The 458,535-nt window shown below is 47.2% G+C and overlaps 3 protein-coding genes and 6 long non-coding RNA genes across 38 annotated transcripts; 3 read left to right on the forward strand and 6 right to left on the reverse strand.

Annotated features, from left to right (window-relative positions):
* Positions 1-3,104: 3,104 nt before the first annotated feature.
* On the forward strand, positions 3,105-209,007 carry DYM (dymeclin). 12 transcript variants are annotated; one of them, XM_040540538.1, is made up of 20 exons: positions 3,202-3,367; positions 6,677-7,527; positions 7,985-8,057; positions 11,479-11,656; positions 20,296-20,348; positions 20,981-21,074; positions 22,304-22,437; positions 27,729-27,801; positions 39,343-39,468; positions 41,040-41,182; positions 74,795-74,977; positions 77,470-77,648; positions 83,228-83,353; positions 94,271-94,384; positions 95,983-96,077; positions 117,134-117,298; positions 143,416-143,518; positions 167,893-168,075; positions 177,067-177,180; positions 207,928-209,007. In XM_040540538.1, the coding sequence occupies exons 4-20, from the start codon at positions 11,517-11,519 to the stop codon at positions 208,075-208,077; spliced, it is 2,175 nt and encodes a 724-aa protein (XP_040396472.1). In that variant the 5' UTR covers positions 3,202-3,367; positions 6,677-7,527; positions 7,985-8,057; positions 11,479-11,516; the 3' UTR covers positions 208,078-209,007. The 12 variants fall into 12 exon arrangements, with proteins under 12 accessions (XP_040396470.1, XP_040396476.1, XP_040396481.1 ...); XM_040540536.1 differs by lacking the exons at positions 3,202-3,367; positions 6,677-7,527 and adding an exon at positions 3,105-3,177; XM_040540537.1 differs by lacking the exons at positions 3,202-3,367; positions 6,677-7,527 and adding an exon at positions 3,122-3,181.
* Positions 209,008-230,608: 21,601 nt separating this feature from the next.
* LOC121061547 lies at positions 230,609-236,478 on the reverse strand. The gene is made up of 3 exons (XR_005815149.1): positions 235,855-236,478; positions 233,372-233,433; positions 230,609-231,870 (listed from the first exon to the last, which is right to left on the reverse strand). It is a non-coding gene; the product is annotated as an uncharacterized LOC121061547 (long non-coding RNA).
* Positions 236,479-242,358: 5,880 nt separating this feature from the next.
* LOC121061548 lies at positions 242,359-243,824 on the reverse strand. The gene is made up of 3 exons (XR_005815150.1): positions 243,542-243,824; positions 243,001-243,166; positions 242,359-242,897 (listed from the first exon to the last, which is right to left on the reverse strand). It is a non-coding gene; the product is annotated as an uncharacterized LOC121061548 (long non-coding RNA).
* A 376-nt stretch (positions 243,825-244,200) lies between these two features.
* LOC121061549 lies at positions 244,201-246,201 on the reverse strand. The gene is made up of 3 exons (XR_005815151.1): positions 246,088-246,201; positions 245,736-245,939; positions 244,201-244,852 (listed from the first exon to the last, which is right to left on the reverse strand). It is a non-coding gene; the product is annotated as an uncharacterized LOC121061549 (long non-coding RNA).
* Positions 246,202-246,653: 452 nt separating this feature from the next.
* On the forward strand, positions 246,654-275,445 carry SMAD7 (SMAD family member 7). 3 transcript variants are annotated; one of them, XM_040540551.1, is made up of 5 exons: positions 246,654-246,956; positions 247,149-248,409; positions 249,229-249,282; positions 254,452-254,523; positions 273,510-275,445. In XM_040540551.1, exons 2-5 carry the CDS (start codon positions 247,923-247,925, stop codon positions 274,046-274,048), a joined length of 1,152 nt encoding a protein of 383 aa, XP_040396485.1. In that variant the 5' UTR covers positions 246,654-246,956; positions 247,149-247,922; the 3' UTR covers positions 274,049-275,445. The 3 variants fall into 3 exon arrangements, with proteins under 3 accessions (XP_040396485.1, XP_040396483.1, XP_040396484.1); XM_040540549.1 differs by having other exon boundaries at positions 246,656-246,956; positions 254,449-254,523; XM_040540550.1 differs by having other exon boundaries at positions 246,656-246,956; positions 247,152-248,409; positions 254,449-254,523.
* Positions 275,446-292,193: 16,748 nt separating this feature from the next.
* LOC121061555 lies at positions 292,194-294,587 on the reverse strand. The gene is made up of 2 exons (XR_005815153.1): positions 294,524-294,587; positions 292,194-294,481 (listed from the first exon to the last, which is right to left on the reverse strand). It is a non-coding gene; the product is annotated as an uncharacterized LOC121061555 (long non-coding RNA).
* Positions 294,588-294,858: 271 nt separating this feature from the next.
* On the reverse strand, positions 294,859-430,481 carry CTIF (cap binding complex dependent translation initiation factor). Of its 17 annotated transcripts, none has more exons than XM_040540555.1 (14): positions 430,388-430,481; positions 420,066-420,302; positions 401,203-401,415; positions 397,269-397,352; positions 386,225-386,347; positions 381,613-381,686; positions 380,793-380,897; positions 378,230-378,305; positions 352,657-352,733; positions 329,904-330,345; positions 327,798-328,097; positions 309,901-310,056; positions 297,627-297,680; positions 294,859-296,180 (listed from the first exon to the last, which is right to left on the reverse strand). In XM_040540555.1, the coding sequence occupies exons 3-14, from the start codon at positions 401,380-401,382 to the stop codon at positions 295,965-295,967; spliced, it is 1,887 nt and encodes a 628-aa protein (XP_040396489.1). In that variant the 5' UTR covers positions 401,383-401,415; positions 420,066-420,302; positions 430,388-430,481; the 3' UTR covers positions 294,859-295,964. The 17 variants fall into 17 exon arrangements, with proteins under 17 accessions (XP_040396489.1, XP_040396486.1, XP_040396493.1 ...); XM_040540552.1 differs by having other exon boundaries at positions 327,798-328,127; XM_040540559.1 differs by lacking the exon at positions 397,269-397,352.
* A 3,193-nt stretch (positions 430,482-433,674) lies between these two features.
* On the forward strand, positions 433,675-435,530 carry LOC121061556. The gene is made up of 3 exons (XR_005815154.1): positions 433,675-433,805; positions 433,955-434,005; positions 435,304-435,530. It is a non-coding gene; the product is annotated as an uncharacterized LOC121061556 (long non-coding RNA).
* A 3,572-nt stretch (positions 435,531-439,102) lies between these two features.
* On the reverse strand, positions 439,103-442,856 carry LOC121061557. The gene is made up of 2 exons (XR_005815155.1): positions 442,694-442,856; positions 439,103-439,710 (listed from the first exon to the last, which is right to left on the reverse strand). It is a non-coding gene; the product is annotated as an uncharacterized LOC121061557 (long non-coding RNA).
* Between the last annotated feature and the right edge of the window lie 15,679 nt (positions 442,857-458,535).

Here is a 458,535-nt window from a genome sequence, read left to right on the forward strand (position 1 = left end):
TTTTTCCTTTAAACGTTGTGCCTTTCTTTCCTGAAAAGGATCAGCAGGTGCATGGCGCAAGAGAATTGTCGCATTATATTCTGTTGCAGTGCTTTCAAACGATGCAGGTCTGTGTTTAAAAAAAAAAAAAAAAAAAAAAGGGACTAAAATCTCTTTTAACATGCTTGTGTAATTTGAATTATAATAAAGCAGGATTTTATTTAAAAATTAGTTGCTTCGTACAGTTGTTCCTAGGAAAACCTGTAGACGGTCCCCAGCCTGAAGGGGTTCATAAAACTACTCACTTCACGATAAACAAAGCGAACTGAGCAAGTCCACCTATGCCTCCTCCTGGGAAGATGTGTTCTGGTGCTGAATTGCATCCCAAAAATGATGCCTCTGGGCTTTGTAGGAGTAGAACTAACAATTCCTGCGTTGTCCTCTCTGCCAGACCAGAGGACTCTCTAAATGATTCCAAACTAATAATTAAACCAACAAAAAAACCAAAACAAAACAAAAACCAAATTCCAGCAATTTGGGATTGCTGTTTAGGATTTATCACTTTCCCAGAAGTAGTCCTATGGGCATACCTTTTTTTTTTTTTTTATAGAAGTGTTTCATGGATAGTACGTAGAGGGTAGTATCTAGAGGGTATTATGATGGCAAAAAGAGCTGGTAAATGTTTAGGGGCTGCTTCGGTCTTGTTACACGTTAAAGGGCCGTGCACCAAAGTGGTAAGAGGCAACTTGCTGTCCTTGAACTGACACTGGGGTCCGGGTTCGTTCTTGAACCGTGTTTTCTTCTACCGAAGAATTGCTCACAGTATTTGCCTGGTAGGCCCGTCAGACGCCTCTGGTGAGGAATATTGCTTCCTACCGCTGCCCGGTTTTTGTGAAACCGTGTGGATCAGTCTGCAATGTTCACGGCTGGGTATCGGACCATCGTTGCTCTGTTACCGTTGTAATGAGTTGATTCAGAGAATATTCCTCGTCAGATGTCACCTAATGCTGCTTTCTCTCCCTGAATAAACCACCCTATAAGGAAGCGAATTTTGTATTACCGCGAAATCAGCTTTTGCAACGCCCTTGGAACATAAGCCCCCATCTGATCAGCGTTTCACAGGTAGAGCTTTCTCCTAGACCGGTATCCCTTGGTGATCTTAAAACCTGGTTTTGTTACTCTGAGCATGCACACGTGGTATAATTCATGCAATAAAAGGTAATACTAACTGCATTTCTGTAACTTCTCACAGATACACTGTGTAACATACCTCTAGCAGCTGTGAACATGACAAAAAAAAGCAAGAGCTGTCCTTGGGCTCCTTTTAACATTTTGCACTAAGGAGCTCCATCTTGTTCCCTTATGCTGCTGTCTTGTTTTTTCCCTAGTGAAATGATATTTTGAGGTGAAACATCGCATTTGAAAACCCAAGAAGCTTACTCCATGCTTGTGGCAAAAAAAAAGAAAGCAAGCGCTAGTGCTGGTTTCTTTATGTCGTGACCTTGCTGGGTGGTGGCAGCTTGCTGGGAAAGGAAGGATGTGTGAACCACCAACCACAGGCTCATCTCGGGTGGGACTCGAAGTGGCACCAGCAAATTGCTGCTACCTCAGCTCTCCAGAGCAGCCTTTGCAGGCCTCCCTGCTACAGTTTGCTTTCGTCCATAAATGTAAGTGGATGCAAACAGCTTATAAAGCGTACATAATTACTTTGAGTTATTTATTAGAGATAGTACTCAAGCAAATGCATCACTGATACAGGAAATAAACTGTATAATAAATCAGACCGCAGTGGAAACTAGGCTTTTAGTTCTATGCTTAGCACTGTATTTAAACACGTACAAAAAGGCCTGTCAAAAAGCAAAGTAGGCAGATAACGCAAATACATCTTGTTTGTTGGAATCACACTGCTTGTGCTTTCTGGCATGTTGTTTCTGTACTTCCAGTAACTGCAGTTAAACACAGGTGAGCAATATACAGCGTAAAATTTGCCTGAATGAGGCATTCACTAGAAGTCTTGACAGGAAATCTGTGTTGCAAATCTGTTCCTATTCTTTTCCAGGAATAGGTCGATAATCCTATTGCACTGTTAATAGTTTAGCAAAAAAAAAATAATGTGAAAAACAGGTGAAAGAAACAAGCTGCCTGCTTTTACTTCCTGAAGCTGGGCAAGGGTGCAGGTGGTCATCTGCTGTGATGCAAAGTACTGCACAAAGTTATATTTAAGAAAAGCAGAGAAAAAAGGAGGTTCTGAAATGAGAGTACAAATATCAAGAAAATTTAACTGAGAAAAGTTCTGCATCTTATTCAGTAGAAGCAAGATTTACGAATGGATTTAGGCACGTTGTGGTAGCAGGTGGATGTCTACCAGAATTTAGTAAAGCAAGGTATCAGCTTCATTTCCACTGAAGACTTTTAGAAAATAGCAAATCAGGCAACTTCAGGCACCAAACCACTTGTGCAAATCTAGCTCTAAGATCTCCAGTGCTAAGGCTGTCTGGGCTGATTCAGATACTGCTGGGGATGGATCAGGAAATCCACTTGCAAACCACTTGCTTGAAAATACCTGAAAAAAATCATAAATTCAAACCAGCCATTAATTTATTTTCCGCTATGGGGAGGACTAGGTGTGACGTGGTGCCTTCTGTGTGGTTCGTGGAGGTACTTGGATGCTGAGGACTTAAAATTAATTTTGGGGCTGGACTGGATGAAGTCAGAGCTCCCTCCCGACCTCCGCCATCCGGTGAAGCGCACCTCCACGGTATTCCAAATATGTTCAAAAAGCGTAAATTAAAGTTCGAAAAGCTTTATCTTGCTAATTTTTCAGCATCTTAAGGGCCTGAATGCGCAACCGTAGGAGGTTTTGTGAGGTAAAGCGGGCCGCGAGCGGCCTCCAAAGGCTGCCATGGATGTGGTGCAAAGTGAGCTTTATTCGGACGTGTTTATAGGCCAGGTGAACTCCGTCCAAGGAGCAGCAGAAATTATTGGGGGCAGCAGAAATTACTGGTGGGGAGCGGTTCTGTACCGTTTTTGATTTTATTGGGTCTGCAGCCCTCCAGGCCCTGCCACCGCAGTTCCCTGCCGAAAACTACATTTCCCGGCGTGCCCCGCGCCGCGCCCGTCTCCCCCCTCCCCCTCGGCGGCCCGCGCGCATGCGCGGCGGGGAGGCGGTGGCGACGTGGAAGGCCGAGAGCGGCGGCGGTGGGTGCGCGCGTGCGCCGGGGGGGGGCGCGACCGTTAGGGGCCGTGAGGGGACCCTGACGGGACCGTAAGGGGCCGGCCGGGGGCCGCGGTCGTTCCCTTCGTGTTTTCGGCTTTGCGCCCCAGCGCCGCTGCATTCTGTATCCGGGTGTGTTTTGTGCTGGGTTCCTGATAACCAGAATCTCCACAGGTATATTTAGTGCGGGGCGTAGCGGGGCTCCCGGCGCCCAAATCTGCCTCCTTCCATCGCCGGCGCTGAGGGTAAGGTGCTGGGCTGCACTTGTGGCGGTCTGAGCTGTCTGTAGTGGTACAGTGCTGTTATTTCCTACAGTGAACGCTCCTTGAAGGCACGGGAGCAGAGAGAAGCCCCTGCTTTGCCGGGTCTTGTTTCCTAATTGTAGGGCACTGTTGTTATGTAATCCCTAATTTTACCCATTTCCGGGCAAAAAGCGGCAAAGTTAATCTAGCTGGGGTGAGTTAAAAACTGCTGTCGCTGCTTGGATCGCAGAGCGCTGAGGAAGGCCCCGCTGCGTGCTCTCCCCGAGCTGTTCCCTTTTACACCCCTGCTGCTGTATCGGGAAGCCCCTGGCCAGATCCTGCTCTGGTGCTTTACCGGCACAGCACCTCGTGCGATCAGTTCAGGAGGAAAAAATACACGTGTAACAAGTGAATGCTAAGCTTAGATGGCTTTGTGATTTTATCGGATGGCCAGGAAGATCCCAGGATGGTTTTAAAGTGCTGATGACCGGCAGCGGGGCTTGCGGGTTTGTTAAGCCTCGTGAACATAAGAATCCTCCTCCTTTTGTGTGAGGAAGATGTTAAGAGGCAGAGATCCTGCTTGCTGGCTGATGAACTGCTGTCAAAGGGGATGGATAAAGGTGGTAATGGTATTTCCTCGACGTGTATTCTCCAGGGTGGAAAGCCTATTGTACCTGCTAGTAATTACACAGCTTGGCGGTATAGTTTCATTCGCAGTAGACCCTGGAGAGGGGATATAAATCGTGATGCGTAGGGTAGTATAAAATTACGTATACATGCAAAACACATTTGGCTTTCTGCACTACGTGCGTCTTTTGTGCTGGAGGTAGGTTTCTAGTTGTGGGAAACATTTAAAGCAGATAGCTGTTGTAAAAACGTGCATAATGCCCAATTACGGGAGAGCACAGATGCCAAAATAATTGTGGAGCCTCTGAGATACATAAGTATTAAAAAAATTGCAGTCCTTTTTAATAATGTCTAAGCATCTTTCTGAAGCTTAAAAGGTAGCCGAATTTTTCTTTCTGAAACACCGCTGTGGTCGATAGACAAGTTTTAGTTGTGTCAGTGTGAAATAAGGAGAATATGTTGAAAGTGTGCAATTGTAATCTTCGTGTCCTTTTCATAAAGAAATAATAGATCATCTTGATTGATTAAAGCACTGGGCAGTTGTAAGAAACTGGAGAGCAACTCCTGGGTTCTGCAGCTGGGCCAGTGCATGCAGACTGGGGGACGAGGGGCTGGAGAGCAGCCCCGCAGGATCTGGGGTTTTGGTTGATGGCAAGCTTCAGGACAAGTGAACAACGTGCCCTGGTGGCCAAAAGGGCAGTGGGCACAGCACCGAGCTGCTGGAGTTCAAGAAGCATTTGGACACCGCTTTCAGACACAGGGTTTGGTTTTTGGGGGTCCTGCGTGGAGCCTGGAGTGGACTTGATGCTCCTTCCAGCTCGGGATCTTCAGTGATTCTGAAATGACTCTGAAATAGGCTATGTGTTATCTCCACCCAGTAGTTGACATTAAACCGTGAAGCTTTTGAATGCCGTAGAATCCAGGAAAGACTGTGTTATAGCTATGCCAAGCAAGTAGCTGTTTGGATGACTGAGACGTGTAGGTTTAGCATGGCTTTTGTGATATTGAGCCCCCTTGCCCATTTTAATTAGGAATTCAGTCAGTTATTACCATATAAATTGATTTTTTAGGTGGGTTCACTGGGTAGGAAAAAGGGGGGAAGTAATCATCAGTAATAATCAAACTTTTTTTTTTGTATGGAACAAAATTTCCGACGCTACGATCTGTTATAGATTATCAGGTAGTTAGTGAAAAATTGTGCTTTTGAAAGCTGTTGTTCTCTTTGTGGTAATAAAACTCTTTCCAGCCACTGGAAGAACAGTAACATTGGTACTGATGCAGATAAGCAGTATATTCTAAGCCAGAATGTGATAGGATGTGCTTGTTCTTTATATTTTTTGTTTTTTAAGCTCCGTCTTCCGCAATAGTCTCGCTGAAAGTTACATTTGTTCTCCTGATTTTATAGTTCCAGTACCCCTCTAGGGCAAGCAGCAGGAGTCTCACCGGTGAGGGCAAACGAAAAGAAGTACCCGTCCAAGGCGAAGAGCAGAATTAGTGTTTGAATTGTTGCTTCTTGAAAGCTTTCTCACAGAGGTAACGTTTCTTATTGCCCCCGCGCCTTCCCTCTGTGGAAGGATGTGCTTCGAAACCTGGCGCTGTCATTCTACCCTCAGATTTGTAGGCGTGATGAAGTAATTATTTAATAAAAAGTTACAACGGGAATTATGTAGGAGTTGAGAAGTGAGCTTGATAGTCAGAATTTTCTCAATATTTTATTAAAAATCAGCAAACTCCGGTATCAGGATGAAGGGGCAAGGGTGAGGGTGATTTCTAGCATCTCTCATTAAGCAGTTCGATCGCTTGTCCCAGTGTCTGGACTCCCCTGCATTCAGATGCCTCTGCTTGAAATATTCCTCCTAACCAAGAAGGTCTTGAGCGATCCCTCCTTTAGCAGTGAGCAGAACGACTGTCCCGCAGGTGAGATGCGAAGCAAGCGGCGTGTGCTCTTCGGGATTAGGCTTTTATCGAAGATTGACTCCCCCAGAAAACACACGTGGGAGAGGAACTGGAGCAGAAAGCACAGCATGGGGACAAGTTTTCAGCTGCTGTTGCCTTTCCTACGAGGGCCTCCTTTACCTGCAGCAAATCTCTCAAGATGCATCGCTTCTGCTACTGCTTTTCCAGGCTTTTCAACCCTCAGTAAGACGGGAAGGATCACAAAAATGTCACATCAGTGCTGCTTAGTTCAGGCTCGTGCTCCAGAAGAGGAAGGCGCTAGAACAAGTTACTGAACAGGAGGAACAGAGAAGTTGCTGTTTGTTTATCCGGCAAAGCAAGCGGTGGACGACTCGGATAAATTGCTCTTAAAGAATTTAAGATGTGGTTTTCTTTTCTTGCAGCTGAGCGTTCCGCTTCGTAACGGTGTTGTTTCTTCTCGCTGTCCAAAAGTATGCCTGTCCCGAGGTGCTGGGACAGGTACAGATTCTAAAATCCAGTTTAGATCCTAAAATCTCCCTGCCGTCGGTTGTAAGTGCCTGGTAGATGAGGGAAGGTGAAATCACAGTAATGGGTTGATTGCAATCTGGGAACGATCTTTTGGTATTAGTGAAATATTTGTGGAATTGCTTTTTGGCTTTGAAGAGCAAATCTTGCTTCTCGCTTTTTTTTTTTTCAGCCCCGCTGGCACCAAAACTTCCCCCCAAACTATTCTCTGAGCAGCGCAGGAGTGTTGACGCTTAATGTGCCAGGCAAGCTGCAAAACCGTCCTTAGTAAGGGAACTCTTGTCGCGTTTCTGCCACTTGCTTTCAGATATATAAACGCTTTGGAGAGCTGACTTAACTGTGATTTGGGTTATGAGGTCTCCTGCCTTGTCGGTGAGCTTGTTTTCTGGACGTGGGCAGAAAAAGACTGTGTAGTTGAGAGAAACCAGTTTGGCTGCTGAAATTCCAGTTCTCTCGTCCAACGGAATCAACGTGAATTTCTGCGGTTAAGATCTGTCAGTCCTTCTTCAGCGCCTTCGAAGCTTTGGGTGGGTTCCCGATCGACTTTCCTCTTGAAATGCCTGCCTGGAAAATTGATAGACGCTGCTGGTAGTTCTAGCAGCAGATTGAAGGCAATTAATAGGAGCATTTTGATTATTAGGTGTACTTGGAGAAACGGGTGACGTTGTTTCTGAAGCCACGTGTTTTTATTTGGAACGTTTCTTTCACGTCCCAGAGCGCTGCGTGAAAAAACCGAGTGGTTTGCTGAGAGCAGAAAGTTGAGGTTCTTAATAAAGACAACAACAACAACAACAAAAAAAAAAGCAGGGCTTCTGGTTGACTTGAACTTTCATGTCCTGGTAGACCAGGATGAAACACGTTCAGCGGACGCTTCCCGGGAGCAACCTTCAGGGCCGCGCAGCTGCTTCAGGCCGCTGACTTCGGCGTCCGCTCTGACCAACTTCCAGGCTGCTCGCTGAGAAGCTAGCTTGTCCGGAGGATGGAAAAAAATAGCCACTAAGGGTGAACTTGCAGATTTTGGAGGTGAGAATCGATGTGTTCAGAGGACATCTAGAAGCGTTAGGCTCCGATCCTGCACGTGAATATTCATCTCTGAGGAATAAATGAGGCTTTAGAGCGTTTGTTCGTTATCCATGGGTGCAATCTCCGCTCGTAAGTTTTGTAGATAAACACTGCGTGTGATGTTTAGTCCACGAAGATTTGACTGTAGGTATAAATCGTACTGTAACGTGAAGGAGTAGAGAGAATCCAAAGACGTTGCGTGCGTAGTGGAATTCAAATGTTGGAGCTAAATAATACCTCCTGTTCCTAAGTCTTCTGTGATGCTCTGTGTTAGGATTTTGTGGGACGTTTTAACGTCTCACAGGTGAAATGGGGTCTGAAATGCTGGGTTCTTGGATGCAAACACGAATTAGACAGTGTGTCAGCTTCCTTGGTACTCGAATATGCAGCGTGACATCTCGTGTTCTTGCCTTTACAGTGATTCTGGCTACTTTGGCTGAAAGGAAAACGATGTCCATTTGTATTAGTTGAGAAAGCAGCAAATTGTAAAGGTAAGCCAAGTATTTATTGTATGGAATTGGATTTCTTTTTAGGTTTTTCAATGTGTGATAGCGTCAGTTCTTAATTTATTTTCCTGAGGTTGTATTCAAGACCCAGCCAAGAGACTAGATTGCCCCAAAGTTGTCTGTATGACCATTTCTTAGTCTTATATTTTAAAACAAGCCCTTTATAATGTATACATATTTGTTTATTTTTTGCTGTATATAGATGTATTGATAGCTATATCTTTATCCATGTATGTAGAGTATTTTTCAGGCTTCCTGCAGATTCAGTCAGACAGCCATGGCGAGGGCAATGTGGGAAGGGGGAACTGCTTTGCTCCAAGCCAGCTTTACTGGCGGGATTAGTAAAATGTCCAAGTTGTGAGACCAGCTGGGACTTAACATCGCACCTGTAATTACGGTACTAAAACTGTTCAAACAGAAGGTGTAGAGGGTGTGACAAGCTTTTCTCCAAGTCCAACAGTGCGCGTACTGTACCTCCATTTGCTCTTGGAAGCTGCCGCTGTGTCGGAGCTCAGATTTTTGTGCACCGCTGTTTTTGTGCGTGCGAAAGGACAAAGGAAGATTTGGTGTGCACCACGTTGTGAAGAGACATCCTATGTGTTGCTGAACTGCTTTTAACTTGAAGAGGGAAAATGATACTCTTGTAACCACTGTTAATAATTAACATTCAAGTCGTTTATAAGGTCAGTGGACATGAGGTTTATGTGTACCCCTAGCTGTTTGGGATTGGGGTGGGTCCCGATGTGCAAAGCCACCGCTTGCGTTCGGTCTGAAGCGTCTGCTTCTCGTGGTGGAGCCAAGTTCAGGCACCGAACAGATGTTGGACGTACTACAGCGTGACGCAGACCAGGTTATGGTCCTTTGGGGGTGTTCCCAGCTTGTTTAGGAACAAGAACTGTTACTGGTAGTGGTAATAATACCGTATTGAACTAAAGGACTTGCTAATAAATAGTTTCTATATTTTTTGAGCAAACAGATGACTCGCTTTTCGAGCGAAGCGTGCCTTTTAATTCGAAGAACCGTGCGTTTATTTCGTGTGTTTGGGTTGGATCGAAGAGCCAGTGGGGGCTGTTACGCAAGTCAGGTGTGGGGAAAATCACGGGTAAGTGAGGATTAGGTAAATTTTCAAACGACTGTGGTAATTTGTGCTCCAGTTACTGACCAGCCGTCAGTCAGTCTGTTCAGAGAAGTCAGCCAGGCTGTAGGGCCCCCAAGGGGAGTCCCCAAGGCGCTCTGGCCAGCGACTTGCTGCGTTACTCGAAGAGCTATGGCTTCAGTCGCGGCAGCTGGGAAATAGGAATTTGAATCTGAAAATGGACAATAAATATTTTGTTAAAGCTTGCTTTATAAGGACTGTTTGTTTGGGGGGATTTATGTCAACAGAATTGAATCTCCTGGGACTCTGCAGGAAATCTGGAAAGTATGCCAACTTTTTTTTTTTTTTTTGCAAGAACTGGCTTGGAGCTTGTTGCCTGCGCTCTTGGTCCTCTGGAAGAGAGTTAAATGGGGGGACTTTGGGAGCTGCCCCCGAGCGTAAGAACAAGGGTGGAGTGGCTCACCTTAGGAGAAAGGGCAAGGATCGAGGGCATGCTACACTCTGTCTGAACTCCAAGAAATAAGAGCTGAAATGTTAAGCCGTTTAAAGGTGCGGGGAAGGGACCCAAGCCAAAATAGGTAGTTGTTGCTGCAGTAGCTGGGAGCTGGGCACGTGTAAAATAGATGGTGGGGCTGAGACGTCTATGTACAACCTGAACCTCAGTTCTTCTACTTTCAGATGACGATCCAGTATCCTCGTATTACGCAATTCTGTCTCTGCTTTGTTCTCTAGCTTTTTATTGGCTTTATTTCAAAGGTGGTACACGCTGAGCCTTGTGCTTTTCCTTTGAAGTGGCGAAATTTGTATTCAGGTAAGATGCATTCGTTCTGTTCTAGGAGTAAACGTTCAGCCAGAGTTTCGGAAATCTTTTTAAGCTCATGACATCTTAGAATCCTTCAGTGCTTCTCTGCAGAATTCCCCGGCAGGATCTTATGCTTGCGCTCCGAGACCACTTAAATTTCTCTTCCTGCAGGTGGTCCCCATGACAAAATGGCTTCTGCAGCTGTTACAGGCAGTGTCTCCAGAGCTTTTTTGCAAAATGAGACCTCTGTCAGGTTATCAGGTTATTGTACCTCTCTCCCCTTTGGTCAGGCTTAACGGGAGGCAGTAGGACCCAAGCAGCTTCACAAGAAGAGGGCTCCCTGGGTGCATGATGGCAGAGCTACGGCGGTGCCTTTTAAAGGAGACCTCTTTATTTCTTAACAGTCTCCCTTATTCAGTCCTGACTATGCTGGCATCCTGTTTCTGAAATACTTGGGTACCGTGCGTTCACGCTACATCTCTCATACAAGTTCTTCAGACAGCCTCCGTGATGGCTGCAAACGTTGCAGATTTTGGCTGCATCTATTCCTTTCTTTTCAGTTTTCCTCACTTTTCTACTGTTCTTTATTAAAGTAACTGCTACAAGAGTTGTCTTTTCTGGAAGGAGCTGCTCCTGTGCAGATGGTGAGTCTCAGCCGATTACTACTAGAGTGGTACTTGATCCTGCACCTTCGTTGAGACCAAGAGTTGCTTCTGGGAAGCACCTTGCGTCTTCTACTTTACCCGTTCCTTTTCTTACTCCTTGAAGTAGTTGACTGCAACCAACCACGTTGTTTCACAAAGTTCAGGAGGTTCCCGTATGGTTGGTAGCACCTTTCCGCAGTCAGTTCGGGATATCTGTGCAGTGGCGATAACAGTTGGGCTGAGTGTGGAGGAGGTAGGGGTCTTTAAGGTGTAGATCCCTGATGGTATGCAGGACTCTGCTGCGTGACCGGCTCCCTTTCTTGACAGCGGTGGGCATTTGCCTCTACCTGTCTCTGCATATTCAGCTGGAGAACACATTTTTTGAAGAGCTTGTCACCTTATATCCTGGTTTCAGCTAGGATAGAGTTAATTTGCCTCCTAGTAGCTGGTAGGGTGCTGTGTTTCGGGTTTAGGATGAGAATAATGTTGATAACACACTGATGTTTTAGCTGTGGCAGAGCAGGAGTTTCTCTACGATTTAAATTGTGGATTTCTTGCCGTTTTCCCCCCTTGAATATTGATACAACTGTGACACTGTCACTTGGGTTTTCCTACATTACACGCATTATGAAGTGTATAGCATGGTAACTTTTTAGATGGTGATGATGTAGACCTAAGTTTGTTGAAAGAAAATATTTTTAACGCCTTCCTATGTGCCTCAGTTTTCTACTTTTCAGTAACTCTTTAAGGTAGTGAACCGAAGCCTTATGGATCCCTGGTTTAAGATCTGCATATTCCTTATTTGTACCAAAGGTTGTAAATTTCTTTTTCTTTTCTTTTCTTTTTTTTTTTTTTTTTTTTAAGAAATGAAGATTTAGAAGGTGATTTGCCAAGCGAAGAAGATGGGGGCAAATAGCAGCAGCATCAGCGAGCTTCCGGAAAACGAATACCTGAAAAAGTTGTCAGGAGCAGAGCCTATCTCCGAGAATGACCCCTTCTGGAATCAGCTGCTGTCTTTTAGCTTTACTACTCCAACAAACAGGTAAGATGGTGCTTGCGAAAGAACTAAACCTTGTAATATGTTTATAAAAGTGGCAAGTCTGAAAACAAATGGGTATTTTTTTTTTAATTCCTGTTTTAGGTAGCAAGGGAATAAATGTCCGTATAAAATACTGGTTTTCTGATTTTGGGGATCCCTTTACAGCGTGTTTTTTGTTCTTGTGAGTTCCTTTTGTCCTCATAGCTGTACTTGCGATGCATTCCCCCTGCTGGCCAGAAAAAAATCAAAAGTTAGGTCTGTAGTGTCGGGGAGGATTTTTTGTTTGTTTTGGGGTGGTTCTTTCTGGGTAAGCCTCTGCAGCTCCTGAAGAATCCAGCGCATGATGTTCCTCTGAACTGACAGCGAATTGTACATCTCCCGTGGCTTAATTGTAGGTTAGCTGTTGAGTTCCTTAGTCTCTGTCTTTTTTTCCCTCCTCTTTTACAATTTAAAGGAAGTTTGGCAGTTTTGCACATCTTGCCACTCTAGCGAATGATGCGGCAATAAACGGAACGTGCTCTCCGTAGCACGTGTCCGGAAATACAAAACATGTGTGTTCAGACTCATTTTAACCCATGTCCGTTGTCCTGCTTATGAATTATCAGTCTTAAAAGAACTATCTGGAATGCTTCATCTATTTTTACAGTTTACGGTGTGACCCGATACTTGTCTGTCAGGTAAATGTCTTATTTAAACCCTTTATTATTAGCAGTACTTCCTTGTGAAGTGCTTAGCTTTTCAGCAAAGGTTCTTAACTGTCTCAACACAGGTGCCATTAGGCCGGTACGTGTTACTGCTAAAATATGGACCGGTTATAATCTTTAATCAATTGAAAATATATTTGAGAACTGTTCTGGTCGGTGTTATTGTCATCTTTCGGTTATTTCTTAAAGCAGAGCTCCTGTCAAAGTGAACGAAAATCAAAGATTTTTTAAAGAAGGGGTAAAACTGGTGCAGACTTCTGACTACCCTGAGCTCTTGAGTATTTCTTATAAATTAGCGATTGAAAAAAGGGATGAGATAAAATTTCTAGTGGGGTAGTTTACATGTTATACGTCTTACCTCTGTGCTGTGTCTTGGATGCTGAGCACGGTAGCTTCTGAAAGACAAAAAAGCACGGTTATTTTCATAGCAATTGGCAAATCTGGCAGACGATCTATCCTGCTTGTATTAGTGTCCCTATAATTTAAGGTCGGACAACTGGGAGGGAAAATGGTCGAGGTAAACATCTGAGTGGCATTTACTACCCTCTATTTTTGTAATGATGGAGGAGAGGGAAGGATTTTGGCTTCTGTGTCATGAGAATAGCCAGAAGTTAGCAAGAAAACCTCCAAGTGTTGTAAAGCTTGTAAAGGGTGGTACATATTTGGCAGTGGATGGGGAACGTCGCTTTCTTTAAGTTCTCTGAGGAAGCAAGAATTGTTTAGAGCCCACCTGTGACAAGATGGACAGTGTTCTAAGTAGTCATGTATTGCTGCACTGGGGCTTTTAGGGGGAAGTAAAGAAGTAAAGAACTTCCCACTGAGGTAAAGAAGTCTTTCGTAGCTTGATTTACAAATTTTTCGTGCCTATTTCATCGTGTCAGATCTGGTGCAAGATGAGTTTGTTTAAAAAGAAAAGAAAGAAAAAATGTTTAAAAAACATAAAAACAACTTTATCCAAAAGCAGGTTGAAAGTTTAATTAGCTGAACACCAGATGGTGCTCTTGCCTGGCAGCTGGAGGAGGGGTATTTTTAGAGACATCTTTTGTCCGGCTTAATTGGAAGGAAGCTGAAATTTCCCGTGAAGTGGCGTCTACCTGAGAGAACCGTTTGACAAATGATGTCAGACGACGTTGGCTGCACGGCACCCTCAACCGTTGGCTAAATCAGATAACCTTGCCTGCAGGAACAGAACAATAGAGGTCAGTGTTCATTTTAGAGACTGAAAGCTTGCGGAATATCAAGTGAACTCAGTCGTGTTTTAATGAGGATTGAGTGTAGGTCATACTTTTGACAGGAGCAAGGTGCTTGTCTTTGACTGTTGTGGAAAGGAGCCAGTTTTCACCTGTCAAGACAGAATTTAAAGTTTTCTACTCTTTTTCGTTTTCTACTCTTTTCACATTCTAGTTTTCCCACTAGTCTGCAGCAAAATTAGTGTGTTTATAGTAGGTGATTGCTTGCAAATGCAATAGGGAGCCGTGTAAGTGCTGCGTTTTGTTTTCACGGAGGTCATTGGAGGTAACTCTAGAGTAAAACCTGTGTCTTACTTTCTCATCTTTTTTTGCAAAGATGAGACTGATACAATCCCCTACTTCTGCTGTTTGATATGGTGAGTATCTGCCATAACACACTCGGTAATTATTTACTTGTGGGACCCAGGAAAGAAACACAATGCCTTAGCCACCAATCTACCAACGCTTGAAAGACAGTGTTTGGAATCTCTTAGGCAGTTTTCCTTCCTCTCTGTTCCAAATTAGTCCAAGTACCTGCTGAGTGCAGCTGCTAAAGGAAGATCTTCTGGGCTGCCATACTGGATTGGATCTTCTTCGTTATTTGTTTAATCCCCAGACTCAGAAGCTCAAGACCTGGGCTTGAGAGTTGGTGATTTACAGGGGTTCTACTCTGAGAAAGATGAAGGCATGATATCCTGTCTGATCTTTTAAATGGCGCCGCTTCTGTGTCTTTTTTTGTGCTTTGCTTGTTTCAGCGCTCTGTGCTCTTTTCTTTCGCTGTCATTTTACTCTCCTGCCTTTTTCCCCTTTCAGTTTAGTTGATTTCTTCCTCCATTCGTCCATTTTTTTTTAATTTTCCTGCTTTCTTTTGCTTTCTCTCCCCACCCCTACCTGATGGCTTAGTAAATGGGAGTGTTCAAGGACAACATACAAAGAAAGAGATTTGCGTACGCAATGGCTTCACTGGGTTTATTTTTTTGGCTCAGTTAACTTCCTGATCTGCCTTTCTGATGAACACACGGTGGTTCGCAGGTGCGTAGTTTGCCAAATACCGGTGCTGGTGACTTCGCAGTTGCTGTGTTGGCAATCCTGATGCAAGATAACTCTTGCCCGTGCAGTAGCCCTTCAGCATTTCTGTGGGTCTGCCCTTGCACTGCCCCTTCCAATGTTTAGAAGGATCTTCTGTGAGTTGAATCAGGAATTTGTCTGGAAAACAGCATAGCGTGAAAGCGTGCGGTCAAAGCAGAACTGTCTGCTGCGAGCATCAAGTCCTGCTTTGCTGGGCCTTTTGTTCTTCCCAGCATAAAGCTGATTTTTCTTAATGTTTAAGCAAAGTATTAAGAGGGAGTCTTAAAGAGTTAGTGGCGCTAATTCTGGTTTGCGTGTTCACAAATGCTCGTTGTGAATCAGCCTTTAGTAACCCAAAAAGACAAGCTGCAAGTGGATCCCTGCTCGCTGCCCGTAACACCCCCGCGTGAGCGATTGTGGCAGCCCGAGCAAATCTTGGGGATTAGGTCCCAGTGGCTTTACCTGCCCAGCACAATTTAGGAGTGGTAGGAGGTAAGTAATACATACCTAGGTGATAGTAGAAGTAGAAGCTACTAGTTTTGTTTAAGGTTGCTTTATGCTTTTCACTGTGCAAGGTGCACTGTAATCTCCTCTTTGGAAAAGCTCCAGCAGCTGTGTAGCAGCGGGTCACGATTACTGAGCAGGTAAAATACCTGCTGCAAAAAATCTCCTGAGAAATTCCTGTAATTCCTGTAAAACGCAACCTCCTCCTTAGCAGTGTTGTTAGTTACAACACTTTTATGGTGGGGGACTTCAAACGGAGTTAACTAACGCAGAGCTTGCTGAGAATCACGTGCTTAATATTTACTGTTCCGCTTTGTTCCTTCCCTGGAGTTTTTAATGAGTGGCTGGTTAAAGAATAGTGTGCACGATCCTTTAATGGAAAGGCATAAAAACGAGCAACTTTTTATGTTGCCTTAATATGGTGTGTTTTGAAATTGGTACAGTAAGTTACGTGCAGCTTTTTATTCTTTGACGTCTTTCCTCTGAATAGTCCATTAAAGTCAGCATTCCCACAGCATGAATTTACTGAGTGGGCTGATTCTGCTGGTTTTTTTTGTATTCAACGGCGAGGAAAAAACTGTCAGGAAAGCTGCCCCCCCCCCCTTTTTGTCTTCCTCTTTCAGAGGGGGTGGCTGTCAACTCCGGTTTGGGTCTGGTAGGTGTCACTGTCTGTCTACGGCTTGCTAAGCAGAGATGTTCTAAAACAGTAGCCACTGCTGCTTTAAAGCCTCTTGCATCGTGATGCCTTTCAAATGAAAGCAGATAAAACCATATGCTTCAAAGATAACTGCCGGGAAGCTACTTTCTCTGTCTGTTATTAGCTGCAGTTTTTGCTGCGGTCTGTGGGGACTGAGTGTTGGTAAATTCCGAGTCAAGCAGCTGAAACAAATTCAGCCACTGTGAATTAACTCCACCGATTATTATTTTTTTTTCCTCCTTCTCTTTTGGAATTAATGTTTTTTTTACCCTATATGCCAGAACGGCTGTCACAGAATCTGGCTTTCTGGTAGGATGGAGCCAGAAATATAAATACGTTGTCAATGAAAACTGATTTTTCTTTCTTTTTTTTTTTTTGAGCAGTAGGCTGCCTAATTTACCATTCTTCCCCACCTTCACAAAAAAATAACCTGCTGATGAACTTCTTGTATTCTAAGTAAATGTAAGTACCAACAAAATAGAAAACTTGACGTGAGATTGGTTATTAAACAAAAGAAGAGTGATTTTAGCAGGACAGAAGAGAATACATGCTGTTTAAGTAGCGTTTCAGTATTGTTTTACTTGGTCCATAATTGCTGCCTAGACATACGATAACTCCTAATTTTTGTTCCATATTTTCAATGCACTCTTCTGAAATACAAAAGGGCAATCTTCGCGCTTGTTTCCATTCCTTTATGTCCAAGGGTAAGTGCATCAAATCCCCAAATGGCATTTATGTGAATCATTTAGGTTGGAGAAAACCTGCAAGATCTTCAAGTTCAACCATCAACCTGACCTGCTGGGTCCCGTCACTAAACCAGCGTCCCTTAGGGGCTGCAGCTGGGGTGCCTGGGTAGTAATGCTCAGAGGTACCATGAAGCAGAGCAAGAGTTCACTTCGTTTGCTTGTTTATTGCTAGAAACTAATCTTCTTTCTTAAGAGAAGCTCGTTGGGCATGTGCTGATTGTTCTCATAGACCAGGTGATGTTTTACTCTTCCAGCCCAAATCAATCTCTTCTGTAATGGTGTCCTAGAGAACGCTGTGCTTCAGAAGCTTAATTTCAGTTTTGAAAAAGTGTGATTTTATTTTCTCAGGATTTGGAAGATGAAGTTGCAGAGTAGAAAATGCGTGGCATAGCTTCCCTTCCCTTTCCTTTCTAAAAAGTCGTACTCTCCGTACCGGATCCTCCCATAGTTACTTCGTGGCCATCGAGCGTAACGTATCGAAGATCAGTTTAATGCATTTTAGATGTTTTTGTCCCAAACGGTGACCTCCGTGTAAGCGCACGTTTATACGCGCGCATTTACACGTACGTTGCACATCCACGAGGCAGTCCCGGTTCCTCGGGTGAGGGCTTTCAGAGAGAATTGCAATTTTTGTTTGGGATCGGCGCAGTGGAAGAGCTTCGCTCCCTCACTCCGTTAGTGCTTGCTCTTCCTGTTATTGCTGAAAAGCAGTTTGAATGCTGCCAGCGCCTCTCTGTGGATTAATGAAAGGAGGGATGTTTCAGCGTTAGGTTTCCAGTTTTCTATTCGTTCATTAAGCAAATGTCATCTCCGCAGGGACTGTAGAGAAAAGTCAATGCCGTAGCTGGTTGCGGCGTTTCTTTTGTGCCACTTTATGAATCTTGGCTCTGGCATTTTCCACCTGAGTGTTAATACAATGTATCTCGTGTGTTCACGGCACACAAAAACCGCGCGGACAGCTTTTTCCAGGCCTCTCGCTTTTCTTTCCTGCCTGAGTTAATGAAAACCGCTCCTAAGCTAGCGCGAAGCTTTGCCCCAGGTACCTGGAAATGGGCTGGTATTTTTTGTGCCCTTCCCGCACCCAGTATACTCTCTCCATGAATTTATCCTTGGAGGTCTAACAATTAGCAAGAGTATTAACTCTGTTGGGCGTTAAGGACGTTATTTGGTGCCCATACATGTGTTGGGGCGGTGTTCTGTAGTTCCCTCTCCCTAGGCGTTTCTAATACTCGAACTGAAACTGTGCAGATGTTGTTGCCCGCTATTCAGGGCGGCAACGTTCAGGTCTGTACTCTTGTTACATGAATGAGGGAGAGTGGGGTGGTTTATAAGCATTAAACTTCATTTGGGTTTTGTTAGGGAAAAAGAATCGCTCAGTTGTTTAACTTTGAAGTTCTGAATTTCTCGCTTGGTTCGCCACTGTTCTTGATCCTGGCAGCTGTGCAATTTGTTCGAGGGTTGTGTGTCTTTGAATAACTTGGAGGGGGAAAAAAGCAACGCTTGGAAGAATGCTTTATTTTAAAACCTAAATGCTTAGAAATTAGGGAAAAATGAAATGTAATTAAAAGATTAGGGCCTACATCTACAGTTTAAATCCCGAAGCAATTACAATAATCACTCAGGCTGTATTACAGAAGTCCCTAGCATCTTTGGACAATGGGAGTTGGATCGGTTTTTGTTGGATTAAGATTATTCAGGACCTAAGAACTCCGTAGCGGGTTGGTGTCCGGTATAACGTTCATCTGGCTTTTCAGCACTAGGGAAGGAAGACATCCTGACGACAAGTGGCCAGCTGGACAAAGTAGAAGTCAAAAAATAAAAATCCTTTTCATCCAGACCTAGCAAACACCATTGTCAGAAGTTGTTGATGAGGTGTTCTGCCTTTTTTATACCGTTTTCTTTTGATTGCTCCGCATGTTTTTAGCACTGCAACGAGACCACCTTTGAGGCTAATTTTAATGTCGTTAAAAATACGGAGGCGTGTAACAGTTTGCTCTTTCTGAAACTTCTGTTTCGAAACAATTAGTAAAGGAGGAAAGAATGCTGGTATTTGATATTTAAAAAGCCTATCTGCATAATGCAAAATTGTCTTAAGGCCTTCAGCTGTAGGTGAAGAGCTGTCTTGTGCTTTCAGCTCCCTATGCAGTAAATTAGTCTGATATACAAGATAATTTGCAGGCATCTTAAAATTTAAAAAAAAATAATTTGTTTCTTTCTTGAAGTATTTCCTATTGAAAAGCTCAGAAATACTTCTTTCAGTTCCTGTTCCTACCCCTGTCCGTACTTCTAGTCCTCGAATCTGGGCACAGGTTACTCATCGGAAATCAAACTAATGCTTAGGAAGCAACAGCAATTTTGGCAATCTGATTATGGCAGTATTAAGTTCTTGCAATATTTTTATGAGAAGGATGCTTGTGTGGAGGCCACGACACTGAGTTGAATGAAACCTCCTAAATTTTACCATGGCCTCTTTGAATTGAGGGTGAGCGGGAGAGGAGAGTCAGCCCAAGAACTGGAGAACACGTGTCTACCCCCGACTAATTTTTTTTAGGGTTTTATTCTTTTTAACACCTTCTTTTACTGAAATAAGTGAAATGTTCTGTCGGAGGCCTGAAAGTAGCGTACAGAATGAAGAGGAGCAGTTTGTAACTGGTGTAGGTAAGAAATTGAAACGGTAGGTGTTTGCTTAGGCCAGAGTCATTTTGACCTTGGAGAGGATAAGATATACTTAGAAGTATATCTTTTTTTTCAATTTTTTCCCCACTGAAAGACGATTTCATTCTGACATTTCCCTGTTTACCTACCAGATTCAGTTTTACCTCTCTGGTAGCTGCTTTTATTGAGGCGTTGGCTGAACATTCAAAGTTCGTTCATCTACTGGGCCTCGTGTAATAATTTTCTGATGATATCCATCATTGCACGCGTGTTTTATTGTTTTAGAAAAGCGTGTTTTTTTTTTTTTTAGCTGTTTTGAAATGTGAGTTGGGAAACTTAACTGTATTTGAGTTAATTTCTTAACAAGCAAAGTGGCATAGGAGATCTGGAGAAGTGCAGAATCAGTCAGCTTTATATTGTATCACATATCAGTAAATTTCAGTGCTGCTTGTCACATTGAAAGCACCAAACTCGCAGAGAAGAAACTTGGCTTCTAGCTTTTAATATGTGCTGTTAAGGAAAAACATACTTTTATTCCCATTTATTCTTTTGTTTCCTCATTGAGGAGCAGTTACGTTGTACTGGTAGGTTTGTAGAGATGGAAGTATACAAATATTTCTACGTGTTTGACACAGCTGGTGTTAACTTTCGGTGGTTGTTGGCATGTTCTGGGTTAGGCTTTTATTGCTCTTTTAAGCTGATGGTTTTCATTGAGGCATACCAACAGGCAATTCAGTGAAGTTAGGAAAAATTTGGTACATCCGACGTGATTCTTGCAGTAATATAATAACATCGGCTGACAGAAAGTGGTCCTTGGCGTGAGGTTGGATGTCAGGGTGAGGATTCTGAATTTATGCTTTTTGAAAAGATGTTACTTCACAAGACAGTTGTTGTGTTTAAAAACAAAGCAATTTCTTCTGCGGGCTGCAGTTCTATGCCCATTTTCAGTAGCATCAAACCATTTTGTAAAGAATTTTCAGTTTAAGTGCGGGAACTCTTAATTGTTAATGTAACCCTTTTTTTTTTCCCTTCCCCTTAGTGCGGACTTAAAGCTCTTGGAAGAAGCCACCATCTCAGTCTGCAAGTCTTTAGGTGAGAAATTGTGACATCGGTTGGTCAGTAAAATCAAGAAACGTGATGCGTACATCCATGTCTTTTGTATAATTAACTCTATCTCTATGCACTAGTAAGATTAAAATAGTGTAAAGAGTGTGTTGTATATATCCCAGACTTTCAGAAACTTAGTCTGTTGTTAACTGTTTTTTTTGTAGAACTGAAAATGACTAAAATAATAAAATAACTCCATCCCTACTATCTCTCTCTTTCCCTCTGCCCCCCAAGCTAATCAGGGGCTGAAAGGAAGGGATAATACAAATAACATCAGTGATGTTACAAGAAGGTAGAAGCTAGTTGTGAAAACCTGCACGGTTTCCCCGATAGGAAACTGCTGTGCTGTATGCAAGTCTTGGTAAGGAAGTGCTATGGGGCTTCACATTTGGAATATTTTAAATTTAGGCTGAGAAGTGCAGTTAGAGAATGATCTTGGAGTAGTAAGGCGTGTACTGGGGAATCTTAAAAGTAAAATAACAGCTGTGTGGGAAAACATGCTGTATTTGATGTGGAAATATTTAAGGCATTAAAATTTGTTTTCACTCTGTCTGAACTCAAATGTCCCAACTTACTAATGCTCCATAATTATCATACCTTTGCAATTCCTTATCTAGTTGAGAAGAATCCTCGAACGGGAAACCTTGGGTCATTGATTAAAGTCTTTCTTTCTAGAACCAAAGAATTAAAAATATCAGCAGAATGCCAGAAGTAAGTACCCAGAAAAAAGCTGTGTGCCATTTCACCTTTTATACCTTCCTTTTTTTGCCAGCTACTTTACTAGTTAACATATTTACAGACTAAAACTTCTCATAAGTCATTGTTTGAAATAAACAAAAGCGTCTAGTACTTTATCAAGCATAGATCATGAAGTATAATAGATAGATAGATTGGGGGAAACAAAGATGTTTGTGTTCTGTGTGTTACATAGGCATGATTATGTACAGAAGTGACGTGACTTTGGGCTAACGTCTGCCTTCCGTATTGTGCAGTCCTGAGGGGTTTTTGTCTTAATTTTCTTTGGGTGGACCCCACATTCTCTGTTACCAGGTTGATAGTTCAGAACTCCAACCCCTCGGAACACAATAAAATTTAAGAGGAGGACCGTGATGCATGAAATTTCCTTCCTAAATGATAGGTGTAATGGTTCAGATAAGAGCACGTATTCTTCAAGTGATTTAATCTTAAGTGCTTGATTTTGAGATATTTAAAAATCACCTGTCTACCTAAATCTTAATTTATAAAGTTTCTCGGGAATATTTTCCAATTGGATTGGGTTTGAGCATTAAAAAAAAAAAAAACCTTCTATATAAAGACACTGCTTTCAAGTCGTATCATGCATCATAGCTTCAAGCAAAAGCTTTACCATGTGTTATTGTGTGGGCTTTCCAGCAGTTACTTTTTGAGACTCAAGGAAATGCAATGAAGCTATAGTCCCTTTGCATTCGAAAATGGGAAGAAAATCTGTGTGTGGCACGGAAAAATCTTGCTATGCTCTGCTCCTGAAGTCTGAAGACATTTGGTTGGGAAAGGTGCTGAGATTCAGAGAGCCGGAGTAGCTTTAATGTTGAAGCTGTAGGATGCTTTCAAATGTCTGGGTGGATTTTTGTTCACAGTATCTAGAAACCTTTAGAAATACGCTAATTTTTCTGGTAAACTCCTCAAAGGGTGGTATTTCTGGCAACTGTGATGTTATTAACAGTGCAGATTTAGGAATAAAACTGTTATCTTGAGGATTGGGGGAGAATACTACTACTAAATACACTTCCAATATATTTGCTGTAGCAGGGAATCTCAGTTAATGCTTTTGAGCATTCTGTCTTTTCCTTGCTTCTGCTATAGGAACCCCCTTTGTTAATCTGTCTTGTCTCCTGTGATTTTTGATGCACGTTCGCAAGTTACGTGTTACTGATCCCCGTTTGTTTCTGCTTCCTTTCTAGTCACCTCTTTATTTGGCAGGCTCACAATGCGTTATTTATTATCTGCTGTTTGCTGAAAGTGTTCATCAGTACAATGTCAGAAGAGGAACTGCAACTTCATTTTACTTACGAGGAAAAAACGCCGGGCTCGTATGGTATGTGTATGCTATTGCTAATAAATATTCCACAAGAAACTCATGAGCTCTGATGTCTGTTTAGTGTAAGAATCCAAAACTTTGTTTGAAAACCAGAAATGAAGTAATAATATTGCTACATACACTATTTTTTGCTATTCAGGACAACCTGTGAGATTGAAAGTATAAAGGCAATATTAAAACTGGCTTCTTTTTTTGGAGTTAGAAGTAATTAGGCGTTTAACAGAAATATTCCCAGACTTCATTTGGCATTTTATAAAAATAGTTATTCGAAAAGGCATTGTAGACCTACCTTAGTTACAGCAATTTTGATCCAATTAAAAATGTGGTAATGGTCCTCTTCAGAACATCCTCTGGCTTTTGCCTGTTTATTTTGCGAGGCGTGCTATTACGTGGGAGCAGGGGAGTCTGCAGAGCACTGCAGTTCTGTTAGTGACAGTGACAGAGCTCGAATGGAGGAAAGGGGAAGCGGTTTTTGGCCTCTGAACAGGTTGGGGAGAACAAATGAGAATTGTAATAACTTCCCTACCGCTACTGTAAGATTGGTTAAGGGCCATGTAAGAAAGATTATCTGTGATTCGATGACAAACTATTGGTCATACTATTTATAAGCAATAATGATTGGGGTTATAACAGCTCTTTGATTGGAAGCGATCCTTTGCGAAGGCAAAACCTAAAATTTAGCTGATGGACAATAGTTATTACAAAAATACAGAAGTGAATTTAAGCAGAATGTCTAAAAAGGAAAAGTGCTTCTCTAGGAAAAAATGTTTTGCATAAAACAAGAAGGTGGATGGGGGGAATGGCTGTATTACTTAAACAATTTCCCTGCTACCATCTGATTAAACAAACAAAAGAAAAATAAAAAAAAATAAAGAAAAAGCTTCCCTCTGAATGTGAATGCGTTCAATACCATTTTGACTACAGCAGAAAGAAAACTCTTAACGCTATCTGCCACAAATCTTTGCGTAGCACCATATGAAGACGCTCTTACAGAGCACGTGATGGATAATGCTGGCACGGGAGCCTCGATTTCGTTCCCTTTGTTATAAAGATACTGTTGAGTTTGTAATTGCGTGTTTATTGCATGCGGCCAAAAAGGGTCTGGCAGAAAAGGGCTGGTATCAGAACGGTGATGCAGTCAGAGTGGATTGTGGAAGAGTAACCAAAATTATCTGAATGTGGATTTCCCTCAACAGTCAGTCCAGCAAAGCCACGCGTTCGCCGAACGCCTGATAGCTCATTGAACAGTGAAAACCGTTCCTTAAAATCTGTTTAACTCCTTGGCGCCTGCCGTTGCTCCGGGGAAATCGGGCTTCTGATGCCAAAAGATTAAGTGCTGCTTGTTGAAATGCTTTAAACCGTGATGAGTGATCTCCGAGAGCGTGGTCAGCTAACTGATGCATCAGAAAGTCGTGCCTGCTTAGAGTAAGGTATCACCGCAGACTGCCTGTGGGTTTACACCTGGTTTGAACCCCCAAAAATCCCACTTTTTGCTTCAGTGGTGTAGTGTAGCACAGTAAAACAGCTGCAAATGCTGAGATGTTTCATTAGTTTGATCCTCAGCAATCTTTATTCCTTATGCTGGGAGTTCCTAAGCGCATAGGATGAAAAGTGGCTGTTGTCACTGGGGTAGCTCCGTGTTTATACGATCTTTGGTAGCACTTGACTGTAATTCCCAGCGACATTTATTAGCGATAATTTTGTGCGTATTGATGGCGAACGTACTTAGCAATTACCTTTGAGCTGGATGTTCCTGATTAGGAAGATAATTGCACGTGTGGTCTGCTGTTAGAGCAGGGGATTGAAGGCAGGAAATGAGTTCCTCATCAGCTTTCCCCGCTCAACTATGGGCTGAGGCCAACTTCTTGTGCCTCAGGTTTCCACTTGGAGACCGTTCTTGGGACCTTTTTCAAGGTATTGAGGTTCATTCTCGAGACCTTCTTTGAGGTGTTGAGGTTCGTAGCATGTTGTGTTTACATAGCCATCAGTTTTTGTTCTGAATAAATCCTTCATGTATAAATAAATCCTTTTAAAAATATATAGAGTGTATATATCAATGCCTTCGCTATATGAAATATATGAGTATATACTATATGAATTATAATATGTAATTATTACAGAATAATTATATAATATATAATCATATATAATATATTAATATATACTACATGAATTCATTATACAAAAAGTATCATTTACAGAGTGTAATGAAATGTTGTTGTGTTAGGGCTTATTAAGTTAAGCAGAAAAAAATGATTTTCGTTTTTATTTTCATAATTAAGCGTAGTTTTCTAGAGTATACATCTCATTCTTTAAAAACAAGAAAACCAGAACTTGTTCTGAAGTTTATACAGATTTATTAGTACTTCGTGTGCACTCTTCAGTCTCAGCCTTCTAAGAAGGGTAACAGTTCATCATAAAACCGGCATCAGTGCCTGCTGTGTAATGTTCGGTATTTCAGGCAGAAATTTCTATGACAGTAATGATCTATGGAAAACATCCTTGTCACTGGCTACTGAGAAGCGTTTTGTCATACATGACACGTCCACTGTTGTTTAGGTAGCATTTTATAACTGTCTTATCTGGGAGAATCACCTCCCGGACTTTGCAGTTCGTTGCTTTCACTCTTTCCGAATGTCAACTTTGTGCTTTTCCCTGCTGGACTGTATTTAAGGTTAGAAGAAAGCTCTGTAACTGATTTTTGTATCATAAAAGGTGATTATTGGGGTTTTTCCCTTGCAGAAACTTTAAATGCGAGGGCGTGTTGTAGCCTACCATTATAAACTTCTAAAGAACAAACTGCACGGGACTGAGTCCCTGCTTACAACACTGTTTATTGACATCACTGTTTGTTGATTCCCTTCCAGAATAACAGACCATTAATAGAAGTTTGCTCCTTTTGGCACTTTTAAGATGGTTCCTTAGGCCAGGAATTTACAACCTCTACCACTTCATCCGTAAATGGGAATTTGCATGTAACTTTGGAGGCTATTGCACAACTTTGATTGTAGGCAAGTCCTTATAGACTTGAATCATATCTTAGTTTCAGCTAAAAATCCTTGATATTAATAAATCCTAAATTGGACTGGGCTTAATTGGGCTGGAGTAAGTCTTGCTAACGTAGACCGTTCATCTTTTGGTGTTTCAGGACTTAAGTATGGCTGGTGAAAAATGCATAACTGGCCTTTTTTAAAACCATGTGTTTTTGCAGTTGCTTCTGCATTGTGATAATGTAGAAGATGTGCTTGTTTTTGCTCTGTGCAAGTGTGCTCTAATCTTGTCTGGACAGATTCACCCTTTACTTCTTTTCCCCCGAGGCTTTACATGGGTCTTTGATCCAAGTATGCGATCTATTAATGCGAATGAGTATTGTGTGTGTTGTCTTTATCCTGCTATTGAAAGACGTTGTTTAGGAAAACACTGTTCTGTGTTTATAGCCCTCTCTCACGTTATAGATTTGGCATGCATCCGTGTCATTGTCTTGGAAAGACAAGAATTAAACAAGAATGCGTGCGCCCCAATGGGGGAAAAGGATACGTTAATTATTGTAGCTGAATGACATTGATTACAGCAATTAAGTTTTTTAGGGGGGGGAAGAAAAAGTAGTTTGAGAACAGCAGGAGAGGCTGACGTCTTCCATTCTACGTGATTGTGCCAACCTAGTATTTCCTTGCTTTATTTTGAGTATAAAGTATGGGGGAAAGCCCTCTGATATTTAGAGAGCATTGCTTGCAGCCTTCAAACGAGTTGTGTATGGAGCACGGTGGAAGCAATACTGCCAAAATGCACTTGTTATGTTTTGCCATCCTTTTTCTTCTCCTCTCTTTCCTCAGCTATCAAGAGGGGAAAAAAAATAGATACCTTTTGGGAACTTGTTCTGTAAGCATTTTTTTAGATTCATAAAACTTTGGAAAAGTGTCACCTTCAAGTTGCTTTAGAATCTGTTCTCCGGGCTTCGTTATTTGGCTGTGGTTTCTGTCTAAGGTTAAATGCTCCTAGCAGTTCTCATTTTTATTTTTTTTTTTACTAACAGGAGCTGCATTGTATTACTCATGGGGGATTCTATATAAAGGAAACCATGTTTCCGTGATAAAAACCTGATTTCCTTTAGAATGCGCAGTTCATTAGGTGACGATTGTTAATGCGATTTTAATAAACCGATTGTGGAAAGAAATAATTTTTGCTTTATTGTGAATATTCCCCCTGGTGTGCTTCCTAAAATTGAGTGTTGGAATTCAGAACAACCTGGGTTAAACAGAGTGACACTGGCATAACCTGGCTATAGTGCTGTGTTTATTGCACGACCTATTTATCTGAAAGTACAATGCCAACAAGCATTTGTGTGATCATTGTGCTGTAATGCCTATTTGGCAACGCAGAAGGAAAAACTATGCCCTTAGGCATTCAGCACCATAAAACCCTTCACTTTTGTGTCATGTGTATCATCTTATTTCATTTTGAAAGCATAAAAAAATCCTTCTGAGCCAAGGGATGTATCTTCTATTATTTGTTATTATATGCCATCTTCACATGGCTTAATGAACTTTTTCCTCTGGCAAGGAACTCTTGCGTGTCTTCTGTTCCAGTTGTTTTTAAAAACTGCAGTGCTGATTTAAAATGCTACCAGTTTTGTTGCTTCGAATAGCTGTAGCTTTAAAATAAGTTCTAATCATCCCATGAATTTTAGTCGCATAGTAAATCAGCTGAGAATAATTTTTACACTTTTAAAACACACTCTGGAAATTCATGAGTCTTTACTTGTCATTGAAATGTGTTTAAAAACTCTCTCTTCAGTAAGTAAATCTGTGTTGTTGCAAGATATTTTGTGGACTTAATTGTTTAAGAGTAGCAATAATGGGTGCTATAGGCTGGATTCATTTGAAAGTTCACCGTTCAGTATATTGTTCAGCTTGTCTTAAATGAATGAAACTATTTTTCTCATCTGTCTCTGCTTATTCTTCACTTGGGGAAAAAAAATGGTGGGGAAATACGAGGAGTGCAGGGGATTTTGGGAGGAGACTTGAACTGTGGACCGGTTGAAGTCCCTAGTGATCAATCTGTCAAACTGTTAGTAGAAACACCACTTAATAGGAGCTTAGGTAAGTAGTGAGGTAAAGCTTGATGTGTTCAGTATTAGCACACTTCCTATGATACCAACATCTACATAGAATTTCCCTTCTAGTGTTTGTCCCTAAGTTAAAATGTTGATCATCTGGATCTGTGTTTAAATCTATGCTTTCTTTTGGTGTTTGAAAATCCAGAAAACCTTTGGTATGCTTCTTTTTCAGGAACAGAGTGTGAAGACCTCATAGAAGAGTTGCTGTGTTGCCTCATCCAGCTCATTGTTGAAATTCCCCTCTTGTAAGTTTTTCTTTTTTTTTTTCCAGCCCCTTTCTGTTTCTTAAAACAGAAAACCCGCTCTGTTTATTAAACAGAGCATTTGAGAGAATATAAAACTCAGAGTGATGGGGTTAATAATGTTAAATACTTGCTTTTAAACACTGCATGTGATGGTGCAGTACCTCTAATGATAACTGCTGCCAGTACCGGCCGTGAGTATTGTGTTGGAAGAAGCACATGATCAGCATCTCACACCCAGTTCAGACCATCGACAGAAGTTATCCCAGGTTATTTTTTTGTAGGAGCTTTGATGTAGGGTGTAGGAGCTTTGATGTAGGAGCTTTCAGGTACCTCTGCCAGCACACCGGTAGGTACTGCTAACTCTTGGTTGGAGATGGTTGCGCTGTGTGTACGGGAAAGGGGATGTTGGAGGTGTCGCTTTATCTCTGAGGGTGAACAAAAGTTCACTTGTTCTGCGCTTGTGTTGTTTTTTAGCTTCAATCGTGTGACTCCTTTACTACTAATTTCTGAAGTACCGGTGAACCGATGCCTGAAGAAGAGAAATGACTAAGTGGAATTTTAAAAATATTTTTAATAAAGGGGGGGAAAAAAGGAAGAGCCAAGGAGCTACAGGCCAGGCAGTCTCACCTCTGTGCCGGGCACGGTGATAGAGCAGATCCTCCTGGAAACTATGCTAGGGCACATGGAAAACAAGGTGATGGGTGACAGCCACCAGGGCTTCACGACAGGCAGATCGTGCCTGATGAATCTGGTGGCCTTCTATGGCAGGGTTACAGCATTGGTGGATGGGGGAAGAGCAACTGACGTCATCTGCCTGGACTTATGCAAAGCATTTGACATTGTTCCCAATGATATCCTTGTCTGTAAAGTGGAGAGACTTGGATTTGACGGATGGACCACTCGGTGGGTAAGGAATTGGATGGATCTCAAAGAGTTGACCACGCTCAAAGAGTTGTGGTCAAACTCAAAGAGTTGCGGTCAATGGCTCAATGTCCAAGTGGAGATCAGCGATGAGTGGCATTCCTCAGGCTGTCGATACTGGGATTGGAGATGTTTAACGTATTTTTTTGGCGACAGGGACAGTGGGATTGAGTGCACCTTCAGCAAGTTTGCCTATGACACCAATCTGTGTGGTGTGGTCGACATGCTGGAGGGAAGGGATGCCATCCAGAGGGACCTTGACAGGCTTTAGAGGTGGGCCCATGTGAACCTCATGAGGTTCAGCAAGGCCAAGTGCAAGGTCCTGCATGTGAGCCAGGGCAATCCCAAGCACAAATCCAGGCTGGGCGGAGAATGGATTGAGAGCAGCCCTGAGGAGAAGGACCTGGGGGTGTTGGTGGATGAGAAGCTCGACATGAGCCAGCAATGTGTGCTTGCAGCCTAGAAAGCCAACCGTATGCTGGGCTACACCAACAGCAGCGTGGCCAGCAGGGCGAGGGAGGGGATTCTCCCCCTCTGCTCTGCCCTCGTGAGATCCCACCTGGAGCCCTGCATTCATCTTTGGGGCCCCCAGCACAAGAAGGACATGGAAATATTAGAATGAGTCCGGAGGAGGCCACAAAGATGATCAAGGGGCTGGAGCACCTCTCCCGTGAAGCCAGGCTGAGGGAGTTGGGGTTGTTCAGCCTGGAGAAGAGAAGGCTCCAGGAAGACCTTACAGAGGCCTGCCAGTACCTAAAGGGGGCTGCAGGAAAGCTGGGGAAGGACTCTTTGTCAGGGATTGATAGGACAAGGAGTCACGGTTTTAAACTAAAAAAGTATGTTTAGATTTGATATTCAGAAGAAATTCTTAGAGGGTGGTGGCCAGGTTGGCTGGGGCTTTGAGCAACTTGGTCTAGTGGGAGGTGTCCCTCCTCATGGCAGGGGGGTTGGAATTAGATGGTCTTTAAGGTCCCTTCCAACCCAAACCATTCTATGAATGTTTCTGTGGATCTCCAGAGCAAAATTGGTTTGCTGACACAGCTTTTTCAATGCACCTGCTTTATTCGAGGTATGTTGATTCCACATTTCATTGCAATGTGAGCCATAGGTTGAACAGCAGTAAGTAGGATAATAAAACCTAGAAAAATGGATATTATTGTCTTGTTTACCGGCATAAAATATTTACAGTGTTGCAGTACCTTAACTAACACCTTTTGCCTGCATCATGGGAGGGGAAGTAAGGAAAAGTAGATACAGGAAAAGCTGCTTTCTGTAATAAACAGTCACACAGATGGTCTGTGGGGAGAATATTCCTTCAGTTTGGTTTCTCTCTTTGCTGAAAGTTGCCTTCCTAGTATCGGTATTGTAAGTCGAAAGGCTCGAGGCTACAGTTGGCTTCAGGAGGAGTGAAGCGAACTCTGTTCTTCGTAAAGATGTTAGGAAGCTGAGACTCCTCGGCTTCAACTTTTTTTTCTTTTTTTTTCTTTTTTTTTCTTTTTTTTCAGAAAAATGATAAAGGTTATTTTGGTAGAGACATGACTTTTTTACTTTCCTCTCTCCTGGATCAGATTTATACTGTAGATTACGTCCCCACTTTTTATCAGAGGAGTAGTTCAGTTCCTGCCATAGCTGGAATAAATCAAGCAAATTTTAAACCAAGCCTGTGAATTTTGGGAAGGAATAGATTGTCTGGGTGGGCTCCATGAAATATTCTGATTTGTAATGATTTCCACAGCGGGATTTAGGGCCGCTTGCTAGAGGATAGGCAGCTTACAGTGACACTACTAACAGAGTGCGTGTCTGTAAAGCTGCTATTAAAGATGACTTTGTTGTGACAGATCATTCAAATCTCCACGCCGAGCCTGTCTTTGAAGCTGAATTCAGAATAGCAGAGTATTTTTGGTTAGGAGCATTCAATAGTCTTAACAGAGGATTGTCACAATTGGTGTGTCCCTTGGGTTCTATAGATGCGGTTTCAGGAAGGAGTACAGCTGGCAGCTGCCGTCTAAATATATTGCTTTTCTACGTCCAGGTTTAAAGGTGTTTTTTTTCCTCTCCTTCACTTAAATGCTAAGATTATTCTTCAGGTATGGAAGACCATCCCCATATCCAAAACGGAAGAGCAGAGGTACCTGTGTAACAGCCCTGCGAGCTTCACTTTTGGAAATCGTTCCAAAATCCCAACAGGATTGTTGGGAGGACACCTCAGAAGAGCTGTTTGTGGTATTTTGCAGGCAGGTGCATAACTTTAACCCGTGTTCCAGACTGACCGTAAGCAAACACGTGAGTTTGGGCTTGGCTTTGGTACCCAGTTCATGAAGACTCAAGTCTGGCATGAGCAGAGTGCTCACATGAGCTCGTTCTGCCTACAGAACAACATACAGGCATACCTGGAAAATGCAGGTGGACGTTCTAGGACAAGGTTATTAAGGAAGGTGTGTGAGATGGGGAAGAAAGAAAAGAGTTAGGTCTGTAAACCACCGCCTCCCTTATTATGAAATATTAGCGAAGAACCAAAGCGTGTTGATTTTTTGTTGGGAAAGGCTGGCTTCAGAGACGTACAACAAAGCATATCTAGGAGGAGTGTCTCAGAATTGTCCACAATGAATGGAAGAAGCTATTTCTCAAAGTTGGTTCGTATTTGGAAAGGTACGTGCACTTCATGGCAGTTGCACTCTGTAGATGAAACAGCTTGTAGCAGGGACCGTGGGACTCTGCATCATTGTGGCCCGATACCAGAGTTACTAAAAGGGTCTTAAATAACCCTTTTGAAAAGCAGGGCTCCGCTGCGTTGTACAAAATGTCGGCGGGGAAAGGTTTCACATATTCACATTTAATTTTGAGAAGTTTTATAGGAGCTACAGCGTTACTGCGTTTCAGGAATTAGACTCGTGCGGTCCCTTGTAACACTTGCGTTACAGTATGTAGATGTTTGATTTATGGCTCCCTTGGGTGTGTTATGGATACTCTGCTTTTCCTTTGGTCTTGTTAATGTTAACACCCAAGAGTACACATTAATGACCAGAACTGCACAGTCAGCAAAAAGATACAACTTCGGCATTTCATTGTACGAATTTTATGTAGAAGCTACCGCGAGCGTTTTGTTGCGCGATGGAGCTCCCAGAGCTTGAAATTAGAAAGGTTTCTTTCAGCAGCCTGTTAAGAGCTGGTGTACGTAACTGCACATCTGGTTGTTATCAGTACGTTTTCGCTTCGTGAAAAACTGTAAATGCATGTGGAAGAAAAATGAAACGCTGTGATCTAGTTACATCACCGTTAAGTAGCACCCTGTAGTGCCCGTAGAAGCGAGTTGATATTTCTCTTGCATTCCATTATTTTTTTTTTATAGTTAAAATTGTTTTGGGCTGCAATCTTAGTTGCTTCCACGTTTAAATGTTAACCGCGTTTGACTCGTTTAAGGATGCTCTCCACGTTTCCTGGCAGCTTAAAAGTCCAATGTAACAGGAAAAATGGGGCCATGGTTGATTATAAAGCTCCATGGAATGACCACTGGGTACAAACAGTGCTGTTGAGAGGTAATGAGAAATATTTAGGATATTTTTCTTGCCGATTACGAGCAACAAAGGGGTGAAGTACTGTTTTCTCTGCCATTTCAGGAGCTTGCCTAGGTCACTTTTTTGTTGTTACTTTCAAAACAGTAAGTTACAGTTCTACTTTTTGAAAAAAACCATTCAAGGAACTTTTATCACGATTGTAGCTCCAGTATTTGAAGAGCTATTTGAGCTTTTTTGGCAACTCTGTCTAAGCATGAAAGGGAAACTTCCATCTGTTGAAACTTAGGTTGAAGCTAGCGAAAGGATCCAAACTGGTATTACTTTGCACTGAAAATCCTCAAGGTTTTACACTATTGTACTCTGTGCAGGAGAGATTTGATGAGCATGAAGGCAGCTTTGCTTGCTGCTGTACCTTGTGGTGCAGCAGAGCAAAATGTGCATCCTCCTTGGAGAAGTTTTGTGTTGTGAATGTTGGTGAGACCAGGCCTGGGTTGTTTCCTTTTCGCCTCTAGAGTGAGTAATGAGCAAGTTTGTCTGCGTGTGTGCTGTTTGATGCGACCGTGAAGCACAATCTGCTGTGGGACTGTTTGCTCAATAGCGTGGCAGAGTAGAAACGCCTTTAATCAGCTGGTTTTTTGTGCAGTAAATCAGTCTTTCGAGTTTTTTAAAATACATATTTTGAAGAATTTTTCATCACCCTTTTACATCCCTTCTGGTGGCAGATGTGTGGCCTCTTACGTGTTTAAAAGTCCTATGCGGAAGAATCGTCATCTGTCACAATCTTTTTTTGTTCCAATTTTATTCCAGCTCCGCCTTTATTTTAGACTTAGACCAGCGTTTCTCTGCGACCTGCTTTTTCACTGTGAATTGTTAACTCCCGTTCACCTCGCAACAGGCTTTCTAATCACAGGGCGCAGCAGCGGAGGTCAGTGCTGTTTATCGTGCGCCTTGCTGCGTAATCGAGCTTTCGATAACGTGCTTTCTCTCTTGTGGTTTTCAGCCCTGTTTTCACGAAAGAGATCGGACGCGTCTTGAAAACCACCTGCTTTCTAGTACTTCGTTTGGGCTCTGGTCTGGGTAGCGAAGACACCAAGGCACTGAAGTCAAGCGTGTGCCTCTTTGGTGCCTTAAGGGTTTGCAGACTTTCAAATCGGTGACGGCTGCCAGACTGACAAGCATAAGCCTTTTTTCTCCATTGCCTAGAAAAATGTTAGGCCAGGTAAGGTTATTGCTTCCACAGAGTGCCCCTGCCTTAATGTAGGGGCACTCAGTGCTTCCACTCTGCCTTGAAATCAGTGACTGACGTTTGAGCGAGCAAGGCGAAGGAGAAGTGGTGTTGCAAGAAGACATTGCTCCTGCCAGGAGCAGCTCTGCCTTTCGTGCAGGCTGCACGCTGGAACACACGATGTGGCTCACGTCATCTGGCTCTGTCTGGACTTCTGCACGGTTTTGCAGTGGGTTTCTTGGGTACACGGGTCGTCTTCTCTGCCTTTTCCCATGGGGTTGAAAGCTACCTAGAACTACTCGCCTGAGCTGTACGTTTTAATGGATATTCGGTGTTTCTATTGAGTTGCTCAAAGGGTAGGGTCTTTCACTGAGGCTTGGTGGATGTTACTTAGGAGTCGTGTTGATATGAAAGATAAATATGGCAGAATATAGGCGCTGTGTGCGACCCTTAAAAATCCTAGACTGTTCAGAGTGTTTCCTCTGTAGAGAACTGGACGCCAGTAAGGTGAAAGCGTATGCAGTTACGTGGTCTCCGATAGTTTAGGAATAGATCTGGGAACAAAAGGTCTTGGATCCCACTATTGTTTTAATCCATTAGATGATCCCCTTTGGGTATTTCCGCCTTCGTTAGGATGTTCTCTCAATCTCTGTTCTGTCTCTCAGTAGAGAATACCTGCGGTGGTCGGAGATCGGGTAGGAAATGTCAGAGATGCTCTTTGCTTTCCTCGAGCATGGTTGAGCTGTAACGAATGTCCTGTAGTATTGGCTGCAACACTGCGCTCTTGCCATCAGCGGGTGTAAAGTTCGGAGCGATTCCAAGAGGAAAGATTGTGTTCGTTTTGAGTCGCACTTGTATCCTGAGACTGATAACCAGACACTCTACTTGCTTTTCAGTTTTCAGAACCGATCCTATTCTCTGCGGTGACTCCTCTTTCACCTTTCTGGTGGGCCCTCAGGAAGCAGGGAAATGAAACCTGGTTCCTGTATGATTTGAGCGTTTTTGTATGAATCAGCCCTTTTGGCAACTCTCCTAAATTAGAAAATGAGTTACCTTTTAACCTTTTAATACTCAGAGCAGACAGCTCTGGCTGGGTGAAAGTTCAGGAAAATATTTAAACAGGGAGGGGGGTTTGGTACCGTGGTGTAGGCTGAAATTCAGAGTTTTTTCTTTCTGACCGTTCAGCCTGTTTGCTCTGTAGGTGTGAAATAATTCATAAGCTCTCAGCCTCTGTTTGCTGAGGTGTTGAAATAGTTGCATTTCACTGAGGTGTTAATTAACGTGTTTACAGAAGGATGTGTCTTCGGAGCAGTAATTGAAGTCCCTAGCAGAGATTTTGTTGTATTTTGCCTCTGTACTTAATCCTGGCTCCTCTTTCACAGACCTCTCTCCGAGGCAGGGAACAAAGCTGAATGATGCGGTGAGCGCAGAAGGCAGTTGGGAGCATTGCTTGGCACTGCAGAGAAGCTGGCAGCAGCAGGATGATGACACATAGGTAGCCGAAGTTCTTGGTAGATAATGCTGACAGGAGGTCGTACACATCCACTTCGTAATTTTGAGTAGAAAAAAGCAAATGCCAGGACGCCTGGGAGCTGTCCACTTGTAATGTGGACAAGTGTGGCAAGTAATGGCAAGCGCTCGAGTTGTCGCAGTATAGAGAACTACTGCTCAAACAAGTTGCCTTAACTGGCTGCTTGTGTGCCCTTTTCCTGTTCCTGTCACGACGGTGACGTTTTATTTTTGTTCAAGATCGCTGTTTTGGCCACAGAATTTGTTCAGACATTTGGACCTTTAAAATGCAGCATCAGCATCGTGGCATATTTGAAATAACTGTCCGCAAGAACTTCAAAAGGGCAAGGTGAAATCATCGTACGGTTCGAGCTGACAAAACCTTTTGAGGGAATGATACGCAGCTGGATAGCCTAGTGTGGTTCTCCAGCCGTAAATGCCTGGAGGTTGATAGCTCCGACATTTACAAGTCTGCTACCAGAGTTGATTTAATCTCTTGCGTCTCCTCCAAAATGCAAATGAGGTAGTGGCTAATGAGCCGAGAGGGAGCACTGAGTTTGGAGGGGGAAAAAGTAATGCGAAATGGCTGACTTACCAGAGTTCACAGAAACGGTTTTCGACAGCCTCCTGTGGTCCAGACAGAGAAGAGAAAAGGGAAAATGTCCTAGGTTTCAAGCACAGATATAAAACCTGAAGCTATTACGTGTCCGCTCCTACTGCATGTTCTGGCTGAGGCAAGAGGAGCAGCATTGCCGATCTGCTCTCTCTGGTGCAGAGGCATGGTAGGTAATGTTTGGCAGTGTAAAAGGGAGGAAAAAATACCAATCTGTGGACCAGGAAATGAAAATGTATGTTTTTGATGGACATCCAGAAGCGTTATCCTTTCCAGGTAGCATCCTGGAAGAGTTACTCTTAATAATCAGTTCCTTCTAAAACAGTACTTTTTTTTTCTTAAAGTATAAATGTGGTGCTGTTATAAAAGAGTTTTCCCAGGGCCGTAGATCACAGAATCATCTAGGTTGGAAGAGACCTCCAAGATCACCCAGTCCAACCTCTGACCTAACACTAACAAGTCCTCCACTAAACCATATCACTAAGCTCTACATCTAAACGTCTTTTGAAGACCTCCAGGGATGGTGACTCAACCACTTCCCTGGGCAGCCCGTCCCAATGCCTCACAACCCTTTCGGGAAAGAAGTTCTTCCTAATGTCCAACCTAAATCTCTCACAGGGGAACCCAGCATCTCTGCTGTCTACTTGACAGAAGGAATTAAGATGGAGAGAGTAGCTGCTGACTTCGTAGTTTGTCATTCGATTTATTGGATTGTTGTCTAAAAATTGCTATACCAGAAATTGTACGTGGTGGTTTTGTTTAAAAGCATTTGTTAAACTTGTTGCCGGAAGTCAGTTTTAACTTGGGTGCCAAATGCAAGACCCTGGAGCTATTCAATCTCTTTAAAGCACCAGGGAACGTGGAACCAAGGAGAACAGCTACTTGTAGAAGTCTGGAGAGAGGAAGATAGAGAGACTTGTATGTGGTTTGGTACGTTGTTCTCTGAAGTGAATTCACTTTGGATGCGAGCTTTAGCTGAGGTGTGTGGTTTTCGTGTTTGCTTTGTAAAACGCTGGGGAAAGAAAAAAGAAACTCCAAACGTCGTGCGGTTCTTCTGGTTTTCTGAAATAGATAAATAATTCTGACGTGTGATTGATACGTGAGTTCATTATTTCCCGTTTCCTCCTTATCTGCAAGCAAGCAACTTGAAGAGGAAGTCCATTATGAGGGTGATAGCTTTGAATAAAAAAAAAAAAATCAACACCCCCCCATTCTATAGTCTCTCAGTATAAATAAACAGTGCTTTCTTTGAAGTTAAAAGGGGTTCCTGGTAGTTTTTGTGACCCTTTCGAAATGTTTTTAGTTTCAGAAAACTGTACATTTGACCCTTGGTGGAGAAAATTTTGCTCTGAAGCTTTATCCTTGTGCTGCTAAATTAAGGGTGTCCGTAGCTTAAGGGGTTACCACAGATCCTGGGACTTCAGTTTGAGTGAAAATCCCCAGTTAAATGCCCCTTAATTAGGGTTTGAATAGAAAGAAAGTAAGTAACTTGAGTTATATGAATTTATTAGCTTTTTTTTTCATTCAGTTAGAAGGTTATTGAAAGCAGGTTATTTAAAAAAAAAAAAATCTTAATACAATACAATAACTTCTTCGTTTATTTTTATATCACTCAGCGTACGGAAACAGAGAAGAATTTTGTGATGTCTCTTCAGATTTGCATTTCCAGTTGTAGGATTTGTCAGAAAAATAAGCAAAGAAATGCCTGGAACAGAGAGGCAGCATATAGATTCTGTAAAATTTGTTTCCTCCCAACAAAGCGACCCAGGTATTTTGGATGTTGTAGCATGTCACCAAGTCAGCCTTTTCATTCGTCAAGCCATGAGGAACCCAGCTTTGGAGACTTTCTAGTATTCTCAGCCTCGGTAATAAGTTTCTGGCATTTTGTATACCTAAAAAAAAAAAAATATTTCTTCCAAGCTCTTGGGTTTATTTTGATAGGAGCAAATTTAAGAAGTGCTTTTTTCTGTTGTAATAATCAGTATACGTAGCTCTTCCCTGCTGTGCTTGGGACAGGCTTGGGTGCCTGATCCCCAAGCATCACAGCTTGGGTGAGGGACTGGGAACCGTTCCTAGCTCGGTCTCGCTCCTGGCGCAGACGAACGTGCGGTGGAACCAGATCACAGCGTAACCTCTGGCCTGGTCTAATTACCAGCATTTACACTGGCGAACTTCCTCCGTAGTGGGCAAAAAGTCAGGTACCTCACGAAAACTAATTAAAACCTACTTCGCGATTTGAAGGAAGAGTGTTATTTGAGCAGTAAGTTGCTTCCTGGCGTGAAATGTTAGGGATTCAAAGGCTCAAAGCACACCAGAAAAAATACAAACGGCGAGTTTGTGTAACCGTCGCTTTCCAAAACATTTTTATATCACAAGCAGTGTGGCTCGCGTTGGACTGCAATCCAGGAAATTGTGATTCCCATTTGCTCTTGCCATTGAATAACTAACATTCACTTTCCTCAAACTCTGACCTAGACCTACTACAGAAGAGTTTATCTTAAGCTATCTCGCACCACGATGTACGTATGAAGCGGCTTTTCCGTGTGTTTTACACTAATGCACGTTATTTACAGTATAATATTCACACTTGCAGGATATTAAAGTACCTGAAAGAGCTAAAAAGTAGAACTGATCTCATTTAATGAAAGCCTGTTCATTTTGACCAAGACCAGTCCAATTCTAATCCTGAGATGAATGAAGAATTCTGTTTCAGCCAGTCCTTTCTGTTAACTTACTGCACTGTTGTTTTTAAGTCGTCATTACTTGAAAGAATAATTAGCTTTGTTTACACATGGTTTTTTAACTGTTAAAAATTGTTAAATAAGTGCTTAGTAACAAGCTTTCTGAGCGCTTCAGGATGGTACCGTTGCACTGGGTGAAACATCTCCTTCCTTCTGGAGGAGGAAAGAAATGGTCTGGTTGAAAGCAAGAATCACACAGGTTCATGTACAAGTTACGTCATTGTGTTTTAAAAGGTTTTCTGCAATTTATCAGTGATTAAGGCAGCAAGTACCATTTTTCTCCCCCTTTTTGAATATGTGATATGTAACGAGGTTGTTAGAGGCGGAGCTGAGAACAGAAACCACAAGATATCCCAGACAACAGATGTCCTTCTCATCCTTTTTGCTCTGTAGACTTTCCTAATTAACTTAACGAGCTTTGGTAAACTATCTGGAGTCAGTGTTGAATCATTACAGCACGTTCCTTGGAACTGGCAGTCATGCCTTTAGGTGTCATACTTCACTGCTACATCACAAATAGCGTTTAAATTGAACTGCACGTAGTATCTTGACATCGTGAGCACTTTATATTTAAACCAGCATTTGTAGGTTACATCCCTTTCTTAGGGATCCACTCTTCCTGGCAGATGGAATGGTGTTTGGCTAGCTGGCCATTTCCCAGACTTAGAATGACAACTTTGTTTAACAGGACAAAGGACATATTTTCGAGACGTATTTATTATCTTTAGTGTGAAGTGCACTCTGAAAATTGCAGGTGGAGTGTTCTGGGCAACGCTGCGATGTTTTCACGTTGTCATGTCTTCTGGCATATCAAAAAATGCTTACTGCGATAAAAAATAATGCATTATCTGTGTGATGTGGCTTTTTCCTAGCGAGTTTAATTTGTTGGTTAGCTGTTCCCAGTTGAGACTTGCTGTAAAACGCATAACCTCAAGTGAAGGTATTCATGTTCTTGTAAGTCAGTTAGTAAACAAAGCAGGTAGATTAATCTTTCCAAATTTTCCCTTTTTCCTGCAGAGATATTACATACAGCATTTCCTTGGAGGCTGTGACAACGCTCGTCGTCTTCCTCTCCTGCCAGTTATTTCACAAGGAAATTCTGCGAGAAAGTCTCATTCACAAATACCTGATGCATGGTCGATGGTACGTCGTGTTCTGGGCGGGGCTGGGCCAAATAGCGAAAAAAAAAAGGCTTCTGATGGCTTGTTTAGACTGTTTGCACTTGAAAACAAAAGCCAGTGGAATATATTTTGATAGTAATTTGTTCCCCTCAGAAAAAGATGGAACACAAAAACATCTGTAAAGGCTTTTGGAAGGCCTCGTGTTTAAATCTTACAGCTCTGACTTCCGGAAAACTATTTTGGAAGCAATCTTTTTTCTTTTTTTTTTTTTTGAGAGGGATTTGATATGCTCCCTTAAAAAGTTTTTACTTCTCAGGATGGTTTTTGGTTCAGCTGCGGGCCTTTTCCTTTAATATTCTGGTCTAGAGAACCTGTGCATCTCTGCGATGCTGATGATCCTTCACGTGGTACAAATAAACGGCAGCCCCTTGGAAGATGGCAAATACATGCAGGGTTGAGTTTTAAGCTGCAGAGTGAGTAATATCACTTGTTCTGGCGAGTAGGTCTTGTTTAAACGCTTTGTCATGGTGGTCTTTATGCATTTTTGGTCAGGCTGCCATTTGTCCTCTTTGACCTTAAAAGCAAATGAGCACCTTTAAACGCAGACAGATTTTTCGTAGGTGTACCTGCTGTCTGGTTTTCTGAAATTTGTTCTAGAAGCAAGAGAAGAGGTACTGCTCCTGTGAGGCATATGAAGAACAGAGAATCAGGGGAACATTTGGGAGAAGGGTATTATGTGTAGGTCGAAGCTGGGAGCAGCGGGTACCTGGCCTCTGGAGGCACATGGAAAGCGTAGGCGCTGGGGATCTGGGGCAACGTGAAGAGTTCAAGGGCTACTGGGTAAGGGAAGCTGGAGATCATCATAACACAGCCCTGATCTGTTCACCTCTAAATTATATGGGAGTAGGAACCAACTGTGTGTTTCTTCAGGGATCTTTTTTAAAAATTACTGGAGACTTTTATGTAAATCCAGCAAATTTTAGGTGCGTTTGTCAGAATCACTGGGGTGAGGTCTCATGTTTCATTCATCCTTGCAAATTCACCCCAGCCACACACAGCCACATATTGGGGGGGGGGGTGCAGGAATTAATTACGGTTACCTATTCTATATAACCAAAGCATGGAAGGAAAATTAAATGAATATAGTGTTTCTTTCCCTTGCATCAATATTTTTACAGTTGTCTTGGGGGTAGAAAAATACAATAGTTCCACAAGTTGATTGACTTAAAAGTAGTATTGAAAACAAAATATTTCTGCAGCCGTGCTCCTGAAAGTGCTCCTACAGCGTCCTGCTGGAGTCGGCGCAGCTCTGCATGGTCAAAACCTTGGTGTTCTTTCCCTTTTAATCTGTAAGGAGGCACGGTGCCCAAGACTGCTTTGCCCCCTGCCTGGTCTTTGCGGTGTAGTTGATTAGACTTGACTCCCAGGTGAGGTAATGAGCATCTGTTATTCCTCAAACGATCAACGGGACTTTTAAAAAGAATTGAGATCTAAGCATGTCCTCCTTCCAGTGAACAAAAATGCATAGCATCACTTTTGTAGCCGAATTTTGCAACTTGTGAGTCAACCTCAGTTGCCTGTTTTTCTTTGCAGTCTCCCATATACCAGCAGACTTGTGAAAACTCTGCTATATAACTTCATTAGACAAGAAAGAAGCCCTCCTCCGGGGACCCATATCTTTCAGCAGCAAACAGATGGAGGAGGACTGCTGTACGGAATTGCATCCGGGGTGGCAAGTGAGTCTTTTATCTCCTCTAAACAATTTGTCAGGTCTTATGAAGTCTTGCCTTCTATGTGACCTCTCTTACAAATGCACCTGTAGTCTGTTTTTTTCAACGAGTGACGCTAATGTGTGTGCTCAGTATAGAAAAGCTATGGCCATGGGCCTACTATAAATTGTGAATGTACGTGCTCCGTCTCAAGACATGAAACGATCAGCAGGCGCTGCAGGGATGCCTTCCCTGCAGGACAGTGTAAGGTAATAGTGGCACTTTGTCCCCTTTTGTTTTCTTTCATTGATACTTTTAATTTTTAAAAAGTGCCCCATTTGACAAATCACGTTTCAAGTTATTTAAAACGTTGGAATAAATATTCCGTATAGACTCCGTTGTTCAAGAGCTATACACGTTTTCAGAGACTGTGCATATTTTATTCTTTACTGTTACTGTATGGATATGACATCCTGCTCTAGGTGGCCCTGCCTGAGCAGGAAATTTGGACTAGATGTCCTGAAGAGGCTCCTTCCAAACTCAAGGCTTCTGTGATATACGAGAGGGGCCTAGATAACAAATTTCTGTAACATACTCTAGCGTATGCCTTTCCCGGTAGGTTGACTAATGTTTTTCCTGAATGTTGTGAATAGCTTGTGACCTTCTGTGGTTGGTCTGTTTGTTGTAGAGAGATTCTGTCTGAAGTATTACGAAGGACTTAATGACATACTGTTAAGAAAAAGGGTTTCAATGTTTTTTATACTGCATACTGCATTTTGATTGGTGGTTGCTCTCTTCCCCATACCAGATGCGTGGTTTTTTTTAGCTGTGTGTTGCATGTAAAAATTCTCCCTAAACAGTTTTATTTATAATAAAAATAAAATACAATACCTTGCTAACAGTCATAGTATCTACTACTTCCCTTTTATTTGATAAATCAAAGTAATACTTTGCTAACAGTTGTTAGGACATATCCTATTTATTTTGAGCTTCTGTGAAATCCAGTCACTGGAAGCATCCCTAGGGAATATTAAAGTTCGTGCCGCGTGTGGCCTGCCAGAAAATATTTTTGCAGACTGACTGTGACAGTGCATGTGGATCTCCTCCTGGAGGCAGTAAAAGAGCACGTCTCTGTACCGTAGTGCAGTGTATCCTAAACACGTTCCTGCTTCTGTGTAAGGTGAGGTTACACGGAGCCCAGTGCGTTCACAGGAACACACTCATCTTCTTTCTGGTTTCTAGTTTGTATGCTTGGGGCAGACCACGGCAGTGTTTGGGTTATGCCCATAAGGTAAATGTGTCAGAAAACGGTTGTTTGGTTGGCTGTTTATTTAGACAGAGAAGAGAAAGTAATTAAATTGTTCCTTACAACGGGGTTTTTTTATTTTGGAAGTCCCGGCAGGTACGTTCTTTTCCTTCTTGTCAGTTGCTGGAGAAAATTGCTTTCAAAATGTTTTCCAAAGCAGATTTCATTATGTGGTTTGTGCTTCAGCTTGTGACTGTAGAGTGGTTTTCACGGCGTTTTTTGTTGCTACCTGCACCACAGGTTTTCATTCATCTTGATTCTAGTCATATAGTCGCGCCTGAGTGTATTTCTGCCTTAGTGCAAAGAGCTTTCTTTCCTCTTCACTCGCTTAACCTGTGAAGACCATCCAAACTGTCACCGCCTTACCTTCCTCCACAGCTCCTCTGATAACATATCCCCACATGACTTTTTTACTTGTGTATCGAGTTTGCATTTCTTAGTGCAAATTCTTAAGGTTTCTGCCTACGTGTGTTCTTGTCTCTTCCTACATTTCCACCCCCCTTTGCTCCTTCTTGAACCGTTCTCTTAACAACTCCCTTGGCATACTCCCACACTGACTTCGTTGCTTCTTTCGTGAGTACTTGAAGTGCCATCGTTTCCCCTGGTGAATTAAGTATCTTCATATGAAGCTTTAGGTGAAAGAGCTCTCGAATAACCCATCCAGGAAAGGGGAAAAAATAAATGCCATCTCTTGTTAGACAATTGGAATAGTACTTCTGTTTGTGTGCGCGTGGTTAGCTAATATTCTTTGCCTGCGTGCAGTGCTGGACTATAGATGAAACTTGGACACGCTAAGATTGGTAGAATAAATGGCATATTTGTCCACTGGTAACAGCTCTGAATTAAGCCCTTTGTCATCCTTTTTTAAAGCATCAGGTACACGTGGAGAGTGCAATAGGGATTTTGAAAACAGCAACACAAATTGATTGTTGTTAAAAAAAACAAAAAAGTAAGATTTGGGCAGATGGGGAAAAACTTCCGGAAGTGATTTCTGTATTGTTTTATTTTTGTATAGTTTTGTAGGCTTTTAAGATTTTACAGGATAAGTACTGAAAGAATGAAAGAATTGAAAACTCGCTTTTATGTCTTTTAAATACTGCATAATTCTTAAAGTAAGTCTAATGAAATAATCCATCAATTATTTAGGATGAAAAGAGGCAGGAGGCTGGTTTTTAAAACCTTTACTTTTCCTATGAAATTTTGAGGCCTAAGATGATCGTTGTATGTGTTAATTTGGACTTATATAACTTGATACCACAGTTACCTACCTTATTTTGTTTTTTGTGCATATTTTGTAGTCTCTTTCACAGCAGCAGTAGGTCTGCAAACTTGTATAAGCACTGTATTTCAAGCCCCCCCTCCTTTCCTTCCTCGTGATTCTGCGGGAGTGATAACTACACACAACGTGAGCAGAAGTTTACCCTTTCCCACAGTTAACCTTGTCCTGCTTCTCATCCTTTGTAGCCTGTTTCTTTTCCTCTCATGAACCTCCTTAACCCTGAAACCATGCAGCCGACGTCCTCACGCCGATTTCTTCTCCTTGGTTTGACCTCTGACTGCATGCAAGTTGCCTGTTTGCTGCAAGTACATTTCTCTGTCTTGTGTATAAAGTACCTTGATCAGAATTATGTTGCCAATTATGCCATCATCCAATACACAGTTGTGGGTTTGGAGCGAGGGGGGGAATGGGATTTTAGTTTCCTAACTTCCAAAAGGACGTTCTCCAGTGCAGTATCTTTGGCACTGAGTCGACTGTGTTTTGAATCATAGTAGTCTTTTCGTAGGTGTGCAAAATAATTGTAAAGTGCTGCTAGATCTGGTTATGTTTCGTTCGTGTGCTGTGAAGGCATAAGTGACATCAGTATGAATGACAGTAGAGTTTACATTTCATGTTATAAATCAAAACTCATTCTCCTTGGTTCAGAAGGAATCGAACTGAACTAAATTACTTCAATTTTTTTTTTTGTTTAAAATTTCTTCCTTTTTGAAGTAGTATTGGTGTTTGCCATTTCATGGTCCACAGTTGACCAAGTTGAGAGAACTGTTTGTGGGTAAGCAAAATTTTTTACTTAATCGTTTGCTTTCTTGCAAACAAAAACTCATGTTACGTCGAGGAGCCACCAAACAAATAATAAGACAGGAAAATATTAGTGCTACTCAAGGCTATCAAAAAATTAATGTAAATGGTTGCATTTGAAATAGTCGATCCAGTTTATGTTTTGCTGTTAAAAAGATAACCCCACCTTAATGCATCTTGAAGTACTTAGGAGTTACTGCAGTGGTAGCTTCTCGTTGACGTAGTGTGTGTTCCGATAATTTTAATTGTGGTGGGTACAATGCTCTACCTGGAAGAAATCCATGAAAGGTGATTTATCTTGATAAGTCACCTGATCAGTCTGAACTAACTTGGCCCACAAATGTACTGTGGCAGCATTAATGTGAATTACAGAACTCAACGTGTAGTCGTCAACAGCTACTTGTTTTCTCATGTCCGTGCTCTTCGGGTGGAACTAGGCAAACATTCCTGAACATTATCGAGCTTCATGGAAGCGTGTACTTCAGTCTGCACGATGTCATTCAGCAGTAGTGTACCTGAAGAGGGAATCTGATGACCTATTTTACACAACTGTGACTTGTGTATACCAAGGTTTCTTCTGCTGCTGCTGACATTAACAGGAACACTTTATAAGAAAACTGGTTATTCCCATCTAGTGTTTAATGTTAAAATTGAAGAGGAAAAAGTTACGTAGTCTGATTTTTAATATCTAGATTAAAATACGTCCAAGCAGAAAGTCAAAAACTACTACTTACACGTATCTATTGTTTCTTACCATTCCACCGGACTTTTTTCTTACAGATTTTTCAATCTAGTTGGTTTGACCTTCCAGAACCTGTTTTGATTTGTCACAGATCTAGTGTATGATCTGCCCCATAAACCTAAACTTCAACTTTCTGTGTCTCCCTGGTGCCTTGTCAGTGTTTCTGTTCATGCTCTCAGCATAATGAGAACGTAGATCTAAGACTTCTGTCCTACTTCTGCTGATCTTCCTTCTTGCTTACAGTCCATACCAGCAGCATCCTCTTGTCACTACAATCGTGGCATTTTGATTCAGCTTGTATGTGAAGATTTAGGGTCCCGATCCTTAGCTTTTTTTTCTTAGTTTCTCTGCAGACGTGTCTGAACTGCAGCGAAACGTGCCTGCAGCTCGAGTACGTGTTCCTTGAAATTAAGAAGTTGGGTGTTAATAGTAGTGTAGCTGGGGGAGGTTCAGTCTGCAAGAGCTGCCCAGGAAGCTGGATTCCAGAGCAGCTTCGTCCTGACCAACATCTGTGCTGTGCAGCTCCGGTGCTGTGGGGACCAGGTGAGCAGATTTGAAGTTAGGCCCAACTACTGTCAGGCTGGGCTGTGAAAGTTCCCTTTGAGAGTCTTCGTTGCCTTTTCGCAGATAAAATTCGTCTTCTGTGTTAATCGTGGTAGCACAGAAAAACATTGCCTTGGGCATAAATCTCTTCTGAGATGTCTTCTGCAGAGATGTCTTCACTATCAAGCTCTTGCGCAGTTCCTTTGACATACACTGTGGGTTTTTTGGGGGTGTTTTTGTTTGTTTTTAATTTCATTTATCTTTGTGGTTTTGAATGATGTGAGCGTATCCAACAGTTACACAGCAATAGCGCTTCTGGTAGCATGACTAGGCCCCAGGTCCAGCAAACGTTTGGGGCTTTCAATCACAAGGATCTGCAACCAGAAGAATCATAAGGTAATTATTTATGAAATTGTTGATCTGTCTTGTAAACTTCACCGACACGTTTTTGATAGTAAACCACTAGTTAGAAACAGCTGAGCAGGTAGCATAGACTTTGCTGGGGGACCCCCTCCACTTTTTCTGTAAAAACTCTTTCTGTAAGCATTGATGGCAATGATAGCAAAGCATTCCTTTCAAGGAAGAGCAGTTAACACTGTACAGTCCTGGGCCTGGTTGTTCACGGACATCTTCCATTGACTCCAGCGAGACCAGTTCCACTTCTGCAGGGAGCAAACGGTAGGGATGGCTTCCTTCATTTCCTCTCAGGGAGACGCTGCTGGGGACCCTTACAGCAGTGACAAAATGTTTTGTAGCTAAACGTTCTCAAAGCTTATGTTTTCATTCTTTAAGTCCTCTTGATATCCTCTGTGATATCTACCTGACACCGGTTTGTGGTGTGCTGAGGGCACTGCCCATGGTGCTGCCTAGTAACTGCCTCTTTTCTCTTGTGAATCCCTTTTTTTCTCTCTGTGAATCCTTTTTGTCTCATGTCCTCTATGTAGGTTGTTGAGGATAGAGACCATCCTTCAGCATGTACAGTACATAGCATAACGAGGTTGTGGTTCGTGACTGGAGCTTCTGATTTCTGTGGTAATACAGATCATAATTGCAACCATATGTTCCAGCTTGTTGACTGAGAGTTCTGCAGCGAGTTTCATGAGGTGTGTTGGTGATTTATCTCCCTGACATTTATTCTGATATGCCAAAACCTTGAACAGCTTCAAATAACCCATTATAAAATAGAAGTTTTTTTTTTTAAAAAAAAAAAGCCCAGCACTAATAAACAAATAAAGAAATCAAAACCCAAGTCCCCTATTGGCTCAAAAAATATTTTTCTTTAATTCTTAGCAGAAATTGCTTGTTAAAGGAAAAAAAAAGATATCTTGCAAACATTAGGGCTAGTGTGAAGGAAATTTGTATTGCTGAAAAAAAAAATGATGCTTTCCAAACTGTTTCCTAGCTCTAGAGAATTACAGAAATTGAAATTGAGAACTGCAGAATTAATCATTACAAAACTTCAACTAAAATTTTTGTTTTTTCGGAAAGAAAAATACTGTTACGCTTACAAGTTCGATCTTTTCTGAAATCCTGTACATTTCAACTCAGGGATGGCGAGGAAGCTGTTTTGACCTCTTCACTTTTTAACCAGTGTCAGCAAGGGTATGGATCTCCTCTATAACATGTCTTAGCGGTAAACCTCAAAATGCTTTAACGCAATTAACACCATTATTTTGGCTTCAATTTTGAACATACTGCAACGGATTAAGTAGGTTGACCTTGTTGTTTACAAAACAGGCCAAAATTTGGGAATCAAGCATAAAGTCTTCGGGCTCAGCGCCTTCCCATAGGCCACTGTGCTTCTCGTGAAGTATTGTCCAAACTTCGTGATGGTCATCCTTCTGGATGGTGCAGAGTACGGACGGTTAAGATGTGACCAAAAGCTTTTGTACTAATTAAAATATTAAATCATAAAAGAGTATAAATATTAATTATTAAAGCGGGATATTAACACCTGTTACTTAAGTCCATAAGGAAGTTATTGTTCATAACTTGGAAAACGTTATGTGCATCGCGTACGTGTGTGTATGCGGCGTACCACTCAGGATGTGTTCTTCTGCTACACGCTTTCTATTGGAAGATAGTCCAGTAGTTAGGAAAATTGATGGTTTATTTGTTTTTAGATGCACTGATACCATATTACAAATGGTTGATACAAATGATTTTTACAAATGATTTATACAATTATTGGCAGGCCCTTTGGAGGGGTTGTAAAGTGCGTGGACAGGAGAAACTGAGCTATGTTTCAGGTCAGGGTGAGGAACGCTGATGAAGTACAACAAATGATTATTTTTTTTTTATTGACCTGTGTCCAAATTTGGTTTGCGGGTCCCCTAGTGGATTAATTTCATCTGAAGCTGCATTTGTTATTAAATGACATGTTTAAGTGGTTTCCCTTTCATTCTCCTGCCAAATGTCTGTAACACCTTTTTGGGATGGGAGTGTTCAGCCATCAGGTCATTCACATAAATCATTGTCCAAGCTCATCATAGCAAGGGAGCTGCTTTGCCTTCTGGCTGGCATGTATACTTCTACTACTACACTTTTGGGGTCTGGGGGGAGCTGCCGCCTGTGGGGGACCCGTGCTGGAGCAGTTTGCTCGTGACGGATGGACCCCATGGTACAGAGCCACGTTGGAGCAGTTCTTGAAGAGCTGCTGCCTGCGGGCAGCGCATGCAGGATCGGTTCGGGAAGGACGGCATCCCATGGGAGGGACCCCACGTGGAGCAGGGGCAGAGAGGGACCATGATGGGGCAGCGGAGACGAAGCATTAGTGGCTGATCACAGCCCCCGCTCCCCATTCTCAACTTTCTCATTCAAAACTTTCCCTGATGGCAACACTCAAAACCAGATGAATGCTTGAATCCGTCGAATGAAAATGCCTGCATTAGAACATCTGTATTTCAAAACTGTGCAGCCTTTTAGGTTCGTACAGAAACTTTTCAGCATTGACTAGAACCATAAATACGTACTCTTTTTGTTAAGCTAAATGTCTTGCCTACTGTGTTTTTTTTTTAATTGTGGTCAGTATATGGAGAGGACGTTGAATTTGCATAGCATGGGATAAAATTATCTTGGCGAAGTGAGCGTAGTATGAAAATCTTGGCTGTCGTGACTTTTGTAGTTTTGTGATGGCGTGACCTTACTGGTGCTCCTTGTACATGTAGGGGAGCTGTATTCCGGTGGTGTCAATTCTACTCGAAATCCCTGTGCCTAGTGACTTGGTTCTCCACTCAGTATCTACCAAACTTCTTAGCCACTCTCCAGGGGTGCCCCGTTTCTTCGTAGTTCAGGGATTCTGGAATTTCATCAATCTGGATGGAGCTCACAGTATGATTTCTCTGGCATCTTGTCGGGTACGTATTTAAGAGTGCATGTTTACAGTGTCGCATGTATGGGCTGAAGTGTTTGTTTCTGATTTAGAGGGTTGATTTCCTGCAAGGTTGATTTCATGAAAAACTTGATTTCAGTAGCTATTATTTCTAATGAACACTTTCGATAGTGAGGGCGGGGGGAAAGTGTTCTCCTTTACCTTTGAGCATAAAAAGCTTGGAAATCTTCCCATCTTTCTTTTATTTCTACAGATTACAGCTTTACCTCCTTGTTTGTGTAGACCCGTGGAGGAGCTAAGTTGTGTAAAGAATGATCTAAGATTTAATGAGACCTTTCACTAAAATCTTTGTCCCGAACCAACGAAGACAAACCCTTAATACGATTATAACGTAGTTATTTTTTACTTAATGCTGTAGAAGAGCCAGGGGTAATTAAATGTGTTCTGCCAAACTGTAGTTTCCAACACAAGTATAAGATTTTTACATAACCTGATAAATGGCTATTTTTCCTTTTGAACAAGCCATCAAAAACATTTTCCTTCTTTCTGCGAAAGCCTTCCCAGCCAAATTAGAGCAAAGCCAAACAGATCATACGCTTAGCAGCGTATTAGAAGAAACTCTTTTAACAGTTGCAGATTTAAATGTTTATTTCCTTCTCCTGAAGCCAGTAACTATTGTTGAATGGATTTGCAACTTCTCTTTTCTGATGGAACTTTTAAGCTATTGGTATGTGGTAGTCGTAGTATATAGCAGTGAACATTATTTTTCATGACAGTTGGGTTTGTTTGTCAATTTTTTTCTCTTTCAAGCGAGTGGCCTTTTCCAGAGTGACTCACTTTGGGGAAAGAAAAATACTATTAAGAAGAAAAGAATGTAGCACCTAGGAATAGACATCCTGATGAAAAGAATGGATTTCCATTATTGAAAAATAAATTTCTGTACTACATGGAAATTCAGTTATTACCCTTGTAGGAAAGTGTGAATTTTTGCTTGCTTCTCAATAACTTGATTTTTTTTTTTATTTGGATTTAGAATTTGCTCCGAGTCCAGAGCTGTGTACAGCCAACCTGTGTTGGTCGACGTCTGGCCGATAACTGCCTTTGACAGCTGTAAGTGTCACAGGCTGGGGACATGGCTCAGACGGAAGTGACTGGCTGCTTTGGTGTGCTGCTGGCTTAGAGGTAGCAGCTGTAGTGGTACAGCCACAGTAGCACAGACAGAAGCTGTTTACACCCACCTGAGTAGATTTATTTGTTGTTTTAAAACAACAAATAGTTGTAGGCATGATGACCTACGAAGGGAACTTTTTACTCGGGCAGATAATGATAGAACACGGGGGAATGGTTTTTAAACTAAAAGAGGGGAGATTTAGATTAGATGTTAGGAGGAAATTCTTTCCTCAGGGATTGGTGAGGCACTGGAACAGGTTGCCCAGGGAGGTTGTGGATGCCCCATCCCTGGAGGTGTTCAAGGCCAGGTTGGACGAGGTCCTGAGCAACCTGATCTAGTGGGTGGCATCCCTGCCCATGACAGGGGTGTGGGAACTGGGTGGTCTTTAAGGTCCCTTCCAACCCAAACAGTTCTCTGACTCATTTTACCGGGAACGGTGTTGGGATCCTGAAATGTAAATTCCATTATCAGCTCTGAAGCTACAATACAGCTTTTATTCATTTAATTTTTCATTAACAAATATTTGAGTTGAAGAAAGTAAGCATTATGAAGTTATGGATACGTCCTTCACCATGGAACATGAGAGAAGACCTAGATAGGTGAGATGCCAATCTGGAAGGCAGAGAAACAAATTTCTCATTGCACAAGTTGTCATCTGGTCCTTCCCATCTTCTCTTTCTGTCCTGTGAGGTAGAACGAATGGAGATGCATGGAGCTGCCCGGGCAGAGTGGATGTAGGGAGGAAGATGGCTCTCCGATATCTCTAACTCAGCTACGACTTGGCTGGCTGACATGATAATTCTTGCCTATATGTAAATTGCTGTTGGGGATGTAAAAACATTGCTGATACGAATGTGATCAAGTTAATATTGAAGGTGTTACTGGTAAACAAACTTCCCTTGTTGGAGTATCATTAGAGGCTTGCTCATGCGAAATGCAGAGCAAGTTGGGCCAACAAGCTCTTACATGTTATAGTTACTTAGTGTTTTAGGTAAATGTTTTCATGTTTGACCTTTCTAGGTAAGTCTCTGAGTAGTATTCCTTCCTTTGTGCCTGTCATTGCCATTCTGTGATCTTTCCTTACTCGTTTTGGAACGTTTTGGTGAGGTTTATAATCGTCTGTTACTGTAGGACTGCTGCAGTTCAATGGACAGATTTTTTTACTCGGCAGAGATCCAAACCTCGTCTTCCTGCTACGGATATAAATAATGACAGAGTTGAGACCCTGTCACTCTCCTGAATCGTGTAGGTAATAAATTTAGAAACCAGATTTCATAAGAGAGTTGTGGTCAGGAAAAGGACAAGGTTTTTTGTCTAAATGAAAAATTTTAGAATGAGCAGAGCTCTGGAATAATTCCTAATAATTGTTAAGACTAAATTTCTCATCACTTCTGTTGATATTTTGTTTTTTTTTTCAGTATTATAAGGATCTGTAACTGATAATTATACAGACATAGAATCCCAAAATGAACGAACAGAGAATTTTTGCTTTCTTAGCGGTCTTAGCTCACACAAAGAAAACCGCATTAATTAGTTAATCCAATAAGTGAGATGGTTTTATGCCGCAGTTAAGTCAGTTTGATTTAAATCCATTTATTTATGCCATGAATATACATGAGTGGTAGTTCTGTATTAAACAGTTATTGAACTTTAAGTTTTAATATGTGTCTAGGGTGATGCACATGTCTGTAGGTTGTCTGAGGGTGACAGAATTGTATCACTAGGTTTGCTCAACTTCAGCTGGCACTTAACCTTCTTGAAGCCTTATTAATATTTAAGGTGAGCTTCCAGGATTTATTTTGCACTTCACATCCTGTGAAGAGTGTACCTAAAACATGCAGACGCTAATCAGAAACCCACTTCCAAGAACTCATGGTGATTGTAATGGGATGCACAAGGCTGTCAGGATGGCTTCCAGCATCCCGTCTTTTTTTCTTTCCACCATGCCACCTCTACTGTCCTGTGCCATTTCTGTGTATAGCAGGCAGCGTCTAGACCAGTGCAGTGCCCAGGTGGATGCTCACAGCTGGTGCTGTGGCTGAAGGGCATTAGGAAGGGACAGCAGGCATGTCTTAAACAGGGCTTTGTTTTCCTTTGGGATCTTTTTTCTTGTCCTCCTTTCTTCCCTTTTAGAGAACTCTGGATTGGGAAACCTAAGTCTTGTCTTCAATTGAGAGAGAGAGTTCTCTTCTAATCCTTTTATAAGTCTTCCTCCTGTAAAATGCAGGCAGGAGCACCCACCCTTCCTCCCACTGCTGAGGTGGTGGCTCGGGAGAGGCTGCCTGGGAGACTGCAGGATCCTGGAACTGCTTCATCTGAAGGAACCTGATCTGCTCTACTCTGCCATCAGGAGCATATTGTCAGTATGTAATGCTAGTTGTATATAAGAAAAACTTGAGCATTAGAGTCCCTGTCATAGCTATGCTCAAACACTCTGGAAAAGGTTGGTTTGTAAATTCTCTTCATCCGTTAGAACAAACTAGTTTTCAGCAGGTCCGAATTAGGGCTTAAATGAACTAGGGCTGTGCAGGCAAGAAATAGGTCTTACACAACTGATTTTTGCTGTACCGGTCATGTAATACCTCTCTGAATACCAGGCTTTGTTAAGTGAAATTGGAAAAGTGAGGAGAAGGAGTAGAATATGAGAGAAGTGAATCATTTGCTGAGCACCATCTTAGCTATTTTTTTTCTCTGTATTCTCAAGGACAAGCATGTATTAAAGTTATCAAGCTTGCAGACTTTTATTTTGGGCTGGCAAAAGATCGTGTCATTTTTTTAAACAGAAATTTAACTAGAGGCTGCCTGCCTGAAGGCAGGTCTTCTTTCCAGCTGTGTAAGCTGGTCTTACATTACTCTCTAAATGCTTTACTTTTGAAGTTTTTGTGTAAGCGTAGAAGCTACGCAGTTCTTACCCTAAAGAGAACAGACCCTCAAGATTGTCATTAATCATAGCTGACAATGGAATATTCTAGGATGTGTCATATATAACCCTTCCTAGTGCTCTACTTGGAAAAGGGCATGTATTTACGGCTTCAAAATTGGTTATGGTGCTGATCTGGGCTGTGGTTGTCCACAGAGAATTGCTCCTGCAGCGTCCCAGTAGCTTCAGTGGAAACCTTTTGAGGTCAGGCCCTAAACTTTCAACTCCTTAGCTTTGGTGAAGGTGCTGAGTGCTTGTAGGGAGCAAGTTAAATATGAGGGGGATGGATCTTTAGCATGTTTTGTAATCTGTAGTGATGGAGGAAATAGAGGTGCATTTCCTTTTTCATAGTATAGCAGGCGGAGCACTTTTTTAATTAAAAAAAAAATAAATGAAAACCGTTTGACTATTACGGCAAGGTCACGATATTTAAAGCCGCCAGCTGTTACGGTCAAGTCACCGTGTTTAAGCATTTGAAGAAGATGGTGTAGCCTTCCAGTTACAGCCCATGTTGTATCGTGTATGCAGATGGGCGTGATGTCTGGAGGGGGAATGCTGTGCTAGGATGTCTCCAGCCAGTTTCAGTCCTTCGGCTGTACGTGATGTCTTTCAGATGAGAGAGCTTAAGGTTTAAGATGCAGTTTTAGAACTTCTTGCTGTTTAGATGCTTGAATAATACTCCGAAGAACTTCTGTTTACGCGGTCACTGGTGAACACTTAGTTCTTTCGTGTTAATCACTGCTTCTTATAGAGAAGTGTGGAGAATGGAACAAAACTAGTGTAAGGAAAGGAGTTTTACTACACAGAGGACATAATTCTATTTTCAAAGCAAAATTTGTGGAACTCTCTTAGATTTCTGTAGTGCAAGAGCAAGCAAGATATGACGACGTGCATGGCAAATTACCTATACAGGAAACTTCTTAGAATTTCAGAAGTTTTAAAACATAAATGCTATAAAAACATGGCTGGAAAATAGAATAGTAAATAGGCGTCTTTCGATACCTAAAGGGAATAGTAATAACAGCTGCTTGCAGTTCCGTCACATGCAGTTTCCTGGGGAGAAAAAATGAAAATATAATTTTTTTTTCCCAATAATCTGATAAAGGCAACCACCTAGTTGTCCAGTGCTTACAGAGTCAGATAATTTGAGATACCAAGTGTTCAGAACAATATTTCAGACTTCTTGAAATGCATACTTGATCGAGATAGTATAGGCTTGTTAGGCCAGGATATTCTTCTGGCAATGGGATGAAAGCAAAACCACTCCCGATCCTGCTAAATTGAAGGCTGCTTTTCCATTTCACAACACGCAGAGCCAAGGCATGGAGAGGTTGCGTTTCATCCGAACGTGCGTGTGGCTGACTTCAGAGCTTCTCAAGGTACTTGTCCATCAACTTATCCCAAAGCCATTCCTTTACTGAGCATTCTTAAGTTGGTTGTAATTGTGGATATTGGAAATAAATTCTGTCCTCAGAAGCGGAAATGCAGGTGTCTTTCTGGGAACAAAATCAGAACAGTTGCTGTTCGTGGTGAGCATCTCCAATCAGGTGGTAGAATGTGCACGTGGAGGACTTTGTTAGATCATGCGAGTCTCCGTACAGTAAAACTTATTTTTTCCTCCACGATTCAGTTGTTCAGCCTCAAGAAAACAAATCAACAGCAGTAAATCTGGAGGGTTATTTTTCTGGAATTTAAGAAAACAAACAAAAAACCCAACAATCTGATTGAGAATAATAGCAAGTCTGGGCACTACTCCAAGCAGACACATCCCCGTACTTGAATAAATACGGCACTCCATTGCGACAAATTTTGACCTTGCCTGAGATTATCCATGGGCTTTCCTGTCACCAGATATTTGATAGAAGAAATTGGATTAATCTCATCAGAAAGCTATCAAAATGACTCTTGTTCAAATTATTTTGCCGTGACCGAGAAGGGAGTGGAGGCAAAGCCTTCTTCCATTGACATTTTGAGGCAAAAAAGCATCGGTCTCGTAAGGTCTCTCCCAAAAAGCATCTGGAGCATCTGCTCCCAAAATCAAGTCTAACATCACACTGCAACTTCTAGAGGTAGGCCTGGTATTTCAATTAATCTGAATAATACTTTGGTGATTGAATGGTATTTGCCAGAAGTCTTAAACATAACCTTACTTTGTTGCAGAGAAATGTTTCCTGATTTCAAGCATTTTTTTTCCTCCTTGAGTTCCTCTCTTCTAATTTTCTGTTTGGGGATTGTTTGTGCTGTCATTTCTATTAAACATTAAATTAGGGATTTGCCATAGAACATAGTCTTCAGGGTCTTGTTTGTTGCGTCTAGGTCGGAGCAGCCTGGGCCATGGACAGAAGCTCTAAAGCCTTTGATTTTCGTAACAGTTATTCTTGGACAGGAATGACACGTAACATCCATTAGAGAACTGCTCATTATGAAAAGGGGTTTATGCAACTGAAAGTACAGCATTTTACATTTTTGTAATGTAAGTTGTCCTGAAATAGTCTTAGCATAGATGGAAAATGTGCTTGTTAGCCACGCTCCTATTACTGCCCAGCATTCTTTTTAATTTTTTTGTGAACTTGTAGCTTGCAATGGCTGCTGACCTTGTTGTTGTTACAACTGTTGTGTTGGTCAAAAATCTTCACTAATCAATTCTGTATTTTTGTCTTTTTGAGCTTTTTCTTTCACTATCTGGAGTTGTAACCAGCTGAAGCTTTGCACAACTTGTACCGTTGCCCAAACAAACAACGTTCAGCTTCTGTAGCAGTCACAGAAGAAAAGTCCTGGTGACAGCACTTGGTGCAGCTGAGTGATTTAATTGCAGCATTAAAACGAACAAACGCGGGGACAATTATTGCGCGCGGCTGGCCTGCGTGCCTTTGCCATTTATGCTAATGCTATTTCATGAATTGAAAATACATTATGTTTAATGTGGGCACTTCTGGAACCGGGTAAGTTTGCTAAATAAGTACAGCAAGCGATACGAACAAAACAAATGGTAGGCTGGAAGATTCGTGTCTCTTCTGCTTTTTTCTCTTCCATTCCTGCACTCTTGTCTACTTGCAAGACTCCCTCAGAAGGGAGGATTTAGGTAAAAACTTATTTTGAACAATATATAGAGAAGTAAAATCTAATTAGTAATTTCTAGATCAGTCTAAAATGTGTTAAACACAGTCCCATGTCATTTACCAAGTTAAGTTAATGCTTTGTCACATGATTTGTACCTACTGGTGGATTTTTCTTCTTGCTAAATAGCAAATATTTCTCTCTGCCATTTGGCTCCATCCTATTTTCACTGGAAGAAGAAGAAAAAAAATCTCATGTGCTTTTGCAGTTTGTGTATTGGAAAATAATGTGTTCTCAATCAGCGCTGCAGTGTTTCTCTTCCTGTCTTTTTAATAGCGTCTTTTTTCCCTTTTTTTTTTTTGAACACCCCCTGCCCTGCCCCTCCACATCACTCCCTAAAACTCAGGGCATGCCCAGGTATTTTAGGTCATTTCAGCATCTTATCGGTATGTCAAGAGCCGTTGTATTTGCGAATTGTAGTAGTCAATCCATAAAGCAGATGCATGAACTATGTAAAACTTTGCTTCGGCATATATTTAGAGCTCTGCAGTTAATTAATTTCAAATTAAATTTTCACCGTGGCTTGGCACATAAGTTGAAACAAGCACAAGGCAAGTACTAAAGATGGAAGCCTGCGATACTTGTAATTATTGCACCTTATGTACGAGTTAATTCTTTTGTTGTGCAGCGCTGACATTTTCGTTGTCACTTTATCCTCCTTAGGAGGCAGAACTTGAAAAGAAGTAATGACTGTATAAATTAAAATTTATAGTGCTGCCTGCTTAGTGTGGGTGTCATGCTAGACATAATTCCTTATGAAGTGTGGTGTCCAGTATGGAAATTGTCATTGTATCCTTGCTCAAGCGTAGGAAGGGATTTTATCATCTGCCAAAATGCCAAATGCTTTCAACTTGGATTGAATGCGGTCCACTACCCGTAAATTATAATCAGGCGTGCATGTGGGTGTCTTATCATTAAACTCCGATGTCTGTGTGAGAAGTGTAGGAGTTAATAAGGGCTCGGGGCGTAGTTGATACAGTGTGTGCTTTTTTCTAAAAAACTTGTTCTGAATGTATTTTAGAGTCCTTTAATCCCCATCTTCCTTGAAGACGTTAACGCCGTGCTTGGTTAAAGGAATGTTAATTAAGCACTTCTATGTTTTGCTTTGTTTTTCTCTTCTGGGCTTGTACCAAGTGGGGATTTAAAATCTAGCTAATGATGTCCGTAGACTCTGCTTGAGTATTTAAGGCATCTTTATGCAACTTGGTGCTGATTTTAGGTATTCAGTGTAATAACTACATCGCGGCGTTCCATATATTTGGAGGCAGGTGTTTCTGTAGCTGCTTATGCTTTTCCTAAATGCCTAAGCTTAGTCAAGAGAAGCATGGCATAGATTCAGTTATGTCCAAGTGAGGATTCCTGGACGTGAAATTAATAGGAACAATAATAATAAATCAAGACATGCATTGCTTTAATTATACGGCTTAAGCTCCACAGTCCATATACAGCAAAATGCTTAGAATCAGGATTAAATATGGATATTCAGTCTTGTCTTAAATTACATAGCTCTGAATCTTTGGTGTTCCATTGCAGCAGTGTGGCCAGCTGAGTGGAAGCAATCTGATGGCTGGAGCAACAGTAAGCTGTGCTTGGCAACCTGGATTGCCTTTGCAATGGTAAAACGACAATGCTGTGGATGAGGGAAGAAGGGTTGAAGATGTCTGCCTGGCTTTATTAAGGTTTTTGAGAGTCCTCTGTGGCATCTTTTGGTCTATTCTCCCACGTGCCCGGTGATAGGACGAGGGGGAATGGGCTAAAGTTGCGCCAGGGGAGGTTTAGGTTGGATATTAGGAAGAACTTCTTTACTGAAAGGGTTGTTAGGCATTGGAATGGGCTGCCCAGGGAAGTGGTTGAGTCGCCATCCCTGGAGGTCTTTAAGAGACATTTAGATGTAGTCCTTAGTGATATGGTTTAGTGGGGGACTTGTTAGTGTTAGGTCAGAGGTTGGACTGGGTGATCTTGGAGGTCTCTTCCAACCTAGATGATCCTGTGATCTTTAAACGGAACGTTAGGATCTGGATGGGTAGACTATGGCATGGGTGAGGCACTGGCTTAAAGAGTGGTAGGTTGTCCCCCCCGCCACTGTCAGTTATATTTGTGTCTCCCACCACCAGGACATCTAAACACGTTCTAGTTACCCTTTCAAAAGCTTTCATGTGTTTGTTTCACAGTTTCTTAGAAACCTAGTTGCTGGGTGCAATTTCACGTTGACTTGGAATCCAACAGAAGTATGAGCTGCTGTTCAGAGAAGCTCAGACCACGCACTGCGACTCTTGCCTGCATGTTTCTACCTCTCCTCCTTTTTTGCTGATGTTTGCAGTTGTGTGGCCACGTGGTGAGCTGTCACGCATTTGAGCTGGCTGAAAAATTGCCCTTCCCCTCAACGTGGCTAAAGAAATTTCTTTTCCTGTGGCTACACAAGTGTGTTTTTTGGTTGGTTGGTTTTGTTTGTTTGTTTTTTTATATCTTTTTCCCTTCCCCTTCCAAGGGAACAGAAAGTGGGAAGAAATGCCCAAAAGGAAGGGAAGGGGCTGCCTGTTTTGCTGGAAGTTAGGTTAAAATCTCCATTGACTTGCACCCTTTATCAGTTACATTGGTTACGCTAACTTGTGTTTACTGATTCCTTCAAAAAGCTTTGAAAAACCTGCAAGATACGCTTATGTATAAGAGTTATGCAAATAGCAAGGGTCAGTGCAACTTTTGTAATAGCATGACACACCTATGAAAGAGCCTGATTTGAGTTTTGCATGTTTATGTTTAGCAGGCTGATCCTAAGTTCTTTTTGGCTTGAATTGGGATGGCTTAGCACCGAACTTGCCCAGGTTGATGTACCTCTTTCTTTCCTGATTTGGAAGAGGTTTAAAAACCTTTCTACGTTTCATAGTCTCCTTCCTCTGCAGTTGAGTCATGGTACGTGTTAGTGCCGTTGGGGACCTGTGGTTTACAACCACTGTGAGCCCTTAATACGACGACTGGAAGTTGTCGCACTGCCATCTACAAGCAATTCAGAAGTTGAGTCTGTTTTCTTGCCTGTTTCTTGCTTATTTTATTATTATTATTTGGGGGGGGGGGGGGGGGGGCTATGTCAATGTTGAGTTTGCTAACTAGCAAAATGAATTTCATTTTGAGAAGATAATTTGAAACTGGAAGAATCCTCCCACCCTCTTTATAGTTAGTTGACTTCAGTCAAGAATGCTTGTGAAAATATGCGTGTGGGAAGTTGGTGGTTTTGTTTTTTAGGAAGAAAATCAGATCGTGACCTCGAGTGAAGATTTTCCTTGTCTGAAAAAGAAGCGGAAATCAAATTGTGGGAGGTTTTAGGAGAGCTTACTCTTGGCTGGAAGGAAAATCTAGATCAAATTAATCTTGCCAAGAATGGGAGATGTTTTTAGGCACTGGATGGATGGATGCTTGATGCCTACAAGTTGTGTATGCATATATTTATGTAATAGAAAAACTATTTTATATCAATAAAATATAACTATACATACATATATGAATGTTTATATAAAGAATATATACACCTGGTGCATATCAACCTACCTAGCTGACATGAAAATATGTATAAGCTTTATATCCAAATAATTTTCATGTAAATGTCATCTGAGGAATATATGAATACAAAATATATGTATAAATACAAGACTATGTAGGCATGTAAAATGTAGATAATATAAAAATACTACTGGAAAATATGAACAGGTTGCCCAGAGAAGCTGTGGATGCCCCATTCCTGGATGCATGTAAGGGCAGGTAGGATGGGGAAGCAACCTGGTCTGGCGGGAGGTGTCCCTGTCCATGGCAGGGGGTTGGAATTTCATGATCTTTAAGGTTCTTTCCAACCCAAACCTTTCTATGATTCTGTGAAATATGTGGCAATATTTTGGCTCGTGTAACTTCAGTTTTGACTTCAGGGTTATCTGTAACTCACTGCTGACTTCTGAATTGAGAATGGATAATTTGAGTTCATTATCTAGTACAGCGTGTTTGTAATCTGTTCTCTTTTCAGTGATTTGAGCTTTCATCGGCAGTTGGGATGTGAGCTCAGGATCTCTCTCCCTGCAGCTGCAGCAGTCGGTCCTGCACCTGATTTGCCTTGGCCCAACGTTTTGTTTTTATTTCCTGACGAAGTAATCAGGAAACTGGGTAGTTTACTGCTTGCTGATATTTGTTCTTTGGTCCAGTTTCAGAAATTACATACAAAGCTAAGGTTGTTTCCAGAAATATTATTTCACTGACTGCTTCCATGGGAAACTTTCGTTCTGAATGGGTTTGGTAAAGCCAGTGAAATTGTTCTCGTTCTTAAACACCTTGCTGGGCTGGCTTGGTTTGAGCTGATTAATGGATATTGTCCAGTGCCTTAACCAAGAGCAAACAGAATATATTCAGGCCAAGGGCATGTAGAGGTAAATGCCCTTATTAAGTAGAAAATTCTCATTTTTTTTACAGATAGGGGAAATAGAGGAAATAACATACTCGCAGCTTGACTAAAATTACACAATGAGTTGACATTACAACTCAGACTAAAATTCCAGTGTCCTGATCTTTATCCTCATGATTTAACTGCTGGGCCTCGCTTCAAGGTTAATAAAACATACTGCTTGCGTGTGATAACTTGTGGAAGATTCCCACTTAACTAAAATTGTTTCAGATGGTTTTAGAAGATGTACGTACAGCATATGCATGTCTCCTTTTGTCTAGTCTTGCTCGTAGTAATTCTCTGTTTCGCTAAGTCAAGTTGAAGACGTAGGCAATCAATATCAATTTTTCCCTCCTGAGGAAGTGTGCTGTCGGTGTTCTTGAAGAACCCCTGTAATGGAGTAATTAATGTAAAACGCAATCAGATCAACCGGAATTTTGATAGGTGCAAATACCGTTGAATATTTTAGTATAGGAGTATTTAAGCAACCGTATTTATGCAACCGTATAATCAACCGACCTCAATAATGGTGATTATAGGAGGTTGAGAGCAGCCAAGCAGGAGGGAGAAGGAGAGGATTGCCGGGAGGCTGCGACGTGTGTCCAGGCAGCCAGGAAGCCGTCGTGCCAAGGCTCGGAGCCTGGAGCCTCGGGCTAGCCTCGCTGGTGCCAGCGGCATGCAGGGCTCCGTCACCAGATCCGCTCCTCTGATTCACCCTGGCAGTTCCCTGGGCTGCAGCTGGCTCGGGGCAGCAAGCGTACGTACCGAGCAGCTTGGCAACAGCATTGGGTTGTAATCTTGCCTGCAGTTAGCCGAGTGATAGTGGTGCAAATGCGGAGTGAGTAGAGGGGATAGCAGAAACGTTTTCACAAAAAATCTAAAAATATTCTAATTGAACTACTGAGAAGGAGGTTAGGCCAAACGGGATGGCTCTGCAAAAGTGATGGCTGCTGATGCTGAAGGTCTACAAAGGATGGCTCTGCAAAAGTGATGGCTGCTGATGCTGAAGGTCTACAAAGCTTGGTTACGTAGTTTTGGAGCGCAGTCGTGTGTCACCCTCCAGGGCAATGCTGCAGCTCAAGCCAGCCTTTTAATGCCCAGGTTAGTCTTGTGCAGAATGAGTTATAGTATATTCTAAGTTACTTTCAAAAGTTATATTAATAATTTGACTTTCTCAAACATTAGCATAGACCAATCTTACGTGCCAACATAGAAGACACTTGCGGAGAGTTCTCAGTCTTTCCTGATCGTGCTCCCAGAGACCAAAGGCCCTATGGTTTATGGGTTGGCACTATTATGAAATCTTTACTAGCAGGAAAAGCCTAAAGAAATCCCTTGCCCTGCAGGAAAAAGTTTTGGGTGCCGAAGACAAAACTTTCTGGAACTCCCCATGTATACTAGAAACAAAATAAAGCACCTTGAAACGTAGCTCCTCACACTGGGGCGAAAGGAGATCTTTTATCTATTTCATGCTATAGAGTAGTTTAACATAAACTATAAAACTTTATTAGTATGTAGTATGTAATTGTCTTTTTATAGGGTAGTTGAATGGTAGCACACATTTGTGTATAATTGAAATGTTAACTTCCAGTTTTTGTTGAAAAAAATTATACAGGCAGAGTTAATGCTTAATCAGTTTTTTTCTCCCCCGATAGAGCTGTATTTTTGTAGTTAGAGGATCTGATGCATCGAAGCCTTGCCCAGCACCATTCCCTTTGCACTGGCCATCTACTCAAAAGACAAGCAACTTAAATAAGTAATAGATGCACAAGAGGACTCTGAATAGGGTATCACGCGTTGCAGCTCCATTTTGTTGGGTTGCATCCAACCGTGGTGTCTGGTGACAAAAACTTGTTGCTCTCTGATGCCTCTGGCCATGATTTCAGGGCAGAGAACGAAGCCAAAGGGCAGGTGCTAACATAAAACAGCTCATTAACGTTGTCGTTAATTTTAATGCACTGCTTTTTAAGGGTGAGCAGAGAGGCGGGGTTCTTCCAACTGAGGTGCCATTTTCTGCTCATTTAGATGCTGAAAAATTTTGCCCTGGTTTACCTATGGGTACCCCTGTTTTAGGGACAGGACTTAATTCTTCAAGGCTACCGTTTTTCTCAGTGCTTTCTCATTAAAAGTACCATTTTTATTACGTTTTCATATGGTCGGAGCTGGTATTGATGCCTGTAGATACGCCTACGTAGCACTTTCTGTAGCGAAATCCAATGTTCAATTGCTCCTTTTTCAAACTTCAGTTGTTTGTGATGAAACTTTTCATGCTGAGTATCTTCCCTAGGCTGATTTTTATTTTATTTTTTGGCACTGCTTTGATTGAAAACAGTTCTTCTGTTTTTGAGAATGAGGTTAGGGAAAAATGTTGTTTAACCAATGCTGAATTCTTACATCTGTTTTATTGAGGAGTTTGAGTCTTCATGCCTTGGAACGGGCTCTTGAGATTTGGGAGGGGGGTTAGGGGAGAGAAACCATGGACAAAGATGTGCCATTTGCAATCCCTGTTAAAATTTACTAAATCCGGCCAAGCTGCAAGGTTCTGAAACTCGCTCTTTGCATACATTAAGCAGAAACTTGTTTGGAAACTGGCAGCAAAGTTGGTCTGAACATAGTTTTCATGAAGCGCGTTCCACGGAGCATCGTGCCAGCGAGGTTTGGGATGCGGCACCCCTGAGGGAATGCTGTGAGCTCGTTCCAGGATGCAGGGGGGCAGCAGGGGGCTCAGTGGGACCTTCCCTGCAGTTGCTTCATCCAGTTGCTGGTGGATGCCACGGTTTCAAGCAAGAGAATGAACGCTTGGGGGCTTTCTCCTGCTGGGTGCAGCAGGTAGCATGGAAGAGGAACTTACTGCATACGAAGTATTGTGGCTTAGAGCAAAAATAGGGACAAAAAAATAGGATTAAAAACAATGTTTACTGCATGTGTGCATCAGGGAGAAGTGGCAGTGTCTAAGGAGCTTAAACAAGCCTTTTCAGAAACAAGAGTCAGGCAGAGAGGTTGAAGATGCTGAGGCTTAGCTGTTGAGATTTAGTTCAGTGATGGGATAAAGGAAATAACTCACTCGCGCTCCTCATTTTCTCGTGTCTCACATAGGAAACTTGGGTTCATTTTTGAGAGAAGTGCCTGCGATTACAACATGTCCATTAGAGCAGCGTGGTAAACTTGCTAAGTGATGCAAAACTCTTAACTGGCCTGGAAAAATCAGCTGTTAGATGCCTGGATCTGTCTAGCGACATTACAGGTCGCTTCCATCAGTGGCAGGGTTTCTCTTCCTTTTCCCCCTTTTGTAGGGATGAAGTTGTGAGCATACTGCTTCAAAACCATTGCGTATTATATACCCTGATTAGTACAACTTATCCGAGAAACCCAAGGATCCATGAAATAACAATTGTCAGTCAAAAGGAAAGTTCGAGTCTTGTTATTTATGGTTATATCATCTGAGACCAAAAAAAAAAATTGATGCCTCTAAGTGCTACTGTGATCTGCATAAACAAATCGAAGTGAACTGAAGCGCAGCATGGACAACCATAATTTTTGCAGCTTCCCAAAATTGTGAACATCTGTGTCACCGTAGGAGCTCTTGTGTATTTTGCGATTCGTGATTAGAACGGATCTGCCTTGTGGTAGGAGAAGAATGGGAAGTGTCACAAGCTTTTGTTACTGTTTGTTCCGGTAACTGAACAGCACATTTTTCATGTTAAGTCTTACGTGGTGTTTGAAGTTGAGCAGAGCCCACTCGACTTGGAATACCGGCAGTTTGCCTGTAGGAGAAGCACTTGTCCTTGGAGAAAACTTGCACGGTTACAGGTTTACGTCTTGCAAATGGACACGAGCTGCATCTGAGCGCTTCGGTCAGCCGCGATGGCACAAGTGCTGCAGGTGAGTGAGATGCACACCTGCATGCGGGAGGATGGCTGAGGGCCATCCTGAAGCTCAGAGGTGTCCTGCACGTCGCTGCCAGTCCTGGTCAGTGTGTGTGCAGGGCATGTCTTGGGCAGTACTAACAGTTAACATGCATTGGCTGGTTTCATTGGCCAGCCTCTACATTTTTCTAGTTTTCAGGCACCCTGAATTATCGCTTAGAAGGGGTTAGGAGTTGCTTGTAAACTACTCTGTTCATGCACATTCTTCTCCAGGATGTGGTTAAAAAAAAAAAAAAAAAAAAAAAAGCTTTTAAGCATGTGCTACAAATGTGTATTTGTAAATTAATACTACTTCATGCTTCATTTATATATAAACATACACTATACGTTATGTTGTATTTATAATATTTAGATACGTATATATTAAAACTATGAAATATAGGTAATATGTCTACTACCAAAGAAATATATTAATGTTTGGCCTTCTAGCTGTGGACAGGAATTCATGCTGGCAGTTCTGTTCTGGAGGCTGTCAAACCTCCCTGTCGTTAGGTGGACTTCCAAAAATTTCCCTTCTGCCTCAGAAAGAGGTTAATCAAGGTGGGCATCTATTTGTGGTAACGAATACCTGCGGTTCTAGGAGTGCACAGCAAACCAAAAATAATTTGAGGACAAGGTAATCAGGGTAAATTCAGAGAGTATTTTGCAGTAAGCTAGGAGCTATTTTAAAACTTTTGGCTGCAGCTCTCCTATAAATAGCAATCAAACTTCCAGAAATGTCTGGCAGTCAACAGCTCCAATTTTCTTATGGTTCATACTTTGTTATACCAAGATCAGTACTTGAGAATTCCGAACTTCTCCTGCATTGCATAAATGGGAGATAGTTTCTCCTGGAAATACCTGAGTAGGGTTTCTGGAGCACTTTTGGACGCCAGACCCTTCAAAGACTTGTCATCTTCTCATTTTCTGGAGTTCTCTGAAAATATTGCCTTAACATTATGCCCTCTCCAAACTTACAACATGGATCACTCTTCCTTAGGACGTTGTTTCTCTGCTCACCGTCAACATGGCTGCATAAGCTTTACTGTCTAGTGTGTGTTTGATGGTTGTGGGTTGTTTTCCAAGAAAAAAAAAAGACATTAACATCTTCTGTCAAAATATTCGAGCTGTTTATAGCTAGACCAGTGTCTTAAGTTCACCTTGATGGATTACACTATACATTCCTTGATCGTTCTTAACTATTATATAGTATATACCAATCATAATTACTTAATCTGTTTGGTCTCCTATCCGTTTCTTCAGGCTTCATAGTCTTCCTGGTACTTCATATATTGCTGTAACAAGCTCTTGAAAACAGATGCATGCTTTCCTTATGCATATTGGCAAAAGTAGCTCAGATTGCTGGTAAGTACCTAGTGACTTCACTGCAAAAGAAACAACAAATGGCAGGTACAGCTGACAAGTGCCTGAATTGCTGTTATTGTGTCAGTAAAACTATATTTCATATTGGTAAGCAAAACTAGCATTTCTGTTGTTTAAAATACGTGCAAGTGCAAGCCCCTAGGTTTAAAGGGATTCTTGTTAATTTGAAATACCTCCTCTTCAAGCATGTAGACATCTTAAAAACATTTCCTGGAATATCCCTGAATCATCCGATGATCTTATGCTTTGAGAAATTATTTCTTCCTTTCTGCTCAGCTTCTAGAACTTCGGTCTTTTCCATCCTCTTCATCTGGTTTCTTTGAGGCATCACTTTGGTCGTGGCAGTAGTTTTTTTCAGGGGACTAGCTTGATCGTTTCGTTGTCGAAATCCCTGCTGCAAAGAAACGCTGCTCTCATTTTGCCTGGATATTATTTGAGCGTTTTCCCATGTTTGTTTCTGTCCTCAATTTTGTCTGATTATGTTGACAGAAAATGGTACTGATTTGCCAGTGGGATTGCATACACTCACAGTGCTCCCTCCTATTCTGACCGAACCACCACAACAACCAAGTACCAGGACAGTACGCTGGGCAAAAGCCAAAGGAGATTTCTATTTAAAGTAAAATAATAAATAAAATCAACCAACAACTCCTTTTCAACATCTCTCTGTGAGTTTGTTGTTGGCTTGAGGTTTGCTGTTCCAAGGCTGAGAGCTGATTGAGTCAGACAGTTGTAAAATTGAATCTGACTCTGGGTTGATTGCAGTTTTTCTCACATTTCTCATATGTTTTCCTCTCTCTCACCCTCTTCTAACTTGCATTCGGTTTCCCACGTTTCAAGTAGTCATAACACTGTGGTATTGTGTTCTTACATACTACCGTAAAACCTTCATATTTTTGTATTTTGGTCACGTTTGCAGCTTCAGCAATAGAGGACAGTCTTCAAATTCGCAGCAGAAATATCCTTCCATCACAAATTGTATTGCCTGTGTCTGGAGGAGCTGAAATAGTTGCTTCCAGCAACGGGCCAGGAAGATGTGCAGTGCATTAAGCGGTGGCTCTGACATCCCGTCTGTCCTGGAAGGTTTTCATTCTGTTACTGCTGTAAAACAAACAGAACTCAATTCAAGTCCTGTGACTCCTAGTTCAGTGGAGCTAAGGAAAATATGTGAATGTTTCCTTCCTTGTTCAAGTTGTTTTCTTTCTGTAGCTTTTTTTTTTTTTTTTGAGTGTATTGGCTGAAGCGAATTAATGGTTTTATTACAGTGGCTTCCCGCTTTATTTGGCAACGTTATAGACTTGATTTAGGAGCGTGGTGTGTAATTTACTTTCTTAATTCCTCAAGATGTCCATCACCAGATATGCCTAATCCTCAGGTTTGCCTTACAGATAACCAAAAACCTCTTCAGTTGCTAGCTAACAAAGCTATCCTGTTCTCCAGTGTCTGTGTGCAGAAGAAAGCCACATCTGAGAATGTTCAGTGCACAGCTTCTTGATGTGTTCCTGGTACAGCCATGTTGTCAAAAGCTTTGACAGCTCTGTAATGGAGCTTTGTACTGGAGAGAGAAGGTAGTCTTCTTATTTTGCATTTCAACACGTAAAGGTTAGGCAGCCTAATGGCAAATAGGGCTCTCGAAATGAAAAGAAGCCTGTATTGTTTTAGGTGTCACAGTAAGAGAACTCCTGAGATCTGGTGATAAAGAAGAGAATATATAATTGAAAATATTTTTGTAGTGAATAAGGAATGTGCTTGTTTGTTATTAAATTGTTGTAATTTAGCATTTGTAGCCTTTTCTCACTGCAGTGACATGTGAGAGGTCGCAAAGTGTCAGAGCTGGGACTAAATGCAGGAAGCACGGTAAAAAAGAGAAATGAAAGAAAAAATCTGTGTATATAATTTGGCTAGGCAACAAAGGAGACAGATGACTGTGCCTTTTTATTTAAAGGCAGTAAACACTGAACTGGGAAGAAATGTTTTATGCTATTACATAGAGAGAACCACTTATAGGAATAAATGGGTGAAGTCGAACTAAGGAATACTTAGGCTGAATATTAGGGGAAAAAAAAATCTTAACATTGAGGTTTATTAGATTATGGAACACTCTTCCCAGAGGATGTGGTTCAAGCTCCATTACCAGTCCCTTAAAATTAGACTGGATAAAATAACAAAATGTACTGGAGGGAACGCTTTTGCATGGGTAGGGGATGAACGCGGTTACCTAATCCATCTTCTCATTTCACTTGCTTCCATGATTCATTTCCTGAAAGACTGCTTCCAAAATGTGTTAGTGACATCACAGCCTCAGCCTCCTCAGACGTGTTGGTGCTTCTTGGTAGTGCAGCTTTCAGATAGAGTTTATTTGGTAATAAAATTTGATAATAAAATAAAAAAACTCAGTTATGCAGGGCTCTGTGGCAAGAGTCACAGTTTTCGGTACAGCCAGGTTAAAAATTAAAAAATGCAGAGTGAGGGAAAGCCTTTCAATCATGAAATAAATGTAAACTGATGCTCTGCTGCCTCTTTCCAGTAGCTCCAACAGCTCAGCTGCTCCTTGCAGCTTCCCCAAGCTGTGGCGGCATCGCTGGGAACCATAGGGGAGGAAGGAGACCGGCAAAAATCAGGTGCCTGGGATGCTTTTTAAAAAAAACCCAACGTGCACACACAAACCTGGGCTATTCCTGGAGAGGCGTGATGAGGTGAGGGGCAGGCAGCAGAATTTGCGTTTCAGATCTTGGCTTAACAGAAATCACTGCCTCCTGCCTTTCTTGGCAAGTAGGATGAAATACTTGCCTCGTTTAGGATAGCGTTATTAGGTATGCAAAACGTCAAACAAACAAGCTGCATTCAGTCCTGTGTTTCAATGAGCCAGTCTCGTTAGTTCTGTCGCACTGATTTGATGAGAAAATAACTTATTTTTAAAACAGCTTCCCCAATGTTTTTTTAAGAGCACTTCAAAGATGTCACCCAAAACACACTTTCAATCTTTTTGTAGCAATGCAGTCGCTTTCCTATAGAATTTAGGAATTTAACACCGCCTGAAAAAAGGCTATGGGAATCCACTCAGTAAATTGGTGAGAGGAGTGTGACTTCGGTCTTGCACAGGGCTTTATACCTAGGACTACGTGGTAGTTCCAGGTCAGGACAGGTTTTTAAGCCTCAAAGTGCTGTTTCAACTGATCACATTTACTCTGATATATGTACTTTTGCAATCCCAATATCCCAAGCAGAATGGGCTGGACGTAGCTGTTGTCTCAAAACGCTTACAGCACTGCAGGCATGCTTTCAAATTAATATCTCCCACGTGTGAATTCTTGCTGCAGCCTGCTGATGACTTAAAAACAAGCTAGCCTACCTGTATTTAAAATGTGCATTTATTTTGCTAGTCTCCCAGAAACTAACCTTTCACGCTGGCTTTAAAATGTCTGTCGTTCTGTGTTGCAAGCTAGCTTGCATTAATTCTGTTAGTCATACGCCAGACAGTAGAAAGCAGGAAAAACATTGCTGAAAGTTTAAAAAAAAAAAAAAAAATCATGTGTATTAGCATGGTATAATGTTTAAAAAATCTATCATTTATAAAACAAACAAAAAAAACACAAACTTGTGCCAGCTGAAGTCAAGAAAAAAAGGTATTGCAATATTTAGGAATTGCAATTTTTATGCTTCTGAGTTTTTGTAATTTTCCTGCCTACAAATTTAGTGCAATCAGATCCACTTTGTCAGTCTGAGCTTGTAGGTTGTGTTTACATCAGTGTGTCTGTGTTCGTTATGAGTTTAAGGTTGTTGGAATATTAGCATGCAAGTTCGTTAACCATAGAAAAATTATTCCGTATTCCCTATATTTTGGCTTTGTTAGTCTCTTACTGTACCGAGTCTTCCAAAAACTTGTAATGGGACTTTCCTAAAACGAGCATAAATGACTATGAGAGCATCAACTCTGTAAGTATACCTGATGTCCCTCACAATTAGCAGTTTAAGCTTCTTAACTAAAGCCCTGAGTTGTTAAAGGACGTGCTTCTGAAACATGAAATGACTTGAGACGTAATGTGAGCTCCATCTTCGTGCAGCAGTTGCCTCGCTGATCCAGCCTCTCCCGTTTATGATTCCATGGACCACTTTTTCCCCTCCCATTCGTTATTACATAACATCCCCGTGGCAACTTGAGAAATTGCTTACATGGAAAAGTAATCGTAGGAAAGTATTTATGTATTTTTAGCTTTCTTCTAACACAATGTAGCAGCTGGAAACAAGGACAGGAGCCAGCACAACGTGAACTGCCAGCTCTCTGTGGGCCACCAGAAAGCGTTCATCAGACCACAATGTGAGAATCATTGAATTGACTTAAGAAATGTGACAGACATGATAAACATTTAAAAAAAAAAAAAAAAAAAGATAAAAAAAAAACCCTCTGAAGTTCCCAGAGTGGCTGCTTGGTCATAATAAGGGTGAAATGCTGATTGCAATGGTTTTGAATGATACTTCATTCGCTAGTTTTGGTGGAAGAAGTACATGATGGTATCAAGGTATGGAGCTAGGGCTTGATCTGTAGACTCCTGAAACAGGGATAGTCAAAATCACGGAATGGTTGAGTTTGGAAGGGGTCCTTCAAGATCCCCAGGTCCAACCCCTGCAGTGGGCAGGGACACCTCCTGTTAGGTCAGGTTGTGTTTGTTTTCCATTTTGGAATGAAGGAGCAGGTTTGTAAATTTTGGAAATGTTAAAATGACAGTAAGAGATCAAGATATTTCGAAGCTTCGTGGTCAAAATTCTTACTTTTTTCTCTTTGCCTTCGTTATCTTTGCTCTCAAAAGCAGCCTGGGGTTGACGCATTAATCTGGGGCTGCTCATGGAGAAGTCTTCGTGGGTGAAGCTTGGCACTCAACGAAAGAGTTTCAAAAGCAATCAAATTCATTGACAGGATGATAATGTATGTAATGAATATGACTGCATTTTGCAACTCTTATTTAAAAAAAAAAAAGATCCTTTTTCCAGAAAAATGCTTCGAAATAAGTAACATGTTTCCTCAGTGTTAATTTAATGCTCTCAGAGAGCTCATAGGTCTTCATACTGAATTTGGAATAAGATGTATTTTGTTCAAGAAGTGCAAGTGGTCCAACATATATCCCAAGAGAGCTCACAAACTAGGTATAGCTCGCAGTTTGTTGATATGCTAACTTACAGTAATTGTATGCATTGCTAGAAGTTGGCTATTAATTTTGATGCTTTTTGCTGAGTACTTTTTAAAGCACTGTCTGTGCTCTTACCTGTCTTTTGGTTTGAAAACCTTCTTCAAAATCAAGCTGTTAAAATTTTCTTTAGTCCCATGAAAGTATAAGTGCATTTAAACTGTTCTCCGAGTAGGTACAAACACGAACCTTATTTGTTTCTTCCTGTTTTTGCATAGCAGAGAGCAGAGCATTAGGCTGAGATTTCTGCCTCGTTCTATTTACATTAAATAATAGTCTGGGGAAAGACGGTTCCTTTTTTGATGAATGTGTCATAACTTCATTTTGCCATTAAGTGTTGTTCCACAGACTGTCAAACTGGATTAAAATCCCCGTCTTGTTTGCACGGCTATGAAAAGTGTTTCTAGCCATCTTAGAAGCAGCTCTTGGATTCTCTATTGCAAAAGTTGTACCTCGCTCTTAAAATGAGGTTTTCGTTTATCCTGGTAGGAACCACATGAAAATATTGCTTCATATTGTTCGGTTGTAGCCGTCGGAGATCTCTGAAGGTAGGAGTTGATTTTAGAATCTTGAAAGAAACTCAAAAGGGTTGACTTTGTTGGTTTGTTGGTTTAGGAAATACTTCAACGACATCTTGATGGCACCTGAAGTACTGGACTAGGGAGTACTGGACCACTACTGCTTGCTTTACCTGCTGTGTCTTACACAGAATTGTGTGAATAGGCGGAAAAAATATATACATGGTGTGTAGTTCTGAGGAAGAGCATGGAAAATGGAGCTGTTCATTCTGCTTTTGAAACTAAAAGCACCGTGTTCCCTCTTCTCAAAGTACCTCCGTATTTGCCAGGAATAATTGGCAAAATGTTAATGTTGCTCTAATTGACCAAAAAAAAATATAATCTAGTAATGTGGTTCCCCGTGGAAACGAGTAAACAAATAAAGCTGTTAGAGAATGGCAATTAAAAATGGATTACAAATATTTTGCAGGAAATGGTAAATTGTGTACATGAAATGTATACCTACAAGTTGAAGGGTGTTTCAAGGTTACAGGTTAACTTCATTAGGGTTATAATTGGCACCAGAAAGGCAGTATTCGGTAATGCAGAGCTTTTTCAGTGTTTATGTAACTTAAATTTGAAATTTGCATAAATGAAAAAGAAACCACAAGTGTAGCAATGCGATACTTCAAATATCGAGAGCATTCAGAAGTAGGAGCATTGACTGTTAAGTCTCTTACCTGTTTAGCGCCTTAATCTGCTAAACTTAATCATGATCGGAAGTAGTATTTGCCTTAGAAATGTCTCAAGTTGAGTAGAATTGGGTACTCCAACCAACACTTAGCACCTAATCTGACGTTGCATTTTGGAACCGAAATGCGGGTTAGCATGGGATTGATTTTTCTGGAGGGCTGCGCTTGCCAGCAAGAGACAGAACTTCAAGAGGTGACTTGGGTCATATATCAACGTGCAGATCGCTCTCGGTCATAATGACCTCATTCTCCCTGGTGGAAGATTCAGCTTACTTGTCAGTGCTTTGGCCGTCTCCCTCTTTTCCTAAATATTGAGGAAAGGTGTAGTAATGGCAGATGCCAGCCACAGAAGGGTGGGGCGGTGGAAAACTGAAAAGCTGGCTTAGTTGAGAGTTATACAAAACTTGGAGAAGAAGTGTGCTAAATTTGAATTCATTTAACGAATGACAATGATAAATATATGGTAAATATATAGGGGTTTTTGGTTTGTTTTTGACCGTTTTGTGAATTTCTTCACGTGTTACGTATCTGGAGAAATCACGAGTTGAAAAGCGAACTTTATGGTCAACATTTTTATTTGGCCTCCTTCTGATTTGAGGACAATGGAACAAAAACATGGTCATAAAGGGCTATTAAAGCAACATGAAATTTTTAAGAGAAGGCTCTAATTATAGTGCTTTTTATTATAAGAAGACCTCCAAGCTGCTTAACAGCGAATAGCATTAGTTCCTTTGTCTTTGACATGACAGTAATTGCCTTGCAACTGAAGGGAGTGTTGGTTTATTACAAAATCTGACTATATAATTGTATTTGAGAAAAAAATATTTGGCTGTTTTGAAATTTTGTAGGGCTAAGAGCACTTGAAATTCTTTTATGTTTTCCATTCAAATAGCTTACAAGCTTTTGTCCTGTGCAACTTGAATCTGGAAGAGTAGGAGATTGGAAACTCAACTGCTTTAATTTTTCTTTCTTTAAGAAAGTACGTTATAATTAATTTTGACTTTTGACGTTAATGAAAAATAAGGATTTTCAAGTCGAGATTATTTCCTATTGTTGAGCTGTATACTTAAAGACTTTGACTCAGTAAGGCTCTACTTATTTGATGCAATGATCCGAATCTGCCGTAAAATTCCAAGAAACGCGTTAAGCAGGCGTTTGGTGATAAATTTAATCCAATGTGTCTGAGAGGGGCTGCTCCTTATCACAAGGGAATGTCCCAGGAACCCAGACCTGATGAAGGTAGGAGCCCTGGTTGATGCTGAATTTGTCATGTACGACCGCAGTCATGGAGGATAATTCTATGCTTTTCCCTGATTTTTTTTTTTTCCCCCCCATTGTCTGCAGCATTGCTACTTCAGTTTTGGTGCTTCTCTTCTTTTCCCCTGTGTAATTCAGCCTCGTGAATTACATACATTTTGGGCTCAAACATCAAAGTTTAAAAGGTACAACAATGAGAGATTAAATGAGCTGCCTTCAGGTGCAGCCTTAGTACTGGAGCTGTGTATGTGCCATATATATTCATCTAGATAAAGGGGAGGGTATTTTAACACACATTTTGGCTGTAGTTATTAAGCAAATAACCGAGCTGGTATGGAATGATTAGCTATTTGCATCTTCGTACCTAATAAATGTTTGCAGGTGTAAAATAAATGGAGCTTTGGGGCTTTGTTAGATGTTTTTTGTATTGAGCTGCACTTATATCAGTTGTGTATCGCTGCAGTTGTGAGATAAGCACAAAGAACTCGATCTGGATGTTCTCTTTTAAGCAGTGTTAGTATTTGTTACTGTCTCGTGCCTAAAATGCTGAGGTTATTAAAATTAGAATACATCAGAAAAATGCTGCATAACACAGCAAGCCATTTTTATTAAAGGGGCAATGTACAAGCTCCTTTTCCTCTCGATATATTTGCATTTTCAGGGGTGCTACGTGAATCCTTCAGCCAGGGGCTGCTTTGTGTTTAAGGTTCACCCATTCAAATACACACTCCTGTTTCACCTCTCTTCTGCGCGCCTTTTCACGTCTTCCTGTGACTTAATTTTCTTGAACTTCCAATAGTCTTTCCATTGAAATTTTCAATGATCTTTCAATTCCTGCCTCTCTGTGGCCAGTGCTGTGAAATTTTCATTTTGAGAAATCGGGTAGCCAGAACTTCTTCTCACGGTACAGGGGCGAAGCGTTTTTTAATTCTTCCATGTACCTGTGTGTCAGATATTTCTCTCCCTAAGGGGGGTTTGTTCATTAAAATTTGCGCACGCATAACATTGTTTATCCCTTTTGCCTTTTCTCTGCAGCTGGCCTGTGGACAGTCTTCACGTTAGGTGGAGTGGGGAGTAAACCAACGCCGCAGCTGGAGCAGTGCTCCCCTCTAGCTAATCAGAGTCTGCTGCTTCTCCTGGTCTTAGCTAATCTGACTGATGCTCCGGATACACCGAACCCCTACAGGCAAGCTATTATGTCCTTCAAGAACACCCAAGGTTTGTATGTTCTTACTTCTAAGCATGAACTGATGAAAAAGAAGCATTAAGTTGCTGTAACCACTTGGAGATTCCCCTTACAAAATTTATTTTCTGTCTAGCAAGCCCATGTAACGCTACGTTTTCCGCTGGGATTTTTGAGGTGGAGTTGCCCAGCTGCTGAAACTTAATTGAAGGGGTAGAGTGAGGAGGATGCTCTTTCCTTCAGACTTGATGAATTCAAGGAAGCTTCATAATTTCAGAAGACACAAAGCTGACTCATAAGTAGGCCAGTTATCCGAGAGTCTGGAGGAGTCTCCTAAAACTCTACAGCACTTGGAGAAATTCTGGTTAGCTGGCGTCACGTCCCTTAGAACTAAGATACGCAGTTGAATTTCTAATTGTGTTGCTCACTTCTTGTACTTCAAGTCTGAAGAGAAATTGGTGAAATGTAAACACTTCTATGAGGCTTCTATACAGAAAGTTTCAGACTCGGTATAGTGCCTGCCAGGTTTTTGAGAAGGTTGGTTCCAGGATGTTTGTCAGGTAAGTGCAATGCTGTATGACTTAGTCCCCTTCTGCAGAGGTTCTTAGCTGGGACGCTGTAAAGCCCTAACAGCTCAGACTGACCTGGCTTATAGCTAGATAGCTCAACTTGCAAGCGCTGTGCTTGCTGTCACATGCGCTCTGTCCGGACACTTAAGTCTCTTCAAGTTTTAGCCTTTGTTTTTTCACCTTTTGTTGGCTTTAACTGCTCACACAGGGCTACTCAACAGAGCTCAGCCACTGCGTGGTGACCTGTGAAGCCATATAAATATCTCTGAGTTGTTCTCTTTAACCGTTGAGTTTTAAGCAGGTTGAGCCCTAAATTCATTCACCTTTACATACGATTTTTTTTTTTCAAGTTATTAGGATGTAGAATTGTTCACATAAGAAGAATTCTTAGTCCTAACGTGCCCCTTTGACCTACTGGATATTGTTTACTGGCAACTGAGATTAAATTTTTGATCAAGGGTGTTGCTTTTTTTATTTAACCCGAACGTCTGAAAACTTATACGAATATTTTATTTTGGTTAACTTTGTTCAGTGTCATCAATAACTAGTGGTTTGTTTCATTGAAAACATGCTTTTATGATTTAAAAATTGCTTTCCCCTTCCAGAGAGGGCGGGCGCTTTGTCAAAATAAGTGGCAAGTGCCACATACTTCCCCGAGTTGGAAGCTATTTAGAAAGCTTTGCCAAGAGTATGCCCTGAAAAGAAAGGGGAGGTGGGACACCCACACTTCAGGGGGTGTAGGTAGTGTTCATGCTTCTCGGTGTTTTCCATGGTGGTGCAGCGTGTAATATCTGACAGGTCTTTCAGGCTTGGTGTAAAAAGAAGGTTCAGACGATGTGCAATAGTTGCTGGCTATCGTAATACTAGTCGGTTATAGAAATGGTTGTAAAAAAGCAGGTTTTGAAATTGGCGTCTCTTTTTCCCCCTCCTTCATCTCCTAAAAATCTACTCCATCCACAAATGGCTGTTCGGGAGCAGTAGTATTGTCACACTGTTTTCTACAGCAGGACTTTCCCAAATGAATGCATTTTTAATAAGCAATAAACAATTCAGAAATCTGTAGTCTGTCGCTGCAGAAACTAGGGAATTTTAGTTAAATTCTTCAACTTTGGATGTCTTGTTTATAGAAATTCTGCAATTTTTAAGTCCAGACTTGTAGAATACTTGAGTACCCAAACGGCTATTGTTCCCAAAATATCCTCCTGCCACGAAATTGCTGTAGCTTTCCCATATGTTTAGCTTGTTTATGTGCTCAGAAAAGATAGCCTTTGTATCCAGTTGCCAAGATGCTGGCATAAATCAGCCCAAAAAGGCAGACTCGTCCCACTTCATGTGTCATCGCAGAAGATGCATGTTTTGTACGAGTGTTGCTGAGTAGAGCTGGACAGGAGCAGGTTTTAAACAAATTTCTGTGAAGGTTCTTGAGAGCTGAGCTCTTCTGCACTGGAACAAAACTTTGCACTCTCAAAGGTGTTTTGTGAAGAAAGCAAAGGCAAAATCTCTGACTTGGGGAGATCAGGAGGCTGAGTAAGGACATGAATCTGGCTTTCTGACGTGCTGTATGAGTGCATTGACTGTCAGACTTGTTTTTTCCATTTCCTCTGGAAATTCCTGGATGTTAGAGATGCGTGTTGATGGAAGTTGTTGTCGAAGCTGGTAGAGCTACTTGTGAAAAGCAGAAAACCATTTTGTTCTCACTTACAGCTCTGCCACGAATTACATTGTGAATATGAACAATCTAATGTTAGTTTAAGTGGTGTTAAACTATGTTACAGGGTGTTTTAAATTATTGTAATTAGCCCATAGGGTTATGACCATCTGTGGTAAGGGTGGCTTTTGTTTCCTCCTTACTCTGGTATCTGCACGAAATATTCCACCCAGAGGATTTTATAGAACTAGCAGGTTACCTGCATGGTAAGTATATTTGCTAACAATTATTTTTGATTTCTTTATTTCAGATAGCAGTGCTTTTTCATCATCAAATCCGCACGCTTTCCAGATAAATTTTAACAGTTTGTACACGGCTTTGTGTGAGCAGCAGAGATCTGATCAAGCGACTCTTCTTTTATACATGCTTCTGCATCAAAATGGCAACGTACGGACATATGTGTTGGCACGAACGGACATAGAAAATCTTGTAAGTATCGTTCTCCTTGCCCTGTACTCCTTGCGAGGCATTGGTCCTGGAAGCTTGGGTGTCATCAGCTGCCAGCGTCCCCCGTTTTATTGTGAGGGCAATAGGATGCTGTGGCAGCACTGGTTCTGGATTGCTTACCCCTTCTGGCTCACTCCATTAGGCCATCTCAGAAGTATTGCAATAAACATGTGACCGAAGTAAAAAAATAATATAAAAAATAATAACGATAAGGCTAAGCTGTCTTGCCTCTTTCTCAGTGCCACCATTAGTCTGACCCAGGTCAACTCTGCTGACCTCTAAGCATGCAAATGGTTGACCCGAGTCTGAAACTCAAGGGGCACTTGGTAGATTTTATAACATTGCAACTGTAGCGACCTTTTGGCTGCTTTAAATAGGATTGTGGTTAGTAGCCAATATAACAGACACCTGCTACAGTTTTTTGTAGGTTATAAAGTAGCTTCTGCTCCCTGCTATGTTTAGTGATGTCACAAACCACTTCAACAAACCTTACTTATTAAATAGCATTCCTTTAATAAGATAATGGCTGTCTAGGGGAATTGGGAACAGAATAGAGGACCTTTTCCATTTTAATACGTGAAATCCTGCCAGATAATTAGATCCCATGCCTGTTTGATGGCAGATATGGAATGAGTTTGGTCTTAATCCAAGTTCTAGCAGATGTATTGCTAAAAATCAGAGTTGATAGACACCACTGTTGGCAAACTCAGGCAGGACGGTTGATACTGAATTGATGATTCAAAACTGAACTCCTGTGTAGTCTGCATATTATCTAGGGGTGGAGTTGAGTCATTTTGTATAAATTCTGTCAACAAATCATCATATTTAATTTTCTCGGCTGTTGAATGTAGTATGTCAGGTTTCACAGCTGCTAAACATATCAATTTGCTCTAGAGAGGCAAAGGTTAGGTCTGTGCATTGCTTTAGAGGTGTGGTATTTGATATATTATAAAGCTCCCCGAAGCAGCACGAGATGTGTATGTTAAAACAGCTCAAGATGCAGGTACTCACATACTCGGCAATGTGCGATATTTGATCAGTTACCTTTCCTCCCCCCTCTCAAAAGAAAATAATAAGAAAATCGTGGAAAATTACTGTCAATATTAAACGCTTTACTTTCTGGCGAAAGCTGTGAAAGCTGAGAAAAGCATTACTGAAATGTCAGCGGCACGCTTGGGTTTTCCTACAGAAACGTGAAGCTGTCTGCCCTGTCTCGTGGCTATCCTAGCCTTCACGTTGCTCTTCGTGCAGCCTGGTGCTTCTTGTTACTGACACGCTGCTGCCATCTTTTACAACCTGGTATTTTTATTATTATTTTTTTTTTCTGGACTAGTAAGGATGAGCTGTAGCAGGCGATTGAGAGGAGCGGTTTCAATTGCTTTATTACACGGGCTGAGCCAGACACAAAAGGGATTGGGGTTGGGGAGGTTCCTGGGCAAAGAAATCATGGTCTCCCATTACAACCCTGCAGTTAAAAAAAAAAATAATGGAGAGAGTGTATAGAAATGTGTGTGTGTGTGTATATATATATGTATATATATATACACACATGTTATATATACATATATATACATATATATACATATATATATACACATATATGTATATATGTGTGTATATATATGTATGTGTGTATATATATGTGTATATATATACATATATATACATATATATATTTTTTGCTTTAAAATTAAAAAAAAAGATGTGAAGGCTTACTGTGGGAAGCTTAGAAAGCTAACTTTGAATGGAAAGGACTCGCACCTTGCTGAGAGGCGTGCTAAGAACTAAAGCCTGCAAGCTGAGAATCCCCCAGCTTAGAGATACTGGAGCAAACCAGTTAAGGTAATAAATTCGGAGGAGGAAATTGCTGCCAAAGCAGTGCTTTCTGGGAGTTTCTCTGAACTGAGGGCGGATGACGTTTCGGAGGTACGTGGCTTGATCAAGCATAAGTTAGTGGGCTCTTCATACAGTGCCAGCTGAGTGAAGTAAAAGGGGCTGTGACATACGAGAGCAGGTCAGCATTCAGCTGAGCTCTCACCTTAAACTTGCAGGGGTTCTGGAGGTTGTTCCTTTTTCCTGTCATTCAACACATTACAACGTTTATTGTCCGGTGTTTTTTTTCGATTGTTTTGGGGTTTTCTGTATGTTCTGGGTTTGGTGCCCAGGAAGCATCGCTAGCAGATGTTCTTTGGCATTTCCTAGGGTGGTTTTTTTTGAGTTTTATTTGCTCTTTTGTAACTTCAGTTTAATTTGTGAATTGATTCAGTGTGTTTTTGTTAAACAGATTGTTTCTGCTTGCATCCTGACTTGCGTATAAATCCACCTCTGTCATTTGCATGTAGATACCTTTGTTTTCTTGCCTTATCATTGATAATGCAATATATGTTTTTGTTTTTCTTATAGCAGTCTTTTTTCTTATAATAGCAGTCTGTTTGGTAGAATGAATAGGGTATGTCTCCCACGGCTTATAGCAAGTCACTTGGTATAATTTCATAAAATGCTTGGTTTAAATATCTGATGCTATTAGGGATGTTCATGTCCGGAATTTGGCTACGAAATTAAACGTGCTTGCGAAGATTCTCCAGGAAGTGGTGGGACTGGTGAAATAGGGGCCAATTAATGCATTTTTTCATAAGCATAGTGTCATGGTTTGTGGATGGGAAAATGTTGAGCCTTTTCCTGTTTGTAGGAGCAGTTTACACATGCAGTGCCAGGGGAATATCTACTCGTAAGAAATAAGCTATTCCTATTAAATATGTCTTGCTTTGGCTGCTGACCTATACGTTTTACTGCTGCTTAACACAACTGGATTGAAATAATGCATAAGATGATGACATTAACTGATGGGACGTCATTTATTTTTTTTCCAGTGGCATAAATTTGTTTAAGCAAGGCACTGGTGTTGTGTTTCATTGTGTACTAAAGAAAAGCTATTTTAAAACTCTTTGCTTGGGAAACTGTTCCTGACCTCTGACTGAACACAGCACCTGCAGTTTACAGCATCTGTTTTTACCTGCCCCATGTTTTGGGGATTAAAAGTAATTTTTTGATGGTGGCTGTACCTTACTGGTTAAAAGCTCCTCCTGGTGAAGGAGTGTTAATAATCCAATAATGATACTTTAATGGCTCTGAACAAAAGGGCCCGCGGTACAAATAGAAGTGGTTATTGTATGCTTTTTTTTGCAGTTTCATTCAGAAATCATTCATTGGGGGGTGTGACTGCACATTCAGAAGATCAGGGTATGCCAAGGCTTTTTGAATAAAGAGTTGCATCACTGTAGTTTTTCTTTAAAAAAAAATAAAAAAGGAAAAAGAAGAAAAAAGAAAAACACTTATTTGCATGAATGTTCCTGGATGTAGCCCTCATCTGTTTGGAAAAATGGGCTAGGGAAGTTTTCTGTTAGCCACAAGAGTGAGTATGTTGCATCAAGCATGACTAATGCAGGGTCTTCCCAGTACGTGGCTAGCCCATGCCAGTGCGTAAGAAGATAGATATAAAAGTTATAATGTCCACGTATAACATAAAAATGCGGAAGTGCATTTTGGTTACAATTCTTGATAAATCTTAGTGTAACTAAAACTCTAATTCAGTCTTGCGTCCTAACTCTTTTTTGTTTAAATGGTGGTTTGCTGAATAGCTTTTGAACGGTACTGCTTGTCCTAAAGGAATGTGTACCTCAGCAATCAGTATACGAAGGAAGAAGTGCCTGGAGGAGGAGGAGTGTAGAAACTGTGTGCGTTGATTTGGTTTCCGCCTGGCCGTAGCACGGAGAATTTGCCATTTGCCTCCTTCAGTTTGGTCCCATAGGTAGGATGGATGAGGGATGTCTGAAAGAGCGGTGGAAAGGAATGTAGTGCGTAAGGCAGTATATTCCGTGTAAAAATGAACGGAGGATTATTTTAGAGCTGCCTAAGAATCTAAGAAGGTGTTCCACTGCTTACCTCTGCAAAGGCTTTCGTTTTTCTCCCTGTGAAGGCAAGTTGTGAATGCGCTTCTTGAGTAGTCTTATATTGTGTCCTCCTCTGTGCAGCTCACCATCGTGCTTGGACTTGGAAATGGTGTTGAGCTTATGGAATGCAAAGCTACATACGGTATAAATATTTCAGTTGGAGGTAGTCGGAGCGATGGGCTAATGCAGTGATGTTTGTCTCCCATCTCCCCCACCCAAGGAAAGGAATGTGTGTTTCTGCCACACGCCAAGCACATGCTCTAGGGACACGCTGTCTTTCCGTTCGTCTCAAGACCTATATTCACAAAACACAAAAATATCGCCTCCAGTTTTAACTGAAGAGAGATGTTTGGGAAGGATCCTTTGAAAACGTAAAGGGAGGAAGTTAGCAATGTGTAAATATTATTTTTTTCTCCACTTTTGCTGTGGTATTGTCTTGACCCTGGCTAAAGCATCTGTCAAAAGGCTTCGTGGCCTGCAGCACTTAGCTCGGTCTCATAGGTTTTAATAGAAACTGTCGTGTGTTTAATATGTTCCAACTGCTTGGGACTTGTTGATTGTAACAGAACATTCTGGTGATTTCAGAGGCTCATGCAGCACTTGGAGTCCTGGCCTGTCACCAGAATAGGTTTCACATGATTCATCCTGTTTCACTCGGCTTGTTTTGAAAAACAGCAAAGTCTTTAGGTGTCTAGAATCTTCTTGGAATGAATTCTGCATCTCATTCCCTATCTTGGAATTAGGAGTTTTCTCAAGTTCCTTTTTCCAGGGTATTCTGTGATTTAGGCCTATTTCTGCAACGTGGGGAAGCCACGTTGTACCGAGCCAGTGGAAGGCTAATTTTCAGTTGGTAAGAGGACAATGTTTGCATCTGGATTAACTTTAGACTAGCATTCAGGTATGCTTGCAGTTGCAATGAAATCTCGTTTTCATTATTATTGCAAGACTTTGGCTTAAGCTGTTCGTCCTGGTGGAAATGTTGCAAGACCTTGGGCTGAACTCTCATCATAATGTCAGTTCTCTTTGGCTGCGTATTGTCTAGAATTGGAAAAACAGGCCTTTTCTAGTCTTAACCCAACCCAAACTGGTTCTTTTCTGGGATTAGCTCCACACACCAAAATGGGATCTGAATTTCAGGTCTTAAAATGACCCTGTGCACCTCGACTTTAATATGCCTGGCTGTATTTCATGAGGAAAGTCATTTCAGACCAGGCCTGTGCTTGCAGAAATGGTTAGAAACAATTGTTTTCCTGTCTGAACTGTTGAAAATCTTGTTTAATAATTTTATTTTCCCATAGTCTAGGAGGGAACTAAAGCTTTCAGAGCCTACAATAACTAGTATGGCTGGAAATCTCATTTATTAGGAATTGAAATTCCACGTCTCACCACAAGAAAGAATTTGTTTAGACACTCTTGTGGAGACAGAATAAAACAGATGGAAGGTGTTTGAACACTCTACGTCACCACTTAGGGGTGGTTATTTCAAGAGGGAGAAATTGCTACGTTATTGTTAAGGGCAGGGTGATACATGGGAGGTTTAGAGTCTCCTCTGTTTATTATCTGAGGTATTTGAAAGACTAAACTAATGCACACGTTTTTCCTTCCCTAAAGGTTCTGCCAATTCTTGAGATTCTGTATCACGTTGAAGAAAGGAATTCACACCATGTTTACATGGCTCTTATAATTTTGCTAATCCTTACAGAGGATGATGGCTTCAACCGATCCATTCATGAAGTGGTGAGTTGTTTTAGTAAATAACTCTTCAGACCTAAAAATTGCTTAAATCTTTATTTACAAAGGTGCATCTGTATATCTCTTTTCTCGGCAGACAGTGTGTATGGGTTGTGTGTGTTCATCCAGATTTGATGACATGTATGTATTTCTTTTTTAAGGACTAATAAACAACAGTTAGAGTCTTTTCAGAACATTCCTTACTGATGTGAAGCAACATGCTCCTGCTCCGTTTCACAAAGGAGATGCTGCATATACCTCCTTTTCTCTCTTTTTCCGTGTTTCCTGTCACAGGTTAGCATAGTGATAGCATAGTGATAGCCAAGCAGGCTGTCTCAAAGATGTGGAGTGAGAAAATGGAGGGGGTAGAAGGGAGAGAAAAACAGAAAAAAAAATTATTTCGCTCTAAAAACTTTCCTTAACCAGTTTGATGCAGCCAAAAGGAGTTTTTAGTTGGAAATTTATTTTCCAGACTAAACGTTGCTTCCTTACTTGGCATTTCTTTTCTGTCTTTCTGCTAGATTAATATCTATTTTATGTTGTCCATGTAATATGATCCAAATTTTGACTAGCTTTGATGGGCCTTGACCATCTGTGCTGGAGAATGATAATGGGTGATAATATTTTAGTTCCCTAGCTTCTAAATCTAAGATAACACAGATGTCTGCACTAATTTTATTTACGTTCCTGTCTAGGAGGTGAAAACTGTCTTTTGGGTTTATGTAAAATTATTGACATGCAAAAAGCAGGAAGCAAGTGTCCAGGTATCTAAATAAAATTTTTTTCCCGGGTAAATTTCCAGCCTGTTTTGGAGCGAATTGGCATTTTTTCTTGGTGCCAAATGGTCAAGCCTTAACAATATTTACTCTCTGAAATCTCAGATTATTTTCTGTACATATATATATATATATATTTGTATAGCTCTGTATGTGGAAAGTAAGAAGAGATGATACTTATATCGAATTCCCTGGGAGTACCTTTTAAGAAGCAACTTTTAGAAAGAGCGTTTACGGTAAGCATGCAGACGACTGAAAAATTTTCCTGAAGACTTTCTTCTGCCTCATGCTCATATGCCTTGAACCTCTACATATGCACCATACGTGCATGTGTGTGATCTGTATGTGCAAGTTCCATGTCGCAAGGTCATCTACCTTCTCTCATCATTTGAGCTTGTTGAGGGTTTAGGGTACTACACACAAGTTTCACTCCTTTCCTCCATAATCTCTTTCCACAGTGTTCATTCATTTTGAAGGGTTTACACACGGTCTTTCAACAAGTTCCTTACTGGATAAGTAAAAGTGGAAGATTTCCCTAACATTGTTAATGAGGATCCAGCTGTGGAATGAAAACATAAATCAAGTTTCCTTGTCCAGTTTATTCTTGCCATCACCACTAACCCTGCCAATATAGTTGTAGTGCTTTGTGTGTAACATGGATGTTACTTTACTACTTGCGTTTTAATTACAAAAATATCTGGTTCCCTTTACCCTATACTGATTTTCTCAGCCCTGCTTTTGCTTCTTCCATTTTCTTCTCAATTTAATCTTTCTTTTACTTAAGACTTTCACTGACTGTCTCTTTTATTCTGTGGCTGTTCCTCCCTACTGCTCACTCCATAGTGTCTGGTGAGAAGCATCCATTTGGTGGTAGTGCTGTGCGGCCAGGATTTAGCTATTTTTGCTCTTGGCTAGGTAGTGAGAGGTGGCTGAGAGGTACCAGAGTCTGCAAGCCTGTGTATGTGAGCTTCTTTGTCACCGCGACTGTCTCCCCTCATTCAAAATTTCCGTGGTATACTCTGAGAGTCACCTAAATAAAACGTGATATAGGTAAGAGAGTTGATGACTGTGATTAAAAACTCTCAGTGATTCCTTTATTTATAGAAAAAATTACATTGTTATACTTTTTAAAAGTTACTGTCTTGATCGGTGGCATTTCTGAAGTCTACGGAGGGATATGGGTATCAAAAGACAAATGTGAGCATTGCATCTTAACTCGGGTACTGTTGGCAAATGGATGTATTGGTAGTGGGGTCCCACAGATCCCAGGATGGGGAAGAGACATTGTGCCTCACTTTGCCTGTAAAAAAAAAAAAAAAAAAAAGATACAAAATCATGCTGATGCATCGATTCTCCTCACCTATGCTTTTGAATGATTTAGAGGCATGTTTCCAGGTATGACTGACCGAGTTGCTATTCAAAAAGTAGAGTGTAATGTAACTAATGCCTTAAACTTTCCTACATATTAACTCCACATGTCCTAAAGTCTGAGAGGGTATCATAGGGAAGCAAAATAGTATGAACGGAGTTGGGAAAACGTTACATGTATTTTTGTCAAATGTAAACATCCAGCATCAGCTACACAACTAGAATGAGCTCTTGTTCACTGCAAGAACGTACCAATATTTAACAAATACAGCAGATTATTTTTTTTCCATCGCTTGGGTAAAGTATGAAGAAAAAAGAATTTAATGTATTTTAGGTCAACCTGTTTTTCCCTCTGCTGCTGTATATTCTGTGTAATGTCCTTATAAGAAGCATGACTGTACGGTCCATTTATGGGCTATTTTCCTTTGTGGTATTTCACCCACATTTATTTATTGATTTTTAAGATTAATTTTAGTAAGCTCAGTTTTATAAATCTTGTGATTATACTGACTGGTAAAGAGCTCAGGAAACCACAAACTCTTTGACTGCTGAAGCATTTTTGTTTAAAATGAATGTGGTCTTAACTGCCTGGAAAATATGATCAAAACCATAGGTCCTGTTCCCGCAATTGGCTTAATGCAGTTAGGTCCCTGTAACCATGTAGAGCTCAGTTTCTTTCACTAATAATAATAATAACAGGGTAAACTAGTAAATGCAAGAATTCCCCAAAGGGCACAGGTATTGGTGATTTTTTCTTTCCTGATTTATGAAACCATAAATAAAAAGAGATCGGATGTCAAAATAACTTTGTACAATACTTTAAGTGGCAGTAACCTATAGCACCACTATAGTACTTCATGCCGTAGTAAATACCAGTAGGCTGTAAATCACAATTTAAGTGTGTTCACTTTTATTGTGTTAAGAAATATCTCATAAGCAAAGTTATGGGAAACTGAGAATCTCAGCGCTTGGTACGTACAGAATTCAGTTCCAGTTCTTTGTGTCTGTATTTTCTGCATGCTGAGCTGTAGGTGTCCACGAGCCTGGTGTTAAAAAGGGTCCTTAATCAAATACTGTTTTCTTTTTTATTGCAAGACCACCTCAGGTTTGACTTTTCTGTTTTTCCTTTTTCCCTTTTCGATGCTGACTGCAAACAAACTTTGAAATTCAAAATAGTTTCACACTTCGTGGCTCTAAAACCCCAAGCCAGTTGTTTTTGTTGGGTGGGTTTTGTTGTTGTTTGTTTTTAAAATAGCAGATTAAAATGAAATGCTTCCCATTTGCTTTCTTCAGAACGGGACATATGGGGTAGAAGTGACAGACTGGTGTGTAGCTTTTTTATTTTGATTTTTTAATTATTTTTTTTTTCCTTAAAGAGTAGTGGACTGTGTCAAGATGGGGTTGTCTCAGAAATGGTAACTCACTGATGTAGCTTTATCTGAAAAGATTGATCTTCTCTGAAAAGCTGCGTAGCTCCAAGGTAGATCTGGAGCTGTTCACCAGAGAGGTCTGCGGTAGGTTTCCAGGCGGCCAAGCATCCGTGAGGTATGGGGAAACCCACAGTTAAGTTTCTCAGCCTGACAGGTTGGATTTCAACGTAGGTCTTTCCAGAGCATTGGGCTTTCTTGGATGAATCTTGAATGACTATGAAGTGTTTCTTGGGGGGTGGAGGTCAAACGATGTTAATTTATTTTTTCTTATGTTGGCATTAAAACACATTGTGAAAACTCTGAAGTTTTCTGTGCAAAAAAAAAAAACATCTGTTTCTTTTTTTGATCCAAGCCTACTGGCAACTAGCTGTTCACGTATTAATATTTTTCTTCAGTGAGACCAGGAAAGCAAAAGCTGTCACTGTTTAAGCTGTTGCAGTTATGTAGTGAATATATACTTAGACTTTTGGTGGGTATCTTTACAAATGTAGTTTGAATTATGTTAGCTGTTTGTACGCGTGATTATCACCCTTAGTCAGTGCAGTTTAAGCTTCGCAGTATTTTTGGGTTTTGTTTTCTCTGTCTGCTTTAAAACAGGTGAATTTCCTGAATTCAGGAGTTGCTAAGCAGTACTACTCCATGGATATCAGCTGGTTCTCTTTATTTTTTTGTGAAAAATAGGCCACGCAAAATTTGCTTCAGGTCCAAGTGGATCGGGAGAGGAGTTGGGGATGGGAGCAATGCTGCAAAGCTGCCGGTCCTGCAGCTGCTGGCTGCAGCTGGCTTCTGGGCTAAATAAGCATGATGTTTGCAGTCCACCTCTTGCTTCATTACCACGGTTGCAGAAGCTGCTTTCTGTCCCCACGTCTTTCAGATCTCCCGCTCTCAGCTGACCCCTGCATGATATGGAAGAAATTCGTGTCGATACCTCCCCTCAGAGTCATACCTCTTGCAGTCAGGAGCAAGAGGCTTAGAATTAGAGTCGTTCAGTTAGAAGGGACCTACAAAGATCATCCAGTCCAGTGGCCTGACCGCTTCAGGGCCAGCCAGCAGAGACAGCGCGTCGATGAGGGCATCGTCCAAATGTCTCCTGAACACGATGGGTTTGGGGCATCCAGCACCTCTCCAGGAAGCCTGTGCCGGTGTCCGACCCCCTCACGGTGAGGAAGTGTTTCCTCCCGTCCCATCCAAGTCTCCCCCGGCGCAGCTCAGTGCCATCCCTGCGCCCTGCCGTCGGGGAGCAGGGGCTGGGGTCTGCCTCTGAACTTCCCTCCTCAGGGAGCGGTGAGGTTGCCTCGGGGCCTCTTCTTCTCCAAACTGGCCAACCCACGTGACCTCAGCCTCTCCTCATAAGCCATGCCTTCCAGCCCTTTTACTTCATTTCATACATCTGAGCGTCTCAACACTTCTTGGTTTGACATCACTAAGTTGCTGGAGCTGTTTGGGTGGGCTCTTCAGTAGGGTACCAAACGCATCCAGAGTCAGAGCTGAGCACAGTTCGGTGCTCTGAACTCACAACCGGTGATAGGTAGCTGGGATTGGTAACACGGCCTTCGTTAAATCTTCCATCCCACTTGTGCATTTTCTGGACTTGAAATTTTAACTAATGTTTTCCAATGAATGACATTTTTACGGTTGCTTTTTTTTTTTTAAAAGTTTTGGTCAGAACTGTTGGCCATTCCTGGAGTGAGATTAGAGCAAGATACACGTTGTCCATGGCTGTAACCAAAAGTATGTTCTTGAGCACACTTGGACAATTTCATGTTTTGCATTAGGAATGGGACTGCACTCTCACCGATGCTTTCGTTGCTGCTTGGCAGTGGTCGAAGCCGCATGACTTGGTGCGGATGAAATGAAGAAAGGAGCCTATGGAGAAAGAGCCTGATGTGACAAAAACTAGGAGAAATTGGAAAGAAAATGTGGCTAGGACAGGCCACAGTAGGGAAGAGTAGATAAGAGAGTTTGATTAATCATCATTAGGACACTATTTTGAATGTCTCTTGTACTGCGAAAGAGGTTCAAGAGACAAATTCAGGGTGAGAATAAAGGTGGGAAGTAAATGAAAGAAATGTATGTGCGCATGGAATTTACGGAGTCTAGAAGGTGTTTTCTTTAAAAAAAAAAAAATCCAAAATTTTAAAGATCGTACTTACAAAATATGATCCTCCTCTAGAATAAGGTCTAGAGGATTCTTTTTTCTACTTGGGAGGAGGAGTTCGGGGAGAATGGTGCTTCCTTTACAAAGGGTGGTTGGGTTTTTGTTGTTTTTCTTTTTTCCTTTGAATTCTGCTGTTTCGAATGTTTCCGATTAACCACATACAGTTCTGTCATGGCTGAGAAGTTGGCTGTGAGATGAACTGTTGGATGCATTTCTTAAAGGTCCCCGTTGTTACTGTGCTATATATTCGGCCTTCATAGGATAGGTCTTTCTTGGCGCTGTGTTTGGAGATGATGAAAATGCTTTTAAAGGCATAGATGAGATTGCTTTGTGGTAGGGAGGGAGGGCTTTATCCCGAATGATAATGAAACGAAACCTTTAAAGCAGAGAGAACCTGTGTCATGCTCATTTGAGATCTAAGGGCAGAAGTTGATGTATAAAAAGAAGCGGCATTATAGGAACGGTGTGTTTTTTGAGTATGTATTTCAGAGAGTATGTGATATAAAACAATTGCCATCTAACCTCTCCATTCTCAGTACGAATATAACTTTTATTACTGTGTTGTTTGAGTGCCTCTTGGGTCCTCAAAGAAAAAACATAGTACTGATCATCTTTCATGCTTTACAGATTGTGGTGTAAATCATTCGCTTAGTTTGTAAGGCTTTGTGGGAGGCATACTCTCTGTATGTGTGTTTGAATTACTGCAAAAATTAAGGCTGCTGACTGGAAAAGAAATTCAGCAATATGCATGTTGTAAAATACATCCATTTTGAAATATGAAACTTCTTTCTGCAACTCATTTGAAAGGACTGGTAAACAGCATTCTGTCGGCTGATTATAGTAGCGATATTCTAAACCCAGCCATGGGGAGCATGGGGAAAATTCAATACGAAAGCAGAGTGATGGAAGAGGAACAAAAAGATCAGGAAGATGATTAGAAAGGGGGAACAAGAACTCACCTGTTGAAGTGATCACTTATAAGTAAAACTTCAAAATTTCTCTTTAAAAAAATGTGCTTTGTTGTCATCTGCAGTGAAAAATGTGACTTAATATTCTTATAAGACTCCTATATAGACTAGTCATGTTCCCCTGTAAGAAAATTATCATGTAATTAATATTTTTTAAATGTCTTCAAACTGTGCTTTAATCTCACCTGTGCATATTTTATTTTTGAATAACAGAATGTGATTAGTAACCAACTCTGTTCACAAGTGGTAGGGTTTGTTTTTCTTTGGTTTTGTTTTTAATGCAGAGAGTGATTATAATTATCAAGTTATACACTGGATCTTTAGTATCCTTTTGGACACAGATTTATTATTGGAAATATTTTTACATGCTATGTCAATTAGTCCCTTAGCCTCTAATAAAGAAGTGGATTGTAAATATGGCATTGTTTCTGAGAGAAGAATGTATTAATACAGGGAAAATCCCTGTTAAATAAGGTCATCTGCCAATTCTGGGTTTTGATTACAAGGGAATAAATAAATAATGCATAAGGTATCCTTAAAAGTTATTAAGTACAGTACCTTAAGTTTCGACTATGTTTATGTTGCTTGTTAAAGAGCTTGATCGTTGATCTAGAGAGAAATACTTGTAGCTTGTGAGTCTGTCTAGAATTTTTGGTGATGATTCAAGAGTTGCTACAATTTTGGTTTCTGTAGATAAAGACATGAGGATATTTCATGGCAGGTCACATTGTGGCTACAGCTGCAGCATATGCTTTTTGACAAACAACTGGAAATTTTAAAAGAAATAAAAATTCAGGGTTTTGTTGCATGGTGACCCAAAATAACAATAAATGGAAGAACTTTCCTGTCCAATTACCAAATGCAAATCTTAAGGGAGTAAAGGTGCTTATGATGGTGGAGTATCAGAAAATGGTAGTGGGGTTAAACTGTCAAAGATGGTAAACTGAAAACCAGGTTGAACAAAAGCTGACACTGGGATGTGCAAGTTGTGGAATAACCTGCCTAGTGGAAGGTTGATTGCTCAAGTCATTTATAATAGGACTAAACAAAGATTGTCACTACAGGCTCTAAAGACCGATCCTGTTTTGGCAATAGTATGTGATAACTCATTTCTTTCCCATTCACATACAGTTCTGTGGTTCATAATTTCCGTAATAGTTATAAAACAAACCAAATTAGTATGTAAATGCGTTCAGTGTGTGTAATGCTATGGGGAACAAAAGCCAACTTTAGTGGCTGATGGTACGGGTTTCAAAGATACTAGAATATTTTCTGTTTATAAGCTCAAGCATGTCCTGTCTTTGTCTCAGCTGTAAAACACCTCTGTGTGTGTTTCTGTTCCTTGTCAAAATACAGTGATTTGGCAATACGCAAATTGAATATTTGTAATTCAGAATGGTTTGAACAGATCCAGACTCAGAGCTAAACAGGAGAAGCTGAGTTAGTAAAACTAACTCTTGGTCTCCTGTTTCAGTATCACAGGTAAAGGAAAAAATACGTACGTACGTTATATACTGCCTTTGATATAAGAATGGGGGTAAATTGACCATTAACAAGAAAAGTGGTTCACAGAAAAGGGGGAAAGCTCCATGTAGCTGAAGGAAGGGCACTTGGCCTGCTCTTCCTCTGCATTTCAGTCATGCTAGTGGTAAACTGGGGCAGAGGCAAAATAGGGAGGACAAGAGGCAGAAAGGAGTACCTGTACAGTAAGTAATTCCACGGTATGCTTTTGCAGGGATGAAGGCTGACATAGCACACTAAATTATGAAAATGGCAGTTATGCACCGTATGTGGCCTAACAATTTTTCTCTAAACCATGCATTTTTAGGAGATACTGGCTTGACGTTCAAGTTCTCGTAAAGTGTTTAAGACCTTAAGAGGTAGTAGAAGAGAACCATGTGGAGGGTTGTCATCTGTAAATGAGTTGAACGTTGTGCACGACAATGACTAATCTCCTTAAATATATAACGTACAGAACTTGAAATGGTAAACTTAATGCTGTGGGAAGTAAAAATTTGGGGTAAACTTCTAGGATGCCAGTTCTATGTTCTTTTAGTGATTTCCAACCTAGTGATTATGAGGGGTTTAGATTCTGAAACTATGTGCAAATGCTGTTTTTATTTTTTTTTCAGAATTTCGCTAAATTATATGTACAAAGTACTTTTGTGGATACACCTTCTTTTTCCCAAGTAGAACTGTGATTCTTTCTAGTGGAGTATATATGAATGTATATGAAGGGTGAAGCCCCTTCATCTCAGAGAAGATGTAAATAGTATAAAACCAGCAGCAGCTTGACCAAGTTCCCAGTATTACCTTTCCTTTTATGTTCTGCAAGTCATTTGCTGCCCAGGTCTCCATTTCTCCTTACAGAAAACTTGTTACTGTGTCTCCATCCTCTCTCTCACAGAAAGTAGAGATTTTGCTGAGCAAGCTTGTTAGTCAGTGGGAGGAAGAGGGAATTCTAAAAGCAGAAATACGTAAAATGCAGGGCAGCAGTTCTTTTCCGTTATCCAAAGAGGAGGTGGGAAGAAGGGATACAGTCAGAAGCGTTTTCATATAACTTTTTGACAGTAGTAGTTAATGGAGGTGATTGGTGAGGTTGATAGGGTTTAAATTTTTTAAGACGTCTGTAGTTTTCATTATACGTGAAGTTTCAGTGAAACATACTTAAAATATCAAAGGTAAAATCTATGCAGGGTGACAGCTTTGTGTGGAATAGTCCTTGCTAAGCAAATCTTTGGTTTGACCCAGAATAACCCTAAATTTATAAAGAATTTGCATTGTTTTAGGACACTTTTGTTTACTCCTTTTTGTGGGGAATGGTGGCTGGGGTCAGTCCCTGACGCTTCGTCTCTGCAGCTTCTTCTCTGTCCTTGTCGGCCCCTGCTCCCCATGGGGTCCCTCCCACGGGATGCCGTCCTTCCTGAACTGAGCCTGCGGGGGCTGCCCACAGGCAGCAGCTCTTCAAGACCTGCTCCCACATGGGTCTGTACCACGGGGTCCATCCCCCAGGAGCAAACTGCTCCAGCACGGGTCCCCCGCGGGCAGCAGCTCCCCCCAGACCCCCTGCTCCTGCGTGGGCTCCTCTCCGCGGGCTGCAGCTCCGGCCCGGGGCCTGCTCCTGTGGGGGCTCTCCATGGGCCGCAGCCTCCTTCAGGCCACATCCACCTGCTCCACCGGGGGCTCCTCCACGGGCTGCAGCGTGGAGATCTGCTCCGTGTGGGACCCATGGGCGGCAGGGGGACAGCCTGCTCCACCAGGGGCCTCTCCACAGGCCGCAGGGGAGCTGCTGCTGCCTGCCTGGAGCACCACCTGCCCTCCTGCTGCACTGACCTTGGGGGCTGCAAGGCTGCTTCTCTCTCAGTTCTCACCCCTCTCTCCCAGCTGCTGTTGCACAGCAGTTTTATTTTCCCTTCTTAAATCTGCTCTCCCAGAGGCCCAGCCAGCATCACTCATAGCTCAGCACTGGCCAGCATTGGGTCATTTTGGAGCTTGCTGGAGCTGGCTCGGATCTGACATGGGGCAGCTGCTGCTACCAAAACCTTGCCACATAAACCCAGTACAGTTGGTTGCTGATAATTCTGGGAGGAACAAATGTGGTGATTCTCTTCCTGCAATAAGCTCTGGAATAGTGGTTAAGTTCGCTCTCCCTGATCATGAAGAGCGTAAAAAGATCTAAAGCTCTTAAAAGATTAGAGAAGGTCATCAGCTAGGTTAGGGGGAGACCTCACCTATGGCAGGAGAAGGCTTTTGATGTGAAGTCAAATGTTAACCTGTTGATCTGCTCTGCATCCTTCAGCATGTGTGCACTTGCCAATCAGTCAGAGCTTGTATGTGCTGCCTCTTGCCCAATTTGTAATGAGGGAGAATGGGAGAGAATTGGAAACCCTATGCAGATGGCTAGGGTAGAACTGGAGATGGAAATGTAAAGGGTAAGATCAAAAAGAATATAGGAGAGTGGTGGCACAGGGCATGGAAATTAAGGAATTGTGAAATTTGATCATCTTTCTGCACTTAGCTTACATGACTTCTAATAAAGTTGATGAGATTGACTAGGTGGTAATATGGCAGGGATTTTTTTTTAATTATTGCTTTAGAATGCAATAGGTTTTGTCACATTTAAGGCTGAAGTTAATTTGCCTATCTTAAGGAATGTGAGAGTGGACAGCTTTCTGTGTTCTTATTCAGACCTAGGTACTAAAGAACTTTTTTCTTCTTTTCAGATACTGAAAAATATCACTTGGTATGCTGAGCGTGTTTTAACAGAGATCTCGCTTGGGAGTCTCCTGATACTAGTTGTGATAAGAACCATCCAGTACAACATGACACGGACAAGGGTAAGAGTTACGTGTAGTGCTTAAGTACACAGCGTGGGTTTCTAACTTCAACAGAGTGATTTCAGTTTGAAACAGGGTGTGGGATTTTTCTTTGTTCTGTTGCAACCAGTTGGCTTCTGAAGCTACAGGATGGAAGCAAAAGGGAAGAACAGTCATATTAACTAAGCACGGTATTATGTGGTTCTGAACTTGCAACACAATTTCTGTATTATTGTTCAATTCATCGAATAGCATTTGCTAAAGTCCTTAATTCAGGTACAGAATTCCCATCTTCAGATGAGAAGGAAAAGTTCCTTTGGCTGATGAGATGAAATGATTCCTAATAGGTTCTTTGCCTCTATTCAGTCACTGAGAAATGGAAATTCCAGGTCTATTTTGCTGTTAGTGTTTTTATGAAGTAGGACGATGGCTGGGTCGTTAGACCTTTCTAAGCTGTCACAGAGCAAAACTGCTTCAGCTTCAGATCAGATTGTTTTTATGCATTTTTCATGCATGTGATTCTAAACTTTATCTTGAACATATAAGCTTGGTATTGCCTACTCTTAAATATTTTCAACGGTTAAATACACGGAAGTTTTTACATGAAGTAGAAAAAATTGTTTTAAATATATTTTAAATTGGAAAACTTAAGGATTTCACTTTTGTGATCACAAGAATTAGAAGAAATAAGATCTCGACATATGTTTCTGGGATATGGAATCTGTTATGCTCAAGTTTAAATGTATATTTTAGATCTGAGAATGGAAAATAAATCCCTTGTAGGTATAATTGAACACTGATGCATAGAGGCTGGTCACCCTCATGACTCAAAATAATGTCTGAACATGGCTGCATTTCTTTCCAAATTTGAATATAATGTTGAAAATCCTGCTATTACTAGTAATAACAAGTCATTACGTGGATTTAAGATTAATTCTTCTTTTCCCTTTTGAGCAATGGCACGTTCCATGTTTACTTGTCTGCAGCCAAGATCAATTGGTACTGAAGATTTCCATCTGACTGTGGACTCTGAAGTTTGGTTCTGTGAAAACCCTAGAATTTGATAGGGCCGTCATTTAAGTGCTTCTCTGGTCAAATGGTTTCAGGGATGGTAACAAGAGGAGCAGAAATCTGAGGTATCTTGTAATAGTTGTAAGATACATGTGGAATAGTTTCCATATATATGGAATGTTTTGAGACAGTAGGGAGATGAGTTACAAAACAGAAAACTTTATGAAAAGACGACAAAATGGAGAGAGAGAAATGGAGAGGAGGAGAATTTCTTTCAATATGCTACATATATGATATTTTTGTAAATTAATATTGCTTAAAATATGAAGATGTACACATGTAGATATGCGTATATGCATACACACTCTGAAATCTGTGTGAAATGACTCATAAGCCTTATTATCTAAAGAAAAAATATTTAAAATACCACCAAGTATATGCACTTCGCAGTTTTGCTATATGCTTTTGACCTCATCCTTTAAAGCAACAAATACTAGTCTTTTGAGTGGTTTCCTGCAATAGGTGACTGTGTGCGTGTATACGTGTGTGTATATATATATAAATATATAAAAGTTTGATGTGTTTTTTTTCCTCTTCCTTTCTGACAGGACAAATACCTTCATACAAATTGTCTGGCTGCCTTAGCAAACATGTCAGCGCAGTTCCGCTCTCTTCATCAGTATGCTGCTCAGAGGATCATCAGGTAAATATAAAACTTCTGAAATGGACTTCTCATCCTTGGTAAAACTCAGCAGCAGAGGAACTTGAATTTTATATGCTGTAATAGATAATGATGAACTAAATAGCTGAAACGGTATCTGAGTAACTAGATAATACCAAAATAATTTTTTTTTTAATTTGGATCTTTCCTGAATGCACAAAAATAATTAGTTTCTCTATCTCAGAAATTTCTGACTTTTGATTCTCATAACAAAATAGCACAGTAGCTGCTTTTAAACTGAAAGGTTTTCTGGGATTTGTGTAAATTATGCATTTTTAGTCATGTATCATGTTATAAAAATGCACTGTTGGCTCTCAAGTACTATGCAGACTGGATTTTCAACTTGCTTGAGTTCTTCCTACACATTTGACAAAAGATTTATTTCTTACGTCAGATGTAATGATTATTTTATGATGGGGTGCTGCAAATACAGGCAATAAACCCTACACTGATGCTTTTCAAGTGATCAACTATATTAGCTTGTTTAGTAATAAATAGTCAGTCAATCGTAGAATGGCTCGGGTTGGAAGGGACCTTAAAAACCACTCAGTTCCAGCTCCCATGGGCAGGGGTGCTACCCACTAGAACACATTGCCCAGGGCCTCATCTAACCTGGTCCTGAACACCTCCAGGAATGGGCATCCACAGCTCCTCTTGGTGAAGAGAGGCAATATCGGCACTGGTTCTACAACAGGGCCATAGCTAGAGAAGTAGATGTTGAAGTTGGTCTTTTCCAGTTTTTTGTGTGTGCTACAGCCCAGTTGGTAAAGGCAGGTAATCACGCGTCAGGCATCCTCATCTTGGCAGCCAACCCTGCTCCATGCTCCAAGGGAAATCAGGAAGGTCCTTATTAATGCAATCTGGAATAAGCTTTTACAGTGCTTGTCAAGTACAGACAGTGTGCCAAAAATAAGTACATGATAATTGCGTGCCTGTACACTTTGTAAAGGACTCGGCTAACAAGAAACACATCTCATTCTTAAACCACTGCTATTCAGGATTTAATTCTCTCCTAGCCTCTTCTCTTTTGGAAATGCTTGGTTGCAAAGGTATCAACTTCTAATCAGGATGAGTGCTTTCCATTGTTATCTTTTACCTGGCTGATACACACACTCTTTTCATACCCTGCGATAGTGAGTATTCAGAATTTGAGTTTGCACTTTTTTTCTGCTGCATATTTCAGACCTTGTCTTACGTACCTGTACTCCTCATGGACATCTACTGTTCAAAATTTAAACTCATGGTTCAGAGTAAACTCATCTGGATTGTTTTAAGTGGGTGATGAAATGACTAAGTCTGTGGTCTGCTAGCTTACCAGAAGACGTGGCAGCTGTCAGTAGAGAAGCGGTAACCTCAGTACTTTTACACGTCTCACCTCAGCATTTTAACTCTGAAACGTAAAAAGAGCCTTTATGTGCTGCGAGGCTCTTCCATACGCCAGGCTCTTCCAACCTACTCACATGAAGTGTTCACCATCTGTAACTATATCTTTGAAGCAGATTGACTCCATGGTGTTTGAGAGCCAACTCAAGACCCAAGGGAGGCTGTGTAACCCAATTAAATTATCTTGCACTCCTTGTATGCAGCATTTCAACATCTGTGAAGTTGTGGTGCGTTGTCATCTGTCTAGACATGCATAGTTGAAATGTGACTTTAATGTTGCTACTTGATTTTAGTTGTGAAATAATTGTGCTATTCCTATTGAAGGTATCATTCTGTTGTTGCTTGATGCGTGCAGTAAGGAGGAATAACAGTGAATGGCAGAAAAGAGGAAGATAAAATTATATCACATGGGAATTCTTTGTCAAATTATCAGAGGTGCTCTGATATTTTATTCTATGAAGGACTAACAATGCCGCATTTGAAATGTTGTGCCAAATAGAAAAAGAGACCTTAGAGCAAACAAGAGAGTGCTGGCATATTCAAAACGTAGTACTCCCCAAAGTGTAAGCTGTTAGTAGCTACTGTTGATTGGTTTCTGTACAGCATTTAGCAGAGAGACTTAGCTTGGGGTCTTAGCTGTGCTGTGTACAAATAATAAACAACAAAAGCTCAAATGCATGGAGAACTGTGCTGTCTAGTCATTCAGAGAGCAGAGTGAGAATTTTGTCTAAAAACAGTAAGACTGCTTCAAGTTAACACTTCAGTAGTTCTCAGGAACAGATGGAAGATCATTTGTTCTGAGACTTCAGCGCATCTGAAGAATTGTAGAGAGACAATTGTCAAGTCTGGTAGTTTGGTAGTCTTAGCAGTTTGCTGGTTATACCAGCCACCAGCTGCTGGCGGGGTTGGAGCTGTATTGTTGTGGTTGGAAATAATGGAATAAGGATAAGTACAAAAAATGGTCATGCTCATCAACTGAAATGCAAACCAAAAAGGCAATATGATATATGATGTATCATATATAATATAATATTCGTACATAGTCCACGCTATAAGATACTCCACGCTATAATTTTTAAGCTTCTGCTTTTTTTTGTAGACGGATGCCCCATATTACTATATAGTAGAGGCTGTAATGAAAGAGATTACTTTAAATTTGAAACAGAACCAGAAAAACAAGAGGAGGGCTAGGGAATATATATAGTTTTATGATTTGTTTTCAATTTTTGTCTTTAATTGACTCACGATCTTACTCTGCAGTTATAAAACTGTACATCTTAAAAATAGGCCAATGTGGCCACCAAGATTGTGGTTTAATTTGTCACAATAGTCATGATTGCTTATAAATCAAACTACCCTAGTATAAAATGTATTAAATTCTGTTGTAAAATATCTTGTACAGCTAGGAGTTGGGCAGGCTGGTGGAAGGAGGAGTTGGTTCCAGAGGCAGGCTGTGGACTTCACTGCTCATATGGTAGAATTTTCATTTCAGGAGCTTTCAACCAGGGTTTCCCTGGCAGGCCTAAGTACCATAAAGGAAATAGTTTAGCTTTATTTCTTGTCAAGATATATACTTCTAAAATAATAACAAAATTGTTGTGGTTATTAAGAAAGTTAATAGGAATAAATATTTATAAACACATACATTTCATAAGAGATTAATGCTTTGAAGCATACATTGTCCTTTCTTTTCCTATCTTACAAAGTCTGTTAGTCACAGTTATTAAATTTACCCAGCACCAATGGACCCAACTTGCTCCATGATCCCAAAGTAGAATATTTTTATTTATATTTTTATTCGGATTCTACTATCAGAGTGCAAGCATGTCTGAGAAAATAAACCACAGTATCCTTAATTAAAAAATAAAATAAAAAATAAAAGCTTTTTCTGTGAAAGAAAAGACCAAAAAGAAGACTTCATAAGTAAGTATTTTAGGGTATAGGTTTTTAGATTAAATAGCTGTGAAACACTTAACTTAAAATCTGCTTAGCAATACAAATGAATAGACAGTCATAATTTAAGCCTCACCAGATGCTCTAATGATTCCTTCCTTAATGTGAGAAGTAATTCCATTTCCATGCAAGCTTTTTCCTAATCCTATTCTGAGCAGAAATTGCCAATTGTTCTAAATTCTTAAGACTATTTTCTGTGAAAGAATTAGCCGAAAATATTCAATATATTATACTTATGATCTCAGTAAAATACAGCTTCATAATGTTGGGTAATTTGTTTCACATTCCAGCAGGCATAAAAATTGACAGATTTGTATGAATTTATCACAAGCAGCTGCGGGAAGTAAAAATAGATGTAAAAAGATGGTTTTTAATAAGATCCAGGGCAGTATTCATTTAATGTTGGACGTCCTTTGCAGTAGACTGCCCCGACTTTGCGTATACTGAAATCTTTCCCCTTTCTGTCCATTGTTACCACTGGTTGGTTTTTAATTACGCAGAGCTTTTTTATCAGCAACGTGCCACGGATATTATTCCACCGTACTGTGACTCTATCGTCTTCGTCAAGTGCTGACATTGGTAGTATTTTTAAATTATATTAGGAGACTTACTAAAAAATGATAACAGAATGGAGAAAAAAAAAAATCTGTGTTGAAGTCACTATTGTCACACGTGATTAGGCTACCGTAGGAGCTGTACAGTATCTAAGCAACAAAACACGGCCAGGTGGAGCGCTACGTACCTGCTGTGAGGATAGGTTTTTCCTTTGCTTGCTGCGTTGGACGGCTTCTCTGGTGTCAGCTTCGTTTGTTCTGCTTTATTCTGCAAGTTACAATTACCAAAAAATAAAACTACAAACCTAAGTGGTGTGTTATTGCAGGTATTCCATTTGTCCCTTAAAACCGCAAGTTACTTGGCATTAATTCCTTTATCCTATTTGGAGACAGTTTTTATGATTTTATGACATTCAGCTTTTCTACAGCCAGTCTGCCTGCTCTAGTATGTGGCACGCTTGTAGATGAAGGAAGAGTCTTTCCCTGAACAGCAGGATTTTGACATCTCATCACTGAGTCATTCGAGTAAATTACTGACAAAAAGAAGACTGATTACCTAAGGCAAATGTTTTTCCTATATCTCTATGGCTCCATGTATAGGAATGTTTGCTGTTTCCTAAGCAGGCATATACCACTAGAGGTTGCCATACACCTCACTAATTAGACGTGCACATTTAACGTTAAATGAATTTACGGGGCTAATTTTACCTTTTTTTCTGTGCTATTGTAACAGCTATTTATGTGCACGGTTGTGTGACCCACTATGAACGCTTCATCAGTTGCACTTCTCTCCTTTAGGTAACTTAAGAGAAATATCAAGAGGTGGCACAATTTTACCTATGTCACGTTTTGCTGGTTTCTTTTGCTGTCTAGAGACTTCAGTGAGGGTCAGGGAACAATATGAAGTAATAGTTTTTGTCATTCTCCTAATGAGCATGGGAGTTAGGTGGGCCGGGGCGGGGGGGGGGGAAGCTTGCATAAATGGGATTTTAGTTTAGCAGATCAGAAGCTTCATTAACTTGTGCAGGCTGGATCATGAGAATATATAGCGTGTAATACCTGAGTGTCACCCTAACTCTACCGTACCTCAGTTAGGAGAGCAAAGCATGAGATGTACAGCTGGCTGTACTCGTTCTGCTGCAGTCTGTCAGAAGCAGGGACAGTAACTCTCCTCCCCACTAGCCCAGCAGCCCTGGAAGCTGGTGGTGATGAGTGCTGTGAGACATTTTGGAGGATGATGCTTCAGAGTAGTTCCATGTGCTTTTTTCTAAGAGCTGGCAGTAGTGCGCTTAAATATCCGTGCTTCAGTACTGAAGTGTGACTGCTTTTCTGTGGTTCATAAAGTCTTCCTTTTGTCCTCTGAGAAGAGGCTGAAACTCTTATTTCCCTTTGATGAATGTCTTCGTTTGCAGTGACAATTGTGTTTCATAATCTAGCAAGAAAAATTCCCATCCATTCTGATACGTGCTGCAAGTTTGGGGATGGTTCACCTCCCCAAACAAACCATTTGCTTTGTGATTTACTGCGTTTATTATTTGATATTTTTTTTTTACTATCATTTTATCTTAGAGTAATCTTATGGGATATTCTTGAATTAAAATATTTTATTAAAGTTCTTTAAGAGTGCGTGGTGTTGCTTTAAACTGCACCTTTTGAGTTTGGTTAAAGACAATTTTTAATCCAGTGTCATCTCGAAGTTTGTCTTGAGTCTCTGTAGAAATGTTGTATTGCTGCTGCAAAGTATTTGTTAATAATTACCAGCTGCAAGTAGCATCAATTGGCAAATTTCATACTGGATGAGAAGAAAGCTTTCTGGAGTTAGTGCTACAGAGAGTGAACAATACGTATGGCAGGAGTGCAAAATGTATTTCCCATTACAGTGCTCCTTTAACTTGATTTATTCCTGAAGAAATCTCTGAATTTTCTTAATAGAGACGTGTGGCTGTGTATTTTATACTGCTGCCCGTGAAACCATGTAGCTAGTTTGTTGAAATATGGAGTAATGTGAATCTAGAATCTAATGATTTTCAAGCTTATTAGCCCCGTTTCAATTATGGCCACAGTTGATCTAATGAAATTGTCAGAGTTCTGTAAAAACTGTTGTGATTACGGTACTGACTCTAGATTAAAACGTGAACTATAGAAACATTTGCTATGAAGGTTTTCTTCCATCTTTATGATTTTTAATCACTTAAATTTGTGCCTTGTTCCTAGGTACTGGTAAACTGATGGAATGCTTGAGTGTGCAGAAATGAATACTGGTTTATTTGCAGAACAAGTTCACTGCTTATCCAAGAATGGGTTTGTTTGCAATATAGATGATGTGCTGGGATGGTCAATCTGAATTTTGGTTACTTCACAATGTCCCTTATTGAAGTGGTTGGTTTTTTTTTGCAATGTTTTTATTCGTCATCTTCATAGAATGGCACATCTTTGTAATGTTCCTGAAGTCATTTGATGGAGTGCTAGACCATTGATCTTTCATTAGTATTGTTTCTGCTTACCTTTTTATAGGGCATATATAATCAGATTAATTTGTCACATTATCAATTGTTATATTGTATTATTCTTAAAAGAAGAGGGCATGTTACTTGCCTCCTCTTTCCCCTAGATGATCGGTTGTTTTTTATGAATCAGGGACAAGGAGAAAATTAATCGTATATTTCATGTCTTCTTGTATTTGGCAGAATGATGCTGGACTCTGTAATGCATCTGTTCATTAGGTGTGGTACCCTGGCCTTTTTTCCTGGCCTGAGACTATTTAAAGTGTTTTCTTTCTTTATATATATGTGTGTATATACATACCTACATATATATATATATATATATATATATGTATATAGGTGACGTGTTTTTTTTAAATATGTAGGTGAGCTCACTTAAGCTAACTTAACTCCTTAAATGTAGAGCCAGAAGAAGAGCTGAGGCTGAGAAACACATTTACATCCCTGACTTGTAAGTCTGAAATCATATTTGCTTTTACTTCTGGCAGTCGTTTGAAATTGTCAATTCTAAGGCCCTGTTCAGGTCTGCACATGGAATTTTCTGTTTTTATGGCTTTGGGGAGAAATTGAAAGCTCTCCTACCTATTCCACAAGCTTGATTTCTAAAGCAAAAAAGTAGTGTCAGAGTAGTTTCATGTTTATCATCAGTTCCTTAGCAGTAAGTTGTATTAATGTGTTTTTTGGGGGTTGGGACTGTGGTTTCATTTGTTTGTTTTTTTGCTTTGTCTTACCTCCAAACCTACATTTTCATCAAAAAGGATCTCTTTGTACAGAAGCAGAAGACATTTTGCGTTGGCCAGGCACTTGCTTATTCAAGTAGTCCGGCGTGTGTGTGTTCTACAGAGAAAGAAAAACGTTTGTGCAGCAGCAAGACGTGTGATCTGACCTGCTTATTAAGGACCACATTAAACTGAAAATTCTGAAATTATTGTGTGAATGTGATGAAATTAGAATTTACCAGTTGCTTCATAAAATTTCCTAACAGTGACAATAATGAGATGTAATTGCTGGCTCAGAACTCACAAGGCTGCTCACATGTAGGAAGATAAATACATTTCTCTCCCACATGGCTTTACAGTCTGTGAGCATTCCGATTTTCCTGCCTTTTTGTTCCCTTTGATGTCCACGGTGCTTTTGGGAAGCCCTTTAACATACAGCTTCCTGTTTCATATGAGTACGGCAATGGGACAGTTGGTGCAGAAAACTACTGAAACTGAGTTACCCAAATCAAAGGCATTTCTTAAGGAGCAAAACTGGAAAAAAAAAAAAAAAAAAAAATTGCCAGGTTTCTGCATGAATGCTTCAAAGCTGTTTGGTTTCTAATTTCATTCTCGCTTGCAAACTTCAGTAAAGTTGCTTCTCATGCAAGAGTCTCATTTTTAATTGGTAGAATTTCAGCGTAGTAGGCACTTCAGATTTTAAATGAGATGTGTGAGTTGACTGAAAGAAATTAGATGAATAGAGTATGCAATATTTCTGTTAAACTCATATTTCTGGCTTTGTTGCATCAGGGAATGAATGGTATTAAGTGAGAGAGAACCATTTTTCAAATATGAAGATTCTTATATTCTGAATTTGGGGGTGTAACTCTTTGACCCTACGAAATATGATATTGGAAAAGTTTTATTTCAGAAATGTCAGCTTTCAGTTCTCAGTAAGCAAAGAGCAAGGTTAAAAAAAAAAAAAGGTAAAATGCCAGTAGATAGAGTCATAGTGTAATAACTGACCTTTATTTTTATTAATACATAAACCTAGTTGCTCTGTCCTTTATTACTCTTCTGTTGGAACTGTTATAAGAAGGTGTTTGTGTTGCTCAGAGCTGCATGGCTTGGAGGATGCTCTGAAATGTGCAGGTTTGCACCATACCATGCAGGAGCCTGGACTTCAGCAGCAGCTTTTCAAAGCAACTGCAAGACCAATCTGGAGACAAGCCTTTTATGTTCTGGGTTCAGATTTTAATTGGACAATTAAATCTCAGTTTACTCTTCTCTCTATCATAATAGCAAAGTGTCCATATTAGCAAACCCTTGAGAAAAGAGGCGTCTGATCTCACACCAGTGTATATCAAGAGACTTCACAAGTCAAGTTATGCAGTAATAAAAGACCAAGTTCTGAAAGGTGTTCTTGGAATAAATGCCCTGTGGCCAGAGCTGTTAAAATATTGAACCCCCCAAGCATCAGCTTTCCCCTTCCCTTTTTGTAACCAAAAGAAAAGGGAAAATGAATAGAGGGCAATGAATAGTTTCACTGAAGTAGTGATTTCTGCCTCTGCAGACGCTGGGAGGGGTGTAGTCACAAATCCCCGGTTTCTAATAGTGATGTGTAAATATCTCTGGTCTGAGCTGTTTAAGAGTAATAGCTAATTATTTCCCCTTATTTACTTTTTCATCACACATGGATTATACTTGTGCTAGAAGGAAATTACCTTAATGAAAGTAATAGAAAAGAACCTAGTCATACTGTTGCTAAGTTTTCTAAACAAGAGTTTTTTTCCTAAATCAGAATTATGCTGGCTTTCATCACCTGTGTTCATGGTGCAAGCCATGAGCATGCAGGATGCCCTGCAGGCCTGACTCTGCTTTGGGAGACCAGTTGATAGAAACGATGGCATCCTCTAATTCCTGTCCCCTAAGACTTTCGTGGGGGTTGTCATGTCACTGATCTAAGCAGGGGAAAAGCATCTTTCTTCAACTTCAGACGATTTACCTGCAACTCAACTAGCACGTTTGATTTTCTGTCTTCGCTTTAAAGCAGTAGATGACGACTCCCCCATCCATCCCAGCAAACTTCCATTGCCCTATAATGCCATTCCTGATGAATCTGTTGCTCTGAAATGTTTGTGTTGATTTTCTGTAGCCTGTCCTTTGCTTTGGTGACATTTACTATGTGCTGTATGCCTTAGATTTTTAGCAATAACTTCTACTCGATATGGAACGCCACAAAAGTGACTGATTGACGTTGCCTCAGAAGTAAGAATTAGAAGCTTCGAAGACGTTTTGCTTTTAATGCTGCTTAACTTTCAGGTAGTTTTGTAGCGTGGTAGATTAGAGGAGAGCCTACTTAAATCCAACCTGGCCGTAAATGATACTCTATTTATGAGAAACTTCTTTATAATGAGATTTTTTTTCCTCACAGAGCAGTATGGTACAAAAATGATAATCCCATTTTTATGGTGTGTTCCAAGTGGAGTGAACACGAATGGCTTTTCAGAAAGGGGCCTTCATGATATTCTAGTGTGCCGACTGCGTTTGCAAGAGGGCGTTTGGGAAAGGGAAGATCCAACAACTCCAAGCCACCGAGTCTGGAGTTGGATTTTAATCTGGGGACTGGTAGCAGTAGAAGATGTACGCACAGCAGGGTACTCAGAGATTTTTGTATCACCTGTGCAATGTTGGGTTTCTGGTAGTGGCAGATTGCTCTTTCATGAGCTGTTTGCTGGCACGGGCACACATTGCAATCGCTTTTTATCTTTTTTGCTCTCTACTGCATCAGTGTTGCTTCTTGTACGCATGGAGTTTCTGTGGAGCGGCTTTTGTTGGGAGACGAAAGCAATTTAGTGTTAAAGGAGCATATGCTGGCTTTATTAGTAGCTTGTTGACCTAGATTAGCTGTGGGGACGCTTATAAGCTGATCAGCAATCCCAAAGTTGGGAGGTGTCATTGCAATTAGGAGGAAAGGCTTTGACAAAAGGGGAGACAACAGTTGCAACAACAAATAAGGGAAAAGATAATGTTAGTGCCAAAAATCTTCTTGCTGATAGAACTTAGCAAAGTAGATGTAAGTTAATTTTTTACAGGAATGAAGCATTCGTTGTTGGTACGTGTTGAGTGTAGTTGTAGTCAGATATATCAAAATGCTGTTTTAGCTGTATTAACAGAAAGAGGAGTACTCCTTGCGGGTAGGCCTGTTTTTTGCCTGGGTGTAACATATGGAGATGAGGTTTTAGGCTGATATCAGCTGTTTCCAACATGGAAATATCAGTGAAGTTGGGTTAAGACTGCTTGAACCTGCCGGGGATTCTGAGTGGGCACCTGATGGGATAGTAATACCCTCGTCCTCCATCTGGCGTGGGCAGTTGAACACCCTGCATGCCATTAGAAGTGCTTGGAGCCTGGCACCCCTGGGTTCATGGGATACTGGAGATTTCCCAGGTGGACAGACTCATAGCTTTATTTTGAGGTGGATTGGATCAGCATGAAACAGGGAGGGGTCTTGGGCAAACTATTTCTTCATTCTGTCTCGGGATTGTTTCACATGTAATGATGCAGGGTGGAGAAATCTGCAAGGAAGAAAACTTACCGGTGTTACACTGCCGATCCTCTGCTCTGCATGTCGTAGCACAGTGTTCTTTAACAATACCATTGTTGATTGCCTTGAAATGTTGTTTTAAATCTAAGTTTTTACCACACTAAATGTTCAACATTGGTCAAAATAGTTCTCTTCTACTGAAGCACTTTGCTGACCTGTAAAACGTAGACATTGTGATGATTCTTGCATTTCTTGGGGGGAATTCATTGCTACAATTCATGAGTCTTCTGCCATCTAGGAAATTGTGCAGCACTTCAGCATCTTTCAAGCTGTAAGTCACCACTTGGCAGAATGTGTGAGTAATGAACATAATTCAAATTAGCACAAAACTTGGCCTCAGAACTAAAATTTATTGAAGTCTGGCTACCTATTTCACCTGACACCAGCAAGTCCATCGCTAAGCCATGTCCCGAAGTGCTACATCCACATCTCTTGAATACCTCCAGAATAACGTCTGTGGAATGTATTTTGGCTTTATTGTTTTCTTTTTCCCCAGTTTGCAAACTGATCCTTGATTATGTAGTGTGGCGTTCAAAGTAATTGGATAATCAAAAAGTAACGTATTTATGAAACGAGCCTTACTCATAGCAAAATGTGGGTACTAATTGCTATACGGCAGAACAAAGCTTTAAAAACTTCTCTCTTTTTAGCAAGTTCCAGAAGAAAAGCTTACACATAAATAGATATCAGCATTTTTCCGTATTTCCAATGAAATTGAACTATTTTCCCATTCAGGGCTGAAGAAGCTGTTTGCACTTTCCATCCAGAGATACCAAAAACAAACCAACAACAACAGCAAACAAACAAAAAACCCTCAAAGACAAACACGACAGCAGTTTTGTGACTTGGTCTCGTGTGTACTGGATTATTCCTGAGAAGGAATTTTGCAGAGCACAGTCTGCATCATCAAGGATCATGTTAAAAATACTGTGTTTTAAGGTACTAAACCCATTTTAGGGAGGGAAGAGAGAATGCCTGCCTCTTCTTTAAAACGCTTCCCCCAGACAAAGCCAGCACCAGCCAAAAAAAAATGGCTGTAAAAGCCTTGAGCTTCTCTTTGGCCCCTAAAACTGTTGTTTGAGACAAAAGTCCGGTTCAACCTGCGAGCGTTCTCCAACAGCATTTTCTGGTGGCTGTGTACAAAATCTGTCAAGGCAGATGAAGCACACAGTGACACTCACCTCATTTAGTATCCCAGGCTCCAGCAGTTTGCAGCTGGGGGATTTACCTGCCTTCATAAGCTCTGGCTGAAGGAGCTGTGTTGTTTTAGTGTCCACAGAATCCTTAGTACTGAGTGCCGCGGTTTAACGTGGTGTTTGTGAAGAGTTATTTTCTTCTGGTTTTTAACGAATCGAGCACCTGCTAGTTCTGTTTTTCGCTTTTTCTTTTTTTTGTACTGGAAGAGTGAATTACTGCAGCCTGAGACTTGAGGTACAGCTCACACATCCCTGCTCTAATAATGTGAGTCTTAAAAAAAAAAAAAAGAGCTGTTTGGAATGCAGAAGAAGCTGGTGCTTTGAATCAAACCTAAAGCAGAAGATGCTGTTCTCTGAAATGAGTTCTTATTTTGTTGCAAGCATTATTTCTTTTGCTTTAAAGATCAATCTGAAGACATGTATATGATTGACTGCCATAAACCACCCTTATCTTGTTTGTTTTTTGGCAAAGATCTTTTTTTTTTTTCCTTTTAGCCCTCAGGAGCTAGTGTCATTTAAGTTTTCTGCATTTTTAACCATGATAGGAAGCAAAAAGGTGAAAGCTAGCAGCGTTATTCTAGTCCTGCTAGTGCAATTTTGATTTTTTCTAGCTGGCCTGGAAGAAGAAGATTAATGCCCTTAAAACATTTATTGGGTTGTATCCCACTGGTTATAAGATTCTTTGGGATTTGGGTGTCTAATGCAAAGTACGCTGAAGAAGTGAACCTTATAGATTTTGCATTTTAAAAAATCTGCTCTGTAGAAATAAATTGTCCTACAAAAGGTTTGACATTTTAAAAAAAAAATAAGGGAATTCTAACAGTATTCTAAAAACTACCGTTGTCCTAGTAGAATTATAGAAACTGCAGTTTTGCTTTTGCAGTTTGTTTTGAATTGAACATATTTATAGGACAGTGTTCCTTAAAAGAAGTAACGAAGTGACTCAAGATAATGACTTGCTTGAACCTGTCTTGTATCTTCAGTTGCAAGCTATTTGCCTCATTAACTGCTTCATTCAGATAAAACACGTACTATTTCCTTTTCAGAAATTTTCTTTCTGGAAAAAAACTGTCAACTATGATCTAAATAGATGAATGAGTAATGAACTTACAAGGATTTATCTGACAAACTAAAATTGTATTATGGCTGTAAGCAAGCATCAGCATAAAATAATGTAGCATTGATTATAAGTCATGACTTCTGTTCTTGTACGGCTGCTCCATATTTCACATTTTAACTGGTGTCAGTATATTTGTGCAGTGCTTTACCAGCTTTGCAATTCAGTGAGCTAAGTTCTCTCTCCGCAAGTGTGAAGACGGGATCGGTACGAGTGACTGCAAAGAGGAAAATTGAACACTTAACTGGTAACACCCTGCTGAACTGTGTCGGTCCCATCCAAAGAGCAGTCTCCTTCAAACCTGTGGTTCAAATCTCTTCAAACTTACAGTTGCCTATAGATCTATTCACGTATTGAAATCTTGGTTTTGGACCCCACAGTTACATGACCATTTTAAAGCAGACTTTCTAATTGATCTGGGGAGGACAGAAAACAGTTGGACGTTTTTGAGCCTGTAAGCCAAGGTATTTCTCACCACCATATGCTTTCACCTTATTTTGCACGGCTAAGAAGTAGAATATTGCCCTTTAAAACATCTGACGCTTTTAAGTGGAGGATGAAACTATAGGTACAGAAGAAAGAATCAGGATTTAACAACTTTAATGTGCATCAGGTCTTTATAACTGTTGAATGACTCAACCTTTTTAATGGTAATGGCCTTCAGCAAGTTTAGGAAAGAACAGGCTTTTAGGTAAAGTAAATACACTTAGATCTGCAGTGAATAAATAAATTTGCTGTGAAGCTGTGTAGAGACATGTTTCTGTAACTCATTAATTGTGCTCTTGGGTCCACAAATAGGTTTCTCCAGATGCCGCAATTTACACGGGGCTCAGATTGGAAGGATCCTGTTGCGAAACGGGATGAAGGCTCAGACGAGCGGTGCTGCAATGCTGCGAGCAGTGCCGCAACAACTCGTCAGCAGACTGCCCGAGCGCCCCCCTCTTCCCCCTCTTGCTCTGCCCCAGCATCTCTCCTGACAGGGATTTCAGGTTCGTGCAGCCTGCAGGGTTGTAGCTGGTGCAGAGATACAGATGTCTGCTCTAATGCTCATGTAGTAGGCATCTCCTGTAATCCCGTGTAGAGCCTGTGAATTATCACAAGTGTCTGTCCAAAGGATAAAAGCTCAGAACGTTTCAAAAGCACCGTTCTTATCATTTCTTAAGCTGCCGTGGATATGTGCCTTCCAAGGAATTGGTACATCTGGGTGATTAATGCCTTCATTCTTTGTCTCAAACATCGGTCCCCAATAAACACTTCCTCCCAGCTCTTTCACAACGTTTTTCTTATGGGTCATCAGTTCCTCACGTCTGATTCTAATATACAAATCCTTGTGTTCTTTTTAACACAACTTCATCTGTACAGAGATAGTTTTGCCTTTCTGTGTAAGAGTCTCATGTATTTATCGTTTGATTTGCAGTCTATCAAGTATCTGCAGAACTTGTTTGGTTTTCATTTCCTTGTCTTCCTTCACTATAAATACTTCTATGCATAAAGTTAATGCTCCTCTCATAAGCCTTTTGTGTGCATTTGGCCAGCACGGTGACAAGAGTGCCTCATCAGGGCATGGGAACTTACATCTGTGACGCATTATCACAAATAATCTCTTCTGAAGTATTTAAATAATTTTCATCTTTCTCTGTTCTGTGTTGTTATGTCACCTTTAACCCTGCGACCCCCCCTCCAGCTGCTGTTTACAATGATGCAGTTTAAAATCCTGTCATCACTCTGTGCTGCGAGATGTAAATTTAGTGCTTTTTAGATACTTGTATCTGAAAAGTAGGCTTGAAAGAATGAACTATTTTTAGAAGGCTAAGAAGTCACACTGTTGCTTAGGTTAGGAAGTTCGGCAGGGATCGAGGAAGAAAACTACCAGTAGTAAAAAAAAAAAAAAGGGTGAAGTCATGGATAACTTGAGAGTTGACGCAAAGACATTCATGGGACCCAGTGAAACTATCTGTCTGCTGTGTGAGAGCTGACTCGGGCCATTGCAAGACCCGTGGCTGTCATTTTTTTTGACAAGCCATAGAAATTGGGGAAGGTCCCCAGTGAAGCCGAGCAGGAGCTGGCTGTGTGCCTTGGCGGCCCAGGAGGCCAGCAGCATGCGGGGTTGTAAGGCAGGAGCATAGCCCCTACATGTAGGGAAGTGCTACTTCTGCTTTGTTTGGCGTTCCTTGGGTCACATCTGGAGATCTGCATCCAGGTTTGGGGCCCTCAGACGTAAGAAAGGTGTTGATAAACTGGAGCAAGTTCAGTGGAGGGCTGACACAACGTTGGGGGCTGGAGGTCCTGGTGTTTGGGGAGGGGCTGAGGGAACTGTGCTTCTTTAGCTTTGAAAAGAGAAGGCTTTGAGGCAAAGCTACTGCAGGAATCTAGAGAAAGCGTTGTAGGACCTGAGAGGAGCTTTCCCATACCTAGGGGAAGGCTGCTGAGAAAGTAGACCAAGGTTTATTATAGAGGTCTGTGGCAGAAAGGTGAGAGAGAATGGTCAAAAACTGAAGTCAAAGGTTCCAGCTTGATGGAAGATGACAATTTTTCATAGTCTTGAAGAAATGACTATGGAAAATGACACGGAAAAACTTTCAGTCAAGCACTGTCACAGGAGCCTAGAGGGACTGTAGAGTTTCCGTCCCTGGAGGCTTTCAAGATCCAACTGAACAAAACCCTTGTCTGGTGTGAATTCAGTGTTAACTCTGCTTAGAGCAGGACTAGAGTTAGGACTTTTAGGAGTTGGACTCTTAAGCAGGACTGCTTAGAGTTGGACTAGGGGTAAAGATATTGAAACTGTCTGAAAAAGAAGGAATTAAGTTTTAAGTGCTCTAGTATAAACAGTAAAGTCAGTGCAATTGCCTGCGTCTGCAGTGCTGACTTTAACGGTATCTTAAGCAGCTTAACTGTGCTACCACCGCCACAGTGGCAGAAACCCACCCCAAACCTTCTTTGATGCATGCATATCAGTCATTCATAATAGTCTTGGTACTTTAAAAAAAAAAAAAAAAAAGTAATACACATAATGCTTAGGTAGTGTTCTTTCTACTGTAGTTCATCAGTACCATGTTTCATAGCATCGTAAATAGCAGATTACGAAACAGAACTGACAATTTGTCCAAAATTCTGATTTTATATTGTACTCTTTCTGTTGGCAAGAAGGCAGGTCTGCTTTTGATGGGTTGCGTTTCTGCTGTTTGTACTGTATGAAACAGCACTGATAATATTTTAGGCAGAAAATGAATTAGCCATTCTCACAGAGTGGTTGATCTAGTGAGTTAATGTCATCCTCTCTGTAGTATTTGAGTGAGTGTAGTATACATTTTTGTTGCATTCGTCTTTGGGAACATGAAAGTAATGACTAATACGCTTCCTAGAACATAGGTTGTTTGACATGAACAGTAGTAAAAACTTTGTAGCACGTCACAACCTTCTCCCGGCATGTATACAGGTAGTTTGGGATGCTGACTAACGTGTGCTGCAGTTTAATTAGCTTATACTTTGATTGTTTTTTATAAAAATGATTCCATTCTGGCTTTCCCATAGAGTCATGTTGTAGCATAACTCCCTTTTGAAAGTATAGCGATTAAGTCTTCAAACTTAGCAAAAGATGGTTGGTGTGCATTTTTCAAATTCTACCGCAGAAACAATATGACCTACATATTTAATCAGGCTTAGCAAAATTGGCTTTTTTTATGGCTGCAGATTAATCTAGTTTCTCTGAGCTAATACATGTGGTATGTATGTTTTCAAGACCCTACTTTTTCTCAATAAAGTGGAAGATTTATAACCTTCATAAAATGTGGCATGCACTGAGATGAAGATTGTGAATTAGTATTACTTAAACATTAACATTGGGAATTTTTCTTTTGAATCCTGTATACGTAGTTTCAGTCTATATTGTATTTACAGAGAGCTTAGTGTTTAGACGGTTCTTCTATACCCTGCCCAATTTGCTTCGTTTCTGTGTTGCTAAAAAGATGTTGGCTTGGTGCTGTTTATGTTTTTGTCTTTTATATATTTATTTTAAAATTTCAGTTGACTTCAGTAGAGAAAATATTTACTTTCTTGTTTAAATAAATAAGGATGTAAGTGGCTTTGCATGTTTGCTTAGTGCTATTTTCTTGTTCAAGTCTGTCCTTGCAGTTTAAAAAAAAAAAAAAGAAAAGAAAAAAAAATCTAAGCATACCATGAATTTTAGCGCTTGTTATTTTTTACCTGTTAATTTTGCTAAATTTTTACCTTGTGGCTGTAGCCTCGTGTACACCTCTTGGATTACAGGGAGTTGAAGTTAAAAATTTGAAGTGATGTGATCACCTAAACCAAAATATTTGCAGCAAGTAGCAAGTACGCAGTTTGCTTTTCTGTTTGTTCTGTGTCAGCTGGCAGTTATGTAGGCCACACGTCTTGTTTCTGCTTCGTTGTTCTCTAATGATTTAGATGTTTCCTATTGACAGACTTAATTTAAGAGTGCTAGAAACTGCATAGAGCTGCTGCTGATGGACAGGTCAGCCTTCCTTCCATCCTCTGCATGTGGGGGCTTAGACTGACTCTTTGGCCGAAGAACGGGACACTTTAGGACATTGAATTTTCTTCAGAGAAACATGAAAAAGAGCAGGTTTGGAAGATCTTCAGCAAAGCGTAATTTCTTCGTTGATTTTGTTTATCAGTGTGTTTCATGCAATGTCCTCTGAGGACCTCAGGCAGTCAGGAGAGAGACTTCCTAAAGCTGCAGAAAGCCTCTGCACCCATTCACATGAGCAGCAGCACAGCTCCCAGCTAGCCTCCAGCTCCCCAGGGCTGTAGACATCTAATTCCCATTGATCTTAAAGTGTTTCTTTGCCTTTGCTTAAGTAAAATTCACCAGGAAGCCTTAACCAATTGAGATTGTCCAGACTCTGTAGAAAGGACGCTTTTGCCTTCATTAGAGCTGCACTAAATTAAAAATAAAATACATATATATTGGGTTTATTTTTGTTTTATGTTTATGAATTATACATTTTCTCTACATGGGCTTGGGTGGCAGATAGTGAGCAGTGTGTATAGGAACTTACTCTGAGGTTAGAGATCATGGGAGCATCCATTTTTGTAACTACTGCTGATTCAGACAGATTGAAAAAGCTCTCAGAAAGGAGAGGACCAGAGCTCCAAAATTACTGGGAGACTGATATGAGCAGGTGAGAGTATCCTCAGAGCAGTTGAGTGTAAGCTTTCACCAGTCTGAAGATCTATGAGAACAAAATGTCCTGCTGGAGAGGCAGTAGAAAGGAAGAGGAGTTTGGGGAGAGTTATTGGAAATGGCAATTCTCTCTTTAGAAAAGTTTTTTTTTCTTTCTTTCTTAAGAGTGATGTAGTTGACTGTGATTTTACTTGATTTGCCTTTTCTTTCTTCTTTCTTTCTTTCTTTCTTTCTTTCTTTCTTTCTTTCTTTCTTTCTTTCTTTCTTTCTTTCTTTCTCTTTTCTTCTCTCTTTTCTCCTTCCTCCTCCTCCTTCCTCCTCCTCCTTTTTTTCCTCATTTGCCCAGCAATACTGAAGTTTCCTCTCTCCCTTATCATTTTATACCTTGCCTCTGGGCAAGATGAGGCAATGCCAGGATCAGGGAAGGAAACGTTTTCACAAATGCCAGAAACTTGAATAGAAAAAAGTCCTAAAGTAATAGGTAGCTTACCGGTCTGTTCACCGATGTCAGGTTCTCTGTTTTCTTTTGTAATGTCAAAGTATTTCAGGTATGTTTTTATTCAAAAACATGCGTTTTTCATGGTTAGCAAATGAGCCTTCTCTGTGTTGGTTTTGGTGTTTCATTTAGATTTGCTCTTTCTTTCAATTACCCACCCGCTGTGCTTGGTGGAAGTTTTTGGGCTGTGCTGGAGAAAGCGAAAGACAAACAAGAAACCCACAAGTAAACACCCTGGGGAATAAACCCTTGGAGATTTCTAAATGTCACCTTCTGTCTTCAGCTACCCTTGATGTCAAAGTACAAATCAAAGGATTCCATTAGCGTAGCTGAGGAGGGAGTCGGGTGCTTTGACTTGATCCCTGTCAGTTTTGAGCATCTGCGTTTATCTTATAGATGTCATTGGCTTTCCATCTTTGTCATGCTCATTTCCAGCCAGTTTGCATTCGGGAATCATGGATGATCTGATGGAAGAGATGGATTTTTACCAGACAGATTCACGTAACTTTAGTCTCCCAAGTATTTTTGCTATTCTGTATTGGTTTGCATCTGAAAATCTGGGGGGATTCTTTTGATTCTCATTTCACAGTGGCTATTAAATACAAAGAATGTTCTTAATTTAAGGTTTATGGAACATCAGAATTTTTGTTATTTAATAAGTTTAAACATGTAGAGAATATAGTTATAGCAATATTTACATAGCGAGAAGGCATTCAAAGAGTTCTTTTTACTTTCAGTGCCTCAAAAACAGGAGAGTGAAAGTTTACTGTTATGTAAGATTATATGTGTATTCCTATGACAGCATTGATGGGAATTGAAGATAAGTGATGTTAGAGCATACTCTCAATTTCTTGACAAGTCTCAGATGAAATATCTGGAATGAGAACTTTACAGGCTTGAAATAAGGTACAATTTTCAAGTAACAGTCATAAAATGTTAGAACAACTTACTAAATGTAAGCAGCGGATTCACGATGATTTAAGTCTTCAAAGCAGAAACACTCGAAGAGATCGTCTTTAATCTGGTTTTGGAAAAAATCCTGCGGCCTCTGTGGGTAGCTGGAGGGGCATGCTCATGTGTTGAGAGTTACCCTCAGTGCAGAATTCTGTAAATGCCATTCCTCATCCTCTCCATCCCCAGCCTGTGGAGTGAAAAGAATGGTCTGTGTAGCTCACAGGATGCTGATAACTTTTTAAATTGTAGTCAAAAAAGGTATGATGGCTTAAGAATTACCTCCTAGCAGCTGCTTCCTCTACTGAAAGTTAGCATTTCTACAAACAAACTGCCAAAAAGGGTTGTGTTTCTCGACTTTCTCAGCAAAGGTAGGTAGTTTATTTTAACCCAGTAGTGAATGCTATTTATACTAAAGCAGTCAGAGATATAGGTCCTGATAAAGTTTTAGGCTTAGAGGCACACTGACTGTGCCCCAGGATCAGCCGTTTGTGGCACTTTTTTCTCTCCTGTTTTTCACCTAAGGTACACAAATGATTTAGTCTACTAAGTTTGTTTTAGCTCCATGGAGCTGAGCGATTATAGACAGGATTGTAACCCATGAAATACAGACAGTTGGGGTAGAAAATTTTATGAGGTTTAACCTATAAAACTATGAAATGATGGGTGTTCATTTGGTAAGGATGCTGCAGACTAGAGTTCAGGTGTTTGTTTCTTCGTTCCAAAGTCAGTGAAAGAGACTCAACTTCAAAAATAACTTGGTCTTCAGTCTCTACATGAGTAGCTTTGCCAGTTCAGCACCCCAAAAGCATGTCTAAATGGGAGAGATACCCATGCCCAGGCTGCAGTGGGGACAGCAAACCTCTGGTGGGAGCATCCTGATGCTCATGAAGATCTGTCTCATCTGTCTCCTAATATATTAGGCTGCTTAAGGCACTTCCTGGAGGATGTGCCACACACAGTCCCATGCCCCAGAGTTCCGCTGTGACCTGAGCTATCACGTACTACTGTACTGTTACATTTTGTGAATACTCTGTTGGTTTCTTATGATAGACTTTGTAAACTAGATTCAAATTCACGCATTTCTGTTTTCAGGGCAAACTGAGAGAGGCTTTTTTTTTTTTTTAATATTATCAACCAGAAAGAAAAAAGGGCGCAATTATTTGCATCTCTAACGAATGAGACTTGGCAAATCCCGTTGCAGTACTGACAGAACCAGCGTATGGCCACAGGCTAGCAGTTCCTTCTGTCTTGTGAAACTGTTGTTTTATGCCAAACTGCTGCATTGCTTACTTAGGCATCTTCCATTGACTCTTGGCACAAAAACCTCTTTGGACTTTAAAACATGAATTAGCTTTCTTAAAGGAAAATACCTCTTTTTCTGTTTTTCTCCCTTTACCCTTGTCTTTCAGTTATACCTGCCGCCACTTGCGGAGATATGTATATGTCTTGGACAAACTGTATTTCCCCCACTCTCACTGCTCTACGCTGCAGCATTGCTTCTCGACCCTCAGTGACAATGGAGAGGAACTCTTGTCTTTAACTTGTTCTCACATTCTCAGATCCTATGCTTCCAGGTTGTTAACCTCTGCTCTCCATTTACTGCATGCTGCATGCTCTGTGACTGATCTGTGCATGTTCTGAGTAAACTGATGGATAACATGAAATGGCAATGGGGGTGGTTTATGTCTATGGCATCTTTGGTATGTGTCCTAAGAAGTGTGGTAGAAGTGGAAGTTTAATTATCTTTTTGGTTTTTTTTGATTCAGAATACTTTATCTGTCATCAAAGATTGAACACCACTTCTGGAATTAATGTGTGGCCTTTGGGAGTTTTAAATCCTTTTTATGTTAGAGTGAAAATATTTTAATCCTTTCCCAAAGCTATGACAGAAGAACTGTGAGCTGTGATTCACAAAGCTTTCATGCAGTTATGTAGTTTGTTTGGAATTAGTGCAGCGATATAAGCTGTCTTACATGAAAGTGTCTAATACTTTCCTGATGCCCATTATTTCAGTAATACTGTATATAATTTGTTTTTCAAGAATGAGGATGAACTTTTCCCTCAAATTCAGTAAATTGTCATGGCACTTGCAGATCCCTCTTATCTTTTTTTTTTTATATGCCTTATCAGTTTTGATTAGGCCAAATGAGAGGAGTGTCAGCCCAAGCTAACAATATAACGTCATGTTCATGATACAGAATTGTAGATGCTCCACAGAAACTGTAAAAGACTAGGAATTTAAAAATAAATTCTACATGCGATACCCAGATATTTCCTGTAAGTTGTTTATTCCAAGTAAAAATTAAGTTTTAATATTTCACTTTTGATGCTATGGATAATTAAATATTTTAACCAAAATGCTAGAAGCTTTAAGAAAACAAGTTAAAAATTGCATGACAAAATTGACAAGTATATGGAAAGCATCCAGACTGGAAATGCAGCTTCCCAGCTAAGCCAGCATACAATAGCAACAGACCACACAGTAAACATAAGTAAAACCAGCTTGATTGTCAAGTGAAGAAAATACGGCATGCAAGCTGAAATAGCTCTTCTGGTACAAAATAAATTTTATAGTAGTACATAGTGATGGAGAGTTACACTGAAGGATCTCAACAGGAGATGAAAATCTAGCTGTCCCAAGGGGCTTTCTCCAGATTAATTCGGAACAGGGATACAGTATTAAAGTAGGAAAAACAGGTAAGATTTCACAGACGTTATTTTAAAATGAGTAATAATAATGAGGGCAGTGCACACCAAAATCTTGTTAAAGATGGAATGTTTTACATGTAGGAATAATATCCTGAAAACATGAAAGAAAGAGATGTCTTAATTATTCCAGCTTGTACTCTGTACAGTGGAAACTCTACAACATCCTGTTGGCAAAGTCCTCCTTAGGAGGCTACGTGCTACACCATGGATATTGCATCCTTTAGAGACTGGAGATGAAACCACCAATTATGGCTAACACAGGTGGATTTCATGTGTAGTCCTTGACCCACAGACCGCCGATACTTTCTGCTCCTCTGTTAATATTCACGTCTTCTGAAATGTCTCTGGTTTGTATGGTGGCTTTATGGATGAAAGAAAGCACTGATAACCATATACTCTATTTTCATATAACAAGCTCATGAAGTTTTTAGAGCAGAAAAAAAAGGAAAACATACATATAGCAGTTTTTAGTAGATAATTTTTTTTGTTGTTCTGATTACGTATGATTAGAAAATTCAAACAACTTCTAGAGTTTGTATCCAGAAAGCTTGCCTGCATCAGTCTGGAAAATACAAATACAATGTCAAATACAGTGGCATAATTGGAGCTGGCAAAAAAAGTTGTTTTCTTATGTGAATCTGTGCATGCATCCTGTATTAACTACAGAGCTTTTTCGCCCTGTGAACAACCTGCTAGTAATTTATGCATTCCATCTCTCCTCTAAAAGCAGAACGATAATTATGGTGATTTACAAAGCACAGCCTTCCCATTGCATGCCTTTTTGCAGGACTACTGGTAAAAAGCATAAGACTTTGACCTGATCAATGTTGTTCAAGCTACTATGGTTTTGTGCAACATCCTGGTCACCTGTCAAATCTGCAGACACGTCTCATGCCACACTTACTGAACAAGTATCATTGGTTAAAGTGAATTTGTTGGAGGAGAGGGGAATAAAAAGTGTGTGTATGTACGTACGTATGTCCTTGAATCAGCACCCCACATGCCTTACGCATGCAGCACCAGGTCTCCAGGCAGCCAGCAGCAGGTTGTGGCTTTGACTGGAATTTAGTGCCAGTGTTGCTTTTGGTGGATTTTCTAAATTTTAAACCAGAGGAGAGGGAATGCCTGTTTTACTGTGCTGTGCATTAGCATAACACAAATACCGAAACTGGGATTGTAATGTGTCATTACTACTGTCTGATAATTCTGTTGTGGCTGTGCTGTTATTGATTATTGCAGTAACTCTGCCTCGTGATGTGGAGTATGTTCTCTCACTCATGCCTTTTGAACTGCATGTTCATTGTGTGATGTTTTCATGCTCATGTGTGTTCCTTGTCTGTTTTAAACCTGTTTGGGCTGCAGTCAATCCCAGGAAATCGTTTTTGAAAATGAAACTGGCTTAGTGCGTGTACTAGCAAAAGGCAGCTAACAAGCAATGATTTGTTTTGGGATGCCGAACAAATTAAAGATGGTTTTATTTTCATAGCTAGCTTGACATTGTGTGAAAGCAGGAAATACGGTTTTGCTGAGCTTTGTAAATTGAGTAAACATGTTTGTGAAGCAGTACAGCAAAAGGAAAAATTATATGGATTCATGTGAATTAAGTTTTTTGCCCTGAGAAGAAAGGCAAAGAAATGCGATGTCAAATTTGCACGGTTTATCCATTTTGCATATCTTTTATTACTTAATACTAGGTTTGTTTAAACAGCAAAACATATCTAATAAGATTTTAATACGCCCTTTCAGAAGTGTTTTGGCACATTGTCTGAAGCCTGTAGCGGGTAAGCTTTGCAACCGTATTCCTCCCATGCCATCAGAGTCAATGGAATTATGCAATTACATTAATTTAAGATTGTGCAGTCCTTGTGGGATCAGGGCCTTGGAGGTTAGCTTTGAAAAATACTGCTGATTACCAGGAATGTTTTTGTAGCTGCAATGCAATGGTGAAGTACTGCTTAAAGCCAACTTGTGTTCATTATCCGGTTTCAAACTTTTTTTCCCCTGAGTGGGGGCTGTGCTGGGTCTTGGGGCTGGATTCCAGGAACGTATAGACCATCCCGCGTCATGATGCAGATTACTGGCCCGACCTTGAGTACAAACAGGAAAGGTGTCAGAGTATTGTCCTTGAAAACAGTTAAAACATTCGGGAGTCTGACATGTTTTCTTTGGCTTTGGTCTCTGTAGGGAAGATTGGGAGAAAGAGATGTTTGTTTTTGAACCTCAAATGATTTCTGTGTGGACTTGCACAATATGGATAAGTGCATTGATTATTTAGTGTTGTTTAAAATTGGATTGGACTGCTGTGAATTACTTGTTTTCTCTGATTCTGTACCACATCTTGAGCATTTGTTTGCATTCAGGTTTTAAGCAGTTAATGTAAAAGTCTCACCCTAAGTTAGAGCAAATAAAGCAGTCAATACTTCAGCCTCACTAAGTAATAGCTGGATGAGCAGAGTAGAAGAGCAGAGGTGTTCTCCAAAATACCCTTTAGCCTGCTGCTGCTGAAACCTGGTCCTTTCCTATTTTCCTGCTATTGCCAGTTAAAGCACTCAAGGTTATTTATAACTTTTGAAAATACATTAAGTCGCTTCTGATACTGACTGTGATATTTTAAATACAGAGTGTGAAATATTGGTCCTTAGTTCACTGGGAGATTATCAGTTGTATCATAAGCATCTAGTGGGTAGGACAGAGTACAAACACAGAACTGAATTTTGCCTTCTGCTGCTGTAAGAAGGCTGACAGAAATCAACGAGAGGAGCAATATTTTTTTGGCTTTAGGATCTCTTAATGGAAAGGTGTCCAGTTGGTATGACACCTTTGGTAAACAAGTCTCCCGAGCAGCGTGGAGTTGGTGCAAGCAGACTTTTGTCCACAGTTGTGTGTGAAAACAAAAAGGATGTAGTAAATTGCTGTAGGCAGATGAAATTGATTGAGATTGAAAGCGTTTCCAAAGGTGACAAAATGTCACTTTTGCAGGAAAATTGTGCTCTAAGTGCTTACGTCCTGCTGAACCTGAGGCAGAGCTGCTTTGGAAGATAAGACTCATGGCTCCCCAGTCACGGGAACTACTGCAAATCTTTATTAGTAAATAACTCAGTAAAAATCTGTGAGAGAAGCAAAATAATTTGTGATGGAGTAATTGGACATTACCTAAAAATCTTTGAAGTCTTAATAAGTTTTGGCAAATGGCTTGTTTTTCTCACATTTTATGCATAGCCTCATTTACATCGTAGGTTTCAAAATAGAATAATGAAAACGGGTGTCTGGACCCGTCACAGGAGAGGAATTGCTTCATTTATCACTAAAGCAAACTTTTTGGATTGGTGGATAACGTAGTTTAAAATTTGAGTTTCTTCTTTTTCGGCAGTTTTATTTCTGCAATGAAATGTCTAAAATTTTTGGTAGATTTAAGTATTTCACTATAATAGACTAACTTGATGTTCTTTTTTCAACAACACCAGTAAAACTTTTTTTCTGCAGGACATTTTAGTAAGGTTCTGCACCTTGCCTCTTGTAACTGGCATCTGAATGAGCCATCCAGGCCTGGCGTAGTCTATGGGGGAAGCCCTTCTCCTTCCCTTCTTTCTTTTCTGCTGCCTCAAGCACTACTCTGTGCACGCCGGTCTGCATCCACCAAGCCAGAAGGCTGATAAGAACAGCATTGGTACCCATTCAGGAATTTCAATATCATTGCATTATCGTAGTGTATAATTACGGGTTAGTTGGGAATTTTTTTGAGACATGCTGTTATTCATCCAGTTTCTAATGCAGAAGCTGGAGATTACACATTTTTGTGACAATTAACAATCTTTCTGTACAGATAGCTCTAAATCAACATTTTTTTAATAGCCATTTTTGTGCTCATTGCAATGCAGTGAGAGGTTTGTATCTGGCAGAGATGCCTGTTATCTTATAGGAAAGTCTGTGAGATACAAAGGAGAAAATTGATCTGCAGCGGATTGATGGGCCAAGGCCCATCTGTCATTTACTTCCTCCAAGTTAAGCTTTGTGTGAGGGGGCTGTTGTAATTATTAACATGCTCACCTGTACACTGACAAATTTCAGCTGCTGTGGTCACCCATGTTCTGCCTGAAGACTTCAAAATGGCCTTTTTCCTCATGGGCTTAACAAAGGGCAAATTATGCTGTGGGTTGCTATAATGATCATTGATTTCAGAGGTTACAGTACATGCTATTTAAATTTCAATCCTAGGTAGACCATTGCACAAGTGACAAAATTAAATTAACCTAATAAATCAATAAAAGTAGCAATAAAGTAAGTTTTCTTTTTCAAAGAAAAAAGGACAGTTAAGCTATGTTAATATTTCTTTGAGGATGCAGGCTTTTTTGATACTATCATTATGCTGAGATTTCTATAGAGCAGCCTCTAAGTTGTAATGGAAACTATTCTCTGAGCTTCCACTCAAGATGTTTAGTGGCCTCAGTTCCTGATGTGGGGTCACAGGTGAGGAGATGAGGCTTTTTCTGTGGCCACTGCGATGCTGTGGGGCAACATTTCCCTGAAATCTAGCTCATTTAATTATTGTCCCTTGGGACAAAAAAAGAAAAACAACAAACCACGAAATTTCTGCAGAGGTCTGTTGAGTTACTACAATTTAATGTTTTATTGCTTTGTGATTGTAATTTTTTAGTCAGCTGCTGGTGATTTTCTTGAAGAGTTTTTTTTAATTATGGAAAGATCACTTTACACTCAACATCGAGTGACTTGGCAGAAGGAAATTGTTTATAAATCTATTACAAATTATTTGTCTTTGTACTGCACAGCATATTGATCAAGAAACCAGTGAGATATAAAATCAATGCTGTGGGTATGTGGTGGGTGAAAAATTGTAGGTCTCAAAATACAGTTCAACTGGCTATTCATCAAGTGGGTGCATGTCTACTGGAAACTCTTGTGCACTGGTTTATTAACTCCTATCCTATTTAGAACAACATACTGAGCATAGTTTTTAGGGAATTAGTGATCAGTGAAAGGGAAAGATCGCTGATACCAAAAAGTACCCAACTAAGCTTCATGTTTGCAAGATGTATTTTCATAGAGCCAGTACAATTTCATGCACATAGGTCATGCATTTGGGTTTAAAACCTCCAGAAAGCATTGACTTTGAAAGGACTTGGAAGTTGTCTTGGGCAGTTTTGAGTTTGCTCTGAGAGAGATTTACTTCAGGAGATTAAAGGTAAAGAAATTCTCTGATAAGGGGCCCTTCTGTTCAGAACGCACAAGTACAGTGCATTCCAGTAGCTGGAAGTTGAAGCAAAACCAATTCAGACTCGTTCGTATTTTTTACATAGTGGATGATTCATTGGAATAGTTTAACAAGGGTTCTGGATTTCCCAAGGTTGGAATTTTTAAATGAGATTGGATGTTTTCCGAAGATATGTCCAAGTCCAGCCACAGCTATTGGACTTGAAGAAGGAAGTAGCTGAGGGAATTCCTATGGTTTGTGTCAGACTAGCAGATCAAAGTGGCTTCTTTTGGCATTAAAAATCTGAGTTACAGGCAGATTGCCACACAGGATTTTGTTGTTTTGTTTGTCTTACGGTTTTCGTTAAAAGACTTCATGCTGATTTAGAGTTTTCCTGTTAATACAAATGCTGTCATCCCAGGTACTGCCCCAAAGCACTATATTCTCATGAACCCCCTCCCCCCCCCCAAAAAAAAAAAAAAAAAAGTGGGGGGGGGGAGAAAAAGGAAAAAATTGCAAGAGCTATGTTCTTTCTATATCATATTTTCTTTATTTCTTCCACCCTAGTAAAAATTTATCACAGACATGATCTAGATGCATTCTACCACATTAGCATGTGAAACTAAAACACATCCTGATCAGACAAAATTATTTTTAATTGAATGCTTATGAGCCCACATTCCCATGAGATGAAATTGGAACAAAATTACTTTCACACATTTCCATTGTAGCAGTCTGTTCAGAGGCTGGGGGGGTTGCATTCATACGTAATGTCTGGCAATTAATCAGGATTGGGGAGGGTATCTTATTCTTTCATAAAATATGTAAATAAGCTATTGTTTGTGGACTAAAACAAGAAATGTTCTATAGCTTGCCGAAAGAGTTCAGGAGAATACTAATAAAAATGAATGTCGGATTGAATTTAGTTTAATAGTTTATAGCAGAAATCAGAATTTGTGCTCATGTAAGGCAATCTTCTGCTCAGACCAAAAAACTTTCCGTAAGTTGTTCTCCTCTATAGTATCTGCCGATTTTCCTGTGGTGCAGAACATTGCCTCTCCAGCAGCTTCAATAAGACATTGTCACTGGCAGCATGTTCTGTGTGTGTATTCTTTGTTTTGTCCACCTAGGTGATGCACTTTTATCTGTTTTGGTTTCCCAGACAGCGTTGCTTGAACTTTGGCTAGTGAAGGCAGCTTAGTAAAATGTGTAATTATTGCCTAAATATAGAGAATTATTCACTTGGAAAATAACAAACATATGTTACTGATTCAAAACATATTCTGATTTGTCAAATTAGAGCGCAGATTCTCACCAAAGCTACATTTTGGCTAATGCAGAAGTCATCTTCATCATGAGCTCTTGTTGCAAATCAACAGGCTATAGCTGTGATTCCAGGACTCATTATGTTCGGATGAAACTAGTGGAAAGTACTGGCTGCAGCTAGCATATACACTGATAATTGTGATTAGGATGTTCCAACCAGAATGCCTGAAGTTAAGCATCAAAATATATACTTTTTTTCCTCTGAATAGTGTGGATTACTTACTTCCTCCAGCGAAACTGAGAACCGAATGTTTAATCCACACACGGATGCCTAGAGACGTATTTGGGTATCTACCTGCACTGCGTAGAGCCTTACATACTAAAATATTCCAAGGAACTTTGTAAACCTGAGTAGCAGATGATTCATGAGTACCCCAGAAGAACAATGGAGCAAATAAATTTGCAGAAATTGTAGCTATCCCTTGGAGACAAAGGTGTAGGTGGTTAGAGGATTCAAATCGTGCATATGAGCAGTAGTGATGAATGAAGTTTTGGCAAAGGACTCTGAAGAACCAAACGAGATTTATGGCATTAATGTAGGAGGCATTTGTTCTTAAAGTTGCATGCAAGGTATCTCACTCCATAACACAAAAAATCTTAGTTCAGCAGTTAATTTTTAGTCAATAAACCCAACAATCAATAGTGCAGTTAAAGTGGAGAAAAGGAAAAACAGACAACTTAGTCTTAACCCTGTAGGTGGCTTTCACGTGAAATATAAATTGGTTAGTGGGTATAGCATACATGAGATGTGTGACTGAGTAGTTTGCTGCAGGTTGATTTGTGCAAGCACACACAATTGTTCTACAGGTACTGGCTGAGCTCAGGACACTTAATAGCACTTTAGAAGTGATATTGTCTGTGTGAGTTCAAAAGATAAAGCTTTTATAGTAAAATCCAGATTTTTTTTCCAGTAAGCCGGGACTCTCTCAAAGTAGAAGCTGTGACATGCTGCAGAGATGGGCTGCAAGGAGCCACAGGTTAAAACTGCTTAGTGAAAACACCTGAGAGTTTTCATTTTCTTAATTAACTGCCTGCTCCAACTAGCATAAATACGAAAGTTTTTGTTTGCTTCATCCTCTGTATTTAATATTTGATTAACAAAGTAAGTGATCAGAACTTTGATCCTCATGGTTCAACTTCCAGAGTAGTTCTGGGTGGTCTTTCTGCAGCTCTGCCATTCAGTTTAAATTAACAGTTCTCCAGCAAAGAGGCAGGCAAAGTGTCACCCGGGGGGCGCTGCCGGCACACTGCAGCGAAGGCGCGTCCTGCAGACCTGGCCTGGCTGCCCAGGAGGGGACACAGAGGCTGCACAGCACCCTGGACACTGGGGAGGAAAGGAGCTGCATGGGGTGAGCAGGGAACATTGCCAGCTTGCTGCACTGAGGTGTGGCTGCTGAAGATTTGGAAACTGGCATCCAAATCCATTCATACCAATCTAAATTACCCAGAACATTCCAGTTTTGCAGAATTAGTAATACTGTAAGAACTATTTCTTGCATTCTTTTTGTTTCCAGCTTCTAATGAGAACATCAAACAGTAAGAACCATCATTTCTTCTTGCATTTTGGTAACACCATTCCTAACCACAGCGTATTTGACTGAGAAATGGGGAAGTGTAAAAAAGGGGTGAAGCTAGTCAGTACTTTATTTCTAGTCCTCCAAAGGATTGATTTAAGTTGTGTAAGGAGGTTTTGGATCCCCATGGTACAGCAGGATGTAGGGGCTGAGAGCTGTGAGCTGTTCTGAAGCGTTTTTGTTCTTTCGTGTTTGTACACTGAATTTGTGAGAAAACATTGATGAGAATGCTCCCACTGCATCAGCCGCAGATCAGAAAAAACAGTGGGAGAGGAAAATAAGAACAACCACAACTTGTTTCCAAAGATGACTAATCCTGCAGCCCCAGTGTAACCTCCAGGACAGCGATTAGTGTTTGGCTTTTCTTCTAAATGCTGGAAAAGTTTTCTGGGGCATCAGCCTAGCTGAAAACTAGTTCAATACGTGTACATTAATGAAAGAAGATTTTTTTAAGTTTCCATTTAATGTTCCTGCCTCATGTACTCTGTTACTCTAAATACTTCTGGGTGCATAATGCACGGTATCATGTTGCATCTGTATTCCTTATTAGTTAACAAAACATTTTTATGGAAGAAGAAAATCCAATTTTGTGGGTAGGATGAAGTAAGGTACATTAAGGGGAAGTGACCCATCAGGGCAGCCTTAGCATCAGCAATAGAGTGATAGGATTTTTGACCGTCAGTTGGTGACATTTCAGCCCCTACACTGTATCAACACAGACAGATTGAAGTGCAGTCTATCGTAGTGGTCTTGGCAACAGTGGGCTCAGAAAGGCGAACCTCTATGATACTGACTGTTGGACATCACTAAAGCTCTTGGTATGTGTTTATCGCGCACAGTTCTACAAAGTGCTGTGCTTTTTTACATTAGAGATGTATTGTCAACTCTGCTGTGATTGCTCCTCAGTTTTGCAGAGTAGTTTTTAAGAGAATTCAATGTAGCTACATTATTTTTCTCTGTAGTGCAAGGAGATGCACGTCCTTGGAATGACTTTCAATCTGGTGTTTGCCTAGCAGAAATTAAAAATTGGTAATTAAAAAAAAAAAAAAAACAGACCTTTTAATGTTGTATTCTTCCAATTAATTACCAAGCCATCCTTTTGCTGTAGCAGGATTTTACTCTGAAATATATTTCCTATACTTTCCAAGATGTTTTGTAGTGTAATTGTGGCTTTTTGGCAGTTTCTACATTGACTTGTTCATCTCCAACAGGCAGCATTTATTGCATTTTGTTTGCTGCAGCTGTGACAAATATTTAGCCATGCTCGTGGTGATTTTAGTCACCAAATGGCTGAGGTTGGAAGGCATCTCTGGAGACTGTCACATCCATCCCCCTGTCCAAGGCAGGGCTGGTTGTCCAGGTTTGTGACCTGTTGATTTTAAGTATCTCCACAAATGGTGACCCTGCAAGCTCTCTAGGCAACCTTTTTTATTATTACTACATTTAAACGCAAATTCTTGTATTTTGTTTTTTTCCCATTGCCTCTTGTCCTGTCACTGGACCACCACTCTGTCTGGCGTCATCATCTTTACACCCTTCCAACAGACATTTGTACACGTTGAGATTCCCTTGAGAGTTTTCTTCTGCAGGCTAATCAGTCCTACGCCTCTCAGCCTCTCTTTGCATGTCAGAGGCACCCATGACTTAATTGTCCTTGTGGGCCTTTGCTGCACTCTCTCCAGTATGTGCAGGGCTCCACTCCAGAGAGCCCGCTGCTCCAGGTATGGCTTCCCCCGTGCCAAGCGGAGAGGAAGGATCACCTCCCTCGAGGTGCTGCTGATGCTCTGCCTGATGGAGCCCATGGTGCCATTACCTTTCTTTGCCAGGAGGGCACGTTGTTGGCTTACGTTCAAGTTGGTGCCCGCCAGGACCCCCAGGTCCTTTTCTGCAAAGCTGCTCTCCAGCTGGACACCCCCCAGCATGCAGCATTTTCTGTTTCCCTTTTGTTGAGCTTCATGAGGCTCCTGCTGGCCAGTGTCATTAGCACATCCAGGTCTCCCCACACAGCACTGGCCCCAGTATCAACACATAGGGTAGGTACATCATCAGTGACTGGACTCCAGCTGGACTTTGTGCTGCTCACCATAGCTCTCCAAGTCCAGCCAGTCAGCCACCTCCCTGTCCACTTAGCCTCTGCTTCATCAGTGTGCCACAATTTGGCTGAATTTGAAAATAGTGTGATTGTCTTGATTGTTCTTTCAAGAGCCTCTTCACTGTTTGTGTAGATAATTACATTTGCAAATGGCTCTACTATCCAGATAGTTTGGGCCACAGATCACACCAGCAGGGTTGTGAAAATGGATCCCTGCACACCTTTTGTTGTTACCTAGATAAATTTAAATTCAGATATGTATTTGCACGTGTCTAGAAAGTCGTGTTGTCTCTTCTGAATACCTGTCTTTATATCTCATTGTCTTACAGTTTGTATTTGGGTACCATGCTCCTACTCTATCATTTGATTCCTAAGGTGAAGGGGGCATTAACATCCCAGGAGGACTGGACTTACTTTTTGTACAATATAGAAGAGAAAACAGTTGGTGATGTTAATTCTCTTCTTGGTTGTTTCCTTTGTTTTGGGGAAAACACAGAATGACCTGGAACATCACTAAATTTTGTTTTTGAAAAAGTACATTTTAGGGAGGACATGTTTCAGGAGTTTGGGAGGATTTTTGAGCTCACAGAGGCAGAGAGAATTATGCAAGGGAACAAGATGTATGAATCTGAGTGGGAGGTAAAGTGCAAAAGCCCAACCTCTTTTCTCTGTGGGAATGAGGTTAATTTCCAAATAGATTGGAGACAATGTAAATTTAATTACTGAGCAACTTGAGGGACTGGGAGTTAAAAAATAAAAATAAAAAAAATACCATGTTGGTTCTCAAGATGGAAAAATATTGCACAACTGCAAGTATGCTGAAATGAATCATTAAATCAAATCTGTATCAATTTTCCCACCAATCACGAGGGTTGCATGTGTTTGTCTAAGGGCAATAAAATAACTTCTCTTTAGGATGTGAAATTCAGTAATGAATAAGGTTATTTAGGATGTCAGTGTATGTGGGAAATAACCTTTTTCTATTGAAAAAGTAATGAACAAGAACTTAGAAGCGGTACCTAAAATAAAATCAGCTTTCTCTTGCATAAGGGTTCGTCATGCCCGTACTTCTAAATCTTAAAATTATTTAAAATCTTATTTTAAAACTTATTTCTAAATCTTATTAAATCTGAAAAAAAGTATTAAAATTAAATTAAAAATTAAATTTAAATTAAAATTAATTAAAAATTTAAAAAATAAAAATTAAAAAATTAAAATTAATTAATTATTAAATTAAATTTTAAAATTAAAAAATTAAAGTGTTAAAACTGAAAAACCTAACAGGCAGATTACAGTGAAGAAATGTGATTATATTTTAGCTCTGTCAAGGTTGGATTATGAAGTGTGGGTAAGATGTGCTTTTTGCTAAATATGGGAACTACTTTTATAAAAGATGGATAGAAAGTCTAAGGCTGAACTCCTTCAGTAGAGCTGACAAACCTTTTCCTGCTATATGCTGCAGTGATTTTGATCGCATGCATTTGTCATTTCTGTGAGAGGAATATCAGTGATGGAGACAAAAGCTGTGCAAATTCAGGACTCCAAACATTTTTCTTCTTTAAAGGGTTCCAGATGATCTGTTCCATTCCTGCCATCTTCCTGCTATGACAAGGAGTTCAGAGAATTTCAAACTGTCTGCAATATATTTCCCGAAATGTTCTGTAAATGCTACAGACTGCATTATGTTCTCAATACGTATATGCTGCACTCAGGGGAGTGCGTGGGAGTTGCATTTGTAACCATTACAGGTCCTTGCTCTACAATTGCACAGGTTGTTTTTCTCTTTTATGTTTTTCAAGAGCCATAGAACAAGGCGGGGAAATCACTGAACTCTCCAAATTCACCCCAGCTTTCAACTGGCAATGTTAGGAAGGTCAGCTTTACTGTTCATTATAAAAATGAACAGAAAATGAAGCAGATGAAAGGCACCGTAGTTATTTTCTAACAGATACAGAGGAATGGGCGTGTGTGCTGCTGAGGGGCTGTATCTGCTAAAAAGTCTTCTAAAGGAAAAGGTTGAATAACAGGAATTAAGAAAACGCTGTGGGCTTGCTTCCCATGAAGCTGACACAGCACTTCTACTTCTACTGACTGTGGGCAAGGCCAGGCTTGGGCTTCTTAAAGCCAAACTGACCTCCATGCAAATAATTAACTGTAGCTTTTCAGTAGTGAACTGGACTCTCATGAAATGCCTCGTTACGTTTTGTTCAGTATATGTTCTGGTTGGATTCTGACTGGATATTAGCCTCCTTTTTAAAAAATAAAAATTAAAAAAAATCACAGTTGCTCTCCTGTTTTGTGTTTGCTGGTAGATTCTATAATCACCTACATCACAAAAACGTGTGTTTTGTGTCTAGCTGATGGGATCATTTCTATCCTCTAGTACCTGAACTTTCTCTACACAGCACGCATCTATGTGTGAAGCATTTAACAGAACAGTGTTCACTGCCTTGGCTTGGGCAGACTGAGTCCTATCACAAAATACCATACTTTTCCCAACTGGTGTTTTTAGTAAATATTTTCTTTCAATGCAATGATGAGGATATTTGTCAGGATGAAAAGACGTGATTTTTATTTCCTATTCACTTTGACATGAATTTTCCTTTGGAAAGAGATTTATTTATGACTAGCTGCAATTTTGCACGTTTATATCTAGGTACATAAATCCACTCAAAGTCAACAGAGGGGGTTGATGTTGACATTACAGTGAAGGATATAGACCATTTTTACTTGTGATATTTCTTTTTGAAGTACATTGCTATGCTTTTACAGGAAATGTTTAGTAATAGGGATGGTACTTAATCTTGGTCTCAGTATTAAGAACTATTTAATACACTACTTTATCTGATGTTATCCTGCATTTTCCCTTTTTTTCAAGTAGTAGCACCTTTATGTGCCTCTGAAAAATTATTACTCATTTGTCTTTTGAAGTGTGTATATCTGCATGTCAATGCTATTTGCACAAGAGTAGTATTTCCAACAAACATCTCTTTTGGAAGAAATGGTGTGTAGCTGTACGAGTATGTATACATTTATGTTATACTAAGTCAAGTAATGGGATTTCATGATAAATTACCATGCATTTTTCATAGCAAGTTTTATTCTCTGTTCTTTCCAACATCTTTCATGTCCAACTTGACTTACTCAGAAAGGAATGCATAACTAAAATTTTTAAATTGCCTAGAAATTCTGTATTTGCTGGTTTTCTTGGAAAACCTACTTTACAAATCTCAGTCACTCAAATGAAGATTTTTTTCATGTGGCTGGAGAGAATGTCTTTGGATTGAAACCTATCTCCTTCCTCTTGGGAGGTGAAGGGTGGGAATACTTAAATACAAAATTTGAAAATTTGTAGCTTGTGTACCAGAAGAAGGAACATCCTTCTGAACAACTGCCTGGTGAAATTGTAGGGGAACAAACCAACTGTGTCTCTGAATTCAGCTTGTTAGTAGCAGCTCAAACAACCTTTTTTTCCATGCACAACTGCAGGTGTGTGAAATATGTTTCAAATGTAGTTCAAACTAGACTTTTGAGCCAAAATCACTATCACTATGTAGGTGGATGTACTCTGCTAAAGTAGATTGCAATGCTTGTCAGATCAAGGTACTGTGTTTTACGCACTTCTTACATAAAAACCAAAAAAAATCTTTTTATCACTTTTTCCTTTTTTGTGGCCTCAGGGCACACTGAATGCATGCCATCTAAACTTTTTGGAAGACAACAAATATTCATATCCTTAACTACCGATCTTAGATTCCTGTGGCACACACAAGACTATCTCAGTGGTTCACAAATATGAAAAGCGGTTCAGTCCTTAAAAAGCAAAGTATGCATGGATTTGGAATTATAAAACATAATTCTTCATCATGAACAATTTAGAAGTTTATCTACAAATGCACTTCCCTTATAGGGTTGTAGAAGTCTAGAAAGAATGCATTGTTATGCAAGAGACAATCCTTGCATTGAAGATGTTTGGGAGCATTTGGTGAGACCTATGTCTGGTTTGGATCTTTGGTTGTTTCTCTAACGTCTTTGGCAATAGCTTTATTGTAGAGTTCTGATAGGCACAACTGATCACTTCCTCTAGAAAATGTTTCAAGTTTGTTAAAATTTGAGATAGGCTTCATGTCAATAGTGCAAAGAGATCTTTTGGATGCAGCTTTGAAGAAAAAGAAAGGGGCAGGGGGAAGTGAGCAAAGGCATAAGATGGAGCCGTTGTGTACTCCTAGCAACTTTTTTTTCCTACTGCTTCAGTATTGAAATTGTTTTACAGAAATAGGACAAATCCTTAACATGATTTCCAAGGTTCAAAGGCCAATGCAATTAACAATTCATTTTAATGGTGTGGGGCAGTGAAAAGTTGGAATGGCACGGAGCACGTCACTGCAAAGAAGGTGCAGGTGATGTGCAGTGCTAGTGGGGGGAGGCTTTGCAGTGGAAGCACAGTTCAAAACTCGTGTTTTGCTCAAGTCTTAGTGTAAAGAAGACTGCTAGCCATGCATATACTCTGATCTTTGGTGTATGGAATGAGTCTGTTAATTCCTAATGTGGATCCAGGTTCATCTCCATGAGAGTGAGTACACAGCAGTTTTCTTTGTAAGAGCAGCAGCGACCCGAATACATATGTGTGCACACGGTGCATTTGAACAAACCAGTATCAAGTGAAAGTTGCTCAAAGGATAAAGATTTGTCCTTAGGTTGCATGGCAGTGATGTTTCTTTCATTTTCTTGTTGTTGTTTCGTTGTTCAGAGTCTGTTTTTTTTGGGGGGGGAGTTTTGCTCAGACTGCTTTCTCCAGCAATTTTCTCTGATTCTCACCCACAGAGTTTTGTCCTAATTCAAGACAAATGTCTTCTCTCAGCAGCTATGAAATGCTTACTCTGTTGAATTAAGAGCGAGTGGATGAAATGGAAAAATTGTGAACCCTGTTGTCCATTCCATTTTTTTATAAAATATTAACAGGACACGCACAGGGAACGCTGAAAGGAAAATACAGTCATGCCTTGAGACTCCTATGCCAGATTCAGGGATATTGTTCTATGAATGAACCTTATAATCAGTTTGACCCTTCCTGAGTTTTACAAACATGTATTCTGTTTATACTGGACTGCATACATTTTTGTCCATAGCTTTAAGCCTTCTTGAGTTTAGTTTGCCACATGCCACTGTGTTAGAGAAAAATACAGCAGATGCATTGCACTCGGCTAAGTGTTCTGTCAAAATCTGAAACTTCTGTGGGATTTGCATGGGGGATTTTAGTCTGTCATAGATTGCTGTCATGTTGTTCAGTTTATACTTTAATACGTTATGGAGTTAGCAAGATGTTGTTTCCAGGTAGTGCTCCTCATCCTTGCCCAATTCCATCCTTTAAGTAGAACTACAAGGATGCTATTTGGCATGCCACACAAAAGAGGAATGAGATTGTCTGTACCCATATACAGAGGAAGGATTTGCTGCTTTCTGTTCCTTCTCTAGTGATAGGAGCATTCATTGGAAAGTGGCCATGAACATTAATTTAGGCCTTCAGTTGAAAAATACATTTCCCGCTCTCTGCAAATTAAACTCTAGGCTTACTTCTGTAAATATTTACTTCTGTCTCACCAGATCAAATTCCTTGCTTCCATGTTTCTTCTAGTCTCTTTGTCTTTCTGATTCCATTTTAACAGGAAATCCTGTTTGTTAGAACAATTAATGGAGGTTTTGCACTAAGCTGCTTCTGAATTTGCTTATATACTTTTGTCACAAGTGTGTGGTGACAGCATGCTTTTCTGCTTTTATTAATAAGAAAATTTCTTCTTCCTTCCTCTGGGAGGCAGAATTCGTAATGTCTTTATAGCACATCAGTTATAGATCTCTGCTCACTTGTAAGCAATGGCAGATACAAATATACTCTTTAAAATTAATGAGAAGCTTTTGCCATGAACTAAAGATATCTTGAAGTACTTCATTTATTACGATCAAGTTTAGGACTGTAGAATTAAAAGAGTGGTCTGCAATGCTTGCTGTTGAACAGGAAGACAGGATGGAAATCATTTGTTTACCCATATTGCATTAAAATCATTTGCGGTGCTTTGGGATTTGCCCAGAAATAGCAGGCAGCTGAGGCACACAGGGTATTTCCAAAGGGCACAAGTTTATATTTTTGAGAAGGCACTAGAAAAGTCAGAAAAAGTCTGATCACTGAGCTGCAGAGTCAGTACATGGCAATACCGGTCTAACATGGATGTACCCTTTGCTACCAAAAAGTGCTTTTCATTTCTTGGTCCTTTAAACACTCGTTGGTGAGTAAGTCCATCAGTGATGACCGTACAAGTCATCTTACTTGCATAGAAGACCTTTATGGAGGTTGCACACCCGAAGTTTGTTGCCTTTGCATCATCTCCACGAGTCAGATGAACCTAATGGTAAGTGTAGCAGAGAGTTTTTCAGCAGAAATTTCGTGTTATGCTTCAGTTTTACAAGATTAGAAGGAAAGATATGAAGTATGTTACTACTTACTGCCTAGTGATTTGTCGTCTTAATCAGTCAGCTTCTCTTACATGGGAGCCTAAATCTGCCAGGCATTAGAGTGAATAAGAGCAGTGCCTGCTTCCAGTGCTTCCCCCTGCTCTGAGCCTGTCTCCTCTGCAGCACTGATTGGCACCTCCGTGCAGTACGCTGCCCTGCAAGGCACTTGAGTTCTCCATGGCTATTTTCACTCATTTCCATTTGTCTGACATTACAGCTTGGATAATTCAAATGCAAAATGCCTCAAGGTCTCTTCAATAGGCATGGACATTTGGGGACTTAGTGATTTTTCTCCATTTGTTCACGTTAAATGGATTTCTCCTAGGGCCTAGTTCCTAAAGTGCTTACAGATCGCTTCTCTAATGCCCATAGAAAGTCTGCCAAAGTGCCAGTACTGCACTTGCCCAGGCACAGTTCTTTCATGCTGGCCTAGCAATGCATTTATTGCGATTCAGATGAAGCATTATGCTGCATTTGTTCTGACGTGACCTTCCGTGTGTTACCAACTTTCTAAGGAGACTGTAAATGCATCACTGTTAAAGCAGATGAGCGATTTGAGACCTCTGCTTGGAAATGTCTGCTCAGACATCGTATCTGGTACATGAGAACAGTTCTCATGCCATAACACTATTTTTTTTTCTCTAATACATTAAGTAGTAAGTTGAAATGAAGAAATGTTACTAAAATATAAGAGGAATTAAGGTATGGTTTTAATGTCTAGACGTCAAGTCTCAAACCTAAGGCATTTTTAGTGCTTGCTGTTTAGAGGGGTGGTCTCCTAATAAGAGATTGTGGTGTTCATGCAGGCATTGTAAAATCCTATTGTTTAAGGAGTATTTACATAACATGAGGTTTCAGTATTTATGACTTAAATTTAATTCTTTAAAATTGAGAACAATAATACTTTTGGCACGTATATGAGAGTGGAGAGAAGGAACAGCTCAGTTTTTGCTGAAATGTCTGAGAACATTCATCATCAAATTTTTTGATCCATGGAACTGTTTTTCCATTGCCAGATAGTGTTTTGTGTGCTGTTCAGTTTATTTACAGTCTACTTCTGAACTAGGAGAGTGAGAAGGTACAGAATGTCTGGAATTCCAAGCTTCAAATAAAGATTTTGAGCAGTGCTTTAGTTCTCAAGTAATTCTGTACTTGGAACATATAGAATAATTTTAAACATTCGGGTAATGGAAAATTTTTCTCCTTGAGAAGCATAATAGTGATTTGAACTGGGAGAGATTCAATCCCTATTTTTCTTGCCATTTAACTTTATCTAACCTTCTTCTGCTCATCATTCAGTTGTCAGCCGCTCTGACAGTGCCCCTTTCTTTCAGGTTTCCTTTTCTTTCTTTGCACCATCGTATCAGTCTGAGCTTAACTCAGCACTTAGAGAGTATTGAGGTTCGTGTCTTTCCTCCTGAATCTTTCTCTCCCGCTTTTTCCTACCATTGCTGCTAACAGCAGTATCCCATTCAAGTTTACTTCGGGATTTTATTTCTGCCTGTGCTGTATCTATCCATGCAATCCCCAAATTCTCTGGTACTTTTTCCTTGTTCCCCATCTCCACTGTCCTCATGACTGACTCCTTTTGATTTTTCAGCTTAAAAGGTTGTTCTTGTCTTTTCCCCCAAGTTGCGTCTTTTTTTTCCCTTCAGTATTTTTTCAGATTATTTCTTTCCAGAATATCTAAAATGCTGCATTGAAAATACACCTTTCTGACAGTGTGTCTTTCAAACCTTCCCTAGTTTTGGTTTATGCAGAGGTCTGACGTTTCTGAGCAATGGGAGCTCTGGAGTGTTGTGACCCCAGGCCATCAAGTTGGTAATCTCTGACATGAATTTTCCTGTCTGTATGCCAAACAAACGTCACTGCCTGTCTCTCTGAATGCACAGTTAAACATCTTCAAAATTTGCTGTAGGTTTATGAAATTGAATATTTTCTTCAATCATTGCTGTCTTAATTACAAAAGAGGGCACAAGTGACAGATGTGTTACTCTTGCCTGTGACAGTACTATGTCAGCATGCTAATACAAGCATTTATTTTTGGAGATAAATTGTTCAGTTTTACCCATACTCCTAGTAGTGGTTTCTTTTTAAGGATACAAAACCCACACGTACAGTGAAGTGAGATGTCTCATAAGAGGATTTGTAGTCTGATCTTTCATCAGAATTAGTAATATGAAAAAATACACAAATGTATGGAAGTTGTGTTGCAGTATTCCTTCAATCTCTTCTGCAGCAGTATGTGTAGAGCGTTACCTAAATGCACGTAGTCTTAAGGTCCAGAAGAGACTACTTTGATTGTATCATCTGACCTCCAACACAGCACAGACCAAGGGGACTTCCTGCAATGAACTCCTCCTCCTGGGCTGGAATTTCTCTGCCTTGGCAGAGCTTCCAGGACCAAAGTAGAGGGAGGCTGCCAGAGCGTGAAGATGGAGGTGCAGCACCAATGACCTTAGCATTTGGGGTGCAGCCTCCTCCTGCTCAGCACGTGTAGCAGCAGAGATGCACCAGCTTCCCTCGTGGGAGCCTGTGTAGTAAAAAGGAGGAATGTATTGTGCCTTGAGACTGGTTTCAGCCATCTCAGTAAGAGAGCTGTGCCAATGCAACCAGTTTCTGTTTCACTAATTCTTTGTTCTTCTTCTCTTCTGATAGCGTGAAGGATTCTCTGTTAACTTCTTTTCTCCACGTGCGTATTTTTGTGTATTGGTCAAATCACTCTTTCATCTTTTTTCAAGTGTTTTATTTGCTTGAGTGTTTCACCGAGAGGTATATTTTCTGGGTTAATAAATTAATGTTTACTCCTACTAGGAAAACTTAATTCAAGATTGAAATTTGAACGTTTTTTCAGAAAGTTCAGACTTCCTGTTCATTTAATGCATTTCATGTTGCTTTTTGCCATTCTGGTTTCTTAATAAAAAATCCCATGTGGAACGAAGACGTGTAAATGACATCTAGAACCCTATTACAACAGGAGTACTGTCTTGTTTAATTTTATTTCTAGTCTCGTTATAAAGAATTGAGTGAGCTTGGCAAGGTCTGTTCTGAATGAATCTCATGATAGCCGTTCCATCATTATGTTCTGGATTAACGGGCATGTAATTACCTTGGGTCATCCTATTTACTTTCTTAAAATAAGGTACATCAGTACTTTTCCTTCTTATTGTATGATGCTTTGAGAAAGCTCCAAGACTGATTGACAGTCAACAAGAATGACCTTGTAGAGAAGCTTTCTGGAATATTTTACTTCTGTTCATAGGAGTTATCAGGTCTGTCTACTTAACTGTCTGCCTTTATTAGCTGTTCTGTAACAATACTGTTTTGCTGAAAAACATTTGCTTACCATTTTGAATGAGTATGACCATTTTTCCTTTATATAATGTAAATAGTTATGGGACACATTTCCCCCTCCCTTTTTTTTTCATTATTCTTTTGAGGTCCATTGTTTTCATCTGCTAATGCAGCAATAATTGACTATTTAATCTGTATAAGGGACCAAAAAAAAAATCATTTTTAAATCTAGTCACAGTTTGTCTTTTTTTTCTCATGCCATTTTTTGGCAATTACTATCTTTGGGTTTACTTTCAACTTCTAATTTTAATTCCCTTATCTTTTTTTAACTGTTTAAAAAAGTCTTTTATGCATTCATTTTTTGTACATGAGAAGTATACTTTGTAAGTCATTTCAATCTGCTGTAAATTAGACTTCCTGCAGAAACTGCAGATGCTTAGGATTTTTTCTTGATTGTTGGCTTGTGACTTTTGGTGGACCAAGAGGAAAGTTGTTAAATGAGTTCCCATTATTGGCATTTTTTTGGATCCATGTGCTGTTTGGAATTGGCTTTTTTGAAAGCGTTAAGTTCATATATTACTGCTTTGAATTTTATTGTGTGTGCAAATAGCACATAATGAAATGACTTGCATTTAAGCAACCATTACCGTTTAGTCTGTAATCATTTCTTTATTGGTTGAGGTTCAGCCTTGTGTTAAATTAAAAAGGAATGTTTCATCTTTATAGAAGGAGTTAAGAAACCAGTACTTTCATAATTCCTAAAAATCAGAAGTACATGACCTTGAGATTGTCATTCAGACTTGAGTCATCCTCACTGGTTCAGCTCATCCATGGTATGATTTGAAGATCTGAAATAGATGCCAGCTGCTATTTCATCTAGCTATTATTCCAAACTATTATTTTGTTTGCTAAACATTGGTGTATAAGCACTTCTGTGAGTGAGAGTTGGGTTGGGGTACTAACTCATTTTCATTGTTCTGAACATAATTTATCATTAGTGTAAATTGTCTAGAATGGGTGAGATAACAGGGCTGTCCAGGTCCATAGCCTCTCTGACAGGTGATGGAAAGACAAACAGGATAAGTATTCTGGTATAAAACTGCATGTTCTCGTCAGTCTGTGGAGGCTGCCCTCCACGACCACATGGCTTGAAAGATCAAACTGAAAAATATGCATACCCAGTTTTAGTGGTGCAAAAAAAGAAGTGTGACTAAGACACGTGACGGGAATTTGGGAGACAGTCTTAGTTTCCACCTGTGCATGAATTATCACTAGTCTCGTGTACCCTAGAGTGGGGTGGGAACAACTTTGACATTATGTAAAACATCATTGCTATTTTTAATTGCATTATTCATGCCTCAAAAATCGAAAATAGCCCCTAAAGCCTTACAGACGCTGAAGATGTAACTACCTCAAAACCAAGCACCTCCTTTAGAAGGCAACATTTGTCTATGATAAAAGACCTCAATGAGCTAGATTTCATTAAATGATTTGGGGACTGTAACTAAATCTATTCTGATACTTCAGAAATGAAGTTCATATTCGTCAGGGTGGTTTTCATAGCCACAGATAGAGGAATTGTAAGTGAAGTACTTGGTGGTGAAGTTTACACCCGTCTTGGCAGCGCTGCTTCCTTTGAAGATCTGAGTTCAGTGAATAATCACGGTATTTGGCCTTCATTTTTTCTGTCTAGCTGTACTGTTTCTTTGGAGCTCTTTGAGAGTTTGCAGTTCACTCTTCCTCCTGTGCTCTCTGGGCGTAGTTCTGTGCTATGTTTTCATTCTCGGTATGGAAAGTTCCTGCCTACGTGTCCCTGCCCTCATACTGCTGTGTCAGTTTGACTCCTCTAAGAGGCTGTGCTCTGGAGAGGGCAACCAATCTGTGAAGAAAACTGATTTATTTTTTTTTTTACCTGAGTATTGGTGTTCTGGGCAACAGTCCCACAAAGAAGTGTTTCAGCACAGGTGCAAAGGTGATGAGCTGTGGCAGGAAAGCAAAACTTTGCAAGGGGAAGCCCCAGTGCCAAAGACAACGTATAATAGAGCTTACCCCCTCAGTGCTGATTCAGAAATAGAAATCAGCTACCGAGGGCTTGCTTATGCAGTAAACAAGCAGTCTGCTTTAATTACATTACACTTGATTAAAAAAAAAAAAAAAGTAGTTTATCAAGAAATATTTTTCTACCCTTTTTCTTTCTCCTTTTTTCCCCATTCCTCTCCATTCTGCCAGAGAAAATAAATTTGCCCTTTGCTGCTCCAGTTCCACGCAGAATGCTAATGTATGTGCATTCTCTTCCTCAGATGTATTGCATAAACAAACTTTTCAAAATCTGATCCCAATTCTTTGTTTTATTTACATTTCCTTTAGAGCCAAAATGATTTATTTATTTTGGGGAAAAAAGAAAGCTACCTGTTGGAAATCCTATTTCATCCAAATTCTGTCTTCCTCTTTGTGGAATTGACAGTATCTTCTGAAGCAGACACCAGATTTAACCTGTTCTTGCTGCACCCCCTGTAAGCATCACCAGGTTGATTTTAACCAATTATTCTGTCTCCACAGCACTAGATGGTGCTGATGGCAATATCTCTGAAATCTGAGCCTTCAAAAATACCAGTGATTCTAAAAGTAGCACTGCTGTTTCAGGCAAAGGACCAGTCTGCAAATCCAAATTTTAATTTGAACAAAAATTTCAGTCTGTGAATACAGTAGCTGAAAGGAAAATCCTGGAAATCCTGTTAATATGTCTTATTTCTGTATTGCTTCTTCCCTGTTTTACAGGTGATTGGTGCTTTTGACTAATGACTGTGAATTAGTGGACAGTTGACATTTGTCCCAGGAATTACGTAGCTTATCAAGGCTTTGTTGGGCGGCATGAAGGAAAAAACAAAATTCCACTTTTCATGACATCAAATATATTGTGTTATCATTTCATAAAAACTCTAAATGTTTCCCAACCCTTATAACCAGTTCAGAGAAGAGTTGCTTTCTAATGTCATCCGTTGTTCTTGCCACTTCAGTCCAGCTGAGATTATCTCTGTCCCAGCAAGAGAGACAGGCACCAGCATTACTGGCCCCACTTTCAGCTGTGCGGTCTTGAGGCTATTTCTCCCACTGGCAGAGTCTGGCTGAACTTTGAGGATGGTACAACATAGCCAAGGGCTCTTGTGGGGGTTAATTACTTGTCTTAAATGCAGCGAAGGTTGTCCTGAAACATAAACTGTTAATCTGTTCTAAGAAATATCTGCCTGAAGAGGTGTAGGAAAATAGTGGGATTTATTGAGTTTGTTCTCAAGATGTAAGATTTGGGCTTGAGAAGCATAACTAATCCCTTGCAACTGTGAAAAGTGTTGAAAAAACTTTTTCCTGAAACTCTTGGCTTGCAGTGAGGGGACAAGTACTGATAGTCTGAGAACTTACTCTTAAGGCTGCGAAGGATTTGATATCAATGTTATTTTTTCCGTTGAAAATAAAGAGTACTTGTTCAAATTCTGCCTATCATTTCTTAAGGCAGAAAAGTCTTAAGAAATCACTCGGAGCACTGAAGTTGTCCTCTAGTTCCAAGAAATACACACTATCTAGAATATAACACTGAAGTAGTATTTTGCCACTTTATTAAACAGACTTTAATATTGTCTACTGATTCTGGTGAACAATAAGTCTGCTACTGCTCTGGAAACATTTGGGGGAAAAATCAGATTGACTGTAGTTTTGTGGGAATTTGTCTGCTATGTGTTTTGCTGCTTTTGTTGTACCCTCTGTTGATAGTCATGGGATGAACCCACTTGTAACCATCTCCTTTCCAAATTTACAAGGTAGTTTCATCTGTTTAGGTTTCTGTCTCTATGGGTTATCTCTAAATTGGCAACAGTGTTGTAGGAATCCTGCAGTTTTACAGAAGTATCTGACTCCTTGAAGCTGCTAAGCAGTAGCCATCATCATTTGTCCACTGCTTCTGCTTCTTTCAGGTCTCTTGCACCTTTGCAGTTGAGTTATATTCTCTATATATGTGAAATGATACCATCTGCTATGAGCATCCATGTGCACAGAGGTGTTTCCTTAATTCCACATGTGCTGTTTTTTGTCATCCGACAAACCAATCCATCAAGCCCCATTATTTCAGCCAGTGATGTGAATTCTATACCTTTTATTTTTGTGTAGCTTCCCAAACTCAATTTAAATCATAGGATTGCAGCAGGAGAGCTCTGCCCTGTTTTGTATTTGTGAAGCATGGCAACGCATACTTAGTCTTGAATATTCAGTTCTATCTTATGATGTCTTATAGTTCAAGTACATGCACAGCTGCAAAAGATTTTTAATGATTTAGGATTGCTAGTTTCAACAAATGAATAGAATTTAGAAAAAAGACTGCCATTTTTTTCAAAATGCATGAAAAAAATCTTTGTATGCATATGGACCTCTGATTTCACAGATTATTTATAAAGCTAATGTAATGCTCTATTCCTTGACTTGAACTAAAACCAAGTTGAAAAGAATATGTACTAGTGACATCTCAGCCTCCAAATAACCAAAGCTTCTGTCATGTACTTGGATTCTTCCTATGCTAAGCAATTAGGCTATTGAAATGAAAAATACTCAAGATTATTAAGGAAAACAAATATATTGCATGAAATGTTATGCTTGGAAATTGTTTTTTAATGAATACATACCGGTTATGAACTAAAATTGTATGTATACCATTCATTCTGTTAAAGTTTAAGAATTTAACCATGAACATAGGATCATCTTCACATCATTTATTTTTTTAGAGTATCTCAAATTCGAATTCTGTTGTTGCTTATTCCAGATGGTTTTTATTTACGTGTATATATACACACATACAACTATTGTACATTGCATTTTAAATATCTGCACGTTCAGATCTGTGTATACAGCAATGCATCTCTTCTGACTAGGTAATCTGTCTCAGACAACTACTGTGAATTTATTTTAATTCTTTTTTTTCCTTTTTTTCCTCTCCAGTTTATTTTCTTTGTTGTCTAAAAAACACAACAAGGTGTTGGAGCAAGCCACGCAGTCCTTAAGAGGTTCCCTTGATTCAAATGACACTCCGCTTCCTGATTATGTGAGTACTGAACTTAGTGTTTTAGAAGGTGCTTCAAAATAAAAGTGGTGCATCCCTAAATCTGCATAGATTTATCAAAATGTGTGACAACTAAGTAACCACCAACACCAAAATACAGGAACCTGCATGAATGATGTCATGTCTGAAACTTCTTTTTAAAAAAAATTTGCACTTACAAATGGCAAAACAAAACCGCAACTATTCATAGCTCAGAGACTTACTGTACCCTGTCAACTTGCAATTTGCAAGCCATTTATATTTCAGGATATTTAAATCATAAAGTTAAAAACATCATTTTTAAGAACAGGGCTTTGGCATCCACAATATGTTGAAATACCTAAACTGGTTGAAAACAATCCCAGTGAGCCCTTGAGAGAGTACTCCAGTCATGGGTCAAATTGGTATGTTCTGAACGTGTGTATACATACAGCGCTCTTTTCAGTTTACTAAGCCAATACCCACAAATAGGCAGCAATTTTGTAATTTAATTGCATGGCTGCTGGAAAATCTCTAGCTTCAGTAGAAAAAGATTTCTTCCAAGGACTTGAATAATATCTTTGTACTACCAAAGTATCTTTGGTTTGTACTCATTTGAACTTTCACTAAAATACTGTCTAAAAAAGTTGTTTTGATTGATCAGTTACTCTGAATTTTTGAGAATGAAAATGTAACAACCGTCTCATTTTGAGTGTTAAGACATATACCAGGACATGCTTGTCTGATCCATTACATATCATAGTACTCTAGCATAGAAGTACCTAAAAAGAAAATATTATATAGTAGTTTAGTAACTTAAATTCAACTATCCAGGTTCCTTAACCTGCATCTTTTAGTTAATATTTCTGACACGTACCATAGAGACTGGAGGCATTTTGTTGTTCAGAGACAGCCAGGTTCCTCGAGCAGTTAAGTATATTTTTGCTGCCTTATGATGCCTTAATTCATACGAAGCTCCTCACAGCACCTGTGATTCTAGGGGCTCTGATTTCTCTCCCAGAAGTTGCTGTCTGACCTTTAACTTAATAGCAGCTTTAGAACCTGAAACATCTCAGCAAGAGCCCCCTCCTAGTTTGTGTTTAGAGTAGGAGATACTGCCTGTTTGTCCTGTAAGGTGATACACAAGCTGTTTAAAGCTCTTTCATCTGCATAAGCATGAACAACTGAAAGCCCCTGAGACTTCAGATACCTTGGAGAGGATTTGATGTGGTAAATGGCCCTTTCCCATGGGTCCACTTCTTGATCAATAGGAGCTCATGATGTAAGGGCACAGTTGTGAGGACTGCGTATTTTGGATGCATTAAACATTTCTGATTGTTTTGATTGATAAGGCTCTTGGGGCTGCCTTTCTCAGAGGTGATTAACCCCGGTGTCATGCCAGGTTCCAGCTTAAGCAATTACATTGCTTTGTGTTCAAATTCCTCCTTTGGTCTCGTGGCACTTCATTGATCTGTCCTGAAAAGCTATGGGGTTTTAGTGGGCTTCCCAGCCAAAGGGAGGCTGCTTTGGTGTACGTGATGGCTTTAATTATTTGTCCAGCCAAGCTTACCTCATTCTGTGTCACGTCACAAAGTAGTCTTCTGTAGCTTGAGCAGCTCTGCAGCAACCTAAGCTGTACTGGTCCGTCTTCTGCATCTGTGCTGGGAATGTGAACCAGACCAATGAACAGATTTGGATGTAACATACTCCCCTATTTTGGAGGCTGTTGTCAATGGGATGACTCTCTGTAATTTGCAGTGCCGCAGCTGAGCATCTGCCTGCGGTGCCAAGGGGCTGCAGTGAGTGCCTGGGGCTGAGTGTATGGGTACAGGGCTCCCTAGGCAGGGATTCCTGCTGCAGGCTATGTCGTATGAAACTAACCTCAGAGACACCCTGGGGTCTCAGTCAACCAACTGTCAGACCTCTTCAGATGCCTAGATAACAGGGCTGAAATTTTTACACTAACTTACAGCTATAGTCCTTGCGTTAGTTGTGGCCTATTGTCTCAGGGGGGCTGTTGATATTATGTAAAGAGAGCTGTAAATTCTCTAGACAAACACATTTCTATCTCTGCTGTTGAGAGGAAAGAAAAGTGTTTCATGTGTCTTACATAAGGGCACTATACATACGTTCACACATATGCAAATATTTCTGTGTGTGTATATATATGTATATATTTTGTTGTGTGCGTGAATTTGGTGCTTGAAGGCTATTTTCATAAGTTCATAGAATATCCCAAGTTGGAAGGGACCCACAAGGATCATTGAGTTTGGGACTTTTTTTACGTACTAGTTGCAAAATGTACTGCAGCTAAGAAAGGACCCAAGGTACGCTCCATAGAGTCATCCCCTTAAAGGTGGAGACAGCAGAGAAATGCAGTTTATGGAGCACTGCTGGGGGAGCACTGCCCAGAGATTTAGATAATTTGCTGAATTTCTTCCTTTTTACCACTGTTATGACGTAGGGAGGGAGGGGAGGAGAAGAACAGCAATTGGAAAGTTTGCTTTAGGGAAGAATAAAATCGCTGAAGTTTATTGCATGTATTTTGAGAAATGAATGTATATTTCTATGCGTGGTTTTTTTCCAAATTTTTGCTCATGTTCTAGCTCAATCTGAAGCATTGCCAGATGTCTGAATAAAAGTGGCAGTAAGATTTCATTCAGTTACTGCTCCTGAAAGCCCATGTTTATATTGTCTGTATGTTGTTCCAGTTTGCTTGAATTTGTTAGTGCAAGAATGTTGTAAGGAACTTGTGGAACGTCAAATCTCCGAACTGAGATAACTTAAGTGTCTGAGGTCATGAAGCCTGAGTTGACAGAAGAAGGATTTTTTTCTGTCTCTCAGTTCTACCTCTATCCCCCTGTGGAACTAAGAAAGGGATGATGCTGATGTTGCCTGCTCTGTTTTGGTTTGTGTCTAGTGAGGAGGAGGATTACCAGGTAGGCTGTAATCTCTTCACAGGTGTCATTCAGACTTGTCAAATATGTTTTAAAAACACATTTCTCATTTTTCTGATTTTGTAATTTATAAATGATTTTTCTATTTGCATTTTATAATCCAAAAGTGAATTTGTACAGTACCTAGGTCACAAAGGTTAAATCACAAGTAAAATTCCTCCAGGTATTGCTTATAGTCAAGTCTTCCTTTGCATGCCTTTCTGCCCATTTGTGAGTGCTAGATGAGATAGGCATATGTTTATTTCTGAGGGCTTGAACAGAAGTGGTGTTACAGTTGTACTTCGTTTTTTTCACGTTCATACAAACAAAATTTTTGACCTGAGCTGCTGATTTTTAATGGCGGTAAGAGTATTCTAGGAGCCTCCTTTACCACGTTTCTTGTGGTCTTGTGAGTATCTGCTGGGGACTGCCATCAGGTCTCCAGTGTACAGCAAAGACATGGGTATTTTTGTTGTGAACTGTGATGAGCTGACCCAGCTGGCTTTTATATTGTTCTTACTGAGGTTTTCTGGACTTTAAAAAAGAAAATAGTAAGACCTGGAGCTGTTTCCTGGTCCATTATGTAGGAAAGCCCTGGTAAAATGTACTCAACATGAAGCAATTCAGGAGCAGGAAAGAGAAGCCAGAGGGGAGGACAGGAGCTCTATTTTCACATTAGTAATTACCTAATTCGAAATACTACACTTCTGTCAAATTGTCCTTGTCCACGAGTATCTCCAGTGTTGAAGAAATGGAAAAATTCCACTCAGGTTTGTTCATGGCTTTCTTACGTTCAGTGAAAGCACATTTGCCAGAATTTTTAACCAACAAGAAAACTGGTAGTAAAATAATAGTGTTTTGTGTCTTTCAGTTCAAATAAAGACAAATTACTTAAGTAAACATATCAGTGATTTTTCTTTGTAATTTTATTACAACCTAATGACATCTGTTATATCACGATACAAATATATGTAGCAGCATACCTAGGGGCATGCTACCTTCCCTCAGAAAATAGCACATCAGACCTGTCGTTGGAGCTACCATCTGCCCAAACTGTTGCTTTTCAAGAATTTCTTAGGATTGTGTATGATTTTTGAGCACTTTGACAGTTGGTATGCTGCAGCTGGTAACGAGGGATTCTCCTTAACTATGTCAAGGGAGCGAGGGAGAATTTTAAATTTTGGTGAGCTTAAGTCAGGGATTCAGAATTCAGTCCCTATTTCAATTAAAAAAAAAATAAAATCAACTGTAGGATCAGTTTTAGTTCCAAACATTTTGATATGCATCGTCACTTGGGTCTTTGGTATGTATTTGGCTACATAGTTTTAATTAAGTTTCTAAATTTATTTCAGCATCATCTAATGCAACACAGGGATAAGAGCTTTTATGGCAGTGGGAGCCCGACCTCTTGTTTATTGGTGGTGGCCTTGAAGGCTTAGCAGTTAAATGAAAACTCCTTGGAGCACATTTCCAGAATCACTCAACACCCATGGCAGGGTTCATGGTTCTGAGCACCCGCCACTGCCATCTGCTAGGAGTTCTTCTCTCAGGATAGCTACCACCATCCATGGGGGCTTTACCTACAGCCTTCCCTTGCTTTAGTGGCATAACATTAAGAGAAAATAGGGTTGGTAAGGTGATGGCTAGCCACATAGGCTATCTTTTTTTTTTCTGAATTTTGGCTATAAAAATTAAGCCTGTTGTTCTATCCAGTTGAAGCTTAAGCTAGGAAAAAATCTAAAAATAAACCGTCTAGTCCTGGTATCTTCATTTAATTCACATGCAGGACTATCACCTAAACAGCACTTCAATGGTGGAGGAATTTTGTCAGCGATAGAAACAACGTAGTGTAGTATAAGTGTAGTCCCTTAACTATTTGAAGAGCCATCCTTTAAACTCCTGTCCAAAATCTGTTGTTTCTTTGTTAGCTGAGGTATAGAAATTAATGCATGTTGGCAATATGAATGCAGTGAGCTACGTATGGAAGTCTGCAGTAGCAAAGCCTGGTGGTACAGTGAGAGTTCCCAGTCAGAGCTGACTCTTTTCCTGGCTCCTTACCAATCTAGTTAAATTTACCTGCTGTGCAGAGCTAGTGTAACATGGAGGCTTGGAATTCTGCAAATGTCAACGAGGTTTTCTCTCGTACTAATAATAAGAATTAAACTTTGCATTTGTGTGATGAGATTTCTGAATTTCGTTTTTCTTTTCCTTCTCAGTTTGTGCTCTGTAATGGGCTAAATTAAGTCCAATATTTAGATTCTTCTTTGATTTATCCTTCATTTATATGGTAAATAGAAAGCAGCTGTCTATTTAAGCATCTAATTCTTGAAACTCTTAGGCCCCTCAAGCGTCATCTGGAAATAATGTAGCTTGTAAAACAAAGCTAAGAAGAAAAAGCAATGTTTGTTTTATGTGGGATGAATGACTTCAGTTGGGGTCCTTCTAATTCGGCCATTATGAGGGTTATTAAAAAGCAGTATTACAAAAGTGGTTTCAAAAAAAAGAATTTTTTTGTAACTTGTATCTTGTTATTACAGTTGATTATATTCAAAGCTGCAAGTACTTCATAAATAGTCATTCATTTAGTTTCTCAAACAGAGTACTGAACTAATCACCCTCCTGTGCATGGGTAGATGTTAAAAGGTTCCCTTATTTCCTTTACTCCCTAGAAAGAAATTGTCTTTTAAAAGTAAGGTATCCATATTTATCTTAGAAATGTGGGGTTACTAAAAATAAAATGTTAAAATGTGGTCTATGAACTGCAGTATTGTCTCTCTTTTAAATATAGTGAAACAAATCTAAAACTTATACATTTTCTGTATTTAGTTAAATTGCAGTGGATGAAAGATGATAGTACTGTTGATCCAAAAGGATGAAGTAAGCCTTATTTTCAGTATATGCAGTGTAGTAATCGCTCTGCTAAACAACTAGAGCAAAATTAATGTTGTAGAAATACATAATGTTAACACCAGTAGACTAAAATCTTTTGTCCATGATATTTGTCTACAGTTACGTTGTCATATAAATCTTGTTCTGCCACTTCCAGGGTACTAACCAAGCTTATTATAAGCTTGGTTATAAGCTAAGTAAGAGTTTGGTATTTCAGTTAAGGCTGTGATGTCTTGTGATGCAGATGTATTTTGACAAAGGATAACATGCAAATAAGTTTACAATTTTAGCCTATCCACCATGTAGGAAACACTATCAGCGTGAACAATATTTGAACAGTAAATATGAGCTGTGGTGTTTTGGTGTCCCTACCGTATGTTCTCTACTTACATGGATATGCTGCAGCTCTATCTAATTTTTTTTTAATGGTCTAAAGAAGTGGTTTAATGCAGAACCCTGCCACCAGGCATAAGTGTTTTCTAATAAATGTGTGCTATTGTGAAGAAATAGGAAGTCTTCCCTGGGATCATCTGATGACTTCAGTAATGATGCAAAAATAAAATTAAACCCACTTCCAAATAAACTGGTCAGCCATAATAGAGTTAGTATGATGCAATTAACATTGTTTAGCTGGTAGTCTGTAAAACTACTGCTTATCAGTAAGTGCTACGTACATACGAAATGTGCATGAATTGTTCAGCTGTAGAATTGAATATACCATTGGCAGAATAGGAGTTTTTTTACCAAATTAAATTAAGACTCCTAGTTGAGATATGTCCATATATGACAAATACTCAAAAAGAAAAGCTAGGGTCATTTCTTTTCTTGTAATGTGTTTTAAAAACTCAGAAGCCACCTACTTTTCACAAAAAGCACACTGCTTAGGTCTCTTAAATGCTATTTTTGTCAACCTTTTCCTCCATTATATATCACTAAGTAACTTGGTAAGATTTTTTGATTGCATTAGCCATTCAATAGTTAATAGTCTGAACGACTTCAATGTTGTGTGAATTTTTAGATACTTTTACTAGGCTGTTGTTTACTGAGGTAGTATGTGGTAAACCAGTATTATATTGTAATGTTTTTGTACAGTATGTGAATTCTAACAATTTAAGCTGTATTTAGTATGCAGATCACTTTGTTTTGTACTAAGTTACCTGCTTTTTGATCTGAGTTGATGGCTTATGAGCCAAAGTGACGTTTTCAATATCAGGTTATTCTTGGGTACGCCTGTCTCTACTCCATTATTGAGCCAAAGGGCTATAAATACATTTTCTAAATATTAGTCATACCCTCCTTCAGATGAAGTATATCTTAGTTCAGAGAATATTTCTCTTACCTAATACCCCTATTTTTACATCATCAAAAAATAGTCTTTTCAGAATAGACTGAAATAACCAACCTAACCCAAATCTAAAGCAAGCTCTTGTATTTGGTAATAGCAAATTTCTGCAGTTCCGTCTGAATTCTTAGTCAGTTATTCCCTTGAAATGAATTGGAAACTTTCCTGAGAAAAGGCTGCATAAATTACCCTTAAACAGAGAGAACAGACTATCTTAAAATCCTGTGCTAAAAATATTAGTGAAGTTCAGTCAGTTTAAACTTCCGAATATTAGTACAAAGGACCAGTGTTTTTTGCAGTTCGTCTTTGCATTATCATGCAAATAATATACTTGTGGTTGAAGGACTTTTGGACAAATACATTGTTATTTGCAGATTCAAAGAGATGTTTTTCATTCATCATTCAGGAGTCTCATTGGTATCATTTAAAGGTTTCATCTGGTATTTGTATTGCATACACAGACTGCATTAAGTGTTATTTCACTTATTTTCCTGGGTGTTGAGAATTTCTGAGGATAAATAGTATTACCTGTATTGATTTTAGAACATTCAGTGTTTCAGCAGCATCTTATGATCATCTGATTAAAAATGGTTCATTCTTCAGATCTATGAGACGAGAACAGAATGTGACAAGTGGAAAGAACTTCCAACATTAGGAATACAAGCAGCTACTGCGGTCTTCTAAAAGCCCGTTGTTTTAGTCATTACGCACATTTGAAGAAGGGCAAACTTCAAAACCTTTTCTCTTATTTCCCTTCTCTACTAGTTATATAGTTCTGGGGCATTGTCATTATTTTGCAGTAAAAGAGTATAACTGATAACACTAGTTTGCATGTTTGTTCTCAGAAGACATTTTTAGATAAGACCACTTATGTAAGTGTTCATAAAGTAGAGGGTGATTGTAGCTAAAGAAGTTGCTAAAATTTGTTTTAGAAAAGGATGAGCGCTGTCTCAGGGGCCCTTCGCACCTCCCCAGATTAAAGAGTAGAATTTTGTGCACTGATTTTCTACTGTGCAGCTACTTGCGTTTGGGAGACCTAGAATCCTGATGTATACAGTGATTTTAGAAGGGCCTGAAGTGTGACACGGCATAAGCTGTAGATACAGTATATCACCATTAAGAGAGAGACTTCACAAGTCTTTCTGTAAATACTGTTTATTACTACCTTGTAAGACAACATTTGCTCAGTTCAGACTGATGAAGAATTTTGAAGTGCTTGGATGAAAAAAGTAACAGTACTGATCTTCAGAAGCATCTTTATTTGTTATTATGGTCTTCAGATGGTGTTCTGCCAACAAGTAAATCAAAGTATGTTTCGAATAGGCCCATGGATGGCCTCATCAATTCCAGGAAAGCCTAAGTGCAGCCACCAGTAGTGTGTGCATCTCCCAGTCCTTCACATGCGTGGGTTTGTTCAGAGGTTTTCAGGAGAAGTTGATGGTTCAGTGTGGTTGGGCTTTGTCAAACATCCATAGACAAACAGAAAAAAACAAACAAAAAAAAAAGTGCAGTAGCTCTCCAAAGCACAGCATTTCTGGAAAGAGTACAATTTATTTTTGTAACTTCTATGTATTTCAACAATGTAGTAAAACAAACTTTTAGTGTTCCTCAAGCAAGGTTTTGATTGAAAAATGTAATGCTTAAAAACCAGAAGTATGTTTCCATATGTTATAAACATCTCAGTAATTCTTTTTTTAAACATGCAGCCTTATAAAGTGAAGGAAATGGACACAGAAGGAAATCTGTTCAAACCCTTTCAGACTGTTCGGTACTAAATGCTTAACTGGAATCTTTTTATGTTACTTCTTTTCTGTGTGAGATATTGGTGAAACATTAGAACTTTCTGATGTTTCACCTCCTATTTCCATCCACTTCTCTTCATATTTTATGGGGACACATAGGCTAACCATTGAGTTTTTTGAGTATTTTAATTGGATGTTGTTCTAAAGTTAATAATAAAGCTATCTTGGAAAAAAAAAAGTAACAGACTTCTTCAGATTCCTTCACTGCAGATATCTATGATCTGGAATTTGAAATACCGCTAGAGGAGGAAGGTGTGAGAACTTAAATTAAGTCAAAATTTAGTTATTTGAAAAAGACAGTAAGAGGTAGATAGTGCAGTTCAGACTGTGGATAAAACCACGTGTGAAACTGTTTATCTGTCAAATTTCTACTTAAGTCTGCCTGAATTGAAGCGTATGGAATTTAAAATGGGACCTTTTTGACATATACAGAGCCACACTTACTCCAACTGTGTCCAAGTTACAGAACCACAGTCCCATCAACTTAAAATTTATCTTCTTGGAGATGCAGTGTCCCTCTGGACAGCATACTGCAATATTACCTTTAATGTCATGCAAGTTAACTGCTGTTAATTGGCAGTGTGGGTGGCCAAGGGACCAAATGATGGGCTGAAGGAAAGTGGAATTCTTTAGAAGGAACGAGTTGGTAAGATTGAAAGACAGTCTTAGTATGAAGTGAGAAAAAAAAAATGGTTTGGAGAAGGAAAATCACTGAAAGAGGCAAAAATTCAAAATCAGAAATACCCTGCCAGGGTTGGTTCCTCTCCCGCTGCCCATAAAGAACATCACATGTAGCAAAACAAGCTGCTTACTGAAAACTAATTTCCTCATTACCCCACCTAAAAAGCAATATTAAAAAAATGCAGAACAGAGGATTTTAGTTTTGTTTACTCCTATTGGAAGTGGAGGATTCTTATCCTCTGTGAACCAACTTTGTGAAAAACCTGTCAAAACAGATGTCTATAAGGTATAGCCACAGAAATCTAGAACAGTCTCTGTTTTTGTTTTTTGGGGGCATTGTAAAGTCACCCTGATGCTTTTCACAGAAATAATTGGAAAGATGAGCTTCTGTTTCTCCTTCATGTAATCAGTGATTCACATGAAGTTTCTCATTTCTTCATGGTTTAGGAACTAAGAGAGAGAGGAGCATTTTGCACATTTCATATATAAAATTAATTTTGTGAGCATGAATTTTTCCACAGAATTGCTTAATTACAGGAAGAATTACCCAGATATTGGACAAAAAGTAATGATGCTTAACATGCTATGAATTAGATAAAAACATGGCACTTCAAGGACTCTGTAATAATAGTTACACAAATTTGTAATTAAATTGTATGCTAACACACGTGTATCCATTGGGATAAGGGAAGTCCTATGTTTCCCGTCTTTATCATGATATCTGCCTGTGGAGGATTTAACCCTGCAACTTTAATTTTAAAGCAACAACAGGTGGTATTTTCTGGGGATTTTTTTTGTACATGCACTTAATTTATGTAAAAACTAATGAACTTTTTAAAGGGCAAAGACATTTTTAAAAAGAAAAAAAAAGATAGTCATTCTACATCATTTTTCTGCCAGTGAAATAACAAACATAAAACCATTTCAGGGAAGTGTCTTTTAAAACATTCATAAAGAGAAAAGGCTCTAACAGGCCTTTATTTAGGCCTGCTGTATCCTTATCCCATATTCTGCTGGGAGATGCATGTGATTGCCTGCGATACTTTGAAACAAAGTTGAGAGGAGTAAGACTTTTTTTTATTGCCATTCAGGTATGTTACTGGAATGTGGTAAAGGTTTTCTAGAACTGCTCGTGTACATATTTAGGCTTGAGCCAAAGCTGAGTGATCTGCGGACTGCCACTGAAGTATATGGCATCCTCAAAGATAATGTGTTCTGCTGCATTTTTCTTGATATAAAGCTGGTACAGCATGTACAGAGTCTGCTCCACTTGAGCATTTGTGTGCATGCTAACCCAAACACTTGACCTTAAAGAAACGGTTTACAGATAACAAAAAACAACCCTCGTATTCTATAGAAGATGGATTGTAGCATTGCAGGTTAGAGTTAAGGTTTTCTTTGCAACAGAAGTAAAAGTTTCAACTACATACCTTCTCTCCAAATAAACTGAAAAGGGAATGTCTGTTGCAGTTCCTAAAGGCAAGTTTTTACATTACTTATTAGCAACTTATTCACAGCACTTGCAAAGAAATTAGGTGCTTATGCAATGCAGAGAAAAACAAAAATTGGGGTCTGAACAAATAATTGCAGGTTTTCCCATTACCACATGAATCTTTAAGATTCTGATATATCAGGATCATGGAAGAATCCTGTCACGTTCCCCAGGTAAAAAAAAACTTTATTGAATTTTTCAGAAACATAAAATTATTTTTTTCACCAAAGATTCACTGTCACATGGTGCAGTGGACTCTATCTGATCATTAGAGTTCATTAGAAAACTTTGCCTTATTTGTAGGTAAATAATGGCAGTAGCTTATAGGACTTTGGTGTAGAACAATTGACTGACTCCAGGACAGATGTACAACATACACAAATGCGTCTCTGTCTTTCAAACACAGTTACCTCTCATCTTACCTATGTGTGTCACTGCTTTGTATAATGAACCAGGCTGCACAAAATTAAATTTTGTCCCAAAATAGAGGAGTCTTCATAAATATTTCAGGAAATTTTATTTAGTTGGATAATGCATTTTTTCCATATTTCTATGAAGAGTGTTTTGCCTCAACATTTGAAAAAATGTCATCTGTTGATTATATTTCATTTTTTTAATGGGTAGCTGTGTACACAGACTCCTAGAATTATTTTCTGTGGGTTTTGGCTTTTCTGAATCTCAGCTGAAGGTTCATTTTTCAGCATTCAGGCTATGGCTGGTGTATGCTTCCAGACCATTAGACAGGAAGCTGAGCACTGCTCATCAACTTCTGTGTTTATCAGAATTGATGCAGGACCCTTATCCAGTGTCCAGGGGAATGACTTTAAAAATAAGTTGGAATATAGTAAAAACATTTGTCTAAAAGTTACTCCATGTATTTGTTTTGTCTACTATCAGCTCTCTAAACGCTATTTCTCATCTCCTTCCTATTTGCATTTTATTTAATCTCTGAGAGCAGTTCTTGTAATTTGCGTATAGAGGATTTTTAGACCCATCTTACGCTTTATGGAATAAATTGTACTGTTACAAGCCATGGCCAGTTCTGAAGGGATGGCAAGGGAAGAGGAAAACATAAAAATGGTGTGTTATAACATAGGGAAGAGCTTACCTATAGATTCTTTAGATTGCCAACCACTTCAAAGACCAATAATGCAGCTTCTCCTTTTAATAGGATAGATTTCTTACATCTTTATCTATCCTCCTGAATTTTCAAAGTATTTAATAACACTGAAAGATTTAGGATGAGCATAGTATGCACATAAAGTAGTCTCATAAACAGTTGTATATCTGAATTGCTTTTCTAACCATGCTATTATATCCTAATATATCAGAAGAAATAAAAGCACTGCTTGTGATTTAGCTTCAGCTCTGGGGTAAAATGATGGCTGTAAAGCAGCATATTCCTATTTACAACAGTTTGGGCATCTTGCCCTGTAATCCCTTGTCAAGCATCTGTTATCTGGGACCTGAAATTTGTATTGTGCACTTTTTAACTTTTAAGGAGCTACAGTGTACAAAGAGTACTGCATCATCATCATCAAAAATTTTATGTGCACGTTTTCACCTTCTGTATGAACAGCAGCTAGCTCAATCAACTATATTTTTATCTTTGAATGTGGCTAATATTCTCAGGAGGCTGTTTACATTTTTTATTTATTTATTTATGGTGATTTCCTGTTCTTATCTTGTTCAACTCAATTTACCTTTGCAGCGATGCTTCTTGTTTGAGCATGCCAGCAGTCTCACACTGAGAAGCCACGAGAGGAGTATGGGTGGCCTTGGCAGAACACTGCTTCGCGTGCTTGCATGATGTTCCCCATACTGTAATGACGTGAAATGTCTGCTCTGCAAACTCCTTCAGACTTTCTTATGCCTCCTACAGAAATTTCAATAGCAATTTTACCCTAAAGGCAAAAATGCAGAGTTCTTTGGCTGCTGACTGCGTTGTGAGTAGCACTGACTCTTGTCCCACTGGCATTACACGCATCATAGGAAGCGTAAGATCTTTCCCAGCTCCTGCACGTTACATTCAGACAGCTGAAATGTGTGGTGCTTTTGGGATCATTGATCACCTGGTTCCTGTCCATCCATTTAAATGTTCCTCACAAGTAACTTGACATTTGATTGTTTTCAAAGTATTTTTAGTGAATGCTATTAGGCAAAGTAATAAGCAGTTTTCCACTTAGATTGTTATGGAAATTATGGAAACTTGATGCAGTCCATGTTCATTTTTGAGGACTTGGATTCCACAGTCTCAGTCATGATGTTTCTTCTCTTCAGTAGAGTCAAAAATGCTCAGAGGTGCTTTCAATGGAACGCAACTGTCATACATACAAAGCAATGATGGTTTTTGAATGTCACAGCAAAGATGCTGAAACACAGTAGGTAATCACTGGGGAACCAGTGCAGAATTTCTAAATTCAGCTTCTGTGTAGTTGACAGCTTAAGTGAGGGGTTGATATTTATTCAGTTTTTATACTTTCTCAATTAAAATTACTTAGACATCGAAGATAGGTCTATAGCAGTGAGTGATTTTTTTGAATGACAGTTGTTGTTTTATTAGAAACGTGTTCTTAGATGTGTATGTATTTTGCAATGAATGCCATAGTTGTTACTGCCAAATATAATAACAAGGGTGAAAGAAAATAGTTGTTAATGTAGCCAGAGATGATGCATAAATGAAGAGACTACAAGGAAATAGCGGATCAGTTACATTCCTGTAACTGTGGTGTCCTGTACAGAGGAAAGTTTGGGAGGTGTGAAGGAAAAGTGTGAAGAAAACTGTTTGGATTAAGTTGCACGTTGATCTGTCTGATGTCTTTTTTTGCAAGATGTAATATTTTTCCATGTTATTTTTCTTCATGATAGAAATAAGGGCTTCTATATTTAGCTGAATATCACATAAGAGAAGAATGCAAAAAATGTTAAGTGTGTTCCTTTTTGGAGGATCACTTGCTCCAAGGACATTTGTCAGAAGTCATCTTTAAGGAACAAGATTTTAGGTCTAGAGATTTCATTAGGTAGCACTCACATATTAAATGCCAAAATGTGAAACTTTATGTGAGTATTATGTAAGACCTGCCATGCAATTTAAAAAACGAATTAGGAAGTGTCAGAGTTTCAGTTCACGTAGCAGTAATTATTGCATAACACCTCCTAACAGTTTTGCTGGTGACATTTTATAGCTAAGCTGTATGTGGAGTGGTGGAATCAGAAACTTTTTTCACTTGAGTAACATCTTTAAAGTCCGTGAACTCTACTCAAGATGGACAGGTTCTGCTAATTAAAACCTTTTAACATGATGATCTACTTACCTTTGTATGGTGGAGGTAGGGTTTCATGTGGAACTTGTCCTTTCCTGTTCTACCAGTCAAACTAAACAAAATCTTCACATACCTCTAGGGAATACTGCATAGTTTCAAGGAGAAACAGAATTTTTAAGGAGTATGTTTCCTTTCAATAGCAAGAAAACCTCATTATTATTTCAAGCATGATTTGAGAACAATACAGATTCACAGTTCAAACATTATTTTTTTTTAGTAAGAACATTGTCCTTAACATCTTTCCAGAAAACAGTTGCCTTCCATGTTTGGTGGGATGTAGTAAAAAGACCGGGTTTAGTTCTACTAAATGCTGTTTGCTTTTTGTTGTCACAGTTGCACAGAATGACTGTGTTCTTGCATGGGCAGTGTCGGGGGCCCTGTCGGAGCCCTTTGACTGTCAGCTATTCTGGGTGCTGTGGTGGATCCCCTCGTGCCGGAGCTTCACTGTGCTAGTGAAGCTCTGAAGTTTGACCTTGAGTAAATGCCTTCCATAGTCTTTTACTGAGAAAGCTGGAGTGAAAATAGTTTTGTTTGGTCTGTATGTTTGATTTGTCATTTTGGCATTGGAAATTACTGGGAAAGGAGACTTGTGCATGTGGAATTCAGCACTTGAATTAAATGGGAGGTTCCCAAAAATGGAGTTTGGGATCCAAAGCTGGGGTCAGTAGGCTGGGATGAAATGCCAAAGCTGGGAGGACTGTCCATAGTCCCATTCTGTGGAATAAAACACTTCATGCAGCTGTGATACTGAATCCCAGTCTAACAAAAATGCCAAAGCCTGACTCTCCTGCACTCGGGTGCCTCATCATCCCTTTGGGTCTAAATGGCTGCTTGTTCTTTCCTTTTAAAGTGAAGAAGCTCCCAGTTACAGAACAGCTTAGTAGTCATAGCATTCCCCTAGGAAGTGAGAGACCTGTGGATCACATCTCCCTAATAACCAGACTGTGGGTTTGGCACGTGGTATCACCAGCTGTCCCTCCTCCTGAAGCTTTGCTGTGCTGCCAGAAGAGATGCTCTCAATAAAGGCAGTGAATATACTTCACTGTTCGTTTGGTGAAGCAGTTAGCTGGCAAACAGTTTCAGCAGAGTAACTTCCCATGCCACTATTAGTTTCGCACGATAACACACAGTACAAGAATTAAAACAAACAGACTTCCCAATTGTAAAATCCTTGGTGAGCAGGGAGCATGTGCACAGTGCAGTCAGTGTGTGAAGCATCACCAAGAACCACTGAAACACTAACGGATTTTAGGCCAATGTCTAATAGAAAATTCTGGTTGATTTGGGAACCGGATTTCGTAGGAGGGTAGGGATAAGGGTAGGGATAAGTTAAAGTATTTCATCATAAAGTGTTTTAGGACTGGAATTTGAAAGATAGCAAGTGCCTGGATGGAAGGAGAGGTGAAGGTGAAGAAGTGGCCAGGAGATGAGTCATGGCATAGCTATGGGCTGCCCAGATAATAAACACAGTACCATGAAGTTGCATGGGAAGTACCAATAAAAGTACCAATAAAAGAATTGCATCTTTGCTCAGATATATGCATGTCCTCAGAAACAAATCTATATGTTCTTGGTCCATGGGTATTGTCAAACCCTGTGGCAAACAAATTTTCAAAGTATTGATGTGGTTGGACTTCTTACCATGGCAGGTGTCCTCCCTGTTTTTCCTTGGAGCAGGCTGCTCACTGGCTGTTGTAGCTGGCACAGGATACACCACCACAGCATTTCTTCCAGCATAACCTTGTTGCAGGCTGTCCTGGTGTTTTGCATTGATATGGGGTGAAAGCATGTATTTGGGAAACGTTGCATTACCAGGTTACACATGGGCTGGCTTGACAAAATGGTGAGAGCGCTGCAAATCTGCTCTTCTTTTAATTATTCAGGAAAGCAGTGATAGTGAGTGTCAGGATGGTAAGCTTATTTAGTGAAGTGTCTGGCAACAAACTTTGCTCCCAGTGTGACAGCCGTACTTCCAGTTTTAAGCAGTATCAGAGTTGACTGGGTTAGTTTTTGAGGTTCTATTCCGTACAAGCCCTGCAATTTTTTCACTTAATATCTACTCTCCTACAAGTTAACGTTATGGCCAAAAGTTATCTGGGTTTGACATACAACAGACAGGGTATTGTGCTGCATATCTGCCAGTAAAATAGATAGACAAAGATAAGATTTCTGTCACTTAACGATTGGCTTTGAATTCATTTGTACAATGAATGTAAGACCAGCTTTCGTATGCACTTCCTTCTCTCCCCTCCATGCTTCCACTCCTTTGGCAAAGCAAGTTTATTTTGTTGAAGGTTTTATTTTCTGCTGAAAATGCAGGAAATTCAGACAGCTCTCTTGGAAGCTCCCCAAAGCTAATACAAACAAGATACATATGCTTCTCTTAAAGTAACTAAAAATAAAGTAAATTATTTGAAACTATTTAGCTGTAGAAATTCCCCTGCAAAGAGGAAAGGGAAGTTTATATCATTATAATTGTGGATGCTGTTAAATTGTGTTATCAAGGTGAAATTCCCTGGAGTGCTAACTTGTCTATTCCACACAAAAGAGTATATCACACTGGAGTTTATAATAGCTGCATTACAAGCAGGTGTGGAAGAGCTAACTACTGAATATCCAGAAACATAAACGCTTGAAGTACTCCTTAGCATCTATAAGGCTAGCTGGAAATAATCTGATGGGAAATGAACTGAAGCTGTCCATTCATCTAGACTTTTCTGTGCACACAGCTGATGGATCAGGAACAGTTTACCAAATTTTTCCTTCTTGGTTGTCCCTGGTGGAAAAAGAAGAATGGCAAAATGTCTGTCTGAGGTTAATTTGGTGTTCTTTGTCTTTTTGACAGGTGTTCAGTATACAGTCTGTCTATCCTTGTTTTTCCATTGTAGACAAAATTGCCTTTAAAGTCGTATTCATGTCATGAAGGTAGTAGCTGATTACAATTACAAGCTTTTATGTTTTCTAATTCTTTTTTTTTTTTTGGGGGGTGGGGGGTGGGGGGAGAGGAATTTCATTGAAAATAGTCCGTATGAAGAATTACATTGAGGTATCACAGCAAGAGGCTCAGAAGTGAAGAAAGGCCACTCTTTATAAGGTCGCCTGAGCAACCTTCATCCTCACCTTTTCTCTCTGTATTCCCTCACCCATATGGTAGCTTTCAACCCCACAACTCAGGGTGGGTGGTCCCCACCGAATAAATGCAGCAACGCAAATGTGACACAGCCGTGCCTGGTAAGCAGAGCATCGTCTCCATAGCTTGCTGTGCATTCCTGTGACTCTTCCTCCCCAGCGCTGGGACAGGGATCGCGCTCGCTCAGAGGCAAAGGGAGCAGATGACCTTGAGGGGGCAGTCAGAGCTAGCTGGGAACGTGTAAAGTCAGAGTGAGTTCCACTGCTTCAAATTCTGGAATTGCTAGGAAGGAAACTATTGAAGCATCATGACTGTCATTACCAAGCTAAAGTTCCTTTAAGTAGCTTCTTTGCAGCTTTGCATACTGTGTGCGCTGATCGCTCAGCCAGCGAGGGGCCTGCAGTGTCGGCAATTGTGAACGAAAGTCATTGAGTTTCATCATAAAGAAACTTGCACTTTTGAGAATTCAGATGTCAAGGCGTCCTATTACTGGCAGAAAGATACTACTTGCTAAAAGCCATTCGTTGTCATAACCAGTAAGTTCAGGATTGTGCTTGTACAGGCTTTTTGTCAGCCTGTGTTTCCATCATCTATTTCTTTGATATTGTAGGTGACATTTCCACTTTATTTCATCAGGTTTCCTTGGATTAAGACTTCGATATGATGTGCCTTTTCTTTTTTCCTTTGTGTGTGTGTTTTTTTTACCCTATTTACATTGTGCAGGTCTAGCATATTGCATTACCCATCTCTGCTAGAGTGCTGTTTTCTTAGGCAGATAAGTTTCTTCCTCCTCAGATTGTGTTAACTGTATAACTGCCTTTTTGATAGCGTGGCTGTTGTGCCATTTCATCATGCAGAAACCTATAGCAGTTATTTATCTGAAAGTATCAGTTGGCTGGAAAATTGCTGCAATGCAATGTGAGTGCACTGTCAGTGAGAAGTGGGACTTTTTAGTAGAAAGTGGTGTCCTGCATCCATATACATATTGTTGTGTAGTGCATTCAAGAGGGTCTTGCCACAAAATAAATGATGCTGTTAGATCTCTGATTTAAAAAATAAAATAAGTTGCAAAGTAAAATTAGTTTTACAGTTATTTTTTGCATTGGATTGCCTGTTACTATATATACAAGGGAAAAGGGAAAAAAAAAAAAAGTTGCATTTAAGTGAATCCTAGCTTGTAATAAATAAATACCTAATCACACTATAATACATGTGGACAAGAGTTGAGGTTAAAGTTTGTGCGCCAGTGCTTTTTAGCCTAAAGCAAGTTGTAATTATTTTGTTGTCTATCCTGAAAACAAGACTGAAATATTTCCTTGAATTCAGCTGAACTGTCGCTCCAGTGAGCTTGCAGTTGCCGGTTGAACCATTAATCCCGCTCAGGTGTGAACGGCTGCACCCTGAGGCTGGCAGGGGGTGTCCAGCAGGCTGCGAGCCCCAGCCCTGCTGTTGACAGGGCCAGCAGCGCGCAGTGACCTGCCGTACCACGCAGTGACCTGCCGTACCGCGACTGCTTCCTCGCTGGATTGCAACAGAGCTTTGCCGTCTTTCTGGGTAAATGGTCAAAAATGCAGAATGTCATTGAGAAATGTATCAACATCCAGCTTGCATCCCTGCTATGAAATACACAGGGTACCACCCAGCACCAGGGCGGCACTCGGCTTACAGCCTGCACCCAGGGAAAAGGAGACCCAGGCTCAAGCGAGGGGCTGAGGAGCAGCTCGGGGCTGTAGCACGAACAGTAGTGCTTGGATCAGTTCTGCTGTGACAGTACATCTGGTGTGGCAGCTGAAGGCTGGCTGAAGTGAAAATCTGGCTGCTGAATTCACAGGCTGCAATTGTGGAGAAAATGGCTTCCCTGGGTTACCAGAAATCTTAAAAACCGTTCCTTTCTCTGAAACTTAATACAAAGCTTACTTCATCCTGAAAGACAGCCTCACGTCCACCCTTGCATATATAGGTCCCTTCCTAATGTCACAAGTGACTGAAATTCTGATTCTCAAATGACTGTTATTTTCCATATAAAGTAGCATAGAAGAAAACAAAGCAGAATAGTTTTGCCTTGTTTTTTTTTTTTTTTTTTAGACTATAGTATAGTAACTGTAAGTTACATAGTGTAAGTTATGAGGGATGGTTAAGGAAAGCTAACGTGGATGATACGTGGAGAGGCCTACTTTATTCACCTAAGAATTATTAACGTTTAGAGGCTGGAGATTTGCATTTATTCATAACAGAACTTTTAACCATTTCTCCATTATTATAAATGTTAAAATTAATTTAATGACAAATTAATTGACAAGGATAAGCACTGGGAATGTTCACATGGAAAACTGAAAGATAGGTATCATAACCTGTCCGGAGGGGTTGGACCCAATGATCTCTGGAGGTCCCTTCAACCCCTACAATTCTGTGATTCTGTGATAACCAAAGCAGGTTTTTGGTGACACCAAGCTCTTGCATCCTTGATAGAGTGATTTAGGTGCTTTATCTTGTTAGGGGTGAACATGCCTGTAAGGAACCTAACTAGAAGCATTTGCTTGGGGGTTCGTATTTGTGCTGCTTTGTATCTGTATCACATTGCACAAGTCATGTAGTTTTGAACTGTTTTTGCACTCCAGTATCTTTTAGCAGTAAGTAATCATTAAATTCTATGGAAGTCTTTGCCCAACAATGGTATTTCAGGATGGTCCGAAACTTTAACATCCAGCTCCAGGTTGCCTTGGCTTTGCACATCGAATTTGTGTTTCTTTTTAGTATTTATCGAACTCAAGTTCTTTTTCTGCAGATAATGTTCTAATTTCTGCACTGGTCATGTTTTCCTCATCCTGTCAGCTTGTTTCCATTTTCTTTTCTCTGGCATTATCACTTGTTTGTTCCTTTTTCTTTTAACAAGAGAGGCACAGATTACCCAGAGCTGTACCTGGCTCTTCTGTGTCTTTTGTTGCCTGGTTTGTTCCTTGTGCAACCAGAACATGACCAGGCTTCTGGCCTCTTGCCTAGCTGTTTCTGTTGGAAAATTGAAATCTTTGCAAAAAGTTACCACGTTTAATTCCTATCCTGAGGAGGAAACATAAGAAAGTTACCTAGGATTACCTACAGCAATGTTAGTGCTGTGCCTATATTCCCTTCCCCTTTTTTGGCTACATTTCCATCTCAAAAAGTTGCTACCAAGCCTTTACCTTTCACATTTCTTTTAATGATTAATATAATTATTTCTATGGGCATAAAAATGCAGGGAAGAGTGGTACTCATGGTTATCGATAGAGGCATTATCCCAAGAACTGTTTTGTAAAGGAATGCTGTAGTTATTTTAAATGTGAATGGCATTTTGAATTTGTCAATTATAAGCAATAGGAAGATGCCATTACTTTTAACTACTCCCTCACTTAAATGTGCTGTTTAATAGATCGAATCTTGTCTACCTGTCCCCCCAAATCAATGCCTGGCTTTTCTTTTCATATAGCAGCCAATCCAGTCCAAAACAGTATTCTCACAAGGTTGCTGTGGATGATGTCTTGAAATGCAGATACGTGTTCTGCATTTCAGCTGGGTTCAGCTGGTCTGGAAGTTAATCTGCAGCATGATAAACTTTTTCTCTTCAACTGCGAAATGTTTTTGTAACCTTACTTATATCTTTATTGATGCCACGTCTAGATGCAGAGGTGCTGTGGCTTGATACTGTTGATATAGAGCAACAAAAGCACGCAACATTTTATCAGCTCTTACAGCATTTCTCCATTGTCTCATTCAAATGCTGTCCTTGGCTTTCTGCTTGTTTTTTCCTGTTTTGAAAACTTCTAAGCCTTTACAAATGCTTTAATCGCTAATTATAGGAGCGTACAGCTCTCCAGATAACGTATAAGTGATACCAGGATTCAGTCCCACGTCTCTGTTTTTTATGGAGTTCATTCTTCTTATACGTGATTGCTTTTGGTATAGTGAGTTACAGGCAACAATTTTCATTGTAGCTGCATTTTGGTCCCAGGTTTTTCACCTAGAACATAGTAGCTCAAAAACAGACTGTTGGTTCTGACCATCAGCTTTTAAAAACTTTAAATACTATTAATGAGCAATAACCTATGGTAACTGCTAATTATTTGAAGTTCACCAATAGCAGCCTGCCTTTTCGTGAAATAACATGTTTGTCGATGATAATACAGTTAACAGCAATTTCTGCTTAAACTACCTATATTCCCCTGTTTAAAGATGAACACACTTTATTTAAAAGCATTTAGTTTTTGAAAAGCAGTTGAGTGGATTGTTCTCTTTCTGGTAGCTGAAGAGATCTCACTTGATTCTGAGTCCTAATGTTTCTGGGAGGCTTTAGATGGAAGAGGTGCTCTTAGCAAATCCCATTCCTCATGTAAGGTATTCTTAGACCAGATGTACAGCTGTTCAACAGTTTCTTACAACTTTTTGAGTTGCCTGACAGGTACCAAAATAAAGTCTTAAAGAAATGGAAGCATTCTTTTAAGTTTAATGTCTGGTTTCAAATGCTTGTGGAGTGCATGTACCATAGTGACAAAACACCTTGCTCTTCTAACATACGCATGCTGATGCCAACATGGTGACTTTGGGAAGTACCCCTACTCCCATTTGTAGGCAAGGAATGCAGGCACAAAGGGACGTGGGATTTATGCACGATCACAGAGGAAGTCTGCACAAGTTATGCCCTCTCTGGCTTAGGATAGCATTTCAGCCACTAGATCATCCTGCTACATTGAGAAGTGAATTAATGTAATGCTCAGAGCTTTTTAAAATGCCACCATAATATAGCATATTCTGAAATAAGTCCAAGTTGATAGGCAAGTATCACTCAACTGATGAGTTAACCAGGTCTAGATTTTTTTTTCCAGATTCCAGCTGAAGCAGTTACTTCAGTTTTTGTCCAGTATTCTTAATAATATGCATTTCAGAGCATCTAACTGGGATGCTATTTCAGAGCATTCTAACTAGAAAACCAGAGAGGAACCACCTGCATTTTGAATGTAAGGATTGTTTCTGTCAAAGAAGAATATGATCCCGTTGACAGATTAAGTAGCTGCAGTGATCAGGTTTGTAAGGGTTTTTGCTAACATTGTTAGCTACGGTGGTTGAGGCAAAGTCATTAAAAAAAGAGGAGATCCTCATGTTCAGAAAGGAATCTGTGACCTCCACAGTCAGCCAGACATCGTTATTAAAGAATAAAATTTATTCGGAGTGCACACCAAATATTGTTTCTTCAAGAAAGCAAAAAAAAAAAAAATGTCATCACAAATTTCCTTTGTACATGCAGAAGACAAGCTGTGGGGATAACTGGATTGCAGTGCTGCTTTGTTTCAGCAGCAATATGAGAACAGGCATCCCCTTCTCTGCAGTTCCCAGTGCAGTGGAAGAGCTGGAGGAGCGGGTTAAGGGAACGATGCAGCCTTCTGCCCTATCTGTGCTTGCAGGAAGAAACTGTCATTACATATCTTTGCTTTGAATTGAAAGTAGAGCAAAGTGGTAGCAAAGATTTTTGCTCTTTATATGAGTCTAACCAGGATAGTGACAAGTTCCTGTAGTCTCTTCTGCCTTGGTAAGAGCAGTGGCATTTATCTGACAAGTGATGATTTCTACAACGCTACCCTATAATAGAAAATAACTCAGCTGGGTACAGATTGAATGACAGTCCAACAAAATGCTGTTGCAAGTACAGCCTCATTATGAAGTATTTAAGTGTCTTACGATAACTCAGAAAATGACTACTTTGCAGGTAATCGGCAAAAGTAGGTGCCAGTGGTTTCAGTGTTCGTACCCAGCAGAAAAGCTCAAGCCGGTTTGGCATGATTCACATTCTGGCCAGACCTGTAAAGTCTGATGTTTGATGTGGTGGGGAGACCTAGTGATAGGAACAAAGTAGATGTGCCTTTTTCCCCTGTCCCTGGGGAGGGCAGCTCTCCAGCCTGAACAACCTAATCAGGCATATCCTGATGTGCAGCCCGAGGAGAGAAACCCAGCAGGCTGCCCATGGTTAGGCAGTGCCAACACGCATGCAAGCTTGTGCCTGGTGGCAGGTTGTTCAGCTTGGAGAGTTTGAGTTTAGTAGTCATCCGGAATGACGTGTCAGAGGCATTGACAAGATGAAAAGCTCTACAAGTTTATCTTGAGCATTATGGCTTAGTGAACTGCAAAGGTGATTTATTTTTTCATTTATTGTAAGTGTTCTTCAATGCTGAATTTAAAAAAAAAAAAAAGAAAAGAAAAAAAGGCCAGGAACAAAGTGTGGAGAACAGGACAGAGGCAAACGTTCAAGGTACCATGTGTTTTGATGCAGTCAGTTTTCCTCCTTAGTCATTGCTGCTTCCCTTTTTGACAGCCACTTTTTATTTTTCTGATTTTTCTTCCTGTTTCCACCTCTCTTCTTCTCCCTATTCCCTATCCCGTACTTCCCCCTGATAAGGGACCAAAAGTAAAATGTATGAAACTAAATTGATGTTGAACTGCTTTTACCTAAGAGAGGAAGTATTGAAAAGACTTATGTTCTTTTAACCCTTAATAAATTTGGTTACGATATTTGCTCTTTGGGATGAGATTATGGTTCCTGTTGAGAAAATCAAACTATGGGGCTGAATACTAGAGTGCAATGCATTCATTTAAGATTTTGGTTATTACAGGAGAAAACAGATCTCTTTCCAGATATTCAGGCATGCTAGATTAGTTCACCATTGAGACATTAATCAGCTAATAGCTCCATTAGTAATAATTGCCTATGCATTGTCTTTATTACCTAATATATTTTACAATGGAAAAAGGCACACTAACCTTTTATTCCTTTCTTAAAGGCACAAGACCTGAATGTGATTGAGGAAGTGATCCGAATGATGTTAGAGATTATCAACTCCTGCCTGACCAATTCCCTTCATCACAACCCAAACTTGGTGTACGCGCTGCTTTACAAGCGGGATCTGTTCGAGCAATTTAGAACTCACCCTTCCTTCCAGGACATAATGCAAAATATAGATCTGGTAAGTGATCTATTATTTAAAGGATGCTTACACTTTGTTATTTGATCTCTTTATCCTTTTGAGGAGTGGAAAGTATTCATCTCTATCAGTTTCTTTTAGAATGTGTTCAAATGTTGAGTTTCCCTCCCCTATTCTCTGGGCCTCCACTGTGACTTATTTTGGGCAACATCTTTATTCAACAGAGCCAGAGGGATTTGGAGATTCCTCTGGTAAGGAATTCCCAACCTGTGATACATCTTTCACTTCCTTTAAGGAAGAACAGTGTCAACTTCTCCTAGCTGCCCCTTGTTATAAGTCTGTCTTTCGGAGGAGAAAAAGCAGGATTTCATTATCAAGAAGTCATTTTCATTTCTCTTACTCCTATCACCATTCATATTAATGATTGTGGGAGACTTTGATAAATAGCTGTGAGCGGGCACTCAGTTGCCTCATTGCCTGGCCTGTATCTGAACATATGTTGCTTTCACCTACAAAGTGCCTCTCCACAGCACTCAGCAATCCTGTTGGGTAAATAAATGCTTTAGAAGAAAACAAAAGGAAATAACTTGGACCAGAATCTGTTACCAGTGTGGCTCTCCATGGACTGCATACTGGCATCTGACTTGGGAAAACAGTTAGGTGTTAGCTGATTTCTGCTACATCTGATAGTGGCATTAATGTTCATACTGAGGACCTGAGTAATGATTCCTGCTAGAAAATAACAGATGTAAAGTGCAAGAAGCCCCTATATGTCCTCTAGGCAGTATTTACAGAGCTGAGCAATGCTTGAAGTCATGCTGTGACCTCTGGGTGCAAAATGCTGGAAGTGGAGGCCTAACAGGGTGCTAAATTTCTTGCTGCAGTGAATAGAGCATTTATTCAGTATGAGTAAAAATCTGCAGAAGTTATTTTTTGATTTGCTTTTACTTTAAAATATTACAGAAGATTGACAGATTTTTGATGATCCATAAAGGAAAGTAATTTTTACTCTTGACAAAAATGTAGAACTGAAACCCTGTTCTGTACCTAACCCTTCCTCTTCTGTTCTCACTTCATATTTTCTGGTCATGCAAGAGTTTGGAGAGCAGAGGTTTCAGAGCTCAAAACTCTCCAAACTTTTGGCAGCTGCAGAGTACAGACAGCATGATACTGCCTGGATGATTAGGACGAGTTGTCTCCAGGTAGTTTAAAGCAGAACTGGGTGCAGTCATGATAACTATGTTCTTTGTTCCTGACTGCGATAGGGACCTTTTCTGTTTGCATGTCCAGAACCAGGAAAACTAGTGGTTGGCAGGTCCTTGTGCCTGACAGCTCCTTGCCTCCCACAGAAAGCAGCATGTCCTTTCCCTTGTAACAGTTAAATGTAGGTTTTCCTCAACTATTTAAAAAGTTCGTCCCCAAAAGTATGTAATATTGGGTTACAGCATAATGCCAGTTACATTCTGAAACTATTTAAAGCTTTCCAAGGGAGCATGTTGAATTTTTAAATAGCTCCTTTGTTAGAGAAGCGAGGATGTCAAAAAAAGATATTTTTTTTTTTAAATATACCTGTCACCAGCTGGCAAGTGGTGAGAGCTGTCAGGCTTGCAGATCTGAATAAAATATTAGATTCAGCTGACTCCTCTTGCAGCCTGCCACATCCTCCAGTTCATACATGATATCAGCAGTACTATCATCCTGTATAGAGCAAACCTTTGTCTTGTGTGCTAAAGCCAAAAATTTTTTACTGGTCTTTCTACCACTTGAAAGACTGGCAAAGCATGTTAGCCTTGCTGTACACGTGGGGAAGCTTGCTGGTACCACGTGGGCAGTATTTGAGAAGAACCAAAATGGGATGCTGGCTCCCAAACTTTGTTCCAGCATTTCTCTGCAGTGATGGAGGTGAGAGCTCTGTTGTCATGGCCACACAGGATGGTGAGATCACATGAAATGGAAATGTGCTCCTGGTTCAAGAAATTCCTAAAACGTATGTTGTTGGAAGCTAGGAGGCTGTATTCATGGGAAGGATCTCCCTCTTCTTGACCTGCTCATATTCTTTTTTTTTTTTTTAACATCCATCCCAGCCAACTCTTACAGACAACATGGTGAGCTAGCCAGGTTTCTTGTGTGGCCTGGGATGGTTATTCAGGGAGTAAATCCACCACCTTCCTATACACCAGGGAACTTTTACTGGGTTTAATGCTGCCATGCTCAATGTATAGCAGTGAAGTTGCCACCCTGCATGTGTGGCCCAAAGTGTGTAGGTGGTAGGTGTAAATGGCAAGAGCTGCAGCTTTTAGTCATGGGATGGGGAGAGAAGTTACCTTTCCCACCCCCTAGAGCCTGTCTGCAGGGTCTGTGCTGCGTACTGGTTCCATCCATGGGTTCTTTTGCACACGGAAGTACACTTGGATTATGTCCACCCACCCTGCTGTGGAAGTGTAATTTCCATCACCAGATGCCACTAGGGGTCCATGTGAGCAGGTGTATGTTCTGCTCTGTGTCGCTGTGATGTCCCCCAGTGCTTCAGCAAAATCCTTCTTACATAGGGTGTAAGATTTTCTTGTCCTAAGCTGTACTCCAGATTTGTATTTGGAACAGAAATACTACTAGACAGCGTGGTAGTGCTCCGTGTTGAAGAAAGCTGACCAAAATACAGCATATGAACAATCTGTAATGATTTTCGGACAGTAAAACCGTTGCTAGGTTGCCATGTCATGAATGTATAAAATAAGAATGACATATCTTGACTTCAATAGTTACTGTTTTTAAACCAAAAAAGGAAGCACAGAAGAGGTAAAAATGCTAAAAAAAAAAAAAAAAAAAAAAAAAAAAAAAAAATAATTAGTTGGAAAACATACTGAGAAAACAGTAACTTGTGCTTTACTGCTCAAATAGAAAGAGGCATCTGCTGCAGTCCTGCGTGGGTATGCAAAGGGATTATAGCCCAGAGGTGTCCTCTCAGCCTGCTCATGCTAGTGATGTGCTAGCTGGATTACTCTGGGTTTAGGCACCATGGAAGAAATTCTAGGGAGAAACAAGAGCTGTAGAAAACAGGACTTCTAAGGACAAATAGAACAGGTGCTGATTAGCCCAAAAGAAGACTAAACCTGATATTGTTCAAATAAAACACAACTGTGAAGAGGAAGGGAATAACCTGTTCTTCCTACCTGTGGCATGTAGGGCAAGTGACTCGTGTAAATTGTGACAGAGAAGGTTCGCAGGTAGGCGTAAGGAAAGACTTTCTAATGTTTATAATAATGAAGAACTGTGGTAGATTTCCGGGGACTTCAACACTGGAGACCTCCAGATCGACCAGCATTTGACTGGTAACACTGGGCCAGGAGACAAAGCAGAAGTGCCTGTAGGCACATGTGAATCCGAGTACGGCTTTGCAGCTCGACCAGCTGCTCAGAGCAGAGTGGCAATTGCCCAGATTAACTCTGTGCAGACTTTGGCACAGTAGCTCAGGACTTTGCCTCAGGGTTTGGACTGTTCAGTTTACTCTGCAAAGGTAATCCTGGAGATAACAAGTAACCTCTGTGAGCTTCATAGCTGAGACAAAAAACAGATGAATGTTTAAGGGGTCATCAGCGTATAGAACATTATTTTATTGAAAATTGTATTATACTATCTACCTCTGGGTTCTTATAAATAAGCTAAAAATCACCATTGCCAGCTGATTGGGAACATATGGGAACAGTTAATATTGTACAGAAGAAACTGAAATCAAAATACCTTCTGTTTCCCATTAATTTACTTTTCATTTTAGAAAGTCATCTTAATGGGATATTGTGCATCTTGTTTAGCTAAATGGGATATTCTTCCTCTGGATGGTGAACAAAGAGGAATGCCATGGTTCCTGTTCTGGCCTACTGCAGAAATGTTTCAGCTGTGAGCTCTCTCTTTGCCTCTGTTTCCAAGGTGGTCTATAATTTGGTCAGCAGACTCACATGTGCCAGGAATTTGGTGAAGACTCTTCACTAGTAATTTCTAAAGATGAGTTTGGTTCATGACCATCATAAGAACTCATTGGCTTTTATTACTTTCATTCTTCCTAAGTCTTCTGTGAGCTACTGATAGATATCGTGCGGTTGAACAGGCTTATCTAGGAGCTGCTAGAATTTTGTTTGCAAAATAGCCTGATAGAAATCAGGAGGTCGGGAGCAATGGCTTAGTGATGCAAAGGATCAGATTGATGCAATTTCCTACTAGGAATTTAATTCTCCAAAGACATTTCCCTGCTAGATTTTAAAATTAGTTGAGCTGGCTTGGCTCTGGCATAGCAACTTCTATTTCAAGACCTGCAGGACTTGCAGTGAGCATGAGAACAAATTTTTCATGGTTTTCCTTAAAAAGCCTGTATAAAAACCTTGATTCCCTGCTAATTACTAGAGCCTGGCTAAAAACTTTCAGTGTTTTTTTTCCCTTCTCCCCACTCCTACCCATTTTCTTTGCCAGGAGTGAGGAAATGGAAGCTGAGCACCTTGAAAAGTTCACATCTTTGAATGTACTCCTAGTTTCAAGGTGAAGCTGAAAACCTTTTCAGTACTTCAAGTTTGCTAATAAACCTTTTGCATTTCTCCTGCTACTGAACTACCTGGAGCAGTTGCGTCCATTCTTAAACAAGGTGGCTCCAGGGAGGGTTGTTTTGCTTTGCTTTCCCTCCAGGACAGAGGATGACTGTCGGCTACTGAACATAGCTGTGATTTATGTTTTCCTTAGGAAGCTACTCAGATGAAGTGCTAATCCTGTGGTACTTTGTAACAAGAGGTTTGTTTTCTCCTTTTCTTCTCCTTTTGGTGCTTTGTGAATACAGCGTGTTACTCTATCAGTGGTGAACAAGGCTGGAAATGATAAATAGCAAATGTCAAAATGTGTCTTTCTCTTCTCATCACACAGAAAAAAAAAAAAGAAAAATAATGGAAAAGGAATCCAACCTTTTTCATTTGCTGCTAAGTTGTTTTTCTCTCTTGCAGAGCTAACCTTGAAAATTGTGGGCAGAGGAGGCAACAGTGAATTGCACTGTTATTTTTAGCTGCAGGAGAAAGTGAAGAGTTGTAGTGTTAGTTAGGCAGCAGTACTGCATGTGAATGGGTTTGGGGCCTCGCAGCACTTCAGTTTACACTGAAAGAATCCAAGTGGAGAAAACATCTTGTCCTTGATAGCTGTGCTGCTTGCTGCATGCTATAGTAAATATAAATACATATTTCTTTACCTCAGACTGTCAGTCATATTGAAAACAATAGATGGACAAAGTTATAGACCCTGTGGTTATTTCCTCATAATCTAAAAAGAAATCTCCAAAACCTAAAATGTCTCTTTTAAATCTTTCTAAATCATTTTAACTTTTTTTGTAGCACTTTTAATCTCTGGAAATATGTTGTAAATTTATTGTTTATAAAACAAAAAGACTAAAGATGAGTCTCAGGAAAAACTGACCTCTTAAATGGAAATGCTTTATGAAAAACAATTTTGGAAATCACTATAGAAAATGGTTTTTGTTTAGATGTCTTGAGTACATTATGCCACCAGAACTAGTGCTGCTGTCTATACTGCTCAAGAAATCCCCAAGCTGATGGCAACCAAGCCATGCAGCTGCATGCACGTTGCACAACCAGAATTAGGTTCTCTGGATAGGGCAAAGCACTGCACCCTCCAGATACACAGTTTTATCTGGACAGTGATAATACATTCCTGATGAGGGGTTGTTTAATCCAGGATTAAACATGCCTTTTAATCTCTGTTAATATGGAAGCCAGCTTGGAGGAGAGAAGTTTTTAAAATGGGTTGTGTTCCTTGCATGGAGGGGGCCTTTCACACGTCATGACTTGGATCCAGATAATTCACAGGGTCTTGTTAAGCTTTGTGTTGCAGGGTTTGCAGTTATCTTCAGCTTTCATAGACCAGTTACCCAAGTGATCAGTGAGAGAATAACTTTCAGAATATCAAAAATAGGTACGATAAGAAAAAAAAAGATGTGTACATCTCTGTCTAGTTTTCATCTGTGTCGAGACCTGCTTTTTTCTATACTTTAGAATAATGTGCTCAGCATTAGGTTTTAAAACATGTGCTAAAACTTGAAACTCATTTAATACTATTCAGACAGTTTGCTTTTTCTAGTTTGTTTTCTTTTTAAGTGGACACGGAATTGAAATCTATTCATTTTCAAGATTATTTTAAATGCAGCTCTGTTACTTATGTGGGGAAAATAATTAAAGCTCCTTCAAAGGAAAAGGCTACTTTTCCTTGACATTATGTTAAGCTTTCATTTTCATCTTTTGTATTTGGGCAGATAAGTAGGTAAACCGTTTGACCTTCAGGGACAGAGATGGGAGCTCAGGGGGTAGGGAGGTCATGCTGGATGCTTTTTGATTTTATTGTTAATAATAATAATAATAATAAGCAAATGCCTCTTCTTGTATGTCTTCTATATAATTCAGCTCATTTTGTGTTGTTTTTTTTTTTTTTCCTTGTACCCAGTATCTCATAGGAGTACTCTACTATCAGGGTTACAAAGAGAATTACTCCAGTTCCATTTTGTCTGAAGTAGAAAGACAAATAACACTTAGAGATATGTATTATTATTTAAGTGGATATTTTTAATTTTAGTCTTCAACTACATACCAAAAATAGCAATTCAAAATTCCTTGAAATGCTGACATGCCCTGTAAATATTGGAAGCCTATCTCACTTTTGTTCTTTGTGGAATATAACTCAACCAAGATTAGTACCTTTACCACATAAATATAAAAAAACTTTTTAAAACATCTTCAGATTGGAGCGTTTGTCTTTCCAAAATAGGAAATGCCAGGATTCACGTAGTATCTGCAAGCTTCATTTGGTTTTTATGTGTATGCTTTATGATAGTATTTTATCCTTTTGATTAAAAGCCCAATATTAAGTTTTGCTTTTGTTGTGGTTTAGAAGAACTTGAGCTAGCAAGGAGCACTAGTGAGATGTATTCTCTGCATGAGCCTGCCCTGGGCAAGGATAGGTTTCACCCGTGATTACTGACAACAGACAAGTGTTGAAATGCAGGAAGGTGTGTTTTCTTTCGAAGTTTGTGGGCAACTTTCTTGTTTCTATAGGAGCTGTGTATCCTCTACCAGCAATTTGTCCCAGACTCTATGCCAAAACCATGTCAGCCTCCCTCTGAGGTCCTCCTGCTCTTTGTGCAAGCTGTTTCTTGCCATTTTCCTGTGTAATTTCTGGTTCCTCCCTCCAGCTCCTTTACTTAAAAACTCAGCACATCTTCCTATTCCATTTTTTGTTTTCCAAGGATCAGAGATCCCAGTGCTGCAGTCAGTCCTTATCTGTTAGAATGTAAAACCTGCCTGCTACTTCTGCCAGAGGCAGTGAAATTCTCCCGTCTTATTCAAGTACAGAGATAATTGTAACAGCCATACAGAAGGTTAAACCTAAATTTTCCCTTGACTGATTTCCATGCTTCTGTTGAGTGAAATAAAACAGAATCAAAACCAAAAAAATACATTTTTATAGATATATATACCCACCCAAAAAGCAGCTTGCCCCAACTGTCATCTCTGTATCCCACTTGGTTGGTGCTTCACAGTTTTTAGAGAAAATCGTTTTGAGATCCAGCAAATCTACCTGCTCAAAACAAGGGCTAGAGTTTCGAGGATCACAGGAGAGGAACAACAAATTTGAATCCCAAAGAAACCAAGCCATCAGCTGTCTTTGTTTTATTAACAGCAGCTGAGCTGGGAGGCATAATTAGGGTAATGGTTTCTGGCTCCAGCTGTGTCTCACTACAGAACAAAGAGAGCTCAGCAGAGATTTTGTAGCATAATACACTCTTCCTCCTTCTACTTGGGAGAATTAACAAAGATTACTCGATGCGCTGGAGGTCACAATTCAGCCACAAGCGAACATTGCCACTTTGCAGAGAAGAGTGTCCAACACGTATGAGAAGTCGGGCAACCTACCAGCAGTGAGTGAAAACCATGCATGGCCCCAACCAAGGGGCAGCCGGGTGCTCACATGTGCACGAGCTCTGTGAAGTACCTCTGACTACGTTGTGGTGCTTTCAAAGGACTCTAAGTAGGTGTTGAAGTTTCGCCCCGTATCTTTTTCTTGTTGTTCTGAGCTTCAGTTCCCCTGCGTGACTGAGGAGTTCCTCTGGGAGAAGGGATGGGGCTTGCAAAGTGTGCTCTTTTTGGATGAAAGGAGCTATGGAAATGGAGGTTTTCTGATGTCCCACATGGAGAACTGCCGGTGGAATGTCTGCTGCTGGTGAAACCTACTGAGCTTGGAGAGGGATAAAAGTTAAAGCCTGACCTAACTGTTCTATCTAACAAGGACCATCTGGGTCACAGAAAGGGGGGTTGGAGTGGAAATATGGTGAAAATCATCTTGGCCTCACCAGGGAGGATGAGAGCATTGAGAGCGAGTGTACAGGTCCTTGGGCCTGGGATTTGTGATGGGGGAGGTTCATGAGGGACTTCGGGTGGTTAATTTGGGGAGAAGAGGAGGTCTTTTTGTTGTTTTTTTTTCTTCAAGTCACTGTGGCTTTGGATGCTATGAAACTACTGGGCAAGTCATGTAGACTCTTGTAGTTGTATTGAGGTATTTAATGGTTGTCTTAGAACCCCTGGTCTGGGAGTCATGGAAAATAAAAGGATTTTACTTTAAGACTTGAAAACTAAACTAAATTTCTGGCCCAAACTACAAAAAGTGGACAAGAATGCCCTGAAAATCCTGATGTGCCTGAGAAGGATGGGATTATAAGCCATGTTTCAGTGTGCAGTACTTGAAAATCTTAATTTATTAATTCAGCTCTATGTGTTAAATTGTAAATTCATCCACACATTAAAAACAGGATAAGAGAATACTGATAATTATGCTAATTTGCCATTAACAAAGTTTTCCTAATTGTGACACAAGCCATGACATGCTTATTCTTTAAAAAATACAGATACATTTATCCAGGGAAAGAAGATGAAAGCTTCATGTGTAAATTGATACAAAGATCTTTTCTATTTGTTTATGTGCTCTGATTTTTCATTCCAGGTGATCAGCTTTTTTAGCTCCCGATTAGAGCAAGCTGGAGCTGAACTGTCAGTGGAGCGGGTTCTGGAAATCATCAAGCAGGGAGCTCTTGCTTTGCCCAAAGACAGGCTAAGAGTAAGTGCTCAAGACCTCGTCAATTAAAGTGTACTGTTCAATCAATTACATACATACGCTTTATATCTGTAACGTCAAAACATCATTTCTCCTATCAATAGCAGCTGATAAGGGGATTACTTTTTGGATTGCAATATGTATGTTTTCATTTAAATTCCTAATTTGTACTAAATTCTGTGGGTGAATTTTCTTGAATAGTTATTAAATTGAAATGTGGAAGAATTAAAATCTGCTAAGGCTAAGCTTTTCTTCATGGTCTCTCTAAGATGCACCTCTCTGCATATTATTAAGATGTAACCAGACTTCTGTTGTTCTCATTTTCTTGTTAGTACATTCTTCTTTCTCTAGAGTTCTGCATCTCCATTTGGGTCTACATAACATGTTACAAAGATAAATTTCTGTGGCTTTAGTCTTGGGTTAAGAATAAACCAACCTAGTGAAAATCAGTTCAGGAACTGCAAGTCTGGTCAACATGGTTGTGAGCTTTCTATATAATCCTGAGCAGACCCCTCTGTTCTCTTTTGAGAATCTCAAACCTCACAAGGGATTTACCAACTTGACAGGTTCTGTGAGGCTAAAATCCATTAATGGCTGTGTGATGTTTAAATACTGCAATAACGAAATCTGTGTAAGTATGTACATAAATGGGAGCTCTGTGGTGGTTTTTTTTTACATCCACCACAATTTTTGCTTCTCCACTGTGCCAAGTGTATTTTAAATACTTAATGCAGAAGCATTTTTGTTCTTACTCCATGATAAGAGAGCAGGAGCTTCTTCTTGAGACCCATTTCTTTAGTAGTAACTTCAGGAATATACCATCTGATAAGGCATACTGAGTACACACAGCCACTGGCGACGGCTGGTAATTTATTTATACCCTGGTAATTTTAAAACACCCAGTGGGAATTGTCTAGCTGGCTGCATATACTAATGTATTTCCTACAGTTCCCAGTGTCCCTGAGATGGTGCATGTAGCAAGTCAACCAGACTGAATTACTTCAAGAGAAATTGGTCTCTAGTCAGAGCCCTGAGCTGCAGTACAGGAATAGCCTAAATAGCAGCGAAGGAGTTGTTGGATCCAGATCCTGTTGTAGCCCTTCAGGTTGTGCCCTTGCTGCATTATGGTGCTGTGACTAGTCAGTAGCAATGTGTGCAAAACCAGGCTGCAGGGAAACACTGGACCCTTTGCATTTCCTTTCTGTGAGCTGCTTTTTTTTTTTTTTTTTGGTGACAACATATTCTTATGTGTAGGTAATTAAAAGCTCTTCTGTTACAAACAGTGATTATTGACATAGAGCCATTGCTAAATAAGTTTGTTACTTACAAAAATTGAAGGTTTTATCACTTACTTAGTGTGCCAGATCGACTTGCATGTTGGGCCACAATTTAAAGAAGTGTTGTTTCAGGAGTGAAATCCTGTCAAGCTTACATTTTTATGCATTAACGATAAAGTGTTCAAAATGACATGTTTATAGTGCCACTTAAGTCAACAAATGAAAAATTTTTGGCAACTGCTAAGCTCTGTAAGTCCTTACCAAGCAGTACAGGGCTTCCTATTTTAAGGATGGTTATAGTGTGACTTAGAATGCTTACCTCTGCTTCAAAGGACTTTAGTTTTGGGGCAGGGTTACCAAGTGAACAGATACAGAGACACAATTCTTCTGCACTGGCCACTTGCACCTACAGGATTTTATTTTTATTTTTTTCAAAAAAAATCCCTTTAATCCCTTTGCTAAGCAAAAGTTTGATCATAGCAGGTTACTTTTCTGCATGGAGGAAGCTGGCGACACTGGCCTTGGCATTCACAACTGCATGCATTAATTTGTAGATGCTCGTAACTCCCTTTCTTTGCAAAGACAGTAATTGCAAGTAGCACACAATTCCCTCCTACAGAAATCACGTTTTAAGTCTTCATACCATCTGCCCTTATACTTCTCTCATAGGGGTCTCACAAGTCTCACTGTTTTTCAGGCCTTCCTCCTCTAGTTTCTGAGGTTTCCAGGGGAAGCTATTCTAAAGCTTGACAAAACCATATTAAGATCAGACTAAAGATATAGTTACACAATAATGTTGGCAACTCTGAGGAATTTCAGCAGCTAAATAAAGGAGAAAGCTTTAATCCTCATGCCTTTAATGACACTCTCTGGGCATGTCTGGATGGGTGGGAGCAGCCCTACCCACATTTGCTCTGCCTGCACAATAGGCTCAGTGGCTGTTCACAACACTGAGCTCCCATCTGTATGATGAGCTCCCATCTGGAAGCTGTATAGCTGCACAGAGCAACTAATACTGCCTGCTGAAAGGACGTTTTTCTAGCACATACTAGCTTGGACACAGCCAATTGACAGAAGTGGCTTCTGGAGAGGAGTTGGCTTGTGCCTGGACAGCTTGGACAATGTGTGGAGGAATTATGGGTCTGTCGCAGCTCGGTTGACATGACCTACATGTAATTACAACGTGCAAAGCTGTGGAGCTTAATCCTGAGAATTTTTGGATCAGCTTTTCAGTTAATTACTAATTAATTTTCAAGCCCTCCTTGCTTTTACCATGATACACTCAAGTGCTCTAAGGTAGAATAGTCCCTGCAGAGATACTACACCTACCTCTTAGAAATTGCCATCTTCAACTCTTTAAGGGAGGTGGTTTTAATAAACACAAGTTGAGATTTGGAAAAATGAGGAATGAAGCAGCGCTTTTACTCACTTGCTTCTCTGCAGCTCAACAAAACAATGGTGTTTTTCCTTATGTATGAGTACGTAATGTATGCACAGATAAATATAGCGAATGTTTTCAAGTTGCTTATCTTGGCCTTTGTTGAGGAAATGAGCATTCAAGAGGCGTTTTATGTATTCAGATCTTGAATCTGTTGCTTAGACCATAGTTCAAACATGAATAAAGGTAAACTAAAAATAACAGCACTTAGAGCCATGATTCTGATCTGCATAATGGAGTTTATCAGCTTTGTAGCACACCCTCGTACTCCTGCTCCCTTTCACTGTGGGAAGTAACGTGTGACGCAAAGTGAGCATGTGTGTTAGCAGTAGGGCATGTATGTAGGTATATGCATGAGGAAAGATGCCTTTTCCTGGCAAATAATTGTTGGGAAATGGAAGATCAAACTCATTTTCCTTACAGTTCTGGAGCAGACCGACTGCCACTGAATACAAACAATATAATTAACATTATTTTAAGCGTATGCTTTTAGCCATGTGCTGTGGAAGGCAGGGAAAGTCCAAGCTGAGTAATTAGCCTTTTAGAAGACTTCTGCATAAACGGAGAGATAAAGGGCAGGTGCTGAAATCAAGAGCTAGTTATTTCTCCTTCGGTCTGTGGGAGGAGATAAATGAAGTTAATGTGCCCGTGACTGAGGCAGAAGCCATGGTTTGGAGATAGAGCTGTCTCCTTCGCAGACGAGCAGCCCACAATCCAGGCTCCCTGTTTTATTGCAGAAGCTTATTAAAGGCAATTTAGAGATCATAGTGATAGGTGAAAATTGGCCTCATTCTTTATTTTTATTTTTTAAAGTTCTCAGGCTGCCTTTCTTCCCTTTGGTGAACTATCTGCGCTTTCAGGAGTCGGAGAGTGAGAGAAGCAACACTGTGTCTGGAGCCTGCCAGTTATCTCAGGATTTCAAGGGGAGTTAGCCAGCTGATAACTGGTCTTCTACAATAAGTGGGAAAACTTGTTTCGAATGCCAGCTGTAGACTGGAAGCTGACATTTGGGTTCATGGAGTGATCACACTTGGGGGGCCACAGTTAAGGTTTTATAAAAGAAAACTTCCCATTAGCTAAGCCACTTAAAGCAGAGACTTCATTTTCACGAACATGTTCTGAGCTGCTCTGCTCCTTTTCTCACTGTGTCAATTAGTATTTTTGTCATCGGTGTGCATTCTGTCATATGTTCTTGATGTGTTATGCAGACATGCCATTATGCTATCAGCTTGCACCCTTTTGGTATGGTACAAAATTTAATATTTATTGAAGTGCATTCTAGTTTCACAGGCATTAAAATTTCACAGAATATGCAAAAGGAGCAGAGGTAAAAGCCTTCAATCTCTTGACAGAACAAGCTTTGCATTAGGTGTTAAAAGCACTTCTCATAGGCTTCCCCTTCTGTTAGCAATGTACTTCCAACTCCTTCAACTTCCATTTGTTTCATAGGAAAAAGCCCCTAATCATCAAGGCACCAGAGAGCAGGGGAAAGCAGTAAATTGCCATGGGATTGCCGGTACAGCCAGGGCGGCACAGCCTTGTATCCTTTGCATATCGCCCAGCTCCTGGGGAAGCTGCGCCAACGTCAAAAATTCTGCTACCAAAAATGTCATAACATGGTTGTTGATGGAGGTGGCAGCGAATGCGTGCATCTAGCTCCTGGCTGTGAATTTGTGTGGCTGGTCTTTGCTGTAAAGCTGAGTTTTGTTCCTAACCCTACTCCTGGCCACAGATAAAACCCTTTGCTTCAAATGCTGTTGTGCTTTTCACTTGGATTGGCTGTCTAGAGCAAAGGGGCTTGGCCAGGACTCAGGCATTGCTCCTCAGCTGGTAGAGAAGCTGTGCAGCAGTCTGGGCCCACTCAGCTGCCGCTGGCTGTGCAGGGCCTTCCCGCAAGCTGCCTCCCGTGCCGGGCATGAGCAAGCGTGGTGCTGAGCACGCAGGGCATGCTCTGCATGGCCACGGCAGTGCCGCTTCTGGGACACATCTCTGCGGAGCCAACTGGTCGGGGGGGTGTGCCAAGTGCTTGCATCTATGGAAAGAAGGTGTACCTGTAAAAGAAAGTGTGTATTGAACTTGCTAACACTGAGGGAGCCTAGACAGTCTCTGGTTTGGCTGCCGAGCTCTCTCTGGAAAGGCCAGGGTGCAGTTAGGAGAGAGGAGATGACATGTGCAGTCACTTGTATTGTCACGCTGTGCAGAGTGGCAGAACATGGGTAGCACTTGCAACAGTGTCCCACATTACAAAGAAAATTGTGTATGTGCGCTACCTAATGTGAGAGATCACCCATTGCCCCGTCCTCCATTACAATTGCTCCTGGTGATAGCTGCAGCACTTTTTTTTCCGGAGTCCTGATGTCCTAAGTCCCCAGTGATTATTTGGCCACAGCAAGATGTGGGCTTTAGAGTCCAGAAACAGTGGTTTTTAATGATCTAAAGTAAACCTGGTGGCAGATCTGTAATTCTTAAGCTATGCACAGCTTTCTTGCATTTGTTTTATTGCTGGAAGAGTACTTCACTACTGTGGGTTTTAGATAGAGAGAAGAATACACAAACTAATTCTGTATGACACTGTAAAGAGGTAGGGGCAGAGGAGGGAGTTAAGGAGACGAGCAACTCCTGTTCAGAGCTCTAGGGCACAGTACTAACCAAGAGAGACAGAAAACTTCCTTAAAAAATAAATTCTCCATCAAATTCTTTCTGATATGTATGTTTTTCTTACTGAAGGTCAAAGATCTTATTATAGTGGAAGCCAATTGTGTCTAACACATCCTTAGGACTGACATTAGGCAGGCATCTATAATGCAGACTTCCCTTTGCTGCCCCTCAACTGCTGTTAACCCTTAGCCTGAAGAAGATCGGATTAGTAAGAGAAGTGTAAGAAACTTTTAAACAAAGTGCTTTTTGGGCTTTTCCAAAACGCCAAACATATGCTAAGAATAATATTTACAGATGGCATATTTCCTTCTGGCAACTTATACCCTCAATTAAGATGTCAAAATTCCCTGCTTCCGTGAGCTGACCTGTAAGTGATGAACAATAATTCATGTGTCTTTTGAAGGCATTCATTTTAGAGGTTAGATTCTCAGAGACCTCGGGTGGAGAAGAATATACTCCATGTCCATTGCGAAATACGATTTTGGGTAATCAAGATTCCAGGAAAAATGATCTAGAAATTTTTTATGGGCCTTGTGGTCAGAAAATAACTTATCATTGAAGCTGTGAGCATGCAAGTCAGACATGTCTGCACTCAGCTGACTCTGGCTAATCTTAAACTGGGATTAACAACCTGTCTGTCTGAACAAGGGCAAACCCTTACGCAGGTGCTCTTCTATTAATGTAAGCCCAGCTGCTTAAATTGTTGAGAATGAGTTGAAACTGAACCCAATGACACCACTTTATAATAAGTATGTCCAGGCAGGAGTTTATATCATTTAAATCTATTTAATTAAATGGTGCAAACTTGTGTGTAGGCAAGATCTAACTTAAATATGTGGAAAAATACAATAGAAAAACCTGTCTATTATAGTGCTTAAAGTTAGATACACACTGACATAATTCAGCATATGGGAACTCCTGACTGCGCATTTCTAAAACTTGGAGAAAGAAAGAAAGAAACAGCAGCAGTCAGGCTCTTAACTCTGTCATCCCAGAGGGGAAACGAAACACAGATCTTTGGGATTATAGTTCAGAAATAAGTGCCACGGTCAGTTTTAAACATTAATATGATAATCCACAGAAATGTTTCCTTCGTAGGAGATAGACTCGAGTAGCTACCTAGAACATATAACATGGTAACAAATTTTGCAGTGAATTCCACTGATAGTTTTCAACAAAATTATGTCCCTTATGCTTGTTTAAACTTCTGTTTATATGCCTGGTTACTTTTTTTTTTTTTTTTTTAACATTGAAGAAGCCAAAGGCCAAAGTAAAGTAGCTTTAGCATCAGTGGATTCGAAGTCTTTGAAATCTGTTGACTCCATTAGTTCCATGATTAAAAGTATATTTCAGCAGTCTTTGGAGAAACTTTTTTGTAGCTATATATAATGCAAATACAGTTGATGACTTGGATTGAATACTAACAAAACTTCAGAAGAGTCCCTCACAAAAGATAGAAGAAATCCAGTAATTTGGAAGCTTTAGGGAAAGCGAAATAAATTACACTGCAGTCCTTTGAAATGTAGTTTAAGTTTTGATTTATAAAAAGCCATGGAATTTCATATTGCTCGACTCAAGATATTTGAAATGTTGGCATAGTCTGGTAGTGTTGGTGAGTCACTTACAAAGCATATTTATTTATTTTTTAAAGTTTGTTTTAAAAAAATTAAGTAAAAAACCAAACAGAATTCTTCGTACAGTTACTGTTCCAGTAGGTGTTTGCATGGATTTTGAATGTCATATGTGTCAAGATTTGGTTGTCTTTGGTGTGGTGTAAGAAGTCCTTTTGCACATAAGGTCTTAGTTACAGCTGAGTATATTACCTGTTTGAATATTGCCAGGTCTAACAACAGTGGTGTGTACTGTGGCATACACAACCTCTGTTTGGCACTCCCAAAGAGAGTTAGCTAATGCTGTAACTGATACCATATTTATATGTTACTCTCAAGGCTATTTGAAAAGGGGATGTGCTCTCCACCTCTCCCCAGGTGTCTGCTGAATTTGAAAATTAAATACAGTATCACATTTTTTAAAATTATTTTTATAGCATTATGGGGAAGGGACTGAAAATACTCACCTCTCAAAGGGCTCCAGAAAACTCAATTTTCAAATGTGAATGCTCCTGAGAACCCAAACAACTTACGTTTGCTTTTACGTAGCAGCTGTCAGTCAACTTTGGAATTAAAAACAGCTTTTTGACTTTAAGTAACTTTAGTTTACTTCAGTGGTTATAAATTCTTCCATGGGGGTGGAGAAAAATAAACAGTAACTTCTGGCATTGTTGACTAGAACAAGAAAAAAGAAAAGCTATTTAATTTTGCTTGTCTGCCTGGCACACAGTTAAAAACATATTAAGGCTTTTCTGACACCTCCCCATTGAAGAGTAATATAAACATCACTGCAGTGTCAGCATAGGAAAATATGCGTTAGCAAGCTTTTGAATCTCTGATCTTTAAAGTGTTTCTCATGTAATATCAGTTTCTTACTGTAAATGGGCCAAAATGTCATCCAACAGAAAATAATAATCATGTTTTCAACTTGGAGAGAGTACTGTATAAAACTTTTCTTTATAGATTGAGAATAAATGGAAAACTTCAACCTTGTTCTCTTCCTAGTCCCTAAAACATTCATTGCCGTATCCTAACACTTCAGAGATCAATGAGAAAAAGAGTGGTGTCACTGGAGAGTTTTGCTGTTGACTTCAACAGTCTGAAGGTTTCAAGTCACATCTTCATGCTCATGAGTTGCTAACAGGACCGTGAGCAGGTGCCTAGCACTTTGCATGTCTTATGGTGGGGAGTATGCAGCTCGTACTGACCAGTGCTGACTAGGAGGGAAGCAGGACTATGCACCAATTTTCTCTATCCACGTCCTTCCTCATTTGCCTTGCTGCTGTTTTCTAGGAGTCATAATGACGTAGCAGTGGCTTAGAAAAATGAGAAGTTCTGTGTTTTTCTCTTTTGTCGCTTTAATGGACACCACGGGGCTGTTTTATCTTTTTAGTTGCTTTTTTTTTTTTTTTAATTGCATCATTATAGGTGTAAGAAGGCTAGCCTCATCTTCTGGATCTGCAGTAGTTCAAAGGGCTACAAAACAAAGCTGTTCGTGCCTTTGCAGGGCATCCATGTCCACCCATGGTGGTCAGCAGTCCGGTAAAGATCTCATGGCGTGCTGCCATGTGTTTCTTCCTGCTCTGCATGCATACAGGAGCAGAAGTGAATCCCTGTGAGCTGCTGAGCTTCAGCTGACTTGGTTGAAGTGGATTGAGAGAAGCAGCTGCTGAAGGAGCAGAAGAGATGGAGGTAGAGCCTGGTTAACTGGTGAACTGTGAGCTTGAAGGAGCTGTGAGGCTTGATTGCCCACACCAGTTCAGTTCATTCTGTTCTTGCAAGCAAGCTCGTATGTTGAAATGGGATGGTAAAATGAGCACTGTTCAGAGAGTAATTCCTTTTATACTAGCTATTATTGAAATAAGACACTGATGTCTAAATCCCTTCATTGTGCTTTCATTTGTTATCTTAGTAGTAGTATATAAACATTAATGCTACAGTGCCGGTCTTCACTTACGTCAGCCAGTCTGTGGTATACCGTAACCTGCAGCATCCCCTCCATTTCCATGCCACCACCTGAGGAGAGAACAGGCAGTTTTTCTGCCATAGTTTTTCTTGCTCTTTCTGTGATCGGGGTGGGGAGGGAGGGGCTATTGCAACATAAGGTAAAAGCATGGTAGTAGACCAAAAGTATCGCTGATATTTTCAAAGAGGTTGGTACTGTTACTATGAAAATGCTCTGAAAGAATAACTGATGCTCTTCATGTCCCTTTCAGGTATTCTCATTGCTTCTCTCATTTGGGATCCGAAGTGTGCGTTAAATAACACAAGTAAAGTCACAGAAGGAGCAACAGGGACTGGGCTACTGGAGCTTATTTGCTCTAAGCTTAGACCTTGGTGTGTCTGGAGTCATGCTCTGGTATTTCTCCAAGGCCATGCATCTTGTTTACAGACCTGGGTAGATAGTTAACATAAAGAACTTTCTTTTTTGACGTTGTTAGCTTGTGTTTATCAGTCTGAGCCTTAAGCACAGCGCATCAAAGATCCCAGTAATGTCATGGTATAGTGATAAAGGGTAGAATGAGTCAAATGAGCAGCATTTTCCTTGGGAGCAAGAAAGAATTTATCCCAGGCTTTGCAGAGAAACAGAAGATGCAATAAAAAGGCATTCAGACACTCCAGTTGAGAACAAGCATAATATTTCTTTAGCTTCCCTGACTTCCTTTTTAGATATTTTATTTTTCAGTAAAATTATGTTCTACTTCCCAGTAAACTCTAGAACCAACAGTACTTTCTCACTGTCACTGTGACATCTGTTTGTGCTGGTGTAGCTAATCAATTACAGACATTGTTGCTATTATAAGCCTGCAAGCCACTTGAAAAGTTACCCAGGATTTTTGTAATGAAGGGCCTGAAGTTATTATTTGAGCTATTTTTTCCTTTTATCTTCCCTTCAGGGGTCATCAGACTGGCAATATTTTTTTACAAGCTCAAACTTTAGACTTCTAAAAGTTCAAATCTCTGTGTGTCAAGCTACTTGAATTTCCTGTAAAAATGTTTGGGTTGTGAATCAATTTGTAATAATATAAAAGTGAAAAAACATTCAGGTTAACTCTGTATTAAAAGAAGGAACTTGAACTCAGCTGTGATTTTCTGATATATTTATATTGAAGCATATTTGTCATCTTGCAATTAGTTCTGATACTTACTGTTAACATTCAGTAAAATTATCAGTCGCATTTATGAGGATAACTTTTCAAAAATCACTTGTTAGTTTAAAAGCAGGAATCTCCAAATTGTGAAATCGGCGTTAGCTTTCCAAGCAACGCAGCCTATAGTTCCCATTGAAAATGCATCCTTTGCAGCCTTGCTATTGCCAAAATATCTCCAATAATGAATGATTTATTCTTCTGTATTTGGATTTTTTTCCTGTGAGGAGGGTGGGGAAGACTCTAAACTGCTGAATACAAAGTCACTCCTAGGACTTGGCTCTAAAACGCATAAACAACACAGACAGTTAAAAGTTACATACCAACACGTGTTTTATACAGCCATGTGTTTTCAGCTCGGTTGCTTAAAGCATAATATAAGAAGTGTGCTCGAGCTGTTTTATTTTTAAGGGGATCCCACATGTTTATGAAGCGCTATCACGTTGCGCTTCAGCCCAAGCTCTAAATGGAGTCTGGCAGTCCCGGCGTTCGCATGGTGCCGTTTGGCTCGGCAGCGATAAGCAATAGACAGTCTGGCTCCTTCCAGGAGCCTCTCAGTCATGTCTGAGCACTTGACAGTTCCGAAACCCTCTGGCTGACTTTCCCCTGTGGACCGTTCATTTATCAGGAAATGAAATTGGTTACAGGATTTCTCACGTTGCCAAACCTCACTGACGAAATCTGGTTTGTTCCTACTTTCAGAAGTAGTAAGAACACATTAACTGTTTATACTTGTTAGCAGCTTTATTGCTTTTGCTAAGAAGAAGCCAGGTTCGTTCTAACTTTTAAAGGTTTCTGGAAATTGCTGACATGCATTCTCCCTATATGAATGTTTTACCAATGCAGTGAACTTGATAATTTTGCCTGTTAAATGCATCACAGTTGCCACTGGTTTTAAATATTGTGTTAGGACAATTGAATCATTTTAATATGAGATTTACCCAGTGAATTCAGTGCGTTCTAGCTTGAGATTTATGTTCTAAAGAAGAAGAGGGAAAATTAAGATTTATTAAAAATACAAATAATGCTTTGTTGTTTACAGGGATGTTTTAAAGTAGGTTATATAATTTATAAAAGCTTAACCAGAATTGAGTAGAAATGCATTTTTAATTATGCTGATGAGATGACAACAAAAAACAAGTGCAAGCAGGGTGCAGTTGTTTCTGAATATACTGCTGTGTTTGCAGGTACTTAGAAACCCAGTTGGCTTATGCTGGACTGGGGGCGGGGGCAAGCCAGACACTGCTTTTTTAGTTACTATTTGGATGTCATTACCTTTTGTTATAGATCTAGTTTTCAGCCAACTTCAAAAATCAAGCACACATTTTAAAATCCTGAAAACAAGTGATAGCTTTCAAACGCATGTTTTCCAGAGACTGCAGTTCACAGAGTAGTGGCTGGCAATCTCTTCTATGTGGACGAATTTTCAGTGGGGCAGATTGCAGTGAGAAATAAGCGCAATTTATTTATATTGACAGGTACTCCTATTGATTTTGCATTTAGCCAGTAGTCAGCATCTGTCTCTTAAACCCTATAAGCTTTGTCCCTAAGCAGCTGAGCTAGCTGCTGTCATTCTTCTGTTGCAATATTGTGTTTGTGTGCTTAAGAGTGGATGGAGAAATGACCATTAGCAAGTTGTCTGATGATGGGTACAGATGGCTGTTTCTGTATCACTTGAATCATTTCAGTTTGTGCAATGATGCGTTGCAGCGGGAGCATTTCTATTGTAACATATCAATATGTTTTAATGCAATCAATAGTTGTAACCTCCTGTGTATGAAATTAATAAGCCCAGAGGTAAAGCACAGTGCACATATGGTAATTATTACGTCTGGAAGTGGTTGCTGCATTAATTGATAGCAGTAGCAAGTAATACAGCTTTACTTAATTTCATTGTTTCTTATATGAAGTTCCTGTAAATAGATTTTTTGCGCTCTGTTATCAGAGTTCTTTCCCCTTTTTGTTTAGAATGGTCACTATGAAAGTATTTAGAGGTCCCTTAGCTCATTTAGCTTTGTTACAATTTTGGATCCTTTGTCTATAAACAAAAAGTTGCTGAAAACAGCTTGTCTGCAACCTATGAAAGGGCCATGTAAGTCTGCCATTCACTGAGACTTGGTTGGTATCGCGGGATCAGCGTGTGGCTGATGCCAGCAAGGGACACTGTTCATAGCCTGTACCCTGCAAGGCTAAGCCGTTTCAAAAGAAGGTAAGTAGATGATTTGGCCTCACTGCTGACATAACTGAGACTCATAGAAATCAGATGCTTTCAAAGCTGTGTCTGCAGCTGAAGTCTGTTAACTTAAAAAATATTAAAAAATTAGCATTCCTTGCCTTTTTTTTTTTTTTTGTGGTATGATTTTCCCTAGAAAAAGACATTTTTAACTAGCATACCATATATGCTACTGAGAGCCTCAGAACATTGGCCCTTTCCATTCTGAACCAGGGAATCTAGGAGGTTGTGAAGGGCTGTGCTCACCTGAAGATCCATCCTGTCTATCATTGAGAAGCTACTGATGATGAATGCCAAAGGGGTGGCATCCATAGGCACCAACACTCAAAATACACTCTTGCTTTACGTGTGGAAACGTCAATGAAACTGTCATGGTCCCCAAAAGACCGTTACTACCGCCATGGGAGGCTCCAGGCAGTTTCTTTCTTCAACCCTTGCATAAGATCTTCATTTTCATTAATGCCAACCAGATAAATGACTGGCTGAAAATAGAGTAATTTGTGGTATCAGGTTATCATAGTGTTATAAATGTAAATATAGGAAAACTTTACATGTAGGGTTTTCAGCATTATGGTGGCAGATTTATTTTCGTTTAATCCAATATTTTATGTATTTTGATTGCCTTCTTACATTCTGCTAGCAGTTTGATCGCAGTTCTGTAGGGAATATGTTTCCTATTCATACATGGGACTTTGATTATCGTACTGGAATCCAGAGAAGTGAATTTTGTCCAGAGATGAAGGAATGCAGCAAGAACTGGGTATTGCACAACCAGACGAGGTAGCTTGGGAGGGTGGTGCGTTGGGTGAGTGACTTGAGTAACAGTGATTCTGCAGTTCAGGAATGAGGTGCATTGGCCAAGACGAAGATGAAGGGTGGGCTAGCTCAGGACACTCCTATTCCCAAGCTGTTGTCTACATGGAGACTAATATTTACATGGAGGCTTAATGTCTGTCCTCTCCACCCCTGAAAACTCTTCCAGTTACCTTCTGGAAGCTGCATTCTGAATTCAGTCATTTCATTCCAGAGTAATTGCTTTCTTCACAAAATAGAACAATTACGATGGAATGAAATCACCTTATTCTGGAGTTACCATAGCTGCTTCAGAAGAGATACTCAATAATTTTGCTGTGCAAGTCAGCTTTACATGGAAGTCTGGCCAGAGTTTTGGTTATCCAAAACCACTTTTGAGAACAAACTAAAATGTTCAGAGGACAAGGTCCTCTCTAGGCAGCCAGGAGAAATGTATGTGTTAGTGATTCTGAGGCTAATCCTTCAAACCGAGAACATAGAAGGGGAAAGTAAACCATCGTAGGAGAGGGGGAAAAAAGCATTGCAAGAATTTTCCGCCATGTGCAGCTGTTCCCCAGTGTGTTTCTCCTGTGATAGTCTTAATGTGGCAGTCACCTGGTTTTACTCCATTCACTGCTATGCAGAACTGTAGCTGCAGTTACAGTCCTGTAAGCAGCCGAGCTGATTAATGTCTCAGCCTTGCCTGTGGCAGCTTGTGGATTGTAATTAACTGCTTCCCATTAAGGCAACAGATGAGAATTCATGCAGTTACATGTAGAGGCTTTAGAAGATGGAATAGTGTCCCATAAGAACAGTTATTAAAGTGTAGTGTTGGTTTTTGTTTGTTTTTTGGGGGGGTTGTTTTTTTGTTTTGATTTTGTTTTTCTATTTTGTATTTTCTGATGCAGGATTAGGCCATCAGGAAACTATAGATGTTGCAAAGCTAAGAATTCCTTTGAACCTGAACAAGAGCAGAACTGGGGTCTGGGCAAAACAGAAGAAGGTGGAGGGTCAGTTATCAGGATTTTTAAACGTGTCATTTGGTCAGGTAATAAGCAAGTTGTTTGTTCATGTTTGGCATTAAAGTTTGTAATAACAAAAAAATTGGGTGAAAGAGCTGGTCAACAAGTAGCCTGGGGAAGAAGAGCACAGATAGCATAGAATTTGTTATTCAGCATTTGCTAATGGTATAGTTAGCATCCTTTCACACCCAGTGATAAAAACAGAGAAGGGAGAATGAAGGGAAGTACAACCAACGATAAAGAACAAGCAGCAGTGATACTCTCAAGGCTGGTGTCCTCTTAACTAGCAGTTAACATTTGGCTTGTCTCCTGGATTAGAGCACCAAATACAAAGTTGCTGTTGTCTGAAAATATTCAGATATCGAAATGTGGATCTTCAACAAGAAATATGTAATTCTTTGGGCATCCTGTAGGGAGCAGAAAAATATTTCTGTATCGTGACACAAGGGAAGTACATTGCAACAACTTTCTTCTTCCTTGAATCAGAAGTGTATGGTTGTGCTTTGCTGGTGGTGTAGTCATTGTGAAAGGGGCAGCTCAGTGTCTTAATTTCATGTCCTGTGAAAGATGCCCCAAGCAGTTCTTACCCAGGAGCCAGCAGGAACCAGCACTGCTAGGAATTTTTGAGTGGGGGGAGAAAAAACTGGTAAATGGTACCATTTTCCTATTATCACCCAGGATGAGGGATGTTTTCCTTCCTGCTGCTCTCCAGATGGCAGAGTCTTTGCAAAGGCATTGCCGGTGATAAATGTGAGGCCTGATGTTAGGTGCTCTGCAAACTTTGTGGAGGGGAAGGGTCAGGAGATGACATACAAACTCCAGTCACTAAAAGGAAAATGAATTAGTAAAGGAGATAAATCAAATATTTCTCTACGCACAACCAAAGTCTGGTCTAGGCCTTCCGTTGCCCTGTGAAATACCAAACAAGACTGGAAGTGTACGTAGCCACAGAATCTGATTTTTTCCATGTGAGTTCTTGAGATGCATTGCCTGCCAATGCATCTACTTTGGTATTGATTTAGCTGTGCAATTTAACATAAATAAATATGCCCTAAATTCAGTATTTCAGTGGCTTGTATAGAGATAGGGTCATTCTCTTTATAGGAAGAACAAGCTCCTGTAGGGACTTTGAGCAGAAGGGTTTGAACCTTGCACAGGTTGTAAAACATGAAACATGCTTCTGTCTTTCTGGTTGTTTGTCACCACCTACATTAAATTGGTTGATTTGATGAGCCATTGGTTTAAAGAAGCTACTACAAGAATTCAAAGTGTAAAATGTTAGGCAGAAAGAAAACACTGAGGAAACCAGAGAATGGGAAAACAGCGCGAAACCTTCCAAGCAGCTTCCCCTAGTAACAGATCTCTGACACTGGTAAAACAATGTTTTGCGTGTGTGTTTCTCAAAGCTGCTTCAATTCTGCTAACCACTTGTCTGCCATATAATTTGAACTCTGTTAACCTTCAAGGATGATCCCGTTTTTTGAAAGGGAACGTAGAGGAGCTTCCCTGTCCAGAGCTGCAGAGCTTTGCTGGCTTTGCAGCAGCTTGGCAGGAGCCCAGCGCGCTCACTGAGCAGCCCATAACTCCCCGTCCAGTGCGTGTTACAGGAGGGCTCTGAGCCAGAGCCCATCCCGTATTAACTTAGGAGCTATACATTTATCCAGACTAAGTAACATTTCCCAAGTTTCCCTCCTCCTCCTACATACCATAGAAAGCCACCCTATGTACTCTATACTTTTATTACATTTTTCACCATGACTAAATCTGCTTAGCATGTGTTGTGCAGCCTTCCTTACTTAGTTGCATATGTTGTTAGTATAATGAAAAGTCCAGTGCCAAATGCACTGCATGTGCATGACGTGTTGTTTCCAAATATCTTGCAACTTCGGTCAAAGCAAACTAAAATTATGCTGAAATGCTCTGACATTTTTTCTCCTTGGTTGAGAGCTATATCCAACCCATGTGTTCATTTTCTAGTGCAAACCTTCAGTACCAGCGAGGTAGCTGGAAGGAAAAAAAAGTTGCATGTGAAATGAACTTACTGCTTTCTTTAATGCTAAACCCATTTTTCTGATTAAGGAAAGGATTAACCTCTCTTATATTTATATCTAAATACATACACAAAGATAATGTGATGGAGGCCAAGTTCTAAAATTTTTTCTTAGAAGGTGCAAGACTTGGAGATTTATGAACGACTGAAAGCAAGATAGGGAGAGAAGACATCATGTAACCAAATTCCAATTATACCAGTCCTATTGCTCATCCGCTTGTAAGGTTTAGCTGTCTCTTCTGAATTAGTCTTTTAAATTAACTTTCTACAACGTGTGGCAGATTGAGAAAAACAATCCTCAGAAGATTTCTGCCCCGGTTGACAGATGAACCAGATAATGGAGTATAATCTTTTCCATTTTCATGATTTGACACATTTTCACTTCTGTGTGTATGTTTAACTCAAGGAATCAAAATAAATTTGAGTACAGAATATAAATCCTAGGCAAAATTACAGCTTTCATTGCAACGTTGGGTTAAATGTAAACAGCGTGAATGCTATAGATGTCTTTTAATTAAATGCATAAATTAGAGAAATGTCTTGAATGTTTACAGCAACTACACCAAGAAGTGAGAATGAGGAAGAAATGTACTTTGTCAGCTGATAGCTGCCTCAACTGCATTCCCATATGGAGTTTAATTTTGTCACAACCTTTGGTACAAGTTGCAGTGCTTCTATCCAGTTGATTTACAGGCTGTTTGTTCCTGCTTGGAATGATTGGTGCTTTAGATGGTCTTTTCCTGGCCAAGTGGGGGATTTCTCACGTATATCTGCATCACCCTCGAGGGCTCTGCTGTTGGAACTGAGAGGGCATGGTTTAGGTCACCATGGCTTTCTGGTAGCTGTATAGTTATGTAGTGTGAGATGATTGCATTGAATCTTGAATTCACATGGATTTGGGTTGGGTTTATGGTAACGCTCAACCCACAAGCTGTTGAGCTTGCAAACAAGGTGCCGATCTTCTTGACCATGGCCTCATGTTGACTCCTGACCCTAGCAAACCCTGCTATACTCTCTTCTACCCAAGTGCCAGCCTGTTAGCGTCTCTCATTACAGTGTATGACTACACTAGCACTCCAGGTAGGTGCAAAGTGTTTCCAGCCATGGGTGTTGTAACCAGGGAGATGGGGAAAGACAGGGAGTCCTGCAGGACGTACATTGCATCTACTATCTGCATGCCAGCTCAGTAATTTATGCTAGCTCCTTTGTCACAAAAATCGTTTAAACTATGGCAAGAGCAATCAACCTGTGGCTCTTGGGCTGAGCATGGCTTGCGGGCAGCCAGCACAGCATTGGGGTGTGAGAATTTCCTAGCACCGTCAGAGTATATGCTGTGCACGTGCTGCAGCTAGATAATGCTGCAGCAGCATCCGGAGGCTCCAGGAGGAAGATTTCCCTTCCTTTGCTGCAGCGTGTTGGGTATCACTAACCCCAGCAAGGACTGGTTTTTGCTGATAGGAAACCAGAGGCTTGTATCAGATAGCTTCCTGAAGACAGGTCTGCTGGCTGTGTGAACAACCAGAGCTCCACACCAGAGCAGGAAATTTTGGACATAAGGAGTGGAGCGGGACAAGAGCACAGCCCTTACGCTCACATGTTGTCCTTAATGCGAGGACCCTGAGGTCCGAGTGGTGGCTCTAACTCTGAGCTCAGAATCAGGCAGCAAAACTGTATTTGAATTCCTCTTGCTTATCTTTCCCATCAAGTTTAGAGGGGCTCTGTCCTTCTGTACCGAGACCAGCCAAGGCTGGTTGTTGTCACCAGAGGTAACAATCTTGACCCACAGAGAGGAAGGGGGCAGATATGTTCAATAACAAAGGGTCATAATGGCATTTATGAATAAATGTTAGAATTCCCCAGCCTGAGGTGGAGAATCTCTAGAACTGTTTTCTTCATGTCCTAAAGATGATCTTGAGCTGACTGGGAGGTCTTAATACAGTTAAATTCAGTGGAGGCAGGCAGATACTGAAATACTGCATCTAAAGCATAGTCAAACAGAAAACACAAACGATTCTCGTGCGTTATTACCAAAGTGAATGAGCAGTTCGCTTAAGACCCATTTTCAGTCTGAGGTGATTGTTTGCATTAAAAATAATAGTTTCACTACGTGAAAGTGCTGCTTTCCAAACCCATAGCCACAGGATGACACCAGGCACGCAGGTCCCTTTTTGGATGTGGCCAGCTAAGAGACGTGCAGCTGCCCAGCTGCGAGACCCGTGAAGCTGTCCTCCACCTCAGCAATTCTCATCCTCACTCATTGGTTATCTTTCCCTTTGCCCTCCTACACTCTGCTTGCCTCTGTCATTGATAAAGGCTTGTTTCCAGTAGCTAATTTGAATATGCTAGCATGACCTAAAAATCCATTTAAGAAATGACACCCCAGATATATGTTGAGGTCAGTTTAAGCCCCCCTGGCTTGGATCCATCCTCACAGGGCTTTCAGCTTTAGGGCAAATCAAAAAAAAAAAAAAAAAAAAAAAAGCTGCAAAGTCCACATCTGCAAGATAAAGAACATTAAAACCCCACGTAAACGCTCACATTTGGCACAGGTTCCTCAGCTCAGAGTCACAGCAAGATAAGGCTGCAGTCTGGCACTACGTGTGAAGGTTGGAGAGGTCTTACTGTCATTTTATGTTTCGCTCCTCAAGACAAACAAATTTGATTTCCTGCGTGTAGTGGGCAGCGCTGCTCATCTCACGGCACAATTGTCTGTTTGCTGAGGCTTGAAATACTAAAGAAGGGAGTACGTCCGTCGTGGTGTGCATTTTCCAGTTCACAGAGATTAGAGAGCCAAAGGTCTGCAGACTCAATAGGGGCGTTAGTCAGCATGTCCTGAACATCAGGCAGATAAGGGTCCACTTCCTAGGCTGCCCTGATCTGGGAGTTAACAGTTGGTGACAGTGAGTCTGCCTCTGTTCTTAAGTAATTGTTATCATTTTGTAATATTTACAGGTCTGGCTCTCCCAGATTAAAATGTACAAAATCAAAAGGAGGTCTTCCTTCAAGCGTCTTCCCCCGGCACACGCTGTGCTCGGAGCTGCTGGCGGGTGGGGAGAGGATGTTTGGGCTTGGCGTGCCGCACCGCCGACATGCGTGGTGGGAGGGACGGGAGGAGGATGTCGGCTCTGGCTTCGTCTTTGTGGCTGCTATTATGTAAAAGCAAAACCTCGTAAAAAGAGCTGCAAGGAGCCCTCTGCACAAGCGGATCTATTGTAAATGTCAACATCGACGAGGCGAATTGAAGCAGTGTGTTAAACAGAGCTGGTAGAGAGGGGCTGAGGGTTGCGTTTCCCTGTCTGGGGCACAGAGCCAAAGCCTGTGCGCTGTTTTGGACCCCTGTACAGTGATAACAGAGAGCAGCTTGGTCCCAGTTGTCCGAAGTAATGTTCTTTTTGGCTTGGTGGGTTGTTTTGGATGATGCTGCAGCATTGCACCAATTTCCAGTGAAAGCATGTCTGGGACCTCATCACTGGAAAAATATGCAAACTGAATCACTGTGCTCTTCTCCTGCCACCTTTTGTGTTCGGGGAATATGTTCTACGCAACTAAAGGAGAAAACAAACAAATGTGACATTGTAGTAACACTGACTTTTGGTTGGAAGAAACTGGTGGGCAAAAGCAGCGTTTTGACCTCTTGGTCTTCTGCCTTCGTGCTTGAACTGGATAATCCCAAGACTGCATTAGAGCAGCACAGAAGGCTCGTGTAGGTAGTTTCCAAAAGGAAAATCCTTTAACTATGAAATTAGTGATGTTTTTGCTGTCAGCATGCTTCAGTCCCTTTCTTCCCATCTTGGAGCGTGGAGAACAGCAAGAGGAAAACCCATGCTGGAGACCTCATAGATGGTTGCTGACTGTTCACCAGGGTGGCTGGAGGAGTTTTCTGCTCTTTTCCCAGGGCTGGGGGAGAAAAACCCTAACCCTGGGCATGACAATTCCTGTGGAACGGTGAGAAAATAATAACCTTTACATATCAGAAAGGTGAAAAAAGCTGGGTCAGAATTTATTCATTGCCCAGACAAGAGCACCTGAGACCAGTCCCTCCTGCAGCCATACAGAGTGCTTGCTCTGCTGTGTTACAGAAACACAAAAATGTGGGTCATGTTCTTGAAGATTAATCATTTCCTTCATTGCTAGAGTTGTACCAAACACCCTGAGCTTATTTTGTTTTGCTGATTGCGTGTCTATGGCACAGGCGGTGGCAGTTTCATTTGCACAACTGCTGGGTTTTTCTGTGGGAGTAGAGGAGGTCAGGCAGCAGTGAGAGGTTGAGCTGGGTTTTGTTGCTGCAGTGGAACATCTCTCGGTGGAGGAAGCGCAGGATGATGGGGCTCTGCGTTAGCCTAGGTGGAGCAAGCTTCAGTGATGTTATCTGGAGCAAAAAGCATTTCCACAATAAACAACATTCCTTGTATTTTAGGCTAGTCTCCTATCAAAATCAAAACAGCTGCTGTGACTGAGACAGTAGCAGTCGCTGCTAGAAATTTTAAAAGTATAATTAACTCCAGGATTTGTGTGCAGTAGATCTACCATGTCTTTCAGTATTTAGCTACAAATAGTAGTGTATACTAATTATTCAGCATGATTACTGTCTCCAAACTTTCTGTTGTTCATATGCGTCATAGGCCCTTTTAAAACTTTAACAGTGAAGAAAAGCTCACCTGAAAATTTTAATGAATTATACCAATTAGACTAAAAGCATGCAATTCACTTCCCAGAAAATAATTAGTAGATAGTTCTCTGACTTGACAAGCGGAATATTGGTTGGCATTTATAGTATTATTTTTGCTTTAGAAAATGTTCGATCAAGGGAATATAGATCTCTCTTTTATGTAGAGATCGAAACAGACTTCGTAACCCAGATACACGATTTATTCTCTGCTGTCTTTACCCAGCAGGCTCCTCTTGTTAGCTAGAGTACCTCCAAGGGAAGACTTTGCCTTTTCCACCCCCACTTCACCCCCCTCTGAGCTGTGTGTTCACCAGTGCTGCAGCAGACCCCGAGCACAGGCTGCACGAATAGGCTGCGTGCGCCGAAGGGAAGGCTTTTGCCTCCAGCTCTGGGGAAGCACTTGGACTTTGTGCCAGCTGTCGTGTGTTTTGCACACTCCTCTTAAAGTGTACTCTCCACACATTCTTTTCTCTACAAGTATGAAAAACAATCATCAAATATGCTTTCACAGCAAATGATCAGATTGTACGGCAGAAATTCTTTTGATCTTTGGCAAGTCCTCTACCACAGAAAGCCCTTTTTTGTTTTGTGTAAGCCCACTGCGTTAGGTTTCTCCACTGACTAGCTGAAGGTGGGGCTCTGAAGGCACCGTGAGCTTTCTGTAGTGGTCCAGATATCCTGCTTCCTCATAGTTCCTCTTACTGCACACAACATCTCTTCCCCACCTTCACTTGCTTGTTAAACTTTAATATTTTCCGTGTTTGGCGCTGTGGTCCAAACAGCGCGCATACAGACTTAGGACAACTTCTGTTTTTCCTCAATTCAAAGCTTTCAGTCAAATTTCAGTCAATTTTTTATTCCTCCTGACATGCACAATAAGCAAAAGTGAATGAGAGGTTCCCAACAGAGTTATCAAAGCCAATTTCTTTGTTTACAGTTTATGTTCAGCGTACTTGAAAAGTGGCGGATTTTGAACTGTCTCATTCACAAAATTCTGGAAAGAAATTCAGCCTGGAATCTGTTCTGTTTGGGAAGATAATGGGTTGGGGGTGGGGGGGGCTGCTTTATAATGTCACAGGGTTTAATTCTGAGTGTTCCTGCCTATCCAAGCCCTTCCTTGAGGGAACTGCTGAAGCATCATTGTCTTGATAGCGAGTTGTAGCAAAATGAAGGGTCCAAAATCTAACCTCGTAACCTTTAATCCGTCTTTTCTTAGCAACCGTGCAAACCTATATAAAGTTGGCAATGAATAAGTGATTTCTAGATGAATTAAGGCTTGAACAAAAATACTCGTTACGAACATACTGTTTTTTACCGCTCTGTAAAGCTTTGCACAGCATTCTAGAGAAGGATGGGTTGTGAGCTGAAACGCAGGAAGTCAGAGCTTAAACTCATTCACATCTTCCTTAGCACTGTTAAAAATAGTGTCTGCTGTTATGAAGTGTGCATTCTCTGCAAATCCTGTGGAGGGAAGCGATACATCCACTTCATACCAATACAGGTTTTCTCTCGTAGTAGATTGGTTCATCCACACTTGTGCAGGAGGGAGACTGACGGTGTGCAATGTGCCCTTTGATGCAAGTGAGAAATGGGTCCAGGGATTATTCTGGTTTTCAGATTTTAATTCCCTAAATTCAAAAGCACACAAAGGATTTTACTTATTTATCTGAGTAGTCAGTGTGTGTACATAACAGGATCAGAAATGCTCCAGCAAGGTCAGGCACTAGAACCATTTCTGTGAGTTGTGCTAGTAGCTTTCTGCACTACATGCGTTTAAATCTTTTCTTGGTTATTGTTTTATTTCAATTTTGAAAACATTCCTCATTTTTACCTACCATCACTTTGAGGTGACTCATTTTTTGCTCAGATAAATTTGCCTGTCTTCTGTCCTCCAGAAGGCCTCTGTACTTTGAAAGTATTTTTATTGTTTCAGATCCAGTCCTGAAGTGGAGAAAAGTTGTATTTTTTTGGTTGATAGTACTTCACCTGTATATCATACCTACAAATTCAAGCTTTAAGTGTAACTGCATTTATCATTCTCTAGTCCTTTTTTTCTTGTCATTTGACAAAGCCAGCATCTATTGTGCTTTCTGCAGTGTTGCAAACAGCCACGTAATGTTCTGTTGCAGTTCCCTGTCTCTCTCTCTGGTCTGGCAGCAAGTCACAGCTCGGGCGTGCCTGACTCGGAGCTTTTGAGCTGTCATCCTGGGAAAGGTCTGAAAAGATGTGTGTTCATCTAGTCAACATGGTACGCAGAACAATCCTGACATGGCAAACAAATTGTAATTCTAACAATAAACCCATCAGCTCTCGCAGATGTAATCCACTGACATTCCTCATGCTGGAAATGTGACAGTGTGGTTGTGATTATATACATGTAACACGATGTGATTTAGAGGTTAACAGTGCTTACCCCAGCACAGTTCCTGCCCTGGTCTTTCATCTCTTTGTAATCTTTTCTTCCCGTTCTGAAGCTTGTTCAGGTAGGCCAATATCCCTCAAACCGAGCATGAATCCCCATGATTTCTCAAAAGAACCACGTAAGAGATTTTCTCTGGATCAGCTGTTCAGGTGGTACGTTTCCAGACGGGTTTGCGGGTTTATTTTCTGTCCTGGCTAGAAGTAACCCAGAGCCAGCTGCTTCAGGGGTAGACAGAGGGCAGCCTGTAGTGGGTACCTGGCCTCATCCTTGAGCAGCTTAGCACCCCATGACAGAAGCATAAGGCTGTCTGTACAAGTTTGTGAGCGGGCATGATCTTCCCAAACCCTCTCGTTCTTTTACAGTGCCACTGGAGTCAACTGTATATAGTCTTTGTGTAAATGAGTGCTACTCTCACTTCGAGCCTTTTTCTACAGATAGCGTGGGGTGCCATTGCCATGTGCTGTCAAGTAATAATGTGGATTTGTACAGCACTTCTGGAATTTGTAGGGATGAAAGACTCTATATGAAGACAAAAATAATTTCCATTACATGATTTGGAGCTATTGGCATTTATCAGCAATATTTGCTAGCTATAACAAGAAGAAACAAGCGTGTATGTGTCTCTCTGACTCGCTGGAAGGACTTTAAAGCTGTCAGTGTTCTCCAGCCTACCCCAGAAAGAAGTGCAACCTTTTCATTTTAGCAATGTGGTACTCCATAAAGCTTCACGCCCTGGCAGGGTTACTGCAAATATTTTACTTTTTTAAATCATTGTGTCTTTACCAATAACATCTAGGCACAACTGGTTTGTTGATTTTTTTCCACCTGGCTTCTCAGTACTCCATAAAAAAATTATAATTGCTGAACTTCCAACAGAGTCATGTGTACTTCTCTGGTAGTTCACATCTTACAGTGTAAATTCACTGTTCACATTTATGAACATGTATTTTCATGCTTCTGTAGTTGTGCAAACCTTTTCTCTGAGCACTCTGAAAACAGAAATTGCATATCAATGATCTGAACTTCTAAAACAGTTGTGTCTCTGTAGTAAAGTTTCCCTGTCCTCCTGGCTAGGGAAGGTTGTATTCCATCTGATGAGTATGGTTTATCTGGCTCAGTGATTTTACTCTCTGTGAAAAATCTCATTTTCTCTTACAGCTCACATAATACCTTTAACTGAGAATATTTTGGTAATGCATAGATATTTTTTTGGGCCTCTTTTGTCACCTTGTTTTCTATTTCTTCTTCAAAACCTCCTGACACACTTCGAGCCACGGCTTTCTTCTCTGTCTTTAAATTCACACCTATTCCTTACACAGATCTTTGAACAAAATGTGCAGTTCTTGCTTAGTCTAGCAGATTTCCTGTTTGCTTCCTTTGTCTCCCCACTGTAATCTTCTACTGGTCTGTCTGTGCCTCAAGCCTGAGATAGATACAGAGATGATATCAGGCAGGTGTGGTGTAGCCCGTACAGATTTTTCACCGAAGTCATGCAGATTTTCGTCTTAAGTGAAAAAGAAGCAGTATTAATGCAAAGAAAAACAGGAGAAAAAAAAGAAACAGCTTATTGTCCCTGGAAAAATTAAATAATTGCAAAAAATTAATTCTGTAAGTATCTTTGAACAAATACTGAAAAATGTTATTCAATAAATGGTGCTGTCAAAGCACTTAAATACTTACATAAAAAAGAAATACGCAAATATTTACATACATATGTTTATATTTGTACCAGGAGCAGGGGGTCAGGCATGACTGTTGTATTGTTTTTTGTTGGCCATTAATTTAACACAGATTGGGATTCTGGGGACAAGATTTCAAAGTGGTGTGTTGTGCATTTTGCAGACAAATACAACTGATCCTCCTCTACCCAAACTCCATACAGGTTGGTACTTCTGGTGCAAGGCAGGTTGTAAAACAAAACCTTGCTTGGCATCTCTAATGAAAACCTGGTGTGGTGCTGAATCCGGGGGGCTTTTTTGATTAGTTTTTTTTTAGCCAGTTTGTGTACATTGCTAATAAGGTCCAATCCTGCAGATGCTCCCCAGGCAATGCTGCTATATTTAGCTGAAGCAATGTGAAACATAATTTGCCAGCATGTCATTAGGTTACCAAACAAGACTCATGGTAAGATTTTCAAATGCACACAAATCCCATTTTCAGCAAGACTTTGAAGTTTCAGATTTGTTGAAAGTTAATGTCTGTTTGACTCTCAAATGTGTAAGACTCCTTTGGAAATGGTATTTTTCTCCTAAACCATTCTCGTGCTTTTGAAAAAACTGACTCATATTCAATTGCCGTTCTAGAAACAAGTGTTTCTAACCAAGCACTTGAGGAAAAGAGGATTCTCCAGTTTTATGTTAATCCAACTCTTTGATTTCTTTCTTTCCACAGTAGCTGCCCCTTTTCTTTGATAGCTCTGCTTTTCATTCAGTGAAATACCTAGATCACTGAACAAGCAAAGACATAGATTCACTCTCTCTCCTAAAGCAGCTCCATCTGCCATTGCTTATGTTATCTGACTGGAGATCACCCACTGATGTGACACTGCAGCCCAACAGCAGCTCGGATGGTTAATTTGTGAAGGGAAGGGGATTTTTTTTATTTTTTTCTAATGTATGGCTCAAGTCTTCCAGCTCGAATGCAACTGAGTTGCCTGGAGCCATGCCAGGTGCTGTTGGCTGGCCGTGATGCTATCTTCCTAATCGTTAACTGCAAAAAAGATGTTGTTGAACTTTTGTGGTGGCGGAGTTATTGCAGTTCAGTTCTGCATCTGTTCATCGGACTTCCTGTGGTTTTTCATCGAATCATATGATTGACAGCGCAGACAGTCTGCAAAGTTCTTGGTCTGTCTAGTTTATACCCCTGTCCCAACCACTAAATCTGACTTCTGCTTTGTCTGGCAGAAGAAAACAAGATAGGGTGCTGTGGTAAGTTGATTCCCCAGAGCTGATAAGTGTTGTCTGTATTTAAGTTGTGCAGCTCAAATCCTAGTGTTACCTCCAGCTCTGAAGTTTAAAGTAATGTCTCAGGTTGGTTTGTTTTAAGCTGGCCGAGGCTCTCTCCTCTGGTAATGACTGAACAGAAATGCAGGTAATGGCTCCACTGGACCCATTTATGTCAGGGCAATGAGTTCAAAAACTTAAACAGCAAAGCACAGGGGTGGTGAAGAACGTGTGCATCTTTCAGCACCATGATTCATATCCAGCTGAATGAACAGGGCTGTGAAGGAAAAACAGGAAGGCGATTTATCGCATGCCAAGACTTTTCCCCTATTATTAGGACTACCATTTAAGATGCCCTAGAGTGGTCCCTCTTTTCAGAAAGTGCCACAAATCAGGTTCATTTAGGTGTCACCGGTTAGGGAGCAAATGCCTTTCCTGAATGGAGTTGGACACGATAACAGCAAAGCAGAAGAAAATGGTTTTCTGCGTTGCAGCTTTGACTTGCCACTTGGGGAATTTTGTTAGCAGTCATGCTCGATGATAAAAGCCTCACCAGTGCTGTCTGCAGTGTTTCCAGGAGTGCTCTGAGACTCCTGTGACCTTGTTGTTTTACAGCTCTCCTAAAACATTCATTTGGTGTCATCTCCTGTATGTCTGCAGCACATGGCAAAGGCTCAGTCATTCCGAGGCAGTATGTGCAGGAGATATAAATGGCACAGAGCTGTAGTTAAACATTCCTTGAACTACCATCTGTCAAAAACCTTAAAGCTTTATGGTGTTGGTCAAACTTTTTATGTGGTATTTAGCCCTTGCTGTTATAAGTTGTTTTAAAGTCAGTCTGCTAAGTCAGAAACATTTTGAGGTGACTTAAATGTGATGATTTTGAATATTAACAATTTTTGTTTTCAGTTGAACACCCTAGCAATTCTAAATGAAATTTTGGTATTGGTAGGTTTTTTTAATCTTAAAAAATGAATGACTGCCAAACCTTGCAAGACTGATGCTGATACAGAAGTTCTCCCTGTGCTGGACCTCTAGGATTTCTCATTCTTAATGAATGTGGAAACATGGCCACCATGCAGCCAGGGATCATTGCAGTCATGTAAAGAAGTTGGGTTTGAGTTACCAACCTGGAAGGCAAATTCTCCATGTCTTGTTTGCAATGCATTGAGCTGTCCTGGGTCCACTGTCCAGGTAGACTGTCAAAAAAAATGATCATTTCTGCCATTACTTACCTTCTTTTTATAGAGATCTTGAAATTGTGTGTATGAAATGGCAATGCATATAGTTACTGACAGAAAATATTATCTCTCTCCTTAAAAATCTCATTATCCTTGTCTGCATTCCCAAGATAAAACTGCAGACTGTTCAAGGCATATGGTGAGTGTGAGAGAGTCCAGGCTGATCACAGTGAGTTACAGTCTTTAATCTGAAATTGATTATTAAATTGCTACGGTACGATCACAGTAGATGGCAACATTGATCAGTCTGAAGAGACTTAATAATAAAATCAATGGACGACTGTTCTTGCCTGAAAATGTGAATGCTATCTGGTTTATTTTATGTTGTCCTTCCAGCAGAGAGCTGATGGTATAATAAGAGCGGAGCATCTCAGATACAGCTATTGGAATTTTTAATACAGCGATGTAACTTTGTGCTTTAAAGCTAAAGACATTAGTTAAGCTGCATGAGAGTCCAGAATGGTCCCAGGCTGGTATCCTGAGTACCTGCAAAAACAGTAGCTATAGTCTGTGGCCTTGAAGGTGAGAAAAGCTATCTGTGTTTAATTCAAGTCAAATTAGCATCTTTAATCACTTTTTTTTCCCATCCCTCCCAGAAGGACTACTGCACACTGCAGTACTGGCGTGCAGCCACCTTTGGGGTGAAGAATGACAGCTGTGTAAGGGCTTTTCTCTGCTAGGAAATGTTACAGTGGTTTAATCATGAGGTTTAACCATTCATTCTGCTGATGCAATGCTGAACTGAACATGTTCCTGTCTACACTGACCACAAGTCAGGAAGCATTTAGGAGGGAAGTGGGGAAGATTACATTGAGGATAAGCAGAGTAGAATGTCAGTTTTTTTGTTGTTTGTTTTTTTTTTAATCTACATGAGGTTTGGTTGGAGTGAGGCTTAACCTGCCAAAAGAGTCGTGGCATCCTGAGAGATGTCACGGGGAAGTCAGGCTTGAGGACTGGGAATGGGACAGAGGGTCTCACAAGGCTGATGAGGAAAAGAAGAAAATGTGGGCAACTGCAACACAGAAAGATATGCTGAAGAGAGGCCATGAAGGTATAGGAATGGGGCTGGGGAAGGGAGTAGACTAGGAGACAGGAAATTAAGGATTGGGTGTGAGTATGAGTGAAGGAACACCTAAAAGTGAGGGAACAAAATGATGTGGAAGGATAAACAGGCTGGTCAAAGCAAACTTGGCAAGAGAGGTTGTAGGGGCACAAAAGGGCTGTGGGAGTGCTGCTTTACCGCAAGCCTCATGTCTGACACAGGATATGAAACTTGCTGATGTACCTTTGAGGTTCTGGGCTTTGAACTTTTAGAGGCAAAAGTTTCTTTAACAACCTTGTCCTCTAACAGCCTCAGGTCCTTAAAAAGAAATATTAGTGATGGAAACCATACCGCCCTTCTACCCCCCTGCCTGTTACAAGGATGAGCTGCCCCCCGTTCTGAAGGCAGCCAATACAACACAAACAGCCACACCAGTGCCCAGAATGGGCCCCGTGTAGCTGGGTGCCAGTGTTAGCCAGACCACAGCAGCTCCAGAACATGGGAGCACGCTGCAAGGTGACACCGATGTCCTCATCAATACGGTAGATGACACATTGTCACCCAAGTCTGTGGTTGAGTGAAGCTGAAAAAGCTGCCCATGGAGACGCCTTCCTCATAAAGCACGATGCAGGTGGCAGCTTTGTGGCTGGGCATAATTGTATGCTTGGTATTTGCACCAAACTGCTCTAACAACAGCAGTGACGCGAGGAAAGAGTGGAATAGTTTCCATGTTTTGTGACTCCCAAGAACACAAAGAGCCTGGGTGTGTAAAGGTTAGATAAATAACCCTGACAGCCAAGTGGCCAAGAAGTGCTCCTTCAAAGGAGACCATTGCAGCCAGAAGAGTCCTGTGCCCTAGCAGGAGGAAACAGTACACTCAAGAAAGATGATAGGGCATCCCTTCATTATTAATGGGCAAAGAGGCTTCTTAGCCATTGCTGTGCTTGTTCTGATCATGTCACACCATGGAGTTTATTCTTAGTCTTAGCCACAGCCTTATAAATAATAAAATGGATCATGTTTTATCTTACCCCAGTGATCATTGTAATGCGGCTTTTATCTGAGACCGTGCCAAGCTCTTGACACAGGCAACATTTAGAAATAGATAAAATGATTGTATAGCACAACACAAAAATAGGCTCCACTTTTCCCCAACGCATGCACATACCAAGGGTGAACACAGTGGCTTTGCCACTGAACCACCTCTGTGTTACGTGTGCCTTTGGGAGGGAAGAAATGGGAGAAAATAGGAAGCTGAGGGTGCAGCATCTCTCTCCAGTTGGGGCAGGCTGGGCTGGCACATTCAACGTGTGTTAATTGTGGAAATCCTTTGCTTAAAGCTGGTACTGAAAAACAGGGCTTTTGTGGAAACGACACTGTCTAGCCTGTGTTGTCCAGGAGAGGGAGGTACCTGCCTGGATGGGCAATAAATAATGCCTGTGTGCACAGGTACTGTGGTGACGGCCTTCAGGGCAGAGTTGGAAGAGATGCGTGCGTGGCATCGTGTACTTGAAGAGCTTACAGGATCTTGTCCCCTAATTACACAGTAATGCCATTAGAGTCACTCTGTGCACTCCTCAGCCACAGGGGAGCCAAGACACAGAGGCGAGGGCTTGCTAAAGCTAAGAGGAACTTGTAGCAAAACTGGAAAGGGCACCCAGGATGCCAGAACCCATGCGTGGAGCCTGACCGTGCTTCCCACTGTGCTCCCTGTCAGGAGGTGTTTCTGTCCTCAAACCTCGGCATACAGAAAGTCTGGGAGAATTAGAGGAAAGAAGTCACCGTGCCCTAACGCTGTTACTCACAGCACACTGCAGACTGTTTGTTCTCAGGGCCTCTCCAAAGGATTCTCCTGCTAAGGGGCTGGTTACAATTAATAGCAAAACGCGTTTCAGGGAATACTGGACTAAGCAGGGCTGTACACGTGCAAGAGGATTCACAAATTTAGTCTTTGTTAACAGGGAAATTGAGTGTGACCAGCAGTAAAAGGGCTGAGTACAATATGCCAGTGTAGCATGCAGTTCAAAAAAGAAACTATAAATGATCTCTTTATCCCTCATGGTAAATATTTTCCTTTGGGTCTAATGGTTCAGTTCCCTCCATTATTTTTTTCACCAGGCCTCTTTCTTCAGCGTGTATGTGGGCTGCATGTTTGCAAACAGACACGCGAGCCTCCCCTCAGCGGCCTTTTGTTTCTTGTTGCAGAAGTTCCCAGAGCTCAAGTTCAAGTACGTAGAGGAGGAGCAGCCTGAAGAGTTCTTCATCCCCTACGTTTGGTCTCTGGTGTACAACTCCGCCGTGGCCCTGTACTGGAACCCTCGCAACATCCAGCTCTTCACAATGGACTCTGGCTGAAGGAGACGCGCCCGCCGAGCCAGCTCGACTCCGTCGTCTTACAGAAAATGAAACTCTGCACTGCGTGTGAATACGTGACCCCTTCCAGTGTGCACCCTCCGACCCCAGAGCTTACAGAGAATGAAGCTTGCTGCTCGTGTACAGTCCAGCATCGATGTTTCAGAAGCAGATTGCCACAGACAGCCTGGCAACAGGCTGCGGTGTGAGGAACTGATGCTTTGTATGCAACCTTGTATTTATAGTCCTATAACCTGGAGCTTGTTTGAAAATGAGGCCTTACACATGGGGTATGATGTTACTACCAACCACACAACTGATTGTTCTTTTAACGGGGTAAATGAGGAAAGAGATTGTGGACTTTGATTTGGAAGCAGCGTTTGTATATTCATTTCTTTAAAGCGAGGCAGCTTCTTTGGGTCAAGCTTTCTATGGTCTGTTGGATTCTGCTGTGGGTTGCTCATTACCTAATACCGTGCTTTCATTCACAGCCCTTTATTTCGGTGACACTCTCAAGGCTGCAGTCCTTCAGTTGCTGTCTACACTGTCATCCAAGTGAACTAGCAAGCAGCACATTAATCAAATTAGCTCCCAGGCAGACTCAAAACACTTGATTTAGATGTCAAAATGGGAGGATTTTCAATAGCAAGTCTTTTTTTTGTTTGTTTGACTGACAAATATTCTGTAGAGGGCTAGAAACACCAGCTTTCAGAGTAAAGTCCCTTACAGACTTGTTCTACTGTGCTTCTGTGCAAAAGTTGTCCCTGGAAACTGAACATGTGAAAAAAATCTCCAAAGAAAATAATTATAAGATTGTAAAATAGACCAGTGTCCTGTAAAAACGTGTAATGGTGACAGAGTGTTGTGGGGATCCTTGGCAATTTCTGTGTTGAAAATGCCGTGTTTGCTATTAAAGGTTTTATGGCAGAAGTATAAATTTATCTGAATGTAGAATGCTTCTTTTCTGTTTGTTTTTTTGTGTGTGTGGTGTTGTTTTTTAAAGTGTCCTTTCCTGATATACCTGCTTCTGCAGTTGGAAGAACAAAAGAAATGGGTTGACCTGATTTTTAAAGAACATCTCATTTTTCAGAATGAGGATCACTTCTTCTGTGGGGAAGTTCCTGACAGTGCTCATTGCACATGCATGCAAACACTCTCCTAATCTCACACGCTGCTGTGTGGAGGACTGTCACCAGTGCATCGCATGCCAAAACAGAAATATCAAGAATTTAGTACCTAAACATACATGGCAACCCCCGTACTCACTGCCTGCTCCAGCATGTTCTGTTTACTGACCTGAAGAATTGGGTGCATTTGCTTTCAGGCAGTTCTTTAAGTGGCTCTAAATAGAATTCCTTGCACCTTTGTTTTTTTTTTCCTTTTTTTTTTTTTTTTCCTGAAGGTTATCCTAGAATTGTACTTTCCTTTTATCTGTTGATTTAGAGGTGGAAGTCCATTTGAGTACTACACACAAAAAAAAAAAAGCTTTCTATATTTATTTAAATATTATCTATGGAGAGACAGATACAGCTTAGGAGCATTTGAGACTTCAAAAAGGCAGGAGCTTTTGAGATGAAGCCACAGTCAGACTGGAGATGCAGTTTTTTCTTAGGAAAATATGAGAAATGAATGATACATAACTGTGCTGCACTTATGTTCATGCTATGTTTTTGGATATTTGTTTTTCTTTGAGCAAACTTTACAGGGGAATGACTCTACTTGGTTATTGTAGTAATTTGTAATTTTGTCCTTTTATTAAGGCTAAGAGTGTTTGTGAGACAGCAGAGCTGTATAGCCTTTGAAAAAAATCAGCCTGAAGATGCACTTTTAAACTGGATTCAGAAGTTATTGGGGTAGCTCAGTTTTCATCCAACTTCACCACCCGTGAGCGCTTGAGCCTGCCCCGAGGTGAACACCCTCCACCCCGCTGCCTTCTGCAGAAGTGGAGCTTCATGAACGAGGGCTCACAGAGAGCAGATGCTTGTCTGCCAGGTGTCAAGCTGGAGAGAACTTGATTTTCTTTGAAAGGACTTTTTATAAAGAAAAGGGTGCATAAAGCGGCACTCTGCTAGAATAGGTCAAACCAGCTGCTCAATCAATGTAGGAGTCGCACAGTAAATTATTTCTTGCTGTCCTCTTGTTCTGATGACATTGAACTGAAGTGCAGAAGGAGCAGGTTTGTTCCGATTGCATAATTTCCTTGTGCATTTAATTAATATGCAATGCTCCCAGGGCCCAGCTGGTTTGGAACAGCTGGAGTTACAATCCAAAGTCAAAGCAGCAGAGCCAGACCAAGATTTATGCCCAAATCCATGCTAGTCTGATTGGCTCTTCCAAAACTATAGCATTATATGGGTCTGGCAGTGTCCTGAAGTCTGCAGTCTGGCATGTTCACAAATACTCTGTTTTCCTTCAGATCTGTAAAGTATCACCTTAGGGATCCTTTTCATTACTTTGTGTGAAAGATTTATTATGCGTAATAAAAAAAAAATAAAACAGTAAGCGCAGGCTCTAGTTGTGTTTGTTTTACCTAGAAGCTGCTGCACAGTGACGTTCGGCCCTCAAGCCTGCGTGCTGCACAGAGCTGGCGTGCGTGAGGCCTTGTGGCACACTCAGCCACGTGCAACGAAGGGAGTGCCACTGTGTTTGTCGCCTCAAGTGGGCGACTGTTCAGATCCGTGCTCTGTGAAAGGAGGACGTGTCGTGGCGACAGGGACAGCTCGGGGCAGGCACGGGTACGCCGGGGGAGCAGGGCTGTCCCCTTCCCACACGGCGTGGGGCTGCACCCGCAGTCGCTCTTTCCTGTTCTGGTCAGGCCGCTGAGGCAGGTGGTGTCTCCCTGTTTCGGTTTTGGGGGGTTACACCCGGATCTGAGCCTTGATCTGCCATATTCTCGCTCCAAGTGCTGAGCACCGGTGGTACCGCCTGCTGAGGCTCCTTGCCTAGCGTCAGCTGCTTCTGGCGCGGGGAGGAGAAGGGAGGTCTTGCTCAGGATTCCTCCCACGAGTCTCCTTTGGGTTGGAAGCTCCCAGGAGAGCAGGCAGGAAGCCAACTTACCGTGTGTGTTGGTGTAGGGGAGGCTGGGCATGTGAGGAAGGACCTCAGGTAAGCGAGAGAAACTCCAGTCTCCCTGTCAAAATGGGGTGGCGGTGTGCGAGCTACAACTCCTCCTCCCTGCTGCCCTACAAATGTGACAGGAGTCATCAGCTTTGGCAGAAGCAGTCCAAAAATCCTCCAGATTTGATGGCAAGAAAAAATAAGACCGCACTGGCCTAAAACTGGAGAGTATTAGGCAAGTTACAGGAAAGAAACAAACTGCGTCGAGCATGCCTTCTAGATTGTTGATCTACCAGCTAAACAGGAAAGGAAGACGCAAACATCCCCCTCACTGCTTTGGAAACTAGAAAGCCTTTCCTACAACCTTCCTTACTGAGCAGTTGAGTTTTATTAAATGTTGTGCTATCTGAAGGTCAAATGCCATCCTGTAGGTAGTCAACCCCATGCTCTCCCCTCATCGTTTGGGCTCAGGCTGTAAAAACCCCGGCTTCTGTGCTTGAAGGCCAGGAGCTGTCTGTACGATAGCACTTCTATCACTGCCTGACCACTGCAAATCCTGTCCAGTCTTCCCCGTTAGCAAGGCCTTGGCCACCTTATCTGGCTAGCTGTGAAAGGTTGTACCACCGGTGCCTGTAATATGTAAAAATCAGGGTCCCAGCTGCTTTTGTGTTTGGTTTCTTGTTGATGATTTGTTCTCTGGAGGGCTAATTGCTGGAGTAGGCTCTGCTAACATTTGTTTCCATCGCAGTGTTTAAGTAACAGCTGTGCGACTGATAGCGACACATAACTGCCTCAGCCGAGTTATCAGATTCAGAGAAAGGAAATGTTTACTCAGTCTGTTCCTTTTCATAGCTGCGGGCTCCCCGCCTCCTCCCCAAGCCCAGATCAGGGCGCTAAGATCTGGATCAGGGCATTAATCTTGCTAGAACCGTTCAGTTTGGGGGAGCTTTCACCTTTCCTGAAAGTTGCATCAGGGTTGTTACCTTTGAGGTTTCTCCAACTTTGTGTTAATTTCTGTATCAAACATACCCACACCTGAAAAGCTCCAGGAAGGATCTCTTCCCTTTAAGGGAACTGAGGCTAATTTCTGCACGGAAGTATGTCCCACATTTCACAGGGTTTGTTGTCTGGGTTATTCTGGATGGGACCAGCAATTATTTTGGGCTAGGCTGTATTTTTAACACCAAGCTTTGTTCATTTATGGTGCTTTGCACAGATGATTCACGACAACTTCACCAGCAGTGCTCAGGGGCAGCAGCACGTGGGTGGCAGCGGGACTCAGGGCAAGGAGCACAGAGGTGATCCCCTCCCAGGGAAGGATCCGGCCAGCAGGACATCCCCACGCTGCCCTGGCATCGCCACGACACAGCCCAAGCGCCCCGGGGCGCTGCTGCCTGTTTGTGAGACTTGGGCTACCGGAGTCGGTGGATGCACTGATAACAGGTCCATTATCGGAAAGTAATGACTGTTCGAAGACAAAAGGGCAACCCTCACAATCTCGTTGGCTGCGGGACCTGCAGAGCCGTCCTTCCTGATGTGACTCTGGGTGTAACGATTCCGTAGGAGCAGGGCAGGGAGGTGCTGCGGGCTGCGGAGGCAATGCTGGAGGTTAACCAGAGGTAATCATGGGCATGGCTGCATGACTGCATTAGCTGAGGTGTGAAAGGCATCAGCATGTGAGCTACCTCCTTCCTTAGCACGTCACTGGAAATGTTGGCATCCCTTTGTGTGCTCCCTGTGGCTGGGGAGACCTGGGACCTCTCTGGAATAACGGTGTTACAAGTACTTTGCTCCTAGAGAGCAGCTACCCCGAACTGCAAGGCTCCAGCTGAGATTGCAGCACACAAAGCTTGTAAGCATTTAATCATAGATGCTATGTTATTGCTGGATGGACGCTTTTCATGTGTTAGGCCTGTACTTCCTTCTTGCAAATGAATTACTTCAAGTAGCCATGTTTAATACTGAAGGCGCTGCTACCACCCACGGATTGTGCCAGCACTTACATGTACTCAGATAAATGAAAATGTCACTATCAGTGAATCCCTCCAAATCACAACTCAAATACACCACTGAGCTGCCAAACTGGGACAATTTGAATGAGAGATTTAAAAAAAGAGAGAGATTTTTTTAATGCTGCTGAAGCACAGAGCATAATCCTTCATCATCACTTTAAAAACTGTCTTAAAATTAATCCAAAATGAACATGTCTTGGCAGACGTGATGAAATGTTCAGCTGTACGTAAAGTTTTTGCCAGCTGTCTTGGCAAACGGAATGGCAGACTTTGGTCTTCCTTATAGGCGCTTTGTGCTGCTGGAAACGCTAAATTGGGTGGCACTGGGAGAAAACTGGAGGTCTTCGAGGGTCTGGAGAGCAACCCCGGCGCTGGTGATGTCCCCGCAGCTCCACCCCAGCCCCTCCTCCTATTTACACAGCCCCACACATGCCAAGGCAAATGCTTTTCAGAGAGCAAAACGGCTTATTAAAACCCGGAGATTTAAACCAGAAACAGCTGCCCTTCCCCTGCTGCTTCTATTTCGGTCCCCAAAGCCATGCTCAGGGCCTGTCCCCTCTCCTGGCACAGCTCCTGCGTCCCAGCAGGGCAGGGGGCTGTGGTGGACCCCACGGATCCTGCCCAGCCCCGAGCTCGGCCGGGGGACCTGGGGCTTCAGGTGAAATATCTGCTCAGTGCTGTGCCGTAGATGTGTTCATTGTGCTGGGCACAGAGAGAGGAGCAGCAGAAACATTTTTGCCCTGAAACTGAGCTCCCTGTGATGGCTCCAGAAGAAAATCCCAACCTCCCCCTCAAACAAAGAGAAGATTTGGTATCTGCAATCTTGCAAGTTTTTCCCAACTGAAACGCAAAGTGAAAATTAAACTTCAATTCTTCTCTTTCTCCTAAATCAAACCGTGCAGGCGCCAATTGCTCTTTAGAAGGTCAACCTTTTAGCCCACAAAATATGTAATCAATGCATTATTGACCCAAACAATAGCATAGACTCCAGCCTGCCTTCATCTCCTCTCTGCTTCTTCCCTTTCTTGACGGAGCGCATTTGGGCTGGGAAAGCAGCAGCTCTGGACAGACCTGGCAGGGAGAGACCTTGTAAAACCCCACGTCCGCAGCAAACCTGGAGGAGCACAAGCGCCAGACGATGCAGGACCACCTCTTGTCTCTCCTCAACTGTCTGTCTGCCTAGCTTTGGCCTCCTGGAGGACACGTTAGTTTCTGAGGCCACCTTCATGTCTTACTGAGCCTTTATTCCAGGACCAAAGGAATCAAGTTTAACAAATTGTGGGAGGTGGGAGGCTGGAGCAAGGGTGGGATGGTGACAGGACGGGGAGAGCCAAGGAAGAGGACATGGGATAAACTGGTGTCTTCCCCAGTACTCCTGGGCATGGATGTTCTTCAACCACCTGGGAAGCCCTCCAGGAGAAACTGGATGACCACAGAAAATACTCTAAATACTCACTTTTTGAAAAGAACAGCTCTTTCCAAGGCCATGTTAGGTATCACAAAATCACAGATACCAGAAAAAGCAGATAGAGACACCCCATCCTGAACTGCACCGGCCCCAGACTCATGCCCAGGGCTGCTTTCACTGGTTTTTACAGTTGCTAAGAGCCACTAACGAACCAAAGGAAATGGAACTGAGCCCCTCAATACTGGTTAAAGACAGAGGCTTGAGAGACCTGAGCCATCTCCAAGCCTCGTTACAGAGCAATCACAGCTGCGACTGCAGGGTACCGACCTCCTGCTGGTGTGCCCATGGTGGGTGCGTACTGGAGACAGATGGGAAAGGTGCCTCTCCACTATTGGGGTAAGAAACAGCCATTTTCATGAAATATTTCACCACTTGCTGTCACAGACTCTGTGCAGACAAATGGAAGTCCAGTTAGTACATAGGAGAGCGGTGCTGGAGAATAAATGAGAAACCACGGTCCTGACCCAAGAACTTATAATAAGTGAGGAAATAAATTGATCTGGAAGGGACTGAGACTAGACAGGCAACTTGGATATGTATATATATATATGTAAATATATATGTTTGTATATAGTACGTACATATACATTTTGGTCAAAATGCTATACTGTTATTATTAATTATTCTATTCTATACAGTGCCTCCCTTTTGTGGTGAGACCCTGTCTGTCGAAGGGCTATGAGTGGAGGCACACTGCTGGTTGGGTTGGGTTGGGGTGGGGTGGGTTGGGGTGGGTTGGTGACCCTCTCTTACAGGGTCCTTCTCTATAAAGAGGCAACGGGTGAGCACAGACCGTCAGTAGCAGCACGAGCAGGAGGTTTGGGGCAGGACCTCTGGGGGACACCCAGGGCAGAAGGGGGCTGGATTTGTCCCTCGTGGCCGAGCTGGCTGCGGCGCATGGCTCTGGGAGGGCAGCAGGAGGGTGCCGGGGAGCGGGCGCCGCAGGCGGCACGGCAGCGTGCCCCGTGTAATGAGGCTGCCGATGACGGATTTACCTCATCCATTACCTTGTGCGGCGCGTATGTTTATGTTGTGGCTACGAGCATTAAACGAGGGCAGATTAGTTGTGTTTGTGCAGCTGCCAAGCTCACTGTTGTGACATTTCCATCTGCCTCACTGTTGTATAACCCTCTGCTCCCGCTGAAATTAAGAGCAAGGGAGAAACCCCCTCCTTGCCGGCTCCTCGTGCTCCAGGTCTGGCGGCACAGCTCATCCCCAGCCCGCAGCATCGGGCACAACACCCTCCCTCCAACCCAGGCCTGAAATCCCACGTCCTATCCCATGGCCTTGGGTGCTCTGCAGCCAGCAGAGAGCAAACAGCTTGTGCCGATGCTGCGGTATTTCAGCCAAATGATTTCAGCTAAATGGCCATCTCTGATAAGCTTTGTGGGCTGACGGTTGTCTTCAGGTCAAAACAATTCAGGAACTGGTCCTGGGAAGCCCTCCCTTTCACCTCCTCTGTGTACTCATCATCAGCCATCACCAAAAGAAGCTGTTTGTGCCGTGGTAGGCTCCTACCCTACTTCCTCCCCAACAAGAAAGGTTGAGTACGATGGAGACCTTCTCTGAAATGTCCCAGATCATTGCCCACAGAGACCTGCTGGCAGTGACTGGTGGACCCACGGCTTTTTGTTTGGTCTGGGGCTTGGGTCTGGGGCCATGAAGTTGGGGCTTTTGGCCCGGCAGTTCTGTCCCTTCTTCCAGGGAGTGCCCCCGTCCCTCACTATGGACCATAAGGAAGTTTCCCAGAGAACCCGCCTGATTTAACAGGCTCAGAGGACGATTTGTCACCCTGCCCTCCCAGTGCAAGGCTAGATGGAGTGCAGAGGCGTCAGGCTCTTCCTTGGTGCCTCCGCAGCTCTGCCCTCGCAAGTTTTAGGAGTTCCTTCACCTATGAGCACTCTCCTACCTCGCCAGTAACCTTTAGGACAGCACGTTGGTGGGGGTGAGTATGGGAGATGATGAAAGACGGGGAGGTGAAGAAACTTGTGCTGAACACATTGCTGGCTCTCGGCCTGGGACGCCGGGCCCGCTCAAGGTCTTGCCAAGATTGTTTTTGCTGGGAGGATGCACCTATGATGACAGCCAGGTATTTCTTTGATGCAATTCCGTGTATTAGTTGGGAAAGTATGTAAAGTCCTGTTGCCCTGAACACCGTAGGACCCAACAGACTGCAGCAGCCTTGATCCCAAGCCCGAGCCTGCCCCGACCCACTCCTGCGTGCCCAGCACCCCTGGGTGCCGTCCCGCTCCCTCTCCTTATGTCGCATTTCCCGAGCTCTGGCACATTTTACTGCCCTGGCATTTTGCTGGCTTTCTCTTTGCTTTCTCATCCCTCAGACGTAAAGCAAAACGCACACACACCTTTCGTGCAAGCAGCTGCAGCCCAACCAGAGCCCCGGCAGCAGGAGCAGCCTCCTGTCCTTACAGAAAGCCACAGGGAAATAGCTCATTCCTTAGCCCAGTTTTGCCATGGCGGCTTGTGCCCTATGTGAGAGCTGTTCTTGTTTTGGCTTCCATCAAACAGGAATGGGAAACTCTTTTAGCCCCAAGGGGACATACATAGAAAATCGGCCAACGTGATGCTCGGCTTCAGTGAAAAGTGCCTTCATGCCAAGGTGAGCGTTGGTGGCTGCCCAGCCACAGCCTCCTGGGGCAGGAGGATGCTCTGCAGGGCTTTGGTCTCCATCCTGCCCACGGGGTGGGGGGGGGTGCAGACCCTCCACTGCCACCTCTGTCCCCTGGGGAGCTGCCCCAGGGGTGTCCAGCCTCTGTACATGGGGACCACAGGCTCGGGCATGGAGAGAAAGAAGTCAGAGAGGGGTTACCTTGGAGTCAGCCGAGCTCACAGCACTTGTGATGACAGAAAAATCCCGTCTCGGGGTGGGCAGGAAAACCCCAGGAGATGCTTGCAGACACCAGTCAGTCCACAGGCTGCTGGGTGCTGGGAGGAGTGGGAGCCCACATAGGCAGTGGCCGGGGCATGTCTCTGTGCGGATGGATGGAGGGATATGGGGACAACAATGCTGTGTTGGAGAAAAGGGGATTTTTCATGGGGGAGAGAAGGGAAGATGTTGATTTGGGGCTCTGTATCTACGAAACATGTCGCAGTGTGGGACACCCCTGGAGGAAACCAAGGCCCCCAGGAGCCGGCCGGGGCAAGAAGGTGAGCCACCACTAACCCCCACTATTTCCCCACCTCAGACCCGGATTTGGCGTTTCTCTGGTTTCACCTCTCGCGACCTGTCACTCGTTTATGGCCCGCAGACACCCCGGGACCAAGCGTGGGCCCAAGCACCCTGAGTGGCCCAGGCTCCTGCCAGGCGCCCAGCGTGAGGGGTTCCTTCTGGGAAGAAAACCTCCCCCGGCAACGTGCACGAGGGTGGCCCACGCACGCAGCAGCGTGGAAGGGAAGGGCCTCTTTGGCCGCTGTGCTCGGGACGGAGTGTCTCGGGACGCCTGACAAATAATGAACGAAAGACAAATGTTTCGGGGCTGGTGCTGACGCCACGTGCATTGCCCCATCGGGACCGTGGTGCGAGCCGGGGGCTGCGACCAGAGGCTCGTGGGCAGTGCCAGCCCCCGCATGAAGCAGCACGCTGGAATTGTGTGCATACGTTTCCTTCTGCCCGGTGGGTGCTCCCAACGCCTCTGCAGGGCAGCACATCCTCGAACAGTCAGCACATCTGAATGCACCACGCGCAAGAGCAAAACATCTGGATGTGCTGAACAATAAACAAGACGTGGGCAAGTCACACCCCTCCAGATAATCCCTTGTTCAAAGTGAAAGCTGGCCACAGAAATTTGGAAACGGGGGGGAGCGGGGAAGGATTCTTATTGTGCTTGGAAACTATTTAAATATGTCAATATTAAGGGAGCGTAATTACCACTCAAGCAATTCCAGCAAACAAGTCGGTAACAGCGCCTACTTTACGGGAAGTGCATTTCCTCTTGGCAATGTTCTGGCCGGGAATTATCGAATGTGCTCTCTCCTGCTCCCCTCCGCCCTCCCGATGGCCGGCCCCGGGGGGACCAGGGTCCTCCAGCCAAGCGGGGCCGTGGGGTGGCCCAGGATGGGTCATACATCACTCTGCCCTGCTCGGAGGTGATGCTGCAGCCCCCAGGCAGGGTCTGCTCTGGACACAAGGACATGGGGCAGCCCTTCAAATGTCCCGTGCATCCCCACTGCGAGTGCCCTCCATCGTTCCTGCGGCCGGGACCACCGGGAGTGCTTCAGCAACGCCGCTTCCCGGAGCAGCCCCTGCTGCCGTGCTGCTGGGAGGTCAGGGGAAGGAGAAGGCTGTGGCTGAGGGACCAGGCGCTGCGCCACGTCTCCTGAGTCAGCTCCCGCACCGCCACCGCCGTCCCGTGTCGCGCCGGGTGAGTTGCTTCACCCTGGGTGATGCTGGCCCCTGCCTCCTGAAGCCTTCCTGCGGTCAGCTGTGTGGCAGCTGAGTCGAGCGACGGGGCTTCGGGAAGTTGCTAATGGCCTTGGATGGCTTTTGTTCTGAGAACACTGAACCCAAAAGCGAGGTTCCTGGGCCCACCAGTCACCGAAGGACGCGGCGCCTTCCCCGCGCTGCTGGGGGAAACCTGGGGCGCATCTGAGTGGGCGCGTGGTCCAAGGAGGGTCTGGAACTGGGCAGTTCCCATGAACAGACTGGGTTTCATGGGAAGGCTGCCCTGCCACCCTGCAGTCATCCCCTGGGGGATCACCCACGGGTGCTGCTGTCCCCTCAGCTACCTGATGCTATGTAGACACCAACACAATAAGGACAGGAAAAGCAGCCTTCAGCCAAAGTGGTGACAATTAACATTTTCCCTCATTAGCCGGGATCTGTGTGTAACCCTCAGCACTGCATCTATTTTGCAGCACCCCCGTGGAGCTGTGCCCACCCACACCCTGCAGATGACAACCCACGGTACCAGGGCTCTGTCCCGGACCACCCAGGAGCGTCACCCATCTCCGCCGGGATGCCCGAACATTTCCCACCCTGCTGGGACCCAGCAAAGGGCTGCAGCAGTGGTCACAGCCCAAGCGCCATCCAAAGCCTGTCTCGTTGTCCCTGGGGGCAGCACACTGCCCAGATGAGATGCCGGCCCTGAGCACTGGGGTTTGGCGTCTGGACTTTTTGCAACCCTCTCTGATTTCGCAACCCTTTTGACCAGGTTTTGACTTACACTGGCTTGGAGTTGCCTGGGATATGCTTACAAGTCCCATGTGAAGCTCATTATTGCCCATAACAGCAATAGGAAGCACATGGACAACGCTATAGGCCCTTTTAAATTCATTAAAAGAACTTGAATATTTGTGATTGATTTTTTTTTTTCAATATTCACCCAATTTGAGCCCGAATCCCATCTAACGGCTGCAGAGGAGCTGTAACAAGAGATTAGCTCATGCTTAATGTCTGGTTAGTGCCTGAAAGGCATCTTGAACATGTAAAATGCCACAGAAATGCTGAATAATCTTATTTTTGTTGTCAACACTCCCCTTGAGCAATGCCCTTAAGCCTGACAAATGCTCACTGCAGGCGAAGCGAGTGCCTTCTCATTACATCTGAACAGTCACTTCTTATGCCCTGGTGCACAGAAAGCCCGCTGTGATCGTGCCTGGCGAGCTGGGGGCATTGTTTTTGAGCCCTGAGATGCGACGAGGACTGTCCATTTTCCAGTTATACCAGAATCTTTTGGTGTGAAGCTCAGATTTTCTTGGTTTTGGTGTGTTGCTCGATTGCTGCCTGCAGCATCTGCCAAGCAGCACATCCCCCCCCCAGCCTTGGGTGCCCAGTATGAAGATGGTGTCCCAGGGGAGGGACCTGAGCTGAACCTCTCCATTTTGCTCTGCCTCCCCCTTCCAGCCTGCAAAACACTTGGCAAGTGTTCTGCTAAATCCTACACCTTGCTAAAAGCCACCTCAGAGACAGCAAATATTTTTTAAACCACTTTTTTTCCATTATATTTGGCCCATTTAGGGGGGACATCCCCCTTCCCTGTGCCCAGCAGACACACCACCCATATTCACTGATTTTCTGTGGCATCCCCAGACGACTCCAACGGGCCCCATAGCCATGCCCGTGCTTTTCTCCCCGAGCAGCCCCAGCTCGTGGCACTCCCAGGAGCCGGGGCTGCCCGCGGCCACACGCTGCGCGCCGCATTGATCCGCACAGTAATTCCTCCAGCGGCGCAGGGCACGCTGTGCATTAATCTGCTCCCGTTAGCTGTAATTTGATAACATTAATGCTTGGAGCACAGCCTGCGGGAGCATATGGATGGCTTCCCACTTGCGCAGGGCTCCTGCTCTTTCTCACCGCGCGCTGTGACGCAGGGCCGGGCGCCGCAGTGCGTGCGGTTTGGGAGGGGAAGTCTCTTAATGTGGGTAATGCGCTCAGGAAGTCGCTTGTGAAAACAAAAAACCAGCGTGGAGGCAGCGACACGGGAAGGTCCTTGCTGCCCGTTGGGGTGTGCGCCACGGTGGCCCCGCAAAGCCCCTTCCAGCTCCAGTGAATTACGGCGAGTCGTGGGGTTGATGGGGCAACAGAAATAATAATGCGTGGTTGATGGGGTAACAGAAATAATAGTGCCTCCAGCAGGGCAGAGGGCTTGGATACAGGGAGGAACTGCCCAGTAAAATGAGGATAAAGGTGGAGGAACTGCCCAGTAAAATGAGGACAAAGGTGCAGTGCTGGTGCCGGTGCCGGTGCCGATGCCAAGGCAGGCGGCTCGCCCCCAGGCAGGACGGCACAAGGGATGCTGGCGTCTTACAGCACTGACCAAACTCCCCTGGTGTCACGCCGGTTGCACAGCACCAGGTGCCAGCATTGCTGGACTACCAAGCACTGCAAGGAGGCAGTGAAGCACAGCCAGAGCTACCCCTGGGAGTGCACACGGGGCTGCTGCAGGGCTCGCTGCGTCCAGAGGAGGTGCAGAGATGTGGAGAGGGTCACAGTGAAATGCATGCCCGGGGGGTGCAGTGAAGTGAGACCCCGCACTGCATGGTGTGGTGCACCCCAGCATGCCATCCTCAGAGAGGCTGGTCCGTGGTGGTTGCTCCTCCTGCATGGCTCCTGGTGGCCACAGGGCACACGGACATGGGACGTTTGGGTTGCTCGCTGCTTTGGGTGGATGGCAGCCTCCTGCATCTGCTTTCTGACCCTTTCCTGATGGGCTCGGTAAGGACTGACTTTCTCAGGGTGAAACAGTGATAGCTCGTGGCTGAAATCGAGTAAATTCCTTTAAATTTAAGGTCTGATAAGAACAGCCTGGCCAGAACCTAATGTAGCTGGAAATATAAGAGCTGGAAGCTTAAATCCTTCAAGATCAATGATAAAAGTGTTTTAGTCTTCAGTAGGGCCGGCGCACAGAGGAAAACCCAGCTGCGTTACAGGGGGCACTCACTCTCCTGAGGCGGTGGGTCACGCCAAGGGGGGGATTTCTGGCTGTCATCCCCATGGCATTGCACTTGGAGAGATGGCTGGGACAGGAATACCGAGGAAGCTTGATGCTCCGGGTCTGTTTTATTTGTTTGCTGAAAAATTATCAAGGAACAAATGGGGAAAGTAGTTCTTTTCCCTAATACGTAAATGTTTTCCCAGTAAATAATTTATCTCCCCTGCAACAAATCTTGGGGAGGAACTTCTCTGACAGGCATCTCACCCTGGCTGTCAGCTGAGGGACAGGCGAGAGAGATCTATGGGAAGAAGCAGAACCAAAATAAAGAGATTTAAAAATCATCCAGATTCCCTTTCTCCATCAGGCACAATTTAAAGTGATCCTATCCATCCCCATTTTGCCGCCTGCAGACAAAACAAGGTGTAACACATATCCCTTCAGAAGCACTTGAGATGATTAAGAGAAAGGCTTTCTCGGGCGCGTATATCCTTGAATAAACACCAGCTCTCCCCGGCACACAGCAGCCGGTCGGGTGGGGAAAGGTGCCGGGGACCCTGCCCCGGTGCTCAGCACCTCACAGAGCGAAACCCACAGATGGAAAAACTCAGCTGGGGCTGCAAAACGCCCCGTGGGAACAGCACCCCAGGCAGGGCAGCCCTGGGCAAGGCGAGGTCTGCAGGGAGGGGCGGCAGGCACGGAAATATTTGTAAAAATAAATCTGCCCGTGCCCTTCCGCCTCCGCCCCGCGCTGCTCGCACCCGTGGCTGGTGTGGTTTTCCAGCAAATATTCAATACCCTGCTGCAAGAGACGCGCCGGGCAGCCTCAGACAGCCCTGTCCCGGAGAGCCCTGCCGGCGCAGAGCATCGTGCCTGTGTCGTGCTTTCATATGGATGCAAGGTTGGGTTTTACCCAGAGCGCTCTAATGGAGATTAAACATCTCCACAAGCAGCTGCTCGATGGTGATATTAAGTGGGGACTGGATAAAGTTATCAATTTAGATTGAACCGGGGAAGTTCTGCTAATGCACTCGAACAACAAAGGTGCACAGATGGTAACCGAAATGCTTAGGGAACTTCTTAAGAAAAATCCAGCTGAGCCTTATAAACAAATGTCCTTTGTAAAACCGGCATCTAAGGAGCGAGTGAGGGAGACTCTGTCTGAACTACTTTAATTAAAAATTTCTTCTGCCATCAGGGACCTGCCTGAAGTGTGAGATGTTTAAATTGGCCACATGGCTGCGGGGAGGAAAAAGCGAAGGCAGGATTTGCACGTGGCCCAGCAGTGCTTATTAAGGAGATGGCAATTCTGCTTTTGTTTTTTTTCCTAAAAGAGAAAAAAAAATATACCTTTGTACAATTCCCTCTGCTCATTTCTATAGGGCAGGGGCACGGTGCCTTGAGCCCAGCACCTTGCATCCATTCAGAGGTCTTTGAAGCTGCCAAACAGAAACCGTCGGGCTGGGCACCTGGCGGAGGCTGCCCCGCTTGACACGCATACCAGCACCAGCGGAACAGGGCTGCACAGCTTGGCTGATGGCTTTGAACTCGTGCATATGCCTTCCCGTTATTTAAATGGCCTGGTTAGATAAACATCAGCACCCAGGGATCGCCATTAATATGCACAAGAACAAATGTTCCCGATTTCAGCCCGTAACTTATTCAGACCGGTTGGTTGCAGCGGGGCTGCTGCTCTGACATCGCCTTCAACCCGAAGCCTCCCGGGGCAGGGACGTGTCAGGCCTCAGTCACCTGTTGATGCACTCATACAGGAGCACTGATAATCACCAGGGTTGGGCCATGCTGTGTTTGAGAGGGCTGCAAGCCTGCCTCAACATCAGGGATGCTGCTCCTCCGCGAGGAGTGCTGCGGGTCTCACTGCCTAGGGCAAGGGACTGATGAGACTGCTGAGTAAGTGCTAATTCAGTGGAGCTCAGCTTCTGCTCCGTGGCTCACCAGGACCTCCAGAAGTGGTCTACAACATGATCACCACTCACAGAGCGTGCTAGCAGGTGGAATTAGCAACACTCCTCATTGGAAGTTCATGCCAGGAGATCGTGCCCTGGTGGACATCACCTGGAATGGGAGGAGCGCGCACATCCCAGTGCCACGACCAGGAGCCCAGGCTCAGCCTTCAGCAGCTGTCCCGTGCCGAGCCCTGTGCCATCGGGCAGCAGGCTGGAAGCAAAGAGGTGGAGGTTAGAGACGTGGTTAACCACCACAAACACTGGCTTGATGGCCACATCAGCTTCATGCAGCTGCTCCTCGCAAGCTTTACCCCAGTCACTGCCATGACCCTCACCCTGGTCACCCGTCCACAGACCTCTGGAAACACCACCAAAAGGCACTTTGTGGGAGGACATGGCCACCACCACTGCCAGCAAGGCTGGGCATGGGACATCCACCAATGCCCACCCTCTGGCCAGAAATGTGCCCCACGCAGCCAGCTCCACGCCGCCTAAACCAAGGCAGAGAGGATGGGGAAAGAGAGTGCCTGCTGCCACAGGCAGGTGCTTTAGTTGATAGAGCAGGACAATGAATGACAGCAATGCACAGACAGCTCTTTCAGATCACTGGTTTTCCAAATCCTTCCTCACCCTGTTTAGCTAATTTTGCCCTTGGTCTGCATGGGAAGGGGAGTTCACCCTGCATGTCTGCACCTCGGTGGGCTGGATTTGCAAATGCATTTGATATGTTTTGCACTTCTGTATCACAGAATCACAGCATCATCTAGGTTGGAAGAGACCTCCAAGATCACCCAGTCCAACCTCTGACCTAACACTAACAAGTCCTCCACTAAACCATCTCACTAAGCTCTACATCTAAACGTCTCTTAAAGACCCCCAGGGATGGTGACTCAACCACTTCCCTGGGCAGCCCGTCCCAATGCCTCACAACCCTTTTGGTAAGGAAGTTCTTCCTAAGAAAGGAATGTTCTGTAAGGTCTAACTCTGGCTCATCCTGGGCTTCCTGGGGCATGAGACCCCCCGTTTCATGGAGGCTGAGGGAGGGAGATGAAGGCAAAAGGCAGGTTCTGCAGGCAGCCAAGGGACAGTGTGATGTTCCAGTTATCTGTGTCCGGAGTTAAATTGTTCTTTAGGTACTGTTGTTACTTACCTTGGAAATCCAACTGGTTGAGGAAAAAACAAGAACACTTTGACAGGCTCTTTACACACTGATTTTGCTATAAATTGAAACGATACAAGCCAGCTGGGACTTTTCACAGTGCAAAGCCATTTTCTCACCTGACAAACAGCCACAGGTATCGGCTCAGAGGCCTTACACCAGGCACAGCTCTGGTACCTCGAAACTTCTTGATAAAAGGACTCCAGCAGCCCCCCGGCTTCCCGGCAGCTGCAGAGGTAATGCAGCGGGCATTCCTGTAAGCTGTTTTTTAAATTAGATGCATTTTAAAGCATAGGTGGAGGCTCGTTTTCCAAAAAATGAATTAGATATTGATGTTCGGCTCGTCTGCTGTTTTGTACGTACGCACACATACTAATGTACCAAATGCAACATAATGGCCGTGTGCTGCGAGCCCTGGCCCAGGCGAGGACTGCCCAGAGCTCGGAGCTGCTCGCGCCGGTGAGCATCAACGGGGGCTCAGGCTCCGCGCGCGTCGGTGATTAACTCAGACACAAATGGCTGAGATCAAAACTTTTCAGAAACCCATTAAAGAAAAGGCCGGTGCCAAATCAATAACAACGCTGCCTGCAAGACCAATTAGCAAGCTATGAAACGGAACAGAGCAAATCGTGTATTCACCTTTCCTGGACCCGCTTCTAGCGCAGCCCAGCAGTATGTGCGACTCTTTGTGCAGGTGCCTTATTCACACACACATACATTTTCATATAATAGTGTACAGTATTGAACTTTTTTTTTTTTTTTAATATTCTTTATATTGGGAATGGGAGGGCTTTCTTGTTGCGTCTTGATGCATTTTGGTTGCAATACTCCTCTATGCTTCATGTCAGACATTTTCAGAGCAGGTCAGCGTGATGCTGCTGGCTTTCCTCATGTGCATTGTGACCGGTGCAGAGTTGGACCTGACACCACCGACGCATCACTGTGTGCACTAGGAAAGCCAAGGTAAAGCAAACGCAGTGTATGAGGTCTAAGAGGAAAAGCTCTAGGAAAAGGTCAACAGAGTTTTTGACTAAACACTGCTTCCTGCTCCCCAGGAAGGGAAGGCAGGGATGGTTTGGGAGTTGAATTAGTCTGTCCAGGAGATCCTGATGCCCCCTCCATCCTGTGGCTGTCTCCAGATCCAGCTGCAAGCAGTGAGCAGAGGCTGCACAGGTCCCTGTAGGCAAAGAGAGCAGGGGCATCCGGAGTTCATGACCGCTTGGCCTTTGGGGACACCTAAATTGCCTCAGTCTGCAAAACCATTTGTGGACCTGTCCTTGAAGAGCAAGAGATGGGGATCCTCAGCATCACACGGGGCTGGCATCCCGTCCATCCCCCAGGCTAGCATCCAATGCCAAACACCAATGGAGAGAGATCAGGTTGGTATCTGCAGGTACACAAAATGCTACACCAGGAACTGGAGTCAATGTTCTCAGCACAGGATTTTTTTTTGCCAATTGCATATAGTCACATATATTTTTTTCTGCTTCTCTGCACACTGATCTGACCTAGAAGCTAATTCACAGAGTATTTAATGAAAATCAAAGCTGACAACAGTAAGCTATTGTTTTTTTTTGGGTTATCCAGTATGAACCAAATAGCAAAATCTCTACTTGTAAGTCACAACAGTTTAACTTGGAAAAGTCTGTGCAAGTTCTAGTAATACACATCACTTGACCTGATCTTACTTGTAAGCCATTCCTAGAAAAGAAGTTGTATATAATACTGCGGCATCTCATTATGAGGTCCATTTTAGTACTCCATCTGCTGTTTTTGTGTATTGACGTTCATTTTGCAATCTATGCTGAAAAATGCCAACTCTTTACAATTTAATAAATGCTATGTGCTGCTCAAGTTGCTCAGGACAGCAGAGCTGTCCTTACCTTCAGGGCACCAGTTCCCATTTTCTCTTTATTTGTGGCCCAGCTCTGCAGAGCAGTGCCCCTGCTCACAATGGGGTCTCCCAAAATGCTCAGAAGCCACCCAGTTTTTCTTTCAGAGAAAGGGGGGCTGTGAGCACACAGACATGCCTCGTGACTCCCAGTTTTGCAGACACCTATGTGTCACAAATTCAGGTGGCTGCTGCTTTGCTGGGGTTTTCTCAGAAAGGTGCAAGAGGAGCAATTACCAGCTGCACTTTGCAGAGAGCCTGCCATCAGCAAAGGGCACTCGAGAGGCTTGCACGCCTAGGATGGGTTTCGGGGAAGATGATTAAACCTTTGAGATGCAATGCTGGAAATAACATTCCAGTTCTGGATCTGGCAAGCGGACAGACGTGTGTCCGGAGGCAGGGTGGAGGCACATCGGGCCGATGCCGCCCCGCAGGGAGCCGGGCTGCCATTTCTCCAAGAGGATGGGGTTTGTTTGTTCTGGTTCCTTTCCAAAGCCATTCTGGAGCTGCAGAGGTGAAAGGATTTCAAGGAAACTTTTGAGATGCTCATTTGATCGCATCCAAACCTTTTTTAAAGCATGCCTCAGCAGAACAACTCGCCGTTTCACACAGAAAGGCTGCGGGGTGCATCAGCAGAGAAATACCACGGATGGTGCTGAGTCCACGGGGCCTCTGGAGCCGTCAAAGGCCAGCGAGATTATATCCAATATCCTCTAACTGGTCCTAGAAGGAAAAATATGGGTAGTCTTTGGGGCGCAATATGAGCCAATTTGAAAAAAAAAATAAAATAAAACCAAGCACTGATTAAATGGGCTATTAAAGGTCCATCCACTTTGCTGTAGGAAAGAAAAGCATCTTCTGGGATGGATGCTTGCTAGTAAATCAGGAGGGCTTTGTTCATCTGCCAGCTCCCCCACAGGCTGGCTGGGTGGTCTTGCTGCTAGTCAAATCTCTTTGACCTCAGTTTCTCTATCTGCAAGATGGGGAGGAAAACGATGCATTCCCCTGTCCCCTGTAATGAATGCTGAATTCCAATAAAAGAAAAAAAATAAAAAAAAATAAAAAAGAAAAGCAAGTACCATAGAAATCTGAAGTGCTGCTGTTATTTGTTATACTGCAAAAGTTCCTGAGTGAGGATTACTTTTCTCCATTGTTATCACGGAGATTTTTTAGGTAGAGGGGATCCAAGAGGAGATTTGTCCCTAAGGAAGGAGACAGGAGGCAAAAGCTGCAAAATCCTGAAAGGGATGCCTCCCCAGCTGGAAGAGCTGGGCAGAAACCCTCTGTCAGCAGACTGATAATCTGCTTTGAACGGTGGCTGGCAGGAACTGCCCCAAAACATCTGATGCCACCATGGATCAGTCAGGGCAGGCAGAGGGGACATAGCAGAGAAAGCAACCCAAGGGGCCACGCTCGACTCCTGGCAGGAGCCTCACATCAGGGTGTTCGTTCAGCCAGATCAGGTTTCCCTGTGCTCCCTAAGCCAGGGCTCACCTGATCTCTTTATCAGTTTATAGTCTTTCCTGATCCAGTCTGTTTTTTAGTTAATTGCTTTTTACCTTGGATTATCTAGACCGAGCTTTTTACGTAACAGCCTTTGCTGAGATAAAGAGCATGATAGATGGAGCCTGGGTACTGCAGTTTGGTATTTAGGCTGTTCTGTCAAGAATGTGGTCACAGACGTTGAAAAAATGGTAAATCTGAATATCCAAAGTGTCTGCCAAGTCAAAGAGCTCCAGCTCAAAGACAAAGGCAGCCATCCAGAGGGAAACAGGTTCAGTTTTCAAGGTAGCCAGCCTGGACATAATTTTACCAACCGACCCCTTTATTCTAGTACTTTCTTCTTCCAGCCCTTTGGGGGATATTCTGAGGTTGCATTTTATGTTTTTTTTCTACCATCAGTTCCACAATTTGCTAGAGCAAACTGCAAAGTGTTAGCAAACAGTGGGAACACTAAAAATGCTTACTTAGCTGCTGTTGTGAAAGCGGAGGTATAATGTACCTATTTACTGAATTACAGAAAATTGCTTTCCTCCCGCGGATGAGTGTTGGCAAAATTGGTCACTTAATTCTGAGAGACGCAGGGACAGGTAGCAGCAACGAGTTCAGCGTCATGGCAACAACATGCCATTGCTGTGAGGAGCACCACATCTCCTCGCTCGGAAAAATCCTCTTGGGGACGGCTCAGGTTTGATGGGAGCAGCGCTCCTGGTGCCGCTGGCCCTGCTGGCTTTGGGGAGCATCACCAGTTGGCCCCACATTGTGCATCCTTCAGGCACTTCAGGCGTCCTCCAAATACCCTCTCCAACGCGTGCACAAGCGTGGGACCAACGCTTTGTGCAACCTTGTCCTGCCTTTGCAGCCCTGGCACGTGGCGGGGTGCTCCCAGTGCTGGGCACTGAGGGTGTGGGGGCTCAGGCTGTCAGGAGGGTAAACGTAAGCTATCCAGCTACCCAAGCTAATCGTACGGGAATGAAATCCTTACAGGCTGTAAATTGCACTGAGTCACCAGGAGCGACACCTCTCCCTCCCCAAAATCAGCTCCCTTGCCTTCAGCCAGGGCCCAACGGGCCGTGTGGGTGGAGTAAGGGTGGGCTCCCAGTGATATCATGGAAGGATATGGGCTGGCCTGTGAATTCCTGTGTCTTCTCCTGGGCTAATTTCACTCTTTGTTTACTCTTATCAGGACTTCTGCAGCCAAGAATTAATTAGCTGCACTGCGTTAGTACATCGGGGTCCCATCAGTTCAGGGCATTGTATGCGCACAAAGCCAAGAAGGGCTGCACAGCCTAAAACAATTTTTTAAAGGAAACCATTACTAAGCACTATTACTACTAAAATATCAGCTAATCATACCAGCAAAAATAAACACTTCGGTGGGCAACGTCTCTTCAGCTTCACAGTACAAAGCAAGCAGTGGCAGAGGTCAGGAAGAAGCTGTTTCTGTGAAGACTTTTGCATTTTTTTTGTTGCTGAAGATATTTTCTAGTGCCTACACCGTGCCTGGCAGTGCTGGTACCAGGCAGCACGAGCCAGGCCAGAGCCTCAGCTACTGCATCACCCGGGGCGGTGGATGCTGGCTTTTGTGTGGGTTTTTGTTTTTTCTAAAGAAGGATAAAAAGCATCCTAAACAGAGTGATACTGTATCACACGGCATTAATGCAGTTACTTGAAGCGAGACACACAGAGGTTATTTGCTTCCTCTATTTGCTAAAATAAATAAATCGTGTGTAGATTAAGTGCTGTGCAATGAAGACAGCACTGTACAAAATATTCCCCAGCAGAAGCTTACATTTCCTAGATAAGATACATGGCAGTGAAGGCTGATGAACTACAGACTTTCACATGAAACTATTACTAACTACTATTACTACTAAAAATATCGCCTCTCTATACTTGCTAAAATAAACATTTATATGCACAGATAATCCCCAAGCTTCGATGTATAAACCAACTGGTGGTGGATAACTGTTGGAAAAAGCTGTGCCAATAAGCTCACTGCTGCAGTTTGCCTGTTGGAGGCTCTTCTTGCTCCGCATCCAAACGATTGGCAGTAGCTGGGACACAATGGCAAGTGGAAGCGAATCCAAAATGAAAAAAGCTGGAGAGCTTGGAGATGCAATTTCTTCTTCTTCTTCTTCTTTTTTTTTTTTTTTTTTCCCTTGGTTTCAATTAGAAGAAAATCATTACCAAATATTTTCACATCGTAATTTTTCATGCTGATGAGAGCATCAGACCAAAATAATAGGAGTCTCATTTCCTCTTAGGAAACTAAATAAGAAATGAGGCTTGGAAAGAAGCTCCCAAAGCCAGCTAATCCATTGCGCAGCTCCAGAAGAGGGTCTCCCATAGCACACAGGACGTCAGGAGCCTGTTTGCTTCACAGAAAGTGTGCTGGGATGCTCTGCATGAGCCAGCCCTGGGAGAAAAGCCCCCATCACAGTGCTCCCACCTCCTTGCATCTCCTCTTGAGAGAAAGTCCATAATGCATGTCTGGCAAGTAGACATCCTTGTCCATAAAAAGTTTCTGAGGCCTGCATTTGTTTTTCTGTTGTACAGGAAGACTAGACAGTACGTAGCCATTTGCTAGACAAAATCAGCTCCAGGATTCCAAACTTGCTACAATGGGAGACCAAAAACCAGATGGGAATCTTATCCAATTGCTCTTGTGTAATGCTTCTGTTAAGTGAGACCGTGGCTATGGTCTACACTGAGCAAAAGTGCACGTCAAAAAATAATGTTACTAAAGTTACCCTTCATAACACTGATCTTGTTATAGGTTTTTTTTTTTTTTCAGGATGGACTGAGTTTAGCCATTAACATAATACCGAATCCTAGGATCGTGAAAGATGATCCAGAACACCTTAGAAGCATCACTTAAGCGTCACAGTAAACACTGCTGTTGATGCCCAAACACACAACCATTTCAGGCAAGGTGGGGCCAGATACATTTCTATGTTTGTTCTTTTTGAAATACCTTTATCAACCGTGGCCTGTTATTTTAGGCAAATCAGATCAAATGCAGCTATCAGTTCTCTTAGACTACATTTGCTCCTGTGCTTCTGCCTCTTTTTGCATGCCTGTGGAGGTGAATACTGCATGCTAGGCAGCACCATGGCCTCAAAATAAAATAGTGCAGCTCATCAAGCACTGGAGAAATAGCTGTCAGAGATTACAAAGCAAGAGTTCATCAGGTAAATCTGCATGCAAAACCAGCAAGATACATGCCAAAATCATATACTGTAGCTCAGCAGATCCAAATCCCAGAATAAAGCTAAGCCAGCCTAACCATCTGGACACGTATGTCATATAACAATCTATGCAATTGGGTTTTTGCTCTTAAATCCTCCAGTCCTAAAAAAAAAAAAAAAAAAAAAAAAAAAAAAGAGAGAGAGAGAGAGAGAGAAAAGAAAAAAAAGACAAGTTAACTTTAAACGTTTTTTTTTCCACCACAAACATCTACACTGGGAAATCCTTTAGCAAGCTGTTCTTTTTTCTATTCCCAATCTTAGGGACAAAACAAAATAAATAAATAAAGCACCAAACAATTAAATTCTGCCACAGAAATCAATGCAGACAGTCCCCCTTTCCATGCTGGGTTTTCACGTATTAAGTGTCGCTAGCAGATATGTAAAAAAAATATCCCAGTTTTTGCCTTTGACACTGTGACTTCTAAGAAGCGTTTTTCCAGTGCCAAGAAAGATCAGTCACATTGCTGGCATTAAGTAGCACTCCCTCAAGCTGTTAAATTCTTTACCTGCAGACGAGTGGCTCTTGAATAGGTAAAAAACTATTTCCTGCCTTTTGAAGATACAGAAGAGAACCTAAAGGATTATGAAATCCCTATAACTGATAACCTTTGGACAGCAGCGCTATCAAAAGGCAAGGATAAGTGACCAAATTCATCCACCATCTAGCTGTTTAAAGTCAGGGAGTTCAAACTGGAGATGAATTGCCTTCAGCAAAGCCGCAGTCTACGAGGTGCTGTGTGCTTATGGCCCTTAACGAGCATGGTGAAAGAATAGTGAATATTATGACCGACAGCATTAATATATGTAAATGTATATATGTGTGTGTGTATGTGTGTATATATATTTAAGAATCTGGGAATAGCACACAACAATTCAGAGGAATGAAACCACAGAACCAGGGTAAAATTAACGAAGGTGCCAGCATGATGCAGAAGCCTATTTCCCAATTTTAAAAGATCCTACAGTCTAGACTGGGAGTCTGGAGTTTGCCGTCGCTTGGTCCAGAAGCGGAGATGAGCTTGCCCACAGTGTGCCAGTGTAAAGGAGCTCAGCAAAGGCTTTTGTTCATTGTGTGTATTCTACAATCACATACGACCAGGATATTACCTGAAAGGATTTTTGTCATATAACTACTTATTAAAGCCTACAAGACCAAGCCATAAGCATGTGGTGAGCTGGGCTGCAGACATGTCTCTTCCTTTCTTCTTCCAAGGTCCTGCTGCCCTCCTTACTCACTTCATTTATGTCTGGCCCATGGTTACCTATCAGGTAAGGTCAGCAGGCAAACGAAGGCCATGCCACCCCTAGCACAAGCTCCTCAGGTGGTGTAACACAGACCAAACCCAACTTTCCAGGCAGGGGCAGTTTTATCTTTAAGGCCATTGTCCCCCTGAGGAAGGCTGTAAATGCTTTGAAGCTCTCCCTGATATTCAGGTGTCAGAAGCTCAATATCCCTGATATTGAGGATGAGCTACCTCTCATGGAAACAAACTTTGTTTCAAGGCAGAATTAAATAATTCAGTCCTCTGCTTCTGTGTTATTTTCCTCTCCCCCATGACATTTTGAAAATTCACAAGAAATCTAGAATTGTTGTTATTTATTACCTATCTGTGTTAGCAGACTCACAGTCCTGGAGGATTTCCTCATGCTCAAGAGGGAGTGGTTCCTGCTCCATAAAATGCCCAGCATCCAAGTGCATGGACAAGTCAAGAGAGGGCCATGAACCAACACCATGGAAATGAAGAGAAAAAAGTGGTCTGTTAATAAGATGTCAGGTTTTGCTGGCAGGACTGATGTGTATCAGCAAAAATATAACCTCCCAGCAGTGTTAACTTCGTTATAAACACAGGCAAGCCCTTTTGCTCTTCTAGCTCGTGCCATTTTGGAGATCAATTTAAGCTATGCAAGAAGAGTTTTAAAGTCAGTATGGGGTGTGTTTTGTTGAGCAAGAAGTATCTGGTTGCAGTGGTACAATGCTGCTGCTAAGTCCTCTGAGCACAGACAAGACCATTTCCTGCCCTACCTGTCCTTGCTTGGTCGTGATCTGCTGAAAAAGTATGAATTCAGAAACACCTGGAGCCACACCTGGCTGGTGTGTGCACCGATGACCAAGCCAGAGAAGCACAAACTTGGCAGGGTGAGAAACAAAGGGATGAGGCACTCTGAGAGTACTCCACAAACAGAGTTACGGAGGACAGTGACAGACAGGGCCTACGTGATGACAACTGGCACGTTTTCCTGTGTCCTCTGACCCCAGTCCAGCCATCTGCACTATCCACACCAGCCCATGGACAGCCTCTGCCTGAACTAGGATGGCCCACACTTGGGTTTGATGAGGATGAGCCATGTAACAGCACTAGCTGGTAAGAGTATGTCAGCAATTTGAGATTAACAGTCTGGTGCCTAATATTTAGTCCATGAATTCATTGAAAAATACCAGTTATAAATAGCAGAAGCTGCGTGATTGTAAGAACTGCAGAAGCTGGTGGGGACGTGGAGACGGATGTATCACCTGCAGTGACAAAGGAACTCACTTTATGAAGCTAACAGCTTCCCTCAAATTCCTCTGATTCATCTATGACATAGACTGCGGTCACTTTATGGATGTCTTCTCCTGAGCCAAGCTGACCAGGATGACTGGATTGAATGTTATATCACAAGATGACAGGAGGAGTTAGTGATATGTGTCCCCTCTACATGCCATTTCCCACGAGGCCTAAAAAAGATCATCATACTTTATTTTATGATCAGCGGGTCATTCATCTATATCTGCTTTGAAGCCACAGTAGACTTTTTGCCAATCACTAATAGAAACTAAATAAACAGAGCCAAACAGTGTCATCTATCTGTGTGGTGAGTAATTATGAGGGATTCCTCTTTAAATAGATGCTTAAGTAAATATAGAAATATCATTTTACAAATGCTGGCTCAAGAAGAGATGTTGGGGAATTACAAAGGAGAGACACCTCACTTACATACGTGCTTATCTTAGGGCAACTCTGACCCTACACGGTTACCCAGCACATAGCAAAGGAATTTATTTCAGCTTTTATGGTTGCACGTGAGCTTTCTTCAGTGCACCATCAACTGATGCTCGGGATTGAGAAGTACTTTTCTATTTCCAAAGCTTCATTCATAAAAACGACCTTTTCATTGAATCTTTTCATTCGGGTATGCGCCGGTATTTATTTCCCGAGGAGACTATTGGGAGACTATTTCACATAATGTATCAGGAGTAAGTTCAATATGGGGTAGGGCTATAATGCAGTGAAGTGACCGTTCTCGACCCCCTCGAGTTGTGTTTACTCATGACCCCGGTGCACCGACCACAAAGCACTGGGTGTTCTGGCTGACATGAGCTGTTTCACTCTGCCCACTCCAGCTCTCCCTCCGTGTCCGCAGCCTCACTCCTCCCTGCTCTGGGGCTGGGATGCAGTTCGAGGGGCAGCTGGTTCTCAGTGCCACACAGAGCTGTTTGTGACCTAGTAACAGCACTAGGGCTGGGTTTGTTTGGGAAGCTCGGCCCTGATCAGGACCTCGGTGGGCAAAACGCAATTAACTGGGGGAGGAGGACAGCAGAAAGCAGGAAGGGGAAGTGGGGGAAGCAATGGGGAAGCACAAAGTGCCATAACCAGAGTTTCAAATACCTCTGCAATTGTCTGTGGATCAGCCAAGTGGCTGGTGACTCCCATTGACGCCTGCCAGCACAACAACGCTATTGCTCACCCACCCAGCCGAGCTGGATAGCTTGGCTGAAAGATTTATCTCCCGGACAAATAATGAAGATGCTGGTAGCGAGGGAACAGGCGGACATGAATACAGATGGGCAAGCGAGAGTGGGGCAGGGAGAACCACAGCCAGGCAGGAAGGCAGGACACCCAAATCTGGAGAAAGAAGGGAACAGACCCCTGCCATGGGCAAGGGGACGGAAACACTTAATGTATCTGGGGGCTGAGCACTGACTCTCGTATTTCCATTTGTTCTTCCCCTCCCCTCTGCAGCCCAAGCCCTTCAACCTCGATACGTTCATGCTCCCCCCACTCCCCCTGATAAAACTCTTGAACCAGAAAGGAAGAAAAATGCAGACCTTTCTTAATATTGCTGCCACGGCATGAAAAGAAGTTGGCAGGGAGGCCCAGGAGCCGGGATTCCTGGGACTCGCAGCCACGCGTGGGGAGACAGCAACAGGACCCAGGCTTGTGCAAGAGGACGTCCTCCTTCTGCAGCGCTCAGCACGGTTCTGAGCTCAGCGGGCTGACATGGCGAAACGCCATATCATTGTTTGCTTTATATCAAACGGGGCCATGCCATCACTTTTTTAGGGAAACGGCTGCTCTCTGGCTGCCTGCAGCCGCGCAGCGGGAGCTCCGGCCAGGCGCGCAGGCGAGGTAGAGCCAAACAGCTGCTCCCAGCTGGGCAGCGGCACCGGCTCCCACCGAGCTGCTGCAGACCTCCAGGGCTGCCAGTGCTCTCCGGGGTGCAAGGCAGCGGTCCCCAGGCCGACCTGCTGCTCTCCCAGCAGAAATGCTACCTGGCAGAGCTGCAGCTCATCACCTGCCTGCGCACTGCCCGGCTGCCTTATCCTGGTGGTCTCATCCTGCTGCTGGCAGGCAGGTCGCTCCAAGGGTGACTTGTCCACGCTGTGTTGGTGCCTCAGAGAAGGGAGAGGAATTGCTCTCTGGAGGCGTTTGCCTTGTCTCGGAGTCCCTGGAAAGAGTCCACCTGACATCAGAACAGAAATCTTTCTTTATTCTGGCCACAGTGAACACCACCAAGGTGCTTCACCTTCACTCTTCATTCAGGAGAGTATCAATGGTGACATTCTTTCCATCGATGTCAAATTGTCTATGAGTTAATTGAGTTTTTCCTATCTAGTCTGGAGAACAGAGACGAAGTTCCTTGGAAGATGCTGGAACAGAAATACTCACTGCCCTCAGGGGTGCATATAATGGCATGGGATTTCTGTACGTTACAACATTCCTTTAAAACCATGTCATCTAATGACAGACTTTCTTCTCTTTGTTTGGGGGGAGGGAGAGAGAAGTTAGCTTTGTTGTACTATTTCCTCTCTCCATTCCTCATTTTAGTTTTCAGATAGGTAGATGCCGTAGAATGCATTTTAATTGTAAATCAAAATATGTTCTACTTCGCAGTGCCTTCCTTTTGAGAGTCTTGGAGGAGGATGCGAGCACTGGACTGCCATCACCGCAGCCTTGCAGCCAGAGCTCAGCGAGGAACCTGTTGCTTTGCCAGGATACAGACTGGTAAACTGAGGCAGGGCGCTGGCCCCGTGGCAAGGGGTCTCAGGGGAAAGGCATTAAACCACCAATTTTGCAGCAACTTCTCAGTACATGACCGTCTCTGTAAAACCTATGGAATTTAATAAAGAACTCTCAAGCAGGCATGATTTTCATTTTAGTTTATTCTTTTTACTTTAGTGCTCTCCCACCAGGTATTTCCCCTTCAATTCCACGATGCTCCCCCATCCTGGGGAAGAACACTCCTGCCCCGGTGGGGCAGCGCCACAGGGCCGCCAGCCTCCGGGCCCGGCGGCGGGGAAGGGCAGGGGGGATGGAAGGAGGGAAAAAAGGGACGGGAAGGAGGGAAGGGAAGGAGGGAAGGAGGGAAGGAGGGAGAAGCCGCCGCCACCGCCTGACTCACGGTTGCCGCGGGATGTGGCAACGCGAGGCCGGGCGGTGGCAGCAGGCGGGGCTGGGTGCGGGCGGAGGGAGGGCGGCGGCGGCGGCGGCAGGGAATCCCCCCGCCCGCGGCGGCGGCCGGGCAAGACCCGCCCGGGCAGGCGGCGGCGGCTCGCCCAGGACCCGGCCCAGGACCCGACCGAGGACAAGGACCAGGACCAGGCCCCGACCCAGGCCCCGATCCAGGCCCAGGCCCAGATCCAGGCCCAGGCCCCAAGCCCCAGGCCCAGCCCTAGGCCCCGACCCAGGCCCAGGCCCAAGCCCAAGCCCCGACCCCAGCCCTGACCCCGGCCCAAGCCCAGGCAAGCTCCACGGGCTGCAATTTTATTATTTATTAACTATAAATATATCTATTAAATAATGTTTTCAAAATCTGTGTTTATTTCATTACTTCATTTTCTATATTACCTAGTATTTCACCTTCGTGCGATTGGAAGCTGCCCCAAAGTCGTGGCACGGCTGACACCTTTATCCCAGCGCTGCTGCCGTAACCAGGGCTACATCTAAACCAGTACTATGCAAGGTTCTTGGGGGACTTTATGTTCATGGAGCTAGCGCTTAAAATACTATAGAAAATACATCCTTCTTTGTTTCTGAGGCTCCCGAGTAGTCTTGCTTCACAGTAAGCCAAAGCAATTAATAGGCCTTTTGGCTTTGCTTAATCTAGTTTGCTACATTTTTTCTTTAATTAATATATTGCAAAATAGTTTTGCTATTCCAAACTAAACTAACCTTCAAATCAATGCCAATTTACCTTACCTCATGTCCCGCATCTTGAGAAGCAGAAGTGTTGCTTCCACAGGACCAAGAGGGGCAGGAGGGTTGCAGCTGTGCCCAGGCAAGAGATCCTGTCTTCTGCATCAGCACTACATGCTGCTGAAATCAAGTCACATAATACCTTGCAAATGTCTCAAATGCCCGAGTTCAACAGTATGCCATACAATAAAATGAACGTGAATCCATGTGTGTTACGCACAACTCTGCCATCCCTGTTTTTGCAAACTGATTGAGAGCACCTTCTAGGCTGTTACCCAAGTTAAAATCTGAGATGGAGGAAGACAACACAGAGCTGTAAGACTCGACAGAGGTATCAGAATGACATGCCATGTTTCTAGGCATCTTGACAGAGAAGCTGAGATCTTGCTGTCCTTTCTTTCTCTGTTCAAGTTTTGTATTGAATTTATGGATTCAGTTCTTGGAACAGAACATAAAAAGGTGGCATTTGTAAGCATAAATGGCCAGCTGTCCATTTGCCTACCATATACATGTATCAAATCTCTTATCAGGCTCCTTAACTGGTCCTACCAATTAAGCATGTGTTGGACTTTGCATCTTTTGTGCAGCCGTATACTCCTGCAATTCTAAAACATGAAACAGGAAGGGTCAGACAGATTGTGTTCCTCAAGGTGAGCTAAAAGCTTAACACTTGTCTTTAGGATTTCATGATAAGAAAAAAAAAATCTCTTTGGCTCTTTGCTTCAGAATACGATTAATATTCTAGTAACCTACCTCCCTAAACAGGACCTTGTGAGGAAGCCCTGAGAGCTCTAACCTCACTTGGACTCCACTGAGAGGTGAGGTGCTCAGTGCCTTTAGGAGGCTGCGTGCAGTTTGCAGAGCAGAGCCAGATGGGCTTGAGAAAGCCGAGCTGCTGACTTCCTAGCACATCACCATAAACAAAGAGAGTAATAGTAAATAATAATAATCCTTAGCAGGTAATGACAATAGCGGTTGGGGCTGTGAATGGAGTGGGTCTTTCAAACCTCTGTTTATGGTGCCTGTGATATCACTCAGTCTGGCAGGAGGTCTGCAGCTCGGATTTCTTAAGGCCTTTAGGAGGTGGTAATTGTCTCACTTTTGCTTTAAACACAGTGTTAATTACATTTCTAAACAATGCCTATAAACTCTTTAATTCTTTGTAAAATGTTCCTTATATCTATGATTTTTTTTTTTGGGGGGGGGGGGGGGCACGTTGGGAGGCTTTGGGGGAGGTCACAGTTAAATACCATCATGAGGGCTATCAAATGAAAACATTCATTTTTAATTTTACTCGTAGTTGATAGAGTTAAATTTCAAATGGCGTCTTTCTTTGAATTTGGAGGCATAGTCATATACAATCCTTTATAGTACACATTTCCTCCTTGCTTCAAATCATTTTTCTTCTCCATTCTATAGGTGGTGTTGGGTGGCCCAGCTCTGTGTCATTAAACTATGCCAGCAACCCTCTCCCCAGAAAAAGTGTTAAAAAAAAAAAGTATACCTGTTATATCCTTTGGAGTCCAAAGTTCCTGAAATGATGTTTTTGAAAAAATCAAATATTAACACATTTGGGCCATGCTCTAGAAGACCCATCCAGCAGCCCACAACTATCTCAGCCAGTATGGCTGCTCTTACGTTCTCACCAAATATGTAATTTTCCTCTTAAATGAGGAGAACAAGTCTGGGCCTCCTTTGGATTAATCATTGCTATCAGATGGCATGCCTTCTTCCCTCAAGATGAAATGAATGTGGAGGTTTGGGTAATATGCTTTTGAAAATCCAATCTTCAAATTACACTTTACTATTAATACCTTTTTTTTTTTGTGTGTGTTCAGTTTATGCAATTTGGGTTGTGAAATCAGGGTAGTCAGTTCCTCTCCAATCCTTGTTTACCCGAAACTCCCTTATTTCAGGTTCAAAGGAGACTTTTCATCCTGGAGGTAGTCCCTATCAGGCAGGGTCCTGACTTTCATTGCAGCGCTACTCTTTAGTTCTCAAGTGACTTCTACGACTCGGATATTTTAGAGAAAATTCAATTCCAAGCAGGTTGTTTTCCCTGGAACAGAGCCACGTCAAAGCCTGTCATGAAAGCATTTCTGTCGGGTTTAATATTTGTTAAAAGTTATTAAAAATCCCAACCCTACATTTAGATGAATGAGGACTTTTCAATTATCTGTTTTAATGCACTGGCACTACTAATTCATAAATTATCAGGTCTGAAGGGCTATTCCTACTGTCTAGACTACCCACCTGAGTAACGCAGGCCAGAAAAGCTCCCTGCATTTGTACAGGTTTGAACCGGCTGGAGCTCATCTTTTGAATACCACCAAAACCTCACTTCAAAATTGTTATTGACAGAGAATCCACTGCAGCCAGCGGTTAATTACTGTAACTGGATCATTACCTGTGAAAAATAATGCTTTGTTTCTCTCCTGATTTTTCCTAACAGAACATCCAGCTTTTAGCTCATGCTGCAGCTTTGATGGACTCAAGAAACCATTAACAAAGGTTTTTTTTTCCCATGTGTGATTAAGGTATTGTAGACTTCTGATAAACTAAAGACATTGTTTGTCTGCAGTTGTGGAGCATCTGTATTTGTATGCATCTTCTCAGCTCTCTCTTAAGCACATCATACAGGTGTAAACACAGCCAAAAATGTCTCATAGAGATATAATGCTCCCATGGAGACAGAATAGAAACAAGTGCCCAAGAGTTTGCTATTTAAAATTAGGACTTGGGTTTGAGGACAAGAAATCTAAAACGTGTTCTCTAAAAGTAGACTGTGGCAATACTCTACTCTTATAACATCATTGCTTTATCAAGTGCTCATGTCAGAGGTCTGATCATTGAATTTTCTTTTCATGTAAAACTGTAGGTCAGTATGAGGAACGCTGATCCCGAACGTCACAAACATGAATTTTCTTTTTAGAACGGAGTTATCTCAGTCTCTGATGGGACAAATTTCCCATTAACATCAGTGGGAATTTTCCCTGGAAAAGACTGTGAAAAGGACAGGCCAGCACCTCACCACCAGTGAAGACAGACAGTGTTTGAGGGAGAAAGCAGCTCCATGGTGCATCTGGCTACGCCACCACAATACAGGTCACATCAATGATATTTAGGTTGTGATCTATTGTGTTAAAAAGGAAGAAACTGCAGAATTACACCCATACCTGACAGCAGTAGGAAATACAGAAGCTGGTGGTTTTCCGTGTGCTTTGCCTGACCCTCTGCCCTTCCCTTTCCAACTATGTCTGCCAAAGAGGTTTTGGTAGTTTTGTTTCTAATGAAGGAATTGCAAGTTCCTCCTGCTTCTAAACGGATGTACACAGCCGTGGCACCTGGCAGTCCCTTCTCTGGTGTTATCGGCTGGTCCTGAAGAACAGCACATCCCTGCCTTGTGGCTGCCATTTGAGCAGGATCTGATAAATCCCCCTGAAGCCTGATAGTCATGCCAGAAGTCAGGGATTAGCTTGATAACCTTACGTCTGAAATGCCACTTCTAAGTGAGGGACACCCCACCCTTCCCAGTCCCCCCGGGCTATCCATAGGTGTCGCAACGTGGCGGTCAGTACCATATGTTCGTGGGATGCCCTGGGTTTACTTGCTTTGCTGCTCTGGGAGGAATCTGAGTGGAGGCGCCCTGAGGACTACAGGCAGATCAGGAACACTGGCTGAAAACAGAAAGCAGCTGTCTCCAACACTACTCTGGACTCCAGAGGTTTCAGGTGAAGGAATCTTTCCTCTGACCCATGTCAGCCACAGCTCTTTATATACACACCGCTGTCGGGTCCAGCGCCTGCCAAATATTAGAGGCAATTACAAGTAAAACATGGCAGTTCGTGTACTTGGCAAATGTACTTAATTGAAATAAAGAGGATTTTGATTTACACCACTGAAACAAAGTCCTGAAAGTGGGATGCAGCTATGTTGTCCACGTGTGCTTATCTTTCAAATGTTCCAGTAAACCTGCGTTGCTTTCTGTTTCCATACCGAAAAATCCCTTTTTGAGTGCTTACTCCCCAAAACAAGTCTGAAAACATGTATTCACTCATTTGGAAATTTGAAACACATAAGTATAGGTACAACACCAAGAAAGTCAGAGTTACACCAAAGATGGTGCATTAAGATTGTGTATTTTGTATTAATATTTGGCAAGATACAGGAAGCACTCCACAGAGTACACTCCAATCCTCAAGGCATTTACCTCTTCCTCGCCAGGGGAAGAAATCGCTCCCTTCCACCACAGCATTGCGTGTTGCACGAGGGATCTGCAGATTCCCTTTACCTGTACAGCCACGTGTTCCACCTGCCTCTGCTCCAGTCCCTCCTCTGCCACCAACAGCCCCGGTCTCTTCCCTCTCGCCTATGGCTCCCAGGCACTGTCATGTGCCATGTGTGCTGTCACCGCAGCTCTGCCCCATGAAATATGTGGCTCCCGTGTCCCAGCTGGCCTCAGTCCCCTTCCTCTGACCCCCCTCAGTGCCCATGTCGGGAATTCCACCAGCACTCAGCAGGAGCTGGGCTGGATGATGGTGCCACCAGCACCACGTGTAAGCGTGGACAGAGCCGTAGGCGTGACGTGGATCTGCTGACACCGGTGAGCATCCACCAGCGATGCTGTGAAGGACAGGTGCTGCTCCTCCTGCCCACCTTGGCGTGGTGGAATTTTCTTTTCATGTCAAAAATGAAAACGCATGGCATGAAAACTCTTGGCGTGGAGATGCCAGCACCACAGCTCTGGGCAGCAAAGCCCCTTTGGCAGCAGCACCTACTCCGACACCAGCCACGTTTGTTCTTTGTTTCCCCGCTGCTTCCCTGGGCAGACATCACACTGGATCTACTCTGCTCTCCGCCCCGTTTGTGTTCCTCTTTGGCGGAAATCGTTATACCAGCATGAAGGTTCGTATGTTCAAAAGAGCAAATTCTTCCAGTGTTAGGCTAGAATTAGAGAGTGATCAAACCAAGATTATTTCCTTGATGTTGGCATAACAGAGTCCAGGCAAAGAGACTGCCTTGTGCTTCGCCCCCTCTAGATACAAAACCGAAGCAGTACAGGAGGTGTGTGAACAAGCTCAAAAGCTAAAAAAGTCCATCTACCCAAGCACATGCTTCAAGTCAGGTGTGCGTGAGTGCTTTGGCGGATGGAGGTATCCCCGGGGCTGGATGAGTCCCCAAAGCCAGAGCCTGTGCCTCGTAGCTCCTTGATTTGGGGGGACGGATTCCCAGGGCTAGGGACACCAGTGCTTTTCCCCATGCCTCACCAGCAGGGGCGAGCACCCAGCTCGCTGAGCCTTCTCTGCTTTTCTCACTTACCCACCCAGCAGCAGTGGGACCTTTCCAGCCCCAGAGCAGCTGAGAGCAGTGCCATGGGGATGCCCAGGCGATGCCCAGCGGGGAGAGCAGAGCGGTGAGGGACGTGCCTCCTGTGACCTCCCGCTCATCAGACGCCGAGGTTTCTTGGATAAGGGTTTTCTTTTCAGACCTGAGGTCTTGGAGATGAATTTGCTGCGTCAATGTGAGCTGCTGGAGCGGAAGGAGATGTCAGGTACAGCCAAAACGGCATCGTAACCCAGACTTCAAACGTTGTTTGAGAGCTCTGCTCTGAAAAGAGGGCATAAAAATAGAAGCAGGGACAGCAGCTTAGCTATTCCTAATGTGCACAAAAGGATGGGAAGGTGCCAGGAGTCTCCCTACTCTGCCTCTGCCCTGCCTCCAGCCTGGCTTCTTCTCTCCTGCGGCCTGAGAGTGCTTTGCACTCCTGGTAGCAGAGAGACATACCCCCAAAAGAGCAAAGTGTGCGTGTTATTGACCCTAGGCTAGAAAGTGTATGAAGAGGGATCAGCTCTGTTTGTTTGTGCCCGGTAATGATGTCAGGAAGAGGTTTTTTTTTCCCGAGTCTGGTTTTATCCCTTTGTGTGAGTGCCTTTGGTGCGTCTCACACCCTCGTGCTGTTAGCAAAACAATTAGGTTAACAGTGCCTTGGCTCCAACTGTCTGTCAAAGGCTGAATTGCAATGCAAATTGACTCGGGTTTATCGTGCACCCCTAGCTCTTCAAAGGCAGCCGGGCTCGGGAAGGGTCCCCAGAAGCCTACAAAGGAATGGGGTCTCGAAACGGGGAGCGTGGGCTGGGTGGGATCATGCACGGATGCGTTTTGGATGAGGGATGCGGGTTTTATTCCCTCACCTGCCAGTGAGCACTGACAGACACACAGGTGTGGGTTCACCCACTTCTCACAGGGACTCCTAGCCCAGCTAACGTGCTCATTTTTATCAGCTTCAATATGCCTACTTCTGTATTTTCCATACAGACACATACACCCGGCCTGTTTAAAGGGGTCTGCAGGGTCAAATAGAAAACACTTCTTACCAGTTATTTAATATTTATGACTTGCATAGTAATTTTCACCTGCAGAGCTCAAGGTACTTTGCACAGACAAGTGCTGCTGGCCCACTGCACGGACCCAAGGTGTGGAAGCCCAGGTCCCCGCTGACGGGAGAGGGATGTGCCCCAGGTCACACAGGGAACCTCTGTCGGGGCCCCCAAATGACTCCGGGACCCCGTTTCTGTCCCCTCTCCCTTCGCTGCATGCGTCACGGTGTGCTCTTTGTCACTCTGCTCATGACTATAAAGTAATCACAGTCATCAAGTCATCAGCAAGGCAAGCGGAAATGCGGAGGGAAAAACACCCTGAAGAAATCCATCTCATTCATAACAGCTTGGAAAGTTTTAAAAAATTAAAAAGTGTAATGCACCTATTAATGGGCACGTCCAGTGTGTGTTCCACCAGCGGACACAGGAATGGACAGGAACCAGTTTTCCCCTATCACAGCACTTTACCATAGGCATCGCAGTGAAAAGGGGACTGCAGTGCTCTTGGGAAAAACAACTGATGAACGAGATGTCAAACTGCTGTCTGATTTCCATTTCTCAGGACTTTGAAATGACCATTTAAAAAGTGACGGGATTTACTTTTTCCATTAAGTACTGGGAGGTGAAGTTAGGAGTCCATCCGCTTCCTCGGCCTCTGCTTTAATAACAAACCTTCCCCAATTTTTGTTTTAGAGGCCAGCAAATGATGTCCTTCCCCTCCACAACATTTTCTTATTATTTATCATAAAAGTGAGTAGATTTTAGGCCTGGGTATGTATAATTTTGTTACCATTTAGTAAGGCTGCCCCCAAATCCAGACCCTTTCTAACTAGTTCAGATCCAGATTCCGCAAATGCCACGAGCAGTTGCAGGCCCCCTCGGAGTCTCACTGGCCTTCTGGGGCAGGACCGGGCTCTACAATTATCCCCGTGCTCCTGCGTGCACCAAAGGCAGGCATCCAGCAGCGGCAGCCCTGGGAATACCCTGCCTGCACGGCGCGCGGAGCTTCTGCGTCCCCCGTGCTTGATATCTGTTGTCTTATTTGGTTGGGCGCAATTGTTTTAGAATTGGATTTGCTTACAGCAGCCATGATTTAAGAGTCTCGGCTCCTACTTCCAGCGCGGTAACTGACTTACCACGTAACCTGAAGCAACTCATCCACCAGCGCTTATTACACGAAAAGGGAGCTCCTCGTGCGTGGAAGCGTGCGTGGGGCTGGGGGCTCGTGGTGTGGGGCACTGCGAGGCCCGGCTGGGCTCCCCAGCTCCCTTCCAGCAGGGCAGGGTGGTGCGAGCCTCACGGCCTCTTGGTGTCTCAGTTTCCACATCCTGGGCAGGTTCCTGCAGGCAGAATTAGGATGGGGGCTCTGTGGAGTACCCCTGGCTGCCAGAAATGACTCCTGCAAGCCATCCCGGCGGCAGGAATAATCAGCGTGCTACGTGCTATTAATTCCTGCCCCTCATTTTGTGGGAATTTGAACATACTCACCCACTACGAAATACTTTCCCTTCCTCTGGCGACAGGTGCTGTAAAAGTGCAAAGTATTATGAGCATTATTGCTTTTCGTGCTGTGCCCCCTTCCGATGCCCAGGATCATAGATGTAAATATATATATATATATATATATATATATTTTATGGCTCGCTTTTCATGCTCCAACGTTTACAGCATCTGGGGCACACCCAGCCTTCGGAGGCTCCCCCAGGCTAGCTGCCGAGGGGGGGCTGCTGCAGGGCGACCCCTCGGGGACCCCCAATTCCCCTATGCGGGGGGGGGGGCAGCATCATCCTAGAGGCACAGCGGCGGCAGGGGGGGGCGCGACACAGCCACAACCTTTCGGCAACCCGAGCCGCCGCTTGCGCAAGGCGGTCGGAGATAAATATATATATATATATATAAATATATAATTTTTTTTTTTTTCCTCTCCCGGAGCGACACGGTGTCTAGACGCCCACGTGATGGGGCCGGGGCCGGGCCGGGCCGGGCCGGGGCCGTGCCGCTGCGCACTGCGAAAGCGCCGGAGGGGGGGCACCGGGGGGGCGGGCGCGGCCGAGCGCGCAGGCACCGCCGCTCCCGGCTCCGCTCCGCCGCGCCCGGCTCCGCGCCGCCGGGGCTCCCCCGCAGCAAGGGAAGACGGAGGCGCTGGTGCGGGGAGGGCGCCTCTTTGCAGCCAGCGGAGGGAAGAGGAGGAAAAAAAGAAAAAAAAAAAAAAAAAAAAAAGAAGCAGGAGGAGGAGGAGAAGGAGGAGGGGAAGGAAGGAAGGAAGGAGGAGAGAGGAGGAAAAAAAAAGAATAATAATAATAATAATAATAAAAAAAAAGAGCCAGACGCGCCGGCAGCACGGAGAGGGTCCCCATGTAAGCACGGCACCGGGGGAGGCGGCGGGTGGCAGCGGCCCCCCCGGTGCCCGCGGAGCGGCGCGGAGGGGAGCGGAGCGGGGGGCGGGCAGCGCCGCCCGGCTCTCGCCGCCGGCAGCACGCTGCTGGGGAAGGAGGGACACAGCCCCACTTTTTTTTTTTTTTTTTCTTCCTCTTTCTTTCTTTTCGTAGCAGCCGGATCAAGACTCTGTGTGTGCGTGTGGATTAAAGCCTTTGGGAAGAAGGAGGAAAACCCCAAACCCCGCATCAGGACGACCTGGGCTTTCAAAAGGGATACAACACTCTGGATGCGCTTATTCTTCTCTTTTGTGACAGATGCTTAAATCGATTCCGACGGCCGAATCTTAGGGTCGGTGGTTGTTTTTGTTGTTGTTGTTGTTAATTTTTATTTTTTCCTTTTTTTTTTTTTTTTTTTTTTTTTGATCTCCACCGTTTGGGCTCGCTGTTTTCTTTTTAATTCCTTCGTTCTGCCCCGCGTCGCATCCCCGCCGGCCCCCTCCCTTCCCAAGCTGGCGGCTTGATGGGAGCCGCGGCCCCGGGGAGGCCGAGGATCCCCCGCGGCTCCAGGCGCGCTCCGCAGCCGCGCAGGGCTGCGCGGCGCCGGCCAGCCCAGCCCGCCTCCCCCCGCGCGATGCGCCGCGGCGCCGCGCTCTAGGCGGCATTTTCGCCCTCTTTCCTTTTTTCTCCGGGGGGCGAAGCGAGACAGAGAGGCGGCTCCCCCCTCCCCTGCTTCCCTCGCTCTTCCTCCGCTTTTTGCCCCCTTTTCCTCGCACCCTTCGCGGCGGGCGGCGGAGGAAGCCAGCGCGGAGCCTGGCGCATGCCACAGCCCTCCTCGGCCCCGCCGCCGCCGCCGCTTTCCCCCCGCCGCGACCCGGCTGCCGGCCCCTTCATGCGCGGCGGCCGACATGCCCGTTTTGTAGCCGGGGGCCCCTCCTCTCGTCCCGCATGTTCAGGACCAAACGCTCGCTGCTCGTCCGGCGGCTCTGGCGGAGCCGTGCCCCCGGCGGCGAGGAGGAGGCGGGCGAGCCCGGCGGGGCGGCCGAGGGCCGGGCGCATGCCGGCGGCGGGGGGCGCGGGTGCTGCCCCGGCAAGGCGGGCAGGGGCGGCCGGGCGGCCGCGGAGGCGGAATTGAAGGCGCTGACCCACGCCGTGCTGAAGCGGCTGAAGGAGCGGCAGCTGGAGGGGCTGCTGCACGCCGTGGAGTCCCGCGGAGGGGCGCGCACCCCCTGCCTGCTGCTGCCCGCCAAGGGCGACTCGCGGCTGGGCCAGCACTGGTACCCGCTGCCCGTGCTGCTCTGCAAGGTGTTCCGCTGGCCCGACCTCCGGCACTGCTCCGAAGTCAAGAGGTTGTGCTGCTGCGAGTCGTACGGCAAGGCGCACCCCGAGCTCGTCTGCTGCAACCCGCACCACCTCAGCCGGCTCTGCGAGCTAGGTGCGGGACGGGGTGGGGTGGGATGGGGATGGGGATTGGGGTAGGATGGGGATGGGGGTGAGGATAGGAAGGGGATTGGATGGGGATGGGGATGGGGATGGGGATGGGGATGGGGATGGGGATGGAGAAGGGGTTGGGGATGGAGACACGGGTGGGGATTGGGATGGGGTAGGGAACGGGGTCAAGGATGTGGATCAGTATAGGAATAGTATGGGGGACAGGGTATAGGGATAGGATAGGAATAGGGATGGGGATTGGGTTGGGGACAGGGATGTGGACAACGATGCAGCCACACGCCCTCCCTGCCCAAACGCCCTCCCTGCCCAAACACCCCCCCTTAAAAAACAAAACAAAACAAAACACACACACACAACTAACTAACTGGGCAACGCGGCATTTTCTTTTTCTTTTTCTTCTTTCTTTTTTTTTTATTTTTTCCGGATTTGGGGAGGGGGCGGGGACCCCCCCCCCCCCCGGCGCTGCCTGCCTGCCGCCCCGCGCGGTGCCGGGGGATTAGGGGCCGCCTGGCGCAGCCGGCCGGCCCCAGCGCTGCCGCGGCTCCGGCGAGCCAAGGAGGCCCCGATCAGACAGCCCGAGCGGCAGATAGCAGGGAGACTGGCGCCAGACGGCCCCTTTTGTTTATCTGACAGCTAAATATCAAGGCAATCACCGCCTCGCTGCCCTGCCTCCAACCCCCAGAGCTAAGACAAACAGTTTTGCTAAAAGAATGCCACTGTTATCATAAGTTCCTATCTTTTTTTTTTTTTTTTTCTTTCTCATGGCTCTGCCTTTATTTTCTCTGTACTTTTCTAATTCCAGAGTCTCCCCCTCCACCCTACTCCAGATATCCAATGGATTTTCTCAAACCAACGGGTAAGTGGACCTTTTAAAATGCAGGCTGCTGCCTTCAGATAAAAAGGGAGAACAGCCCTTTCTCAGGGAAAATGTCTTTGTTACACTGATGCATTTCGCTTTGGGCTTCTTGGGTGCCGGGGCGCCTTCCGATCCCCCCCGGAAGAATTGAGGTGTAATTTGTCTAAGAGAGACGTTGCACGAAGTCTGATTTTACAACTCTGCCAGGAAACTCGAGGAGGGATCGTGGTGCGGCTCAGGCCCTCGGGCTGGCCTCTGGAGCAAGTGTTTTGGGAAGGCTGTGCCGGGAAAAACGCGAGGCTGGGGCTGCTGCCGGCTTCTCCTGGTCAGCAGCCCCACGGGTGTTGTGCTCGGCCACGGGGGGTTCATGCTGGTAATGATGGCAGTTCTGCAGCTTGCTCCTGCGCCTGCCCAGATTTCGTAGGAATTTGGGAAACGGCGCAGCTCGGGCAAGCAGCTCCTTGACGGCTGGGAGCCCAAATGAGACCTGACAACTGGGCTTGGCGGAAATCTTGCTGTGTTTTAAGGGAGCCTAATCCCATGTTGTCAGGCTGAGAAAATTTGGAAGGGGGGCTGGGTGTGCGTGTCAAAAAATGAGTATTTTCTTTTAGCACCGTTTTTTATGCCTGTTGCTTGTAACTGAATGTCAGGGTGCCAGGGGAGAAGCCCATTTGAGGCTGGCACCAGCTCTTTTGCGGTTGTCTGCATAAACTCTCAGCTGGCAGCAAGCTCGCCGGTGTTAGATAAATAGGGCTGGCACAGGGCAGGAGGAGAGGTGGGGAGAGTCGGAAGCGGGGTGAAGCCGGGCAGGGGCAGCTGCTGTCTCCCCGGGGATTAGCGGATCTGGAGCGCGGTGTCTTTGGGACGGTGCCCCCCTGTCACGCCGGGCAGCCGGGGGACGGCAGGGCAGGGAGTCAAAGATAGATGTGTTTCTGCAGACCGGCTCTGGGTCTCTTTTTTTTTTTTTTTTTTTTCCTTTCTGCCAGAAGAGCAGTTTCCCTAAAATTGCTGCTCTGCAGTTTCTCGGGACTGGCTGCCGCTGGAGTCTGGATGAGTCCCATGGGACCGCCTCGGTGGAGTCAGTCTTTTCAGGCTGCCCTCAGTTGGTTCTTAAAAAAGGAAGGAAAGGAGGAACCCTAAACCTGGGGTGCCTTCTGATGTCTGGGGTACCATGGTAGGGTCCCATCCTGCCCAGAGCTCCGTTGGAGCACAGCGAGGCAGGACATTGTAACGCTGTGGGCTTTTCCCCTTTGCAAACTCTTAGATACAATAACAAGCCTCTCCATGCCATGTGGAAATAAGCAATGCTGTTTAGCAAATAATTGGGTTGCAAAGCATGAAATATTTTGCCTCAGCATGAAGAAACACGAGATAAAGGCTGATGAATGAACCAGGGCATCGGGAGGAGGCTGAGCATCCCAAGCACGTGCTGCTCACTGCTGGGTTGCAGAAGGGTTGTACCGTGACATGCTGAGGCCCTGTTGGGTCTCAAAGATTGGTGGGTTTGGGCAAAATTGTCATTATTTCACCTGCATGGTGGCTGGACAAGGGGGTGCTCGCCCCAAAGCGTGCGGTGTTTAGATTTCTTCCTTTGTTGCCCTTGTTTCTCCCCAGCGATGATCCTGGCATGGGACGCACGCTGCCCTGCAGAGGGCTCGGAGGATGCCTGCCCTTACGGGGCTGCAGGAGAGAAGGGTTAACGACTGCCTTCAGCTTCCTGTAAAGATGTTAGGATAAATCTATTAGCAGGGTTTAAACATCCAATCTGCCTTTGCCAGGACCTCATTTTCAGTTAGTCGAGTGATATATTTATTCATTAGCAAGTGTTGACATAAGGTAGCAAAATGTGTGTAAACAGAAAAGCCGCAGAACATGAATGTGCCATTTCGAAAGGAAAAGTTATTCGGATCAGCCAATAGGAAGTGATTAACGCTGCCAATCGGAAACGCAGAAACAACTGGGTTACTCACCAAAAAGTGCTCCTTTTTTTCCCTTTTGAAAGACAAATCCATTTGGCAGTTGAACTCTGACTACCAGGGCGCGCGGGGCCGCGGCAGGCACTGCCGGAGCCGCTCGGTCTGTCGGCGCAGGTGGCTTGCACGAGCTCAGGCTTTCCGGGTGCTTCCTCTGCAGCTTGTGCCGAGTGTTCCATGTCCAAGCATCCCTGCCATCCCTGCGGCCCGGCGGGCAGTGCTGTGTGCTCAGCGTTTCCCACCTGTACGTTCAGTAGTGCTGGCCGGGGCTGGGAGGGATGGTAGCTGGCGGTGGGACGGCGCAAAGCCCTTCTCCTGCCCGATGCGTGTGTCTTTGGCTGCTGGTCCACCCCAGGGACCTTGGGTAGGAGCAGTGCCTCTGCTTAACTTGGGAAACTTAGGAAAGCGACAGTGCCAATGGAGCTGGGGACGTGCACCCAGTAGGAAACTTGCATTTTTCCATCAAAGGGGATAGTGGTAATAAAAATATTTAGGTGCCTAGGACTGTGTCTTATTAGTGCTTCATGTGAACAGCTGTACCTGCACCAGCACGGGCTCTGACAGCAGTGCGCTCGGCGGGGTTATGGCAAATGTCTTCTAGTGGAAGGGTGCTGGGGGAGCCTGTGCCATTTGCCTTATTAAAGCAGGGCGCTGGAGTCTTCTGCGGCCGGTGAAATGCCACCTTGGCTTCTGTGTTGGTGTGATGTTGGTACGCTTTTGGGGTTGGACCAGATGGTCCTTAAAGGTCCCTTCCAACCCAAACCGTTCTGTGATTCTGATTCCCTGACTTTGCACAGAGCACAAAGGTCTGCTCTTGACAGCCGTGTTACCTGCGGGCAGGCTGTAGGTGTGGGCCAGCTCACTTGGATGCGTTCATCGAGGAGAAGCCGTAGGTGAGGACTTTGCCCATTTCTTACCTGGGATGTCCCCAAGGGCTGGTGGCAGCGGCTGGCATGGGGCTGAGCCCGCGGGGCAAAGCCGAGCTTCTGGAGGCGCATGGCAGCTCAGCATCCCTGTGCTGCCCGTAGCTGTGTTGGAAGCAAGAGGGACAGTGATGCCCTCAAATAATTCAAGCAGATACTCTGACCCACCATTCAGCGGGACAGGAGCTGCGAGGGACTGTGCTTGTAGCCCACTCATAGCCTGGCAGAGCTTGGCTCAGTGCTGGTTATGCTGCGCAGCCATCCGCAGCGTCCCGGGCAGCTTCGGAGGGGCATGGGCTGACCTGGTGCTTGCGTGCTGTCGTGGTGGTGCCGGAGCATCCGAGGGCAGGAAACCTACTGAGGTTTTGCTTGCAGAGCCAAATGCCCTCCTGTGGCATTGATTTTCATGGGAGTCAGAGGTTTGGCAACTTCCAGGAAACAGTCGGCACCTTGCAGGGTTGGGCTGGTAGCCACCAGGAATAATTGGACGTCTCCGCGATGGTTTTATATTGCGGTAAGGGAATTTGGGGAGGAGATTCACAAGCAGTAGGCTTGTGTAAACCTCCGATCCGGCAACCTCTCCGGTGCCGAAAATAACACGAGCTCGAGTGCCTCTTACTAGCAAGAGCCTTTGGCTAACATGTGGGTGATAGGAAGAGTGCGATGCTGGAACCAGCCCCGTTTAGTGCAGAGAGCCCAGGAGGGTCGTGTTTTTGTGCTGATCCCACAGCTGATCATCCCCCGTGTTCTAGCATGGAGGTGCATCAGCACCATCCTGTAGGGAGACTTCAGAGGGTGTGTGTAGGTGGCTGACCAAGGGAACTGGCTGCGACGTGGATGGGAAGGGAGCTGACAGTTGTAAATAAGTCATGAAAGCATACTGGGGCTTTCCTTTGACTGTTAGTGCGGATCAGGGAGGGGTGCAGGTGTTTGGGAAGGCTCTGAATCTGTCTCACCAGGGAGGTGTCACTGGGGCCAGAGGACCCACCATGTACCTGCGCCCAGAAAGCATCTGTAGCCCGAGCAGTGGAGGTCAAGGCATTGGGAATCCTCTGTCTGGATCGGAAAGGGTTAAACAGAAGAAAAAGCAAATTTCTTTAAAGAATAGAAAACACTACAAGGCATTTAGAGAGTGTATAGTATACAGTATTTCACAAGTAAGTCCATTTCCTGCCTCCCCTATTGTTTTCAGTTTGATTAAGTATATCCTGTTAAACTGTATATTCCTGTTAGGGCTTATACTTTACTCTGATAAAATAAGGTTATGAACACAGGAGGTTTTTTTCATTGGGATTTCAGGGATGAAGTCTGGAAAAATGACTTATCAGTAGGAAGTAAAATATCAGGGCTCTTCTGGTGGTGGCCCTTGCTTTGAGATACAGCAGTGGGCAAGTTGACATCAGGGAGCCCAAGCTGGATGAAGCCAAAATTCTCTGACAGCCTGCCGAGGACCTGGGGGTTGTGTGAATTTTATGGATCTTTCCTCTTGCCTTCATCACAGCATGCCCCTGAGCTCGTGTCACCTGTGGTAGTGACCAAAAAGCTGGGGTTTGCCTGTAGGAGCAGGGGACCGGTGGTGGCTTCTGGCTGTCACCACCTGGAGCAGGGGGAGCAGATGCTTGGGTGGCTCGGGATGGAGAGGACCAAGCTCTGAACCCAAAAGCTTCTCGTGTGTCACGAGAAACTGCAGATGGGACGAGTAATCTCACCCTGTCCCTTCAGTCGGTGGTTGGAGGGGTGGGCCCCATGGGTGCACGCTGTGCTCCCAGGGGGTGGCCAGCGGTGGGTGAGGTCTGCGGCAGCTGCTGGTGACAAAAACCGAGCAGGGCAGCAAAAGCTTAGACCGTTTGTGGCAACAGGGCAGTGATGAGACCTTTCCGTTTCGGTTCCCGTTCTGGTGAGTACAGGTGTTGACTGCATTTGGTGCACAAAGCCGCAATTTAAGCATTTTGGGAGCTCCATCAGCTCTGTCATAAGGAGGACAGCCTTGATTTCATTACCCGGTGACTTGGATGGAGAGGTGGCAGCCAGTCTGTAATTTTTGCCGGTCTATAATCAGCATGGGCTGGTGATTAAGTGCAGCACGGAGCCTTGATTGAGGCGATGAGTTAGGGTGGATGCATCTTGATGAACTACCGTGTCTGTGCAGACAATTAGTAATCGCTTCCTGTTAAACGCTTTGGAATGTGTGTTCCGCTCGCGGCGGCGCTGGGAGTCTGCAAAGAAGCGCATGTATACTGATTTCTTCTTCTTCTTTCCCTCCGCTGCAGCAGATTGTCCAGACTCTGTGCCTTCCTCCACTGAAACAGGGGGAACTAATTGTCTAGCCCCTGGGGGGCTTTCAGGTAAGACGCCTCTTGTTGACCTTACTTCTGCCCGTGGGTCTCTCCACCGCGTCCCTTTGGGTCCCCTCAACCGAGGGTCCCACCTGGCCGAGAACAGGTGTGGGGGGGTTTTGGGGATGCGAGTTGCTGAGAAAGGCATGCTCAAAGGGGGAGTTGGATTTTGTTTCAGTAGCAGGTTTGCTCGCAGAGGATGTGTTCAAATCCCAGGCGAAGCTGTCCCTCCCCGAAAGCCTGTGTTTCCTTTGAACTCCAGCCTTACGCTCCATTAATTTCGGAGCAAGGCAGGAAGAGGTGTGTTGGGGAAGGCCAAATGATGTTGGCCATCGGTTTGGTTGGATGCATGGATTATCGGAGCAGGTGTGGGTGTCCCTTGCAGAAGCGGATGGTGTCGAGCTGTCCTGGCCTGGTTGGCGGTGGTGGCACCGCTGTCTTGGGCTTTGCTGGTTGGGGTAACTGGCACCCAAAGTTTTGTGCGTGAGGCTCGGCTTTTGCAGAGGGCACTGAATTTCCCTCATTTTCCCATTTCCCACCTTCAGCCATCATGGGATGGGGGTTTGGAGCGTGGTTTCTGAGGTGCAAAGCCTCCAGTAGCCCTTCTTCCTCCCCAGCCAGGCCAGTCCTGGGGCTGGGCTCTACGTGTTGATGCTGCCAGATGAAAGCAGTTGTGCGTGCTCACTGAGTGTCTGAAACCATGTACCTGCATGTACTCGCTGATGTTGGAAGGTGCTCTCTTTGTCGGCTTGTCTCCCTGATTTATGATTTGTGGAGCAGTTATGCAGCTCATTGCCCTGAGACTGGAATTTCAGAAATATGTCGGCGGCGGCCGTGCGCGCGCGTGGGTCTGCGTGTCTTTCTCTCTCTCCAGGAATTGCATTTGGTGTGGATGTCTTTAAGTGAGCCTTGTTTGTTTTTCTTTCGGTGTAATATATACCTTGTCTGTTATTTGAGAGGGGAGCATACTGTTTGTTCAAAGGCCCTAATGAGAATTAATCAAATGGAGGGGGAGAGGGAAAGGAGCAACTTGTTGCTGCGCTTCTTTTTTTTAGCATGGTGGGATGTTGGGTTTTCCTTTTTTTGCCATTGGAGCCTCTAGCTTTAGGGAAGGCAGGGAAGAAAAAAGAGACTGGAAAAAAAAAGGAGACAAGGAGCAAAACAACACAATAAGGATGTTGTTAGATTTTTTTTTTTCCTCCTGAAATATGCCCATTGCAGAGGGGAGGAGAGAGTTCAGTTCCACAGGATACCACATGAAATAAGCAGAGGAAGTACTCACTTTTAAAAGGGGGCTTTCTGAAAGGTTCGGCTATTGATAACATCTCGTCTGTCTGATCTGCTCCTGAAGGGAAGGAGGGAGGTGGGGGCCTGGGCTGCAGGAAATCAGCCAGCTTGCTCCGAAGGGCTGCAGGAGGGGAGCCCCAGCACTGCGCCTTGGGGCCGGGGGCTGCTCTGAGGAGCTGGATGAACAGAGCCCCCCCTGTCCCCCAAAAGAAAGCGCCGCCCCCCCTCCGAGGGCAATTTTTCTTTATTTCACGTGATTGGATTTATTTTTCTTTTGGTTATCAAAGGTTTTCCCCCCCAAAAGCCTGGAAACAGAACCTTTTACGATCATTAACCACTCTTTTTCCTCCACAAATGTAATTGTAGCCATTTAGTTTAATGAGGAGCTGATAGGAGAGTTGACTCATGGAGGGATACGGTTAGCTACACAAGCCATGAAACAAAGCCGAATGCCTCCACATGAAAGAGCATTTGTTTTGAATTTGGTCTGATTTACTGGCATCTCTGCTCCGCTCACAGAAGTGCAGCGCTGAAAATTCCCAACTGGAGAGACCCAGTCGAGAAAGGAAAATAAATGCAGTTTGCAGCAATTCTCTAAAGCTAACCTTCTCCTTTTTTCTTCTTCTTTTTTTTTTTTTCTTTTTTTTTTCCCCGGCATATTTTAGTTAGCAGAAGAGTGCATGTGAAGAGGGTATTAATGAGTTGGGGTGCGCTTGGAGCGCTTTGCCTCAGGGACGAGCGCTCACCTGGGTTTGGGCAGGCGCAGGCCGCAGAGGCCTAGTGGAAAACCCGTGCTCCAGTCTGCCTTACAAAGGGACGACTTTACGAAACGCCATGAAACCCCCATTTCTGTCGATTTGGAGGCTGAGGACGTGGTGGAGGGATGGTGGCCGTGTGGTTCTGTAGCACCGTGGGTGCCTGGAGCGGTTGCTTTGGGCAACAGATGCCCGTGTTGTAGTCATGTTCAGAACCGGTAGGCTTGGCCTGGCTTCTCGAAGGCAGACGGGTAGGTTTGGTGAGGCAGATCACTATCAGCAACGGAGAATTTGGGCAGCGGGCCAGCCCGGGGTCGACATCCATTCGGACAGGAAAGCTGGATGGGGCTTTGAGAAGATGAGGGCGTTGTCAGAGGAGCATGAAGAAGGGAACCGAAGCGAGGATCCTTTGATGAGGGGAGCCGCGGGTCCGGCTGCTGGCAGGGCTGCTTTCTCCTGGAGGCCGAAGGCAGTTTCATTGATGAATACCAGAGGTGCTGGGAGGGCAGAGGCAGGAGGAGGTGGAAGGGTGTGTGGCATGGCACGGCATTGCACGGCATGGCACAGCATGGCACGGCAGGAGTGATGGATGGAGAGCGGTATCCACAAGTGTTTCCCCCACACAACCACCAAGCTGACCCTGCCTCTGTGAAAAAAAGAAGGAGGGGAGCTGAATGTGAAAATGCAGTCACCGGGAGTCCCCCACAAAGGGGCGGGTGTCCCTGAAATGCTCGGGGTGACCTCCCGTGTAGTGGAGTTGTGCTTTGACGTCGTCGGTGGCGGTCTGTGGAAGGGGGCAGAGTGCAAGGGGTGGGGAGCCAGCCACACGACGTGTCTGTGACCTAGCTGCCTTAGTTATAAATAAGGGGCGGGGGGGGGAGAGAGATAGGAAAAAAAAGGGTGGGGATGAGGTTTGTTCCAGAGGTCAAAATCAGAGCAGAGAAGCCCGTGGAGCCTGTGTGCAGCTTGGCTGGATATTAATGCAGCATTGGCTCATCCTTGACCCCATGCTGTTCCCCTCACATCTTCTCAGGGCACCTCTGCTGTCTGTCCCTGTCTGTCCCGTCCTCCAGCCCATGTCCCCCACCTTACTACCATGTATCTCTCTTTATTCTTGGCGGTCACTATGTGGGTAAGCTGGGGTGTCACCCACCAAGGTGGTTGTGCTCAGGTGCTACAAGCCCAGGTCCTTTGTATCCCTGACGCAGTCGAAGCACAGAGCAAAAATATCCTGTTGGAGATAAAAATAATGTCTCTAAATAGGAGACAGAGGGTGGTTTTTCCTGTGTTTTGAGCTGACCTGTACCCAGCAGATGTGTTCGGCTGTATGACTGTGCTTTCAAACAAGCAAAGCCACGCTCGGAGAGCCCGGGGGTGTCCGTTTGTGCGATGGGTACAATCCATGGAGCAGCTCTGCTCTAGGAGCCATCTGATGGTGCTGGGTGGTGGTGGGGTGGTGCTGGGTCTCCATGGGACGTGGACATGGTGTCTGCATGGACATGGACGTGGACATCTCCCTCTTCCAGCCCTGCTGGTGGCTCTTGGCTGGCTCAGGGTTGTGGTGCTCATGGTGGGCGAGAAGACGGCTCTCCTGCGGGACAGCTGAACGGTGCTGGGTCTGCCAGCAGAAAGAAGCTCTTCAAGAAGCCCAGGCCATGATGCAGAGAAAGTGAGATGAGCTGGCTCGTATCCTCGCCACCTCCGCTGCTTTTTTAATATTTTTTTTTTTAGTTTGGGTTTATTCATAAAATACCAAAGGCAAGATTTTGCCCAGCCTTCAGCCTGCGCTCGGCAGTGCCTGTTAACTTGCCCAGACCTTGGAGTCGCCCCAGAGCCTCCTGCAGCCAGCGGACGTCGCGTGACGGTGCCGGGTGGGCACCGGCCCAAGCCCGCCGTGGCTTGAGGCTGGGCGAGCGCAGCCTCAGCCTCTCCCTCCCACCTCCTCCGCTCAAGGCGTGCACCAGAAAGATGGGGAAAGACCTGGAAAGTTGGTTGGAAGCTGGAGAGGCACCAGTGGCGCTCGCCTGGGAACGGACCGTGCCGGGTCTGATGGGCCGCTTTCCTTCAGGTTTGATTCAGCTTTGCTGCAGAGGCGCCGCGTGCGGCTGAGTGACATTTCATTATGGAATAGCGGGCAGGCCTGGAATGTTTCACTATGCCTCTGATCCCTGCTGGTATCTGCTCGCCGGGGAGAAGCACCTTGCCTAAACCCGCAGCTATTCGTGAGCGGGTCCTGCTGCTCCCCCCACCGCAAGGAGGATCCCGAGCGGCTTCTCCGGCCCAGCCCCTGGGTTGCTTTCCCATTCCCAACCCCTCTTCCACCTCCCTGTAGTACAGAGTTTATAACCTCCTGTGAAATGCCTTTATTTACAAATTGTCATCCTATTATAATCTGAAATTGAGACATCTTCCTGTGTAGCTAGGATTGTATATTTGTCCCAGGGATAAACAATTGCTTGGGAATTTTTTTTCAAGTCACTTATTCTGGGTTTATTTTTGAGCATACATCCCTTTAATATTTTTTTTGGTTGCTTCCAACGCTGCATGCTGTTGCACCCTTTCCTTCCCAGCCTTGCTGCGGAGCAGTTCACAAATGGTGTGAGCCGCCGTGCCTGGAGCACGTCCCCAAAAAGCACGTCCCCGTCCTCCGAAGGACAAGGTTATCAGGGGTTAACGCGCGGATGACAGCGCTGGAGCCTCTGGAGCGGAGCAGGCTGCCTGCCAGACTAGGAGCCTCGCGGCTGCCTCGCACATCATCTGACCGTGGCAGAGCGCGGCCGGGCCAGCGGCGCGGGGAGGGGGAGGCCCGCGCTTGGCACCGGCCCCGCGGCTCTCGGCCCCTTGCCCCCCGTGGGCCTTTGAAGCAGGCTCTCACTCTGGGGGCTGCCCAGAAGAGAGTGGGACCTGTTGAGTAGTTGCTTTGAACTGCTCCGGGAGCCCAGGGGGGAGTTTCGGTGCTCCCCTAGATGTCCTCCCAGGAGGGGTTAAAAGCCAGGCGATGGCAGGAGCGCTCAGCCCGTGTCACTCCATCCCCCTTCCCAGCAGCGATCCCTGCTTGATCCATTTGCGTCGGCGCCACGGGATGTTTCCAACCAAGCGGTGCCTTGGGAGCAGTCGGCAATAAAATGCAGGAGAAATCCCGCCGCGGGCGACATCTGCGTGGTGTCCGGGAAGGGTTGCTGCCTCTTACCTCGCTCGTCCTCGCCGCACCGAAGGGGCTCGTGGCTCATTTTGGTTTCAGGCAGGTGGCTTTTGGGCCAATGGCTTTTCTCCTGCAATCCGGGGCTTTTTGGGGCAGGAATGGGAGTAGAAAGGTGAATTTGGAAGCTCAGTGCCAGGGAGGGGTGTGCCTGCGTGTTTGCCGGAGAGCAATGCAAACCGCTATCTGCTTGCAAAATAAAATGTACCACTGAGCGCCGGAAACCTGATCGTTGGGGACATTTAAAACGAGACAGGACAAAAACACTCGTACGGGAGCAGTCCTGAGCTGGCAGAGACGGGGCCTGAATCTTTTCCATCTACGCTGTCTGTGATCGGGTATCAGTTACACTATAGGAACAAGTAACATTAACCACATGCATTTACCCGCTGTGGGGATGGGGGGACACAGCGTGATGCTGTTTCTAAATGCGGAGCCCACGAGCGCCAGCATTGGAGCGTCGTGGCTGGGGGAACTCGGGGTGCGCGCCATCCAGAGGGGGGCAAACACGGGGAATACGGGATGCACCGACCCCCCCGAGCCGTGCAGGAGGCAGGTGGGCTGGCGGCCGCGCTCGGCGGGTACTGTACGAGGCCAGGCGCGGGTCAGTGCCAGCCCCGCCACCGTCCCCGGCAGGATTGAATGACCCACGCCGCAGCCTGGCTGCCTGCCTACTGTCACAAAGTAGCTTCCTTTCCAGTTTATTTTCAGCGCCGAGATATTATTAACCGCTGATGCACGCTCTCCGTTTTAGCGGCGGCGCGCGAAGAAAGGCGAGTTCCAAGCTGACACCCCCCGCCCTCGCTTCTTGCCGAAATCCCTTCGTTTTGCCCACGCCTGGCCGAGGACGGGCTGCGTGCCCCCGGCGCAGTGCTGCGTCCCGCTGCTCTTGAGGAACAGGGCGGCACGAGCAGCGCGGCCCCGTCCTGCATGGTGTGGGGGCCAGCGGGACGGGAAGGTGCTCAGCGTGGCGTAGGATGTCCGGCCGAGGGCTTGCGATTAGCCTTTTTTTTTTTTTTTTTTTTCTTGTTTTTGTTTTAAACTTTTAATAAAAGAGGTGTGCTGGGTGTGCTGGGAAAGTGGTGCTGCCCATCGACCTGGGGGGCGGTGGGGTACCATGGTACCATCCGCCAGGCTGCCACTTTCTCCACCGATTATTTTATTTTATTTTATTTTATATTTTTGGTAAGAAAGGAGCAGTGCAGGTTTTGCCCATCCTTGCCCGGGGAAGGCTGGGGCTTTTCTCTGTGCTCCAGACCCGTGCAAAGGCTGCTTCATCCCAGGGGACATGCAGGTGGTCCCTGGTTGAGGAATGGAGAAAGGAGGTGACGAGGTGTGCCCCGGGACACATTGCTCACAGCCAGCCGTTCTCTCCCGTTGCTTTTATTTTTATTTTTTTTAACCTTTTTTTGGGTAGCCATTTAAATCCGTGATGATAACTTTCACCCTGTTAATTAACAGGAAACATTGGGACAAGACAGGAAATTACATCAGTCTTTTATGAGGAAAGAGCCAAGAAAAAAAAAAAAACGCAAGAAAACATAGTTTAGTGAAGGGGAAGAAAGTGCGGGGGGAGGAGGAGAAAGAGAAGAAAAGGAGAGAAAAGGAGAGCCCCCCCCAGTCTTGTGGGGCCCACCTTTCAGAGGGAGGCAGTTCGAGTGCTTTATTTTATTTTTATTATGTTGAAAAATATTTTAATAGCAGGGTCACCTTTGCCTGAACGTTACACTCGGCCGCGCTTCTCTACTTACTGAAGAATCTTTTCATGACTTTTCTCAGCTTCCTTCCCCAAACTGTGAGGCCTAGGAAGCTCTTGGCTTGGAGACTAATTTTGGTTTGGCTGCTCAGCCCTCAAAATTGGTCCCCACCCAGTGTCATTATCTTGGTTTTAACTTGCAAAAAAAAAAAAAAAAAAAAAAAAGAGCAGCTCTGTAAGAGCTGGCTCAGCCCTTCTCTACCCTTTTAACCTCGCTGCACAAAAAGCGTCGCAGCTCCAGCTCCCTGTCCCCTGGCTCCTGCCGTGCCCCGGGCTCTTTCGGGGCTTCCAGGATGCTGGAGGTGTCCCCGGGTGCAGGGCCGGAGCATGGCTCCCTCCCTTGGGACTCCTATCCCTGCCGGGGGGCAAAGACTGAATGTAGCTCATTTCTTGCCCATTTTCCCCCATTCCTCTTCGATCTCTTCTGGTTTCCACCCGCTGCTGTCGCGGATGGTGTGTGCCACCATGCTGTGCCCTTCCTCATCCTCGAGGACAGAGCAGGGCATCGGCGCTGGGTTTCGGTGACTGAAGGCTCAGTTGCCTCCCCCTCACTTTTTGGGGTAAATCACCGGGCCCCAGCACACCCGCACGGCTTTCCAGGGCTTTTCCTTCCTGTGGGGCAGGTGGGCAGGCAGATCTCTGCATCAAGCTGCTCGCTCTGGAGCGCTCCGGCTGCTGAGCCTTCGGAGTATTGTTGCAAGTATGTACATCTATGTGTACATAATAAGCGAGCAGGAGTCTATGAATGGTAATTTTCTTTTTGAATAGATTTTGTTTGTAGAGCTGCCAGCGCTGATTAAATAAGCGCTGGCTCGCAGCGGCGAGCGTTGCGGCGGCGCGGCTCCGTGGGGCAGAGCTGCCCCGCGCCCCGGCCGTGCCCGTCCCCGTCCCCGCCGTCCCCTCCCGCCCAGGTGCTCCTTCACCCCCGAAACGGGCTGATTTACGGCCGAGAAACCCGGGTGCCGGGGAGGCGGTGAAAGTTCAAACATCCTCTGCTTTTACAACCGGTGGAGTTGGCTCCCGCCCCGGTGACTCGCGGTGATGAAACCGATGGCTCTGGCTTAGAGATACTAAAAATTCCCGGGCTCTGCCGCCGAGGGGGAGCTCCTGCCCAGGCCGCCCGCGCTTTGATGTCTGCCGTGGGGTTGGCAGCGCGGGGAGGTGCCGCAGCTATCTGCAACGGGGCATGCAGGATGGAAGCAGAAAGCAGCGAGGAAGCGGGGAGCGATGCGGGGTGCGGCTGGGTTGGGGCACCCCGCGCCTCCCCGGGCAAATAACCCCATAAAGCCGTGCCGCGAGCGGCGGCGCGGGAATCGAGTAACAGCAGTTTTATTTGGAAAAGGAGTCGGGAGCCTGAAGTTACATCACTGCGCTTGAACTGATGAATTCATTTTCTTTGGAAGCCGGGCTGAGACTTTTTAGCTCATTAGAAGGAACAAACTCATAAATCTCCGCGCGGAGAGGCCTGCGGTTTTTCTGTTCTCTGTCACAGCCCCGCAGAGCGAGCGTGGAAAATGTGTCGCGGGTGTCACCGGGCGGGTGTCACCTGGGACGGCGCAGCGAGGTGATTTTGGGGGCAGAAAGCAAGCATTTGGGGCTGGGGGAGATGCACCAATGCGTGTCTCCTGGGCTGGCGAGGATGCTGATTAAGCGTCCCCCGTGCCACCATGCTGCTGGACGAAGCCAGCTCCTCCAGGACCAAGCAGCTTTTTGGGGCTTTTCAGCTGGGTGTTGCTTGCTTCGTAGCTCGGGGCAAAGTACCGAAACCTCCGACGGTCCCGGCTCTCCGTCTGCGAAATGGGGGTGCCAGCTCCGCCGGAGCGCCGGGAGGGTTAATTACTTAATGAACGTAATATTCTCTATAATTGCTCAGCATTATTAATCCAGAGCAAAGCGAGAGGCGAGGGGAGGGGTGTGTGCGTGGCGAGGCAGCTCCTGGCTTGTGAACTCAGTCCAAGAGCCTTTCGCCGTCCCTTGGGCGCTTGGCTTGCGCCCTGCCCGGGGGGCACGGGGCTGGCCGGCGGTGGGGACGGTGCCGTCCGTCCGTCCGTCCGTCCGACTGTCCACGGCGACCCAGCCCCGGCGGGCCTGCGCGCGCGCGGGCTTTGCCGCATGCTCTTAGGAATAGGCGTGATTAGATTATGAAGGCAGACAGAAGTAATGATTAACTTTTTCAGTCTGCATGCTGTCTCCAGTCTGGCGCTGGGTGTTTTTTTTTCCCCCTAAGTAGGCCCTGGCCCCGAGTCGACAGGGTATTAGGTTGTAAAGAAAGACAGGAGGAATGAAGGCAGGGAGGGGAGGGGAGAGGGGGCGCGTTTTCCATCAGATCCGGGAATGGAATTTATTGGCAGGAATGCAGTAAATGCTCCAAATGCCATCCCAGCTAAACAGTTTTCATAATTGTTACGGAGTGGGGCCGGGGGGGGGCACGGCGGGCGTGAAAAGGACTTTTGTTCCAGCCGTGCTTTTCCATGTTTTACATCCCCACGAGAAGCCGTTCCCTGCCCTCTAGGAAAGAGCTCTGTGCGGGGTGGGCGGTGGTCTTTTTTTTTTTTTTTTAGGGAAATGTCTGTTCTCGGTCTTGCAATAACTTTGGGGAGAATTACAGGTCAGTGTGCTGCAAGGAGAGGATTTTTTTCATTATGGAAATGAGAGCGGCGGCGATGCCCCGTGTGTGTGTGTGCGTGCGCGGAATGCACTTAGGAAAAAATCGTAACACACATCTGGGTATTAGGTATCAGTTTGGAAATACTAGCCTAGTATGCATCAGTTTTTATTAAGGCCTTTACAAGCCCTTTAACATGTAACCCGCATAGCTGCATGTTGTCAGTGGGGAGAATAAAACGTGGAGAGCCGCGGCTTTCCCGGGGGCCGCATCCCCGCTCGCCGGGGCATCGCCAGGACCGGATGGCAGCGCCCGTCTTATCAGAGGAGCTGTGCTTTTATTTTGAATTGCAAAAGCCTTTCAAGGTCTTCATCTCCCAAAACTGAACTCTGGGGGCTGCGCTCGGGAGGGCAGTGGCCCCGCAGCTCGTGGGACCCAGTGGCCTCCGATAGCTTTGGTGGCGGCGGTGGTGATTTATCCCTGCGCCAAGAGGGCGATGGGCAGGTTGCTGTCGCCGGAGAGGGGATTTTGGCAAGCTCAGCCTCAGGTCTGCTTTGCGTGGTTGTAACTCGGGAGCCCTTTGTGTGCTGGTTTCTCCTTCTCAGAAGGTTTCTGGTTCAGCTCTGGGGTGGGTTGAGGTGGAGAAGGGGTGTGCCCTGCTGGAAGCCAGGCAGGGAGGCGTTTGTTCACCAACGCCGCCATCCGGGGCAGGGACCAGCCCCGAGTTGCTTGGTGGGTGCATGGCACCGCTAAGGCTTGCTGGGGTTTCCTGTGTGTTCCTGCCTCTGAAATCTCCTGAAACCTCCCCGATTGTCCTTAAAATGGGATCACACTGGCTTGTATGAAATGCACGCAGATGGGGCGCAGGAGCCCGTGGGAGTGAGGGCAGGGGCTGTGGGAGCATCCTGGAGCCTTGGGAGGAAGCTGCTCCTCCAGGGATGTGTCCTGGCCACCTGGGAGGAGAGCAGGGGGGACGTGTGTGGCACAAACAGGGTCGGGGGGGGGGGGTTGCATTAGGATTTGGGGGGCTCCACGTGCACCAACTGCACCCTTGTGCTTAACCACACCGCACAGCCCACCCTGCTCCCACACGCTGGGCAGGATTTCTCTTTTCGGTCTTAAAATCCCCTGGGATATTTCCCCCTCTCCTGGGAGGGGTCTCCCCCGTCCCCCTAGAAGGCCTCCTTCTTCCCACCCCATCGCGGGCAGGGCTTGGCGAGGCGCAGGGGGAGGGATTCCCAATCTGCCACTTTCTGAAAAAAGAGAAAAGTTTCCCACACCTTTGAGGGGTGCAGAAGGAGAGGCAGATAAAGAAGGTTCTTTAAATTAAAACTTCAAAAATAATTAGACTGACTGTATACTAAACAACAGCAAAGAGGCCCATTTACTGTAAATATTATGAATGGATTTGGCTGGCTTCTTCATCCCCACCCTTCCTCTAAGGCTTTTCTCTGAGCTGAGTCGAAATTCGGCCTTCAGACAGCACGGTACTCTATAATTTGCATGGCTGATGAGGCCCAAAGCCTGGTACAGAGGAAACTGGAGTCAGCTGGCTCCTCTCTAACCACTGGAGACAGGCAGACAGGCATTTTTGGTGTGTGCGTGTGTATTTTTTTCCCCCTTGTAGCTGCAGCAGACTCAGACCGGTGGCTGCAGCCTTGCTGGCTTTTAAAGAAAGTGGGTACAAGAAAGGTTCTTCTCTTCTCGGGTAATTTTTAGCCGTGGTAGTTGATTAATCACCGTAATTAGGCAGTAGCAATGACTAATAGGATGTTTGTGAATCAAATTTCTGGTTTGGTGGACTCCATGAACCCGGCAGTTTCACTTTGGTTCTTTCTTTCCTGTCCCCGCTCCCCACTGCCCCATGCACGTCCCCACCTGGCTGCGAACCACGCTGTTCTCCTCACGCCTCGGCTGCCCTCCCGGCCCTGCCTGCCTTCTGCCACAACGCTGCCCACCCTCGGGGCTTCGTAGCAAACCCTTCCTCAGTTTGCTCTTGTGCTCCATAAGCCCCACGGTTCGGGGCTGGGTGACAGGTTGGGCACCCCAGGAGAAGGCTGGCCCCAGGTGCCATCACGCTGTGCTGGAAACCATAGGGGATGTCCTCGGGGACCAGTTGTCTTCTCTTCCCACCATCCAACCCCACCTCATTTTGGTGCTGATTTCACAAGGGGGTTTTGCAGCCCTGCTGGAGGTGATGGGAATTCCTGCTCGGGTCCCCAGAGGATGCCTGGACCGAGCAGAGCACTCCCGTTAATGCAGGAGAAAGTCTCATCAGTCACCACTAAGTGGGTCCGAACCAAAGCCCTGGTTACAAACGTCAGACATCATCACAGTCCCGGACTCCGTCCCATGGTGGCATCTGCCAAATTTTATCCCCTGCGTCCCCATCAGACTCAAAAGACTTCAAATCTGTTCACAGGCTTCTAGACACCAGCCCTTAGAAAACTGAGTGCAAAGGCCTTCCGTCCTTCCCCAGGCAGTGAAAATGGCTCATGGTGGAATAGAAATTTGAAGTTTCACACAGAGAATTGAGATTTTCTTTTTCCAGGCAGGGAGATTTCATGTTGCTGTTGGTGACAAAGCAAAAGTTTTGGGGGAAAACTCAGGACATCAATTTTTAGGCAAGGTTGACTTATGTTGAGGAGCAAGGAGCCACTTAACATTAGCAACTTGCTAATGAATTAAAGAAATTATCTTAAGGCTCTTTGGCCATCATGGTTACAGTATAGGTTGAGTAATAAGAAACTGCCTCATTAGACATAGACACAAATTTAAGGTCTAGCCTGTCAATCCGAGGATTAAGGACTCTGTAAGTACCTACTGACACGATGGGCTGTAATGGCTCCTAAAGAGATGTTATGGTCTATCGTGTCAATAATCCACAGATTAAGGGCTCCCTAAGCAAGTGTTGACGTGACCGACTGTCTTTGGGGGCTCTCATGCTGGCGGGGGGGGCACGTCCCCGGGGGCCACCCCGCGGGTGGCTTGGGTGGGCGCATCCCTGGGGGGGTTATTTTGTTATTTTCTCTGTGAACAACAGGAGTCAAGCAGGTGACAATCCCCTAAATTAGCCTTTCAGAAATCACCGGAGCCATCAAAAGCAGGGGAGCGAGGAAGCCGAGGAAGCCGGCGCTGTCTTGCCCTGGTGTGCAGTGAGATATAAAAGGTTTGGGGCAAACATTCCCGTGGGTGGTGTCTGCAGGCTGCCCACAAGGCACAAAGACCCTTTTCTACAGCAGGGTATGTCCTTTAATTTGGATTTTTCTTTGCTTTTGCAAGGCATACCTGGAAATCTGGCTTTGAAGGGTTTTTCTGGACTTGTTTTTTTTTTGTTTGTTTGTTCCCCTGCCCAAGGACCCTGTGAATTACCCAAGAGATTAGAAGGGAGGTGACAAATCCCTGCTTCATGCCTGTTTGTCTTCGCTTTGATTAGCTCTGTGGTTGCACATCGTGCTCAGTGTTCTCCTCACCTTGATGCAATTCCTGGTCCCTTCCCAAATAAGAGTTCAGGCACATGTTTTTCCTGAGATCCTGGGAAAAAGGTACTTAGAGTGACATGAGGGGCAAAATTGCAACTACAGTGCTCCAAGCTGGTCTGAGAGACCCTCAGGAAAACACAGGGGAGCATGCAAAAACCTGTGCAGAGCCAACGTGAACCACTCCTGGCATTTTTTAAAGTGTATTTGCTCATAAGAGGGGAGGCTATAATCAATTAATTGCGGCAAGTACATTTGCATCCGGCTCGTGGTGCTGCACGCAGTGAATTTGTATGTGAACCACAAAAGCGTTGCACCTTTTCTGCAGGATTTGTTGCCTGCTTTTGGGTGGGTGGGAAGAGGTCTTGCAGGCAGTGGCTGCCTTTTCTCCATCTCCGTCTCTTCCATCTCAGTGTGCAGCAAAAGATGGGGGGCATGGCTCTGCCCCGCGCTCGCAAATGCTGCTTAAGGTCAGCCAAGAGATTACGGGCTCGAGATGCGCTGAGCTCGGTCTCAGCCTTGGCCCCGAGCAGACGACACAATGTGCTGACACCAGTCCAGCCAATTTTTTTTTTTTTTTTAAGCACAGATGCCCTCCGCGCGTGCTGACAGATAAAGGAGGAAGGGCCTTTGTTTCATCTGTTCTCCAGTGCTCGGTGCACGTGTACTTTAATTTATCCACCGCTGCTGCCCATTCGTGCTGGGTTGTCGGTCATGGGTGCAGGGTCACCACCACGAGTGGCTCAGCGAGGGTACCCGAAAAGAGGAGCCCTTCGTGGCCACGCTGGGGGAGGTGATGGCATGGTGAGGTTGGGTGGGAAATCGCAGCCCGGGCCTCCCAGAGGAATGAGGTAGGGGAGGGCGTGTGATGGTGGGAAGCTCAGGAAGAGCACCAGGAGACCCTTCAGGGCGAAGCTGCTGTTAAAAAGAATCAAGACACGTAAATCTTTGTGGTTAAAACACTTCTGCAGTCGGATAATTTAATTTACGTGTAGTCCTAATATCACTGAGAAAAGATCCGATTACAGGCATTTAAAAACCTAATCAGGAATGCCATTCTATTCCCATTTTCAGCTAAGAACTGTTCCTGTCACAGATTCCAGTGACGATCTAGATAGCTCCTGACTCGATCAAATGGGAGTAGTCCGGGCGGGTAAGATAGCGGGCGGGTAAGATAGCGCAGTGTGTGCTCAACTTGCTGTTTTCCTTAGAAGAAGTCGGTTGATTACAGGAAAACCTTTAGCTATGTCAAAACAAAACAAAGCAAAACAAAAGATCTCCCCTTCCCACCTCCCCCCTGATGTTTGTGAACTTGGCACCGGGACAAGGCTGAGATCTGAAAACCCGCGCGCAGCTTTGCTGGCCGCAGCGTTGCTGCCTCTGGGCAGAGCCTGGAAGAAGTGCACAACTCTGGGGGGAGAGAGAAAGGGGGGGACCCTCTCCTTCCTCTCCTCCACCGCCAGGCAAAAGCTGTGAGCAGCAGCGAGTGCTTGGTCTCTGTCTTCTGCAGGGCTCGGCTTTTGCAATCGTTTCTGGCACTCCTAATACCAGCCCAGAGGGTATTAAGGGCTGGATAGATGGACTGGAAATCATGAAAACATCTAGTGATGAACAGGAGGGATGGAGAGGGCTGATGCACATTTTTAAGCCAAAATTTATGTTCAGCGTGCTTTTTTTCAATCCAAAATGGCCTTTAAAAAAAAATCAGACAGGAACTTCTCCTGAAATGAGCTGAAATGTCTCAGTTCCTGAATGAAAAAGAACTTTTTCTTCCTGGTTCCCTCATAAAACTGCCAGAACTCTGAAAGAAAAAGTACAGATGCAGATGACACGGTTTCATCATCCCGAAGCTGTTGATGTGTCGAGGAGCAAAGCCGCTCCACGAATTCCTTGCTGCTTCCAGCACAGCTGCGATGTGAGGTGCGAGTCTGCTGCGGCTCGCGAAAACCAAGCACGGGGCTCTTCCTGGGGCACTCAGGTCCCTCTGTGGTGTCAGTCTCCCTCATCCACTTTCCTCCATGGCACCAGAGCATGAGAAACCCTGGCTCTGGCCTTTCGTCGGGCAGTTTAGGGCAGGACTCGACAATTGCGAGGGTCAAGGCAGGCGGTGGGAAACCTCATGGTCTGTCCGTCCGGTTTGCGTGTTGGAAAGTATCTGGGGTGATGCCTTCGTGGAGTGATGCTCCCTTCCCCCCCGAGGGATGGGCTGGTAGAAGTCAGGATGGCCCTTCTGGAGAGTTCACAGGGTGTCATCTGGCATGGTAGAAAAATGAGAAAAAAAACGTGGTTTTCCATGCGAATGTGGGGCCAAGTCAACACAAGCTTCTTCAAAGACATTGGCACCAACCTGCTGAGAAATATTGCCCCCAAAAGTTTGGGGTGCCACACTGTTGCCTCGATTTCTCCCCTCCATGCAGAAACGTGCTCTGCTTCGGCCAGTGGTTCTCTGTAGACGCGACTATGAGTGATCAATACGACTAATTCTCCAAATTCCTGCAGGCAGAGGCTAGCTTTATTTTCAGTTATTTATTTTTTTCTTTACAATAAGTTTGCACAATGTACTGGGGTGCCCTTGATCCTGATGGGGCCCCTAGGCAGGCTGCCTTGCAAACCATAGAAATAATAATAAACCAACGATAGCAGCAAATGGAGGGGTGCTTAATAAGAAAATAATGGTGCGCATGTTTCTAGCATTAAGCATTATCATTGTTTGCTGGGGTATGGGAGCACACACAGCTTGCTGGGACTTTTCCAGGCATTTAGAAAGGGATGCGTTTGCTCCGAGGAGCTCGTAAAAACGATGCTTTTAACTCAAAACTAGAATCCCAAAGTGTTTCTCAGCCGTTTATGTACTGGCCCACGCAGTGGCCCCGGTTCAGCTGGTGCACGGTGCGCTGGCCGTGGCAGCTGGTGGCCCATGAGGACACGCTGCGGGAGATGTGGCTGCAAATTTCCCAGGATCTGGGGATTTGTGCAAGTTTGCAGCAGGGCTTGCTGTGGGAGGTGGCACGGGATCATGAGATGACCCCACTGGGGTGTTTGGGGACTTTTGGGAGCATTTTGCTTCATTTCTGTGCCTAGCCCAGCCTGTGGTCGTTGCCATAAAGCGGAGCCTTTTGGGGAAAAAAATTTCCATCTCTGCCGGAAGCGTGCCTGCGTCACTTTTTCCTTCTCTCCTGCAACCTCCTCTCCGGCCTCCGCTGCCCAGGCGATGCCACTGGCTTTTCCCACCCATTTTCCCTGCTGATGCCAAAATGGGGGGAGCAGGGGAGCTCCGCCGGGGCCCCAACAATTGTGAAAAGCGGCTGTGGTGGTGGCTGGCTCACCGGGCTGGCAGGGAGGCCTGACCCTGCTTATCCGAGCTCAACCCATATATTCTCATGGCTTTTTGACTAGACATCCAGTCAACAGCCGAATCCCGCAAACGGAAGACGCTCTGGCATATTTATACTGTGTGCTGGCACTGGTTCGTTTAAAAAATCCCGGATTACCTAAGACTTGTCCTTGAGGTCTGGTCACCCCATGTCATTGAAAAACCTAGTGGGATTCATTCATGAACTTCCAGCCCTCCATAAAGGTCTGTTCATTCATAGCCAAGGCAGTTTTCTTTTTCTTTTTTGCCTTTTTTTTTAATGCGCTGGCAATTAAATAACTCTTTGTAAGTTGCAATGAGCTACTTGTTAAGTGGTCTTCACTAATGCAAGCACAAACATGAGGTGAAAAAGGCTTTTTTGCCCCCTCTCCTCCTGAAAGGGATGCTTTTATGTTAAAGAAAATAAATAAAAACTCACAGGAATTTCAGCAGGGTTCAATGGCTGTTGCTGCAAAATTCCCTCAACTGCTGTAAAGCAAAAGGACCTGCAGGCTCTAGGCATTGATGGCAGGCTCTGATTAGGTGGGTTGGTTGCTTGGGTTGTGCTTTTTTTTTTTTTTTTTTTTTACAGCTTTCACGACTCTTGAAGCAAACAGCTAGTTAAACCATCTTTAGAAAAAAAAATAAAAAAATCCACCCCTCTCTCTGCGCATGTACACAAACAGCAGTTTTGCCCCCCCTGCCCGAGCAGCGCGGTGCCTGACGCTTCTCTGGGGGGAGGCTCCTGCGGCCGCCCCCGGCTCGCCGCCGGACCCAGGGCTCAGGGCCAGCCGCTTTTTTAACAATTAACTTTTTTTCCGCCATCAACCAAGCTCGTTTCTTTACTTGGGCAAAACTCCCGCTGGCGGGGAGGGTGCGGCAAGGGGGGGGGGTGCGCAGCCCAGCGGGCGCCCAGGCGGCTTGCATCACCCCCAAATTGTGCTTTTTTTTTTTTTTTTTTTTTCCGGGGGAAAACGCAGTCCCGGGGGTGTTTCTTGATAAACACCCGCTTGGGGCATCCTCTGTTGGCGGGGGGAAAAGGGGTGCCGGCACCCCGTTCGCTTAGGGCCGAGGTAACCCAAGCCGCACCGCCCCTTCCCTCGCTCGTCCCCTTTCCCCAGTGGTGCCAGGTTTCAGCAGCATTGAGTTAAAGGAAACAAAAGTCCTGGGAGGCACCGGCAAGGGGAGGTGGACGGACAAACTGGCGGCACACCTCGACCCTGTGGCGCGATGCTCTGTGGGGCTGTCCCCCCAGGGTCCCCCGGCCCCGCTGTCCCCGGGGGCTGGCAGCCCAGCGACCCTCCTGCTGCCGGCCGGGTGCGTTCGGGCCCGGTTTTAGTAGCTGCCTCCAGCAACTGCAGAAATATTTTCCTCGCTGGCATAGAAATGAGGAAATTAAAAGTGTGCGGCTGGAGTTTTTTTTTTGTTTTTTTTTTTCTTAAGAGCACAGTGCCGTGCTTTAAACAGGAGGCCAGAGGAAAATGCCTGTGCTGGGGAAGCAGGCTTATTAATAGCGAAAAGTACAGAAAAATACAGAAAATAAGGCGGGGGGCTCAGGCGGCACTGCGGGGCCTCATGGTGCTTGGCTGGGGAGGCCTCTGGGTGCTGCCCCCCGCTCGCCAACTCATGGCCCCAGCTGGAGTTTTGAATTATTATTTTTTTAAATACAATTATAGAGATTAATAGTTCCCAGGTCTTAACATGCCTGTGAAGGCTGGGAGGAATTGCTAGCTGAGCAGCACTGGGCTGGTACAGATCCCCTGTCAAGGAAAGGGGGTTTTCACTTCCCTCAGCCCCCCCACCCTATTTTCCTCCCCTCCTTCCTGTGCTGTACCCTCGCTGCTCGCGCCCGGTTAGGCGGAGAAGAAGGAGTTGAAAAAATGGGTTAAGGGAACTAAGTTTGGGGCTGCTCTTGTGGTTTTTTGTGACCGTTTTTGTTAACAAACGCAAGGCTTCCGGTCTCCACCCTGCCGCTGCAAGCCGCCGTCTGCTTGCGTTTCCCGCGGCCTGCCTTCAGCTGAGGGCCCGGCCTGGGCGTCCGTCACCCCAAAGAGCCCCCCCGAGCAGGGCAGCCGGGCCCCAGACCCCCTGTTTCACTGGGGTGACCTCCAAAGTGTGTCTGTTGGGTGCAAATAAATGTTTTTAGGGTGTCTGGTCCTGCTGGACGCAGCTAGCCAAAGCAGGAAGGGTGCTGCTGCTAGGCCCCGGCAGTCCCGTCGAGGGTTCGGGTGAGGGACGGCGGCGCTGCGGGGTGCTGCTGGTGTCTCGAGCTGCTTTTGGGGAGGGGGAGCTGGTGCTTTGGGCCCTTGTACCCCACCAGAACTAGGTGCTGAAGCAGCACGGCAAACACCCAGACGTGGGTGAGCATAAACGGGCTTAACTGTGGCTGTCACACATTGCGTTCAGAAGCGGTGGCTCTGCTAGGGCTGTTGGTGCGTGCATGGAGAGCATCATGAAGGCACGGGCAGGCAAGCAACCTCATGGCATTACATCGTTTTTGAGTCATATTACCCCCGCAGTACTCAATTTCTCCTCTTCTTCCTTTTTTCTCACCTCCTTTAGATTCCCAAGTTCTTCAGGAGCCGGGGGATCGGTCACACTGGTGCGTGGTGGCATACTGGGAAGAGAAAACGCGCGTGGGTCGGCTGTACTCTGTCCAAGAGCCCTCCCTGGATATCTTCTATGATCTACCTCAGGGGAATGGTTTCTGCCTCGGACAGCTCAACTCGGACAACAAAAGCCAGCTGGTGCAGAAGGTCCGCAGCAAGATCGGGTATGGCATCCAGCTCACCAAGGAAGTGGACGGCGTGTGGGTGTACAACCGCAGCAGTTACCCCATCTTCATCAAGTCGGCCACACTGGACAACCCCGACTCCAGGACGTTGCTGGTGCACAAAGTGTTTCCAGGTTTTTCGATCAAGGCTTTTGACTACGAGAAGGCATACAGCTTGCAGAGGCCGAATGACCATGAGTTCATGCAGCAACCATGGACCGGATTTACTGTTCAGATCAGCTTTGTGAAAGGCTGGGGCCAGTGCTACACGAGACAGTTTATCAGCAGTTGCCCATGCTGGTTGGAGGTTATTTTTAATAACCGATGACTCGAGACAGAGTGGACTCATGACATTTATACTACTTTGCTGCTATTATTTCCTTCTGAGTGCTTGCTTTTCATGCAAACTTTTTGTCTTTGTTTTGTTTTGTTTGTTTTTTTTTTCCTGTTTTGAGAAATAGCTTATGGAAAGATTTTTGCCTTGGTATTTTGATAAATATATATATTTTTCAAAAGTGTGAATGACCAATAACTCAGAAGGGCAAGAGAAGGGTGTGGGGTGTGGGGGAGGATCGCATATGATAATTGTTTCCCACCTCTGAAAGGATTATCCTATGCGATCAAGGATCGGGAAGCCACCTGCTCTTTGTTACGGCTCTGTCTCTTAGATAACACGACAGGAGACCCATATTTTTCACGCACCACCTTCCCCTTGCCTCCAGCCGTACCCAGTGGTGGTGACACCCAGCTGAGACCCCTTCCTCAGCGGTGCTGACCCTACCTAGCAGCCGCCAAGTGATGGTGCAAAACCTTCCCAGCCAGGTCTTTACCCACCCTTGTCAATTTTTTGTTGTTGTTGTTGGGCTTGAGTCTCGTCCCTGTGTTCATCTTGTCCACCGTGGGAGTATGGGTGTTGGGGGAAGTCTGCCCATCCTTCTGCTGCTTTTTTTATTGTCTTGGATTGATGCAAGGGGAGAAAGCAACCGTGAAGAAACCGTGCATGGCCCGTGCTTTACAATTTGAGCTGAGATGCGAAGTGACAGAAGCATAAGCTTAAAAAAAAAGCAAAGCAAACAAACAAGCAAAAAAAAAACCAACAAAACAAAACAAAAAAAAAACAAATGGGGAAAAAAAGAAAAAAAGTGTTCATGATAGTTGGTCTGTTGTAACCTGCTTAGATCAGGTTATCCTGGTACCATCGTATCTGGAAATGCAGTTGTGCTTTCATTTCTTCTTGAATTCATACACAAGTATGATACTTTTACACTGTTCTTAGCTCAATGAGCATGTTTAGACCTTAACATAAGCTATTTTTCTAAATATAAAGGTTTAAATGAACAAGAGAGCATTCTCATTGGAACTTTAGCATTGTAGTGCTTTGGAAATAAAACACACAAAAAAGGACTCCTTAAAAAAACCCTGAGATTTATTAAAGAAAAAAGTGTATTTTATGTTATATATAAATATATTATTACTTGTAAATATAAAGACGTTTTATAAGCATCATTATTTATGTATTGTGCAATGTGTATAAACGAGAAAAATAAGAAAGATGCACTTTGCTTTAATATAAATGCAAATAACAAATGCCAAATTAAAAAAAAAAAAAAAGACAAAACAAAAACCCCACGAGATTGGTGTTTTTTTCTATGGGTGTTATCATCCAGATGAATGTTTTTTCTAAAGGAGTTTATGTTCCATTGAAAAATAAAAACGTACACTTGACCGAGGCTGTGCGGAGTGGCTTTCTTAGTGGTGGGGAGGAGGCAGGCAGGAGGGACACTGCTCTGCGTGGGTCTTGTGCAGGGCACCCACCCGGCTCTTGCTGAAGAAAACCTGACACGCTTGTTTTTGCTGGTTATTCCTATTTCTTGTAACTCCAGCTCGAGCAAACTCTCGTGCCAGCTCTCGTCCAACACCATCGCAGTGCACGTGTCCTCAGCCAAGGAGAAGGTCCCTCCAGCTGGTTCAGCTCCTGCCTTTTCTGGAAGGAAGCCTTTCTGGAGTGGACACCACCAGCATCCTGGAGCCTGGAGGCTTTGGAGAGGTACCATGGGCTTGAAAGTGACTTCCAGCCTCTGCTGCCCTTCATGTGGCTGATGGGCCTAGTGGTAGAAGAGGCTTTGCGAGCATCTGGACCAGGTTCACCCGACACTACGCCTTTCTGTCCAGCGGAGACGTGCCCTGCCCAAGGGGATTTACTGAGATACGATATTTGGTCTGCTCTGACTGGACTGTGCCTTCAGTTGGCTTCATTCCGCTGAGCGCACGACCCGGCTTCAAAACGGCTTCTCATCACATGCGAGGTTCGTGTGGGAGTTTCAATTTCCAGCCTCTCAGCTTCAAGTGGGAGTCATCACCAAAAGCTGAGGGCATGGTGGATGTACCCGCCCTGTCCTGCTTGATGTGCACTGAAGAGAGAGGGCAGACATCAGGGCAACTTCAGCTACACTACAGTTTGGCTCCTTTCCTTTCCCTTCTGCGCCAGCAGCCTTGAAATACTCGATAACCACCTCACATCTCAGTGGGCCAGCGGTCGAACTAGCGTGGATGGTTTATATCGGAGGATCAAGGAACAGTGCTCGTGCCCATGGCCTTGACACCCACCCAGAGAATGCAGCACCAAAGGCCCTGCAGGTGATGGATAAAGCAGACAACTTTATTACAAAACTAACTCAACGCCTCCTTTTGTAGCACATACCAGCAGCAGTGGGGCTGTGCAGGGACCTTGCTCTGGAAGGATTCTTCCAAGCCCAGGAGCCATCAGGTCAAGGGCCACGTTAGGCTTACAGCCAGCTGGCTAAGAGGCTGGCTTTTACTCTGGGGTAACCAAAGGGTAAGGAATGTTGGGCTTGTTCTTATTTTTCCTCCCTCCAAATCTCCCTGCTATGCTGGCAGCTGGAGATGGTCTTCACCCAGAAGAGCTGAGATGATGGTTTTGTCCCTTGCTTGTGATACCAAGGTAGCACCGAGCCATGTGGGCACACCACAGGACTCTGCATTTAAGGGCTGTTTTGCTGATGATTTTACTTCTTTGTGTGAGGTTCAGCATATCCTGGAGGTTAAAGCCCAGGAGCCTGGAGATGCGTGTTCTTGCCCTTGCTCATCAGGCAGTGAGATGCGAACAGATCGTTTAACCGCGCTGTTTCTCAGGACTCCCACTTGTGAGAAACAGAGGATACAAACTGTAACTCCTCCTGGGAGCAGTGCGAAGGAGAATGGAGGGACTGTACCCCTGTATGAGCACACCTCACAGCAGCTTTCCAAAGTATGTAATGCGAAGGGATAAAATGACCCAGCAGAGCCCAGAGGCTGCCTGTGGAGGTGTCCCCATGGGTGCAGCACTGGTGGGCTGTGGCACTGCTCACCAGGAGCTGCGAGGGTTTCCTGGGGCCAGGAAATCCTCTGCACAGCCCATGTTACCCCTTGTCCTGTGAGGCTGCCTCTGGCCTTGGCTGGAGACACGTTGCTGAGCTGGCTGGACCTTGGGCTGGATGGATGTGGCTTGCCAGGTTGAATGCTACGGCGCTGGGCTGGAGAGTGAGTTAAAACACCTCACGGAGCACTTTATTTTATGGGGTCTTTGCTTGCATTCGTCTGTCAAAATAAAAGACCAGGCAACACTGTTTTCAGTAAGAAGGCTGGGAAAAAATCAGCAAAACTATGTCTTTTCAATACTACTGCAGCTTTAGCTAAAACGTTCCAGACTTCACCTCCTGCTAAGCTAATTTTAGCCCTCTTTCAATGCAAGAAAATGAAGACAGAAGAAGGAAAAAAAAAAAAAGAACATGACAGAAGGATGCTGAGCACCAGCTCGTCTGTGTTCCTATTCACCCAGAGCTTGCTCAGCTCTAGGACTGGTAGATGCAGGTGGTGCTCGGGTAGGAAGCAGTCTGAAGGCTAAAATAGAGATAGGAGGTTAAAGCAAGGAAGAATTTCCCCTTGGCTGGGGTTTGTTGATGCTGTAAATCCGTCCGTAGGGCTCAGAAAGGCCGCAGCCACATCAAGCAAGGTGCTGACCTGGTTCGAGTTGCTCCCCCCGGCGCCGTGCGCTGTGGCCGGAGGCTTCTCCTGGTCGTATCCCTCCTGCTTTGTGCCCGTCCCGCTGCGGCTGGCGCCAAGCCAGGCTGAAACACACGCGCTCACATAAAGCCTGAGTGCTGGAGGTAATTTGTCAGAAATGCAGTTATGTGGCTGCTCTTGATCTGGTCAAATTTGGATGATCCAGTAATGCCCGGATTAAGGAGCAGAACCACAGCCCCGGCCTGCCCTTGGATGGAGGAGCTGTGGGCAAGGGCAGAGCTGGCTCCTTCCCAAAAGAAGATGCAGATGTCCAGCCTCTAGGTAGCTCCTGGACAGAAATATGATGTCCTTCTTGCTCCGTGCCCACTCCTTCCCACGGCACATCCCCTGGGTATGAGCCCCCAGAGAGCTGTGGACATCCATGGCCACCTTCCAACAAAGCGGCGGTGGCCCCGGGACCTCACGTATCATCGTGCTCTGCACGGCTTAGCTGCCATTACCACTCTTGCCTCCTTAGAAATCACCTTACCCAAAGCTCATTCACTTAAGAGGCTCAGACATGAGCTGGCTGAGACAGTCTCAAGTCCTGATTTCTCGGCGGTACGTGTCTCCCTCCTCCCCTCCCTGCAAAAGGATTTATCTGAAAATTTGGGATGTCTGAAATCGGTCTGTTCCAGTTGACTGTAATCTTGCTTTGTACCATGGCTCCAGCGTAATCGGTACTAAATCTTGTAATGACATACTGCAACACAGTAAATTACAGCACGGTCGGGCCTTTTTTTCCAGCGCTGCTGAGTGGTAATTGAAGAGTGCAATAAAGAAGGGTCAAACCATGTCACTTTTTGGTGGTAAATCATAGGTGAAATATGCTCAAACTGTCAGCTGCTGATAAAAGATAGTGTCTACAAGGTCCGATGCACTGCAAAGGACAGAGGTGAACCTCCACCATCTTGGGATCATAGGTTTTCCACGGGGCAGAGCCGTGATCCCTGTGTCATTTGGGTGATGCTCAGCATCGGACTCATTCCCCATCCACCCCAAGGCATCTGCAGGCTCTCGTCTTGCAGGCTGCTTGCAAGTCCACGAGGTGAACAGACCCCTCTGTCCACGCAGCCCTCGGGATGATGGGGTGGTTACGGGCTGGCAGCTCCACGCCATGCAAAGCGTGAGGCCTTGGGAAGGTGTTTGCTTTATGCTAGTTGCACTTTGCTCTCAGTTTACCCACGGAAAGCTGCCCCAGTGGGGCTCAACTCGGCGTGGAAGCTCGGCCGGGTCTATGTACGTGTGCATGTTTGGGTTTGCAGGGGCTCCTGGAGGCACAGTGGGGAAGAACTGGCTTGAGATGGATTAACAAAAACTGCCTGCACATGGAAACAGCGTTTGCTTTGTGCTGTCTAGATGTGCTTAAAAATAAGTGCCGGTTTACTGGGCACAGGCTTGGAGGCAAGATGTCAAGGTGGGGAGAGATCCCTGGTGGTTTAGGGGAGGAGACGGATGGGGGCTGAACAACCAACTGGGGGGGACATGTGTAGTACGAGGCGATGGATGGGGCTACTCCTGGCCATCCTTCTGCACGGTCATGGGGACTCACGTGGGCCTGAGCCTTTTGGGGCCAGGCATTGCAGAGGGAATTACCTTGTCCCAAGTAAAGTGGGGACCACAGCAAGGACAGGATCAGGCCCCAGCTCATGGAGAGGGCGGTCTGTCCCCTTGGTCCTGCTGTGCCACCAGTGCCAGCACTGCAGCAGGACGGGCATCTGTGCGTTGGTGCAGCAGAGCCAGGGGACATCCCTGGGCACTCCACTGAGTCACAGCGTAACTCTTTGGGCGGCTTACAGATGAAATGAAACAAAAACCAAAACACTTGAGAGGCTCAGGTAGTTCTTGTGGTTGGCAGGGAAGTCACCACCGTGTCACGTTTACCAGCCGAGGTCCCTGACATCAGCTCTGGGGGAAAACCCCAGGATGTTTTCTTCCTCATCCTGCTGACTGGACCAGCATCGTGACCTGCCAAAGGGCTCCTGGTGACGAACCAGACCATCTTCTTTTTTAGCTCTGGTTTCGGAAAGGCGAGAGGCTCCACCGCTCAGACGTCAGTCTGTCTGTCAGCACGCTGAGTAACTCCTGAACCCTGTGACAGCGTTAATCAGGCCTGAAAGCAAGGTGGGAATCCGAGGGGGAATTCAGTTTGTGCTTTCAGAGAAAAACAGAAAGTTGGGTGGAGGGGGAAGACCCGAATCAGCAGCTGCCCTGGGGCAGAGGCGGGCGGAGCTGTGCCGTGGTCCGTCCTCCTCGAGGGGACAGCAAGGGTGGGCTTTGCTGCCCTGTGCTGGGGCACTGGAAGTAGCTGAAACACGAGGGAGGTCCTCTGATGTCCTCCACACCCACAACCCACAGCTCAGGCCACGGGCACCGCCGGGAGACGGGGCTTGGATCTCCTCCAGCCAGCAGGAGACGAGCCCCGCCGAGCCCAACGCCGCGAGCAGATGCTCGGAGCTCTTGGCTCCGTCGCTGCTGGAGGAAGGAGACCCAGGCGTGCTGGGTGTTTCAGCAGCTCTGAGAACAAAACCTGGCTGGTCTTGTTGGCTTCGGTGGGGGAGAGCTGTTGGCAGTGCTCCTTGGTACCAGACGGGAACACACCAGTGTAAGACAGACACTGACTGTGCGGGTGCTGCTGGTTACTAGGTTACAGCGCACACGAGAAAAAAGGAAAAAAAAATCTCATATACAGCAAGCGACTAACTATTAATTTTGCTGGAGAGGCAATATTTAAGGCCGGCATTACTCTGGATGTATTTATATGTGTGTGCTCCGTCCTGTAGAAAACATATACGATACTCTGATAGTAGTGGGTCACTGGAGCTGGGCTGTGCTGGGACACCAGAGACCTGGGGGTGCCCCTGCCCTTCCCTGCAGCTGCCCAGCTGATAGTGCCACCTGGATGTGCTCAACACGGGGGAAAAATCCCATTCCAACCCCAAAAGTATCTGCTTTGCACAAAGCACCCTGCACCCAAAATAAAGGAGCAGGAGAGCCCCGTCACTCAGCCAGTGAAAGGACATAACTGTCCCCCAGTGTCACAGCTACTGGGGTTCATCAGCTCCTTTCAGAGCTAGCCTCCAGGGGAAAACGGGTCAGAAAACAAGTTTTGCCTCCCAGCTGCACGGCAAACTGGGGCTGAGGGCTTGGAAGAGGAGGAAAATGGAGATGTAAGCCGTTGCAAGAAGGTGCCCATTGAAAGCAAGCAGAAACCAGGTGTCAAGGCATTTCTAGAGCTTGATGGATGTAAAGGAAGGGCAACCAACTTCCCTGACTGTGACGGGAGCTGGGCCAGCAGCGGTGGGCAGGGTGCATGGACGAGGTGGCCGGGGGCTATGCTCAGCTGGTCACTGGGCATCACATCTGCAGAATTAAGGGCACAAAGGTTTGGTGCAGCAAACCCCAACTCCCGGAGACGCCCCGCACTGGAAGCGCTGTTTACTCCTTCCCTGCAAGCGTGGGCCCTGCGGTTTGATTTTCCTGCCCAGCACGCCGCGGGGAAGCTGAGATGAATGTCACGGTCGGAGTGCTCTCTGCTTTTAATAACCCATGCGGGGGAAGAGCTGGGCACCCACGGGCTGCTGCGGGCTCCCTGACCTGCTCCTCATGCCAGGGCCAGGAAGAGCAGGGCTGGAGGGAGGGCGCTGCCCGGGGACGGCCCCGTGGGGTGCTGCGGGGGCCGTGGGGGCTCCGTGCCCCCCACCCAGGCAGAGCGGGCTGCTTTCATCTTCCCGGCTGGAACATCTGGAGCCTGGACTCGTAAAACTTTCCTTGTTACTTTAACCCTTCAGGCCCTTTCTGGGAGATGGGGCTGAGCACAGGCAGCGGCACCGCTGGTCGGAGGCACTGTTTTTTGGGGCATCCCACGAGCACAGGGCTTCTTGGGACCGCCGAGGTCTTCGCCGGGAGGCGTCGCGATGCCCGGCAGCGTGGCTCCAGGCATGGATGGGTGTTTCGCACAGTCAACCCCGCTGCTCCCCATCCGAAGCCTTCAGTTCTGGGAGGTCATGCTGAGTTCAGGAGGCAAATTTCTCACCTGGGGCATATTCTTGTTGCAGGAAAGCAGATCTCCAGATAGGGACCTGCTTTGTTACAGGAAACCGATCTCCAGATACAGACCTGCTCACGGCTTGGGAAACGCCAGGAAGACAGAGGCAGGGCGATTTTGGTGTTCAGAGGGCCTAAAGCACATCCTCCTCCTTCCAATAGAGATGGACAGTCCAGAAAAATAACCTCAGCTGAAGCAACCAGGGACACAGCATTGTGGTAAGGCAGAATTTAAGGAATGTCTAAAATGGGACCGAGTGTGGAGATGGTCAACAGCAAGAGCAGCAAACCACAGGGAACAGCAAATCTCTGTCGTATGCTCATGCCCTGAAGTCTCAGCTGCTTTTCCAAGCTCGCTGCACAGCTCCCACCCAGGGGCTCTGCCTGGCACCCCTGGGTGCCCCTTGAAGCTCATGGATGCTGTGTGGGCACCTCACCTTTGCTGAAAACACGCACGTGTATCCAGTCCCCCAACCACAAGAGAAATGTGAAAACACGAGCTAAGAGCCGGCCAAAGACCCAGAGGCTGGATGGCCAAGGGACGAAAAAGTTTTTAGGAACTATCCTGGTGTTTAAGACAGTCTGAGTGGTTTTATTTTATTTTATTTTTAATAGTTGGTTTGGACTCTGGGACTCCCGATGAGGGCTTTCGGATGTGCCGGGTAGCTGAGGGACAGCCCCAGGCTTGACAAGCCCAGGGCTATACAAAAGCTCGTCCGCCAGAGACCAGAACCTCCTAACCTGAATGATGTGAGGGATTCACATGGCCCAAAGGAGCTGTGTGATGGGGCAGGAGGAAGGCTGGGGGACCTCATGTGCAGAGAAGTCTCACTGCCTTATTCTTCCACAGCCACCTCTCTCCCAAAGCAACGCTTTCCTGCCCCTCTGTGTTTTTGCAGTGGCCAACACCAACCTGAGTGCCCCGACCGAGCCACGGGCTGGCTGTCAGCCCCTCTGCCTCCACGGCAGCTGGGGTGGCTTTCCTCCAACAGCAGGAGTCATTTATTTTAGAGGCTTGCGATCACTTCTTCCCAGTCTATGTACACAGCTCTGTGCTGGAGATGAAGGATGACCATTTTCCCGAAGGATAATGCACCACGGGAAGGGTGCCTTCCCAAGGCACCTTAGTGCCCCACTGCTGCTGGTTGGCGAGACCTCCATGCCAGGAGACTCAAAGAGGGCATGGCACCCTCGGCTCCACGCGGCGGGGAGGCGAAATGCCCTTCCAGTTCAGGCATGCCTCCGAGTTCGCTGAAAACCACTTCTTATTAATTTGTGATTGAAACCGTAATTATGTCATCGCTATGAACAACCCCATCGACAAGCCCAGGCACGGGGAGCGCCTGAGCAGACGAGGCCGGCGCGCTGCGTGCCGCGCGCAGCCCGGCCTGGCCCTTCCCTCCTGCTCCTGTGGTCGGTGTTATTTGGGCTGCAGAAACCCGCTCTGGTCCCTGCTGCCCTTTCTGATGGGGCCAAACGTCCGCCAAGGTCCTGGGGTGTGCAGCTGCTGGAGGGAGGCTGGTGGGGTCCCGTGGCACCAAGCATGGTGCGTGGCCGCTGTCCCCGCACCGCTGCTGCCGGTGGCCCGGTGGCCGTCCCTGCTCTCTCCCCCCTGCCCTCTCCAGGTTCAGCTTGCTCCATTCTGTGCCTGAATTGCAAAAAAGGAACTTGTGTCCCTTTGCATATTCAGGTCTCAGCTGCTTCTGCAAGGTGCTTAATGCAGACAGCAGACCCTGGAAGCACCTGGTGTGTCTGCAGGGGATGTCTGGGTCCCAAAAGGACTGGGGTTTCTGATACTGCTGGCGCCCCACCTCCCTAAACACCACCTCCTGTGGCCCTACACCATGCACAGCCCCAGGGGCTGGTGCAGGACCCACAGCACACGTGGGGCATCTCCCACCATGTGATGCTGGGGTCCTTCCTCCACCCCTGACCTGACGATCTCCCAGAACATGTTCCTGCCCTGAGCGCTTCTTTCCTCAGGAGCTTCCACTCCTTCAGGTGTCCTCTTCCCCCTGGGGAAGCCAATCCCCCTCCCCTAGCCCCTGCTCCGTGAAATGTGGGATGCTGGTTTCAGCTTTCATTGTTCTCAGATGTTTTTGGACCTTATTAAGTAACATTGCAAATGCTGATGTTAATTAAAATTCCTCCAAACCGCTCCCTGCTCACCCTCGTCTCGTAGCCCCTCCTTAAAACCTCGTTCATTTTTGAGACCTTCCCAAGCTGAGGCTCTCCAGACCTGGCTTTGTTTGTGGGGTTTCTCTGTGCCACGTGCCTCCTCCGTAAAGAGCTCTGAAACGCAAAGAGCTCTCTGCACACCAAGGCTTCTTCTTCCTCACCATCTCGCTATCATCTTGTCTGTCCTTGGAGCGCAAGCCTGAGGAACATGAAAAGGATTTAGACAGGATTTATCTCACTTATACTGGCCTTTATCTGTGCCAGGAATGTCAGAGCCCGCGCTATCGGTGGGCATAGAGCAGCTCACAAAAACAACTCTTCGTCCTCCGTGCCCAGGGTTGTTCCTGCGCACGTCTCTTTGACAGACATTTTAGGAACTCAGCTCCCATCTGTTCTGCATGGACGTCAAATAGCTGGAATAATGTCCGTAAAATCCCCGTCTTTTTTTAGTTAGTAATCTCTATCCTGTGTTTTTGCCCACTGCATGTGCGGCATCTGTGTCCTTCGGAGATCTGTTAGCCTTGCTGCCGGAGCAGAACGCTGCCCTGCAGGATGATGGGCATGCAGACAAGGAAGAAAAATGTCGTCAAAATCAAAATTCAACCCAATGAAGAAAGAAAAATGAACCAATACTAGAAAACTGGATTGGAAGCGAGCACCAAAAACCAGCAAGTCCACCCCTAAACCGAAGGGCAATTCAGCTGTCTTTAAACCCCTTGGTGACAGGCATTTTTCCAACCTCTTGAAAATCTCATGTGAAACTATTTTTTTCAGACAATTTTTCCAAGCCTTAATTATCCCCTTCACTGGCAAGTTGCCCTCTGTCACCCAGGCTGCATCTTCCTTCCTGCAGTCTAAGCCTCTGACTTCTTGGTCCTTCCTTTGTGATTATGAAGGGTTTATTTCCTTTCTCTTGGTGGCTATATTTTAGGATTTACTGTGTTCCCTCTCTGTTTTTTTTCTTCTCTAGACTAAACAACCCCAGGTCCTTCAAACTCTGGGATATCTTTTAATTTTCTGAGCACTTTACAAATTGTCTTCCAGACTTCCTCTATTACTAGTTCACCTCCTTTCTTACTAAATCATTATCTGCCATTTATTACATATTACTTATGGGGGGTCAACGTTATTCAATACATCTTAAATTCCTATTATTATTGTAGAATTACTGTTACAGAACGTAGCAGCTGTTGCCCAGCTATCAGCCAGCTCTGTATGGCTTCGCAGCGGTAGGGGTGGTTGTGCTAAGGGCAAACAGCCACAGGACCGTGGGGAGCCCTGGGGTCTTTGTGGCAGAGCAGCAAATCGCCGTGTGCGCATGGCATGCCTGCTAAAAATGTTTGGAGGGCAAAAAGGGATTTTGAAACTTTTGTTTGTTTGTTTGTTCGTTTGTTTCCTGCTTGAAAGGTGCATCTTCAGCGGAGATGTCTGCCTGGGTTTCCGTCAGAGCTCCATTTCCTCCCCTGTGGATTTTACTTCGGGCCATTTGATATGCACTAAAGCACGCCTATCCACATCTTCACTAGCATTTTTGGTGGCGTCAGCTCCACCTATGTTGGTGACCCCAAACCCAGCTGTTTCCAGCCCACTGCCATATCCCCTGCCCACCACTGAGGCCAGGGCGTGCTGCTTGCCACTGCCCCATAAAATGACCTTTGGCACAAACCTTTGGCAGCTCTGCAGTCCCGTTTCCAGACCAGCCACTGCTCTGGGACCCTGTTCTGCACCCAGCTCTGCTCGCAGCACAGGCAGGATCTGGGTGCGGGCCCCTCAGCCACCAAAAAATGGGCAAATAAATCCAGGATTTCCCTGGCAGAGGGGAAAGGGGGGATCTGGGTGAGCAGGCAGGCAGTGGGATGCAGGCGGGAATTCCCTGTGGGATGCAGGTGGCTGTGCCGACCCCACACCACAATCCCCCCTCCACATCTGCACGGGGGCTTCTGGCCCTGCCGGGGGGCAGCCGTCGTCTTACCTCCTTCCTCCACCTTATCTGCTTCCAGGAGGAATCAGGGTGGAATTGCATGTCTCAGGAGCGGGGCTGGGTGGCTCGAAATGGAGCAGGGGCTCCCTGGGGGCTCTCAGCCTGCCCACAAAGCCGCCTGGGAAGCAGCTCCGCGATCCTACCCGGCACCTCGCAGGAGAAACAAAGCAGCGAGGGACACGAGGACCTGGGATGACCCCGCTGGGCAATGCCTGCAAGCTGCAGTTCCTTGGAGGGGGAGCAGCAGGAGAAAGTGGGTCAGGGCTGGAAAGGGAGCGAGGGACCTGTCCCACACCACCCCGAGGCTGCAGGGCGAGGTGGCCGCCCGTGGGAGGGCGATGCCGGCACGGGGCATGCCCCTCGCGGGACCGTCGAGGCACACGGGATGGGGCGTGCACCATGGCTCTGCGGGGGCAAACCCGACACCAGTCACCCTCATCCCACGCACCAGCGATCCCACACAGCAGCGTTGCAAATTGGTCCCCCGGTGAGCCCCAGGGCTGAGGTGGGGCTGGGGTTTGTCACGCAGAGGGTGGCAGCAGGGGACAGAGGCCACCGGCTGTCCTCCGGAGACCCCGGCTGAGCGCCCTGCGGCGGTGCCCGGCCGTCTGGGCTCCCTTCCAGCCCCGTCATGGGACTCCCAGCAAATCCCCCGGGGCAATCCGATCCGCGGGGCGCCGGCACCTATCGCCCTGGCACCGCGGGTTTTCCGCGGTTCAAGGAGCCAAAGTTCATTGATAACGGGGCCGGCACCTGGGGCGCGCCGTGCGGTTGTGCCACCACCCCTCGAGGGACGGCACGGGGCGGCTGGAGAAGTGGGGCAGAGACACGGCGCTAGGGGCATGAGGGCACTCTGCATCCTCCGCATAAAATACTGAGTCCCGCTGCCGTAATGGGTCAGGAAAAAGAAATGACCCTCATGACACATCCTATGGAAATGAAAGAGGTTGTATCGCTGCTAGTGGATGCTAGCAGTTTTTGTTTCAGGCAGCAGTCAGACTTGATGATGAAACTCTGTCTGAAGCCTCACGGAGACAAATTACACGTTTCCCAGTAGTCCTTGAATGGCTATCAAATGTGTCATAGTTAGGAGCCGGCCTAGAGGGACTTTTTCTCCAGTAGCTCCCATTCCAGGAAATGAGTCTGCCCTGTGCATTCTCTAAATTTGTCAGTGATCTTGGAGGCATCTTTGTTAAAATTAGAGCGCTTTGCTAAGGTTTCTAATAGCTCTTGAGTAATCGAGGTGGTGAGACAACCAGGCGGTGAAGCCTCACGTCCGGTCCCAGAAGAGAAGACCGGCTGGGTGGCAAGTGCCGGGAGCAATCCCATTGCACCGGGGGCAATGCCTCGCTGGCCAGCCCTCCGACGGGGCTGGCAGGGAAACCCCCACCTGCAGCACGAGGCATTCGAGCACTGCACGGTGTGCTATCCACCAAAAAAACACCAAAACCTCTCCACTTTTCCCCTTTGCCCTCCCTGGGCTGGGCCAGATGCAGGCTGAGCTTGGGGTGGGATGGGGGAGGGCTGGGAAGCCCCAGAGCAGATGTCCAACGTGAAATAAATGTGTGTTCGAGCCACCACATCACCGTCCCAGGCTGGCCTGGAGATGGCTTCACAGATGTGGCACATCAGCGCTCATTGTACTAGGTTTGCTTTGGATTTGGAGGCACAGGGAGATGGGCTGCTTGTCTTTTGTGCATTGAAAGGGAGAAGGGGGCCAGGGAGATGCGTGGCTGAGGTGCTGCAGGGCTGCTCTCTCCAGGGCTCTGAAGTCTGGTCGAGTGCCACTGGATGGAAATGCTGCGAGGAGAGCTTCTCCCATGACCCTCCAGCATTTCCCTGCGGACGAGGCTGCCAACGCCAGCAAACTCACAGAAAGAAGTTAAAAAAATCCAGTGCCCCCCCCTTGCCTCTCTCCCCATGAACTCCTTTGACCTTGGAAAAACCAAAGCAAAACAGGGCCGGGTTCAGACTCAGTTCACGTTGTAGATAAAGTTCAGCCTACTTCTAATTCTGTCCCGGCGGTTCCCACCAGAAAGCAGGCTCCGGCACGGCGCCGTGCGGGACAGACAGTCCTGGGGCTGGCTCCCCTCCGCCAGCACCCCCTGTCCCCAAAACCCCACCACCAGACAGGGTGCCCAGAGGGGACAGCGAGCATCCCGGCCACCCACGGGAGCATCTCCTTCATGTGGGGCTGATTGTCCCCCGCTGTGTCCAGCAGGGCCACCCTGGGCTGTGCCAGGTCTCCAGGAGATACCTTGGTCAGATGTATTCTTCTGACCTTTCTGATGTTCTGATGTTCTGAAGAACAGAGGCTTCACCCAGCCTCCCTGTTGTTTTTTTTTTTTTTTTCGGTTTTTTTTTTTTTTTTTTTTTTCCCTTGCTCCGTTTGGTTCAGCACCGTGGGGACAAATAGGTGGAAAGGAGGGGACACAAACCCAGCACGCCCCAGGCAAGGTGTTTGCACCAGCAGCAAGCATTAAAATGGGAGAAAGCTCTTGTGCAGGGTGCTAAATTGGAAATATAGGGACCAGGGATGGTATCTTGTCCCCAAAAAAGAGCATGGGTGTGGGGACTGGCACAGGGCAGCTCGTGGTCCCCGAGATGTCCTTGGCTGGGGAAAGGGACAGCAGGAGCTGTGGTGGCCAAATGTGCCAGCACGGAGCTGGGAGGGGACAGGTTCATGCTGTTTGGAAACACGGGGCAGAGCAAGTAAGGATTTAAGTTACAGGACAGGGAGCAAACGGGGTATAAACGGGTAAATGGGGCTGAAAAGTCAAACCTAAGGGTTATTTAGGATTCGCACCTGCGAGACCCGTAAGCCCCGGCAGCACCGCTTGTACAGGTGCTCACAGAAGCAGCAGAGGGGCAGTTTTGGATAAGGAACATACAGAATAAACATACATTTGGATAAAGGACATACAGTGTGTCTGTGCAGCGACAACAAAAACAGCAACCACGAGGCAACCTCCACATGCTATGCAGCCACTCTCCCAAATGCTTTTCCCTGCCTCCCCAAAAATAAGACTGCATTGATCTCAGGAAATCGTCCCAAAACCTGATTTTCCAACGGTACCAAGCATGCCGCGTGCTTGTGCTCCACAAGAACTGCAGCCCAGGCCTGCGAGCCGGGGTTTGATTTCTTGCAATCGCTGTAAAACACAGCCCTGGGGACAGAAGTTACCTTAGCTGTAAAACAATACGTGAGCTGTGTTTCACAACCTTTGCTGTCTTTCTCTCCCCAGAGCAATATTTTAGAGCATTTGCCCTCAAACCAGTTTTTCATAACACAACACGTGTAATTACCAGCAGACAGGTTTTTGTAACCCATCTCCCGACACACCTTTAATCCTCTCTGCCCCCCGCCCCCTCCTCCTCCAACCTCTGCTTTACCGAAATGGGGCTCTTGCAGGCTCGCTTTTTGAGCTCAAAATCTACAAATCTCAAAAAAGCGATCTCAGAAGTGCAGTCTGAGCTGGCAGGGAGCGCTTCTCACTAATTTTGGGTAACCGCTGGGACGTGCAGGGCATGGACGGACAGCAGGAGATCCCCCCTCCTGCGGGGGAGGATTCGGGGGATGTTACCGAGGCAGGGGTGGGGAGTGCTGGTCAGGATCAGGCCGTGCTCCCGGTGCCCCTTTCACGGAGCAGAAACATTTCCCGGGAACGCTCGATGGGAAGTTATTGAAAAGGTCTGTGCTAATAAAGTGAAAACACTTTGTTTAAATGTTATTGCTACAGCAACACAACATACATTGAAACGAGGCGCTTTGTTTGGTGAAAAACTCGGACGGTTTAGGACAGAATGGAATTTGGAAATCTCGGCATTTCTCTTGAGAGGGACTGTGCATTTTTTCCCCATGAGCGCTGTGGCATGGCTGTAAGCGGTGCTAAGGAGCGAGCCGGCTCTCACCCGGCGCTCTGCGAGGCACCCGCTCAGCACGCAACCCGCCGAGACCCTGCCCCCGTGCTCATGCTCAGCTGCGAGGACAACCATCGCAGCTCTCCGGGAGCCCTTTGCATCTCCAGAAATGTTTAAATCATTAAATCACATCCCTGGGATGGGATATTAATTTTTTTTAATTTTTATTTTTATTTTATTATTATTTTTTTTTTTTTCAGAAGTTAAGCTCTAGGCATTAATTCAGAAAAGTCCTGTGGGCTGGGATAGACACGAAGCCTGGCTCAGTAGTCACATTTAGGTAGCCACACAAGGCTTTGTAACTGGTGAGCAACAGTGTAGGGTCCAAAAGGAAGAGGCCATACAGCCTAGTGGTGTGTGTTATTGTTGTGCAGGGGCCATACAGCCTCGCGGTGTGTGTTACTGTTGCACCCTTGTTCTTTTTGTTGCACCTTTAGGGCATGGTCCTTCATGTATGGCAAAAACACTCCTTGTGCCCAAATCGCCGAAAACCATCAGGAAGCTGCCCCAAACTTCCCCCCCCACCGATCAGGGTGACTTTTGCAAGGCTCTGCGTGCCTGCACCCCAGGCGAGGTTGCACACCCACGCACGTGGGTGCGTCGGGACGCCCCGGCACCACGCACATGGGGAGCCGCACGTGCAGACGTGGTGCCTGCGCTGGCCCCAAAGCCCTCAACAAAACCCTATTTTCTGCAGGCTTTAAGACAAGGCCGGCGTGGCCGAGCTCAGCAGGTTTGAGCCCAGCCGCAGCGGGGATGCTGCTGGTCCCCACCAGCTCCCAAGGCTCCACACACCCCAATTCCGACGCAAAAAAATGCCGGTCACAGCTCCGTCTCTGTTACCGAAGCTGAAGCAAGCTGCTAACAAACGCAGCCCCGGAGAAGGGTTTAATTACAAAGGCAGCGACTGCGGCTGTCCCACCCTGCCGGCTAATGGCCTGTTTTTACTTTTGCCAAAGCAATAATCATTTAAGCTACATTTCAGCTCACAAACACGGCAGCAGCGCCATTATGTTAAGTGTGAACTCGCTTTGTCACTTAGATGGGATTTGTCTTTGTTATCCATTTTGCCACTAGCACGAGCATTTAAAAACTCCACTCATTACTCAGTATTAGAAGTAGAGCTGCTGGAAGAGGAAAACATCCCTGTTATTTTGCAGGTTTGCCATGCTTTAGGAAAGCAAAGCAAACTTGCTGTGATTCATGGGGTTTCTTTATTTGCTGCTGCCTGGGTTTTTGGCAGCCACGAGGAATTCACAGAAATATTCCTGCGTCTCGAAAGCTTCAGGCCTGCAGCAATGACCACCAGTCTGCTCCCAAGCCTCCTGTTTGCTGCATGCTGTTGTCTCACCGAAGACACCCTGGCGGCCCAGGGCCTGGCCCTGCTTTTGGCTCGGCTGCCCTGAGCTGAAGCTGGTCAGGATGCTGCAGCGGCAGCGAGCACAGACCTGGTCATTGCTTCCCCCTGCACCACCCTCAGAAAAACCCAACGCAGACCAGTCTGCAGAAGGGCCGAGCAGGCTTTGCATCACCTTCCCCATGACGACACTCAACTCAGTATCACTTTACACCTGTGGATGGGAAAACAACAGCAAAAATGATTATTTTTTTTTTGCTAGCTGTGCTCCTGACGAGGGACCGCGCTGCTGCAGACGTGCCGGTACAGGAGATGAGCCCCGGCCAGCGGCGGGACCCACCTCCTCCCACCCGCTCCTCTATTTATTCTGCAGCCCGGCTGTGCTGCAGCGAGCTGCGAGCACACACGCACGGTCACGTAGGGGCTTTCGCAAGAGACAGCAGGCTTCTCCAGCAGCAGTAACTGGAGCACCTGCAATTTTCTGGCCGTAGCCCGGGAGCCCGATGACACAAACCACTCACCTCGAGTGACCTGCGGCTCCCTGGGCGAACACTTGCATTTCAATTAGCTGAAAACCCTCTCTAATTGACTCCGGCTAGGCTGAGACGGGTTTTCCAGGGGAGACTGCTTAGAAAAACCACAGGTTTACATTTTTTTATTTTCTTTTTCTTAGCAGGTTGCATCGAGTAAAAGACGGAGTGGTCTGCTCCGAGCCATGATGCACCGCGGGGTCAGTCCCATCCCTGGTGCTGAGCGGTGCTGAGTCACCAAACGGAGCTGCAGGATCAGACCCAGGGGCTCCGTTTCGAAGCAGACACCACAAATGTTTTTTTTTCTCCCTTCATCCTTTGTTCCAAGCTAAGCAAAAGTGCCCCCAGACCACCAAAACTGACTGCACGTACCGACGAAGAGATGGGGAAACGTCAAGCTTTAAACATTTATTACTCAGATGATGCGTTTTATAGCATACAGTGGGTTTGGATGTTCTATAAACAAGACTGAATTGCCACAAAGAGTTATTAGCTCCCTTGTTTTAACAGTCTCTGAAATGCTGAAAACGATGAGTTTTTGTTTTCTCTAGTATGAAGATCTAGTCTTTATTCTCCCCAAAACCTTTCTCCTTTTTTTTTTTTTAAGCACTTAGTTTAACAAACATGATTAAATTAAAAACGTTGCTTTCTCAAATGCAAATAAATACATTAAAAAATGAATTGCTAGCATTAAATCCACGTTCTGCAGGACACCATAGCCCCGTTGGCCATCAACAGGACTTTGCAACCCTTAGAGTAGTTTCTCCTGAAAAATACTGCAAGTATCACCGGGACTGGCTAACAGCTAACACCAAGAAGAGCAAAATTTGTGTAAAGCCATAAAATACCCAGCGGGGAAATAAAAATCGTATTTCAGATTTTGAGAGACTTCCAAGTGAGGGATGTTATAAAAATAAGCAGGAAAATAAATCATAAGTTATTCTGACAAGTTTTCCTTCAAAGCCATCAATCATGCCAAGAATAGATACTAATTAATCTCCTTCGGGGGAAGAGGGGAACCAGGCAAATCGCTTACTTTGCCTTTTTTCCCCCATTCTCATTTCACCTCCGTACAAAGGAGACTTCTCCATACAGGAGGGGGTCAAATCCCTCACGGGGAAACCAAGCAGGCCGCTTTGTGGGCAGCCAAAGCCTCCAGTTTGGCAATGATTTGGCTGGGAAGGGGGGGACCGGGTGCTGGGAGCTCTGTGGGGAGCAGAGCCGGTGGCTCCGGGCATCACCACGTCCTTACACCAGCCCCAGGTTTGGCCTGACACGGATTTGGCCAAAGGAGGGTGTTCTGTCCCCAAAATGCACTGCTGCCCCCACCCCTCCACACTGCCTCGCCGGTGGCATCTTCCCTTCCAAATACCATGGGCTTCCCACCGAGGGACTGCAGGGATGCCAGTGGCAGCACGTAATTCCGGGGGAAAAAAATACTTTTTTGGTCAACATCTAGATTCTCACACACCAACAGAGCGACTGACGTACCGAGTTACCAAGCGGTGAGTGGCTGGATGAACGGACCCTAATGGCGGAGACAGACGACAGACATTAAAAAAGACAGATTTCACAGGAAAGCTATTCCACGGGAGAAATCCCAGTGATGGAGGACAAAGCCACGGGCCAAAGCTCCTCCGGGCTTTTCTGTTTTTCTTTTTATTTTTCTTTTTATTTTTCTTCTTTTGCTGCGTTCAGAGAACAGGCCCCAAGGGATGCGGAGCGGGATGCGGGGAGGCTCTTCTGGTATTCAAAAAAAAAAACCCCAGCAAAGCTTTTCCTCCGTTCTTCTCCCCAAAGCCCGACAGAGCAGCAGCACCTCCCTAGCCCCTGCTACCTCATTAATGCTTTCGACCGGCGGGGCCTAATTTACACCGATCGACCGCGTGCAGCTCGCACGTCGGTGGCTGTCACGACACTAAAGGCCCCTTGACAAATTGTCCTCACCACGGGTAATTTCACTCCGTTTGCTCAATTTAAGCCCTCGCTCCCCCTCCACTCCCCACACGCCTCTTGGCCAGGGCCAAGGCTGCTCCGGGGCTGCTGGCGGCGACTTTCCGGGCTCACACCGACATTCACGCCTCCACTCCCTGCGGGGCTGGGAAGGCCAAGAGCAAGGGCACGGCCCTGCTGTCCGACACTGACAGGCCTGATGCAGTCCATCTTCTTGCTGACACCTCCCGGCCTCTCTGCTCTTCTGTGGCAGTGCTAACATGGCTGCCGGGCCTACATCCCCAGCCCAGGAATTGGCCTGTGCAGACATGGGCCGCTGAAGCTCCTCTTTCCAGTTCCTTTCCTCGTGCTCCACGTGTGGATTAGAAAATGTACCCACAGACAACCTCATGAAAAGTTCAAGTTGTGCCGAACCACACGGCCAGGACGCTCAGCTCCTGAACATGTGCACGGGGAAGCCTCCTGCCCCTCGTACGCAGGCCTGCAGCTCCCTAAGGCACCCGAGATCGGGATGGCAGCGCGGGGTTGGGGCTTCCTCTGCTTCTCTCCCACCTCACCAAAATGAGCAGTCAGGGATTTCATGTGGACATCATCGGCAGATAAGAGAACTAGGAAACACCGAGTCCTAACGCCTGCTGGTCGCCACTCACTTGCCATCCATACTCAGTACACTTCCAGCTCCGCGGGGCAAATGCCTCCCCAAATCCACCATCATCTCCCCATCTCTCCCATCTCCCCATCTCTCCCATCTCCCCATCTCTCCCTTCTCTCCACCTCTCCCTTCCCCCCATCTCTCCCTTCTCCCCATCTCTCCCACCTCCCATCTCTCCCACCTCCCATCTCTCCCACCTCCCCAGCACCATCCCAGACACCCAGCATTCAGCAAAGTGGGGTCCCCCCGCTCCCCGCCTCACCCTGCTCCCTCCGAACACGTCACCCTGCGCTCGGGGACATGGCACCACTTACACCAACCAGGGCACACAGCTGCCCCTGTACAATGCACACCTACAAATACTGGATTGGAAATGCAGCCAGTTAGAAGCCAGGCTCAAAACCTGTATTTTTGGCTCTTCATCGTTTTCCTCTTCTTTTTTCCCTCCTTTTTTGCCATGCACTTCTTGTCTTCTCTCTACTGGTTTCCCAAGAAGAACATCAAGTCTTCATTTCTCCATTGCCCTGTACATTACTAGGCCCAACTACAATGGGCCTGGTTTTAAACGTATTATTACAACCATGACAGTAATTACAATAAAGCACTCTTTCAACGGAAACAAAAAAATTACAAAAAAATAAATGGGTTATAGTTTAGTGGATGGGGGATGCGGCGGCTTTACCAGCCAGAGCAAGCAGCCCCAGCATCCCGTGTTTCTTGGAGCTCCCAGCTCAGGGCACACATTTTTCAGTTAATCTGCGAGGTTACTGGCAAGAGAACTGTGGCTATGTTACTTCTACAGTGGCTTTTGGGCTCCTTAAAAATCCTCCTCCTACTTCAGCATCTTCACGTAAACCATTTGTGAGCTCGCAGGAAGGCGTCACTTCCACGTCTCCGCGCTGATCGCAATTGTCCGTTCACAATAAAATAAAATAAAATAGAATAAAATACAAATGACCAAGAAAAACAAAACCCAGTGCAAATAAGAAAGCCATCCTGCTCGCCGGTTGGTGTCCGAAGGGGCGGCGAGTAGACGGAGGGGAGGTGGGGGAGCAGAAAGTCGAAGACAAGAGGAGGAGGGGGGGGAAATAACGAAAGCTCCGCTTGACAAAAGCCGTCAATTATGAGCGTCTGGTGTAGTGTGTGTCGTGCTTTGTCCTCCCGGGACATCTGCTGCGTGCTGTCTCCTACCAGTTGGCCAGGGCAAGCCCGGAGGACGGTGTGAAAACAATACTAGCCCCCACTCGGGCTCGCTTTTCCAATTCGCTGTCTTCTTTCTAAAGCCAAACAATAACCCGGCGGGATGCACTGCTGCTGGAGCAACGATTTCATAAAAGAAACCCTAAAACAAAAACACGGCAGGGAAGAGGGGTGGCACTTGGCGACACAGCTGAAAAGAAACATGCTTCTCCCTCCCCACCCCACGAACGTATTCTCAAGCATGCTGGGGTTTGTCTGCTTAGGTATTTAAATCAGAAAGGCGCTCGCCGGGCCGCGAGAGCCGGATCCCGCTAAGGTGCATGTCTCCTTCTCGCCCCTTCCCACCCCTCCCTGCCCTGCCCCTCAGGCTGTCAGTTTTTGGATTGTCTTGTTGTAGTACTGCGTGATGGTGGGCGTCAGCGGGTTCCAGTTGTTGGCGTGCAGCTCGATGACCTCCAGCAGGAGGGACCGCGTCAGCATGGACTCGGAGGGGCACAGCATCTTGTCGCGGGCGATGGCCAGCAGCTCCGTCATCATCTCGGGCAGCTGCTCCTCCAGCAGCCGGCCGGTGCTCTGCAGCTGTCGGGACAGAGGGGTCACAGGCGGCACGTTAAAGCGCGAGCTGCCGCCACGGCTTGTGCTACCGTTGTGTTTCAGCGGGGGGGGGGGTGGGTGAGGGTTGGGGGGCAGCCAGGAGGGGAGGAAAGCTGCTCGGCACCGCCGAAAATGTGATGCTGGCAGGAGGGCAGCGGGACGCGAGCTGCAGGTGCTGCCGTGTCACAGCTTGCGGGCATGCACCGAGCCGACTCCAACAGCAGCGAGGCAGTATTTACACAGTAGGGCTGTTTTCCAAAAATATGCAATATGCAGCCTGCTCCTTTTTTTTTTTCACCCACATTTCACACTCCCCCAGCTTTCCCCCAGCCGGGCGATGCTGTGATGCTGCTGTTGGTGAGGTCCCTGATGCTGCCCAGAGCCGCGCGCTACGGGCGAGGATTTCGAAAGCGCTCGCGCCGGGCTGCCGTAGGAGTGAGTGGTTCAGCTCCCACTGACTTCAAAGGCGGCAGCACCGCGTGCTTTTGAAAAATCCCACCTAAAAATCAAGCTATTGTCAAAACAAAGTGCGCGCTGTGATGTGGTATCCCTGCCTTTTACCTGCTCCCTCATTTACGCGCTGATTCACAGCTGTCAGTGACTCCCAGTCATTAATCTGACTAAGCAGGGCTCTCCTGCATGCATAACAAATCCTGCCTGCCCTTTGCACAGCGCCTGGGTCTGCATTTCCACCCGTCGCACCTCTTTTCCGAGGATGGCCAAGTGCTTTTAAAGCAGAGTAAGCCCCAGAAAACCCCACCTCAGAGCAGAGAGCATGAGGTCTCCATCACGCGAGGCTCGCAAGGCATCAGGGATTTAACGGAGAGTTCTCAGGAGTCCTGACCTTAAAAATGCAAACTCTCCTCTTCAGCCGCCTGCCGCTTTGCTGAATTTCAACCATCCAGCTGCAGTTTTGCAGCCTACTTCAACCTCTCTCTGCAAGGCAAGCATCAGTCCCCACGGGCCAATCACTTCCAAAAAGCGAAGCTAATGAAACTTTGTAATTCCACCCGTGCTATATTTGTACCAACGTTTCTCTGCAAAGCTTTCTGAGCACACCAAGCCTCTCTGCGGGAGCCACTGCCACTGCATGAGCAAAGGCAGCGTGATGGAGCCTTTGCTCCAATACAGGTGGTTTTGTGCTTAAAAATACCGCAGGGTGAGATCTGAAGGGATCTGGAAGAGATTCAGAGGAACCGGGATGATAGGAATTAGTTTTGTGGTGGGACCCCAGTGAGCAAATTTGGTTGCATCCATTCACAGGCATTGGAAGCACAGAGGCAGAGCCTCCTCTCTTATCCCATGGTGCTGTCTTTTGTATTTGGCTGTAACGCAGCTAGGTGACATGGCTCTGGGTTTGGGCACATGCACAGCCAAGGACAGAAGGGGCAGAGCAACGAGGAGGGGCCGGTGGCATCAGAGCTTCCCTACCTCCATGGAGCAGCAAAGCACGGCGTCCTCCTTCACGTCCTGAGATTGCAACAACTGCAAGAGAGAGGAGAGAGGGGGTGAGTGGAAATGCGCGACCTCCTCCTCCTCCCGCTGGACCTTTTAGATTAACAACTTTCGGGATACATTAGTTTAACAATGCTTTTTTTCATCCCCCCGGCAGGCAATGAGAAAATGCACTCGTTCCACGTACGCGGCCAGGAAACACAGCCCTCGGATGACCGTACCCAGGCAGCAGAGCAGCCTTTTGGGAGGGCAGGGCAGTGCTGGGCTCCTGCCCAAGGGCTGCCCGCCCACGGCCAAGCCTCCCCGTCCCACTGGGACAGTCTCCCAACAGCCACGAAATCACCCGATGGCAGAGTGCTAACGTCCGGCGCGCTGTAATTAATACGGCTCCTTCCAGGCTGATTATATACGGTTGCAAGCACAATGGTTCCAGTGAAACTGTTGTGTCTCAGGTGTAAAATTTTCTTCTGGAGCAATGCTGCTTGCTGAGAGCACGGGATTTTCCCCGGTCCCTTCTCACTCTCTCATCCCCCCTGTCTGAGGTCTCAAAGCAGTGAAGGAGGATCTCCACCCACATTTTGGCACATTGTTGGCTACGTTTTTAGCTGCTTCCCCACTTCAGGAACCAACTCCAGGCCCTGCTCTGCTTTCTGTGAGCTTTGCATTGCAAAGACAAGCTTGTAGGCTCAAGCAGCTTTCAAGATAAAGCCCAAATGGTGCCGTAAGGTCTGACCGTGATGGTGTGGGATGAGGGAAGATGCCTGTGCAGCTCCCAGTCTACCAGTTCCTTGCCGTGTTTTGACATCTTCCTGGGGCTGCTACCTCGCTCTCCCCTCTTGTTTCAGACCTGGTGCATGCGGTGAGGGGGCAGCGTCCACCTGGCAATGGCAAAGTGCAGGAGCTCAGCCTGTCCGACCCCACAAAACCAGGGGCCACGAGCAAAACCACACGTATTTTTGCATAACATGCTTCTTTGTTGTCATCTTTGCTTTATGACTTTGTCGTGCGCACGAAGACGCCGTTTCAGGCGTTCTGCTCAAACCACAGGAGATAAAACATGGCTGTTTGGGTTGTTTTCCAAGCAGATAAAAGCTGGGATTCTCAGCCAGCCGACGCAGGGAGCCGGGGCGTTGTGAACAGCGCGCTATCGCGAGGCGGCCGATAAAATCACAGGTGCTGGCATGCACTGGATGCATGCACTAAACGTGCAGAAAATGGAGAAAAATTGGGAAAACTGACTTCACTGTGTCTGAAATTCATCAGGGAAAGGCATACTTGGGAAAAGCGGCTGGACTAATTACAGCTGCCCATGCACAACACGGCTCAGTGTAACTGGATTTGTTCCGAAGTCACACTTCTTGGTTAACACCGCAGCTCTGCTGCTCAGCCTTAATTGTCTCTCCTTCCCACTCATTTTTTCCTCTTTCCTTTCCTTTACAAATAAACGCCAATTTGTTTACAGGCCCACAACCGCTGGAAAAAGCTAGGAAAAAAGAGGTAATTCAAGGAATTAACATCGGTCTCAAAGTTTTGCCTTCACGCTCTTCTGCTTTCCGCAGACAGCAGTTTGTTTGCTTTGAAGCCGATGTTTACGGCATCTGCCTGAGCATGTGGTCCCGTCGGTTTTATCTCGCGTTAGCCAAAGGTCCAGCCAGCGCTTTGAATACAGGCAGCAGTTCCCCCAAGTTTATCTTCCCGCTGAGTTGTTTGGAAAAAGTTAGTTAAGCTCAAGCCGCATGCTCCAAGATAAGTTCTCACAAACAGTTCACAGATACTTCTCAAAAAAACATGAGATTACTTTAAACCCAACAAAAAATATATATATTTCAACCAGGGACAAATATAAACAGGCAGTAGCCCAAAAACATGCTGCTGGGGTGTTTTAATGGAGACTGGCTTGTGAGCGTGGAACGGAGCAGGGCTGCAAGTTAACACACACTCATCTCTCCTAATTTTGGTATTTGTTAGTGAAGCACATAGCATGAAAATTAAAGCAAGAAATGTGGAGTTAAAGAAAGCTAACATGAAGAAGACTGAAGAAACTGATGCTCTCCTCCTGTGGCTTCATGCAGACATACTCAGTTTGCAAACTGGGGGAAGATTTTCTAACTGCTGAGGCAATTAGGAAGGTCCCATTGTGGTCTGATTCCCGTCCTTCCTCTGCCACGTTCTCCTTGTGTGGCCCTGGTCTGCCCTGGTGGGATGTGGCCAAGAGAAGCTGCAGCTTCACTTGGGCTTTCCTTGCCCCAGCTTCCCAGCCCCAGAGCTGGGACACTCTTGCCTGCTTCAAAAAGTGGTCGTGTGGGTGAATATGTCAAAGACTGTCCAAGGCGCAGTGATTTGGCTAAAGGGGATATTTGCCTTATCTACCTGTGGCCGAAAGGAGACTGCAGCCAGATGTCACTCCCCGTCCTGCCGGGATGTCCCTGGGACAGCCAGGTCACAGCGGCAGGGCTGTGCCAGGACGGGCACTCCTCAGCTACCGTAAGGGACACCACAGCCCCGCAGTCCCGGCTTTTGCATGCTCAAAACCCTGCAGTTGTAATCTGATTTACATTTACTTAATATATCTTAACATAAACAGGCTGTACCTATTAACTTAGCGCTCCCACATCGGAATTATTATTTATTTAAGTATTTATAGCCGCTCCTCCCTGCTGTGGAGATGTGCCCGTGCCCCACCAGGTCTCTCTCCAGCAGGTTGCCACACCTTTCACAGAATCACAGAATCATCTGGGTTGGAAGGGACCTCCAAGATCACCGAGTCCAACCTCTGACCTAACAAATCTTTGGCAATCTTTCGCCCCAGCTGCCCAGCGCGGGCGAGGGAGGTGGGGAAGGAGCGCGAGGCAGAGGCAGCACAGGTGAGCGCTGCTCACACTGCTCGGCTCAGCCTGTAATCATCCCCCCGAGGCTCGGGCTGGCTGCGAGAAAACTTCCCTTTGCTCTCCAGCTGGTTCCCCGTATCGGGCGAGCGAAAGAAGCAGTTCCTGCTGGAAAGCAGACAAAGAGTCTGCTCGATTTCCTAAGAGCGGAGGCTGCATGCCAGAATCTGCCCGGCCGGTCATATAATACCCAGCCTCGGTTGCGAAAGGCTTCTCACTTCTGTTGCTGGTGCCGGACTAACAGCTTTGCAGACATCCCTGCGGAGGGAGGGCTCCCGCTCCCGAATTTCTGCGTCCCGCTGGGCGATGGGTGCTAAATGTCTTCGTGAAAATAAACCTGAGGGGCTGTTCCCGGGACTGCGGGGGGTAGCAGGGGTATGGGGATTGCACGGGGCGCAGGGTGTTCTTCCCCCAGTTCCTTCCTCTGCTGCGCTCCCGAGGGAAATGTCTTTGCAAAGGGATGTCCCATGGGATGGGTACGCAACAGTGCTCAAGGGGGCAAAGAGGCCCCAAAACTGCAGCTGGGCTTCGCCACAGAGGCCTGGCTTGCTCCCTCCAAACAGCCATGGACTCGCGCGCAGTCAGTGCAGACCCCCAAGAGCAAGCCACGCTCCCCAGTTACACATACCGCAGTTATTTGGGTTCATTACCAACTTTCTCCAAAGACGGACAGGGCCGTGGAGAGGCTGAAGCACTTACGTGGCACTCCCACACCACGAGCAGGACGGAGAACCTGCCCTGCAGTCCCCGCTTATCGCCAAACCACGCAGGCTGGATCGTGCTCTGCAGCTCTCCCCACCGGGAAGGGCAGTGGGAGCAGCCAAACGCGTACGCTGCCCCCCACAGCTGCAGCACCATTCCTCCTGCGAGGCACAGCACTAATTACGGGATGTGACAGCGCTTGCACAAGGGCACAAGCAACGCTTGCCGCAAACTGCCTCTTAGCGTGCAGTGTTTCGTGAGGCTGCGGCGATGACTCCGGTGTGAAAGCAGCGAGAACTTTCCCACCTCCCGAAATATTCACCCAGAGCCACGGGATGGCTGGGACTTCTTGGAGAGAGGTGAGAAGGTGGAGGAGACATCTCCTGGGGAGCAGTGAGTGACTGCAGTGGGACCAGCATGGTGCAAACGTGTGCTCTGCTCGTAGCAGCTGCTGGGGGCTCACGGCACTGGTGGGATATGGGTCAAGGGCTGGCAGCCCCCTCCTGGAAGCCCCACGTCCTGATAGATGGATCCTCCTGGCAGCAAAAGCCCCCCGCAAAGGAGGGGCTGCACTTCCCAGGCTCTCCGCAGAAAGACATCAATAGCAATTTGCTGCTTTTCCAGGGGCCCCTTATCGACCTACTGTCGCAAGTCTTTAAGGAAGATGCCTGCGATAAGATCCATGTGCCTCCTCTGCTGCTTTGCATAGGGAGAGTCACGCAGCTCACGGAGCTAAAGGGGATTGTTACAGCTCCAGCTTTCTTATTGTCACTAGGCACAGGGTGGTGAAAACAGCCAAGACTGGGGAAAATGCAGAGTACATATGAGGGTGTGGGGGATGAGTAATTACAAAACACTCTACCAGCAAGGCCAGTTTACAGGATTTCTACAATCTGCTCCCGTCAGAAGTATCAGTTCCCTGATCCCGGGCATCGGTGTCAGCTGGGCTGACCCGGCACCCACCAAGAAACTCTGCCAGTGCCACTCTCTCAACGGGGTACCGAGTGCCAGGCAGGGCATACCCTGAGCTAGGCAGGTCAGGTGAGGCAAGACCTTTCTCTAGCAAAAAACCAAGTGAGATCTTGGAAAGAGAAGACCTTTTGAAGGCCACTGTCACAAGCGGCATCTTCTCTGCTGAGCCATTTGATGATGAGGTTGCCCAAACGTGAAATGTGTTTGGGGAACCTTTCCCTTATGGAGCTGATGAGGGGGACGCAGAAGGCACACTGCCTTCTCGCCCAGCCCCACTGCACTCTGTATCGACAGCAGAGGGTGAGGCTGAACATGACTTGAGAAAACAAGAACAACCACCTTAAAAGCTCAGCCTGTGGCCTCTGGGCTTGTTTTGGTGAGGTCTGCATGAAGACAGGTAGCAGGTCCTGGGGCTCACCTCATCAGGCCAGGCTGTGTCCACCCTGCTGTAGCTCAAGCTCACCATGTCCACACCGTCCCTGGGGAGGGATAACAGGAGAACCCCAGCTCATGAGGCCCATCTCACCCAACTCTTTGCCATCTAGCTTTGAGCTGTCCACTGGAAATGATCCTTCTCTCCACATGGCCTTCTGCTCCTGCAGTGAAGGTTTCAAGCCCCCTGAAGATGCACGAGGTGCCACCAGCCCTTGCATCTCATCTAGAGGTCCCTCTTCCCAGCTCCCTGACAGGAGTGGCCAGGTCTCAGCCCCTTAGAGAAGATGCTGATGGCAATTCACACTTGCTCTGTTAGGAAGAGGCTACCAGCACGGGGCACTGCTGGCCCCACGAGGAGCTATGGGCTGGAGCTGCTCCTGCTGGCATGGCTGCCATGTCCACGGGAGGCTTTTCCCTAATGTATTTGGGACAACCTGAAGGAATTGGCTTGGTGGCACCTACTTGTCTTACAGCGACGTGCTGCTTTTAGCCGAGGAGGAGACTTGTGTTCTCCTATTACCCAACCAGAACTCCCTGGGAGGATGGTAAGCAGAGATTAGTTTGTTTATTGCATCAAGTAAACCAAAATGTTGGTTATCCTCCTTGTCGGGCTCCTGAGGAACTCAAACAAGAGATACTTAACAGCAAATTGAATTAAGGCCAGAGGAACAAAACCCTGTACCCAGCCGTGGGAAACTCCTCCTACTCCTTTCCACTGCAGACAAGGGAAACCATGAAACATGACTCTCGCTCCCCGGATCTGGAACAGCAGAAGGGATTCCTACGAAGATGGAAACCATTAAAAGGCAATTACTGGAGACAATGACGAAGAAAATCTGGTCACTCACCCAGCCAGCCAGGGCAGTCCGGTGGCTCCCATTAGGCACCCAGGCTGGAGGTGGGGGCCCTCACCCGCAGGACCACCGGGGCTGCCCGAGCGGGACCCCGAGGTGCGCACGGACAGAGCCACCCAGTCTGCGCGCGCGGGACACCGAGCCACCCAGACGGCCGGCTTCATCCTGCCTGTCTGAAGACATAATAACCCTGGGAGCAGAGGATGTGATCTCATCCCAAGGGTCCGGGGAAACACAAAACATGGAAAGAAAAAGCGGCGAGACCATCGCGCTTGATTGCAAAGGGCTCCACCCTTGCCCGCCGGACGCTCTGCGCTTTCCTGGCTCTTCTGAGAGCGCATGGCGGCAGACGCAAATAGTTGTGTTTACATCCAGCTGGAAGGGCCTCAGGAGCTAACAATGCCGGGTACGGAGGGCGAAAGACAGAAACAAAGCCACGCGAGGAGGAGGGACCATCCGGTAAGATGGTATCTAGCTCCGTTTCTTCCCCGACGTAACTGCTTCCTCTGCCTTCTCCGCGGGTCCCCGAGAAATGAGGATGCTTCCACACCTCTCCTGCGGGGCGAGGGGACACTGGTGGTCCTGGCCATCCTTGGTGGCCTCAGCTCTGCCCTAAATGCAGCTCTGCATGCAAAGCTGCTCCAAACACGTGCAAGTCAGAGTAACTGTGATGGAAGGCTACATGGAAGAGAGCAAAGCCCAGGCTCTGTGTATGGGAGCACATTCTCTCCTTGGAAATTGTATCTCTGGCACGAGAACCCTCCCCTGTTTAAAATATGCCACTGCGGTTTTCATGCTCACCATCTAGGGCCAAACAAGTCCCACAGCTTTCTAAGAAAACATGTTTCTGTGCTCAAAACACTAAGCCAAGCAGCGGGGCTCCAACGCATCACAAAGACCTTGTCAGTTTGGTGTCCCCGTCCCTTCTCAAGCAGCATCTGCCCTCGAGGTCGGATGTCTCGCAAGTGCCCACCTCAAACGGTCTGGCTTGTCCCTGGCCAACGTGGGGGAGCACAAACTGGAAGAAATCGACTTTCATCATGGCTAAAAGGCGTTTGTCCCCATGGTCCGAGGGGACACCAGGGAGGACACTGCATGGGGACAAGGTCAGGCGCGGTGTCTCCTCTTGGGGCTCAGCTCAACGACTGGCACAGCTTTTTAGGGGTAATGACTGAACATTGATTTCCTCCTTTCTCCCCACCCCCAGTTCCTCCTCTATCAGGATTTATTTTGTTGTTATTTTCTCTTGTCAGGCCTCGTGGAGCCACCTGGGCAGCAGGGTGGCACAGGGTCAGGATCCGGCCTTCTCGGTGTACGATAAAGAGGCAAATCCTGTCTCGATCCCTGACTGGGAGCATAATCTCAAAATCCTAGCATCTTATTATACTGTCAAAGACCCTCTTTCGACTCAGAAGCCTGATGCTTTTTAAAAAGTGAGAGAGATTAAAATAAATAAAAAAAAACCTCCACGTTAAAAGATACAATTTTCTTTTCCAAACAGCACCACCCTCCAGCTCGTCTGGCTGCAGTTGGGAAGGTTTTTCCTCTCTTCCTCTGAAGGAGCCAGTGAAAAGGCAGTGCCCTCTTGAAGTTCAGACGTTAATTACCGTGTTAGAATATTTTTCTAAATTATACAGTATGGCCCCAGGAGATAACAGGCACTGAGAGAAGGGAGGGGAGTGGATACCAGTCTGCATGCTGCACCGCAGACTCAGACGTGGGGGAAAGGCAATTAGACAGGGAGTATTTATCCTCCCTGCACCACCACCCCGAGGCTTTCAGTTAGCAGCGCGTACCAAGGCAGGGAAGCGATGGGACCGTGCCAGGATTTCAAACGATGCTGAAACGGGACCGTCTCTGCCAACCAGACTGGAGGCAGGAGACGCTCCTGCAGAGGAGCTACTGTCCTGCCCGCCGCCAGCCTGCCCGCTCTGCTCCCCGATGATTCACCGTGCCTGGACGCTGCCTCCAGCCCTCGGGGTGGGCCATAAGAACTGCCAGCGGTGCAGCTGGGTGCCCACGGGCCCCCGATCAGCGGGGATGCTCGTGGTGACACGAGCCGGGGTATCCTCCCAGCCCCGGCAGCAATAAGCGCCCCGGGACGGGGGGACCTCCGCGGGCTGGTCCTGCAGCCGCAGCCTCCCGCACAAGTAGTTAGTTCTGCGGTTTAATTAGCCTGTGATGAGCTGCTTCCCGGGATCTGCTCTGAACCTGCCCCGACAGCCCCATCTGATGCACCCAAGGGTGCCGAGAGCGGGATGGTGCCGGAGCAGGGCTGCTCCCTGTCACCCCTGCGAGTCCGCGGCTGGGAAGATGCAACGGGAGAAAGGCAGATCTTCACATATGGGGAATTACGGGCCCACCGGACCCACCTCAGGCCCTGGAAAAACCATGGAGAAAGTCATCTTCAAACATATTTCTGGGCACATGAGGGAGAAGAAGGAAACTGGCATGGATGCGCCTCACCAGCTTGCTCACCTTCTGGATTTACGGATAAGGGACGAGCACGGATGTATGTTGCCTCGATTTTAGCAGGGTTTTTGGCTCTGCCTCCCACAGATTCCCATATCCGAGCTAAGACATCAGGGGCGGACAACCAGGTAAGTTAAAGACTGGCTGGACGGTTGGGCTCGGAGGGCTGTAGTCACTGGGTTAAATCCCAACTCCACCTGGAGGCCAGTAACGAGGAGTGCCACGGGGTTTATCCCGGCACCCGCCCCGTTTAGCATCCGTATCAGTGACGGAGGAGGTGAGCAGCGCACTCCTGCCACGCCTGCAGGTGACACCACGTCAGGGGGACCACTCGGTGTGCTCGAGGCCCTGCCACCCCCAGGGGCCTCAGTGGGCCGGAGCGAGGAGTCAACAGGAACCTCGAGGAGTCAACGAGGAAAAATGCCAAGTCCCGTGCAGGAAACGAGCACGGGGCAGGGGGAAGGGTCGGGATCGGGTTATTATGGGGTAGGAGGGAGGCAGAGCCCACAGACCCTTGTGGGACCCCAGTTGGCAAGGCGCCTCGAGGAAGCCCAGCACCATCACCGCCTGGCACCTCTCAGCTCCAGGCCCTGCAAGCCAGTTTTTCCACCTTCTCGCTCCACTGCCATAGGCAACTGCTCGGGTTACCTGGATGTAAAGCCAGGTCTGTCTGCTGGATGGCGTCATAAAAATAAACAAATACATCCAAAGCAGCACTCGGCACCGAGCACCTTGGCTGGGAGCTGCTCCTGCTGGCAGAGGGCTGGCAGGAAGGTGGCAGCTCCCAGGCCCAGAGGCACCACCTGGGTTGGCGTCCAAACAACATCCCATTGAGGATGGGATGGAGACGCGGGAGGAGCCAAACCTCCCAACAACACTCGTCCGTCCCTTCGTCCCTTTGGGGATGAAGCGGGGAGGGCAGTGAGCTGGGCTGCCCGCACCAACCCCACTGAGCACATGCAGTCGTGGGTAGTGGGGTGAAGGACCAGACCCAGTTAACAGCAGATGACAAATTGCATTACATATTATCTCAACTCAAAGTTTACAGGGACAAATTTGGCGTGGTTTTGTGAATTAAAGCGAGGCCAGAGCTGGGAGACCACGGTGGGACATCCCTCTTGGTGAGGCCGCCAAGTGTGGGAGTCAGGACAATTTCCTAAAAATGCTAAAAGCGTTTTCATCGAGGCAGACAATGGACTCAAGGCAGAATGTGGTCCTGCAGGATGTCACCACTGCTCCTGCGTTAGGAGAGCCTGGGCAGCACAGCCTGGCCCCGGGGGGAGCCCTTCCCCGGGAACAATGCCCTCCTCCAGCCTGCTCCCAGTTGCCCCGGGCGCAGAAGGATGGATGGGAGGAAAGCTCTTTCTCTGATTTATGTTTAACCTCAGCGCCTTATTATTCTTTGCACAAGCTCCCCGTATTTGATGGCTGCAATATCCTCTGGTTCTCACCCGAAAAAGGGCTCTCCTTTCCGCACTCCCCAGCCGCCTGCGATGCCAGCCTTTGGGCCGGGCTTGGGCGACCCATTCCCCTTCTCCATCTTTAACCCCATACACTGTCAATCCAAAGCACCACACAAGCTTACTGGGCTCTCTCAAACCATTTTAAACAATGGCTGCATCCTCTTCTTACTTTTCTTGGCAAACCGTCTTTGCCTAAAATCCCAATGTTGTCCCCGCTGTGAATACACCTTCCTCTCTGCCTGCACACCTCTTGCCCCCAAACCTCCCAATGGTGAAAATGAAACACTTTTGGTTCCTGGGGGTTCAGCTCACGGGATGCCCTGTCCCCAGCTTGGACACGGTGTTAATAAGCTTTTACTGGGGGGGGGGAAGGAAAGGAGCTGGTAAGAGGAAGTTTTGCAGGGGGAAGGGAAGAGGCATTCCTGCTGCAGTCATCAGGCAACTTTCCCCTTCCTCTTGCTCACTCCCTTGCTGACCTTTGGCTCAGCCTGCCAAAGCTATAAAGGAAAAGGGAAAAAAAAAAAAAGAGACAGAGAAACTAAAAAGCAAGAAGAGCTGAAAGGACAGGCAGAAGCAGAGATGTTATCTTGCCCCTGATAATGATTTATCGTTAAAGGATGGGTGGATGGAGGCAGGGAAAGCTAAGCGCAGCTGCAGCAGCACAGAGGGAGCCACCGAGGAGGAAGGAATCAGGGGCGAGGGGCTGAGACTGCACGTGGGCACGTGTGTGCTGATGAGCAGGAAGGGGAAAAAAACACGAAGAGCACAATTAAACCTCTCAAACCCATCCTGAAGCAATCGAGGGATGCCCACAGCTAGTGGCCAGTCCCAAAGTGGCCGAGCCACAAGGACCAACCCAGCCCAACTTCATGAAACCCACCGAGGGACGTGTGTCCCAAGTGCCTGCTGAGCTCCAAAGACACCAGCTGCAGCGCTGATGTGCTGGTGCACCAGCACAGCAGAGCATCAACCGACGGCAAGGTGCCTGTCCCTGCTGCAGGACCTCACGGGCTGGGGACGGGCTGAGTGGGGTGAGGTGGGCTGAGGGACCTCAGAGCACCTCTGGGCCCTGTTCTGGGCTGGCCCTGTGCGACAGGATTAGCTGAAATGGCAAAAAACAGCAGTGGCGGCCCAAAAAGCCAGCCCTGAGCCATTGAATGGGAACAGCAAGAGTCAGGGTCCCAAGTTTATGCACGGCATCTTGGTATAGTCAGTAAAAGCTTTTTATAGAGCTGTTCTGCAGCAAAAAATATCCCCAATATGTGAAATTCGCGTCCTTCAACGTGCCTTTAGATCGCCGCCGTGTCCCCGCGTAGTGGCAAGACAACGAGAACGACTGTGACAGCACGGTGAGGGCAGACAGGAATTGGGAAAAATCCTGGCAGAATCAGGGCTGGGCTGTGTCATGGCTGTGATGGGAAGTGGGGGAGAACGGGGGCTCTGCCAGACACCAGGATCTTCCCGATGAGGTGACACATACTGCTGTGGGCAGAGATTTTGGGGAAGTTCCACTATTCTTAGCACCCCTCTCCCACCTCCTCCGCTGGATGTGTGTGCCTCATCACGACGCCCGGACACTTTCTCACTGTTACAGTCACTGTCTGTGAACTCTACCCACAGCATTACTGCGCAGGCAAAATGTTTATAGTGTGTTTGCATTCAGAGAAAACTTTCCATGCATGCAAAAAGTCATTACTGGCAACTTTTTCCCCTCTCCCTCTACTTTCCTTGCCCAAGGTCTAGCGGAGAACTTATTTTGCAGCGAGTTATTTATGGCCCGACAGAAGTGCTACTGACAATTTGAGACTCCCAGCTCCAACCCTGGGCGATGAGACAGACTTCTGCCTAAGAAAGTCCTCTGCAGGCAGCAGCAGGAGACAAAACCACCTTTAAAACAGCATGGAGGGAAGTCCTCTCCTGCTCTTTTGAATGTTAACACTTGAGTTTCATTTCTTGTTTGTCCCCAGTGAGGTTTTTGCTCCCAATCTGAACTATGCTCACCTTATCCATCTCTGAAATGTCCCCAAACCTGATGGCAGGGCTGGGTTTACGCTGCATTATGTGGTGCCCTATGTCACTACTCCCTCTCTCTTTCCTCCCCTCAGTCTGTCTCATCTACTCAGTTGGCTTCACTGCTTTTAAGAAGCCTTCTTAGCTCCTTTGGTGGGGATTTGCAGTGGTGGGATTTGCAAAACTAAACATTGGGTTTGCAATCCCAGTCGTCGGGCTTTGCAAACCCTTTGACAAAAGGGTCCTGCTTGGAGCATGTGCTTTTTTTTTTTAGCAGAATTACACCAGGCAGGAGGAGCCAAGTGTCCCTGCAGGCATCAGTACTCTTAGGGTGAGAAGTGTTTGTGTGGGTAAAGCAAACATCTGGGAATCACACAGCACGTATCTACGGATCACGGGCACTGCAACTCAACGGCTTGTCCCGAAGGTGGAGAAGGAAAACCTCCGAAGGCATTACCTCCCTGAGGCAGGTATAGATGGGGCAGACGAGGACTCGGAAGGGCTCTCCGGTGCTGCTCCTCATGGTGCCGAAGACCTCGCAGAGGAAGGTGATGAACCCCAGCCAGCGCTCCACGTCCCGCTGCTGCAGCTCCTCCCGCATGGTGAAATCCTTCTGCAAGAGGGACGGAGACAACAGGCTGCATCAGCAAAACCGCACCGCCAGGGGAGAGGCAACGGCTGTCTAGATGGAGAATTAGGAGGAAATTGAAACTCAGGGTGGGGGGAGGAAGACAGACAGACTGACTCTGTAGTAACAGCGGGGAGATTACTCAACGCCAGCGGAGTGGCTGGAATTTCAACGCGGCCAAGCCACCAGAAGCAGGTACTGTAGAAACAACGCCAGCCTCTGCAGTGACTGCCACGGCCTCCCCCTGCCCGGCCCTTCCCCTTGAATGGACCTGGGGACTCTTTGCCCTGTGCACAACCGAAATGGAATGAAAATGACCACAAGTGGCTCAAAGGCAGTGCCTGGGGGATGCGATGGATGCCGGTGGCTTGGTGGTCCAGCATCTCCAGCAGAGGTAGCTCCGAGCTGGTGTCGGGCCAGGGGCTTTCCGATGCTCTGCCTGCTCCCTGGGGTCTCACAGATGTACAGCAGAGCCTGTCTGCCTGCCCACACAGGAGGAGATTAGGGGAGCACAGAGCTGATATTAAAAGGTCACCCTGCTCCAGAGCTGACGGTTGCCATGACCAAGGATTATGAGGATGACGTGTTTTATGGAGCAACACCGGGAGCGAACGAGCTGGGAGGCAGCTGCCTCCCCCACCAGTCCTCCAGCCAGGGAGGAAAAAAGGGTTTGCCCAAAGGCAGGACATGAAAAGGGGTACGTGTGTGTTGGGAGCGTGTGGCAACGAGCAAGGAGGAACAGGGGAAAGCAAATAAAAAGCTTTCCAGAGGGCACCACCACCACATGGGATGGCACCAGAGCGTGCGCAGCGCTCGGAGCTGAGAGGTCTTCCCTGGGCTCTGAGAGATGCTGCGGAGCCTCTCGCATGACGTCCCACGTGAGCTCGCTTGTCTGTCTCCATAGTGACCTTTCCTCGGTATTAAAAATCAGTAGGCACTAAGCAGGGGAAAATCAGAGAACAGGACAAGTTCGTTCTCAACAGCCCGTGTTCCCAGCACGGCTTGCACAACGTCTTAAATCCAGCAACTAAATAAATTACCCTGTATCTTTTTCATCTCGGTTTATTCCTACTGCCCGAGACAAAAGGCTTTGCTGCTCCCAGTGCTCCAACCTGCAGCTGCACTCCGCGGAGCCAGAGACGTAAAAGCCACCACACCAAAGACCGCTCTCATGCCCCGGACAACACACGGGAGCTGTTCCTTTTGAAGCAAAGGTAAGTAAAGCAGCTACCAACCAACGCCAGGCAAACGCGCAATGGTTATTTTCATGACACCACTGTATGCATAGAAGATCCAAGAAAGGAGCTATTTATATGTTTCACTACAAAAGGAACAAAAAAAATATATTTGCATATGCAGGAAAAAGACTTGTAAAATACCCGAGCCACTTATTAACCAAACAGCGATGACTAATTCCTCTCTACACCCATTTCTATAAGGCAATTGCCCAACTGTGTCTGCGACTGAAATCAACCTGCAGCCAAACACTGCTGGGCCTCTTCAGGCTCTCCGGGGGAGTTTGCAAAGCTCTTCCTTTCGTTACTCAGCTGGTCCCAGGCTGGTGGTGGAGGAGAGATATTTGCCAGCTCAGGTTGTCACCCCAGGGTTATTGAATTGCTCATTGTGGAGTCTTCACTTGACATTCAATGGCAAAAAAAAAAAAAAAAAAAAAAAAAAAAAAAAAAAAAAAAAACGCGAAGAGAAATGTCCTCCTGACTACCGAGCAATTAAAAAAGCCAACGAGAGCATCTCGTGCCCCTTGGCTGCGCCGAGGGAGCCTCCAGCCCTGCTCCTCCACATGGGCACTGCAGCTGGGTGCCAAGGCTCTTCCTCCATGCCCTGAGACCTCCCATGCCCATCCTCCAGCAGGGGCCGCCTAAAAAGTGCCTGGGCATCACATATTTTGGGATCCCTGGTGCACACCGGGGAGTTCCTAGCTGCTCGGGACAACCACACCGGGCTTCAGGTGGATGAGCCAAGAACAGGCAGGGGCAAAACCTCCCCGTGTATGTGACAGTCCCTCCATCTCCCCTGGAAGCCACCCTAAAGGAGCCTTGCAGGTTAGAGGAGGGATTTATGGTGCCGACGGGTGGGTTTGTTGCCAGCTCCAAGGCTGCCAAGACAAAGCGCGCCTTTCCTGGCTGGCGCTGGCAGGGTGCTGCCGTTCGCTGGAAGCAACCCGCGGCAGGGCACTGGGAAGAGGAGAAGCCTCTCTGTGCTATCAGCTTCAGGCAGAGCCTCAGCCTTGCCCAGAAGAGCCACCGTGATTCCCATCAAGGCTGGGACAAGAAGCAGCCAGGGCACAGTTACTTACGTGGCTCCGTCCGCTGCCGAGGGAAGCACGCTGAGCATTTCAGTGACATGTCACCTCCGAACAACTTTACTTAATGTGGCGACAGCCACGTCGCCAGTGCCCCAGAACCCTCTCTGCAGCTGAATAATCCGTAACATCCGAGATGGAAACCTCGGCAGGGCTGAGGCAGGACGACGGCAGCCTCCAGCAGCAGACAAAGCGCAGGGAGAACATTTTGGGTTGCGTTAGCAAGGCTCTCCTGCCACGGCTCTGCATGGAAATGGGGAAAGCCTTGCTGGAAAAGCCATTAGCAGGTAGTCTGGGCACCTGCTTAGACAACGGGGCTCCACCGCTGCCTCTGGCTGCGTGAGCATCGCTGCACCCTCGTGCCCGCTGTGTCCCTCTGCAGAAGGAGGGATGATATGGGTTCCTTTGAAAAAGCAGGAAAAGCACCTTGCCGGGGGTAGGGATTAGGTGTTTTGGACCATGTCTGTCTACAGGCAGGAGTTGGGCTCCCCAGGAGCCAAACTTCCACGGCAGCTGGACTCGCCCTGGGCATGGAGAACAATTCAACCAGGTCCCCAAGGAGCTGGCCACCAAAACCGATGAGCTGGACCAAGGCAGTGGGAGAAGGGAAGAGCCACGGGGCTGCACAAGTGGACACAAAACCCACGTCCCGTGCTGCCGCATCCATCCCACAGACTTTTGCACAACTGAAGTGGAGCAAAACCCTTCAGAAATGGGCTCAACCCAGACGGCAGAGCCGCTGCCCTGCCCCATGAACTTTATTTGCTCCGAAAATGCCTCCTGGAGTTATACAAAAATAACCTGTGGATTGGCCTGCCCCATGCTTAGGTGGTGAAGTCAGTGCAGTAAGCAAATTATCTTTCATCAGTTTGGCTGTATTTTTAAACACGAACTGTATTACTAATTTGGGGGTGCCCTGGCCCGTAGATAAGCTGAGTGCATTTACCGGATGACCTTCCTCCAGCACCTATAGTTTAAAATAAAATGTATTTATACCAGGTAGCAGGACTGGCCTCACTTCTCCGCCTGGTTTGGGAGAAGAGATCGTTAGGAAACCACGCAACAAGCAGGGGGATGGCAAGGAGACCTGCAAAGAGGCTCAGACAGGACAAGTTTGGGGCACAACCCAAAAGGCTGAGCACGTTCTTGATGTTGGGACCCTCCATGCATGAAGGGTAGCCAGGGGTGGCCCAAGCCCATGCACTGCAAGGATGGGCACACCCTCGGACATGCCTTGCATGGCAAGGAGTCCTGGAGCTGAAGCTCGTGCCGAGCCTCTGCCAGCAAGGGATGCAGAAAATGTTGGCGTGGGGGTTGCCACTCTTGCACCCAAGTCAAAGCCCTCTCCTCACCTGGATGCACCTCACGCAATGCTATTGCTTCTTGGCCCAGGCATGGCATCTCCTAAAGACCAGGCCCAAGCCCTGAGGAGAGGAGAAAAACCCCTCCTGTGCTCCTCTCCTGCTGTTGGTGGGCAGCAGCGTCAAGCAGGACGAGGGGCAGCGCTGAATTTTGACCGTCGGACCTCAGCCCTTGCTCCAGCACCGACAGCTGCAGCCAAAACCCATTCCCGGGGAGTTTGCCACACTTTTTAAAGACGAGTCCCAAATAACTCTGCCCCAGAGCTGGGCCCACCGACGCATGGCTGGCTGTGTCAGCAGCGAGTTAGAGGGCAAAAGTTTACCATGGGATAAAAATGAGAGTTAAATTTAAGCATCTCCACCTTCTGATGGAAAAAAAACCTACACATTTGGGCTTGTTGCTCTGTAAACACAGGGCTCTTCCTCTGGCAGCTTTGCTGTTTACTCAGTCATTGTCAAGGAGGCAGGAAATACTGAGTCAGAAATGCTGCGCAAAGAGAAATATATAATGCTTGGGTATCGGCGATCGGCGCTGTATAAAAAGCCGAGAGAGGCTGTGCTAAATGCTTGGTCTTGCTGGCAACGTGCTACGAAAGGTTGGAGCCTTAAAGGGATGCGTGGAAAGGGCCTGAGATAAATAAAACGGGTCCAAGGAGCTCCCAGACGTGATGGCAGCAGAGGAGATGTCTGCTCCCTCCCAGAGAGGGATGTAATTTAAGTAATTCTCGCAGTTAGGTCCTGGCTTGGGTCGAGCTCTGGAGGCAGAGCTTTGGTTTTTGGGGAATACAGCCCAGTTAGATGAAAGACAAAAAGAAGAAAAAGAAAAGCAGAGCTCACAGCTTCCGAGCAGAGAGCAGGGCTTGGCAGTAGCAGCACAGGAGGCTGAGATTTATTTTCAGTCCTGCGTGGGCTCCCATCACCTCTGTACCCTTATTTCCTGGCTGGCAAGTGGGAACAATTTACTCATCTTCCTCTGCACAGCGCTTTGGGGTGTGCGACTGAGACATGCAAATTGTTAACAATTATTATTGCTCCAACAAAGGAGCTATTGACATTTAAAGCAGATAAACCCTTTAAATTACAGATGACACTCTGCACCCAGCCTTGCAAAGGTCTGGGCTTCACCCAGCCATGAGGCATTTCACTCCCACGGGCTTTCATCACGGCGTTTCCTCGAGCTGGGTCCGCAGCCTGGCGAGCACGCGCCCACCTCTTCTCGGGCAGATTTGGCCACTTTGGCCAGAGCAGCAAATGAAACCGGTGGCCTTCAGCATGGACCTGGCTTCTTCTGAATTGAGCGACAATTCTACAAGACCAAAGATCCTGCAGCTGTTGGATAGACACATCTCGCAAGGAGGAAATTTTAGGGTTTTGCCTGCTCTTACTGCGGAAATACTGCTTATTCCTCTCGCATGGAATTGGGCAGGAAGGGGAAACGAAGGTTGGAAAACTCCCAGCTCTCCTGAAGGTTTGCTGGGAGATGCCAGGCAAGCTCCCAGCATCAGCAACATCCAGGAATTTTAAATTCCTCGGCTTTTGGGGTACCTATCTGGATAATCACAGACTGCAGCCAACAGCAGCGGGGGGTACTTTCCATCCGCATACCCAAAATAATGCCAGCACCCCAAAATGACGAACTGAGGGGTCACTTGAAACCCGTGCCCCTTTCCCTCTGCCACCCCTCCGTCAGGTCCCGGCCCCGGGACCACCTGTGTGGTGTGGGTGTCTCATGGCCGCCTCAGCGAGGCTCGCAGTTCCCCGGTTAATTATTAATTCAGTCAAGTTTTACAGCACCCGAGGGGGAGCCTAATAATGGCTTCGCAAACAGAAGAGCATTGCTGTTAATCCGGTAGTTGCTGGAGGTCCTGGAGCACCGTCTGGGTGGATGCTCTGGGGGGCGAAGTAGCCCCGTCTGGCCACGAGGAACAGCAAACACCATTTAGCAGTTGTCCTGGCGTAAGAATCTTCTCTAATGAGCCTCCGAGTGGACACACGGGCTGCACAGAGGAGGCAGAGCGGGAGGGAGGCAGCCCAAGTACATCCCACACCGCTCTCCTTTCCTCTCGTGGAGGGAGAAGAAGCAGCACTGAGATGCAGAAGCCGTGTCCCAAGGGTCAACTGCACAGCATCCCGTTTCAGCCACAAGACATCAGCATCGTACCTCGTTACTGCAGGAGCATTTCCTTCAGCCAATTTTCAAGTGGGACAAGGTGAAGAGCACAAACGCTCTGGAAATGGACAGAGAGAAGAGGTGGGGGCACGCTGAGTGTTGGCCAACCCATCCTCCAGCGGTACCCCGGCGACAGAGCCGTCTTCCTCCTTACTTAATTTTCTCTGTCGCCCTCCTACCCAGCCCTTCTCTGGGTTAAGGCTGGGCTCACGGACACCGGTGGGGTGCTAGCTCGGCTGGCTAACAGCAATTTGTCACTGCTGCTGAAAGCCCTGCGTCTCCCACGAGCCTGGACCTGGCTGGGACAGCTCATCTGCATAAGGAAGGTCTCGGTGACGCTGAGACACACAAATTAATTGACTCGCTGGGTTGTCTTCCGAGCAGCTGAAGACTGTTTGACCTGACCTGACCCCATGGCAATGCCCGGAGGAGGCAGCTCCCCTCCTCAGGCTTGCTCCCCCGGGATATTTCGGAAGACCCTTGCCTTGCATTTCAGTCCCCACTGCTCCATGGAAAAAAATGAACATAACTCCCCCCAGCAAGCATTAATGGACTGCTTTGAACTGCTGTTACGGATGGTTTGGTGGGACTTCTCCAGCCCTCCTCCGTGCCGGGGTGAGGTTGGAGCCCCAACACCATCCCTGGCATCCGCTCAGGGGCCACTTCTCTGCCTGAAAAACCACCCATGCGGGTGTTTTTTTTTGGGGCCAGCTGGAGCTTGCCAGCAGGCTGCATTCTTATTTTAAGCTCCACGCGTGCGATGTGGCCCCTTGATAATGCAGAGGTGCCAAGGAGTCTATGGGGACGGGCCAAGCCTGCAAAGAGAGCCATGGGCACCGCCAACGCCGCCGAGGGGGCAGGCATGGGTGGGCGGTAGGGGGTCATTCCCCGCCACTCTGCTGTTTCGAGACTTTTAGGACTTTCTGCCTCATGGATACAACCAAAACCTGAGCTGACCTCGTGGCACGAAGCTGCGAGCGCGGTGCCATGAGCAGCCTGCATCACATCCAGCACACTGTGACGCTCGGGCGGTTCGTGCCCCTGCTCACAAACCCCAAAAACCTCACCAGGTATGAGAGCTCGGGATCTCTGAACGGCCCCGCTCTCCCCAGACTGCACAAAATCCACGCCGTAAAAGTAAAAAATTGCGAAAAGGCTTGGGAGCCCACGGGCAGCCAGCGAGCCTGGTCCGAGGATGGGATTTTCCCCCCGTCTGCCCAGAGTCTGAACCTTGCAGGCGAGGAGGGAAGGGGAGGGGACGGGCTTAACAGGCTCCCAGCCGGAGATATTCGAGGCACCCAGAGTTCGTGTAAAGTTTCATGCCGGGACCCTTTTCTAAATTCTTTTGGTCATGGGAGAAAACGCTGCAACTGTTTAGTCTGCAGGGAGGCGGTGGCTCTGGCCCAGCACGAGGACGTTGCTGAGCAAACGTGCCAGGACCAACAACCCCCTTATCTCCTCTGCCACCAACTTTTCACCCATCTCTCACCACCACGGCCAAGGGCATGGGCACGGACCCGTGGTACCAGCACTGGTGTCCTGCTGGTGAGGCTGCTCGGGGCTCCCTGGGACGGGGATGAGCCACATCTGACAGCCGAGGCCCTGAGCTGAAGTACCAGTCTGCTAAAAAGCGTCGCCATCCAGCTCTGTTTACACAAAAAATCGCAGAAAATCTTTCTTAGGGGGTAATGTTTACAAATCCTTCGAAGCCAGAGAGCTTCTATAGAAAATGCTGTTTTGGCTAACATTTTTTTTTTAAAGGTTGTAAAAGGATCTGCTCTGCTGGCCCCCTGTAGATGTACATACCCTACACACACTGCAAGCTGCCTGTCCGCGTGGGAAAAGCTGAGCTTATGGAAAGAGCCGGGCTGAAAAACTGCAGAAAACATGAACCACAAACCCCCTCGGTCCCTCCAAACTTTCTGTCTTTATAGACACGCTCGTGATTACCACGGCACATTCTGCAGTGTAACACACGGCGTCCTGGTGGAGCCTCTCCGTAAGAGAGCAGACATCAGTGGCCGGGATGTTAGAGAGACGTGGGGCAGCACACCTCACCCCTAGCAGCGAGGCACGAGCAGCAGTTTTGTCTCCCCAGCCCGGCACTATTCCCCTACCACCGCGGCTTTGTGCTCTGTATCCAGTTTCACTTCCTGGTGCTCCCGGACCGGAGGCGATATCGCGGCGCTGGGTTTCCAGCGCTGCTCCAAACGCTCCTCCCACCCCCTTGTTAACGAAATAATGTGCAGAGCAAGCGTCATAAAAAATAACAGGGGAAGAAAGAAAAGCGCAGCAATTTATCACTGGGAAGGGAAGAGGAAGCGTGGGCAAAGCTGATCACACTGTTTTTGGGTGCTCAGCAAACAGGGGGAGGACGGGGGCTGCACGGGACGCAGCACGTTGTGCCCAAGGGTGAAGCCAGAGGATGTGTCACGGCGGGGTGGCATCGTCCAAACGTCCTCTGCTTTCCTGCGTCCTCAAACCCGACTGCTGCACTTCGCACCGGTGTCAGGCCTCATTTGCTGGCCCGGCGTGGGACACAGCCTGGAACGCCTCTACCGCACCTCACCCCTCACCCGCACACACCGCACGCCTGGTCCCACGGTCGCTGCTGCTGGAGCGAAAAAAACAACCCCGGGAAATTCCCCGTGCCACAAATGCTTAAGGCAAAATAGCACCAGCGCTGCAGCGCTGCAGGGCTGTGGGGTTGGCAGGGGTGCCAGCTTGCCCTACAGCGCTTTTGGGGGGACAGCAGGGCAGCTGGGTGAGAGGGGACGGGGCCGTCTTCGGGCTCGCCTGGCCCCAGGAGGAGCTGGCGAGCTCGAGTCCCCGCAGGCCGTCTGGGCTCGCACAGGCATTTGACCTCGGCTCGCCGCAAGCCTGCTCTTGCAAGGCAGGACTGGTGGGGGGGGGGTGGGGGGGGGCTGCAGGATGGTCCCCACAAAGGGCAATGCCTCGCGGGGGGCTCACCCCGAGCCTCCATCCAGGGGGTGCAGAGCCGCTGCCGCCAGCTTGGAGCCACCTCGCAAGCTCACCCCTGTTTTCTATGTCCCCACTTTGTGGCCGGGGGGGGGGGGGGGGGGGGGGGGGCGGACAGAACAGGCACCAGGAGCAGGGATTTCCCAACCCCGCAGCCGCCAGCATCTCTCACCCCCCGGCTCGGCGTGGCTGCAGCAGCCTGACCCGGATTTACGGGGGCAGCGGGGAGCAGATGGGCTGGCAGGCTGGTGCGTTAACGCCGGCTGAGTCCCGGGGCTGGCAAACCACGCTGCCGCGTCCCGGGGACGGATTCGAGCCTTCTGAGGGACAACGGGTCCTCCCTGCAGCGCAGCCACGAGCCGATGCCAGCTTTTTAAAACTCCATCCAGCCTGGTCAAACGGAGGGAGAGAGACCCCGATGAATTTCTTTGCTCTGAGCGACTGGATTTTGAGGCTTTTATTTTTACTTTTTTTTTTATTTTCTCCCCCACCTGTCCTAACAAAGCATCCAGGCTGGGGGGGCTCCCTCTCAGCCCTGAGCGGCCGGGGCTGCAGGCAGGCTGCACAGCCCGCAGTCTCCACCTAGAGCCCGGCGCAGCCTCTGCTCGGCGCTGCATCCCTGCGCGGGGCACTGGCCCATGTCCTGGCCCTTGGTCCCTCCAGGGTGACAGGGAGCCAGAAGGAAGCACAGGCAACGTATTTACGGAGCGAAGGAGGCCACTGGTGTTTTTTAACCATGTGCTTGAGCAGCGCAAGACAAAATGTTACCGGCGCAGTGAATTTTGAGTCAAATACGCTATTCTTTGAACTCCTACGGCTTTTTTTCTGCAACTTAGTCCTGCTTTCTAATCAATCTCTCAAACAGTAAACTACACAGCGCCCTGCTACCCAAAACCGAACACCTTCCCCATGTAGAAGAACCGGTGAGACTGCAGCCCCTGCTGCCTGGTGCCTGGGGGCTCCGGTCTGCTTCCCTGCTTCCCCAAAGGCTATTTGTTGCCTTTTTCTTGCACACCACTAAAGCCCCGCATCCCAGTCCTCATCCCACTGTTAGTTTACAAAAAGTGCTGACCCCTGGTGCATCCTCTCCCTGTCACCCTACTCCTCCCAGTTCTCTCCGCTTAGAAATGGGAAAGTTGGAAGCACACAGCCTGGCTTTTAATCCGGGGCTCCCCAGTAACTCCCAGACCTGCCTGGGACCTTCTGCGAGCAGCTCCCGTAACGCCAGCACACCAGCTCACCGCCCAAACTTGTGCAGGCTGCATTGAGCCTCAATGAGGATGCAAAATAGAATATTTCAGAATTGTGGTGCATCTTCAGAGACACTCCAAGGGGAAGGGAAGGGAAGCATGGCGAAAGCGTGGCTGAGGCTGATCCTGCTGGGACTGCCTGCACAGCTTGCACAACAGCACGCGTGTCAGCACACATACACACACATACATACTACGGATATACATGTGCATTAATTTAGAATTGCCTTTGAATTCCCTGGGCATAAATAAAACAAATCCCACCTGCCAAGCTCTGGCTACAGGGATTTGCATCTAGTAGGCAAGTCCCACAGCCATTCACAAAACCAGGACAGTGCTGCCAAGATCAGTGCAGAAATGCTAGTGCCTTTCAGCATGAACCATGCATATTGCTTCCACATCCCCATTACCACAGCACCCACACACTTCACCATCTTCGGTGTCTTTATCCTCCCAACCCAAAAAAGTGCTCCCACCACTGGGAGGTTAAGTCATTGGCTCAGATAAACAGGGAGCCTGCAGGAGAGGAGGGATTTCAGCTCACTCCACCCAAATCCTTGTGCTCAGCAAGGTAAGTGGGAATTAGAATCATCTAGGGTGGAAAAGGTAATCAAGGTAATTAGAATTAGAATCGTCTAGGTTGGAAAAGAGCTTCCAGATCACCAAGCCCAACCAGCAACTGTCAGTCGATTCTCTGGTACCTAATGCCTCAACATTTCTATCCTGAGAAAGGATTCAAGCTAAACGTTACTCGTCTATCCTCTGCCTCGGCTGCCAGCAACAGGTTTATGAGCTTTGCCACCCTCCTGGCTAAACTCCTCCAGAAACAGCTACCCTGAGCATCTCAAATCCATCCCAGTCCACCAAAACACAGGTGTGACCATGCCAAAACCCACAGGGTCTGAGTCAAGTTTTTAAAACCCGAGGGAAGCAGGGCACCAAACCACGGAAATGTCATTTTTTGGGCATCAGGAGATTGCACTAAGGTGACTCATTTGTATCTCTCAGAACAAATTTCTGCGTTTGAGCAAGCACCAGGCTGATGAGCATGGAAGAAGCCCTGTGTGGGCATACAAGAGAGTATGTAAAAGGGGATGCAATAGGGTATGTAACTGGGTATGCACATCCCAAACCAGGGCACGCAACTGGGTATGCAACTAGGTACGTAATTAGGCATGCAATTGGGTATTTAATTAGGTATGCAGTTGGGTATGCAATTAGGCATGTAATAGGGTATGCAGTAGGGCATGCAATGGAAATAGTCCCGGCCACTGGCACCAAGGCATCTCCAAAGACGAGGACACACCAGGCTTCGCCTCTGGGTGCACGTGTGAGCCCTGCAAGGGGCCGTGCTGGGCTCTGTGCAGGGATGTGCCTTTCGTTTCTTCTTCTTCTTCTTCTTTTTTTTTTTTTTTTTTTTTTTTTTTTAAGAAGGTATCAGCCTTCTGTTTGATGTGTTGCTGGCCGCGGTTGCTAAGGGGAGCAGTGTACAATTACAGCCCCAGTGATGTCCTCTCTAATAATATACTTCGCTATGCATAGCTCAGATGCAGACACATCTCGGCTATAAAGAGCACGGAGATTTGAACGGAGGAATACTCCAACTTATGTTACATGCGAAGGGTCTGTGGCATGTTGCTCAACACCTCCCCACTGCAGAAAAAAGCGCTGTGGCCAGCGGGAGCCAGTGACTGAAACTATGACAAGCAAAAATCTCTTGCGGGAGGCTTCCTTGCAATTTATTAATTGCACAGGGATTTGTAGAGGGGAAAAGAAACCATGCACATATCCACCAAGACATTTTTCATGCCCCTGTCCCTCCAAGGTCCCCAGTTCAGCTGCGTCCACCCCAGCGGCTCGTGCAGCCCAAAATCACTCCTCGTACCACACCGGTACATCAAAGGACCCATGCACAAAGGAACCATGGTTTGTTTGTGGACCTGGAGAAACAGAGTGAGTTCGTAGCTACGGTTTGGGTGGAAAGGAGAAAAGGGGGGCAATTGCCCCCAAGAGGAAAGCGCAAAGGCAACTGGTGCTGCTTTGCACCAGTCTGCTGCAGCTAATGGTTTCCTGGCGAGTGTCTGCAGCCAGATTGGGCGTCTCAGACTGAACCCCAAAAAACAAACTCAGTGAGGAGAAATTCAGAAACCAACACCAAGCCTAGGGCCAGTGGCATCTCCCCACGGCTGAACAGCCTGCCCCACGGTGGCCCTCGCTGCCATCCCAGGTTCCCAGCACCCAGCTTCAGAAGCAAAGCTGAAATCCGGGACCGAAACACAGAGAGAAGGAAGAATTCAAACCAGGGTTTTCCCGGCCTCAATCCCCTCGTTTCAGGCCAGGACAGCTGCCGTGTGTCTTTTGCAGGTGTAGCTGCTCCGTTCCCAGCCACGGCCGCGAGCTCTGCGAGGGCACACGCTGCCCGGGGAGATGCTCTTTAGCGGAGCTGTCTGCAGGGAGGGGATGACACGACAGCATTCCTGAGCCACGGCGCTGGCATCTGTTTTGGGATCAAAACCAGTGCCATGAGATAAGCTGCGAACATGTGCAGCCCCCGGGCGCAACCAGTGCGAGCACCCCTCCGACAGGGGCGTTTGTCAGCAGCTGAAAACATAAGAGGAGCCAGGTTAAAAAGACAGTTTGTTCAGCAGTGCCTAAGGGAGATGCTCCAGCCTGCGTACGGGGGCTGAGCTGCTGAAATTCACGGGCATTTTGCTCCTAGAAGAGGGACAAACAAGTCCGCTCAGCCCCTGCAAAACAGGAGCATCTGCTGGTGCCATCTGGGGGGTGAGCAGCTCAGCCCCAGCTGGGGGGATCAGCTGGGGGGGGCACGGTGATCCCGATTTATCACACCCTGGCAGAGTAATTCCCCAGCTCGCTGGTGCCCGGCGAGCCGAGCTCCTTAGGTCCGGGGATCGGATTAGTCTGAAAGGTGCTGCAGAGACACAAATCCAGATCCAGAGCAAGCGTTTTATTAGAGTTTTTTAATTAACGGGAAATTATCTAGAAACGGCTGCTGGAAAACATCTGCCTGATGGTGGAGAGGTCAGGACTGGAGCTGGGCGATGTTAGATTTTCCCCGATGCAGCCAACCCCCATGTTTCACAGCTGTGACACGTCTTCTGCGCTCTGTACATGTGTCTGTCTCCTGCCAGGGCTATCAAGCCTGAATGTGACGCAAAAAAATGCTGGTTTGGGGCTGACCAAAGTATTTCATAAATCAGTGTGAATGGATCCGATTATTTTGGTTGGAAAAAGAAACTCTGTTTGGAGGAAGTCAAAATGCTTCCCTCTCAGAAATGAAATGTTAAATTATTTAATTTCACCTAGCGCTGTGGTTTTGATTTGTACTGATCCGTGACCTTTTGCCCCATCAGGATATTTTTAAAAGATGTGCAGTTTTGGGTGGAGAGACCCCCTTTAGATTCATTCCTCTGCCTTCTTGCACGTGAAAGCAGCTACCCGCACAGCCTGCTCGCTCTTTGCATTCGATTCCTTCGCAGCTTTCCGAGGCAGACGCCGCGCTCCCTCCCCGTGCACCGAGCACAGCGAGGCTGGTTACACGTTCCTGGGAAGCACTTAGGGACTCTCTGGAGAAACGAGATGTATTATTTACGCTGCACTCCAGCCACGGAGAGCTGAATGCGAATCCATTCATTACTGCACATGATGCTGCAGCATAACACAGCTCACTGGGTCTGCTCATCGGGGCGGCGGTGCCGTGACAAGAGGGCAAGCTGGAAGGGTCCTCCCCAGCCCGGGGGGCTGCTGTCCTCCTCTCCTTTTGGGTAACGTCCTGCTGCTTCTGGCCGCTGCTGCTGGACCCTGCTTTGGCTCTGCTCTTTCTAACTTTTTTATATCCCTCAGCCAAACCCATCTGTTGTGTCCAGGGCAATAAGAAAAGCACTGTGGAGTTACCCTAGCTTACAACAAATACCGATTCTCATTATTTTATTTTGCTTATTCTTTGCCTGTTTCCCTTGTTGCTGAATATCACCGTCATCCAAGACCAAATAATGACACAGGTTCACCCTGGCACAGCTGCTGTAACAGCCTGCTGAGCGGCTCCTGGCTGTTTTAGTGGCATTAGAAGACAAAAGCAAGGTGACGCTGCCCTCAGGTCTGCTCTGTGGCTTCTGACACCCCTCCGGGGTCGGGATAAGCGGTAACAGAAATGTGCACGTTTCTCCTTGTAGGCTTTTTCCAACATTTTCATGCACAGTGCACTGAGACACACGGACAGTAAGGATCCCACTTGCTCCTGAAGATGCAAGGAGAAATTCCTGGTAACCCTTCCAGGGAACCCTGCGACAAACGGGTCACCAGAACTCGTCCCTGTTTGGTGATTTCATCTTTACAGAAGGCCAACACCTGAACTCGCTGTCCTCTCCTGCTGCACACAATTTGGCTCAGCTCTGGTGCAGACACCGGGATATTCCCCGGGAACCTATTTTTTAAAACGTAACTTTAGGGCAAAATTATTTCTGCAGCAGGGCGATTACGTGACTTAGGCGCAGTTCTGTCGGCGGTCGAACTGCCTGAGTCATGCGATCTGCGTATCAGCTGTAGAGCCTTAAAAACCTCTAATCCCAGGAAAAGGAAAATAACCTGACATTAAAAAGCACTAATATTTAAAAAATGACAAGTGTATTGGGCAGTTATGTGGTGCTTAGCCATAAAACTGAACTTAAGAAGCCCTCCTCCATCATGGCCAAAGGAAATAAAAGAGACGGATGGTTTCCTTGAGTGTCTGGTGGCCACGGAGCTCCCTGCCCACAGATGCTCTGGCTGACGGGTGAGGAAGAACCCATCCTGCTCACCTCTGTGCGTCCTAGGGCAGTGCTGCATGCCAACACTCTCCTGCTTGCATGCCCAAGTCCATCCCCAGCTGTCTCTCAAGGGCTTGGCTGCAAAAGATGCTTGAGGAATGGTGTTCTCACCTAGCTCTGCAGTGGATTCAGGGATGGATTCAGAGGGTGCTGGTCACTGTGCACAGCAGCCACCCGCTGGGGACGAGTCGGTGCCAGGAACTGCGTGCCTTGGCTGCACTCCTGCCTTGCATCAAGACCACATCTTCCTCCTTAAAAACAGCTTTCTTCCCCTTAACAGGAGACAACAGCTTGATTTAAAGCCAATGAAAATGGGAGGAGCAGCCCTGTGACTCAGGCGCCCCACTTTCAAACTGTTTTGAAGGGAGCAGGAGAAACGGTGGGCACGGCTGATGTGCCCCAAACACCAGTGCACGCCTGGTGAGCAACGTTTGGGATGCTTGGATGCCCTAAATGACACCCCCATTACCTGGATCTGCTCCTCAGTCTGGGTTCAGGGCACAGCAGTCTTGGTTGGCCCAGGACAAAGACACAAAGTCTGGTGGGAAGGAGAACTCCAGCCCCACCAGCAGGCTGGGGCTCTTGATGAGCTGCCCCTGGACAGGAGAGCCCCAAGGAGCTGCTGCTCCAGTGGTGACATGCAGAAATGTTCTCACCCCTTCTCGGCTCATCCAGCACCACAGCTCCCAGCAGCTCCACGGGGTGAGCACTGGCTCTGCTCTCTCTGAAAGCCCTGCAGGGAACAGTGCTCCCTGCACGCCTTTGCATCTCGCCAGGCTTCGCTTCCAGCAGATTAAATCCCTCCCACTTGCTTACAAGTGAAGAGCATTTGGAGGTATCCACCTTTTCCCTCTCTCTCTTTTAGTTTTACATATATAATCATGTTTTGGCCTTTGCAAAATTTTGGAGAGAGCCTTTGACATTGGTCTTCACAAGAGGATGCAGACTCCTGTGATCTGGGCTCTGATCTGAGATGAGAGAGCCTGGGATCAGACCTTGCACCACTGCGGGTTGTTGCACAGGCGGCCTTGTCTAGAGCACTCAGTCTTTCCACATCATCCCTTGCCTGCTGTAAAGCAGGAGACAAAGCTCTCACCCTTCTTGGAGTCACATCTCCTCAGACCTATGTGCAAGTCAGATCCACGTGGGCTTTCTAAACCCAGCTCTACCTTTCTGGCTACATCCTGGTTTCCTCCAAACACCTCCCCTAGCATCCTGCACGCCTGTTCTTTGTAGTCACATAGCATCTCCCTGCTACAACATCATGTGGAGCTGCAGATCCTCCTCTCATCACCTTCATCCGTTCCCTCCTCATCCTCAGCCCTTCCAGCAGCTACCGTCGCAAAATCAAGAGCAGGGGCTCAAATGAAAATGTCAAGAGATTTGAGAAGAAATACAAGCTGGTTTTTGTCAGGCTTGTTTATGAAACTGCATCAGCGTGTGTAAAGGAAACAGAAAAAAACAGCTGAGCACCCTGGTTGCAGGACCCAGAATTACTGCAAACGAGGGAAACCACGGCAGAGGGAGATGGAAAGACCTGTCCAAGGTAAAGACTGATCACTAGCAGAGAAAACTTAAGCTGAATCTGGTAGACAACCAAACCTACCAGACAACTGTCTACCAGCTTTCCTCTCATTTCCATAGGAAAATCCATTGCCAGAAACATCTTCCTTAAAATATGCACTTCTAGTCCAAGTTTCCATTTCTGGAAAAAAAAAATAAATCCCAGTATCCCCAGTGAGCACCGCTGCTCTGGATGCTGCTGCCCACAGACAGCGACGTCAATGGAGGTGGCAGAAGACGACAGCTTCTTCCCTCCCATCCCTGTAAATACAGCTGACAGCCCTTTGCCTGCTGATCAGACGTGAGAAGGTATCTGGAGAGCAGGAAGACGTCTCCTTCCAACACCTCCTCCACGGCAGGACCAGAAGCACGAGTGGCAGCCACACGCTGCTTGCCCAAAAGCTGTGTTTGGCCCCCACCAGGTACACACGGGCACAGCAAGGAGGGCAGGCAGGTGTGCCAAAAAAACAGCACAAGGCTGGACACCGAGCAGTCACAGAGAAACGAGAGCTACTTGTACGCATGTGCTGCAGATGAGCGGTGTGTGTCAGCAAGTGGCCAAACAGAAATGCAAATTAAAGCAAAGATGCAAATTTGTGCTTTCATCTCTGCACGCCCTGTCTCCAGAGAGGCAGAAAGACGGAGGTCCGTGTGACACCCTCTCCAGAAAGCACACCCCCACCTCGGCTTTGCTGTTGCTGGTGGTTTTTGGAGCAGAACAACCAACAACCAGCGCTGCCTATCCCACTAAGCAAGTCACTCAGAACAATTAGAAAATACACAAATTATTAATGTCCAGGGTGCAATGAGAAACCAGGAGCAAGCTTTTCCACCAGGTGATGCGGCCAACAGCCTTCCCGGGGACCATGACTTAACTCGACACCCGTGGTGCTGAGAGGTGGGGGGAAAGCAGCAAGAGAGCCCAAAAGAGCAGCAACGACCCCTCACTGTAAGGCCAAGCTCACTTCTCTTCATGTCACGGGGATGCTGCCACAAGCAACCCCCTCCTTTCACAGACGGGCCCTGCCGTGACATACCGTGTTTCCACGTACAGCTCCTGAAACGGGAATGAAGAGCAGCTGGATGATGTAACAACGTCTACAGTAACCATTAAAGGTGGGAAATGCAGAAGCACTTCTCTTCTCGTTACCTGGGCCTAAAAGGAATTTGGTAAAAGCTCAGCCCCTGCCCAAACGCACGGTAAGACCTGGCGGGGTGAAGCAGCAAGCGCCTAACCAAATTATTTCGTCTAATTACCTGCAACATGTTGAGGAGCAGACTCCGGAATTTGGTTCCTTCCACCATAAAGAGGGCCATTTTGTCACAGAGCTTGGCTGCTGTGGAAGCAAAGCTGCGGTCTGTCACCGCTTTCTGGTAGATGGTCTTAACTATCTCCCCCAGCATCTCCTCAGAGTTGGTGGAGTTCTGGGCCTCCTCCATGAAGGTGGTGAGCTTGGAGTCAACATCACTGCTGTTGTTCCTCATGCTGTTTAGGATTTCAATTAATTTGTCCATTTTGTTCTTTTCAGGGTTGGTGGTTTCAACCGTGACTTCGTCCTGGTCCGTGAAAAGGGAAAGACAAGGCGTCTGTTACACAAGGAGAAAACAGATGTATCAGCCCTTGTCCTTCCACAAACAGCAAAGGGGGAAAGGGGACAGGGGAGACATATAAACAGACCTAGAAAAGTCAGAGCATCCTCTAGAGGTACAATGGTCTCAGCATTGAAAGACACAAGTGAGTGAGTCCTGACCCAGAAATGTGCCGTTTCCCCATTTCCCGCAGCACGCAATCCCAGAGTCTTCCTCCTCAGCTCAGGGAGAAGATGTGCTCGAGGGCTCTGAGCCAGGACGTCAAGGTCAGATCACCCCGACTGCCTTCACAGTCTCAGACAGGTTTCTGGCCTTGTCTGCTCAGCTTCCCGTCTGGAACATGGTAATAATGGTCATTTTTTTGGCCTCTCTTTTGAAAGTGCATTCTTGTTAGCAAAATGCTCACATAGCAATCCCACAAAAATATCTGCATTTTAATGTATATTTAATGATTTAAATTGGGGTCGAAGATGTCACATGTTCCAGGCATTAGAGAAACTCCTAACTTTTCCATCTCTTCCCTGTTACACATTTTACTTCATGTCATTACCACAGAACTTACTGCTTCTTTTTAAACATTTAATTAGGCATTTGTCCCTTCCTCCACAGCATAAGGCATGCATCCTGCTTGCTCTGGTCTGCTCCCTTCACCTTCCACGGTTCAATCTTAAAACAGGTTATACCATACAAACCTGTAGCAATTGTTTGGACAACTGCAAGGCCAGCCGGCAGGAGCTATCAGGAGACCAGCAGGGTTGACTACACACATCCCAGAGTGGGTGCTTATGTGATGTGTTTCTTACCAGGTTATAAATTCGCAGGGCATACACTGCAGTGAACACTCTGAAAGTCTTTGCTATACTTCCATCGCTTTAAATAACATAAAACTAACTAACAAAATCTCTTCCTCACCCTCAAGGCACAGACATAAATAGTAAATGCACATGCATTCAAAGGTATACATTTCCAACGTGCACTCCCATGGAACCGTGTATGTTCAGGTTATTTTTCATACACATTTCGAAAATCTCACTGGAGATCCCCCCACGAATGCATTTTCCAGTCTGAAAAGAGAATCTCAAGAGAAAGAGTCTGGGTTGCACAGAGGGCAAGTGGAGATCTCTGAGTTCCTCAGAAATCTGAGGCTGAATGTTGTTTGGATTCTCCTCCATCACTTGCAAGCAATAGCTTTGTTATTATTGGGTTGCTGGAAGGAAGGGGGAAAGATAAGGGAGTTTCAATTCATTACCGAGATAAATGGATATCAACTTTAAAGTAGCTGACTACAAATACTCAGCATTCAGAAGTCAAAGCTTGGTATTTCGCTCCTTAATTGCGGAGAGACGAATTGCCTTTTTTAGACCTCTCTGCGAGGCTGGTCAGCTCTGCCGAGTGGAGGCAGTCAGCTGGGATCAGCCGCCGGGGAGGCAGCGCCTGCGTTGCAGCTCGCACGTGCCCCAGCCTTCCCCGAGGGTGTTTGCAGGGATAGGGACGAGCTCCCAGTCCCTCCTGGAAAACTGAAGCTGGCAGCAACCTCAACCACAGAGGCAAGCTAAGAGCCTTATCACTGTGTCAGTAAAAAACCTCCTGAAGAAGCATGGGGACACTTCAAGAGAAGCGTTGACACAGGAGATTAAGATAAGTCGGGTGCATTTCACGGAGAGGTCCCTTGAGCCCAGCCCACCCTGTACGGAGTATGTATGGCCCATCCTGCATGGCCAGCAGCCAGGCTCTTGGAAAAAGGGTAAGCCCAAGTTCCCCTAAGAGCAGTACCTTTTCTTTTAGCCTCCTCCGCAGCCTGTCTTTGGAAGACTGGAGCAAATTGATCTTGGGTCTCTCCCCAATGCGCTCGTGAATACTGTCTCTCCGCTTGGTCTCCGGCTCCTGGATGTACTGCTGGGACTGCTTCTCCACCGCCTCCGGGCCCCGCTGCGTCTCCGACGGGCTGTGCACCGTGCAGACGGAGCTGTCCTCGATTTTCAAATTCTCAGTCTCTTTGGCGTTTCTGTGCGTTTCTTTGTCGTTGGGCGAGTGCTTCTGGTTGTGGTGCCATCTCCGGTTCTGGCTGTAGCCGTGGTGGCCCGTCCTGCCTGAGGAGTGAGGGGCCTGGCCTCCTTGGTAGAGTTTCTGGTGGTCCCTGTTGTGTTTGGTGCCGCCTTGCTGATGATCTGCGTGCTGCTGAGACTTGTTCCCACCAGGAAGTCTCTGCTGTCGCCTGGGAAGTAAAAGAAAGAGGTCACTATGTCCTTTTTTTGCACGGACTGGTAGCAGAAGGGCAACAAAGATGAGATAGGTCTTTTCTGAGCAGGCACCCGTAACCATATTTACTCACAAAATGGCTTCATTCATGTAGTGTCTGCAGTGCCATGGAAACGACATAAGAGCAGACTACCTAATGATCTCAGCCCTCTGCATTCATATAAATTACTCCAGCAGCACCGTCTCATAGCAACTAATGTTTCTAAACCCCGCCGAGCCGAGCACCTACATCAAATGCAGCCTTGATGGAGAGAAGGAAACAAACCCCAGACTCAAAGCCACACGACACCTTAAAAATCCCGTGCTACACTACGCCATGCTTGCTTGGCAGGTCGGTGTTATACCAACTGGGCCAGCACATCCGCCTCACCAAACAGGCTGGCCCTCGGGGTGACTCTCCGGTCACCCTAGCACAAAAGAGGAGCCAATTTAATGGTACCTAACATGACCTACTACCAACTAGCATATTTCAGCTGAAAGTTTTCATGAGTAATTGGGTAACATGACTTTGGTTCCCAGGAAAAGCTGCCCTGTGCTCCTCTGTGAGATGAAGACTTGCTTCCACACTAGACCAGGGAAGACTTGGTTAGTAGCAGCAGCAGCTGGAAGTCAGGTAGGGAAAAAATGCTAGAGGTTATGTTTTTCTGAAGTCCTAAGTTATGTTTTTCTGAGTCCTCCTGATATGCCTGGCCCACAGCATCACTCCCCTGCATGCCACCTCCGCTGCACCAGCTGGGCGTACTGCTGTGCTCATTCACAGCACGCCGTACCAAGAACTTCTAACGGAGAAAGAAAAAAGCTACAAAGCAAACTTCCAAGGAAAAGAGGTGCCCACACCAAATGCTTTTGCCCCTTCCTCTATTTCCCTTCTGCACACCCTTCATCATTGCTACGCAGGGGATGTGTACGAAGAACCTGAGGACCACGCTCGGCTCCGGCAGCACGGGGAGCCAGGACCAGTGGCTCTGGACAGGAGGCAGTGCGAAAATGTGGCTCAAAGCAGGCAGCGTGGACATTCAACAGGCACAAAGAGGAGGAACAGCCCGTGAGCATTTGCTGGAGGGACTAGCACGGCTCGGAAGCCAGCTCTCGCCCCTCGCTGCAGGCAGTAGCTGAGACTGCAGGTCCCCTACAACCCCACAGCCGAGTGGAAGAAATGCTTTGGCAGCCTCTTTGCTTTCGCATCCAAAGCTCGCGTCGTCTCCAGAAATACGCCTGGCGTGACAGGGCTCCTCAGAAGCAGACACCGCTGCACCGAGCTGCGGAAAAACAGCCCAAGAGCGAGGAAACTTTCCTCTCGCTCCCTCCTCCAGGAAGCTGGAGCGAGAGGAAATTCCTGCCAGCAGATGCGGCCAGAGTGTCTTGCACCCTCCCGCTGAACTTGGACATTTCAGATTTCCACACGGGCCGCGAAGACAAGATTATCAGGGCTTGCAACACATGCATACGTGCACAGAAAAAGAGCGAAGGAAGTTTAAAGGTCTCTCGTCACTCCGAAGGGCAAGGCTTCGGGCTGCTGGCGGCCGCCTGGTGCTGAGCTCCTTTGGAGTGGGTTAACCCCGAGGCACCGCGCAGCAGCGACCGGCTTTGTTTAAAGACCTTGGCACGGCGCTGGGGCTAGCCCTAAGCGCAGTGGCAGCTCCCTGCGTGCCTGCTGCCTTTTTAACGCTTGGTATTTGCTCGGAGAGCACGTGGGATGCCCAAACGCTCCGCTCCTTACAAGGCTCTTGGGAGCAGCGCCGGGGAGGCGCAGGGCAGCCTCTCCAGGGTCCCACGAGGCAGAGGCAGCAGGCATCGCACAGGGCTGCAGGGGCCACGTCCTTGCTGGTTTTGCAGCCGTCACAATCCCCCTTCTGTGGCTCATCCTCACCCCTCACCCCAAACCCCCACCCCTCTGTTTGGGTGAAGAGCTCCATTAGTTTTAAACGTCCCACGCAGCAACTCGTTTTATTTTCACGGCCGAGATCTGCGCTGCTCAGCTAAGTGGGCTGGGGCGCAGGAAGCGGCCATTCACAAATACATTGCCATGGTCAGTGGCTAAACCGCCCCCAGCCTGGCCTGCCAAACCACGCTGCCCCTCAGATCTGTATTCCTTGGCAGCCACGGGAGTTAAAAACCTACTTTGCGAGGCCAACTGGCTCTCCACCACAAAGAGCGAGGGCTCGTGTTTGGCCAAGGCAGGCCCAACAGGCTTGTTCTTGGTGGCAGTGGAAGGAATTTGTGTTTAGTCTCAGACCATTGAATCCGGTTTTCTGAGATATTCAACGTGTTTTTTTGCAAGCTGAATGGCAGGGAATTAAAAAAAAAAAAAAGGAGATGGGGGAAGCTTTCCTGTTTGCTGGAGCCTACAACCATTTTATGAGTACAGATTCTCCACATAAAGTTTTCCTGGCATTTCTTTGTTTCCTCCCAGTAACGCAATCATATAAACCGCTTTATAAAATGCATAAAGAGCAATGCTTATTAAAAGGGGAATGTCAAAATAAAAGTTAGTTATACCCCTTATCTAGCTCTAAGCCCTCACATGCTTAAACGTGCAAGAGTTTTGCTGATACAACTGAGCAAAACCTTTCTGTGGTTTTGCTCTTTCGTCCTCAATATCAGAGTTTAACTGTTTGGGTGCACTTCCAGGCTTGGCTGATCAGCCAAATAGACTGTCACTGTATTTAGATTGCAGATATTGCAAAGAAATGATAAAAGCTGCAAGCAGATTCAGTTTTAATATAAGAAGGGGTAAAGCAAAATGTCTGAAAAGGACCTGGGAGCCAACCTGGCCTCTTCCCACCGCCATAAATTCCTGCAAGAAATGTGTGAAGGGACATTTTTTCTCAAGATAATGATACTATAAACCCAACAGTTTCTGTTTAAGGGCTGTGAAAGAACAAAAAAAAAAGAAGTTTAACAGAAAAAAAAAAAGACACATTACAGTTAAGTCAACGTGGAATGTGAAAGATTATTCAGTTTGGGGCTTTAACAACAAGACAGGGAGAGCAAAAAGCAGCTCTGTTCCCATACAGGATAGCTGAAAGGCAAAATTCACATGGCAAGGGGCACAGCAAACACAAATGCAAACCGAAGCTCTGCAGTCACTGACCACAGGACGGAAAACACCAGAGTTAAACACGTTAGGAAAAAAATGCTAGAAATAAAAGGCAAAGGAAGGAGAATGGCAAACAAGAAGCAGTGTCCGTGACTTGGCAGCAGGCTCGGGTCTAGACGATAATCCAGCATTCAGGCAAAGACTCGTTTTGTGCTATTATCTTCCCAACACCCCAGTGAAGAAGAAAAGCCAAGAAGAAATAGGACTCTCCGCGGAACAAAAAGCCAAAGGAGGGAGAACGGGGCCCAGATCTCGAAACTCTTTTTTTTTCGTCTGCAGAGCGTTGCAAGGCCTGGCAGATTGGGACGGCCGGTCCCTGCTTCCAGACGTGGCGGAGGTACTCCCAGGGCTGAGACCCCAGGAAGGGGGATGAGATGGGAGCCCCTCAGCCCGGGTCGCAGTCTGGAGCTCGCTCTGCCCTCTTGCTGGGGGTGAAGCTGATGGGAACAAGCTCACGCAGGAGCGCACACACGCAGAGGGCGGCTCGGCTCACTTGGGACAAGCGGCCGCGCTCAGGTAACCGCGCCGTGCGGGAACCCAAAGGCACTTCCAGACCCAGGGCTTTGGGCTTGTGGATGTCCATCACCTGGCTCTGGTCCTCCACCTGCTGCCTGCACGGGGAGCAGCACCAGGAGGCACCAGGGCAAGGAGAAGGGACAAGTGGTGGACGTGAAAATGGGGATCTCCCACCGCTGTGTCCCTCCTGTTTGTTGGGACAGGGGTTCCCAACCTGCGGGCTGAAGATTTGGGGATCCGTGGGTTATTCTGGAGGGTGCGCAGGAGGTGCTGGTCCTGGAGACAGCAGCTCTCAGTGTGGGAAGATGCGTTTCGACACTGGCAGGAGATGCTGGCTGTCCTCCTCACTCAAACCCCTTTGACCTTGCTCTTAACACTGCTGATACAGGGCAGGACCAAACACTGGGGGGGGGACCAAGAAGCAATCCTTGAAATGTGGACTCTTGGCTGAGGCCACGGGACAGCCTCTGGTCTGCAGGAACATCCTGTGGAAGTGACTTCCCTGGCAGCAGCTTAAGCACCAGTGGCATGGGCCAGCCGTGGGGACAGTGCCGCACTGCTGGCATGAACCACGGCAGAAGGAGCCCTGGCACCTGCATTACTTTCAGGGCACGTTTGTTCCGAAGTGCTGTATTATGGTAGACCAGCCTTGGTAGAAAACTAACCTCCTCCACCCTACCTCACCCAAATGTTTTGTTAAAATGCCTGGGTGAAGACACAAATCTTCCTGTGATGATGAGCATCAGCCTCTTCCCAAGCAGAGGAACTCCTAAAAACCTAAACAGAACATGAGGCCCCAGGGAAAGCAGACAGGCATCGAGGGACGTGGTCATCCCTTTGCTCTGCAGACAAAAAACCCAGCTGCTGTTGCCCCGCTCACTCCTGTGCTCCATTGTGTGCAGCACTATGGTCTCCTACCTGTTGCCCCTGTTTTGTTTCATGTTGAATTTTCACTTACAATTCTGATTCAGCTCAAAACTCCCACTGAGTTCAGTGGGACTGGGAATTTGGCCATCAGTCAACACGGAAACTAAAGAGACGTTCAGAGTCACAAAGAAACTGCACAAGTACTAAAAATCAAGGGGAGACGATCAGGGTTGCCAAGCTGGAAACAGGATTGTATCGTTTGTGCTATTGTTTCTCCACTGATTTTTTTTTTAATTAACGAAACGAGATACCTTTCAACAGAATTTAGATCTGACAAATGTTTGCTCTGTTGGAGGAGCCTATGCAAACAAATCTATGGCTTCAGCTGTCTCAGTGATTACCAGCCTACGTGCTCAGAAATACGGGATTCCTGCAAGTTGTACTACATCGCTCGCTCCCAAGGAAAGGGGCTGCAAGGCACAAGGCTGGGGAAAATAACTCCAGACACGTGCACAGCTGTGGTCTAAAACACAGTTGCTCGCTCCCGTCAGCCTTGCTCATATCCCTAGAGCTAGACAAGTCCTGCGAGAGCCCCCACCGCTCGTCTGGCGTGTCGAAAGCCAGAGGACAACGCGGGGTTACATTCTCCTGGTGGTTGCATGGAGATTTGCTTAGGCAATTCCTGTAAATACCGAGAGGTACGCAGCTCTATCTCAAACGGCACTTCAGAAATTCACCCTGCGGTGCAGAGCACTCCGTGCGGTCAAACAGACGGAGATACTGCCCGCGGGCTCAGGGACTGGATGTTCTGGACATCACGGCTCTTGCCTTTGAAGAAACTGCCTGGACAGCAGGCTATCCCTCAGTCCGAGGCACCTCTCCAGGGGACAGACCCTCCCGGGCATGCTGTGCTCCTTGCAGGGGGGGGACACGGGTTTTGTCCTGCTCTTGTGTAGCGCCTGACAGCCGAGGGGCACGACCAAGGCTGGCCAGCAATTAACAGCTAACACGTACCTGCAGACACCTGGGCAAGAAGCTGAGAATGAACTGCAGTGCTGTGGCCAAGGCCAAACCTTCCCTTCACCCTTCCGGTGTGTGAATGGACACGTTCCTCAGTGCGTTTTGAGACAGAGGGTGTATCTCCATCCTTTCCTCTGCACAGTCTGTTTCTTGTTTCTGTACCAGCAGAGGCACCGCAGTGTGATGCTGAGCCTTGGGAGTATCTCATAGTTGGCATTCCTATTACCACGGCTGCAATTAACCAGGAATTGCCGTTACCCACATCGGCCACAGCACCACATGAGTCGGCACAGCTCCTGGAGAGGTGCACCAGAAGCCTCCTTCGCAGCAGATTCTCATGTCCCCCCCACGTACTCTTGCAGAGTGGCTGAAGGCCACCACAACCCCTCTACCCCAGCAGTGGTGTGGACTATGGTGAGGTCTCAGACCTCATGATTACGGGGTGCACCAACCTGCCCTAACCTGCAGCCAGGAACGCCCATTGGCACCGGCTTTGGACACCTACAGGACGTTGTGGCTCAAACTGGAGGGCTTGAAGGATCCCAGGCAGGACCTGGTGGAATGGTGCAGCATCTAGAACTGGTCCTGGAGGTCCACCTCTGCACTGGGGGCATACTGGCAATTTTGCTGTTAATCTGATGAGGAAAAAGGTCTGAATTTCTATTTTTGACCCCAACTGCTCCCCAGAAGCATTCTTCACCAGGCCTACTTCCACCAGAGGCCCTCTGGCGCTGTTATGTGCACGTATAATGATAACTCAGCGTTACGCACTGCTATCGCTCGGTGCAGGGAACTGCTTCCTACCCCTGCTATGACCGAGAGTGGGAAACAATCAAGTAAGCTTGACGGTTCCACACAATTTAATCAAAAACCTCAAAACCCCACAGAAAGCAACAGCCACCAGCTCCAAGCATGAAGAACACAGGACTTCTGTGTGTTTTCCCTTTGGCTTTCTCTCTCAAACTGGTTTCGCTTGGCTCCAGTTTCATTTTTGTTTGCATTTTTCTCGGATGAGAAGGGAACAAGATGTCATGTTCACTTCTGAAAACAAAAATGAAATTACTCACACTACTTTTATGCCTTTCTGTCACTAAGGCTAAAGTCTATCCCATCACTAGGAACAGCCCAAGTGTCTGGAAGGACACGGCATTTTGGGAGTGCAGAAAATCCACCTGTCAAAATGTGTTGATCAGGTTCTGCAATCATCTTTGGACGTTTGAGCTGCAATGCGCCTTGTAGGTCTCACACGTATGCATCTCTGAAAACATGCGATGAACTCTAGAGGACTAGCACAGCCAACAAAAACAATGTTATGTGGGTAGAGATGTTTTTGATGAGGCTCACAGCAAAAGCATCTGGCTGCTGGGAAGAGCATTACGAAATCTTCAGAGAAGTCCCCTACCTGGGAACAACTCCTCTCTTTGCCACCTTGGTTCTGGGGCACAGCTGCGGCAGACAGCCCTCCCTTGGGCCTGGACATCACGTCTTTCTTTGCTAGATACGATTTTGTTTGGCCTTTACAACAGAAGTAGACACATCATAAAAGAAAAAGGCAGTGTTGGAGGGCTTCAAACAGGGAGCCCATGCAATAATCTGTCAAAAAATGGTGTAGGAGGCACAGTTCCTTATGGAATGCCCTATCTTCTGTCATGGGATGACGACTGATTTGGCCTTTCCAAACACAGAAATGGACCTGATTTCTCCCTGCACCTTTCTGCAACATCACTTCACACCACTCGGCCCCCATGCTGTTCCCACCACGGTGGTGGACACCCCACCCACAGGGACCAGTCTGCAGGCTGGTGCAGCAGTGACAGTGCTGTTGGGCTGAAAGGACATGGCACGACGACCATCCGAGCAGACTCAGCAAAGCACTGAAGAGCAAACTTGTCTTCTGCTGAAGCCCAAAGAAAGTCCTCCCTCCCATGCTGCAGTGCTCGGCCGCACGGGCGGCCTGAGTCAGCTGTTTTCTTCTAAGCTTCATGGAAACGAATCTTCAGGAGGAATTTAAGTAGCTGTTTTGCAACACCAGCTTGGGAAAGACATCCCAAGTACAGATGGCATGTGAGATAGCTCCAAAACAGCTCTTTAAGCGCTTTGCTGGATCTCCCACAAATCATTAGGGACATCCAGACGGAGGCCCTTGTTGCACAGAGCGAGCGACCAGCTAGGAAGACACCCCCCTGACTTCAAGGCTGTCTGCCCAGACTGGTGTAGAAATCACTCCAGTGATTTCATGTAGAAATTGCTCGGAAATGGTTTTCTTCGTAAACTACTTTGCTTGGAATTATGCTTTTGGATTCTTACTGTACTGTAAACATTATAGCAAAAATTACATGAAAACCATAGGAAAGTACAGTGACAAGGGAATTAACCCATTTCCCTTGAAGTAGCTTAAAACTGAAATGCACAACCACAGTACGCAACATTTCCCAAGAATCTGCTGAGTGCAGATACACACGGATCCCTGACTACTGGTAGGAATGTGAGTTGAGTGAATATAGATTCATCTTTTACTGCTTTGCAATAAAAGAGCTTATGTCTCAGACTCCAGGCTCCCTCCTGTAAAAATACACCAAGACTGACCAGTTATCCCGAGATCAGATAATCCTCAGAGATATACAACTTAAACCCGTGCCAAGATGCACGGGCTCCCAGACACAGCCCCGCTCCATCCCTCCGTGGTCCTGTCCCCAAAGACACATCCTAAATAGCACGCCCCAACCCCACCTGCTGCCGTTCTGTTCAGCTGTCTTCCTACAGACCTCTGTGACTCTTTGACCCGCGGCAAGGAAACATCCTAGGTTTTTCCATATCCTATTTATACCAGCGCTTTCTAGTGAAGAAATAAATGTCTTTCCTCTAGAAGCTAAAGCAAGATTTAACATGAACTCCGACAGGATCTCCTAACAGCTGTCCAGACACATGAGCTGACCCGAAGTCCATGGCAAGCAATTACTTCCGACACGGGGATCTGGTAAAACACCACCCCAAGCAACAGAGATGCTTTGGACTTACGTGTGCCAGAAATCTTTATCAGGCACTTAACAGATTTCTACAAAAATGACGCGGGTTGCTGTAGCATTTAGTGTGGAGCTTTGGGAGCTAGGATTGATCTGGATATCGACTAACTGTAACCCCGTGACAACCCCAAGGCAGACTTTCCCAAATGGCATGTGTAAATATGTACGTCCCACTGTCAAAAGAAGAGTTTCCTCCTGCTCTCCCCATCCCTGCCTCCTCTCCCATGCTACCACTAATGCTGGTGAGCTGCGCCAGGGCATTTACTTTCCCTTGGATGCGTTTTGCAGTCTGGCCGCTGCCGGGTTTGGACGGGAACACGCGGCCTGGGGTGAGGCACAGAGCTGGGTCACCTTCTGCAGCTCCGGTGTAGCATCGCTGCTGGCCCTGGCTGCTCGGGCACCAGCGACCCCAGCTTGAAATGGGGAACTGGGACGATGCGGAGCACTGGGAACGGACTGCCCTAGCGCAGGGCGCACCCGTGCTTCAAAACCCATCGCAGAGATGCTCAGAACGGACGAGACCTCCGTGGCCCCACGCACTTTTCCTGTGTTAGCCCCAGTGACACACGCAGAGAGGGTGAGCTGGTGCCTGCTGCGGGCAGGCTGAGCAGCCCGGCTGCCCCAGCAAACAGATCGAGCTCCAGGAAGGACGCGAGGGCAGAGCAAAGGCAGTTGTCTGAAGAATCGCCCACCCAACCTCAATGACTGGATGGCCCCACAAAAAAAGCCATGCCACCACAAAAAGGGACAGCGGGGGAAGAGAGCAGAAAGGAACGAGATAAAGCTCCTCTGTCATCAAACCATGACCAGACCGGAGGAAACCCGCTCACATCAGCACAGACATTTGTGTTGGGAAAAAACACTGCTGTGAGAGGTTTCCTGCTTTTGCTTTCACTCTGCAGTGACATGTAACAACAAAACTAATTAAAATAGGTCAGTTTAAATGAAAGAAGCCTCTTGTCTACCCATGCCCAGAGGCTGTAAGGCCAAATAAAGACATTATCAGAGAAAGAGTAGATGTTCAGCGCCTTTGTGCCTGTTATCGACCCCAGCACCGTCCTAATCAATCCAGGGACTGTCTTTCCCACAGATGGTCCCTTGGAGACAGACTGCCGTGGCTCTAGCAGGAATAAATGGAAACGAAACAGTTAATAAATATCCAAAAATAGAGTGTAGTTCACTTCTTCTTCTTCTTTTTTTTTTTTTTAATGTGGAGATGAAAAATCCCTGGGTGATTTACGTGCCAGCAGAGATATTAGCTGCATATAATAGATGCAATATTTTTAATACTAATATTTTGGGCTGAGACAAGAGTGGGAATGGAAAGTATTTCCAGTGCCTTGACTTCTTTATTTTGCAAACATCAGTTGCTAACTGGGGTCAGACAGAAATATTGTTTCTGCAACAAGAGCCCAAACAACTCGAGCTGGCAACTCCTTCACGCACCGTCCCTGCCAGGAGGCCCCGCAGAGCTTCAGCACGGCTCGCAGGGAGGAGGGAAGGGTGGCCAGCGCTCTCCGGCTGCACATTCACGGTCAGGTGAAAACAGAAAACACGTAAAACAGAACCATTTTCAGCCCTGAGGAGCCGCACCAGAAACAGTCCACCAAAGAGAAAGCCAGTTCAATAGCAGATGGGTTTCCTGGTGCAGGGGAACCTGCTGCTGTATTTCCTTCCCTCGATGCTGGCAGGCTGAACCAGCCTCACGGAGACGGGTACGTTTTTGGGCTGCACAGCACGACACCAGCAGCCTCTAAGGGTGTGCTGATGGGTGCTGGGGGAAACTGGTGGCCGGGGGTTCGCCTCCGCTTGCCCACAGGATGAGGGCTTTCCCGGCAAAACGTAAGTAGGTCACACCATCACCTACACTGACACGACCGGGTGCCTTGACGCGATGACCCCAGAGCAGGCGCTGCTGAATTTGTTGATGGTCTCACTTTGGAAACTGCAAAACCCCTTTTGAATGCTGACTCCCACGTTGCTGGTACAAGCGGAGAGCAAAGGCAGGCACAGCACTCTGAGGGGCTAACTCTCGTGATAACAAAAGGACGGTTCAGAATAAATGGAAGGAGATGTTTCTACACTCAATACGCATTTAAATCGATATAATATACAGTGTATGCACGCTATATGCAGCCAGGCTATAGGTGCTGCGAGCACCAGAAGTTCACACTGGTTCCAAGAGCACACTGACATAAACCCCACAAAGAAAACCCAACAGGAGCTACTGGGCACAAGCGTGGCCTTGCCAGTCCTCCAGCTGCAAATTCCTGGAGAAGGGGAGAGCGCTGCTGGGTGCCAGCCTCGGACGTGCGCTGGGCAGGGAGCGGGGTGCTCCGGTGTGACCAAATCCAGCTCCCTTCTGCTCGCACGGACCCCCCTCCAGCTCCAGCCCACTGCCACCTTCGCTCAGCTGATGGCAAACGGGAAAGTGCTGATGTGCAAGGCACGTGCCTGGCCTGTGGCACGCGTCCGAGAAGGCCAGCCATCTCGGGGCTGGGTGCAGGATTTTCATCGTAATGCACTCTGCGCCTACAGCCAGGAGCGCAGGCAATTACCAGCGCCCGGCTCACGTGCGGCCATTCATTAAGCCGCGGTAACGCAATCACCCAGCTGAGCCCTTTTAGGAACAAACCGCCGAGACAGTATTGCCCTCTGGGGACCTGCAGTTCGGAGAATTAATTTAGTGTAATAACTCACAGCGATGTTGCGGACAATCAAAATGAATGAAACGATGATCTGTCTCTGAATTGCCTGTAACTAACACCTCGGCTGACGCACGGCTCGTCCGCAGCCCCGGCGCGGCCACGCTTCCCGAGGCAGACGTGCAGTTATCGCCGGCTGCTTCCTCGCTACTTCTCTGTGTACGACCTCTGCATCCTGGAGGACCCCTGCCTCGAAGACCCCACACCTCCGAGAGGGTTTCTTCGTGTGGTTCTCCGAGATGTGGGGCTTTGGCCATGCGGCTTCCCCAGCCTGTTCCTGAATTGCCCCTTCAGTGCGGGTGTTCCTGGACACGGGGCCTGTCCTTCCCCGCTGCTTCAAGGTTTTTATATCTTCAGCAGGACAGAGCCTGCTGATTTAACAGCACCCTTAGGTGCTTCTGGCTGCTAGAAGCCTTTTTGCTCTTGCTTGTGTCGTTGCACTCTTAATACTGTGATTTAGCCAGATGCTCGTACCGCCTCCCATCAGTGCAGACAGAGACTTACTTCTGTCCTTAAAAATAAGGAACTGGTCCTAAATTTGCTGAAGAGAAGGGCTGTCCCACAGACACGCACCACCAGGCTGGCTCAGCTCCTCGGCGCGGGTGGCTGGGACACCCCTCGTGGGCTTGGGATGCTTCCCCTGTGTCCCCAGGGAAGGCCTCCGCGGTGGCTCCGCGTCTCGCCACCGGCTCCCAGGAGGGCACGGAGGAGACAGGAGGGCACGGAGGAGGATGGAAACCTGATTTCCAGACACTGCTTCGGGGGTTCAGCCCCATGTGCTGTTAAGCCTAACTAAATTACACTTGGAAATACTACTGAGAAGGAAAAGGGTGTTTCAACCTTTTCGGCTCCTTCCCTTCCTCTCCCTTTCTCCTGTTCCCAAACTATTTGCAGTAAAAGCACTGCAAATCATTTCGCTCGACGCCGGTTTTCAGCAAGTTCATCTGAAACATTTCGTTTTGTTCCAGCGAGGAACAGTAATTCTGCACTAAAATAATGTCTTGATATTGTTGCTTTCGTTGATAAACATCCTCTCCACTCACTGCAAACCCCTCAATAAATGGCCCTGTAAGAACAAAAGACATTTCTCTATTGTTTTAAGTTCTCTTCCTTTCTGAAAACCTCAATTAAAACAGTGAAAAAGCAAACGCGTCAGTTCTATACTCTGTAATTATGAACTCATTTCTATTCACTCTCCCAGCATGAAAGATTTGTACTGCTGACCTCTGAGAATGGGTTTTCGGAGGCTTTTCCAAAATCTCCCAGCATTAAAAATGACACGTTAATATCATCCGTAAAACACGTTCACCTTCACATTCACCCAAAATAGCTTGCAATCTTAAAATCCATGGTGAGTGACATTCCTGGGACTATTTTTATTTGTGAAACATGCACTAGCACTGGCCATGAATAGAACAGCATGGGAGCGGCTCTGGAAATAGTGCAACTTTAATGACGGCGTGAAAAGCGCATGGATACGGGCCGGCAGCTTGTTGCAAAGAGTTTTCAAATAAATACCTGGCATGGCACGCTCCTGAGTGATGCTTGGGGCTTTTCTTACCAACCGTATCGATATTCCCAGCACAAAAACTACCTGTCTGGAGAGGACGAGCCATTGTGATCCCAGCCTCCTGCTGATACGGTGCTTGTGAAGACAAGTGTGGAGGTTTTTGCTTGGTAAAATCCCACCGAGAAAACATTTTGCAAGACAAGATGTTAAAACAATGAAGTTATATTTCTATTTCTGAGTAAAAAGTGAAAAATAAGGAGGCTGGACAAGACGGAGAAGCAGCTTTATTTAAGAGATGAAATAGCAGATAAGAGGCTGATGTATGGGAACTCAGAACCAGATAGTCGGGAATGCAGGACAGCAGATTTTCTTGTAAAGTAAGGCAGTATTGTCCTTTAAGCACAAATTAGACAATAGGTTTAATATTCACATGCAGAACTACAAGCCATACTACTCTAGGGTCCATTCCTGACCCTCCCATGATTTCAAGCACACGCCTAGGTGTATGTATTTCTTCTCGACATTTAGGACCAAATCCAAGCACGCATACATTCACACCACAGCTTTGACAGACCTGAGGGTCCAAGAGCTCAATGAGCATTTTCCTAATCCCACCTGACTGCAAGGGTTTGGGGAACTCACACATTGTCTGGAATGCAAGTGCCAGAAGTGTCCCTGCAATGCCTGACCTGAGATGCCACCGCCTCGTCGCAGACCATCCCCTGTCTTAGGACACCCCCGATTCATAAACTGTGTGCCCACCCCCAAGTTGCCCACCAGAGGAGAAGAAACACTCAAGAAAACGGCACTCATTGGTAAGAAGAGATTTCCCCTCCATGGGATGGGAGAGGACGGGATGCTCGGTCTCAAGCCTTTGTTCTTGCTGAAGGGAGAACAGAAACAAATCCCCGACCCAGTGCTTCCTCCAGAGTGAGGTGGTTTGGTTCAACTCCTCCCACAGCTCTTTGTTTTTCAGACTTCCTTGGCTCTGGTCAACATGGGAAGGTGAAATAAAGCAAGGAAACCTGTTCTTGCAAGATGGCCAGACTCATTTTTCATTTGCAGGGGTGAGAAGATCTCTCAGCGCGAAGCTCTTCAGGGCTCTCCAGGCCCTTGCCATTGCCACCTTCGGACATTCCCGCTTGGGCCCAGGAGAAGGAGAATCCTCCCTTCTCTCCATGCATGTTTCACGAGGACTGGTGTCTGCCAGCTCCTTGCATGGACTTCATGATATGCTCTGGCATCTAAGATCACAGCTGTGATCACGGAGGTGAATCCCAGGTGTTTTTGGTAAAGGTGGGAACTGAAATGAGGTCTCCCATGTCCTCCGCATTGGACACAAGAGCAATCGCTTTCCTAACCTTCTCCCTAGATGTACTCCCACCATGAGCTCCTGCTCACCATTCCCTAATGCTCTAAAGAACTGGCAACAGCAGAAAAGGACAGAGAGAAGAGCTGTCAGGGTCAACGATTTACTGTCCACCAGCCCAGCCCCTGCTGCCACATGGGAGAAATATACTTAAAAATACTAAGTTTTGACGAAAGCAGATGTCCCTCCACCTCAGACACCCACTGAAGTTCTCCTGGATTTTTTGCTGGAGCAATTATTTTGCTTCCTAGGAAGTAACATCATAAAACCTTGAGCTTATCCAGCAGGCCACTACATTGCTGTTGAGCTTTCATAACAGTAAAATGTTCTGTCAGTGGCATGTAAATCTTCCAATCAGCTGCAGAGATGGAGAAAAACAACCTGCAAAAGCCTCCTGATGCCATAAAGTCTACTGGCAGCTTGGCAATTCACGTTTAATTTAGTCTGCAGGACAGGGGTCACGTCAGTCGCCAAGATCATAAAAAAAAAAGAGAATAAGAAGTCTTGTGTTGTACAGTTTTTATGTAATGACAAAGCCACTCTCAATAGAGAGGTGGCAACCCTGCAGCTGGGAAACGCACCCGTCTCTCTCCTGCCACTGCCTCCTGGCATTAAAAAGAGGGAACAATGAAAGGAAAGGATTAAATTTGCTTAGATGAGTATCTTTTAACCCTTTTGTACCATGTCTTTAGCTAGGCACACAAGGATGATGGAGTGTATATATGAACCTCCCAGCCCTGCTCATGTCAAGTGTGTCCTCTTGAACTCATACATGTTTTTGGTTTTTTTTTACTTTTTAGGCTACTCTTGAGCCCACAGAGCGCTCCAATATTTACAGAAATGCGTTTTCTTCGCATCACGTGAAGTGCAAACCCCTCGTAGTTGTCGTTACCACTGGGGAAGGAGCTGTAGATGTGGCATGGCCTTGCACGGCGCGTTTTCCAGCAGGACTGCAGCCGCACCGTCTGCCTTCGGGGGTGACTCGGGGCTGGGCACACTCTCCTGGCTCGCTCAGCACCTCAGGGCTTAGTGCTGGCCGCAGCAGCAGGAGCAGAGCAGCTGGGCGGAAACCCCCTGCCACCCCATGCAGACCGAGGCACAGGTGACAGTCAAAGCAAACTTCCCGACCAGTGCTGAACACCAAGGGCTCCACTCGCTGCTGCTGCTCTGCTGCTTTAAACACACCACCTGGGTGATGGAAAAACCCCTTGCATGCTGCTCTGGGGGCAGTGCTGGGCCAGGCAAGCGGCTCTTAGACGAGCCAGTCCAGAACCGATGCTAGATACAAGCTCAGTTGATCTTCAGATGGCTCCTGCAGAGCTGTGTGACCTTCTGCTGGGACTGCTGCACGGGGATGCTGTTGGACCACCACAGTCCTCCCGCGCGTCCCACTCACTGAACCCAGAGCATGCTGCAAGGGCAGCGAGGGGCTCCCCAGGAGCCAAACCACCTCGAGACCTCAGCTCCAAGAGGTCCCTCTTGATGAGAAGCTGCAGTGCAGCCCCAGCAGCTCCACCCGTGGCTGAGTCACCCGCAGCGGATGCCCGCGGGTCGTCGCGAGCCGGCTTTTTGATCACTCAGGGGCCGCTCCTTCAATGGGGAGCCCGGTGAGGTCTTTGTTCTCAGCTCCCTCCTCCTGGGAGAGGGGTGCCAGCGCCGTGACCCCTGGCAGAGCCTTCTCCTTGATGCCTGGAAGGAAGGGCAGCGGGGCCGGGCAATGCCAGCGTGTCTCGCCAGTGTGGCTCTGCCAGGAGGAAGGGGCTCCTGCTTGGCTCCTCCTGATAGCATCTCCATCCTGCTCCATCACTGCCTTGCCCGAGGAGCAGCAGATGGGCTAACCGGGTCCCAGAGACACCCGCTGTTTGTATGAACCTGCCTGGTAGCCTGGTGAGAAGGCAAGGTATTGGGGTAACTAGAAACACGGGAGGACCTTGTGCATTGCAACCCCATCCGGTTCCTTACTCCTGTTACCCCCTTGGTGGCAATCAAGGCAGATCTTAATCTGATTCCCAGTTCTTATTAGATGGCCGCTTGCTTTCCGTGGTGATGTGTGTCCTCAGCAGGAACAGCCCTTCTCCCCCTGCGCCATGTACCCTGGGTACCTCGAGAGCACCCACATCCTCTCCAGCCTGCCTGGCAAGGCTGCACAACCAGAGATGTGCGAGGCACCGTTTCCTTCTCCGAGCTTTAAGTCTGTTGTTCGCTTCCCGAGGTGACTCTGATCCTCGTATGAACAAACAACAACAAAAAAACAAGCAGAAAACTTCTGCTTTACCTCTCCTTACCTCAGATCCCCCCTGCTGAAGGCTCCAGCATTGTGCAGCCCTGCTACTCTCATCCCACCGTACCTCCTCCCCACACGGGGAGATTTTGCCCTTGCAGGACTGGGTTGGGCAGAGCTGATTCCTGTAATATTTTATTGCAGGGTAAAGTGGTGGAGTGCCCTTTATGGTGTTTTGAAAGGAAATTGTACAGGAACAATGTCCCGGGCAGTGTGGCTATTGAAAACCCTTCACAAAGGGAGTTTGCCACAAGAGGAAAAGCAGCTTAATCAGTTGAACTAATCACCGTAGGTGGTTGAGAGTCCCTGAGGGTCTGTAAAATCAAATATAATGGGAAAAGAAATATACCACAGCTTGCCTGCGCTCCTCGGTGGAGCCGCCAGCGGATCTGGGACGCTCCCTGCCTGGCCCCGAGCCCGCCGTGACCGTCCTTTGGGCTGTCCCCACGTAGCACCACGCTCACCCCAACACGAGACCCCGTCCGGGGCCACGTGGCCGAGCCCTTGGGATGCCCCTCAGCGAAGTGGTGGCCACCGAGGAGACCCGGCCTGGTGTAATGGGGCTGGGGACCGTGAGCGAAGAGGCAGGGCAGGGGCGCCCGCCCTGCTGCAGTTACCCCAGATGACCCCGTTTTCGGCGTGGGCGCGAGCAGGAGGGGTCAGCGGCGCTTACACAACCCTTGTGCTGCAGGAAGAGGAAACTGTCCCTGACAGCCACCCGCGGCTCTCTGGGGAAGGGAGGATATTTCTGCCTCCCCCAGCTCTGAATCTCATTAAAAACAAAAACAACGACACCAAAAAAAAAAAAAAAGAAGAAAAAAAAAAAGAAAAAGAAGCCAGACTGTTTTTTCCTGATCATTTAAGTGGAAAGCCAAGTTAACGGTAGGAAGCAAACTGGGACAGTGCAGGAGAAAACTTGGGGACATTTCTGTAATCCTGTTATCAAAGCAATAGGTATTTGGGGCACGCTGATGGGGAAAGCTCCCACCCCTTCACTTCGTGTATCGTCCAGAAGGGGCTGAGCCTCTGCTCCAGCTCCTTACCCACACACAAGGGCTTTCTGAAGGATGGCAGAAATGCTTCTCCATCCGAGAGGAGAAGCCACTCCTGCAGGTGACAGTCCTCCAAGGACTCCAGGGCTGGTCCCTCCAGAGCAGCCCCTCACTGTGGTCATCCCAAAGCCCTGAGACAGTCCCATGCTGTATACGGAGGAAGCACAAAGGATCCACATTTATATTGAAAATAGGAATTTGGATGCCTTTTGGAAATAGGAGACCGATTAACTCTGAGGCTTTTCCTCCACCCTCTCCAAGCCACGGGGCTGTGTTCCCCTCTGTAATTCTCTCCTGTCCTTCCCTCTAGACCGACCACCAAAAGCCGTGTGAGATACCTGCCAGCATCTACGCACACATGAGGATTTCCTTCCGCTAAGGAAATCAGCCTGATCTGACCTTTGAATTGAACAAGGTGTGAGTGAACCAATATAATTATAATGGTGCAAACTTTTTAAGAGTTCCCCAGCAATCTTTTCCTGGCCCTCAGAACAAACGGTCCCCTTCCTTAGGTGACGCAGAACAATTTCAGCACCAGAAGACCAAGAAGCGGGTACAAACTCACCTGTCTTAACCCTGCTTTGAGAGAAACCCCCAGAAACTCACATATTCCTTGTGCGTCCTAACCAGACTGGGCAAGGTTTTGTACCACTCCCTTAACACTGGCCCAGGCAGCGTATCACAGACTTGTGTGAATGAGCCTCAGGGCCATGGTGTTTGGCCAGCTGGACCTCCATCCCCAAACGCAATGTCCTAGGAGGCCACAGAGACTGGAGGAACCCGGTGCAGAGATGGGACGGAGGTGAGGACTCGAGAAACGGGTCCGTTGTGCTCTGTATCCCAGTCCTATGGGACGTCAAACCAAAGTGCCTTTAGTGTTGTCTAGGAAAGGTGGGTCTTGTGGTAGTAAACAGTGGGTTAGCATCTGGGAGAGTAAAACCTCATTGGTACTCAGCACTCGCTCACATGGACATCCACAAAACCTTGTCCCCGCTGTGCTCCTCCAACGATCCCATTAAGCAGTGGTGCCCTCCGTCGCTCCCATCCGACACAGAGGTGACACTTACGCCTCGTGTGTCCAAACTGATGGAGAAAACACTGGGGGTGGGATTTCTGCCGTGTAAGGTGGGGAGAGCAATACCCGGTCCGCTTCCCTGCTTACAAGCTCCTTGCCACCCCCTGCACGCTTTTACGAGACCTCACGCAATCAAGCCCCGCACCAGATGTGGCTGACTCTGATCGCTGTTACCGAAAATGTGTCAAACAGACCAGAGTCAGTGCTCCTTAACTGGGTAAGTCGAAGCCTGTTTTAACACCTTTAATCCACTCTTTCTATTTTATGCAACAAATGAAGCTTGCATCCCATGGAAAGAGTACTCATGTAACGTGAAAGTGTTGTACATGCAAAAAGAGAGCTGTGGGCTGCACGTGCACAGCCAAGGGCATAAATGCAGCTCTTCCTAAGACTGAGTTAGAAAAGCTTTTTTTTTTTAAAAAAAAAAAAAAAATCTAACGGGAATAATCACCTATAATTTTAAATCCTTGTTTTATGAGGAACTCTGCTGACAAAAGGTTTTGGAAAGCTCCTCTCAGCTCTTGGGGCAACAGGAGGCACTCACCCAGACAGTGGCACCCGGGACATCCAGATGCGCTGTCCCAGGAGCCACATCGGGCTGTGCACCACGAAGCCACGGTCCTGGGGAGAACTGGGCAGCAGCAGTGAAGATGTGGAGCCCTGCGGGGGCTTGCTCATCTCCATGGGCTGCCCGGGGCACACAAGGTGCACTGAGGGGACCTGCGGTAGGTGAGGCACATTCCTGCGCCACGCAGTGACAGCATTTCCTGAGGAAAGGTGACGGGAAGGAAGCGGGGACTTGCCCTATTTATAACGTGGCCGGACACGAGCGTCATTTCACATGAGAAACAAAAGGTGCTTCGCTGGCCTCAGGCCTGGCCCCTTCTGAATTTCACTGTCTGTGAACAAGACAATTTCGCTGTCTGTCTCTGTTTTACAGAAACCCATCAGCATCACGCACAAGAACGGGCACAACAAGTTTTTCACAGCTCATCAACGAAGCTCGCAAGCCGGACACGGGCGGCTCTGGCAGAGCAGCCGTGGCTTGGTTTTGCAATTTTGTGTCTCTCTGCCTCCAGACGACGTTTAAAACAAAAGCCCGTAGCTCCCAACTGTTTCACTGGCCATAAAACCTCTCCCCCGCCATCCACAGAGCAGAGGGATATTCATACCACCTGTGCAGCTCCACCAGCGATGAAATGAAGCCTTTCTCCAGCAGCACGATGCCTGGGATATTAAGATAATAGCACTGCAATAAAGTGTGAACAGCTTTGTAACCAGTTTGTGCTCCAACACAGTCTGGCATTTAAGCTGCAAAACAGTTTCATTCAGCAGGACTTTTTTTTCCCATTCCCTTTTTTGTCCCCTATTTCTACAATGTTTTTCACATAAAATAACCATTCTGAGATCTCACTTACTGCTAGGAATCAGTTTTAAGGAGTGAGTGCTCTCCAGGGGCACCTCAAGCGGCACCAGAAGTTCAGGCAGCCAAAATCCCCTCCTACCCCAACTGCACAAGAGGACCCCAGGTGCTTAACACTGTTCGGTCAAACCCCCCAGCACCAAACTATGTGGGGTGAAGGGGCTGCTGGGGTCCCCTTCTTGCCTTTACAATTTGCCTTTTTGGCTTAAATAATTATTTAAGAGACTGTTGTTTTGCTCCAGCTCCCTCTACCCATGCTTCCTAGCTTTCTGCAGTTAAAATAAGCACACTTTTCTTTCTAAGCTTTGATGGGCAGCACTGCCAAGGATGGCAGTATTTATGGGGGACCTGGGCAGCTCTGTATATTCTGTGCCCTTTCCATTTTATTTCGTTCACGACTACTTCGGGCTGAAGCAGGCCCACATCTCCTCCTGCATTCTGCCATACTGACCCAGATTGAAGGCTTTTAAGCAGATCCTTGGGTTTTGTCCTAATCCATCTCTCCTCCTGGGACATCACCCTGGTCCCCCGCAAACCCTCGCACTCATTTATTTGCTCTGGGCTGTTCCTCACCAGTTTGCATTTTGCAGCACAGTGCACTGCAATGCTATGGTTTGCATTTTGCAGCCCTGCCAGGTATCAGCGTGGAGCTTCAGGCACGAGACCCCTTTGCTCTGCAGATGTTGTCTCCTGCAGCAGGGAGACCTGAGCTCCTCTGTGGTGGAGAAGGACATGCTTTGAGCTGGCAAGTCAGGCTGGGAGCAGCAAGCCCCAGCCTCTGCTGCCATTTCTAGGGTGCTAGGGGCTCCAGCACAGTGCAGCGATGAAACCAACCCAGCTCCCTCTTGCAACATCAGCAAACTTAAGCTTGGCTTCAATCCCCTTTCTGTGATCACAAGGCTGCAACCCAGCACAAACAAGATTTTTTTTTTTCCTAAATCACAAAATTGTCTTTTAAACTGTGTATATAGTGAAAAAAGGAGGCAGCCCCAGTGACTGCTGGCCGCAGCCTAGTCTGGCTTTCCTCCTGGCTTGCAACTGCCAGATCACAGCAGCAGCACACCAGTACCGTAAGGGATTACTCAAACTCCCCTCACCTCTGTCACTCGGTTCTATTTATCCCTGCAAGACTGCTTTGCTTAAACTGAAGAAACTGTAAAGCCCTCAATGGTGACATGAGAGCAAGCAAAACCAGACAGAGGGTGATGATGAAATGCTACGCCATAACCATCCGGATTGCAGAAATGACACAGTGAACTGGAAAACAGAGTTTTGCTGGAGCCCCAGGGGATGCACAGGAGGACCCTTTGTAAGACTCACTCACTGCCCACAGACAGTTTCTGGGCTATCTGAGCAAGCTTTTATCAGTTGCTCTGTAAAACTCATGGAAAACAACCCAAGCACAGAGTTAACAGCATCATGGCTCCTTGCAGGCTGTTAGCAAGTTGAGGAGTGATGGCTCTGAGTCATCAGCTTGGAGATTTGGGGACGTATTCTGCCTGCCATTGCAATCTCTGCAAGACTTCCCCCCAAAATGAGGCCCCAACGAGGCATTGCAGTTCAGTCTATGATGAACCACTGGCTTCTCCTCCTCCTGTTCAATAACACCAATCCTGCAAACTCCTGGTTTTGGAAATGCTTTACTGCCCTGGCTGTGTTGTCTCTGCCACAGCAGAAGAAAAAAGCTGCATGTGCAACTGATTCCCTCACTCCCGGCCTATTTTCACATTTAACCGTAGTCACGACTCCTATCAAGGACTCTAGATGCCCTCATATAATTAAATATGCAATTTACACAACTAAATATACAATTTACCCAATTAAATTAACTCAATGGATTGAAACCACCAATGCCACAGGAACTCAGCTGCCTGCCTATTTAGCACATCCCCTCGTTCACGCAGAACGGCATCCGAGGCTTGCTGCAAACCCCTCTCAACCCATTTTGCAGCAAACCCTGAAAGTCAGCAAATTTTGCTTTTCAATGGAAAGAGAGGAAGCAAGTTGCAGGGACTCAAAGCCCTTATATATAATGTCTTGCCACCTGCCTCTTCTAATGAAAGTGAAGGGATCTGGCTATGCTGGAATATTTAAGGAGAAGAGGAGGTCTGGAGCAATACAGGACATACCCCAAATTTCAGACAAACTGGAGGGACAGACAGACAGCATTTTCAGGACGTTAGTGCTCCAATAACAGTTTTTGCATTAATTCAATGGTGACAGCCGCTAAACAGCGATATTGTTCAAAGACACTCCATGAGACAGTGGGAGAGATGTGCAATGAAGAAATGAAGGCTAAAAAAAACATTAAAGAGGTTTCACCTACCTCCGGTCGTTTCTCCTCCTTCTGAAGAGCTTTTTGGTGTGTGCGATTTCAGCTTCATGAGGCAATGGATGGTAACCCTGTAAAACAGAGGGAAAAGCAACCATCAATTCCAAGATACAGGAGGCATCGATATGTAGGTGCTCAGAGTAAGACAGAGCTGTGTGCCCAGAGTGTGTGTGAGGCTAATTCAAGAAAATGTTCCTATCTGCAAATCCTTACAAAACACAAACCAGGACAATACCTCAAACCCGACCAACACTTTCTTCTCCATTTCTACTCTTCCTCTCTCCACTTAAGGTGCCAGGTTACCAGGCTCTGACTTGGGATGTTTGTCTGGTGAGAGGGGTGCTGTATTTACCACCTTGCTATGGACATCGAGGCTTCATTAATATCAGCAAAGGGATTCAAGGCTCCTGGTCAAAAGGCACTACGCAAGTGCAAAGTGTTATTTATTTCCCAGGGACTACGGAGCTGTCATAGCCATAATGATTATTATTTATGTAGCATTGTACTTCCCAGGCTGGCAATAAAAGCCTTGTAAAAGTCAGTCCTTTTATTTCCACAGCGATCTATCTCGCCGTCTGAGCTGGAGCCGCGGCTGGTGAATCAGCCTGCGCGAGGGGCCACGGGGAGCAGTAAGGTAAGGGCAAGGGCTGGGCGGGATCAGTTCTCATAGAGCAGCAGCTTTGTCACATTGGCATGACAACACTGCCTGCAAAAAAAAAAAAATCCCTCTCCATGCATGGATAGTCTTAAAAATTACAGTTAATTTTAGTAGTGGTTACGGGTACAACAGTATTTTGAGATCCTCTGGTGGAAGATGTAACAGAGGAGAAAGGTTGCTGTGGATGGCAAAAAGTCTGAGACCAGCAGGGCTTATCCTGACCATCCAGCCTGGAGAAAGGCACCCCACACCTACTGCAGCAAACCCACAGCTCCTCCGTCTGTGGAGCCTGCCACTCTGGAGACCTTCACCCTTTGAGATTTGAAGCAATGCAGAAGTCACCAAGCCCCTAGGTGAGTCCTGCTGCTGGCTAGCCTGCCCCTATTTCAGCCTTAAGTTGAAGTTGGAACCCTGAAGTTTCAGGGTTGAAGTGTGTTTTTGTGAAGGTGGTTTCCCTCCTAACTTTCTTTTTCACTTCTACTCTTCCAGAGAAAATCACCCCACACCATAAAGAGCTCTCCTCACGCTCCCTGCACCTTGCCACAGACCAGCCTTCACTAAGGAGAGGTAGGCTGGGGACAGTGAAAGCTGGAGGCCTGCTCTGTCTGGGCTGCGGTGAGATTATCATTTGGTTAACTGGGTTTGACTGGGCTTTTCCTGCAGCCAAACACCTTATAGTTAATTCTGGGTGGCAAATCAGAAGCACAGAGACCTCCCCGAGGAGCCCCCGGCCCCTCTCTGGGCAGCCAGGCACAGACGTGCGGCCTGGCGGGTGGGGGGAGCCGCCGGGGCTCCGCTACGGGCCCAGGGCCTCTGGGCCTGGCCCTGGGCACCACCACAAAGAGCCTGGACACCACTGGAACGAGCCTGGAGATCTTTTATGTCAAGCATCTTGAAATTATACTGAAGCTATTTCATTACTGGGGCCGCAGTCTGAGACCTTCTCACCTATTTGATCACTTCTCGTTCACCGATTGCACAGGAGGAGCTTAGTATCTCTGAGATCTGGTCCTCCAAAAATTTGCTTGCAATTGGCCAGGGGGTACCAAAGCTAATGGTAAAAGGAAGGGAGGGAGCAGACACACGCAGCCCAATCGCATCAGCTGTACTAGTTTAGGAAATGAGGTTAAAATTAGCACAATACTCAGTGAGACTGTTTCCAAATGTTGTACTACCACAGCAGGCTAAAGCTTGGGGTATTTTGAAGAATTTAAGCCGCATCGCAAAAACATGTGCAAATACAATTACCCTGAAAAACGAAACCGTCTCCGCAGAGCACGAGCACCCAAAGTACCGATTTCCTACGAGCGAAGCCTTCATTAAGTGTCGGGAGCTCTAGTCCTGCCCATTCCAACCAGAAACCATAGGCAGAGCCGTGTACGGCCGCGTGGCCTCCTTGCAGCATGCCGCTCCTCCTCCTCAGCCCTCTGGCATCCAGAGCACAGGGCCCGGGTGTGAGAGATGGGTTAAGGGCACAGGAACATGTCTCCTAACCCAAGGAGCACGTCTGGCTGCTGCCCGTGCCTGAGCAGAACGTGGCGTCCCCACTAGGAGAAGCAAGCATCTCCCTTCTCTGGCCGAGCGGTTCCCTTCCTTAGTCCAAGCCATCAGACAATGTTTTGGAAAAAAAAACGTCACCAGTCCCTACTCTTTGTCTATTTTGGTGCCGAAGCAAAGCTAAATTTGGAAGGGAGAAAAGTCGACTTTTTTTTGTGCAGCAGGCTGATGTAAAAGGAAATATCAGCAACTCCCAAGAAGGGCGGAGTGCCCGGCTAAGTCGAGGGCGCTGGGTGGGTGGGTGCGGGCCAGAGTCCCAAGGGCACACTAAAAGCATTTATGACATGGCTCTTTGATTTGTCTGGAGGCTGTTCCCCACCACAGGTCACGCAGCACGGCGCTGGAAGTGCCTTTAGCAGAGCTGGTTCACTGAGGACAACATGGATCTGAAACACAGCTCTTCCGTTTTTCAGCAGTCTGGCTCTTTATGAAGCTGAAATCCCCGAGCAGTACCAAAGGGATATGCTTCACCAGGCAGATGACCACCCTCTGCCCTGCAATGGGTCTACAAGAAGTACACCAGAGGGATGCTCTTCGCTCCTGCCCGAGCCAGTAGACAGCAGTGAGCTGAAGTGCCCACGGATTTCACACACGGGTTTGTGACTTGTCTGTGGGCAGTAAAATCACATTTGGTCTCTCTCCCACAGCGGTTTTATTTTGATATTTATTCACAGGTGGCTTGAGAACATAACAAACAACATTTCAGTGCTGCTGGTTCTGGAAGCGAGAGGTGTGGGAAAAGCAAAGAACAAGGAGTCCATGGTCTTCGGAAGCTCTGCTAATAGAGGTCATTTTCAATCTTGGAGCAAAGCGCTCTGCGGTTTACATGGTGGTAAACTTGGAGCAGAACCTGAGAAGCCCATGGGACTTCTAATGTATGTATGTGTATGTCAAAGTTAAATTACAAACATGCACACTGCTACAAGAAAGGCCAGCAACTCTGTGAGAGACGGACCAGCCTGCTCTCTGGTCAGTCCCCTAGAGATCAGCTCTGATGTGCATATTCTTTTTCAGATGTTTTTTGGAAAGCAGCCCTTGGAGAAGAGGTGGTGGTGTCTGGCAAGCTTAGGTGACTGTCATCTGGCCAGCTAGCAGGCGCCAAGGGAAAGCTGTCCTTTACCTCGACTGCTGCAAGCAGGCAGCAGAGCGGGACACCCCTGCTGGGTGCTGGGAGGGACACAAGGAAGAGGGGCACAGCCAGTGAAATGAGGGGAAATGGGGAGTTTTAGAGTGACCCTTCTCTGGGACAGAGCTTTTGTGCTGTTTTTCTCGTGCTCCCTCTGCACCATCACCAACTGAAGAAGTTTGAGGAAAGCACCAGCTCTGTCTCTTTTTATGGATGACGGCAAACCCCACCACAAATCACAAGGCCAAGTTTAAGGACATTCCACAAAGGCTTAGTAAAAATATAAGGGCATATTAGAGTCTGGTGTTCATTGTTTTATCTCCATGTTGCTGACGTCTGCCTGATGCAGCCTGACCCTCAGATGCCAAACCTCACCCCACAAAGTGCCCTTCTTCACCGCTACTCACACCATCAGCCTCTGCTGCAGCTGCTGAACAAGATGCTCGCAGCACCGATACAGTCAAGTGTAGGCAAAGGTGACCCAAAAGGGAAACAGCATTGCTGAAACCCAGAGCAAGCAGACTGAGAAAAGCAGTGGGACAGATGGAAACAACCGAGGCTGGGGCAATAGGAGAAATAAAAGCAATGATCTGGCCGTATCGCAGTATCGGTCCATACGAGCTTTATCTCAAAAGCCTTTGTGCCCTCAAGAAACATCTCCACCCCTGCTTATCTTAAGCAAATGGTGGCAGAAGGCCTGAGCTGAACAAACAGGTTGTTAGGCCGCCAGTAGACGCCGCTGGGAGCTTTGCTCCGTTTTATTACACCCAAAGTTCAGGGTGGGATTTATTTTCGGAGGTGGTGGGAAGTGACGGGCAAGGCTGGGTTTATGGCAGCACTGAGGACACTGCCTCTGCAACAGCGGCGACAGAAATCCTGTGGTTGAAGGCAGGGCCAAAAGCTAAACAAATATTGCAGCTCCAGAAATGATCCACAGAAACCAGCCCAGAAACTCATGACATATCCTGATAAGGTTTCCATCCACCTATATGACAGGTTATTCGCTGCAGGCCTGGAAAAGCCTGGGACAGAACGGACTTATTTATGTTCAGCCAACGCTGAGCACGTTCAGGGTCAGGCTGCAAGGCATGGACCAGGTGGTGCCTGCATGGGATGAGCAGCATGGGGACATACCCCACCAGAGATGTCCCCATCACCTCTGGGGCCAGCATTTCTCAGCACCAGGGGCACTTTGAGCAAAGCCAGCTGCTGGGAGACCACTTGCCAGTACCTCTTCCCCTTCCAGGAATTCCCACAAAAGTGTCCTGCCATCCACTCTCCTCTGACATGAGGGGAATTTTCTACCTCTTGCAAGAAGAGGGCTGTGGCACAACCGAAAGCCTTGACCTGATTTGGAAGCCATGGAAGAATACCAAACAATGGCAGGAAGGGGCCTGTAAATGATTTCCTCTCCATTAAAATTTAAGTGATAAATCTGTTCCTTCAAATCGCAAACTATTCATTTTTCCTGGAAGGTGCTCGCAATATTAGCTGCTTCTGAATACGGAATCAATCGGTGCTTCTTTTTTTATCAGGACTCAAAGCCAACTGAATAGAAAGTGCAATGATTTCACACTGTGCTCCAAGCCCAAGGCGAAAGGCGGCTCAGTCGTTACAGCCCTGCGCTGTGGTGGCTCTCCCATCACGCAGCACGCACGGCACAGCACACGTGGCTTCTGGCCACCCCCGAGGATGCTTCTTCAGTCTAAATTCAGCTGTCGGGTTGGCAGAGGTGCCTGTATTTCCAGCCACCCCGGAAGCACAGCTCCTTGGGCTTCACCACCACCGAGCCCTGCATCAGCGGCGGAGGAGGGATGCTCCGCAGGGCCTCGGGAATAGGACGTGCTCGCCCGATGAATCATGGCACGGCGCAACACGCCTATCAAATGGGAGGCATAGGAAGTTGTTTCTTGGGAGATGTCCCGGTTTGGAGGATTTCCTGATCAACTGCATCTTTGGGGAGCGTGCCATAAGTGTACATTGCCAGCAAAGGCTGAACGTGGAGCTGCAGCGCGATTCGGTGGCGAGCACCTCGGAGGAGACTCTTATCCCAAAGAAAGGGTGGGGATACAGATGAGCAACGACTGTGATGGCCAACATGATGGCCACAGCTAAACACCACTCCTTCCTTGGTTATGATTAAAAGCACCGGGCCAATTTCCTACAGGGCTCTGCCCTCCCACATTGCCCCAAGGGTGCAAACTCCTGTAATCCCATTTGCTGAGTGTTAACGACAGTTTATATGGACCTCTCCCAAAACCGTGGGCGTTTTAATGAATTACAGACTCCACGCACACTCAGTCCCAGATCTGAAGAAGCATCACTTGGACTCGTCTCTTCCCACCACTTTTCCCCAGCATTTGCTATCAGCTCCTGGCAGAGCGGACATCCACTAGGCGGACGATAGCGCAGACCCTGGCATTAAATACTTGGGGGCAGCTTCGTCCCACTGCAACCAGCCCTGGGATAAAAGCAAAGACACAGAGAAGGGCAGGAACAGCCCGTTGTCAAGCTGCCCATGTGAGGTGAAGGATGCAAATGCAATTAAAGCGTTAGAATAATTAGGCAAAGTACCCCCAGTGAAATTCACCTTGAACCTTCCTGGGTGCCATCTGCTGATGACTGACAGCAAGTTTTCTGGGCTCTGTTTTAAACGCTCAGCCCTATCGCTCCTGAATTACATATAATTTCCAGAATTATATATAAAAAACGGTGAGAATTATATATAAAAACTTTGAAATTCTGCACAAAGTCTCCTCGGAGGAACCGCAGACACATGGTACCCACCGACATGACCACACTGGGCAGGGGCAGCAGCAGGAGCTGTGGAGCGAGGTGCACGCTGGAAGCATTGATGCTGGGTACTCCAGACACACCGACACAGACACACGGTGCCATAGGAAGAGTATAAATAACAGACAAAAGAAATCCCCTTTGTTACCAGAATCCGCAAATCCAGAATCAGTCACAATCTGACTTAGGAAACGGAGTTTTTCCCATGTTAAAGCAAAATGGGAACAATACTTCACGAGTGGAAGTAACTTTAATTGTTTTAACTGATGTTATTTTAGTGTTGTTTAGGTTTATTGTTTATTTGTATGTATTTCCTCTATCCCGGTCATGCTTAAAAACAAACGTTACTGTCAGCAGTAAAGCGTCCCATCCGTAAATAAATGCATTTATCCAGTAAATACAGATACAACCGCAGCACAGCTTGGAGTCCTTAGATGCACAATATTTAAATAATCGACATTAAAATAAACAGCGTTGGTGACCTGGGTTTGCTTTCCCCTGGAAAACAGAGCCTCTTTCAGCTATTATCGGGGATAAATGCTGCCCGCATCACGTGGGCCCTGCTATTTGCTTTGTGGTCTGTTCAGCTCACGCCGTGCAAACACTACAGCATCAAATTTGGCACTAACCGATGGTCTCAGGGGTGACGGATTCAACTTGCCCCCATCCTGCTCCCTTCAACTGGGGGTTCACCGCCGGCCGGCAGGCTCCACGTCGCGCTGGGTGACGGGCACAAAGCTGCTCTGCTGCAGGCTGGAGAGCTCAGGGCACGGACTGGCTCCCGGCTCGCCCAGGCTTACCCTGAGAAAGGGCCGTGCTGCTTGGAAAAGCCTTTCCTACACTTTGCTTGGTGCTGCCAATTTGGGGGTGAGGGAGGAATTGCTCGAGCTGGGACTTACAATGTTGTGATGTTGCTATGGGGATATTTGTAACTTCAGCTATTTCGGTCCCTCTGGGACCATGCATTTCTTTGAAGTACACTCCTGCTCTGTATTTTTCACATTCCCAAGTCTGTTTTTCCCCATCTCTTGTCCCCTTCAAAGCCTACAGCCCCCAGTCTGTGGACGTGGACGTGCTGATCCTGCCTCCCCGGCACGGCGATCGCGCCCCAGCACCTCCCCGCTGTGTGTCGCGGGGCTGGTGGCACGAGGAGGGCCTCCCTGATGGATTTTTGGTGATCTCTGCATGGACTCGATAGGACATCAGGGAGTTCTGGAGCAGAGCCCCGGTCACCTTCTACCTTCTAGAGTCTGTTGAAGCTCTGTGCAACCACCAGCTATTTTTTTTGGTACAACACCGCCTGGCAAAAGCAGCTTCTGCCCCACGTGCTCACCTCGGCGTTGCTCTCAGAAGAAGGTAGGGTTGTACCCAAGTATATTTTCATTTCACCCTTATTATTAACAGAAGATTGCACGAATGGACATGAAAAACACGCAATCCCCCAGAACCAAGTCCCTGCAAACCTACCCAACTTGGGTGGACCAGAGTTTCAGCTCACGCTCATGCAAACTCCCTGGGACAGTCCAGCAGCAATGAAGGCCCTTGACTGCAGACTGATAACTTCATAACCTTACGAACAATAGGTGGCTGCTCTTTCCTTTCAACATGGTAGAGACTTTCTCACTGTGCAGCCCTTGGCACTTCCCTTTGGAGGCGATCCAAACAGACTGACTCTCACCATCCTAAGACAGCAGGCAGCAGTCAGTAAGTCAACACGCATTTCTCTGCTCTGATACCTGGAGAGGGGAGGCAAGTGGCCTCAGGGAGGTGGCTTGTCTCACCACCATCCCTATCGCTGTGATCCATGCACTCTGACAAAGAAGTCAAGGGGAATTTCACCACTGAATTCAATGGGGTCGTGACAGTGTCAGCCCCTTTTGGTCCACCAGGCTAAGCCCTTCTCGCAGGCTCAAAGACGGCACCTCCCTGGCTGAAGCAAGCTGTGCAGAATGTCAACGTCCTTTCCTTCTTCAAGGCCCTTGTATTGTCCTGGAAACATTTTCACACAATAGATATTCCTGTTTTCAGCCTCCTATTCCCAAGACACAGCCAACACATTTTCCCTGGGACTATACTACAAAGAAATGGTTTTTCTCCATTCTCAAGTCTCCGCTTAGTCCAGCTCTGTGGGAACAAGTGAGGGCCCCATGTCACTGCCACCCTAGCTCAGAACATATCCTGGTGCGTTAATATCGATTTAATCCTATAAAAACCTCATTCTTCCCTTTGAAAAGTCCCACTCGTTTGCCCTGACCCTCTGCTAGCCTACTGGTACTTTGGACCTGGGCAGAAGAAACTGTTTCTTGAGTCTGCTCCCTTGCAGGATCTTCCCGGTATGCATCAAGCCCTCCAAATCCTCCTGCTGTAGTGGGTCTTAATGTAGGGATAAGTACAGAAAATGTTATTGCATTTGAGTATCAGTCATACCACCTCATTTATTAATTACACTGGTGGTTTTTAACTGGTGCTTTGCAGACCTCTGGGAGCCATGGATTACCTTGAACAATAAAACCAGTACAAGTAGGTAAAGCAAGTTTGTAGCTGCTTTGCAGCAGTCTCCAAATGTGATATTTGTAAATGGATCTAGCATTTCCACCAAAAGAAAATCCTAAAAAATGTCTTATCTAATATCTACTAGAGGACAGGAAGCAAGACAACAGTATCTGCTCTCCCATGTCTTGCAAAGGATGAATCTCAACCATGACAACTCCAAAGATACAAGAAAAGCTCACAGGCACCAAAGACCAGCCTTTCTGCCAGTAAAAACAAGCACTGCGAGTATTTTGTGATGGCTGTCAGGAGCTGGGTGAAACCCATTCAATTCATTTCTCATCGGACCAAGTGCCTCCAGGCTGTATTTCATCAGAACCAAGTGGGAACAAAGAAGAACCAGCGACCAGCAACAAAACACGGCAAACAAAGCATGCCACCCCTCCTTGCTGGGGTGTTTTTAGCTCCTTCACTTGGGTGTACGAGCCCTTCTTGCTGGCAGGACTGGGCACGTGGGGTGGGCAATATGGGCGCTGAGCTCCAAAAGTTGGAGAGCTCTGAGAGACAGGTCACAGAGAGCTGTAAGACCTTAAACGAGGTTGCTAAGTACTGTATCCAAACTGGTTTTAGACATCCTTGCCTCCATACATCTCTCTGCCCGCTGTGCCTAGGTAGAGGAGGAGCAGGGGGTCCCTTCCTCCTGCCTGCACCTCCGCTGCGGAGGCAGAGCCCGGCATGGCTGCAGCCTGCCCTCCCGCATATCAGCTCGTCTGATGTCTGCGTGGGTGCCTGCATCCCCGCTCTTGGCAGCCTCGGCCCCTCTGTCCTTATCAACGCCGAAAATACTCGCTTAGGATCCGTGGCCTTTCGCCAGGCAGAGCGCCGCACGAGGAGCACAACCGTCTCCTCCGTGCCTCCAACAAACCCAGGCAACAAAAGCGAGGCTCTTCCTCAAGCGCAGAAAAAAAAAAATAAATTAAAAAAAAAATGATAAAAAAAATTCCCACCAGCTAAGAAAAGCTGGAGGTTAATATAAATTCCATGGGTTTGAGGGGGAAGTGGAGCTGCATTCAAAGACTCGATGGCTAACCACGCTTCCTTCGTCTGGCAACTGTGCGCTCCCCGAGCAGAGTTATTGAGGAAGTTAGACGAGCGCTATATTTGTTCCAGCTGCAGATTTCCCTTAACCCCTGGTATTGGTGTTTTCAAAAAAACAGAGCTTGTTTTCTGATGCTGGCTTTTCATTTTCATGCACGCCACGGCCACAGCTACTAGCTTTAATCACTGCCATCCATAGATTAAAAATAATGAAAAAACGTCTGCCATTCTAAGAAGTCCAGGCTGGATGAGCAAAAGGGGGATTAAAACAAGGCTATCAGGAATTAACTTGGAACAGGAAAGAAGAAGATAAAGCCATTATAAAAGCTTGCAGTAATACAGGAGTCCTTTTTGTTTTAAGTGTTAATGCAGCCATGCAAATTCCTACCAAGATTTATTAGTTGGGTCATATATCTGCCTTGCTTCCTCTCCTAATGATAAAATCAAGGCTCTTTCACTCCACTAGAATGCTTCTTTCTCTCAATTAAGAGGAAAAAAATTGTATATCTTTTCCAAGACTGTGTTTATGGTATGCATCAGACTACCTGTGAGGCTGACACCTTCAGAAAAACGACATACGGAAACACTGCCATCAAGATACCTGGTTAGAGACTAAATTGTTATGGTTCTCCCCAAAAGGCGAGTGTGCTGCTTTCGGTACCGTCCCCTTCCATCATCCCCATCCTGCCAGAGCTCTGGCGGTCCCGGGAAGGCGCAGCACCCCACTCTCTCCTGACTGCCTCCGTGGTCCATCGGCTCAGCAGAGCATCTACTTTACCCGAACCCGCTCCCGAGTCTGCCGTTTGCCTTGGCCCTCGGCCAGCAAAGCACTTAGGCACATGCTTAAAGTTAAGCACAAGAGTAAACAGCTTGAAGTCGGTGGGACTTAAAATTAAGCACATATTTCAAGGATTTGCTGGATAAGGGCCTTAGCCCCCGTGCGCCACGTTTAACTCGGATGATTCTGGGCTTATTGGCTCCCCCTTTCCCCGGCCGCCCTCCACCAGACCAGGCAACAAACCATTTCTGTTTTGCCACCACGCTAGAGGTTGGCTTTAAAGAAACCTTGTCTAGCCTACGGGCAGAGTATGCTTTTCTTTAATTATACCTGCCTGTGAAATACCTTCCAGAAATCCCCACCCAAACAAAGCCTCAGGAAAGGAAATAACGGAAATTCTTGATGGTTTCCACGGGGGAAGCGATCCCAACCAGTGAGACGAGGCGCACGTAAGATGAGGCTGATGACTGTTCCTACTGTACGCGACTCCCAGCCCAGGGACACTCCCTAAAGGACCAGGAGAAACCCCGCTGCTGTCCCTGTCCCTGTCCCAAGGCAGGAGCCTCCTTGAAGCTGGCCCCTGGATGTGGCTCCCCGTGCACGTTCAGATCCTGCCTCGCCACTCTGAAAAGCCTCTCGGTGGACGCACGGGGAAAGAAGAGGCACGAAATCCATGAGACCACCTCGCTTGTCCCTGTAGGGAAGTGCAGCACTCGATGATCAATCTTCCAAGAGGCCACACAGCTTCTAATGGGCTAGAGGTCTCCCCCAGACTCCTGCCTGATTCCTTTTGTCTTTCACATGAGCTTTTATACTCTTTTTCAATTGCATCTCTGCTTGCTAGGGCCTCAGTGGCTGTGGGCAGGCATGCAGTTCTGGCAGAGACAAAGCCCTCCTGCACAGAGGCAACCACCCCAAACAGGCAGCACAGAAGGACATGGAAGACACGGGCAGAGGAGACGAGCAGAGGACTGGAAGCCTGGACACAGAAGATGAAGGTTTGCTGCTGATTTCCCCAGAAACAGGACTGCTCTCATCAAGAAGCAGCAACTTGCCCAGATTTGACAGGAGACGTATGGAACATCACCAAGTCCGACTCCCCTCCCTTCCCCTTCCCCATCCAACTCACTCCTAGCCACCCCCTGCTGCGTCTCCATCTGCTCGTCAACACTCAGTTCTTCCCAGAGCAGTCAGGGCATGGTCATCTGATTTGCTTGTGCTAGGCATATCGATGGCACTGAACAATCAAGTAGCTTCGGAAAAGCACTTGTGAAAGAAGCCTCTATTACCCTACTCAAATTTTAAAAGACTCTAGATGAGCACCAGATCTTCAGCCTTCTTCTGCACTGCCAAAAAAACTCTTTTTGTCCAACCTTGCACCAGGTTGGCCCTCAGATCTCCCTAAAGGGCACAGCCACGGGCTGCCACACTTGCCCTTCCTGAAGCCCGTGACTCTCAGAAGTCAGGACTGGCAGAATAAATTAAAGTACTGCCTTGCATGCAAACCTCGCCATGAAAATATGCCAAACAAGGCGATCTGCTTCTCCTTCAGACAGGAACGGCAGGATGGTCAGGTAGCCAAGGAACTCCACTTCCAACACAGCAGGTTCCCAGCCTCATGCACACTTCCAGCCCTCAGAGCTACTTGTGAAATACTTCCCTGGCCTCGCTGGCTATGGTCAATTGTGCACCATTTCCTCTTATAGACGAGGAAAAGTGGCAAAAGAGCTGTATCTTGTAAATCTGTTACACTTCACCTGCTCTCCTCAAAGGTCAGCGTAGCCCATTCCATTATCATTCATTACCTGTGTAGCTACTCTGTTTGGAAACACAACCAAAATGTTAGATGCTGGATGTAGAGACCAGAAAGCTGCTCCAGTACCCGGAGAAAACCAGTACAGCTCCAAGGCTGACAGAAGAACTCATAGCTTGCTTACTTTTACCTTTGAACATGGGCGTTTGTAAAAAAAAGAGTTTAAATAACAAATATCTAAGCATTTATAAATTGAACCAAAGACACATTTCCATTCAAACAAAGGATCCTTGCAGTGCGTGTAGCCACAACCCACTGGGGTCGGTGGGAGACCTTGCATTTCTCCCTGGCCATGAGTGTCCCACCATGCCCTCCAGATTTCAGACAAGATGTGGTGAAACTCTCCCGATCTCCCTTGATGGCATTGTGTTCTCTGACAGCCTTCTGCCACCGGGCTTGGCTTCGTGTCAGCCCCAGGACACGCGGCAGCCTCTCGGAGGCTTTGCAGAGGAGCAGGACCCAGGCACGTGCAGGCGGAGGCAGGCAGACCCCGCTCGCAGTGACCGCGGGGCTCTCGGGACCATGTCAGGTCGCACGTACGTTTGAAGCTGGCCACCCCGTCCTCGGCAGCGAGGTGCAACCTCCTACCGGCGCCTTCCTCCTGTGCTCGCAGGGCTGATCTCCAGGAAGGCTCTCTAGTGTGAGGAAATCCTGGCCATCGCCACCGAAGCGTTATCGACACGGCAGAGGAGATAATAACGACAGGAACTGCCTTACGGCAACATCACCGCCGTGATTCATGCGGCTGCTCGGTGCCAAGGTCCGGCGAGCGGTAACGCGGCGAGAGGAGGTCGCACGTGCTGTTAGCTGGTTATTGTGCAAGAGGAAAAAACCAGAGGTGTGCTCCTAGGGTCTGATGAGCATCAGCCGCTCTCCCTCTGGCAAATGAATCAGGTCGGCGGCACACAATATTGTATTGACTCACTGTATTGACCCCACCTTCCCACGGGAGGCCACAGATCCCTTCTCCTACAGGGAGGTAGGTTTGGCAGCTAGCATGTGTTTCGGCTGTCTCGTCGACATCTGGAAGAACCATCACCACCCACGGTGGCAGAACCATGATGTCTGCAGTGGGGTTGGGGCTGTTGTGTGAGCCTGGACTCACGAACAAACCCACAGGAGGCACAGCAGCCCTGACACCTGCGTACAGCCCCGGCCACAAGGAGATGTAGGTGGCTTTGATGACCACCAAAACCACAGAAAGCACCACGTGGAAAGCTGCCGTGCTTTCTTCAACCCCGTCCTCGCTGGAGGTGCCCACCCCACCGGCACGCAGGACGTGCGTGCACTACGAGCAGCAGAAATTCCCCCACCTTGGACAACCGGGGGCACAGAGGAGGCGAAGGGCTGGGGAGACACAAGGGCTCTACACGACCCTCCGTGGGGATTTGGCTGCTCACCGAGTGGATGCAGGGGAAGAAGCTGCCATGGCACCATGGAGGAGCACCTACACCAAAGCTGGACATGGTGACGGGACAGATTTTTCCCTCTGTGAGAAATGCTCATGAGTGTCTTCTCCAACAGGCTACCGCTACACCAGAAATAGAGCGCCCTAGAGACTTCACTCTTTTTTTTTTTTTTCTTTTTTTTCCCCTTCCAACTCAGTATTGCTACACTCGCAGAGCTGTTCAAGAGTCTCTCTTTAATGTCACATGTGCGGCCAAAGTCCCTCAGGCCCCAGCTGAAGCAGCCTGGGATATTTGCACATACCCCTCACAATGGAAGGAAGAGGGTGTAGGAGGGAGGATCAGGCTGCTGACCCCTTTATTGTTCTTGGGCCAGAAGAAAGCTTCCTCCTGGCTTAAGAACCACGGCGCTGAAAAAGTTTTCCAGCCAGAGCGAGTCAGATGGAGTCACTGGGGGTTTTTTTTTGTCTCTCTCCTTCCCCTGCCTCCCCCTTCGGCCAAGCGACGGGGAGTCACAGGGTTGTGCTCCATTCACAAAATACCTGCTGCACATCACGTAGTCCTTCCCCCCGGCGGCGGGGAAAGGCGCTGGAACCCAAGCAAACGAAAATAAACCATTTTTCTCTGCAGATTTGAAGAAAAAAAAAAAAAAAAAAAAGAAAGGAAGAAAGGACCCTGCTCCCAGACTGACGCCTCCAGCGTGCGCACGCCGGGGAAGGGGTAGGCGGGGGGAAGCGAGGCGACGATATGAAAGAAAACAAAAACAGCAAATTCTGCTCAGAAAGGATTAAATGGAGGTTTTCCAAAAAAACACCCCGCCATTATATAATGAGGCTTAACTCGGAGTCACAGGGGTCACGCGATGCAGCAGACTGGAAAAACCAAAGTGCAGCGCAGCCTTTCAATTGTTAAGCCAACCACAAAAACAGAAAAAACGATATTGCGATTGTACAACAAGGTGGCCAATGGTCGTGTTTCCCCCCCAGCCTTGCTCTCTCTGGCCGAAACGCCCCGTGTAGCCTTTCTGACGGCTGGCACTGATCGGCTTGGCTTCGCCCACGCCGGCGAGATGATGCCATCCGCTCTCCGGGAGACAGCTATTGAGGGATGTGCTGAGCACACATCGATCCGTGGGGAGCCTGAGCTCTGCCTGGGCCATCCAGGGAATGAAATCCATCAATCAACTGTCTTTCCAGGTGACAAACTGCACGCAAGCAGATGATTTTATTATTATTTTTTAAACGCGTTGGTCACATCCAACAAACCCACCTTGCCGCTGGTGGCCAAGCACCCACCTAGCCCCCAAGCCCTCCGTGGCTCCCCAGAGCCTTTCAGAGGGGCCTGCGGTACGACCCCAGCCACCATCCTGAACCTGGTGCAGGGCAAGGGCACTGCCTGGGCATGATCCTGGCTCCACGGCACCTGCCAGCCCCCTGGGACTGAGGCTCCTCACCCAGCACCTGCAGGGGCTCAGTTTGCAGAAGTGGCCAGCCCGGATCCAGCCTCACACGAGGTGAAGTCCTGGGTGTTTTATTAAAAACTCTGTTTCTTCCTATCATGTTTAAACATCGGCTCTTTGGGAAGGGCAAGCCACCCATCCACTACCTTCCACGATCCACGCACCCCAGACCGCAGCAGCAGGGAACCCGGAGCAATCTTGGGCCCGTGTTTTCCTCTAAAATATAACAAGTACAAATCTATGCTTCACTCCTGAATTTTGAAAACTGGCTTTGGTAAAGATCATTATTGCAAAGTGAACAGTAAAGACCATGACAGGTCATCTCAGCTCTCAGGCTGCTGGTTCAGGTCACGTCCTGGGAGCTGCTGACCCCAAACCTCGCTCTTCTTACCCAGTGATACACAGCAAGCCAAACTTGAGGAAGCTGGATTTTCATATTTTATTTATTCACAGCCCCACGTGGAAGGCTGGCAAAGCTTAAGCATAGGCAGGCCCTGATCCTTCATAAATAATGTCGCCCACGGGCATGTGATGGAGCATCAGGGGCTCCCTCCCCAGGGCCTGCAAGCAGCAGCAGTCAGTGCCTGGTGCGGTATCTGCTTGTTTTGCTCAGCCGAACGGAAACAAACTACTCCTATAAGCATACATATTTTCTTTCCGTTTGGACGGGCCGCCTCAAAAGAACATACAATGAGAAATGAAATAATCAAGAGGACCACAAAAGCAGGAAGAAATGAAGCTTTATCATTCTTCAGTGGTTTCTCTGCTCACACATTACAGGAATTAAGAAGAAGAAAAAAAAAAAAAAAGGAGAAAGGAAAAGAAGAAAAGAAATAGAAACCCAACAAGGAGCAGTTTCTCCATGACGGTACCAGCAGGTAAAAAAAGAGAATAACCCCGCCTGGCCACAGGACAAACGGCCACCAGGACAGCATCCTATGGCCAAAGGGCTGGGCAGCCCTCGCCTGGCTTCTCTACAGCCCCTTGGGGAGGCCTCTGCATCATCTCTGTCCACCCCACCCGTGGTTCTCCATGCAGATGCTGCAATGCATGGCACCCAGGCCACACACACACTTATATCACACCCCTCTCGCTGCTCCTATTAGCCCAGGCTAAAGCCTGCAGCCGCGTCCCGGAGGTGGCACAGCCTTCTCTTCCATGGACTGTCCCAAATCCCAGTGCTCGCCGGTGCTGCAGCCAACTAAAAACACGAACAAACCCAGAAGGTATTTAAAAGTGTAAACTACAGAGAAAAAAACCAGGGACAAGAGGGATGCAGGAGTAGAAAGGACCTCTCAGTGACACCGCATAACTCCCTTCAGAAACAAGCTTTATTTCCCATGAAAGGGACACGCAGGCGTCACATACAGTAATGAAATCCCCTGTTATGGGACAATCTTTGACCGAGCCACCTTGTATTGCCATAAACGCTTCTCCTGCCCCTAGGTACCTATATTTACACCCATGGCTATATATACATCTCCCCAGGCAGCACGGCACGTTCGGCCGCCACACACGAGGGGATGTGCTTACCTGCCGCCTCCAGGCAGGAAACTCGGCTGCTAACAGCTTCTGGTCTCATTTATTGTGCCGCTTGCTATTTCCATAACATCAGAGGAAAGGCAGCAGAAGGGGGGAGCATCTTCTGGTCAAGAATAAAGTTTTTAGCGCTACAGGAAATATTAGCCTCCTATTTTGTCAGACACGGGCTGGTGGCATCCCACGTTAGCAGAACTGCTACAAAGAGCTGTGTTTCTATGCTCCGTAGGCTCCTCCGCCAACGGGGACGTGTGCACGTCTCTCTTCTTTGGTATGTCGACTTTTTAGAGAGAAATTCCTTCCTTCCCTTTATTTTATTAAAAACTCAGGCCTCTCATGCAGAATGGGGAAGGGGATTAGGATGTGGAAATAGCCAAGCCAGAAGAAATAGCTGCTTGACCAAAGAGGAACTGAACTTTTATTTGGGATTGTTAGTAACCTGGATTTATTATTATTATTTTTTACTTCTGCTACTTTTAACAACTTCTTAAACTTAAACGCTACTCTACAACTGGCCTCAGGAAAATACTCAGCAGAATTCATGGCAGCGCTAAGAAAGACCTCTCAGATTTCTAATGAATCCTTTGGGAAAACAAGGGAGAAAGAGATGTAACACTATTTAGAAGTTAAAATAAAATTCAGGCAGGATTTTGGGGGCAGGGAGTGATGTTACAGTGTATTGAAAGGACTGGGAAAGAACAAAACAAAACCTTTCAGGCTTTCTTTAGGTATTATACAGCTGCATAAAAACAAACCTTTTTTGAAAGGAAAGTCAGCTAAAAGCCTGAGAAAAGCCTGGGTTGCTCTCCACTGTGTTCAAGCCAGAGTTCAGTGTGGTGATGTTTTAGAGCCTCGGCTGCCTCTTGGATTGTTATTTATACTCCAGTTCCAGTCCCCATATACAAATCAGTTAATTCCCTGGAAGACTGCGCTTCTCAGGTTTAAAACTACTTGCGAACTCCTTAAAAGCAAAATAAAGCGTCTTTCTTCGCTGTCCCGCCAGGAACACTTTCCCATCCAGCTCTCCTGGCCTCTCCGTTCATCTTGTGGCCCCTGGCTGTGAATCTCTGCTCCAGCTTGGGAGGACTCACACATTTTCTCTCGCCCATCCCTACCCGCCCAGCTTTCCCTCTCTCCATCCTCTCCTCGCACCAGTGCTGTAGATGTCTCCTGCAGGGCTCCTCTTCTTCTGCACCCACCCAGCTCCTCCAAAACCCACCACCTCCTACTGGTGAGCCCAGCCTAGTCCTGTAACTCAGCTGCTTTGTGTCCACCCTTCCATCAACCTGTCCCAGCCTGCAAAGCAGCCCAAACCCCGTTATTCATCTTTTATTTTCTTTAGTAGAAACCATCATCTCGCAAACTGGGGTCCGAGGATCAGAGACGGTCCAGCTGTGGACGCCACCATGGTCTCCCCTCCCTCCTGCTGAGGCGGAAATGTCCTTCCGCATGGTTTGGGGACAATGGGCTAGATAAGGCACAGAGGGATTAGTGTTATAGTGTTCAGATGAACACCCGATGTTCAACAGGGCAGCAACATCTTGCAGGGAGAGTGAGGACCTCTCAGTACACATGGCACCATTCTTTGGTGTGAGGAACATCATATAAGACTAAGCCCTACAAAACAACAGAAGTCTACGTTTGCAGGAGCCCTGAAATGGGCAAAAGGGCACGTTTGACAGAAGTCAGATCTCCAAGAGGAGAGAAGGTGGCATCACGATGCAAGCAAGGGAGACGTGCTGTGGGGCACGGCCACCCCCTGGGCAGCAGCTCCCCTCTGCAACAGGGGGTGTGGGGCCTGGGCAAGGCGATGACGAGGACGAGGGGTGCACAAACACCTCCAGGTTTTAATCCTGCTTTTCTCGAGGCCTCAGTTGTGGTGTTTCTGTGCGGAGCTGCCCACGCGGCAGAGGAACACCTTCCCCATCCGTGGGCGCAGCGGGATGGAGCCGCAGGAGGGGTGCGAGACGCAGCCACCGCAGGGCGCGTTTCGCTGCTTTGAGAAGGATTTGGAAACAAGCCTTTGGAAAAAGCCCCTGCTTCCTCTGCTCGGAGCTGGTTTCGGGGCTGTGCAGCGATGCCGCAGTGCCCTCTAGTGCTGCAGGGTGCGCCAGCCCTGTCCCCGTCCCCATCACCACCAAGCATCTCCGCTGGTGGCTCCCCAAGCACCTCCGCTCCCCATCGCACGGCCAGCCTTGTCAGAGCGGCTTCACCCTCCGTCTGCCAAAATCTTGGCCTCCTGAGACCCTCAAGGCTGCAAGATAAGTCAAAGTCACGCTCGTCCTCTCCACTGACAGCCCCAAACCTGAACCCAGACGACCCTACCAGGACACAAAGGCACCCCAACTTCTCCTGTGCTGGCAGGAGCTTGCTGTAGGTCTGCCACTCTCCAAAAAACAGGGCAGCCTGGCCCCAACCCTGCCCAACTGACCAGTACTGGCTCCAGAAATTGTGTGTTTCATCAACAAAATTGAATCCCTGAGCCCGCCTATTTAGGGAGAAACCCCCGTGAATTAGGAGCCAATATCACTAAGCCTGTGAACTGGGTGACAGCCAGAAAAATAAAAACCAGCCCAGAGAAGTGAGTCTACCTCATTTCTGAGAATTGGAAACCAGCTCTGAATCCTGATAATAATAATAGAAATGTCAAAATCCTTGGCCATTTCCCTGGTGTTTCATTTGCGCAGTGAATAAGACCATTAAATGGTACAGAAGGCCATTATCGTCTGAAAAACCCACTAGAAGACCTCCTCTTTTCAGCAGATCTGATAAAAAAAAAAAATGGCTTTTATAGCCTGGCTTGGGGCTTAGAGCAATTGTGCTCTATTGCCAGAGGCGAGGCCCATCCCTTACCCTTACCAAGACCTCCAGAGCTTAATACCTGCACAAAAGATCAGCCCACCCTGGTCCAGGTGTCTCCTGTCTGGTTCCTCGGCCACCGGGGACCAGGCTGAAGGGGTTACGGGTGACCACGGTGGTGTGCTCTCAGCCCACTCCTTTTCCCAAGGAAACGGTCATTGTCAGTTGGTTTAAATGAAACAAAGAAATGGGCCAGGGTAAGAGGATATCTTACTGGAAGTCACAGCAAAAAAGGCTTTTCTCAGCCATGGAGATCTGACTCTCAATACGTTGTGACCTATGCTCAACCCTGGCTCTCTGACAGGGACTTTCCACAGCGGTTTGAGCAGTTACAGTATTGGAAAGACCCTTGGGAGATGGGAAGCTGGCTTGTGAGACTAAAAACCTCCCCCGAAGGCTGTGCCATGCCTACACGCTGCTGACGGAGCTGGGCAGGGTCTCGGGGTGGTGGGGAGAAGTGGGGCTCCCAGGCAGCCAGCACGGCTTGCTCTAAGCGCTGGGTGGACACGTGGAGGCCTTCAGTGTTACCCACAATGAGCACGGGGGGGTATGCAGCACAGGGGAGATTAGGGACACACCATCTGCCTGGGTCCCAGCTCCGTGGGACACACTCAGCCTGTTTGTTCACCCACTTTTGCACGAACTCTTGCATTTCCTAGGGTGGGCACGCATGGCACGGCTACCCAGTATGGTGGCAGCTCCCCGCAGAGCCTCCTGCACCCCCAATTCCTCCTCCAGCTCCAGTGGAAAAGCAGACAAGCTTTCTGAAGCTGTAACCCCCAGAGCACAGTCCTGGGTTTGCTATCTCACAGTCTGGCTGGGCATCAGAGCATGCAATCCCTGCATATGCTGACAGATCTCCGAGACGCATTTGCTGGGCACATTTTGACCCTGAAAAGTGAGAGCATCACACTCTTCATCCTCCTGGCAGCTAGGACATCTCAGAGGTCTCCTACAGGAACTGCTGGCTAAGCAGCGTGAAGTGTGTTTGCCAGAGTGCAAGGGAGGGCCAAGGAATGAGAAGATGCTTAGCAAACTCAGACAGCCAGGAGACATCATCCAAAAAATCCTGCTCTGAAAGAGGGATCTGGGCTGGCTAGAGACGTGGCTAAAATGAGAGCTGCCCAGGGACATGACTGAGTGGTCCTGGAAACCTCATGACGCAGTAGAAACAGGCAAGAGGGGGATGAGGAGGAGATAAAGACCCCGAAGCCACTGTATGGAGAAGGTAAATAACCCCACCCCACCAAAGAGACCTGTGCCCCTGCCACCACCAACATGGGAAGGTCAGGACCTGCACTGCTCCGCAGTGAGCCTCACACCACTGCCAGACACCAAGCTTCTCACCCCACACAGACAGTGGCAGCACTGGGACTGCTTGTCCGTGGTTCACCCTTCTCCCCCTTGACACCTGGGTTAGCTTGTTTCTCTTCAGGCATCTACCATGTCCAGATGTGTCCAGACGTGCTCCCAGACAGGGAAGGGATGTGGATATCCCCAGAGAGGAACCATCTGACCTGCTACAGGCCTCTATGAAGAGACGCAGGGAATCACACCCAGACGTGTCTGCACCTTCCCTATGGCAGGAACCCCAAGCGACCAGCCCAAGTGACTCTAAATTGTAAGATCTGGCCTGAAAGTACTTGTCAACGAGGAGAGAGTAGGCAGAGACATGTAGTAAGTGCCTAAATTCAGGTGGGGTCCCAGCACAATCAGGAGTCTTGGTGCTGCTGAGCCTGGTTTGGACAACGTCAGGAATACAGTGGCGCTACGAGGAACACAAGTTACTGAGCCTGCATTTTTCCTAAGGAGTTGCTTTGATGTTTCTCACCCAGCAAGGAAGCTGGAACTATAGCTACAAGCAGACTGTTATAATTCCAAGCACATGACAGAAAGGGTAAAAAAATAAGCAAGGAAGTAGAAAGAGATGAGCTGCAAGGCAATTAAGATGCCAAACGAAAAGACACCAGCGTTGCCTTCTAAGTTAATCTCATAGCACCGGTAAAGCCCAGTACCCCTTCCAGAAGTGCCACGTATTTTTTACCTCCTAAGCCACCAGACCAGGAGCAGCTAGCCAGTAAAGGCACGGCTGCACCATTCAGAGGAGGGCAGACCCAGCCCGGAGGCATGTGTCCAGCAAACCCACAGCCAAATGCTGCAAGATGCCAGTCCAGAAAGCACTCGGGATGCGTCCCAAACCTCTCTGCTCGTGTCTGTCAGCATTCACATCCTTCTTGAGCATCCTTCTTGAGCTACAGCAGCCTCCCAGGGAAGAGATCTTGTAGGACATGGCCCCTTGGGTTGTTCTCTCAGTGGAGAGTGTGCCAAGGGCTCAGTCTGAAGGCTGTATATAGGATTGGGGTGACACGTCCAAGCCTGAAAGCCTTTCTCAGCTTTTGCCAGAGGGAGAAGAAGCAGAACTCGCTGTGTTAGCCCTCCCCCTGACATCTTGCACGATGCAGAGCCAGTTACGTGGTCTCCTCTGCCCAGCCAGCCGACCGGCGAGGTGAGTAACGGCAAGGCTGGGGAGGCCTGGCTCTGCATCTGAGCTGTGCCTCCCTGACACGGCAGACGAGCAACCCTCCCTGGAGGGCCATAAAGAAAACCACATCTTATGAATGGGGAATTCTTATCTTCAAATTTTCTTCCACAGCCACTTTTTGGCAGTGCTTACGTGAAGCAGTGCCCAAATCCAGCTACAGACTCCTATGAGTAAGGAGGGACGAGGAGGTTACAGCCAGGAGCTGAGCCAAAGCCATGACTTCACGTGCTCCTGGCCAGCGCAGGGGCAGAGCAAAAGGCACGGCGTGCATCGTGTGAACGAGGTGCTCCAAGTGCCCCTTGTGCCCCATCCGAGAGGCAGAAGAGGAGACCACCCCAGGCACGACGTGCTTTATAACCGCTTTCCAGCAGTGCCAGTGTTATCCCGAGCATTGTGCAAACACAAAGGGCGGCACAGGGCTGCTCCCACTGCGTTTCACGCCAATTCCTTCGCTTTTCGGAACCACCGTTGCAGAAGATTTCAAAACAACACCTATTTACCGGCAAAAACAAGCATCCCGGTTGAGCCTTGAAAAGATGGGGCAAGGAGGAAAGCTTAAAAACTGCGGAGCAGGGCGAGCCCAGCAGCGAGCAGGTTTTCCTGCCTGCACACTACCACGAGATGGCAGAGCGCACCGCGCCGCCTCGGCTGCCCGCAGCATCTCAGCAGCCAGTGCACGTCCTCCAGTTTCAAAACAAAAGGCTGGGGACAGGCATTTCAGAGCTGTGATTCCGTGATTTTTCTCACGGATAGCGATGAAGAGAGAGGCTTTGGAGAAGGGTGTTTTTTTTTTTTTCCCCCCCCACCTTTTAATCACCAGATAGGCACAGGCTTTCCTTGCAGTGTTTTGTCAAAATACTCCTGAGAGACTCCAGCAGCAAAACCCAAGTATGGACATCGATGTCCACACATCCAGAACATTCTGCCCCACCCGTCAGTGGGGCACTGAAAATACGAGTACAGATACGGACCCATGTGCATTCTGGAAACTATTCCTAGTTTCGTGCCCTACGTGAATCATACCTTACCAAAGGAAACCGAGTTTCCAAAGCAGCCCATACGCAGGACTCACAACCTCTCCGCAGCTTGGTGCTCTTAACTCTGCGTTAGCTGCTGAAGCACATTTGGCAGTGCAAAGCCTTTCTCTGAGTGGCTCCACATCACGGGGGAGACGGTGCTAAAAGGAAGCCCTAAGAGAGGAACCAGAAGCAATCAGAAGGCGGCTGCTGACAAGCAACCCGTGAGATCTTCAAATACAGATGGAACAAGGGTTTATGCTTCTGCAGCCTGACACGTCTCTTTTCAGGATATGAGACAAACATAACCACAATGTGGGAAAGGCCCATGGAAGGCAAAGGATTTTCTTCCATAGGCTCCCACTAATATTCTTCCTCATGATCCCACGTACTGTATGCCAAAGAGCCATTTCAAACAAGAAACTGATAAAGAGCAGCACAATCACCACTGGCATTGCATGATCGCATTCAAATCCAGTTAACAATGACACGTCAGGATTAAGCCAGCTGTCAGTAAGCATTTCACTTGTCAACGCTGAACAAGATAAATCCTCACCAATAATGACACGACTCCTAGCTCCCACATGCACTTATGACTGTACATGCCTAGGTAAGCGAGTCTCCAAAATAGTGCTGTATTTTACTACTCTGCCCAGAGGCACAAAACACCAGATCAGGTGTTTCCTCCACGAGGTCTTCCAGCTTAGAGTCGCCACACTTAACGATTAAGATCTGCAAGAAACACAAGGCAGCTTTGAGACGTGATTGTAGCTGCTTGTATGAGACAGAAATAGATCCCCCTTCGTTACAGGTATATATTAGAATTAATTCACTGGAGTCATCGAACTCAATCTGTGTTACAACAGGATGAGATAACCAGGCCAGGAGGAGCTGGCTTATTTAACAGTTGTTGACTACGAAGGAGGTTAAACTAAGAATGCCAGCTCCTCACACACCAAAGGTAAGAGTTTCTTCCCCCAAACAGCCCAAGCTCACAGCAGCCTGCTGGTGCAGAGCCCTTGGCCAGCAAGGGCTGCGCTCTGCACCGTGCTGCCCTGTGCCCACAGTCACTCACCATGCTGCGTCCTGCCCCCCTGCCTGCACAGACCACCCTGCCGTGCCGTGAAGGGAGAGCATCATCCCGAGGAGAAGCCACCATCCTGAGGTTCAGCACTTCCCAGTTTGGTTACCCTGTGTGACCTCCAGCAAATCCCTCACCCTCCCTGCGCACAACTTGTGCCCTTCCTCTGCCCTCCCGGGGGACGAGCTCATGAGTAAGAGTACTTTCCAGAACAGGGCCAGGGTTCACCAAGGAACATTTTAACCAAAAGCTGAAACACAGCACGTGATGCTGAACACGGCTGGTGGCCCCTCAAATCCAATCTCAGTACATCTGGAAACTCCCTTTGATTCTCCGTGTAAAGCATTTCCAATTATTCCCCAGGGAAAACAGCCTTATTTTGCAGAGTTACTGGGGTCTTTATCAGCTGGCCCTGATTATTTTTTTTTCCCTGTGACCTTAAGTCCAGACAGACCGAGCACATACAAGAAAACAGCTGCAGGCAGTGCTTCTGCGTGCCAAAGTCAGCAGCATTTCTCCCTCTTTTCACTGGTTCACGCACTTACTGCCAGCTAGCTCACCCAAAAGAAATAGCGATGCAGACTGTCATGTGCCTTGCTGGATGAGCAAGGCTTCTCCTCACAGGATGCGCGAGCAAGAATCCCGGCGAGCTCTCTGCTCAGCATGCAAAAGGGCAGCGCTGCCCCAGCACGGGAGGTGCCTCCGTCCTGCCCTCTGAAGGGAGAGAGGAGCCCAGAGGTGCCTTCAGCAGAAGCAAGCTGAACACCTCAGCTCCCTGGAGGACTGGGACACTGGAAAGTGAAAAATTAAGACACTGACAAATTAACCTATTCAACAGCACTGTTTAACTGAAGGCCTCACCCTGCCATTCCCCAGCACTTGAGCACCAAAGGTCTTTTAACCAGAACTACTGAAAAGTGGCTGTGGAGACAGATCTGGAGAAGAAACAGGCTGGAGAAAACGGAGTAGTCATTGCATCACACACACGTGCATCCCACAGGGGAAACATCTGGATCGACACACCGTCACTACTGGCACCTTGGCAGCAATTTATTTTGGAGCTGTCAGGAGGCTTGGTGCTTTTCAGAATCTCCTTTCCTAAAATACGAGACCTGTGTGTATGTGTGTATATATATACGTGTATATACACATGTATATGCATGCGTACGCTTTCCTCAACATCTCACCTCCCAACAGAGCCAGTGCAGTACCAGTGATGTTCAAAGCAAGTCTTTCTGAGACCAAGGCACAGTTCTCTGACTGCTCAGTCCAGGCAGCCTGCCCACCTCCCAGGGGTGGTTTTGTAAGGAGAGGTCGTGCAGGGAGCTGCCGCCTTCAGCCTCAGCACCTACCTGCCACACCGGGAGGACTTTCTCTATGTCGTTCAAGTTGATGCTGTCACCGTCCTCGTACTTCCCTTTTCCGAGCCTGCGGCAGGAAGAAAACAAACAAAAGCATGAGAAACCTTGCTGGAACCTACGTTAGTGCTCTATTATGGCACATGGGGAAGATTAGCACTTACTGCAAAGGACCCTCATAAAAACAAAGAGGCTCTCTGAAGCAAGTACGTTGTGTCTCCAAAACACTCCCACGTGGGCGCAAAGCCATTAATACCAAATGAAATGCTTTTCCCAGCCCTATCCCCTGCACTAGCGACTACCCATTTGCCACAGCATTAAAATGCTTTTGGTAATACCCGCAGTGCGAAAACCAAAGGCAGCCCTGAGCAGTAGTTTTAGACGACTCAATTCCCAGACCTAGCAAAACTAAACAGCCCACCGGGAAGAAAAAATGGGGACAGAAGAACCTAATGAAAAACGCTTCTTTTGAACCGCTGCTCGTTTGTCAGTCTCCACAGGAGCTCCCGTTCCCCTGCTGGGAAAGGTGGCGGCGAGTAAGCACAAACACAGATCTCAAACAGGAGAAAAGTGGTAAACAGCAATCAATATGAATGCAAACATACATTTCGAAACACAAAAAAATCAGGGTGAGAAGCCAAGTATTAACAGACCAAGTACATAGTTGACAGGGTAAGGATAATTAGCCAGCTTTGCTTGGATCAAGAAATGAAAAAAAAATTGATCACATAAAGTCTGCTACTAGCTGAATGCAGAGAAAATGAAAACGATAAAGAAAAGGTCAGTACACATTGTTCACCTGCATTTACAAAGAATTTGGGTAATTTATTATGCACAAATGATGATGTATTTTGTGGTCAATTAGTGACAAGATATTGACCAACAACTCACAGTAGGCAGAAACTTTGAAAGCCGCAGGTGCAAGCATCCAGTGTCTTTAAGTCCAAGGACAACCAATATTGGTGGAATTACAGGAAATGTAAAACGAAAGACTGAAATCTGCTAAAACACCAAATCTGAAAAACAACAAGCTGAATGGAAACCTCCACAGCCCAGCGGGGCAGGCCGCAGACTTGCGAGGTTGTGGAGGAGTGATAGGAGACTAAACTGAAGGCAGTGGAGGACTGGCATTTAGCTAACGTCTTAATTGCTTTATGAAAATCAGGTGTGCTCAACAGGTGACTTCCATCACAAATGAAACTGCTGCTGTACGTAGCAGGTGTCTCGGGCAGGACCACCTGGCAAGTGCCATGAACCACAGAGCCATTACATCTTATTTTACAGAGGGCCCCTCGTCCCACGGTTCAAAACCATCTGTAGGGGCAAACACGAGCTGTTGCCTACTGAGGCACTTACAGACTTTGAAATTCCATGTTACTCATGTTGTTTTAAATATTCCGAAAATTGTACATCGTAAATATTTACAGTGCAGAACAAAGCATTATACGGTCATGTGAGTTTGCCTGTCATAAACTGGTATGGGAGCCTCCTGCAGGTGCTGAGCCTGGGCTGGGGTAGGATTGTGAGCCCGGATTGGTTCATACTTTGGCACAACCAATTTACCAACAGAGAAATTTTGCTGAAAGATTTCTATCCCTACGCCTAAAAGGGCACTGAGAAGTCATTTGTAGCCTTCCCAACCCCATCTTTTCGACCCAATCTTATTTTTATCATCCTCTGTGGGCAAGAAATGACTAATCACTAGGAAAAAAAAAAAATCAGAAAAAGAAATTACTAGATAAAACATGGACATGGCACTTCCTCTATTCCTTCTTTACCTGAGATGTGCAGCGAGCTCCATCAGCAATGAGTTGAAGCCTTGTCATAACTTGGGATAACAGAACAGGTAACACTGCCTGTATCTGTGAACAGCACTGCCAGTGCATTAAGCATCAGGACCGAGTGACAAGGAGAGGGGAAACCAAGCTGAGAGTGTTTCACAAGTGGCAGAATCTGCAGAGAAACGGTGACCTCTGTCTCAGCAGCACCGGTGAATCTCTCGGTCCGTATGCACGTATATATAGCCTGACCAACATACAGCCAAAGAAGAATCCAGAAGAAATGTGAAAGCCCCAGGAAGCTGTAACCACCAAGATGAGCTGTTTAATGCTCTCGTAGTTACACGCCTAGCAGGTAGGGAATGAACATTTCGATCTAGATGGACCATGTTGATGCTCTGCTCTTCCCTCAAGTCTTGCTGGGGAGAACAACAAAAGCCCTTTCACTCGGGATTATGATCAGGATCTTTCCCCCAGTATTCAGAGATGCTTAAATCTACGAGACATAGCTTAGATCCAATATGGTTTAAAAACTGAACTCTTTCAAGCAATGCAAAACACAGCAAACAGCTCTGCTCTAACCCAGAACTGGTTGATAGAGGAGCCAAAGAGACTGATCGTGAAGTTCTCAGCCCCAATATATGGTGAACAAACACGTCTTTTCCAGGTCCTCCATGTGGGCTATGCCACCAAGCCAGCGCTCCGACTGCAAAGGAGAGGTTACACATCTTGATGCAGTAACTTATCTTGGGATAAATATGCACACTCACAGTACTCACCCTTCTCTGTCTATGTGAGGCAGCGGGTGTTTGGAGGTGTTTCGGAGCTTCCTGTGAAACTGCGTGAAATCTAGTTTTTCAGGCTGCAAATCCCACGTTGCACCGCTAGGAGAGGAAAACCAAGGAGAGAGAAAGAAAATGAGTGCCCTACTAATTAAAGACAACCTTGCTGAAGAGCAGATGGCTCACACAAGCCTGCAGATGAAGAACGCTGGTACTTTGGAGGCACCGCTCGCTGCTGCAGAGCATGCTGCCACAGGCCTCCGACCTTCGTACTGCTGCGTTACGCTAAACCCATAGTTTTGATGTAGACTTATGATGCATCATGACGCAGCATACACCTTGCTAGCTGCACTTGCTTTTTATAGCAAGGGGGTGTTGCAGCAGATGCCGGTCCAGTCCATGCAGTGCAGATGCTCTCTCTGCTCTAGGGGCCTGGAGCAAGTCCCAGGTGGGAACGCAACTCCCGCAGTGCTTCAGGCATGGCACACAAAGGCATACAACCAGACAGAAAGCGTGTTTCACTGCTCAAGCTGGGCAGCACACTTGCTTTCCCCATGCTGAAGCAGCAGCTCACAGCTGCCTCAGTCTCACCAGAGCAGCTCTGAGATGCCCACAAATAATCCTATCGGTACCTTTTTCAGATGTTTGGGCTGCAAACCTCTCCTAAGCAGACACGATGCTTTGGGTAGGTAGTTTGTGCTTAGCGCCACGGACTAAATGGTGAGGAGGAGCGACGTGAGGCCAGCGCCCAGCTGGGCACCCCCAGGACGGGCACACGCACAAACCCCCCTCTCAGAGCGCTTTCAGATCAGCTTACCTGAAGGAGTCGAAGGTGTTGGCAGCCCAGATGTCGGTGCCCAGCATGTCGAGGGAGCCCTCCTTGTTGCCATTCTAGGAAGGAGGGAGAGGCGGTTACTTGGCAGAAGGTGCCCAGCCCTGCCCAGCCTGTCCCGTGCCAGCCAGGAGGTGGCACAGCTCCGTGCCCAGCCTTGCCACCTCCACGCCAGCCCAACACAGCCCCCTGGCTCCCCACAAGAGCACGCTTTGAAGGCAGGGAGAGACACACGGTTTCGGCCTTTGGGACACAAAGCTGTGGATGACGCAGAGCAGACAAAGCGTTGGTTGATGTTGGCCCCATACTTCTATGCCCCCTCCACAGTCAGCGTCGGCACAAGACCCACCTCCAAGACCCACCAAGACCCAGCGGGCAGGTTGGCATGCTGGCCACAAAGATGCTCAGCATCACAGGAATACAGGCTGCTTGAGCTGGGAAGGGACCTCTAAGGGCATCCGGTCCAACCAAGGTCAATAAGGGCCACCTAAAGCCAGTTAGTTGCCCACGGCCACGTCCAGATGGCTCTAACATCTCCAGGGGTTGTCACCAACAAGCACAATGAAAGCCAACCATGAGCGATGCACAATGCAGAGCTGCCCAAGGACCCTCCAAGCACCTCTGGATTTCACCACGGTGGTGACTGCTTCTTCAAGGACTCACGGTGACACGACCTGGCCTTGCTCTGTCAAAGTCTCATGGTAAGACATAACCCTGTGCTGAAACTCCTGCTGGCAGTGAGGACTCCAGCTGCCTGTGTCCCCAAAACCTGGCGTTTCAGAGGGGAGGGCACACGGTGCATGCAGGCTGTAGGTGTTAGAGGCTGGGAGGAATTGCTAGGAAGCTGCTACACAAACCGTCAGAAAGCATGGTGCTGAGCTTGCAGGAACATTTTTTTATCCCCCCGAGAAGCAAAAGCCTTACAGTATAATCAGACGGGAATTATGAGAAGCCTCCGATAAACCACAAAGTGCCTTTAATTTTGCAGTGCAGCTGCTTTTTGCAAAAAGAGCAACTCGAAGGAACAGCATCCAAAGCAGAGACCCCAGACTGCTTCTCGTCCTTCATAGCCCCTTTACACACACCAGCCTCCACGTACCCTCCCCGCAAGAAGCAGGCTGCCCTTACTGAAGTATTCCAGCCCAAACGGTCCAGCTCTGGCTAAAGCAGTGCTGCAGAACGCGGCTCCCAAACGCTCCCCATCCTACGATTCCCAGGGGACACCACACAACTGGACTCTGCCAAAGCAATTCCAGGCTGCTTTCGGCCTCAGCACAGGCACAAAAAGCAGGTTTGTCTCCTCATACCCATAACACCCTCATAACAAGGGCCCATCAGGTACTGAGAGCATCTTCAAAGCGGCCAGCCATCACAAGCACGAGTGATTATACGCACTACCCTGCTGTCGTATTTCTGGTGGCTCTCCTCAGGGCTGCTGTTTCCAATGGGCAAACTATATTTACCACGATCACACACATAAAATCATGATAAGCTGTCATGCAGACAACAATTATCATCAAAGATCAGTATGAACAAATATTTCTTCTGCCCACATACAGCTTTCCAGAAGAACTGCTGTTTCCAAATATTAATAATAACCGAGCCACTGGAAAACCATAAAAATCTGAATGCTTCTCCGTGAAGTCCCAGACCCCAGTTTGCCATGAAGTAAGGTGCCGTTTCCCAGCAAGGACACACATTGTCAGTGCACGCCACAGGCAGATTACAGAGCCATTCCCAGCACAACAAACAATTTAGATGACAGATACTCAAACAGGCACATTGCTCCCTTTTTTTGTTGTCTCCTTTAAGTGGTGTATGGATTATCATTTTGACCTCCAGCGATCTGCAGGTCAACATGTCTGCACAGAAATAAACTACGAGTAAAGTATAAAACTCCCACAGACAATTATGGAAGCAGAGACTTTATTTTAAGCAAACGTAAGCAAAAATTCTCTCACCAGGGAGAGAAATTAATTCTCTAAATACTTAAAGGCATTGTCATGCAGCATAACGAAAACAGAGACGTCCACGTCTTTACAGCATCTTTAGTCTTTATTCCTTCTTTGGTCTTCACCCAAAGAAGAAATACCTCTTCCTGCAGACAGATTCATTTCTCCTCCCATTTCTGCAGACATTGGATATTTTAAGTACCCGTTAATGAATGACCTACCATAGGATGTCCTAGGAGTTCACTATTGTGGCTCAGGGAAAAAGTGCGAGAGTGTGTAACCAGTTGCAATGAGGATGAGATAAATCAGCCACAACAACTTTAAACAGCCAAAAGCTAGGATAACACGGGAACGGGTTCCTAATGCAACAGGCTGTGTCATAAAACTGTTGCCAAAATTCATCTCAGCGCCCCTTCTTGAGCCCTGAGACAAAGCAGTTAGCAATAAGCCTCCGGAGCTCTGCCTCAAACCTGTCTGGACGTGGCTGGGCCAGCCCCGATTCCCAGCAGCTGGTGGGAACGCTCCCTGAGAAGTGGTGCAGGAGGTCAGATGGGTGCAAGCTTTCGGGCAGTGGCTGGATGCTCCCACCCCAACCGGGCTGCAGCTCCCGGCCCTGCCACGCCACGTCCCCACCACCTCTGGGACATGCTCCAGGTGTCGGCCTGACTCCACAGGGACGGCGCCGGGGCCGAACGATAACGCAATTTGCCATTAAGTCGTGAAGTCACCGCGGCCGTTTCGAGACAAACGCCCTTGCCACCCACGATGACCGCCTTTATCCCGAAGGAACAAAGTCCAGGCGAGCTGCCGAGGGAGTGAGCAGCGCCTCAGGCAGGCAGGGCATTTGCTAGCCAGCTCCCAACCTGGCGCTGGGACTCTACAGTCAGGCTTTAAAAAGGCCAATTCTCGAGTCCAGGGGAATAAAATAAAAAAAAAAAAAGTATTTAAGAAAAGAAGTTACTTGCTGTCAGTTCCCCCAGGACTGCAATTATAACAGTGAGCAGTTTTAACTTGAAGCTCCCCGTGACCCAACCCTCAGCTTTAGATAATAATTTTCACTGCGAAGGGGTCAGGACTGCTAAAAATTAATTAAGCCACTAGGAATGATGACTGGGAGAGACGGTGGTGAGAACATCACAAGTGCTCAGAGGCATCCCAGCTTCGGTAAGGCAGCTCCTACCCCCAGGATGGTTTAAACACATTTTCATAGCCTGTGTCCTGCAGACCCGTGAGCATGCCCAGGTGCCTAAAACCTGCACCCCTCACCTCCCAGCCCCTGGGAGTGCACACACAAGCAGGGACGGAGCATGCCACCAGCCCCGTGGACTCCGACTGTTCATTTATGCATGCAACTTCAGCAAATTCCCCGCAAAGTCGGCACTGAAATGCGTGCGGCAGCCTTTCAAAAGCCAGCTCAGTGTAACACCGGTTTCTCTCGCCACTCCTCATTACCACTCTCCAGCAAACCACGACAAACACAGAACCATGCTCATCACCCCACGATTGCAACAGCAACTCCTCACCATGCTTTGCATTGATGTGGAACAGCACCAAGCGGTCGGCTGAGTCTCAGTGCTGTCTGTGGTATGTATTCAGGGATTATCCCGTGTCATGCTACTTTTAAGAAGGATTTTGAAGTTGTACAGATTCCCCCATGTTTCCTCCTTTTCAGCTGCCTACAACCCGTGAATGCATTTGGTAAAAAACAGAGAAGAGCCCATAGATACTGAGCTGTCTGAAAAGGCTCTGCTTGAAGGCTTTTTGTTGAAAAGCACCAGCTTATCAAAACTGAGAAAAACACAGACTTAAGCAAGTCAACGCTACCCCTGGTCAAAGACACAGGGGTATGTCGAGCCTCATTCCCCCCACAAAGGTCCATGGTTTTCCAGCAACAACCCACTTCTGCAGGTCAGGGAGGCTGTGCCTTCCTCCGTCCCAGCCCCGATCTCCGCAGCACCACTCACGATTTCAGACTGCTTTCTCAAGCTCTCCAGGATGCTTGAGATGGATGGATGGACCAGGAACACTAGCCCAAACCTCCCAAGCCTGTCCTCCACTTCTGGTACAACCAGTGTTTGTGTGTGCAGAAGTAGGTCCCTGCTTGGATTTCAAGCAGGGAATGGCCCCAAAAACCAAATCAAAAAGCAAATTCCCCACGGATTTTGCATGGCAGGAAGGTAACTCCCCTTCTAGCCCTGCTGACGGCTCTCACGGAAAGCAGCTGGACTCAAGGTCATCATTTGTCACTGCCCACGTGGTATTCAGCCATATACCAACTTCTAAAGAAGACTCGCCAAAAAAAATAATTACAGGCATCTCTTAATTTCCCCGAATAAAAGCACTCCAAGATTTCAAGTGAAAAAAGCAAGATTCCTCTGCACTACGCCAGCTGGCTCGAGACCCCTTTCCCAACAGCAAGGCTCTCACCACGCTTGGACATCCCTGGGGGCTGAAGGACAGGCAGCTACATCCCTCAGCAGCCAGGCTGTGCACGAAGCAGGTCGGTCTGGCAGGCACACCGCCCCACGGCCGGGCACTCGCACCCTACATGTAGGCACACACACAAGCCAGGCCATTGGCAGGACGCCGGCGACGAACGGCAAGCACAGGACGCGGTTGGCTCTCACCGTGGCCACCAGGAGTACCTTGGTCGGTTGCCTGAACTGGCTGCTTCCGCCGCGGCTGCCAGACCTGGATCCAGACCCACGTCTGGAGCCCGACCCCGGCCGGGATCCTGCGCTCCCACCGCTGCTGTGATCCCACTCTTCCTGGAAACAACAAACAGCCGGCTTTAGTTTAGGGCAACGCTGTCGTGCACCCACAAAAACCACCGAGCTGGCAGAGCTCAAGCCTCCAGGCCACGTGGAGAACCGTGCCCATGCCTAATGGCCCTGTTTGGGGGTTTCTTTGAGCCCTTTAATAGGACTGGATGAAATCTGCTCATACTTACACCTTGCAAAGAGATGGCATTGTGGGAGGCTGAAATAGTGATAAGATTTGGCTCTAGTGCCCTAGTTAACTAGAGTACGCATGGGCAAAAATAATACTTACCTCCTATAGCTTCATGATGATTAGTTATGCATATTCAGCAACGCTACATCCTCTAAAACTGCTTATATGTCCTTAATCCCCTCAAAACCCAAATCAACTCCTCAATTTGCAGCCTTTCAGTACTTAAAGGGTTCCTATAAAAAGGATGGAGAGGGACTCTTCACTGTGGGGAATGGTTTTAAACTGAAAGAGGGGAGATTTAGACTGGATGTTAGGAAGATATTCTTCACTCAGAGGGTGGTGAGGCACTGGCCCAGGCTGCCCAGAGAGGCTGCGGATGCCCCATCCCTGGAGGTGTTCAAGGCCAGGCTGGATGGGGCCTTGGCCAACCCGATCTAGTGGGAGGTGTCCCTGCCTATGGCAGGGGGTTGGAACTGGATGGGCTTTGAGGTCCCTTCCAATCCAAGCCATTCTATGACTCTATGATTTTTTCCCTCTGCTCAGCCCGCAGCTGGAGTCCAGCTATCCATACACCGGAAAATACTTGGCGCTCACCAGCCTGATGTTACCTGAAAATACTTAACCAAGTAACTCTTTTTGCCGGTTAAGGGCTTGTCACGTTAAGGGCCTCACGTTCTCCTTTCCTCTCATCACGCTTGTCCTGCTGTCAAACACGGGCAGGTTTCTTGTTCAGTCAGCAACCCCTGGGGCAAACTGAGTCACCCCAAAACCAGAATGACTGACCCAACCAGCCAGGCTTCCCCAAACAACACAGAGGTGCTTGGGGAGAAAGGGCTTTTTGTGTCAGGGTAATTGCTCCTACAGCCGTCCTCGGAGGCTTGCAAAAGACTTTTGAAGTGACCTGCGATGATTAAAACACCCGAAATCACAGAGCAAGCAACATTCGAGCTTCTGGCTTTGAAAATGTGGGAAGTGAGAGGGGCAGTCTGTGTTCCCGGTGTGAGAGCTGGCGTTTGGTTCTCAGACACACGCTGGGGTTACATGAGTGCTGGCACTGCCACCACTACGGCAAGGACAGGGGCGCCCTGGCCTTCAGGAGGCAGCAGGACCCACTGCAGTGTAGGACATGGGTTTCTCTTTGTAAGTCTGGGTCGCTGATTCCGGAGGATTGACCCAAGGTGAGGGACGGGAGGCAAAATGCACCCCGTTTCTGCACTGCCCCCACTGCACCTTCTCCAGCCTCAAACACAGCAAGTCCCCAGCAAGCTCAAACATCTTCTGGTTGCTGCAGCCTACGAGCAGTAGCAACTCTGAAAGACGGGGAGGTCAGCTCATTTTCAGGCTGCATATAGATGAAAATTGAGGAATTGTGGTTATTCCCACAAAACGTTGCCCTAACGGCAGAAAGCACCTTTCCTCCCCACCACAATTTGGCAATCCAAATATCCCAACGGCTGAGAAACACCGAGTGACATGAAGCTAAGGGAGTTGTTAAATTGGCATGGAGGTGGAAAAAAAATAACAAAAATCAGCATGAACTGAGAGACACGGGGAGGTGGCCACTTTGGGAAGCCCTGGGAACGAGCAAGCCCTGCAGGCATCCTGGGAAGTGAGAATAATTCGAATTTGACACAGGAAAAATACAAGCACCGACTGAAAAGGCGGCTGGGAGAGATGACTCTTCACCACCCAGCAGTTCAAAGGCTTAGCTACCAGTTTACTGTATCCTACATACTGAGCATCTTGCTCATCTACATCTGAAAAATGTCTGTGCCAAATGCTGCCATGGGAGCGAGCCAGCATATGCACCCTTCGCTTTAAAGGAAATGTTGAAAATAAGCACTGCCATTTGGTTGTATTTACCCAACTTTTGGTCATGGTTGCCTGCAGACAACCTGAAGCTAGGCAAATGCCAGAAATGTGGCTGGCCCCAATAAAACCCCAGTGAGAAACAGGGAGATTGGTGCCATTGTGCACCGACGTCTGAAGGCACCAGACAAACCAGCAGAAATGTAATGAAGCACTTGGGTAAAACCATGGATATTGCTCTTACTGAATGTGTTTGTCTCCTGGCTCTAACCCATGGCCTGGGGCCCTTCCCTGTTCACAATTCCCCACCTTCTGTGCTTTCTGCCCTCCTTTATCCGTCCCTCTTAATATTTACATTTAAAAATAAACTAATTTAAAATAAAATCCGCAACCCCTGGGAAATTTCAAGAACTTTTGTTGAAGACAGTCTGATCGAGCGCAGCCTAAATACATCATGCTCAAACTCACCGGCACAGCCAAGATCAGGATTTTACCTGACTTTCTGACTAATTGACCAAGCTGAACAGCTCTCTGCTGCTACCAAAGCAAAAGCTCCTCCACCAGCACCTCTCCTGGGCATTTCCAGCAGCTTTCTGTTCTCCAATCAAGTCTTGTGCTCTCTGCAGTCCTCTCTGCAGACCTTTCTGTGCGAGCAGCGAAGCTCGCACCGAGCCTCACAGGTGATGCTGGAGGAGCATGCAGGTAGATCTTCCCTTAAAAACCAACCATGCAGCAGCAAAAACCCTCCACCAGCACCGCCAGGCACAGCAAAACCCTCCTGCTGCGTGGCGAGACGCCGCGGTGTCACCCTCCAGCCAGCAGCACGGCCACCGACCTGTGTCCCATGCATTTTTGTTAAACTAACACAGCAAGGTGCACGAATAAATTTGCCTGATAAAAACCTCAAGAAATGGCTGTAACGGCACAGAACTCCCTCCCTTGTCTTCGCCTCCTGCCAATCCAATTCTCTCAAATCCAGCCCCATTACTCCTTGCTACGCATCCCCAGAAGACCAAGACTCTCCTCGTCTCTTCCCACACCCCAGAGGCCCCTGAGCTCTTGCTCCCAGCTCTTACCCGGACCCCAGCTACCTTTCTAGGTCCACACTCACCGCCAGGAGAGGGGACCTCTGCACCAAGCTCTGGGGCCTGGAGGCAAACATCGCCCCTCCAGAGCGCGATTCCCAGCGGCTGCTCTCATCCATGCAAATCCCTCTGGCCAAGCTCTGCACCCCCTTGGGAACAGTGAGGCTTCCGCACATCAGCGTTGCCAGACACCCTCCTTCGGAAACTAGCTGTCAAATCTAACATTTACATTTTAATTAGCAATAATCATATGTTTCACTTACACTGCAATTTTCACCTTTGCAGCTCTTTGAGGCATGAACTAATTAATCCCGATCCCTCTGCCAGCTCAAGACTTATATCTTTCTGGTGCTTCAGTGCGAGTTTGAAAATCTCATTTGCAGAAAAAAAAAAAAAAAAAAAAAAAGGATAGCTTTCCCTGATGAGCAGGCAATAAATGGAAATGCAGAAACCGCCCACGTGGAGATAAGGACGGGCAAAGTTCGCTCTGCTGGCAATGCCACGAGTTGTAAGTGGCCTGAAGACAACAGTGCATTCCTGGAGGGATTCCTGGTCCAATTTACACAAAACCCCCCAAATTCGATGCACAACACTCTCAGGCTCAGGTAGGCCAGAGGAAAGGGACTTTTTGTGACACAAGAGCGTCAAGTTCCAGGTCTGAGATGCCACCCAGCAGTTGCGTTAGAGCAACATCTTCCAGTTGGGCAGAATTTTGTCACCGGACTCCAGGTGTTTCAGGCAACATCTCCCTGCTCTTCTAGACCTGTTCTGGAACATCCGTTCCAATTTTTCTACAGGAAAAAGAAATATTTATAATAGAAATAACGGTTTTAATAATTTTGAACACAACTTTTAAGAAAAAAGCTATAAAATATACTGCAAATCTTTTAGTTGGAACGAATTTCCAGCTTCTTTATTCTCAGTGTATTGCATAAAGCTATAAAACAAATAACAAACAAAAAAGAACAGAAATTTCACCCTTATGAAAATACCGTGCAGAAAAAACAACCACATACAAAAGAACACGTAGATATACCAACAGAGATTAGGAAACAATTCAGCTTCCAAGGAATTTGTGTCTTGAGGTGGAGTGTCTCTTGACCGCTGGGGGTACCAGCCACAGAGCCACACTCCTGCCCTCTGCTATGCAAGTCCTCTGCAGAACACCTGAGCCGGGAGAACCGAAGACCTAAACAGAGACCTCAGCACAGGCACTTCGGGAGCTCGACCCCCCAAATCCAGGCTCCTAAGCACACTGCAGCTGCCCCCAGGAAGCCTTATGCTGGTGAAAAAAGAGTGTCCTCTGCTCCATCAGGGTGCCTGCAACCAACAGAGCTTCGAGGAGGAGCTGAGCCACGGGGCCGAGGTGAGGGACACAGCAGCACCTGTGTTTTGGAGCTCTACCAGTTTCTGGCGGAGCATTTTGAGATGCTGCAAGGATGGGTGAAGAACAGCAGAGAACAACCCCCTGCAGGGACCGGTGCCCAGACCTCCGACCACCTCTGTGCCCGCAGGTACTCAGGGATGGGAAGTGTCACATCACGCACTCAACCTCAAACATCTGTTTTTTGAAGCGGGTTAAAGCTGGTGAATTGAAACAAAAATCCAGCAGAAAAAACAGCCCCAGATCTTGGCAGCCTCCAACAGAGATGCTGATGGGTGCCTGCAGCAGGGTCACTTGTGCCAGCACAAGAAGGTGTCCAAGCATCAGAAAATAGCATTTTGCTCTGCAAGTCTCTAGCATATGATGATGAGCCATGGGGCCAGATCCAGCCAGCACTCAGTACTGCAGCTTTGGTACTGTGTGCTTCTCCATCAGCCACTCTGGCTCTGTCCTCTCATCCCCCAGGTATGTGTCCACCTTCCCTGGTCCTCCCCAGCTATGGTACCTGCTCACTGCTTTGGTGAGGGCACAGCAAGACACTTGGCACAACTCTGGACAACATCACGAGATGTGTTAGCCAAAGATGTGTTAGATGGCTTGTTTACCTGCATGGATGAAAAGGAGATGGAGCACTGGAAGCACTCAGGATGGCATCAAGCACTTTGTGCAGGCCACAGAAACCCATCAGCAAGCCCTGAGCCTCGCAGGAAACAGCTCCCACCATCCCTTCCCCGTGCAGAGGGCACAGACCTGCACAGCACAAGCACCGGGGGAAAGCTGGCTGTCCCCTCCTCCCGCTCTGCCCATTCGGCACAAACGGTGGCTCAAGGTGATGAGACGTCCTCCAGCCCAAGCCACCGATGACACCAGACCTTGACAATGCCTTCCTCCATGCTCTGTAAGCAGCACCACTTCTTCTAAAGCTGGCAGCAAAGGCGAGAAGCATTTCACTCACAGCCCTTCCGACGCCCAAGGTGGGCACCGAGGAGCAGCCCTAAAGCTACGTGCATCCCACAGACTCCCCTGCTCCTAAATCCTTCCAGTCTGAGACGGCAGCCTAACCGCACGAGTTGCTTCAGAACTTCTCTACATAATTCTACGTTCAGAAGGGCAGAAGATTAGCACTGAGGTGGAAATCACGTTTCATTTACCACCAGCCAAGGACAGCACGGTGTAGGCAAACACAGACACAGCCCCTTAGTCCCCTCCTGGTGTGAGCTGTGCTCATTGCAGCCCGCTCTGCAATTAACCCCATTTTGCAGAGCACATCTAGCCCGGCCCCAGCCTGCAGGGGGATGCTGATGTCCTGAACTGAACAGCCCCGTGGGCCAGATGATGAACCTTGGGGGTTTCTGGCTTACTCTCCTCCCTTCCTTCTCCACACACCACTGATGCACTGCCATGACACAGATGCTCTGGACAATGAATATCACCCTTAAAGCAGCCGTTGAGCTTGTACAGCTGAAAAGCGGAACCAATCTGCCAGGAGAAACACCACAAAATATAGGAAGTGACAGAGCAAAGGTCCATCTAGCCTTGCATCTTGTGTCCACCGGCAGTCAGCTGCAGATGGGAATGGAAAGCGCACGGACCCAAAGGTCACAGTGACCTCTGCCTCCCATACATTCTCGGTATATTCATGTCCCAGATGAACATGGATGTTGAAAAACCTGGAGAGCACGGAGAGCATAAATCAAACAATACACGGCTGTTCCTTTTTAGAGGGCGCTGCTGACTCACAAGGCGGATCCCAAACACAAGAACCAGAGAAAGCTACACCTGTACATCAGCTAAACGATTTAATTCCTTTCCCAGCAGCCCTCCTCTCGGACCAGAACCGAGCAGGGCTGTGCTCACTGTACGGAGGGAGTGTCACAGCAGTCACAGACAGAAAGCCATTACGAGACGGGTTTTCTCAGGGCTGCTCTTTGATCATGCGCCGGTCACCTCACTTGGAGATTTAATTTATTTTTCTGCGAGGCAGGGCTACAACAACCTGTTTTTCACTGGCACAGCCCCAAAGTCACTCCCTGCCTTTCGCTTTCTCTTTCTCTGTTGGAAGTGAGACAAAGACAACTGCTGTGTCTGTCTGGAGCCACTCGTCCCAGGAGCTCCTCAGTAGGGCAGCCACAACCAAATCCAGTGGGAAAGCCAAGTCAAAGGCCAAAAACACACCAGAAAATCAAATGTTGGTCCTCACTCTACCTGAGGATGACCGGCATGGAATAGCTAGCCACAATACTAGTCTCCTACCTGCCAAAACTAGGTGACAACATGCACATTTTACTGCCTGTAATACGCAGCATTTGGCACCCTGACAGCCTTTCTAGCCGTGACTTCATGTGGTTGGAAGCCAAGTGCTCATCACCGGAGGGGGCTTTGAGGTTCAGGTGAGCCACACAGAGTGACCTACGGGTTTTAAGGGGGTCTCCTCCGATCCCACCCCAGCACAGCAGTCAGACACCTCCCTGTGTGCAGGCAGGTGAGATGTCCTCTCCCTCCAGCCTGAGCTCACACAGCATGAGGCCTGTCCCGGGAGGCCACCAGCACAGCACTCAGCAGCTAAGTCACGGAGACGAGGTCTCACGGGAGATTAGCTTTGCTCTGGTGGAGGTGTGGTAACTTCTCAAGCTTTTATTATTAGCAAGGCTTGGGTGCAGATACGCCAACAACACGGGCTTCTGCTCGGTGACGACGGGGGACAGGCACCGCGGGGAGGGACGGGCCTTGCCAGGAAGGGGTTTCGGCCTTCCCTCTCCCTCCGCCCGGAGAAGTAGGATAAACCCTCATAAGCTCTGGTTTTTGTTAGTGCCCTTTCCATGAGAGGAGCCTGGGATGGAGCTGCTGCCAGGCCTTTCATGTCCGACAGCCCCGCTGGATCCCTCAACGCATACCATACCGGCAGCCTCTCGCTTGATGAATTGCTCTCAGAAATGTATCAGCGTTTCCTACTTGCCCCACAACGGGAATGCAAATAGAGTATTTATATAAAATCTTCCCACTAGGTCTTTTTAGGAAAAAAAAAAAAAAATCCCAAACATGAAAAGATTTGAAATGCTTCCATTATCTAAGCCTCCCTCGCTTATAGGGGCAACGCGGAGCGCAGGCAGGATCCAATGCACACCGAAGGAGTGGTTCTCACCCCACAGGCTGAAGGACCTCTGGGGGGATCCCCAGCCCCCAGATGCAGCAGGGCTTAGTGTTCACAGCAGGGAACGAGGAGAATTAGGGATGAGCACAATGAAATTATGAGACTGGGCTTTTCTCAGCATGCCAAGAGTTCCCAAAACGTATGCCACGAGGTCCTGCGTGAGCGCAAGTTCCACGGTGTGATCCTTTCCTCCTCACAGACTGCCCAGAGAACAAAAAGGACGTGAATTAATGGTTTCAGGGGAAATTTTCACCATTTCTAAGCAACTGCAGGGTGCTGGCCTAGGGGCACTGACCCTGATAGTCTCACAGCTGCTAATAGCAGCTGCCTCAGCGAGGAGTGTGAGAACAGGACACGTGTGGGGTGGTCTTTCCCAGAGATATCAGAGAACCTCAGGGAAAAAAAAAAATTAGGAATATCCTGGACTGCAGGTTGCATTAGGACACCTTATTATTACCCTTAAACAGGCACATTGCCCACAGAGTGCTCTCAGCCCCTTGTGAACCCACTTGTACAACATCCTATGGATGCTTATACACACACACAATAAATATGTACAAATGTTTATATAAATACACAGCACACCCATACACTGTTGGGGCAGGGAGGGATCTCCCTTTCATTTGCCTTAACATCGCTAGATACTAGAGACAGCAGCTTCAAAGGCACCAGTACTTAGGATGCTGAGGGGGGTTCCAGGCATCGGCTCCCCTTTAACCTTTGGGAAGCCAATTACTTTTGAAAATATGGCCCTGGATACTCCGCCTTAGCTGAAAGGGAACAAGCTGCTGAATACATTTCCAGGACTAACCTGGATTTCTAAACAAATGCCCTTTCCAATCGCCAGGGTAGAACAGCGCGAGGTACATCGCGGTCACCGACACATAACACACATTTTCCACAGTAGCTGAAGCCTCCAGGAATCTCACATCCAAGTATTTTTCAACTAAAACTGGAGCCTATTGCACAACATGCAATACAAAAATCCCAGCTGGAAATAAAATATGAAAATCGAGAATTCTATTTTCCAAGAAAAACTCTCAAAATCCATAAAAAATAGCCGTGAAAAAAAGTTAACAACATCCCTTGGGAAATAATTAGCAAGCTTTTTTCCCTGGCAGGTTGGAAGAGTGAGTGATAATTTACATGCTAGACAAACATCTTATTAAGGTGTTTTTTTTTCTCTCCAACGTTTAAAGCTACCAGTGAAAAATCCAGAGCCAGAAAGAGTAATAAACTGAACTGAATTCTCACCAGCAGTGTTTCGCTTGTATATCACTAACAGAAAGAGAAATATTGCCTGGACAGAAGAACAATAGCTTGCAGCTCCTCTTTGGTGCCAAGGAAAATTTGTTACTCGCTGTTAAAGGAAGCCCATCATGGAGAGAGATAATTATTAGCTCTGCTGCAGGCTGGGAGAGAGCCCAAACACCGGGAAAACAGATCAGGAAGCACAGCTCGGGCATACACAGATGTTATTTGTATATACAAAACAAGCTCTGCATCAGAGTGGATCAAAAGGGTTTAACGCCCAGGGAAAAAAAATAAAAATAAAAACGGAGAGAACAAAAGGGAGCAAGGCAGAGTGCAGATGAAGGATGCCCCGCTCATGCCGGCAGAGCGATGCAGTGCACGGGGAGCCCCGCCGGCTCTTGATGCCATTCTCTGACGTTCCTCACGGGGGAAAAACCCAGCCCTGCCAACATCCCCGGTGGCCCCAGGAGGCTTGGAGGCGGCGGCGAGCCTCCCACCTGAATCCCAAGCAGCCAGCCATGGTGCCACGCGGCGGTGATAGCAGGGAGGGAGCCTCGCCGAGGCTCTGCTGCGGCGCGTTTCGGCAATCAAAGCTGCAAGAAGTCGAATCCCCCGTCACGTCTGCCAGCTTCAGAGGCTCGGCTGAAGCGGCGTCTGCGTACAGCACGCACCTTCCCGTGCAGTGAGGTCTTCCTGTCTTGTCTTTGGTACGTGCAGATGTTTGTAGGCAGTAGGATGGCAAGCAGGGCAAGAGCACCGAAGTCTCTCCAAAATGAGATTTCAGATGGGATGAGCTACCTTGCCCTTCCCTTCCTCCTGCCTGCCAGCTCTCCCTGCCCTCTCTCTGCTCTCCCCTTCCTCACCCTCAATGGAAAGGGATTTGTTAGCTTTGTCCCAGTCCCTTGGTGCTTCCCCTGCTGTGGGAGAGGGAACCCAAGAGCCCCAAGGCCAGAGCCCCGTCCTGCAACTGACGCTGCTGGAGGATCACCCCTAAAATATAAGGATATATTTAGGAGCTGAGAAGGTTGGCCTTATCTCACAGGGTTTTGCACTCCTTGCTTGTTTCGTGCCATGATGTAGATTAAATTCCTGGTTGATACACGTCACTGAGGTACATATGATCGCCAAAACCAACTTACACCCAGCTTCCACTAGGGCTACCAACGCCAACGCAACGCGGGTTCTCAGGATTTGGGGGTTTGCTCCTTTTCCCACCTCACCCTCCCACCGACGTGATCCTCTTCCCTGTACCACCACCCCTGTGTGCAGTGAACGTCCCAGCAGACACATAACCAAGAAACACAGCTCCACAACACTCCCTTATCTCAGCAACATCTCTGCTTCCAGCTCAGCCTTCCTGCTCTACGCAGCTCCTGCATACCGGTGTGATGAGGAGCTCTTCAGAAACAGATGGCACATCCCACTTTCTTTTCTTTATTACCAGAGAAACACGTTTTTGGATGGAGCATCCATCAGCACACTGGGAGGCTGCTCATCTCCCATGGCTTCTGTAGGTGTGGGCTTTTGGAAGCAGACACGAGGGATGAAGTCTCTCACTGCACACCTACATCCACCTGCAGCTCCTGAAGGGCAAGAAGCCGAGTGCTCCCCTGGGATGTGTCGGGGAGAAGCCCGCTCCCTGTGCCCCAGGCAGTGCTCCTGGCTGGGAGATGGGTCAGCAGCTCGACACACGCTCCTCTGGTCCCCAGCACCCAAAACCTGGAGCAGCTTTCTACCAGAGCTTGCGGGGGCATTGATAAACAGAGGCTGGGTGGCACACAACCACACACACACACACAGGGGTGCACGAAAGCCAAAGGATGAACGTGCAGCCACGTCCCAGCTACAGCATCCCAAAATGCTGCTCCTGAAGCGTGCGAAAGCAGACTCTCCATGCTTGGTATCCACCAAGCCCACTGTCCTCTAAGCCCTCCAAGAGGAGGAACCACCACAACGCTGAGCTGGCAGCACGGGCAGGCTCAGTGCCCCCCGGGGGAGACACAGTAGAAGAAGAGAGGCAATGCCTGGGGAGGAAGAGCTAAACACAGCCCTACCTGATTGTGTTCGTGAGACGACGAGCCCTTCCCTCTGGATGGGGAACAGCTGCCATCAAGCTGCTCACTACAATCCGCCGTCCACTGTAAAAGGGATAGAAAGGCATTGTGTAAAATAATAGCCGGGCAGGGGAAACTGCTGTGTCAGCCCACAGCACGCAGCAAACACCGTCCGGGCCAAGGGCATCACCGCACGCCTGCGGGTAAGCGTGTTTTCAGGAGGGACTGTTGGCAAAAGGCAGCGTGACTCGTGCCCCTGGCTCTGCCGGGACACGGCGCAGCCCCAGCCTTCCCTCCGCGGCACCATCTCTTTTTCCAGAGAAACAGGGCTCCCTTTCACAGCGAGGGATGATCTCAAAAGCTTTGGCTGGGAAACGCTCCACCCGCGGATGGCAAACGGAGGAAAGATTCACGAACAATTGCAGGAAACTCCCGGAGAAGCTGTCACCACCGAAAGCTGTGAGAGCCATCCCCGCACACCAGCCGCGGTGCCGCGGGCAGCCGAAGGGCGCTCTGCAAGAAAAACACCCCCTGCTTTTCCCTGCAGGCTCCAAACCCGGTGGCCTGGGGCCAGCACAGCCTGCCCACCTCGGCTGCACCTTTACAGAGGATGAGGGGGATCAAAAAAGGCGATGTTTTTATTTTTAAATGAGACGGAAAACAGTGCTGCAGGTTCAGCCAAAACATTGCGCCACAGCTGCAGCAATGCATCAGAACGTTTCAATTTGGGGCCATTTGACACCCACTCCACAAGGAAAAAGACACCTAAAATCATTTTGATTTCCCTGCCACAGCTTAGACCAAACCTTTTCGACCATTCCCATTTCTGAGGTCTTTCATCCTGGGACTGTCACCACGTGTGTGGCCTCATCCCATGGAAAATAATAATAATAAAAAAAATGGGTTCCATCCAAACAGCAGAAACAGCAACCAACCGAGAGCTTCCTGGCAGGCACGGATGAAGCCATGGAATAGGACGAGCAGTCAAAAAGCCACATAAAGTGATCCCCGTGTTGGAAGGGCCGTGCCAGGCCCTTGGCAGGCTGTTATAACCCACCTCTGCCTCGCGCTACCTCTCTCATGGGCTGCTCCCCCGACTTGCAGCCCCTGTTGGCACGTCGGAGCCTTCTGCAGGGCTCTCTGGGCACAGGGAGCAGCTATTTGGGATGCAGCACCTGATGCATCCCCTCTCCGGCACGAGGAAGCATTACTGCAGCCACAAGGAAGCGCTCCGGAGAGATTGAGGAACTTGCCCCAAGTTAAAGATTAAGTCGCCGGCAGAGCCTTGCAGTTGAAACAATTTTCTTGGTCTCAGTCCAGCGCCTCAGCCATAAAGCCATCCTTTCTCCTCTGGCTCTCACTGAAAGGGAGCCTGCTGCCTTCAGTCAGGCTGGCAAACCAATGCAGCCCGAGCTGGCTCCATCGCAGTTACTCCAGCAAGGGGCAGGATACGTGCCTGTTTATGGCTTGCTCTGATAAGGAGCAATCAGGAAGAGAAAAACAGAAATAAACGATTCCAGATCACTTCTTACACAGATCTGGGCTATTGGGCAGGTGGGGAAAGCAAACACTGTTTGGAGACAACAGGTAATTCCTTCTTAGTCCATCCCTGAAAGCACGGCTTGATAAAAGCAGGTGATACATCTAGAAACTCAGCCTCACTTCTTGTCCCATGTGCAGCCCTGAGTAATGCAAAATACTGCATTTCCCTGGAGAGTCACACAGAAATCTTATTTCCACATAGACACCCATCATCTGAGGTACAACCACATCTAGCTGCTTAACTTGAGATGCCTTTAAAAGCAGCATAATTAAAAGATTCAGTGTTCAAGTCTTCTGTTACTATTTTTCTTTTAAAATAAAATCTGATTATCTTTCAAGGCAGTATCCCTAGAATTGACATTAAAAAAAAAAAAAAAAAAAGAAAAGCAGCTTCTTTCATTCAGGCAGGCCATGGAGAAGAGTCCCCATTTTCCCCCATTTCCCACAAACACAAGATGAATCTGGTTGTGGCAGCCAGGGGTCCACATCTTAACGTAAAAACTGTAAATGGGCCCTCACGAGAATTAGCAGCTTTTGTCCTGAGGACGCAGAGGGGGACGCAGGCTCCAGGGCAGAGGTTTGGGCAGACCAAACCCCATTTACCAACCACGCTCCCATCTCACGCTCAGTCCGGGTGACAGCTTTTAAGTGGGTTCCCGATTTCATTTACCTTTTCCTTTACAGGAAAGGGCAAATCAGGATGAGAATTTTCCTGCTGCTCAGAGTTAAGCCTCTTCTGAATTGCAAAGTGGTTATAAAACTTTGTCTATTAATTTATTTCTAATTCAATAGCGTTTCTCAACTTGACACGTTAAATAAAGCAGCACTTGCCTGTTTGACCTGATGCCCCTCCAAAGCATCACTTCAAACGCAGCCATTTTCCAGCCTGGGGTTACAAAAAAACGCACCATTGAAGTGCTCGGGATCACTTGATTTTTAAATGTATTTTTCCCCACTTGCAATGTCTTTGATCGTCGATTCGCAAAAGACCGCTCTTCAGCAAAACCTATTCTTCAGAAGGTTCCTTTTGCTGGTGATTTCTTCACGGCAATACATAATATATCACGTAAAGCACATCCCATAGCAAGCCCGGCTTGGGAAGAGGTGCCCTGGCCCCCCTGCAGCCATGGGGCAGAGGGAATCCCGTTAGCCACACGGTGCCAGTGACTGAGAATTGCTGCCCAGTCTTGGGGCAAAGGGCAGGGACTGCGCCCTCCCGCAGGACCCTGCACCCCATCCATGATTAAACACCTCCAGTCTCTTCTGGTAAGCCCTGGCAAGGCTCAGTGGGAATTGCTTTGTTAGTGAAGTGCCCCAAGGAGGGAGCGCCTATCCTGGCTTCAAGCACGTCGTTCTTACCCGGTCCCCAGGCGCAGCATGCACATGGTTTATAGCCTGCACCCGTTCTTCTGCCACCCTGTAGGGCAGGAGAGCAGCGTGCCCACCATCCCACAGCACGGACCCAGGCTCACTGCAGCCTCACGAACCCAAGGGCACGGAGCAGAGCCCCCCCGCTCCCTGCACGAGCCCCGTGCCATTTGGCCATCCCATCTGCAGGAGCGCTGGCTCCATGATACGGACGGAGGATTTCCCTTGGGACAACAACATCAGTTCAGGAGGTTTAATTTCTCCTCGTGTTGGAGCTAAAAAGCCAATTTTTAGAGTTGTTTATTTTTTCCTCCTAACGACACCACCAAACCTCATCTCCCTTAAGCGATCGCTCTCATTGCTGGGTATTTGCACCCTCTGTAGCAGAGCAGTTTGCTTCTCCCACACAGCACTCACAAAGCAAGCAAACAGGTTCTTGTACCAATTAAAACGTGCAGCAGCGTGACACGCTGTTAGGGGGCACGTGGGGCTTTTGATTGCCTTTAGCACCTCTGTCTCTTTACTAACATCCCCATGCACATGGAGAGAAGCAGCATGGGCACATAGGGATGTGGGAGCGCTTCTCACTATTTGGATCCCTCCCTGCTGGGTCTCTGCAGCTCTTCCTAAAGCTGACGGGATTTTTTGGGTGAAGCAGGGTGCTGTTTGGGTCAGACTCCACTCGCATGCACCCGCGCCCAAGGGACAGCGTGGAGGTGCCACCCCAACAGCACCCACCGCTTCCAGACACGTGCGCCCTGCCAGCCCCCACGTGCAGGGCAGCCTCTCACCAGCATCCTTCACTTGACACAGGAACCCCGGAGAAGCCAAAAAACCTCAAGGCAGACCCCAAGCCCACTTCGTGACAGATACAAAACACAGTCAGCAGAGCTGGGGAGTCCTCGCACCTGGCTGAAGCGGAAAGCTGCCCCAAATCCATCATTTCACTGCGTTTCTGCGCTAGGAGAGCTGCTCTGGCATCGCCCAGCCCCGCAGCCCCCCTCAGCCCGCGCTCCCCACCCACCTGCGAGATGTTGGACTGCGTCTTCTCGCTCTCCCCGTCCCCCTCCGTCTTGTCGGCGAGCAGCCCCTGCACCTGGTACTCCAGCACGTAGCTGTCGATGAAGCGCTCCAGCTCCTCGATCTCCTGCGAGCGGCTGCTCCCCGCCTCCGAGGAGGCCGACGCCACCGACGAGTTTTCCATCACTGCAGCTGGGACAGCGGGAACGGAGGGGGCCTGGGAAGGAAAGAGGGTGGAAATTGAGTCCTCGGCCACCTGCTGAGCTGTGCCTGCCTCTCCCACCGGCACAGACGCCCCCTTCTTCCTTCACAAGCGTTCTTCTCCCACCGGCTCCGAGGGACTCCCTTTGCGATACTGCACGGGGAGGCACACGGTACAGCCTCCCAGAGCCACCACGTGCAGCAGGACTCACGGACACCAGCAGACCCGCTCCGGCGCCCCGGCTCACCCTGCACGGTCACGTTCAGAGCCTCAGCGCATCCACGAGCAAGAGGCCCATCTTGTGATCCTGCACCTAAGGGCCACGACAACGTTTGCCTATCCTCACACCCAAAGCTGCAGAAAACCTCTATAAACACGCCCAAGAAATTAACAAAGCTTAATTTAGAAGCTGGCTGCACTGGAAGGGGGAGGATGACGAGCTTCGGGTTGTGGCTGGGGAGGTGAAGCTGCAAGGCTTCTCTAGGACCGCGGCAGTGAGCGAGGTGCTGAGTCAGCAGCGCGCCTGCAAGCGGTCCAGCGAGGAGGTTTGGATGTGGAGGTGAAACGGCGATCACACCAGAACCTATTTTTAAAGCCTCCGCCTGTTAAAAATGCATTAGAAAAAGGGAAAACATCCTGCAGAGCACCACGGCGCGCTCTGCATCAGCCGGCTGGCTGGCAGCCCCGGAGGAAGCCACCGGCGATGCCGTGCCCCGCGCAGGGACCGCATCGCCCCGGGGACGCTCTGCCTCCGCAGGGATGCTGCTCTGCGGGGGGCACAGGGACTCCGGGGGCTTGTACCTGCAGGTGTGGCCGATGCCAGGGGACTAGCAGGTAGCCCAGCCAGGATGCATGCCTTCAGAGCGGCAGCAGCCGTGCGGACCACCACGTGCTCTCTGTGCAGATCTTAAACGTGTTCTTACGGGTTAGAGTCAGAATACGAACAAAGGAGGAAAAGGCTGTGCAAACACAAACAGATGCAGGTACCGAATTAAACCACCGGCTCTCAGGGCTTGGTTCAGCCACCTAACTGTCCCAACGGCCACCCGTCCCTCCAGTTCCTGCTCCAGGAGCACAGCCCTCTCCTAAAAGCGCACATGCAGACTACTGCTAGCACAATAAGAAGCCATTACCCAGGGGCTTACGTTACAAACCCTACTGGGAGAGTAGGATAGTCTCGTTCGGGGCACAGATCACCAAGGAATTAGGAGCTGTGCTGCAAAACAAAACCAGAGCCCTCTGCATTCCCAGCAATAACGCCCGCCCCTCTCCAAAGCCACCACATGCGGACGGATGCACCCCCGCGTACTTGTACGCCTCTGCAGGAGATGCCAGGGACTGAGTTCAACCCCCTTTTACCTCCTCTGATCCATAGAGGAAATTAGGAACTTCGGCAAAAGATCCCGCAGCCGTCCCTCAGCCAGTGAGTGAGGACGTAAGGAGCCCAGCAGCTGGCACCCAGACCGTTTGAAGGGCGTGCATCTACTGAGGGGAAGCCGCTGAAACCTCACACGTAGCATCACCGGTAAGGGCGGCTCTGAGGGCATTCGGGTGGATCCTCCTGTGGTCACCACGTGTGCCTGCCCAGTGCATCCCTCCCAGAATACTGATCTCCTTGGAAAGCCTGCCAGCTTTGCTTTCTGACAACAGGCCACCTCCTTCACGTCACCGAGATGCCACCTCCCCTGGCGCAGAACGGGGCAGCTGCTGAACAAGCCACGCCGCCAGCAGGGCCAGAAATGAAAGGCACGGGGAGGTCCTGCCGTGGTCTCCTCAAACAGGAGCTGCACCAGGACACCTCTGCCACGATGACAGCGGCCACGGAGGCTTCCTCAAGAGAGACCAGGGTTTACACGACTCCCAGAGCACAGGGGGGAGCCGGGAGCCGCCGCTCACGCATCCAGCGGGCGATGCCGACCCCCCAGCCCTCCCTCTGCCTCTTTCCTGGGGTCTGAAGCAGGATGGAGCAAGCAGCCCACCAGATACTCAAACACCACCTTCCTCCCCGAGCCACCGTGCCCCTCTTCCATCACACGACCAACAGAGGAGCTTCCAGCCCATGCACCTGACCGTGCAAGGAGGCTACTGCACAACACCGAATCACTGCTTGCACAACGAACCCGATGCTCCCATGAAACGCCGGATTTTGTGCATGCACACTCGTGTGAAGGACCCGCACGGCTGCAGGACGAACCCACGGCGGGTCCCCCGGGAGGTCCCCCCCCCTCCCGGCACTGACCCCGGCGGGAGCTGCTGGGGCTGCGAGCAGCGCCTCGTGCAGCCGCAGGCTCCTCGTTAATCACACGGCAGCTCCGCATCGCCCAGCCTCCGGGGAGCCTTGGCAAATTAAAAACGGAAGCGGCACGGGGAGGGTTGGCAATTACTGGAGATCGCTCGCTACCGCTGCGAAATAAACATGACAAAGTCTGAGCACAAATCTCCTGTAATGGCAAACATGTTTAGCTCCCCCAGGCACCCCAGGAGCAGGCTCCGGGCATCCTGGCCGGCAGGCGGTCAAACACCAGCAAAAGCCCCAGGGGAACATAGCCCCAGTTCCCCTGACTCAGGAAGGCAGGTGGCCACGATGAAGGACCATCAAAGAAGGGCCATCAAAATTAAGCATTTTGCACATAATGCGAAAACTGAGGAACTTGCTGCACGGTGTGGCCGGGGGGCTCTGCGCCATGAACCCATCGACGCAGCCCTGCAACAGCCACAGGAGTGGAACCACACGGACGGAGCCCTCCTCTGCCCCGTGCCCTGCTACTCCAACAGCCCCTTCTGGGGAATGAACGCGAAATTGCATCAACCGGCTGTCAGCTACTTCTTGTGCAGCTGCAAAGCCGCGTGGTGTTTGCACATGGCTTTGAGCATCCAGGGAACAAACGCGTCCCTATTTCTGTGGCTGAATGCCGCTCACACCTTAAAGAAACCACCAGGCTTTTGCACCTGGGATGGGAAGGGGCATTTCCGCATGAACTAAGCAGGATTTAGCACCAGAGTCTTGCAGCGAGGCTCGTGCTCCTCCCTCCCTGCGGGTGGCGGGGTGAGGAACCGGGATCTCCTGCCGCACGGAGGGACACAGATTTCATCCCTCGCCCTCCCCTGCTCCAGGAACCGGTATTTACAGCCTGGTTGGAGAGGAGTATAAAATTACCAAGCAAAATCTGAGTGAGTCACATGCCATCCGGAAGGGAAGAAGAAAAATCTGTCCCCAGCTCGTGTAATTTCCAGCTCCCGAACTCTTTCTCATCTGTCACTTCGGAACAATTGCGGCTTCATTTGGAAACTGCCGAGAACGAGCAGTTCTGGCCTAAGGATTTCGTCTGCTCAAGGAATTATTCCCAAATGTGCCCAGACTGTCAAAAAGGCTCATTATGTAGATCAATATCACACATTAGCTCCCGAACAAAATCATGTGGCATGTTAAGAAGGAAAAAAAAAAATAAATAGAAAAATAAAAAAAGAAGAGCCCCAGAGAGCGCGGAGCCCCGGCGGAGGGCATGCTTCTCACCCCTTAGCTAATTAGTGCCAATTATCAAGTGGAAAGCACCAATTATTAAATAGGAAGTGCTAAAGAAATTGTCAAGACCTGAGCTGGAAGCACAGCACGTCCTGGAGGGCACGGCAGTGGATGGAGGTGCCTGCGCATGGGGAAGGGGATGGCTGTCACCAGCTTCGAGCGGGGCTCAGCCAGCAGGGCCCCAGGGTGACCCGTCCCCAGGGCCACAGCAGCAGGAGAAGGCTTTCTGCCTTTTTTTTTTTTTTTCGGGTGATGCTGGAGGGCACGGAGCCAAGGGAAGGTCTCGCTGGGTCGCTGCCCTGGGATGCTCCCCCATGTGCCCACCAGTGCTTTGCGCATTTGCGACAGGAGAGATGGACTGAGAGGGAGCGGGTTTGGCCAAAGTCACAAAGGGCAGCAAACAAGCCCAAACCTCGTATTTTAGACATTGCAGGGTCTCCAGCAGAAAGCTCCAAAGACGAGTCATTTTCAGGACCTCCGTCTCCCTAAAGGAAACCAGAGCTCGGCAGTGGAAGCGCCCCGTGTTTATGGTGATGAGTTACCCCCTGCGCTGGGTTTAGGATCGTCACTGCACACAGAGCTCCCTAGAGCAGGTGTCCGGGCACTGACAGCAAAGCGAGCTGGTCGACAGCTCATGCTCACAATAAAATAAATGACCAACAAGTCGTGGTACGTAACCTTTATGCGATTAGTCTGCGTGGAGCCGGTGTGAGTCACGTAACGAGAGGCACCAGCACCCCGCGGGGCCGTCGTCGTCCCCCCGACAGCTCTGTGAGGGGCTGGAGCCACTGCTGACGGGCTGCTGTCACCAGCGTGGGTGTCAGCGGAGAGGCACGGCAGCACGGGCACTGCCTGGCCTTGTGGCACTGCCTGCTGCTCCCAGGTAACTCACGGCTCCGAGTTTTCTGCGTCTGCCCTTTAGATTTCCCTTCTGACCCCACTCCCTATAACCGGGCTTCTTGGTCAGAGCACGCTGACCGATACAGCAAAAGGTTAATTAATATCCAAATTCAGCAAAAGGCTATCCGTTGGACGGATGCAAAGCCATGCTTTGGACAAGGGGCCGAACTAGAGACCCCCTGAAGTCTTCTCCAACCCGAATGGTTTTACGGTCCTGCGAGATGACGTTCAAGCACTGCACCATTCATCCTCCTCTGCTCTCTCAGCCTGCTTCATTCTGAGCCGTCTCTCCCATTTCAGAGAGTCTTGATCCCAGTTATCACGTAACCGTCTTCCCCACCTCCACCAGAGATGTCCCAGCGCTCCCCAAAACGTGCCCGGGTGAGGGCTGGTTTGGCTGCCATCCTCAGGAAGCCTTTTCACGCAGGGCTTTTTCAGCTGGTATTACGGATTTCTGGGCTTTGCCAAACTCCGACAAGTGCAAGATGAACACGCTTGGCAAAACAAAACCAGAAAGCAACCACAGGCTCAAAGAGGTGCCGCTGCTGGTTCCTGCGAGCCCTGGCTCCCCACATGAGCCACTCTGGAGCTCAGATGGTGACCCTTCCTCCTTGCAGGAGCCACCTCGGGACGGGAGGCAGCCGGCTCAGTCTGGACCAATTCAAGCCCCCCAGCAAAGCTTTGCCCTCCACGTCAATGTCTAACTAAAGTTAAACCTTCTCCCTTTCCAAAATTAACCCCATCCAGCTACCAGACAGGGAAGCACCTCCTCGCTGCCCGCTTCTAGAAGCCACCAGGACGTTTCCACATAAACACAGGGAAGATTTCCACCTAGACACAGGTAAGGAATGTCACTGCACAAACAGCCGCCACCACCGTCACCGTGCCCACCACCGCCCCAAATCACCGTTTCTCCTAGCGGCACGACAGCGCGGAGCACCAAAGCCCAGATGCACGGGACATGGATCACGTTGCTGGTTGTCCCGTCCAGGTTTCTCGGGTGGCTTTTGAAGATCTCCGAGGAGGGGGGACTCCACAACCTCCTAATGACAACCTCCTAATGGGGCAGGTGCCACGGGACCAACCTTCCCCACGCAGTACGGGTGAGTCACGTCTCAGCCTCCCATGCCCACCACAGCAGGAAGGGAGCAGGTTTCCCACCTCGCCTCACCCTCGAGGCAGGTACAAACAAGAGGTTTTGAACAAAAACCCTAGGCCACATTCAAGCAACAAAGGGGCTGATGCCTTCACAAACCGAGCAAAGGGATGTGCTTGTGAGCTCCTTGGGGAGCAGCCGTCCCTCGGACTCCTGGTGGCACAGTGCCTGCCGCCCAGGATTCCCGACCCAGAGGTGTATCCTATATGGTAATTAACAGGGAACAACCTCAAATCTCTATGATATTTTCCTGTCTCCCTGTCCTTTGTCAAAGCACAAAGGCTATAAGCTCTTGGGGTCTGCAAACTACCTTCCAAACCTTTGCCACAAAGCCCAAGCCCTGCTCGTTGTTACCACAAGGCAGGGAACCAGCAGCAGAAAGAGTCTATAGATGTGCAAACCCATTATTATGACTTAGTAGTGATTAATAATAATTATATATTACAATGAAGTTAATAGCTGTTATTTTAAAGAGTGATCTAAATGGGGTTCCTCCTTTAGCCCTCCAATTGCGCAGTTTTAGCCTTAATCAGCAAATAAGCTCAGGAAGAACGAGCATTTTTGGGCAACCTTGGTGTTCATCCAGCAGGCAGGGCCGAGGCAGCACCCACCCAGCAGACCGGCCGACCCCACAGACCTGCCCACGGCACCAAGCCCACCTCCAAAAGGTGCTCCAGGCTTGCGTTCACCTTGGGGAACCAGCTCCCGGGGAGCAGGGTCTGCAGCCCTATGGAAACATCGTACCCCGAAGTGAGGAGCGGGGTCAGCGTGTCCAGAAAATCCTGGCATGACAACCTTGTTAGCCAGAGCGCTGCCCACACGGAGATCTTCCCCAAACCAGTCCTTGCTCCTTGCCAGAAAGACAAACTGTCCTCCCAGCCACGAAGCCAACAACTGCAAGCCTTCCTGATCCTACCCAAGGCCCAGCCTGGTGGCACGTCAGCCCTAATGGCAGCTGATAATGCTGTCAGCAGCTTCCACTGAGCACGCAGAAAGCAAATGACTGCCTCCAGGCTGCCTTAGTGCATAAAAAACACCATTCTGCTATCAACTGGTGGCAGGTGACCCGACGCAATCACGCAACCCACGTCCAACTTCGTTTTCCATATCGAAGCACCACCCTCAGGGAGCGTGCTGAGTATCTGCTGTTCCCATGGACATCTTGCAAAGTGATCCCACAGCTCGGGGTGAGGACAACTGAAGCTGCGGGATTCAGGCTGGGCAGCTTCTCCTGGGCAGCAGAGCCACCCACACAGCACTCCCGGGCTTGTCCCTAGCACCCAAAAATCGTTTGCAAGGTGCCCGCAGCGGTGGCACAGCTTAGGGCCGCCCTTGACGCACCTGGCTCCAGGGCTGTGCTCCCCGCAGCTCGCTCACTCCAGAAGCACAGGAAGCAGGCGGCACCACGAGCTTTCATTTTTTGCTTTCACAGGATGCAAGCCGCCTGCCTAATACACTTTCTCACGCGTGATGGGTTTCTTGGAAGATTCTGGCACAGGAAGAAACAGAAGCATCACGCTACCGCGCACACACAAGCAGCAGCAGTGTGAAATGCATTCCTCACCCCCCTAACTACATTGCCTGGAGTTAACGTGCACTTAATACCAAAATCTAGGCAAGGTGAGTGTAAAAGAGTTCAGGCAGAGCTCCCGAAGGCAGTACTGAGCTTCTGCGGACTTAGGCACCTGTATCAAAGCCCAGCAATGAAAACGACTAGCAGCCACCAAACCCAGCAAGTGGCAACTGCGCAGCCCATCCTTCCAAACACTTGGCCACAGCTCTTCAGACATGGGATGAGAAACTCACGCTAAGGTACCACGCCTGAAAACCTGCATCTCTCCATTACTTATCCTCCAGCAAAGTGCTGAAAGAGTTCCCGTGCTGCTCCTCCAATACGAAAACGGAGGGCAGGAGGAACAACACCCAGCCTGGCACACGCAGGACGCACGCTCTCTTGCTGATGGTCTCCCAAAAATCCCGCAGCAGGTCAGCCAGCATGGCAGCAAGTAGCTGCGAGGCAGGCTCTGACAGCCTCCAGAGCTGCTCTGACAGATCACTGGAAACCTTTTTGCCATGTGGGATCTATCACGCCGTGTGTTCCCAGGAGCAGGAGCTGCTTCCTATAAAAGGAAGCTGCGGTGCAAATTCTTCACGTACCAGCGCAGCCACCTCCCTCGCTGCCGAGAGCCTGCTGCAGCCGGGCTTCCAGAGTCCCCGTCACCTTCCTGTGTGGTTTTCACTCGTTTTGGGAGCAATGCAAGCATTAACCGTGGCACCTCCTCTGCAGGAGGACCCTGCTGGCTGCATCTCACAGCCACGCAGCTCGCGCCTCGTTCCAGCGACGGGAACTTACACTCAAGGCAAGCTTTCCCAAAGGGCACCCTCGTACCTTGGAGGTCCTGGGGTTACGTCCTCAAAGTCAGCAGGACAGCCCCAACCGGAGGTCCCATGGCTTCTTTCTGTCAGTGAGAGGACTCCCTCCTTGCCTGCTCACACTTCGTGTTGGGGCAGGGCAGAGAGGCAGGGCGCTTGGGCAAAGCCTCCCTCACCCCGTGTCCACCGTCTTGCCCAAGCCATATTTCAACTTGTATGGTTCTGGCTATTGTCTGGCCTAAGTCCTTGAATATTCTGTTTTATGTCTGTCTCTCAGCACTCAGGTCAGGCAGTAAAACAAGCCCTTTCCCCTCTGTCATCACTTCAAGCACGGTATAAAGCAGCCAAGAGGCAGGCACCAGACCCAAGTGGGCTCCCCCCTTGCTGCTGCCGGTGCCACGGCTCGGGGCAGCAGTCCTGCAGCACACCGGCCTCCCCAAAGCTGCAGCCAGCACAAGGGCAGTGTTTGGGAGGACTCACGGCTCCACGTTTGGGGTCCAAGCTCCTGCCAAGCACCACGGCCCCGCTGGCTTCCCGCAGCCTCCTTTTAGCGAGCTCCTGCGGCAGCAATATTTTCTCTCCCCTAACCCGGCGGATTTCCGACAACGGGCGATTAGCAACGCGTCTGTCTCAAACGGCGAGAGCATCCTGGTGAAAGAAATGAGCAGTTCATCGCTGCTGCCAAGGGCTCGCCTCGGCACGGAGCAAACCGTGTGAGCAGCTCCCATGGGGCAGGGAGCAGGCAGGAGGAACCACCGCAGCTCTGCCAGCACCGACGCAGCATCACGTGCACGGTTTGGGTTTGCTGCTCCCTGGCTGGTATCATCCTGGATGACAAAAGGTAAAGCACAGCAATACAAACCATTACATCTTGGATCTAACCCTTTTCTAATTAAGCTCTAAACACCTTGCATCGACCGACTGCTGCTGGATCTAGCCTCGGGCTTCTCAGATACTCGATGTACCCACGGCTGGCTGAGCATTTTATGTATTTCATCATCCTTCCAGGCTCGGGTCTGGTTTCTGCTACCTGGCGATGCAGAAAAGCCCGAGTGACAGGCCAGGCGCCCAGCAGCTGCCACGTTTCCATGCCACAGACGTGCCTGGCATGTCACGGAGCCAGCGGATGCCACGGCAAATCAAGACGGAGCCATCTCATTAAAATAAATACAAATAAGTGTAAGTGCCAGCCACGGGGCATCCCCAGCTGCACCCTGGTGCCCTGCCTTGCAGGGAGCCCTCCCGGCAGCACTGTGGGGTAACCCGTCACCAGGATTTGGGTTTGGAAATACCCCAAAATGGCCCGGGATGCAGACAGGACTAGCTCACCTCGCCTGGCTTCTCCGCCAGCTGCAAGCAGGGTTACGCCGCTCGCATTGGTGCCACCAAAAGCTGCTGACCCTGGTAACAGTGAGCAAAAGCCAGGAGACTGCCAAGTGCAAAAGGCCAGAGAATCTGACCCCAAACAGCTGTCTTGACGCAGTGATCCAAGGAGGAAGGGTGAGGAAGGCAGAGGAAGCGAGAAATCCCTCGTTCTCACCCAGGCAGTGATTTACCGTGCAGCTTGCTTCACTGCCGTTAAGACATCTGCGGTTAGGAGGTGGATTTTTTCCCCCTGTTGAACAAAACCAAAACCTCTACACCTTCAGAAACAAAAAGCCTTTTGTTACGTCAAATCTGTGCACTAGACGCTTTCCCAACAGATGCGCTTCCTTGCCCGGGGGGGGGAAAGATGTTACCTTTGGTTTGTGATGGATGTTGTCAAGGAAAAGAAAGGGAAAACCAGCCCACAACCAGTGCAGGCACCTCTGGGTCTCAGGAGGTGAGCGGGGGTGGGTTTATGGGGCATCTGAGGGGAACGTCAGTCCCACCCTGCGGTGGGATGCTCCTTGACATGGGGCAGGGCTGGCTGGGCATCGCCCTGGCTATGGCGTGACGGCAAGGTGCGCTCCCCGGACCTTGCTTTTATACAAAGACAATGCATGAAGATACGTTGGCGTTTCTAGAAATAGAATTTCCAACAGGTCACAAAAAAGAACCAACGGCCCCTGAGTCACGAACAGCCTGAGTTTTGTTACGTACATGGGTGGCTACGACAAGCTGTGACTTACGATAGACAGGATCTGTTTTCACGTTCGGTTACTTCTACTAAAAGCTATGGAAACAAGAGCCCACGTCACACGTTATTCTTGTTATTTTTCACCTTTCCGCAGGAAAGGTCACCAAAAGAAGGGAAGAAAGAGCAAAAATGGAGCTTTCACACGCACTTCTCTTTGGAGCTGCACTGCCTCTCCTCCAAGAGCTGAACACCACACACCGCGCTCGTATCAGCCAGCAGGTAAGGAGGCAGCACCATAAGGCTTACGTCTGAAGAGCGTAGAAAGAAGGGACATCCTCCTTGCATGCTGGAACCCTCACGGTGCCAAACCCCTCGTCCAGCAGATCGTGTCCCCCGTCCCAGCACGCCCCGTGGTGACGACCGAGCTGATCCCTGTGGTTTGTGAGCACGTTTCCACCCCGTGCTCACGCACCGGCACGTAGGGTCTTTTGCAAACAGCCGAAGGGAGACCATAATCAGGAAGTAAATCTTTTCTTTTCAGGCACTGAGGCAACATAATGGGCACTTGTGCTGTGAAAAGCCCCGTAATCCTAAAAGACACATCCAACCCGGGCTGAGATGTCAGCAGGCTGCAGCAATCCCTGCAGCGGGGCGCTGCGGAGGGCAGGGCTGGGGGCAGCAGCACCCCACGGAGGGAGCTCCATCCCCTGAAGCCCCTGCTTCTGGCACCCCCCAGATATGAAGAAGGCACAAGCCAAGAGCTTGCAAAGACAGGGGAAGGAAATAAACCGAAAAAACAAAACAAAAACAAAACAAAAAACCAACCATGAGCAGCATCTCCCACTTCCCACCTACTTATCTAACCTTCTGCTGGGGACAGGACACGTGGCACGGTGTCTGACCCTCGTGTATTTGAGCACAGGTGTTTGACCAGGACCGAGCTGGAAGCCAAATCTCTCCCTTCCCCGAGGCTGACGGTGCCCTCCTTAGCTGCTCCCAATTCCTGCCACGGTCTGGACGTGGTTCAGGCAGCAGGTCGCCACCCAGACAAGCGATCGCATTTCAGAGAAGTGACATTTATTCCAGCCAGGTGGGCCATCCCAATGCAAACCAGCACCACCTGAAAGGCTCGGCTTTGCCATCACCCAGACCCCTGGCATAAATCCTCCCTGCATAATGGGGAAACGATGGTTCAGGATCCCGAGCGAGCCTCACCCGGCAGAGGCTCGCTGCCATCCGCAAGGTGGTGGCACGCACAGCAACTCCTCTCCACGGCTCAGCTTGAACCAACCCACCTCGACAACGTGTCCCTCAAGAACCCAGCTCCGCAAACAGCAAGCAGAGAAACTCCCCGGACAGGAATTTTAACGCGTTAGTGGCCAGCCACCAGCCTCGGTTTTGAGGCTGCAGGAGCATTTGTTTGTGCAATCGCTTCCAGACTCGCACTCGGCGGAGCAGCCACCGTGTGTCTCCCCGAAAGCCACCACGTCCCCACGGTGCCACCTCCAGTGGCAGGAGGCAAGCGAGGGGACAGGAGTGATGAGCAGCCTGCTGAATCCCGGGGGCAACGATGCTGCAGTTGCGTGGCGACGTTTATCGATAGCCCAGGGGATCGCTGGGTTTGATTGCTAAAAGGTAAACGAAGCTCAGCGCGGGTAAGCCCCAGCGGACAGGAGAGGGACAGGAAGGTTTCGTTAATATGCAGCAGACGGAGGTGACAAACAGGTTGAGCGCATTTTGCTTGTCAACATCATTATTGCCGCTAACTGGCTAGGAGCACGCACGTCCCCACAAATACGTCTTTGAGGCCGTTCCTTCATCGCCTGCAGTCCCTGCTCCTGGCAGGAGGCAGCGGCAGCCACCGCTGTCCCCGCAGACCCTGCCACGTCACCCGCTGTCCCAGCCGCCCTGGCACTAGATTCCCCTTTCCTACAAAGCTCTGCTTCAGCCCCAAACCTCCCTTTTCTCTCCCAACACCATTATTTTGGCATGCACGGGAAGGGCTTAGCCACCCAACCGGGGTGATGTGCCACCCCGAGAAAGGTAGTTCCAGGACAGCATGAGATCAACCCCTTTGGGGTTGATAGGAGTGATGAATTCCGTTAAAAACTTGGATTTCCATTGTTAAAAACTTGGATTTCACCGCGCTGGCCTGTGCCCAGACTCAGTGCTGAGAGGCTGCGGTCAGACCACCGACAGACAAACCCCACAGACCCTGCAGCGGGGCGGACACACAAAGCTGCACGGACAGGCACCGCAGCTTCCTAAAAACCACAGGGTTTAGGTTTGGTGCTGCTCACGCCAGCAGCTCCCTTCCCAGCAGGGTCAGGGGTGCAGCCTGCCCTTTGAGCTTCCCACCAGGACAGGACCCTTGGCAGGAGGACACCAGAAGCAAAGGGATTGACGTCGGGGTCAGGGACTCTGCCACGTGTTCACCTCCGTGGTTGGGCTGGCCGAGGTAAGTGCCCCAGCAGACATGAACCAGCAGCTTTTTTGGCTTCGCACTCACACGGACGTGGCTCGTGGTGAGGAATGGACAGGCAGAGCTGTCACCCTGCCCGGGCACCCGCTCCTTGTTTGTTCGCTGCACAGCCGAGGTCAAGCCTGGCAGGCCGGGGAGGAGGCAGCTCGGATCGCCTCCAAGCAAACTTTGAGCAGAAAAAGGAGCATTTTGGGAAATGCTGAGCAGCCTAATGTGGGTGACACCTGGGACGGGTGCTGCCAGCCAACTCCGCAGCTGCACACTGTGCCATCCAAGAGAAGCATGCAGTTCAGAGCACGGCTGGAAGGCACTTACCTGCCTTACCCAGGGAATGCCCGGAGACAGCCCGAATGGGCTGCCTTCCCTGGTCACTACGGCTTTTTGCACATTTTGAGCTGTGTGTTGGGACAAGAACCCCAAACTTGCCTGTTTCGGGGGACAGAAGAGCTCACTCCCGACTACTTCTGCAGCCACACGTTGTTTCACGGGAACCCGAGCACCCGCTGCATGCCAAGTCCTGTGCCCAAAAAACCCAGAATCAATTTTGGCCTGCAAAGAACAGCCTCTGCCCTCTACGCCACGTGCCGAGAGGCTCTGAGGGCATGGACAAGCACCATGAAGCCCAGCCACAGGAAACATGCTGGGGATTCGGAGAGGCTTGGTGGGAGCAGAGCAGCACCAGAAATTTGGTCCTAGTTTCAGAGTGCTTCTGGGGTACCTGCGATGAGTAAATACCCAGCAGCTCAAGAGAAACAGGACAAGAAGGCACCAAGTTTTTTTTTTGTTGTTGTTGTTTTTTTTCCATAAACACAGCCTGGCCAGGAATAACGCCAGAAATAGTTATTTTGATAAACATGCCTCATGACCGCACCAGATATGCGGTTCCTACAGGGCTGGGTGAGGACTGGAAGACCCCCGACCACCCACAGACATCCAAGACCAACAAGATCCACCTTCAGGACAGCTGTGCCCACCCCGAGGAGCCCCAACAAGACCCAGCCATGCCCAGAGCTGCTCCCCACACGGTGATCGGAGGACCTGCAGGTAGGAGGACAGCTCAGAGACATCCATAAGGGACTTTTACGCTGGATTTTGTTGTCACCTGGGGCTCACAACAGACCATGCCCACGTGAAGGTTCACCACGTCACCGTGAAGTTCGCCAAGCCGTAGGTCCATCAGGTACAGCAGCAGGGATGGAAGGAGCTCCTGCGAGGCTCTGTCAGCATCTCAGGAAGCTCCCTCCCGAGCCTCGCTGCCCTGGCCAGCCTCTGCTTACAGCCAGGGATTAACAGTGCTGAAGTTAATCATAGCAAGAACGTGGGGGGGAGGACCGTGACTGCAGCAAAGGGGAGAACCATCTGCAGTTTCAGCAGAAACGCTGCGGCAGGAAGCCTGCTGTTCATGTACCTTTGACCTCAGAGAGACAAATAAAGAGCCCAAACTATTTAGCTCTGGCTAAAAAAAGAACAGAAAAAAAGGTAAAGGGCAATTTGAGTGAAGAAGCTGTATTAATACCATATATGCAGCTCAAAAGGGAAGCAGCTGAGCTTAACGAGAGAGCGGAGAAGGCACTTTTGGAATAAATTACACTACATGGATGGTCGGGAAAACAAACCCTGCGCCCAGCCCCAGGTTATTGTAAGCGATGGGAGACTTTACCAGAAAAGTGGGAGTGATGCTAACAAACAGCACTGCTGACGTAGTGCCTGGCGTACTGGATGGCACGCAAAACACGGGGCCTTGGTGCAGGGTTTCCCCACTCCCACTGGATTTTTCTTCTCCAGCCAGCAAACACAATGCCCTACTCCGTCACGGGGTGCGGTTTTGGCTTTCTAAGCAATTCTTCCCCTATTCTTCCATAGGAGCAGTCCTGATAACCCCATGCAGGAGGAGGATTAAATCCTTCCCCCAGCCTTCACGTCCCACACCCCGAGCTCAGGAAACCTTCCCAAACTCAGTTTCTTTCACCAGAGGTAATTGTCAGTCCTGTAACTTCTACCGATACCCCCCCAGTAAGCGGGAAGTTCATTTACTTCTCTTTTCCAAGATGTGCTTCCTGTTCCCTCCTGGAAGGGGTCTGAGGCAGCGCTGAGCTCGGTTAGGACTGGGAGTCCATGGGGACACCCTGCCCCAGACGAACAGCCCCCAGCTTTTGTGCCCTGATACTGCAGTGCCAGGAGACGTCCAAGCTTTTCCAGGACCACAGCCTGCTGCACAAGAAAAGAGAGGTGAAACCGGGCACCGAGCAGCAGACGTCGACTTACCCTACCCAAGATGACCGAAAAATGAGGACAGGACAGGGCAGGACCCCAGGGCCAGCCGTGCTGCACGGTTCAGCCTCCACAGCTCCTCTCCTCCAGCGCGGGACAAGGTTCGTGCACCTCTGCTGCCTGCGGTGGCTTGAAGAATCCCCTTTTGCAGAAGCAAAAAGCCGCAGCCATCAGCCCAGCTTAACCCATTCCCAGCGAGTCAGCACCTGGAAGCCACGCAGCCTCTGACGGTCACATTGCAATGATCAGAAAAAAATTAATGGCACAGAGCCAGAGAAGGGAAAAAAAAAAAAAAAACAAACACACACCACCACCACTTGCTTGCCAGCGACCCGGATTTGGCTTGGTGACTTTTAAATAGTTTTGGTCAAGTCATTTCATCCAAAACACTGGGAAGAAAATGTTGGAAGGAGTTCTTTCTTTCTGCAGGGTTTGGTATTTTTAAACAAAGGATTTCTGCTTTTGTTTCACAGTGATATACGCAAAGTTTCCACAGCTTTCCATTTAATGGTGTGAAAAAACATTTTCCTTTGCACTGGGTGAAGCATCTTCGACTTGACGTCATTTGGTTCCCTGCTTTAATGAAATCAAACAGCTCCACTCTGACTGACTGCAATCAAAACCCTCCCATTCCTCACTGCCATCTTTGTTACCACAGTTTTTCTATAAGCCAAGTAATTGAAAAACAATCACCACCACTCATTTTTCCCACGGGCAGATATTTAGGAGCACTCAGAACACCTGAGGCTAACCTGGGGTACCACTTGGGGTCCCGCCCGTCCCCAGCACGCTGCGCAGAGGGCACAGCAGTGCGCCAGCACAGAGCATGTCATTCAGAGCATGTGGTAGCAGTTAGGAACTTAGAGGAACCTCAGGCATGCATCAAATACGTCACTATTTTTTTAAATAGGAGGGAAATGGGAACACCCACATTCCCCCTCAAAGGGCAGGAGAGCGCACAGACCCAGCTATGCGGAGTGGTGGCGATGCAGGGGACCCTCCTGGGCCAGCTTTTTGGGGCTTTCTGCTCCCAGCAGTGTTTTTGGTTCAGCTTTTAAAAGCTCCTACACGGGCTGCTCCACCCAACTAGAAAATATTTACCCTTCAGAGGCTGCCTGACCTTGCACCAGATAACCCAGACGGCCGCAGAAACCCCAACGCAGATAAAGCCCTGCTGATGCCCCCACGCCGCTCCTCCGATCCCTTTCGCATCAAACCAAGCCGAACTGGATACCGAAGAGGACGAGGCGGGGCGGGTCATAAAACAAGTTTTCAGGACAATGGTGCTGACTTGCTGTTTTTCAAGCCCTCTGCTAACCTCTGCTGATCCCATCAGGTGCTTTAACACGGGAGCTTAGCGGTAAGCTCTGCCCCTGCAAGAGGCACCAGGTTATAAGTGGTTACTGCCTGCCAGGCAGCTGCTGCTGGGTGTCAGGCCACACGGGGAAACACCCAGCTTCTCCAGTTCTCAGACATTTATGGATGAAACGAACTCACCCCAAGACGTGATGTTTTGGTTTTCTTTCCCCCCTTTCTTGCAGGCTTCATTTCGTTTATCCACGTTGAAGCTGCTGTTAAATCCTGTTGACATGCTGCAAATCCCTGTCTTGCTGGAGCAGAATTTGGCACCTTTACGAGGTAACCAGCCTACATCTGTACCCAAATAAACCCTTCTGCAAAGGAAAGGGGTCAGGTAGGGAAGGAAGCATCTGCAGCGGGAAGGGCAGGGCAGCAGCAGGGGTCTTGCAGAAGGCACAAAAAAAAATGGGTAGCGAACAGCCCTGCATCCTTGAGCAGGGCAGAGGGACAACACACGATTTCTACCCGTAACATGGGCAGAGAGAGGATTTCCACGATGAAGACATACAGCTGGGGCAGGGGGATGAGGACAGGGTTGTGACGAAGAGCAGGACCAAAGGCAAACAAAGGCAGGGGGGCTGCCTGGAAGGCTGGGCACGGTGGGGCTCCAGGGCCAGCCCAGCGAGGTGCCAAGAGGTGCAGCTGAACCACAGCAGGATGGCCATCAGGGCCAGGAAAGGCAATTCACAGGTACTTCACAGTGTCTGGCTACAAGTCTGACTCTCTGGCTTGCATAGCTGGAATGAATGAGCTATGTTATTAAAAGAGAGACAAAAAAATCAAAGTGCAGCTTGGAGGAACTGGGGAAGCCTCGTGAGAGCCAAGGAAACCTGCACGAACTAGGGAAGAGCGAGATTATAATAATTAGGTCAGTTGGCGATAAGCTTTCTCAAATGCATGCACGCACGAGAGCACTGTGGTGTTTCTGGAGAGTGGCAGCATCCCTGGGTGGCCACGAAGCCCAGTGAGAGGGCCAAGAGCAGCACACAGGGCACCACTAAAACCAGCAGCACAAAGCCTCTCTGGCAGCCGCCCACCCCGCGCTCTGAGCATCGGCAGCTGCAGCACGGGAAACTGCTGGGATATAAGAGCATAAATCCTTTGCTGTGAGCGTGGCTCAGCACCCAAGAGGGCGTGCAGTCTCCATCCTTGGAAAGAGAGTCAAAGCTCAACTGGATGAGGCCCTGAGCAGCCAGGTTTGACTCTGAGGCCAGCCCTGCTCTCAGCAGAGCTCCCTTCCGAACCGAACCAACTCAAGGACGCAAGAACATCTTCCCTTACTCCAGACTTCCAGGATGAGGCCACCAGGTCTTACCTCCAGCTTAATGAAAGCCAGAAGAAACTCCTTCCCAACGGCAAGCACCCTGGAAGCCCAGGCTGAGCTTTCGGAGAGGTAACGCAGGTCGATGTGACAATGCACGACAATTAACCGCGGCAAGTGAAGGCTGCTGCTGCTGGAGGCAAGGAGCAAAGAGGACGGTCCCACACTGTGACTAATACACAGGGTACACACTCACCTTTCTCCACACAAAGAGACTGGGAGGCTTGGTATTATCCATCTCTTCCTTCCAGGTTGGTCTGACATCGGCTCTGCCCACCCTGGCAGCCTCAAGGCACAGCGCAAGGAGCTGGAAGGGCTCCAGAGCAGGAATTTGGCTGAGCTCACATCCAGATGTTTGACACCAGAGCAAGCAAACAGGAAGGGGAGACCAAAGAGGAGGATGTGCTCGCTGTCCTGCCCCCTCCCCTCTCTTCCTCACCACCTGTACCAAGCAAGAGCCATCACCTGCCTCTGACCCGGCCGTCCCAACGCCACAGCCCAGCCCCCGAGCCCCCGTGACTCCTCAGGAAGCAAACGTGTTACTGCAGGAGCAGGCTCCCAGCATTTCACAGTTTGCAGCCGCTAAAAATACCTACGCTACGCCTAATGCCAGCACAGCAGGGTGGCATCAGCACAGGAGCGAAGCAAAACGCTGTTCTCCGGGGTTTATACGGGAGCAAAATTCAGAGCAGATACTTGCACGGGGGTGTGGGGGACATCGGGCAGGAGCCTGGCTTTCGGCTGCCTCACCAAGCACCCATTTCTGCTGACATCCTGCTACGAGGCTGGAGGCAGCTGGCCATACACTGCCCGTACAGCCTGCTTGGGATGAGCCACACGGACCAAAAACACGAGATGCTGCCGTGAACAAAGCCCTGTGCTTTGGGATCATCCCGCTGACCCTCCAAAGACACCAGCGAGCATCTCCACCAGCCAGCTGCTCTTCACCCCAGAAGAGCATCCTACAGACTTACCCACCTGCTGCACGCAACCACTGTTCCTGCACTCACTGCAGTTCACTACCCAAAATCCAGCAGCCCCCTTAAACACACACACACACATTTTTGCCACACTCCTCGGTGGTGCCAAGACCTCAGGCACAAGGCTCACGCTCAGCCTGCAGACTCCCCCTTTAGCTCCCCGAGCGACGCTCTCGTTTTGTGGTGTGCTCCAAGCTCTCTCCAGCACGACAGAAAGCAGCAGCCACGGTTTCTCACGTACCTCAAATCAGAGCTCACTGCTTTTTTGTTACAGTAATTGGCTGATCAAATGCGTCGCTTCCAAGCTGACGTTCCTCCTAATGTTTTAATCAGCAGATGCAGATGCTCAGAAGAGAGCTAATGTGGCCTGAGCTCAGTTTGAGCACAGGGTGGACGAGGCTACGGCTTTTCAGTCAGGTCACTGGCTGATGTGGAACCCGAGAGGAGAGGAGCTGGGAGCACGTGGTGGGTGTGTGAACTGCAATAAAGTAGATAGACGGAGAAAAGTAAGTAAAAATAAGGGGAAAGCTCTAGTCAGAGGCTTGTAACTTACCAAGAGAAGGCTTTATGGGCTGGTGCTCCCATCATTCTCAGCACGTGTGCTTATTTACTAGAGACAGTTTAATTACACGCTGACCACCATCCCAAAGAGCTTCCTTCCGAAGCGCCTCCATCCTGTTACCAGCCTTCTCCCGCGTGTATTTAGGGCCGGCACTGCCAGCAGAGCCTCCTCCTCCTGGCACACCGCTCCACAAGGAGGCATGTACCACGAAACCTGCCTCCTGCAAGGTTACCACACCTCACCCCAAAACATCCAACTGAACTGGACGGGGCTGGTTCGGCGGAGATCCCAGTAAAGATCAGATAAGCTCTGGGTCCGCAGCTATTTCCTCCCTGCCGCACCGAAGTGGGGCCCTCAGATTAACACCTTTGCTGCCAACAGGCTGCATTGACTGATCGATCTGAGGACTCACCACCCGGTGGTTTTTTTTTGTTTGTGTGTTTGTTTTTAAGGAATTTGGGTCTAGTCCTGCAGTACCACCAAGCTGTTAGATGTCCGCTTACACGAATCTCCCATGACTTGAGGCCTCCACCCTCCATTTCCAAAGGCCTTACCTTCCTTTTCTTCTCAGGCACCTGGTACAACACAGTCCCATAAAGGCAGACACAACCCTTGGAGCCTACTGAGGTGTTGCAACACAACAAAAAAGCTCAAATCTTGTGGTCACCTGAGCAGTTCTTGCTCAGAGCACGCGAGCTTCAACAAGGCTGTATGCAAGGAGTGTCTGCAGCTACTGATGCTCTACCTATGAAACCCTAAAATTAACAACTGAAGCTCACCATTGTCAAAGCAGGATCAAACTCCACTGCATGCAGACCAAGAGCAGGGATTAGTTAGGAAGCACTATTACCACAAAATACCAGATAAACAGTGCACAACCTCCAGCAACACACACACACACAGAGAAGACATCGCTCCAGCCAGAGACAACCCAGGAGCTGGGACTGCCAAGGGGAGCTGACCATGGGCAAAGGCACGGGGCTGCTGTCCTTGGGGTAACACCCCCAGCAAGGGCCATGTAAGTTATTCCTCCTGCTAAGAACACAGATTCCTACAACCTTATAAAGTAAAGGGATAATGGGCACGTGCCAGAATTTCCTAAGCAGGTCAAAACTGCTTCCTGGGTTTGAGTCTCTGGGTTTTGGAGGGGGAGAGGAAGGCTTCTGGGTAGACTGAGTTTGTTGGCTCCCCCCAGCTGCCTTTATAAAGAAGCAAAGGTGACTTTGCAGCCAGCTGTGCTGGCTTCCAGGCTAGGAGAACAATTAACCTGAAACTAATGCACTTTTTTTTTTTCTTTTTTAATATAGTACATGGCATGCCAAATGCCTGGTATCACTCAGAGTGCAGATGATTTAGTGAGTCCCTCGCTGAGCAGCAGCGTCTGAAAGCCCAGCGGAGGGCAAGCGATGATTCCTGCTCGGTATTTAGCAGTCGGCTCAGCTCTGCCGTGAAAGGCAAGCTGGCAGCAGCCCTCCACGGACCGAGCCCCACCATCCTGCCATCCATCCGTCATCCTCGCAGAGCCTTCCCGTCAGCGCCCAGGAGACCAGGGCATCCTTCAGCCGTGCTGCCAGCGCGACGGGAGTCACCTTCGCTCTCCCCTCCCTGGTGTATCCCCACCACCAGATGGCATCGATTTTCCCCAGCTCGACTAGGCGAGACCCCAAAAGCGAGCTGATTTACTTGGGGCTGCCTCTCCGCCGACGCCCGTGCTCATGGGTCCCTGGTTGTTGCTGCCCGGAGCTGCCGTGGGGCTGGTGGTGCGTCCTCCTTGAGGAGCGTGGTGCTGCTACCTGCCTGGCACGTGGGGCTCCTGTCGGCGGCTCGTCCACCCCTGCTGTGCCTTTCCCCACCCAAACGTGTGGCAGGGAAGTGGGCAGGCTCCTGCTGAATGAAAACGAAGCGCTCGTAACGTGAGGTGCGCGCGGAAAGCCTCGGCGGAGCCGGCGAGGGATGACTGTGCAAACAGCAGCAGAGGAAAGGCTGAGTCACTTCCTCCCCCAGAGCCCTAAATAGAGGCGAGCGTAAGGAAAATACTTCTCCGAGCTGACAAAAAAGGAACAGAATCCCCAGAAAAAGGGTGCCAGTAGTGACGGCAGAAAGGGGAGAGGCAGAAACGGCGGCCTCAGGTTGTAGCTGGAAGAAGAGCCGTCACGAGCAGGGCAGAGCATCCTCCCCGGCTCCGCTGGGAACTGGGTGCTCCCAAATCACTTCCACGAGCAGCTCGAAGCCCTACACCCAGACAAGGTCACAGGCCCCCAGTGATGCCAGAATGCTGCCAGTGCGGACCTCCACCTCGTAGGGAGACTGCAGCGAGCCCAGCCGAGCTTTTGGGCCCAGACTTTGTCCATTCCCCAGTCTGCAAACACTCTCCACGAGCTTCTAGGCAGCAGCGCACCACAAGCATTAACCATCACTGTTAGGAACAGCAGTAAAACAGCTGATTGCCCCAGCAGGTACATGGCAAGGCTCAGCTCAAGGCCAGGGAGCCTGTTGGGACTGCAGGACCCCGTGGCAGAGAGGCAGCAGACTAAAAATAAACATGACACTGGCTTCGTGCTGCAAGCCGGGTGGTCACGAGCAAGCAGCAAGCCCTGGGAGAGCAGCACGGTCAGAGCGCGGGCAGTAAGGTTGGCAAATATAAGGAAACACAGGACAACACGAAAACCCCCTGGCGCAGTGTTGTGTGGGGGTGCTTCACCGCTTCCCAGCTGAGCCTCTCTCCTGAAGGCACAGGGCCAGCTCCTGCTGCCCGCTGGGTGATCCCCTTCCCAGGGCTTTGCACCCATGTTTATCTGTGCAGGTTTCCCCTTCCTGACCAGCACCACAAACCCGGCCAGGGAAGCGTGGTCAGATGCCTTCCTGCACCTTCAGTCCCGCCAAGGACCTACAACTTCTGCCCTGCACAGCGCCGGTCGCAGCACCTCCCAGCCGCCTACTCGGATGCCAGGTGACGCAAAGAGAGATAACAAAGAAAACCCTACTGAATGCAAAGATTTGGGGCCATCCTCGCGTACATGTACTCTCTGGAGTGGATTTTCTTGTTACCGTTGGGTTCGGTGCCCCAGAGCACTCCCAGGACACCAGAGGCCATACCGAGGTGCCCCGCGCAGCTCGGGAAATCCCCGCTGCCATCTGATGGAGTGGACCAGGGATTGCTAATAGCTCCGGCCCCTTCTGCACACTCCATATAAAACGCTGAGCTGGCCAGGAGGAGAGACAGGCACCAGGACAGAGGGGTCCAGGCAACCATGAGGCTCAAAGCAAAGAATAACCCGTGGGGTAGCGGGGCTTACAAAGCCGTCAATAAACCGAACCCCAGCACCGCTGCTCCTGCAGTGCGGGATCGCCATCCCTGGCAGCACCCCCGCAGCCAGCTCCTTCTTCCTTTTGTTCAGTTCGTGTTATTTGCCTAACGAAACGCTTGCGAGGGTACTGCCTAAGGCGCTCCTGAAAGCCAACATCCCGCCCGGCCCCAGCTCAGCTCCAGAGTGCTGGGCCACCCAGGAAAAACACAAACACCCGCCGGCAGCCCTAGAACAGAGCCCAGTTTCGTACCGATTCGTGACCCACATTCCCCACACTCCCCGCTGTGCCTGCAACATGCACACCCACACCTTTCCCTCTCCCCCGTCGCCCCAGACCCTGAGCTCCCTCTGGGACCTTCTAGCCCCCAGCCCCGCAAGAAGCAGCACGTATCTGGGTTGGCTGCAGCAACACAAACCCCAAATCCCCTGTAGGTATAAGCGAGTTAACCGACCCACCTGCGCCCAGGCAGTATTTGAGCTCACGACTGCTGCAGCCTCTCCTTGTGGTCAGGAAGAAATTTGGGTTTCCCCCTTCCACCCTTTTCCTTAAAGCATGGAAGATCTTATCTGTGAGACCTGCGCTCCTCCGTCCGATCTGGCTGAAATTAATCCCTGGGTTAAAAAGTTTCTGGAGGAATAACAAGTGACGGCCAGGCTGACTGCACAGACCTCATCGCTGTAAACAAAATAATAAAAACAAAAAGCACAGAAATGGAAGCTTCGATTTGGAGTGGCTGTTGCCACTTGATAAATCAATCTCTCACCCCACGTAATGCAAATTTGTGTTTAAAAAAGCCACGTAAGCGTCCTCCTTCAGCTGAGAGCCGCCGGGAAGGAGCCGATTCCTAGAAAGATGCGGCGTGCTCCGCCAGCACTCCAAAAGCAGGGAGGGAGGGCAACCAGCACCCCGGGGTTTTAATAAAGTCCTGCACTATTGGTCTGCTGCAGGATTTATGGTTCAATTAAACGGATACGCTTGGCCAGGCTACCATCCCGCTGCCTGAGACGGCACACGCTCCAACCCTCCCCAAACCTCCGCTGGGTAGCCGGACAGTACCCCCCAAAACACTTGTCCCGGTGCAGGATTAACCCCGTCCCCACGAGCGCCGGGTGACCGGAGGCAGTAGGATGGAGACGGGTCAGCGGCCTCGGCATTAAAAGCCCCCGCTGCCGGCCCCTTCCCACGGCAGAGAACACGGCAGCGGGGCGGTGTGGGAGAGAACAAAGCCGTCAGCACGGGGCGCGGGTGCCGGGGAAGGGGCATTTCCATCCCCGAGGCTCAGCGGGAAGGGATGCTGTGCTGCGGGGAGCGGGGCACGGCTGCTGAACGCGTGGTGGGAGGGAGGGAGGAAGGGAGGGGACCCCCCGCCCAGCCCCGCACCGTCCTCACTGCCCCCCAAATCCTTTTGTCTGCTTCCCCGCCTGCCGGCCAAGCGCTACGCGTACGTGCCGGCGTCCTGCCCACCGCGGACGCTGCCGAGAGCGGCCGCAGAGGCAGGGAAACACGAGCAGCACGGCGACGGCCGGAGCAGGGCTGCGGGGAAGGGACGGCGAGCTGGCCGCTCGCTAGCAGAGCTTTCCAGAAGTGTGAGGTTGATTTCAGAGCTGCCACCAGGATCGGAGCTGGTCCTGAAAGAAGGGGAGGGGGGCGCCGGGCAGCACCGCGCACCGGGCTCCCACGCGGGTTCCCGCGGCAGCTGCTCCCGCTTGGGCATCGGTATCATGACCCTGCAGCCGTGTGCCACGGACCTGGCAGCCCAAATTCTGCTAATAGCGACGGGGTCTGTCCCCATCCCAGAGCCCGCGGGCAGGCAGGGCAGCAGGGCTGTCGGGGCGCGCGTTTACGGCGTTAGCAGCTCCGGTGAGTCATGTGCGAGCCGCTCGTGCCACCGCCGTCTCCTCTAGAGGGAGGGAGGCGAGCTCGATCGCAGACCAAATGAAGCCAGAACGACTGCACCGAAGGTAGAACAACGTCGGGAAAACGGCCCTCAAGGATCTCAGCAGCGCCTACAGGACCAGGCCTTTAAATGAATCCACTCCTGGGCTCAAACACATTAACCACTCCTTTATCTTCCAGCCAAAAAAATACAGGAGTTCCTCTCTGACAAGCTTTCACAACCAGCTATTCTCACCCAACCTAACAGCCCCTGAAAACTACATCTAATTAATTTACTAGCTTGCAACAATGAAGTGTGGGAAAAAAAAAAAAAAGCCATTTCAAAAAGCACCACGAGCCTCCCCCACGTACAGCTGTGAAGCCTCCAGCTGCAGAAATGATTGCTGCAAGTTTCGGGACTGCCGGCCCAGCTTCCCGAGCCAGAGAGCTGCAATCTAAGATGTCTCCAAGCCGATCGCCCGGCCAGCAGCTGCATTTCTCGGGGCGCCCCGCAGCTCCCACGGGCTTTCACCCCAGCTCCTCTGGCCAGACAAGGCCGAGCAGGCGTTAAGCACCAAACGTTTCCTATTATTAGCCTCCAGCTGACAACTGCAGCCCCGCCACAACAACAGTTCCTGCTTTCTTTTCCCCTCTTGTACAAACACCAAAGATGGTATTTGGGACGGCGAGGCAGGTATGGTACCCGAGTCCCCTTCCCGCTGCAGGGGGGACACCACGCCGCCCTCCTGCTCTGTCTCCTGCAGCCCAGGAGCCCGGTGCCCTCGGGATTTACCTCTGGCTGCGTGACGGAGACGCCTGCACGCAAAAGCAAGCCCCGTCCGCAGGGCACTGCTGTGGGTGGGCTCGGCTGCACCTATGCTACAGCATGGCCCCACCGGTGACTACAGCACACACTTCTCTGCAAGACAAAAAATCCTCCAAAATTCATCTTAAGATGATTCCTGCACTGGAAAGCACTCAGAGGTGTTTCCACAGACCTCAGCACCCCCCAAAGCTGCTTGCTGGCAGCCCACACGTGATGATGATGATGATGATGTCCCTGCTGTGCAGACCCCAGCCCAGCCACTCACCTCCCCACCGACTGCCCCAGCTACACAAAGCGGTTCTTCACAGCTCCTCCAGGATTTCCTGAGTTCAAAATAGATGTGTTTTTGGAATTAGTTACAAGGCATGGCGTACCCAACTAGCAGCTCCCTGTGGCAGGCCGGGGAAACCCGTGGCAGACACGTGTCTTCTGCTCCGGCGTGGGGAAGGCAGCAAAGCCACAGCACAGGCTGCGCAAACCCATCCAGGGGAGCTGGGCCACTCCAGAAGGAAGAGGAATGCTTTTTTCCTTCTCCTTTTTGCATGAAGGCCAATTAAAATAGTTGGGCGCCGGGGCGCATCCTCAGCCGAGCAGGGAGCGAGGGGCGGGGAGCATCGCCCAGCCGCTCCCTGTCCCCGGCACGTCCCGGGGCAGGTCCTGCCACCAAACCGATGGCATCCGACGGCTGGCAGGAGGAGCCCGAGCCGAGTCAGCCCGTGGCCGCAGGGCGGACGCCCTCCAGAAATTGCTGCACGCTATTAAACGCTCCCGCGGCAGGCTGCTCGCCGACAGGTAAGGCAGGATTTGGTCCCGCGGAGGTAGCAGCGTAGTTGTGTCACCACAGCTTCTCCTGCCACAGGACAAAACAATTTGTTGTTTGTTTTTTTTCTTTTCTTGCCACGACTGCTACGTGCCTGGGGAAAGAGGAGGCTGCGGGCTGCCCGGTAGGAGCACGGAGATGGAAACGATGGCTTTCCTGAAACATGAGACTACTCCTCATCCACTGTGGTCTCTAAAGCCTCGGAGGTCCACAAACTAACTCAAAGGAGGCCCCAAAAACTAACACAGAAAAGCGAAGATCTCACGTCCATTCCAGAGACACCATCCCCATCACCCTTCTGGGATCACTCGGTTGGAGCAGACCAACAGTGGCTACGCGGGACCAGCAAGGCCAGACCAAACGTGGGACAGCCCCAGGCAGACACGGAAGAAAAAGCCTCTCTTTCCAGCCTGGAAGCTGGCATTAGAAGCTCAAAAGCTTTAAGAATACCCAACGGCATCCCCGTTTCAGTCTGAACTGACCAGGAAATTTATTTCTCTTACAATCATTAGCAAGGCATCCATGTTACACATGACTATAGACATAAATATATATAATTTACACAAAATATAAATAAAACAGCCACTCTCACAAATGAGCAGAGGATTACTGGCTGGCTACACTAGCCCTTCACTCCTGATGACTCAGTAAAGCACTAATTGCACTCCGGTAGCAGAACCGTACCTTCTCCAAGGAGTTTCACAAGGACATCCCGAAGCTTATGGGCAAGTAGTGTCCATAAACACTTCGACATTCCGCAGATTTTCCGGACAGAGCAGTTGTCCTTTCCCCAGCCTGATGAAGAGCTACCCCAAACACACCAGCAGACCGTTAACTCTGAAACTTCACAATGCCACGTGTAACGTAAACGTCTGAATGCTTCTGCTAAACCGAAGAACAACTGCGTTTTAGGGGAAATGTTCTGACAATATGCTGAATGTGCCCCAAACAGCTCCTGAAGCATAGGATCTGCTGCCCCCAGCTTTCACAGAAGCCGCAGGCCTTGCTGTACGTTTAGGTGCAGCTCCTCACAAAGAGGCAGGACCTCACCGAAGGCTCGCCGTGGGGAACGTTTCCGTGCTTTGCGCCTGATCTGCCACAGCTCTCAGGAACCCTCCGCAGACGATTCCCAGCTCAGCTGTGCGCGAGGCTGACTCAGCTACAGGAGCAAGCATGTGAGAGCAAGCCAAACGCCTCAGACAGCTCACTCCTCGCGGAGATCCCTCTGCAGACACAGGGCTGGTGTTCAGTTCATCTCCACAATGGTTTCTCCAGCCTTCTGCAGCCCCGCATGCCGGGGAGCCCCTGGGTGCTGCGCACCTGAAACTCATCATTTACCACATCGTCATCACCTGCAGCATCCAGCCACTGCTCCTCTGCTTCCCTTTAAAAGCAACGTGAGATTTTATAAGCGATAAAAAATGTTTCCTCGGAGCTGGACAACGTTATTAGTCCCACAGTACTCTAACTGTGACACAGTCAATTCTCAGTGCAGGCTCTGCAGAAGGAAGGCCCAGAGCTCAGAGGGAAAGAGCTTTAAATACAAACTCAGCCTGAGCTGCCCAAAACAGAAAACACGCATATTTCTGCCAAAGAAAACACACTTAACATGTGGAAAACGCAGGCTACAAATTTTATTCTGGGCTTGAGGGAATAAAACCCAGTGTAAGGCTTTGCTTTTGGACCTCAGGATCAGCCGAGTGCAGAACAAAGCCTTTGTGGTCGTTACAGGGAAAAGGAACATGAACCTACACCACACAGTGTTTTTTTCCGTGCGGTGAGGACAAAGCGTGAACATTTGCATGTCAGGGTCACGGAAACCGTAAGCAGGGCGTGATGCTTCCCCCTCCAACACGTGTGGCATCCCCCGCTGCGCTGCCAGCAACTGGATGCTCCGATGGCCCCCGCCACCAGCGAGCCTTCCTAGGTTTGGAGGTGGAAGGAGCATTAAACCACCAGAGGAAGAGCCTGGAAGCTCAGTACCTTGCATCTCCTCCCATACCTTTTGTTGCTGCCAACAAGGCTGGCTTTTACTACAGTGGTCCCGGTGCTGGCCGTGACTCCCAGCAGCAGTCTGCACCCATCCAAGCGACGGAGGAGGAGCAGCACACGGGAGCAAAGGCGGCACAGACAGACAAACAACCTATTTCAGTGGAGGAACCACTTCTGCGGGAAGGTCCCTGCCGCGTTCCGCCCCGATGAAGCCATCCAAGGGACAGCCGCACGTGCAAAGCCACCCGCGGGCGCGGGAGCTCAGCCCCAGATTTGCACCATTCCAGGGCCGGGGACACCCACGGCTTGCCCTCACAGCGGATTACAAGCCGGGAGCAAGCCGGCAGCCTCCGGCAGCCAGAAACACCACCGTACGTGTCTCCCCGGGCTGGCATGACGCACGCCATGCTGTGGCGAGCTCGGACGCTAGAGGGGCGAGGAAGGTTTCGCGCTGCACCCCTCCTCCTGTCAGCCACGCGTGCATCCCCCAGGGACGCCTCTCAGCCTCGTCGTCCAGAAAAACGACCGGAGGCGCCGATTTTTGAGGTGCTGGGACCCCAGGGCTGCCCGGCAGCCGTGCCTCCTGGCTTACGGCACCGCTCGCAAGGAAACCTCCGGCGCGTGAGCTCTCGGGTGCCGGGCACGGACCCGACGCGGGGCTGGCGAGCACGAACACCCCACGAGCACGTGTCACCCCGCGGCCACCGAGGCCACGCACACCGCCGCCTGGCCCAGAGGGAAGCCTTGGGTCCAAACCCTTGTCCTGCTGCGGACGCCACCGCCGCCCTGGCACCCAGAGAGGACCGGGTGCCGGGGTGCATGCAGCGACACAAGGGGGGGACGCGGTGCCATGGTGGGGGGGGGGGGGGGACGGACACAGGGATGGCAGGCAGGGCGAGCAGCGGGCGGAGGCCGCCCCAACCACCACGCAGCCCCAAACCCTTCCCACAGGAGCCGGGCTCCATGAGGACCGCACCGCACCCCCGCACACACACACACACCACCCCCACGGCCAGACCCGGCGGGGGGGACCGGGGACGGCGACCCCTCCCCGAGGGCCCTGCGGGTGGCAGCGGGGTGGCAGCGGGGCCCCCTCCCCCTCCGGGATCCCACCCCCCCAAGCCTCCGGGGCCCGTCTCCGCGCCCCCATTTACCCCCGGGACCCGGTCCCGGCCTTACCGTGGGCGCTGCGGCGGGGCAGGGGGCGCCGCCCGGCAGGCGGCCGGCTCGGCTCGGCTCGGCTCCGGCTCGGCTCCGGCTCCGGGAGGCGGCCGGGCCCCGCCGCCCGCCCCTCGCCCCGCCCGGCCCGGCCCCGCCGGCCCTGCCGGGAGTTGTAGTCCGGGAGCCGCCGAGCCTGGTGGCTGCGAGCCCCGGCCCGCCTCGGGGAGGCTCCCCGGGACCGGCAGGAGGGCCCCAAAGCTGGGAACGATGCGCAGCCTTGCTGCGATTTGGGCATTAAATGGGATTAAAAAGGCCTCCCCCCCCCACGCCGTGCTGTATTTTTGGCTGGGTGGTTGCCGTGGCAACCTTCTGCTCACCCGAGGGCGGCTGGAAGTGGGGAGCGCAGTGTTGGTTTAGCACCGGGGGTTCTGCTTTCGGCCTCTTTTTGGCAAAAAAAAAAAAAAAAAAAGAGCCACGTGGAATTGCGTGGTTTTATCCATGGACCTCCTGCGGTTTAATTATTAATCCGGCAGCGTGGGAGCTGGGCTGGGGAAAGGGAAGGCCTGCTCTGCCCTGCTGCTAATGCGCGTCTTGAAATTGGGATTGGGGTATTAAACCTGAACCCGATAACAGCTTGTCTCACCTCACTATTGAGAGCAGGTTGCCCTCATTTGGGATCACGGCCCATAGCAGTGACACTCTCACCATGATCATGCTGATGTGTGTCCAGAATCACAAGGGCTGTGGGACTATCCCATCCCCATGCCCATCCCCATCCCCATCCCCATGCCCATCCCCATCCCCATGTCCATGCCCATGCCCATCCCCATCCCCATGCCCATCCCCATCCCCATCCCCATCCCCATCCCCACCCCATGCCCATCCCTATCCCCATCCCCATGCCCATCCCCATCCCCATGCCCATCCCCATCCCCATCCCATCCCTATCCCCATCCCCATCCCATCCCCATCCCCACCCCCATCCCCATCCCCATCCCCATCCCCATCCCCATCCCCATCCCCATCCCCATCCCCATCCCCATCCCCATCCCCATCCCATCCCATCCCCACCCCCATGCCCATGCCCATGCCCATGCCCATCCCCATCCCATCCCATCCCATCCCATCCCCATCCCCATCCCCATCCCCATCCCATCCCATCCCCATCCCCACCCCCATCCCCATCCCCATCCCCATGCCCATCCCCATCCCCATCCCCATCCCATCCCATCCCATCCCATCCCATCCCATGCCATCCCATCCCATCCACATCCCATCCCCATCCTCATCCCCATCCCCATCCCCATCCCACCCCATCCCATCCCAACCCATCCCATCCCATCCCATCCCATCCCATCCCATCCCATCCCATCCCATCCCATCCCATCCCGGGGCTCATCCCGCTCCCCTCCAGCCCCTCGGATGTTCATGCTCAGCCTCACCTCCCTGCCTGCTTCTGGGCTAGCAGCCTGGACAGGGGGGAAATTGTGAGGGAAAGGGGCTCCCCATTAAAGGGAAAACAAGAGTTGTGAAAAGCTGGAGGTGGGAGAGGGAATTGAAACATCCTTCTGTCAAAGGAAAGATGCCGCGGCTGCTGTTCTGGGTACCATACGCCAGGTAATAACACAAGATGACTCAGTGCTTGGGAAACTAAATTGGCTCTTTATTAAAAGCATGTATTTAGGGATGTACAGAGGCGTCAGGGGAGTTTCTCAATCGCCGTAACACAGACAACTGAGGCTGGCCGGCTCCTGCCGCTGCTGAGCATCCCCGAGATGCTGGGCCCCGCGCGGGCAGGCCCTTGTCCTGCCGGGGCTGCTCCCAAGACAGGGCCGAACACCCGGGGAGGCTGTCAGGAGCCTCTCCTGGCTCTCTGCAAATTCAGCACAAACTGGTGGATCCCAGCAGCCCTGGGAAATCAAGGTTTTTGCCACAGGAACTCGGCTGGGCTGTGACACCAGACCCAGCCCGCTCAGCCCGCTCCAAGGCCCCGAGCCACGTGAGTGCTGCGGTCTGGGTAACAGGCCGAGGCTGAAGGCTGCCCCCGGGGACACAGAAATATTTAAGACTATGGCACCAAAAAGATGCAGTGCCAAACTCTGCTCTCACCCTGACAACAACCTTTAAAATTGCTCGGCAGGGATGGGAACCTGCTGCTTCGGAGTGGAAGTACAGAGTATTTACAAAATACCTTGATGGCAGCCGTGATGTGCTGGTAGCCCGGCCCTCCCTCGCTAGCTTTGAGCAAACATTGGCTTCAGAGTGTAGCTGGAGGCAAAATTCAGCATCCTGTGTTCTGCTCAAATTATAGGTCCCCTGCGTGGAAAGCTCAGTTATAAAAACAGATAGGCACGGCAAAAAGAGAAGAAGGGGGTTCCTCTGTTCTTCCCCAAGTACTCTAAGTGTACGTGGTGTAGGTGGGCGATCCCCAGGGGTGCAGACACAGAGGTGCCCTCAGCAGGTCCCCGAGAAATGACCAGCCCAGTGCTCCCGCGGCCATCGAGTGCTCTGATGCTCCGTCGGCGGCTCCTGCAGGAGAGGAAACCCTTGAGTGGGGTCCGCAACCCCACTGCGCAGTCAGAGAGAGCGTTATTCCGGCCGGGGTGCAGTGGGGTTGCAAGCAAATAGACCTCCTTTAAAAAAACAAATAATGGACCTACTGTGGGAGCATGGAGACAGACAAGGTCTTTATTCTTCCCCCTGGGCGCAGCGCTGCTGAGCCGTCTGTCTGTCCCTCCGAGGCTGGGAACGGGGCTCTGGCGTTTCCTCCTCTCACCCCCAGTGCAAATCCTTTGGGATGAGATGGCCTCGCTGTCAAGCTGGGGGGAAACTGAGGCAGGGAGGCGATGGGGCGTGCGCGTGGCCAGCACAGAGCTGCCAGGACTCCCACCTGCATCCAAGTCAGATTTCGGGGCAGGGCTCCCCCCGGCTGAGAAATGCTTTGCCGCGGCAAGAGGAGGAGCTGGTCTGGAGGTGCCAAGAGCAGGGACAGGCTCCCCCCCTGCACTTCTCAGTTATTTTTAGAAGGGCATTTGTAGGCAGCGCAGCGGCCGGTGCCAAGGCTGTGCTCAAGTCAATGCCAAATTCGCTGGGAGACAACGGAGGTCTGAGATGGGACGGGGTGGCACACCCGAGGAGATATTTCTTTCCTTTTCTCCTCCTTCCTCTTGCAGGAAAATCGGGAGCAAAGGCAGCTCGCCCGGTGCCCATCGATTCCCTCTGCGTTTTGGTCCCAGGAGCCCAGCAGCTGCCCCTGGGCTGGGTGGCTCATCGTGCAGCCCCAGCGCGCGCCATCACCCGCTGCGACATTGCTTCTTCCCCCTCTTCTGTGATCAGAAGAGGGGGATATCCATCTCTGCTTCCCTTCTGAATCCCTCGTCCCAGTCCCTCCCAGCCCAACCAGTTCCTTCAGGCTCTCCATGCCACCGGAGACAAGGTACGAGCCAGAGCATTTGGATTCCCTCCTTGACCTCCCGTGTCGCTGAAGGTAATAGCCCTCATTTCCTGGTATTTCTCATAACTCAGCTGCATAATGGGGCTACCTGGACATAATTCACGACTTTCCCATCCTGATTTAATTTGCAGCTACATCTTGGGATTAAAGAGGCCATAGAAATGCAAAGCGTGGTTACACAGGTAAAAACAAATTACTGCTTTTAAGGACTGCCACTCTGACAGCCCCGGGGAAACGCATGGGCATTTGCAAAGGTCAGGCTGTGCGGAGGAGGAGGAGGAGGCGTTGCGGGGAGCGGCGGTGGGCGGTGAGGGCTCTCCTTCCACACCAGGCAGGGCTGTCCTCCTCCGCTGCCTCCGCAGGCTGACAGAGAGCATCCCTGGCAGCAGCATCCATGACTCCAGCTCTGCTGGCAGGAGGATTCGGTTCAGCCACCGACAACAGACCAGCTCTCCGCTCAGCTGGCACACGGCAGGCGCAGCGTGGCCGTGCCACGGGGTGCTGCTCCGTGCCACCTTCCCCCGGCACAGCCTCACGCAGCACCCCTGGGAACGTGCCTCTCTTCCCCTGCTTGCAGACGCGACTTTTTTTCCACAATCCCTTATTGTGGCCATTAATTGCATCAGAGGATCGCAATGCTGCTCGGAAGGGAGGAGGCACAAAGGCTGACAGTGGGGAGGGGATCGCGAATCCGCAGGCTGGGAGAAGGGGATTTCACCCCCCTTGGGTTGAAAAAAGCCTCCAGCCAGGGTGCTGGGAGCAGGATACGGCCTCACGGGGTGCAGGATACGACCATGCAAGGCAGAGGACTGCAGCAGCGCTGCCGGAGGGGTGCAGCCATCGGGCTGGATGACACAGCAGCGCTCTGCTCCCCATGCACAAAGGACGGGTGGTTTGGCTTGGCTTGGCAGTGCCGGGCATTTTCGTCACTCCGTATCACGTTACGCACAGGCAGCTTTATCGACACCAGTGCCTTTAAGCAAACTACAGCCCGACAGGCTACCTGAATGAGGTAGCAGGGAGAGGGCGTCGCAGCCTGTGCCTCGTCTCCTTTAGGGTTCTTGCCTCACCCCGAGTTCCTCCAGGCGCTGGTGGGGAGGAGCAAGGGGCAGAGCGATGCTCTCTGGTTTGCCCTTCCCCACCAAAGAGGCTTTTTCCCCAGGCTCTCACCACACACCCACTCACACCAGCATCCCAGCCCCTTGCTTCCCCGGCTCCTGGGAGCCCACATCCTCCCAGTCCCCTTTCTGCACCCTCTGTTATCTCCCCCACATCTTCTAACCATGCTTTTCCTGGCCCTGACTCACCTGCAGGCACAGAGGTCCCCCTTTTGCCCCAGATCCCCTCTCCTCCACCCGCCACCCGAGCTGCCACAGACAGGAATGCGGGTGAGCAGCAAGCAGCACTCCTGCGCCATTTGGGATGGGTGAGCATGGAAAATCGGCGTGGTTTGGTCAAATAAATATCGTCTGTGTACTAGGTGGAAGGGGGAACCTCTCCAGGTGGCTTCACGGTGGAGGGAGCTGTGGTGTTCAGCCCCAGGGCTGTGCTTTGCCCTGATTTTCTCACCGCCCCCACCGAGCGCATCCGTGCCACCAAATGCATCCTCCACTGCAGAATGAGGCCTTACTCCGGAGAAGGCTTCCACATGCTGGCAGGCCAGGCTGAGCAATGAAAAGAGCGTGGGATTTATCCTTGTTCTGCTAATAAAACAAACAAGCTTATCTTCACGTGGGCTTTGCTTCTTATCGCGCCGCTTTGGTGAAAGTACGCCGGCGGGTTCAGCGGGGCCAAGGGCTGGGGACTTGGCCTCCCTTCCCCAGCAGCAGAGTGTGGTTTTGTAAACCGGTACCCCAGTACAGACCCCTCTGCATCCCCAGTAAGGTGAGTGGGAGGGAAGGGAAATGCCATTGCTGCCTGCTCACTGCAAAACCTCTCAGAAGGAAAGGGTTTGACACGTTCCTGGTTTAATAGGGGGAAGGAGATAGCAGTATCAGCCCACAAGCATGCCAGGCATATGACAATTATTTATTATTGTATTTTATGAATCAGAACGGTGCACATTTATACTTAACGTGCCTGGACGTTATTGCTGCCTTCACTGAACCCACAGAAATCTATACCTGCATGTATACACGCTGTGAATAGCCTCCTGTGCACACGCACACAAGGTGGAAATTTACACTGCCAAATAACCAAGAACGTTCCCTGCCTGCCTCTGCCACCATCAGCTGGCTGGGGGCAGCCTGAGGCTCTGTGGGAGGCAATTCCCTCTTGTTTCAGAAACACCAGCAAGAAAACTGGGAACAAACAAGAAATTTGGGAAGATGCTGAGTCCGTCTCCCCTTGGGAGCACCATGGGGCTGGATGCCCCAACGCCTGGCTCCTGGGAACAAATATCGGTGGGTCTCTGGAGCTGGGCTGGGGATGAGCGGGCACACCCCTCACACCAGCACCCACTCCAGTGTCCCCTCTTCTTCCACTGCTGAAATAAAATGTTTAATTTAACTTCATTGCTAATCTACCCTAATTAAAAAGGGCTAGCAGCACAATTAAGTGCACTCCACAGAGAGAACCTGCTTTCTTGAAAAGAAAGTAATCATGAAAGACCTGCTTTTGGACTCCAGATAATATGATTTCCAGCAGATAATGTTTAATTTCTGTGTAATAAACCCACGTTCCCCAGCTGGGCTTCATTCACACAGGCTGAAGTGCGGACAGCCGTGGTAGCAGGGGACTCAAACTTTGGTTAGCAACTTTCAGGTGCTGGAGCAGAGAAGAACCTTGTTGGTGAGAAGCCCGTGATGTTTGCCTTCCAGCTTCCTAATTTCTTGCTAATGGAGTCACAGCACGACTGCATTTTGCATGTGATGGCCATGTTAAGAACACTGCTCCTTTCTCCTGCGATGCAGTCGCGTTTCAGTGCCAGAGGAAGCTGCTTGCACGATAAGCCACAGGTCCACCCTGCTAAAGCTGCCAGGTTTTGCCTTCCCAGACACCCAATTCTGAGCTTTCTGGAGTGCTCACCTCCAGGACAGAAGTGCAGAAATGCAGCAAGGCTCTTCTGGCCTTTTTGTGAAGCACTGTATTGCAGACCCAGGCACTTCTGAAAAAAACAAACATGAGATTTTAGGTTCTCTTTACCACCTGCCCCATCTCTGAGCATTTATGGGGCACTCAGCAATCACAGCAGGTAAAATCGTTTCTTAATGACACGTTTGATCCATTTCTGGATTCCAGCAAGCGGTAAGGAAAGGCACCAGATGTTGCCAGGGCCATGCCGCAAATCACAGGAGAGCAAGCTGATGGGAAGTGATGCCTCCAGTTGTAAAGAATAAAAGCCTGGCCACCAGTGGAGCATTTTTCTTTCCTCCTCGGCCTTCCCGGGTTCACAGCCTCAAAGGCTATGCTCTTCTGTGCAGACCGGCAGGTGTAAAATGCACCGCCTGCTGTGGTTTTTGAATTCTGCTAAATACTTCTAAAAATGCCACGTGGAGTTCTAGCTTCCCTAAACCCCCCTCACGCTGCAAGTCCTGAAGGAAGAGGATGGCCAAAGCCGTCAGCGCATCACCAGTTTCAGTTTCACCATCATCGGTACAGTCGAGATGCTGAAAATCATCTTTCCTGCTATAGGAGAAGACAGAATAATCTCATGCTATTAAATCTCTGCAGTAGACGGAGGTTGGGATTGACAAGAAATTGTCAAGAAATGCTGGGGTTCATGGCAGGACATGGAAGATGGACAGACTCCGTGGCAAACATTTAACAGCAAGCGTAATTACGGGTGTGGGGCCTGGGGCTGTGGTGGATTCCTCATCATCCCGAGTCTTTAATCAAAGCTGTTTCTTTATTTTTAAGTACTTAATAGAGGTTTCTAAAACAGGGTGCTGGAGCTGAAGCGGTCGCCGTGTCAGCGGGCATCGTGTGAGCGCATCCCGCCTGGCCCCGTGCTCAGCAGGTCTGATCCTGCTCGCCTTGGAAAATCACCTCTGAACACCCAGGTGAAATTTCTGGGTGTGCTCGGATGCCAAGGGAAGCGCCAGGCCTGGCGGCACGCCGGGTGCCGTGGGGCTGAGCTGGTGAACAGCATGCGCAGAGCCCGCAGGAGTTACGGGAGGATGTCACAAAGGTGCTTATGGCACGGGGCACGGCACTGCCCCACGGACCCGGCTGAGCATCTCCTCCTTGCTCTCGGCCACGCTGCCGTGCTGGAGCCAGGCCCGTGTCCATGGGAGTGCCGTGAGCCCCGTCCTTCCCCTTCCCTGCTCCTAGCACCCCGACGTACTCAGGACAGCCGCGGGGACGTCCCTGCCGTTCTCCTGCCCCAGCGGCGCCGCATCCAGCCGGCAGCCCGACTCAGCCCCGCCGCGCACAAAGCAGGGCCTTTGAAACCATCGCCCTGGGCTCCTGCTGCAGCTCATGGAGGGGAAGCTTGGCAGTGGCTTGCGAGAAGTGTTGCCCGAGCCATTGACCTGTGCAGCCGATATTTTGTCAGTTGTGTATGGCTTTGTGCAACAGCCAGTCTCACGGAGAGCCAGCTATGGGGGTGCTCGTGACCAGGGCGAGAGCAGGGTCCCGCGCCGCGATCCCGATGTACCAGCCGCCTCCTCCTCCCCTCCCTTTTCTCACCTTTGAGTATTTTCCAGCACCAACAGCGATGCCCAAACCCCATTTCAGGCAACCTGTCTCAGGCCCCAGCCAGAAGATGCCCAGCCCAGCGGGCAGGGGCTCAGCCTTCCCGGAGCGACCTGCTGTGCAAGCGGCCGCCTGCGCCACGGCTCCCAGCCCTGCAGGCTGCTGCCATGGGTCAGCCCCGCTCGCCCTCCGGCTTTGAGGCTGCTCTGGCTCCACAGAACAAAGTCAGGCTGTACGAGCCCAAAACAGATGTCTGGGCCCAGCAGAAACCATGGAAACATCAGGAAGTCATGTCTAATTCATGTTACAGCATCCAGCAAGCGGAGACGTGGGATGCTACGAGACACCCACGAGCATCCTCTGCTGTCTGCCTGCCACAAAGCTCGCTGCCCCCGTGACCTCGGCGAGCTTCAGGATTTGGGACACACAAAGTCAGCTGAATCCTTTCACATCCCAGGCATCCGGACCCCCGGCTGGGTTAACAACAGCACCATTGCACAGCTGCTTCAAAACGCTTCAGTCAGTCATGCCCAAAGGCCGGGCTTTAATGTTTACCCTACAGGCTGGGGGGACAGAAAATCAGGAAAAGGGAAATATGGACAGTAAGCTTCGATATTCAGCTCCCAAACATTTACTGGTTAGGGTGGGGAAGAAGCATTTTTTATTCAAGTGAAAAGTCCACAGTTCTCCATGAGTTTGTTCTTGAGCAGAAGCTGGCATTAAAATGCAATGAAATGTAGAATTAATACATCTATATAGGAGATAATATTTAATGAAAATACTAAACGTAAGGAAAAAAGTTCACCAAGCAAAGTGACACATTCAGGACAGGTTGTCTGTAACTGAACTGGACGATCGCTTCTATGATCACATCCTCTAGGAATCTGGAGCAAGCAGATCCCGTGCTCAACCTCCCTCCAGTCTTGGATATAAACAGGATGCCTCGCTGCCCCGCGTTGGCTGCTCACACGGTGTCCGGCTCCGAGCAGTCCCCGGGCTGTGCTGGCAGAGCTGGAGGCAGGGGCACGCTCTCACTGTCCATTGCTGCCGCAGACCTGTGCACACCGAGCCCCAAGGAGTGACAGCAGCACGCAGCTCGTGCTGCCGAAGGAGGTGGGTGGATGTGGAGCTGAATAGCTAGCTCCCACCTGGAGCAGATGTTTTCAGAAACATCTTAAAATCCGGTGATTTTGGGGTCATGGAGTCTGCTGTCGTGCTGCCACCACCGTCTTGGCAGAGCTTGATGCAGGTCCTGAGAAATAAAAATGCGATGTGGGTGAGCCCAACCCAGCCCCACGGCATCACTCTGGCACGGCCACATGCACGCTTGCCCCCTCTGCTTAGGGCAAACCCAAAGAGGCACCGATCCTGCTGCAGGGTCCTGCTTGGCACTGCCACCACGCGAGCGGTGCCTTTGGGCAGCACACGCCTGAGGTTGCACGCCTCGGGTCATCGCCAGGTTTTGGCACCACAACGCACGCCCCATGCCCCCGGGACTGAAAGACAAGCCTCGTTTTTTAACAAGTTCGGCAATTTTGGGGTGAGATGGTTTGGAAGGTTTGGGGTCCCAGGGCTGCCTGGGGAGGTAGGAGGTGAGCGGAGCTGGCACGCGGCCTTACCCCACCCGCAGCACGTGTAAGGGGCTGGAAAGGGGGCGGCGTGCTATGCTTCTGCACCCTGCTGCTCCCCATCCCCTGCTCCTGCATCCCAGCAGCCCCCCAAATCCCCGCTCCCCCCATCCCCGCTCCCCCATCCCCACATCCCCATCCCCATCCCCCGCCCCGGCAGAGGCTGTAGGCAGCGCTGCGGCGTCACCTGGTGGCTGCGAGGGCTGCCTGCACACCAGCACGCCCAGCATCCTCCCAGTACCCCCAGCACCCCTACTGGGCTGGGTTGCGGCCCTGCCTGCACCCCCTGCACAGCTGCATGTGCCCCTTGCTCCCCCCCCCCCAGCCTGCACCAGCGGTGTGTGCGCCCCCTGCGCCCTTGCCTGCACTCAGCAGCAGCTCTGATCTGGGGAAAAGTTTGGGAAAGGAAATGTTGGGAAGGGAAAAGCGCTGGGATTGTGCTTTTCCCGGCCTCCCAGCTGCCTTCGTGCCTTTCTCGGGGGTTAGAGGTGACAGCAGCCCAAGCAGCAGCAGCACGTGAGGCGGGCGTTTAATTCCCTGCGGGGATGTAAGCACAGATCTGCTCTGATCCTGGTGCCCGCCTGGCTGGGACAGGGGTGGTGAAGCTCTGGGTGGTGCAGCAAGCTCTGCTCGGCCAGATCCCACTGGTACAGCCCCACGTGCCGGCCCTGGGGATGGAGACTGCTTGGGGAGACGATGCCAGGAGCAGCACGGCGAGGGCTGGCCCCGTTTTTAGCAACAGGGCTCACCTGGATGCAGCTCCCAACACGACCTCTTCTGACCACCCCCTCCTGCAGGTGCAGCCCAGCGCCTTCCTGCAGCCAGGGCTGGGGATGGCGCGGCAGAGGCACCCTGCAGAAGGACAGCTCGGAGTTTGTTTTAGCTTGCTGCTTGACCTCCTGTGGATGCCGTCCCGTTCCTCCCCTGGAAGCAGCGTTTTGTTCTCTAGGGGCCATCTCCTCACCCATCAGCGAGTGCATCTTCTCTGCCTTTAGTCTGAAGACTCAACGGGCAGAGCCCGAGCCCTGTCCCACTTCCCCTGAACTCCACTCGCACTGTAAAAATGCAGTGAGAGGTAACAGGGGACGCAGCTCGGCCCAAGCACTGGCAGTATTAAAGTACGGGACCGCCAGAGAGCTGAGACATGGACACAGGGGCGAAGAGGGGAGGGTCTGGGGGCAGCCAGGAAGGCCCCGCATGCACAGGGCAAAGCCCAGAGCTCTACGCACCACAGAGGCCCCTCGGGCGTTGCGGTTTCTTCCCCAGAAAGCCCAGTTCGATGAACCTGCTGGCGGAGGGGGTCTGGCTGCCCCCGCTCCCTTTGCTCCACGCCGTCCCTGGAGGCAGAGCTGGGCTCGCCCCGCACATCCGCAGCACAACGGCACAGACCGAGCCTCCCTGAGGTGGGAGCTACGGGGGGGTGGCCCTGCCCTGCACGGGGCTTTGGGCGCCTCCCAAAGCAGCGCTCCGGCGGCTGTGATTGCGCGGCCGGCCGCGGAGGGGTGCCAGAGGCTGGCGGCTGCGGCTCGCCCCCTGTGCCCGGCACGGCACCAGCCTCACCTTCTGCAGCCTCCCCTTCTTCACCCTCTCCTTCCTCAGCCTCTCCCAGCAGCTCCCAGCAGCAGCTCCGTGCTGGGTGCTGCTGGCCTCGCTCCCGGCCCTTCGGAGCCTCCCTCCTGTGCTGGCAGCAGGTACCTGCAGCACGGCGGGTACAGAGGCCTCTTGGGGCAACCAGGGCTCTGGGGAGATCCCAAACCCGGCCTTCAGGGGGGCCTGAGGAAGAAAAGAGCTCCTTTTCCTTTTCCTTTTCCTTTTCCTTTTCCTTTTCCTTTTCCTTTTCCTTTTCCTTCCCCTTCCCATTCCCCCTTCCCCTTCCCCTTCCCCTCCCCTTCCGCTTCCCCTTCCCCTTTCCCCTTTCCCCTTCCCCTTCCCTTTCCCCTTCCCCTTCCCTTTCCGCTTCCCTATCCCTTTCCCTTTCCCCTTCCCCTTCCCCTTCCCCTTCCCCTTTCCCTTTTCCTTTCCCTTTTCCTTTCCCTTGCCCTTTCCCTTGCCCTTTCCCTTGCCCTTTCCCTTTTCCCTTTCCCTTTCCCTTTTCACTTCCATAAGGAGTTAAAAAGCTCACATCACATTGCATAAAGGAGGAGGAAACCAGTCCCAGGGTTTATAATACACGCTATAAAAATGGGCTGGCAATGCCCCAGCTGTAGGCACGGTGCGATGCGTGCACCTGAGAAACCCACCTGCCTTCCCCTCTGCTTCATTTGACCTGGAAGGGGAAGAACGCCTTTCCTCGGGCACATTTATTCACACACGCCAATTTTAATGGTAAGCCCCGTTCCTGAGCAGAGGCATTGCAAAAGGCTCCTCGCAAAGGAAAGGAAGAGCAGAGCCAGGCGAAGGAGCTGAGGAAAGAGGAGCGCAGCTGGGTGAATGCGGGCTCACGTGTGGGCAAAGACCCGCTTTATAGGATAAGTTTGCGTCCACAAATCACAGAACTGCTGCCAGTTCCTTGACCTCTGGTGTTAAAGACATGGCAGGATCTGCAGGCAATTAAATAAGGAGCCGGGCCGAAGCGCTGCCAAATCTCACAAATATCATAAGTCTTACAACAACGTTACTCAGTCCCTGCTCCAGGGGCTCCGAGCACCGCATCTCCTCCTCCGCTTACAGCCCCCCTGCTCCCAGCAGCAGCTCGGTGCTGGCCCTCCTACGAGGGGAGGGGAGGTGTGGGGAGAGACCTGGAAAATATGAACCCAGCTTCCCCTGGCGGCTCAGCAGACCCAGAAAGGAAAGGAGCTGGGCGAGGGGGCTGACTCACGGGGTTTGAATGCCTGGGGCTGGCAGCGCTGCCTGCGGCATTTCTGCTCGAGTCCAGCCCGTGAAATCCTGGAGGTTTTGCAAGACACTGTTGGATGGTTTCTAGACCAGAACCGTGCTTCGGCTTGGAGAGCCCGCCCAGCCCTGCTGGCTGTGGGCTGTGACACCGCCCCCCCACCTCTGTCCGGGGACCAAGTCAGAGGGATTTCTGAAGGCAACATGAGCAAAACAGCCTTCAGGCTTCGGTTCACTTTGCAGACACCATCACCGGGCAATTTTAGGGGAGCTGCACAGGTGGGGGAGCTGAAAAATGCACGGGTGGCACCCGTGTCCCCATGGCCAGGCTCTGGCTTGCTTGCAGGGCATTGGGGCGAGGCTGGGGCTATGCCAGGACCCTGGGCGCTGGGTTTGGGGATCCCCACGTGTGCTGCTGGGACTGGGTACCCCAGCTGGGACCCTCAGGAGCAGCTGGAGGCTCCGTCAGAGGGAGCAAGATGAGCTGGGGAGAAAACACTGGGCACAGACCCGCTACCTGTGTAGAGGATGGCTCGTGAAAGGGAGAGGCAGCGTGCAGGAGCAACCTGCTCCTTTTCCCCCAGACTTTGCCCTTTTCTGCAACCACGGGGCTCCCCAGTGCCTCACTGCAGAAACGGGAAGCTGCCCCAGCATTAAGGGGCTCCTAAATCCCACTGGAGTAAAATTTCCACTGGTTTGCCTCTGCTTTTTTTTTTTTCAATCTTTTGCTGGAGCAGCCTGCCTCTGCCCCTGCTGCCTCCGATGATGCACCTCCTCTTTATTCCCCTCTCTTTCTGCTCCTCCCGGGTCTCCTCAGCCAGCCGCTGCCCAGCCTCCTTCTCCGTGCTGGGGCACAATTAAAAGGCCGGGTCTCTTCCGTTTCCCATGGCGAGAGCCACGGGGAGTCACCCCCGCCAGAGGGGGGATTTCAAACCTCTGTGATGTGCCTCACCTCCGGTCCTTGGCCCTGCCTAAACTTTCCGAGCCCTTTCTTGTGGCGAGGAGGAGAGCTGCTCTTAGGATGCATCATCAAGAGGCTCGGGTAAATCTGGAATGCAGTCGCTGTTTCCAGCAGTGTAGGCTTCCCCGGAGCATTTGGCTGCCTCCTAATGGGAAAATTGTCTGCCGGGATGAATCCCAGGGCCCAAAGCTCTGAGCACTTTCACAAACATTACCCCCCAGTCTACCATCTGAAGCAGGTAGGTAACACTTGATTTCTGTTGTTGTAGGAAAATAAGCAGAGCTACAAAGATCCTGAGCTGCACAGCACACCCACAGCAAAACTTCAGATCTCCCAGGCTTCTCGCCTCTGCCTTCCTTTCCCATTTCTTTCTGTTCACCGCAGAAATGCCGTATGCAGCTGGAACACAGCTCGCGTGAAAGATGCTGTGTATCACAACCTTCCTCTGCACACCAGCACCCGCCGGTGTGACCTTGGTTAAAACTGGAAGCCATCCCAGAGCCTTCCTCTCCACTAATATGTTTAGAAGGCTGCGCCGAGCCTGGCAGAGCAGCGCTAACCTGCGCACGCACGTGATATGTAGCTCAGCAGTCACGGGGCTGCAGGGGAGCAGCAGGCAGGGAATTGAACTGGGCGTAAGGATCCCAGAGTCTTCTCTGGACCTCGGGGAAAGCTCACTGAGAAATAAACGCCAGGCTGCTGGCCTGGGGCGCTGGCACAGGGCACAGACGCTGGCTTGGAGGGGCTCTGATGTGCTCTGCCGGTGGGAAGGGCTCAAAGACACGTCCTGAGCTCCACACGCTGATGAAGTGCCCGATAACAATTAGGAGAGGGACACTTCAGGCTATCAGGTCCCCGGGGAAACCACCTCCAGCCAGGCAGCTAAATCCCTGCATCGCCCTCCTCTCCCTTGCTCGGGGTGGGTGCCATCTGATGACAAGACAGCTTCTCTCACCTGCTTCCCCAGCCCCTTCTGGGGGCTGGACACAGGGGAGGGGGTGCCCCATCCCCTGAAGAAGACCTGTCCTGTTCACCTCCATCCCTGCTGTTGCCATCGCCATACAAACAGGGACACAAGGAATGACAGAGACTGGAGGAACAACGCCCTGGGCACTGCCCCCTGCATGGGGAGGAGATAAGACCTATGGTGCAAATGCACCTCAAATAAGGAAGCTGAGAGCTCGGGCATAGCTAAGGAGAGAAGCGTAATGATATCCCACGCCAGCTGAGCAGCAGTAACTGTCCTCACCATCGTCTAAGCCCTCATCAGCTGCCAGCTATTTCTCCCCGCTAACTACTGGCCCCTAACCAGAGAGCTACGGGTGCCGAGCTCGTAGGCAGATATTACAGCTCTGCTGCTGAGCGGGATCTCACGTCTCCACAGTCGATCCCTTAGACCGCTGGGGATATGCGAGGGATATCGGGGTGCTGTCTCCCTGCAGAACCTCACTGGTTCCTGCAAAGACCTGTACCTGTAGGCACCGGCGACGCAATCCCATACGGACAAGCTTGGAGGGCTCTTCCACAAATAGGGCCCGCCTGGGAGATTGGGGGTGACCGACCCAAACAAATTCCCAGGCCATATGAAGTAGATTTGCAGGGGGCTTTTTGCAGATGGTGATTTATCGGTGGTGAGAGGCGGCAGCTCAACCCAGGCTGCATGCAGTTGTGCTGCTGTAGTGGCACACGGGTGTGTAAGAGCACAGAGCTCCTCCTCGGTGCTGGTCACACCGCAGGTGTCAGGGGCAGTGCAGGCTTTTACTCTCTGTAGCAGCAATAGGGATTCAAGAACCACCCCAAATCTCAACGTGTTCATTTCCCACACCAATTTTGTCCCTTGGCCCTTTCTCCACGAACACCAGCAGCATTACCCCCAAACCCAAACCACTTGGCGTGCTACCAGCCCGTTCCTGGCCGTTCCAGGCAGGCCCCCGGCCGAGACCTGCTTGCCTTGCACTACTGCTACATCCAGCCGCAGAGAGGCAGCGCTGGGAAAGTGACACCAGTGATAATGTGCTTTACAATGAGTCATTAATAAGGAGAAAAGGGCTCAGAGGTGACAAGGTTCCTATTAAGCTCAACAGCATTAGGCCTGTTTTGTTAAGTTTGAGAGATAATTGCTATAGTGACATGTTCACATTTCTGAAGTGCAAAAACAATGGTTCAATTTTGCAAATGTTAAGACATTTCTCTTGGAAAAAAAAAAAAAAAAGAAGAAGAAGAAGGGGGAAGGCAAGAATGAATATCAGCTTGAGGAAATGAAGGCACACGCATCACTGAAGAAAAAACTCCCGAGCACGTTTAAAACTAGAAATAAGGGGGAAAATAATCCAGAAGGCTCCTGCTGGAAGGAGCACGTTGGTACCCGTGCTGCAGAGATTTCTCTCCTGAGCAAGTCGTATGGTGTCGGAAAGCCCCAGGGCCCCTTGAAGGACCATCTCGTGGCAGCCTACACCGAGCAAAGGGGAAGCTGCTGCAGTCCCACCCGTGGCCACGCGCCCTCCTAGCTGCCACGTGGCGAGCCAGGAGCGGAGCAGGTCCCAAACCAAATCCCTTTGGAGCCCTTGTGCCAAGCCAGCTGCCAGCCACTCGCTCGGGGGGGCCGTCCTGGCCGGCTGCGTGCCCCTGCCCTCCTCTCACCCCACGCTGTCCCTCCTGGGACATCTCCTGCCCCTCCTGCCACCAGCTGGCCCGAAGAAGGGTCGGTGTGCCTCGGAGCGTGTCCGGTTTTTCTGACTCTACCAGTTGGCCTAATAAAAGATATCATCTCCCTCCACGCACGCCACTGGCTTCAAGGAGACCTTGCACGCAGCTGGCTCTGCCCGAGATAACCCGTCCCTCCTCCGGCTTGGTGCTTATCTGTGGGAACAGGGTGTGTGCGGCAGGGACCTCGCCTGGGTCCCCACGTTTCCCTCCCTCTCCTGCACCTGAATGCGCTCATTGTTTGTGCGCCTTTGTCTGTTGGAGGGGGAGAAGGAGGCCTTCGATGGATTGGGTTAAACAAGTTTTTCGGCTGCGTGCAGGTTAGGAGAGGCCACAAGAAAAGAACCACAGCCCTTTGAAGTCAAGCTGCTCCTTTTCTTTTCGGGGGTTGTTTTTGAATTCTGACAGTGAGTGATGCTTTCTCAGATCAAGATCAATTCACCAAACGCAAGAACAAAGGCTCGCCAAGCACACCACTGGCTACGGGCTTGTGTGGCAGTGGCGTACCACTGACACAGGGCCAGGGGGCAGCTCCTGCTAAACCCTGTTGGTAACAGAGCAAGCCTTTCCTCCAGGGACTTTCACACTAAAAACAAAGGAACTGGGCAAAAACAAGGGCATTTAGGTGTCGAGGCGGCAGGTACTTTAGCAACACCTGGCTACGCTGATGACATTCAGTGCCTGAGAAGTCCTAGGGTTCAAGGTCCACAAGTGAGAGATGTGATCTCCAGGCGTCACCGATCCCTGGGCAGGAATGTTGAAGAGGCTGCTGTTGGCTTGGAAACTTCATACTCATCTCTCGTTAGTCTTGGTGTAATTTTCTGCTTTCCTTTGGGTACAGAGAAGGTTGCTGGGCAGAGTCCATGGAGTTATGCAGAGTTTTGTTTAACTTAGTCTTAAGAGCAGGTACTGGATCTGCCCCTTCTGGATAAACACCTAGGCAATGAGCTGTAAACTCACACACTCCCTCTGTCTCGCTCTCTCCATCAATTAATTATTTTATACAAAACAGAGAAGGAAGCTGAACAAGCCCCCCTCCAAAATTACCTGCCAGGTGGCTAATCTCATCGAAGCTGGGGAGGGGTCTGCAAGGTCTCCTCGAGCACTTCCAGATGGGTGCCCTAACCCATGGGCTTCTCTGCACCCAACTTCCCCTGGGCAGCATTTTGCCAAAAAGGATGAGCTCGTACACCGACGTGAAGGGGACAGTGCAGCCCAGATGCCCTGGAAGGACGGCTGTGCCTCCTGGCAGCCTGCTGGGGACCTGCTCCCCATCCTCAGCCTCTGCAGCTCACGGCAGCAGCCACGCTCCCATCAGCTCAGCACACATCCAGACCTGGGCTCGGGATTAGCTTTGCCTTCAGTCTCTGCTGCAAACGCTGAAGCTCAGCCCAAGTTGGCATTAGGCTGCTCTCCGGAGCTCTTCCCCTCGCCGTGGCCCGGATTTGCCCATGCAGACCTTGCTCGGGGTCACCTACAAGTGCGGAGCAGCAATGCCGAGCTCTCCTCTGAAACATTTCCATGCGTACAAATGAGGCTCTGCAGTCTGGAGACAGGCTGAAGAGCGGCATCAAAAACCTCGGATTTCTGCCAAACTGCCACCGGGTCTCCCCGTGGACATTTTGGAAATGCCAGGCCTCTTCCTTGGGGTTTTTGAAGAGCCTTTCTGGGATGAACAGCAGAGCCTGCGGAAAGGTTAGCATCCAAACAGCTGTGGAGCACGATCCTCTGCAGGGGACACGCAGCCAGAGGTTCGGTGTCACAGACTCTGCAGCTGTCCTGTGGCTGATGCAAAAGACTGTATTCTGAAAAGGTCAAAAAGGCAATTAAAGAGACAAGACCAGCTCTTCCCAGTACTGAAGCAGGTGCTCAGCCAAAACATTCGCCTGCAAGACTGTATTTCCTTTAGGTTTATTAACCATTAAGTGTTTTTAGGGACAGGATCGTAAAGATAATGAACTGAACTACAAGTAGAGTCAGGATTCCTTCGCAAATTGTTCCCGTTGGGTTAGGCAAGTGTTTGAAAAGCAAAACGCTTTGTTATGATTTTTCTGCAACAGGAGACCCCGAGCTCGTCCCTGGCAGCTCACCTCCGCTTTAACTTGCTGGTTAAGCCAGGAAACCTGGCGCATTTCGGCAGGGAAGCTGAGCACAGCCACCGCATCGGACCCGCAGCGGGGTGATTTGCAAGGACTTTCCCCTCTGCAGCAAAGCCAACCTGAAAAAATTCTGCTCTCTCCACGCTGACTGCTCAGTACATCACCGCAGGCTGCTCAGTCGTCCTGGCGCTAAACCAGTTCAGTAACTAACCCAGGTTAAAAACAGCCAGTGAGGGGTTTTGGGGTGGGGGAGAGGAGCAGATTTTGTCTTGGGTCTGTTCACTGATTTGGCTCACCGCACTGCACACAAAGCGTGATCCAGCATGAGCCAGGGGGGCAATGCGGCGAGGGGGAACATACCCTGGGAGTCCTTAAACGGGGAATGTGTCTGGGAAAATGGGAAGTGGCACGGCACTGGGGCTGGCTCCAAGAATAGTTTGAATAAAATTACTTCAAGTGCAGTCCTATTTGAAAGCACTGCTTTTAGTCTTGTTTTGCAATGAGAGTTCTTTCCTTTTTTCCTTGGAACACTTACCAGTAATCTAAAATATGCCAACTTCCAACCAAATGTAATATTTTGCTAATTCTTTTTTGGTAGGTGGCTGTGCGATTAGAGCTGAGGTGATGGAATATCTGTCGCTGGGGATCAGCAACAACACCGAGATGAGAACTGGGCCAGAAGTCACAGCCGGCCTCGTGCTGGGTGCAGCGAACGCGTGAGCTGAACGCCCAAGGTCCCTCCCAGCTCGGTTTTGCTGCGACTCTAGGGCAGAGCACATTTAGGTCACCATATAAATGAATACCCATTTTTCAGAGCTGCAACTTGGATGTTTTAAATTATAGAACAATGGATGTCGCACACTTATTTACCCATTGTTTGTACCAAATCACAAGAATTTAATGGAAATTAGCTGAAGCGCAGTGGAAAAACGGGTTATTAATGAGTTTATTAAAATGGCTTGAAGAATTTTCGCACGCTAGCAAGCAGTGCCAGGGAAAAGAGCAACCAGGTCTGCCCGAAACGATGCCGGCCAGCGCAGTACCAAGCATCTGACTCAGTCTGGGAGCTGGCGTGGACCCGAGAGCAGTGCCCCAGCGAGAAGTTTGTGGAGGGCCACCCAGTTTGTAAGGATGAGAGAGTGTAATAGTGTAATAGCATGGACACAGGTTGCTGGATGAACAGAAAGGGAAACAGCAGTTTGTTTAAAACTAGCTTAAATAAAGAAAGTCCTCTTGTCGGTGTTCTGACTTGACAGAGGTACACAGCGACCAGAAACGAGGTTTTTAGAACTAGTGGATTTTCACACCTCGTTTTTATTCCTGGAGGATTAAAACGCACCTTGTTGCTTATTTCAATTGCCGGTTCTCTTCCCAGTCCTGGATGAAGAAGGCATTGAGCAGAGCTAGGTAGGTAAATGGAAATGAAGTAAACAGTGTCCTTGCATCGGCGGGAAAGTTAGCTTCTGTCAAAAGGTGCATTGGTACCTCAAGAAATCAGGGCTCCACATGCTCTGCCCTGACTGTGACTGCTCCACTGATCCAGTAGCATTTGCAGATTTTGTCATTAAAGAAATTTAATAGTGTAGTAAGCCTAGGACTTGCAGGAAGCTGTAATCCTTCAGTTTTAAAGGTGTATGTAATTTAAATACAAAAATCCCCTTCAAGGAAAATAACACATTAAAAGTGATTTTATTTCTTTTTATCTGCATCCTGCTGGCTTACTACAAACCAAGTAGGAAATGGCAACGTCTGGTCTGTGCTCGCGGGAGGTCGAGGTCAAGGGGGGAACTGAGGCTGGGTCTGCTCCCTGGCCTGGGTGCCGGGGCATCATCTGCTCTGTCTGGGCTCTGGAGCTGGGCAGGGGCAGCAGAACATACGGAAAATATCATCTAACATACAGGAGACCCTAAAGGACTCCTGGGCAAGCAGCAGGATGGAGCCAGCAGAGAAGCCCCCAGGATCTCTCAGCTGGAGCAGAGCTCACCTGGCTGCGGCCCCATCCGCCTCCCAGACCCAGGGGCAGGGACGTGTCCAGGGGCTGGGCAGGGTTGGGGCTGAGGCTCTGCGTGCCCCGGCTGCTCCCAAATACCCCGTGATGCACTAGCACACTTGGCCTGGCGGGGAACACGGGCTTGTGTTCGCAAAGCTCGGAGCCTGCAGAGAGCAGTCATCCTCGCCTCTGCCTTCCTCTCCTCCCTCTCCAGGAGATGACATTCGGTCAGCTCTGGCGACTTCACATAAGCAAAATAAAGCTGTGTGTCCCTCCTGCCTCTCTGCCCCATGCCCACACTCCCCTATTACACCTGCTACCAGCGGCTTCTGCTGCACCCAGCAGCGAGCCCACCTGGGGAACTGGCAGCCGGCCCTCTGCGTGGATGAGCCTTAGGAGGACTCTCGGAAGAGTTGTGCTAAACTCTTTTTCTCCTGGAGGCAAAATCCTCATTCCCAAAGTACACTGCAGCCAACTTACCCTGGCCTAGAGCCTGGGAACAAGCGACTATTGCTAAACTCAGACAGCCTCTTGAACTAGGGATGCTGCTCCGTGCCATTTCCCCCAGAGGCACTTTGTGTCAACGCCTCCGCTCCCAACAACCTTGCCTCCGCTGCATGGCAAAAGCGCGTTTTTGGCATCTGGTTTGCAGTGCTGTAAAGCAAGACAGCCTTCTTGCCAGGACAGGAGAGAGCCAGATGCTATCTGCCTCCGAGGCCACAGGGCACGCTGCGGGGCAGTGTCCAGACACCCAGCGCGAGTTTTAGATGGCTAAAACTCGCCCAGCGTGAGTTTTCAGCTTGCCCGGCCTCTCTGGATGGTGGATGCACCCAGGGACACAGGATCAGCCTCGGATCACTCACCCTCACCTCCACGGCAGCAGTTCTTGCCAGCTGCAAGTCCCCTGGGCACGCTGCTCAGGCATCCCTGCTGTCCTCCTGGTGCTGCCCCTGGGACGGCAGCACGGCAGCCGAACTCCGAGTCTCGGACTACCGTCCCTGTGGCAGCTGCGGAAGAAATTCTTCCTCCGTGGGAAGGATGCTCAGCTCGGGAGGCGACCCGGGGGGCAGTGCCGAGGCCACCTACCCGTGCCACCAAGGGGAGGCATTTCTGGAGGAGCAGGAGAGGACATCTGGCCCTGCACCTCTCACGGGAGCAGCTCTGTTGTTATTCTTTCCAGGCCGGCTTGTGCCACCCCATCCACAGATACCCAACAGCACCTACCTGTTTCTGACCCCGTTGCAACGCCTCCCACCCTCACCTCTGAACCCTTCTGCTCCCCCCATCTTCTCCCACCTCCCCAGCTCCTATTCGCAGCCCGGGCAGAGAGCAGGGCGTTAAGTCTGTGAGCGGCTCTGTTCAGCACATGCAAACCGTGGTTTGCAGAGCTTATGACGAATTCAAAATTAAACAAAATTTCCTGGAAGTGGCAAACGGTACTTTTTGACAGCAGGGCCAAATTTCATGCTCTTTCTCCACAACATGGAGGCTCCTCTCTCTCTCGCAGCAATTTCATGGAATTATTTGTTTTCAAAATCTGGGCAAAACACTGTGCTTTCCCCTCATTCTTGGAAATGGTCAGGATAGTTTGGCTGAAACTGTCCAGAGAACTTCAGCCTAAGGCAGACATCTGGCGTGGAAAAAAATTAGCCCAAACAATTACAGTTTGGCAAAGCTATAAGCAGAATGACCACAGTCTCCAGTGAGCTATTGCGCTGACGGATCTGGATGCGCGGGGGACTTGCACCAGCCGTGGGCATGCCCTGTAAATGTGGTGAAGCTTTAGGGTGCCTGGTCTTCTGCTGCAGGGAAAGACAGGGGAGAGCACAGCCACGAGAGGGAGTGCATTTGCCCGTTCTCACCGTGCAGCTCGGTCCTGGAGCCGCTAACTGCAGCAGTGCGCTGGCTTTTGGCCGTGCGTGGCTTCTGGTGCAGGCCCTGTGCTGTGGCCAGTCTCACCCGGGGAGAATTATGAAGAAACCAGCTAAGCACCACGGTATGCTTGTGTCACGTCCAACGAGCGGCCTGCCCGCGTGCCAGGCTGTTTCAACATCGGGCGTTTTGTTTCTGAAACCAGGAACAGTAGGTGAAAAGTTACACGGAGATTCAAAGGGGTCTCAGCGCTGGTCCCCGGACCCTGAATCTGAGCACACGGATGGATCCTGAAGAGGACACAGAGCACAGGGTATCTGTCCCAGCTCCTTGCAGCACCAAAGGAAGAGGGCTCTGGTCTTCAACAGCTTGACAGCCAGCAGGGGAATTCAGTCCACAAAGATCCTGGCATCCCTGAAGGCCCTGGAAAACTGTGGGCTGGAGCAGGGGACTCAGACCGCCGTGCCACAGCTCCCAGCCCTACGTGCACGCTGGGCTCAGGCCCGTTTTCAAAGCACCCAGCCTAGCGAGAGGAGGACTGCAATGCTCTTTGTGCTCCATGAGACACAGAGGGCACCAAGGGTGGTGGTGGTGGTGTTTAAAAACCCATTTGCACCCAAGCAAGACTGCAGTCGCTGTGTCCTGGGCATTTTCATTTCTCCCAGGGCTCAGGCCAAACCTCAATCATGCAACCAAAGTGACCAAGTTATTGTACCGTAGGAAGCTACGGCCCATGATGCAGGCTGCTAAATTGTCCCTGCGAGTGCTCATAGCCTGATCAGTCCACTGATCCCACCATGAACGTGGACTAAACCACACGTTCTGCCTCACAACTGGAGCAGGCTAAGGGTTTACACAAGGTCGGCAGCTCCAACCCAGGTGGTGACGGAGGCGCTGGGCCAACAGGAGGGGTTGGAGCCGATGCACCTCGCCTTGCAGTTTGGGATGCCCAGCAGAGGGGCAGCTGCCCTACCGAGCCGCCCTACTTTTCAGCTGCGTTGCTCCGGGAGCCTGGTGCAAGCGAGCCTCGGCGGGCAGAGGCAGGGGAAGGTGCAGGCGCAGGACCGGCCACAAGATGGGGATCGCAGTGAACGCAAGAGGCGCTGAAGACTTCAGGGGAAAGGAATCGCAGCCCCAGACCTGGAGTACCCTCCGGGCACAGAGCTCCCTGCTCTGGCAGCTCAAACTCCCGGTCACCACCAGTTCCCCCAGCAGCCCCTGATGCTCGCTTAAATTATGGTGCAGGACAAGTGCACTCGGGTCACTGGAAAACCTGGAGCTTCTCCTGGTACAAAGTATTTCAAACACAGCCCTTGAAAAACAGGACAGAGCACACGACTCCTTACCTGGGAGAAGTCTCCCGTCCTATACGCCGCCAGGCCAGCAGATGGGCTTTATTCTCATTCCCCGTGACTTCCATCACTGACTTGCAGTCAAACTCACCGGCGTCACATACGTGGCCACGCAGGGTTACCGTGGGCAGCAGCACGGCCCATTTTGGTGAGGAGGACAGACCCGAGTGACTTGAGCTACCGCACAACCACCACGACCTGCTGCAGGTGTAGGATTACGGGGCACAGCCCAGCAAAACCTCCTTTATTTTTTTCCCCCTTGCAGGGGTGGCACACAGACACGCTAGTCGTGGCGACTGTCATCTTGGGTGCGACCAGCCAGGATTTTAATGGGCTTGCAGATGGTGTGACCTGGCCGTATGTATTATTTTCACTTAAGTTCATGTCAGCGGGAGCAGGGCTCTACTAAATTTATCTCCTCTGCTTGAGACGAACTGCACAGGCCTTGAAGGGTATTTTTAATGGTAGGTAAACCTCACCCACAAACAGTCTCTCATTTCAGGCCTACAAATGAGATATTTTCCAGTCCAGTTTAACTCCAACCCTGCCCCTTCCTTCCACAAGCCCCAAATGACTGTTTTCTCCTGATTCTTTGGTCATTGTGTAAGTGTGATATCCCTTGGCAGAGCCTACAAAAGAGCTCGGGAGGAATATGGTTCCTGCCTATTTGGCTCCTTTTAGGGTTAAAGCCAGGATGGGTTTTGTGCCTAAAGCAACATCCTTCACGCAAATGCCAGTATAACATAAATCGTGCTGGGCTCTGAGGAGAAGCAAATGTCAAAAATTAAGTTATTCTTCTGCTCGACTCACAAATCCAAGTAGCATGCAAATAAAGAGGAGCCATCTGTTCGGTCCCTGGGCCATTTCGAGTTAAGCATCCAGCCTCAGACCCGGCTCCCAGTTCCATCGGGTCAGCCCTGCTGGCCGGCCTCCACCCGACCCAGTGCTCAGCCGTGCCCAGCGCCGCCTGTCACGGCGCGAGTGTCCGTAACCCTTCCCGCTCCTGCTGAGCTCAGCTGGCACCTTCTCCCCGGAGCTGCTTTCAGCAAGGTGTCCCTGCTTCCAGGCGGGATTTCAGGGCTTCTCCTGTCTCCGTTCCTCCTCTGCAGGCATCAGGCCAGGTTCCCCACTGCCCCGTGGTGCTTCAGCGGTGCAGCAGAGCGGCTGGCGCATCGGTCTGAAGTCAGACTCGCCACTGGTTTCGGTGGAGCCTGCCTGCATCTCCAAGGGCATTTTACTGTCGTCATTTACGTAGCTTCTGCACAGCACATGGAAAATGCATTTTTGGGGGGCTAAAGAGCATTCGGCTGGGGAAGGCTCTAGGGGGAGATGTGGTTAGGAGGGGGTTTGGAGTCTGTGCTGGGGACCAGTAGGTAACCTCTGAGAAGCAGTCCAGGATACGGTCATCACGTGAGTGCCTCTACAGCCTTCTCTGCTGCCCTCCTCCCAGCTGGTTCCAGTGATCCCAATTCCCATCTCTTCTCCAAGGCCTCCCTCTGAGCCCCCCCGTCCCACCCAAACTGACAGAAAACCCAGGACAGCTCCAGGGAAACAAGCAGAGTCAGGCTGCTGTCGGAGCAGTGCATGGGGAGAACAGGAGTTATCACTGAAGGAACTCTCCCTGCATCCTCAGCGTATGAATAAAGGGGGAAAAAATCATATCCAGCTCTGTCACTTGTTGAACAGGCAGCTCTGGACTAAAACCAGTTACTGAGGTATTGGAGTAGAGCAAATAATGTTACAATGAGAAGAGAAGGATGGTTAGGTTTCTTGGCAGAGCCCTGCACTTGAGCAGGGTCAGCACAGCGTGCTCAGAACCCAGGTGGACGCTCCAGAAGCACCGGTGGGTGCCTCCAGAAGCACCGGTGGGTGCCACCAGCAGCCTCTTCCAGTGGGAATGGCCAGGCACCCCCGGAACACGATGGAAGCCAGGAGCTAGGTTTGTCTCTCCTGCAGGATGGAGTGGGTTTCCACAGCTTGAGCTCACCCAGCTGTGGGCTCCCTGTCCATGCCGCAGGGTGTCTGGGGCTTCGGCATCCCAACGGGATACCCCCAGGTGGAGAGAGCTGCATCACCCCCATCCAGGATGGACCTAACCCAGACTGTGAGTGTCTCAACCCCGGCAAGAGCCCCACATGTGGTGTGGTGCCATCCCTCCAAGGTCTGGGCTTAGGGATTTCCCTAACAGGGCCCTGGAGGCTTACAGAGCTGGAATGGAGGAGACTCAGACATGCTGAAGCAACCATGACCCACTTGCCGAGAGGGAGCACCAGGAGCTACAGGAGAGCTTTTACGATGTGACTCACTCACTGAGCTCCGTCTCATGGCACATTAAACCATATGAATCAAAGACTGAAAATGCAGGGCATGTCTTGCCCTACAAAAACACCACTCGACTTTTTAAGTAATGATTTGCTATTGATTACGTGTATGAAGATGAGGTAGCTCCCTACCTCTCCTGCCAGTCCCCACACTCTTGATCACATTACAAGCAAACGCCAGTCAGAGATGAGCCCTCTCTCCCAAAGCCAAGTTCCTGCTCTTAGAAGAGGATAAATTTGGCACGCCAGAACCCCCTGGGCAGACGCCTGAGCATGCTCGAGTTGACCAAACATCTGCAGAAGTACAAGAGCAACAGCCATGGCGGTAAGACAGGGATGGCCGTATCTTCCTTGCCCTGTAAGTCACATACCAAGGTATCCACGAGTCCAACAGACGTAAGATGTACCTTAGGGAGCTCGGGTGGTCCAGAAGCAATGCATGGTCAGTAGACCCAGCGTGCTCGTGCGACAGGGCTCTGGGTGCTGTGGTGCCACCGGGTTCAGTGATCCTTCCTGGCAAGGACGGTGAGACAGGGGTGATTACAGACAGAGGTGACGAGGATGCACTCCCATGGGTCCTGAAGATGGTTGGCAGGGCCAGGTACTGGTAAAAAGGAACTGCCAAGAGTCCCAGGCAGGGTGAGGGAAAGAACTAGGTCCGGGGTCCGCTTGGGAGCAGCAGGAGACAGGACAGGCTACAACATAGATGTGACACAGGTAGGACTGCAGATGGGTGCTCCTACAAGGCAAGGTGTGGGTTCCTAGACCTGGGTGGAAACAGAGCCCCTGGACCAAGGAGCGGAGGACGTGTGGGCAGGGGAGAAGTCGGTCAGGGCAATTAAATCCGATTAGTCACGACCTGATGCAAAGCAGAGCAGGAAGAGTTGTGTTTCTATTTCATCCATGTCTCAGGCCAAGGTCCTCTTTGGTACGGGCCCATCTCAGGTTTGCCCGTGGCTGGGCAGGAGGAGAAAACAATGACAAGCCGATACGGGCAGCACCTTCTGCCTTGTGACACTCCTTGTCTCAGGCTGCCCCCTCCTAGCCTCTTGCCTGCAGTGCTGGTGAGTGTTTACCAGATGAAGGCGTGCGGGAGTCCTTAGCACACGTCTGTCTCGTGTCACACACTCTCTCCAAGGCCCATTTGCTGCAGTGGGCTTGGGTGCTTGGGAAGGCAAAATGACCTCGATGGATTTTTGAAAGCAGGATATGAGCAGGGGAGATCAGGGGGCAGCGTCACGTTGTTGCTGTCAGGAGTGTTTTACATGAGGTTGTTATTTTAGAAATAATCAGGTGTTAAACCTGTATCTACACAACAGGATAAAGCTTGAGGTTTCTCCGTACGGGCCAGAGGGGATTTTCCCTGGGGAGGCTTTCAGTCTCTTGCCTGCTGTGCTGGTGTCTGCCAGACCTCAAGCTTTCAGCCTCCCCAGGGAAAATCCCCTCTGGCCCCTTTGGAGGTTTTCTGTAGCTGGACTGCATCCTTCCTCTGGATGATGGAAAAGGATCCTTCTTCTGGTCCTTCCTCTCCAAAACCAGGCGATACGGAAGGCTCACAGTTTATTGCGCAAAAGGTCCCTGCGGTTTGCTGGGTAATACCCCCAAATCCTGCCTCCGCTTTCTGTTGGGAATGTACATTGCTGCATCAGCAGAGAAAAGTCACAGCAGCTGCTCCCTATCCTTTATAATTTAAACCTTCCCTTTAAATAAAACAATGCACGAGTAGGGAAGGATTTCCACTGAAATCGGAGTGTTTTGACCACGTAAGGCACTCGGAGTCAGATCCCAGGTTGGATCAGCGGTTAGCAGGGGTTGGACTCGGTCTCAGAGCGGAGATTTGATGTGAGTTTGCTCTGTCTACCACAGGAATCCTGGAAATGGGTGTGTTAAAACGCTGTAAATGTGGACATATGACGGGCATCACCCACCGGGGTGGCTGGTACCAGGGGTGAAGGCTCAGAGGCACGCGGGTCGGGCTGCCAGCCTTCCTCTGGGATCAGCATCCTGCCAGCGGCACTCGGGGACCTGGTGGGACAGCACGGAGACGTGCCGGCGGGGCTGGCTGCCAGCAAAATGGAACCTAATTGTCCTTTTGGCTGGGTCTGCCTTAAAAAGAATAAATAAAGCTAAGCAACAACAGCAAAACAAAAGCAGAATTGCCCAAACAGCAGCGAACAAAACAACCATCAGTAAAACCCGCTGTTGGGACCCGAGTATTTCTTCTAGGGCTAGAGGGAACGGCCTGAAGTTGCACCAGGGGAGGTTCAGGTTGGAAATTAGGAGACGTTTCTGTCAGAAAGAGTGGATAGGTACAGGGAC

Source organism: Cygnus olor, chromosome Z (genome assembly GCF_009769625.2).
Source record: "Cygnus olor isolate bCygOlo1 chromosome Z, bCygOlo1.pri.v2, whole genome shotgun sequence".
In the NCBI taxonomy this organism is placed as follows: domain Eukaryota; kingdom Metazoa; phylum Chordata; class Aves; order Anseriformes; family Anatidae; genus Cygnus; species Cygnus olor.

Bases quoted from the DNA above. Each gene is read 5' to 3' on its own strand.
- DYM (XM_040540536.1), top strand. From the start codon at position 11,517: ATGGGGGCAAATAGCAGCAGCATCAGCGAGCTTCCGGAAAACGAATAC. The intron at 20,349-20,980 runs GTGAGAAATTGT...TTCCTTATCTAG, and splicing joins CTCAGTCTGCAAGTCTTTAG to TTGAGAAGAATCCTCGAACG. The intron at 83,354-94,270 runs GTGAGTTGTTTT...TCTTCTTTTCAG, and splicing joins ACCGATCCATTCATGAAGTG to ATACTGAAAAATATCACTTG.
- SMAD7 (XM_040540549.1), top strand. From the start codon at position 247,923: ATGTTCAGGACCAAACGCTCGCTGCTCGTCCGGCGGCTCTGGCGGAGC. The intron at 248,410-249,228 runs GTGCGGGACGGG...TTCTAATTCCAG, and splicing joins CAGCCGGCTCTGCGAGCTAG to AGTCTCCCCCTCCACCCTAC. The intron at 254,524-273,509 runs GTAAGACGCCTC...CACCTCCTTTAG, and splicing joins AGCCCCTGGGGGGCTTTCAG to ATTCCCAAGTTCTTCAGGAG.
- CTIF (XM_040540552.1), bottom strand. From the start codon at position 401,382: ATGGAAAACTCGTCGGTGGCGTCGGCCTCCTCGGAGGCGGGGAGCAGC. The intron at 330,346-352,656 runs GTAGGTGAAACC...TTTACTTCCCAG, and splicing joins AGGAGGAGAAACGACCGGAG to GCGACAGCAGAGACTTCCTG. The intron at 297,681-309,900 runs GTAATGCCTTCG...TCTCTCTTGCAG, and splicing joins TCTATACCTGCCTCAGGGAG to TTGTTGCAATCTCAGGACGT.